This window comes from Geotrypetes seraphini, chromosome 2, assembly GCF_902459505.1.
Source record: "Geotrypetes seraphini chromosome 2, aGeoSer1.1, whole genome shotgun sequence".
NCBI classification, from domain to species: Eukaryota; Metazoa; Chordata; class Amphibia; order Gymnophiona; family Dermophiidae; genus Geotrypetes; species Geotrypetes seraphini.
The window spans coordinates 167587375-168164090 of NC_047085.1; the positions used below are offsets into that span (position 1 = coordinate 167587375).

The 576716-nt window shown below is 42.8% G+C and overlaps 2 protein-coding genes across 8 annotated transcripts; one reads left to right on the forward strand and one right to left on the reverse strand.

The window, feature by feature from the left end:
* Positions 1-751: 751 nt before the first annotated feature.
* Positions 752-385831, reverse strand: RTTN (rotatin). 3 transcript variants are annotated; one of them, XM_033934249.1, is made up of 49 exons: positions 385601-385829; positions 385040-385227; positions 381328-381523; positions 368600-368689; positions 357973-358063; positions 353523-353637; positions 345579-345729; positions 315214-315379; positions 311822-312003; positions 306373-306488; positions 302956-303126; positions 292134-292346; positions 283922-284034; positions 277299-277425; positions 272763-272888; positions 259592-259708; positions 259076-259215; positions 238267-238438; positions 233664-233763; positions 224006-224094; positions 220328-220445; positions 215801-215897; positions 212721-212792; positions 209826-210014; positions 201768-202007; positions 191310-191454; positions 183741-183895; positions 176724-176943; positions 168465-168593; positions 164717-164827; positions 157810-157968; positions 154365-154439; positions 144974-145163; positions 144160-144245; positions 134000-134108; positions 129378-129576; positions 112691-112781; positions 109709-109862; positions 105610-105747; positions 88694-88905; positions 86439-86544; positions 80456-80553; positions 70224-70298; positions 54448-54574; positions 38609-38811; positions 25618-25885; positions 11735-11838; positions 5222-5291; positions 752-1519 (listed from the first exon to the last, which is right to left on the reverse strand). In XM_033934249.1, the coding sequence occupies exons 1-49, from the start codon at positions 385629-385631 to the stop codon at positions 1437-1439; spliced, it is 6717 nt and encodes a 2238-aa protein (XP_033790140.1). In that variant the 5' UTR covers positions 385632-385829; the 3' UTR covers positions 752-1436. The 3 variants fall into 3 exon arrangements, with proteins under 3 accessions (XP_033790140.1, XP_033790141.1, XP_033790142.1); XM_033934250.1 differs by lacking the exons at positions 315214-315379; positions 345579-345729; positions 353523-353637; ... (3 more) ...; positions 385040-385227; positions 385601-385829 and adding an exon at positions 314160-314263; XM_033934251.1 differs by lacking the exons at positions 752-1519; positions 5222-5291; positions 11735-11838; ... (5 more) ...; positions 86439-86544; positions 88694-88905 and adding an exon at positions 92113-92246 and having other exon boundaries at positions 385601-385831.
* A 32274-nt stretch (positions 385832-418105) lies between these two features.
* On the forward strand, positions 418106-444674 carry SOCS6 (suppressor of cytokine signaling 6). 5 transcript variants are annotated; one of them, XM_033934252.1, is made up of 3 exons: positions 418106-418233; positions 440258-440394; positions 442545-444674. In XM_033934252.1, the coding sequence occupies exon 3, from the start codon at positions 442668-442670 to the stop codon at positions 444261-444263; it is 1596 nt and encodes a 531-aa protein (XP_033790143.1). In that variant the 5' UTR covers positions 418106-418233; positions 440258-440394; positions 442545-442667; the 3' UTR covers positions 444264-444674. The 5 variants fall into 5 exon arrangements, with proteins under 5 accessions (XP_033790143.1, XP_033790147.1, XP_033790144.1 ...); XM_033934253.1 differs by lacking the exon at positions 418106-418233 and adding an exon at positions 418432-418512; XM_033934254.1 differs by lacking the exon at positions 418106-418233 and adding an exon at positions 418709-418728.
* Positions 444675-576716: the final 132042 nt, after the last annotated feature.

Consider the following 576716-nt stretch of genomic DNA (forward strand, 5'->3'; position numbering starts at 1 on the left):
CAAGAGGGCTTGGGCTCCCTCTTGCCCCGATGTTATCGGGGGGGGGGGGGGGTCGAGGCTGCCGCAGGGCAAGAGGGCTTGGGCTCCCTCTTGTCCCGATGTTGTGTTTGGGGGGGGAGTGATTCATCGCGGCAGGAGAGATGCCTCATCTTCCCTACTGCGATGCCATCACTACTCTACTCGAACTGCCGCGGGTCGCAGCAGTTCGGGTAGAAGAGTGATGGCATCGCGGTAGGGGAGATAAGGCATCTCTCCTGCCGCGATGGTTAGGTTACCGGGCCGCTGAACTGATGGCGTCAGCAGCCATCAGCTCAGCGGCCCGTTTTTCGGCACTTAGACCTGGTTTTATTTCATCTAAGTGAAAAAGGTCTAAGTGCCGACTAGGCAACCTGTTAAGGTTTTAGTTATACCTGTTGTACGGCTAGGTGTAGGTCGGCCCACCTCCCACCCGCCCTTTCCCCTCCTCTAAACACGCCTCTTTTCTCTCTGTGCATTTAGAGGCAGGGGAAGGCCTAAGCTGGTTTTAGATACTAAAAACCAGCTTTGGTTATGGGTACTTGGACGATCAGGCTTTTTGATCGTCCAAGTAGCCATTTAGGACACTTTTTAGACTTTTTTTTTTATTATTACCCCCTTAAGGTTTAGTTTACTTTAACCTGGACCTGACTATCCCCCTGTTTTACAAAACCGCATTAGCGGCTGCCGCGCAGCAACGGCCCCGAAGCCCTTTAAATCTCTATGGGCTTCTGGGCTGTTGCTGTGCGGCTTCGTAAAACAGGCCCTATATCTTTAGCTTAGGTCCCCTTTTACATTTGCTGCACTCGGCTGTGCAGCAAATGCTCCAACACTCATTCAATTCCTATGGGCATAGGAGCATTTATTGTGCCAACCTGTGCTACTGGCTTTTGTAAAAGAGGGCATTATTGAGATAATTATGATCAAATAGGTATCCAGCATATTTAAACATACTCCCGGCTACACCTCAGATTTCTCAAACAGATAACATCTGGCCAGACTGGCAGAATTTTAACAACTAGGGACTTATTTAGGTAATTCCCAAGTTTACATGGACAAATTGTTTTGAATATGAACACCAATTTATTTTAGAAAATATGAATTTTATTTCAAAATTGTTTAATACAAATATATACTTTTTATAGAAAATCTTTAATACAAATATGTTAATAAAACAGTTACTTGAATTTTTACCAATTATTTTACTTAAATGTTTTCTTTCCAAAAGTATTTTGTCAACTATAGCCATTTAGCAGCAAAGTGTCTGCATTGGCAGGACACTAGATTCCGTAATCAAGTTCATTTTAAAACTTTGGGTTAAGTTCTTCTTTCACAAACTTTAAAAGGTGAAATGTTTCTTCTAGTTCAAGTCTCCCAAGCTGCACATACCCAGTTTCAGATAGGAAATGTCAGGTAAACCATTAATTATTAAGGAGCTGCACTAGATTCTCCAGGCATCTTAAGTAATATGCTGTCGCTGTGTTTTCTTCTGGTTCAGGCACAGCTATGGGGAAAAAATAAAGTTATAATGCTTTCATCTTTTTTTCAATTTGTTAAATACTAATCCCAGTACTTGGCAAACATCCAGATTAACAGTACTAGTCACCAAATACAGCACATAGATCCCAACAAAATGAAGTGTATATACTCAGAGGAAAAATTCACCTCCACAGACATGATTAAGAGAGACAAACTTTTATTTTTCATGCTGTAGATGCCAATCCCAAGCCCTGAATTTAGAGAACAAAGATTGCTACTCAAGGACTAATCTGCTGGGATATTATCTTTCATCTTAAATATCACACAACTACAAACTGTAGCCCAGAGGTCCAGCTCAAATCCTGATTAAAGAGGGTCAATACAGAAGTCTTTTCGTCACTAGAAAAACCAAGGGCTCCTTTTACTAAGGTGCGCTAGCGTTTTTAGCGCACGCACAAGATTAGCGTGCGCTAGCCGAAAAATTACCGCCTGCTTAAAAGGAGGCGGTAGCGGCTAGCGCGCGGGGCATTTTAGCGCGCACTAAAACCGCTAGTGCACCTTTGTAAAAGGAGCCCTAAGTTATAGGAGTTTTAAAAGTCAGCAGTACTGTCTAAACTGCTCAGAATTCCAAATGGTCTGTCTTTTAATTCTGCTGTTTCCTCTTTAGGTTTAATTCTAGGAACGCCTTTCTTTTCCGATATAACATAATACAGGTTTGATTTTTAAAACACAATTTATTTTAAATGCACTTTCTTTGTTATTTTAGAATAGCTGACAGGACCACATATCTCATCAGCAATGGATGAGCCACAGGATACAATGTGCTTCCTGTGACTCAGCCATCTATTCTGAGTCCAACTCCTTGTGCCATTCTGCTAAGGCATTTGCTTTCTTTTTTTTTCTTCAATCTTTACTATGACAAATGTCTTCTTCCAAATCCATTACCTGGTACCATATTTATACTCTACATAAATAGTATAATGCCTGCATGGGTTTCTTTTTTGAAATTTTACAAATACAAAAGTATAAGAATAAAACAAAAGAATAATATATACAAAGTAAAGTTAATTGGGATTTACGTGAGTCCTTACATATTCATCAAGAGGGGTCCAAATTTTTGTGAATCTGGCTATGTTATTTTGTTTGAATGTTATTATTCCCTCATACTTTCTGACCTGCATGGGTCTCTGATGGGAATTATGATAGCAGTGCCCATACATACTTCAGTTTATAATTTCAGGAGTAACTAAGCTGGAGATGTTTATGAGAACTTTACCTACCATTTTTCTATTAGCAGACAGGACTGAGTCAGGGACACAAGTCAGTGATATCATTGCATGTCACTGGGAAAGAGCTTAGCATAAAGTTCTGAACAGGAGTTTTGTTTGTGTCTCAGTATGTTTGTTTACCCTCACTCTTCACATTTCAAGTTTATTACAACTTTTTAAATATCACCCATCAAGTAGTTTTAGCGATGTACAGTTACAAAAAGGACATGGTCATTTAATACTAAGGGTAATAGAGACAGAAGAAAAAGTAATTACCATATATTCTCAAATATAAATAGACCCAAATATAAACCGAGACCCCATTTTTGGGCCTTCTTTTTTTTGCCCACAAATCTTGGTTTATATTTGAGTATATACAGTAGTAGAAGAGAGGACATAGAAGGATAATTAAGATGGAGGGGGAAAGGGACAGAACTACAATTTTTTTATAGGAAAGAGGGATAGGGAAAAAACATATAGGAAGGAGTGACATAGGGGTAAACATAGGCATTTTTTATTACAGGCCAATGAGCAGCTATTATGGGCGAGATTTTATCATCTATGTATTAGGTGGATGTATGTTGCATGCATCTTGGAATAGGAAAGTTTTAAAAGTGGATTTGAATTTGGTTAAAGAAGTTTCATGGCGGAGGAATCCCGGGACAGCATTCCATAAAGTGGGTTCAGTTATAGAGAACATAGGGCTACAGAGGTGTAAAATGTGCCTAATAGCACAGAAATGCATTTTGCAATCTTGAGTGGGAGATACTCCACCAGAATTTTGGCAATGGAAAAATCAAGTTCTTCAGCTAATGGTATGGGAGGCTCAAGAAGTCAAAGGGTCCTTTAACAAACTTTTATGAAGATCTGGAATACCTTCAGCAAATGTCTCCCAGGAGTAGGTGTCTCATCTTGAATTCCTTGCAATTATTCAGCCTAAAATAGAGTCAAGAGAGAGCGCTCTAGCAGTGGGTGACAATCTGTCATCCTGGCCGGAGGGTGGAAGGGTTGGGGTTAAGCTTTTCTTAGCTTAAAGTGTATTTTTCAAAGGTGGGCATAAGAACTCAGGAGGAAGGAGAGCAGAATCAGATAATAAGGCTGACAATTTATTTAAGGAAAGTGAAGAAGGTGTGTGTGGGGGTGGGTGGGGGGTAGATGGTAGTCCAAGAAAACAAAGAAGGACAATGTTGAACTACAAAAACACAGGATGCCAACATATGAGCATGCTAGATACTTAAACTGGCAGGGAGCAACACGGAGAGCATGTGCTTAGGAAAAAAGTCACATCCCCATCATGCCTAGATAGGTGAGGAAAATGGCTGAAAGCAAATCCAGTAGGAGTCACGTGTAACAATGTTGCAGTATGAGCCGGTCTCAACCATGTTTCAGTGATACAGATCAAATCAAATTTATGAGTAGTGGTAACATCCACAGTCAATGCCTCTTTAAACTAATGAATGGGCATTAAGAAGTCCTATTCTAAGAAAACAAATTGAGCTAGAAGAGGAAGTTAGCAACATGGTCTAAGAGCATGTTTTCATTGCTCTGCTTTTGTACTGTATATTTTTATTCATCTGAGGAGAGTCCAAAAAAACATGGTATTTTTTTATATAAGTCCCTACCAGCCTATGTGACTTTTTGAGTGTTGGTTACATGTGCATGTCCAGAAACAGTTCAGAGAATATTCAGCCAGTCATCAAGGACCTTTTATCTTTGTTCTGTGTGCATGGAAACAGAATAGTGGAGGAGATTTAAAATTATAGCCACAGACACCAATCTTATTATGTGTACCTGCCTCTGGAGTCCCCTCAGCCCCTAACTAGACTGGCTACATTTTGTTAATATTTTAGAGTGCTGAATGCTGCTAATGGATTTGAAGTGCACGGCTGCGGTAGTGGGTAGATCCCTGACGAAACTTCAGTGAAACATGTCGGGTTTTACCGTTCAGTTTGCATGAAAAACAAGATTTCACCATTACTAAGTTAAGTAATAATACACTAAGAAATGTATGTTATTTAAAACTTTGAAGAGACCGGTGAAGATTTCACCATTTGTAACTCCCCGTATATACACTTTGGTGGGACGGAGGAGTGGTGGTTCTGAGGTCTTATGAAAAAAACAAAAAAGAAGTGCTTTCCAAACATTATGAACACTCAGTTAAACTAGATGTTGGATTTGAAAGACAAACAGCCAAATACCTTAGAAACAATTCTAACTTTATTGACCAGATTTCTAAGGAAGCAATCAGCCTTTTCATATAAGTTTGAGCTGGGAAGAAAGTAGCATTTCCACTTATTTCAGTGTAAGACAGCTCACATATTTATGAATTAACCACAAATGTTCAGTAGCCAGCATAGTTCATGACACAATAGAATTCTCTTTTTTTAAAAACCCCAGCAAAAATTGTTTAAACAGTTTAAAACAAAAAGTGGTAAATTCTTGAAAGTTTTCAAACTTACTCTCCATCATTTGAGAGAAAGCTTCATCTATTCTCCTTTTTATTGATGGGTTTTTCAAAGTCACTTTTGCCTGCAGCAAAAACATAGTTATTAGATTATTTATTCCCATGTAATTAGGCTCTGAAAATCTTGATAATACACTTATTTTGTGTGTGTGTGGGTGTGTGTAAGCAAGCACATAGGCAAGAGTACAAATGAATTCTTGAAATAATGATTAAATTTCCTAGGGCACCTAGGAGGTTATATTGTGCCATGAAAGGATTTTCTGTTTAAAAAGTGAAGTTACCTACTTATAAGCAGGTGTTATCCGAGGACAGCAGGCAGATATTCTCATGTGTGGGTGACATCGTCCATGGAGCCTGATATGGACAGTGCAAAAGTATACTTTTACTATTAACATGAAAAAGTATACTTGCATTGCCCATAGCAGGCTTCAAAAAAAATAAAAAATACTCCCAGTGCTGTACATGCAGAGTAAGTAACTTTGCTTTATCTGAGAACAAACAAGCAGCATATTCTCACATGTGGGACTCCCTAGATGCCAGGTTCATGCCTCTGAGAAGATGGCTATTAATAATTACCTGGTGAAAACAACAGGGTTGGAGGGAAGTTGACTTCTAAGTTTGACCAAACTGACTATCCCTTCTGTGAAGGTATGAATTGAGGACCAGATGGCTGCATTACAGATGTCTTCAATGGGAGTGGAACTTAGATGAGCTACTGAAGTTGCCATTACTCAATCATATGTGCCATAATACAGCCTTCAAGTGTCAGCCTAGTCTGAGCATAGCAAAAGGAGATACAGTCCGCCAACCATGTGGAGATGGTTCTCTTGGTGACAGGAACTCCTAGTCTGTTAGGATCGAATGATAGGAACAGTTGAGTTGAGGTCCTGTGAGGTTTGGTGTGATCCAAGTAATAAGCAAGAACACATTTACAGTCCAATGTATGGAGTGCAGCTTCATCAGGGTGAGAATATGATTTTGGAAAAAAGACAGGGATTGGTTTAGATGAAATTTTGAGATTATCTTTGGGAGGTATTTCAGATGATTTTGAAGAACTACCTTGTCGTGGTAGAATCTTGTATAAGGTGGATCTGATAGAAACAAAATCAAAAAAGCACTGTGGAGCGACGATGATCCTGAAATGGACTTTAATGAAAGACTCAAAGTTCCAAATGCACTATAAAAATTCCACATAAAAATTCCACTATAAAAATTCCACATAAAAATAAAATAATCCACATAAACACCTATAGGGCCTAGTCTGCTGATGGCGCAGGACCCAACACGGTCCGTGTTTTGACAAAATGTCTTCCTCAGGGGTCCCTATGAGTGATAGATACGTGGAAAAGCTGATATGTGGAGAGAGTGGCGCTGCTGAACCCAAAGCGCCTGAAGTTCACTGACTTGACGTGCAGACATGATAGCTACAAGGAATATCACTTTCCAAGTTAGATGATTCAGAGATGAAGTCAAAAGAAGCTCAAATGGAGGCTTCATCAGAGTTGAAAGTACAATATTAAGGTCCCAAGTCACTGGAGGAGGTTTAATTGGAGGCTTGATATGCAGGTCATTCATGAATCTTGAAATCAAAGGTTGTACAGACAATGACTTTTTGTCTAGTTGAGTGTGAAAAGCACTAATGGCACTGAGATGAACTCTGAATGAAGTAATTTTTAGACCAGAGTCAGAGAGATGTAGAAGATAGTCCAGGATTGATGGAAGAGGACAGAAGATTGGATCTAATGATATTATTGCACCAGACAATGAAATGAGTCAATTTGAAATGATAGGAGCACTGAGTAGATGGCTTTTTAGAGGCTTCAATGATGGCTGACACTAGTGCAGATATTGCTAAGGCATTTAGCAGCTGAGAGATACCATGCTGAGTGAGCAATGAACATAGAATGGGAGATGGAGGTGAGACCCTTCATTCTGTGCCAGCAAGGTATGAAAGATAAGAAATGTGAAGAGTTCCTGAACACTGAGCTGTAGCAGGAGAGGCAATGATGGTTGTTGTGGCCACCAAGTTGCTATAAAAATCATGGTGGCTTGTTCTTCACAAAATCTGAGTAGAGTTTTCCCAATTGGAGGTTAAGCATAAAGGAACTTGTCTTGCCTGTTGAGGAAATAAGCATCTGACTCCAGACGATTGGGAGTGTAGTCTTGAACAGAAACGTGGAAGTTTGTGATTGTAGGGGGAAGCAAAGAGATCCACTTCTGGGGTCACAAAGATCTGATGTAGAGCGGTTGAGCTGAGCAGTCACTCATGCAGCTATAGGAGTCTGCTCAACTTGTCTACTAAGATATTCTGTTTTCCTGTTAGATAAACAGCTTTGAGGAAAATGTTGCAAGGTATCGCCCAAGACCAGATTTTGATTGCTTCTTGGCACCCTGTTCCACCCTGTTTGTTCAAATAGTACATGGCTTACTTGGTTGTCTTTGTGGATGAGCATGATTGAGGAGATGATCCTGGAATATGCACAGAGTATTGCGAATTGCTTGAAGCTCTAGAAGATTGATATGGAGAGCTCTCTCAGGAGGAATTCAGGAGCCTGGGCTCCCATTTGAGCATGGGAACGTCAGTTGTCAATATCTTTTGAAGCAGTGGTGCTTGGAATAGCAGGCATCTGGATAGCTTGGTCAGAGATAGCCACTACTGAAGAGACTGTTGCAATTGTGAGGTTACCATGAACCCTTTACGATAGTAGACCGGTGGCTTGGGACCACTGGCCCAAATGCACCTATTAAGGCTCCCTGAAATGCAAATGGAGTTATATGTACTGTAGAGGCTATGTGGTTTAGAAGTTGAAGCATTTGCCATGCCGTTATGCAACAACTTGAGGAAACCCTCTGACATATCTGAAGTACAGTATCTAGTCCCTGTTGAGGCAGGCAGGCACAAGTTTGGGTTGTGTCTAAGAGGGCTCCAATGAACTACAGATTCTGCATGGGTTCTAGATGTGATTTATTGTATTTGACAGCAAATCCTAGAAATTTGAGCAGATGAATTGTTGCATTCATTGCTTGGTAAACTTGTTGAGGTGTGGAGGCTTTGATCAACCAGTTGTCTAGGTATGGGAACTGTGTGTGTGAAGGACTGCAGTCACAACTGCAAGGCATTTTGAGAATACGCTGAGTGCTGATGCCAGTCCAAAAGGGAGCACCTTGTATTGATAGTGTTGTACTTCCAGTTGAAAACAAAGATATTTTCTGTGGGCTGAGAAGATGGGTATATGTGCATGTGTATAGGCTTCCTTGAGGTCTGGATAACAGAGCCAGTCATTCTTCTCCATTAGAGGTAATAAGGTTCCCAGAGATCATTCAAAATTTCTCTTTCACTAAGTACTTGTTGAGGGCATAGAGGTCCAGAATTGGATGGAGTCTTCTGGTCTTTTTCGGTATGAGAAAATATTTTGAGTAGAACCCTCTACCCCTTTCCTCCAAGGGAACTTGCATTGAACTGGAGTAAGGATGAATTTTCCTGATGAAGGAGGGTCTTTTCCTGGGAGATGAAAAGAAATTCTCTTGGAGGATGATTTGGGTTTTGTTTCTGCAATCAAAGGGAATTCTGCAATCAAAGGGAATAGCTCTAACTTATCACTTGAAGGACCTAGTGATTTAAATTATAAGGATCCAGCATTGATAATAATGGGTGAATCATCCTCTGATAGGTAGATTCTGAGGTGAAGATTGAGAAATACTAGCTATGCTCTCAAGAAGAAAGTCCTAAGGACTGCTGTGGTTTGGATTGAGAAGGCATAGAATATTTCTGCTGCCTTTGTTCACTGGACTATCTTTGAGTTGTTGGTTGAGTAGACATAGCAGGCTGGTGATATCTGTGTTTGAGTAGAAATTCATGTGCTTGAAAGTGCTTGAATATCCCCTTGTAGGATGAGATTGATGAGATTTCGAGGACAAGGTTGTCATGCAGTCAGTAAGACATTTGACTTTAGACTGGCCTCCTCTATACGGTCTCTGAATAAATTATCTCTTATGCAGGGTATGTTAGAAAGACGGTCATGAATGCTGGAATCCTCAGCCAAGCTTGAATGTACATTGTAATGGATATTGCAGAGGCTCAAGAGGTAATTTCAAAGGTGTCATGCATTTCCTTGTCTCGAGGAGATCATTGACTAAAGGATGGTATGAATGAAGATGTTCTGATGCAATATATTGGCCATAAAGAGATATCTTTGGACCAGAGATTTCAGATAAAATGTCATGTCATGTAAAAATTGTAGTTTAAAATTCTGTTTGCCAGCATGGTTGCTTGGAACATTTTGTGTCCAAATTTATCCAGAGTTCTACCTTCTCTCCCTAAGGGGATTACTGGCATAAGTCCTGGCACTGAATGCCTTTTTCAAGGCAGACTCTATGACCAAAGACTGTTGTTGTAATTGTGGTCTATCAAATACAGAACACGATTGGATTCTGTAGAGGTACTTGGACCTTAAAAGGAGATCCACAGTTTGCATGAGGTCATGGAGTGGAACCTTTAGGCAGTCTTTAGGCCACACTTTGTAGTCAAGTGCATCCATGTATTCTGCTTATGGCTAATTTTCAGATTCCATTTTTATAGGCAATGACTGCCCCGTTTGTCTAATAAACTTTGCAAAGGAAAGACTTTCTGGAGGCAACCTGTGGTGTGGAATTTGATGGTGTACTGTAAAAATCCTCTACTGACAGGTCTGGACAGCTGCTGGAAGAGTAGATAGATAAATCTGAGTTATATCTCTGGACACCAGGACTTAGAGATTCAAATCATATAGGAGAACATCAAGAGTGATATGATGAACTCAATTCCCTCAATAATAGACACCTATGACACGTGCCATTGTGCGTCTCTGATGAACATCGGTGGCCACCGGTGTTGTACTTCGGCCTCGTGCTTCAATATCATGCATGGATGGATGCATCTGATGTGCGCCAACATTGTGTGTCAGTGATGTTGGTGCTCGATGCTTGGACTGAGAGGTTTAGAATGTCGAGGCAGGAATTTACACACCGTGCACCTGCAGCAGCCCAGCTAGTTCTTTCTGCAACATGGAGGTCACAGTTTTTTAATATACAGTGGTGCCTCGCATAAAGAACGCCTCGCACAGCGAACGCTGCACACAACGAACTTCATGTCATGATTCATACAACGAACTTCGTTTCACACAACGAAGTCGCCCGAGCTTCCACGATCGCTGCCGATGTATTGCATCCTTCCGCGCAGGCACTGCAGGCAGTCGTTAGTCACTGCGCTTAATGCGTTTCACATAACGAACTTTTCGCATAACAAACTTGCTCCTGGAACGAATTAAGTTCGTTGTGTGAGGCACCACTGTATGTGTGTTTGGTTTTTAGTTTCACATATAACACCCAATAACAGTAAGAAGTAATCCCACTGCTTTACAGCACTTCTTTCAGAATGACTTCGTTGTTCTATTTAAGGTCCTCAGCGGGCCACCACACACTCAAATCATTTCATAGTGTAGGGCTTTATGCTCCCATTCGTCACTGGACCCGTATATATAACTTCAATTTTTTGAAAAAGCTTTTATAGAAATATTAAAAGTACTTAGCTTATGGATTTGACGCTAGCCGGGAGGGTAAAAACATCAGCCACCAACATGTTTCGCCCATGCAACTCTAGGGCTTTATCAAGGCTCCCTCTCCCGTTCATAATCGGTTTACTCCCACCATCGCGTCATAGACGAAAATGACGTCTATGACGCGATGGTGGGAGTAAACCGATTATGAACGGGAGAGGGAGCCTTGATAAAGCCCTAGAGTTGCATGGGCGAAACATGTTGGTGGCTGATGTTTCTACCCTCCCGGCTAGCGTCAAATCCATAAGCTAAGTACTTTTAGTATTTCTATAAAAGCTTTTTCAAAAAATTGAAGTTATATATACGGGTCCAGTGACGAATGGGAGCATAAAGCCCCACACTATGAAATGATTTGAGTGTGTGGTGGCCCGCTGAGGACCTTAAATAGAACAACGAAGTCATTCTGAAAGAAGTGCTGTAAAGCAGTGGGATTACTTCTTACTGTTATTGGGTGTTATATGTGAATATTCTTCTTTCAAAAAGTGGTGATTAGGGTGCCTAGAGTCTCATTTTCTGGTTTTTAGTTTCAGGCATTTCAGCAGAAACGTGACTGCGTGAAGTCATGGTAACTTTTATACAGTCCAATTTAATCATACATTTGATTTTGAATGTGGACTTATATGATTTCTGTCCCCCTCTCTTGGTTGTCACCACTCCTCTGTAAGTTTTGAACATCTGAAGGGACATTTTTCATCTCTATTTGTTCATGGCTCTGTGGAAAAGCCTGAGGGTAGTCCATGGAATGAAGATGAGAGAGAAAATGCATGCATATACAGAGCTGATTCTCTAAAATTTTAGAGTAATCTAATCTGAGAAGATTCTCTTCATAGGCTCCATTGAATGCCACTCATTTATGAGCACTTGCTATCCTAATTAACTTCAGAGAATATTTTTTTCTTTTATGAAATACTAACCTTCTGATAATTATGAAGCAAAGCCCAAAGTGCAGATGCTCCTATCCTCTGTGTGTTGGGCTCATCATTTTCCAGACAGGAAGACAGCACATGTACAGCCTTCTCTAATGAGGGAACACAAAAACTATAATGGAGCTGTAAATGCAAGTACATCTCTCATCATGAATTTTGCAGTGGTCAATTCAACCTAAGATGTGTTGCTATTATTTTTACTAATGGATCACATAATCAGGATGAGATTGAAAACATAATTCATTACAGAACCGTAAAAAAAGGAGGAAGAAGCATGGTGTCCATGTGACACTAATTTAAAATCAATGTCTCTGACCAGGCAACACTATCAATATTAGTATATCACAATCCTAGGGAAACTTAACAGCATTTTTGTTCCATTCTTGGTCTACCACTTATCCAATGGAAGATTATGTTCTTACCTTCAGTAATCTTCAGTCTCTGGAATAATCAATACAACAGGTATTTATCTCAATCCGTGAACCGGGTCTTCCAGAAAACCACACATTTTTTTCCCTCTGCTCCTCTTACTTAGCTGAGAAGCAAGGAGCCCCTTGCAGTTACATCCAAAAGCCAACAAACAGAACTGAAACAATGCATAAACACAAAAGGAGGCAAGGGGAGCTTCCCTGCATTCTTTTCTGTTCTGCAATAGATAAGCAAACAATAGTAATAATTAACAGGCAAAATGAAAAACAGGCATGAACATGGCAGCAATATTGAACCAATCTGCAGCACGCAACAAGCACCAACTGGAACAAAGCCAGTGATTAAAAGATGTACTCACGAACAAAAAACGTTCCACCTGATGGTCAAAAGATTCTGAGGTCTGAAAGGAAAAACATTTGAGGCAGAAAATGCAGGTGATATAGAGATACACAGAGTAGGTGAAGGGCGGGCCATATTGACACCTCCAAGGACTAATAGAAAGAAGATTACCGAAAGTAAGAACCTACTCTTCCATTCTGTTACATCCCTTCAGGAGTCAAACCTTCTCTGATCTAACGTTGTAACCCTTCTTCCATAACTCTTTTTGTAATCCGCTTTGAACCGAAAGGTAATGGCGGAATAGAAATCTGTAATGTAATGTAATGTAATATGACAGGTGACGTACCAAAGCAATGACAATGTCTACGATAGGACAGAAGAGTCTGTTCACAACACCGAGGCCCCAAAGGTGGCATAACACCGAGCTGCCATATCTATCCTGTAGAACCTGGTGAAGGTATGAAGGGAAGACCAAATAGCCACTATACAAATCTCAGCGGGATGAACTACTCAAGACTCTGTCCACAAAGCTGTGACACCCCTAGTCTAGTGAGTTTTGAGACTGGGATGTAGTTATACCGGGCTATAATCTGTTCAGGAAAGACAGGGTAGGAAGAAAAGGAGGGGGAATAGTGTTATATGTTAAAGATCATATTAAAGCCACACAATTGCAGGTTCTGCAGGGCAAGGAGGGGCACTGTGGATCAATTTGGAAAGAGAGAATGGTAAATAGATTTACATTGGTGTGATATACAGGCCTCCTTCACAGATGGAAGAAGTGGACAGAGATTTAATAGTAGACATTCAGAATATATCTAAAAAAAGGGGAAGTTTTACTAATAGTCAATTTTAACATGCTGGATGTTAATTGGGGTATCCATATTGAGGGGTCTTCTAGAAGTAGAGAGATCCTGGATTCTCTACAAGGAGAACTGTTCCAGCAGTTGGTAATGGAACCCAAGCGGGAGGGGGTCATACTGGACTTAGTGCTTACAAACGGGGAAAGTGTTTTTGATGTTACAGTAGGTGATCATCTGGCATCCAGTGATCACTGCATGGTATGGTTTAATATTAAGAAGGGTATAGAGAGGGCTCATTCAAAAGTAAAGTTTCTAGACTTTAAAAAACCTAACTTTGAAAACTGAGTTATTGTAAGGGCGACAAACCTTCCTGTGAGGCAAGTAAGTAAAAGTAAGAGGAAAAGAAAGTTGCTTTGGTTCTCAAAAGTAGTAGCTGAGAAGGTAAGGAATAAGAGGTTAGCTTTCATAAACTACAAAAGATCGCAGAAAGAGGAAGACAGGCAAAAATATCTGGAAAAGTTAAAAGAGGTTGGTCAACTAGTCAGGAAAGCAAAGATATAAATGGAAGAAAAAAATAGCTGACATGGTAAAATGGGGAGATAAGACTTTTTTAGATATATCAATGATAAGAAGTGCAAAAGTTAGATTGTGAAACTCAAAAGTGAAGGGGAAGAATATGTAGAAACTGATAAAGAAAAGACTGAATTGCTTAATAAATATTTCTGCTCTGTATTCATGGCTGAAGCGCTGGGAGCGGGACCGCAGAAGACAAATGCGAATAGGGATGGAGGAGTGGTAGACCTGGATCGATTTTCAGAGAGTTGTATTTGTGAGGAGCTAGCTAAATTAAAGGTAGACAAAGTGATGAGGCTAGATGGTGTACATCCGAGGGTGCTGAAGGAAATTAGGGAAGCTCTGATAGCTCTGCTGACTGACCTTTTCAATGCTTCTCTAGAGTTGGAAGTAGTACCGGAGGACTAGAGAAAGGCAGATGTGGTCCCTCTCCACAAATGTGGAAGTAAGGAAGAAGAAGTAGGGAATTACAAGGCAGTAAGTCTGACTTCTGTAATAAGGAAATTAATGAAAACACTTTTAAAACAGAGAATGGTGAAGTTTCTGGAATCCGGTGGATTACAGGACCGGAGGCAACATGGATTTGCTAGAGGTAGGTCTTGTCAGACAAATATGATCAATTTCTTTGACTGAGTGATCAGAGAATTGGGTAGAGGGAGTGCACTAAATGTGGTATATTTAGATTTTAGCAAAGCCTTTGAAAGTATTCCACACAGACGTCTAATACTGCAAATAAACTGAGTGCCCTTGGAATGGGCCCCAAAGTGACAAGCTGGGTCGAAAACTGGTTGAGTGGAACATGACAGAGGGTAGTGGTTAATGGAGATCGCTCTGAGGAAATGGATGTTACCAGTGGTGTGCCTCAAGGTTCTGTTCTTGGGCTTGTTCTTTTTTTTAAACATTTTTATAAGCGATTTTGTGGAAGGGATGTCAGGTAAGATTTGCCTCTTTGCGGATGATACCAAAATCTGCATCCGGATGAGGTGAAGAACACGAAGAAAGACCTAGCGAAGCTTGATGAATGGTCTGAAATTTGGCAGCTAAAATTTAATGCTAAGACATTTAAGGTCATGCATTTGGGCTAGGGGGCAAAGAACTTATGTGCATGACAGAAGAGCGGGACTTGGGTGTGATTGTATGTGATAATCTTAAAGTGGCCAAACAGGTTGAAAAGGTGATGGCAAAAGCTAGAAGGATGCTAGGGTACATTGGAAGAGATATGGCCAGTAGGAAAAAGAAGGTATTGATGCCCCTGTATAAGACTCTGGTGAGACCTCATTTAGAATATCGTGCACAATTCTGGAGACCACACCTTCAAAAAGATATAAAAAGGATGGAGCTCGACCAGAGGAAGGCTACTAAAATGGTGCGTGGGCTTTGTCATAAGGCGTTATGGGAACAGAATTGAAGATCTCAATATATATACTTTTGAGGAAAGGCAGGAGAGGGAGATTTGATAGAGATGTTTAAATACCTACATGGCGTAAATGCACATGAGTTGGGTCTCTTTCATTTGAAAGGAAACTCTGGAATGAGAGGGCATAGGATGAAGTTAAGAGGTGATAGGCTCAGGAGTAATCTAAGGAAATATTTTTTTTACAGAAAGGGTGGTAGATGTGTAAAAGTCTCCCTAAAGAAGTGGTGGAGACAGAGACTGTGTCTGAATTCATGAAGGCATGGGATAGGCACGTGGGATCTCTTAGAGAGAGGAAGAGATAATGGTTACTGCGGATGGGCAGACTAGATGGGCCATTTGGCCTTTATCTGTCATCATGTTTCTAGTGGCTGCTTACTACAGACGATGTAAGTCAATGAAATGGCCATGCAGATCCAATGGGCAATAGAGGCCTTGGGCACCGGCCTATCCTGCCTGGAATGGCTAGTCAGAATGACATAATTCATTAGTCCTTTCAAAGTAGTGAAGTAAGACTCTTTGCATGTCCAATTTCTGCAAAATCTTATTTCTTTTCCAATCCTGTGGGACAAAAAGCAGGCAGACAAACTTCCTGGTTGACATAGAAATCCAAAACCACTTTCAGAAGAAAGGAAGGAACTGTACGGAGGGAAATCCCCTCCTCCATGAACCAGAGAAAGGGCTCTCTACAAGAAAGAGCCACTAGGAATACTGTCTTGACTGTAAGGTCCATAAAGGATACATCCTTAATCAGCTGAAAAAGAGTTTTAGCAAGCCCTTTCAGCACAATATTAAAATTACAAATTGGACAAGCCTTAGGAAACCGGATGGGAACTATGTAGAATCGGACTCCGAGAAGGCTAAACTGTTAAATGAATACTTTTGCTCAGTTTTCACCCGTGAGGCGCAGGGATCCGGCCCTCAGCTACCAACAGGGGATAGCTCGATAGACCCGTTTTGCAGCTTCGAGTTTACGCCCAGTAGCGTCTACAGTGAACTATCCAAACTCAAGGTTCACAAAGCTATGGGGCCAGACAACATACACCCCAGAGTACTCAGGGAGTTAAGAGACACCTTGGCGAAACCACTATCAACACTCTTCAATCTCTCCCTTAGCAAAGGAAAAGTCCCGCTAGACTGGAAAACGGCTAATGTCATTCCACTCCACAAAAAGGGAAGCAGGACGGAGGCTGCGAACTACAGACCAGTGAGTCTCACATCAATAGTAAGCAAACTAATGGAAACTCTAATCAAACACCAATTGGATACGGTCCTTAACGAGGGGAATCTGCGAGATCCCCGTCAACATGGGTTTACAAAGGGGAGGTCCTGTCAATCCAACCTGATCAGCTTCTTTGACTGGGTGACGAGGAAGCTGGATATTGGGGAGTCCCTGGACGTTGTGTACTTAGATTTCAGCAAAGCATTCGATAGCGTACCACACCGCAGGTTGTTGAGCAAGATGAGCTCTATAGGTTTGGGAGATACCTTGACTACATGGGTGGGGGATTGGCTAGGAGGTAGACTTCAGAGGGTGGTGGTGTATGGCTCCCCCTCCGAAACGACAGAGGTGATAAGTGGAGTGCCGCAGGGCTCGGTCTTGGGCCCAATCTTGTTCAACATCTTCATAAGAGACTTGGCTGAGGGGCTGAGGGGTAAATTAACGTTATTCGCCGATGACGCCAAATTATGCAATATAGTGGACAAGAACACAACAGGACCTGACAACAAATCCAAGACCGATAGTATGGCACACGACCTCCTCCTACTGGAGAATTGGTCCAGGACCTGGCAACTAAACTTCAATGGCAAAAAATGCAAGGTCATGCACCTTGGCAACAAAAATCCATGTAAGACTTACACTCTTAATGGTGAGATCCTGGAGAGAACTGTAGCGGAACGAGACTTAGGGGTGATCATCAGTGAGGACATGAAGACTGCAACTCAGGTGGAGAAAGCTTCATCTAAAGCCAGACAAATCATGGGTTGCATACGAAGGAGTTTCGTTAGCCGTAAGCCCGAAGTCATAATGCCATTATATAGGTCCATGGTGAGACCCCATCTGGAATACTGTGTACAATTCTGGAGACCACATTACCGCAAAGATGTGCTGAGACTTGAATCGGTCCAGCGAATAGCCACACGGATGGTCACGGGGCTCAGGGATCTCCCGTATGAGGAACGGCTGAATAAATTGCAGCTCTACTCCCTAGAGGAACGCAGGGAGAGGGGGGACATGATAGAGACATTCAAGTACCTCACGCGCCGTATCGAGGTGGGGGAGGATATCTTCTTCTTCAAGGAACCCACGTCAACACGAGGGCATCCATGGAAAATCAGGGGAGGGACATTGCATGGCGACACCAGGAAATACTTCTTCACCGAGAGGGTGGTGGATCGATGGAATGGTCTTCCGATGCAGGTGATTGAGGCCAGCAGTGTGCCTGATTTTAAAGCTAAATGGGATCGAAAGGTGGGATCTCTTCGCAAAGGGAGGTAGGAGAGGGTCATTGGTGTGGGTAGACTTGATGGGCCTTGGCCCTTATCTGCCGTCACTTTCTATGTTTCTATGTTTAAGGCTGCCACAGGGGAGGCCGCAAACGAAGCACCCCCCTGAAAAGTCTGGTCATACCTATACTATGAGGGAAGCCACCACCATGCCCTTCTCAAGACAAGCCTGGAGGAAGGCTAAGATCTCCCCCCAATCTCCCATACACTATAATGGAGCTGTACTTATAGTATATGACAGTGTCTTGCAAACTTTCCAAGCCGCTGCCTTTAAACTCAGGGCCACGGCTGGAGGGTCTCCACACATGAGTAGATGTTGATGTGATGACATCATGTGAATGTGATGACATCATGCGCATGTTTGACATCATCATGTTGACGTCGGCGCATGCGAGGAGGCCCTCCGGATGAGGCCCTGAGCTTGTTAACCCTAAAATGACTATGCTGGTGGTGAGGTGTGGAAAGCAGGAGAGACGCTGTCGAGGAGAGGCACAACTCTGACTGACTCACCTATGCTATGTGAATCTCATGGTACACTGGTCTATGATGTGCCTGCCAGCAAGTCAGTCTCACTGCAACTGAAGTGAAGGGAAAGGAATTTCTGCCTCAAATTTTCTTCAAATTGTTCAATCCTCAGGATCTTCGGGCTGCAGGTCACATACCCTGACCAAAACCTTAGCCCTTTGGAACCTTGCCTCACTTCAGTGACGGGCAAAATGGTAGAAACAATTATAAAAAATAATGATTTAATGAGACAGAGTCAGCATGGGTTCAGCTGAGTGAGATCTTGCCTCACCAATTTGCTTGACTTCTTTGAAGGTGTGAATAAACATGTAGATAAAGGTGAGCCGGTTGATATCGTGTATCTAGATTTTCAGAAAGCTTTTGATAAAGTTCCTCATGAGAGGCTCCTGAGAAAATTAAAGTGTCATGGAATAGGTGGAAAAGTTCTGTTGTGGATTAGGAATTGGTTATCGGATAGAAAACTGAGGGTAGGGTTAAATGGTCTGTACTGGGACTGGTGCTATTTAACTTATTTATAAATGATCTGGAAATTGGAAAAGTGATGTGATTCAAAGTTATTAAAACACATGCAGATTGTGAAAAATTGCAAGTGGACCTTAGGAGATTGGAAGACTGGGCATTTAAATGGCAGATGAAATTTAATGTCGACAAATGCAAAGTGATGCACATTGGGAAGAATAACCTGAATCACAGTTTCTGGATGCTAGGGTCCACCTTGGGGATTAGCACCAAAGAAAAGGATCTGGGTATCATCGAAGAACAATACAATGAAATCTTCCGCTCAATGTGTGGTGGCGGCGGCCAAAAAAGCAAACAGGATGCTAGGAATTATTAAAAAAGGGATGGTTATCAAGACTAAGAATGTTATAATGCTCCTGTATCGGGCTATGGTGCGACTTCATCTGGAGTATTGCGTTCAATTCTAGTCTCCTTATCTCAAGAAAAATATAGTGGTGCTAGAAACGGTTCAAGGAAGAGCGACCAAGATGTTAAAAGGTATGGAACTCCTCTTGTATGAGGAAAGACTAAAACGGTTAGGGCTCTTCAGCTTGGAAAAGAGACGGCTCAGGAGAGATATGATTGAAGTCTACAAAATCCTGAGGAGTAGAACGGGTACAAGTGGATCGATTTTTCACTCCGTCAAAAATTACAAAGACTAGGGGACACTCGATGAAGTTAAAGGAAAATACCTTGAAAACCAGTGAGGAAATTTTTTTTCAGAGAATAGTTAAGCTCTGGAATGTGTTGCCAGAGGATATGATAAGAGCAGATAGAGTAGCTGGTTTTAAGAAAGGTTTGGACAAGTTCCCGGAGGAAAAGTCCATAGTCTGTTATTGAGAAAGACATGGGGGAAACCACTGCTTGCCCTCTAGAGACTCAGCCTTGAAAAAGCGCCGTAGCGCAAAACATGTTGGCAAAATACATCCCTACACTGACCACGAGTTAAGATAAGTTGTTTATAAACTGATTTAACTGCTAATATATTTAAACCATATTTAAAATGATATAAAGACAACAAAATTAAGTTATTATACTATAAATTAAGATTGATCCAGGGAAGATTCTGCACATCAAGCTTAGCGTGGTGATAAAAGTTTGAACGTGGAGTGGTGCATCTGAGGATCAATATAACACTCATAGAGAGGTGGATTTGGAGATTGGAATCTGTCTGAATTATAATTAGAAATGCCCTCTATCGGAAGCATAGAATATTGCTACTTCTTGGGTTTTGGCCAGGTACTAGTGACCTGGATTGGCCACCGTGAGAATGGGCTACTGGGCTTGATGGACCATTGGTCTGACCCAGTAAGGCTATTTTTATGTTCTTATGTTCTTAAAAGACCATGGGTAGAAAAACACAGCTTGTGTCCTGATACCCCAAGGGCTCTTCGGGTGCAGCAAGTCTGCACTTAAGCCTCTGACAAGGTTAAGAGGCAAGCTAGCTCCCAGGGGAATGGACCCCGAGCATTGAAGGTACCACGCAACAGGCTGGCTTCACAGGTCTACCCAAAGCTTGCCGCTTCTTTTCCCAGGCAAAGAACCCCTCCAAAAGGGGTCTCAAGGCATCGAAGTCACCCAAAAAAGGACGATCTTAAGCGAAAAATAAGAAAAAGACGCAGAGCAGATCAGAAGCACTTCTACATGGCTTGCTTGCAGAAATAAAAAATTGCATGGGGCTCTGTGCTTCTTGGCTAAGTGGAAGGAGCAGAGGGAAAAAAGCATGTGGTTTTCTGCAAGATCCGGTTCACGGCTCTGGAAGGAATGTAACAGAATTTACATTACATATCATGCCTCAAAAATTCTTCACCTCCTTCTAAAACTTTCAAATTCTGCTGTATAAAAAAATACAATTCAAAATGCATTATTGGAGGAGTTTTTTTCACTGAACTATATACCATTTTCAATATGAAATCATAATTATAGAAATATTAAAAGGTAAATAAGAATAAGAAACCAAAAGTATTGATTCCATATACAGTGGTACCTCGGTTTACGAGTGCACCGGTTTGCGAGTGTTTTGCAAGACGAGCAAAACATTTGCAAAATCGGTGCCTCGGAAACCGAGCATGGCTCGATTTATGAGCACCCCCCCCCCGCAATCCGGCACCCCCCCCTGCCACGATCCGACCCCCCCCGACACGATTGGGCACCCCCCCGCCACGATCCGACCCCCACGACACAATTGGACACACCCCGCCGCTTCTTACCCTCATCTGGGCACTCTTGAAGATCGGCCCTCGTCTGCTGGGCCTTGAGCATCTGAGTATGCTCAAGGCCTGCGAGTTCACGTTCTGAACGTGAACGTGAACTCGCAGGCCTTGAGCATGCTCAGATGCTCAAGGCCCAGCAGACGAGGAGTCCGATCTTCTAGAGTGCCTAGATGAGGGTAAGAAGCGGTGAGGGGGATGCCCAATCGGGGGGGGGGGGTTGGATCGTGTCGGGGGGGGTGCCCAATCGTGTCGGGGGGGGTCGGATCGTGGTGGGGGGGTGCCGGTTCGAGGCAGGGGGGGTGCCGGATTGCAGGGGGGGCCTTCGAGGGGAGCAATACCGGTTCTCGGGGGGGAACGCATCAAAGCGAGTTTCCATTATTTCCTATGGGGAAACTCGCTTTGATAAACGAGCATTTTGGATTACGAGCATGCTCCTGGAACGGATTATACTCGTAATCCAAGGTACTACTGTATTTTCAAATTCCTTGACTCAGTGCTTGTCAAACCAGCTTTATTTTTCACTTTAAATAAAACCTTTTGGCCACCTATGATTTCTATTACTTGACATAGGACCAAATTCTATAAATGGCAAACAAAAATTGGTGCTGAATAAAATAGCATTCAGCACTATTCTATAAATAGTGCTCAAAGCTAGGTGCCATGTACTGTATAAAATAGTGCTTAGAGTCAGGAATTGTACCTAAATTTATGCGCAGCCATTTATACCAACTGAAACTGGTACAAATCATCACACCTAAATTAGATGCAAATTCTCTTTTATTCTATAACTAATCCTTAATCCCGTTACATTAACGGGTGCTAGAATATATGTCTGTCTGTCTGTCTTTCTTTCTGTCTCTCTCTCTCCCACTGTCTTTCTTTCTGTCTCTCTCCCTGCCCCTGTGTCTTTCTTCTTTTCTTTCTGTCTCCCTCCCTCCCTCCCACTATCTGTCTTTCTCCCTGCCCCCTATGCAGCAGCATTTCTCTCCCCCTCCACTTCCCTGTGTAGTAGCCACAGCAGCATTCCCTCCCCCTCCATTTCCCTTTGCAGCAGAATTTCCCCCCACCCCACTTCCCTGTGCATCAGCAGCATTTCCCTCCCCTCCACTTCCCTGTGCAACAACTGCAGCAGCATTCTCTCCCCGTCCATTTTCCTGTGCAGCAGCATTTCCCTCCCCCACCCCACTTCCCTGTACAACAGCCGTAGTAGCATTCCCTCCCCCTCCATTTCCCTCCCCCACCACTTCCTTGTGCAGCAACAGCAGCAGTATTTCCCTTCCCCTCCACATCCCTATGCAGCAGCTGCAGCAACGTTTTCCCCTACCCCCCTTTTCCTTCCCACGGTCTGCATACTCCCTTGGTCATTTGCCGCCCGCCCTTCCCTTCCCGCATTCACAACAAACCAGCCAACTCCAGCAGTGTCCACAGCACTCTACACACGCTGCTTCGGGGCCTTCTACTGTCCTGATTTACTCCGACACGTCCCTGATGACATCATAATTAGAGACGCAGCAGGGGACTAAGGGAGCCGGTCAGATCGCGGAAAGGGAGGGTCGGATGTGAGGGTCAGACCACGGTGGGAGGGTCGGATGGGATAGTCAGCGGGGGTTTGGGTGAGTCATGGAGGTGGGGGGGTGCTGATGACGAATTGACTTACTGTGAGTGAGGGGTGATCACTAGAGATGCGGCAGAACAAATCAGGGTAGTAGAAGGGCCCACTTAGCTCCTTTCTCAATTATAGCACTTAGTAAAAAAAAAAAAAATACTTAGTTGTTTTGTGAAGTTTATTTTTTATTTCAAAGTCGCCGCAGCGGCTCCTCTCTCGATCCCCGCCTGCGTCGGAAGCCTTCTCTAATGCAGATGTGGTTTGAGAGAGGAGCTGCGGCAGCGGCGGCTTTGAACTAAAAAATAAACTTTGTCAGTCAATTGCAAGGGTTCCTTAGCCGGCAAGCCTGCTGCGAGAGAGAGAGAGAGAGAGAGAGAGAGAGAGAGAGAGAAATGTGTGGTAAGTGCGCATGCGCACTCCTGTCGACCACGGACCTACAGATCAGGGATCAGGAAACACACCGGTAAGAGTGCGCATGCACGCTTAGCATTTTATTATTATAGATTATGCATGAAAATTGGACCCCTTGATCTGCCAATAACTCTCCCATGGTCATGCTCCCCTTTTTTGAACCGTGTGTAAAATTTATGCATGGATCCCATGCCTAAAAATATACATGTAAATTTTAATTAATTCCAATTAGCACCAATAATTGCTTAAAATCCCAATTATCAGGACTAATTGTCTGATTATTCAATTAAATTGCACATGCAAATTGGAATTGCCCAAATTTGCACACACAATTTTTTTTATTATAGAATTAGGGTGATACTACTCCCCTTTTACAAAACTGTAGCGTGGTTTTTAGTGCCAGCCGCGGCGGTAACAGCTCTGATGATCATAGAATTCCACTAGTTTATTATAAATTAGTGGTCAAGACTGATGAGGGACCCAGCCTTGAAAAAGCGTTCTATTGCGAAACATGTTGGCAAAAGAAGTCCCTACAATGACCACAAAATCAAAGCTAAGTTTATCGGACTAATTATGTCTTAAAACTTTATAAAATTTAGACAATTAAGTTATATGTAATATATATAAAAAAGATATTTAAAATAATAATTTATTACATACAAAATTGATCCAGGGAAGATTCTGCACATCAAACTTAACATTATGATAAAGTTTGAATGTGGAGTGGTGCATCTGAGGATCAATATAGCATTCTAGGGGGCTTGGTTCTGAATTTGAATCTGGCTTTGTGGTTATCTTTATTGAATGAATGCTTTATAAAGATTTAATGTGAACATTGATTGTACTTACAAATATCGCACATACGAAACCAAGACAAACTGCAGTTACCTTCAGAGCACCAAGGCTGAGGTAAATCAAGAACTAATACACCATAAATAATAATTATACTTTAGGCCAGTGTCTCGCAAACATTTCCAAGCCACACCACACTAAAATCAGTGTCGCGATGGGATGGTCTCCGCATATGCACAGACATCGATGCAATGACATCACGCGTAATGTGTGACATCATCATATCGACATCAGCGCATGTGTGGTGGCCCTCCAGACAGGGCCCTGAGTCTGTTAACTCTGGTGGGGAGGTGCAGAAAGCAGAGAGAGGCGCCTACAAGGAGAAGTGCCGGCTGACTTGCCTACATCAGGGGTGTCAAAGTCCCTCCTCAAGGGCCGCAATCCAGTCGGGTTTTCAGGATTTCCCCAATGAATATGCATGAGATCTATTTGCATGCACTGCTTTCATTGTATGCTAATAGATCTCATGCATATTCATTGGGGAAATCCTGAAAAACTGCCTGGATTGTGGCCCTCGAGGACCGACTTTGACATGATGTGCTTCTCACAGCATACTCAGAATCTCACCACAACACACTACTGTGCCGCGGCACAGTTTGCGATACACATTGATAGGTATGGAATAAGTACAGAGGATCTCTATAAAGCAATGGTTCTCAACCCAGTCTCCTGTACACACCTAGTCACTCGGGTTTTCAAGATATCAACAATGAATATGCATGAGAGAGATTTATAAGGAATGGAGGCAGTGACAGTTAATCTCTCTCATGTATATTCATTGCAGGTATCTTGAAAACTTGAGTGGCTAGGTGTGTCCCAGGGGCAGGGTTGAGAACCTCTGGTATAAAGTATTTCCACATAGAGCAAACAAAAATGACTTCTACTTTCAAAAATAGTCTATAGGGGAATGACCTGCATGGAATAGTAGATACAACCCCAAACAAAAGAGGGTGTAACTATCTTATTGGAAAAACTGGATGGGTCATCCTGGTCTTCATATATGTCAGTATGACAGCAAGTAATTTTCAAATGGCTCATCTAGTTTTACCAATTTACTTTCTGGTATAATTGAAGTTTAAGGGGGACGGAGAGTTTATTTTTCAGTTAACTCGAGTTATTAGAAACCAGGTCGAACTGCATAAAATCTGACCTATGCTAAAACAGCATAAGCTAATAGTAAAACAACCTGTCTTAATGGTAGCCCACATTGAAAATGTCCCTCCCCTTAATGCTTATACTTTAAGACTAAATACAAAGGCCCGCTCAGCGTTTTAGTGCGGATTTAGTGCGCGTTCAATCAATATGTGCGCTAACCGCTAACACGTCCATAGGATAACATGCACGCGTTAGCGTTTGGCGCACCTTTGTAAAAGAGGGGGAAAGGATATAAGAAAACCCTGTACAAAAATTCATGAAAGAGTTTCACTGATTAAAGTTTTCTTATTAAAATAGCCTTGTTAAACATAAAAAACCCTAATATGATTAAAAACCAGGTGTAAATTCTTAGTTGAAGCGACTTTTATGCATAGGTGGAACTGCTGAAAGTAGCCTTTATTATACATAATTTATCCTAAACAGGATGGTACCTTGTGAACTCACAGGCAAGCTAAAAATCTTTTCAATCTAAACTGACATGCAAGTCCATAAGTATTCATTAGTGTTTCATGTAACCCTAATAATCTTCTTTAAACCTGAACACTTACCATGAGCCAGTATTTTGGGTTTATTAACAGGATTAAAACAGATGTTATGCAGAATAAGAAGGGCCAGAGAGGAACTGCTCTTGTGTTTGTACTTGCTGATCTCTATAAGGAGGTCCACAATGCCATTCAGCTTCATGATCATTTGCTGACCATCATCCCCAAAAGAAATATTCAGCAACAGCTTTAGCCAAAGGTTAATCAATACACTGGGGCTTTTGTTTCCTCCTTTTGGCAAAGGCAAAGACAAAAAGTTCTGCAGGAAATTGCTCTGTTGGAAAAAAAAAGTTCAAATATTTTACTTATTTCATTCTTTCATAAAAAGAGTAACCACTATTTAAACACATTTCTTATCAATATTTATAGTTTAAGTTCAATTTATGGTTATTAAAAGGATCCCAGTACTCAAGGGAAAGATCTGTTTTTTTTTGACCTAGTGCATAATGGGTTCATCGCTCTCATTACCCCAAGAAAATATGATCATCATTCCATATTCAAAATGAGATAGGAGCTTAAACCCAGCACCACTACAACCAGCCTATAAAAAATTCAAAATATGTATTTAATAAATACTTATTTTATAAAAGCAATATACTGTGTGTGTCTGTGTCTTTAGGCTCTTAGAATTATCCAAAGTAGTACATAAATATTCCCCAAGGCTGGTATAATGATGTATATGTACTCATGTCCCTCACACACCTGTCACACACCTGTCCCTCACACACAGTCACAGGAATACTTGTGTGTTGTTCATATACCTGTACTGTATATAAGCACACAACTACAATTCCCCTCCCAATTCGTGGTTTCCCTACTCGTGAATTTGATTATTCGCAAATATTTTTTGCCCCTTGTTTTTTAATGCAGAAACGCTGCCCTGGTCCTCCCCAGACCTTACCTGGTGGTCTAGCAGTGACACGGGGCAGGAGCGATCTTTCTATGCTCCTGCCCCGTGCAGAGCTGTCATCAAAATGGCTGCCATGAGTTCCCGTTGACTACAACTACAATTCCCCTCCCAATTCGTGGTTTCCCTACTCGTGAATTTGATTATTCGCAAATATTTTTTGCCCCTTGTTTTTTAATGCAGAAACGCTGCCCTGGTCCTCCCCAGACCTTACCTGGTGGTCTAGCAGTGACACGGGGCAGGAGCGATCTTTCTATGCTCCTGCCCCGTGCAGAGCTGTCATCAAAATGGCTGCCATGAGTTCTCGAGACTACAATGGGAACTCATAGCAACCATTTTGATGACGGCTCTGCACAGGGCAGGAGCATAGAAAGATCGCTCCTGCCCCGCGTCACCGCTAGACCACCAGGTAAGGTCGGGGACGCAGAAGGGAGGCAGGAGGGAGGCGGAGGTGGGTCAGAGCCAGCCCCAAAAATTATTTGCAGGCTGGCTCTGCCCCTAACCCCCATGAATATTGAGGGTCTGCTGTATATAATTCTATTAACAAGCGTTTTCCATATATAATATGGGGTCCTTTTACCAAGGTGCGCTAATCGATTTAGCATGCAGTAAATGCTAAGGAATCCATTATATTCTATGGACACCTTAGCATTTAGTGCACACTAAATCGTTTAGCGCGCCTTAGTAAAAGGACCCCTATATGCTTTATAAAATTACCCGAAAATGGTCGAGTCATTTAAGAAACTAATTTCTAAATGCTTTTTGTCCAGAAAAGAAAATGAATAGTTATATCAGTGTATTTCATGGTATTTCTTTTCTTTTTCTTTAAGGGAACCTATGTATAATGACTGTACTAACATTTAATACAGATACAAAATCTTTAATTTTTCAAATAAGTTACATGAATAATACCTGACAGGATCCCAAAAAGTAGCTAGATTCGGGGGGGGGGGGGGGGGGGGGGTGTCACGTGATGTGCATGTGCTAAGCAGGATGCCCCAAAGTACAGCTCTGGGAGCCGCTCTGCTAATTCCCCTAGCCTTCCCTCTCCGATTCGCATCAACAGAATATTACCTCTTTTCTAAAGGTCAGGGGTTATCGATCCACACCTATAGCACTTCAATCTAGCGGGTTATGCTGCATAAGGGAGCATGCAGTCATCGCTCCATTACAAGCCACAACGCAAACAAGATGGCGGCAGAAAACAGGCCCGATAGCGTGCTTCCTGCTATACCTCCCTACAGTACAACTTAGGGCTCCTTTTACTAAGCCGCGTTAGGGCTTTAACGTGCAGAATAGCGCGCGCTACATTGCTGCGCGCGCTAGACCTTAATGCCAGCATTGAGCTGGTGTCAGTTCTAGAAGCGTAGCACGCGGTAATTTCCTGCGTGCGCTAAAAACGCTAGCACACCTTAGTAAAAGGAGCCCTTAGTGAGGTGGCGGTTTTGGAATTTAAAAAACATCTTACTGCAATTATGGATGATAAAATGTTGGGACTACAAGCTACTATCCAAGAAGTTAAAGACAGCATGAATGCCTTTAACAACAGGGTGCTGCTATTGGAAGATTGAAGCCATGGAAAGGTATTGATTGTGGATTATCGAGATGTAAAAATTAATGTATTTTAGGATGTATGATAGTTATAATGTGAAGTAGGTAAAAGCGTTGTATAAGGGTTATGTTTTGTATGTTAGAATTTCCCCACCTGAGGAAGCACGCAGTTGCAAAACTCAAGTCGGGGGGAAGACTTGTGTTTCACGGCGTTAGGAATGTTTTAATTAAGAGCACTAGCACTTTCAACATAGCTGCCTGTCTCGTTACCAACTATCAAAACCACTACAAGCAGATAAGTGGACATTTATTTTCTGGCTTGTGAATTAGATCTTGAATGATGGTCTGATGGCATCCTATGTATAGTTCACTTCACGTTTGAACAATTAATAGGTTGTGGGGCTGAGCACTATATAATAATTTTAAAAAATATTTTATGCGTATAACTGTGATTTGGATAGACATTCTGTAATAATATCACAGCATATTAGTTAGTTACTCCCATTTATATATATTGAATAAACTTATCTAGACCATGGTTAAACTCAAGGTGATATATGAATGCAGATGGTATTCATTTGCCGGTTAAGCGAACCAAAATCCTATCAATGTTACGCAAGCTGCAAGCTGATATTGTATACTTACAAGAAACACATCTTTCTTTGACTGAACATGCCAAGCTGAAAAAAGGTTGGGTAGGAGATCTGTGGCTCTCCTCCTTCAATGGGAGGCAGAGAGGTGTGGCTTTCCTTGTGCCTAAACAGCTGCCTTTGAATGCCCACAAGACAAAAATGGTAGATATGTGGTAGTAACAGGGGAACTATGGGCTATGCCAGTGGTACTCTGTAATGTATATGCTCCTAATGTATATCAACATAGCTTTTATACTGATTTAGTGGCTATTCTGGCTGGATATCTGACCCATAAACTTATTCTAGGGAGGGATTTTAACTTTGTTGCCTACCCGGTGGGGAAAAGGAAGGGATGTGTGAAGGGGCATATTGTCTCTACGGAGACTCAAGGCCCTATGGATAAACATCTAATCCTAGTGACTCCAATGATTACTGCTGGTCCACTCTCCCTTTTAGACTTCTCCCTATCAACTGGTGGCCCTCCCCCTCCCCCACAACCGACAGGAGGGAGACTCGAGTCGTCACTAGAGGCTGGACAATCCAAGTTGGTTGTAGGACACGAGTCTAAAGAAGATCAGGATGTTACTGATGTATCTCAGTACTCTAATACTACAGGAGTTAAGTCTAGTACAATATCTGCTGTAACTCCTATTTCTCTTAAATATCAACCGATAAGTACTTCAATATCAGAGGGAAGTGATGTTACTTTGAAAGATATTATGTCAGCAATTGTTGAAATGGATGGTAATTTGCAAAGTAATTTGCAGAGTTTTACAAAATTTTCTGAAAATGTTTCTCAAAAATTTAAAGAACACGATTCTAAATTAAATCTAGTGGAGAAACAACTTGAAAAAAATTGATGCTCAAGTTAAATTATGTCAGTCAGTACAATCATCTGCAGTTAAGGATAGTTTAATGATCCATTCTAAATTAGAAATTATGGAAAACTCATTGAGAGCACTTAATTTGAGGCTTCTGAATTTTCCAATAACTCATTTTCTGTCTCCCAGAGAGTTCTTTAAAATTTACCTTAAGGAGATTTTGCAGATTGTACTAGAAGATAGAGCTATTACAAATGCTTATTATATTCCTGTGGGTGTTAAGAGAGGTAAATCCTGAGGGATATATGGACAATATTTTCTCTCCTGATAGTTTAGACTTTACCAGGTTCCTAGAAAATATACACGAATATATAGACAAAAGGTCTACTTTGTTAATTACATTATCTTCTTTGCAGAAAAAGAGAATTGTTATGAAAGCTCTTTTCCAAAAAAGTCAGTATTATTTTATGATCAACCTATTTCAATTTTCCCAGATGTCTCCAGGCAGAGTCAAATTAGACGTAAGGCCTTTCTCTTACTGAGACCTAAAGTCCTGGCAATGGGAGGTTCCTTTTTCCTTAGTTTCCTTCTAAATGCCTCGTTACATGGGAAAATAATTTCCCATGACTTTATACTTTTTGGGAACCAAGCCAGTTAGAATTGTTTCTTTTGAACAAACCTGAGAAAAAATCAGTTTAAATCCACTCCAAGTGGTAAAAGGGTTTATTTAAAATTTCCAACCAATGTAAGCTGTTGTTTTTCTTATTGTGTTTTCTGCATCTCCTCTCCCCATAATGTGGGCTTGTAAGGATGTTTAATAATTATGATTGGTTATGTTTGTACCTTTTTCCTGATTTCTAATATTGTTGTATTAAGAAATAATCAAATAAAGAATTTAAAATTGACCTTGTGGACAGAGGTACTGTTTAAATTGGAGGGACTCTTGTATATATCTATTCCAGAGACTATATGACTCTATTGTTAGGGGTTTATAAACTATATTATAGTAAAGTCCCCCAATGGGAAAATAACAAATATAATATTACCTAAATATTCCCATATATAATTGAAACGTTTCACAAGCTTGTGAGAGCTGATATTGCACAGACTAATGTCAGGGGTCAATACAAACGTGCCCATAATATTAGCCGGGATGAAAGCAGGGCTATTAGAACGTTAGTGGATGATAAAGAGTTGATTATCAGACGAGCTGACAAAGGGGGTAAAGTAGTGCTCATGAACAAGATAGATTACCTTAATGAAGCGTATAAGCAACTTTTAAGTGAGGATTATACAATTTTACCTATGAATCCGACGGAGCATATACAGCTGGTAATAAACAAATTAACTAAAAAGGCACTGAACAGAGGTTTTATAACTAAGAAAGAATTCTGTTTTCTCAATGTTCAGCATCCAAAAATACCCATCTTCTATCTCCTTCCTAAAATCCACAAATCTTTAAACTCCCCTCCGGGCAGACCAATTGTTTCCAATAGAGGCGCTTTGTTAGAAGCATCCTCTATCTACATTGACAAATTTCTACAAGATGCTGTGAAAAAGACCACCTCATATATTCAGGACACCACTCAATTTTTGAGAATCATCAATCAAATAACACCTGATGCACAGTCTATTATAGTTACCATCGATGTTTGCTCATTCCTCAACAGGAAGCACTGGAAATTATTCGAAACATACTGGATAAAAGAACGAACCCCAGGGTCCCGACTGAATTTATTTACCAACTTGCAGAAATTGTTTTACAAAAAAGTTTTTTTATGTTTGAAGATCAGCTATTTCAGCAAAATTCAGGGATCGCAATGGGCATCACAATGGCTCCGTCTGTAGCTAATCTTTTCATGGACTCCTTTGAACAGAATTGGATATATCCATCAAGCTTCTATGGTAAAATTAAGTTGTGGATTCGATATATCGATGATATTTTTATGATCTGGAATGGAGATATGGCTGAGCTTAAGGTATTTTTTGAATATATTAACACGTGTCACCCTAAGGTAAAATTTACATATATATATAGCGACACGGAGTTATCATTTTTGGATGTGCACATTACGATTGCTGATGGTATATTTAATACCAAGGTGTATACGAAGCCTACGGACAGTAATGCTATGTTGCATTTTTCTAGTGCACACCCTAGGTCCTTAAAAACCAGCCTTCCATTTTCCCAATTTCTAAGGATTAGAAGAATTTGTACTTCTGACATCGAGTTCAAAAAACAAGCCAACTGTTTAAAGGAGAAGCTTCTTAAACGGGGTTACCCTTCTAAAATTATAAATAGAGCTTACAAAAGAGCATATTACAATCACCGCGAACTTTTATTGCAACCGAAACAAAGAGTGGAGAGCTCAATACCTGAGAAACAGATGACGTGCATATTGACGTACTCGAAGAACAGCTTTCAAATTGCTCGCTCGCTCAGGAAACACTGGGCTATGTTAAAAATAGCAGGGACATTTAGAGACTATTCTTTAAGAATAGCTTACCGCCGTACTAGGAATTTGAAGGAGATACTTTGTCCTTCTCAACTTCCTCAACAACAGATAAATGAGGCGGTAAGCTACTTGGGGCATCAGGAATGTGGGGAATGTTCCATGTGTTACATAATGGACTGCACCAACACATTCGTTAATCCAAAAGATAAAAAAGAATATGTCCTTAAACATAATTCAAATTGTAAAACTCAGGGCGTAGTTTATATCTTGAAATGCCCATGTGATTTGCTCTATGTCGGGCAGACGTCTCGTAAATTTTGTACCCGACTGATTGAACATAAAAGTACAATCAAAAACCATAATTTGGGGGCTCCTTTAGCGAGGCATTGCATAGCAAAGAACCATGAATTTTCCACTTTAAGAGCAGTGGTCATTGAGGTGCTTAGACCAAACATAAGAGGGGGAGACTTTTGTAGAACTCTTGCTCAACATGAACAAAGATGGATTAACCGTTTGAATACCCTATATCCCAAAGGGTTAAACAAACACATAGAGTGGCAACATTTCTATTGAATAGAACCAATGTAGGTGTGTGTAACTTTACTATCTCATGATTGGGTACGTGGTCTTGTCAGCTGTTTTCTCGTCTGACGTAACCACGCTGCGAAGTTTGTTAAATAGAGGCTGGCGCCATTTTGTACTTTGTTGAGACGGCTGGTAGCGTACTTGAATCAAGTAAGTTTACAACTGAGCATACTAAGTTTTATACTGGTATGACTCTTTGTTTGCGATTTTAATTTTAATTTTAATTTTCTGTTGCAGTAGCTTGGTACATGTGTGAAATGGCCCTGAAGCAGTGGATATAAAGTCAAATCCACGAAACGCTGGCCACGTTGGTATCGGTTGATACATGAGCACTGCTAAAGCTAAGTACTTTTGCTAAAAAATGCTAAAAAATCAATGCTAAGTACTTTTCTCTATCAGAATACTGAATAACAAATACAAATTAAATATGTTAAACTTTTGCTAGTTTGAGTCTCAAGGGAATGAGTGTAGACACAATATAGATATTAAAATGAATATTTTAGAAATTATTTATTAAAACGTTTCTATAGATAAATAATAAAAATTAAAAAATAATTAGATCTTCTTAGATCACTTATAGGTATAAGAGATTGGGAGGGAAGAAGACCAATGATTGGAGCAAGGGAGCGTATAACCACGCAGAATTCTTCGGTCTGTGAATAACGACTGTGCGTGGGCTCCGTTTCTGAGGTCTCTTCCCAGATAAGATAAAATGTATTTTAAATAGAGTTAAATGATTAGTGCCACATTTTTTCTCTTTTCTTTATATATGGGAATATTTAGGTAATATTCTATTGTTAGGGGACCAGTGTCTTTTTCTGGATAACAATGTGTCTCAGCCCGTCCGCAGATTTCTTGCGATAGCATTCTTGCTGATAGTAAAAGTTATTTTGAAATATTGGTTGGAGGAAGTGGATCCTCCTTCACATATTTGGACAGAGAGCCAGATTTGAAATTGCACTGGAGAGAGGGAAACGGCAAACTCCTGAATATCTATGGATGAAGGAGAAATATAATAGAGGTCTATAACATCAGGAGTGATGTAGAAACTCCTGAACATTTATGTTATCTGTTTCTTTGGCACTACAGAGGGTTTTTTTTTGGTTTTCTCTGGCTTTGTGATAGACCATTGGTAGATTTTGGGACTGACCTTATACCACTTCAGGTTCTTACTTTTCTATGAGATCGATCTTTGAGCAGCATGGGGGAATGATATAAGTGGGGGATGGAGTGGAAGGTGGATGACTGAGTGGCAAATGGTGTGTTTGAATTTTCTTTTACAGCAATCTGAGGTATAGGAGTAGGATAAATGGTTGTTTTCTATATAATAAAACATAGGGCAGCATGTATGTCACGACATTGAGTATAGACTCAATTTTTCCATTTATACCTACCTGTAAGCTATTATTTTCTTTTATGTTATTGCATGGTAGGTGGGAGACTTGCATTTCCTTTTTTTCTCTCCTACTGGGGTTGTACAGTTTCTCCCTTAAGGGGTTTAATGTTCATGCTTATGTTTTGCTCTCTTTTGTGATTTAACTGCTGTTGCACTAATAAAGATACTTAAAAAAAAAAAAGGGTAGCTAAATTCCATGTCATTTATCCTCAAAGATAAGCAGTGGATTTCTTTAAGTCTATTTTCATAGTGATGCTTGGCCTTTTCCTCCGGAACTTGTCCAAACCTTTTTTTTTTTAATACAGCTTCCAAAAAGCCTTTGACAAGGTACCACACGAAAGACTGCTAAGGAAGCTATGGAACCACGGGGTGCAAGGGGAGGTCCACCGATGGATCAAAAACTGGCTGGCGGACAGGAAACAGAGGGTTGGAGTAAAGGGTCATTACTCAGATTGGCAAAGGGTCACGAGTGGAGTTCCACAGGGGTCGGTGCTGGGACCGCTCCTGTTCAATATATTTATTAACGACCTGGAGGCGGGAACAAAATGTGAGGTTATTAAATTTGCAGATGACACTAAATTATACAGCAGGGTCATAACCATGGAGGACTGCGAAGACCTCCAAAAAGATCTGACAACACTGGAAGAATGGGCCAAAAAGTGGCAAATGAGCTTCAACATAGGGAAATGCAAGGTCATGCATATTGGGAAAAAGAACCTGAAGTTCACTTACAAGATGGGGGGATCACCGCTAGGGGTGAGCAACCTTGAAAGAGACCTGGGAGTGATGGTGGACGCAACATTGAAGGCGTCGGCACAGTGCGCCGCAGTCTCAAGGAAAGCGAACAAAATGTTGGGTATCATTAAGAAAGGTATCACAACCAGGACGAAGGAACTCATCCTGCCACTGTATCGTGCAATGGTGCGCCCGCACCTGGAGTACTGTGTCCAGTACTGGTCGCCGTACCTCAAGAAAGACATGGCGGTACTTGAGAGAGTCCAGAGAAGAGCAACTAAGCTAATAAAAGGTATGGGGACCTCTCATATACTGACAGACTGAAAAAGCTGGGGCTTTTCTCCCTGGAAAAGCGATGACTCAGGGGAGACATGATAGAAACCTTCAAGATCATGAAGGGCATAGAAAAAGAGGATAGGGACAGATTTTTCAAACTTAGGGGAACCATAGGTACAAGGGGGCACTCGGAGAAATTGAAAGGGTAAAGGTTTAGAACAAATGCCAGGAAGTTCTTTTTCACCCAGAGGGTGGTGGATACATGGAATGCGCTGCCGGAGGATGTGATAGGCAGAAGTACGCTAGAGGGCTTCAAAGAAGGTCTGGACAGGTACCTGGAGGACAAAGGGATTGAGGGGTACAGATAGGAGTAGAGGTAAGGTTATAGGGACAGGATTAGAGGTAAATTACAAAATTAGTCAGAGACCACTGTTCAGGCAGTGGCCTGGTGGGCCACCGCGGGAGCGGACCGCTGGGCAGGATGGACCTCTGGTCTGCCCCAGCGGAGGCAACTTCTTATGTTCTTATACTAACTGTTCTTACTCTATCCTCTGGTAAAGAACTAAAGAGTTTAAATTGTCTCTGATTTGTTTTCGATGTACTATGAGTATTTAGTAACTTCAAGGCATGCAACCTAGCCTTTGTATTCTTTTTGAAAGAGTAAACAACTGACTCATATTTACTCTTTCTAAATCACTCCTGATGTTATAGACCTCTATTATATTTCTCCTTCATCCATCACTTTTCCAAGCTGAAGACCCTTAACTCTTTAGCATTTCTTCCTAAGGGAATCATTGTATCCCTTTTATCATTTTTGTCACTCTTCATAAGTCTTCCTGGGTCATACCAATGATCTATTTAACCCAGTAGCCCGTCTTCACATTGACCAATCCAGGTCACTAGTACCTGGCAAAACCCCAAATAGAACAAACATTCCATGTTACCAATCCAGGGCAAGCAGTGCCTTCCAAAAATAGTTTCTTACTGTGTCCTTATTCAAAATCACTTCTCATATTGTGAAGGGGAAAAAACTCCCTCCAATACTGTTGATTAACTAAAAACTACTTTTATATGTCTCTTTAAGGAGGAAAAGCCTCAGATCCCCGTATGCCGCCTGTTATCTTTAAAGCATCTCTTGTCCCTCCGATAAGTACTTTTTAATTTCCTCAGAAGTCTCCCATAAAGGAAAATCCAGATTCACTTACCAATTGGTTGACATTTATCCACATATTTATTAACACCCTCAAAAATGTGGCAGATTGGTGAGGAATGATTTCTCTTGGCTAAATCTGTGTTGGCTTTGTCTCATTAGACCATGACTATCCATATTCTTAGTTATAATAGTTTCTACCATTTTTTCTCAGCACTGCTGTCAGGTTTACTAGTCTGTAGTTTCTCAGATCACTCCAGGAACCCTTTTTTAAAACTGTAGATACCGTATTTTTTGCTCCATAAGACGCACCCCAGATTTAGAGGAGGAAAAGAAGAAAAAAACATTCTGAACCAAATTGTGCACCCAGCCTCCCTCACTCCCTGCCAGGTTCTGCACCCAACTCCACACTCCTTGCCAGGCTCTACACTCTGTCCCTCTCCCTGCCAGGCTCTGCACCCTATTCTCCCTTCCCTGACCTGTAACCTACCACCCCCCTCACCTCTGGTGGTCTAGTGGTAGGCTGGGACAGGAAGGATCCGTCCCAGCCAACTAACAATTTTTTCCTCCTCCTCCCCCCCCCATGGTACTACTTTTTAAAACACGGCCCGCCCGCCCTTCCTTTTAAAACACCCCCCCGCTGGCTATTCCTTTTAAAACACCCCCGCCCCACAGTATCTTTTTAAGCACCCCTTAAGCCTGGTGGTCCAGCGGTGTATGGGCCGGCAGGAGCATGTTGTTTGCGCTGCTGCCTGGGCCCGCCCCACTTTCAGAATGGCTGCAGTCAGTTCTCGCGAGTCCCGTGAGAACTGACGCAGCCATTTTGAAAGCGGGGTGGGCCCAGGCAGCAGCGCAGACAGCATGCTCCTGCCGGCCCATACACCACTGAACCACTAGGCTTAAGGGATGCTTAAAAAGATGCTGCAGGGCGGAGATGTTTTAAAAGGAAGGGCAGGCGGAGGTGTTTTAAAAGTAAGGGTGGGTGGTGTTTTAAAAAGATACCAGGGGCTTGGGGGGAGGGTGTCATCTTTGCTCCATAAGACGCACCCCCTTTTTTGGGGTGGAAAAAGTACGTCTGATGGACCGAAAAATACGACATGTTGTAAGAAGCCCTAGAATCTTTTCAAGCAGAAGCCAGAGAAAAAAAAAGGGAAAAAATTGACCTGGAGCAGATTCATGCTGATTAACTCTTAGATAGGGCTGACAAAGGCTCCAAGGGATGATGATGCTTAAAGAAAAGTAAATCCACGTTTTGAAAGAAGTATCAAATCCCTGGGAGCCCGGAGCTATGAATGAAAATATCTCCTGGGATGTGAACCAAGAATTGTTGGAGGGTGAAAATCCTAGGAGTTAGAGCGACACTCTGAGAAAGATCCTGGTACTTGCCATTGGTGCTGTTTGTTGGGTACAGGAGTCATACCCTGGAGCTTCCATTTGCCACTGAAAAATCAGGTTATGCAAATAAATTCAATCTGCCTGATATTCAGCACTATTTAGCTGGTCAGGATTAGCACTTGCCAGCTAAATAGCACTTAGCCACTTAAGTAGTAATATTCAGTGCAAGATGGCCGCTGTATATTAGCAGTTAGAGAAACTCAGATTGCTGATTGGCTAAGTAGAACAGTCAAACTGGGCTGGTTAAATAGCTGGTCTATCTTTGATTACTCTCAACTTAGCTGGCCAGCACTGAATACTGACACTTAGCAGTCAAAAATAGACCAGATATTCAGTGCTGGTCACTGGAAGCAGCCCAGCATTGAGTATCTGGGCTCAAGGCAAATTCTCAAATATGATGGACCATTTAGGTCTTTATCTGCTGTTATTTACTATGTTAATATGTTATGATGGGTAGGAGGCAGCAGAGCATCTAACATGGACAGGGGGGTTGACTTGGCTACATAAATAAAGGACAAGAAGCAACTGTCTGCAGGCAGACAAGATTGTAGTACTCATATCTGGGAGATATTATCAGAGTGAATGGCATTAAGAGTAATGAAGGGCAATGTAGGAGATCAAACTTATATGGCTGATAGCTGGGAACGCCTTATCTAGAGCAATATAGATAGGTAAGCCAAATGAACCTTATCTGCTAACACTAATGTATAGATTTTCTATTTCTTTTTTAATATTATTATTATTTTATCTTAGTGGTAATTGGGTCATAATGCACCAAAGGTGTGAGGTTCAGTTGTATCCTAGAAGAAAGGAAATTGAACAGCTACTAGTGGTCCATAAAATTGGCAGGCTAAGACAAATGCTGTAATAGACTTGGCAAGGTACTTTCTGTTTCCTTATGTGTATAAAAAATAACTGAATTTGTGTTTCAAGTGGTCAGACAGCAATACAGAAAAAGCCTTAAAAACTTGTCCTTGTTCTATTTTGATTCTATATTACATATTGCACACATTTCATATCACAAATAGACATACACTAATTTCTATCAAGACTAATTTTCTTTAGTTGCAGGATGAAGAAATGGATCACTTACCTTTTGTATCACACTTTTACAGTCGTGAACAACTGCAAGATTGGAAAGAAGAGCAAAAGTCATCTGCTGAATTGGGCTGTTCTCACAGACTGATTGGGAAGCTAGTTTCACAAGGCTATGCATCAGAGAGTTGTTAGCAAGGCTCCTTTGAGATGACTGCACAAGACTGGGTCCAGCATTTGCCCAACAAAGAGAACAGGCAGCTTAAAAAAATGCAAACAAATCAGTCAGATTTACAAAGTTGATACCATATATATAATACAAATAATATATTATAAAAGCATAATCTAATATTGTAAAGCCCCAAGAAGTCACACTGGAGGCTTTGTGGGATCTGACTGCCAATTTGGTTAGAACAGTGAACACTAATTACTTTCAGATTGAGGGGAAAATAAAATCTCAGGAGAAGGAAGTTCTTCAGATAAAACAAGACCTGGGTGAATCAAAACTAGACATTCAGAATATTAAAGATCAACTTAAGTCTTCCAAATTGCTTCAGGAGACATTAATTAAGGACAATGTCAATTTAAGAAGGAAGATAGAGACATTTGAAAATTTCTCTAGGAACAATAATCTTAGATTGATTAATTTTCCCCAAAGCTTAACAGTTACTACAAGAGAAATGTTATTTATTGGAGATATTGGAAGTACCGGAAGATTCATTGCCTCCTTTCACTCAGGTCTATTATTTACCGAATAAAAATCAGGATCACCAGGAAAGAAACCAAGGACCAATTGATGTATCTGCTTTACTTGAATTGTCCAATAAAGAAAACGCAATACCTGCACCATTGATTGTGACCTTGGCTATCACATTGGATAAAAATTGGCTTCTGAGATTATTCTTCAAAAATAAAGAGAAAAAGTTTCTTGACTTTAAGATATAAATGTTTCCAGATTTGGCAAAAGATACACAAAGACGTAGAAAGGAGTTTCTATTATTAAAACCTGGAGTTTTGGCTCTTGGGGGAACTTTTTATCTTCGTCATCCCTGCAAATGTATAGTACAATATAATTCCCAGAAATATGTTTTCTTTGAGCCAAACCAGCTGACAGCCTTTCTTTCTTTGTCCCCCCTGGAGAAGGGAAAGAAATGAGGGCTATAAGATATTAGACGCCTGAATATCAGTTAACCACGTTCCACGTATCTTTAGTTAATATTTTCTTGTTATTCTGTTTATATTACATCATGGATCTTATAGTGGACTTGAGAGATTATGCAATATTTTGTTCTTATATAAAATTAGTGAGATTTTTTGCTTTCTTTTGCTGTAATCACTTTCTGTACAAGTGTATCTTGATTTGTTATTTGAAATCTATAAATAAAAAAAATAAAATAAAACAAAAGCATAATCTAACACAGAATTAATCAGAATTGCATACTTGTATCATATCGCTCTCTTCCAATCTCTAATTATGATAACTATCAAAACCATATTAAATGATTGGAAACATCCTGACAAACTTTCATTTGTTGCCTGGTGGAATCTAGTCTGCATTATTTTATAATATGAAGGCATAACTGCCAAAACGATACATAGATTCCACAAATTTATGCTTATATGGGACCCAATCATTAGTTACTGTAAATCACATCTGACTTCTCCCTTAGCTCAATTATTTCCCTCTGATCAGACTCACTCATAATGGTATAGTTTGTACCTTTGGTTTGGATTAATGCCATGAAACTGCCCAATGATAGATCGATGTTGCCCTTGCTAGTTTTTCTCTACAATATGCCACTGTGACATTCCTAATTCTTCCTGGCGATGCTAGTTTATATTGCCACACTATCATACTTATAGTGCATAAAGTGTTAATCATATTACCAAATGCTCATGTATCGATATTATATCTGTGTAACTTGTCATACCTATGTTAAAGTTGTTGTATAATTTTTCTTATTGTTTTATAATATAAAATAATAAAAATATTGAACAACAAAAAAAAAGAATTGCATACTTGTAACAGGTATGTGAAAACAGCTATTCATCAGTTATACAGGCAAATTACTTTGATCACATCAGCAATTTTGCATAACTGAATTTTTGGAGGGCCCCAAGATTAAAATGGATGGACACCAGACATATAGGTCTGAGTTGCTATGCTACTTATACTATTAACATTAGGTGCACCAGCTGTTATGCATCGTGGATGACACTTCAAATATTATTTTAACTGTTTTTTTTATTGAGGCGTCATACTACAGACAATTATTTCAAGCATTTACCAATACAAAACCATATACACACAAACACATGGAAACAATTCAGTTATATTTAAAGATGATTCCAGAAGCAGTATCCCAGAATTTAATTTAAACCTGACCAGACACAAGTGTGTCTTGAAGAAAGATTTGGCCTCTGAAAGCTAATTGAAAAACGGATTAACCCAATAAAATGGTATTTTCTGATTTCTCATTATTTGTTTTATTTCTATTTACTAATTTGTAAAGTGGTGATTTTTATGTAGCAGTTTTTTCAAATTTACATCTACTGTCTTTATATTTTAAACAGTATTAGGGGACGTGTCACTGTTTCTGTGGTGTTGCATTGTATGCAGAATCTGGTTTCTTGGTTCAGTTTAACTTTTGTCTACAAATTTCTATTTTTAGTTTGAGATTATTCCATATTGAGCGAGGGTGTATCTATGTTCTGTGTGTATGAAAAGGACATGGCTTTCTGTTAGCATCAACGATACAGGATCAATTGTGCAGGATCTGGCTTATTTAGTTTTACAATGCGTGTGTTGATGTTCTAGTGCTCACTGCAGTGTTTAAGATGCTGCCTTTTCCTAGGTGCACCTTTGTTGTGTGACTCATGGATTATTACTAAAAATAACTTTTTTATATAGAGGAGAGGGTTGTTAAAAAATGATCAGCACTGGCTGTCAAATATACTAGGTACGCCACTGGATTTAATGATCCTATTCTCACTTTACTGTTGACATAGGTGTTGTTCTACCACCCCTCCCTCACACACACACACTATAAATAATTAAATTAAATTTGTATTAACATCAAGCAGCTTTAAAATGACATTATAAGCAAATAAAAATAAAATATTTTTAATACATTGCTAATTATTACCTGCATCTTTACCTAAACTGTTTTGCCCTAGCTTTCACTTTGATCTTTATCTGCTACTCTTTTGTTTTGCTGTAGTGCAATCACATAGGTCTCCTTCAAGGCTCAGTAACACCTCTCCATAAATTATGTGGAAGAGGTCTGGAAGTGGCGATCAGATTTATTTCAAATCCTCAGTGAGACCTCAGGAAGGAACCTAGTGATCAAAACATTATTAGAGGTGCTGTAGAGCCATTTCTTGTATGACTGGATGAGCTATATTTATCTTTTCTTTTTTAGTTGTTTAAATTCATGCATAACTAAATGGTTAGATTGAACCTAATGACTTCATTAACGCATTTCCCTTTTTTAAACCTCTATACCATTTGAAAGAGGGCGAATATCTAATTATTCACTTCTAGAATTGCATACTTAAATTTAGTAAAAATATTCTGGCACAAGTGTCAAATCTTAAAAAAGGAAGTCATATTGAGCATTGGAAAATAATAATAATTAACTAATAAAAATAGTATACATTTAATTTTCCTCACCACCAAATTTCCCCATCTCGCCCCACCCCACCCGGCTACTTTTTCATGCCACTCAGCTGGAAAAAATTTATGGGGAGAACACTGACATCGCTAACTATACAACAGTCTATCTTGTAAGACTATGCTCTAACTTGTTTGTGATAGATAATCTTTATCACACTTAATGAAATCATCTATTATAATACAGAGTATAATAAGTAGGGCTGCAGATTTAGCGCATGAATAATACAACACGCTAAATCTTTAATACAGATTATTTATTAATTTTAAATATTTATTATTCACCTGAAACTTAGGTGAAATCGTTAAACAAACATCAATAAAAATAATGAAACATCTTTGGGATCAGCATAACACAAAAATCTTCCTAAATACAGAAAATCTTCATTTTAGTGAAATCTCCAGACAAAAAAAATGTTTTTTTAATAACTTCCTAAACCTTAACACATTCTCACAAAAACAAAGTTCCAGGAATACTGTTCCACAGAACCGGACCTGCCACTGAAAAAGAGAACTTTGCTGTGTTTACATAATGTATTTTTCCTCTTATTCCCACATCCAGCAACATGTGTTTTTCAAATTTCAATGTACACCCTGGCTTATATATTTGCAAAATATCATTGAAATATCTGGGAAGATTAAAAAATTTAATCATGGTTAATGCAATTATCTTTCATTGGCGGTTCTCTGGTCCATTCCCCATGATGCAGCCTGCAATTCTCATCACAAGAAGTGTTAGTCAGATGAACACGCTGCTTTTGGCGGCCCAGAAGCTCTCCCTATGCAGCGTTCTGCCTCAGCAATGACAAGAAGTTCATGCAGATGGAAAGCTTCTGTGCTGCCAAAGGCAATGTGTTCAGCTAACACCACCGGTGGCTTGAACATTGCATGAAGCATTCCATGGGGGGAGGGAGAGAGAAGAGAAGAAATATTGCTCCTAATTGGGGGTGGGGAGGAAGGAAAGGGAGAGGAGAAAGAGCTGTCATACCACGGAAGAGGAAGGAAGCAGAAGAAAGGAGAGGAGAGAGCTTCCAAACCTGGGAGAGAGGGGAAAAGAAGGAATATAAGGGAAGGGAGAGGAAAGGGAGATGCCAGACCATGGGGTAGGGAGGGAAGGGAAGCAGAAGAGAGGACAGAGATGACAAAATCACAGGGGGAGGGGAGAGATGGAAGGGAAAGAGGCAGAAATACCAGACCATGGGGTGTGGTGGGAGGGAAAGAAGGAAGGAAGGAAAGTAGAGGACAGAGATGCCAGACCATGGGTAAGGGAAAAGGAAGGGAGAAATGGAAGGGAATGAGACAGATGCCAGACACAGGATGGGGGATTGGCATACTAGGGTAGACACAGGATGAAAGGGGTAGAGAGAGACAGGGCAGATGCAGAGTTAGTGACAGCATGGATGTCGACACTGCTGCAGTATTCTCCCCAGAAATATTTTCCAGCCGGGTGGCATGAAAAAGTAGCCGGGTGGGGCGGGATGGGGAAATTTGGTGGTGGGGAAAATTAACCCCCTCTTTTACTAAGGTGCGCTAGCATTTTTAGTGCGCGCAAACCTCTGCGCTACATGGGAAAACTAACACCAACTCAATGCTGGCGTTAGCATCTACCGCGCATGGCAATTCCTCCGCGCGCTAAGCGCACACTAAAACTACTATCGTAACTTAGTAAATGGAGCCCTAAATGTGTACTATTTTTATTAGTTAATTATTATTATTATTTTCCAATGCTCAATATGACTTCCTTTTTTAAGGTTTGACACTTGTGCCAGAATATTTTTACTAAATTTAAGAAGTATTTGCCCTCTTTCAAATGGTATAGAGGTTTAAAAAAGGGAAAGGCATTAATTGAAGTCATTAGGTTCAATCTAGCCATTTATTTCTGCATGAATTTAAACAACTAAAAAAAAAGATAAATATAGCTCATCCAATCATACATGAAATGGCTCTACAGCAGGGGTGCCCACACTTTTTGGGCTTGCGAGCTACTTTTAAAATGACCAAGTCAAAATGATCTACCATCAATAAAATTTTTAAAAAAACACAAAGCACACTGTACGCAGAGAAAATGTTCATTATCATTTATATTCTGCGGGTTTTCAAAGAGGTCAAGGCAGACAATTCTATGCAATGTCACCTCAGGAACAACTATACAAAAATAGACAAATATACCCCCTCCCTTTTTACTAAATCACAATACTGGTTTTTAGAGCAGGGAGATGCACTGAATGCCCTGCGCTGCTCTCGATGCTCATAGGCTCCCTGCGCTAAAAACCGCTATTGCGGTTTAGTAAAAGGGGGCCATCGTGCAAAATATAGACAGCAGATATAAATTCTTAAAACAGACACATTTTGATCACTAAACTGAAAATAAAATCATTTTTCCTATCTTTTTGTCTAGTGATTTCATGAGTCTCTGTTTGCACTTCCTTCTTCTGACTATAAATCCAATATTTTTTTCTTTCTGCCCCTCCCCTTTTCTTTCTGTCTCTCTTTCTTTCTCTCTCCCCCTGCCTCCCCAAGCCATCGCGCCAATTTCTCCACTTCCCCGATTCTTTCCCTACCCCCTAAGCCACCATGCCAATTTCTCCCTGCTTCCACGAGCCAGGCCAGGAATGTATAAGCGCCGGACTCACAAGACTTCACCTCTGATGTCAATTCTTACGTCGGAGAGGAAGTTCCAGGCCAGCCAGGAGAGAGCTAGTCAGTACTGCTATAGAGAATAGAAAATGACAGCGGCAGCAGGAAGGCAGGAAGCATGCCGGCGCTGTGTTTCCCCAAAGCAATTTTTTACCTCCCCAGGCCCGTCTTCCTGATCGGAAAGCCGCCCATCGCATACACACACCAAATACAAATTGCAGGCTAGTGCCGCCTTAGCCCGTAGCGAATGCATACTCCGGGGCTCTAACATGTGCGTGCCGGCTTCCCTTCTCTTCCCCTCCCCCCCCGGACATAATTTCCGGTTTCGGAGGGAAGAGAAAGGAAGCCGGCACGCACACGTTAGAGCCCCAGAGCATAAGTTCGCTATGGGCTAAGGCGTCAAATCTCCAAGCCGTTTTTTTTTTTTTAATGTTGAGCAGCAGGCAGCAGCAGAATTCACCAGTGGATGATAGCTGGGCGGTCATCTAAATTAGCTAGGCGGACCGCCCAGCTAAAAGGCCCTAGGGAGAACACTGCTGCTGCCTCTTTCAGACCTGGAGAAAATGAATTCCAATGGAGGCCAGGTAATTTATGGGAGCAAGGATGGAGAGAGTTGCTACATTGGCAGGGGAGAGAGAGTTGCTGAATGGGTTGGGGGTACGAGGGAGAAAGTTGCTATGTTGAGGGGTCAAGGAGAGAGAGCAGTGATGCATGGGGAGGGGGGTAAGGAGAGGGAAAGCATTGGTCTCAGGACAAGGAGAGAGAGAGGTGATGCATCGAGGGAGGGTGAGCAAGGAGGCAGAGAGGTGTTGCATTGAGGTGAGGGTGAGCAAGAAGGCAGAGAGGTGCTGCATTGGGGGCATAAAAAAAGAAAAGTGATGGATTTGAGGGGGCATGGAGGGCAAGAGGTGCTGCATTGGGGGCATGGAGATAGAGAGATGCTGAACTCAAGAAGGAGGTGTGAAGGGAAGAGAGAGAGCCAATGAGGGGATCGAGGATGAGAAGGGGGAAACTGGTTTCACAAGGTAGGGAGAGAAATATTGGATATGAGGGGTGAGTGGGGAAAAGAAAAGAGGAGACACTGGCCTGGAGGCAAGAGAAAGGAGAGACCAGGATAGAGTTGAGAGGGTAAAAAGAACTGGGGAAATATGTAGTAGTTGAAAGATAGAGGAAACTTGATTTCAGGAAATTTTTGTTTGTTGTATTCCTTTAAAAACATCTTACATATTAATCGTGATTATTGCTAACATACAACACGATTAATCACACTTAATATTTTAAATCTTCTTGCAGCCCTAAAGTAAAGAAATCTAATCAAATTGATAATATAGTATTTAAACGGCTGTGAAGACACGCATTGCCAGTGCAATTCTCCAATCCTTTGATCTTGAAGGACGTGGTTCCTTGAGATACGTTACTTAGGTTTGATGTGTTGCTCATAAATAAGAACACCTGAACAATATTTGAATAATTTATGCTAGTACAGTGTATTAATAGCCCCACAAAACAAGAAAAATTTCATGTTTTGAGGGGCTATTAATACATTGTACTAGCACAAATTACTCATGTATTGTTTAGGCATGTTTATTTATGCACAACATGCCTCAATGACAAACTTCAAGAACCATATGCTATTAATTATTGCTTGTTCTGCACAGTGCATTATGAATACTCATTAATAGAAAAGTCCTATAGAGAAGTTAATCTCTTATTATGCTACTAGAGGCTTGTCTACATATAACAAATTCATGGGCAGAACATTGGAGAGAGAACCAACACAGAGTGCCAACTTGCCAGACTTATGTGTAAAAAGTTGGCAATTACAGGATTAAAAAACACAGCCTGCAGGCAGCTTGAACGAGAGCTGACGAAGTGGCCATCAGACTAACTACCAACTGGAGAAAGGCAGACTAGGAGCTGTAAGACAACTACTGGTAGAAAAGTGTATTTCAAGCCATTGGAAGGGGAAGACAAGATGGGAGCTCTTGTGTGGTGGCTGTCATTGGGAGGAGATGTGCGTCCACATCTGGAATACTGCGTTCAGTATTGGTCGCCACACCTCAAGAAGGACATGGCGATACTTGAGAGAGTCCAAAGGAGAGCAACGAAACTGGTAAAAGGGCTGGAACACTGCCCATACGCCGAGAGGTTGGATAGGCTGGGGCTCTTCTCTCTGGAAAAGAGGAGGCTCAGGGGTGATATGATAGAGACCTTCAAAATCATGAGGGGCATAGAGAGGGTGGATAGGGACAGATTCTTCAGGCTGAAGGGGACAACAGGTACGAGGGGGCATTCGGAGAAACTGAAGGGAGATAGGTTCAAAACGAATGCAAGAAAGTTTTTCTTCACCCAAAGGGTCGTGGACACTTGGAATGCGCTACCGGAGGAAGTGATCAGGCAGAGTACGGTACAAGGATTCAAACAGAGACTGGACGGATTCCTGAAGGATAAAGGGATCATGGGATATTGAGAAAGCTAACCAGAAAATAAGTATAGAAACCCAGGTCGTGCATGTGCAAGACCGGAGGGCTAGGAAGGGAAACCAAGGCGGCATGGGAGCCCCTTCTGGTGATTTAGACAGGTCATGACCTGTTTGGGCCGCCGCGGGAGCGGACTGCTGGGTAGGATGGACCTATGGTCTGACCCGGCGGAGGCACTGCTTATGTTCTTATTACCCATCCTAGTTTAGCTGCATAGTAAAGGCATACCTTCCCAGGGTCCTGCAACATCAGAGGGGGATGTCCTATTATTAAAACTTACTATACAGTCTTTAGCTAACACAATGTACTATAGGCCAAAGCTGTTTCCAATCTAAGTACAATATACAAAAGGAAAAGAACTCCAGTAAAATTAGTAAAATATCAGACCAAAGAAATACAAACATATTATAGAATGATAGACATTTAGAACATGTGTATCACTAGAGATTTTAGAAATGCACAATCATTTTGAAGATGTGCATAAATGATTTAGCAATACAGCTAAAATCTGCATCACACTCTAAAAATTTGTTATTAAAATTGCACAATTACTTAAAAAAAATAATTTAATTGAAAAATATACTTTGAACTGTTATAATGTGATAAACTCTCCTCTGTAATATGAATTTCAGTTTGTTTATTCTGATTTATCATTCTACCAGGCCATTTGGGGTGATGGTCCTGAGCATTATAATATTGTGCAAAAAAGGATTAAATGTTGGATATACTCAAATATCTGGTCACATCCGGATGGGACATAAGTAAACAAGAATTGCTGTGCACCCTAAAACAGGAAAGGCCTGCTATCTGCCTTTTTCCAGACCAGACTGAAGGAAACGAGGACTACAGGAAAAGGAGCCCTCAGTAGTTCCATCTGGTCCCTGGCACACCATTGCTGGACATTCTTCCATGCCTTAGAGTAATCCGCCATAGTAGAAGGTTTCTGAATCAAGAGCAATGCCATAAGACCAAAGCACTGGAGGGTCTCCATGGGAGCTGGTCCCTGAGTGAGCAGGTTACAATGAAAAAGGAAACAGAGCTTTTGGTCTCATTGAAGACTTACCAGATATGCATGCCAGGGACGGTGAGGCCAATCCAGCGCCATTAGGATCACTCGACCAAGATGAGTCTCAATCCTGCGAATGGCTCGGCCCACCAAGGGCCAAGGAGGAAATACAAAAAAGAAGTCCTGAGTCAACCAGGACTGAACCAAGTGTCTAGTCCTAAACTTCATGACTCTGTTCTTCAACTGAAGAAGCGCCTGACTTTCGAGTTCTTGGCTGAGGCCATCAAGTCTACCGTTGGTTTACGTCCAACGTTGCACAATGATACAAAATGCCCTCTGCAAGAGCGACCACTCTCCCAGGTCTAGGACCTAGTGACTGAGAAAGTTGGCTTGCACATTTTCCACTCCAGCCATGTGTGCCACAGAGAAAGCCTGAAGGTGCAACTCTGCCCACTGAAACAACATCCGAGCCTCTCAGTCCCTTTCGATTCACGTACACCACCGCTGTGGCATTGTCGGAACACAACCTTACCGTTTTTCCTTGTAGGGTGTTTTGAAGAGCTCGTAGCACCAAGCGTATGGCTCAAAACTCCAGACAATTGACTGACCAACCCTTTTGATGGGGAGTTCACTGGTCCTGAATAGAGCAATCCCAACAATGAGTACCCCATTAGAGTATTCTACTCCGTGTCTCAAAGAGGCATGCCCAAATTAAAGTGTCTCCCTGAATCCACCAGCGCAGACTGCTCCATGCTGGCTTCATCTAGGGAAGGGGCATCTGAAGGGACCACTGGGACAGGAGGGACTTCTGCAGGAGCTGCATCTGTACTCTGGTCAAAGGTACAACCTCCAGGGTGGCCACCATAGACCCCAAGACTTAAAGATAACGCCAAGCAGGGGGATTCGCTAGCGCTAGGAGATCCATGATCTGTTTCTGGAGCATGTTTGCGTTGTTCAGGAAGAAAAACATGCTTTCTGTCATATCGAACCTGACTGCCAGATATTCCAACTCTTAAGAAGGCAGGCGCTGAAGAGAGACCACTGTCTCCACTTCCTGCTTGCATTCCAGTCTGGACGGAGCTCAGATCAGCCAGTCGTCTAGATAAAGATGAACTTGAACCCCCATCCTGCAGAGATGTGTCGCTGCCACCACCACCACCATTACCTTGGTGAAGGTGCGAGGGGCAGTTGTTAGCCCAAAGGGCAGTGCTGAAAACTGGAAATGCTGCTGGAGAACATGAACCTCAGATACTTCTGGTGTCCCGGGAATACAGGGACATGAAGAAAAGCCTCTGTCAGATCCAGAGACACAAGGAATTCCCCCGGAGACATCGCCACGATAACCGAATGCACTGTTTCCATTCAAAAGTGCGGAACCCACAGAAAAAAATTGACTGACTTGAGATCCAGGATGGGTCTCCAGTCCTCTGAGCCTTTCTTTGGCATGATGAAGTACAAGGGGAGCCCAATTCCTTTCCATCTCTCTCTCTCCTCTCCCCCTGTGGTTTGGCATTTCTCTCCTCTCTTCTGCTTCCCATCCCTCCCTCCCCCATAGTCTGGCATCTGGTTCCACAGCCCAAATGTCCAAAAGGCTGCAGCGTTGCCTGGACTTTTACTGCCTTCTTAATCTTCTTGCCAGAGAATCCAGAAATAAATCCAGGGAGAGACGAAAGAAGTCTATTTTGTGTCCCTGTCATATAATGTCCAACACCCATTGGTCCGAGGAGATCTGTTCCCATTCCCGGAGGAAGTCTGACAACCGGGCCCCAATATGAGGAGGCTCGGTTAAGGACCTGGTGTCATTGGGACTTCTTGGAGGCAGGACTGTTGTGAGAACCCGAAGCATGCTGGCTTCTGGGGTTGTTGTAGCACTGTCTATAGCTCTAGGAATATCTCTGGGCAGACAATCTCATGGAATTTTTTTGAAACCTGTGTGACAGGCACTGGGGACCTGAGCAGTGACCCCCCTAAAGAAAGGCACTGGCACAGAAGTCAGTTGCACCCCATGAGCTGGGTCCATAAGGTATGCTCTCCACATGAGCTGAACAAATTCTGGGGAAAAGCCACACATCAGGGTCCAAAACAAGGTGTTTCCAGACTCAGTACACTTGTGCTTTGTGTCACCGCCAGGTGGGATTTCCTGCCTATTTCCTGGACTCACATAGCCTCCCCTGTCCTAGAGAACTTGGAGGACACAAGGCCTGAAGCTCCCTCCACTCCCCTTGTGTGCTGTGGCACACTGTACACAGACGCTCCTCCACCGGTAATCCGGCGCAATCCACACATAAAATCAACTGAGTAGAGGTGAAGAAGTTTTTCCTTAATGATTTTAAGCAAAGTTGCAGGGTTATGAGGCAGAAAAAAAGAAGCTGGAAAAAAGATTGATAAAAATCCAAGATGGCCGCTGCCAGAAAATTTGTGCCAAAAATGTCTCGTGGAGATGATATAGAAACACACAAAAAATAGCAATTTAGGGGTCTTGAAAGTGGGAGACCTGAACCCTACCCCCATAAAGCGCTAAAAACCTGTTTTTAGATTCCCCTCCCCCCAATTTTCCCATAGGAAGTAATGGGACTGTACTCAGTCTCCAAAATGTCTGCCTGTTAGTTCTATCTGTGCAGCTGAAGTGAAGAGAAAGGAATTTATGCCTCAAATTTTTTCCGAACAGGCCAATCTTCAGGATCTTTAGGTTGTCAGTCGGACAGACCCCAACCGAAACCTCCGCCTCCTTAGAACCTCTTCACGTGATTGGGGGGGGGACGACGATATACACAGCCCTCACCCTGATACCCTGGCGGCTCGTACAGCCTGCACTTAAACCTCCGACAGGGGCAGAAGGTAAGCATGGTCTCAGGATGGACTCCGAGCTCCAAAGGTCCACTTGAAGCTTGCCCTGTGAAGCTACAGTACAGCTCCATGGATACTGTTTTCTTTCACAGTCAGAGAACCCCTCCATAGGGGTAACAAGGCACCATAGCCACTGAGAAAAAGACAAACATATGCACAAAAATAAGAAAAAGAAGCAGAGCAGATCAGAATCACTTCTGCACGGTTCGCTTGCAGAAATGAAAACTGCAGGGTAGAGAATGACGTGAGGGAAAAAAAATTTGTTCCCATCCCCACGAGCTCATCCCTGTTCCCATCCCATCCCCACCAGCTCAGTCCCTGTCCAGTCCCCAAGAGCTTGGTCCCCATTTCTGCCCCATCCACACAAGCCTTGAATAGTTATGATTTTATACTGAACTTATTTTATTAAAGTATAAAAAGATAAAATATTCTGTACAATTGTCATTTTATAAACACAAATAATACAGAGTAAGGATCAACAAAACCACCCGTCTTCTTTTCCCTTCACAAATAGCCCTTCCACTATCAAGAAAACTGAATAAGCCAAATTACTACAGAATGCTACACAGAAAAATCATGCTAACAGAATACCACAATCACACATGACAGGAGTAGTGTTCGGGGAGTGCAACTAGGGCAACTGCCCCCTGGTCAGAGAGAGCCCTAAGCCAACTGGAAGCTAAAGAAGCATGGCCTGGGCTTTGTGGTCCCCAGTTATTGTCTAATACCAGCTCTAGCAGAATACATATTTAAAATCTGATATATTCTAATCACAACATGGAAAATAAAATTATTTTTTCTACCTTTTGTTGTCTCATCATTTATTCTTCAAATTGTATTGGTCTCAGGCGTTGGTCTCTGTTTTCTTTTGTCTTCTGTTAACTCACTTGCCAGGGTCTCCTGACCATTTGACATTTCTTCTTTCTCCATGCTCACCATTCATCTTCTATCTCTGTGTATGTATTGTTCCCCATGTTCAGCATCTCCCTTCTCTATGTCTCCTATATGTCCCTTTCTAGTATTTTCCCTGTGCCCATCTTTCTGCCTTCACCATCTCATCATTCTATAATCCCCTCCCCCTTCGTACAGGGAGTGGGGAAAGAGAGAGAGATCCAGGGTGCATCTTTCCCACTCCCTCTACTGCCACATCCAACATTTCTTCTTCTCTCATCCTCTGGATCATGTGCATTTTTCATCACTGCCCACCAGCCCCATGCCCAACATTTCTCCTTCTATCACCCCTCTCCAGCACCATGCCACATCTCTCCCTCCATCACTATGTTCAATATTCCTCCCCTTCTATCTGTCCCTCTGTTCCCTCTCCACCACCATATCCAACATTTCTCTCTCTCATTCTTCTCTTCCCCACTCCTCTCTCTTTCTCTCTGCCCAACAATTTTCTTCTTTCTTCCATTCCCCATGTGCACCATCTCTTTCATTCTCACTCACACCCCCATGCCTAACAATTCTCCCTTTCTATTCCCTCCCTTCCTCCTATGTCCCAAGTTTGTGCCCCCTTCCACCCTTCCCTTGTGTCCCAAGTTCATGCCCTCTCCCTTCCTTCTGTGTCCCAAGTTTGTGCCCCCTCCCTTCCTTCTAGCCTTTGTCCCAAATCTGTGCCACTCCCATGTCCCAATGCGCTCCTTTCTCTCCCTCCTTACACCAACATTCATATTCCTTCTCTCCCTTGTTCCCTTCAAGGCTGCCCAACTGAGCTGCTCCTTCTTACCTTCAGCCACACTTGTTCTTTGCAGGGACGCAGGCAGTGGCTCTTTCACACTCCAGGAGGCTGACCTGTAAGCCTTCCCTCTATCAGCTCTTGACACCAGAAATATGGCTTACAGGCCAGCCAAGTACAGCGTGCAAGAGCCGCAGCCCGCATCCCTGAAAAGAACAAGTGTGGCTGAATGCAGGAAAGGTAACTGGAATCCCTTGCTGACCCAGAAGTCTTTCCTTTGACGTCAGCTCTGACATCGGAGGAAAGCCTTCCGGGTTGGCTTTGGTGGAGGGGGCAGGCAGCTGGAGGGCAGGAAGGAGGCCTGTTTACAAATGAGATCCCCAGGGGTGAATGACAGTGGCTCCACATTGGAGAGGAAGGGGGTGGGAAACCCATGCAGTGTCACGCACCCCCAAAAGCGGTTAATGGCGGTAAGGAATGAGGGGGGTGCGTCCAATTGCAGGGACAAAACTTTTCACCATTTCTCGCAGGCAGTGAAAAGTTTTGTTCCCATGTCTGTGGAAAGTCAGGCTTTGGCGTCAGATTGAGAACTGCTATAGCATCATGGACTTTGCAATTCAACATTATGTCTGTGCCTGATAGTTTCACATAGGCAAAACCATAGTATGTGAGTGAGAGTTTGTGAGTGAGTGAGAGTGTGTATTCAAGTATAATCTTTCTCCCTTTATTTTCCCATTGCATGCCAACTTGATTCATCTGTTTCACATCCCATATTTATTTATTTATTACCTGTAGCTTCTTCAGTTCAAACACTTGGTGTGCCTCTATTTTGCCCTCTCCCCCACCCCCCACAGTGATCAGCACTTTTCTCTCACTTCCCAACTCCCTTCTTTCCCAAGGTGACTTGCATTTCTTACTGCTCCATTCTGGCTGTTGCTGCTCTCGCTGCTTCTGACACAAAAATAACAGCAAGACTGGTGTGGGATCTTGAGTATCTGTGCATGTTCATGATCGCTTGGCTTTGCCCTCTCAGAAACTCTGAGAGGGCAGGAACCAGTAGGCCTTGAGCATGTGCAGATGCTCAAGGCTCCACACCAGCCCAGCTTGCTTTCAGGAAATTCTTAATGGTGATAGCGGCAGCAGCATCTAGTAGAGAATGATTAGAAATGTCAGCCAGTGTGGGAGGGGTAGAGGAAGCAAGAGTGAAGTGCTGCTGGTCACCACGGCGGGGAAGAGCACAGAAATTTCATCTGACTCGACTATAAGCTGAGACCCCAATTTTGGGGCCTCAAAATCTCAGATTATAGTTGAGTATATATTGTAGTTATAATGCTGGAAAATTTATCTGTTTGAACTGTATTGTCTTTCTGTTTTCATACATATTTTGGAAATGGAGCATCCTATAACAACACAATGCATTTATTGGTGCATGGAGGCAATTTACTATTTAGGATTGAGAGGTAAATACCTACATTTATATACTACTATTACAGTCAAACTGTTCTCTAATTTTGTTTATATTAAATAAGGAAATTTTTCATTACTACAAGAACAGGTTATCAAATATGTTTCTTACCTGCTGGACAACTTGCAGTGTATACACAAAGCAACTGCAGTGCAGCCTGCATTAGCACATCATCCATCAAAAGCCATGGCCATAGACAATGCAAGACTGGAACAAGATGAACCTCAAGTGCCATAGCCTATCAGGGAAAAGAATAAACATGTGGTTTGAAATTAACAAACCAAGAGTTGATCACAATACATTTTTTGGAATATCTTATAAATATTTAAAATCAATATGATAGATAGATCTATTTTAATGATCGTTCAGGGTGCAATATCAAATGTGCTACGTTGGTGCAAGTTATCAGTAGTCCTTTTAATCCACATGACTTGTACAAATAATCAAAGCAAAACCACAGGTAGAGTTTTGTTGGAATTTTGTCTCAAGTAAAATATTTCAAGGGAAAGAATGTGAATAAGTTTCAAGTTTATTGTATATTTGATTAATCGCTTACTCAAATTTCTAAGCGATGAACATATCATTAAAATTACATACAATTAAGGGGGCAGCAAAACAAGCAGAAACTAAACAAATGTAACATGTTAAGATTAACAGTACAAACATGTAAAAACGAGGGGAAAGGATGGGTAGAGAAATACAAACTGCTGGTAGAAAAGAAGACAATTATGGTAAAAAACAATAGGGGGGAATAAACAATGAACTTTAAAGAGGTTATGGAAATGAAATGAAACTCCTAGTCAAATTTTTGAAGTATCAAAAGCATCTTTGAAAAGAAAGCTTTTTAGTTTACTCTTAAATTTATCTAAATTGTTTTCTTCTCTTAAGAAATGGGGAGGGAGTTCCATGTTTGAGGAGCTGTAACAGAAAAAATAAAATGCCGCCGTGTATTAATAATTTTAAGTGAGGGAATAACTAATAAATGTTGACCTCAGTAATCTGGTTGGGGTATAGGGAATCAATGATTTGTAAATGAAAGCCGGAGTTTTATATAACAGAGACTTGAAGGTAAGCAGACTTAATTTATACTGTATACGATGTGCAACTGGGAGCCAGTGCGCTTTCTTAAGAAAGGGAGTGATATGATCAAATTTCTTAGCTTTCATTATAAGTTTAATTGAGGCATTTTGAATGAAATGTAAACGTCTAATTTCATTTTGGGCTATTCCCTTGAGTAGGGCATTGCAATAATCGATTTTTGAAATAACCAAGGAGTGAATTAGAAGGTTAAGAGATTTTGGACATAGAAATTTAGGGGTCCTTTTATCAAACCGCGCTAGCGGGATTAGTTAGCACGTCGGACATTTCATCACGTGCTAACCCCCGTGGCCAGCTAAACAACGTGCGTTAAACCCCTACCGCAGCTTGATAAAAGGACTCCTTAGATACTGAACGGATTTGACGAAGTCTGTAAAAGGTGGATTTACATTACATTACATTACATTTCTATTCCGCCATTACCTTGCAGTTCAAGGCGGAATACATAAGAATTGTTATTACATTACAGATTTCTATTCCGCCATTACCTTTCAGTTCAAAGCGGATTACAAAAAGTTATGGAAGAAGGATTACAAAGTTAGATCAGTGATCGTTTCCAAGAGAGGGATAAGAAGGATCAGGGGTTGGGGAAGGGAAGGTAAGAAGGGGTATTCATGGTATTAAGCTTTATTAAGGGATTTCTTGAAGAGTACAGTTTTTATTTCCTTTCTGAACATCTTGTAATCTGGGGTAGTTATCAATAGGTTGGAGATTTGGTTATCTATTTTTGCAGCTTGAGTGGCTAGTAGGCCGTCGTATAGTTTTTTCCGTTTTACTTCTTTGATTGGGGGGTAAGTGAATGGGGGGGGTGTTTTTCTATGCCTGGTAGAGGTAGTTTGGATGAAGCTGTCATTCATGTAGATTGGGCTGTCTCCATTTATAGTTTTAAATAGTATACAGTAGAATTTAAATTGTTTTCTTTCCTGGATTGGAAGCCAATGTGAGTTGATGAAAACTTCAGAAATGTGGTCATGTTTCTTCAGTGAGTAGACGAGTCTCAGAGCTGTATTCTGAATTGTCTGTAGTTGTTTGATCATTATTGCAGGGCAGGGGAGGTAGAGGATGTTGCAGTGGTCTAGGATACTTAGGATTAGAGATTGTACTAGGAGCTGAAATTGTGTTTTATCGAAGAATTTTCGGACTTGTCTAAGGTTTCTCATTACTGCGAAAGATTTCTGTATTGTTTTGTTTATTTGTGGTTGCATGGTGCAGCCTTTGTCAATAGTCATACCTAGTAGTTTTAGGATGGTTTGCAAAGGGTAATTGATAGAGTTGATTTCTAAGTTGGTTATTGTTGGGATTTTCTAGGAGGATGAATTTAGTTTTGTCTGGGTTGAGTTTCAGTTTGTGATCTGTGACAATATTATTAATTTGATTATGATAGGTTAGTTTATCATCGAAGATAACCCCTAAAATCTTGATGTTACTTATCAACTGTAAAGCGGTACCCTTAATAGAGATTGGAAAAATAAGTTTAGAACTGTCTTTCCAGGGAAAGAACATGACGTTTGATTTATTAACATTAAGGGCTAATCTGTTAGCATCGAGCCACTGGTGAATACAACTAATAATGAAATCCATAAGTATTTTTCTTCTTCAGAAATAAATATATCCGCAGTAACACTTCTGGACTGTATGTAAAAATAGGAATAATGAATATACTTTCAGCTGGACTGAGATACATTTTCAAAAAGTCGATTTGCATAGACAACAGGTGTTTTATACATGGAAATAAGCTTTCAACATAGTCCTATATACTGTATATATCCAATGATGGCATGACTGCATAAAATTAAATCATTAATTCAAATCTATACAATCAGAGAACTTAAGGAAAGATTAGGTTTCTTACTTTGATAATCTTCTTTCTAGTAGACAAGACACTCTATTCCTGAACCTGTGGGAGTCAATCCCTTCTCATGAGAATTTTTGTAGAGAGCCTCATTAGCATTCTTTTGCTCCCCTTCCAAGCCCTCTGGACTGTCCTCCAATTCCTCAGTTCATACCAAAGCAGATGGTTAGCCCTGGACAGGAAACAGAATAGGGACTCTCCCTGAGAAACATGTTAGTTCTGCTCATCTCATTAACATATAACACAAAACATAACCATTTGCAAAACATAACAAGGTGAAAACGAACAAGTCACCAACCTAAGCACAACCTGCACTAAGAGTGTGGGAGAGTCTACAGATACCCTCTAGGTTCATCAACGTGGCAGTCACATCCTCTATCTTTCTTAAAGCTGGATAAAGGAAAGAAACAAAATGATCAGAAGCCCCATTACATTTGAGGCAGTAAGCAGTGTCACACATGTGCCTCCAAAAGAGTGTAACGAGCAGTCAGGTAGTGACACGTTGCTTCGATCTGGCGTGGTCCCCCTGGAACAAGGGGAGCCTTTCAGGATTTTTATCTCTAGGCAACAGCCTAGCATAGCTCTTTCAAAGGTCTATCATGCATGCTAAATTCAATTAACAGGCTACTATAGTAACAACTAACAGCTGGTGTCCTCACAGAGTTCTGTGAACAGTGAATCAGAGCACCAAACAGGCTGTTTCCTGCCCAGTGTTTGGCTCAATTTAATCACTGTTTTGTACAGTGAAGGATACTGTCCCATAGCTTAAAGCACAGAGGAAAAATGTATAAAACTTTACAAAATTACCCTCTCTGGTAGCCCACAGAGTATGCTTACCAGAGGAAAAAAAAACCCAGTCATGGAAAACATCCAACAGACTCACATTTGTTTCAAGCCACTTCCATTTGTTCTGGCCAAATCTCAGCTGCAGCACTATTGTCCTCCACTATCATATCCTCACCCGGCTCTGAGGAAAAGAATCCTGAAGGAAGGTTTCCTTCAACTTGTTCTTCTCCCACATCCTGCCTGGTCTGAGGTAAGCTCAGTCCCGTTCTGAGCTTCCTGTCTTTCCTCCCGTCCTGTTTCTTGCTCATTGGTGAGCCTCGCTTTAAGGTGAGGGAAAAAAACACACACCCTTGGCTTCAGTGGGTGGAAGGGCTTTCCTTCCTCAGCTTGGGACGTTTCTGAGGGAAAACTGTCTTCCTGGCTTTCTGTCTTTGACACGCAGCTCCTGATTGGTGAGGCCCGACTTTAGTACAGGAAGAGGCGGTCGGAGCATACAGCAAGTGATTTCCTTCACTTGCGGGCGCTCCAGCTGCCCTCTCCTGCCTCCCATTCATGGTTGGAAAATATCGCGAATGACTGGGACCGCGAATATGCGGGGGAGCACTGTACTTCTCTGTGATAAACCTTGGGATTGCTGTAGGTTTGTCACAGTAGGCAAATGAACATCTGACAGGGCAGGCTTCAGGAATCGTGTGTCTTTTTACTAGAAAGAAGATTATTGAGGTAAGAACCTAATCTTTCCTTCTAGTGTGAGACACTCTATTCTTGAACCTATGGGATGAATCAAAGCAGTCCCTCAAGTTTAGGGTGGGATAGATAAGCCTGCTAATAGAATGGATGATCTGAATGCAGAGTCCTCTTTGGCTGTCACGTCAACCCTGTAAAACTTCGTAAACGTATAGAGAGAAGACCAAGGAGCCGCTGTACAAATTTCTTCTAATAGAGTGCATATTCACGGATATAGGCGGACACTTTTTACTTCTGATATTGGCTGAAGAAATGGCCATATAGAACTAACTGGAAATGGTCGCTTTCGAGACAGGTCAGCCTTTACAGGCAGCCCCTGCCAATACAAACAAATGATCCGACAGCTGCAATTCAATCATAACCTCTAGATACCGCAGTAAGAATCTACGTACATCCAACTATTTCAACATCTGATCACTTTTTCTCAATCCTTTGAAAGTGAAGGCAGGCAAGAATATTTCTTGGTTGATGTGAAAGCTGGAAACCACTTACGATAAGAAAGATAGGAGTGTGTTTAAGATCACATCTGATGAAGGAATCTCTGCATGAGAAAGCCTGTAGTTCCAACACTCGTTGAGCTGAGGCAATCACCACCAATAACACCGTCTTGATGGTAATGACCATCAGAGAAGCTTTCTCTAGAGGTTCGTAGGGTGCTCTAGCTAGTGCCTGGAGGACCAGATTAAGATTCCATGCTGAAAGAGGCTGTCGCACTGCAAGATGGAGGCACAAAGCGCCCTTCAAAAACCTGCTTATTGTCCATTTCTGCGACATGTGCTGCTGAGACCGCCAAGAAATGGTCTCTGTCCATCGAACCAGCATTTGGGCCTCCAAACATAGAGAAGCATTCTTGTTGCCCCTGTGGTGATTGACAGAGGTTACCGCCGTTTTGTTGTCTGAGAAAACTCTACTGCTTTGTTCTGCAGTACGCTCTTGAAACGCCAGGCAGATGGCTTGAAGTTCCAAGCAGTTGATCAACCACTTCCTCTAGGAAGGGGACCATCATCCCTGAACCAGATGCCCATCACAATGTGCCCACCCCCAATCGTATAGGCCAGCATCTGTTGTCAGTATCATCCATGCAGAGATGTGAAGGGGAACTCCTCTGGTGAGAGACTAGGGCTCCTCCCAACAGGCCAGACTGCGATGAGCTTCTGCTATCCAAGGCAGCTGCTGGAGTTCATCCCTCTGCAGGCATCATCAAGAGATGAACTCATCCTGGAGTGGAAGCAAGTGTGCACTTGCCCAGGGGACTAGGTCCATGGTCACAACCATTGTTCCCAACACCTGCAAATAATGCCAGGATGTTGGAGCAGTCTTGCTCCGAAACTCCTGTATCTGATGCAGAAGTTTCTTTCTGCGGGTTGCCAGGAGGAACACTGTTTTCCCTTGTGTCGAACCAGACTACCAGATACTCCAAGAGCTGCATCAGCTCCAGTTGGCTTTTCCAAAGGTTGACCACTCAGTCTAGCTTCTACAGCAGTTGAATCACTCTTTGAACTGCTAGTCTGTCTTCGCCTTTGGACTGGGCTCTCATTAGCCAATCATCCAGATATGGATGTATTTGTATGCCTGCTCTGCGCAGGTGTGCTGCAACAACCACTGTTACGTTAGTGAAGGTCCATAGCACTATGGCCAGCCCAAAGGGCAAGACCGTGGACTGCAAGTATTGTTCCAGCACATGGAATCACACAAACTTCCTGTGCTCTGGAAAAATGGGACTGTGCAAGTAGACCTCCATCAAATCCTGGGAGACAAGAAATTCCCCTGGTATCACTGACACAATCACTGACTTCACCGTCTCCATTTGGAAACGGGGTATCTTGAGGGCCACATTCACTGCTTTTAGGTCTAGAATCAGCCTCCAGTTTTCTGAGCCTCTCGTGGGCACTATGAAAGATATCAAACATCTGCCAGAGCCTGAGTCTTCCTCTGGTACGGTGTCTATGGCTTCCAGCTCCAGCAGCCTCTGCACTTTTGCTTGGACTTTGGCCACTCTTTTTTCTTTTCTGGCATCCCAGACGGAGAGTCTAGAAAAAGGTCTGGGAGGGGACGAAAGGACTCGAGCTTGTACCCCTCTGGTATAATGTCTGGCACCCCACGAGTTGTGGTAATCTTCGCCCACATTCCCCAATAGACTGATAACTCCCTCCGATGCTTCTTGGGAGTTGTGGAGGAGCTGGATTCTGAAGATTGGGGGCACTTGACCCCTCCAAATCTTTGTCTGGAGCCTTGAAAATATCTTAGGCCCACAGGCCCTCCTGAGAACTGGCAATTTCGTCTGGAGGTTCGAAAGGTACCCCCTGGGGGGCCTCAAGGTCTGCTGATCAGTAAAGACTTCAGCTTGTGATTCTGCACACTAGCCATTAGATCATCCAGACCTTGTCCAAAGAGTAAATATCCCTTACATGTTAATTTACACAAGGTCACTTTGGAGGAAAAATGCGCCACCCAGTGTCTGATCCATAGCATCCTGCGGGTGGAAATGGAATAAGCATTTTGTTTTGCTTACAACAACTCTGAAAAGATCATATAGAGCATCAGCTACATAATCCATTCCAGACATTAGAAACTGGTGATCCCTCTGGATCACAGTGCAACTTGGAGTGGCAAGCCCGGGTGATAAAGGATGCTGCCGCAGCTGCTTTCAAACCTCAGGCCGTGGCCTCAAACAGGTTTTTATGAACATAATCCATTATGCAGTCCTGGGCATCCTTTAATACCATGTTGCCTTCATGAGGAAGGGAGGTACACTTGTTAACCTGTGCCCCCAGGGAAACCAATTTCAGTGGAAAAAGAGCTGGTTAAATTCAGCATCCATTGGATAGAGCCTTGCCATGGTTTTGGTCACCTGAAGGGGCCCCTCCAGGACCTCCCAATGATCTGTGAGAATCTTTGTAATGTCTTGATTAGAGGGAAAACAGGTGGTCTGTGCTTTTGTGCACTTATAAGCGAGCACTGTGTAGTAGAGAACTACAGTCTCTATCTTTAATTTCTGGAGGGATTCTGTGATTACCTGCAAAAGTGCTGAAGGCACGAACACCCTGCGCACATTCAGGTCCTCTCAGAGAGCAGGAGCCTCCCCAGATCCATATCCGACCCCCCTAGAGCTAAAGCAGTATCTACTTGTACAGAGTGATCCTGACTGGGAGGGTAAAGGCATTGAAAGAGAAACCTCTCCAGCCCAGTCTTCCTCAGATTGGTCCTCCCCAGAACATGGCACTGTTGCTGGGGAATTGCATTAATGGCGGGAGGGGAGCAGAATCACCAGTGCAGGTATGGCTGTGATCCCCAAATGTTTCATGTGGTACTTATTAATCCAATAAGCTTCAAACATCATATTGATGAATGTATGAGAAAACCCCTGTCTGGGGTTTTGTGGCTGCGTTTGCCGTGGAAATACTTGCTCTGCTCCCTGGCTCAAACCTAGACTTTTTTCCTGGTCCTCATACCATCTGGGCATTAACACTCTCTAGGGACTAGAGGAGGCTATGCCAGCAGCTCCTGGCCCCCCCCCCCCTCCCAACACACACACACGCCGTGCAGCCCGTGGCATATAACAATCTTCAGATGGCCATCCATCACAAATCTGGCATGAAGTTAAGGTATCCTGGTTTGAGGAGTCCATCACTCCTCTTTTTAAGCAAAATCAAGGCATTTTGAGGCAGAGAGAGGATTTTATTTTGAAATCTGGAAATCCAAGATGGCTGATGTAGCAGCGATTTTAGAAACAAAAATGGCCCAGGTGAGCTACACTGGGGTAGAAAAAGAACTAGCAATTTGGGGATTTTAGAGGTAGGGGAACCTGACTCTAACCCCAGAATGCTCCCCTCCCCCCTTTTGTTTTTTAGGCTGTTACGCACTGTACCATACTGTGTGCTGGGAGTTGCAAGTGCTGAACCTGAAAACAGCTTACAGGGAGAACCTCTGCCTTAACAAGTTTGGAATCCGGGCTGCTTATGTCTTTGGACTGCCTCTTGAGCCCACCCCCACTGGACCTCACACATGCAAATGGGGGGAGGAAGCAGTTGGCCCTGATTCTAAAAAAAAACACCATGGAGCCACTCAGCCTGTGCTCAAGCTCACTGCAGACAAACCTGGGGCAAGCACTGCTCCCATGGGAATCGTCTCTGAGCCCCAAAACATGTAGTGCAGGCTGTCCAAAGCAGTTTGCCACTTGGAAGCAGACCCTCGGCATGAGTCTGCATTGTCCTGCAGTCAAAGATGTTCCAAGATTTGGATCTTCTGCAGCACTGAAAAGCCTTGCAAACGGTCCCAAAAAACCAAATATAACTGAAAAATAAACATGAGCAGAAAAGACCAGCTCCTACCATCTCACTTGTAGAGAGACAATTGAAGAATTGGAGGTCAGCCCAGAGGGATGGGAGGCGGAGAAAAAGAATGCTAATGATGTTCCCTATAAGAGTTCTTGCGAGAAAGGAATGACTGCCCACAGGTTCAGAAATAGAATGTCTGTCACACTAAAAGGGGATTTTATGAGTAAACAAGAAACAAGGCAGTTTTCGTCATGGTCATTATGAAATCTCTTGACCTTAAATTAACATTGAAAACTTACTGGAATCTTACCAAGTCAGCTGCTGTTAATCAAGCTGTGTTAGTGCTTGGGATAATGCTACACTGAATGCCTTGAATTCTGTGGTGCCTTTGAAAGCTGTTAATATACTGTAGTTAGACAGCATAATGCACCATGGTTTAATAAAGATTTAATTGAAATGAAGCATGACCTTAGAAAAAGTGAGCGTTCTTCAAGAAGATATCCTTCACGAGTTACAAAAGAGGAATATAACCCTGAAGGCTCAATTATATATTGTAGAACTTCTGTGTTGAATATCAAGGAGGAGTTTTATAATAAAGTAACTGAGTCTGTTTCAGTTTATTGTAAACAGATTTTCTCAGTGGTAGCAAAGCTTACTTCAAGTAAGTTGGTTAATTCTGTTATCCAGACTACTCTAATTCTGTTATCCAGACTACTCTAACTAGCCAAGATTTTGCTGAGGGGTTTACATAGAAAGTTGAGAAGATTAAACGCTTTATTTTGTGATAAGTATTTTCCTATTGAACAATCATGTATCTTGAATATCGATTTCAATTGGCATTATTTTCAATTTATGACTGACCAGGGAATCTTTGGAGTGTTTGTCCATATAAAAACTTCATGCTGTATATTTACTATTGTTCTTCTGTGGTTAAAGTACTGAACGACCTGAATTCAGGTTTCTTTTCAGAAATCAAAAAAATAGATCTTTGAATGAGGATAAGGTTCTAGCTTTGTTCAAAAGGGCAATAGTTAGGCCACTATTAAAGAATGTATCTCTGGATGTAAGTCCAGTAGACAATTATCAACCTAATTCCTCCTTCCCTTTTCTTGCTAAAGTTTTAGAGAGGGTGGTATACAATCAATTTATTGAATTTTTAGAACGGCACAATGTTTTAGATATGAAACAATTTGGATTTCATTCATTACATGACAAAGAAAATTGTTGTCTCTTATAGATACAGTTTGATCTGCTTTTAGTTCTAGAGATTGATATTTTTTAGATTAGTCTGGATATTTCAGCTACATTTGATACTGTGTCATCCTATTTTATGTTTAAATAAATTTTATTCAAAGTACCTTGAAGTCAAATTCTACAAAAATCTTATCTACATGACAATATAATATACAAAGATATAATAAAACAATTATACTCAGAAAATTTTAAGTTTTGCTTGCAATTGTTACCAACCCTTACACATACCTTCAAAGAAGTATCTTATTGCTATGCTCAATGTACTTCTAAATTTAAAATATGACTGCATGCTCTAGGTGTCAAGGTATTCCAAAAAGGAGCCCATTTCTGTTAAAACCACAGGCCTTATGGAGAATCAAAATCCTGAATGGAGATCATGTCCATTTGCATCTGGTGAATCATGTATCCTCTCCAAGCCTGCGGTGTTGGGAAAGTGGGAGATAGTGAGTTATGCAAAACAGATTTTACTTCAAAGGACTTAAAGACTTCCAGGACTTGGAGGGTGGCCAATGCTATGCTGATTTTTAAAAAGGGCTCCAGGGAAGATCCGGGAAATTACAGACCGGTAAGCCTCACTTCAGTGCTGGGCAAAATGGTATAAACAATTATAAAAAAATAAAATTGTGGAACACGTAGACAAACATAATTTAATGAGATGGAGTCAGCATGGGTTCAGCCGAAGGAGATCTTGCCTCACCAATTTGGTTGACTTCTTTGAAGGTATGAATAAAAATGTGGATAAAGGGGAGCCGGTTGATATAGTGTATCTAGATTTTCAGAAAGCTTTTGATAAAGTTCCTCATGAGAGGCTCCTGATAAAATTAAAGTGTCATGGGATAGTTGGCAAAGTTCAGTTGTGGATTAGGAATTGGTTATTGGATAGAAAACAGAAGGCAGGATTAAATGGTCATTTTTCTCAATGGAGGAGACTAAACAGTGGAGTGCCACAGGGGTCTGTACTGGGACCGGTGCTATTTAACTTATTTACAAATGATCTGGAAATTGGAATGATGAGTGAGGTGATTAAATTTGCAGATGACACTAAACTGTTCAAAGTTGTTAAAACGCATGCGGATTGTGAAGAATTGCAGGTGGACCTTAGGAAATTGGAAGTCTGGGCATCCAAATGGCAGATGAAATTTAATGTCGACAAATGCAAAGTCATGCACATTGGGAAGAACAACCTGAATCACAGTTACCGTATGCTAGGGTCCACCTTGGGGATTAGCGCCCAAGAAAAGGATCTGGGTATCATCGTAGACAATACGATGAAACCTTCCGCCCAATGTGTGGTGGCAGCCAAAAAAGCCAACAGGATGCTAGTAATTATTAAAAAAAGGGATGATTAACAAGACTAAGAATGTTATAATGCCCCTTTATCGCTCCATGGTGCGACCTCATCTGGAGTACTGCGTTCAATTCTGGTCTTTTTATCTCAAGAAAGATATAGTGGCACTAGAAAAGGTTCAAAGAAGAGCGACTAAGATGGTAAAGGGAATGGAACTCCTCTTGTATGAGGAAATACTAAAATGGTTAGTGCTCTTCAGCTTGGAAAAGAGATGGCTGAGGGGAGATATGATTGAAATCTACAAAATCCTGAGTGGAGTAGAACGGGTACAAGTGGATCGATTTTTCACTCCATCGAAAATTACAAAGACTAGGGGACACTCGATGAAGTTACAGGGAAATAATTTTAAAACCATTAGTAGGAATTTTTTTTTTACTCAGAGAATAGTTAAGCACTGGAACACATTGCTAAAGGATGTAGTAAGAGTGGATAGCGTAGCTGGTTTTAAATAATGTTTGGACAAGTTACTGGAGGAAAAGTCTATAGTCTGTTATTGAGAAAGACATGGGGAAGCCACTGCTTGCCCTGTATCAGTAGCATGGAATGTTGCTACTCCTTGGGTTTTGGCAAGGTACTAGTGACCTAGATTGGTCACCGTGAGAACGGGCTACTAGGCTTGATGGACCACTGGTCTGACCCAGTAAGGCTATTCTTATGTTCTTAAGTGTGGGAGATTCTAATAGATACACTCCAAATAGTTGCCCGCCTTAGTTAATATATAGTATATAAATTTTAAAAATAGAATAAATAAATAAATACATTACTGTGTGCTGTGTTCAGAGTGCAAGCAAAGGATTTTGGGATATTAAAAATCTGACCCTGGAAATGTTAGTGCAGATAGACTGAATGGCTCCTGCCCATTCAGCCTCACAAACGACCTCAGAATGTCCCTAAATGACTCCTAAAAGACCAGTAGTTGAGATTAACAAAGAACCATTTGCTTAGTACTGGGGAGTATCCTGTAAAGCACAGGTGTCAATGTCGGTCCTCGAAGGCTGCAATCCAGTTGGGTTTTCAGGAATATGCATGAGATCTATTACATTACATTAGTGATTTTTATTCCGCCATTACCTTGCAGTTCAAGTCAGATTACAGAAGAAGATTTCTGGACATGTCCAGAGGTATTACAGAGTAGAGCGGGTTGCTTCAGAGGATTGAAATGTTTCATACGGTGTTAGTTAGTCTTCATGGATTTCTTGAATAGCAGGGTTTTTATTTCTTTTCTGAAAGTTTTGTAGTCTGGGGTTGTGATTAGTAGATTGGAGAGTTGGTGGTCTAGTTTTGCTCCCTGTGTGGCTAGAAGGCCATCGTACAGTTTTTTTCTGTTTGATGTCTCTGATTGGAAGTTATGTGAATGGTGTCTGGGTTCTCCTGTGTCTGGTTGTGGTAGTTTGGATTAGGTGGTTGTACAATTAGCCTGGGATTTAAATCAGAGATGTCCAACCTGCGGCTCGAGGGCCGCATGTGGTCCCGTTAAGTATTTTGTGCAGCCCCGGTTGAGGACGATGCAGTGTTTTCCTCTGCTGCCCCCGGGTGTTTACCATCTTGCCAGCTCCCTCCTCTGTTTCCTGCAGCGTTGGACCTAACTACTGTGGAGAAGTGGGACCAGGTTCTATCTGCTGCAGCTGATTCTTTTTCTGTAGCGGGCATTGTGATCTCTTCTAGGTGGGTTGCGGTTCCTGCAAAGTTTGTCCTGGCAGTTTTAATTTTATTTTTAAAGTATTCAGTTAAAAGGGTGGCTTGAAGGGGGAGGGTTGTCCTTTTTAGCTAGGTAGTGTTTGGTGTCTGTGAGTTCTAGTAATTGGAATAGTTTTTTTGTGTCTTGGGCTTCTATGCCTATTTGGTTTGTGTAGTATGTCTTTCGTTTTTCTTTTTGTTTTAGTTTGTATTGTTGGTTTAGTTTTTTCCATGCTGCTCTTGTGTGTTCTTGGTTACTTTTTCTCCATTTTCTTTCTAGTCGTCTGCATTGTCTTTTGCATAGGAGTAGTTCGTTGTCGAACCATTTGTCTGATCGTGTGCTGATTCTGGTTTTTGTTTGTATTGGGGCTAGCTTGTCTAGGGTAGTTGTACTTATATTGCACCATTGTGAGATGAAGTCTTTGGGGGTCACATTCTTGGATAGTAGCGTCTGTTTTATTCCAGAATTTGGAGGGGTCAATATATGTACGTGATTTATAGGTTAAGCTTTGGGAGTTTGGTTTGGTTTTGCCTTTGTCCCATTTGATATTGAAGGTGTATGTGTAATGGTCTGAACAGATGGATCTGGACTATTTTCCATTTGAGGTTTGAATCTCTGGTAGAATGGGCTGTTGGGACATGAAGGCTGCAATGTCTAGTTGGTGACCTTTTTTGTGTGTGATTTGTGGGTCTAAGATTTTGTATTTTAAGGCTTTGAGGTAAGATAGTAGGTTTTCTACTTACTTAGAGGTATGGTCTTTGAGATGGAGGTTTAGATCTCCTAGAACTAGGTTGTAAGCTGCCGTACGTGAGTTTCGGGTATATAAAATCTTTGAATTCTGGTCTTGCTGTGTTCCAATTCCCTGGTGTTATGTAGCAGAGTATGCAGGTTATGGATCCTTTTAGTGTGGTGCATGAAAGTTGGCAGGCTAGTAGATTCATGTATGGGGTGGACGTTTTGTCTGGTATGTTTAAGTTTAGGGAGTTTCTGACTAAGATGGCTAGACCTCCTCCTCTTTTTTTTCCCTGCAGACCACTGTTATCTTGTATCCCTTCGGGCAAACTTCCGTTATCCAGGAGTCCGAGTCTGAGGTGAGCCAGGTTTCAGTGAGGAAGAGGCAGTCTAGATTTTCATACAATTAGCATACAATGAAAGCAGTGCATGCAAATAGATCTCATGTATATTCATTGGGGAAATCCTGAAAATCCAACTGGATTGCGGCCCTCGAGGACCAACTTTGACACCCCTGCAGTAAAGCCTTAGACTTTCAAACAGATGTGATAAAGACACGTGCTTAAGTAATTCAGGGCTAGATTCTCAAAGCTTAACGCCATCGTTAAACTGTTTTCCTACAGTTTAGCCTCTAAGTAGTTTAGCGATAGATTATCAAAAGGGATTATCTCCCTCTTTAGCAAGGATTCTAGCAGTCTCCAACACTGACATGCAAATGGGCTCTTCAACATTGAAATGAGCCTTCTGGTGGATTTTAAAAAATTGCCAAGCCATTTTCTAAAGGCAGCATCGACTTTTACATACAAAAAAAAGCAAGTGGTCTAGGAGTCTCAGCTGCATCACAACACCCCTTACTTAAAATCCCAGCCACGACCACCCCCCCCCCCCATCTGCAGCAGGAGAGATGCCTCTCCTGAGTGCAGCACTAAAGTACAAAAAAAAAAATCCTGCCGCGACCCCCCCTGCAGCAAGAGAAATGCCCACTCTCTCCTGCCTGCAACACTAAAGTAAAAAAAATCCTGCCGCGACCCCCCCCACTCCCGACAGCAGGAGAGATGCCCACTCTCTTCAACTGCAGTAAACTATCTGCCACGACCAGACCCTGGACCCCTCTCCCCCCTTACCTCAAGAGCTGAATCGGAGGGATGTGGACATCATCTTCACAGCAGCTGCTGCTGCTGCGTCATCTAAAATGGTAATTTCCCTCCCCGATGCATCATGAGATATACCAGAGAGCGGCTTGAGGCTCTGATTGGCCCAGAGTGTTTAAGGCCCTGCCTATGACCCTCCTATGGAAGGGTCTTTAAACACCCTGGGCCAAACAGAGCCTCAGGCCTCTCCCTGGATGCATCAGGAAGGATCCTAAGGCTCAGATTGGCCCGGATGTCTAAGGCCCTGGGGTGGACTGCCCTCCCCCCTTACTATGCCACTTCTTAGGACAGCTACTTGTTTTTTTTTAGAAAAAAGTTTAATTGATACAGGATGGTTATGAGTGACTACTTGCTATATGGCTTTTACTTTACCTTATGCAACACTGCACATTAAAGCTATAATTTCCATGGTATGAACAGTCAGTCTACGCCTTCTGTGTTAGGCTCTATTAATCAGCCTAGTATACACTTTTACTATTTTTTCCTGCACCTGGCCCAAGACATCTCTATAAAGCAGTGGGAAACCGCAATTACTATTACGGGAACATTAATGCTGCCACCTAGTAATTTATTTTTTTTCCAAGCTGCAGAACAAATCTTTCATTAGATATGAAGAAAGTCTCACATCTGTTTTTATTATGTTGTGAAAACAAGCTAGTCCTCTTAATGCTTCCTGTTAAAACTCTTCTCAGATTATATCACTTTTTTCTCTCTTGGATGCTAAGTATATTAACCTGCCATCACCTGCCTATTTCTACTCTGAGCAGTATTATAAAAGCAATATTCAGTGCCAGGTGAAAAGGAATGCCTGTTACAAAATATATTATACAGAACATTAACAATGTTTACTTTTGGCTCTCTGAAGCTGGAATTTCAAAGCCAGTCAGAGCCATGTTTATTCCTTATTACATCTCAATTGTTTGGAGCTTGAAAGCAATGGTGCTAACATATTATGAAAACTTACTTTACATTCTTCATTTTGATAGAGACAATTTCTCAGAAGATGAAAAACTACCTTAAGTTCTCGGATGAAACTGTCCTGTTTAGATACAAAACATGTTATGAACAGGTGAATATATAACGACATCCATGATTTATATATGAAACATATTTTAAACTAGCTATAATTTAATGTAGAGCTGTTGTTATACTTACAATGTTGATAAGCTAATCATTTCTCTGAAAGCAGATCCAGAGTTTTCTACCATGGTCCAGAGAATTCCTATGAGTGTTGGAGCATTTAGCGTAGCCACAGTAGAAACCTCTACCACAGCTTAGTAAAAGGAGGGGCTAGATACTGAATAGACTCCATAATTCATCTCAGTGAAGTAATGCACAAAAACCACTGGGACTTATAAAATAATTTCAATAGCTCTGGTTAATTTACAAAAATTCAATACACAAAGAACTATACAAACCATTAAATAATATAATAAATATATGTATTTATTTCTTCATTTTTATTGTACCATATCATATGCCTTAAAAAATATTCAATTAAATAACATATTTCATACACTTCATACACACAAACAGTACACGTGAAGAACTCCTAGTCTACTCTAATTATCCCAAAATTTCATAAAAAGTTCATCCAATACATGAAATACTATCCAATCAGCAGATAAAAAAAATTCTTCATCACTGTGCCAACTCTCAGTCAGTGGCGTACCAAGGGGGGGGGCGGTCCGCCCCGGGTACCAAGCCCTGAGGGGGTGCTCCCGGTCCGGTCCAGTTACCCCCCCCCTGTGCCGGGTGTCGCGTCTGGAAACAGCCTGCAGCAAGATCGCGATGCCAGAGATCTTTGCCTGCTTCGACTGTTTCCTCCGCCACGGTCCTGCCCCTCCTCTGATGTCAGAGGAGGGGCGGGACCGCGGCGGAGGAAACAGCCGAAGCAGGCAAAAATCTCTGGCATCGCGCGATCTTGTTGCAGGCTGTTTCCCCAGGGCAGTAGCGTACCAAGGGGGGCGAGGGGGAGGTCCATCCCGGGTGCCGCCTTAGGGGGGGGGGTGCACAGCTGGCCCGGTCCCTATCGCGCTCCTACCCTCCCAGCGAAAGCAGCATCGGCGCCATTATCGAAAAAGGTAATGGCGCCAGGCCTTGGAGCACCAAGGCAGACCGCTTCTCCCCCCTCCCAGCCGAAACCCCGCTGACCATCCTATCTCTCCCCCCCCCCCCAAGTGAACCTTTCTGACCCTCCCAGCGAAAGCAGCAAACCTCTCTCCAGTAGCGTCGGCTTTATCCTCCCTCTGCCGCATCACTGATGACGTCATCAGTAACGCGGCAGAGGGAGGAGAAAGCCGCGAAGGAGGTTTGCTGCTCTCGCTGGGAAGGTCGGAAAGGTTCACGGGGGGGGGGAGATAGGAGGGTCAGCGGGGGTTCGGCTGGGAGGGGGGAGAAGCGGACTGCCTCGGTGCTCCATTACCTTCTTCGGGCAGCAGCAGCGTTTACAATTCGCTGCTGTTGCCGGCTTCAGGCCTTGTTCTCTGCCGGGTCCTGCCTACTTCCAGTTTTCATGAAGACAGGACCCGACAGAGAGGAAGGCCTGAAGCGGGCAACATCAGTGAATTGTGAATGCTGCTGCTGCCCGATGAAGTTCAGGACATCGGGGAAGGAGCAGGGAGAAATCGGCTGCTGGCTTGGGGGTGAGGGTAGGGAAAGAATCGTGGAAGTGGAGAAATCGGCACGATGGCTTTGTGCAGGCTAGGGGGAGAGAGAAAGAAAGGAAAAAATAAAGAGGGGGGGCCAGGGGGAGAGAGAAAGAAAGGCAGAAAGAAAGAGGGGGACCAAGGGGAGAGAAAGAAAGGCAGAAATAAAGAGGGGGACCAAGGGGAGAGAAAGAAAGGCAGAAATAAAGAGGGGGTCAAGGGGGAGAGAAAGAAAGGCAGAAAGAAAGAGGGGGACCAAGGGGAGAGAAAGAAAGGCAGAAATAAAGAGGGGGGTCAAGGGGGAGAGAAAGAAAGGCAGAAAGAAAGAGGGGGGCCAGGAGGAGAGAGAAAGAAAGGCAGAAATAAAGAGGGGAGCCAGGGGGAGAGAGAAAGAAGAAGGATCAGAAGAAGGACCAGAGACTCATGAAATCACCAGACAAAAAAGTAGGAAAAATGATTTTATTTTCAACTTAGTGATCAAAATGTGTCCGTTTTGAAAATTTATATCTGCTGTCTATATTTTGCACTATGGCCCCCTTTTACTAAACCGCAATAGAGTTTTTTAGCGCAGGGAGCCTATGAGCGTCGAGAGCAGCGTGGGGCATTCAGCGCAGCTCCCTACGCTAAAAACCGCTATCGCAGTTTAGTAAAAAGGGAGGGGGAATATTTGTCTATTTTTGTATAGTTGTTACTGAGGTGACATTGCATAAAGTCATCTGCCTTGACCTCTTTGAAAACCCGCGGAATATAAATGATAATTAACATTTTCTCTGCGTACAGCGTGCTTTGTGTTTTTAAAATTTTATTGTTGGTAGATCATTTTGACTTGGCCACAAAGGTAAGGGGGAGGGAGGGAGGGGAACTGCTGAAAGACATCTAATAATCCTTGCAGGCTTGACTGCAGGGAATTATTTTTGTAAAATCATGTTTTGTTATGTGACTGGCATTATCTAGACTTTAATTTCTATGAATGAATAGAATGAAAATGATATAAAATTACTTGCTTGTTTTTATGTGCGTGCGCTGAAGGAAAGTGGAGAGAGAGTGGGCTGAGGATGCTGAAGGGAAATGGGGAAGAGAGTGGGGAGAAGACGCTGATTTATAAATTGACAATTGTACAGAATATTGTTTCTTTTTATACTTTAATATAAACAATTCAAGGCTTGTGTGGATGGAATCAGGTGGTTTGCGGGGATGGGGACCGAGCTTACGGGGATTAGTCCAATAAAATTGTATTTTTTTATATCTCATTATTTGTTTTATTTTTATTTGTTAATTTATAAAGTGGTGATTGTTATGTATCAGTTTTTTCAAATTTACATCTACTGTCTTTATATTTTGCACTGTATTAGAGGACATGTGTTACTGTTTTTTGTGGTGTTGCATTGTATCCAGGGTCTGGTTTCTTGGAGGATCAGTTTAACTTTTGTCTACATATTTCTATTTTTAGTTTGTGATTATTCCATTTTGGGCGAGGGTGTATCTCTGTTCTGTGTGTATGAAAAAGACATAGTTTTCAGTTGGCATTGACTACAGGACCAATTGACTGTGCGGGATCTGGCTTGTTTAGTTTTACAATGTATGTGTTGGTGTTCTAGTGCTCACTGCAGTGTTTAAGATGCAGCCTTTTCCTAGGTACACTCTTGTGGTGCGATATGTAGATTGGTACTAAAAATCATATTTTTCATATAGATAGGGGGGTGTCAAAAAATGATGGGCCCTGGGTGCCACATACCCTAAGTACGCCACTGCCTGCAACTACTCCATATGTACTTCTAATGTCATGACAATTTAGACATAATTTATGTTTTGTTATGTTTGGAATAATGGTTACATATATGAGGTTCAATAAAAGAAAATTTTCACTGCCTGTTTCTATTCTGACCATTTATTCCATTTCATGGTTATTGCAAAAAAAAAAAAAAAATTTTTACATGGGGGGGGGGGGGGTGTCAAAAAATGATGGGCCCCGGGTGCCACATACCCTAGGTACGCCACTGCTCTCAGTTTCCTTGTCTTTCAATCCGTTGTTAACTCTTCACCATATTGCATCAATTCTGATCACAAATGAGCAGTTAAGCCCAACACTGTTCTGTGTTTTGCACTTCGGCATCGTCAGGGACTTTAGACTACTGACGGCTCCACTTCTTCACAAACTCTAGCAATTCATAATACTTTGCATATTGGTAGAATACAGGAATGAGAAATCCAAACCAGGACCTTTCCCCAGCTCAAACGCTGGTAAGACTGTATGCTGTCAATATGCAAAGTAGGTTACTCCTCCACTCCATGATTTCTAAGGTTTATTTTGAAGTTAACTACATAAATCCTTGCTTTTTAAAAATCTGTAGGCATGCAATGCTTAACTCTTGGTCCGAACTACAAAATTCACTTAATACTGACAGGTTATATCCAGATCACACGTGTTCAGAGTCACAAAACCAAGAGTATAAAGGAAGACCTGTAACGGGTATCAGACCACCCAACAAACACCTTATGTTTGTCGGAAAAATTCCTCATTTACCCAACGGTGCCTCCACCTCCTGTTTTGTTCATTATTTAGGCTTTTTATCAAACAATTTTTTTCATTGCTTATTTCACTATTGGAATTCTTTTATATTCTTTTATATTATGCATATCTCATATAAGAAACCTTTTACTTAGCTTTTTTGCATTGCAATCCCCAAACGCCAACGCGTTTCGATAATCTTTATCAAGACGAAAATGGGGAAACTGAAATACCAAACACACATAAACACCATGTTAGGAACAGAATTAGAAACAATTCCAATATCTCTGCAATCTCACTTTACTTACATTTATGCAGAACAAACGTCACATACCAACCAACGGCAAAAAAAAGCACGCCGAGGTTCGCCGACTCTGAAAGTTAAATACCCCACCCAAAAGACGTCACTTCCGGGGAAATACTCAGCTGACCCATACAGAATTCTAAAAGGAGCCATACACAAAAATTCAAACATCCCTTATCCATAACCCAAAGCACCTAAAAATCCGCTTGAGCTAACCAGTCAGAAGTTTGATTTAACCCATTAGGGGCCATAGAGTCTAATCGGAACATCCACCGGAGTTCACATCGGTTAAGGTGCTTTGGGTTATGGATAAGGGATGTTTGAATTTTTGTGTATGGCTCCTTTTAGAATTCTGTATGGGTCAGCTGAGTATTTCCCCGGAAGTGACGTCTTTTGGGTGGGGTATTTAACTTTCAGAGTCGGCGAACCTCGGCGTGCTTTTTTTGCCATTGGTTGGTATGTGACGTTTGTTCTGCATAAATGTAAGTAAAGTGAGATTGCAGAGATATTGGAATTGTTTCTAATTCTGTTCCTAACATGGTGTTTATGTGTGTTTGGTATTTCAGTTTCCCCATTTTCGTCTTGATAAAGATTATCGAAACGCGTTGGCATTTGGGGATTGCAATGCAAAAAGCTAAGTAAAAGGTTTCTTATATGAGATATGCATAATATAAAAGAATATAAAAGAATTCCAATAGTGAAATAAGCAATGAAAAAAATCGTTTGATAAAAAGCCTAAATAATGAACAAAACAGGAGGTGGAGGCACCGTTGGGTAAATGAGGAATTTTTCCGACAAACATAAGGTGTTTGTTGGGTGGTCTGATACCCGTTACAGGTCTTCCTTTATACTCTTGGTTTTGTGACTCTGAACACGTGTGATCTGGATATAACTCTTGGTCCAACACCTTAATGCCTATCCAGAAATTATTCATTTAGGAAGTACAAATAGCAGGCCAGGAACTTCTGGAGGATTGGGACAAAGTATGCTGTGGATACTGCAGATATATTCAGCACTATTTGGCTGATAACTTTATCCATTTAACAGAATCATAAAAATAGCTATCCTAACAAACAAGTTATCGATTTAAATTTAAGCATAAAGCAGTAGGTCTTTTGTGTGTGCCATCTTTGAACCATTTGGTGAGGACTACAATCAAGCTTTATTAAATTGGAGAGTCATGTTTATGGAATTTATTACCAACTAATTTAACACTTAAAGACCTGGCTTTTCTAACATACCTTTGCCTGACACAGTTAATGGCTTATTGATTGTCTATGTGATGTCCTTTGCAACTTACCATTTATTAAAGGCAGGCTATTATGTATGCTAGCCTCAACTGTCCTTTGTTCACTGGGTTGTAGTAATTGAGGGAGTTTTTTTGTATGTTTTGATTAAAGATATTGTCCTATTAATTATTGTTTCTTATATATTGCGTCACACATACCTATACAAGCTCTAGGCGACATTACAGAGGAAGGGGTTAGAAGAGGGTAGGGAGGACTATGGAGGGCAGGAAGAAGTGGAGAGGAGAGAAGCATGTAGAATATTTCATATAAATTCATAACTTTACAGATAGGAGCATCTAAATGAATTAAAGTAATATATAAAAAGGAATAGAAGGGAGGAAACGTTAAATAATAGAATTCAGTTAATAAAATAAAAAGAATAGGGGTAAAACCAATGGAATAAAATTTAAAATAATATATTTTATATTACATCATTGGTACATTAGGTAGATTGTGAGCCCACTGGGACAGATAGGGAAAATGTTTGAAGTACCTGTATGTAAACTGCTTTGAGTATGGTTGTAAAACTACAAAAAAGGCAGTATAAAGTCCCAATCATTGGGTTAAATTCTTTTTCATCAGTCTGAAAAACCTCCACAAAATAAATACTCAACATGGCCCGTTTCACCAAACATATATGGTTTCTTCAGGGGATTCACAATGTGCAGCGATCAGAATACTATATATGCTTTATTATTATCTTAGCATCAGGGTTAAAACCTCTCCATTCAAACAGGAGACTCTAACGTTTAAATAAAAGCTTACCTGATTTCAGCAGGGGGCTAAATTGTAACTATGAAGAAATCAGGTAAGCTTCTATTTAAACATTAGAGGATCCTGCTTGAATGAAGAGGTTTAAAGCCTGATGCTAAGATACGAGAAAAAGCATATCTCTTACAGATAAAGTATTCTGATCGCTGCATGTTATGAATCCCCTGAAGCCACCATACATGTTTGGTGAAACGGGCCATGTTGGGTTTTAGAAGTGCAAACTGTATAAGTTAAGTGGTATTAAGAAAAAAGAAAAAAATGTGAAATTTTTCACGTTGTAATCAGTGCATATTGTGTGGAGGTTTTTCAGACCAATGAAAAATAATTGAATAAGCTTTGACAGATATAGGTGGCTATTTGCCACAACAAATGTACACTGTTGAAATTGCCATGCAAATTCAACTGGCGCTAGAAGCCTTGGAAGCTAGTCTGCCTAGTCTGGACTGACTAGTTAAAACAAAAAGATGGTCGGAAAAGCGAGACTAATTTGTTCTTTCCAGGTAGTGGAGTAGAACTCTTTGCACATCTAGCCTCTGCAAGATCTCATCTTCCTTGTTCGAACCCGTAGGATAAAAAGTGGGTAAATGAACCTCTTGGAAGACATGAAAAGCTGACACAATTTTCGGTAGGAAAGAATATACCATGCACAGAGAAATCCCAGACACTCAGATCCTCAGGAAGGGCTCTCTGCATGAAAGAGACTGCAATTCCGATATCCGTCTCATAGAGACTATTGCCACAAGGAATACAGTCTTCACCGTGAAGTCCAGAAGAGATGCCTCTTCCGGCCAGGGTTAAACCAATGCATCCAACTCTGCACTTTCTGATTCATCTCTTCAGCTGTAAAAAGGTTCCACCTTTGCATTTTTGTCTGATGCTATCAGGTTCATCTCTGGCCTTCCCCAGCATTACACAATGAGGCTGCTCTTTGGGACAGAGACCACTCCCCTGGGTGATGACAGCCACAATGGGCTTCCCAGCTGAACAGGCTGGCATTGGTCATTAGGGTCACCCATAAGGATCATCTATTAGGGTCACCCAAGATAAGGTGTCTCCTTGGAGACACCAACACATGCTGCTCCTCACATTCCCTGCCCATGAAAGCTGCTGTTCTAAGGAATGCCTCTATGAGGGCCACTTGGAGAGCAGAGCATCCTGGAGAGGGAACATATGCACTCTCACCCAGATAACTACCTCCAGGGAGGCCACCGTCACACCCAGCACCTGGAGGTAATATCAGGCAGTGGGATTCAGCAATGCTAAGAGATCTGAAATCTGCTTCCAGAGCTTCTGAGTGACTCGGAAAGAAATTAACAGTCTTTTACTGTGTCAAAGCAGATCCTCAGATACTCCAGGTATTGGCTTGGTTCCAGATGACTCTTCTTGAAATTGACAATCCAGTCCAAATCCTGCTCACTCTCCGGTCTTGAAGGTGCTCTGATCAGCCAATCGTCCAGGTATGGGTACACCTGTTTACCCATCCTGTGGAAGTGAGCTGCAGCTACCACCATCACCTTGGTTAAGGTGCGTGGGGCCGTTGCCAGACCAAAAAGGCAGGGCTGTAAACTAAAAATGTATTTCCTGTGGTTCGGGAAAATGGGAATATGAAGGTACTCCTCCGTCAGATCTAGGGAAGGCATGAATTCTCCCAGAGCCACCGCCGCATTGATGGACCAAACAGTCTACATGTGGAAGCTTAGTACTTTCAGCGACAAATTTACGGACTTTAGGTCCAGGATCGGTCTCCAGTCTTCAGTCTCTTTCTTGGGCACTATGAAGTATATGGAATATCTACCAGAGCCTGATTCTTCTTCAGGAACTGGTTCTATAGACTGTCTAATAGCCTTTTCACCGTTGCTCGAACACTGACCTTTTTTTCTGGACATTGAGCTGGAGAGTTGATAAACAGATCTGAAGGAGGGCAATAAAACTTGATCTTGTGGCCCTCTCAAATGAGATCTAGAACCCAGTTGTCTGAGGAAATTCACTTCCATTCCCTCCAGAATGCCAAAAGTCTCCAGCCAATGTGCAGGAGTGTAGCAACAACCTGGCATCATTGTGATTTCTTGGAGGTTGTGCTGATGCGAGATCCTGAGGGTTGTTGGCATCTACAGTTGCAAAACTGCTGACTAGACCCCTGAGAAGCTCTTTGAGCAGAGGAACCTGCATAGAATTGGCAGGAATGTCATGAGGGACAAAAATTGTCTCTGGCTCCCCCAGCGGGTCAGCGAGGTCTGCTATCAAGCAGAAATTTGGGGTAGTGATCTACCATGCTGGTTATAAGGTCATCGATGCCCTTAGCAAATAACATCTGCCCTTTGAAGGGCAGTCTGCTTAAGGTGGCTTTGGAAGCTGAATCATCTGCCCATTGTCTGATCCAGAGAATGCAGCGGGCAGAAACTGTGTATGCCAACACCTTGTTCATGACTCTAATAATGTCATATACAGCGTTTGCCACATAATCTACCCCCTCCAGCACCAGCTGGGGGAATATATCCTCCTCCTCGGCTGAACATTGGCATGCATGTGCCACAAACAAGGCTGTTGCTTTGATCCCCAAAGCTAGTGCTTCAAACTGCCTCTTAAGAACCATGTCCACCTTGCGATCTTGCACATCCTTTAACATCACTCCTCCCTCACTAGGGAAGGAAGTACATTTAGTTACTTGAGCCACCATGGAATCCACCTTTAGCTGGCTAAACAGCTGTTGAAATTCCAGAGTCATAGGGTAAAGTTTGGACATAGTTTTGGCCACCTTTATGGAGCCTTCTGGAGTCTCCCATTGTTCAGTGACCAGCAAGGTGGTATCCGGATGCGAGGGAAAAAAGATGGTTTGAGCATTTGTGTCTCTCATAATCACTATCTCTCTTCACTTATCTCCCCTATGATCCCCCCAGTGAGCTCTGCTCAGCTGGTAAGTTCCTTCTATCTGTGCCCTTCTTTTCAACTGCCAACTCCAGACTCCATCCCTTCTGCCTTGCTGCACCATAAAACAAGCTGCCTAAATCCCTATGACAGGCTCCATCTCTAGCAGTGTTCAAGGCCCGTTTAAAAGCCCACCTCTTTGAGAGTGCTTTTGACTCCTAACTCCTTTTACCTTGGGTTATGCATCCCCTACCCTCTATGTCATGTCTGTTTGCCCAATTTAGATTGTAAGCTCTTCCAAACAGGGACCGTCTATAAATGTCAAATGTACAGTACTGCATACGCCTTTCTGTGCTAAATAAGTGATAAGTAGTAGTCATAACTGTGCATGGTGAGGAAGATGGCTGCTGAGGTTCCAAATTCAACTCTCTGAGGGCATCCGTAATGACATTTGGGACGGTAGCCAACTTGAACAGTCACTGCACTGACGGATTGTCTCCCTGGTCGAGAGCAATGATTGCCTTTTACTCCTGGTCCCTGACAGGAAACTGGAATCTTCCAGGAAGAGTCTGATCTTCAGTTCTCCCAGTCCTGCTTCGTGTGGTCACACAGGCTGGGAGCTGGTCTCCTGTGCAGCAGAGAGAGACCTCCTGAAGAGGCATCTCTCCCAGGATACTGGGCTTGATGGACCTTCGGTCTGTCCTAGTATGGCAGTTCTTATGTTCATGGCGCTTATTATTGCAAGGTGGGGAAAAAAGTTTAAGTTGCTTGACTAAAAATCATTGTACATTAAGCTCAATATTTGCTTACCTTTTTTTTCTGTAAAGTTTTTCCTGGTTTCAAGGAATCTAAGTTCAGCTGTGCATGAATATGTTTCATCTGTTCCATACAGCTGTCTATGAGGTCAGCTAAATGAAAGAATCACAGAAATATGCTTGTCCTAAATTAGTTTCAAAAATTTTATGTAAATAGTGTAACAATTATAGTAACTGATGACATTGAAAATGTTTTTAAAATAATTTTACAAGTGAAACACTCATGCTAGCTAATCTTGACGGAGTATGTGAATGACACCTAGTAAAGAAAGTCATTTAAAAATATAAAAAATACTTTTGCATATTGTTCATTTTGAATGGTTATTCTACATCTTAAGTACCAGGAAACTAACAATTCAAGGAACGCTGTTCTATTATTCCCCAAGAAAAACAACAATGTTTCACATATTGTTTAAAGTTAACCAGCAATTTAAAGGGAATCTGAACTTTTATGATAAACATTCTATACTTAGGCAGATTGCCTTCCTACTCAAGAGTTTACTGATTAGAATCTCTCACCTTCATATTTAAAGATTTTAGCAGGGTTGCACAGAATAATTTCAAGTTTCAGATTCCCTAATCTGAGTTTTGTGGTTCCCTGGTTTTTATGACATTTATAAGGTTTAAAAAGGGATTTGTTCATGTATTAATAATTAAAACAGGCTTATTTGATTTATGGTTTGAATCTGATAATTGCTCAAGGTTAAGACTATACTGTTTAAGAAACACACATTATCTAGTTCAGAGGTTTCCAACACATAGTACGTATAACCCCAGGGGTATGCGGCACCAGCATTTCTCTTCCCCCCACATCACCACTCTTTTGTCTCCCCATCCCAATGCTTTCTTTATTATAACTTGCTTGCACAGCCGACTGCATTAGCGCAGTAATTCCCTCAGTGCGTTTGCTAGGCTGGGTCCGCCTACAATGATGCAATTTCCTTGGAGGTGGGCTGGCCTAGCAAACGCTCCAAGGCTGCCACAGGGAATCGCTGTTAACACTGGTAGCTGTGCAGACAAGGAGAAGGAGGAGGAATAGAAATAGAAATAAAAAGGGAAACATGCAAGCCACAGGGTGGGGGGTGTAGGCAGAAAAGAATAAAGGATGTACAGAGAAAAGATGGTAGGAATGGAGGGAGAATAGGGACAGAGACACAGAGGGGGAATGCTGGATGAAGAAGTAATGGGGACACAGAAGGGCAATACTGATCACAGGAGCATAAAGGGATAAGGACACAGAAGGTAGATGCTGGACACAATAGATAGGGATGTAGAGGGAAGATATGCCAAATGGACAGGATACCTGCAAAGATAGAAGAAAAAAAGAAATAAAAACCAAAGAGACACTGCAAGAAAAGTAAATAGAAATAAAATACTCAAGATAAAAAAGGTAGAAAAAAGTATTTAATTCTGAATTTATTAATTGAAATGTTTCTGTGTAGAAATCTTGTAGCAATGCCATTGTTCTGTTTTCTCAGTAGATACTGTATTAGTGTTTTAGGACTTGGTGTAATATTTACAGTGTTATTTCACACATAAGATTGTTGCTCTAAGGCAGGGGTGTCAAAGTCCCTCCTCGAGGGCCGCAATCCAGTCGGGTTTTCAGGATTTTCCCAATGAATATGCATGAGATCTATTTGCATGCACTGCTTTCATTGTATGCTAATAGATCACATGCATAGTCATTGGGGAAATCCTGAAAACCTGACAGGATTGGGGCCCTCGAGGAGGGACTTTGACACCCCTGCTCTAAGGGGTACTTGGCTTGAAGAAGTTGGGAAACACTGATCTAATTGATTAAATTTTATCTCAGGTTCAGTTTTTGACCTATGACTTTGTAATTCCTGGAATAATTGTATCAAGTTTCTTATTTTTGTAAATCATTTTGAACTGTAACAGGTATGAGTGGGATAGAAATACTGGATAATATAATGCATTGTAAGGTTTCCTATTTTGTTTGAATTCTGTGGTCCTACTCCCAGCCCTTCATCAGTGAGCCCATAACAGACATATTTGTTAAGCAAATTTATTCTATCCTCAACAGCCTCAACATACACCCCCCCTTCACCCGCGAGTCTCATGTCACCTTTTGTACTGACTCTTGTCACTAACATCTCTAAAAAAAAAATAATTTTCCTATTTTTACTGTATTTGCTATTTTTCCTTCCATCTTCATCTTTGCTTCCTGACTGTTTTTCCAGTTATTGCTTCTTGTCTTCCGCTTTCTGTGATCTGTTGCAGTTTTTGAAGGCTAACCTCTTTTTTCTTATCTTTTGCGCTTCTTTGTTCTTAAACCACAGCAGCCTTCTTTCATCTTGTTTTAAATTACTTTCCTAGCAAAAAGGTTTGTCTCTCTTAAAATATCTCCTTCCACTTTTGTCCATTACTTTTCTACTTCCCCCAGACATTCCCATCTAGTTAATTCCTCCTAGAGGGGGCTCTCACCTTAATGTTTTTGTTTTCCTCATGTCTAGGTACCTCCATTTTTGAAGGAACTATCTCTACCTGTCTCCTAAAAATAAACTAAACCATCTGGTGATTACTAGATAGAAACATAGAAAAATGAAGGCAGATAAGACCATATGGCCTATCTAGTCTGCTTTCCAATACCATCTAAAATCTCTGTCTCCTCCTTTCTTGAATTCAGATACACTATTTGGGGCAAATTTCTTTAAACAGCATCCCGATTGTAGGTAGTGGTAGGTATCTTACCACTGTCTAACCAGCCAATCGGGCAGCATTCTTTCTACTTTCTAAAAAAAACAATACACTAAAGGCATCTGTCGTGGGTGTAGGGAGGTGCCCAGGGACGCTTAAGCTCTCCCAAGGCAGGGCGTGGTTTCACTTGGAAGTGACCTTGGGTGAGCTTAAGCAGCCCCTAGGCATATCCCTAGTGCCTATCCCAGGCCCTCTGAATTCAAACACAGTCTCTGTTTCCACCATCTCTTCTGGGAAGACTGTTCCACACATCTACCACCCTTTCTGTAAAAAAATATTTCCTCAGATAACTCCGGAGCCTATCTCCTCTTAATTTCATTTTATGCCTTCTCATTGCAGAGTTTCCTTTCAAATGAAAGAGACTCAACTCATGCACATTTATATTATGTATATTTAAATGACTCTATCATATCTCCCCTCTCCCGCCTTTCCTCCAAAGTATACAGATTGAGATCTTTAAGTCTGTCCTCATACGCCTTGATGAAGACCACACACCATTTTAGTAGCCTTTTTCTGGACCAACTCCATCCTTTTAATATCTTTTTGAAGGCGCGGCCTCTAGAACTGTACACAATGTTCTAAATGAGGTCTCTCCAAAGTCTTATACAGAGGCAATACCTCCTTTTTCTACTGGCCATACCTCTCCCTATGCAACCTAGCATCCTTCTAACTTTCACGGTCACCTTTTCAACCTGTTTGGCTACCTTAAGATCATCACATACAATCACACCCTCAGAGAGATCTCTATTGACCATTACCCTATGTCGCCATCCACTCAACCAGCTCTTGATCCAGTCTGTCACTTTGGGGCCCATACCTCAAAATGTGCGAGTTTATGTAGTTGAGAAAAACCTTCCAATAAGCCCTTACTGGTGAATTTCCTTTCTGGCTCCTCATCTTTTTGTTCCTTCACTTCTTCCCTCATTTTACTTCTGTCATTCTTCCAAGGTGATTAGTTATTCATTCGTAAGTTCTGTAGATTCTTGATCTAACTCCTCGACATCCTACACTTTGCACTCCAAAGAAAGTTGGAGTGCACACAGGTTTTCAGACTGATAAATTAGAAATGGTTTCAGCTTAAACCCTGCTATGTTTCCGCCAAGCAGCATAGTTAGCCAATTCTTAAATGCCTTAAAGCCAGGCATGAATTTGTCTTCTTTGTGAATGTAGGTGCGTTCTGGCATCCTTTTTCAGAATAATCCAATTTTGTCTACATAGAAAATCGTTCTGGTTCATACTCTTCTTCTGTAATTATTTTTTCCAGACTTTCAACAAACTTTTGTGCTCCTTCTTCATCTGTACTGTCACAATCCTGGCATCAGTACCAGCCTTGTGCTAAGTAAAAACATTAAAATCACCCCAGTAAAGCTTGTCAGGGCTGATCAAGGTAGAACTGACATACACAGCACAAAATTGAACCCCTATTCTGAACCTGAGTATAGTACTGCTGCTAAAAGACTGCCAAGGAACACTGCTAAGCACAGCCAGAGAAAACTGGGCATGGCTCCTTTAAGCACTTCACTTTTAAAGTTGCTGGCTAAGCAGGTTGAGAGCAATATAGACCAGAGCAGCAGCCCTCCCCCACACAGAGCTAGGAGGGGCAGGCCATAACACAGGGAATTTGAAGCCTGGGAGCCTCAGTTGGAAGGACAGCCCAAGGAAACAGACACACTTGGTGAAGCTTCTGATACACTTCAGCCTGAAGATGTGGTAATGTAGGAACCTGAGGAGGTGTCACAGATAGACCAGGATAATGCTTGGGCTCACCTGAATCACAATATGAGGAGCCTATGGAAGTGAACTATTGATTTCCTGATTTGAACAGAACTGTTTGTGTGCTACAAATTTAAAGGCTTTTCTGGGTTTGGTGTGAAAAGCTGAGTTTGGTGTGAAAAGCTGTTTTCTTTGGTGGAAAGAACTGTGAACAATGGCAAAGTCAAGGAAGCTGACTGGCAGGGTGTACTCAACACTACTGCAGTTATTTGAATGAAGTTTTTTGTTTCTTTTGCTGCTATTAAAAATATATATATTTTTGGTGTCTCATGGGGAGGACGAGCCGGTATTGCTTGTCCTCCCCATGAGAGAGAGCCGATTAACAGGTATGAAAGAATATATGAAATATTCAACTATTTAAAACAAATGTTTAAATTTACGGTGTAATAGAATAGAGTATGTGAGTTGTAAAAGCATTTAGTAATTTATGTTTTATATTGCTTTTATGCTCCTAGTACCCCTCCTGACGAAGAAATTCTCGAAACTCGAGTTGGGGGGTAAATGTATCCTGAAGGAGTGTAAAGCACAGCACTACAGCACTTTTTGCACAAGGTCACTTTTATTCAGTGGTTATAAACAAAATTTAACTCAAAGAAAGACTATAAATGAACGCTTAGAAGCTCTTTGAATAACCACTGAAGTTTGTCACTCACGCACAAATGACTACAATGTTGAAGCACTTTATGTATGTATGAAAGAATAAGAAAAACATTTTTAAAGAAAAAGAATAAAGCTGAGATTTTAGATATTCTTTGTTAATTTACATTACATATGATGGAACTGTATATGTTGTCTTTTTTTGTAAACTGCATAGAGGATAATTTGGGCTCTGATAGGTGATAGGCTCTGGAGTAATCTAAGGAAATACTTTTTTACAGAAAGGGTGGTAGATGCGTGGAACAGTCTCCTTGTAGAGGTGGTGGAGACAGAGACTGTGTCTGATTTCAAGAAAGCCTGGGTTAGGTACATGGGATCTCTTAGAGAGAGGAAGAGATAATGGTTACTGCGGATGGAAAGACTGGATGGGCCATTTGGCCTTTATCTGCCATCATGTTTCTATGTTTGTAAGTACAAATAAATAAATAAGTTCTCTTCATTACAGTCTCTATATCCAGAACTGTGGCCCCCTTCAAGCAGTATTAGGGTTTCTATCACCGGCAACTGCAGTAAAAGCTCCAATGCTCATATGAGTGTCAGAGCTTTTACCATAGCAGCCAGCAATACAAAAAACTCTAACGTGGCTTGATAAAAGAGGGCCTGTATGTGCATTAGTATATACAGCTTTCTAGATGAAGCTTTTTTTCCGTTTCTATAGAAGTATTTGATGTTTTACTCATTTGAAGGTTTTGTTTGCCCATCACAATGATCCTAGTTTAAAGTCCTCCTCATCAGCAAAATATATTAAAATGGCAAAACAAATGAAATATTGGTTCTTATTGATTTTATTTTCTTTACAATATACTGTGGGAGTATGACCAAAGGTTTACCTTGTAAAGCAAACATTTGAGCAGTTTTGCTGACAGCCAGCAGCAATATCAAGGTATTTGCAGAAGCTCGTCTCAGCATATCCTCAGAGAATTTTCCTTCATAACTCTACAAAAAATAGGGTAAATGCAATATAATTACTGCAAACACATGCTAAAACTGCTCTCAAACAGCATTTCTATTATATTTCTTTTGGCATCAAATTATTTCTTGTATACCATCTGAAAATAACATGAAGTAGATTATTTGTAACAGATGTTTTCTGAAGACAACAGTTCATTAGTCTCACATGAGTCATATGACTGTCCTAGCATAAGCTACATTTGAAATTTCAAGAGGTTCCTTGATAGGAAATAGCTTTCCACTGGGCATTGATGGAAGATCCCCTACAGTGGTAGCTCCACAGATCCCTCAGTTTTATACATTAGCTGCGAGTAGGAAGAAGGCAACTCTGAAAGGAAGATAGGGTGAACTGCTGTTTTCTGAGAACACCTCTTAAGATAATAACGTAAGTTTCTTTAAATATGAAGTTCATTAAAATCACACACAGAGACTTCTGTAGCTGTCTTCAAAAAAGAATGAGAACAATTTATTTTCATTTACTTTTAAACAAGACAAATAATCCTCTACATTGCAATCTTGAAATTGCCTTAGTAAATATTTCAATGGCCCTTACTTCTGAGGTCTTGATGTGTCCCTTCAAGCTCCAGCTTTATTAAAGTAACAGATGCATGTGCAATATGCTTACCTTTTAAGATTATACCCCTAACACTATAGAGATTCAAAGAAACAAAATGCTGGGTGAATTTTCTAGGGGCTTGAGTTTGTTCCAGATAAGAGGTGAGTGCCTTTATGAAATCAAGCTGTGACAGCCATTTCACCTTTATGAATGTATGCCCTACAGAAAAAAAATATTACATGTCTTAAGCCCAATGCTTGGGAGTATCCTTAAAGCCCTAGACTTTCAAAAGATATGGCAAAGACAGATGCTTGAGTAGAACAAAGGTACTCAGACAGCCTGACTCTGAGAACTATTTCTTCAAAAGGGTCACACCTCCTTGGCCATTGTTTCAAACAAATACCAAATTGTGACACAGAAAGACACTGGAAAATATATTAAGACCAGTACTTAAGGCAAACAAAAGTCTTTTAGGCTTAGTGCTTGGACAGACAAAAGGAATCTGGCTCCATGGACCACAACTTCAAAACAATCACTCTTCATTGGTAATTAGGAGATATCAGAAATCAAAGTGTGACACAGAAAGATACTGGAACAGTTAATGCAAGTCTACAAAAAAACAGGCTTCAACCTCCTGCTCTCTCTTCTTCTCTTCCTCCTTCAGCCTCTTCTCACCTATACCTCCTCCCCCAATTCATTCAGACAGGACCTGCTCAGACACTTCACTTAGACACACACACACACTGAAGTTGCTGTGTAACCACATTATACTCTATATTTGTAATAAGCCTATTTCTATATAACATATCCTTTTCCACACCACCCCTGGAAGGCCCACCATTTTGAAGAGGTGGGCCTGCTGGAAAGAGGGAGTAGGCATCCCTCTTGCCAGATTCTACGACGAGGTTTGAAGGAGGGGCTGGGGGGTTGCTTGAGCTGAGGGGGTTCTTGTTTGTGGGGTGGTGGGATCTTCATATAGGATGGGGAGGTATTGGGGGAAGCACCTGGGGGTGAGTTGGGGGGGGGGGGAAAGGGAGTGTTTTCACCTCCATTTACTTTGTCAAACAATATTTTGTAATTATAGCCCTCCGTTGATATTACCTCTCTCTCACACATGAAGGATAAGGGAATTCCATAACTTGAATTTGATGCAAGACTGTGCATTAACTATCTATTTTTTTCTTTTGATAGACCCTGTTTTCTTGCCAAGAATTGCTATTTACTTGTCTTTATAGTTGAAATTGCAATAAATATAAATTAGCAGCCCATCTTTATGAAAAATAGATGCTCATGGTAGGAAGATTTACCAACAGAAATCATAACAATCACTGGCTTTTATGAAGCAGCAGTAGGGAGTTTTACCATGGGCCAGCATGGTAAATGTTCTGATGCTCATTCAATTCCTATGAGCGCTGGAGCATTTAACTAGCCGGCCTACGGTAAAACGCTCTACCACTGCTTGATAAAAAGAACCCAAAGTATTTTAGCATATTTCTCCCTTTATCAAAAATAATGAATCCTAAGGATTTTAACTGAGAGTAAGAAAACTACCACACTATAAATAACTGAAATACATACCTGAAGAATTAACTCACAAAGTCTGCTTCCTAGTGGCACCTTTCCCTTAGTCTCATCTAGTAGAATGGTCAATGATAGACTTTGCGGAGTCCATCGTTCATCATGGAGCTTCATTTTCCCTCCCTCAGCTAGGAGAACAGAAAGGAACTCCAAGCAGGCCGCTGACAAGTTTGGATGAATTGTGGACAGATTTACACATTCAGAAATTGTGTCTAAATATCAAATAAAGATAATAATTTAGTGTTTTACATTAAAACATATATATATATATATATATAATCAATTTAAACTATATGGTTCAAGTACAGATTTTTATTTAAAAATTTATATACTGTATATTACCTATACGGTTTCCATAGTAACAAGCATAAAATGTTATACAAACATACATAATTCAGTTGTTAAAAAACAACACACTTAAAAATGGTCGATAAACATAAGAGATCTTCAAATCCAGTTTGAATATAAAATTTCAACTCAAAAAGGCTTCACAAACAGTTGAGTTTTTAACATTTTCTAAAAATTAATTCTAGCAGCACACAAATGCAAAATTCCTGGCAGGGTATTTCACAGCTTTACACCCGCTATAGATAATATAGTCGCACCAATCTTAATGTGGGGGATTAACATATTACCTTCCAAACACACTGTAATTTCATACTGTTTTCTGATCTCAGACTTCTTTTAGGCTGATAGATTTCAAAAAAAATCTTGAAAAGCAGCAGGAGAGACTTGGTACAAGGTTTGATGAATTATGGAAAGAATTTTGAATTGGACTCTGTTGTATTGGTAACCAGTGCAACTGCTTCAATACTGGTGTTATAGGAGTCATTCTAGAAGTACTTATGTATCAGTGCTTATTTTTGTCAGTACCAGTGTGTTTGAAACAGCTTAGTCAGTGGTACTTTGTGTGCACTTTGTGATCTGAAACATACAGAAAGATAATACCAGATCTGTATAAAGTACAGTATATAGATATAGCTCTGCATGTATTCTCAGTTGCAAGGCCTTGGTTATGGAATTCTTTGCCGGACATGTACAATTTAGCACATCCTTGTGACTAATTAAAAAATCATTGAAGACCTATTTGCTTGTGTGGGCTTTCTCTTGAAATATGATTCTCATTGGCAGTAGAGGTCTGTGATGTACCATGCCTGTGCTCTAGGTCTTTATTATTCTTACCAGTTGGCTTTAATATGCTATAAGTGGGTATCATAATAAAATTAATTTGTAAAGCTTCTAGATAATATTGGATTGGATTTATTACATTTGCTATACCACTAGTACGTGAGTACTAAGCAGTTTACAATACTACTACAATAGAAGTGGAGGTTACATAAAAAAACAAAACTAAAATACATTAGGGATAGGAGTTACATGTTTACAAACCATTAGAGGGTACAAGAAAGGCAAAATTGATAGAGGGCATGAAAGCACAGGAAATGAGAAAGAGGGCAGGGGTAATGAAGATATTAGAATCAGAGACACAAAGATCATTGTTGTAAATGCTAAACGCTCATACTCAGACTATGGCAAATAATCGCCTAGGGTTCCATAGTTTGTGGAACAGAGTTGATTTCAATTGTTTACAGCAGAGTTTCTCAACAAGGGGTATGCTGCCTGGCAGAAGGCAGAAAAAGAAATATTGGATGCCCAGTCAGATGGAAGGGCAACCAGAGACTCTGAAATCACCAGACAGCAAAGGTAGGAAAAATGATTTTATTTTTTTATTTAGTGATCGAATTGTGTCAGTTTTGAGAATTTATTATCTGCTGTCTATATTTTGCACTATATATTTGTCTATTTTTCTATAGTTGTTACTGAGGTGATATTGCATATTTTAAAGTCATCTGCCTTGACCTCTTTGAAAACCCCCAAATATAAATTATAACATTTTCTCTGCGTACAGTGTGCTTTGTGTTTTTTTATTATTTTGTAGCTACCATTATGTATTAAGATTATGTGTGTATATGAAAAATGGATGGAAGAAATTGCATTACAATTAGTACTATTATTATGGGGATGGGTCAGGGGCGGAGCTTGGGGGTACTCGGTTGATATTTATTAGACTTAGGGGGTACTTGGCTTAAGAAGTTGAGAAACACTGGTTTACAGAAGGAAAGGTAGGGTATTCTCTTCAATGAATCCTTGAAGTATGGAGTTCCATGGATTAGGACTCGCATATGAAAAGGTTCTCTTTCTAGTTGATTGTAGTTTTATATCTCTCAGGCCTGGATGTGTGATATTCATGTCTACATATGTTTTATTGTTCACCGTTTGGGTGCAAGCAGAGTATAAATGTTTTAAATAAATAAATTACTTGATTGAAACTTGATAAAGGTACTGTGGAAAGTGTAATTGCAAAAGAACAATGATCCATACCTAAGGGCACTATGTGTATCAAATGAAAATATTTTTCCAGAGCATTCTTTGGAAGCCTTTAGACATGCTTAGGGGACTTCTTGTTCTAACTTCCTACAAAATGTACTACAGAAATAGACACTATTTCTTAAAAGGCAGGTGAATGGATTTTATGGATCCCTAGCTTTCACCATTGCCTTTTCAACCTGTTTGGCCACCTTAAGATCATAACATTCTACCACACCCAAGTCCTGCTCCTCTTTCGTGTACAAAAGTTCTTCATCACCTAAACTGTACCATTTCCTTGGGTGTTTGTAGCCCAAATTCATGACCTTCCATTTCTTAGGATTAAATTTCAGACCTTTCTTCAAGCTTCGCCAGGTCCTTCCTCATATTAGTCACACCATCAGGAGTGTCTACTCTATTGCAGATTTCGGTATCATCTGCAAAGAGGCAAATCCTACTTGACAGCCCTTTAACAATCACTTACAAAAATGTTAAAAATAGGCCCAAGAACCGAACCCTGAGGCACACCACTTGTAACATCCCTTGTCTCAGAGCAATCTCCATTGACCACAACCCTCTTGTCACCTTCCACTCAACCAGTTTCTAACCCAGTTTGTCATTTTAGGGCCCAAACCAAGGGCACTCAGTTTATTTATTAGACATCTGTGTGGAACACTGTCAATGGCTTTGCTAAAATCTAAATACACCACTTTTAGAGCACTCCCTCTATTCAATTCCCTGGTCGCAGAGTCAAAGAAATTAAGCTGATTTTTCTGACAAGATATGCCTCTAGTGAATCTATGTTGACTTGGGTCCTGTAATTCTCTGTCTTAAAAGGGTCTCCATTAATTTACTTACTACAGAAGTCAGACTTACCTGTCTGTAGTGCCCTACTTTTTCCTTACTTCTACTTTTGCAGAGGGACCACATCTGCCATTCTCCAGTCCTCCAGTACCACTCTCGACTTCAGAGAAGTATTGAAAAGGTCAGCCAGTGGAACCACTAAAACTTTCCTAAGTTTCTTCAGTATCCTCAGATCTACACCATCCGGCCACATCACTTTGTTCACCTTTAGGTTAGTTAACTCTTCACAAACACAATCCTCTGAAAATTGATCAGTGTCTACAACACCTCCATCCCTATTTGTGTTTGTCTTTTGCACGCGGTCTAACTCCCAGAGCTTCAGCTGCGAATAAAGAACAGAAATATTTGTTAAGCAACAAGGCGGTGGCTGCTGCCGGAAGGATGCTGGGCTATATAAAGAGAGGCGTAACAAGTAGAGGAATGAAGGTGTAGAAACCCCTATACAGGTCGCTGGTGAGGCCCCACTTGGAGTATTGTGTTCAGTTTTGAAGAGTGGCCAAATACAGCATGGGGGAATGGAGGTCGATGTTGGATAGGCTTGAACAGTCTGTGTTCCGCAAGTAGCCAAATCCAGCATGGGGGAATGGAGGCAGAAGCCAGACATAGTTGTACAGTCTGTGTCCTGAACATGGCAAGAGACAGGTGAAGGTTTGACAATTCCAGTGTGATCACTTTATTGACACATACTGCGAATGGGGGGAATGTGCAACTTAGGAGGGAGGGGAAGGTATCTTGACTGATAAATTGAATATTTTCAGCAATACACCACGTATCATTCCCATAACTTTTGGCTGCCTATATGTTTGGCATGATGGTGACTTCACAACCAACATTTAAACAAGGGTGATCTGGGCCTCTACAGAGTGGAGGTCACCTAGTTGGGCAGACTGGATGGACCTTGAGGGTCTTTGCCATCATCTAATATGTTACTTTGCTTCAGCTATCAGGGAATAATCACCATTAAGTTTAACTGAGCAGATCCCAAGAGAATGTTCAGCAGCAGTTATCCAGATAGTGCTATTCAATATCTGAGTTCTGGCTAGATAAACCAGTTAAATTGGACTATACAAAAAGCTGTCCTAACTTTGTCTGGTCAAGCCTAGCAAGGACTCAGATAAAGGGACCTGTCATATGAGTTGCCTTAAAGCAGCTCATGTGGGAGGAGGAGTTTGCCTGGAATAGAGTGGGCAGAGTGCTATGGGAGCAAACTTGTCATCAAAAGCATCCGGTCCATTAGGGGAATTGCTAGCTCCTAACATCATTACCTGCAACAAGGCTGCTGTATGTGGCTCACAGTCACAAGTCAATGGTTGCATGCCCAAAGGGGGCGTGAACAAAAGGACTATCCACACACCTTTGGATCCATTTCAGAAGCAAAGAGGAAGGTTGGATAATTGCTTGAGTCTTCTGAGTAAAAGCACACCATCCTACTTTATACTTTATTTACTGTGGTTTTGTTAAGGGGGAAAAAGAAGGCTAAGCTAAAGAATGTGTTACCCTCCCTTGGAACTGTGCAAGGCCCCATAGACTCATTTATTAGGATTCCAGCCACCGTTCAGGAAATAGTAGAGGAAGGGGCTCCATGAAAGGACTGCATGTACTGAAAGAACCTGCCTCTAGAGAGCCCAGGAGACTGAAAAGAGGCAGCCCTTCTACTAGGATGTAAGTGGCGGAAATCACGCCTACGCGCAGCACCACCTCGAGCCAACGGCCTAGGCCTATCTTCAGGAAAACGAGGCACTTTAGAATCAGTTAAAGTCTGAACCAACATGTCCAAGTCCTCACCAAATAAGAAAGACCCCTTAAAGGGAAACTTTGTCAACTTAGCTTTGAATGCCGAATCCGCCGACCAAGCCGAAGCCACAAGTTACGGCATGCTGCCACTCCAAAAGCCAACTACTTGGCAGAAGCTCGCAAAAGGTCATACATGGCATCCGAAAGATAAGAAGCACCCAATTCAATCTTTGCCACTCCGCGCTTTAGCAATTCCCAATCCTCATATTTACTGTCAAGCACATGCTCAGTCCAGCGAAAACACACCTGAGCCACCAGCACGCCACACATCACCGCCTGGACCACCAGAGCTGTCACATCAAAACTCTGTTTAAGGAGAGACTCCAACTTATGCTCCTCAGGGTCCTTCAAGGCTGCACCGCCCTCAACAGGCACGGTATGCCTCTTAGAGATGGTGAGACTACCCCGTCCACCACCGGCAACTTCAGAGTATCCCTATCCCCTTCAGGAATAGGATACAGGCGGGCCATGGAGCGCAAAAAACGAAAAGGAGCTTCTGGCACCTGCCACTGTGCGAGCATAATGTCCCGAATATCCCGATGCATAGGAAAAGAGCAGGAAGCAGAGCGAATCCCCTTAAGCAAGGGGTCCACTGTACGCGGGGGCTCCAACACAGTGTCCTCAAAGTTCAAAACTGAGGAGACCTGAAGAACTAGCTTGTGAAGCTCGTCCCGCTGAAAAATGCGCACTACAGACGCATCTTTGCCAGCAAGGGGGGGTGCTCGAACTCTCCGCTGGTGGAATCCGGCCCCCCAAGAGGATCCTGGAAATCTCCCCAAAGGTCCTTCCAAAGGCAAAATCCCCAAAGGTCCCCAAAGGCAAAATCCTTATCGTAAGAGACCCTCGGGCGCTTGGATGAGAGAGGATTAGAGGGGGACAAACCCACCGCTGTATGGGGCCGCACAGTGGATGACATTGAGTGCAACCCCCCCACCCCCTGAGAGGACACAGAACCTCCAGCCGCCAGCACATAAGCTTTACATAGTGTTAACATAAACTCAGGGGGAAAAACCCATGCAATTCCAGAACAGGGGGAAGGTCATCTGAGGTCACAGATATGAAGGAGGAGGTTCCCGCTGAAATTGGACTTGAAACTGCCAAAATCGGAGCTCCTGCGGCCTGCCGTGTCTGAAAAGCTTGGGAATTTCCTGACGCTGAGGCTGAGGAAAAGACTGATGCAAAAAAGGGAATCCCCAGCCATTCCGGCAGTAAGAGAATCCTTTTCACCTTGACCGTGAGGCACATGCGGCGTGGTGCTCTGGCCGCCGGCAACTGCTGCCGACGAGGTTCCCCCATCGCTCCAGCCTGTACAATGCTTGCACAGGCCGGCCGCGAGTACCTCGCATCTGGAGAACAATGAGCATTTTTTTCCCTTTAGAAGTGCTCATTGTGCTGAAAAACTAACCTAGCTGCAAAAAAGTGCCTTTTAGATGAGAAATACAATAAAAAAGGCAGTATTAAAGGGAAGTGAGCCCTTTAGACTGGCACAGCCTCAGGGTTTTTTTTTTTTTAAACTTATTCAGAACAGACTCCACAGCTCTCAAAGCTGGAAGCCTGACCAACCAGGGGGCCAGGCTGCCAGCTCAGGCATCTCTACAAAAAGTTGGAGAGGTGGAGGAAGGTTGGGGGGGGGGGGGGAGGGACCCAGCACGAGACCCACCTGGTTTAACACCCCTAAGGTCAGATAGATCCCCAAACAGGACCTGTCCAAGCTCTGTCCGGCACAAAAGGTGAACCCAGGAATCCAAAAACAAATTCCTACAGTAGTAAGAGGGGAGCCAAATTAGTATTATCACCTGCTGTTGGAGACTGAGATAGACTGGATTGCTAGGAGGGGAGTCTATCCTGATATACAAGTTTGTTCTCAGTCTCCACCTGCTGGTAGCAGTGAGGTATATAACCCATTCGCAGTGTTCTCCCTAGGGCCTTTTAGCAGGGCGCTCTGCCCGGCTAATTTAGAGGACCGCCCGGCTATCATCAGATGTGAATTCTGCTGTTGCCACCGCTGCTCAACATTAAAAAAAAACACAAAACAGCTTGGAGAACTTATGCTCCGGGGCTCTAACGAGTGTGTGCTGGCTTCTCTTCTCTTCCCTCCGAAACCGAAGTTATGTCCGGGGGGGAGGGGAGGAGGAAGAGAAGAGAAGGGAAGCCGGTACGCACATGTTAGAGCCCCAGAGCATGTGTTCGCTACGGGCTAAGGTGGGAGGCAGGTCAGTGAAGCTTACAATTTGCTGCTCTTGCTGCCGGGTCCTGCCTACTTTCTGTTTCCGCGAAGGCAGGACCCGGCAGCATTTCTCTCAATAGGTTGATCGCGATCTTGGGCCGATCAGCCTTCCTCTCCCCGACGTCAATTCTACCATTGGAGAGGAAGTTCTAGCCAGCCAATCGTTGCCTGGCTGGGCTGGAACTTCCTCTCTGACGGCAGAATTGACATTGGGGAGAGGAATACTGGTTGGCCCGAAGCAGGGAGAGCTTGGGGTGGTGGCGGCGGCTTTGGGGCCTGTTATCTGATGGCGGTGGCAGTGGCTTGGGGGCGGGCAGGGAGAAAGAAAGAAAGAGAGCAGGCAGGGAAACAGAAGGAAAGAAGAGAAACAGAAAAAAAGAAAGGGGGCATGAAGAGAGAAAGAAAGAAAGGGCAGGGAGAGAGGAAGAAAAAGTTGGAGGAGGGAGTTAGGTCCGGAGGAGAGGAAGCATACAGGCTGAAAGAAGGGAAGAAAGATTGGATGCACAGTCAGAAGAAGAAAGTGCAATCAGAGACTCATGAAATCACTAGACAACAAGGTAGGAAAAATTATTTTATTTTAAATTTAGTGATCAAAATGTGTCTGAATTTATATCTGCTGTCTATATTTTACACTATGGTCCCCTTTTACTAAACCGCAATAGCGCTTTTTAGCGCAGGGAGCCTATGAGCATTGAGAGCAGCGCTGGGCATTCAGCGCAGCTCCCTGCGCTAAAAACTGCTATCGTGGTTTAGTAAAAAGGGAGGGGGTATTTGTCTATTTTTATATGGTTACTGAGGTGACAGTGCATAGAGTCATCTGCTTTGACCTCTTTGAAAAAACCCCGGAATAGGAATGATAATTAACATTTTCTATACGTACAGTGTGCTTTGTGTTTTTAAAAAATTTTATTGTTGGTAGATCATTTTGACTTGGTCATTTTAAAAGTAGCTCGCAAGCCCAAAAAGTGTGGGCACCCCTGCTCTAGAACATCGCTCCTTAGTTTTATCAAGTGGTGCAGTGAGGGGCCAGCACTTTACATCTTATCACCTCATTCTTTCTTTTTTCTCCTCATGTACAGCACAGTTCTTTATTCTAAGCAATTCTGGCACTAACAGTACTACGGGTGCCTTATGCTAGTTTCACTACCACTTGCAATCAGGTTCGGCATTTTATCATGGCTTTGGATTTTTATTTAGTTTTTCACCAGTATTTTCATTTATTTATTAAAGCAGCCTTTTTTAACAGCCCAATGCCCCTCCCCTATCAGTGTGCATTCAATCCACTGCCGACACTTTTTTGGCGCCTCTTTCAACGGATCAAATATCATAGCCCCACTGTCGCGTGTTCACATTTATTCTGCTTACGAGTTTATCTCATCAGTGCAGAGACCTTTTTGGTAAGTCCATTTTACTCTCCCTTTTTTACTTTCCCGAGTGCTGTGGTTTTATTCTTTGGTTTTAATAGAAGCTCATTTGAACAATAATTTAGATCTTTCCAAGATTTCACTTTTCATCTACCCGGTTGGCTTGTCTTTGAGCTACTATCGGCTTATGTTTTCAAGATACACTCTGTATTATCAGCTGTTCATTTCCCATACATTTACTTTTGCCCTGTTTAGGTCTATATAGTCTAGGCATACTGTTTGTAACCAGCCATCATTTTAAGTACGTATATGCCCTATTTTAGTGTGGGGGGGTTAAGTTCTTTTAGCATGTTATTTCATTAATTCCGATTTTGGTGTTTTAATATGTTGTTCTTGGTTTTTAGTTTACACGTTATTTATTCTTTTCTATGACATGTTCGTATCGCAATTTTACTCAAAAGTATAAACAGGTATCCATATTTCCATTCAAGTTTCATCACGGTGCTCTGGTTTTGGCTCCAGTATTTATCACTTCCGTCCACTAGGTCTGGCTATCCGTTACCGTCTCATATTTTAAAGACTCACTCGTCATAATTAGCAGTGATCCACACCTCTCTTCATAATGGACATGTCTGATTTTAGCATTTGAATCTTAGTACTATGGGTTTGGTCTTTTCTGGTTTCCTTTCTATAGTCTGCTTTTTGTATGGAGTCTTTTGAGTTTAGAATTACATTTTATGACATATTTTTGTGGTTATAATTGTATGACATGTCTTAATCAGTCAAGTTATCCATTCTTTTTATTATTTTTTGTCCCCTCATATAGTGGCAGACTGCCCCGGGTGCCAGCCCTAGGGGGGTACACAGCCGGCTGGATCCAGAACCTTCTGAGCTGCTCTAAATGGCACCTGCACCTCAGTGCGGCTGCTGTACTTATTCTGAAGCAGAGTCGGCAGCCACACTGAAGTGCAGGAAGGTCCCGCGATGACTGCATTTGCCGCCTCTGCCTCTGGAAGACGTAAGTGACGTTGGAAGGGGTGGACTGGCAGATGCAGTCATTGCGGAACCTTGCCGCAACTCCCTGCGTCTGCCGGCCCACCCCCTCCAACGTCACTTACATCATCCAGAGACAGAGGCAACAGAAGCAGTCATCATGGGACCTTGCTGGTTTGGAGGGAGATTAGAGCATAGAAGGGTGGTGGAGGGAGAAAAAGGGGGTCAGGGTGGTATGGAAGGGTGGTGGAGTGAGAGAAAGGGGGCAGATGCTGATGGAATTGGTGTGCAGGGAAAGGAGAGAGAGAGACATAAGGGGGAAGGATACTGGATGGAATTAGGTTGGAGGGAAAAAAAGGGGGCAGATGCTGATGGAAGTGGGGGGAAGGGAGAGGAGAGAGTGAAATGCCAGAGCATGGGGGTGTGGGATAGGGAAGGGAAGAAGAGGAGAGAGATGCAAGGCCATTGGAGGAGGGAAGAGAAGAAGATGGATACCAGACTAATAGGGGTGAAGGGAGAGATGGAAGGGGAATACAAGGAGAGAAGATGCCATATAGAAGGGGCAGAGAGAGGGTAGACAGTGGATGAAAGGAAGAGAGTGACAAGACTATGAGGAAAGCAGAAACCAGAGAAGACAATGTAGAAAAAAAAATTATTTATTTATTTATTTGCTTTAGGGGAGATGCATCTCTGTTTCTGTGGTGTTGCATTGTATGCAGAGTCCAGCTTCTTGGTGGTTCAATTTAACCTTTGTCTATGTTTTTCTATTTTATCCCCCCCTTTTACAAAACTGTAGAGCGTTTTTTTAGCACCAGCCATGGTGGTAACTGCTCAGAATTCTATGAGAGTCTGAGCTGTTACCACCATGGTTAAAAACCACATTACAGTTTTGTAATAGGGAGAGGGGCTAGTTTGTGATTACATATTCCATACTAGGCAAAGGTGTTTTCTGTGTGTTCAAAAGACATGGTTTTCAGTTAGGATTGACTGTGTAGGATTGATCTGTACTAGTCTGGCTTGTTTAGTTTTACAATGGGTGTATTGATGTACTGCTCACTGCAATATGTAAGATGCTGCCTTTTCCTAGGTACACTCTTGTGTGATATGTGGATTGTTACTAAAAATCATGTTTTTCATACAGATGGGGGTGTGTTAAAAAAATGATGGGCCTCAGGTGTCACATATGCTAGGTACGCCACTGCCTTCATAGTTTATATCTAATCCACAAGCCTGCTTTTAGGACCTACAGGGTATGTATCCCTCTGATTTATGACAATTTCACTTCTCATGTTATCTTATCCATTCTTTTTATTATACAACTGCCCAGATAAGCATCATTCTTTGACGTGATTGGATCTTGAAAACTAACGGCAACAGTGTTCTCCCCAGAAATCTTTTCCAGACATGAAAAACATTTGCTGCATTTAGTGTGCCACAAAAAACATTTGCTCCGTTTAGTGTGCTGGAGTTATAAGTTTGAGAAACGCTGCTCTATACCATTTGAAATAGGGCAAATATCTAATTATTCACTTCTATTGGATACTTCTTAAATTTAATAAAAATATTATGGATCAAGTGTCAAATTTTAAGAAAGGCAGTCATATTGAGCATTGGAAAATAACTAATAATAATTAACTAATATAAATAGTACACATTTAGGGCTCCTTTTACTAAGCTGTGATAGTGGTTTTACCGCACACTTAGCTCGCGCAGAATTGCTGCACGCGCTAGACACTAACGCCAGCATTGAGTTGGCGTTAGTTCTAGCCGTGTAGCGTGGGAATTCTGCACGTGCTAAAAACACTATTGCAGCTTAGTAAAAGGAGCCCTTAATTTTCCCCACCACCAAATTTCCCCGTTCCACCCCACCCGGCTACTTTTTCATGCCACTCGGCTGGAAAAAATTTCTGGGAAGAACACTACATTCGTAAGGACTATACCGATCTACCAGGCGCTACAGAAATAAAAAAAATATTAACAGGTGGCACATACAACTAAACATGCATTATTCCATAAAACTTATTACAAAATCTAAAAAATTTGATCATGTTACTCCCCTACTTGAAAAGGCACATTGGCTCCCTGTCATCCATAGAATAACTTATAAAATCTGTTTACTTACATTTAAAACACTTCTATATAAGACACCTGCTTTTATACATAAACTTTTAATACCTTACCTTCCAACTAGAACATTAAGATCTATTGATCAAAATTTATTAACAGTACCTTCACTGAAATTGATTAATACTAGACGGCAATTTATATTTTCCGTAACAGCCCCTCAAACCTGGAATGCTCTTCCTATTTTTATACGGAACGATCAAGATTTGGTAAAATTTAAATCACTATTAAAAACATTTCTTTTTAATGATGCTTTTAATTCCTGATTTTTTAATTATTGTTTTTCCTAATGTGTTTTCCTATGTTTAATCTTTTATATAACGAATGTATTTCATAACCCTATTTTTACCCAATGTTGTATAACAAGTTTTAACCTTTGTAAGCTTTGTAATTCCCAAAGTTTGTTTTGTTTGTTTGTTTGTTCTCTTTTAACTAAATTTGATTTGTACATCGCTTTGAATTAGAGAAAGCGATTAATCAAGAATAAATAAAAAACTTGAAAACTTGAAACTTGAGTAGAAAGGGGATTGTTTATCTTTTTACAGGAAATATTGCAGATGAGATGGGGCAGGCAATGTCTGATCCCTGTTGACACCAATTTGTCTGTTCAAGGATTCATTTAGCGTGCATTCAAATCCATTTTGAACATACTTATTGGGAAAGCCAGAAAATCTGGAGCAGGCTGATTGTCTACAAGAACTGTAGACTGCCTACCACTACAGATGAGCTAAATTGGGTCACCAATAATTGCTCGTTATGAAAACTTAAGAATATATGTATCAGAAAATTGCATATTTGCAGACTAGGCTGATAAAAATTTCCACAGGGAGACTTCCCCAGGCCTTTTATAAACTGCTTGCTGACTTCTACGGTAGTGCCCCAAGACCCAGTGTTCCAGATGTGCTGGCAAAATATATGGTAGTAATCATAGAGGAAGGAGAAATTTCTTCCAGAAATAGAATATATGAATAGATATAGTTGAGCAATGATCTGTTAACCAGAATCAAACAATTATTTTTGAGGTTTTCAAAGAGAATTGGATTTATTAATGGATGCTGAAGACTGGGCAATTTAAAAGGATCAGTTGAACATATTTACAGAATTCAAAACTGTTGAATATTTTGGAAAGTTTTAGTGGAAATTGTTTTGTAAATTGTATATGATCAAAGGACAACTGTTCACTTATTTTTGGTTTAAAAATCCAATGTTACCTTTCATTTACTGCAAGGATATTTTCTATATATTTGTTTCACATAGATAATTTCCTATATCTATTTCCTATGTCTATTGTGTTTTTGCTGTTACATTTAATTAAAGAATTAAGTGATTATTGCCTTTTGGTTCCCCTATATTTTATTTGGAAGTTTCCAGAAATAAAAATAAATTTTTATTATCATGCATAACAAAAAATTAAATATTAATCAATTTATTCTAAATTCAGTAGTACTTCTGTATTATCCAGTCTTGTCATACGAGTATATATAAAAAGATATCTCTTAGTAAATGAAAGGTTAACGTTGGATCTCCTAGAACAGTGTTCTTCAACCTTTTGATACCTATGGACCGGCAGAAATAAAATAATTATTTTGTGGACCGGCAGTTGAGGAACACTAGGCTAAGTCGTGCCCATCTCCACCCTATGTTCGCACCAGACCCCACCATCATAATAGTACTAATTGTAACACCATTTTCCCCATCCATTTTTCATATATACACACACTTACAATATAATTGTATTAACAACATATAATGGTTAACCACAAAATTAAAAAACACAAAGCACGCTATATGCTTTTCAACATTCCTACAAGAAAACAGATAACCCCATGCAAATGCAGGACCAAAAACTAAAAGTACTAATATTCACAAACAAACCCTAAGATGCAAGACTCTGCAAGCAGTACAACCCCCAGAGAAAAACAAACAAATGCATTTCTTCCTGAACAGACAGTTAGGACAGACAATTAGGGCAGATGTAAAATCACAAAAAAATAAAAATAAAAGCATTTCCCCTACCATTGTTGTCTCTCTCCCTCCATGTGCCTTGCCTTCTGGCCTGCCTCCTGGTGTTATCTTTGAGCCGGTCCACAGTGCGATCAACGCAGGGTCTTCGGGCTGGCTCCCTGAGTGCTGCATTGCACAAAGCTGTGGGGAACGGCTCCTCGCACGTGTCCTGTACCTCATCTGGAAGCCTTCCCTCTGACATTGCGACGTCAGAGAGAAGGCTTCCGAGTCAGGCGCAGGCCATGGATAGCAGCCTTTTCCCATGGCTTTGTGCACTGCAGCACTCAGGAACTGGCCTGAAGATGCCGCATTGATCATACCTAGGACCAGAGGCTACAGAACAATCTATTGGGCCCTGTGGACTAGCAGAAAATTTCTACGGACCGGTGGTTGAGGAACACTGTCCTAGAAGAACTGATGGTTATATTATAACTTGGTTTGGTTAATTTAGCCCTGTCAAGGTCCAAACTAATCAACCAAAATGGTTTGAATGAGAACTGGAACAGTTGTGTTTTCTTATTCTAAAAGAAACAGAGTAACTGAGAAATGTGCTCTGAATTGCTTGGCCTGAAAATACTATGCAGTTATAGACTCTCTCTCTCATGTATGGCTATATAGAACATAAATTCACTCCACAACCCCCCCTCTAAATCCAGGAAAACAATTATTACAAAACAAAAAAATTCCTCGTAAATAACTCAATAATCACCCACTATTGCTGTCAAAAACAATATGGTGAGTATAACCGTGGAGTAAAATTATTATGAGTATAATGAGAGCCCTCAGTTTATGGTGCTAGTTCAAGAAAAACGATGCCTTTTCGTGGGAGAATTTCTTGCGGACCTAACCCGACAGGGATGTGGTCACTGTGAACATCAATGGGCCCCTCATGATATCAAGTTTCAAGTTTTTATTAAAATTTGATAAATCGCCTATCCAATTTCTAAGCGATGTACAAAGCATAAAAGGGTTTAAACAAGCTACATGGAAACTTCACAATGACTTTACACTGTACATGATCCAAGGGGAGAGGGGGAAGAAATACATTTTAAGATAAATAAATAAAAATCAATCACATGCACGTTTCACTTTATCAATGTTACTATATCAATGAAAAGCAAGTAGACCCAATCTCCCCCTCCACCCAAAACCACTGCACTTCTCAAATCCTCATGTATAAATCATTAGCCCCAAAAAGATACCACTTTTCAAAGCCCCGTTTCTATAAAGGGTGCCTAAGTCATGCCTAAAGTTAGGCGCGCTTTAGGCGTCCAAGCTAAGTGGTTAATGAGCCAATTAAGGGTCTTAACAAGTGATAATTGGTACTTAGGCATCCAAAGGATGTAGACGCCACTTTGTAGATGCAGCCACAATTTCATGGATGCCCATGTTTAAAACTCGCACCTAACTCAATAGGCGTGAGCGTGGAATGGGTGTGATTTGGGCAATGATTCAATTTGGCCATCCTTCGATTCATTTACATAACACTGAGCAATCTAGGGTGTCCTTATCATGCCTATATTGTAGGCGAATGAAAACCAGGTCTACATTTGAGCTTATTTTGTGCTTCAAATAAATCTGAGTTCTATGGATAGAACTTAGGCACTCTGGACGTTCTTAATGCGATCTGCTAAATAGCTTTCTGGGATTTAGTTTTGCTTTATTAAGCTCAAAATACATTTAATACGGCACCACATAAACGGGGCACATCAAAACAGATATATTGCATGCAAAACCTTCTACTTTTGTGGACAAACAGCAATGCTATTTGCTAATTAGAGGAAAAGATCCATTAACTCAAGCCCAGCACATGAAAAACATAGCTTAAGTTTTCTTACTAAAAAGCTACCCATTTTTTCTGACTAAACAGTGCTCCAATCAGCTCATTCTTGAAAGCAAAGAAAGCACATGACAAAAATATATAGATTGCATACATAACTTCATTTGCAAAAGCTTAAAAACCAGATACAGACCTTATACTTCATTGCAAATGGAGGTTTGCAGCTGCACAATGGTGACCTCATTGTGAGATCATCAAGGTGCACCTGCGAGGTAGAATGCCACAATTAAAATATGTGCTCAGAGAAGCAGGTTGGGATTCGAACCCAATTCCTCTAGAAGATGAGCACAGGGCTTTTATTTATTGAGCTATCATATCATATCACAGGGCAGTCAGAGACACTTGCCTGGAAGCTGCTATAGCTCAATAATTATAAGTGTTTGGAGTACGTCTAAATCACACCTAAAACCTGATTCTCTAAAGGACGCCTAAAAAGCTAGACATCTAAACAGTGCTAAACGCCGCTGAGCGCGATTCTACAAAGGACGCCTTAGACGTCTAAACGGTGCTTAACTTTAGACAAGTTTTGTAGAATCAGGGCCTACAGGTATAGAAAGCTATCTTTAATCAGTTTGGTTCTGGCTGAAATAAACAAACAAAAAAAAAAAATCAACGTTGAAGGCTCCTTTTACTAAGGTGCTCTAGCGTTTCTAACGCGCGCTCCATTGCCGTGCGCACTAACCCCACTCTACATGCCAAAAACTAACGCCAGCTCAATGGTGGCGTTAGCGTCTAGTGCGTGCGCTAAAACTGCTAGCGCAGCTTAGTAAAAGGAGCCCTCAGTATTGCTAAGTATGATTATCTATGATTCAGACATTTCAACGTTCCACCAATATAGGTAGCAACTCTTGCAGGGACTCAATTATTGCTTAAAAATTCACCTCACATTCTTGGGTTATTTGATTCTTTTCTATCATTTGAAACACAAACCACCTTATATGACTCTTCACAGGATAAGGACAATTAAGTCTTATCTGAAGGCATATAACCTCTAGATGAGTTGACTTCCTCTACTAATTGCAAATCTGTACTACTAATGCCTTATTATAACAGGATGTCACAGCAGTTATTGAAAAGGTTACAGTTCATTCAAAGTATAACAGTTAAATTACTAACAGAAGCAGATAGTATCACTGGGTCTCAGTCTGAACTTTACAATTTTTCAATTTTAATAAAACTGTTTACAATTATCTTGCTAAGTATTATAGCCTTTCAAGCTGCTAAGAATGTCAATAATTTAAAAAAGTGTACTTATAGCACGAATAAAATTTAGACATCAGATAGATTTTGAAACAGTATAAATATAGATAAGATATGAAACAATATAAATATGCATTACCAATTATTGCAGTACAATATTTCACAAATCTAGCCATCACAGATGGAAGGGAGATCTGGTCACTTTTCCGTAACACTGTAGTCAAAAAATTAAACAAGTCTGTCCACGTTTGGTAAACTGCAGCTGTTAATTCAGTGTCTGCAAACAGAATTTAGCTCATTACAAACAGCAGAAGGAAAAATAGGCATCACAACAACAAAAGAATCTAACTCTAAAGTGCAACATGAATTTGAATGGATATTGATAATATTTACCAAAGTGTATGGTTTATAAAATTTATGAATACCGGTATGTTCTATATTATTGGTACAAGTTTATGGAGGTTGTAAAACAATTTGCACAACTATAAATAAATGTGCAGAGCTTTGGTAAATAGAAAGATAAAAGTAAAATATTAAGGTAAGTTGATAGTATGCATGAGCCTTCTAGCAAGTGGCCTGATAGAGCACAGGGTATCAGTAGCTGAAGCCATAGTGGGCCACTGTGGACCTGAAAGCCACTATGGTGAAACTAGAAGGAATATGCAGATGGCCTACAACTTCTCTGTGGAAGGTAAAAATAGAAGTAGACCTTGATAAAATAATCATAGTCTGTATTGTTACATAGAAAGTCCCAGGGATTAAAAATTGATGTCTCATGTGGCCATGTTTCGCCATACATAGGCTCCGTCAGGGGCAATGAAATTGTAATCATAAGCATAAGAAAATGTAAAAACCTTGTGCAACATAATTAAATCCTAAAAAAACAATACTATTTGTGCCATTAAAAAAAACATATAAATGTCACAAACATAAATAAGTACTTAAATACTGAATAAAAACTAATAAATGAACAAGTCAATAAATAATTTAAAATAAACCAACAACTGAAACAATAAATAATGCAAGCAAAGGATGGCTTACCCAGCCGATGTAAAACACTGGCGTCACCAAAGTGGCAACAACTAGTAAAAAAAATATATATATGTCAAAATAGCTCTAAGTGAGAAGGTGTTAGATGATAAAACCACGAATGATAATGAAAGGAACACAAGAAAGGAAAGAATTTGAAGGATATGCTGGTTCACTCTATCCTGCCTGTAACTGATAGGCAGCTTATTCAGAGACCAAGTGGGCATCATAAATGTGATACATGTGTAGTCTACAGAGTAAATATCAGTATTAAGACATGAAGAAACTTTCTAATTGTAAAAGTGCAGGAGTAATATATGTTCAACACAAATAACTAAAAAGAGGAATGGAGGGAAAATATACTATACTAGAAAACATATCACTCAATTAGGTCAGTACACACCAATGCCAGAAAAAGTATTTTAAGGTGAAAGAAAAGCCTCAGACACAGACTAGTTTTTTTTCACCCATGTGACTGGTCATGTGCTGTGTCCCCTGACTGCCTGGATGTCTTTTAAGTACTGCACTGGTACCTTTGAAAGTGTGGTAGCAAGCAGGAATTTGATTCTGTGAATCGTGAGTAAAGGAAAGCAGTTTTTGTTCCTTTCATCTGCAGCAGGTATCTGAGCATGTTTTGATTATAGTTTTGTATTATTGCAGGATAGTTTGGAACATTGATGTCACGGCCCTGAAGGCTTAAAAGCCAAGAAACGATCTTCGGCCTGACTCTTTTCTAACTAGCCTGTTTTTTTCTAGTTAGTTCTGACTATTTTCAGGCTCCCACCTGCCAGTAATACGTTATATGCGAAAGTTTTTGCCAGTGATGCTTGGGTGGAAGAGAGTGGGAACACATCTCCATGTCTGAGGCTTTTCTTTCGCCTTAAAATACTTTTTCTGGCGTTGGTGTGTACTGACCTAATGGAGTGATTTGTTTTCTAGTATATGGAGTAATATATGTTGCCATTTGCCCTTGTAATCTGATTTATATAGGTAAGTCTATATGACCACTGAATAAATGTATCCTTAAACATAAGAGTGCAATCTAGAGCACTGACATTGAGAAGCCTCTTGTACAACATTCTGTAGATAAACATCATGTGTGAAGACTCAGGTTTTTTTTGTTCTCATTATGTCATATCCCTCATGGAGAGATCTGGACAAGCTGCTTTTACAGACAGAACTGAGGTTTATTTTTAGATTTAACACTATGACTTCTCATGGACTGAACCAAGAAATAGATTTGTCTGTGTTTTTATGACCATTGTGCTTCATTTGCTACCCCCACAGGACTGGTTGTACCTTTTATGCTTTTTCAGATATTTTGTTTTAACTTATGCATATATTGCTTTGGTTATCTTTGTATCATGTGGTTGCTTTTAGATATTTATGTGATTTATATTTAATTTTTAGATATGGATGCAATTTTTATGGTTGTACAGCAGAATAACTGGCTTTTAGCTTCTTAGAAGTTATGGCTTACCTAGATTTTATGTTTGACATTTACATGTTTTTATGGTACAAATAGTATTGTTTTTAAGGTTTAATTATGTTACACAAGGTTTTTACATGTTCGTCTTATGCTTATGATTACAGATTCATTGGCCCTGACGCAGCCTGTGTATGGCGAAGCATGGCCACATTGGGCATCCATTTTAATCCCTGTGACTTTCTATGCAATAATAAAGGCTATGGTTATTCTATCAAGTTCTATTTCTGTTTTACTTTCCCACATTAGATCTAGTGGACTGTTTGCCTTGCTCCTACAACCTCTCAGTACCAGGTGAGCAGCTAGTTGGAGAACAGCAGAAGCCCAAGTGGATCATAGTGGACTTGGGTTATCACCATGGAGGGAATTGGGAGGAGTATGCTGATAGCCTCCGAGCTCCCAAGCACATTGCTATTCTTTAACTCTCTATATCCTTTTCAATTCCCTTATTCTCCCCATATTCCCCCTTTTGAACCCCTTATTCATACTCAACAGGTATGACTTCAATTCCCTTATTCTCCCCATATTCCCCCTTTTGATCCCCCTATTCATACTCAACGGGTATGACCTCTCTTTCTATAACTCTCCAATTCCCTCACTTGCTCTTCCTTGAGCACACTCACTCAATTTTCCTTACCCCCATTCTCCTTACTCACTTTCTTCCTCCATATCTCTTTCCCTCGTCCACTCATTCACTTTTCCTCTTGCACCATACCCTCATTTTCAACCCATGTCCCCACCTCCTTACTTATTTACCTGCACCAAACCTCTCACTCACTATTGTATCCCATATACTTGTTCACTCTCCCTGCCCCACCCCTTTTTTCACTCAACCTGGATTTTGGATTTAATTACTCCCTTTCCAAACATGAGCTTGAGGCTAGTTACCACAAGTATATCAGTTATTTCCCTTTTCAAATGGACTCACAATCTAAGTTATAAAGTAATAGAGGGTAAAGTGGGAAGAGGATAACTTGAACCCTAGCATTCCTGCTGTTCAAACCACTAGGATACTCCTCCATGCTCACATTTCTAATTCACTTTCTCCCTATTCAATCACTTTTCCTCTTGCCCTCTTATCTTTTAACTTTTACCTCTTTCTTTCCCTACCCCTTTCACTCACTCTCGCCATCACTCCCTCATTTTTCTCAGCAACTCTGACATCCTGGTTTGATTTGGTAAAGTGGTACTTTAGGCTTTGCTGTTCATGCTAGTGTCATGCTCAGTACTATATGGCTCAAAGTGTATACTTCAAGAATAGAAAGAACATGCATGAAGGACAGCACTGACATTGCCCTTAGAAGAGCTAGAATAGCACCAGGTGGTTAATGGGAAAAGTCATCATTGTTGTACTCTGGCTTTTGGTCTCCTCTCGGTGTTTTCACAGGGAATGGATAATTTAGCTAGATGGCCTTGATTCTGTGACTTTTGCCACAGTATCAAAGGACACTAGGGGATCTGCATATAGCACTTTTTTCAGGAGGTAAAAATTGATTAGATTGAAATAATTTATTGCATTTTAGGGGGAAAAAAAAGCATGGCGGCCTATGTGAAATCATTAGAGGGTGCTTAATATGGTAACAACTGAACACTCTACAGGCAAAGAATGAAATAAAGTCTCTAGTAATGTAATATACTACTCTGCACATGTTTTAATAAACTGGAAGAATCTTGGAAAATTAGTACCAGAAAGGTTTCCTAATATTGATAAATTATATATTACCCCAGCCATCCTTGGACCGTATGGTGAAAACATGGAAGGTATGCTCTAGATTGGGGATCAGGAGCTCATCATGGAATACAAGGGCTGGTTCTATCAAAATGCATGACTGCAACAGGCTTGACAATGATGACAAATACTGAAGCAGGAACAAAACCTGTTTAATGAAATAAACTAATAAATCACATCACTTAATATAGGCTAATACAGTTATAATGAATCCTCAGATATCAGAAAAACATAGACTTCATTATAAGTATCCCCTCCTGCAATCAAAAATTACATCATAGCGCTTGCCATAAAAATAAAATATTAGCATTATGGCAATATAAATAAATTATGATTAGTGGGTAAAAATAAAATTGGCATATCATTGACATGACTTCAATAATATCTGTGACCATACCATATATAACTACTTCTTTTCATACTAGACTTTATTTAAAAAGGTAATGAAAATATTTATACTACAAATAGCTGAGCTATGAAGTCAGTATGCCCTGGAAAGAGAAAGGAAGGCCATGCATGGACTATACTAGCTGTTTTCATACCTCTAAAAATGTTGTTGTAATCTAATAAGTATGCATCCCAACTAGAGTACATTCTGCTTGCAAAATACTCTGCTGACAAGTAATAAAAATAATTCAACAAGGCAAAACCACCAGAAAAAGAGATTAGCATCAGTTTAGTCTTCTTTTCTATCTGCCCTTGTCACATCATTTAACAAGTAGACAAGAGGGAAATCTGTCATAACATGGTAGTTTCATCTACAAGTGATTCATCATAAACAACAAATTAGCAGTTCAGTGAGAAGCAAAGACAAAATAAAAGCATAATATACACAAAATAAACTTTCTTTCTTATATTATTTATATTTTATATTATAAGATTTCTGGGTGGATTACAGATTTATATACATAATCAAAATCAATACAACACAATTATTAAAATGAAAGCACAAAACCCCCACAAATATTATTATATATCATATAGAAATTAACCTCAGCCTCTTTATTTTCATTAGCACATATCTTTCACCTCTATCATGTTGGTTATATTAAACTATCCAAATCAAGAATTAGTATCACTACTCAAACTCCTAAATAAGGCCAACGAAAGAACTAAGAGGTAAATCTTACCCACAATTAGAGACGAAGACTTTGTATCTCAAGTGCCCAAAGCCAGCAACCAGAGCAAATCATAGTTGTTAAACTTATAACTGGGCTATCATTGATAACCGTCTTATTTTCTCTGTGAGCTGCTTTTAAATTACATTATTGTTTGCACTTTAGCTTATGCTGTAATTGTATGGTACTTAGCTCGGGAGGAAAGCCGGGCGTTATTCTTATGCTGGCCACGGACCTACAGATCACGGATCAGGGTTCACGTAGGTAAGAGTGTGCATGCGCGCTTAGCGTTTTATTATAGTACATTGTTCTTTTTACACTGGAGACGTGAAATATGTTGTGTACATTGGTGAAACCAAACTGCTATAATACATTTTGAACTCTATCTTTTGGAAAGCAAAATGTGACAAACAGAAAAAGGCCTGAAGACTTTTACAAGGTCTGTATATAACATTGTAGACACATCATAAGCCATACATTGTCACCGTGCCGGGCTGGCGCCCAAGCAGATATGGCCAAGAGAGCTGACCAAGCGGCTAATCAGTTCCCAATAGGAGTGGTGGATCAAGTAATAAAAACAACTGGATTGATTCCAACTTAAAGTACTTTATTCCTTCAGGAACTTCAATTTTCAGAAAAATCCAAAATAACATTCATAGTTCAAAAGGAAAACTTGGCTTTCAAAAATATAGTCCAAAATGGCCTCCCTTGGCCCTCCTGGTGCACTCAAACTTCTGACACCAGGGACTACTTACAACTCCCAGTACTATATTCAACTAGTTTAAAAAAATGCTTTCATACAGTTTCTTATTCCAAATTATTACTGGCAGGGTCAGACTGGATCTTGCCTCTGAGCTCTTCTGACTGCAGAGCTCAGGGCAGAAGGGACCTCCTCCCACAGCGACCGTTGGTTGTGGTCCCTTCCCAACAGGACCCACAATCCAGTCAAAAGAAAACAAAAAAGGAAAAAAATATCCAAAAGACCACTGCCAGGGCTGTGCAGTGTAAACTGCCACAGCCTAGAAAAACTCAGGTTCTTTCCAAAAGAAGCTTGCAAAAACCTTCACAAGGTTAAGGCTCTACAGTAAACTCTTCAAACTTGAGTTTACTTGGGCAGCCAGCCCCTTTACTTCCTCAACAAACTAGCAAACCGTTTTATCTACTAAATTTGCTATTTGGCAAAGTCTCAGCATAACATCAGTTTAAATACAATCTATTTCCATGTCACACAAGTCAGTTTCAGTATTTCCTCCACTAAAGTCCATGACTTCTTTAGGGTCTAAATATTCTTAATTTTCAGAAGCTTCACTTAAAAACTCTTCTAACATTTCAGAATCAATATGGTTAGATCTGACTATAAATTCTGTTGAGGTATGTTGCTTCGAGTCCTAGGAACTGGTCATCCTTCAATACCCTATTTCTTCTCCAGCTTGGGTTGATTCAGTAACTGCCTCCTTTCTGAGCACTGCTGCTGGCCCTTATAAGCCTCAGGATAATGAGCTGCAGGTGTTGCTTGTTCCTGGCTAAAGTGGAGACTAGAATGTTCTTGTTGTTGCCTTGAACTGGGTCCCCCATGAATGTTATGATTTGCCTTGTAAAAATTCCCCCTAGGAACACTATTCTAAGCACTATTATTAGTTCTACCTGCCCGTTGTTCCCCCTTCCTTAATTCAGGTGAAAACAAATAGGTATTTTCCTGTTCATGACTAAACCTTCCCTGACTGGTTCTGGATTGAGGTGTTGGTAGTGTTCTTCCATTTTGGGACAGTATTTTCCCTTGCCTAGCCCTGGGCACAGGCATTTTCTTACTACCCTTCTCAGTCATAGGGTCTATCTTGTGACAACATATACTACTGACCTGGGATTTTTTGCTTTCAATAGGACAACGATGAGGTTGTAGAATTCTCAGATCCCAAAATAATCTCTCAATCAAGTCACCATTTATAAGACTGAAAATTAAACATAAAAATATTATTGTTAGTTTAATATCCAAGTTTTAATTTTTTCTATTTTAATACCTAACAAGCACTATAAACATGGAGGCACTAAGTAAATTGAATATATTTTTCTGGAAAGCCTCAAAAATGGCATATCTCTGGATAGTGGTTCTCAACCTAGTCCCTGGATCATACCTTTCCAGTCAGGATTTCAGAATATCTACAATAAATATGCATGAAGATCTATTTGCATATAATGGAAGTAGTGCTTGCAAATTTATCTCATGTGTCAGCAGCTTTTGATGCAGTAGATCTAAGCATTCTGTTACATAAGTTACAGAAGGGTGGAATAGAGGTGTGGTATTAAAATGGTTTCATTCTTTGCTAACAAATCATAAATTTGTGGTAAAGATTGGAGGGGGAATATCCTCTGTAATGTAAGTTAAAAAAAAAAGAGTGTCAAGGGTGTTCATGCTATCGGCACTATTATTTAATGTATACGCTGCATCATTGGAGCAAGTATTGGAGAATTTGGATGCACACTATTGCATTTATGAGGATTATACACATTTCTTTCCAGTAAAGATAGGATGAGTTATGTGGTTAAATTGTCAAATTGTATGATGGAAGCTGGAAAATGGATGGATGAAAACTGATTTGTATTAAACTTGCAAAAAACTGAATATCTCTTTCTTCAGAGTGAGCTCCAATTACCATTGGGGACAATGAACAGTTATTGCATGTGAAGGAGATACAGATGCAAGACATAACATTGTCCATTTTTCCGCATATGAGGTTGCTGGGGGTCTATTTACACACCTGACTTACAATGCAGGAACAAATTCTACAAGTTGTGAAGGGAACATTTCTAAAGATGCAGTAGCTGATTTTCAGACAGTGATCCAGAGTCTGGTCATTTTAAAATTATATTTTTGCAATACGCGGCTTTTAGGCATTGCTAAATCTAAAGTACGAGCTCTGTAACTAGTGCAAAATACGGCAACAAAAATGATCACTGGGGCATCTCAATATCAACATATTTCTCCGGTGTTAAAACAATTACACTGGTTGTCAGTTATATCAAGTAGAATATGGGGAGGCACCTTGGTATGTGACACAGATTTTAAAGAAATATTGTGACCAACCAGGCTCCGTGCCCACTTTGGTCCCCTTTAAGAGCCAAAAGAAGATCAGTGTTGTGGTTAGAAAAGCACACCAAAAGCACAGATTATATTCCCTGACTGATTTGGCTGCCTATCCTGAGGGAACCACTCCTGAGCATGAACCCTGTCAGGATGCCATGAATAACAGAGATTGAAATTATGCACAGTCAGAAAACAGCTGTCTGTAAACCTTTTCCCAGCATTGTGCACAATGACCACAGGAGCTGCCCAAGAGAGCCAAGTCCCAGGTCAGATATATACAGGTTTGGGCGGGGCTCATACACTGATAAGCAGGGAACTTTCATACCAGATGGCAGAAGAGGAAGACTTCCCAGAGAGTGAACCTAGCTGCGATACCACCAGAAAGAAGATTTTCTGCTACAGCACCTACATTGTGGAATTCCTTACCCTCGCATCTCCGAGAAGAAATACCTATGAACAAATTTACAGTTAACCTATAGACTTTCCTTTTTAAGGATGCATATGACAAATAATCTCCAGACTTTAGGAAGAGCATATCCCCCTCCTTCTGTATTGACCTTTACTGTCTCTTTCTCTTATCGCAAATTTTATTTCCCCCTTATCCCCTTGTTTCATTATTTCACTTAAGTCTGTTGCTGTCTAATTATGTTACCATTTGATTTTATCTGTCATGATCTTGTATACTGCCTAGACAATTTTTTAAGCGGTATATCAAATTTTAAATAAAACTAGGAAACTTGGATAAGTGGGGGATGGGCATTGTGCTGAAGAAGAAACTGTTTGTGTTTCTAAAGTACTGAGCTTTCTTTCTTGTTTACCATTTTATTTTGGCTCAGCAAGAAGCTGAGGATTATTTGAGAGGAGTCTGCTAATATATCTTGGGAAGGGATTTATGAAAGCTTTAAGAAGCCATAGAAAGCAAACTCAGCAATCCTCCCTGTCCAGCTCTCAGTAGTTGGAGACTTCAGCTGTTTTAAATCAGAACCAGTTGAACAGACATTGTGAGGCAATGCCAATGAACTGTGTTAGTAAAGACTGTTGTCCATTGGAGATTACATAGTAACATAAAACATAGTAGACGACGGAAGAAAAAGACCCGAATGGTCCATCCAGTCTGCCCAACCAGATTCAATTTAAATATATTTTTTTTCTTCTTAGCTATTTCTGGGCAAAAATCCAAAACTCTATCTGGTTCTGTGCTTGGGTTCCAACTACTGAAGTCTCCATCAAAGTTAACTCCAGCACATCTACACCCTCCCAGCCATTGAAGCCCTCCCTAGCCCATCCTCAACCAAAAGGCCAAATACAGACAAAGACCATGCAAGTCTGCCCAGTACTGGCCTTAGTTCTTCAATATTTACTATTATTTTATGATTCTAGATCCTCTGTGTTCATCCCATGCTTTTTTGAACTCTGTCACTGTTTTCCTCTCCACAACCTCTCCCGGGAGCGCATTCCAGGCATCCACCACCCTCTCCATAAAATAGAATTTCCTTACACTGCACTTGAGTCTACTACTGCTCAACCTCAAATTATGTCCTCTGTTTTTACCATTTTCCTTTCTCTGGAAAAGATTTTGTTCTACGTTAATACCTTTCAAGTATATGAACGTCTGAATCGTACCTCCCCTGTCCCTCCTTTCCTCTAGGGCAGTGGTAGGCAAACTCATTAGTCAAAAGAGCCAAAGATCAGCAGTACAACGATTAAGATTTCTTTTGAGAGCCAAATTTCTTTTCAAGAACCATGATTTTAGGAGTTGGTTTAAATTACCTACTAACATTAAATAAAACTAGATATCATAATAATAATAATTTTATTTGGAAATGTACCAATTCCTCTTTGCCATATGTGATTGTTGGTTGTTATTCTTTTTGCCAATAAAAACAGATTTCAAATAAAAATCTTTTTCTACCTTTTGTCGTTTCTGCTTTAATCATCTTGTCTTCAATCACTTCTTTCTAGCTAGCATCTCTCCTCTCTCTGTCTTCCATGCAGCATCAGCTCCTTCCATGTCTTCCCTCTCTCTCTGCACCTGCCATCCACTGTCCGCCCTCTCCCCGTTCCATATGGCATCTTGCTTCTTTCTATGCTCCTTCCATACACATGGCATCTTCCTTCTTTCTATGCTCCTTCCATAAACTGTCTATCTTGTGCCCCTTCTCTCCTTTGTACATGATTCATTTCAGCTCTGCCACCTCTCCATTTTTCTCTGTCATCACCCCCTCCCCTATGCTCTGGCATCTCTCTCTCTTCTTTCCTTCCCACGGTCTGGCATCTGTTTCCCTTCCCTGATTCCCTGGCATCTTTCCTTTCATCTCTCCCTCCCCATTCACGCTCTGACATCTCTTCCTTCCTTTTCCCTTGGTCTGGCATACCTTCCTCCTTCCCTCCATGCCTTGGCATATCTCCCTCCCTCTCTTCCCCCATGCCCTGGCATCTCTTCCTCCCTCCCTCTCTTCCTTCCATGACCTGGCATCTCTTCCTCCCTCCTTTCCCTCCAAGCCCTGGCATCTACTTTCATTAATTCCTTTCCTTCCAGTTGGGTGCAGCAATTCTCTCTCCCGCTGCTCCCTTTCCTCCTTCTGTCACCCCATCCCTGGTCGGCAGTTCAGCCCCTAAGTGGGTGCTTCAAGACCTGGCATCATGAACTTATTCAGGCAGCAGCAGCATTCACAATTTGCTGCTGTTGCCGGCTTCGGGCCTTCTTCCCTGTTGGATCCTGCCTTCATGGAAACAGGAAGTAGGCAGGACTCAGCAGAGAGGAAGGCCCAAACCCGGCAACAGCAGCTAATTGTAAACGCTATTGCTGCCTGAAGTTAAAGATGGCAGGCCTTGGAGGACCCAGGGCAGACAGCTTCTCTCCCTGTAGTTAGGGCCCCTCTGAAAAGGAACATTTAGCTCTCCCTCCCATGCGAACCCCGCCGACCCACCACGAGATGACCGACAAAACTCCCTCCAGCACTCGTCGGCAGCCGCAGCACTCTAAACATGCTGCTTTGCAGTTTGCGGCCTTCTGCAACTGAGTACCCCAACCACAGACCTCCCTAGGTCCACCTAAGCTCTGCCCCTGATCCCATCCCCTTTACTAATTGTAAAGCAATTTTTTCCATTCATTTTTCATTTACATACAATATGCACAGCAGATATAAATTCTCAAAACTGGCACATTTCAATCACTATATTGAAAATAAAATCATTTTATCTACCGGGTGCTGTAATTAGCTTTAAAGATGAGACCGGGAGGCCAGGGGGGAAGCCAGAGGAAGGGGGAAACATGCAGGTCTTCGGCAAATCGGGCAGCGCTGGCACTGTACCATGTAGCGAAATCAGCTGGAAGTCTCTTCTTCCTCAGTGTGCCACGACACACTTGGAATCTCAGAAGGCACACTAGTGTGCCTTGGCACACAGTTTGAGATACACTTCTCTAGGGTATACATATTCAGGGCTTCCAGTCTCTCCTCAAACGTCTTTTGGCGCAAACCTCCTATCATTTTCGTTGCCTTCCTCTGGACCGCTTCAAGTCTTCTTATGTCCTTCATCAGATACGGTCTTCAAAATTGAACACAATACTCTAAGTGGGGTCTCACCAATGACCTGTACAGGGGCATCAACATCTTCTTTTTTCTATGGGCTACGCCTCTCTTTATAAAGCCCAGCATTCTTCTGGCAGCAGCCACCACCTTTGTCACACTGTTTTTTCACCTTTACATCCTTGGACACTATCACCCCAAGGTCCCTCTCCCCGTCTGTGCATATCAGCCTCTCACCTCCCAGCATATACGGTTCCTTCTGATTCTTAAACCCAAAATGCAATACTCTGCATTTCTTTGTATTGAATTTTAGTTGCCAGATATTAGACCATTCCTCTAATTTTTGCAGCTCCTTTTTCATGTTTTTCACTCCCTCCTCAGTGTCTACTCTGTTACAAATCTTAGCATCATCCGCAAAAAGGTAAACTTTTCCTTCTAACCCTTCAGCAATGTCACTCACAAACATATTGAACAGGATCGGCCCCAGCACCGAACCATGAGGTTGAAAACAAGGACATTTTTGGTTATTAAAAAGCCTATGCCCAAGAGCGAGCTTGGGTGTTGTGCCTCTTTTGCCTAAGGGAAGCTTATTTTCAGTGAACTGTGTTTGTGCCTATTTTTTCCTTTGAGGAATGCTGCACCTATTTTTTTTTTCTTTACCTAACTGCAGTGCTGCTTATGCCTATTTGTTTTGAAAAATAAAGACACAGCATTAGATGAACTGCAAGACTGTCTAATTTGAGAATGATCTACTTAACTGGGTTTTGCATTTGTATCCTGACAAGATACATGTAGGGCTCTTCCTCTATTGGGAAGCACACTGGTCTATTGTTTGCCACCAGCCAGGGTCCCCGCCAAGCAGTCTGCGGCGACAATATTTACCATCATATTCTTTGCGATCGCAATCTGCAATGAGACTATCCCTTGAGCATGTACAGGAGATACATTTTAAGAAAACGTGAGTAACAGCAATATCAGTGGCCTGTCCAAAGCTATGGAATTAAGACTTATGTAAAAATTTGAAACACTTTAAAGCATTATTAAAAACACATCTTTTTGTTCAGGCATTCCATTAGGCTGGGGGATTTTCTATAGTAGATTTGCATGACTGATTATCTGAGAACTGTAATTTGTGGTGGTTTGACATTTGTGATGTATTGATTTCCTGTTGACTTGGCTTATGCATGTTTTATTGTAATCCACTTAGGTTTTAAGTGGAATAGAAATTTAAAAAAAAAAAATAAATTGTAGATATCTAAAAATCCAAGTGACTAGGCGTGCTCCAAGGACAGTACTGAGAAGTGCTATAGAAATAATTAATAGTAGTAATCTAGACTAACAATAGTAGTAGTAGAGGTGGTGACATAGTAACATAGTAGATGACGGCAGATAAAGACCTGAATGGTCCATCCAGTCTGCCAAACCCGATTCAATTAAAATTTTTTAATTTTTTCTTCTTAGCTATTTCTGGGCAAGAATCCAAAGCTCTACCCGGTACTGTGCTTGGGTTCCTACTGCCGAAATCTCCATTAAAACCTATTCCAGCCCATCTACACCCTCCTAGCCATTGAAGTCCTCCCCAGCCCATCCTCTACCAAATGGCCATATACAGACACAGACCGTGCAAGTCTGCCCAGTACTGGCCTTAGTTCAATTTTTAATATTATTTTCTGATTCTAAATTCTCTGTGTTCATCCCACGCTTCTTTGAACTCAGTCATAGTTTTACTCTCTACCACCTCTCTCGGGAACGCATTCCAGGCATCCACCACCCTCTCCATAAAGTAGAATCTACCACTCATTAACCTCAAATTATGTCCTCTGGTTTTACCATTTTCCTTTCTCTGGAAAAGATTATATTCTACGTTAATAGCCCTCCCCAGCCCATCCTCCACCAAATTTCTGCATTTCAAATTTGGTGCATTTCTGCTCTGCTTTCCTCTCATGGAACTGTGGTATTCCCATTCTTTAACTGACAAAGTTAAACACAACATAACATATTCATCCGGCGGTGATTAGTGAGTATTTAAATCACTGACTGCCACCAGCTAAAAGGAGAAATTAGGTTCTTACCTGCTAATTTACTTTCTTTTAGCTTCTCCAGACCAGTATAGGAAATCTTACAAGCAGGTATATATCTCATCATGACCAGCAGGTGGAGACTGAAAACAAAACTGTGGAACATAAGAACTGCCGCTGCTGGGTCAGACCAGTGGTCCATCCTGCCCAGCAGTCCACTCACGCAGCGGCCCCTAGGTCAAGACCAGTGCTCCAAATGAGTCCAGTCTCACCAGTTTAGCATGAACTTGTCCAACTTTGTCTTGAAACCCTGGAGGGTGTTTTCCCCTATAACATACTCCGAAAGAGCGTTCCAGTTTTCTACCACTCTCTGGGTGAAGAAGAATTTCCTTATGTTTGTACGGAATCTATCCCCTTTCAACTTTAGAGAGTGTCCTCTCGTTCTCCCTACTTTCGAGAGGGTGAACAGTCTGTCTTTCTCTACTAAGTATATTCCCTTCAGTATTTTGAATGTTTCGATCATATCCCCTCGCCAGTGGTGGACGCGGTGGTCTCAGCGATTGCTAGGCAGCATACTGTGCCTGTTGAGGGCGGTTCTGCCTTACGGGACTCTGAGAAGCGTAAGTTGGAGACCATTCTTAAATAGAATTTTGATGTCTCTGCCTTGGGTGTCCAAGTGGCTATTTGTGGGGGGCTGGTGGCTCGCGCCGTGTTTTGGTGGGCCGAGCGTGTCCTGGATCGTGAATCTGATGTCTGGTCCTTGGTGGATCAGGATGTGGCAAAGATTGAGATGGCTGCCTCATTCCTCTCAGATGCTCTCTTAGACTTGGTGCGGATGTCTGCCAAGTCTATAGCTTTTGAAGCGGCCGATCGACATACCTTGTGGCTTTGCACTTTGTCAGCGGATGCCGCGTTCAAAACTAAACTTGCTAAATTTCCGTTCGGAAATTTTTTGGAGAGGATTTTTGGAGAGGATTTAGATAGGTTGGTTCAGACTCTGACAAACTAAGGTGCTCCACCTGCCTGAGGACCATGCCCGCCCAGCGTCTTGGGGTGCCACTGTCCGTGGGCATCTGCGGGAGCTCTGCAAATACTGCCCTGGGCATGAGGCTGCTACTTTCCAGGCTTCAGGGTTTTCCCAGGGTCGATTTTATCAGTGCATGCAGTCCTTTCGGGGGCCCGTCAGAGGGCTGGGAATCCCTCCTCCGGTTCTCCCACTGCCCATCCTGCCCAATGACTCTTTGCCAGCGCTCCCTTTCATTCTGGTGGGTGCCCGGCTGTACGAGTTTTTCCCCAAGTGGGCCGAGATCACGTCCAATCAGTGGGTCCTGGAGGTGGTACAGGATGGTTATGCTTTGGAGTTTGCCCGCTCTCTGCCAGATCATATTCTAGCCTCTCCGTGTCAGGCGGCATGGAAGATGTAGGCCTTTCGCCAGACCCTTCAACGCTTGCTCGATCTCAAAGCAGTTGTTCCAGTACCCCCTCAGGGGTGTGGCACCGGCAGGTATTCAAGTTTCAAGTTTAATAGTTTTTTTGATTAATTGCTTAATCATACTTCTAAGCGATGAACAGTTTAAAAATTACATATGAAGGGAAACAGTACAATAAAAGACAAAATTTAAACAATGACAAGGGATTAAAATTTAACTTAACATACTCATAACATTGGGTAAAGGAGGAGTGAAATACAAATCAATAAAGAAACAATAAGGGAAAGATACAGAAGGTAAACAAAATAACAATAATGCAATTTACTTTGTGGTGCCCAAGAAGGCGGGGACCTTTCGGCCCATCTTAGATTTAAAAGGGGTCAACAGGGCTCTCAATATTCCCTCTTTTCGCATGGAAACACTGCGGTCTGTCATTCTGGTGGTTCAGCCGAGGGAGTTCCTGACTTCTCTCAATCTGACAGAGGCCTACTTGCATGTTCCAATTTGGCCCTCCTATCAGCGCTTCCTTCGCTTTGCGATCATGGGTCAGTGCTATCAATTCTGTGCACTTCCTTTAGGCCTGGCCACGGCTCCCCAGACATTCACCAAGGTTATGGTGGTCGTCGAGGCGGCCTTGAGGACAGAGGGCATTCTGGTGCATCCCTACCTAGATGAAGTTGTTTCAGGAGAGCACCCGGGTTACGGCTCGGGTGGTGGAATTTCTGCAGTCGCTTGGATGGATGGTCAACCTTCTTTCCAAGAGTATGTTGGTCCCATCTCAGCGTCTGGAATACCTTGGGGTTCTGTTCGACACCTCCTTGGGTAAGGTCTTCCTTCCAGAGGCCCGGGTATGCAAACTGTAATCTCCGATTCGCCTGCTTATGGCATCCCGGTGTCCTCGGGCGCAGGATTTCCTCCAAATCTTGGGGGTCTATGGAGGCTACCCTAGACGTAGTAAGGTGGGCGCGGGTCCACATGTGTCGTCTTCAGCATGTTCTGCTTCGGAAGTGGTTGCCCCAGAGGCACAGTTTGGATCTCCCTGTTCCTTTGAGAGGCTTGGTGTGCTGCAGTCTTCGTTGGTGGCTCCATACCTCTCATCTTGTTCAAGGGACGAGTCTGGATCACCCTCAGTGGACGGTGCTTCTCATGGATGCCAGTCTCCTCAGTTGGGAAGCTCAGTGTCTGGGTCACTCAGCTCAGGGCACCTGGTCCACAGAGGAGGTGTCCTGATCGATCAATGTGCTTGGGTTGTATCAATAGAAGTTTCGTCAGCAGAAAGCCTGAAGTCATAATGCCGTTGTACAGGGCAATGGTGAGACCTCATCTGGAGTACTGTGTGCAATTCTGGAGGCCACATTACAGTAAAGATGTGCGCAGAATTGAATCGGTTCAGCGGACTGCCACCAGGATGATCTCGGGGCTCAAGGGTCTCTCGTATGAAGAGAGACTGAACAAAACTGCAGCTCTACACTCTCGAGGAATGTAGGGAGAGGGGAGACATGATAGAAACATTTAAGTACCTCACGGGATGTGTCGAAGTGGAAGATGATATTTTCTTTCTCAAGGGACCCTCGGCCACAAGAGGGCACCCGCTCAAACTCAGGGGCGGAAAATTTCATGGCAACACCAGAAAATATTTCTTCACAGAGAGAGTGGTTGATCATTGGAACAAGCTTCTAGTGCAGGTGATCGAGGCAGACAGCGTGCCAGACTTTAAGAATAAATGGGATACCCATGTGGGATCCCTACGAGGGTCAAGATAAGAAAATTGGGTCATTAGGGCATAGACAGGGGGTGAGTAAGCAGAGTGGGCAGACTTGATGGGCTGTAGCCCTTTTCTGCCATCATCTTCTATGTTTCTATGGAGACCAGAGCCGTCCATCTGGCGCTGTTAGCCTTCCACTCCTTGTCGGGCAAGTCAGTCTGAGTTCTGTCGAACAGTGCCACAGCAATGACCTATGTCAATCATCAGGGGGGCACCAAGAGCACTCAGCGCGGGAGGCGGCTCTGCTCATGGTCTGGGCAGAGTCCCACCTTCAGGACATCTCAGCCTCTCATATAACCAGAGTGGAGCATGTTCAGGCGGATTTCCTCAGTCGTCTTATGCTAAATCCCGGAGAGTGGTGTCTAAGCTACGTGGCCTTTCAGTTGATAGTGCAGTCATGGGGTCAGCCCCTCGTGGACCTGATGGCCATGAGTGTCAACGCCAAAACACCCTGCTTCTTCAGTCATCGCAGAAACGGTCAAGCTGGGGGTCTGGATGCTCTGGTTCAACCATGGCCAACAGAGGGGCTGTTGTATGTGTTCCCTCTGTGGCCTTAGTGGGCAGAGTTCTTTTCCGCGTTGTTCATCACCCGGGCCTTGTGATTCTGGTGGCTCCAGATTGGCCCTGACGTCCGTGGTATGTGGATCTGGTGTCGGATTCTCTGCCTCATTTGCCCGATCTGCTGACTCAGGGCCCTTGCCCATGTTCAATCCGGGTCCTTTTTGTCTTACGGCTTGGCTCTTGACAGGGAATGCCTAGGTAAGAAGGGGTATTCAGATGAAGTGATCTCCACCCTCTTGTGGTCTAGGAGACTTTCCACATCTCGGGCTTATGTGCAGGTGTGGCGTTTCTTTGAAGACTGATGTGGGGGCGCATGGAGTGGTCTCTTTTCACGCTTCTCTGCCTAATATCTTGGAGTTCTTGCAGAATGGCCTGGCTTGGTTTTCTCTCCGGGTTCCGCTGTCGGCCTTTCGGGGGTTGTTACGGGGTCAGCGATTGTCTACCATTCCTGAGATCGTTCGCTTCTTGAAGGCAGTCAAATTGCTCAAGCTTCACATGCAGCCGTCTGTTCCCTCTTGGGATTTGAATCTGGTCCTGTCCGGGCTGGTGCGACCCCCCCTTTTGATCTTTTGGGTGCCTGATTGTTGAGGGACCTTACTCTTATGGTGGTCTTCTTGGTGGCTATTACTTCTGCTAGACGTGTATTGGAGCTGCAGGCTCTCTCTTGTAGGTCAGCATTCCTGGAGTTTTCTAGGGAGCGGGTAGTGTTGAGACCTGTTCCTTCTTATCTGCCAAAGGTAGTTTCTCCTTTTCATGTCAATCAGGCAGTGGTCCTCCTGGTTTTGGGTAGTCGGGAGGGATCTTCTGAGCAGAAGCAGTTGTACAAGTTAGATGTCTGTCGGGTTCTTCGCTCTTCTGTGCAGAGGACACAGGAGTTCGGGAGATCAGATTATCCCTTCTTGTGGGTCCTCGTCAAGGGATGGCGCTTCTAGGGATATCATAGCTTGTTGGATCAGACTATTGCATCCGCTTCTCTTCTTCTGAACTGGACTGTTCTGGAATTTCTCAAGGCTCTTTCCACTCAGGGTCCAGCGGCGTCTTGGACTGAGTCTTCTTGGGTGCCTCCAGTGGACATTTGTAAGGCTGCTGTTTGGTTTTCCTTGTATTCCTTTGTCAGACACTACCATGTGGACGTTCAGGTGTGTCGGGACGCGGTGTTTGGTGAGCGTATTCTGGTGTCGGCCCTCCAGGGGTCCCACTTGTAAGATTTCCTATACCGGTCTGGAGAGTGCTAAAGAAGGAGAAATTAGGTTCTTACCTGCTAATTTACTTTCTTTTAGCTTCTCCAGACTGTCCAGCTTCTCCACCCTGTCTAGCTTCTCCACCCTGTCTATTGTCGTGTTGTTCTTGTGGGTGTTGCACATGCAGATTTTGTTTTTTTCTGTGAGTTCTAGTATTTTTCTAGGGCTGGGGAGAATTGAAGAACAGCAGCTATGGCTTGGCTGCCTTAGCTGGCGAGCTGTGGGGATATTTTCTTTCGGGGATCTATCCTCTTCATTTTCCAACAGCATTTGTGCAAATTAGTTATTATTCCTATTCGGAGTATTGTTTATTTCTATTTCAAGTTTTTGTCTATTCGGCAGACTGATAGGAATAGGGGAAGGTACCAATTGTATGCAATTGAGGGTGAAATATTCATGTGGATTAAAAACTGGCTGGAGCATAGGAAACAGAGAGTGGGGGTAAATGGACAATTCTCAGACTGGAAGAGTGTCAACAGCAGGGTGCCGCAGGGCTCGGTGCTTGGACCTGTGCTCTTCAACATCTTTATAAATGATCTGGACATTGGTACGACAAGTGAGAAGATTAAATTAGTGGACGATATGAAGTTATTCATAGTGAAGACACAGGGGGATTGGAAGATCTGCAATGTGACATAATCAAACTCGAGAAATGGGCATCAACATGGCAAATGAGGTTCAACATGGATAAGTGCAAAGTGACGCATGTCGGGAACAAAAATATTATGCACAAATACAGGATGTCCGGGGCGATACTTGGAGAGACCTCTCAGGAAAGGGACTTGGGCGAACAGAATGCGAGGAATGATCAAGAAGGGGATCACAAACAGATCAGAGGTTACTGGGCTGTACCGGACTATGGTGCGCCCTCACCTGGAGTACTGCATCTAGCACTGGTCGCCGTACACGAAGAAGGACACGGTACTACTAGAAAGGGTCCAGAGAAGAGTGACTAAAATGGTTAAGGGAATGGAGGAGTTGCGGTACAGTGAGAGATTGGAGAAGCTGAGCCTCTTCTCTCTTGAAAAGAGCGGCCGTCCCCTCAAGAGGATCCTGGAATTCCTCAAAAGGGTCCAGGTCCTCATCCAGGCCAACACGCTCCTCTGAAAACCAATCCGCAACCCAAGCCACCTGCATGTGCTTGGACGAGGGAAGAGGAATAGGGGCTGCCAAAGGAGAAGAGGGAGGCAAAGCCACAGGGGGTGCAGAGGGAATCCCTCCGAAACCCCCTGGGCGCACGTGAGACCCCCAGCCGCCTGAAAAGAAGCTCTGGACAATGCAAAAATTAAATCAGGGGGAAACCCCCGGGGGTCCCATGGGATTCCCTGCCACAGCAGGGGACCCAGCTGAAGCCTGCCCCTGTTTTTCCAATACAGGGGAAAGGTCACCAGAGGTTGCAGACAAAATGGAGGGGCCTGTCTGTGAAAATGGCGAAGTTCCAGCCAAAAATAACCCCTTCAGGGCCTGTAGCGGCTGGGAAGCCTGAAGTATCCCAGCCACTAAAACAGGCAAGCCGGCATCAGCTATTAAAAAAAATTAGCTGAGAGGGAGTCCCGAGCCAAATCGGTGGTAAGGGAATCCTCAGCGGCTGAGGAAATCCCTCCGTGGGCGGTGAGGAAGACTGGGCTGCCCCACTGCTCCCTGCCGACTCACGAGGTACTAGCAGTGGGAGCTCTGGACACCTGTAACCGCTGAGGACAAAGCTCCACCACTGCACCGGCCCGAACTGCCGAGTTCAGGACGGCCGCGAGTGCTTCATGTCTGGACCAAATTGTGCACCACTTCCCCTGAGAAGTGCTCAATTGGTCCATACGTGACCTAGCTATTTAAAGGGAAAGCAACCCTGCAGACCGGCACTACCATAGCATATTTAAAGGGAAAGCAATCCTGCAGACCGGAACTACCTCAGGATTTTTTCTTTTTCAGAACAGACTCCACTGGCTCTCAAAACAGCATGCCTTGCTTGACTTAGGGGGCAAGGTTTACTGTTGAGGCACCTCTAAAAAAAATGTTGGGGAGGTGAAGGAAATGGGGGGAGGGATCCAGCACGAGACCCACCAGATTTGACACCCCCGAGGTTGGACGGACCCCCAAACAGGGCCAACCTAAACTCAATGTGGCACAAAAACGGGGACTAGGATCCTAAACAAATTCCAACAGCCCTACCAAGAGAGATGGGTACAGCTCCTCACATCTGCTGAGACTGAAAGAAGACTGATAGGAATAGGGGAAGGTACCTCTTATGTACTGTTCCACAGTTTTGTTTTCAGTCTCCACCTGCTGGTCATGATGAGATATATACCCGCTTGTAAGATTTCATATACTAGTCTGGAGAGTGCTAAAGAATTAAGTGTTTCTAATGTTACAGTGGGTGATCATCAGACATCCAGTGATCACTGCATGGTACGGTTTAATATTAAGATGGGTATATAGAGGGCTCATAGAAAAGCAAAGGTTCTAGACTAAAAAAAACTAACTTTGTTCGGATGGGGATTTACGCGAAGGAATTATTGTCTGAATGGGAACGTCTGGAAGGACGACAAACCTTTTTGTAAGACAAGTAAGTAAAAGTAAGAGCGACAAACCTTTCTGTGAGACAAGTAAGTAAAAGTAAGAGTTAAAGAAAGCTGCTTTGGTTCTCAAAAGTAGTAGCTGAAAATGTAAGGAATAAGAGGTTAGCTTTCATAAATTACAAAAGATTGCAGAAAAAGGAAGACGGGCAAAAATATCTGGAAAAGTTAAGAGAGGCTGGTTGTGTAGTCAGGAAAGCAAAGATGTAAATGGAAGAAGAAATAGCTTACACGGTAAAACCGGGAGACAAGGCATTTTTTAGATATATTAGTGATAGGAAGCAGTGCAAAAGTGGCATTGTGAGACTCAAAGGTGAAGGAGAGGAATATGTAGAAGTTGAAGCGCCGGGAGCAGGAACACAGAAGACAAACGTGAATAGGGATGAAGGAATAATTGACCCTGATCGATTTTCAGAGGGTTGTGTTCTTGAGGAGCTAGCTAAAATAAAAGTAGACAAAGCAATGGGACCGGATGGTGTACATCCGAGGGTGCTGAAGGAACTTAGGAAAGTTCTGGTAGCTCTGCTGCCTAACCTTTTCAATGAGACTCTAGAGTCGGGAGTGGTACCGGAGGACTGGAGAAGGACGGATGTGGTCCCTCTCCACAAAAGTGGAAGTAAGGAAAAAGTAGGGAATTACAAGCCGGTAATTCTGTGGTAAGCACATTAATGGAAACATTTTTAAAACAGAGAATGGTCAAGTTTCTGGAATCCTGTGGATTACAGGACCAGAGGCAATATGGATTCACTAGAGGTAGGTCTTTTCAGACAAATCTGATCAATTTCTTTGACTGGGCGACCAGAGAATTGGATAGAGGATGTACACTAGATGAGGTGAATTTAGATTTTAACAAAGCCTTTGAAAGTGTTCCAAGTCTAATAAATAAACTGAATGCCCTCAGGATGGGTCCCAAAGTGACAGGCTGGGTCAAGAACTGATTGAGTGGAAGGTGACAGAGGGTAGTGATCAATGGAGATCGCTCTTATGAAAGGGATGTTACCAGTGGTGTGTCTCAAGGTTCTGTTCTGGGGCCTGTTTTTTTTAAAAAAACATTTTTATAAACAATATTGCTGAAGGGTTGTCGGGTAAGATTTGCCTCTTTGCGGATGATACCAAAATCTGCAATAGAGTAGACACGCCGGATGGTGATGGTTTCCAGAATGTTGTAAAGCCTTTGCACACTACAGCAGCTACTTGAGTTTCCATGGTCATCTTTTGATCTAGCATCACTCCCAGGATTTTAAGTGGGTAAACCGGAAGGATGAATAAACCCACTAGTTTAAGACTCATATGCCTTTTGCACTAGAACTACAAATAAATTGTAACTATATATTAAAAACTGCAGAAAGGTATCATACTGTATTTAACTTTATACCATGCAGAAGCCGTGTCATCTTATATTCAGAACTGTACATTTCAGTAGACTCAGGCAGTGTTAGTGATGCAATAGTTATTTAGTAAGCACAAAAGCCCAGATTCTATAAACGGCATCTGAAGTTAGGTGCATAAATCGGCACACTTAGCTAATCTAGGCACCTAACTTAATTTTCTTAATTGGAACCGTTAATTGAAAGCACCATTAAAAAACAATTAAAAAAATTAATTATCCAGTAGGCTCCAACCATTTCGATGTAGGTGTCTACACTGCAGCATCTACAAGCAAGTAGGCATGGTTAAGGGCAGATTCGGGGCAAATTTTGGGCATGGCTTGACAGGCACAGGTAGGCACCTACCTTTGGCACACTCAATTAGGTGCCACTAGATAAAATTCTATAAACGGCACCTGGTGTATGATTGACAACCATGCTGAACAGCACCTAGGAGTTAGGCGTTGTTTATAGAATCAGGCCCAAAATGCTTGAGAATTTGCATATATACTTTGGGAAATCCAAATGTATGTGCCTTAACTTCACTCCTAAGAACACCTTTGATCAGTGTGCATATACTCCAACAATTTTATGAGGCATTTCAACACAAATAAGTCTCTGATTTATGTGTGTAAATTGCTTTTCAAATTACTCCTCTCTATATTTTATAATTGTATTTTATTTTACATTTTAATCACTAGGAACAAATGGCTGTCAGATCAGCTGGCAAGAAATGTGTACATAAATAAAATCAATTTTCCAATACTGAAACACCAATTTTACTTAGCCTTAAAGAGTCTCTCATTAACTGGAAAATGAACATTTAAACTTAAAATTTATAAACACCTCAAACTGAAGCCCTCATTATACTGAGATTTTCCTCACACCAAAATGAAAAAAAAATTCCACTATATAAAAATTTAACAAAGTAAAATGATACTTTTTCATCTGTTTCCAGATATAGAATGATTAATTTCTTACCTATTCAGAGACATTAGTACATGAGTTTGTTCAAGTGCAGAGCTAGTTTCCTTAGGCGTAACAATCAACAAGTTCTCCAGTAAGTTGCATACTGCTGAAAGGAGAGGAAGTGTGACCACTGTATAGCGATCAGACATTACAGCAGAAAGGTATGTATCTTCTGGATTGTGAGATACTGTAGTGGTGGTATCACTCTGACCTATAATTTAAAACAAAAAACTAAAAATTGATTAAAAGAATAAAAAGGGCGGCCATCCTTTTCTGCAGCTCTTAAGGAATAGGAAGGACTAAACAGGTACATGCTGCATAAAGACTTAACATGGATAGGGATGTGAATATACTTTAAAAGGTTGAGTACTGTAGCTTTATGCCCAAAATCCACTCCATCTAGGCTTTAATTCTACTCAGGAACTGGATCACTTCAATAGGTTAACTCTATTCAAAGATGTAGACAAAAACTGAATTTATGTGTATCTTGAATACTTGTTGAAATTACAATTTGAGGATAATTTTCAGGAGATGCAGACAGCTAGTAGTCCTACAAATACCGTATATACTCGAATATAAGTCGATCAAAATATAAGTCTAGACCCTCTTTTTCACCCCCCCAAAAGGAGGAAAAATGGTTGACTAGAATATAAGTCGGGCGGCTTAATATTCAAGTGCTCTGCCAGGCTCTGCACCCAGCCCCCTTCCCTCCCTCCCCTGTCAGGCACTGCACTCAGCTCCCTTCCTGTCAGGCACTGCACCTAGCACCCTTCCTTCCCTCTCTCCCCTGTCAGGCTCTGCACCCAGCACCCTTCCCTCCCTTCCCCTGTCAGGCACTGCACCCAGCACCCTTCCTTCCCTCCCTCCCCTGTCAGGCTCTGCACCCAGCACCCTTCCTTCCCTCCCTCGCCTGTCAGGCTCTGTATCCAGCACCCTTCCTTCCCCTGTCAGACTCTGCACCCTCCCTCCCAGGCTCTGCCCTCTGTCGCCCTCCCTGCCCTATCCTCATACCTCTGACGGTCCCTGGTGAAGGTGCAGTAGGCAGGAGCAAGCTTTCTGAACTCCTGCCCCGCTGCTAACCAGCTGCCGCAGATCGAGTTTCTTCGCCCGCTGAACGCGAGAATTCACGGGAGCCAGTAAGGAAGCCTCTCAGCACCCAGCAGCAGCGCCAAATTGCACTCCTGCTGGTACCGCTCAGTGGCCGAAGAAACTCGATCTGTGGCAGCTGGTTAGCATCATGGCAGGAGTTCAGAAACTTTCTCCTGCCCACTGAACCTCCACCAGGGATCGGCAGAGGTGTGAGTATAGGGCATGGAGGAGGGGAGTAGAGCCTGGCAGCAGCCTGAAAAATTCTGAGAGGGGGCATTGGCTCAAATATAAACCGGGACCCCCATTTTTGGGCCAATTTGTATTAAGGAGATATTTTGCTCCTCATATACAACTGCAAGTGTGAGGTAAAGAATGAGCCATGATGTCAAAATGAAATCCCATTTTTCAATGCAGAGGGGGAAGGGCAGTTTTTAAAGAATCGTTTGCCCACTTATTTAGCTATGGAAATCTCTTTGAAAACTGTCCCAATTTGTGACTCTATACTCCTATGGTACATAAGGCCAGATTCAGTAAATGGAATCCAAAGTTAGGCACCATTAAAATCCATACTAAGCTAGCATTCTGCAAAGGGCGCTTTGCACAAAGCTTCCTGTGCCCAGATGGCAGTGGGTAAGCAAATCCAAGTATTCTATAGCATGTTATAAAAGAGCGTATAGGGTAGATTTGTGTGTAAGTACTAAATACTGCCAAGTGCTTTTTATCACTAATTACTGATAGTGTTTAATTGGCTAATTAATTTAGTCACAGATCTAGGATCTGCACCCAAATTTTCGCAACCTGCTTGGATGACCTACACAGATTTCCTTGGGATAATTAATGGAATAGAAATATTTAAACATTCATGGGTTTGAAAGAACTTCTCTTCATATGCACTGGTGTTTTAACTTTTGTGATTCAGCAGTTCAACAGAGCTTCCTGGTGCAAGACAAGATCACTACTTTACATTAGAAAAGAAAAGAAACAAATCTAACTAAATTAGAAGACTAACTAGTATGTATGGCAAATTCCTGGTCATTTTCTGTTTAAATTGTAAACTGATTAAAATATTACCCATCTTAATATAGGGATTTAAAGAGAAAATTTTCTGGGACAAATAATAATTTAGTGAAAAGTACATTTGTTTTCTGATAATACCTCACTGGAGTCACTTGCATGAATTTTTTTTTTTTTAAGTTCGAAGATTTTATTGATTTTAATACACATTAAGTACAAAAAGAGAAATGTTAACAAGGCAAGATACAGACAGGTTGTACATATAATAAAAATTAAGGATACTTACAAACTTAGCTATGTAATACAACAAGCTGATCTAAGCCTATATATGAAGGAGGAATGTCGACAAAATACACAGCCACAGCTATTAGAGCATCCAAGGTACAGAGAGACAATATGGTTATAATCCGACATCAATAATAATAATAATAATAGTTTTATTCTTATATAACACCAAAGCCATGGAAGTTCGAGGCGGTTTACAGCAAGAAGCACTGGACAATCAGCGAAGAGGTTACAATCAAAGTCAACAGTACAATCTTACATAATGAAAGAATTGGAAAGCTATATAGTTCTTAGCAGAGCTGTGTAGATTATTAGTTTACAAACTCGTTTTTACCAATTTTCTAAAATTGAAGTAGGATAAGGAGAGTATGATAAAGTTACTAAGCCAATCGTTCCATTTGCCTGCCTGGAAGGCAAGAGTTCTGTCCAAGAATCGTTTGTAGTGGCAGGCTTTTATTGTCGGATAGGTGAACAGATGTATTCTTTGTGTGGGCCTAAAAGAACTTGCCAGATTAAAATGGGAAACTAGGTAAGTGGGGGCCAGACCAAATATTGATTTATAACACAGATAAGAGAACTTAAACAGGATTCGCACCTCTAGGGGCAGCCAATGGAGTTTTTGATAGTAGGGGCTTATGTGTTCCCATTTCTTCAGTCCAAAGATCAGTCGAACTGCCGAATTTTGAATGACTCTGAGTCTAAATGTGAGCCTTAACATAAGAACATAAGAAGTTGCTTCCACTGGGTCAGACCAGAGGTCCATCGCGCCCAGCGGTCCGCTCCCGCGGCAGCCCATCAGGCCTATGACCTGTGAAGTGGTCCCTGACTATTCCTATAACCTACCTCTATTTCTATCTATACCCCTCAATCCCCTTATCTTTTAGGAATCTATCTAAACCTTCCTTGAACCCCTGTAGCGTGCTCTGGCCTATCACATCCTCCGGAAGCGCGTTCCATGTGTCCACCACCCTCAGGGTAAAAAAGAACTTCCTAGCGTTTGTTATAAACCTGCCCCCTTTTAATTTCTCCGAGTGCCCCCTTGTACTTGTGGTTCCCCACAGTCTGAAGAATCTGTCCTTGTCTACCTTCTCTATGCCCTTCAGGATTTGAAGGTTTCTATCATGTCTCCTCTAAGTCTCCGCTTTTCCAGGGAGAATAGCCCCAGCATTTCCAACCTGTCAGCGTATGAAAAGTTTTCCATATCTTTTATCAGGGAATAACTGTTGTGAAGCACAGGTCATAACTCTATAACTGAATGGCATCATCCGATATTGCAAAAGGTGTTGACCAGACTCCAAATCTTAACATAAGAGCACATGGATCTGTGTTTTTCTGCTATAACACTTTCGTATTTCACAGTGAGACATACCATGTTCCACCATGTGTTATAATTCATCTGTGATAAGTCCATCCAACAGTGTAGTATATTTTTGAGGGCTAGAGATAGAAGGGTATGAAGCAATCTCGCTTTATGCTCAGGCACTGATTGGCAGAGACCATGATGTCCCAATATGATAATGCGCGGATTTATGGGCTCCTGTATATCCAGGATAGAGGAGATGGTTTCCCAAACTTTACTCCAGTAGACAGAGAGGTGTGAGCAAGCATAAATCATGTGCATTAATGTTCCTTCCTGAGAGTTACATGACCAACACATAGGAGAAAGACCATCTGGAAGCTTAGACACCTTTACTGGGGTCCAGTGAGTTCTATGTAGATGGAAGAACATAGACTGAAGCACGCTGGCTGAGCGGGATGATCTGAACATGCTAGTCCTAGGCAAGATCAATCATCCTACGCTCTTGCCCCGTGCAGAGCCATCATCAAAATGGCTGCCGTGAGTTCCCGTTGTAGTCTCGAGACTACAATGGGAACACACAGCAGCCATTTTGATGATGGAACTGCATGGGGCAGGAGCGTAGGACGATCGATCTTACTCTGCGTCACCGCTAGACTACCACGTAAGGTCTGGGGAAGGTCCAATGCAGAGTTTTGTTTTAAAAAAAAATCATGAATAACTAAATCCGTGGGTACTGAAACCACAGATTTGGAGGGGGAACTGTATATAGCTATGTTATATAACCAATGGACAAAAAATGTTTTGTCATATTTTCTTTTTTTTTTTTCCTTTTCTGTCCATTATACACAGATAAATTTGTCCATGTCTCATTTTCAACCCTGACAGCTGTCCTCTGTTCAACATTATCCTTGGTAATGATATCAACTAAACATTAAAATTGTTTTACCTTGAGCCATAAGCCTGTCAACTGGGATTTCATAAACAGGGCCAGTAGACAATGGCGGATCAGGAGTCTGCATTTCAGTACTACTCCTCATAGAGGATGACTCCAGGATCTACAAAAATAAAAATGCCATTATTTTAATGGTAAATTAAGTACAGACCCATAAAAATCATCAGCATATTCCTTTTTATTTCATGTAACATGCCAAAGTCATCACAGATATTATCCAAATCTTAATCACTATGGGGTAGATTGTAATGGCTTCTTGGGGCTGAAAAAAAAATGCCACCAAATTGTAATCTATGAGTAAGTTATTTGATACTCAAAAGCTGCAGCTGCTATATGGATAAATGTCCTATCCATAAATTTTCAATAGCACTATAGAAGTTTGGGAGCGGCTTGAACGCCAGTATCGCTTGTGGAGGGAGTGTTTAAGGGGTCTGTTGAATGGCGGTTGCTTTGAATACCACTGACAGCAGAGCGTTTTTAAAGGATTTGTATTTCCTTTCTAAGGTTGTAGCTGAGTTAGCAGTATTTGAAATTAATTTATTACACTGGGATTGAGCTTTAATGAATTGGATTGGGGTTTGTTAACAATGTATGTTTTGTCTGTATGTCACAGTGGGCATCCCCTCCTGAAGAAGCCAAGATTAGCGAAACTCGAGTTGGGGGGCAAGGAGTCCTTTGAGTTTATGTGTTATGTATTGTGGAGGGTGTTTAATGCCCAAGGTAAGGTGTGAAAGCAATGGAACTGTAAGTCATACTAACCTTTAATTCACACATGCTGATATTGATTGCAATATTTTAGTGTGGTTGGGGGTGCTGATGTGACAATGATGGTCCCATGGTAACCTTTGCCTAACCTGTGGCATTATGGTTATAGGTCTAAGCATATCATATTATCCAAATTTTTTTATATAAAGAAAAGGATTTTGAGCACTTTAGAGTTGGATTTGTGTCTTGAGGATAACATATGAGACTATACAAAAACAATGATTATTAATATATACTCCCAGAGTGGACAATAATGCATATTCATTGAGGCTATACTGACCAGCTGGATATGCCTCAAAGACTATATTGGAAAACACTGCTAAAGAGGATGGGGAAGAAACTCAATATAAACCCATCACTCCCAGTTCTGTAAACTATTCCAAATTCCACAATAATGAAGCTTGGACAAAATCCAGCATTTAAAAACATACAAATATTAAAACTATACAAGAGCTGAATCCTTCTATCTCAAGCATACCCTCGTCTAATACAGCATAAGAGATCACAAATTAGAAACAGAAAATGCAGACAGAAACGGAAACTGAAACACTCCAAAAAGCTAGACTGAGCAGTACTGGAAAAAGAAAAACTGAAAGGCATTTTATTCTGTATTTTGCAAACAACAACAAAATTATATATAAAGTCATGTAAAAAAATTAGGACACCCCATGAAATATTCAGTTCTTTCTTAAGAAATGTTCACATATCAATGTCAAATCTTTTTTTTTTTTTAATTTATCTCTGGAAAAGAAAGTGATATAATTACAGGTAAACAATAAAAATTTTCCTTGATTTACTCATGAAACAAACGATAGTGTTAAGTGACTTGACAAGGAGTGATGTGGGGATTGAACCCACAATCTCAGGGTGCTGAAGCATGAGTTCCAACCACTAGGCCATTCCTCTACTTGATCACTGGAAAAAAGAATATGTAATAAGGCAGCTCTACATTGCTGAGGAAAAACTGCCCAAGGATTCTGAGGAATTTGTCACATTCAAATCAAAATTTCAGTGTCTTATTATAAAGGAACCAAAATATAAGTTGGGCGTGCCCTAGGACATTGCAGGAAAGTTAACTCCCTAGACTCCACCAAAAATATATAAACCTCAAATTTAAAATTTTTAAGATAAGGAGCACCCTCAGTATGAGGTTGAAAGCTTTAAAGAGCGACTCAAACAGCAGCTCTGGTGCTTAGAATAGCAAAGCCAGCAAACACTGAGCAGAGATTGCCACCAGCCACATACCATCATCTGGGTGCTCCTGTGTGCTTTAAAGTACAAGTCAAGTGCAAACAATGTGCAATAAATAAATATATATAAAAGTGAAAACAAAAAGTTCACTGTCCTGCAATGCCCCAAATGCCTAACCCACTGACCTGAACAGAGAATGAAAAAATTAGTCACTTGTCCCTCCAGTTTCTTAGCTGAATAAAGGTGCTGTAGTCAAATAGTAGCAAGGAGAGTCCAGCTTTTTTTGGATCAAAGACCAAAGTTAAGGTGCAATCCTCTTTCAATGCAGCTTGACCCAGCAGGGTTTCAGGGCAATAGCCCCTTCCTCAGGAACCGAACAGGCCAACACGACTGCAGGTTAGATTGATTACAGGCAGGCAAGGCAAAAAGGGGGGGGGGGGGGCTCAGTGTTTGCTGTCTTTGCTATTCTAAGCACCAGAGCTGCTCTTTGAGTCGCTCTTTAAAGCTTTCAAACTCACGCTGAGGGTGCTCCTTATCTTAAAAATTTAGATTTGAGGTTTATAAGAACATAAGAACATAAGCAATGCCTCTGCTGGGTCAGACCTGAGGTCCATCATGCCCAGCAGTCCGCTCACGCGGCGGCCCAACAGGTCCAGGACCTGTGCAGAAATCCTCTATTTATACCCTTCTATCCTCTTTTCCAGCAGGAAACTGTCCAATCCTTTCTTAAATCCCAGTACCGTACTCTGCCCTATTACATTCTCTGGAAGCGCATTCCAGGTGTCCACCACACGTTGGGTAAAGAAGAACTTCCTAGCATTTGTTTTGAATCTGTCCCCTTTCAACTTTTCCAGATGCCCTCTTGTTCTTTTATTTTTTGAAAGTGTGAAGAATCTGTCCCTCTCTACTCTCTCTATGCCTTTATATATTTTTGGTGGAGTCTAGGGAATTAACTTTCCTGCAATGTCCTAGGGCACGCCCAACATATATTTTGGTGTCTTTTAAGGATATTTTGTCTTCGGGTTTTTGCTATATTATTATAAAGGAAGGCATATCAAGGGACCAGATACAAATCATATACAACTGTGATGAAACTGGGTTATATTTTAAAATGCTGACATAATGAACTCTTGCATCACAGCTCAAAGCCTTGACTAAAGGTTATAAACTGAGTAAAGAAAGTGACTATTTTTGCCTGTAGTAATGTAACTGGTAAACATAAATTACCACTGACTTTCACTGGAATATCAAAAAATCCTAGGGCTTTTAAAAATATGGCTCCTATTGCACTTTCAGTGCCCTATAGACATTTTCTGTAACTGGTTTTTCAATGAATTTGTTCCATCAGTAGTAAGTTTCTTGAAAAAGATAAACCTGCCTAGGAAAGCAATCCTTCTCTTGAATAATGCACCATCTCATCCCAAGGATGAGCTGAGAAGTACTGACATTAGAGTGCTTTTTCTGCATCCCAATATCATACCATTGTGTCAGCCAATGGAATAGGACATATTGAAAACTTGAAAAAGTATTGCTGTATGCTTCTTACAAGGCTTGTTTATGCACTGGATGAAGGGAAAAGAATGATAGAAATTTTAAAGAACATGAACATTAAAGGTATTATCTAATGGATCACTCAATCATGGGATGAAATCAAACCTCCAACCCTAGCAAAATCATGGAGAAAATTAATTCCTGAGAATGAAAATGAACAAGGACTTGACAATGAACATAGAGAATATAAGGAAGATATTCTCCCTTTGTTATAAGAAATATTGGGCTGTGAGTATGCTTGTGAGGATGACATAAAAGAATGGCTACAGGCAGACAAACTAACTGGCAACGAGGTGCTATGATGAACAGGAATAGGAAAGGAGAAGATGCTAATGAAGACACTTCAAATGAGGCTGAATGTACAGTAGATAAAATTATAAAAGTCAATCATAATGAGAGGGTCAAGGCAACTGAGATTGCATTGGTATTTGTGGAACAACACGAAGTTACTGCTACCAATATAATGTTACTGAGATGCTGTGTAACCTTACAGTGAGAAAGGGAGGCAAAATGGGAAAACAAACATTGCATTATGTAACACAATTTTTGTTCCTGGGCCTATACTAAAGAATTCTAAAATTCACAAGATAGTAGTTTCAGGTCATGTTGCTGTCACCTGATCACTGGAATGGTCTACAGCCCCCCAAATTCAAACCTTTGGAGACTGAATTCAAGACGCTGATTTTGTTTCCCATATCTCTAAATGCTCACAAGAATATTTTCAACTTTATGTCAATGCTTAAAATACTTTACATATCCCCAACAGCAAGAATTATGACCAATGGGGACCTCTCTGAACCATTTACTTTACGCCATGGCACAAGACAGGGATGTCCTATTTCCTCTCTTCTCTTCGATCTAGTCTTGGAGCCCCTCTTAATTGCAGTCAGAAACAATATGGCTATCAAAGGAATCTTTTTTGGGGATGAGGAGTTTAAATTATCCGCATTCGCGGATGATAACCTTCTTTATCTGAAGGATCCAGAAAACTCCCTGTCTGCCCTAATTGATACTATTAACCATTTCTATAGCTTTTGGGGTTACAAAATCTTTTTTTTTTAATATATCTTTATTCATTTTTAATCTTTCAACAAGTGTACAAATTAAAACCATACAAATTCTTGTAATCATCACTTATAAATCTATCAATAAATACAACAGTTGTATATATAAAAACCCAAGACCCAACCCCCCTCCCTCTTATTGTTATTAATTAACACAATCGTATAAGATCCCTTTCCCCTCTCTACTATTTACGGTGTATATTTCAAGATATAAAATGGTGTTTAATCATCACAAAAAGAAGTCAACGGCCCCCATATTTTATTAAATGTCTTAAAATTTCCCTTTTGTATAGCTATTGATCTTTCCATTTTGAACATATGACATAATGAATTCCACCAAAAGGTGAAATTAAGTATCTCTCTCTGTATACAAAATCAATTGGGACAAGACAGAACTCATTTCTTTGAATGACCTTTGCATTCCCTTTTATATTGATGGCTTCTTTCTCAAATGGGTCTCCTCCTCTATTAAATATTTAGGTGTGCATTTTTGTAATGATCCTTCCCTCACCTCTAAAATTAATACATCCCATCTACTGGCCAAAATTAAAGATGTTATGCAACCTTGGTCACCACTTAAACTATCATGGTTGGGAAGGTTTGACACATTGAAAATGATGGTAGGTCCTAAAGTCACATATTTCCTAAGTATGTTCCCCATTCTATTGCCCCCTTAGTTTTATAAATCTGTTTAAAAGCTATTCTCCACTTTCCTTTAGAACAATAAATCTCCTAGAATCTCACTGACCAAATTGAAAGCACCTAAACATCAGGGCGGGATCAACTTCCCTGACTTACTTTTATATCACAAAGCCTTTATTTTACGTCAGGGTATAGAATGGATTTTGAATGATATTTCTCCTTCTCAATCCCTTCTTTTCGAACAATCTCTTCTTTACCTACTGTTATTAGGTATATCTCTTTTTAGTAAAACACAATGTAACCCTATTCTAAAATGCACCTATGATGCTTTCAAATATCTTGATTCTAATTTGGAAATACCTGTATCCAATTCTTATGCTATACTTTTATAAACCCTCTATTGCTAATTGATAAGAAAATGATATCCTGGCCCAAATGGCAACAAAAGAACATATGGAATATTTGTTTTCTCATTGACCCTATTAACAAATGCTGGAAAACCTTCCGAGATTAAATAAGAGAGTAACTTAGAGGACTTACAATTTTTCTCTTGATTACAACTAAGATCTGCTTTGCATAAGAGTAGCATTCCATTTACCTGTTTGCGTGTCACTCCAGGCATATTACAACTTTGTGTCAGAATTCACGCAAACGGACATATTGCCTCACAATTCTACAATTTTTTTTAAGTCTTTACCCTCTATTTCTATGAGAAGCATTCACAACTCCTGGGAGGAAGATCTGAATTTACCCAAAACCAATTCTGATTTGGTTGCCATGTGGCACTCTATAAGTCTTTTAAATCATCTTCTGTAACTCAATCCATGTATTTCCTCCAGCACAGGTCCCTCTGGACCCCACTAAGATCTTATGTTATTGATCCATCCTATTCTAAAAAATGCTGGACCTGTAACACTAGTATTGTTACTTTTAGACATTGCCTTTTTGAATGTTCAGCTATTTCCAAATTCTGGTTAGATGTTTGGGATACAATATGTAAAACTTTTAACCTCACTGCACATTTTCCCTGTGCAACTATTATTTTGAAAAGTGTTTTTATTAAGCCCGCTTTACCTGATAATGACGCTGTATTACTAGATACTTTATTTGTTGTTGCACTGAAAGTTATATGTGCATCTTGGAAGGACCTCTCCCAAGCTACTTATATTAGATAGTGGAATTAAAGAATGACACGGGGACAATTTTTTCCCCCGTCCCCGCAGGAACTCAATTTCCCCATCCAGTCCCCTTGAGTTTTGTCTCTGCCTCGTTACTGTAAGCTCTACCTTAACCACACAAGGCTTAAAAACTTATGATTTTAAAGTGTTTGAGGCTTGTGCAGATGAGGATAGAGCTTACAGAAATGGGGCAGGGACAGGAAAAGAACTCGCCGGGAGTGGATGGGAAAATTAGTTCCTATGGAGACGGGGAAAAATTTGTCCCCGTGTCATTCTCTTGGTGAAATCAGATTTGCTTACTATACACATCTGAACATTATATTGCTAAAAAATCTAACTCAATTGTCAAATTTAATAAGAAATGGTCAGCTTTACAGTCTTATTTCTCCATACAATCATACTACATTTTTCTTTATTGAGGTGCTCATTTCTCATCTCTGTTTGTTGATGTTTGACCTTGTTGTATTTCATGATAGAATGGCTCTTATTTCCATAACTTTGCTTTTGTGACCAGGATAGTCAAATTTTGTAATTTACCTATTTAAAAAGTGAAAATGCTAAATTTTCATATTTTCATTCTAATAAAATCATAATAAGCAACACATGAATCACAATTAACATGTATGTATAGTGAAGTTATACGAAGATGATCACAGATTTAGAAGTGAGTAATTTTTGAGATTTGCAATTACAGTACCTCAGTTTGTGAGTAACGCAGTTTGCGAGTGTTTTGCAAGACGAGCAAAACATTCTTGCAAATCATGATTTGCAAACCAAGCGATGACTCAATTTGCGAGCATCGCTCCCCGCCCACTTAAACAGAAGCCTTACTCCATCTAGCGCCGGCACGCAGCCCACAGGATGTGCCGGTGAACGAAAATCCTTCCTGTTGCCTGGGCCTTAAGCATCTGCGCATGCTTAAGGCCTTCTGGGTCTCGCTCTCTCTGAGATTCTCATAGATCTCCGAGAATCTCTGAGAGAGCGAGAGACAGAAGGCCTTGAGCATGCGCAGATGCTTAAGGCCCAGGCAACAGGAAGGATCTTCGTTCACCGGCACATCCTGTGGGCTGCGTGCCGGCGCTAGATGGAGTAAGGCTTCTGTTTGGGCAGGCGGGGGTTGTCGGTTTGGCGCCGGGGGGGGAGCAATGCTGGTTCTCGGGGGATGGGAGAGTGGGTGGGAACCAATCAAGCGAGTTTCCCTTACTTCCTATTGGGAAACTTGCTTTGATATATGAGCAATTTGGTTTATGAGCATGCTTCTGGAATGAATTATGCTCGTAAACCAAGGTTCCACTGTATACTGTAAGTCACTATCACAAATAAGTCCCTATATGTAGTCTCTCATCACATTCTCATTATATTGTCCTTGGTAGCAGCATTTGAAGCCCAGTATATCCTGGTGAAATGCTTACCTTGCTTATTCGAGTATACTCCCATTTTCTCCTTGAATGTCGCAAGATAAGCATCAAATATATGGACTTTGAGAGATATTCTACAGCCCATTTTACTGCAATTCTTCACTAGCTTCTCAACCAACTCTATGTAGTTTCGGGCTTGTGATTGCCCAGGAAGTCCCAAACCAATGTGACAAAGCTGTTCTAAGCCGCTTTCTCCTTCCTATTTAGTTTGTTGGTAAATTCCTTGCACTCCAGGATTTTCTTTATCTGTAGTCCCAGGAAGACACCAGCCTTGACCTTTGCCTCTGACAGATTAGTTAAGATGTCTTGAAGGTACTTGAAGGCTGACAACTCCTTATCTAGAGCTCTGACAAATTGTTTCATTAGGCCCAATTTGATGTGTAGTGGTGGCATCTGCACCTTTCAGAGGTCCACCAGTGATTCCCATTTGATGAAAATTTATTTTTTAATTGTTTTTAATGCCGCTAACCAATTAAGTTAGGCACATTGATCAGCTAGGTACACTTATCTAGGCACCTAATTTGTATGTATCTTTTATAGAATCAGGCTCTAAGACAGGGGTGCCCAATACGTCGATCGCGATCGACCAGTAGCTCAGGAAGGCAACGTGAGTCGATCGCGGAGCCCATCCCGGGCTCCGTGATAGACTCGTGTTGCCGTCCTGATCTACGAGCCAATCAGCCTTCCTCTCCAGTGTTCTCCCTAGGGCCTTTTAGCTGGGCGGTCCGCCCAGTTTCATCTGCCGCTGCTGAACATTAAAAAACCCCAAAAAAAAAACGGCTTGGAGATTTCAGCCCGTAGCGAACTTATGCTCCGGGCTCTAACGTGTGCGTGCCGGCTTCTCTTCTCTTCCCTCCAAAACCGGAAGTTATGTCCGGGCGGGGGGGGGGGAGAAAGGAAGCCGGCATGCACATGTTGAGAGCCCTGAAGCAAGCGTTCGCTACGGGCTAATGCGGGAGACAGGTTAGTGAAGCATTTGTTCTTCTTCCTGCCGGGTCCTGCCTACTTTCTGTTTCCGCGAAGGCAGGACCCGGCAGCATTTCCCCCAATAGGTTGATCACGATCTTGAGCTGATCAGCCTTCCTCTTCCCGACGGCAGAATTGACGTCGGGGAGAGGAATGCTGGTTGGCCGAAGCAGGGAGAGCTTGGGGCCTGTTATTGGTGGCGTTTGGGTCCTGTTCCCGATGGCAATGGCAGTGGCAGTGGCTTGGGGGAGGGCAGGGAGAAAGAAAGAAAAAGGGCAGGCAGGGAGACAGAAGGAAAGAAGAGAAACAGAAAAAAAAAAAGGGAGGCAGAGAGAAAGAAAGGGCAGGGAAGAGGAAGGAAAAGTTGGGGGAAGGAATGAGGTCTGGAGGAGAGGAAGCATACAGGCTAAAAGAAGGGAAGAAAGATTGTATGCACAGTCAGAAGAAGAAAGTGCAACCAGAGACTCATGAAATCACCAGACAAGGTAGGAAAAATGATTTTATTTTAAATTTAGTGATCAAAATGTGTCTGAATATATATCTGCTGTCTATATTTTACACTAAGGTCCCCTTTTACTAAACCGCAATAGAGGTTTTTAGCGCAGGGAGCCTATGAGTATCGAGAGCAGCGCTGGGCATTCAGCACAGCTCCCTGCGCTAAAAACTGCTATCGTGGTTTAGTAAAAAGGGAGGGGGTATATTTGTCTATTTTTGTATGGTTGTTACTGAGGTGATAGTGCATAGAGTCATCTGCTTTGACCTCTTTGAAAAACCCTGGAATAGGAATGATAATTAACATTTTCTATGCGTACAGTGTGCTTTGTGTTTGTTTGTTTTTTTATTGTTGGTAGATCATTTTGACTTGGTCATTTAAAAAGTAGCTCGCAAGCCCAAAAAGTGTGGGCACCCCTGCTCTAAGAGGATAATACCGGGCATATATGTTTCAGCTACTTCCATCTCTTTGTGCTCTGCTTTCCCTACTCACTGAAAATCACAGTTGGCCTTGTTCTGAGGACACCTATTAGAAACCATCCGTCAGATGGATTTTTCTGAAATCCAGCATCAGAACCGAGACCTCAGGAAGACTCTCTGTTACCAGATGTCAAGAAGAACTATCAAGTGGAAGGGCCTCTGTAATATGCACCCACAAATGGATAAATGTTTAACAATATGCATTGCTGTTCTAGCAAAATGCATCTAAAATGATTTACACAAACCTATAGAATATCAGGACAAATAAACTATAGTTGTCAAAGTACATACTTGCATCATGATGAGAAACCTCATTGGACAATGATTTTTCATGCTATCCTGTATTTCCCTGTATAAGATAAAATTCAAAAATTTGAAAGAGATACAAATGTGATGTTGCTACCTACCATGGTACTTGATGTTGATAAAGAACTTGAAGACTGTTCAGAAAGGGTAGAAGGATACAGCCAATAATTCTCTGAGTTATCATAATCTGAAGCAAAATGGTAATGAATTTGAAAAGTTAATCATTTTGAGATTCTCAAAAGCCATGGATAAGTCTTCTTGATTTGTTCAGAGAACATAAGGAGTATTTTTAACTAGTGAGCATATTTATAATTAGAACCACCTCAAGATGTCTAGCATGCTATCTACAGTACATAACAGAGAGGATGACAAGGATGAAAACTACCAGAGTGAACCACAGGATGGAAAATTAAACCTTCTGTGGTTTTTATTCTTAGTTGTTTTTAACTTTTACCCTGATTTTATTTGAAAATCACATTGGATTATGTTATTGCGATCAAATCAAACTTTTAAATACACTTGAAACTTAAAACTTATCTTAATGTTAAGTCCTCATCATTCTCATAAGCCCTCCACTATAAGTTTATTTTGTCTTCTTGATGATATTAACATTTAACCAGATAAACAAATTGCCCAGAGCTAGACAAAGCATCTGGTAAAAAGAAAATAAGAGAAAATAGAAAAGTACTGTCTTGTTAAAGAGGTAGAAAATGAAACATCAAAAGTCTGCTTTATCAAGGAAGTAAAGCACTTGAGCACTCTGCATTATTGCCTATCGGTACTAGTTCATGAGTCTAAGTAGCAATGTTCATCTTTAAGACATTTTCTTTAGAAATACATAGTTATTTGCAGAGATTACATTACCTACTTTTCAATTTCCTCCCAGATTAAATGAAATTAACAAACACGACTTACTGTTCATGCTGCCATTTTCTCTTCTACCAACTGCTATGGAACAAGTCACATCAAAATGGTAATGATCAATATAACAACGGTTCACCATCCAATTCAATTGTTCATAGAAATGGTAATGATGCAGTAGAGCCTGAAGAGCAGGTCTTCCAATCAGGGATACACCAGACTCTTCATCATGGACACAAGGACCCTGAAAGACAGTCAGAAAGAGTGACTTGAAAACTTGAAACATAAGAGAAAAAAATATCAGACTTTCCTAAAACAGAATGTTCATAATATTGTATCGAAGCATTTCACATTTCGGTATCCTTACAGGAAAATTGTTGCTCACTTGTAGTAGACTTTTTCTGTAACCAGCAAGATGCTTAGGCACATAAGTGGATGGAACAACTCTCCCAGAGTTTTGTGGGAAGTTCTGAGCATGTGTGGCTCTACTAATACACAGTGGGTTTCCTCAGCTTGCTTTATTTATTTACCAATTACACGTTAGTGAAATATGCACACAACTAACAGCATTCTGTAAGTGGCCTGCCAGTGTTCCTCCACTGTGAACACTCCTCTGTTATGCACTATGCTATACCATTTGAATGTGTAATTACAGAATATCAATTAAGCGCACAATTAGTACATAAGTTTTAAATGACTTGTAATGGAATTTATTTATTAAATTTATATCCAGCTTAGAACTAAGGGGTTCATAATGAAAAAGAAAAGACATCCCAAAAGTGTCCAAGTAGGAGAGCAGGAGATGCCCAAGTCACATAATCAAAAAGCCAGTCAGAACACTACCAATACCACAACGCATCCAGCGAAAGATGCCCAGGACAAGAGTGTTCCATGGGCATATTTAGGGACAGGACATTCAAGAGAGATAACGATAACTACAGCATTCTTCCTTGGGTATGCCAAAACACGCCTAGAGTTAGACCTCCTTAAAAAGCGCATAAGGTGAAACCCAAATAACCTTGACCCTCTAGTAATCTGGTTGTGTTGTTGAGCTAGAGCTGAGCGTGTCTCTGACTAGATGCAGTTACTGAGTGCTACATTGCCTGCCTTTGTGTATCCCTGTCTCACCTGCACGTGACCTGCCCTGCTTCTTTGACTCACCCATTTCTCACCCCACACCTCACGGACCCCTGCCAGGGCTACTTCCCCATCCCTCCTACCTGATACCTGTCTCTCCACCTCCCATACATTTCTTCCTATTTACTCACCTTGCTCTCTGTAGCTGTGCTGTCTCAGTCTGGTTGTTCTGTGTGCCAGGAGCTGCAAAGTGCCGATTGTCTCACCTGTGTTTGGCTAAGGGGGTGAGCTGACTGACTGAGGACTGCTGTTGCTGGATGTGGTTGTGATAGCGAGTGTCCAGGGGTTGTCTGTCTAGGGAGGAGAGCACAATCTTTGTAGGTGGGCTGCACCTCTGGTGGCACGTCATGGATAGGATTAATGCACTGGTGGTGACTGAAGTTCTGCTGCAGGAGGAAGAAAGAGAACAGAAAGAGCCCCGCAAGAGATTCTTCAGGGCTCGCTCCTACTTCCTAGATCTCAAAAGACCAGCAATGTACAGATATATAACGCTTTGATAGGGAAAGCTATACAGAATCTCTGATAGCAGTTGACACCCCTCCTGCAGGCACACACATGCAGGAATAACCCCATAACTCCACCTCAAGGTCACTACTTCCCTCACCTTCCTAGACACTGGGAGCTTCCAGTGTGTCCAACAGTCAACATAGGACTCACCTAGCCTGCCAGCTCTAAGTGCCTCACTCAGTTCCTGGAAGCCTTCCTTCTCCCACACCCATGAATACATCACCTTCCCCACCACCATCCCCAGGGCTCTACAGAGCATCATGGGCAAATTCTACAACATAGTATGCTTCCTCTCGGTCATAGATGTAATAGACTGCACATACATTGCACTCAGAGCCCCCCTTCCCTCAGGGGAAGACGAGGCCAGCTATAGAAACAGGAAAGCATTCCAGTCAATGAATATGCAAGTTGTGTGCAATGCTCAGGGGGAGATATTGGATACGTTTGTGCCAGATACCCTGTCTCAACCTACAATGCCAACATCTTACAGCATTTTGGAATCTACAGGAGAGTGACTCGAAGGGAGTTCAATGGCAGCTAGCTGCTAAGTAAGCACTATCATCCCCTCAAACACTCTCTCTCTGACAACTCCCACTTCAACAGGTGAACTGGAACTCACTGCTACCCCCAAATCTCTCTATCTCTCTCTCACCCATAGGTGACAAGAGTGTATCCACAGTGAGTCTGGCTTATGACCCCCCATTGTGGACCCACAAAATGCCACAGAGAAGGAATACAATAGGCAACACAGGAGTATCAGAGCCATCATCGAGCACACATTTATACAGCTCAAGAACCACTTCAGATGTCTTGACCATTTGGGGGGGGGGGGGGGCAGCTGCTTTACCAACCAGAGGTGGCTCAGATATTCATTGCCTGCTACATGCTCCATAACCTTGCCTTTTGAAAAAGGCAGTCCCTTCCAGACCCCCCACAGCAATACCATCAACAACCACTTGATGCAAAAGATGTAGAGACCCTTCCATGCCACAGAGCTGACCAGGGTGAATTCCAGAAGGGGGGGGGGGTCTGTTCCAGGCAATGCTTAATACAAACTTCTAGTAAAGATCAGTGAAATGAACAGTTTTATTTGTGTATACCCTGTCATAAAGCACCACCAAATGCACCATACCCCTCCCCCCCAAATAAGAGCTGTATCTAGAGCCCATTGTGTACTTCCCCCTCCCCTTGCCTCAGCGTCTCTATCCCCCAAGTCCCCTCCGAGCCCTCCCAGGCCCTCCTCCTCTTGACTATACTGAAGCACAGGAGGCAGCTTCTGCAGCCTCAGTCACTGCCAGAGTCCCCATCCTCAGTGTCACTGGTGTCATTGTCTTCAGGTGCATGCCTATGAAATTGCAACCATTTGATAAGTGTGGTATATGGATGGTGTGGTACAGGGCCCAGGATTGCAGCATGGTGCTGTTTGGCAGTCGCTTTGACTCTGCGCTGGCCTAATGCTGGAGGGTGTTGTAGGCTGCTGAGCAGGGGGCTAAATGGTCTTCTGAGTCTCAATGAGATTCCACAGGTCACTCTGAAGGCCTTGGATCTGGGTGCTGATGGCTGTGTTGTTTTGCAAAAACATTCCACAGGACCTCTGTCTGCTCCCTCTGGGCTTCCAAGCCATGTCTCAGGAGCTGCAGCTTCTGCTGACGATAATCAGCGAGGGAAATATTGTCCCAGGAGTCTTTGAGCCAGGCGGATAACATATCTGTGCTGCAGATATGATCCCGTCCTCTGGGCAGGTCGGCTTCCCTTACTGCCCTCATCCAGTTCACCACCCGCATCAGAAAACTCAATGGGAAGGGGGGAATAGACTCCAAAGATGCATTATCCTCCCCCCCACAGCTGCAGCCTCCTCAGCTTGTGCTGTTGCCACATCCTGCTGAACCTCGATGGCTGTCAAAGCTACATCCTCTGCTTCTCCATCACCTTGCAGTGGTGGCACCTAGAGCCCACTGGGTCTTGTCTCTTCATCTAAGCTGACATTTGCATAGGGAAAAGGAAGCATATGTGTGTCATGGCCATCTCTTTGACCTACCACAGCTTACCAACATTTCTGTCTTTGCCCCTCCAAGTCCCGTTCCAGTGTCCAGGTCAGAAGAAGTGCTAGTGTCATGCATACAAAAGGTGTATGTCACTATATACCCACCCATCAGAGCACAATGTGAAGGTGAAGCATGTTGCTGTGATGCAAAGGGGCCTCACACAACCACCTGACGGTGAGCAGTCAGAGGAAATGTGAGACAAAAGGGGTACTGAGTTATGGTGTTTGGGGGGGGGGGGGGGTTGGAAGGGGACAGTGCTGTTGGCAGGGCCGCCATCAGAAATTTCTGAGCCCCTTACTGAGCAATCCTATTGGGCCTTCCCCCCCCCCCGACGCCCCCCCTCCTTCTTCCATGGGCCGAATACACACAGACTTTTCTGCTAATGCTCTACCTAAGCCAGTCCCGTAAAATCTTCTCACGTCCATTGGATGATTTGGCATAGAGGAGATATTCATAAAAAGAACGTCCGTCAAGATCTTTACTCATAGACTGTGCCATTTGCTTTAAATCATCTTCCATCATTAATCCAAATTGCACAATTCTTTCTCTGTCTTTGTCCTGAATGGCATCTGGCCACATTGCTGGATCCTTCCAGTCAACAAATTTATGAGCAGGCACGGAGAATGCATTTTTAAACAAATGTAGTTTATCCTTGTACTCCTTATGTAATTTTAATCATCTATGGATATGTTTGTATGTTTATTGTTCAAATGGTTTTATTTATTTCCCCAAATTTATTTTTGTTATACGCATTAAAATATTTGATATTGCGTTTAAATCAAAATCTCAATAAACTTGAAACGAGTGCCCGTGAGGTTGTGGGAGGGTTAAATACTCAAAACTTAGAAGAATAACAATTTACTTAAAGTTTTTGCTATGCCAGCTTTCTGGTATCTTTACATACAGTGGTGTACGTAGCATATGTAACACCCGGGGCCCATAATTTTTTGGCACCCCCCCCCCCATCTGTAAGAAAAACATGATTTTTAGTAACAAACCACACTTCACACATGAGTACCTAGGAAAAGGCAGCATCTTACATATTGCAGTGAGCAGTACATCAATACACCCATTGTAAAACTAAACAAGCCAGACCAGCACAGATCAATCCTACACCGTCAATCCTAACAGAAAACCAGGTCTTTCAAACACAGAACACAGAAAACACCTTCGCCTAGTATGGAATATGTCATCACAAACTAACCCCTCACTCTTTTACAAAACTGTAGTGTGGATTTTAGCCACAGTGGTAACAACCCTGACGCTCATAGAATTCTGAGCATCAGAGCTGCTACCACCACGGCTGGCGCTAAAAAACGCTCCACAGTTTTGTAAAAGGGGGGATAAAATAGAAATACACAGTTTCAACGCTCTAGCTCAGAGATGCCCAAACTTTTTGAGCTTGTGAGCTACTTTAAAATGACCAAGTCAAAATGATCTACCAACAATAAAATTAAAAAACACAAAGCACACTATACGCTGAGAAAATGTTAATTATCATTCCTATTCTGGGTTTTTTTCAAAGAGGTCAAGGCAGATGACTCAGTAACAACCATACAAAAATAGACAATTATACCCTCCATCCTTTTTATTAAACCACAATAGCAGTTTTTAGCGCAGGGAGCTGCGCTGAATGCCCAGCGCTGCTCTTGACGCTCATAGGCTCCCTGCGCTAAAAACCACTATTGCGGTTTAGTAAAAGGGGACCATATTGTAAAATATAGACAGCAGATATAAATTCAGAACTGTGCATAGTAAGTGAAGGGAAGTTTTCATCTCTGGGAATTTACCCAGTTAACTATTAAGTTATTTGGGCAAATTCCTTTGAAAACTGTGGTAATACTGCCTCCACTTTGCTAAATTTAAAATAAAATCTTTTTTCCTACCTTTGGTGATTTCATGAGTCTCTGGTTGCACTTTCTTCTTCTGACTGTGCATCCAATCTTTCTTCCCCTTCTATCAGCCTGTATGCTTTCTCTCCTCCAGACCTCATTCCCCTCCCCCAACTTTTTCTTCCTCTCTCTCTGACCTTTCTTTCTTTTTTTCTGTTTCTCTTCTTTCCTTCTGTTTCCCTGCCTGCCCCCTTTCTTTCTTTCTCCCTGCCGTTCCCCAAGCCACTGCCACTGCCGCTGCCATCGGGGAACAGGACCCACCAATGGATAACAGGCCCCAAAGCCGACGCCGACGCCTGCTCTCCCTGCTTCGGCCCGATCAGTCTTCCTCTCCCCGACGTCAATTCTGCCGTCGGAGAGGAAGTTCTGCCCAGCCAGGCAGCGATTGGCTGGCCTGAACTTCCTCTCCGACTGCAGAATTGACGTCGGGGAGAGGAAGACTGATCGGCCCGATAGATTAGATCGCCAAGACAAAGTGAGTCCTGGGTGATCGACTCACTTTGCCTTGGCGAGCTACTGGCGTTCCTGCCTTAGAACACTGCCTAGGACCCTGGGGGAGCCCGGGCCCCCTGTCAGCTCCGGGCCCCTGAATGCAGGACTGGTAGTACTGCCCTGATGGCGGCCCTGGCTGTTGGAATGGGGAGTAGGGAATCAATGTACCTGAGGTGTGTGTGCTCCTGCAGAGATGTCCTGGGTACCCACACCATGAGTGACAGTTGGTGATACAAAGTTGAGCACTACCTGCTCCAGTCAGTTGAAGTTGGACATATCTGCATCAGCAGACCTGTTACTAGCTTTGGTCCATACTTTTTTCTTGATGGCTCTCCACTTCTTCTTGCAATTTTCCACATTTCGGTTATGGCAGTGGACTGCATTGATAAGGTTGGCTATAGCAGCCCACTCCTTACTCTGGAATAGGCCCCTAGCTGTTCTCCCTTAGGAGAAAGCAGGTGTTGATAGTAGGCCTGGATCTCTCTGACCAACATCTCTGTCTCTGCCTGGGTGAAATTAGACTTTCATGTCAGAGGCTGATCTAGTTTTTGCTGCTTTTTGGAAGCCATGGCTATGAAATGGTAAGAATTTGAAAGTAGTGGTCTGGGCATTTACATAGCTGGTTCTAGATGCCAGTGTTCACCCTAGCGCTTTTTAGCCGGGCGCTCCACCTGGCTAATTTAGGTGAGCGCCCAGCTGTCATCGCGGTCGTGAATCCTGCTGCTGCTGCTGCCGCCACCACCACTCATTTTTAAAAACCCCTATCACCAGCTTGGGGATTCCGCAGGCCTGACTCGGCACAGCCTGAAGAGCTTTTTTTTATTTGCTTGTGTACTGAATTTAAAAATAAAGAAAGTAAACCCCCACCCCCCACACACACCAAAAACCAGGCGATTTTTCAAACCCTCCCCATAACACTAGCCTGGAATTTGTATTTTGTGTGTGTATGCGATGGGCGGCTCCTGTTCCCGATCAGGAAGACGGGCCTGGGGACGTAGAAAATTGCTTTGGGGAAACGCAGCGCTAGCATGCTTCCGCCATCATTTTCTATTCTCTATACCCTGGACTAGCAGCAGCACTGCTCTCTCCTTATTGTAATTTGCCTGACAGCTACAGTAGCGTTATCTAATCGATTCCCTTCTGCAGCCTCGGGGACTTTGCTAGGCTGCCCCACCTCCGATGATGATGCAACTTCCTTCTTCCTCGGAGGTGGGACGGCCTAGCAGAGGCTGCTGGAGGGAATTGACTCGCTAAAGCTACAGCAGCAGTCAGGCAAGTTACAATAAGAAGAGAGCAGTGCTGCCACTAGTCCGGGGTATAGAGAATAGAAAATGACAGCGGCAGCAGGAAGACGGGAAGCATGCCAGCGCTGCGTTTCTCCAAAGCAATTTTCTATCTCGCCAGGCCCTGGGAGGAGTGGTACCGATGGACCTGGGAGATAAGAGGGAGGGGTGCTGCTGCTAGTCAGGGGAGAGGAGAAGGTGCGCTGATAGGAGGTGAGAAAAAGAGACTATATGCTCTTACTAGGACATCCATACCTGCACAACTGCTCTCGATATGGTAGTTGCCTGATGCTGAGGATACACCTAGCCTACTGGACCCTTCTGCTGTAGCTGTGTTCAGGTATGCCACCACTCCTGCTCACACTGCTTCCTATGATCTTGCACATGCAGCTGCTCCATTTCCTTCCTAATAAGAGCCTCCTTGCTCTATCTCATGATCTGGCTAATGGATAGCAGGTGCTACAGCCAATGACTACAGGACAAGCGATGGACTTGATTCCTGTGACCTCTACCCTTTGCCGACACTCTTCCTCCCTGGTCTGTTTTGTGGATCCTCCCTATATTTCATCCCTTCCTCTTTGTGTGTCCAGGTCCCTTCCTGTACTTCCTTCCTCCCTCCCTCCCTCTCTTTTATCTGTTCTAGGCACTTCATGCTTGACTCCCTTTCCCCTACTCTCTCTCCTGGACCCATCCTGCACTATCTCATCCTCCCTTGGTATCTCCTGGGCCCTCTTCCTCCCCCTTGGTTTGTCTTGTGGTCCCTCCCTATGTCTCACCTTTCCCCTCCATTTATCCTTGACTCCTCCTGCACCCCATCCAGCAGCACATAACACTTCTATATCGCAAATGCTGCTAAGTTCTATGCGGTTCACAAAAGATAAAAAATACAGATGAATACAGCAAAGGGTATCTAACTTCCAAAAGATTCTATAAAAAGATGGGTTTTTAAAGCATGTTGGAACTGTTAGAAGATGTAGATACGTGATTCAGGTCCTTCACCCATGAAGCTGTTTGAAAAGACAACAGACGCTCCTGGAATTTTTTAAATTTACATTCATTTCCTGGAATGTTTGGAGTTCGTAATAATAAAAGATTCCATAAGATATTCTGGAATAAGACCTGTCAGGGCTTTAAAACAAATACAGCCAAACTTAAACTTAATCTGCGTCTCAACCGGCAACTAATGCAATTAATGAATAGAAATAGGTAACGAGATCATACTTCAAAGTCATAAATCAATCTAACCGCTGCAATCTGTATTATACGTAGTCTTTGAATATTTTTTTGTGCTCCAGCAAGATGAACGATATTGTGTCTCCCGCTCTCTTCCAGCACTACTGCCCCCCTGCATGTGTCCAAGGCCTCATTTCTCCACCCTGGTTTGTCCTGTGCTTCCTACCAACCTACCCCTTTGTGTGTCCAGGGACCCTCCAGTACTCCCTTCCTTTAGTCCTGGGCCTGTTCCATCTCTGTTAGTTTGTCCTTGTTTCTCCAGTGGCAGAGCAGGGTTTCCCTCCCCATATTCTGGGGCCAGCCACACCAAGCTTAGGCACATTTTTTGACGTTTCGATGTTTTGATTATGAGCCCCATAGCATTTAGAATGGACTTTACAAATCATTCTTCAAAGTACTATTCCACTAGTTCTGAGAGGTAGAGGACATAATAGTGGTAGGATTATATAGATAGATGAGAGATTCTCATTTCAACTTAACTAAAATCAAGTAAATGTATAGCACTGTTATTACAATTCTTTCTTTCTAACAAGTAACTAAGATGCTAATGTGTTTGGCTGTTAGGCACCTCCTTCAAAATAAAGTTCATGCATAATTAGAATTACTGCATAGCATTTAATTTCAAATTAGATCATGCAATCTATTAGTAACATACTCTAGTCTTGTAGAATTCCACTAGAAAAATATTTAAGTGTAGTTAAAAACATACATTAAATATTCTAAAAGTTTTAATACAATCATCAATTTCTATTTATACTAAGACCAATAAATGTGTAAGCATATAGCCATTTAATCTTCATTTAATTTAACTAATGCCATTTTGAAAACAATTACATTAATTTTGCCATTCACAAACCTGCCAAGTGCAGTCCTTGGAATCTTCCCCATCTGGCATTGGGATCACAAGCAGGTTCTGAAGAATATATGCAGCCTAAAGACATAAGTAAATATCAACACTGCCACCTTGCTGCAAAACATCAAAAAAGCAGCAGAAGAGAGCTCAGAATAACTCTTATCAGCATCTTATTTTTCTTTGTTCAATAGGTCAAACTTGTATGCTGAGGAACACATGCTGCTTTTTATTTGTTAAATTAATCCCAAGAGTTGATAGTGCATCAATTTAAATACAATATTTAGAAGCAGTTGCTTGTTTTCAAAGTGTGAAATGCTTATGTTGACTTACCTCTTCATCTTTTATTTATTAGCTTTGATAAGTTTGCCAAACTGCTAATCACTTCAAATATAAGGTCCAAATGAAACTATAATTAAACTCCAATATTTCAGAATAAAATCTCAAAATCCACAAAAAAGGTGTGTGTGTTCAAATATCAGAATAAATTCATCGCATTTGCCACATATGTAGTAGACAATGACAGCAATTTTCTTGCATGAATGGTGGTATGCCAAATGGCAGCTTACCAAATGTACGAATTGTGGTAAATCAAATTGGGGAAACATTAAGTAAAGGCAGTGGAGCCAGGACAAACTGGAGCCACATAATAAGTGCAGGTAAAGGAAAATACTATACTATTTATTGTAAGTAGTGGGTAAGAGTCTTGCTCCATTCACAGGTGGGGGAGAGACAAATAAACAGAAAAATGTTCTTTAGACATAACAAGGTTCTCCAAAGGCCTGCTCCTGCAGGGCCCAGCATACATTGCTGTCTCTGAACACAGCAATACACTTTACTTGTCTCTGGCCTGTTTCTCCTGAGTTACCAATGCAGTCTGTAGCAGTTACTTAGAGTAAAAAAACAAACCAAAGTTGCAAGGTTCCAAGTTTAACTTGGCTGACCTGACAATAGCAATTACAGTTCACACAGATGTGATAGAGGCAAAAGGCAGCTGGGTGTTATTGCTTCCCTCTTGACCTCCTTAACCTAGCTGTGCCCCAGGCTTTTATACCAGGGAAAAAGATCCTTTCTTGATAAAGAGAGAAGATCAAACAGCCAAATATATTGTGTACTAGCTGATTACCCGGCGTTGCCCGGATATTTATTTATCCCAAAATGTCCAACCCCCTACATGTCCCACCCCACTATGTCCCACATGTCCCACCCCCCACGTTTACCCCCCCCCCACATGTCCCATATGCCCCACCCCCATGTCCCAACCCCTTACCCTCCACATGTCCCAAAGGAATGCCCCTCTCTATGGGGCTGAACTTAGACTTAAACGGCATCGGGAGTGTCGGTATTCATCTCTGCGAGCCCGAAAACTATGGGTTGGACATTAATATCTGTCGCTTTTGATAATTTTAACATATCACCCCCCTTCCCACCCCCACAGTATTTTACCCCGTCCCACCTGCACAATATTTTTCCCCAGATAGTAAGTCATATGTGTACCAAGTTTGGTTGAAATCTCTCCATGCGTTTCAGAGTTATGCTGAGTATTCATCTGTGAGCCCGAAAACACTATGGGGTAGATACTAAAATCTGTCATTTTCAATCATTTTTACATATCGCCCCCTTCCCACCCCCACAGTGTTTGTCCTCAGATAGTAAGTAATGTGTATGTCAAGTTTGGTTGAAATCTGTCCATGCATTGAAGAGTTATGCTGGAACATACATACATACACACACACACATATATTCAAATTATAATGTGAAATATTTGACAAAATGAATAAAATACAACTAACGCAAAACTTGATTATAAACAACATTTTTAGTTTCACCTCCAGGAGCAAGAACATATAAATTCTTGGGTGAACCCACCCTTGAGCAAGCAACATAGAGTTGTTGGCCACGAGACCCCCAGAACATATCACCCCAGGTAGTGAGGGATCTGCATACCAAGTTTCGTTCAAATCGGTCAAGCCGTATTTGAATTACTGTGAGAATGGCAGCTTTTTACATTTTTTCAATTGACATGAATGGGTGAAATCTGATTTTCTGTTTGTAGCTCCGCCACGTGTGCAGGTGGGCCGCGATACCCCCAGAACATATCACCCCAGGTAGTGAGAGATCTGCATACCAAGTTTCGTTCAAATCGGTTAAGCCGATTTTGAATTACTGTGAGAATGGCAGCTTTTTACATTTTTTCCATTGACATGAATGGGTGAAATCTGATTTTCTGTTTGTAGCTCCGCCCACGTGTGCAGGTGGGCCGCGGGACCCCCAGAACATATCACCCCAGGTAGTGAGGGATCTGCATACCAAGTTTCGTTCAAATCGGTCAAGCCGTTTTTGAATTACTGTGAGAATGGCAGCTTTTTACATTTTTTCCATTGACATGAATGGGTGAAATCTGATTTTCTGTTTGTAGCTCCGCCCACGTGTGCAGGTGGGCCGCGAGACCCCCAGAACATATCACCCCAGGTAGTGAGGGATCTGCATACCAAGTTTCGTTCAAATCGGTCAAGCCGTTTTTGAATTACTGTGAGAATGGCAGCTTTTTACAATTTTTCCATTGACATGAATGGATGAAATCTGATTTTATGTTTGTAGCTCCGCCCACGTGTGCAGATGGGCTGCGAGACCCCCAGAAAATATCATCCCAGGTAGTGAGGGATCTGCATACCAAGTTTCGTTCAAATCGGTCAAGCCGTTTTTGCGTGATCGCGGCACATACACACACACATACCTCCGATTTTATATATATAGATTACTGTGTCAAAACATGAAGGGAGAGTCCTCAGTTTTCACAACTTTGCGCCAGGTAACCATAAAGGCAAAGTGCTTTTATATAGCTCTCTTGGAAGGGTGTTTCAGGCATCTACTACCCTTTCTGTGAAAAAGTATTCCCTGATGTTACTCGTAAAGTCTAAGGTCATGAAATGAGGTTGCATGACCTTAGACTTTACAAGTCCCATCCCCTTTACCCTTTAGTTCAACCTGGTCTTCAACCCCCAATAGTGACTCTGTAGAGGAAAAGGCATTTTACATGAAGGGTTATCTCTTATGGCCTCTCCTGTAGTTGCAAAATGGTCAAAGACTTATCACAATGTTATAGATCTACTTATGTTTTCACTGTAATTCCTGTGACGATTGACCTGGCTTCTTAATTAGGTAATCTGTCCTTGAACTGTATAGGCATAGGCGGAATAAAAGAATTTGTATAACACTTAAATGGGCGCCATTTATGATAATGGATTTACTGATATACTGAAAAATTAACTAAGGCCAGAAACTCATGCTACAAAGGCCAGAAACTCATGCTACAAAGACATTAGATCATGACGATACTTAATTCCAACCTTATGATTATGGTAAACTTATATTTTGCAGTTTAATAATTCAATTAAAACACAAATTATTTGCTAAGGAAGGAACAGAGAAGAAAAAAAAAAAGGCATACCTCTCTGCGTACCATACTACATTCTGACTGGTCCAGGAGAATATTTAATATGGTTCCCCACAATCCTCCTGAAATGTTCTGACAGCTGGCTGCTAAAGCGATTGATCCCATCTCAAGGGACGTTAGAGCTGATCCAATTCCTAGACAAGTGAACCTCACCTAACATAATTTGGGGGGGGAGAAAAAAAAAAAGAACACTAACCTTTTTAGAAAAAAGTCAACCTTACTTCATATTCAAACCCAAAGGCTATAATTTAACTGCTTGTTATGGTAAAGAATGATTAGGTTCATATTTCAATAATCTTCTTTCTTGTAGATGTGTCTAGTGGTCCTGAACCGTCTGGACATATCAAAGAAGTTCCCAGAATCTAGAGCAGGCACACTGAGTCTACCTTCAGAATGGAGGACCGAAAGCGGCGTCTTTCCTGGCTGCTACATCCATCCTATAGAACCTAGTATGAAGGGTAGACAATGTAGCCGCTCTACAGATCTCCTCGGGCGAGACAACCCTAGTTTCTGCCCATAAGGTAGCAACTCCTTTGCTGGAGTGAGCTTTCAATGTGATCAGCGGCTGCTTATTGCAGCCCTCATACTTGGAGGAAAAGGCCATCTTAATAATCTGGAAATTGAGGCTTTAGACGCCTGCCTCCCGATCCGAGATGTGAAACTCATTGGTAACTTCAAGGTACCGGAGGAAAGTCCACTAGACATCCAGCAAATGCAATGTCTAGTCCTTTTTTTTTTTAACCCCATTGGGTGGAAAGTGGGCAAGCAGACTTCCTGGAAGGATGACAAACTTTGGTAAGAACAGAACCATGCATATTATCACACCATCACTTGATCACTTAATCACTATGTAATTTCATCACTAGATTTAGATTTATTATATTTTATTAGTATCAATATTTATGTTCATTAGGACCCTTGAAGAATGCGTGTTGTCCGAAACACGGACCGTGTCGGGTCCCTTGGTTGGTAATAAGGTTGTATATTTACTTTTTTCAGTAAAGTTGCAATAAACAGTGCCTGTATCCTGTACATGGTCTGCAGTTTTCGTTTTGGTTTTTGCTTGCTGCTTGGTTTACTGCAGGTTTCGTTGTTTGTTTTTTTTGTGCTGTTGCAAACTCATTGGTAACTTCAAGGTACCGGAGGAAAGTCCACTAGACATCCAGCAAAAGCAATGTCTAGTCCTATTTTTTTTTACCCCGTTGGGTGAAAAGTGGGCAAGCAGATTTCCTAGAAGGATGAGACAACTTTTGATAAGAACAGAACCATGCATAAGGAGAGCCCTGCTTCCATAATTTGGAGGAATGGCTCCCTGTAAGAAAGAGCTTGCAACTCAGACTTGTCTTGTCAATGTAATCACCACCAAGAACACTGTTTTGATCGCAAGATCTAAAAGGGAAGCCTCATACAGAGGTCCTCTAAGACCCTGCAATACAGTGTTAAGATTCCAGGAAAGGAAAGAGGGATGCTTTGCAGGTCACAACCAAAGAACCCCTTTAATGAATCGGGTGACATCTGGGTGAGAGTCCAAAGAGCCTCTGTCCACCCTCACTTGGAAACAGGAAAGGCCTGCTATCTGTACTTTCAGTGATCCAACCAACAGACCCTTCTGAAGTCCCTCATGCAAAGTCCAAGATTACCGAAAGTGGAGCTCAGAAGGGCTCTATATCCTCCACAGTGCACCAGCGCTGAAAGGACTTCCAGGTCTTAGCATAGGCTGCCACTGTCGAGGGCTTCTTAGCTCTGAGAAAAGTGGTAATGACCACATTCAAATAACCCTTGCTTGTCAGGTCTTCACACTCAAGAGCCATACTGTAAGCCCAAAGTGTTCTGGATTCTAAATAGGAACCAGTCCCTGAGTGAGAAGTTACACTTGAACTGGAAGTCTGAAGCCTTTGTCCCTCTAGAGTTGAACTAGGTTTGCATACCATGGTCTGTGAGACCAACTGGGTGCCACTAGGACTACCAAGCCAGGATGGACTGCAATCCTGTGAATGACTCGATTGACCATAGGCCACTGGAGAAACACGTACAAGAGCTCGTTCTCCAGCCACAGCTGGACTAACGTGTCCAACCCCTCACTTCCGAGCTTGGATCTTTGGATGTAAAAACGAGGCATCTTGGTGATCACCGCTAAGGCCATCAAATCAATCTGTGGAGGCCCCCACCACCGAATTATGGCGTTGAATGCCTGTGAAGAAGGAGACCATTTCCCTGGGTTTAGAGTCTGCCAACTGAGAAAGCTGGCCTGTACATTTTCTACTCCTGCCACGTGCCCGGCCGAGAAAGCCTGCAAGTGAGCCTCTGCACTGGAAGAGAAGTTGAGCTTCTAGACGCAGCAAGGCACTTCTGGTGCCTCCTAGCCTGTTGACATATGCTACCACTGTCACATTGTCTAAGAAGATTCTGACTGCCATGCCCTCCAGAGACTTCTCTAGTGTCTGAAGTGCTAAACGAATGGCTCCGAGTTCCAGGCAATTTATGGAACACTTCTGCTGAGCCAAAGACCAATGCCTCTTGACTGGGTGTGTGCTGCAGTGACCCCCAAGCCATAAAAGCTGGCATTGGTTGTTAGTACATCCCAGGAGGAGATGCGAAGAGGGCAACTGCCTGTAGCCACCACCACAGGCTGCTCTTCGCTGACGGTAAACATGAAAGCAGCTGCTGAAGTGAGTCCATCTGAGGAGACCAGCGAGAAAGGAGAGAGCAATTTTCAGGTTCAGATGCAAAATCCTGTGGTTCAGGACCACTACACATATTGCACTAGATATACATTATCATATAATTTTCATTACTTCGTAATAAGCTATCTGAAACCAACTGCATTCTTCAAAGAGCTGCAGACAACAAACAAATTAAATACCATGTGGAAGGTAACACAAATATATAAATTCAAAATTTCAACTTGCAATATTGTAGGTAATAAGTTAGTATGCAAATCAACTCAAAGGAAAAGACATTTCAACAGTGATTTCACAAAAGCATATGATCTGTCTCATTCTGATATGAGCTAATTGAAATAAAGAACTTTTATTTTACTACAATGCGTGTCTGAAATATATAATGAGAAACATAAGCAATAACTGAAAATGTGAGTTATACACGCCTACTAGCTGGTAGAGACTGAGAAGTTCTGTCTTCAGACTACCCTATAACTCTGCTTTGCACCCCCAATTTAGTCAATATTTCATACCAAAGCAAGATGAAGATCCCCAAGCTGATTCTCCCTTATGTGGCTGCACTGCCAAGAGCAATGGAGGGGCATAATCAAAAGAAATGTCTAAGTCCAATTCAGACGTATGGCAGTAGACACCCAAAGTCGGCAGTGGTAAAATGTCCATTCTTGAAAAATACGTCTAGAATTTTATTTTAGTTTTTTGCGAAAATCGTCTATCTGGACATCTAGGCCACTGATCGTCCAGACAACCAGTATGTCTATCTTTATACCACATTTTCAACCAAAAATTCAACTAAGTCCCAAACGCCCAGAACAAGACCATTTGGATGTGGAAGGGGCCAGTATTGTGATGGACCAGCCACCCAGACATAGCAGTAGAGCACAAAAATTTTGCCAGACAAACATCTCACCAGAACTCCCTTATAGGATATGGTGAGCCCCCAAAAAACATACTATACCCACCTGTCTACAATTCCAATAGCCCTTATTGCTGCAGGTAGCACCTATATGGCATAACAGTAGGGTTTTGGGAGGGTTTGGTGGGTTCACATTTTCCACCATGAATGTAGTGGTTAGTGACTTATGGGCCTAGGTCCTCCTCTCTATGGTTCACTAGCTCACCCCTCAGGCTACTTAAGTCACCTGTATGCAGCTGTACTAGGCTTTCCTACAGCAGGTAACAGGTATGTATGTTTTTATTCTGATATTTGTGGCAGTGTGAGGGGGTCAGTGATCATTGGTGGAATGTGTGTGGATCTTTAAGTTGTCTCTGCAGTGGTTATCTGGTCACTTTGAATAACATTTTGGCACTTATACCTGTTTTTTACATCATCTATCTCACAACATATAAGTTTTGTCCAGGAAGTCTCATGAAACATTTGATCATCCCTGCAGGACGACTAAATCTAGGTTGACCCATATCCCGTCCAAATACCGTCCTAACCACTCCTCCAGATAGGCCCCTTTTAACTCTGGGTGCACAGCGGCATTCAGAGGTTTAAAAAGTCCCTGGATAAGTCCAGAAAGTCAGTTTGATTATCGGCATTTGGACGACTTGTCTTTTAGGTTGTTCAAGTGGCCAGGAGGGTTTGGGCTCCCTTCTGGCCCGATATTGTCAGGGAGTTGGGGAGTCGGCGGGGCAAGAGGGCTTGGGCTCCCTTTTGCCCCGATCGTGTCGGGGGTGCCGCGGTTGGCTGGGGCAAGAGGGCTTAAGCTCCCTCTTGCCCCGATCGTGTCGGGGGTGCTGCGGTTGGCTGGGGCAAGAGGGCTTGACATTAGAGAAAGGGCGAACTGCTGGAAGAGGAAGCAGCGCAGGCGCAGGGCTCACGGAAGGGCCGGGACTGCCAAGAGAAAGCAGCAGGACACCGATAGGAGCTTCTACATGATGGGGGAGGGGGGTCGGGAGGCTGTGGGGGTGCGAGCGGTCCTTCAGGGTGGGGGTGCGGGTGGGAGTGCGTGCGAGCGGTCCTTCGGGGTGGGGGTGCGAGCGGTCCTGCGGGGGGTGAATCAGACGTCGGGGGGGGCATCAGGCTTTCAGGGTGGGGACAGGACTTCAAGGGGGAGAGGAGAGTCGGGGCGGGCGAAAGGAGAGTCGGGGTGGCCAGAGGAGAGTCGGGGCGGGCGAAAGGAGAGTCGGGCGGCGATGGGAGTGTCGGGCAGCATGCGCGGTATACGGGTGTGCGCGGTATATAAAAATTTCTGTACATAAATTTGTGTTTTCCGCGCGCTATACCCGTGTGTGCGTTTTACACGGTGCGCGTTATCTACGTGAAAATATGGTAAATGCAGGTAAACAACAAAATTTTCCTTGATTTACTCATGCAACAAAAGATAACCACAAAAATGTGTATTCTGAGGAATAAATTAGGACACCCCCACATATCCTCCCACTTAATATGGCTCAAATCACACACAGATGTAACACATCAGGTGCACATGATTAGAACATTGTTACTCAGCGTTTTGCCCTACTTAAACCTGACATTTAGTTTGGTGTGCTCATGACTGCTGAGGTGAGAGTGAGCACCATGGTGCGATCAAAAGAGCTGTCCAAGGCCTTCAGAAAGAAGATTGTAGCAGCTTATAAATCTGATCTCAAAAGAATTTGACATTAGCTATTCCACGGTCTGGGAAATAGTGTTCAAGTGGAGGACTTTCCAAACAACTGCCAACATGCACTGATTTGGCTGTCCAAGCAAGCTGTCAAGGTTTGGGGATGCTTTGCTGCAGAAGGACCTGGCCAGATTACCATCATAAAATCCATCATGAATTCTACCATGTATCAGAGGGTGCTTGAGGAAAATGTAAGACTATTTGTAAGAAAATTAAAGCTGAACTAGACTCTGCAATACGACAATGACCCAAAATATACCAGTAAATCCACCAAGGACTGAAAACTAAGAAATGGAGAGTCGTGGAGTGGCCGAGTCAAAGCCCTGATCTTAATCCCAATGAGATGTTGTGGGGTGATTTGAAACGGGCTGTACATGCAAGAAACTCCTTAAACATCTCACAGCTGAAATAATTCTGCATTGAAGAGTGAGCCAAACTTTCTTCAGACAGATGCCAGCCACTGGTAGATGGCTATAAGAAGTGTCTCAAAGCAGTTATTTCAGCCAAAGGGAGTAACACTAGCTATTAGGGCGTAGGGTGTCCTAATTTATTCCTCAGTTAGAATATACATTTTTGTGGATATCTTTTGTTTCATGAGTAAATCAAAGAAAATTTTTGTTGTTTACCTGCAATTACATCACTTTCTTTTAAAAAAGATTTGACAGAGAGCTAGAGCTTGAGCTTGTTGCCCATCGTTTGCCATGTTATTGTGCCCAGTATCCAAAACATGTACATAGGAATTTCTACTACTGCTCTTCATCCTTTTGATTAATTGTTCTGTTTATCTGCTGTATATGAAGTTGTAATCTTGTTGATATACCTTCTACTGTGTATGTAAACTTGTAACCCGTTCTGGGCTCTTCTGAAAGGACGGGCTAGAAATGTGACTAAATAAATATACAGAGAACCCCACAAATGTCAGTACTATCTCTACTGGACCACAATATTACTTAATGTCAGAATAATAAATGCATAGAGTTCCATAGACCTTCTGTGATAAATAAGTAAACCTTTAACTAAAAACAATGGAAAAAGACTGCAGAGAGACAAATCTAAAAATATTTGCAAAATACAGTATTTAAAATCACCAAAACTCTGACTAATGACATTTTCTGTGTATATTTCCCATGTCCTCTTAGGGTGCATAAAAATCAATGGCAGGCTACAGATCGTTGCTGTAAACCAGGAGCATGCATACTATGAACCTTTCAAAGCCAGGATTCAAATCTTCCTTCCCCAGTGATGATCCTTTTGACCTTGGGCAAGTCACTAAACCCTCTATTAATTCTGGTACAAAATTTAGTACTAAATGTAATAATGCATATTAAAAGTGACTTAACATACATTACATAAGCCTCATTAAAATTAATGGTGGCCCATTAACTAAGTGTTAATTGCTATGAAGCACATTAAATGCAAATTAATGAATGTTAATATCGAAATGCAAATTAGAAAATATGGCTCAGAATCTACACTCTCATGAGCAAGGAAATAACTATTGCACACGTATGTAACTTATTTGAGCTCACAATTGGAAAGGAGAGCAAACAAATCTAAAATCTTAATCTAGATCTAAAACACACTCTAAAAACTGGCTACTTGTCTACTAACCTCAGGGTCTCTATCCACCCATAGTGGAATCAGCCATGCTAAACCTAAATGAGAAGGCATCTGGTCTTCACTCCCATGATCATAAGGCAGGCACCATTTAGACACCCAATCCTAAACAGAACAAGGAGGAAAAATGAACATTTTTAACAAATACATAAATTAGGCAAAAAAGTGTATATATAGATACCAGCTTAGCACCTTTATTTTTAACTTGCCTTGAGCTTGCTAGTGAAATATTTATTTCTTATATTTGATATGCCTAAGTTTAGTACCACATAAACAACATACTTTGCCAGTTTTATGAAACATCTGAGAATTTAAGAAACATTTATGAGTCTATATGTCTCAAAATTATTTCTTTCCTGGCCTCTTAAGGCAAGAAAGACAGTACCAAAAAAGCAGAAATGTAAAAAAAAAAAAAAAAATAGATCTAGAACAGGGGTAGGGAACTCCAGTCCTTGAGTTCCATATTCCAGTCGGGTTTTCAGGATTTCCACAATGAATATGCATTGAAAGCAGTGCATGCAAATAGATCTCATGCATATTCATTGGGGAAATCCTGAAAACCCGACTGGAATACGGCTCTCGAGGACCGGAGTTCCCTACCTCTGATCCAGAACAATGTTTCTCAAACCAACCCTCAGAACATAACCAATTATGTTTTCCAGATTTTCACAATACAACATTAACGGAATAGATTTGCATGCACTGTCTCCATTGAATGTAAATCTATCTCTTGCCGTTTTATTAGTTATAGAATACAGTCAAACCTTGGTTTGCAAGCATAATTCGTTCCAGAAGCATGCTTGTAATCCAAAGCACTTGTATATCAAAGCAAATTTCCCCATAGGAAATAATGGAAACTCAGACGATTCGTTCCACAACCCAAAAACTTTAATACAAAATATTGTATGTACTTGTATTGCAAGACCTCGCATTGCAGCGTCAGAGAGAGAAGAACCATTGGCTCAGTTGTGATGATGTGACACGTGTATACTGTATGTACTCGTACTGCAAGACTTTGCTTGTATATCAAGTTAAAATTTAATAAAATGTTTTGCTTGTCTTGCAAAACACTTGCAAACCAAGTTACTTGCAATCCAAGGTTTTACTGTACTATCATGTGCATAACTGCTAATTTTAGGCATGACTCTTTACACTAGCCTTTGACATGGTGTAAGCACTCAAGCCTAAACTTAGGCACATGCATGATGATGCATGTTTAATTGTTGGGTGTGTATAGACATTTTTAGTATTGATTTTAAGTGGAATATACTATATTAGATTGTGACCGTTTTTATAACATGTGCAATGTAGTGTCTGATGAAATATTATGAATGTTTTATATGGAAACCGCTTTGGTTCAAGCGGTTTAGAAATTTTAGAAATAATTAATAAATGAATGACTTAATGCAAAATTCTATGACAGCAATTTCGTGCATGATTGTCATTACAGAACTGATGCTTAGCACCCATATTTTTTGTGCCTATTTTTTGGCACACTTTCTTGAATCTACTCCTTAGGAGTATAAATCAGTGTGCTATCGTGCCATCATACTAACAGTTACTATGAGCTAAATCACATGCTAATCGCTTAGTGCGCTTAAAATATCCTCTTAGTACTTAGAAAGAAACCAAGTTCATTGTGAATGGAGGAATGGCCTAGTGGTTAGAATGGCTGCCTCAGTACCCTGAGGTTGCAGATTCAATCCCTGCATAGCTCTTTGTGACCCTGGGTAAGTCACTTCACTCTCCATAGCTCCAGGTACCCTATTGACAGACTTAAAGATCTCAATATGTATACTTTACAGCAGGGGTGCCCAGAAGGTCAATCGCGATCAACCAGTCGATTGCAAAGGAAATGAAAGTCAATCGCAGAGCCCATCCCAGGCTCCGCGATAGACTCGCGTTGCCTTTGCGTTCTCTCTGTTCCCCGACCCCACAACAGGTCAGTAGCAACTTCAGAAGCACTGGGCAAGCCAGCCTCCCCCCTCCAACATCAATTCTGACATCGGAGAGGAAGTTCTGGGCCAGCCAATTGCTGGCCCGGAACTTCCTCTCCGACATCAGAATCGACATTCAGGGGAAGGATGCTGGCCTGTTGTGGCATTAGGAAACAGGGAGAACTCAGCAACAACAGCGGTGGTGGTTTGGGGGCCTGTTCCCAGACGTCAGCGGTGGCTTGGGGGCCCTTTTCCAGATGACAGCCCCAGTGGTGGCTTGGGGAGAAAGAAAGGGGAGACAGAAAGATGGGGAGACAAAAAGACAGGGAGGCAGAACAGGGAGACAGAAAGAATGAAAGGGGGGGGGCATGGAGACATAAAGAAAGAAAGACAGCAGGGAGACAGAAAGAAAGGAGAGGGGGCAGGGAGAGAGGAAGGAAAAGTTGGACTCATGGAAAGACAGAGATGTTGGTTGGGGAATGAAATGAGGTCTGGAGAAGATGAAGCATGCAGGAGGCAGAAAGGAGGAAAGAAATATTGCAAGCACAGTCTTAAGAAGAAAGTGTAACCAGAGACTCATGAAATCACCAGACAGCAAAGGTAGGAAAAATGATTTTATTTTAAATTTAGTGATCAAAATATGTCCATTTTGAGAATTTATATCTGCTGTCTATATTTTGCACTATGGCCCCCTTTTATAAACCGCAGTAGCGGATTTTAGCACAGGGAGCCTATGAGCATTGAGAGCAGTGCGGGGCATTCAGCGCAGCGCCCTGCGCTAAAAACTGCTATTGCAGTTTAGTAAAAAGGGAGCGGGTATATTTGTCTATTTTTGTATAGTTGTTACTGAGGTGACATTGTATATTTTAAAGTCATCTGCCTTGACCTCTTTGAACCCCCACAAAAAATATAAATGATAATTAATATTTTCTCTGCGTACAGTGTGCTTTGTGTTTTTAAAAATTTTATTGTTGGTAGATCATTTTGACTTGGTCATTTTTAAAGTAGCTTGCAAGCCAAAAATTGTGGGCACCCCTGCTTTAGAGGAAAAGCAAGAGAGGGGAGATATAATAGAGACATTTAAATACTTATGTGGCATAAATGCGCATGAGTCGAGTCTCTTTCGTTTGAAAGGAAGCTCTGGAATGAGAGGGCATAGGATGAAGTTAAGAGGTGATAGGCTCAGGAGTAATCTAAGGAAATACTTTTTTACAGAAAGGATGGTAGATGCGTGGAACAATCTCCTGGAAGAAGTGGTGGAGACAAGAGACTGAATTCAAGAAAACTTGGGCTAGGCATGTGGGATCTCTTAGAGAAAGGAAGAGATAATGGTTACTGTGGATGGGCATACTAGATAGACCATTTGACTTTTATTTGCCATCATGTTTCTAGGTTTCTAAATTAGAATTAGCACCTGCTGAAAAGACCAATAAGAAATTTCAGATAGTCAAAATGTGACAGCCATTAGATAAATATGTCCATTATCCTATTCCGTAGCTAGAATATTACAAGCTAGAATATTACTTTAAATTATGAGTACACATGTATTGGTTCTTTTCTTTATCTATTCTTTTCTCTTTTTTAATTGTTATATTTCAATACAAATTTGAACAAAAAAAAAACAAAAAAACCAAGAGTTACTGTGTTCTTAAATCCCAAAGCAGGAGCAGTAAATTGAGCCTTAAGTATCCCTTGTAGAAACAGGTGACAGAAACCAGACAGTAAACTAAATCTATGTAGGTAATTAGTTTTCTCATTTCAATCCATAAAGAATACAAACAAAAAAAAGCTATTCCTGCTCTCACCATATTTTTAGCTTGAACCATCATCTCATGTGACAAGTGAAGCAAGCACAGAACAGTGCTCTTGGTGACCCCTTTTCCCATAAAGGACAATGCATTTCCTCCCCATTCAACATAGAAAGACGATATCACCTGAAAAAAACCAAAATTTTGTGTCAGCTTTGCTTAGGCAAATTAAGAAAATGCAGTGGAACCTTGGTTTGCAAGCATAATTCGTTCCAGAAGCATGCTCGTAAACCAAAGTGCTCGTATATCAAAGCGAGTTTCCCCATAGGAAGTAAGGGAAACTTGTATGATTCGTTCCACATCCCAAAAAGATCCCACCCCAGGCCACTGGCACACTTCTACCCCCACCCCACCACATCCCAAAAAGAATCCCCACCCCCAAGGCCACTGGCGTGCTTCCACCTCACCCCCAGGAACCTGCTTCGCCAACCCCACCCCCGAGAACCAGCAACGTCCCCATAAACCGGCATCGCCCCCCCCCCCCCAGAACCCTTACCACATTCGGGCACCACAACAGGCCAGCATGCAGCACAGCATACAGCAACAACATGCAGCACCAACATACAGGACTTACCGGTGCCGAAAGAGCCTGCTGTCTACTGCTGATCTATGCTGGGCCTTGTGCATCTGCGCATGCTCAAGGCCTTCTGGCTCCTGCTCTCTCTGAGATTCTAATGAGATTCTCAGGGAAACTGAGAATCTCATTAGAATCTCAGAGAGAGCAGGAGCCAGAAGGCCTTGAGCATGCGCAAATGCTCAAGGCCCAGCAGAGATCAGCGGCAGGCGACAGACTCTTTCAGCACCAGCACGTTCTGTGGGTTGGTGCCAGTGCCGGTGTCCAATCGCGGTAAGGGTTTGGGCGGGCAGGTGGACTGGCGATGCGAGGCAAGATTTGCGAGAATGTTTTGTTCTTTGCTCATTTTGCAAAACACTCACAAACCGCGTTACTCACAAACTGAGGTTTGACTGTACCTTGAACCTCTCTCTTATTTACAATTAATTTTTACGAGTTAGCAACGTTGCTGCAACACACAGGTTTATACTTTGCTTTTTTAAAGAACATTTTGCTACAGTTCAGGTTTAAATGATGCGTAATAGTCAAAAATAAGGACAATAAAAGGACTGCAGACAGGTGTACAAGATGCAGGCAAAATTTATTGTGAACAAATAAACAAATTGTTACGTACACATAAACCACTTATAGCAATATGGGACCCATGTTTTGATCAACATTGTCTTCCTCAGGGGTCCTAATAAAGAAAATGTAAACTCAATAATTATATGAGCTGAAGACATTGAATGATTAATTGGTGTATAAAGAAGTAATAATGGTGAAAGTATGTGAATAAGTGTTCACCAGTACATGATAAGAATTAATAAAAACAATAAATAAAGCAGACCATAAAAAGGTGATGTGCGTTTTGTGTTTGGAGATGGAAAAATGAAGAGTGTATTACTATACTAAGGATACTAAACACATCACGAGTTGATGGCCTTGAGATCCAGAAATTGATCTCCAATTGTCTGAATCTTTCTTGGGCATGATAATGAATATGGAGTATCTCCCGGAGTCCGAGTCTGCATCTGAAAGCAGCTCTATTGTTCCAATTTGTAACAGTCTGTGCACAGTGGCTCTGACTTTGGCAAACTTCTCCAGTTGCCCTGCAGGAGAGTCCAGGCAAACTGCAGTGAGGGGCCAACTGAACTCTAGCTTGCATCCCTCTCGTATGATGTCCAGTACCCACTGACCTGTGGAAATCTGCGCTCAATTATTCCAGAACTTTGAAAGTCTTCCTCCTATGCGGAGAAGTTCGGAGGCTGACCTGGTATCATTGGAACTTCTTAGAATTGGCTGCTGGGTAAGAGTCAGATGTTGAAGCATTCCTGGAGCTACTAATCCTTTGTCTAGATCCTTGAAGAAGCTTCATGACACGGGCCCCACAGACCCCTAATTGGGCCTCCTGTAGCAGTGAAAAAAAACCACGGTTGGAACTTCTTGAGCCTCGTTGTTGACTGTCTGGCAAGGACTCTGGACGACAATCCATTACACTAGTCATAAGCTTGTCCAGGACCTTTCCAAAAAGCAATTGACCCATAAAAGGAAGTCTGCTCAAAGTAATCTCTCACCCACTGTCTGATCTATACCACTCTGCCTACTAAGACAGAGTAAGAAGAGACTTTACTCAGACTCTGAGCATGTCATAAATAATATCAGCCACATAATCCACCTCAACCAGTGCCTCCAGAGGACAAACAGCCTCTGCTGCAACAGGAGTCTGGCATAGTATCTTATGGCAGGCTCGCACCAGAAAGGATGCTAAAGCCACTCCTTTAAGGCCCAAGGCCAACACCTCAAATGTCTTTTGAGGACCAGGTCCACCCTACAATCTTGCATATCCTTCAGGATCACTTCTCCTTTGCTAGGCAGAGAAGTTCTCTTTGTAACCTGTGCCTCCAGAGAATCCACCTTAGGAGGAGTGAACAGCTGTTGAAATTTAGCAGCCACGGGATATAATTTCATTATCACCCTGTCCCAGTCAGAAGGGCCTCTGGCGTTTCCCAATGCTCCATTGTCATCCTGGTAATCTCAGGGTGTGAAGTGGCTGTCAGGTTGAGAGGTGCCAAACTGTCGAAATCTGAGGAACTGTCAAGAGGCTGGTGAATGGGAATGTGAGTGTAAACCTCTTTGAGATCTAGAGAACCAATCGTTCTGATCTAAAAGGGGATATAAGGATGCCAGAGACAACATTCAGAATTTTTCTTTGACTAAAGCTCTGAGCGCTCTGAGATCCAAGACAGGATGCAGATCGCCCATCTTCTTCGGAACTAGGAAGTAACAGGAGTAAAACCTCTTGCTCTGCTGTTCCAAGGGAACTTCTTCGATGGCACGGAGACAAAGCAGAGCTTGAGGTTCCTGAAGAAAAAGGGTGGTCTGCGATGAATAGGAAGGATACTCTGTTGGAGGAAGATCTGGTGGAAATGAAGAGAGTATCCTGACAGCACCCAGAGGTCTGATGTAATGATCTCCCAGAGGTGGTAAAAATGATGGAGACGATCTCCAATAGGAAGGGGAGAAGACAGAGGCAGAACGATGGAGGTTATGCTCTGTATCAGATGGTCAAAAAGATTGAGAGACCTTAGGCACAGCAGGAGTCTGAGGTTTTCACTGCCTTTGCTGTTGAGGTTGTTTCTTAGCAGGAGCTCATGTATAAGGAGCTGCTCTCTGTGGAAAATGCCTCTGATAAAATGGAAGAGGCTTGAAGCCTTTAGAGGTAGAAAGCTTAGGTTTAGGTAGAATGATGGAAGCAAACAATTTCTTATGCAAAGACAATCATTTAGTAGCTGCCTCGATGGAGTCATCAAACAATTGATTGCCCTGACAAGGGATGTTGGCCAGACGATCTTGAAGATTGGGGTCCATGTCTACAGTGTGAAGCCAGGAAAGCCGGCGCATTGCTACTGAGAAGGCAGTGACCCTCGAGGAAAGTTCAAATGCATCATAGGAAGATTGAAGAAGATGCATGCGGAGTTGAGCCAGAGTGGTAGTCACATGTTGAAACTCTGGAAGATGATGTTGAGGAATATATGTGAAAAAAAATCAGGCAGGAGGTCAACTAAATGTTTGAAATAAAACGTGAAAACAAAATTGTAATTCAAAACTCTAGTTGCCATAAGATAATTTGATATAGGTGACGACCAAATTTGTCCATGGAGGGACAGCGGTATAAACCTTGGCAGGATTGATCCTTCTCAGAGAAGACTCCACAAGAAGAGACTGATGGGATAATTGAGATTTCTTGAAGCCCTTGCAGTGGACCATCTTGTAACGAGATTCCAGATTTCTTGGCATAGCAGGAATGGAATAAGGTGTTTCAAGATTCCGCTTGAAGGTTTGAGAAAGAAGTCTATTGATGGGCAATTTAAGAGACTCCGCAGGAGGACGAGGCATACCCATTTCCTCCAAATACTCCATAGAATATTTGGAATCGGAGTCCAAAGTACTACTGAGATCCTTACTCATTTGACGTAGGAATGAAGAAAAAGATATCTGCTCCAAGGAAGGGTGACCTCTCGCAAAGCAGAGAACGAAGGTGAAGCTTCTCTGGAGTACTGATACCTGAGGTCTGAATATGCACTGAGAGAATGGATAGAATCCCTCACAGGAGAAGAAGCATAGTTGTAAGGCTCTGGAGGTGGTGTCCTTGGAGTTGGAGGTCTCGAAGAGTCTCGAGGCCTGGAGAAGCGAGGCCTGTCTCAAGAAGAGGACCGGCGCCGGGATGAATGCCTTGACTGATGTGGAGAACTGTGCCTCAAACCAGGCAGGTTCCACCGAGAGGAATGTCAAGGAATCCTCGCCGTATGTCTCGGAATGGGCGACACCTTATGCGAGGAGGGAGAGCTGGAGTGTGGAGATCAAAGTCGAGACCCCAATCTTTGTGTTGAGGTATCTCGAGGCACTCGCATGGACTCTGCTCCTTGGGTAGAGTGCGTAGACTCCAGATGAGACACTCACAAAGACTGGACTCCTTGCATAGAGTGTGTAGAATCCTCTTGAAGCACTCTCAAGGACTCGACTCCTTGCATAGAGTGTGTAGATTCAGCTCAAGGCATTGTCAAGGACTCGACTCCTTGTGATACTGCTGAGTGCTCAGGCTGGACTGCAAGAAGCAGAGTCAAGGCAGGAGTATGTTTGGCACGCAGATTACCAAACTCCTGAGTCATAATGGTCTGGATCATAGCCTGCAAATGTGACACCAAGACTTTAGGATCTGACATATTTGGTGTGGCTGTAGTCTCCAAGGAAGAATGACTCTTCAGTTTGGAGACATGTTTCTTGGGCAATTTCAGAACCATTGTTGGAACAGACTGCTGCGCTACCTGACATGAGGGAGACAGCGAGGAAAATGACTCCTCAGGAGAAGACTTAATAGATTTGCTCAAGGACGAGGACTTTCCAAACGAGGAAGATTTGACTAAGGTTGAGGTCGATGCAGAAGGCGGAACCCCCATGAGAGACTTGACCGGATTTGAGGTTGAGGTCGAGACTGGGGTTAGTAGATCCATACCGCCAAAGATTTTCTCCACCTGAACTCGACGACATTTAATGGCTCGAGGTTGAAGGGTAGCACACTAGGCACACAACTCCGGACGATGGTCAGGTCCTAAACACTGAACACACCACCTATGTGGGTCAGTGAGGGAGATCGCGCACTGGAAACAGTTACACTTCTTGAAGCCTGTGACCGGCTGGGACATTAACGGAAAAAAATAGCCTCAGGGAGATCGAAGCCCGCAGGCCGAGGCAGGCCCCGCCATGACACAAAGAAAAAATAAAATTAAAGTTTTTTTTTTTTTAAAATTAAAATGAAAACACTAAGAACACAGTGACCCTGTAAGAAAATAATACATGAGCCATGGTGAGAGAAGGCACGAAGGAGAACTGAGTCTAGCGCAGAGCATCAAAATAAGACTACTTGGTTCCGTGGAAAACTGAGAATTGTGGAGACGCGCACCCTGAGTCAGGCGGGAAGGCACTCACGCATGCGTGGTGCAGCAGTCACAAACTTTCTAAAGTTCTTCAAGCAAGTCTGCTTGCGAAGCTGTCCGCATCCAGGCTCCGTGGATGACGTCACCCACATGTTGAGAATAGGCTGCCTGCTTGTCCTGGGATAATGAGGAGCTATGGAACAAATACACTTTAAATGAACTGTATGCAGAAATGGAAAGGGAGCCAATGAAGTGACTTGAGGAGAGGGGTGATGTGGGCATAGTGACACTGATGGAATATGAGTGTGCAGCAGAGTTCTGAACAGATTGAAAGGGAGAGAGATGGTTTACAAGGCCAGTTAAAAACAGGTTGCAGTAGACTAGGCGAGAGGTCATGAGGGTATGGAGAAGGGTCTTGGCAGTGTGCTCAGAAAGGAAGCGACCCCAGACCCATAGAGGGACCAGAGGGAGCTAAGTCCAAGGCTCCCGCTCCTCCCCCCTCACATGCCCTGAGGCATGCGGTACACAGATGCTTTTCAGACGACCATCCAGCACATTCCTGGCACAAACCACCTGAGGAGTCCATTATAATCGATTTAAACCAAAACTGAGGTGTTTTGAGGCAGATAGAGGCTTTTAAAATAAAATCATGAAATCCAATATGGTCACCATGGGTGCTACTTGGCGTTAAAAAAAACAGCATGCGGGAGCAAAACAATTTTTTTTCAAAAATCATGAAAATAAGATTTTACAGGTGAGAGACCTATGGAACAACCTCAGAAACCCTTAGCATTGCTAAATTCAGACCTACCCCAAAGTCTCTCATAGACAGTAATGATCTGTACTCACAAAACGTCTATATACTGTACCTGCATCAGCTTCTAACTATAGCTGGAAATGGAGGAGGATTTTCTGCCTCAGACAAGCAAAGATGCTCCAGCAGTTTGTCTCTTTGGATTGCCTTTTATTCAGGCTCACAGAGCTTGAAACCCTTGACCTCACACTTGACCCCACACACTGCCACATGATTCTTTATAGGGGGAGAGGGATGCACTTGACCACCGCGCCTTCGAGCCAGTTGCAGGGTCAATTCAGCCTGCACGCCAGCGGTTGATTTCCACAGGTGTGAGCACCACTCCCATGGGACCTAGTCCCGAGCTTCTAAGTGATACTACAAGCTGACCAGGCAGGTACTCTTTCAAAAGGACTGCACTCCTGGCTGCAGACCCCAATGTCTGGATCCTCTCCCAGGCAGAGCTAACCCATCTCTTAGCATGGGAAAACCTTGCGAACATTAATCAGATTTAACCCGAAAATAAGAAATCCAATGCACAACAGATGAAAAGACACCTTCTCAACTCACTTGCAGAAGTTAAGACTGAAGAGAGAGGGCACTGCTCAGGGAGACAAGGAAGTGAAGCTGATAAAAAAATGATTGAGTTGGGGTATAGAACCCATCCATAAGGAATCGTATGATGTTTGCAAGGGAATTTGGCTTTATAAAATAAGGTACCTATTTTAAACCTTTTGGGCATCTTTGCTGTGTCTTTTTATAAAATCAAGCCCTGTGTGTCCAGCATTATCCTACATGAACTTAAATTAACAAATGCTACATTAATACAATGCACATTATTGACTTTTAATGCTTGTTATAGGGCAAATAATCTGTGCTACTGCCTTAGACACCTTAATAACTACCTCCTTACTTTTATTTTCAGTAAATGCTTTAGAAATTTTATAAGACTAGTCAAATTTTGAATGCTTACAAAAGATGTGCAACTGGATGGCAGCTAATAATAATAATTTTATTCTTATATACCGCCAAAGCCATAGTAGTTCAAGGCAGTTTACAATAAGAGAAGCTGGACAATCAGCGAAGAAAGGCACAATGTAAAGTCATGGAATACATGTAAGCAGAATGCAGAGATAAGAAGGGCTGGAACAATCAGCGAGGATAGGCACACTGTAAAGTCACCAATACATGTAAGCAGAGTACAGAGAGGGTTTGAGAGATCTTGGTTACAAATCGGATAGAGTATAAAGAGATAGGGCAATAGGAGTTCTTAGGTTACAAATCAGTTGTACAAGTTTGTTTTTACTAGTTATCTAATACTTAGATAGGATGAGGAGTGTGTAATTATGTTACCCAGCCAGTTGTTCATTTGGCCTGCTTGGAAAGCAAGTGTTCTGTCCAGGTATCTTTTGTATCGGCAGGCCTTTGTTGTTGGATGGGTGAACATGTGGACTCTGCGTGTAGGCCTGATAGAACAATCCAAGTTCAAATGAGAGACCAAGTACGTAGGGGCTGAACCAAGAATGGATTTGAATCAAAGGCAGGCAAATTTGAACAGGACTCTTGCCTCCAGGGGCAGCCAATGAAGTTTTTGGTAATAGGGGGTTATGCGGTCCCATTTTTTAAAGCCAAAAATCAGACTTACTGCCGAGTTTTGGATAATTCGGATTCTTTGAATGGTTTTCTTGAAAGACCCCAAATAAATGATGTTACAGTAGTCGAGCAAGCTTAGAATGGAGGCTTGCACCAGTAAACGGAAGTTGCATCGAAGTATTTTCTGATAGTTCTTAGTTAGCTAGTTCTAAAGCCTTAACAATTGGTGCTATAGCATGTAAGTTTTGAACTTGGGCTAGTTCAGTCCTTTTATATGTATGCACATTTTCTTTTCTCCATCTTTTTACTTATGATCAGCAAGATTATAGCATTTCTATAATATATAATCATTAAATAGTTTCCCAATATGTAATAAAAGGTACCTCAAGAAGACCAGATAAATATTTCATACATATTGTAATTGGTTCATTTGTTGGAGAGTATGTGCTCCACCCTGGGAGTGCTGTGACATAGACCATCCCACGCACTGTCCTCTCCAGTGAAGGCAACCCATAAAAATGAGGAGCATCAGTCACTCGTAAACAGTGAAGTAACTTCATTGCCAACTGTGTTCTGAAAGTGCCAGCCAGCATCATACATTTTCTGAAAGAAAAACAAACAAGGAAGTATGTGAATATTTTATGATGCGCTTAGTTTTCTTCAACTTGCATGTGATTATGACTAGAAAACAATGGCAGGACAGCTTTCAAAATGCTTCATGACACCAATGGAAGGGCAGCGTTAAAAATCACAAAGTGCTCTGATCTCCCTCAGTTTGGGACTAAACTAGCCTCCCCCCCCAAAAAAAAAATCTGAAGGGAGGATATGATATAATTGCATGTCATCAGTAAATTAATTTCACTACATAAAACACGACCTGTGATACATAATTCTTGTTAATGTTTGCCAACGTGTATGATAATGCATAGCACTCTTTAGTACATCTAGACAAAGAGTGCTGATTGTTTACATTTGGACACAGCAAGGAATTGCACGCATCAGGTCTCCAAAACTAAGAATCAAACAACTTAACCTTGATAATATGAAAATATTTGCTAAAATGCAAGCAGGTGGGCTGGAATGGTTCACAGTCAAAGTACAGGTAACATATAGCTTTAAACAACCCAGTAAGGGTATTCAGTACTTGGCAGTAAATATAGATACACACATAGTGGTATCATGAGGTCAATTATTGGTACTTTACCATTAAACAAAAAATAAATCAGTTTGAGAATATGAAATAGTTTACTGTATATTTTGACATTTCTCTCACTTCTATAGGAGCAGCCTAATAGTTAGTGCAGTGGGCTACGTATTGGAGGAAACTGGATTCAATTCTCCTTGTGACTCTGTACAAGTCACTTAACACTCCAATGCTCCATTTACAACACTTTAGCTTATGGGCTAAGAAAGCACAGTTACTTACCGTAACAGTTGTTATCCAGGGACAGCAGGCAGATATTCCCACATATGGGTGACGTCACCGACGGAGCCCCGCAGCGGACAGCCTCGAAAGCAAACTTGCTTGAAGATCTCGAACTTTCGAGTGCTGCACCGCGCCTGCGCGCGTGCCTTCCCGCCCGAACTAGGGGGCGCATCTCCTGAGAGGATCCTCAGTTCAGATACCTAGCCAAGAAGCCAACCAGGGGAGGTGGGAGGGTTGTGGGAATATCTGCCTGCTGTCCCTGGATAACAACTGTTACGGTAAGTAACTGTGCTTTATCCCAGGACAAGCAGGCAGCATATTCCCACATATGGGTGACCTCCAAGCTAAGTAAAAAGGGATGGAGGGAAGTTGGCAATTTACGAGAAAAGATTATGCAAAACAGATTGGCCAAAATGGCCATCCCTCCTGGATAAAGTATCCAGACAATAATGAGAGGTGAAAGTATGAACCGAGGACCAAGTGGCAGCCTTGCAGATTTCCTCAATAGGAGTTGATCGGAGGAAAGCTACAGATGCCGCCATAGCTCTAACTTTATGGCCCGTCACTCGACCTTGCAGAGGAAGACCAGCCTGAGCATAACAAAAAGAAATGCAAGCAGCCATCCAGTTGTAGATGGTACGCTTCGATATAGGACGACCCAACCTGTTTGGATCAAAGGATATAAAAAGTTGAGGAGACGTTCTGTGAATCTGAGTGCGTTGTAAGTAGAAAGCCAAAGCACGTTTACAGTCCAAGGTATGAAGAGCCGCCTCTCCTGGGTGAGAGTGAGGCTTTGGAAAAAATACAGGTAGAACAATAGACTGATTGATGTGAAATTCTGAAACGACTTTAGGCAAGAATTTAGGATGAGTACGGAGAACAACCTTGTCATGGTGAAAAACTGTGAAAGGTGGATCAGCCACTAGCGCTTGTAACTCACTGACACGACGAGCAGAAGTGAGAGCAATCAGGAACACAACTTTCCAAGTGAGATACTTGAGATGAGCTTTGTCAAGTGGTTCAAAAGGAGATTTCATAAGTTGAGCTAAAACAACATTGAGATCCCAAACCACAGGAGGTGGTTTAAGAGGAGGATGTAGATTGAGAAGTCCTTTCATAAAACGAGAAATCATAGGATGTGCAGAAAGGGATTTGCCCTCCAAAGGCTGATGAAAAGCAGCTATAGCACTAAGATGGACTCGGATAGATGTAGTCTGAAGTCCAGATTGTGACAAATGAAGTAAATAGTCCAGAACTGATGTCAATGAAGCAGATCTGGGTGGTAAATTATGCGTAGAACACCAAGCAGAAAATCTTGTCCACTTTTGACCATAACATTGCCTAGTGGATGGTTTTCTGGAAGCAAGTAAAATATCTTGTACAGATGGAGAGAATTGAGAAAAGTCTGTTACAGAGAAAGGTACCAAGCTGTCAAATGTAGAGACTGTAGATTGGGATGAAGCAAAGATCCTTGATTCTGCGTGAGTAGAGAAGGAAATATTGGTAGAAGTAGAGGCTCCCTGGTGCTGAGTTGAAGTAGAAGGGAGAACCAAGGTTGCCTGGGCCACCGAGGAGCTATCAGAATCATGGTGGCCCGGTCTGATTTCAACTTGACTAGAGTCTTGAGAATCAGAGGAAACGGAGGAAAAGCATAAAGGAACTGATTCCTCCAGTCCAGTAGAAACGCATCCGCTTCGAGACGTTGAGGAGTATAGATGCGGGAGCAAAATTGAGGCAGTTTGAAGTTGAGAGGTGACGCAAACAGATCTATCTGCGGAGTCCCCCAACGAGCAAAAATTTGGCGAAGAGTAGGAGAATTGAGTGTCCATTCGTGAGGTTGTAGAAGACGGCTCAATTTGTCCGCCAAATAGTTGTGTTGACCCTGAATGTAAACTGCTCTGAGGAAGATGTTGTGGAGAATCGCCCACTGCCACAATTTCAGAGCCTCTTGACAGAGGGAGTGAGATCCCGTCCCTCCCTGTTTGTTTACATAATACATGGCTACTTGGTTGTCGGTACGTACCAGAATCACCATGTCGTGAAGAAGATGCTGAAAAGCTTTGAGAGCATAGAATATCGCTCTGAGTTCCAACAGATTTATAGGACACCTCCGGTCTGCTTGGGTCCAGAGCCCTTGAGTGCAAAGACCGTCCACATGGGCTCCCCAGGCATACATTGACGAGTCGGTTGTGAGGACCTTCTGATGAGGAAGAGGGTAAAACATTAAACCTCTTGAAAGATTCAAAGAGAGCATCCACCAACGGAGAGACTTCTTTAATGAAGGAGTGATGGAAATTAGTCGAGTTGGTGGATCCACTGATTGTTGCCATTGAGATGCCAGTGTCCATTGAGGAATGCGAAGATGAAGCCTGGCAAAAGGAACCACATGAACTGTAGAGGCCATGTGACCGAGCAGAACCATCATTTTCCTTGCTGGAACAGAGGAAAGTTGGAAGAATTGTTGAGAAATTTGAAGGAGTGCATCCTGACGTGGTTGTGGAAGGTATGCTCTCAGTTTGATAGTGTCCAGAGTTGCTCCTATGAACTGGAGAGACTGAGAAGGAATCAGTTGAGATTTGGGAAAATTGATGTGAAATCCCAGACTTTGAAGAAAGAGAATAGTCTGTTGGGTCGCTACAATAACCCCTGAAAGAGAGGGAGCCTTGATGAGCCAGTCGTCTAGGTATGGAAATACTTGGAGACCCTGGTTGCGAAGAGCTGCAGCTACAACCACAAGGCATTTTGTGAAAACTCTGGGGGAAGAAGCCAGACCGAAGGGGAGAACTTTGTACTGAAGATGAAGATTTCCTACTTGGAATCTGAGGTACTTGCGAAAAGCTGGATGAATGGGGATATGAGTATAGGCCTCTTTGAGATCGAGGGAGCACATCCAATCCCCTTGATCCATCAAAGAATATAGAGTTGGCAGAGTGAGCATTCGAAATTTCTCTTTGACTAGAAATTTGTTGAGAGCTCTGAGATCCAAAATCGGTCGCAAATCCCCCGTCTTTTTGGGAACTAGAAAATAACGGGAGTAGAATCCCGAGTTCCTTTGGGAGAGAGGAACTTCCTCCACAGCTCGCAGGAGAAGAAGAGCCCGAGCTTCTTGAAGAAGAAGAGGAAGATGCGACTGATTTGAAAGACACTCTCTTGGATGGCGATCTGGAGGCACCTGAAGGAGTCGAAGAGAGTATCCCTCTCTGATAATGGTAAGTACCCAGAGATCTGATGTTATGAGCTCCCATTGATGATAAAATTTGGACAGGCGACCCCCTATGGGGAGGGGAGAATTTGGAAACAGAGAAATTGGAATGCTCAAGTGGAGATTGTCAAAAAGACTGAGCAGGCTTAGTGTTAGCAGGGGTCTGTGACTTTTGTTGTCGTTGTTGTGGAGGAGGCCGACGAGCAGGAGGTCTAGAAAAAGCAGGAGTTGTTTTCTGTGGATAGCGACGTGGAGTTTGTTTGAAACCTCTAGTTGGTGCAGGTTTAGGTTTTGGACGGATGAGGGAAGCAAAAGAGCGCTCATGTTCTGAAAGACGCTTTGTAGCTGCTTCAATGGAGTCATCGAATAATTCATTTCCTTGACAAGGAAGATTAGCCAATCTATCCTGAAGGTTTGGATCCATGTCCACTATCCGTAACCATGCTAATCTACGCATGGCTACTGCAAAAGCCGAGACTCTAGACGAGAGTTCAAAGGCATCATAGGAAGCTTGCAGCATGAATAGTCTCAATTGAGAAAGAGTCTTAAGGATATTTTTAAATTCCGATAGACGATTGGTGGAGACATCCGGGTAAAAGGAAGACAAAATCTTTAAAAAATGATTGAAATAGGACGTAAAAATGTAATTATAATTTAGAACTCTATTTGCCATCATAGAATTCTGGTATAAACGTCGACCAAATTTATCCATGGTACGGCCTTCCCTACCAGGAGGAACTGAAGCATAAATTTTGGAGGGATGTGCTTTCTTCAATGAAGACTCTACCACTAGAGATTGATGAGAAAGTTGAGACTTTTCATATCCTTTAGATGGAACCGTTCTGTAACGAGATTCCAATTTAGAGGGGATGGCAGTGATAGAATAAGGAGTCTCCATGTTGCGAGTGAAGGTCTGCTGTAGAACAGGAGTCATAGGCAATCTGAGTGACTCTTTAGGAGGATGGGGAAGCTCCATATCCGCCAAGTACTCAGGAGTATATTTAGAGTCTGAATGAAGGTCTAGCTTGAGAGCTTGGCCCATGTCAAAAATAAATTTGGCAAAAGAAACTGATTTTGGGTCAGATGATTCTTCAGGAGAGCCACTGCGAGATTTATGTTGTACTGAGTAGGATGGAGAATTTTCTCTAGAGTATGTAGAAATGTCTGATTCCATACGCACAGTAGGAGAAGAAGTTGTACTGTGAAGTGGAGTAAGAGAATGTTTCCTCTTTAGACTCCTGGATGGAGAAGTACCTGGTGTACGTGGTAGAGAATGAGTCGAGGCGTGTGGAGAACTGTCTCGACGGACTGGCTTCGATGGGGTTCTGGATCGAGAAGGGCTTCGAGTGGAGGCTCGATGTCGAGAACCCTGCTTCGCCTTCGAAGAACGAGACAAAGAAGCCTCGGTATCCATCGTCGAAGACTCTCTCCGAAGCTTGGAGGCTACATGTCTGGAATGCTTCGACCGATGCTTCGGAGGAGGTGAGCCCGGAGACGACTCCGATGAAGAAATGTTTTTCGGTGTCCGGGATCGGCTTCGAGAGACTGGAAGCTCCGGCTGAGTAACAGGCTGGTCAGCCCGAGGCAAGGTCGAGGACGGGACCAGTTGAGCTACCAAAGAAGTAATTTGAGTAGTGAGGATAGATTTTAACATGTCCTCCAGCATCGGCACCGAGACAGAAGGTTCTGACCTCGTAGGTGCAGCAGTACGCTCCGAAGAGGGCGACCTCGAAGGTGAGTATTCCCTTATCTTGGAGGTACGCTTTGAAAGTGGGCGCGCCGAGGACTCTGGTGGCTTCTTGGATACGGCACCTGAAAGGGAACTCGGAGACTTACCCCCCGTAGAAGGCTTCGTGGAAGACGTCGTCTTCGAGGCAACCGAAGTAGAAGAGGTCGAGGCCTTCGAGACCGAAACTCCAGCCGGAGTCTGGGTCGAGGCCTTCGAGACCACAGGTGTCGAGGTCGTCGGAGTCGAGGCCTTCGAGACCGGTGCAGCCGCCACGGTCGAGGCCGGCTCCGAAGATTGCTCCATACCAAAAAGTTGAAAAAATTGAGCACAACGCCGCCGAAAAGCTCGTGGAGTAAGAGTAAAGCAGCGATGACAATCTTCTGGGGAATGAGAGGAACCCAGGCACTGTAAACAACGGCAGTGGGGATCGGTGACCGAAATCACCCGATTACACTGTCGGCAACGTTTAAACCCGGTAAGAGGCCGGGACATGGAAAAATAAAAGTCCGTGTCGAACGAAGGAGCCTAGGCCTAGGCCCAAAGCTCGACGGCCGAACTGAAAGGAAAAAAAGAAGAAACTTTTTTTTTTTTTTTTTTTTACACTAAAAAGAAAAGATAAAATTAAAATGAACACAGCGACCGACTATAAATGAAAAGAAACAGCCGCGGTGATGAGAAGGCAATGCTGCAGAGAAAGAAAACGTGTCTTCTTGTCTCCGCGGAAATAAACGAACTGAGGATCCTCTCAGGAGATGCGCCCCCTAGTTCGGGCGGGAAGGCACGCGCGCAGGCGCGGTGCAGCACTCGAAAGTTCGAGATCTTCAAGCAAGTTTGCTTTCGAGGCTGTCCGCTGCGGGGCTCCGTCGGTGACGTCACCCATATGTGGGAATATGCTGCCTGCTTGTCCTGGGATAAAGGCAGTATATCAAGAATCAAACATTGTCAAGTTCAAAATATCAATAAAGAAATTGAAAAAAAAAAAAAAAAAAAAGAATCAAACACATAAACCTAAAACTGAAATATAAGCATAGACTGTAACATACCTGTCAGTAACAGACATAAAACGGACCAGTAAAGTGTTAAAGAACACCATCAGCTCCTTTCGAAGATATTGCCTAATAGCCATCTGTGCATCATCGCATTCATTTTGCACTTGGGATTCTGACTGTACCATCAAGTCTAATAACGGATTTGGATTCTAGAGTATAAAAATATGTAACATTGAACTATATATGCAAAACAGGCTATTGGTACAACAGACTAACCAATTGAGGCTTTAGCTGTGGAAGAAAATGTAATGACCAAAACTGAGGACAATGTTCAAAAAAAGTTGTGCTCCTAAACTGAGGTATCTACCGTATATGCTCAAATATAGGATGACATTTTTGGGCCAAAAAAATGGCCCAAAAATGGGGGTCATCACCCAGTGACTATCCCTTCCCGGACTTGTTGCAGGCCTCTGCTGGCCTGCCATATGACCTGGTAGGCTGGGACAGGAGGGATCCCTTCCGTTTCCAATCCCAGCCGATTCTAACAATTTCCCCCCCATGTTCCTTTTTTCATCTTTTATCGAATCCCTGGTGGTCCAGGTTGTATGGGCAGGAGTGAGCTTTCTGCACTCCTGCCCTGTGCTGAGCCCCTCCTTCCCTGAATGGCTGTCTCAGATCTCGTGGCCAGGGTATGCAGGAGCAAGCTTTTCGAGCTCCTGCCCAACCCTGTACCGCTCTCTGGCTCATGCAGGGGAGCTCAGAACAGTTTACATGAACTTATTCAGATACACAAGCATTTTTTCCCTGTCTGTCCCGATGGGCTCACAATCTATCTGATGTACCTGGGGCAATGGGGGGATTAAGTGACTTGCCCAGGACACAAGGAGCAGTGTGGATTTGAACCCACAACCTTAGGGTGCGCCACACTCGTCCCTATCCCCTGTCACTCTCTCTTAGCTGTCTATATGTTCCAACTCCACTTAAACCTAAGGTATGCATCCAATTGAGTTGACAATTTTATGTGACATACTATGGTATACTATCTACTGTTGAATATTTTTACTGCTGTAATTCTCTATTACCTATATTTGACTTATATTTGCACCTAGGGTGAATTTCTTGAAAAAAAATGGTAAATAATTCTTAAAATGTTTTACTCTTACTTCCAGGTATAATAAAATAAAATTATCATAACATCTAAATCTAGATAACTGATGCTCAGTGGTCAGCAAGCACAGAGTACCACAGAATAGAATTATCTAGGCTCTTTTCATTCTTCACTACTGTCTGCCATATAGAATGATTACTCTTACAAAGAAAGCATGTAAAAGGAATATTAAGTTCATAATAAATACAGTATACCAACTATACTCAGCATCTAGATTTATAGAGCCACAAATGAAGTACTGACCTCAGGGTTCACCTCAATCTGTACCATCTATTGAATTAATAAATCTTAGAGTTGAAGTGTCTCTACAGTAAATTAAGTCATTCCCTGGCATTATAGGAATATTCTATATAAAACTGCCAGATCATGTTTGATCACACCGGTAAGCCAAAGCATTTTTCCCATTATTATTGTGAAACTGGCTTAGCTGAAAAACAAAAAAATTCTTCAAACAAAATGAATCACTGCTGCTGAATATTATTAGTTATTGGTAAAGAACATATCTACGTTCTCTTTATATAACTTGACTGCAATAAATAATAGGTGCAAAATAAATTAAAATGTGTCAACTGAAGCAATGACATCACTCACAATGCCAATTTATGGCCTCTGGAAGGAAGGCTTTCCCCAAGTCGCTGTTGAAGAGAAGCCCAAGGTACTCCAATTGTTGAGATGGAGCCAATCAGCTCTTGGACAGATTGACCACTCATCCCAGCGACTGCAGGAACTCCACAATCCAAGACGTATCCCGGGAGCTCTCCTGAAAAGACTTTGCTCGGATCAACCAGTCATCCAGATAGGGATGAACCAGAATGCCCTCCTTGCGCAAACCCGCCACCACGACCACCATAATTTTGGTGAATGTCCGAAGGGCCATGGCCAGACCAAAGGGAAGCGCACACAACTGATAGTGCCTTCCCAAGATCGGAAAGCAAAGGAACCGCTGATGGGAGGTCTGAATTGGAACATTCAGGTAGGCCTCCGTCAAATCGAGAGAAGTCAGGAATTACCCCAGCTGAACCCCCAGAATGACAGATCTCAGGGTCTCTATATGAAAAAGACAGAACCCAGAGTGCCCTGTTGACTCCCTCAGATCCAAGATGGGCTGAAAGGACCCCTCTTTCTTGTGTACCATGAAGTAAATGAAATTCCTGCCAGTGCGAAATTCCTGAGGAGGCACGGGTACTACAGCTTTGAGGTGGAGTAACTGCTGTAGGGTCTGACAAAAAGCCCGCCTCTTCCAGGTGGCCTAACAAGGAGAAGAGAGGAAATGATCTGACAAGGACTGGGCAAACTCCAGAGCATATCTGTCCTGAATCACCTCCAGGACCCATTGATCCGTAGTGATTATGGCACACCCCTGGTAAAACTCCCGTAACCAGCCACCCACCAACACCATGGGAAGGGCCCATAAGGAGTCTCTGCACTGGACGGGTGGCAGAGGGGCCACTGGAGCAGTCCCGCCCTCCCCTGCGGGCCCCACAAAAGGACTGCATGCACTGAAAGAAACCCGGGAAGACCTGGTGGAAAGAAAAGTCGCCCTTCAATCGCCCCCAAGCAACACCCCCCTGCACAAGCAGGCGAGCCCAGTCCTCAGGAAGATGGAGCACCTTAAGAGTCATTTAAGCTCTGAACCAACTTATCCAGATCCTTGCCAAACAAGAAAGACCCCCGAAAGGGAAATTTTGTAAGCTTAGCCTTAGACACCACATCCTCCAACCAACCCCGGAACCACAGGGTATGATGAGCGGCAACACCGAGAGCCATGGACTTGGTAGAAGCCCGCAGATCATACATGGCATCCGAGAGATAGGAAGCGCCCATCTCAATCTTAGCAATCTCCTGATCCATCAAGGACCAGTCATTAGACTCCTAGTCAAGAACACGCTCGGACCACCGAAAACAAGCCCAAGCTACCAGACCGTCACACATCGCTGCCTGGACTGCCAGGGCAGCCATATCAAAATTCTGCTAAAGAAGAGACTCTATCCTATGATCTTCAGAGTACCGCAAAGCCGAGCCGCCCTCAACTGGCATCGTATGCTGACAAACGATGGCTTAGACCACCACAGGCGACTTCAAGGTACCCCTATCCCCTCCGGGATGGGATACAGGTAAGCCATAGACCATGCAAAACGAAAAAGCGAATCCGGCACCTTCCATTGCGCAAGCACAATATCCCGAATATCCTGATGCATAGGAAAAGAGCAGGAGGCTGAGCGGATCCCCTGAAGTGGGGAGTCCACCACAAGCGCATCACAGGGGTTCTTTTATATCCTTCTCGAAATGCAAAACCGACAAAACCAGAAGAATAGTTAAGCTCTGAAAACACACTGCCAGAGGTTGTGCTAAGAGTGGATAGTGTAGCTGGTTTTAAGAAAGGTTTGGGCAATTTTCTGGAGGAAAAGTCCATAGTCTGTTATTGAGAAAGACATGGGGGAAGCCATTGCTTACCCTGGATTGATAGCAAAGAATATTGCTACTCCTTGAGTTTTGGCCAGGTACTAGTAACCTGGATTGGCCACCGTGAGAACGGGCTACTGGGCTTGATGGACCATTGGTCTGACCAAGTAAGGCTATTCTTATGTTCTTAAGCTGCTGGAGCTCTTCCAGCTAAAAAATATGCATCACCGATGCATCCTCACCAGCTGGCAGCTCCATAAAACACCCACCAGTGGCATCCATCTCCCCAAGAGGATCTTGGGGGTCCACCAAGGGGTCCAAGTTCTTATCAGGTGAAAACACCTCCCCAAACAAAAAATAATTGTCCCATGAGACCCTCAGCAACTTGAACAAAGCTGGGGGAGGGGAAGGGGAGACTGAGTCAGAACCGGTGCTGGGGGAGGGGTCGAATGGGGGAGAACGCACAAGACAAAAGACCCCCCCAAAAAAAACTCGAGACCCCTGGGTAAGAAACAAGACCCTCTTCTTAGACCAGCGCCTAGATCCATGGTGCCTTGCGTTGCTTAGTGACGTCAAAGTCTGAAAAATCCTGGCCTATATTTCCGGTATCTAGGGTCCGTTAGAGCTGTGATTCTGGACGCGGCGCTTGTTGGTGACTGACGCACGGCAGACGCCCATTTTGTAGGTGCCTGCCATGGCAGTCGCCACTTACAGAATTCAGACCTTAGTGTCTATATTCATCGTTGGCTGTTTTGGTCATTTTTTTTTTTTAAAGAGATGCAATTTAGTATAACAATATGAGCTGAAGTTTCTTTTTTTTTTTTGTACATTTCCAGTTTTAGTTAATTGATGTCTTATAAAAGTTTGGTGATAATAATATACGATACTTTTGGCTTAACGATGGTGATGTTCATTAATAGATACTCTATGCAACAAAGCTGACAGCTCTATAGAAATCATCTATAGTGTCTCTATGGCAATTAATTGTTATTTGTAGCTAAAGCATGTGAAAACAAAGTTTTTGAAGCTAAAAGGTTTATGCTGTTTAAGGATTTTAATACTTGGTTTCCGTGACATGGCTTTGGATTGCAGATGTACATTATATAATACCTTTTTCTAATATAAAAGTTGATTTAAAAGATATGGTATATTGTGACTCTGTAGAAACACATTGACCAAGTACTATTGTAACACTTTTAGGGCTCCTTTTACTAAGGTGCGCTAGGGCTTTGACGCGCGGAATAGCGCGCGTTACATTGCCGCTTAGCGCCAGCATTGAGCTGGCATGAGTTCTAGAAGCGTAGCACGTGGTAATTTCCTGCATGCGCTAAAAACGCTAGTGCACCTTAGTAAAAGGAGCCCTTAATGTTTAGATTTAGTAGCTATTGCTGACATTTTATTTACTTAATTAGTTTTCTATCCCATTCTCCCCAAAGCGCTCCGAACAGGTTACAGGTTAAACATACATAATATACAGTTAACAGGTTACAATTTGCCATAATTAAGTTTTTTGATACAAGTTGTTAGCCTAACTCGACTCATACTAGGAATCTAAGGCCAATATACATAATATAATAATAATAATAATAATAACTTTATTCTTATATCCCGCCTGTAATCTTGCGACTTCTAGGCGGTTTACAATAAACTAAACTGTAAATACAATCACGAGAAGTTTTACATACAGCGAATTAGAGAGTATAGCAGTGTATATCTCGTACAACTACTTAAAGAGTATAGCATTGTACATCTGATAACATTGGTAATGTTAACGTCAGTTTGTGTGTTGCAAGGCCCGGAAGCGCCAAGTTGTTTACACAGAAGTAGAAATATTCCGTAAGTTCGTATAGTGTTCATGTTTAGTGATTGGGGGTTTGGGGTTAACAGTTGCAAGTTCAGGTGTGTGGTGATGTTACGAGGGGGGTTGATGTTCCGGTTCGTTACCTAGGTATTTCAAGAATAGGTAAGTTTTTAGGTGTTTTCTGAATTCTTCATAGTTGTTTGTGTGCGCAATTAGTTTTTCTAGGTCTTTACCCCATATGGCAGCTTGATATGATAGCAGTTGTTGATGGTGTCTCTTATATTTGCACCCTCTAGCCGGTGGGGAGATAAATTTCATGTGTGTTTTTCTTTCATGTCTATTGGTTGGGAATGAGAAGAGGTCTGTAATGTATTTTGGGGCTAGACCATTTAGTACCTTGAAGCAGAGACATCCTAGCTTGAACTTCGTGCGCGCCTCCATCGGTAGCCAGTGTAGGAGTCGGTAGGAAGGGGTTATGTGATCGGACTTCTTCAGCCCGAAGATCATCCTGACTGCTGCATTTTGTATCAGTTGTAGTCTTTGCATTTGCTTCTGGGGGATTGTCAGATGGGTGATATTGCAGTAGTCCAGGTGATTTAGTATTAGGGATTGTACTAGAATTCTAAAAGCTGAAGTGTGGAAGTATGCCTTAATGGACTTAAGTTTCCAGAGAGTGAGAAACCATCTTTTGATTAAGGAGTTTATGTGGTCCTTCATGGTTAGTCCTTGGTCTAGTATTACTCCTAGAATCTTCATCGTTGGTTGAATGGGGTAGTTTAGATTCAACCAACGATGAAGATTCTAGGAGTAATATACAGTAATATACAGTTTATAGGTTACAATTTCCCATAGTGACAGTGCAAGGGTTCAATATAAGTTTTTATCCTAACGTGACACATACTAATGATCTAGTACCAATATACAGTAAAACCTTGGACTGCAAGTAACTTGGTTTGCAAATGTTTTGCAAGACAAGCGAAACACTTGATTAAATTTTAACTTGATATACAAGCAATGTCTTGCACTACAAGTACATACAGTATAAACACATCACAACTGAGCCAATGGTTCTTCTCTCTCTGACGCTGCAGGAGTGTAGGGACTGTTCTAAATGAGCAAGATCTTGCAATATAAGTACATATAGTATTTTGTATTAAAGTTTTTGGGTTTTGGAACGAATCGTCCGAGTTTCCATTATTTCCTAAGGGGAAATTCGCTTGATATAGGAGTGCTTTGAATTACAAGCACAAATTATGCTCGCAAACCAAGATTTTGTTGTACATTTCTTTGTAATCCACTGGCTGTGGGCAGGGGAGTTAGGTGACGAAGTATGTTTTTATTGCTTTCCTAAAGTTGAGGAGTCCTTCAAGGGATCTGATCTGTGGGGGGCAGTTGATTCCAGAGCTTAACTATTCTTCAGGTATGAAGTGGGAGTGGAACATCGTTTGGCGGGTTTGCAATTGAAGGGCACAACCAAGGGGTGTTTTGAAGAGTATTTCATTCTGGGAGCGGATGGACCTGTTCAGCACGTATGGAGAAAGCTTGGTCGTCATGTATTTTCTAATGGTATTTTGAAGACTTATATTAGCATAACACACTTAATTAAGTTACTGCAGTTTATATACCGCAGGACCGTGAAGTTCTATGCGGTTTACAATGATTAGAAATGTTACAGATTAGGAATGTTACAGATTAAATGGAAGAAACAAAGTACAGACTTAGTTATTGATAGTTCTAACGATCATTTGTTGAGGACTGAGATTATATAGGTTGATTTCCTAAGTATTTCAGGAACAGATGTGTTTTTAGGCGTTTCCTGAATTCCCCATAGGTAGTGGGCACAAGCAATTGTTCAAGGTCTTTACCCCATAGTGCGAGAAGATGTTGGTGATGACTTTTAAATTTACAACCTCTGACCGGTGGAGAGACAAAGTTCAAATGTGAGCTTCGTTTGTGTCTGTTGGTTGTGAAAGAGAAAAGGTCTGTTATGTATTTAGGGGCTTGACCGTAAAGTACCTTGAAGCAGAATGAGATGTAAAGTATGCAAATGCATGCAAAGCACCTCATAATTATCTAAATCGAACAACAGCTTGTAGTGAACACTGTTAAGCTGTGTTTTTTCAGGAAAAATAAATGGAGCATATCTGTATTCTTTGGTAAGGAAACAAAATATCTTTTCTTACAGTAGAATACTGCAGCCAGAACACCTTTAAAAGCTAAAGTTTGATTTCTGCCTAAACTACACACTTACGTGTTTAAGAAGCAGCTCTAAAATCCATTTCAGATCTTCTGTATCTGAGCTTTTCTCCTTTTCCCTCAGCAGCTTGTTTAGAAAACTTATTACATCTGCTAGCAGCTTCTCATCCTCTTTGCAAGCAGGAAGTACAAACAAGAATCTGTGGTAAAAAGACAGATTAAACAGCACTTTTAATGTCACATCCAAAACATATTATGCAGCTCAAATCAATAACCATTTAGCATCTGAAATATGTGGGTATAAATACAGATAAAGAGATACAGAGATCAAGTTCCAGTTTCATTAAAATTTGTTTAACCGCCTAATCAGACTTCAAGGTAGATATGGGCAGTCTATAAAACTTCTGATAAACACTTTCACAAAAAAGATATACACTTCTCCCTCTGGATTCGCGCGGGGATAGGGGCAGAGCCGGACCGCGAATGGTGAAAAACCGCGAATATCCGGCTCTGACCCACCCCCGCCTCCCTCCCGCCTTCCCGGCCTTACCTGGTGGTCTAGTGGGCTTTCGGGGCAGGAGCGATCTTCCTACGCTCCTGCCCCGTGCAGATCGCCGTTAGGAAATGGCCGCTGTGAGTTCCCGTAGTCTCTCGAGACTACAGCTATTTCCTAATGGCGATCTGCACGGGGCAGGAGCGTAGGAAGATCGCTCCTGCCCCGAAAGCCCGCTAGACCACCAGGTAAGGCCGGGATGCCGGGGGGAAGACTTAAGGATAGGTTTTTTTTTCTTTTTTTCCCCCTCCCCAAAAAATCGCGAATTTGTGAAATCGCGATTACTGAAACCGCGAATGGGGAGGGGGAAGTGTAAGGTGTCTGGTGGATACCCACAGTACCGTTCAGGCTTAATCACAGTATGCAGTTTAAAAAACAGAGGAAAAAGCCTCAGACTGAGGCCCTCCCACCGCCACAAAAGGTGGTTCATGGTGGTTAGGCGATAACCTCACTGGCAAAAAACCTCTGTATCACTGCAGACAGATAAAAGTTCTATACGGTGCTGTTTGTATGTGCTTAAAGATAGAAGAAAAAAATAGAATAATCTTTCCACTTATCTTCTGTTTGATCGGTACACCAACGGTGGCCAGCGTTTCACAAGTCTGCTGCCTCAGGGTGTAACATGTCCGATCGAACTTTAGATGGGACGCTAAAACGCATCTCCGCATCAAAAGATTCTGTAAACTGCATCCCGATTGTAGGCAGCTGTAGGCATCCTATAGCTGTCTAATCAGCCAATCGAGCGCACGTTTTAAAAAAAAAATGCTCTTCAGGTAGGCCGCCTATATTGAAGGCACCTCTGGGAGCCTAGGGATGCCTGCAAGCCCGCCTAAGGCTAGGCAGTAGCCTTAGGCGAACCTAGGCGGTCCTACGCATCTCACTGGTAGATGACCCATGCACCTAAGGTCCTGCCCATAGGAGGGGCCTTAGGCTCCTGTGGGTTGGGCAGGGGAGGGGTGGGCCTACCCACCGGACGGTGCAAGGACCCGTTGAACACGGAGGAGGGGGTTCTGGGGAGGAGGGGGTTGGGGCGTTTCATTGGGGGGGTCCGGCAGGAGTGATTGGGCACCCTCCTGCCGGCAATCTTTGGGAAAGGGTGGGCGGTCATCGGGCAGGAGGGGTTGGGCTCCCTCCTGCCATGATCGTATGGGGGTGGGGAGACTGGCAGCCTCTATACTTATCGCAGCAGGGAGATCCCTTGCTGCGAGATAAGTATAGCGGCCGCTTCTACAGTAACCTGGTTCTATAACCGGTGTCTGTAATATGAATGTCGGTTACAGAGTGAGGGTTTATTTTGGGTATACCTAGACCCGATTCTGTATAGGATGCCCTTCCCGGGCGTCCTATACAGAATCCGGGCCTTTATATCCATAGTAAGACACGGCTTCCAAAACTGAACACAACACACCAAATAGGGTCTCATCAGTAAGACAAGGTTGGGCAAGTTCCTGCTGAATCAGAATGAACAGAACAAATGCAGGTAGTGCTGGTCTCGGTTAGGGCACTGGTCTTTGACCTGGGGGCCGCCGCATGAGCGGACTGCTGGGCACGATGGACCACTGGTCTGACCCAGCAGCGGCAGTTCTTATGTTCTTATGGTCACTCTTTGTCGCCTGTCGATCAACCAGTTTTCAATCCAGTTCACCACTTTGGGTTCTAAATTCAGCCCTCTCAGCTTATTCACGAGTCTTCTGTGAGGAACTATGTCAAAGGCTTTGCTGAAATCCAAGTAGATTACATCTAGCATATATGCTTTATCCAGTTCCTTGGTCACCTAGCCAAAGAAATCAATCAGATTTGTTTGGCAGGATTTACCTTTGGTGAAACCATGCTGCCTCAGATCCTGCAACCCTTCAGATTCTATCTTTTCTTTCAGCAGTGACTCCCATTATTTTTCCTACCGCTGACATGAAGATTACCGGCCTGAAGTTTCCAGTTTCTTTCCTGTTCCCATTTTTGTAAAGAAGGCCACATCTACTGATCTCCAATCCCGTGGAAGTTTATTTCAAGTTTATTTTTATTTTGATATAGCGCCTATCTAGCAGTCTAGATGGTGTACATAAATATAAATGCTAAAAGCAAGTCAAAAAGGATAAAAGCAAATGAAATAAAGGGCCAAAAAAGATACAGACTTTGTACAAAGACGTGCTACAAGAGGTGGACAGGAGAAACTGGTTACAAGTTTCCTATCAAAAACAAAGGGTGAGACACAGTGGGAGGGGGGAATATGTCTGGCATAAAGTTTGATTAATGGAATCACATGACAAAGGCATCATTACACAAAAATGTTTTAAGATTGGATTTAAAGTTTAATAAGTTGTCCTGCCAGGATCTCTCTGAACTCCCTCAGTATCATGGGATGTATCCCATCTGGTCCCATAGCTTTGTCCACTTTCAGATTTTCTAGTTTATAAGAAATGCTTTCTTCTGTGATTAGTGCAATATCCACACCATTCCCAGATATATCTTCAGCAGCCAATCATGGTCCTTCTCCAGGATTTTCTTCCTTGAACATTGAAGAGTAGTATTTGTTGAGTGCGTTTGGTTTTACCTCACCACTCTCCATATAATCATTTATAGCATCTTTCAGTCTTGCAATTTAATTCCTAGCTTTTCTCTTTTCACCAATATATCTGAAAAGGGCCTTGTCACTTTTTTTTTACATCTTCAGCCATATTTTCTTCCGCCTGGGCTTTTTTCACTAGCCACATTTCCATCAAAGAAGAGAAGAGTTTAATCAGGGAATCTTTTCTGTGATCCTCTTGTTGCATTTTTTTTGTATTTCTTGAATGCAGCCTCTTGCCCTTATTTTTAGAACCATACGAGTTATTTAATTTAATTTAATTCTTATATACCGCTAATAACCGTGAGGTTTCTAAGCGGTTTACAAAAATGAATGCATTAAAAGATACAATAAATAAAAATAAATAAGATAGGTACTTGGAAATTCCCTAACTGTCCCAAAGGCTCACAATCTAACTAAAGTACCTGAAGAGACAATTTATGAAAAATAAAGATAAAATATAAAGACAGAGATAGATATAGAGATAGAAATGAATATTTCACCAAGTAATTAATAAATAAATTTAAAGATAGAATTAAAAATAAATAAGTTAAATAAATAAAAAATAGAGATAAAAAATAAGTATCAAGAGAAATAAAAAATATATATTTAAAGTATTCTCCCCTGCTGGATCGGGGAAGGGGTGTAACTGTGATCAGGTGCCCTGCTGGAAAGGGGCTCCCGATACTGCTGCTGGTCTCGGTGAGCCGTTGGCACCGCTTCTTTGAAGTGTTCTCCCCTGCTGGATCGGGGGAGGGGTGTAACTGTTATCAGGTGCCCTGCTGGAGAGGGGCTCCCGATACTACTGCTGGTCTCGGTGAGCCGTTGGCACCGCTTCTTTTGAAGTGTTCTCCCCTGCTGGATCGGGGGAGGGGTGTAACTGTTATCAGGTGCCCTGCTGGAGAGGGGCTCCAGATACTGCTGCTGGTCTCGGTGAGCCGTTGGCACCGTTTCTTTATGTTATGTCTCTTGTTTTTGTTTACTTTCCTTGTGTAAAGATTCATTCCCATCTTAAGACAAAGTTTTATTTTATTTTTCTTTCCAGCTTATGATTTATCTTTAATCTTATCTATTGTTTTGCCTTTTGTCTTTGTTTTGTTCTATTTCTATCATTTAAATTTCTCCAGAATTCTACTGTTCAACGGCTCCCCCTTCTGCTTCTATTCCTTTCTCTCCTCTCTTCTACCTTCCAAAGTATTTAGATCAATGCTGTCTTGTTAAAATGTTTATTTTATTTTTATTTTTCCTCTAACTCTACTTTTCACTTCTCTAGTACCCTCCAGGTACTTAGTAGATTGTGAGCCTTCGGGACAGTAAGGGAATTTTTCAAGTACCTTTCTTATTTCTAATCTTAATGTATATTTTCTGTAAACCGCTTAGAACCTAACGGATGTAGCGGTATATAAGAAATAAATTACATTACATTACATTACATTAATAGCAGCTATCAGCTTGGACCACCGCTCTTCCACTTCTCCTATGCCTATTAACTAACAAATTCAATCCACAAAGTAGAAAAAGCAGGTACCCCTGGGAGTGGGGTTGGAGGGAAGGGAGAGAGTTGCTAGACCCATGAATGGGGGACTAGAGGGAAGGGAGAGAGGAGCTGGACCTGTAGGGAAGAGGAGAGAGAAGGGAAGGGAAAGAAAGATGCAGAAAGAGGGAGTGAAATATTGAACTTTGTAGCGGGAGGGAGGAAAGAGAGGGTAGGAGACACTGGTGTAAGGGAGTAAGAGAGGGGAGAAGCTAGACAGGAAGATGTATAAAAAGAGGGGACATGGTGGGCATAGATGGGAGCATACGGACAGGGACACAAAGAGGCATGCTGCATGGAGTTGTATATGAACAGAGGGGCAATGCCAGACATGGGAGGGTATATGGACACAGAGGGAAGATGGCTAGACATGGGGAGAATAAAAGAAGGGAGATGCTGGATTTAGGGGGACATGGGGATATAGAGGAGTATTACTAGGCACAGGGGGAGGGGATATGGACATAAAATGGTGATGATGATGAAGGTAGGGAGATGGGCGCAGGGGAAATACTAAAAAGGGAAGAATAGGAGACACAGAGAAGGGAGATGATGAACATGGGAAAACATACATACACACTCTCCTCCAATCAAATTCCAGGAAAAACACACCTTACATTGTGGGGGCTGCAAGTAATTAACTTACTGAAAAAAAATCAGAATGTGAGAAAGAGGCCTGAAATGGCAAAACACACCTGGAAGCACACCAGGCTCAAAGGTTCTCCATACCCTTGTGTAAGCCATTAATGTTGACCTCTTCTTGGCCTAGATCTGTGCAGTAATGATACCTTCTTGATATCCTTCCCTCCTCAGTCTCGACCTTTTAAGAACCAGGCTGGCCATAAAACCAAAGGGTGACAGATCGTCCATCTGAATAGCCTTGGTACAACAGACTCCTCTGAAATGGTAGCCAAAGGGGGTTGTCAATCTGAAGTTGAATTATGTCTGCATACAAAGGCCATCTGCGTCAAACTGGTGTCAAAACAATCAATAGATTTCTGCTGAGATAATTCACCTGCACATTCTTAGTGCCTGCAATGTGCACCATTTAGATCAAAAACAGGTGACTCTCTCCCTACTGGTAGAAGAAGCGCACCTCTATTGCCAAAAGAGCACTCCTCATGCCTCCTTGGCTGTTGACATAGGTTACCACTGTCACATAGGCTACCACTGTCACAATGTTCTCCCCATTCAGAGCATCCAGAGTCACCACTCCCCGCTGTGGAGTCAACAGGGAGATCCCCTATTGGATATTCACCAGCTGAAGTCACCACTGGAGACTAAATTTCACCTGGGCTAAGGAAGTCAGACTAGATAGTTGGTAGAGGTGGAGACCAAAAAGTAAGAAGTGACAGTTGAAGTAGGTGCACATGAAACCATGCCCAAGGGAAAAGGTTCAACGTTGATGCCATGGTGCTCAGAGTCTGGATGCAATCCCACATCCAAGAGGCCTGGAGACAAAGAGACCGGAAATCTGAGTAATAAATGTTTTCCTGAAGTTAAACTGGAAGGCACAACTTTCCCTCAGGTATCAAAGCATAAAATCTGTTTTACTACTTGGGATCTAGCTAGATATTTGGGACCCGGGTTGGCCACTGTTGGAAACAGGATACTGGGCTTGATGGACCTTCGATCTCTCCCAGTACGGTAATTCTTATATTCGAGGCACAAAGAGAAAGAGAGCTAGATGACTCCTGGAAAGGTTGACATCCCAACCCAATAACCAAAGAAGAGTGACCACTCTAGACATTACTTGAACACTCTCCTGCAAGGAAGAGGACCTAATCAGTCAATTGTCCAGATACAGATGAACTTGAATTCTTTCATGCCACAGAAATGCAGCTATCACCAGCATTACTTTGAAAAAGGTTCTGGGGCCTTTGACTTGAACAAATGGTATCTCCATTCTCAGTAAACATTTTCAAAGGAGATATTCATACAGTGGTGAACTAGGAAACATGACCCTAGGTCAGTGTCTCACAAACTTCCAGAAGCCGCAGCACATTAAATCCTGTGCCGTGGCTGGAGGGCATCTGGAAATGTGTGGATGTTGACGCGATGATGCCATCTGCACATGCGCGAAGGCCCACCAGACGGGGTCCTGAGCTACCATTGGGGGGAAAGGGGTACTATGAAAAGAGAGGCACATAGAGCAGGAGAAGCACCGGCAAGGAGGAGAGGTACCGGCGCCAGTTGACTGCCTTCAGAATGTGCCTCTTGCCATAGAGATAAGGAACTCTCCTGGCCTTACCAACACAATCACAGACCGTAATGTTTCCATTTGAAAATGACCGATTTTGAGGGCTTTATTGATGTGTTTGAGATTGAGAACATGCTGGAAAGAACTGCCATTTGGGGGATTACAAAGAATATAGCATATCTCACTTGCCCTCTGTCCAAGCAAGGTATATCCTGCACCACTCATGAATGAATGAGCTCTTGTAATTTGGCTCACATTGCTAGAATTTTGCCAGGAATTTTGCAGAAGTCCAAGAAAAATCTGTGAGAAGATGAGCAGACTCTAATTTGCAGCTTTCTCTGATCATGTCCAGAACCCACTAATCTTGGTCTATTCCACAACAAAATTAGATGAACAGCACCCTACGAGAACCCCTGAAGAATGGACCTATACTGTCAAACTGAAGTCTACAACACTTAATAATGTCAAAAGTTACTTAATCCATATTAATTGAGGAGGACAAGGATCTCAGAAACCTTGCCACCTTTACTTTATATGACACTTCGTAGCAGTGTCTATATATAAGTTCCACTTCTCATTCATTGATCAAAAAAAACTCCTTTTTTATTATATGGTAGGGCTCATAAATATCTTCAATACAAAAACAGTTCTTATACAAAAGACTTAAATATTCCAGCCAGCACTTAGCTTTCAAATTTTCATAAGCTGTTACACAAATCGCATATCTTAATTGCTGTAACATTACAAGTTACAAATTACTCCTTAAATCTTTTACATTCACTTGCAACTTACTATTCCAATAAGATCAGTTTCTAGCAGGCTACACTTTTCCAAAACGCCAGCACAAGGGGTCAGATAGGGAGTGGCAAGAAGCCCCAGAAAGGGGACTATCAGAACCAGAGATCTCACCCAAGTCATTCTGAATCTTTGACCCAAGAGGACTGGGGGTCATTTTAATAAAAACACTTCCCCCCTGTTTTACAAAGGTGTGCTATGCATTTTAGTACACGCTAAATATACGCATGCGTTAACTGCTAACGCGCCCATGCACCCGTTAGCATTTAGCGCGTGATTAGCACGGGCTAAAACACTTAACGCATCTTTGTAAAAGGAGCCCTTAGTCCATCTGCAAAACAAACCTTGGAGAAAACAGAGCATTTTAAGTTTCTGGGCCCACACCACTATTTACAGCCATGACCAGCCCCTGTAAGCTGGCAAGAGTATAAAGTTCCTGCCAGTTAGGAATGCCCCGGCAACGGCTCCTCTGAGAAAGAGTGCATCAGTGCTTCAAAGATCTATTAGGAAAATTAGACAGACTCATCAATCCTTTCAAAGGTCATAGTGATTTCAACTTCAAAACTATCTTTTGGATAACCAATTTGAGATGCGGTTTCATTGACAGTGAAGAATCAAGAAATGCACCCAAATATTTCAGTTCTCCTAAAATGGGAATTTCGGTATTTTCATAAGAAAAAGTTGCAGGAAATTAAAGATCCACTCTCTCAGAGAGCAATAAAACCTGAGTTTTGGATGGATTCAAATGCAATTTACTGGCTGAAAGACAGGATTTAATAGCATTAAGACATAATGCCAGAAACGAAAATGTATCAGAAACAGATTCATGAAAAGAACTATATAATTGAAGATCATAAGCTTAAAGCCAGTACCGTTCATCACCCAAACAACTCAATATTTTACCAAGAGGTGCAATATATATGCTAAACAATAGGGCAGAGAGTGATGAACCTTGTGGCACTGCTGAACAAATTTTAACCCATGATGAACTAAGAGGTCCCATTTTGACCTGAAAATTGTGATCTTGTAAGAATGAAGTAAACCACTTCAACACTTGTCCAGCTATGCCAAAGGCTTGTAATCTATTCAATAAAAGCTAATGGTTAATCGTACTGAATGCTGCACTAATGTCTAACATAACCAATAGAAAAACTTTTCCTTATCAAAAACAATTTAGATATCATCAAGGATGGATATAAGTAAAATCTCAGTATTATGTTTAAATTGGTAATGATTCAAATTGGTAATGATCCAAAAGGCCTTTCACATCCACAAATTTTTGAATTTGATTTAATGCTAACTTTTCTAAGACTTTAGTTAGAAAAGACAGTGAAGAAACTGGTCTAAAATTATTGACTGTAGTAGCATCAAATTTTTCAAAAGAGGTCTAACAACTGCACATTTTAAAATTTCAGGGATATTTCCTTCATGATTTGAGTACCACTTGGAGAAATGTTTGATGCCAAACTCTTCATCATAGAGGTTGAACAAATATTTAAACAGCTCGATGTATTATTCAAATAAAGTATAACATCTCTTGTTTGATCTACTGAAACCATTTCAAAATCAGTCCAAAGATCATGATCATCAACAAGCAAACTGATATTGGGAAATGGAACCATAGCAAGATCATTTACAATCCGTGCTGCTTTTAACTGAAAACCATCATCAAACTGTTGAGGTATAAGCCATGAATCATAATTTATAGTATTAGAATCTGTTTACTTTGAGACGTCAAATAGCTCATGAGTTTTATTTGCTACTGACTCAATCTTACAATTATAGTAGTCTTTTTAGCATTAGAGTTGCATTTTGATATACTGTAATTCCATACCCATCGATAAGCCTCTCTAATAAAACTATCAGGGCTGTGGAGTCGGTAGATAAATGTTCCGACTCAGACTCCTCAGTTTTTTGTACTTCTGACTCCGACTCCAGGTACCCGAAATTTCCTCCGACTCCTCGACTCCCGACTCCACAGCCCTGAAAACTATCAGGACATTTTCTCCATTTTCTTTCTAATGGCTATCATTTCAGACTGACTATGGATAGAAGAGCAGATAAATATTTTTCATATAAATGAGGATCCAATGAAGTAACTTGAGCTAATTATTTCCACATTGTTAAATTTCCCCAACACCACTTGGTTTGGAAAGTCAGATGGAACTGCCATTGATTAGGGGATCCTTTTACTAAGCTGCTTTATAAGTTTTAGCGCGTGCTGAACGCGCGCAGAATTGCCACGCGCGCTAGACGCTAACGTCAACATTGAGCTGGCGTTAGTTCTAGCCGCGTAGCGTGGGTTTAGCACGCGCTAAAAACATTAACACAGCTTAGTAAAAGGAGCCCTAGATGTACAGAGTTTTTCTTTGTTGTAGTAAAACTTTAAAATCTATAAATGGAGAACTCAAAATAGTGAATCCCAAATAGTATGAGGTGTCAAACGAAGAAAACTATATGACAATCTAATGGCCACCAAAGCAGCAAAACTAGACAGACAAATCACCAATCTGCTGTCTTCGACCACAGACTACAAAACCTTCAAAAAAGAAACTAAAACCCTACTCTTCAAAAAAATACATAAAACCTATTTAACACGACCAGTTCCTTCCCAAACTCCACCTATCACAATCTCTACCCCTTTCAAATCTAAAATGATTCCAATTACCCAACATGTATCACCTCAAATCCCAACAATTCTTATGTAATTCCTATGACAATTCTTATGTAAAGTTACAATTCTTGTAACCTCTTGGTAAATCTTATGTAATCCACCTTGAACCGCAAGGTAATGGTGGAATAGAAATCACGCAATGCAATGCAATGTAATGTGTTTCATAGCTGTTAGGAATGCTCTATGAATTTACTGACCTGCTGAAAGCTGTATGCCATGATAAACTTTTCAAGGTGTTCACAGTAGAGTCAGTGTTGAAGTTTCCAGCAAGCTTGTCATTCAGAAGATAAAACCTCATCCTACAAACAGCAACCCTAACCTCCCCATGTGACACTGCCTGAACAATAGAATTAAGACAGTCCTGCAATCCACTGGCTGTGTGTGTTATCTTCAGCATAAGGATGTCTTCCAAGGATAACTGGAACATATCAGAAAATCTGAAAAAAAGATATTAAAAAAAATACATCTGATTAAGCAAACAAAACTAAATAATAATCAAAATGTTACTATAACTGAAAAATATATAAAGGTACTATACAAATAAATGAGTAATTTAAACAACATTAACTATGGTGAGCATTGATGTAATTAAAATTTAAAAAAATAGGTATGGTAAATATACAGCAAGCAACTGTATACTGAATAATCAAGGGACAAATTTTTTTAATTCAAAAATTTTATTGGGTTACAGAGGAAAAAAAAGGAGATATGGTGATATGGAATAGTACAAACAAGTTGCATTGATGTAAATGGTTGGACATAGGATAAAAACACGCACAATACAACAAGCTGGCCCACACCTATTCTTATACAAAAATATCAGCAAAAGGATCAGTATAAAAAAATATCTGTAGCACAGAGAGACACAGAGAGGGACAAATTTTTAATAAATAACGTAATAAGTATTTAAAAATAGAAATATTCAAATATAAAGATAAACACTAAATGTGAACAATAGATTGTTATGTAACAAAAGGAAAAATTAGATATTACTTACTAGTTTTCTTTCTTTGAGTCCCGTACCAGAGCAGACCTGTCTCTTGCATTATGCTCTCCTGCCAGCAGGTGGAGACTGAGAAGTACTGAACTATGATGACTTTGCTTAAGAACTGTGCACAGCTCCTTAAGTCAGTCAGTTATTTATTTATCATAATAAAACAGTAGATATAATTCAAAAGTAGGAACTTCTATCAGAACTAAGAAAACTCCACAACAAACAACAAAAATAACCTCAAATATAATTAGATTTATATGTATACATAAAAATATCCACCCCATTGCCAAAAATAACCTGCAGTTCAATAGAAAAGGGTAGGTTCTGGACTGGCAGGTGGGGCTTAAGGAAAGAAAATTACCAGGTGATATCTAGCCCCCCATCCTTCTCCATCTGCCAGACCAGTCTAGAAGCTTGGGAAATACCAAAGCAGTTAATTAAGTCACAAATCTCCTAGCTAAAACTTTGGCACCCAAGGTCACATCCTCTAGCTTGAATATCCATTTAATGCCAACTAAAGGAATGCAAGGACACCCAAGTGCTTACCTAAGAACATACGCGTTGTCATACTGGAACAGACCGAAGGTCAATCAAGCCCAGTATCCTGTTTCCAATAGTTGCCAATCTAGGTTGCAACTACCTGGCAAGATCTCAAAAGAATAAAACAGATTTTTATACTGCTTATTCTAGAAATAAGCAGTAGATTTTTGCAACTCCATCTTAATAATGGCTTATGTATTTTTCTCTTAGGAAATTATCCAAATCTTTTTTAAACTCTGCGAGACTAACTGCTTTACCACATTCTCTGACAAATTCTAGGGCTTAATTACACACTGCATGAAAAAATAATTTCTCAGATTTGTTTTAAATTTATTGCTCCATACGTTTACCGCATGCCCCCTAGTCCTTGCATTTTTGGAAAAAATAAACAAGCGATTCATGTCTACCTGTTCCATTCCACACAGTATTTTAGACATCTATCATGTTTCCCCTCAGCCATCTCTTCTCCTAGCTGAAGAGTCCTAGCAACTTTAGCTTTTCCTTATAAGGAGTCATTCTGTCCCCTTTATCATTTTTATTGCTCTTCTCTAATTCTGCTATATGTTCAAAAAATGAGATGCAGTAACAAGAATTGAACACAGTATTCAAAGTACAGTCATACCATAGATCGATGCAAAGGCATTATAACATTCTCATTTTTGCTTTCCTTTCCTAATTATTTCTAACGTTCTATTTGCTTTCTGCACCACCACTTCACACTGGGCAGAGGGTTTCAATTTATCACCAACGATGACACCTCCTGCAAAACCTTTCCCTACGCATGGGACCTTGCATCATGTAGTTATAGTCTGGGTTCCTTTTTCCTAAATGCATCACTTTGCACTTGCTCGTCTGGTATTTGGATATCCAATCTCCCAGTCTCGTAAGGTTCTCTTCCAAATTTTCTATGATTTGACAACTTGAATAACTTTGTATCATCAGCAAATTTAGGGCCCCATTTACAACGCCACAGTAAAGATTGCGACACAGCCCATTCAATTCCTATAAGCTGTGTCACTTTTGCCATGTTCGGACTCTAGATCATTTATTAATATGTTAAAAAATGAGCTTTCAACACTTCTGATATTGGGCAACCTTTCAGAATATGTGCTGAAGAACTCAATTCTTTAATCCAACAAATTACTGTAGCTTTAGATGCAGCTTCACCTTTATGTGCTACTCCAAAAAGTACAAATAGCCTATCTTACTTTCTAAGTTTGTGTTCTGTTCAAATGGAGTTGTAACATATGACCAACATCGATTGGAATTTACATCTTTAAAGCTGAAGTTTGGAATTTACATCTTTAAAGCTGAAGTTTACATTTATGCAGATGACATTACTATAGTCATCCCATTAACCTGTCTGTCACCCAAGTTTATAAATCTTCTTGTAACCATTTTAAATCAGACTGTGCTCTGGATGACGGCTTTTAAATTAAAACTAAATACGGAAAAAACTAAATTTTTCTTAGCAACTCCCAATGATAAGATCAAAGAATCAACGATATATGTGAATGGTTTGGACTATAATATTTAACAATCCATAAAAATATTAGGAGTAACATTGGATAAACATCTTACACTGGAAAAACATACTGATCTATTGTTTAAGAAATGTTTTTCGGTGCTTTGGAAACTTCGCACTATTAGAAGTATTTCAATGAAGCCTCCTTTCGTCTGTTGGTGCAGCCCTCTATTTTAAGTATTCTTGACTACTGTAACATTATATATGTAGGTGCTTATAAGAAAATTCTCAAAAAAATAAAAATAGTCCAGAAAACTGCTGTTCGCCTTATCTTCAGCTTAAGAAAATGGGAGCATATTACTCCATTTTATCAAAAACGCCATTGGTTGCCGATGGAGTCCAGAGTCTTGCTTAAGTTTTCATGCATCTGTTATAAAGTAGTTTTTGGCATGTCACCAGGCTATCTTATTCCTCATTTTTCTTTGAGTCACTCTAATAAGAGTACACCTGTTCTCATATCCTTCTATAAAATCTTGTCATTGCATAAAGTTCCTTGAGAGAACTTTTCATATCAGGCCGCTAAATTAAATTCATGGCTAGGAAAGCTAAGCTTCTTCTTATTTAGATTTTAGAAAATTGTTAAAGACACAATTATTCAATAGGCTGGTATCTTAATGTATGTTGTTATTTTAACATGCTCTTCTTATTTTAACCTGATGTATTAATTTGTTTGGTTTTACTTTCTTATCTGTTGTATTTTTATGCACTGTATGCATGCCTTTGTTGTGAGCCGCCTAGAACTCTCCCGGTATGGCGGCATATAAAAATAAAATTATTATTATTATCATCTTTATTGGTATCAGAACATTGGCAAAGAGATGGACTGATTACCCAAGTTTCCAAGGACAAACCACTTTAGGCAGAAAAGAGGGAACAACTCAAAGAACCACATTTTTCTCAGTTAAAATAAACAAGAAAGGCTTGAAGCTCCAAAATTCTATATGCCAAACAGATATACCATTTTAAGAGTAACATCTTATATCTATGCCAAATTCAGAGATACACTTAAACCACTAAGGAGGAATTATCTTGCAGCCTGGAAAATTACTCTGCTTCAATGCTCTGAAGAAATATACCATAACCAAATAAGCACACAATACCTCTCAAACAGGATAAAGCTGCTAGCAGAACTTTTGAGGAGGCTAAAGCTAGCTCCTTTTTATATCATTCTGCAAAAATTCTAAAATTTTCTGAATGGAAGAATGCAGGGAAAAATATTCCTTAACTGATACCAATCTTCAAAGATTCTCCAAACACTGATATAATCTAAAAATGTAGAAGACTTCTTAAAGCATAATATCATATCAAACACATTAGACAAGTTATCTCTCTGTCCTTTCAAGATCCAAACCATAAGACAAAATGTGGAAGGTTGGGAACGCCTGTAGCCATTATAACGTCATCGTTAGCCCTGTGAAAATATCTGCGACATGGCACTTGCATGCAGTCAGAATTGCTGTGCACTACAAAATTAAAATGACCAGAGGGTCTGGGTCTGCTGTCAGGCAGAATCTTAGAGCAACTGTACATCTCAGAGTCTATGAGGTCGTCCTGATCTGTGCCAAACAAGAACTGCTCCTGAAAATGCATTCTAGCCAAAGCAGCCTTGGAAGTGGAATCAGTGCCTTAGGCCTCTCCCCATGCATCAGATGACGCGCCGGGATGGGGCCTAAGGCAGGAGGTGGCGGGCAGCGGCGGGGCAGGACAGTAGGAGCAGGACGAGTTTGCTCCTGCTCCTGAAGATATTGCCGGTGCGTAGGAGCAGGAGGAGGGTCCGGGCACCCCTCCTACTCCTGAAAATGTTGGGGGAGCCTTACCCAAACAGCAGGAGGGACCGGGCACCCCTCCTGCTCCCAACAATTTTACAGGTACCGGGGTGGGTGGGCCGGGCCCAATTAGGACTGGGCGGAGGGGTAGGAGGCCTAGGAGCAGGAGGGGCAGAGCACCCCTCCTGCTCCCAACTTTGGTGTCGGGGGTGGGCCGTGCCGGTTCGGGGGGCTGTGCTGGGTCGGGGTGGTGTGCCACTCTGATTTTCTATACTTTTTGTTTTAAATTCTGTTTTAACATGATGGCAGGAGGGAGTTAGTATCTCTCCTGCTTTTTTCTCCAGGGGGTGGGGGGGAGGTGCGTGGCAGAGCAGGGCAGGCAGGAGAGATCGCGGCCTGGGGGGGTGTCGGGCAGATCTCTCCTGCTCTCTGCCACTGTCCCCCGCAGTGCAGCCCCGCTTTAAACCTGCGGGCTCGCACTGCAGGGAAGGCGGCAGAGAGTAGGAGCTCAGGACAGAAAGCAGGGCTGGAAGATCGGGGCGAGCAGGCAGGAAACATGGAGCAGAGCAAGGTTTCTATGGGAGAGCTGAAAAGACGTTTTCGACTGGTCTCCAGCAGTTGCTTCTTGGGTTGAGCGGCCAGCCCAGTCGGATCCAAAATTTTGGGTAGTGAATTGGGTCACTGTCCAATTTGTATGCATTTTACCTCATTTGCATGCACGGTTTCGAAGCGGATCACAGGGGAGGTGAGTGAATCAGGCCGGATGGAAATTTTATAGTTAAGTGGTTGCAAACCAATCGGTACACGATCGGTTTGCTTAGTGAATATAGCCCTTAGTTTCTAGTAGGGCTACACATTTAGCATGTTTTTAATGCAATTAATGATTAAAATATTAACTTGCATTAATAATTTTAAGGTGTTAATCACATTCCCCTCCCCCTCCCTCTGGCGACCTTCTGAACTTGCCTGGAGCCCCTATCCTGCTGCTGCCAAAAACTACAACTCCCTCCTGAGTCCACCACCTTTTCCCTTCGGTACCCCTCTCACCTACCAATTTTCAAAGTTACCCCGGTGGTAACAGCGACAGTCTTTCCTCAGCCTGGTCCCATAGGTTTCAAAATCACGTCGGCAGCATTAATTCACTGCCCATGCCAACTCTAACCCTGATGCAAATTCTTGTTTATAGCAGTACCTGGCTGAAGAAAGGCTCCAGGTCAGCCTGGGCAGCAAATTAGCGTTGCCGCTGTTGACATGATTTTAAAAGCTGGTAGGTGATGGGGACTGAAGGAAAAGGTGGTGGACTCAGGAGGGGGAGGGAAACAGCCTGAGAATGAGGTGCTGTACTCCAAAGGGAGGGGCAGAGGGAGGTGTTGGATTGAGAGGGAGCAGAGAGAGAGGTGTTAGACAGGGGTGAAGAGGGAGAGGTGCTGAACTTGTTGGTGGGGGCAAGAATAGAGGGTAAAATGCAGGAATATGAGGGTGGCTAGAGAGAGGGGCCAACTTTTAAAAATCATTAAGGGTGCTAAACCCAATGTAAATTACATCTCCCTGAATACAGTCAACGAGTCTGTTCAATATTGGGGGTGCTCAAGCACTCACAGCACCTGCAGAGCTGGCTTCTATGTAAACTGATTTGAATAATGTAATTAGAATCCCTCATTAGTGCATTATAATATTACTGCCTTTACAGAGCCAAAGGAATAAAAACAAAGCAGTAATCTTACAGGCTATAATGAGTCAGATTCAATTTGTTAACTTCTAAAAAGATGATATTGTGGGAGAGCCACTTTACTCATGTTACCCCTCTCCTAAAGTCATTTCATTGGCCTCCCATCCGTTTCCCAATACATTCAACTCCTCTTACTTACCTACAAAGGTACTCACTCAGCTGCCCCTCACTATGGGCTAGATCAGGGGTAGGCAATTCCGGTCCTCGAGAGCCGGAGCCAGGTCAAGTTTTCAGGATAGCCACCATGAATATGTATGAGATGGATTTACATGCACTGCCTCCTTGACATGCAAATCTATCTTGTGCATATTTATTGTGGATATCCTGAAAACCTGACCTAGCTCTGGCTCTCAAGGACTGTAATTGCCTACCCCTGGGCTAGATTCACTAAGCAAACCGATCGTGTACCGATCAATTTGCGAGCCCTTTGCGACCCGATTTCCCTCCGACCCGATTCACTAACCTGTGTACCGATCCGTGCATGCAGATGAATCAGCATGCAAAGCAGGAAGGACGCGATTCACTAAGCTTTTCAGCAACTCCGACTGGGCTGGCTGAACTAAAAAGAAGCGACTGGTGGGGACCATTCGCTCACGACCTTTCCTGCTCTCTGCCGACTTCTTCTGCCTTTCAGCCCTGCTGCCACGACTCTCCTCTCGCCGCCCTGCTCTCTGCCCTGAATCCAAACTTCCCCCTGCTCTCTGCCACCCAGACTGATCTCTGCTGCCCCCAGAACACGCTGCAGTACAGCCCTGCTTTAAACCCGCGGGCTCACACTGCAGGGAAGGCAGCAGAGAGCAGGAGAGTCAGGACCTAAGAATAATTTCTTGCTGTCTTCAGAGGATAATTTTAAATAACTGGCAAAACTTATGTTTGCAGTTGTTGGTTTAAAACTTCAGCTTTTAGTAGCTTCTTTACCACTCATTCAGCCCCTCCCTGCTCTGTTCGCGGGCACCCCACCCTCACCCCATCGCACGTTTAGGCAGCTTTAGTAAGCATGTGCAGACCATCTACAGGCAAAGTAGATGGTCTGCGCATGTGTGGAGATCGCTACCTAGTGATCTATGTCCTCGGATAGGGGTGTGCTTCCAATCACCCCCATTTGAATATTCTTCCTTCCTGAAATGATCAGCCCTGCCCGGATCGGACAAGGAACGGTCACGATCGGGCAGGTTGGTGAATCGGGCCCTAACTCTCAACTTATCTCAACCCTACAATCCCCTCTGTGAGCTCCGCTAAGTTGGTAAGTCCCTCCTTTCTGTGCCCCTCTCTTCGGCTGCCAACTCCAAACTCCATCCCTTCTGCCTTTTCACGCTATGTACTTGGAGCAAGCTACCCGAATCCCTACAGCGGGCTCCGTCTCTGGCAGTGTTCAAGGTCCAGTTAAAAGCCCACCTCTTTGAGAGTGCTTTTGACTCCTAACTTCTCTCACCTTGGGTTCTGCATCCCCAACCCTTTTAAGTCATATCTGTCTGTCCAAGTTAGACTGTAAGCTCTTCCGAGCAAGGACTGTCTATAAATGTCAAAATGTACAGCTGCATATGCCTTTCAGCGCTATATATGTGATAAATAGTAGTAGTAGTAGTAGTAGTAGTTGAAATAGTAGATTAACAGAAATGTATTGACCCAAAATGACTGACAAACTGCATCAATCATTTAACAGGAAACAATTCATATTTAAAAGGTAAAAATATAATTTACCGTTCCGTTCCTGTTTTGTGATTTGTCAGCTGCAATACATTATCAATTCCATGATGCCATGCGAGATTCCATGCCATGCTGAGCATCTTAGACACAGGCTTGGAAGTCAAGGAGTCAGATAAGAAAGGGCAAACAACAGAATAGGGACTAACTGCGTGATGAGTAGCAACTCGCACAGGAAGACGGAAGCTTTTATAAGAAAAAAAAAAGAATGATATATCATTAAATAAGAATTTTTAAAGTAAAGCAGGAACACGAACAAGAGTTGAAAAATGGAAAATAACATGCTATTAGCTATATACCTTGTATAAACACCACTAATAAATATTACTACTACGTTATATGATTCCATTTAACAGTATTAGCTTAAGGCCCCTTTTATCAAACTGCGCTAGAGGTTTTGAGAGCAGGCCAGCGCGGTAAATGCTCCGATACTCATAGAATTCCTTTGAGTATCGGAACTCTTACCTCGCCAGCCCACACTAAAAACCTTTAGCACTACTTGATAAAATGGGGGGGGGGGAAATTTGTGAAATGAATCTATGTGAATGAAGAAAATTGTATGAAAGAGAAAGATAAGCAGAGAATATACATAGTAGGAGATTAAAAACAGAAAATAAACCATGAGATGTTATTTTAATGATCTAAAAGGCCAAATGAAACATTCATATCTGAGTGGTAGAATTCTTTCACCTTGAAAATTAATAGACAAACATAAGAGGAAGAAAATATGCTATTCTTAGTCTTTCTTTCTGACCCTCACTTAGGAATAAAGGAAAAAATGAAAATTTTTTTTGAAGTTCTTCTAAACATAGCAACAGACTTGAACGCCAAATTTCTGCTTACCTGTAACTGGTGTTTTAGTGGATAGTGGGATGTATCATTCACATATCTTCTGATATTACCCAAGAACAGAACATTTAGGCCCCGATTCTGTACATGTCACCTAAAAAACTTGGTGCCAACTAATGCGGCGCTAAGCGCAATTCTATAAATTTAAGCAAACTGTATAGAAACGCACTTAGCACCACCCTAAGGGGCCTCAGGCATCCTAATTTTTAAGTGCACCATATATATGCCAGAGCTTTCTTAGCTAAATGCCTGTGCCTAAGTCAGGCGCCCATAATTTATAATCATGTGCATAACTCAGAAAAATGCCCACAGTCCAAACCCTAACCATGACCAATTTTAGATAGGTGCTTAGGACAAGACACCTACATTTTATAGAATTGCACCTACCAAGTTTTGTGCCTAACATTCAATTAACTCCAATTAACATCAATTTTGAGGTGTTAAAAGCCAATTTTCAGCGCCAATTATGCCTATCAATCAAGTTAGGCACCTACATCGGCTAGGCGCATAACTTCAGGCAGACTTTATAGAATTTTCCAGTTACTATCTAAAGCTTGAAGGCTTTTCAGATTATGCACAGCCAATATCAGACAATTTCAGAGCTGATAAGAAAAATAGTTTTGAAGTCTAAAGTGAGATGGGAGAGTCTTGCTAGACATGAAGAACATCAGTTACAGGTAAGCAAATTTACTTTCCCACAGATAAGCTAGATGAAAATCAGTCAAACATGTGAAAATACCCATGCAATAGCTCTCCTTGAAGTTCCTTAGCCATATTCTGCTTAAGACAATCCAAGGATTTTGGTGGGGAGATGAATAAAATATTTAGTATAAAAAAACACCTTTCTTTCTTTGGATTTATTAACCACTATAAGCAGTTTAACATAAAACTTACAATTTTGTTAATAGCCTAACAATTGTAAAATGACTAAAATATAAGCCTTGGAAATGGGAAATTGAAACCTAGTACAGTCAAACCTCGGTTTGCAGGTAACACGGTTTGTGAGTGTTTTGTAAGACGAGCAAAACAGTCCAGCAAATTTTAACTCGCAAAATGAGCGTTGTCTCGATAAATGAGCACTTACGTGCACATTATGTATAAGCATGCACAGCGTCAATGAGCACTCTGTGCTGCGTTCATTGACGTTGTGTGTGCTTATACGTAACACGCACGTACGTGATCATTTAGCAGGTTTCTCAAATATAGCAGCCCGCACTTCAAATGCTCGGACCGGCTGACTTACTTCGGGAGCTGAGAGCCCGGCAGTGGGACCTGAGCCTGTACTCGTCAGCTGGCAGCCAGAAGTCTGCTTCGGCCTGCCTGGGCTGCGCCAAACTCGCATCGCTGTCCGGGACCGGCAATGTGGGCTCGGGGTTCTCCAAAGTGGTGTGGAAAGGGAGGCTGGCGGACGGCAGAAGCATCACCCTGAAGCAAATCCATCGGGAGAGCAGCGACATGTGGCGCTGCCTGCAGCTGTACAGGGACCCCAAGCGCCTGGCCACCTACAAACTGCTGAAGGAAGTCATCCTGCTGAAGAGGCTGCGGCACCCGGGTATCATCCAGGCAGGTACCCACCCCTAGGCCATCCCTCGCTACTTCCTCCCACTTCCTTATAGCACCTTATAGCAAACCTTTTGGGTAGTGGAACGATTCGTCTGAGTTTCTATTATTTCCTATGGGGAAATTTGCTTTTATATACAAGTGCTTTGGATTACAAGCATGCTTCTGGAACGAATTATGCTCGTAAACCATACAGTTTAAAAAATATGTACATTTAATAGCATTGTAGATCAATCATATAATAGAGATATGAAAAATGTCAGCACAATTCAAACAATATCTTAAAAGTCAGCACAGAAGAACATTCACAAATAGTATAGATATGGCATGATTGCCATATATACCACCCAAAAAAGAATATGAAACTAAGCAGACCAATCAAGGTGCATAAACCTATGTCTGAAACACACCTACTTTATGACAGCAATTATCATTCCTCTCTACCTGTATAACAGGAACATAAATTATTACAAAAGAACTTACCGTCTAACCACTATCAGAGGTAAGGTAAAGGGAGAAGTAGAAGAAAAGCCATCCAATTTGCCAACATCGGACCTGTTTGTTTTTTACAAAACAAAAAAACTCAATAAAATACAAAGAAGTAAACAAGTTCAGTACATTCTACCACTATTTAGATCTTACTTCTAAGTATATTGACTAGTTATCTAAAAACACTTCAGTGGAGGATTAGCCTAATGGTTAGTGCAGAAATCTGAAAACCAGTGGAACCAGGTTCAGTTCCCACTGCAGCTCCTTGTGACCCTGGGCAAGCTACTTAATCCTCCATTGCCCCGGGTACAAAGTAATTAACTGTATTTAATATGTAAACCATTTTGATTGTAACCACAGAAAGGTGGTATATCAAATCTTATTCCCTTTCCCACAGAACATGGGATCTTTTACAAGTATGAGTACTCATACTTGTGAGCACATATTTACATCCATATTTTGAACAGCCAACAAGGCTTCTTAACAGCATTACATGATGATAAAACATTATGGAGAATGCAAGGGTTAGTTAACCTAAACTGTGAGTAGAATTTGAATGGAGACTGGAGAAGCATTACCTTCTCTACATTTTGGTATAAAACTGTAACAATTGTACTCTGCCTGCTCTGTTTGCTATCTTAACATGATTTCCAAACTAGAAGAGAAGTAAGTTATCTCCAAGTTTATTACTAATCTTGACATACTGCCCATTAAGTAGTCCGAGTGGTGTACAATAAGCAAAAAAGTTGTATAAAACAAATAGTAGGGATGGAAAGGAAACGGACATTTATAATAAAGAAGGGGCAAAGGTAGATATGGGCAGAGGGTGGGAAAATGGGGGAGAACTATATTATTTGAAAAAAAAAAATAGTGAGGGGATTGAGCATAAGGGAAGGATGGCGGGGGGGTTATACATGCATTTGTTTCAGCGGCCGGAAGCAACTAGGTTGAAAGCAGAATTTAACATCTCTGTGTAGATGGTGATATCCTCTATAATAAAACCCTAAGCGCGTATGCGCACTTACAATGCCGTGATGTGTGCTTCCGTACCGCACATGAGCATTGCCTGCCTTCTACCCCGATCTCCGATGCTGGTTGACTTCCTGCACTGCCGCAACACCTCTTCTCACCCCCGGACCAGCAAATGCAGCAGCCGTGGTTTCATCTTGTAGCCACGGGGCATTTGCTAGGCCGGCCCACTTCGATAATGCAAGGTGGGCCGGCCTAGCAAAATCCCCGAGGCTGCCCGGGCTAGCGGATGCTGGACAGGGTGAGCAGGGAAAGGAGAAGGGGTACTACTGGACAGGGGGAGCAAGGAAGGGGTGCTGCTGGACAGGGGGGGAGGTAAAAAGAAGGGAGAAGGCCTGCTGCTGGACAGGGGGAGGTAAAATGAAGGGAGAAGGGCTGCTGTTGGACAGGAGGAACAGTGAAGGGGTGCTGCTGGACAGGTATTGATGGACAGGGGGAGCAGGGAAGAGGTGCTGCTGGACAGGGGGGAGGTAAAACGAAGGGAGAAGGGCTGCTGCTGGACAGGGGGAGCAGTGAAGGGGTGCTGCTTGACAGGTATTGATGGACAGGGGGAGCAGGGAAGAGGTGCTGCTGGACAGGGGGAGGTAAAAGGAAGGGAGAAGGGCTACTGCTGGACAGGGGGAGCAGGCAAGGGGTGGTGGTGGACAGCTGAGGAAAGAGAGAGAGAGAGAGAGAAAGAAAGAAAGACTGAGACACACATCTATTCTAGCATTTGTTAATGTAATGGGCTTAAATAATAATAATAATTTATTTCTTATATACCGCCAAAGCCGTAGTAGTTCGAGGCGGTTTACAACAAAGAAGGGCTGGACAATCAGCGAATAAAGGTACAGTCAGCGGAAATAGGTACAATAAGGAAGGCAATCAGCGAAAAGGTACAATCAGCGAATATAGGTACAACAAAGAGGGGCTGGACAGTCAGCGACTATAAGTACAATCAGCAAATGAAGATACAATTTATATGGGTAAGCAGGATACAGGTCCAATATAAGGGGGCCATAGGTCGGGCATAGTAAATTAAAGACTAGTATCATATATATCATTGAATAGGAAGGTTTTAAGAGCGAATTTAAAAATGTCTAAGGATATTTTGTATCAAAGAGATGCTAGTAGAGCATTCCATAAGGTAGGTACTATCACAGAAAATATTGCTTGATGAGTTGAATCATAAGTAATATGACGTAAGGATGGGACAACTAAGAGATTCTGTTGACTGGAGTAGAGAGTTCTAGTTGAAGTGTAGGGAATGAGTAGTCTATCAATGAACGATGGCATGTGGCCCTGTTTGGTTTTGAATATGAGCATGAGAATCTTATACATCACTCGGTGGGTGATTGGTAGCCAATGAGCAGATTATAAAAGAGGGGTGACATGATCATATCTTTTGACTTTTGTGATAATCTTCACTGCAGCATTCTGTATTAATTGTAGCCTTCAAATATCTTTCTCTCTAATTCACTGAAACAAAGATTTACAGCAGTCTAAGTATGTGGTAATAAGTGAGTGTATCAGTATATTAAGAGATGAAGGTAAGCGATGATATTGACCGGATTATTCATAATTTGCAGAAGCATTTTTGAACCACTGAATTTATGTGATGACGGTAGTTAAGCTTATCATCAAGAATTACACCAAGAACCTTGATTGTCGAGAGTAATGGAACAGGAGTGTTCATAAGGAGTGCAAGGGCTTCTAATTCTTCATTTTCATTACTTGAAACTAGGAGCACTTTTGATTTTGTGACATTTAAGGAAAATCTGTTGTTGTGAAGTCAAGAAGTAATCCATGTTAGTTTGTGACTAATGTCTTGTATGGTAAGGAGGTTGGAGGGATTTATTAGATTCAGGCAATTCGCTTGATTTCAGAACATATTTTCTATACTGTTTGGGGCTAGGGAAGCAAAGCATTCCTTAACATTAATGGCCTTCAATATTTCTAGCATGTATTTCACACAAAAAAAAGGAGAAACATATTTGAAAATATGGTTGTAGAGAATATGTGCAAGTTATGAATTTTATTTGTAAAAGGTTAAAAATATATCATACCATGCATCTATTCTTGAAACTTCATCAAATAAAAGGAGACAGAATAAAGTTGCAGCTTCAGCCAAAAGTGCAGTCTCTTCTTGAAGTAGCAAAGAAACTGAGAAATAATAAAATAAGCTATAATAAACGCATATTGACTTTAGACCTGAAATACATAGTAACAGTTGTGTAACTTTAGATCTGTGATAAGATTTTCCACTAAATAAGAAAATCAAATATTGAAAAACTACTGCTCTCTAGAAAAGTAAAATAATCTAAAAATCTGCTCAATGTGAGAACATTAAATATACTATGGCATTTTAATAATTAAAACTTGTTATAATAGAACAGTCAAATGAAAAAATAATTAGGAAGAAATTAATAAAGCCAGTAATAAATGATCTATACTGTAGATCTTAGCTATATTCAACAATGTAAAAGTAGAAAAAGTATGCAGATTATATAAGTTCAGGGGAATAGGAATTGGGACAACCAGGTTGGGACGTGTCAATTTCCACTAGTATTTTAACACAGTAAATGATAGCACATAAAGACCTGAATGGTCCATCGAGTCTGTCTAATAGTCACATTCATTATACATTCATGGTTAAATTGTCTTTTCTTTAATATTTCTGGGCAATACGTCACAGAAGTCCGCCGGTACTGTCTTTATGTTCCCACTGCTGGGTTTGCCATTGAAGCCTACAACAGCCTATCCTAACCATCTTGTCATTGGAGATTCTATCAAAAGCCTTCCCCTGCTTATCCTAAAACAAATCGCCATATATGGGACACAGATCATGCAGAATTGCCCAGTGTCAGTCTTAGTTTGTTTTATACCATTCATTTTCTAATTAGAAATCCTCTGTGTTCATCCCATACTTTTTTGAATTCTGTCACCATTTTCATCTCCACTACGTCCCTCAGGAAGGCATTCCAGGCATCCACCACTCTCTCCGTGAAAAAGAATTCCCTAACATTACTCCTAAGTCTGCCACCCTGCAACTACAGAATGACATGGGGACAAATCTGTCCTCGTCTCTGCAGGAATTCAATTTCCACGTCCCCATGAGTTTTGTCACGGTCCTTGTCCCTGCCCCATTCCTATAAGCTCTGTCTTAACCGCATAAGACTCGAACACTTATGATTTTAAAGGGTTTGAGGCTTGTGCAGATGAGGACGGAGCTTGCAGGAATAGGGCAGGGACAGGAAAAGAATTCACGGGGACAGGACGGGAAAATGAGTTCCTGCGGGGATGGGGAAAATTTTGTCTCTGTGTCATTCTCTACCTGCAACCTCAATTCATGCCCTCTAGTTTTACCATTTTCCTTTCTCTGGAAAAGATTTGTTTCTATACTAATACCTTTTCAAGTATTTAAATGCCTCTATCATATCTCCCCTGTTCCTCCCCTCTTCTAGAGTATACATATTCAGGTCTTCCAGTCTCTTCTTGTATGTTTTTGGCACAATTTTTCTAGGTTCTTTACAATAGCTATGTAAGAGTTCAGCTTGCAGATCTGTGATACCCATCCATTTCCAAAATAATACCCATATTTTAGTCACCAGAAGATACTATTACTTAAGTAATTTTCTTTCAAGCTGCAGTGTCAAAATTGGAGATTGTTCATTGCCTATAGGTGAAAATCCTTCCCCAATATGTGAACTCAAAGATCCGATCACCAATTTCCCCCTAAATATGGCACCATCAAAACTTCCATCCTCTGAATCTGAATCCCAAAAAACAGCCATTTTCTCATGTGCAGAAACATCTCCTTACTTGCTTTTCAAACCACAAGTAATGCTATTTTCCCCTCAAGAGACAGCAGACTCATCATTCAATCCATAAGTTCTCCCACAGTTGATCATTAGTTTCTCACTGATTAATTCTATCCATTTGTGTCCCATCTGCTTCACTAAAAAAATCTGTGGCCTACACGTATGTAGTTACATTCAGAAATTTAGAGGGCTGCAGCATTTAAGTTGATAATATATCCTCCAACATTACCTTTTTTTTTTGCAATTTTCTAATTACAATCAAGCGGAATACATACAGCTTGAATAGATCAATATAGCACAATAATAACTCATAAAATCAGGAAAAACAGTTATTAGATATTTAGTAAACTAGGAGACATTCAATGAAGTTACAGGGAAATACTTTTAAAACCAACAGGAGGAAACATTTTTTTTTCACTCAGAGAATAGTTAAGCTCTGGAATGCATTGCCAGAGGATGTAGTAACAGTGATAAAGGTAGATGGATTTAAAAAAAGGTTGGAGGACAAGTCCATAGCCTGCTATTGAGACAGACATGGGGGAAGTCAATGCTTGCCCTGGAATCGGTAGCATGGAATGTTGCCACTTTGGGGGGTTTTGCCAGGTATTTATGACCTGGATTGGCCAATGTGGAAACAAGATACTGGGTTACATGGACCGTTGGTCTGACCCAGTATGGCTATTCTTATGTTCTTAAGGGTTACTGTAATAATGCATAAATATGCAATGAACTTGTAATTAAAAGATAGTAACATGAGCAAAAATGAATTTATACCAGTTTTAGGCATTTTTTAATCACTCATGCACAGTTTACATGTTCCATAAAACAAGTAGAAAGTTTCAAATTGTCAAATGCAAACCTGCATGTCTCTAATCTGTTTTAAAAAGTGTCTCATATATTATACTCTTACTATAGTTCAAGTTATCCTACTATAATTATGAAAACAGCACACCCTTAGGGGGTTAGTTATTTCTCACATGCGCCAATGAAGCAATTTGGACTTCTAAACTTTTAGGTGTGGCCAAAAATGCCTCAAAAGGTGACAGATGAAATATCCCACTTCACTTTGAAATATGCAGTCAAGATAAAATCCACTTATTCCTGTGCACTAAGGTACCACTGATGAGTCCATGCAATTTCCACAAATGTTATTTTCAAGATATGTTTCATAAGAACATAAGCAGTGCCTCCGCCGGGTCAGACCGTAGGTCCATCCTGCCCAGCAGTCCGCTCCCGCGGCGGCCCGAACAGGTCACGACCTGTCTGAATCACCAGAAGGGGCTCCCTTGCCACCTTGGTTTCTCATTGAAGTCCTATCTTCCCATCGTAGTCCTAACCCTCCGGTCTTGCACATGCACGTCCTGGTTGGGTTTCTATACTTATTTCCTGGTTAGCTTTCTATACCTTTGTTACATCCCAGCACCTCTCTCAGTATCCCACGATCCCTTTATCCCTCAGGAATCCGTCCAATCCCTGTTTGAATCCCTGTACCGTACTCTGCCTAATCACTTCCTCCGGTAGCGCATTCCAGGTGTCCACGACCCTTTGGGTGAAAAAAAACTTCCTTGCATTTGTTTTGAACCTATCTCCCTTCAGTTTCTCCGAATGCCCCCTCGTACCTGTTTTCCCTTTCAGCCTGAAGAATCTGTCCCTATCCACCCTCTCTATGCCCCTCATGATCTTGAAGGTCTCTATCATATCTCCCCTGAGCCTCCTTTTTTCCAGAGAGAAGAGCCCCAGCCTATCCAACCTCTCGGCGTATGGGCAGTGTTCCAGCCCTCTTACCAGTTTCGTTGCTCTTCTTTGGACTCTCTCAAGTACTGCCATGTCCTTCTTGAGGTACGGCGACCAATATTGAACGCAGTATTCCAGATGTGGACGCACCATCGCTCGATACAATGGCATGATGACTTCCCGCGTCCTGGTTGTTATGCCCCTCTTTATGATGCCCAGCATCCTGTTGGCTTTTTTCGAGGCTGCTGAGCACTGCGCAGATGGCTTCATTGATGCATCCACCAGCACACCCAAGTCTCTCTCTAGACTGCTGTCTCCCAGCAATCTCCCCCCCAATTTGTAGTTGAACAACGGGTTCTTTTTCCCTATATGCATGACCTTGCATTTTTCCACGTTAAAGCGCATTTGCCATTTGTTTGCCCAGTCTTCCAGCTTGTCCAGGTCCCTTTGCAGGTCCTCACACTCCTCCCTGGATCTAACTCTGCCGCACAGTTTGGTATCGTCTGCAAATTTTATAACCTCGCACTTTGCCTCCTTTTCCAGGTCATTGATAAATATGTTGAAGAGTTTCCTTAGATATAATTAGGTTTAAGTACCCTATACTCTGTTAAAGTAATTGATTATGGGTCAGGGGAGTTAAAGAAACTCTGAATTTGAAACTCTGTTATCTGTGTGAACTTAAGCAGGTCACTTTGTCTGCCTATGTCTTGCAATCAAAATTATATGGTTAATATATTATGTACAGAATTCCTTCTTCCCATTTCCTTATGGAACCTAGTCAAGTGCTGCAAATAGGTAATTGGACTTTTCCCACAACAGAACAAACCTGAATGCAGGTTTTTTAGATATGCAAGTAGCAAAATACACTAATAAAAAGGTATTTTTTTCCCTTTATGTTTTTGTTTTATTTCTACACATTACCTTGAGTGGACTAACATGGCCACCACATCATTTCACACAAGTTAACATTTTATATAATTGCCGATTATAAGCACTGCTGGAGAGTCATTTAGATTTTACTCGTGAATCATGGATTACCTCTGAATAATGAGAGAAGAACATTAGGCTGCTGTGCTAGAGATACACGTAAAACCGGATCAGCATACACAAGCATTCGCAACAGTGTCAGGCACGGCAACATCATACACTCCATAATCTAAAAGAAAAAGGAAAAGTCAAATCTAGAGTAACAACCCTTGCGCATTCATTTGCTAGATCGATACCTGGCATCCACCCACTGGTAAAAAGGAGAAAATATGTGAATATGCAGTATACAACATAAAACATCAGCAGGAAGCTTTCCTAAAGATTCATTTAAATTAAATTAAAATTCATTTAAACCTAAAAGAAGTTTAAAAAAAAGAAAAAAAAAAAAAAAAAAAGGCAATATTAAATTTCCTTGAGCACTGCTAGACCAATCCAGATGAGCAGCTTGAGCAATGGCATTTCATAGGAATAGCCATAGCCATACTAGATGTTAAATAGTGAAGGTGATAGTGGTGAGCCTGGTAACACCACTGCTGGTCATCCATTGTTTGGATCTCTTGTCATCTTTCCAAACTTCATATAATCTATTTAAAAAAAAAAAAAAAAAATCTAAAATCTGCATTTGACCCCCTTGGCTATAGGATAAGATGCATTATAGAAAAACTGTCAAATCTATTTTATGAAACAGTGTAAGCATTTTTTATCACCGGCTGAGGTAAAAGATCCAACGCTCATAGAATTCCTATGAGCGTCAGCGCTAATAGCTGGCGATAAAAAAGCCTAATGCAGATTCATAAAAGGGAGCCTATCAAATGTTGATTTGTGTTTATTAGATGCTGCATAAGTATTATGTTTCGTTGTTGTTGTTGTTAGGTACCATCGACTCGTGTTTGAGTTCTAGTGACTTGATGAATTGCAGATCTAAAAAGAAATCAGTTTTGTGCTAGTCCGGAAAGGTCCTCCAGCATCATCCCCATGGTTGTTTTCAACGTGTCCAGCCATCTGATTGCAAGTCACCCTCTTCGCCTGGTTCCTTTGACCAAAATAAGACAGTCGTAACTTCATCATTTGGGCTTTAAGTGACATAGCCAGTTTGATCTCTTCCAGAATTGATTTGTTAGTTCTGGCGATCCACGGCATGCCTAAAATCGTTCTCCAGCACCAAAGCTCAAATGAATCAATCTTCTTTCTGTCTTGTTTCCGTAGTGTCCAGCTTTCACATCCATAATTGACCACTGAGAAAATGAATGCGTAGACAAGTCTGATCTTCATTTGGAGTGTTACCTCCTAGCCTTTGAATACTTTGTCAAGAGCCTTCATTTAAGAGTGACCAAGTGCTATTCTGCGGAGTATTTCTTCCCTGCTAGTTGCTTCTTTGTTTACAAAACAGCTCAGGAGACAGAAGTCCTTTACAACTTCTATTCTATCGCCTTCAAGCTCAAAATCTTCACCATTTTCCATGTTCATGATCTTCGTCTTGTTTATATTCAGTTCTGATCCCAGGTTATGACTTTCAACTTTGACTTTTCTCAGAAGATACAGCATGTCTTCTTTGCTGCTGGTGATGAACGGTGTATCATCTGCATAGCGCAGGTTGTTTATATTTCGTTCACCAATTTTGAAACAGACACTCTTCTTCCAAATTTGCTTTTCTGAAGATGGTTTCACTGTACAGGTTGAACAGGTAAGGTGACAAGATGCATCCTTGCCTGACGCCACATTTTATTGGAAACCAATCAGGGTTGCTGTATTCAGTTCTCACTGCAGCTTCTTGATTTTCATATAAGGATCTCTATCAGCTGAGTTATGTGTTTGGGTATTCCCATTTGCACTAGAGTTCTCCATAGTTTATTGTGATCCACACAGTCAAAAGCTTTGCTGTAATCACTGAAGCAAAGGTATATTGTTTGCTCTTCTCCAATATCTATCTAACATTGGCAATAATTTCTCTTCTTCAACCTTTTCTGAAACCAGCCTGAACTTCGGGCAATTTTTGCTCAATGTATAATTGAAGCCTTCATTGTATTATTTTCAGCAATATTTTGCTGGCGGGTAGAATTAATGCAATTGTTCTGTAGTTGTTACAGTCCTTGGCATCACCTTTCTTCAGTATAAGTATGATCTTCTCCAATTGATTGGTCATGTTTTTTCCATCCAAATCTGTTGGCACAGTTGAGTAAGGGCTATGATAGCACCTTTTCAGCCTTTTATTAATTCAATTGGAATATTGTCATTACCAGGTGACTTGTTTTTCAATAAAGCATTAATCACTGCTATGACTTCTTCTTCGGCTTCAGTTTCCAGTTCAATTTCTCCAATGTTATCTTCATTGCCTTGTTTGTATAAATTTTCCATATAATCTTTCCATCTCTTTTTAATGTTTTCTGGATCATTCCGTATCATTCCATTGGCGTCCTTAAGCATCCCCAATCAGGGTTGGAATTTCTGCCACAATCTCTTAATCTCCTGAAAAGCTAATCTGGTTTTTACATTTACATGTTCCGATTCAATTTTCTGACAAATATCCTTAAGATATGTTAGCATGTATTAAATCCCTCTCATTTGAATTTCAGTGCTGTAAATAAGTATATTTTTGAACTGTTTCCTGGTAATCTTATTAATAAGTTTCAATTTACTGATTTTGACTTTACCTCATTCATTGTATTTATGATTATAATTGGTCTTTTTATTACTGTTATGCTGTTAACAAAATTGTAAGTTCTATGTTGAATTATACTTGCTGAACACTGCCTTGGGTGAATCATAAAAGCGGTTAATAAATCCCAATAAATAAATAAATAACCAACACTGTAGATCAACAGCAGTGAAAAATATGGACACTGCCGCAAAATAAAGTTGTGGATCACACCATGGAGCAAATACATGAAACACCAATATGGAGGCGTTATGGATCTAGGGCAGGGGTATCAAAGTCCCTCCTCGAGGGCCGCAATCCAGTCAGGTTTTCAGTATTTCCCCAATGAATATGCATGAGATTTATTTGCATGCACTGCTTTCATTGTATGCTACTAGATCTCATGCCGACTGGATTGCGGCCCTCGAGGAGGGACTTTGACACCCCTGATCTAGGGTCTGGAACAACTTCTATGTGATAATGTTCTAGAAAGGCTCTATGTAGGTGGAATGGTCGTGAAGGATTTTCAGGACTGTAGGCTGGATTTTCAGGACTGTAGGCTTCCTCTTGGGCTAAAAGCTTGCCACTCCAAGCTTAGCCAGACTAGAGACCTGGATGGCAGTATAGACCCCTATTTCCTAATGGCAGGGATTGATTATGTAGTGGATCTGCTCTATGATCTTTTCTGAGCCTTGAGCAAAATCTCGGCTTAAGCGGTTTCTGCATGCAGAATGCTCTGGATCAGAAATGGGAAGGGCATTCTTCCTCCAAAGCGACCCTGAGCAAACTCCCCTTTAAGGGGCAGTTGCTTTTTGTCAAAGTTCTGGATGATCTCATGGCCAGTCTGCAAAACCACAAACCAAAGTCTTTGCCTGACAGCAGATCTCAGAACTCGAGGGATTCTTTTTGGTTGAATTTTCAAGGCTTCAGGCATTTTTACCAGTACTCAAGTACCTCTTCCGGCCAGAAAAATTTCTGGGGAGAACACTGAAATACGTATGTTGCATAAAAGAGATAGAGACTGCATAAATTAAAATTGTAAGGGTAAGAAGGCATATAACTAATGGTATATTACAATTTAGAAAATACTTTACCTTGCCGTTCCGATAAACACACTCATTTAAGTACATTAATAGCTTTTCTACAACCCCCATTGTTTTCACAACAGCATGCATTGATCTATCTGTAAGAAAATAAAGAAAATGTTTTAACATTTTAGATATGAAGTACTTGAAATTCCTTAAAAAAAAAAAAAGCATATGTTACATAAAAAGCAAATACCGTATTTTCACGCATATAACGCGCGCGTTATACGTGTTTTTACAAACCGTGCATAACCTTGCGCGGTATACGCGTGAGCGTGTTGTACTAAATTTTTTTTACATAGTTCCCCCCCCACGTCCGATTCACCCCCCCCCGCAGGACCGCTCGCACCCCCACCCAGAAGGACCGCTCGCACGCACCCGCACCCCCACCCCGAAGGACCGCTCGCACGCGCTTCCACCCGCACCCGCATCCCCACCCTGAAGGACCGCTCGCACGCACTCCTACCCACACCCCCACCCTGAAGGACAGCTCGCACGCACTCCCGCCCTCTTGCCCCAGCCAACCGCAGCACCCCCGACACGACCGGGGCAAGAAGGAACTCAAGCCCTCTTGCCCCAGCCAACCACGGCACCCCCGACACGATCGGGGCAAGAGGGAGCTCAAGCCCTCTTGCCCCCCCCGACAAGATCGGGGCAAATGGGAGCCCAAGCCCTCTTGCCCCGCCGACTCCCCAACTCCCCGACAATATCGGGCCAGGAGGGAGCCCAAACCCTCCAGGCCACAGCGACCCCCTACCCCCACCCCGCACTACATTACGGGCAGGAGGGATCCCAGGCCCTCCTGCCCTCGACGCAAACCCCCTCCCCCAAACGACCGCTCCCCCCAAGAACCTCCGACTGCCCCCCCAGCCGACCCGCGACCCCCCTGGCCGACCTCCACGACACCCCCACCCCCCTTCCCCGTACCTTTGTGTAGTTGGCCGAACAGACGGGAGCCAAACCCGCCTGTCCGGCAGGCAGCCAACGACGGAATGAGGCCGGATTGGCCCATCCGTCCCAAAGCTCCGCCTACTGGTGGAGCCTAAGGCGCCTGGGCCAATCAGAATAGGCCCAGGAGCCTTAGGTCCCTCCTGGGGGCGGGGCCTTGGGCACATGGTCGGGTTGGACCCATGTGCCTCAGGCCCCGCCCCCAGGAGGGACCTAAGGCTCCCGGGCTTATTCTGATTGGCCCAGGCGCCTTAGGCCCCACCAGTAGGCGGAGCTTTGGGACGGATGGGCCAATCCGGCCTCATTCCGTCGTTGGCTGTCTGCCGGACAGGCGGGTTTGGCTCCCGTCTGTCCGGCCAACTACACAAAGGTACGGGGAAGGGGGGTGTCGTGGGGGTCGGCTGGGGGGGCGGGCGGAGGTTCTAGGGGGGGGGCCGTCGTTGGGGGGAGGGGGTTTGCATCAAGGGCAGGAGGGCCTGGGTCCCTCCTGCCCGTAATGTAGTGCAGGGTGGGGGTAGGGGGTCGCTGTGGCCAGGAGGGTTTGGACTCCCTCCTGACCCGATATTGTCGGGGAGTTGGAGAGTCAGCGGGGCAAGAGGGCTTGGGCTCCCTTTTGCCCCGATCGTGTCGGGGGGGCAAGAGGGCTTGACGTTAGAGAAAGGGCGAACCGCTGGAAGAGGAAGCACGCAGGCGCAGGGCTCACGGAAGGGCCGGGACCGCCAAGAGAAAGCAACAGGACATCGGTAGGAGCTTCTACATGATGGGGAGGGTCGGGAGGCTGTGGGGATGCGAGCGGTCCTTCAGGGTGGGGGTGCGGGTGGGAGCGCGTGCGAGCGGTCCTTCAGGGTGGGGGTGCGAGCGGTCCTGCGTTGGGGTGAATCGGACGTCGGGGGGGGGCATCAGGTTTTCAGGGTGGGGACAGGACTTCAAGAGGGAGAGGAGAGTCGGGGCGGGTGAAAGGAGAGTCGGGGTGGCCAGAGGAGAGTCGGGGCAGGCGAAAGGAGAGTCGGGTGGCGACGGGAGAGTCGGGCAGCATGCGCGGTATTCAGGTGTGCGCGGTATATAAAAATTTTGGTACATAAATTTGTGTTTTCCGCGCACTATACCCGTGTGCGCGTTTTACACGGGTGCGCGTTATCTACGTGAAAATACAGTAACTGATACTATAAGTGCTTATGATGGGTAATATATTCTTTAACATCTTGTAAGGGCAATTACTAGACCTCCCTACAATTTTTACTGAAAAATTAGACATCTGTATTATCAGATCAATACTCAAAAAAACAGTTATAGGTTCAATGCCATAAAAATGCTTTTTGTAAAAATCAGAGGCATTCTACAAATAGCATCATATTTTTTCAGCTATAAATATAAGGGAAGATTAGGTTTTTACTTCAGTAATCTTCTTTATAGAAGAAAGGCATATGAGCCTTGAACCAGTGGGGTATTCCCCTCTAATCACGAGCTGTATAGAAGGCATCATGAAAAAATATTTTTGACTCTGCCTCCTGGATCTCTGGGTTGTGTTGCAGCTTCTGAGTTCATACCAAAGCACTATGCAAAGAGAAATAAAAAGGAGGGACATGAGGAACTTACCAACAAAGCCAAATCTGCTCTGCTCTTATTGGATACAATCAAGTAACAATTCCAATAGGAACATAAAATAAAATTGAACTGAACTAGCCACCTACCTGAATAAACCGGCACTAACACTTAAGTAGTTCTCACAATCTCAGATTTGTGTTTTAGCATTACTGAGTAATCTGTTCACTCTTCAGACTTGATTGACAAGTGAAAGACAAGCATCTGGAAATAAATACCTGTCTGAGACAATAAGTAGGCTAACTGAAATCTGACAGGGCATGCCGTCAAGACTGATATGCCTTTCTACTAGAAAGAAGATTATCAAGATAAGAACCTAATCATCCTTTCTAGTGCAAAAGGCATATGAGTCTTGAACCAGTGGGATGTACGAAAGCAGTCCACTGAGTCTAGGTCAAGGAAAATGAGCCTGCTGCTAGTACTCAAAAGTGGCATCCAGTCATGCTATTACATCCACCCTGAAAAATTTTGTGAAAGTATACAGCTGCCCAATAAATTTCCTCATGAGGAACTGCCTGGGACTCCACTCATAAAGAAGCCAAACTCCTCGGAGAGTGTGCTGTCAAAGACATCGGTGGTTGCTTACCACACTCAATATACGCTGAATAGCCATGCAAATCCATTTTGAAATGGAAGCCTTAGAAGTCAGCTTCCCCAGACGGCTAGGACTCGTTAGTACAAAAAGATGGTCTGAGAGACAAGTCATTCTTCAACTCAAGGTAACAGAGAAGAATTCTCCTAACATCCAGCAACATCAAAACTTTGACCTATCTCTTTGAACCCATGGTATGGAACACAGGTAGCCAGACTTCCTGATTTATGTTGAAGACCAAAACCACCTTTGGCAGAAAGGAAAGTAATGTTATGTGAGACCCCAGCCCATGTAAATCCGAGGAAAGGCTGCCTGCCGACAGAGCCTGCAGCTCCAAGATCCTTCTCATTGAGACTATAGCTACTAGGAAATCCATCTTAACAGAAAGATCCATCAGCGACACCATTTGTAGGGGTTCATATGGGTCTTACTGAGGGCATACAAAATAATATTAAGATTCAACAATGGGAACAGCTATTGCACAGAAAAGCACAGCCACAACTCTCCCTTCAACAAATCTGGCTACTGCAGGATGAGAAGCCAAATAAACTTTCCTCCACTTGAGCCCTAAAGCATGAGAGGCCTGCCACCTGTACTTAAAGGGAAACAACATGCAGACCCTTCTCAGTTCCATCTTAAAGAAATATGAGAACATAGGAATTGCCATATTGGGACAGACCGAAGATCCATCAAGCCCAGCATCCAGTTTCCAAAAGTGGTCAATCAGGTCCCAAGTTCCTAGGCTAGATCCCAAGTATTAAAACACATTTTATGATGTTTATCCTAGGAATAAGCAGTGGATTTCCCCAAGCCATTCAATAATGATCTATAGATTTATCTTTTAGGAAATTATCCAAACCTTTTTTAAACCTTGTTAAGCTAACTGATTTCACCACATTCTCCGGCAATGAATTCCAGAGTTTAATAATATGTTGTGTAAAAAAAGATTTTCTCCAGTCTGTTTTAAATTTACTAAGTAGCTTTATCAAATTCCCCTTAGTATTTTTGGAAAGAGTAAACAAGCGATTCACATCTACCCTTTCCACCCCACTCAGTATTTTATAGACCTCTATCATATCACACTGAGCCCTAGCTGCTTTAACCTTTCCTTATAGAGAATTTTTCCCATCCCTTTTATCATTTTCATCACCCTTCTATATACTTTCTAAGTCTGATACATCTTTTTTGAGATACAGAGATCAGAATTACAAATAATATTTGGTGTGTGGCTGTACCATAAGAGTGATACAAGGCCATTATAACATTGTCTTCTATGTTTTACATTCCTTTCCTGATAATTTCTAACATTCTATTTGCTTTCTTAGCCACTGCTACACATTGAGCTGAGGGTTTCAATGCATCCTCAACACTATTTACCCTTCTCCATTGAGAATATTGACCATTTAAACCTACTCTCTATTTTCTGTCTTTCAACCAGTTCTTAATCCATAATAAGACACTACAAGTCTTTCATGAGATACTTTGTCAAATGCCTTTTGAAAATCCAAATACAAGATATCAACAGGCTCACTTTTATCCACATGTTCATTCACCCCTTCATAGAAATGCAGTAGATTGGTAAGGCAAGATTTCCCTTAACTAAATCCATGTTGGCTTTCTCTCATTAGTCCATGCTTATGTATGTTTTGTCATTTTGTTCTTTATAATAGTCTCTACCATTTTGCCCAGCAGCACTGATGTCAGACTCACCAGTCTATAATTTCCCGGATCACTAAATATATTAGTTGATGTTGGTCCTATGTTATACATTTGGTTTTGAATGGAAAAATTAGGTTCTTGCCTGCTAATTTACTTTCTTTTAGCCTCTCCAGACCAGCATAGGTTAATATTACAAGCGGGTATATATCTCATTATGACCAGCAGGTGGAGACTGAAACAAAACATTGGAACTGTACATATCATGTGATCCCTCCCTAATTACCTCAGTCTGACAAAAAGCCAAGCAGAACTAAGAACTATATACAGAAAACAAACAAGACTTCAAACGGGAGTATCAACAAATAAAAACAGGAATGCTGTTGGAAAATGCAAAGGAACAAATGCAAAAAGCAAATGTCCCCACAGCTCGCCAGCTACGTCAGCCAAGCCACAGCCACTGTTATTAATCTCCCTGGCCCTAGAAAAATACTAGAAACTGACCGAAAAATGAAAATATGCACGCAAGAACACGACAATAGGCAGGGTGAGGTCCTATGCTGGTCTGGAGAGGCTAAAAGAAAGTAAATTAGAAGGTAAGAATCTAATTTCTCCTTCTTTAGCAACTCTCCAGACCAGTATAGGTTAATTTTACAAGCAAGACGTACCAAAGCAGTCCCCATCAAGGGTGGGGGACCCCCCAAAGGGCTGACACCAGAACACGCTCACTGAACACTACGTCCCGACGCACCTGAACCACTGCCTTACAAATATCCACAGGAGGCACCACAAAGACTCAGCCCAAGAAGCTGCCTGACCCCGAGTGGAATGAGCCTTGAAAAAAATTCCAGAACAGTCTTTTTTGAAGAAGAAGATATGCGGAAACAATAGTCTCCTTGATCCAGCACACAATGGTAGCCTTGGAAGCGCCATCCCACCTATGAGGACCCGCTAGAAGGACAAAAATATGATCTAATTTCCTGATCTCCTGAGTCCTCCGCGAGTAGACACGAAGGACCCAACATCCAATATGTGCAACTGTTTCTGCTCAGAAGAACCTGTCCGACTATCCAGGATCGGGAGGACCACAGACTGATTAATATGAAAAGGAGAAACTACCTTTGGCAGAAAGAAAGGAACAGGCCTCAACACGACCCTCTCCCTAGAAAACTCGAGGAAGGAAGACCTACAAGAGAGAATCTGCAGCTTTGAAACATGTCTAGCAGAAGTAATAGCCACCAAGAAGTCTGTTTTAAGAGTAAGTTCCTTCAACGAGCAGGCACCCAAAGGCTCAAATGGGGGGTGAGGGGGGAGCACACCAGCCCTGACAGAACCAGATTCAAATCTCAAGAGGGAACAGACGGTCGCACGGGAGGATTGAGCAACTTGGCCGCCCGCAAGAAGCAAACATCAGGAATGGCAGTCAGACGCTGACCCCATAATAACTACGAAACACTGACAGGGCTGCAAGTTGAACCCGGAAAGAAGACTAAGCCAGGCCCTGTCCAGGACATCCTGCAAGAACTCTAAGATGTTTGGCAGGGAAGCGCAAGAAGAGACCATTCCCCACGCCGTACACCACTGAATCAGATCTGATAGCTTGTCCCTCTGAAAAAGGCACACCTCAAATGCCTCCTCAGTAGTAGACGGAAAAAAACAAGTCCCTGGTACCAGCGGCCATCCCCTCGAGAGGATTCTGGAGGTGTCCCCAAGGATCCAGGTCCTCATGCAATAGTTAAAACTCTCCTCAGAAAAAAAGTCCTTGTCCGAGGCCATACGTGGGCGTCTGGATGAGGGAGGAGAAGGGGGGGACGCAAAAAGAATTAAGGAGTCAAAACATCAGGGTGCGCAGAGGGAACAAATCCCCGAGACCCCCTGGACACAAGTAGGACCCCCAGCCACCAGAAAATATGCTTTATACAAAGCAAAAAGAAAATGAGGGTGAAACCCTCCCACCCCCCACCCGGCGGCCTCATGGGACTCCCTGCCCCAGCAGGGAACCCTGCTGTAATCTGTCCCTGTTATGTCAAAACAGGGAGAAGGCACTTGAGGCTAAATACAAGATGGAGGGGCTATCTGAGGAAAAATGGCAAAAAACATGCCAAAAATAGCCCCTCCAGGGCCTGTAGCAGCTGAGAAGACTGAACTGTCCCAGCCGTTAAAGCAGGCAACAGCCGGCATCAGCTGAGAGAAAAAACAGCTGACTGAAAAACCCCAGCCGCACTGGCGGTGGCTGAGGAAATCCCTCCATGGGCGGTAGGTAAAGACCGGGCTTCCCTGTAAAGCTCTGCTGGCTCGTGAGGCACTAGCAGCGGGGAGCCCTGGACACTGGCAACCACTGCTGACGAGACTCTTCCACCGCACCGGCCTGAACAGCTATTTTCAGGCCAGCAAGTGCCTCGCATCTGGACCAAATTGTGCCTCTCCCCCTGAGAAGTGCTCAATTGCTCCATACGCGACCTAGCTAGAAAAAAAAGTGCCGGTTAGTTGAAAAATACAGTAATTTACAGCATATTTAAAGGGAAAGCAACCCTTTAGACTGGCACTGCCTCAGGATTTTTTTTTTTTTTTTCACAGAACAGACTCCACTGGCTCTCTAAACAATATGTCTTACCACCAGGGGTTAAGGCTTACTGTTGAGGCACCTCTAGAAAAATGTTGGGGAGGTGGAGGAAAGGGGGGGGAGGGACCCTGCTCGAGACACGCCGGGTTTGACACCCCCGAGGTCGAATGGACCCCAAAACAGGGCTCATCCAAGCTCAATCCGGCACTAAAAAGGGGACAAAAGTCCTAAACAAATTCCAACAGCCCTACCAAGGGAGATGGGTACAGCTCACCACACCTGCTGGAGACAAGAAGACTGAGGTAATTAGGGAGGGGGTCACATGATATGTACAGTTCAAAAGTTTTGTCTCAGTCTCCACCTGCTGGTCATGATGAGATATATACCCGCTTGTAAGATTAACCTATGCTGGTCTGGAGAGTTGCTAAAGTTTGTGTTTCATAGCTTTATAATTTTATTCTTACTTTTGTTTATGTTTTAGAAATTTTACCCCTGAGGAAAGAATGTGCCAAAACATGGTTATGTAGGATTGGTAAATGATAGATATTATGTGTGTTTTTCTTGTGACTTTTTGTACCACCTGGTCTCTGTGTTTTGTAACGCAGTTATTGGTTAGAACTTCATACTGGTTTAACATAATACTAAAATAGTTGAGCTTAAAGGAAGGATAGAATTTTTGGCCTTCAAGAAAGACTCTTCTCCCTTCCTCAGCAAAGTTTTGCATGTCTTTTATAGATTGTTTCTTGGGTAAAAGTTTGATTTCTTGCAGTTTTACTCAGTTAAAGTGGTTCCTATCTAAACAGCAAGGACCTCCTTTAAATTGGTCTGAAATTCTTAACATTTATACTGTATTTCAAGAATTAAGGGGCACATTAATCCATCTCTAATCCATCTTCTTTGCTTTAAGACAAACAGTTATAAGAGAAGTGTGAGGCATCTCCCCACCCACCTACCTTTACTTTATCTGTACACTATAAGTGGGAGAACACCGATACCTAAATAAGATAAGTGATCTAGAAACCAATCTTTTGTGCCTGCAGTAATTAAATATACCCCACCTTATTTGATTTTATTTACTGACTTCATATTCCGCTTTACACAACCAAGATTTTAAAGTGGTTAACAGAATGAACAATAACTGCATACATTATTTAAAATATTGCTTTCCCTTTGAATAGTTAAGGATTCTTGAAATCCAAGATAATAATCATAATAAATATCTTCAATTAAGGACTAATAACTATCTATGGAACAATATTCCTGTATAGTTGCGAGATCTGGGTTCTCTTCAAATATTTCGCAAACATCTGAAAACTTGGCTATTCACAAAATTGTAAAACTTTTCCTTCATCTTTTTTTTTTTTTTAATTATCGTTGATTTCACAGTAAATCGAGTCGAGCTCTATTTGTATAGAGATGACACGGACTATAAATTTAAGTTTTAGTTTAGATTGTATTATGTACAGTACTTCTAAATGGTGATGAGTACATGTGCTATACTGCTCATGATAATAGTAACAGTTCTTAAGATCAGCAATCATCTTAAGAATAGCTCTAAGAAGTTAATGTACAGAAATTACTACTTACTACATCCATATTTAATCACTAAAGTTCCGAAACAAAATAATGATAATTAATAAGTGAGATGATAAGAAATGTATACCACCTAAAGCAGCCAAAGTGATAAATATAAACAGTGACATAAGGTAAAAGACTGGAGGAGAATGCAAATGCTACTTATAACTGAATTTCAAACTAGATACCATATTTCCCCATATACAGGCTGTGGCCTATACATGAGTTTTACAAACCTGCTTATGGGGTGCGGCTTACTTAAATGGGGCGGCTTATTTAAACCTTTAAAATCATCCCCCCAGTACCTTTTTAAATCATCCCCTCCGTACCTTTTTAAAATCCCCCTTAAATATGTCCCTCGATGGACGGCTGATGGCTGCCTCCTCAAATCTCATGGCTAGTGGTGCAGGGTTGTTGCGAGGCCCGCAAGAACTGACGGCAGTCATTCAGCAAGAAGTGTGGGGTCAGGCTAAATGCCGAAAAGATCGCACCTGCCCTGCACCGATGGCTGCGAGATTCAAGGAGCCAGCCAGCAGCTGTCCAGCAGATAATGTACTGGTAAGATAAGCCGTGGCTAATACCATGGGGCGGCTTATCTACCGGTTTTAAAACATAGATCGCCATTTGCTGCGGTCTATACATGGGGGCGGACTATATATGGGAAAATACGGTAGATAGAAAAATAAGTTACATCCTGTCAGTTATAAATGATTTTTTTTCATATACTTTACCTTGCATAATTATAGCTAACTGCTCTGCTGCAGATTTTCTCAAAGTTAAATCAACAGTTTCAGAGGTAAGAATTTCATATATTTTCTTCACAGTTTCAGCCTATTTAAAAAAAAAAAAGAAAGAAATATACCAAGTCACTGCCCACAGTATGAGACTGTGTACAAAATCAGTTTATAATATCAGACATGGTCAATTTTAACCCAGTAAGTGCCTGATTTTATAACAATATGTTTATTTTCACTGCTGTTGAATTGCCTTGATTAATGCAATGCTTTATACACAGACAAACTTGTCCAAGCAATTTTAGTTAATATTAGGGGTGAAGTTTTTAATGCCTACTAAAATATTAAATCACGATTAACATGGCAGGCAGCAGGTTGGCTCTTCTGGACCCAGAAACAGGAAGTTACATCAATAATGTACCTGCCTATTTCTGGGTCCAGCAGAGCCAGCCATAGGCTACCCCTCCTCCCTTCCCATAAAATATTTGGTCTCATCTCGCTCCACACAACTGTAACACCAACATTGCACAGACCGCCCTGTGAAAAGCTTTGAACATGAAGATAAGCCTCCATTAAATCTAACAAGGCAAGAAATTCCCCCTAGCACCACCAAGGCAATGCCTGACCATGCTTCCATGCAGAAATGGAGAATCTTGAGAGCTGCATTGATGGATTTGAGGTCCAGGATCAAATTCCAATCTTGAGAGTCTCTTTTGGGCACAATAAAGTATATTGGGAATAGTAAGCCTTGTTACTGTCGCTCATACTTTGGCTGCTTTTCTGGCATTCCTGCTGGCAAATTCACAAAGATGTCCAAAAGGGGCCGAAAGAAGTCTAGCTTATACCCCTCCTGAATGTTTTCTAGTACCCAACGGTCTGATGAAATCCAAACCCAAACCTCCCAGTACTCCGCCAGCCTCCTCCTCCCACCCACCCCAAACACACACAAATGGATGGGAGACTACCGGCTTGGCATCATTGCTTTTGGGGGCAGAATTAATAATAATAATAACTTTATTTTTCTATATCGCCATAGTCAGACGACTTCTAGGCGGTTCACATCGAAAGAAGGCTGGACATTCAGCAAATTACAACTGCATGAGGGGAATGTTACAGATGAAAAGGGTTGTAGGGGAGAGAATGTAAGAGGGGTTGAAAGGGGGAGGGAAAGTGAGAGGGGTAGGAATTGCCTGAAGATTGCTTCGGGTTTGTAGGGGGAAAAAGCGTAGTGAGCGCGGATTGGCACTCCAAAATCTCTGTCTCTGGCCTTGAAAAGCTCTCTGACTGGCAGTCGTCCCACAAAATTGGTGAAAGTGCCTTAAGTCACAAAACTTTCCTCGCTCAGACCCTCTTGGGGCCCCGAGACCTTCTGTCTGGAAGTGAATTTGGCTTACGATCTGCCACGCTGGCTATTAGATCGTCGAGGCCTTTGCCAAAGAGCAATTGCCCTTTAAATGGGAGCTTCCTCAACGTGGCTTTGGAGGCCGACTCTCCTGCCTACTGCCTGATCCAGAGCATTCTGCGGGCAGAAATGGCATATGCCGAGACCTTGATCAAGAGGTCATAAAGAGCAACCACTATATAATCCGCCCCTATTAGAAGAAACTAGGTGTTTACACTGTGGTCTGACTCTGTATCCTGGCTCAATTTAGAGTAGCATGTCCGGGTGATATATGAGGTTGCAGCTGTGGCTTTCAGGTCGAGCACCGCGGCTTCAAACTGACTTTTAATGATAAAATCCAGCCCATGGACCTGGGTATCATTCAGAACCACTCTGCCTTCATAATCCACCTTGTCCATGGGATAAAGCTTTGCCATAACTCTGGCTACCCTTAAGGGACCCCTCAGAGACCTCCCAATGATCTATGAGCATCTTAGTGATATCTGGATGCAAAGGGAAGCATGTCACTTGCACCTTAGTGCTGCGCATGAGCATGTCACTTGTACCTTAGTGCTGCGCATCTGAGGTGGCTCCAAATTCAACTCCTGATGCGACTCTGTAATAATTCCCTGCAACGCTGACAGTCTTAACAATCTGCATACAGCTGGGTTTTCTCCCAGGTCTGGCTTCTATGAGATGCTGAATCTCCTAGAGCAGAGGAACCAGGCAGGGAATGCAAAGGTATGAACTCAAATGCCTCTTCATCTAAATCCTGACCTGAGTCCCTAACATTTGCACGTGGCTCTGTTGAGGAGATCTCACACCCTTCGCCAGGAGCCCTGGTGCCACTCCCGCCCAGTCCCCTGAGGGAATAATCTGGCCTGAATTCGGGAGCAAAACCCTGGCAAGGTTGCCCAGAGGTCAGGCAGAGGCTCCCATGATGGAACAGGCTGCCTGAATCAATACGTCATACTCCATCCCTGGCAGTGTTCAAATCCAAGTTAAAGGTCCACTTTTTACAAACTGCTTTCAACTCTTAAGTCCCACTCACTGCTGTCAGATACCAATACCCACTATAATCTCCCCAACCCTGAAATGTCCTGTCTAAATTAGATTGTAAGCTCTTCTGAGAAGGGATTGTCTATTGTATGTTAAAATGTACAGCGAGGTGTACGCCTTTCAGAACTATAGAAGTAATAAATAGTAGTAGTAGTAGTGATGTCCTCCGAGACTTATCCGCCAGCATGCAACCATACCATACATTTTCTTTTATACCTCAAGTTTCGGCAAGGTGATCACTTAATTGAAATAAGCAGTAATGAAGGTTAATACATACCAGATTATAGAAACCACAATCTTGATTGGAATAAAATGAAATCCAAATATAAGACCATAAAAGTCCATAAAACCAGAACAGTTTGGAACAATAGAAGAAAACAAAACCAAATCATCAGAAAACAGGGTATGGAAAAATAAAAATAATAATTAAAATAAAAACAAACCATGAGAATTACTGAACATAAGAATAGCCTTACTGGGTCAGACCAATGGTCCATCAAGCCTAGTAGCCCATCTTCACGGTGGCCAATCCAAGTCACCAGTACCTGGCAAAAACCCAAAGAGTAGCAACATTCCTTGCTACCGATCCAGGGCAAGCAGTGGCTTCCCCCATGTCTTAATAACAGACTATAGACTTTTCCTCCAGGAAATTGTTCAAACCTTTCTTAAAACCAGCTACGCTATCTGCTCTTACCACAACATCTGGCAATGCGTTCCACAGCTTAACTATTCTCTGAGTGAAAAAAATATTTCCTCCTATTGGTTTTAAAAGTATTTCCCTGTAACTTCATTGAGTGTCCCCTAGTCCTTGTAATTTTTGATGGAGTGAAAAAAATCGATCCACTTGTACCCGTTCTATTCCACTTCGGATTTTGTAGACTTCAATCATATCTCCATCCAGCTATCTCTTTTCCAAGCTGAAGAGCCCTAACCTTTTTATTTTTTCCTTATAAGAGAGGAGTTCCATCTCCTTTACCATCTTGGTTGCTCTTCTTTGAACCTTTTCTAATGTCTCTATATCTTTCTTGAGATAAGGAAGAGACCAGAATTGAACGTATACTCCAGGTGAAGTTGCACCATGGAGCGATACAGAGGCATTATAAGAACATAAGAATTGCCGCTGCTGGGTCAGACCAGTGGTCCATCGTGCCCAGCAGTCCGCTCACGCGGCGGCCCCTAGGTCAAAGACCAGTCCTACCTGCGTAAGTTCCGGTTCAGCAGGAACTTGTCTAACATCCCTGGAGGGTGTTTTCCCCTATAACAGACTCTGGAAGAGCGTTCCAGTTTTAAACCACTCTCTGGGTGAAGAAGAACTTCCTTATGTTTGTACGGAATCTATCCCGTTTTAATTTTAGAAAGTGCCCTCTCGTTTTCCCTATCTTGGAGAGGGTGAACAACCTGTCTTTATCTACTAAGTCTATTCCTTCAGTATCTTGAAAGTTTCGATCATATCCCCTCTCAGTCTCCTCTTTTCAAGGGAGAAAAGGCCCAGTTTCTCTAATCTTTCACTGTACAGAAACTCCTCCAGCCCCTTAACAATTTTAGTCGCTCTTCTCTGGACTCTTTCGAGTAGTGCTGTGTTCTTCTTCATGTATGGCGACCAGTGCTGGATGCATTATTCCATTCTTAGTCTTGATAACCATCCCATTTTTAATAATTCCTATAATAGCCAAAGGAAAATGATAATGAATGATGTGCAAGCTAATTATCAACATTTTAAATAACACTTGAACTAACTGCCAACATTAAAATAAGTCACAATGGAGTACAGCAGAAAAACATTTTGGGCGTAAAATGGAAGATGTAAAAACAAAATCCAAAGAATAAAAATAATACCAATGTGAATTGCCAAAAATATGAGAATGAAACCATGACCTAATCACCAGCATGCCATGGCCCAATATTGTATTGCCATCTCAAGTTTGAAAATCATTCAGCTATGTCATCAATGCAATGTAACAAGTCTGTATGCAAACCACAATTCTTCCACAAAATGGAATCTTTAACAGACATATCAATAAAGTTATACAGTCTGCAATGTTATTTTGTTATTTTTTAATTGTGTATATTTGGTTGTAATCCACCTTGTTTAAAGGCAGAATATAAATAATAAACTATAAACTACACAAATATCCTAGAAAAAGTTAATTTTAATTTCACCTTAAAAAATGATTTTCCAGAGTCATCTAATTTCAGCTCCGTCATTTTTTCCACCATGAGCAAGTTAACAGTACTGGATAAAAGATTTCCTTGCAACTGAGGGCGCTTCAGGCTACTTTCTTCCTCACTCGTTAGATGAAAGGCCACATGTTTTATAGCCACTGAACGAACACTAAAGAAATAAAAAATCATCTTACTTAGAGAACATGTGTATGGGTAGGAGGGGGGTGGAGAAGTTACTTACCTGTAGCAAATACACTCTGGGTTCCTTTTATGAAGCTGCGTTAGCGGTTTAACACTCGTAATAGCGCATGCTAATTTGCCAGCCGCGCTAGCCACTACCGCCTCCTCTTGAACAGATGGTAGTTTTTCAGCTAGCGCGGGAGTTAGCGCACGCTAAAAAGGTGAGTGCAATAAAGCCACTAACGCGGCTTCGTAAAAGGAGCCCTCTGTGTTGAGCAGTATACAAGTTCTCACAGCAAGAGTGATGTCACTGACAAAACCTGAATGTGGGAATGTTGCCCCAACTTCAATCCCTCTTCAAGCTTTTGTGCTGCTTCAACATGAACACATACCAATTCCTGTTTTCCAATGTCAGGCAGGACTACCTAAGTCTAGTATTAAGCTGAAAATAAAATATAATTCCTTCAATAGTATTGGGTATGTATTCTATTTGACCAACTACTACACATAGCTTGGTTGTCTCCAAGGACAAGTAGATTAACATGTCCTTACAGTAAGGAACTGCCTAGCTACAGTCTGCTTTCAACATAAAAATGGGAATTTAAAAAAAAAAAAATCAAAAGTGTTGCAACAACAGACACCAAAAATATCTTTGATTGCAATATGGTCTCTTTATAGTACCTTTTTTATTTTAGAGGGTAGCATGAAAATTAAAATAAATGAGCAAAGAGGACATGGAATTAGATTTTAATCACCAAGAGATTCAGGAGTCTCTTTCTAAACAGCAGTGAAATGTGACTGTATGAACATAATTCCATGTTGCATCTCAGTTAATTTCCTCCATGGAGATTTGGGACCATGGAAGCTAGCTCTGACATTATGACCATGATATGACCCTCAAGGATCAAGCCTGCCTGTGCCTAAGTAACAGAAATGCAGTTTGCCAACCAAATTCATAGATTGGTAGCCTCCAGCTCTTTAGGATGAAAAGAAAGAAAAAGTTGGGTAGAAACTATCTAAGCACTTTTGGCTGTTTCAAATAGAAGGCTAGGGCTCCCCTCTAATCTAATGTGTGCAATGTGCTTTTACCTAAGAGGTATGAGATCTTTGGAGAAATATTGGCAAAACAATTAACTCATTGGAGTGTGTCAAGGATTTCTGGCTATTGTGAGCAAGATAATGGGCAGTGTTCTCCCTAGAGCCTTTTAGCCAGGCGCTTCCCCAACTAATTTAGATGACTGCCTGGCTGTCATCTCAGTTGCAAATCCTGCTGCTGCTGCCGCCGCTGCTCCTCAAACATTTTTTAAAAACACCCTCTCACCAGCTTGGGGATTCCCCGGGCTGACTCAGCACAGCCTGAAGAGCAACCAGAAGTTCAACATTTGACTTCCGCCTCAGCCTGACTTTCTTTTCTTTTTAATGCGCCAGCAAGCGACTTGAACCCATGCTCCAGAGTTCTAACAGTAACACTGTGTGTGCCGGCTTCCCTTATTTCCCTCCGAAACCGGAAGTTACATCCCGAGGGGGGGAGGGAAGAGAAGGGAAGCAGGCATGCAAAGTGTTACCTTTAGAGCCCTGGAGCATGGGTTTAAATCGCTATAGCCTGAGGTGGGAGATAGGGCAGGGAGAGAAGCTTACAACTTGCTGCTCTTGCTTGCTTCGGGCCTTCTTCACTGCGGTCCTGCCTACTTTTTGTTTCCACGAAGACAGGACCCGGCAGCGAAGAAGGCCTGAAGCAAGCAAGAGCAGCTAGTTGTAAGCTTCCCTCATCACTTCTCTATCTCCCGCCTTAGTCTGTAGCGAACTGTGAATGCTGAACTGCAGGGGGTGGGGGGGAAGAAATGCTGCTGCTGCACCCAATTGGGGGGGGAGAGAAATGCTGCTGCTGTACCCATTTGGGGAGAGAAAGGGAAGAAGGGAGAAGGAAAACCAGGTAAGGGAGAGGAAAGAGAGATGCCAAGACCATGGGAGGGAAGGGAAATGAGATATCAGACCATGGAGGGAGAGGGAGAGATGTCAGGTCATATGGGAGGGGGAAGAGACAGATGCCAGACCGGGGGGAAGGAAGGAAGGAGGGAGAGAGATGCCAGATAATGGACGGGGAGATGGAAGAAGAGGAGAGAGATGCCAGGGCATGGGGGAGGGAAGGGAAAGAGATAGAGATAGAGATGCCAGACCATGGGATGGAGTTGGAAGGAAGGAAAGGAGAAGAGCATAGGGGAGGGGGTGGAGATAGAAAAATGGAATGGGGTAAAGCTGAAATGAATCATGTATAAAGGAGAGAAAGGGCACAGGATATACAGTTTATTGAAGGATATAAAAAGAGGGAAAATATCGTATGGAAGAGAGAGAGGATGGGCAGTGGATGGAAGGGGCAGAGAGAGGGTAGACAGTAGATGGAAGGGGTGGGTAGAGAAAAGGCAGAGGTTGGGTGGAAAGGGCAAAGAGAGAGGGCAGATGTTGTATGGAAAGGAGAGAGGACAAATGCTGTATAGAAAGAAGAGAGCGAAGAGAAGATGACTAAAGTAGAAACAACAAAAGTAGAAATAAATTTTTTTGTTGCTTTACGTAGACTCAAGTAGTATTGTAACTGTATTGATAAAAGTTTATAAATAGGAAATGGAAATAAGGCAATTTGGGGGGACTAAACCACTTTCCTCAGGTCAGGACAGGATACCATAACAGCAGAAAGATTTGGCCTCTGAAAGCTAATTGAAAAATGGATTAGTCCAATAAAATGGTATTTTCTTATTTCTCGTTATTTGTTTTATTTCTATTTGTTAATTTGTAAAGTGGTGAGTTATGTATCAGATTTTTTTTCAAATTTACATCTACTGTCTTTATATTTTGTACAGTATTAGGGGACATGTGTCACTGTTTCTACAAATTTCAGTATACTTCCAAACAGCCTGATAAGTTGATAGTACTGTTTATCTCCAAAATAACCTGTATATCTCCATATAGTCTGATAAGCTGATAGTACTGTTTATTTCCAAAAGAACCTGTTGATCTCCATTTAGCCTGATAAGTGATAGTACTGTTTATCTCCAAAATAACCTGTATATCTCCATATAGTCTGATAAGCTGATAGTACTGTTTATCTCCAAAAGAACCTGCATACACTCCTAGAGCCTGATAGTTGTCTGTACTGTTTACCTCCAAAATAACCATATATCTTTATATAGCCTGATAAGTTGATAGTTTATCTCCATAAAATCCTGTATATCTTCCATATAGCCTGACAAGCTGATAGCACTGTTTATCTCCAAATCAACCTGCATATCCTCATAGAGCCTGATAAGTTGATAGTACTTTTTCTCTCCAAAATAACCTGACAAGCATAGACAAACTGCTATCGCCAATACTCTTATATCCCACTGATAGTTCTCCTTAATCCCACTTAACACTGATAGCACCCCCCGAACCAGCAGGGACCTACATAACATTGATAGCCTCACACCAAGTACCAAGCTCCAGACTCTCTAGCATCCGAAACAAAAACCACTATGCCTCCCAATTTCTCTACAAGCACACTCCTACATTTACTGCTCTTCCTACTCATAACCAACAGAAAAGCAGAAGGATATCATACATCCTCTATCCCAACCTTAACAGAATCCCACAGAGCCACTCTACCTTCCAGAAAGCACAGTTACTTACCGTAACAGGTGTTATCCAGGGACAGCAGGCAGATATTCTTGACTGATGGGTGACGGCACCGACGGAGCCCCGGTACGGACAATTTTAGAGTGATTGCACTCTAAGAACTTTAGAAAGTTCTAGCTCGGCCGCACCGCGCACGCGCGAGTGCCTTCCCGCCCGACAGAGGCGCGCGGTCCCTCAGTTAGTATAAGCCAGCTAAGAAGCCAACCCGGGGAGGTGGGTGGGACGCAAGAATATCTGCCTGCTGTCCCTGGATAACACCTGTTACGGTAAGTAACTGTGCTTTATCCCAGGACAAGCAGGCAGCATATTCTTGACTGATGGGTGACCTCCAAGCTAACAAAAAGAGGGATGGAGGGAAGGTTGGCCATTAGGAAAACAAATTTTGCAAAACAGATTGGCCGAAGTGTCCATCCCGTCTGGAGAAAGCATCCAGACAATAATGAGATGTAAAAGTGTGAACTGAGGACCAAGTAGCAGCCTTGCAGATTTCCTCAATAGGAGTGGAACGGAGGAAAGCTACAGAAGCTGCCATTGCTCTGACTCTATGGGCCGTGACAGAACCTTCCAGTGTCAGTCCGGTCTGAGCATAATAGAATGAAATGCACGCTGCCAGCCAATTAGACAACGTACGTTTAGAAACGGGACGTCCCAATTTATTTGGATCAAAGGACAGAAAAAGTTGAGGAACTGATCTGTGGGGTTTCGTACGCTCTAGATAGTAAGCCAGAGCCCTTTTACAATCCAAAGTATGTAAAGCTTGTTCTCCAGAATGAGAATGAGGTTTTGGAAAGAAAACAGGTAGAACAATGGATTGGTTGAGATGGAATTCAGAGACAACCTTAGGGAGAAACTTTGGATGTGTACGCAAAACCACCTTGTCATGGTGAAAAACCGTAAAAGGTGGATCTGCGACCAGTGCATGAAGCTCACTGACCCTCCTGGCAGAGGTAAGAGCAATAAGGAAAAGCACTTTCCAAGTGAGAAACTTGAAAGGAGAGGTAGCCAAAGGTTCAAATGGAGGCTTCATTAAGGCGGAAAGAACCACATTGAGATCCCAGATAACAGGAGGGGCTTTAAGAGGTGGTTTCACATTGAAAAGCCCTCGCATGAACCTGGATACCAGGGGATGAGCTGAGAGAAGTTTTCCATGGACTGGCTCATGAAAAGCTGCAATGGCACTGAGGTGGACTCTGATGGAAGAGGACTTAAGGCCAGAGTCAGACAAAGAAAGCAAATAATCCAACAATGTCTCCACTGCCAGAGAAGTTGGATCAAGATGATGAAGAAGACACCAGGAGGAAAATCTCGTCCACTTCTGATGGTAACATTGCAGAGTGGTTGGTTTCCTGGAGGCATTCAGAATGGAACGAACAGGCTGAGATAAAAGAGTATCATGAGATGTCAGCCCGAGAGATACCAAGCTGTCAGGTGCAGAGACTGGAGGTTGGGATGTAGAAGGGTTTCCTGCTGTTGCGTAAGCAGAGAAGGAAACAGAGGAAGAAGAAAAGGTTCCCTGGAACTGAGTTGAAGTAGAAGGGAGAACCAATGTTGCCTGGGCCACCTCGGAGCAATCAGAATCATTGTGGCTCGTTCCCTCTTGAGCTTGAATAAGGTTCTCAACATTAGAGGCAGAGGAGGGAAGGCGTACAGGAACAGATTCGACCAGTCTAGGAGAAAAGCATCCGCTGCCAGACGGTGAGGAGAGTAAAGTCTGGAGCAGAATAGGGGCAGCTGGTGATTGTGAGGAGCTGCAAAGAGGTCTATCTGAGGAGTGCCCCATTGAGTGAAGATAGACTGCAGAGTTACAGGATCGAGTGTCCACTCGTGAGGCTGGAGAATTCTGCTGAGTTTGTCCGCTAAAGAATTCTGTGCTCCCTGAATGTAGATAGCTTTCAGGAAGAGATGGTGATCTATGGCCCAATTCCAGATCTTTTGGGCTTCTTGGCATAAAAGGCGAGAGCCTGTCCCACCCTGTTTGTTGATGTAGTACATCGCAACCTGATTGTCTGTGCACAACAGAAGGACCTGAGGAAAGAGAAGATGTTGGAAGGCCTTGAGGGCATAAAACATCGCTCTGAGTTCCAGGAAATTGATTTGATGCTTCTTTTCCTGGGCTGTCCAAAGACCTTGAGTCTGGAACTCGTTCAAGTGAGCTCCCCATGCATAAAGAGAGGCGTCGGTGGTGATGACCAGTTGATGAGGGGGCTGATGGAATAGAAGACCTCTGGATAGATTTGAGGATACCAACCACCATTGAAGAGACTGACGAAGAGATGATGTCACAGATATGTGTCGTGAACAAGGATCCGTCGCTTGGGACCACTGAGTAGCAAGGGTCCATTGAGGAGTGCGCAGGTGAAGACGTGCGAGGGGCGTGACATGAACTGTAGATGCCATGTGCCCCAGGAGTACCATCATTTGCCTGGCTGAGATGGAAGGTAGCGAAAGCACCTGCTGACATAGAGACTGAAGGGTCTGAAGACGATTGGATGGTAGGAAAGCTCTCATGAGGAGTGTGTCCAGGATCGCTCCAATGAAATGAAGTCTCTGAGTGGGGGTGAGATGAGATTTGGGTAGATTGATCTCGAACCCCAGAATTCGTAGAAACAAGATGGTTTGGTTGGTGGCCAGTAGAACTGCTTGAGCGGATGTGGCCTTGATTAACCAGTCGTCCAGGTAAGGGAAGACCTGGAGGTGGTGAGAGCGTAGAAATGCCGCTACCACAATGAGACACTTGGTGAAGACCCTTGGAGAGGAGGCAAGGCCGAAGGGCAGCACCTTGTATTGGTAATGACAATGATTGATCATGAAACGGAGATACTGTCTTGAGGTTACATGGATCGGTATGTGAGTGTATGCCTCTTTGAGATCGAGGGAGCATAGCCAGTCGTTTTGATTGAGAAGAGGATAAAGGATGGCTAAAGAAAGCATCTTGAATTTTTCTTTTACCAGGTGTTTGTTGAGATCGCGGAGATCCAAAATTGGTCTGAGATCTCCTGTTTTTTTGGGGACTAGAAAATAACGGGAGTAGAATCCCTGCCCTTTTTGATCTTGAGGAACTTCTTCTATAGCGTTTAGAAGAAGGAGGGATTGAACTTCCTGAATGAGGAGGGCAGATTGAGGACTGTTCAAAGCAGACTCTTTTGGCAGGTTTTGGGATGGAAGAGTCTGAAAGTTGAGAGAGTAGCCGTGGCGGATGATGTTGAGGACCCATTGGTCCGAAGTGATAACTTCCCATCGGCTGAGGAACAGAGAAAGTCGACCTCCTATAGGTTGAGGCAGGAGAGCAGGAATAGGAATACTGGCTATACTGTGGAGAATGAAGTCAAAAGGGCTGTGACTTCTGCTGAGGAGGTGGTTTCACAGGTTGCTGCTGTGGCTGCTGTCTGGGAGGCTGACGTTGTTGCTGCCTTTGACGCCTGGGTTGCTGAGCAGTGGTAGGTAATGGCCGAGCTGTGAAGCGGCGTTGATAGGCCGACTGCTGCCTATATGGTTTTGGCGGAGGAGGCTTCTTTTTATTTTTAAGCAGGGTATCCCAGCGTGTCTCATGAGCAGAGAGCTTTTGTGTGGTTGAGTCCATGGATTCCCCAAAGAGCTCATCCCCTAGGCAAGGGGCGTTGGCTAACCGATCCTGATGATTAACATCAAGGTCGGATACCCGAAGCCAGGCCAGGCGACGCATAGCTACCGACATTGCTGTCGCTCTGGATGTAAGTTCAAAGGTGTCATATATGGATCTAACCATGAACTTACGTAATTGAAAAAGAGACGACAAGCAGGTATGAAAGGAGTGATGTTTTCGTGAAGGAAGGTACTTTTCGAAGGAAGCCATGGTGGTAAGGAGATGCTTCAAATAAAAAGAAAAATGAAAAGCATAATTGCTAGCTCTATTTGCTAACATAGCATTTTGGTAGAGCCTCTTACCAAATTTATCCATGGCTCTACCTTCTCTGCCAGGAGGTACCGATGCATATACACTGGCTCCTGAAGATTTTTTAAGGGTGGATTCGACAGTTAAGGATTCGTGTGGAAGTTGAGGTTTGTCGAACCCAGGAATGGGAATTACCTTATATAGAGAATCCAGTTTACGTGGGGCCACTGGAACAGTTAAAGGAGTCTCTAAATTCTTATAGAAAGTCTCCCTCAAGATGTCATGAAGAGGGAGTTTCAAAAATTCCTTTGGAGGCTGGTCAAAATCAAGGGCATCCAAAAAAGCTTTGGACTTTTTGGATTCAGCCTCCAAAGGAATGGATAAGGAGTCACACATCTCTTTCAAAAAGCAGGAGAAAGAGGAAGTGACTTGTTTGGAGGATGGGTCAGGGACAGTTGAATCCTCCTCCTCTGAGGAACATTCGCCTTCAGAAAGAAAGGGTTCCTCTGAGTCTCCCCACAGATCAGGATCCCTGACATGGGGAGTATGGTCCCGAGACTCAGGTGTCGATGATTGTAAGTGTCGGGTTTTGTGTAACGACTTACCCGACCTCATCGATATCGAGTCAGGAGATGTTATCGGTCGCACCGGTGCCGAAGTCTGCACCGATTGATGGTGAGCTCTCGGCTCCGGTGCAAGAACTGGCATCGATACCGATGAGGTTAGTTGAAGCGGTACCGAAATAGTGGAAGCAGGTAACACAGGCTGTTCCACAATCGGTACCGGTAGCTCGGTGCGGACCGGCACCGGAAGGTTCGGAGCCAGGATAGCAGGAAGGAGCTGTTTCAATTGGTCCTTAAGCTGCACCTGAAGGATGGCCATGATGCGGTCATCAAGAGATGGCACCGGTACCGCCTTTTTCTTCTGCGGTACCTGCGGTGCCGTTCGACGCCCCGGAGATGAGGAGCCCGATGTCGAGGGACTCACCTCTATAGGGGCGGAACGCTTCCGCTGGCGTCTCACAGTCGGCAGGATTGGACTCACTGCACTCGAGACCGGAGGACGCTCCAGCGGGGAAGGCTTCTTAGCCGGCTTACCTGACTGGTGAGACGCCGGTGCGGAATCACGCGGCGTCGAAGAAGAGGGTGCCGACTGAATCGGTGCCGAAGCTGGAGTCGATGGAACGGGGTCGGACATCTCGGCACCGAACAATAATCGCTGCTGGATTTGGCGATTTTTTAATGTCCATTTTTTTAGAGTGGCACAGCGGGTGCAAGTAGAGGCCTGATGCTCAGGAACCAAACACTGTAAACACCAGTTGTGTGGGTCCGTGAGAGATATAGGCCGAGCACACCGCTGGCACTTTTTAAAACCCGGTTGAGGGGGCATGAAAGGAAAAACGGCTTCAGCCAAATCGAAGGCCGAGGCTTCGATGGTGGCAGAAGGCCCCGCCGGGGAAAGATTAAATTAAAGAAAAAATGAAGGAGTTTTTTTTTTTTTTTTTTTTTTTACAAAATAGAAAAAAGAAAAGAAATAAGATTAAATAATCAAAAGTTTACGCGAGCGGGAAGGCAAAGAGAAAAAAGTTTCAACAGCCGTTGAAAACGCGTCTTCTTAGCTCCGCGGAAACTAAGAAACTGAGGGACCGCGCGCCTCTGTCGGGCGGGAAGGCACTCGCGCGTGCGCGGTGCGGCCGAGCTAGAACTTTCTAAAGTTCTTAGAGTGCAATCACTCTAAAATTGTCCGTACCGGGGCTCCGTCGGTGCCGTCACCCATCAGTCAAGAATATGCTGCCTGCTTGTCCTGGGATAAAACTATACTCGCCCAGAAACTTGATAGATTGCTCCTCACTCAACCATATCAGCATACCAACCAGCTGGGGAAAAAGACCGCCCCCAAAACCAAAATCAGTAAACCACAACTATCACCCACACTCCAAAGAAAATCTCCTTCACCCACTCCCCAAACACTTAACACCACATTATCCTGTGCATACATGAACATCAGATCAATAAGCACAAAAGCAGACCTTATTAAAGACTGGATAGTTAAAAAACAACTAAGCTGCTTATTCCTATCCGAAACCTGGCTAACCTCAGAATCCGATCCCTCCATCACAGAACTCTGCCCAATGGTTTATAAAATAGAACTAATCTGCAGAAAAAAAAAACGTGGTGGAGGTCTAGCCATCATACTCAAAAACAACATCAATATAAAGACCCTAGACAAACACTCCACCCCCCACCTAGATCTCCTAGCTTGTCAACTATCCGATGATTCTCTCATAGGAACTCTAACATGCATCCTCTGTTACTCAACACCAGGAAAATGGAATGACAACAAACAAGCCCTAGAAGAGTTTATCTACCAGAACTCCCTAACATCTCCTCATAACCTTCTCCTAGGAGACGTAAACCTCCATCTAGAAGATCACACCTCAAAACAAGTACTAAATTTACTCTCATACCTTAATGCACTGAACTACCAGATCCTCAACCCCCAATCCACACACGAAAAAGGCCACCAATTAGATCTCGCTGCTTACATGACCCAACACCCTCACAAACCCAAAATCAATATCTCAAACGGTGCATGGCACCCCTCCCTCTGGTCAGATCACTATAAATACACCTTTGACATCAACTGGCCTCAAAGCATTAACAAACAACCTCCAAAAAAAACCTCCTTCAAAGCACGCCAAAAAATCGAACCCTCTATATTCTGGGATAAAGCTGACCACGCCACCACCAACATAGCCCCCAACAAATTCGTATCCCAATGGAGATCCATAAGCGAAACCATTCTAAATGAGCTAGCCCCAGAAAAAATAAAATTCAAAATATGCAGACCTTCTGATAAATGGTTCGACTATGAACTTCTCCAGTCTAAAAAGCTCTGCAGACAACTAGAAAGAGACTAGAAAAAAAATAAGAGCTTAGAACACACCAAAACTGCATGGAGAAACCAAATTAACCAATACAAAACCAAACTCAAGGAAAAACGAAAAGCCTACTATTCCAAAATGATAGGCACAAAAACCCCAGACACAAAAAAGCTATTTAACCTAGTAAAGAACCTCACTAATACCAAACCTTACCTTTCCACCCAAGGTATCCACCCACCAACAGCCATCCACCTAGCCGACCATTTCAAAAACAAGATCACCAATATCAGATCCACATTCATCAACACACACACCCATCTAGAAAAGATAACAACAAACCCCTCAATAGGCGAAGCCATCGTAGCAGACAGAAGCTGGTCTGACTTTCCAATCCTACTCTGGTCGGATATGAACCGACTCTACAATAAATACAGCCATGCTTCCAGCGACCTAAATAATTGCCTTACCTACCTGTTATCAAATGCCTCCACCACATTCAAAACCAACTTCATGCTATGGATTCAAACCACATTGACAGAAGGCCAATTCCCACAGGACCTAGGAGAGATCTTAATCACCCCAATCATAAAAGATCACAAAGGCCCAATAGATAGCCCCTCCAACTACAGACCTATTGCTTCAATACCAATGTACGTTAAAATAATAGAAGGCCTAGTTGCTCAATACCTCACCGAATACCTGGAAAAACATAACCTACTCCACCCATCACAATCAGGATTCCGAACTAACCATAGTACAGAAACACTACTTGTCACATTACTAGATACAGCACGGCAACACATTAGCAAAGGAAAAAAAATGATATTAATACAACTAGACCTCTCCGCAGCATTTGACCTAGTTGACCACACCTTATTACTACAGATTCTCGACGCCATAGGAATCTCAGGCAAGGTCTACAAATGGTTTCAAGGGTTCCTTAAATCTAGAACCTACAGGGTAAAATACAATGATATCAAGTCAGAGCCATGGGCAAATCCCTGCGGAGTTCCACAAGGATCACCTCTTTCACCTACGCTCTTCAACCTCTTTATCTCCTCCCTAGGAGCCACTCTTGATACCCTAGATGTCACATCCTTCAGCTACGCAGACGACATCACCATACTCCTCCCTTTCGACCCATCAGAGACCACCACCACAACAAAGCTAGAAACAACCTTAGATACAGTAGAAAAATGGATGATGGATCACAAACTAAAACTGAACCCAGAAAAAACAAAATTCCTTTTGCTCGAAAAGGCCCAAACTCCTACCATCACCGAACTAGAAATCAAAAACACCAAATACCCAATACAACCCGAACTAAAACTCCTAGGAGTTACGATAGACAGATGTTGCACAATGCAGTTCCAGATCAATAAGACGACCCAGAAAGCTTTTCTAACCATGAGAAATCTACGTAAAATCAGAAAATTCTTCAACCAAGCACAATTCAGACTAATCGTCCAATCCCTAGTCTTAGGTCTGCTGGATTACTGCAACTCCCTATATCTTCCATGTCCAGCCACTATGATAAAACAACTCCAGACCATACAAAACACCGCCCTCAGACTGATCTATTCACTTAAAAAATACGATCACTTAACAACTGCCTTCTTAGACTCTCACTGGCTACCCATACAAGCACGAATTCAATTCAAATTCCACTGCCTAGTATTCAAAGCGTTACACGGCTCTTCCCCCTCCTATCTAAATAACCGCTTAAACCAGACCTCCACCTCAAGACACAGAAGAACCTTGAACCCTTTTGCCTTCCCCCCACTCAAAGGCACACTACGCAAGAAAATGTTTGACAACCTTCTGGCAACACAAGCAGCAAAACTCAACCATTCCATCTCCAACCTGATGACAATAACAGACAACATCAAAACATTCCGAAAAGAAATCAAAACCCTGCTTTTCAAAAAATTCATCCAAATATCTTAACCCCTCCTCTCTTACCTCCAGAAGATTCACCTACCTCTAGATAATTCTCCCCCAAATTACCCACCTAAACACCTTCCAAGTAAACAAACCCCATAAATAGATTGCAATCTTACCCTCTCTAACTGTATTCCATTTGTCTTTTTCACACAGTTCTGCACTGTCAGTTTAATATCCATCCCTTAAGTTCCCATAGAATTCTATCCAGCTATCTCCCATATGTTTAAAAAAAAAAAAAATTGTATCTTCACTGGAAAATGTCCAGACAAATCTTTTGTAATCCGCCTTGAACTGCAAGGTATAGGCGGAATAGAAATTCGAAATGTAATGTAATGTAATGTAAGGTAAAATTATGGTCTTACCTGTTAATTTTCTTTCCTTTAGAAGCAGCAGATGAATCCAGACTAGTGGGTATAGCTCACATCGACCAGCAGGTGGAGATAGAGAACTGATTAACAGTTGGCCTTAAAGCCTGGTGTTCTTTCTGTTGATTCAGTTATGCACTTTGCCCAAGCATCCCGAAAGGAGAATGAGCCACAACAAAACTCCATTCCAGTAGAAAATGTGTCTTTCTCTTCTTAATATTATTATTTGTTGAAATTTTTTTTTTTTTTTTTTTTTTCGCAAAGAAATAATACACTTACCAACCATAGCCTCAACTAAACCCATCAACTAACCCCCGTACACACCTACAGTGCAATTGGGGAGGGGCTCTGGATTCATCTGCTGCTTCTAAAGGAAAGAAAATTAACAGGTAAGACCATAATTTTACCTTCCATAGCAAAGCAGCAGATGAATCCAGACTAGTGGGATGTAGCAAAGCAAACTCAAACTGGGTGGGACGCAACTCCTGCCTCTGCCAGCACTGCCGCGCCAAAACTCGCCTCTGAACGGGCCGCTACATCTAACCGATAATGCTGTGAAAAAGTATTCCTCGACGACCAAGTGGCCGCCCGGCAAATCTCCTCTAAAGCCATCCCCCCGGACTCCGCCCAAGATGCCGCCAAAGCCCGAGTGGAATGAGCATGAAGGTGCTCCGGCACCTTCTTCCCTGCCAACACATACGCTGAAGCAATAGTGTCCTTGACCCAACGCGCAATGGACGCTTTAGACGCCGCCATCCCTTTGTTTTTACCCGCGAATGCCACAAAGAGATGGTCCGACCGACGAAAATCATTCGTCACTCCCAAATAATGGAGCAGCATACGGCGTACATCTAGTAGCCGTAAAGATACAAACCGTTTCCCCCAATCCTCCCTCCGGAAGGATGGAAGGAACAAACTCTGGTTCACATGAAAGGAAGAAATAACCTTCGGCAGGAAGGACGGCACCGTACGCACCGACACACCCGTTTCCGAAAAACGCAAAAAGGGGTCTCTGCAAGAAAGCGCCTGCAGTTCCGATACTCGCCTTGCTGAAGCCATCGCCACCAAAAAAACCGTTTTCAGTGTGATATCTTTCAACGTGGCCGCTGACAGGGGCTCAAAAGGTGCCCCCTGCAACTTTCCAAGGACGAGTTTAAGATTCCATGGTGGACAAATTCGCTTTACCGGCGGGCGGATATGGTGAACCCCCTTGAGGAAACGGACCACGTCCGGCTGCGACGCGAGAGCCGAGCGATCCACCCGGCCCCTGTAACAGGCAATGGCCGCCACTTGAACCTTTAAAGAGTTATAGGCTAACCCTTTCTCTACGCCCTCCTGCAGGAAAGCCAGAATCGCCGGCAGGGAAGCCTTGAAGGGCGCCACTCCCTGGCGACCGCACCATGCCTCAAAAATCCTCCAGACTCTCGCATAGGAGGCCGACGTCGAAAGTTTCTTGGCTTTAAGCAGGGTGGCAATCACCCGCTCGGAATAGCCCTTCTTTTTCAGCCGTGCCCGCTCAATAGCCAGGCCGTAAGACCAAAGCGGGCCGGATCTTCCATCCAAATCGGACCCTGAGACAGTAAGTCCGGAGTGACCTGGAACTTTACCCGCTCGCCGACTGAAAGCTGCATCAGATCTGCGTACCACGGCCGACGCGGCCAATCCGGAGCCACCAGGATGACTCTGCCGCGAAAACGAGAGATGCGCTGCAACACTCGACCTATCATGGGCCAAGGCGGGAACACATACAGAAGGGAATTCGGAGGCCATGGGAGAGCTAATGCGTCCACCCCCTCCGATCCCCTTTCCTTGCGTCTGCTGAAGAACCGAGGCAACTTCGCATTGTGGGACGAGGCCATGAGATCCATCTCCGGCAACCCCCACCGACGGACTAGCAGGCCGAACGCTCGAGCAGACAACTCCCACTCGCCCGGATCCAGAAGATTTCTGCTGAGAAAGTCCGCTTGCACGTTTTCGTGCCCTGCAATGTGTGCCGCCGACAGCAGCGGCACATGCCTCTCCGCCCATTGAAACAAAGTTCTTGCCTCTTCTGCCAACTGCGGACTCCGGGTGCCCCCTTGCCGATTGACATAGGCGACTGCCGTGATACTGTCCGAAAAGATCCTGGTCGGCTTGTCCTGAATCAGTGACTGAAAAGCCAGCAGCGCCAGTCTGACTGCTCTTAACTCCAACAAATTGATGGGCCACTGGGCCTCCTGGAAGGACCACATCCCCTGGACTGACGCCTGCAGGCACTGGGCCCCCCATCCCCGCAGACTGGCATCCGTGGTGACCACCACCCAGTCCGGTGTGGCCAACGGCATGCCCCTCCAAAGATGCAACTCGTGGAGCCACCACTGCATGCTGCGAGCTGCTCGACGACTCCATTGGAGACGCACATTGTAGTTCAGCGAAGCGGGGGACCAGCGAGCGAGCAGAGACTGTTGTAAGGGCCTCATGTGGCTCCGCGCCCAGGGGACCACCTCCAGAGTCGCCACCATGGAGCCTAGCACCTGAACATAATCCCAAACTCGAGGTCTGGCCGACCCGAGGAGTAGGCGAATCTGAGCCTGCAATTTCTCCCCCCGGTCTCGGGGTAGAAACACCTTCCCCAGAGCCGTGTCGAACCGCACCCCCAGATGCACCAAAGACTGCGATGGGGACAGACAACTCTTGGGAAAGTTGACAATCCACCCCAACGACTGGAGGAGAGAGATCACTCGCTGAGTAACCGCCACACTCTCCTGTCTGGACGAGGCGCGGATTAACCAGTCGTCTAGGTAAGGGTGCACCCGAATCCCTTCCTTGCGGAGAAAGGCGGCTACTACCACCATGACCTTGGAAAAGGTGCGGGGAGCCGTTGCCAAGCCAAAGGGCATTGCCCGAAACTGATAATGCTGGCCTAGAATCGCAAACCGCAGATACCGCTGATGCGGAGGCCAGATTGGAATATGTAGGTACGCTTCCTTGAGATCGAGGGACGTGAGGAACTCTCCCGGTCTTACAGCCGCAATAACCGAGCGCACCGTCTCCATCCGGAAATGGCGAACACTGAGAAATCTGTTGACCCTTTTGAGATCCAGCACCGGCCTGAAGGACCCTCCCTTCTTTGGTACAATGAAGTAAAGGGAATATATACCGCTGCCGACCTCCTCCGGGGGCACCGGTATCACTGCCCCTAGCTCGAGCAGCCCTTGAAGAGTCCTTCTGACCGCGTCTCCCTTGGCCGCCCCATTGCACGGGGACACCAAGAAAGAATCTACGACGGGAGAGGCGAACTCTAACTTGTACCCTTCTTGTATAATGTCCAACACCCACTGATCCGACGTGATCGTGGCCCACTCCGCCCGGAACTCCGAAAGCCGGCCCCCTAAGGGAAAGGCGGAGGGAGCCAAGCCCCCGTCATTGTGGAGTGCGAGTGGCTGGGGTACGTGTTGACGGTCCCGAAGAGGGTCTCGTCGTACGAAAGGAACCCCTCTGCTGAAACCTCGGTCTCGAAGCAGAGGACGAACCCAATGCTGATCTGAAGAAAGGCTTACCAGACCGGGATCTTCGAACATCCCTGAAGCGCGGTCTCGACGATGAGGGCCTCACCGGGGGCCTAGCCCTATCCTCCGGTAAACGTTGAGTTTTGGTATCCCCAAAATCTTTCACCAGCTTATCTAAATCCTCTCCAAACAATAAACCCCCTTTAAAAGGGAGTCTCACCAGCCGAAGCTTAGAAGCTGCATCGGCCGCCCAATGCCGTAGCCATAAGGATCTGCGAGATACCACTGAAAGAGACATCTGCTTCGCCGACGCTCTAATCATATCATATAAGGAGTCCGCCAGATAAGCCAAGCCAGATTCCAAATCTGCCAGCTCCGAAGGGACAGAACCCCCAGACTCCATTAAAGTATCAGCCATGACCTGCGACCACTGCAGACATGCTCGCGCCGCATAAGAGCTGCAGATTGCGGCCTGCAAGGTAACTGCCGCTACCTCAAAGGACATTTTTAATGAAGATTCAATCTTCCTATCCTGCGCATCCTTCAATGTCACTCCCCCCTCCACCGGCAAGGTAGTCTTTTTAGTTACCGCTGCCACCAAAGCATCCACCCTGGGTAATCTAAACTTATCAAGTTCAGTCGGGTCAACCGGATACAAGAGCCGCATGGCTTTTGCCACTCTCAAACTGGAGTCTGGCGTATCCCATTGCGCCGAGATTAGCTCCTGCATGGCTTCATGCACCGGAAAAGACTTAGGGGGTCTACGCGTACCTGCCATCAGGGGATTACCCGATACCGCCGTATCTGCCTGAGAAATATTCAGCCCCTGTAAAGCCTTCGAAATTAAGGAAGAAAGTTCTTCCCTATGAAATAAACGTAGAGCGGACGGGTCATCCACCTCTTGACCCGGGGGATCCCCTGCATCCCAATCTAGGACCTCCCCCTCCTCCAAGGATTCCGGAAGAGAAAAAGGGGATCTAGGCAGAATGTCCTCTGCTTCCGCGGTCGTGATCCTGCGCTTTTTTGCTAGCAGCGACCGCCCCGGCGAGCCCACCGTGCCCTCAGCCGGCCTGCCAGTCTTACCAGGCCCCACAGCCGACGACGAGGGCACCGGAAGGGATACATCGACCCCCGGCACCGGCGGGACGGGCTGCGCACCCTGTAACAAAAATGCCCGGTGCAGCAGCATAACAAATTCCGGCGAAAATGAACCAAAGGGAAGGGCCACTGACCCGCCCTGAGCCGCGACGGGGAGCGGGGCCGCGACTTCCGCTGGTGCTCCCGACTCCCCCGCCGCCGCCGGACTCCCCAGTGCCACGGAAGAGCCCTGCAGCTCAGACTCACCCTCGTGTTCCGGGGACATTTCCCTTGCCTCTCTGACCCGGGCAATAGCCAGCTCACAAGCCTGCAAAAAGGCATCTTCTGCCGGTGGAGCCTCACACTCGGCCGAGCAAAGGCCCGACGGTGTTCTGCGCGCCCCACAGCGCGAACACCGGCGACCTGCCTCCATTGTCAGCCTGCGTTTCAGCACGGCTTGTGTTTTCAAAAAAATTTTTTTTTTTTTTTTTTTTTTTACACGCGGCGAACGCCGCCGACTGCCGACTCCGCCCCCAACCACCCCTACACTCCGGAACGCGACACCCAAGCCCCGAGGCAGGGAAAACACTCACCAATTCGCTCCCGCGATCTCAGACGCCAGGATACAGCTGGTAAGTATACTGAAATCAAATGCAAAGACTGCAAAGCTCAGCACAAGACAGGAAGTCGACTCTTTTTTTTTTTTTTTTGTACTGGAATGGAGAAAGAGAAAGACGACTCCTGCAGGACCACAAACCCCTCAATCACACGGAGGGAAGGGTGGAGCAGGGACCTGGGAGGGCCCAGGTGTACCTCCTAAAGCCGGCACCACTCAGCCAGGCACCCCTGTCCTACTGAAGAGACTGAGTCTCAACAGAGGAAGTCCACCGAACACCAATATCTCCGGCAGTATCCAGAATCCAGGAGCTAGAGGGCTAGCTCAGACCCTGCTGGGAGATAGAGCAAAACTGAATCAACAGAAAGAACACCAGGCTTTAAGGCCAACTGTTAATCAGTTCTCTATCTCCACCTGCTGGTCGATGTGAGCTATACCCACTAGTCTGGATTCATCTGCTGCTTTGCTATGGAATGTAATGTTTCTGTGGTGTTGCATTGTATGCAGAGTCTGGTTTCTTGGCGTTTCAGTTTAACTTTTGTCTACATATTTCTATTTTTAGTTTGTGATTATTCCATATTGGGCAAACGTGTTTCTGTGTTCTTTGTGTATGAAAAGGACATGGTTTTCTGTTAGCATTGACTGTACAAGATCAATTGACTGGGCATTATCTGGCATGTTTAGTTTTACAATGCGTGTGTTCTAGTGCTCACTGCAGTGTTTAAGATGCTTCCTTTTCCTAGGTGCACCCTTGTTGTGCGACTCATGGATTATTACTAAAAATAATTTTTTTATATAGAAGAGGGGGTTGTTAAAAAAATGATCAGCACTGGCTGTTATATATACTAGGTACGTCACTGGATTTAATGACCCTATTCTAACCACCAAATTTCCCCGTTCCGCCCCACCCAGCTACTTTATCATGCCACCCGGATGGAAAAAATTTCTGGGGAGAACACTGATGGGAATAACATGGCTAGAGTGCAAGAGAATGAAGACTTTGAGATGTCAGGTATCCAGTGAGATACATACAGGCCTAAGTCTGTAAATTGAGGGTTGGGAACAGAAGCAGAGAAAAGAATGGAATAATGGAGTTTGAGATATGGATTTGACATAATCATCACAATGGTACCTATGTTGTGGGATACAATGACAAATGGATGAACTTTAGATGACATGAGAGATACGGGAAAATTCCAGAGTAGAAGCAGAGCTGTTTATCAAAAGGCTTACAGAGAGTCAGGTGGTAGCTAGAACTACAAGACATGTGGTTTCTGTGTTGGTCACAAACAACTTTTGCAGAACTAGCAAGAAGAAAAGAAGATTTTATAGGAATGTAGTAAGGGTCCTCACCAGATGGCCTGTTCAGATATTTCCCCATAACAGTCATGAGGATGCTATAATTAAACATTACCCACATGATCAAGAGATTATGTCAGTGTCTCTCAAACTGTGTGCTAAGGCACAGTGGTGTTCCCCGAAGAGATTCCAGGTGTGCCATGAGAGATTCTAGAATTTTACTTTATTTTAAAAATTCCCTTCATAAGTATACCAGGAATAGATGACATATGCGTCACATACACAAAAGTCTGTCAATGTTATGAGAGTCTGTGTGCATAAGGATACAACCACCCAGACAAGCATCATTCTTTGATGTGATTGGTCTTTGAAAGCTAATGGCACATAATTTTATTTTTAATACAATAGTTATATTCTATCTGCTTTAGTCTCACCGTTATTACAATTACCCATACATACTCCCTCTTCCATTTTTTTTTTATACACACGCAAAATATCAGCCTGATTAAAAAAAAAAAAATTTTAAAGCCCCCCCAACAAAGTGCCCCCTCTCCCCAAGCCAAAATGACCGCTGCCACCATCATTGCCGCTTTAAACTGAATGGCAGGAGGGATTCCAACTCCCTCCTGCCACCAGACACCCCTTCCCCATATCTGTTCTCCTCCCCCTCCCCTTAAGGAGCAGGAGGGATGCTCAGTCCCTCCTGCTACAATGCCTCCAGCGCAGTCAGTCTTCAGGAGCAGGAGGAACCGCAGAGTCCTCCTGCTCCTCCGGGGGACCGCAACACAATGCCGGCCTAGGCCAGTGGTCATTTTGGTTCAGGGAGACAGAGGGGCACTTTGTTGGGGGAGGGCTTTTTTTCTTTTTTTTAATTGAACAGTTATTTTGCATGTGTAATACACGCAAAATATGTGCACAATTTAAAAAAAAAAACCTGCAGAAGCCCTGACAGCAGTGACAAGAGGCTGCTTCTCATGTCACTACTGTCAAACCCGACTGCTGCAGACCTGTCGGTAACTGTCGGGAGTTTGCATGCAAATGACTTGCACCTCCATGCAAATCATTTGCATGCAAAAAAGATAATGAATCAATCGCTGTTTTAAAATCGGTCAGGAATCGGCCAACAGCGATTGAATTGCTATCTTCAGTGAATCTAGCCCTTAGCCACAATTGCAAGAAGGTGCTTTGAGATTTTAACTTGGCTTTTCTCGCTCTCAGGTCTACTGCTCTAACCATTAGGCTACTCCATCCACTCATTGCTGTCATCATTCTTAAGGTAATAAATGCTACTAAACACCAGGTCACTACATGCTACCGTGTATATTAATTTCATATTGATGGACATGCAAAAATAAATTATGTATAGTTTTAGTGCTTAGCTCTTATATATGAAAGTTAATACAGAGGATTACTCACGACTGCTTTTTGGCCAGCAGAAGTCTAAGAGCTGCCTTAAGTCTCACTATTCTAGGAAGACTGCCGTCACTTAAGTCCGATATAGTCTCATTTAGAGATAGAATGCACTTGCCCAAAGGTTCTTCTGTATCTGCATAACCCTGAAAAATGTTTCAAAACAGAAAAAATTATAACTATGAACAAATCAAATGATCATCTAATCAAAACTACTGCTCAAATAAACAGCACTAGAAATAAAGATATAGATATGGAAAAATATTTTGATATTTGCTGGTTATAATTAGGTTCATAGAGTGAACTATGTTTATTAAAACATTATATCATATCTTTGCCAGAAAATATTCAAGTTAAAAAAGTGTCAATCTACCCTGCTGTATATCTAAATTTAAGAACACATAAGACAAGCACGGAGAATATCTTTTTTCAATAAAACAGCAACACTACCACACATTTTTCAAGCAAATTAACCTCTGATTTAAATATATGCTGCTTTGAAGATAAAATAATGCTAATTACCTGCAGAATTGGAATGACAGGATAGAGGGCCTCAGTAAACTTATTCCAAGTTAGTGCCATCATCATTAATCGCCCTTGAAGAAGATACATGAAAATGGCTTTGGCTGTGGCACTGATCTGCTCAACAAGAAAATATATAATAATACAAGAAAAATTTAAATTGTTATCAGTTTTGGATCTCAAAACATGAAGTAACTTGCCCTTACACTGCATAGTACATCATTATTTGCCCCAGGTAAAAGATTCATACAGTATTAATTTTATAGGTGATCAACTGCAGACTAGAAATACGTTTCAAAATCTCTCTTGAAATGCCCATGTGATTTGCATTGTATATCAACTTAGCAGAACAGCTTTAGGGTAGAGCTACTAAGGACAAAAACAGTTACAAATTTAGGGACCTTTTATTAAACTGTGCTAGTAAATAGGCTTAGTGAATCCTAATGTAAGACCTCCCCAGACAATAATCCCATTTCTAGTATGTGCATAAAAGGAGAAATTAGGTTCTTACCTGCTAATTTTCTTTCTGGTAGCTTGTAGACCGATATAGTCCTTAAAGAATGGGTTATATGCCTCATTGCTACCAGCAGGTGGAGACTGAGCACAAACTTGTATATCAGGCTAGAATCTCCCTAGCAACTCAGTCTGCCGAATAGCCAAGCAGAACCTAGGAAAGGCTTCTACTGAAAACAGTATAACACACTCCGAACAGGAATGGAAAAAAACAACAAAAACTTATAAACTACTGTTGGAACATGTGTAGAACTTAATCCTGGTATAGAAATAATCCCCACAGCTCACCAGCTGAGCCATAGCCACTGTTCTTACTTCTCCATGGCCCTAGAAAAGTTCTATAACCCGCAGAAAAAAAAAATCTGCATGTGAGCAAAACAAAAACCTGCAATCACCACACAAAGACAGATAAGGTGTGGGCCTATACCGGTCTACAAGCTAATTTACAATCTAATATACAAGCTAATTTACAAGCTAATATACCGGTCTACAAGAAATTTAGCAGGTAAGAACCTAATTTCTCCTTCTGTATCGCTTTGTAGACAGGTATAATCCTTAACAAATGGGACGTACCAAAACAGTACCCATTAAGAGTGGGACCCCTGAAGGGCTGACACCAGAACATGTTCACCGAATACCGTGTCCTGACGCGCTTGAACATCCACATAGTAGTGTCTTACAAAAGAATGCAGAAAAGACCAAACTGCAGCCTTGCATATATCCACTGGAAGCACCAGAGAAGATTCAGCCCAGGAAGCTGCCTGACCCCTAATGGAATGAGCCTTAAGAAATTCTGGAACAAGCTTCTTCTTCAGAAGATAAGAAAAAGCAATAGTCTCCTTGGTCCAGCGTGCAATAGTAGCCTTAGAAGCGCCATCCCCCTTACGAGGACCCACTACAAGGACAAAGAAATGATCTGATTTCCTCATCATCTCATCAAGAGTGCTTTAAGCGAAATCGGTGGCTGCGTGCCACAGGCGATACAAGTCATGGAAATGGCTATTCAAATCCATCGAGCAATCAAGAACTTGGATGCCTGTTTACCATGGCAAGGCACAACAGTTTGAACAAAAATGAAATCAGACAGCCTGAACTCATTAGTCCTCTCCAAATAATGGAGCAAGACCCTCCCGGACATCCAATTTGCATAAGATCTGATCTTTGCGCTCTAAACCTGTAGGATGAAAAGCAGGCAACCTAACATCTCCTGGTTGACATGAAAGACCGAGAAGGAAGGTACAGTAAGAAAGAAGGTACAGTACGGAGGAAAAACACCTGCATCTATAATATGGAGAAAGTGTTCCCTGTACAAAAGAGCATAAAGCTCCAAAATACACTGTGCTGAGACAATGGTAACCAGAAAAACCATCTTGACCGTTAGGTCCAGAAGATATTCATCCTATAGTGGTTCAAAAGGAGCCTCACCAAGGCCCTGCAAAATGATGGTAAGATTCCATGAAAGGAAAGGAAGACGCAAGGGAGGATGCAGACGAAACACCCTCTCTCCCCATACACCTGGACACATCAGGAAGAGTAGAAAGTGAACTAGCGCATCTAGGCACTTGAAAACACAAAAGGCCTGCAACCTGAACTTTCAGGGAGACCCCTGACAGAATCTTATCTAAACCCTTTCCTGAAAGAAAGCCAGGACTACCGAAATGGGAGCCTTTTCAGACTCCACCTAATTCCTATCACCCCACTGTAGGAAAGCTTTCCAGACTTTGGCAAAAGAAGCCCTAGCAGAGGGTTACTTTGAGCACAAAGTAATCCAGATAACTACCTCCAAATAACTGTGCATCATCAAGGCTGAGCACTCAAGAGCCATACCATAAGACCAAAACACCGGGGGGTTCTCCATGTATATCAGTCCCTGACCGAGAAGATATCGATGAAAAGGGAACCGGAGCTTCTCATCCCACTGAAGACGTATGAGAACCACATACTAGAGAGCTGCACGGGAACGGGGCGACGGGGATCCCATGGGTTCCCCCTTTGGGTCAGACATCAGCGCTGACATCGGGAAGACTTCCGGTCGGCTGTGTGCTGGCAGGGCAGGTAGGGAAAAGAAGACGAGCCTCGCGGCTCGAACTCCATTTTGCTTGCAGATGAGGGCTGGGAGGCATAATTGTATTAGTTAATTTTTCTTCTGTTGTCCCAGATTCAGAAGTTCTACAGCAGCTTTAAGAAATATGGTCATCAATAGTGTAAGGAGAGGCTCTTTGAACTCCAACCCAAATATTTTGGTGGCATCAACTTAGAGCTACTCTGGATGTTGGGAATGCATTGACACTTCCTTTTGAGATTAAACCTTAATAGAAGTAATTAAAATAGATCATTGCCAGTTTCAAAGAATTCCACTGTATCAGTACCACTACCCCAAATAACCAGAGCCTCACCTCCCAGGCTATGCCCCACCAATGCCATTAGCACACCTGCACCAAGCTACCCCCCCCCCCACTGAACACCCCCCCTGAAATTGCCACAGGAATTATCCTCAAGGCCCCACCGCTGGGAGGCAGAACACAAAAGGGGGAGGGAGTGCGTTTTTGGCACAAGGCATGAACTTGGGAGAGAGGATGGAGGAAGGGAGGGAAAGAAGTGGGGGAGGGAGTGCGTTTTGGACACAAGGCATAAACTTGGGAAAGAGGATGGGGAAGGAAGGGAAAGAGATGTTGAGGTGGGGGAGGGAATGCGTTTTTGGACACAGAAGGCAAGGACTTGGGAGAGATGAAGGGAGGGAAAGATGGTTGTGTACATGGGAATGGAAGAAAGGAAAATTTTTGGTCATAGGAAGGGAGTGAAGTACAGATGAGAGGGAGAAATATTGTGGTGGAAAGGGAACAGTGGGACAGATTGAAATAGATGCAAGAGGGAGGAATGTTGGACATAGTGGTGAAGGGAATGGAGGAAGAGATGTGGCATGGTGCTGGAGAGGGGTGATACAAGGAAAAATGTTGGTCATGGGGCTGGTGGGCAGGCACGAAAGATGAGAAAAGGATAAATGCTGGACCATGGTAGGAGGAACCAATGGACAGCAACAGAAGAATTTACAGAAGATGGGGAAGCAGAAAAAAGAAACTGGGACCAACTTTATGGAAAAATAAGTTTCCAGACAACAAAGGTAAAACACGGAATTTATTGACTAAAATATGTTAGCTTTGGGAAATGTATATAGCAGATGTCTTTGTATTGTGTTCAAAAGAAAAGGAAATGCATTTCTGTTTTTATTTCTACAGTGTTGAAGTACTTGCTGACCCTTGCTGTGACTGGTGGGGATCCCCAAGCACTGCCAGCAGAGGACCTCCTCTAGAGATGGCCAGAACTCCCCTCCACCAAGCACAGCAGTCACTGGCAACATTCATGAGCCACTGAGGTGCCAGCATCTGTGACTCAGGGACGCTACTGCTGCCTGCCAAGCTTGGCAAAAGGGATCCCCAGCCAACAGCAAAGGAAGTCCTCAGCTGAAAGCTTGGGGGTTCTCATCAGCTGAGTATTTATATTTTATATTTACATTAGAGGCTATGGTAGAAATTCATTTACAAAGTATGTATTCTTCCCAATTAATATTTCTAAATTAATAAAGTCTCTTTGCTTATTTGTAAATGGGTCTCTACCAGAGGCTTTAATTCAGTAGCATAATTAAATGAAATAATTATTTCTGAAGTTTATAGGAACGGGCGGGGACGGAGGGGATTCCTCACAGGGACGGGTGGGGACGGAGGGGATTCCTCGCGGGGACGGGTGGGATTCCTCACGGGGACGGGTGGGATTTTGGCGGGGACGGGTAGGATTTCTGTCCCTGCACAACTCTCTACCATATACCACAGATGGAGAAGTCAATCCAGAGTAACTAGAGACACCAGGTCGGGATGCGTCGCTGTCCGGCAAATGAAATCATTATATTCCCCTGGAAGGAATATATCTACCAGTACTAATTCAAATTGACAATATTCCTCTAGAAATGGTCTCTAGCATTAAAATTCTCAGTGTCATTTTAGATCAAAAACTATCTTACTGTGGCCAAATAAGCTTGGTACCAAGAAACTGTTTTTACAAACTTCGTATGATTAGATCAATCACGAAGGTCTTAGAACCAGCCACACTCAATACCCTCATTCACTCTTATCATTTCTAGACTGGATTACTGTAATTCATTATATAAAAACATCACCAAGATTCAACTAAAACGACTACAGTTAATCCAGAATGCATCTATAAACTCATCACAAACTCCAAAAAATTCTACCATGTAATGCCTCTTCTACAAAATGCACACTGGTTGCCAATTTCCCATTGAATTACATATAAAATTATACTGCTCTGTTTTAAAACTCGACAGTCAAATCTACCAACATTCCTGGCCAAACTCTTAATCCCATATACACCATTCAGGACCTTACAATCCATAAAACAAAATTTGCTTACAATCCCCTCTTTAAAAATAATTAATACTAGAAGAAATGAAATATTTACAATATACGCTCCGCAGTTATGGAATACTTTGCCTTCTTTTCTCAAGAGGCGAACAAAATCTTGATAGATTCAAGAGCCCCTGAAGTCCTTCCTATACAAAGACACCTTTGAAAACTAAATCTTCAATTAAATAACGTCTTTCTCTAAAGAAATATAAATTACAGGAGGCTCCAGACATTTCCCTGTTAAACCAGTTTATATTTCCCATACCTGTTTCTTTCCTATAATTATTGCAGTTCTACCTCTGACCCTTTTGTATCATGTTGGTCCTTATTTGATCTTGTCTATGTTCTTAATTTGTAATATTGTACCCCTGTTTTTAAAATGTACATCACTTAGAAGTATTATAAGCGATATTATCAAATTTTAAATAAACCTGATCATCATGCAGGCACTCGTTGAGTCAGCCAGGGCCAAACCAAGGCATCTGGACCCAGCTTCCGCATAGGTCGTTGACCAAAAAGGCACCCAGCCTTCGAGATCTCTGCTGATGCCAACAAGACCTTCTGGGGCAAACCCTAGCTCTTGTAAGATCAGACAGCACACCTCCTACAAAAGGGACCATGCACATGAGACCAGAACTGTCAGCTGAGGAAGACTGCTCTGGGCAGATGGTAATATGGAAGAAAACCTCTGTGAGATCCAAGGACACTAGAAACTCCCCTGGAGACAGCTAGAACCATGTACTCCGTTGTCCATTCAGAAAAAGGAAATTCACAAGAAGTGGGTGACTGACTGTAGTTCTAGAATATGTCTCCAATTCTCCAAGCCTTTCTAGCACACCTAAGCTCCCTCCACCCACACAAAAACATGAAAAAGGCCATCAGTTAGATGTGGTAGCCATGTCCACAAAGGACATCCCAGACCCTGCCATCTCTACACATAAAAGCACCTGGTGTCATGATATCTGGTCTGACCATTTTACTTATTATTTCCAGCTAATCTGGTCTTATCATAAATCTAAAATACGCCCAATAATAAAAAGAGAACATCACACAAGAGGCTATATTAACCCAATAGAATACTGGTCACAATACGAACTGCAATCAGAGATAGAAGAAGGAATCGATTTCTGGGATCACTGGATGACAACCAGCACATCCATTTTAGACAAAATCGCCCCTATACGTAATAGCAAAACCAATGCAAATAAATATAACAAATGGTTTGACACCGAATTCTAAAAATGAAACAACTAGCTAGACGACTAGAAAGAACTTGGAAAAAAACAGGAGAACTAGCTGACCGTAACAAATGGAGAGCTAACATAAAAATCTACAAACAAATGATAAAAGACAAACGTAAAGCATTCTACTCAATTAAAATCAACTCATCTTGTAATGGCTCAAAAGGAATCAATACAAAAGAGCTATTCAACCTGATCACAAATTTATTTGACACCGCTCGCTACACCACATCCACACACAACACTAAGTTACCCTCTGCAAATGACTTAGCACTGTACGTCGATTCAAAAATTAAAAACCTTAGAATCCATTGTTCAACTAACGACCCTAGTGATCATCAAATAGCTCTCACCCAAGGAAATGATATACCGGCAGACATGATCTGAAACTCCTTTCAAGATTTAGAGTGGAATAATTACACCTGACTATATAACAAATACTCTAAATCCTATTGCATTCTGGATTCATGCCCCCCAGAAATCATGAAAGCGGCACCTTTAAAATTTAAACTATCGCTGTTGCAATACTTGGCTCACAACTTAAAAACTGGGAAGTTTCTCTCTAATAATGGTCACATAATAATAACCCCAATCCTAAAAAATTGAAAAGAATCTTCAGCCCTAATATCCAACTACAGATCAGTAGCATCCATTCCGTTTATTGTAAAAATAATGGAGGGATTGGTACACATCCAACTGATGGATTATCTTGATCAGTTCTCTCTCCTACATGAAACTCAATCCGGTTTTAGACCGTTATTCAGTACTGAGACAGTAAGTGCGGCTATCTTAGACAATCTGCGTCTACTGTTTAATAAGGGCCTTAATGCCCTGGTTATGCAATTCGATATGAGTTCTGCCTTTGATCTAGTAGACCACGAGAAACTGCTGCAATGCCTAGACGCCATTGGTATCAGGGATGAGGTGCTGAACTGGTTCCGTGGCTTCCTTATATCCCGCACTTATCAGGTATGTTTTAATTATGAGCTTTCAAACACCTGGAGCAACCCATCCGGTGTGCCACAAGGGTCTCCACTATCTCCATTGCTTTTCAACGTCTATATGTCCTCACTGGGCACGCAGCTAACCCAGCTGGGAATAAAACTATTTAGTTATGCAGATGACTTTACGATTATCATCCCATTTGCTAATTCTATCTCTGAAACGATTCCTAAAGCTTTAGAAGCCATAAACATGATGAAGCACTGGATGACAAACTTTAGGCTCAAACTTGATTCAGGAAAAATAACTTTCTTCGTTGCTTTGCCACATCCGCTTGACACCAAATCACCACTATGTATCAATAAACTTAGTTACCCTATTCAGCCCACCATTAAGATTCTAGGTGTAACTTTGGATCAATGCCTAACCATGAAAGACCAGGTAGACTCCTTAATCAGAAAGGGATTCTTTACTCTCTGGAAACTCAGATCCATTAAAGCTTACTTCGATACATCGGCATTCAGAACCCTAGTCCAAACCCTCGTACTAAGTCTACTTGACTACTGTAACATCGCTTATTTAGCAATTTCCCAAAAGAATATGCAACGTTTACAATTGATGCAAAATGCAGCAGTCAGATTGATCTTTGGGCTGAGGAAGTTTGACCACGTGACACCCTACTACCGGCAGCTGCATTGGCTGCCAATGGCGGCGCGCGTAAAGTTTAAATTTGCCTGCTTCTGCTTTAAAGCACTACACGGACTTGCCCCTAAATACATAACTGACCTTTTCTTCTTCTCAGCCAACAGACACAAGAGAAGCTCACATTCCAATTTTGTTTCTCCCCCAGTTCGAGGTTGTAAACTGAAAAAACACCATGAACACCTTCTCTCACACCAAGTAGCATCATGGGGTAAAGACCTAGAACAATTGCTTTCACCCACTACTTATGAGGAATTTAGGAAACGTCTAAAAACACACTTGTTCCTAAAGCATCTAGACAATTGATCCTCTCTTCTCTCTCCCCTCTATAGTGATTAACTTGTCCTTTTGATCACTCTCTCCTCAACAATGAATTTCCTGTCCTATTAATTATCTTTCTTCCTCCCCTCTTAAAGTCAATTCAATTTGTTACCTTTGCTTAATCTTCTGTAAACCACATAGAACTTCACGGTATTGCGGTATTAAGTTGTTATTATTATTATTATTATTTGTGGTCTGGAACAAGTTCCAGCATCCCAAATACTAAGATAAGTTACAAAATATCACAGACCCTGGACTCAATGGCAGTCGACTTGCCGCAGTCCAGAAACCAAGCCGGAGGCAGGCAAAGGAGGACTAACAAGTGTCTGATGAAAATCGAGTCCACTCCTGACAAAATTGTAGAAGACATCCTGCAAGGGAGGAAGCTACACCCAATCCCTGGCGACATTGGTGCTTTCTTCTCTCTTTTTTTTGTGAGGCGAAGCCACTTCGCAGGAATCTGATGATGCCTGGAATTGGAACTATGGCAACATGGGCATAGCCCTGGGAATGTTTTTAGGAGGAAAAACCTGAGTAATTCTGATGACCCATGCGGGAAGAACGAAGAGGATGATGATCCTCTCCCGATGTCCAGCAAAACTGGATCACAGGGAGCAACGTAGGGTGGCATTCACAACACCTGAGTACAGGTCAGCCAGACCTATACCAACAAGAATATGGCCCTTAAAAAGGCGGATGCTGAAGATGATCCTCAAGGTAGCATCCTCATTCAAAGACGGATCCAAGGAATTTGGCATTCAAGACACTGCACCAGCAGAAAATGTACTAAGAACTTGAATGAGATCATAAAGGGCACTCAGCACCGCAGCCACACCAACCAGCACCAGCAGAGGACAGGCATGCACCTCCACAGAGGACGCATTGCGCAGGCTGGAATGGCAGATATGCACCATAAAGGATGTGGCCACTGCCACTCGGCTACCTGAGGATGCTAGAAAACAATAGTTTGTAACATAACATTCACCCTGTGATCCCGAGAATCCTGAATCCTCAGTCTCCCATCACTAGGGAGTGTTGCATGCTGGAAAACCTTTTGCATGCAGAATCTACCTCAGGCTGTTCCGACCTGCCAAAAATCAGGATTCAGGTGATAAAGTGTAGACATAGCTTTGGCAGATCGGAAAGAGCTTTCTGGGGATTACATTGTTCAGAAATCAGTCCAAGGAGCTGTGGACTGAATGGAAAAAGGCACAGGAGAACTGTCCAGGACCGAAGCCAGAGAATTAGAAGGTGGAAAATCCAAATGGAGCTCTTTCAGAACATCAGCCTTAAAGAGGCAGACAGCAGCCCACTGCAAATGTGAAGAAGAATCAGCATCTTTAAATCTGGACGCTCAGGGTGGCCGAGGAGACCAGTCTCAGCAAAGGCATCAGCCAGATCCAAATTAAATACAGTGGCAGGAGACATAAAAGCTACATAACAACTACTGCAATCGAGGTCAGGCATGGCCAGATAAGAGAGCTCCCGAACAGGAAGCTTTGCCAGATACCGTAGACTGAAAAAGCCCCAATGTGCCCGCCAGCTGCAGCAAACGAGCAGGGTCTGAGGATACGCTACTCAGAGGAGCTGAATAAAATCAGTTCAAAAGGATTAAAAGAACAAAAGGAAGAAATAAAAGTTTTAAAGCAGGACATGTCACAATTTAAAACAGAGACACAAAATACAAATAAGGAGCTAATGCTATTGAAACAAAATCAAGATATGCTGGTTAAAGATAATATATTACTCAGGAAGAAGTTGGAAGTGCAGGAGAATAATGGTCGAATAAATAATTTGAGATTCATAAATTTTCCAAGAATCCTGTCAACTTCTCCTAGAGAAATGGTGAAAAGATATTTTATGGAAATTTTGGAAATTCCTGAAAACTCCTTACCTCCTCTTACAAGAGTGTATTACCTACCTACTAAGCCCCAATTCAAAGAAGAAGAAAAAATTGAGGAACCCCGGGAGAGGCCATTGGACATTTCGGCTATACTGGAACAATCAGATAGAGAATTGGCTGTTCCAGCTACTCTCTTGTTGTCTGTTGCTTTGGCTCCAGACAAGGATTGGATATTAAAACTTTTCTTTAAAAATAGATCCAAAGACTTCCTGGGGCAGCATATTCAGATTTTTCCTGATGTCTCTAGAGAGACTCAAAAAAGAAGAAAAGAATTTTTAATTCTAAAACCTGGAGTGACTCAAATAGGGGGTATTTTCTTCTTGAGATATCCATGTAAATGTGTAGTTAGATATTTATCATTGAAGTATATATTTACAGAGCCATCTCAACTGATTAGCTTTCTCTCAATGAAACGTCTAGAAAAAGGAATAACAACGTCCATGGAAAGTTAGCTTCCTGCACTTTAGTCAGATAAGGATTTTTCTTATTTAATTAATTTGAATTATATATGTTCTACTCTTAATTACGGATCCAATAATATTGAGGACTAGTGTGAGATCAGCTAGATTAGTATTTCCTTGTAGTAATATTAATTTTGCAATTTTAGTTTAATATGTTGCTTGATCTCACTTTACTGTACAAGATGTATACGCTTGGAAATATTGTAAAATTTTATAAATAAATAATAATTAAAAAAAAAAAAATCAGTTCAAAAGGCCCACTCCGCAACCATGGTAGGGCTCTGTTGAGGTATATGTGTCATGTCATACGCCAGACTCCAGAACGGCCTCTGGGCAAAATTCTCTTGAAAAGGCATGGATCCAGCTGGCTCCCTAGCTCAAGAGGGCATGGAGGAGACAAAGTACAAAGCTCCTGCCCTCTCTCCCGGCACGCTACAGCACATGGTACACAATCACTGATCCAGCACAATCAATGTCCACATTCAATAGATTAGGGGTTGAGGAGCCTATCCCACTCGATTTTGAGTCAAATTGAGGTGTTATTGAGGTAGAAATGAAAGTTAGAAAAAAATATCAATTTTAAAATCCAAGATGGCCACTGTCACAAATTCACGGCAAAAACGGCAAAAATAAACAAAATCCAAAAATAAAAAATAGCAATTTGGGGTCTGGGGAGGTGGAGGACCTGAATTCTACACTCAGAAACTGTGAAAAATGACTTTTATATTGTTTCACAAGCCACCTCCGAAGTTCCCATAAGAAATAATGGAGGTACTCACAGTATCTGCAGTGCCATGCTTATTAGCGATTTTAACAACAGCTGAATGGAGAGAAAGGACTTTCTGCCTCAGAAACTTCTCCAAACGATCAGAGTGGAACATCTTCGGACTGCCAGCCAGCCGGACACCGACTTTGACCTTCGCCCCCACGGATCCTTGTCCACGCATTCGGGGGCAGGAAAGACAGCCTGTGCCTTGAAATCCAGGTGGGTTTCACTTCAGACACATACAGCTTACTCTTGAAACCTGTGACAAGGTCATTGGCCAACAGTGAAGGGACCCCAAATCTATAAATGGTAGCACACAAGCAGGCTGGCTCCACAGATCCACAAGAGCTTCTCTGTGAAGCTGCAGTCTGGCACCATGGGACTGCATCCATTCCTCTGACAGGGGACTACTGGGAAGGGGTCTCAAGGCACTGAAGCCACCAAGAAACGAACTTTAAGTGAAAAAATAAGAAACAGAATCAGAACAACTGCAAAAGACTTCTGCACTGACTGCTTGCAGAAAGTAAAAATGGATTTGTTTACCAGCTCTCAGGCTAAGGGGGGGTGGAGCACGTGCTCAGAAAAGTTGTGGATTTCTGCAATACATGGACTGCAGGTTGGAATGAACACCTAGCATATAGAATCTAGAAGGTATGTAAGAGAAATTTCAGTTAGATGCATAAATATTTTGCATTTTGGGCTCTGGAATTACATTGACCACCTTCCAATTTTCAGGTATTGTGATTGGCAGTTTGAGTTTCAGCTCTCATAGGATTCTGAAATAAATAGCATTTTTTTCCTGTGATTTGTTGCTTTTGAGTTTACAAGTTTGTTTTAAGTCTAGAAAATCTGATAATGTGCTTTAATTGCTCTGAATTGTTATCCTCAAAAGGTTTCTGTACCATTATTCCCCAACATTTCTCCTTCTCTTGCCCTTCTCCTTGAAGTCTCTCCCCCTCCCCTCTACCCCATATGTAACATTTTCCTTTCTCACTCCTCTCCACCCCTTTGCAGTATCTCTCCCTTCCTCCCCTGCATCCCATGTCCTACTTCTCTTGTCCTCTCAACCCACGTGTAGCATCTTTCCTGCCTATCTCTCTCTCACCACACTTACAATTAACTCTCTCTCTTGCTGTCAGGGGAACAGGCTGGGCTCCTGCACCTCCCTCTCCGCTAGCTTCAACAAGTCAGTCAGTGGGAGCGATTGCTATAGGCTGCCTGCCGCTAACCCAGAAGCCTCTCATCTGCCACAGCAGAAACAGGAAGTTGCGACAGCAGCAGAGGAAAGGCTTCCAGATTAGTGTCAGGCAGCCTGTAGGAATTGCTGCCACTGACTCTGACCCGTTAAAGCTTGAGAGTGAAGAAAAAGAGGTGCAGGGATCACAGGAGGCTAGACTGCTTCCCCGACAGTGTGGAAAAGTTCTACATTGCTGTGTGGCTGGGCGGGCCAGACCCTCCCATTGCTACATCCCTGCCCCTTCTTCTGCCATCCATCCATCATCCCTCCCTCCCTGTTCTATCTGCCACCAATCTGTCCGTCTCTCCATGATACAACCCTGATGTCAAACCCCCCCCCCCCCGTACCTTACCATATCATCTCTCATGGTCTAGCGGCTTTGTCAGGGGCAGGAAAGATCCCAACCCTTTCCTGCCCCTGCTAGAGCCACCACCAGTCTGAAGATTTTCAAAATGGCTGCCGAGACTTCATGGGATAGACTAGCAAGACTTTAGAAAAGTTATTCAGATAGTGCACTATCCACACAACCTTTAAAACACTTTCCAGTTCTCCTTGATGCATTTTAACTTGTATTTTCAGCACAAAATCTAGAACTAACCATACAAGCTGTTTTGAATATCAATAGTCATGACATTTATGCTCACCTATTTTAAAATATATAATTTACCTCCTTATTGGAATCCTGAAGGCCAAAACTAGAGATTTCATAGAGAACTTTAGGATGAAGGAGAAAATGAATTCCATGGCAAATTGAAGACACTGGCTTGGTAACATTATGGATACCCAAACATTCCTTAAACAAATAAATAAAGCGAGGTACATTTAAAATTAAATATTCCAATTTTATAAAGCTTTACTGTGTGCACATTAGAAGTTTTAGTTTTATGAAACTGACATAAAATTAAACCTGCAAACTGCATTATGCAATCCGGGCAGGCAGATGGGGCCGTTCCTCCGATCGCCCCCATCTACATATTGGGGCTTCAAGAATTCATCGGACCTGCCCGGATCGGGCCTGATCAGGCAGGTTTGTGAATCTAGCCCTTAGAGCTAGATGCACTAAACAGGGTCGGTAAGACTGCTTGGATCCACTCTGATCCGATTTTTGGCCGATTCCAAAAGAGCTATTGATGCACAAAAGTTAGTATGAAAATGATTTGAACGGAGGTTTGTGATACTTGTCTTGATTCCGCTGATGAATCGCTGTGAGAGTGACTCTGACACATGAGCAGAGCCAGCAGGGGAAGCTCAACAGCTGAGAGGCAAGGGAAGCCCCAAAGCAGCCTCCTGCCACTTAGCTGCTCGAGGCAGGAAACTTTTTTTTTTTTTTTACTTTTTTTAAATGGATGTGCATGTGTTATGCATGCACCATATCTGTCTCATTTACCCCCCCCATGACAGCCCTCCCTGATATCACCCTGACAAACCAGCACTGAGGAACGACCCCTTCCCCCCATGCTAGTGAAAATTGGCAGAAGGGATGCCCACTCACTCCTGCTATGCCAACCACCCCCAAACCTGCACAAGAAAAAATTGACAGGAGGGACGCTCACCCCCCTCCTGCCAATGGAGGTCCCCCTCCCATGCAACAAGCGCTCCCACCCCGAACCATCCCCTACCCTCCCACCCTACGCCTATAAAAGCAGGAGGGATGCCCACTCCCTCCTGCTACCAGATGTTCCCCCAACCTCCCTCCTCGTACCTTTGTCAGAAGTCGGGAGCAGGTGGAAGCTTGGTCTGATGCATGGGGAATGGCCTAAGGTCCTAATTGGCTCAGACACCTTAGGCCCCTCCCCATTCCCCATTCATCATAAGATGCACCGTGGAGAGGAAGGCCTGCCATTTTGAACTTGCGGGCCTTGGAGCAGGAAGGACCGAGCTTCCCTCCTGCTCCAGATTTCTAACAAAGGTATGGGGTATAGGAGGTAGGGGGAACATCCAGTGGCAGGAAGGTGTGGGATCCCTCCTGCCTCTTTTTTTGGGGGAGGGGAGGGAATGCTTTTGGGGACCTCCATTGGCAGGAGGGGGTGGGATCCTTCCTGCCATTTTTTTTCTTGGGCGGAAGGGTGTCAGTATGGCAGGAAGGAGTGGGCATCCCTCCTGCCAATTTTCACTGGTGCCGGGGGGGGGAGCGATTCGGCCCCTGGTGTCATTTTTTTCGGGGGACATCAGGGAGGACTCTCTTCGGAGGGGGAGAGGTTTTTCTTTCTTTTTTTTTTAATGAAATAGATATTGTGTGTATAATATTATTATGGATTTGATTAATCACTTATTCAAAATTCTAAACAATGTGAAAAACAGTAAAATTACAAATTTCTAGGGAAATCAAACCAAATAAATACGACCAACCTGACAGAACATATAATACAATAGGAAAAAATGGGGAAAGAAATACAAGTTATTGATAGTAAATAAAACGAGTAAGGGAAAAAACAATAGGAGGGGGGAGAGCAGTGGGCTTCAAAAAAAGTTAGGAAATAGATTCAATTGATGCTCCTAATCTAGCTTTCTAGCTGTCAAATAAGACAAGTAAGGGAAAAAACAATAGGAGGGGGGAGAGCAGTGGGCTTCAAAAAAAGTTAGGAAATAAGATTCAATTGAGGCTCCTAATCTAGCTTTCTAGCTGTCAAATGCATCATTAAAAAGAAAGCATTTTGACTTGCTCTTGAATCTGTCCAAATTGTGTTCTTCCCGTATGTAAGAATTGCCACTGCTGGGTCAGACCTGTGGTCCATCGTGCCCAGCAGTCCGCTCATGCGGCGGTCCTTAGGTCAAAGGCCAGTGCTCTAAATGAGTCCAGCCTCACCTGCTTACGTTCCAGTTTAGAAGGAACTTGTCCAACTTTGTCTTGAATCCCTGGAGGGTATTTTCCCCTATAACAGACTCCGGAAGAGCATTCCAGTTTTCTACCACTCTCTGGGTGAAGAAGAACTTCATTACGTTTGTACGGAATCTATCCCCTTTCAACTTTAGAGAGTGCCCTCTCGTTCTCCCTACCTTGGAGAGGGTGAACAACCTGTCTTTATCTACTAAGTCTATTCCCTTCAGTATCTTGAATGTTTCGATCATGTCCCCTCTCAGTCTCCTCTTTTCAAGGGAGAAGAGGCCCAGTTTCTCTAATCTCTCGCTGTACGGCAACTCCTCCAGCCCCTTAACCATTTTAGTAGCTCTTCTCTGGACCCTTTCGAGTAGTACCGTGTCCTTTTTTATATACAGCAACCAGTGCTGGATGCAGTACTCCAGGTGAGGGCACACCATGTCCCTGTACAGCGGCATGATAACCTTTTCCGATCTGTTATCATGAGATGTTTGAGGGGTTTTTGCATGTACAGCCAGTTTCAAATCACCCCACAGCATCTCAATGGGATTAAGATCAAGGCTTTGACTCAGCCACTGCAGGACTCTCCATTTCTTAGTTTTCGGCCAGTCCTTGGTGGATTTACTGGTATGTTTGGGGTCATTGTCATGTTGCAGTGTCCAGTTCCGCTTCAATTTTCTTACAGATGGTCTCACATGTTACTCAAGCACCCTCTCATACACAGTAGAATTCTATGAAAGTGGACTGGCCAGGTCCTACTGCAGCAAAGCATCCCCAATCCATGACACTTCCACCTCCATGCTTCACAGTTGGTATGAGGTTCTTGTCCTGGAATGCTATATTTGGTGTACACCAAACATGTCCTTGAACACTATTCCAGAAGTCCTGGTGTTTGTCTACGTTCTCTCTGGAAAACTTCAGCCGGCCTTGATGTTTCTCTTAGAAAGTAAAGGTTTCCTCCTTGCACACCTCCCATGTAATTTAAATTTGTGCAGTCTCTTTCTGATTGTAGAGGCACGCATTTTCACATCAACAGTAGCAAGAGCCTGCTGTAGGTCTCGTGATGACATTTTAGGGTTTTTGGAGACTTCTTTTAGCATCTTGCAGTCTGCTCTGGAGGTCAACTTGCTTGGATGACCAGACCTGGGCATGTTGGCAGTTGTTTGGAAAATTCTCCACTTGTAAACTATTTTCCGGACTGTGGAATGGCTAATGTCAGGATATCCACAATGAATATACATGAGAGAGATTTGCATACCAAGAAGGCAGTGCAGGCAAATCTCTCTCATGCATATTCATTGCGGATATCCTGAAAACCTGGCCTGCCTGTAGACCTCGAGGACCAGAATTGGGCAGCCCTGTTGTAGAGGATACCTACAACCCTCAGCCACTGCCGCACATTGAGCTAAGAAAGCAAATAGAATGTTAGGAATTATCAGGAAAGGAAAGAAAAACAAAGATGAAAATATAATAATGCCCTTGTATTGCTCTCTGGTACGACTGCACCTCAAATACTGTGTGCAATTCTGGTCACCACATCTCAAAAAAGATATAGTGGAATTAGAAAAGGTACAGAGCAGGGTGACAAAAATGATAAAAGGGATGGGACGACTTCCCTATGAGGAAAGGCTAAAGCAGCTAGGGCTCTTCAGCTTGGAAAAGAGACAGCTCAAGAGTGATATGATAGAGGTCTATAAAATACTGAGTGGAGTGGAAAGGGTAGATGTGAATCACTTGTTTACTCTTTCCAAAAATACTAGGACTAGAAGGCATGGGATGAAGCTACTAGGTAGTAGATTTAAAACAAACTAGAGAAATTATTTCTTCACACAACATATAATTAAACTCTGGAATTCATTGCCGGAGAATGTTGTGAAATCAGTTAGCTTAGCAGGGTTTAAAAAAGGTTTGGATAATTTGCTAAAAGAGAAGTCCATAGGTTATTATTGAGATGGCCTGGGAAAATCCACTGCTTATTCCTAGGATAAGCAGCATAAAATCTGTTTTACTAATTGGGATCTAGCTATGAACCTGGGTTGGACGCTGTTGGAAACAGGATGCTGGGCCAGATGAGAAGGTGGCAGACCTCACGCATCATAAGAACATAAGAACAGCCTTACTGGGTCAGACCAATGGTCCATCAAGCCCAGTAGCCTGTTCTTATGGTGGCCAATCCAGGTCACTTGTACCTGGCCAAAACCCAAGGAGTAGCAATATTCCAAGTTACCGATACAGGGCAAGAAGTGGCTTCCCCCATGTCTTTCTCACCTAGATAAGATTTTAGATAGTGCTGGGGAGGAGTCTGCTGTCTTGATGCATGTGGGTCTGTCCCTGTATGGCAATTCTTATGTTCTTATCAATACTATGTCATTTTATAGTTCTTACCTTTATCATCTCCATACAGTAGTGATAGACTTTAGCTTTTACAGTCCACAGAGGATATGAAAGTAGCTGCAGAAACACTTTTAGACTCTCCATCTGTAGGAATGGGCTAGCCTGTGCAGACTTCCAGCTACAAGCAGAAAAAGTGTAATTGTGAATTATGATTTATATGGTTTCAAATATCATAAGTATAGCGAAATAAACTATGTGTTACTCCAATTAGATTTTCACCATCTATATTCTTTAAAGACATATTCTAAAATGAAATTTCTTTCTGAGAAAAAGCACTAAAAACAGTTAACTTTTGACTTTATCAAACTGTAGCACTTGATATGTCAAGCATTATCTTGTCATGTAACTAATTCATGGTATGCCTAAAAATGATTTGTGACAAACTGAAGAATAGTTGTAGTAAAATTAAAATGATTACTTCATCAGATCATGTAGATGGATGGAATTGACTGTACATTCCTTGATGTATGGGATTCTGCAGTTATGCTATTTTGAATTATATTTTTGTGTGATCCACCAAGGCTACTGGCTTAGTATAAATCATTATAGATAGATACATAAAAAAATAAAATGGCATGCTTGTTTTACTATGTCGACAAAGCAATGTAAGTAGATCTAAAACTGCAGTTAACCATTTGGCAACAAAGGAGAAATTAGGTTCTTACCTGCTAATTTACTTTCTTTTAGCTTCTCCAGACCAGTAGAGGTTAACTTTACGATTGGGTATATATCTAATCATGACCAGCAGGTGGAGACTGAAAACAAAACTTTGGGACAGTATATCCTAGCCCCTCCTCTCTATTTCCCTCAGTCTGCCGAATAGCCAAGCAGAACCAAGAACTGGAAAACAACAGAGAGAAAAAACAATACTCCGAAAGGAGTAACAAATAACATACCCAAAAATGCTGTTGGAAAATGCAGAGGAGAAATTCCCGAAGGAATAAGGTCCCCATAGCTCGCCAGCTAAGCCAGCCGAGCCACAGCCGCTGTTCTTCAATTCTCCCCGGCCCTAGAAAAATACTAGAACCCGCAGCAAAAACCAAAAACTGCCCGCGCAACAGCCCCAACAACAACAACAACAGACAGGGTGGGGACCTCTACTGGTCTGGAGAAGCTAAAAGAAAGTAAATTAGCAGGTAAGAACCTAATTTCTCCTTCTTTAGCACTCTCCAGACCAGTAGAGGTTAACTTTACGATTGGGACGTACCAAAGCAGTCCCTCTCACGGGCGGGACCCCCGAAGGGCCGATACCAGAACACGCTCACCGAACACCGCGTCCCGACGCGCCTGAACATCTACCCGATAATGCCGAACAAATGAATGCAAGGAGGACCAAACCGCAGCCTTACAAATATCCACCGGAGGCACGAGCGACGACTCAGCCCAAGAAGCCGCCTGACCCCTAGTGGAATGAGCCTTGAGAAACTCCGGAACCGGCTTCTGACTCAGAAGATAAGCGGAAGCAATCATCTCCTTGATCCAACGCGCAATAGTAGCCTTAGAAGCGCCAGCCCCCCGACGAGGACCCGCCAGAAGCACAAAGAGATGATCGGAGCTCCGAAAATCCCGGGTCCGCTGCACATAAGCATGGAGGACCCGACCGACATCCAACTTGCGCAGCTGTCGTTGCTCAGAAGAACCCTCCCGACTACCCAAGACCGGGAGGACCACCGATTGATTGACATGAAAAGGAGAAACTACCTTCGGCAGAAAGGAAGGAACAGGCCGCAAAACAACCCGCTCCTTCGAAAACTCCAGGAAGGGAGCCCTACAAGAGAAAGCCTGTAGCTCAGACACCCGTCTAGCGGAAGTAATGGCCACCAAAAAGACCGACTTCAGCGTAAGGTCCTTCAACGAACAGCCATCCAACGGCTCGAAAGGAGGGCGCACTAGAACAGAGAGAACCAGATTGAGATCCCAAGAGGGAATCGAGGGCCTTATGGGAGGCCTGATCAACTTGGCCGCCCTAAGAAAGCGAATCACATCAGGAATGGCTGACAAACGCTGACCTGTCACCAGCCCCCGAAAAGCCGACAGGGCCGCCAGATGAACCCGAAGAGAAGACCAGGCCAGGCCCCTATCCAGGCCATCCTGCAAAAACTCTAGAATGTTAGGCAGAGAAGCGCGAAAGGAGACCACTCCCCGCGCTCGGCACCATTCCTCAAAAAGACGCCAAACCCGTACATAAGCCCGAGAGGTAGAAAGCCTCCGGGACCCCAAAAGTGTAGAGATCACCTTGTCGGAATATCCCTTCTTACTCAGGCGGCCCCTTTCAAGAGCCAAGCCGTAAGACAAAAGGGAGACGGGTCGAACATGGGAATGGGACCCTGCATCAGAAGATCGCACTCGAGAGGCAGAGGAAGAGGATCCGCCACCAGATGCCTCACCAGATCCGCATACCACGGACGACGAGGCCAATCCGGAGCCACCAAGACCACCAGCCCCGGATGGCGAACAATGCGAAGCAGTACTCTGCCCACTAATGGCCAAGGAGGGAACACATACAACAGCCCCTCCGTTGGCCACGGTTGGACCAGAGCATCCAGACCCTCGGCCAGACCGTCCCTGCGACGACTGAAGAAGCGGGGTACTTTGGCGTTGCCACTTGTAGCCATCAGATCCATCAGGGGCTGCCCCCAAGCACGCACTAGCAACTGAAACGCCTCGGCGCCGAGACACCACTCTCCCGGATCCAAGAAGTGACGACTGAGGAAGTCCGCCTGAACGTTTTCTACCCCGGCAATGTGAGAGGCCGAGAGGTCCAGAAGATGCGACTCCGCCCAAACCATGAGCCGAGCCGCCTCCTGCGCCACCAGAGTGCTCTTGGTGCCCCCCTGACGATTGACATAAGCCACCGCCGTGGCATTGTCCGACAGGACTCTGACCGACTTGCCCAACAAAAGGGAGTGGAAAGCCAACAGCGCCAGCCGGACCGCCCTGGTCTCCAACACGTTGATCGACCAGGAGGCCTCCTCCGTGGACCAGGTTCCCTGAGCTGAGTGACCCAGACACTGGGCCCCCCAACCCAGGAGACTCGCATCCGTAAGGAGCACCGTCCACTGCGGAAGATCCAGACCCACCCCCTGAACTAGGTGAGGGGTCCGGAGCCACCAACGCAGACTGCAGCGCGCCAAGCCTCGCAGGGGGACCGGAACATCCATCCCGTGCCTCTGGGGAGACCACCTCCGGAGCAGAGCATACTGGAGAGGACGCATGTGGGCCCGCGCCCACCTCACCACGTCCAGGGACGCCGCCATCGACCCCAGGACCTGGAGGAAATCTCGCGCCCGAGGACACCGGGACGCCAAAAGCAGGCGAATCTGAGACTGCAATTTGCTCACCCGGGCCTCTGGGAGGAAGACCTTCCCCAAGGAGGTGTCGAACAGCACCCCGAGGTACTCCAGACGCTGAGCCGGAACCAACCGACTCTTGGAAAGGTTGACCACCCAGCCCAGCGACCGGAGAAACTCCACCACCCGAGCCGTAACCCGGGAGCTTTCCTGCAACGACTTGGCCCGAATTAACCAGTCGTCCAGGTAGGGGTGTACCAGAATGCCCTCCGACCGCAAGGCTGCCGCGACGACCACCATCACCTTGGTGAACGTCCGGGGAGCCGTGGCCAGCCCAAAGGGAAGCGCACAGAACTGATAGTGCCGACCCAAGATCGCAAAGCGCAGGAAACGCTGATGAGAGGTCCGAATAGGAACATGCAAGTAGGCCTCCGTCAGATCGAGAGAAGTGAGAAACTCCCCCGGCTGAACCGCCAGAATGACCGACCGCAGCGTTTCCATACGGAAAGAGGGAACCTTGAGAGCCCTGTTGACCCCTTTCAAATCGAGGATGGGCCGAAAAGTCCCCTCCTTCTTGGGCACCACAAAGTAAATGGAGTACCTGCCCGTGCCCCACTCCGGGGGGGGCACTGGAACTACTGCCCTGAGATCTAGCAAGCGCTGAAGGGTCTGGCGAAAAGCCTGCGTCTTCCCCGGAGTCTGACACGGAGAAGCGAGGAAAAAATCCGGCAGAGAGCGGGCGAACTCCAGGGCATAACCGTCCCGCACCACCTCCAGGACCCACTGATCGGATGTGATCTCGGCCCATTTGGGAAAAAAATCGCGCAGCCGGGCCCCCACCGGAACCAAGGGGGGCGCCGGCAAGGCGTCATTGTGCAGGACGGGAAGCGGGGGAACCGGCGGAGGGGTTCCCTGCCCCCCGACGGGCCCCCCGAAAGGGCTGCATGCGCTGGAAGAACCGACCCCGGGAAAACCCCGGAGACTGGAAAGAAGCAGCCCCACGCCCAGGGCGATACTTGCGAAATTCCCGCAAACGCCCCCGGGCCGCACCACCCCGAGACGCCGGGCGGGCACGGTCCTCCGGCAAACGGGGAACTTTCGAGTCCGACAGAGTCTGAATCAACTTATCCAAGTCCTCTCCAAATAAAAACGACCCCCGAAAGGGAAATTTAGTAAGCTTAGCTTTGGACGCAGCATCCGCCGCCCAAGCGCGCAGCCACAACACACGCCTTGCGGCCACGCCAAAAGCCATGGACTTAGCCGAGATCCGCACCAAGTCATACAGAGCATCCGAGAGGAATGAGGCAGCCATCTCAATCTTCGCTACCTCCTGATCCACCAGAGACCAGTCGTCAGACTCTCGATCCAAGACCCGCTCCGCCCACCGAAACACGGCGCGAGCGACCAGTCCCCACAAATAGCCGCCTGGACCCCAAAGGCAGAGACTTGAAAATTTTGCTTAAGGATGGTCTCCAATTTGCGCTCCTCAGAGTCCCGCAAGGCAGAACCGCCCTCAACAGGCACGGTATGCCGCTTGGAAATAGCCGAGACCACCGCATCCACGACTGGCGAAGCTAACGTAGCCCGATCCCCTTCAGGAATGGGATACAGGCGAGCCATGCTGCGCGCCAGCCGAAACGGCGTCTCCGGCGTTTTCCACTGCTCAAGAATAATATCCCGAATATCCTGATGCATAGGAAAAGAGCGGGAAACGGAACGGATCCCTCGTAACAGAGGGTCCCCCACACGCGGAGTCTCCGGCGGCGCGTCCTCAAAACGCAAAGCCGAAGAAACCTGTTGAATAAGGTCAGGCAGCTCATCTCTCTGAAAAAGGCGCACCACGGACGCCTCGTCACTGGAGAACGGGAAACCCGACAACCCGCCGCCAGCTTCCGTCCCCTCCAGAGGGTCCTGGAATTCCTCAGAAGGGTCCAGGTCCTCCTCCAGACCGACACGTTCCTCCGACCACAAATCCTCGTCCCACGACACCCGCGGACGCTTGGACAAGAGAGGCGGCGGAGGGGACGTCACGTCAGACGAGAGAGGCAAAGCCGCAGGGAGCGCGGAGGAAACCCCACCCCCCGAGACCCCCTGGGCGCAACCGGGACCCCCAGCCGCCTGAAAATAGGCTTTGCATAATGAAAAGAAAAAATCAGGGGAAAAACCCCCCGAGGGTCCCAAGGGACTCCCTGCCACAGCAGGGGACCCAGCAGAAACCTGCCCCTGCTTAGCCAAAACAGGGGGAAGGTCACCTGAGGTGGAAGACAAAATGGAGGGGCCAGACAGAGAAGATGGCGTCTTTCCCGCCAAAACAGCTCCCTCCATAGCCTGCAGCGGCTGAGAGACCTGAATAGTCTCAGCCGCTAAAACAGGCAAGCCGGCATCAGCTGTCAAAATATCAGCTGAGAGGGAATCCTCTAAAACCCGACCGTCGGCGGCTCGGGGAATCCCTCCGTGGGCGGACGGAGAAGACCGGGCTTCTCCACCGTTCCCTGCCGACTCGCGAGGCACCATCGGCGGGGAGCTCTGGGCGCCTGCAGCCGCTGCCGACGGAGCTCCTCCACCGCACCGGCCTGAACACCGCTTGCACAGGCCGGCCGCGAGTGCCTCGCGTCTGGAGCACAATGAGCACTTTTTCCCTTTAGAAGTGCTCATTGCTCCATACGCGACCTAGCTGTAAAAAAGTGCCGGTTAGTTGAAAAAATACAGTAAAATACAGTTTTCTTAAAGGGAAACAACCCTCCAGACCAGCACTACCTCAGGATTTTTTTTTTTTTTTTTTTTACACAGAACAGACTCCACAGGCTCTCGAAGCAATATGCCTTGCTTGATTTAGGGGGCAAGGCTTACTGCTGAGGCTCCTCTAAAAAAATATGGGGAGGTGGAGGAAGTGGGGGGAGGGACCCCGCTCGTGACCCGCCGGGTTTGACACCCCCGAGGTCGGACGAACCCCAAACAGAGTCCGTCCAAGCTCCGTCCGGCTAAAAACAGGGACAATAAACCTCTAAACAAATTCCAACAGCCCTACCAAGGGAGATGGGTACAGATCACTCAACACCTGCTGGAGACTGAAAGAAGACTGAGGGAAATAGAGAGGAGGGGCTAGGATATACTGTCCCAAAGTTTTGTTTTCAGTCTCCACCTGCTGGTCATGATTAGATATATACCCAATCGTAAAGTTAACCTCTACTGGTCTGGAGAGTGCTAAAGAAAGCCCAGTTTTCTAATACAGTTTCTATTTGTTTATGTCTTCCATAGAAATGCTGTAAAATCACAAATTATTAAAGTATGTCAAAAAGCTTATTAAGAATATCAGTATCTTACATGTCTGAGCAGATATGGATATAATCATCAACCAACTGATAGTGCTGATGAAATGGAAGGCTATTTAGAGCCTTTTCTGCTAGTTCCACTAATTCTACAAGATTTTTTTCTTCCTGAAAAAATGAAATAATAAATATTAAGAAAGAAACTTACATAATGGTTTAATGACAAGTTAAATGCTTTTAATTACTAAGTCTCAAATGTTGAAGTAGGTTACCTGTATTCAGATTAGGGATCATAATACAGGGGACCTTTTACTAAACTGCATTAGGCACTAACACATTTTAAAATGATGTACCATGGAAGATTAGGTTCTTACCTCAATAATCTTCTTCCCAATAAAAAAGCACAAGCCCTGAACCTGTGGATAGTGAATCTTCATCTGCAAGATATGCAGAAGGCATCATCTTGTTTAACTCTGCTTCCCCTGCCCTCTCTCCTCAGTTTGTACCAAAGCAGAGATAACCCCTGAAAGAGGAGAAATAATAAAGAGGGGCACCAAGAATCTCCCCAATGACAAAGTTTTGATCTGCTCAGCAAGAAAACACAACTTGTTAACAAACCTGAATAAATGCATGTAATAAATCTGAACTCCCCAGGGAGAACAGTATAGAAAATTGAATGAATGAATAAATAAATAAATAAAATGCAACCTAGCATCAACAAGGCAAAATGAAAACAACCACTTACCTGAGTGCAACCAGCGCTAACATTTGTTTGGCTCTGACTCTGTCAAGAGCAACCCTGTATAGATACTCCTTTCTCTTTGAAACCATTGCTTTTTATTGCTTTCTCTTGTTTGAGCACAGTTAGACAAGTCTCTGCAGTCATATACCTGTTTGAGGCTTTTTAAAAGCAAGCTACACTAAATACTGATGGGGCGAGGCTTCAGGACTCATGTGCTTTTCTACTGAAAAGCAGATTATTGAGGTAAGAACCTAATCTTCTGTTCCAGTGCAAAAAGCACATGAGTCCTGAACTTGTGGGACGTAACAAAACAGTCCTTTGAGCCTAGGGCAGGAAAGAAGAGCCTGCTGCTAGCAGAGCAGACGCAAAAGCGAAGTCCTTTTGTGCTCCCACATCCACTCTGTAAAACTTAGTACTCATAAATATATGTAGAGTTGACCACGTAGTTGCTCTATTAATCTTCTTGGGCAAAATTGTTCTGGACTCCACCTATGATGATGCCACACTTCTGGTAGAATGCACTTTCAAAGAAATTAGTGGATGTTTACTTCATCCTGTGTAAGTAAAGGAAATTGTCGCCCATATTCATCTAGAAATTGAGACCTTTAAGGCCGGCTTTCTTCTACACATCCAGAGCCTGTTAGGTTGAAGAGATGATCTAATAACTGAAAACCACTTGGTCACCTCCAGGTAATGAATGAGAACCCTTCTGACATCTAGTCTTGCTATAATTTTGTTCTGCCTGTGGCTTGGAATGCCAGTCAGACTTCCTGATTCACAGGGAACATCTACACCACCTTTGGCAGAAAGGAGGGAACTATACGCAGGGACACTCCTACCTCCATGATTCTGAGGAATCATTCCCTGCACGACAAGGCCTGGAGCTAAGAAATTCTTCTAGCTTAAACGATGCCTACCAGGAAAATCATCTTCACAGTGAGGTTCATCAGAATGGCCTCCTCTAAGGTTAAAGTTTCATAAAGGAAAATTTAATGCTTCCTTCAAAAACCTGGAAATATTCAGGTGAGAGGCCAAGGAACCCTCTTCAATCAAACTTGAAAACAAGATAGACTAGCCACCTGAACCTTTAAAGGAACTAACCACCAAGCCCTTCTCTATACCTTCCTGAAGGAATGAAAGAATCGCTGTTATTGGAGTCCTTACCGGCTCTATCTGCTGCTCCAAACACCAATATTGAAATAATTCTGAGGCTTTCGCATAAGCCACTACTGTGGCAGGTTTCTTAGGAGTGTGGCTAAGACCATCTCTGAGTACACTTTTTATACTAGGGCCATGTGTTCAAGAGCCGTGCCATTAAGCCAAAGCATTCCGGAATCTCTAAGACAATTGGACCCTGTGAGAGTAATGTCTGATAGAGAGGGAGTCTCAGAGACTAAATCTGCATATGGCATGCAGATTTAGTCTCTGAGACTCCCTCTCTATTAGACACTACTCTCACAGAGTCCAATTGTCTTAGAGAATCCGGAATGCTTTGGGCTTACGGCACGGCTCTTGAACACATGGCCCTAGTATAAAAAGTATACTCGGAGATGGTCTTATCCATGAAGATCACCAGCCCTCAATGCGTCACTGTTCTTCAGATGACTCAGCCTGTTGAAGAATGGAGATGTAACATTAATATCATGACTCAGCTCCTTTCATTTTTTACAGCTCTGAATCATACTTTTTGCTTTTGCTTCCAATGAACACAGAGGAAGCAGGAGAGCAGGATAGGTCATTAAATTGGCCTTTTGAGCTAATTAAGGGGAATGAATGGTATGCTACAAACACTGAATGTGAGATAAAGCAGAGGTTATCAAGATGATATTGCCAAATGCTAAAATACACAAGCATCTCATTCTCTTCTGGTTAATAACAAATTTTCCTCTCCTATGATTCTCTCTCACAATCTTAGACTTCAATAAATAACTACCTAGGCCCCTTACATGCATTCCTTTTCTGTGACATCTTTCTGTTTTCTGTTTCTCTAACAGATTGAGAAATCATATGATGGGATCATAGAACAAGTAAGAGGACTTTGTGCCATACAGAGCAAGGGTAGCATGAGAACTGGAATGAGTTTGGTTATGCATATGCAAGTCAGAGCTAATCCAAGAAAGCTAAAAAATCAAATAGGCATTTTCATTCTTCTCTGTCCTCTATATGTTAAACTGAAAACTAAACTTTTTGCTTTCTTAGCCTTTCTCATCTTTTACTGTCTTCTACTTATGTGGGCCCCTTGGCTTGCATTCCTTTCTTGTGTGCTGTATTGCTTTACTGATAATAATTACGAGAGGCTTTCTTTTGTTTAACTTTTTCATAGTGTCATGTCTTTATATTTCTTTCATTTTGGTTGAGAGGGAAAAGGGTTGTGCCACAGAGAGATCATAGGATTATTCACTTTACTCCTCCTTCCATCAAGGGCTATATTTTAGGCTTTGTTAGCAACATAAGAAAAATAATGCCCGATTTTACTGCTCCTTATGGCAACCCCTGGCCATAAATTATGGCCTCTCAACTAAGAGTTTTGCGAGTAACAAAAGCACTTGCACAAACCAGAGTTTGACTTGAGCACATGACAGAGACAAGAGATTACATGAACTAAGCTAGACAGAGCTAATAAATATGTATGTACATGGTAAGCTGAACCCTATAAAGTTTGAGCTCCTAGTTTCAGCAAGTAGGAGGACTTGCTTTCTCTGACACAATACATTTCAGTGTTAGAGGGGGCTATGCTTCCCTGGGGGAACTCTGTTCCTGTGCAACAGAGAGAATGTCTCTAGGTGGGAGTACAGTTCTCCTAAATCTGTCTTAACTTGTTTTGTTTGAAATGTTATTATGTATATGGTGTGTCCTGAGCTTTGTGTGCTACATGAGTAAGATTTATTTCTACTTTTTATAACTCTTCTTCCTATCAGTGTGTATCAGAATAAGCTAACCAGAATAAAGAAAGCAAGAAGAGAGTTGTATCTGTGCAAATGGTGTGCAATTGATTTCTGTGATTTCTATGGTACTGGATGGATACAAGATCGGTGTCTAGGCCAAAGGATGACTCCAAAACACTAATGCCCTCTGGCGTGCATCTGAGGTCTGACAGACCTATCATTGGCCAAAGTGGGAACACATACAAGAGATTCCTGGTTGGCCAAGGTTGTACACCGGCACTTCCTCGTGCACTCCTTCAACTGAAGTATCTCTCGGTCTTGTGAATGCAGGCTAACCCCATCAGATTGAACATCGGATACCCCCAGCGCCAAACAATCCTGTCAAACACTACCTGGGACAAGGACCGCTCCCCCGGATCCATCGTCTGTCGACTGAGAAAGTTGTCCTAAACATTGTTCACTTCCGCTACATGCACTGCTGAGATGGCTACCAGATGATTCTCTGCCCAGTGAAACAGCTGGATCTCTAGTTTTAAAGGTGCATTCTTGGTGCCTCCTTGTCTGTTGATATACACCACTGTTGTGGCATTGTCTGAGAAAACTCTGACTGCTTTCCCTTCTAGGGACTCCTTGAAGGATAACAATGCCATTCGAATGGCTCTCAATTTCAATCTGTTGATGAATAATGTTCTCTGCGAAGGCTCCCAGCAACAAAGGGCCGGATGACATTTGCAATGTCTTTCCGTAAAGGCTGGCATCTGTAGTCAGGATCACCCATGTTGCTATGCATAGAGGCAATCTTTTGAAGTTTCCTGCCTCAGCCAACATCATAAATTGTGACAGGCTTCCACTGTCCACTGCAAGAGAATCTGAAGGAAGTCTGTCTGTGGCGACAATAATGCACTCTGGAAAGGTCAGAGAGCTTTTGTCCACAGTACCACCTCTGTCGTCACCATAGACCCCCCAATACCTGTAATAATGCCATGCCATGAAAGCTAGCATTGCCAGAATTTCTGAAATCTGTCACCTCAACTTTTGCCGGTGAGCCTCCAGAAGGAAGACAGGCCCTCTGCCATGTTGAATACAATCCCCAGATACTTCAGGATTTGCAAGTGAACCAAATGACTCTTTAGGAAATTAATAATCCAGCCCATTTCCTGCAATAGGTGGACTACTTGTGCCACTGCCTTGTGGCCCTCTGCTTGGGACTCTGCAAGGTCCTACTAGGAAAATCCTTATCTGAACCCAAACCCTTACTATCACCTCTCCTTTTCAACCTCTATGTCAAACCAGTACTGGACATAGCGGAAAAACACCAAATCAGAATACACTCCTTCGCTGATGACCTACAACTCTATCTTCCCCTAGGCCATCACAGAGACGCACAAATCTACAACCTCCAATCTTGTTTAACTGAAATAAAGACCTGGATGACTGGGAACAAGTTACAGTTAAATAAATCCAAGACAGAACTTCTCTGGATCCACAAAGATCTATGCGTATAACCCCGTTCATCCTTTTCATGGGCCACAAACACCCTTACACCCCAAGATAACATTTGCAGCCTAGGAGTAACTCTTGACTCTAACTTATCAATGACAGATCACATATCCAAACTAGTATCATCCTCCTTCTACTACCTCCGCCAGCTAAAAACAATACATGCATACTTCTCAGAACTCAAATTTGCCCAACTACTCTACACTTTTGTACTATCTCGCGTAGACTATTGTAACACTCTACTAGTGGGCCTGCCTACCAAAACTCTCTCTCATCTCCAAAGGGTGCAAAACGCTGCAATCTGCCTTCTAAAAAACCTAGGCATCCGCGACCATGCTACCTCTGCATTAGCTTCCATGCACTGGCTGCCCATTCAAAAACGCTGCACCTTCAAGGCATTGGTCCTTGCTTTCAAAACCTTCCATGAAACGATTCCTTACTATATGAAAACTAAACTACAAATCTACTTCCCAAAGCGACCACTGAAGTCCCAAGGAGAAAAACGACTGACCATACCTCCTGGCCGCTCCCTCAAAACTGAAACAGCCTGCAAACGCTCCTACTCACATTTCATACCCAAACTTTGGCACACCATCCCCCCCCCCCCATCTGTCAGATCACTAGATGGATTCTGGAACTTCAAGAAGGCCATGAAAACCGTCCTCTTTACAAACCCAGCACCTTAAAATCATTCACCCAGAAATGTCATCTCTGTTCTGTCTGGATTATTATGGATGTACTTTGTAACCCGTTCTGGGCTCCTTTGGGAAACCGGGGTAAAAAATTGAATAAATAAATTCAACTTTTAATGCACCTCACCCTCACTGTGATTTTTCCCATAGGCTTCAATAGCCTTACTCACTGTGCCATGATACCTGCCTGCTTCAGCACAGGATTTCTGCTGAAATTAAAAGGAGAAGAAATATACATCACAGATTTACTGGACAAACCTGGTCTTTTGACTGCCAGTTAGACTGAGGTTGGACTGAACCTAAACCCCCGGAAAACTGCGCCATGAAAGGGGGGAGGACCACGCAGCTGGCCCACTGTTTGTCCTGGCAAAGCCAGGAGGGAGCCCATACAGATTCAGCTCAAGCTCCTGACAAAATCAGGGATGAGAGCACCTACACAGGGGATGACCCCTGAGCTCTAAAAAATTTCAGCAGGCTAGCTAGTGTCCCAAAGGGGCTGATCCTGCAAGCAGCAGACTTCTGCCATGCAAGTCTTCATTTTCTCCCAGGCAGAATTCCTACCAAGTGGGAAACTCCGGGCACCAAGCCACCAAAGAACACTGAGCAAAAATACCTGAAAATAAAACTGCAGAGCAGATCAAAAACACTTCTGAGCAATTTGTTTGCAGAAATCAAACTGAGGTGACAAAAGCAGCTCCCTGGGAAGGAGATGGAGTTACAGAATATGATTGACAGTTTTCTGCAAGGAACTTGCTGGTTCAGATAAAAGACCCTAGCGTTCAGGACCACTAGACACATTGCACTAGAACTTTGGATTATGACCCAAGTAACTCCTAGAGACTACATTGGTAACTTTGCGGAACCAGGTCAGAGACAAGTAAAGTGTACTGCCATGCTGAGAAACAGCAATGTATGCCGTGGCCCTGCAGGAGCAAGTCACTAGACAGCCTTGTTATGTCTAAAGAACATTTTTATTTTCTCTTCCCTACCTGTGAATGCAACAGGATTCTCTACCTGATACTTATAATAAATAGTATTTTATTTTACCTGCATCTGTTGTGGGGCCCCAGTATGTCCTGGCTCCAAGCCCGCACTCGCTCACGTTACCACATGGCTATTTTACGGCTGCAGCAAAACCCAAACTAGGATGTGCTAAGGCCACTTTTTAGTAAAAATTACCCACTCTGAGTAAAGTAAACATTAAGTCTTCATATTTAAAGACTAAGGGCTCCTTTTACAAAGGTGTGCTATAGCGCGCGCTAGCCGAAAAACTATCGCCTGCTTAAAAGGAGGCGGTAGCCGCTAGCGCACCTTTGTAAAAGGAGCCCTAAATCAGTAATAGAAAACAATTCTGTTTCTCATTATTTCTATCTCACTGTCTCATGATTTACAAACATCTACAGTAAAACCTTGGTTTGCGAGCATAATTTGTTCCAGAAGCATGCTTGTAATCCAAAGCACTCGTATATCAAACTGAATTTCCCCACCGGAAACAATGGAAACTCAGACGATTCGTTCCACCACCCCAAAACTTTAATACAAAGTACTATGCGCACTTGTATTGCAAGACCTCGCTCATTAAGAACAGTCACTACACTCCTGTAGCATCAGAGAGAGAAGAACCATCGGCTCAGTTGTGATGTGTGTACTTGTATTGCAAGACATTGCTTGTATATCAAGTTAAAATTTAATAAAATGTTTTGAAACAAGTTACAGTAAAACCTTGGTTTGCGAGCATAATTCGTTCCGGAAGCATGCTTGTAATCCAAAGCACTCGCATATCAAAGCGAATTTCCCCATAACAAATAATGGAAACTCTGATGATTCGTTCCACAACCCCAAAACTTTAATACAAAATACTGTACTGTTGTGCATGCTCGTGTCGCGCTTATATTGTTCAGATGCGATGCTTGTGTTACGTTCAGCTGCGCTCAACGATGCGACCCGTGTATGTTGTGCATGCTTGTCGCGCTTATATTGTGCTCCGTTGTGATGCTTATGCTGCGTTCAGCTGCACTCAGCGATGTGACGCGCATATGTTGTGCATACTTGTACGTGGCACACGTCGACACACTCGTATTGTAAGACAACGCTCGTTGATTAAGTTAAAATTTGCTGCTGAGTTTGTATTTTGTCTGGTAGTGACCTTTTTCACTTTAAATAAAAATATATATATTAAAAAATATATATAAAACGTTTTGCTTGTCTTGCAAAACACTCGCACACCAAGCTACTCGCAATCCAAGGTTCTACTGTATTTCAATTTGACTACAATATGTATCATTGTGTTTCATTTTGTAGCTTTCAAAAACCATACGATAAACAGCTGAAACTAAAAAGAAAAAAAGATTTAGAACTTTAGTCTAAAATTAAAGTTGGTTAACTGAATTTTTAACTTTCTGAAATGCAGTTCTGAAAAATATATATTAATATAATGGGAAGCCATACCTTCTTGCTGATATCAGCCAAAAATGAGCAGGTACATTCTATTGAATACACAGTTTCAGCAGCTTGTTTATAAGTATTATAATTATCAGAATTTAGTTGCTCCAAATAAGCTGTGATGGACTCATGATTGCTGGGATATGTAATGTAAAAAGACATGTCCAATGATAAAAGAAACAATGCGGTCATCAAGCTGTCTGGTAGAATGCTGCTGGCCTTCAAAAGAAAGAAGATGATGTTAACAGGAAAATTATACGGCAGAAATTAGGAATGTTGCATTATAAAAAGAGGGACTGGAGGAATGAAAAAGAAAAATAAATACTCTTTCTTGTCCCTGAAGAACCTACTATTCCCAAGGAACAAAAAGAAAAAAACTGCAGGAAGGGTGTACAAGACGCCAAGTCTTTAATAAGCAAACAGTAAAATGAACATAAACAGTTTGTATCCAAAAAGTTGGAGAACCTGGACCCAACACGGTCCATGTTTCAAAGAAACACTCCTTCCTCAGGGGTCCAAAACTGTATCATATACTGGGGAACCTTATGGATAACAGCTGGAAACAGCGTTGTGGTGAATAACTGAACAGGCTGAGTCAACTCCTTCGCAGTGCGGGTACGAAAGTGGAGGAGTTGACCCAGCCTGTTCAGTTATTCACCACAACGCTGTTTCCAGCTGTTATCCATAAGGTTCCCCAGTATATGATACAGTTTTGGACCCCTGAGGAAGGAGTGTTTCTTTGAAACACGGACCGTGTTGGGTCCAGGCTCTCCAACCTGTTTGCTTATTGTTCCTTGTTCGACAAATCACAGCAGTTCTGTAGAATTTTTTATTTGTGAGCCTACTAGACCACCAGGCACAATAAGGTAGGACATGGGGGTTAGTCACCACGAGGGGGGGGGAGAGGAGAGACGGAGATAGTAGGGGAGAAGAGAGGGAGGGGAGGGAAGAGACGGAGGGACGGATGGCAGGCAGTGCAGGGAGGGAGGGAAAAGTCAGGGGAAGGCTCGGGGAGAGTTCTCTGGGTCCACATTGCCATGGTATAGTAGGTTCTTCATGGCAGCAGTTCCCGCTTCCGTGGTACTACCATAGAATGGTCTACCACTACCGTGGTAATACCGGGCAAAATTGGCAATGCTTTCCCGTGACTATGGGAATTACCACAGTAACCATTACCATGTCACTCTCTAGTAAGAAGGACTTGCAAGATTATTTTTGATTTGCTGAAGTATAGCATTGGGGGGGAAAAGACAGAGGGATGAGGAGATGTACAGCCTAAAAAGCATAAAGCCATAGACTGCACATTTAAGTGCAGAATAGCATTACAGAACATGCACATATGTGTCAATACATTTTTGTACCCAAAATATAGCAGCAGCTAGTGCAGACTTTTCTGTACATGCTTACAGTGTGCTTTCTCATGTTAGCAGACTCTTTTTTGCATGCTGCATCTGGGCACAAAATCTTTTTTTTTTTCCACATTCATTAGGAAGACATAGCTAAGCTCTAGTGTACAGCTCTTGCATAAGTTTTACTGCATTGGCTCATATGCTTTTAACTGAGACAAAGGAAGATTAATGGAGTTGCCCAAGGCTACAAGAAGCATCAATGGATTTGAACCCTTTGCTTTCTGATTCTTAGACTGCTGCTTTAAGTACCAGATTACTCCTCCATTTCTGGTTATAGCTACCTATTAAAACAGATGACTAAGTTTCCAAGTTTATTTAAAATTTGATATACAGTGGTACCTCGGTTTACGAGTGCACCAGTTTGCGAGTGTTTTGCAAGACGAGCAAAACATTCGCAAATTTGGTGCCTCGTAAACCAAGCTTGCCTTGTTGTAAGAGCGCCCCCCCCCCCCCCCCCCCGGCGATCCGGCATCCCCCCCAGCGATCCGGCATCCCCCCCGTTCGCATTGCCCCCCTCCACCGTGATCCTACTTCCCCCTCCCCCCCCCGAGCAGTCAATGACACCCTTTACCCAACTTGGCACCAGTGCCGGTGCACGAAGATCCTCCCTCTTCTGGCGCGGCCTGGGCTGGGCGGTGCGTTGGAGATCCTCCTTCTTCTGGTCTGGGCTGGGCTGGACTGGCTTTGAGCATTTGCGCATGCTCAAAGCCTTCTGGTCTCGCTCTCAATCTCGGAGAGAGCGAGACCAGAAGGCTTTGAGCATGCGCAAATGCTCAAAGCCAGTCCAGCCCAGCCCAGCCCAGAAGAAGGAGGATCTCCGACGCACCGCCCAGCCGCGTCAGAAGAGGGAGGATCTTCGGGCACCGGCACTGGTGCCAAGTCGGGTAAAGGGTGTCATTGACTGCTCAGGAGGGGGGAAAGTAGGATCACGGTGGAGGGGGGCAACGTGAGCAGGGGGGGATGCTGGTTCGCAGGGGGGGGAGCTGGATCGCGGGGAGGGGTTTGGAACAACGTCGGATTCTTCAAGGGGGGGAGAATGGAGCAGCGCCGGTAGCCTCGTGGAGGGGGGGGAGTAGGTGGAACCAATCAAAGCAGTTTCCCTTACTTCCTATGGGGAAACTTGCTTTGATATAGGAGCAATTTGGTTTACGAGCATGCTTCTGGAATGAATTATGCTCGTAAACCAAGGTTCCACTGTACTGCCTTATCAATAGTTTCAAAGTGGTTATACAATAAAATCAGGGGAGGACAAATAATAACAAAGACATCATCAATTAAGACAGTGGACAAATAAGACAAAAGGACATACTGAAACGAATGGCAAAAGGGAGAACTACAATATAAATAAAGGAAAGAAAAAGGTATAGGCAAATACAAAAGGTAAGGGTAACACATAGCAGTCCAACTTAAGTGGGCTGAAAGTAAGTTTTTATAAAATCCTTAAAAGGACAATCAAACTTGGAATTCATCTTTAAAAAGGAATGTTTTAACAAAAGATTTGAATTTCTCCAAGGATGCTGTCTCTATCAAATAGTTAGGCTTTGAATTCCAAATGGAGGGAGCAACAACCGAAAAGATGGAATTTCTCCTCGTATTGATGTGTCTGAGTGATGGAACTACTAATAAATTTTGATCTGAAGATCGGAGGGTACATGAAGAGGAATTTGGAATCAAAAGTTTGTTAAATTCTGGCTGTCCAGTTTTTCTTGTTTTAAATGCCAGCAGTAATGTTTTATAAGTGATACGGTGGGCGATGGGGAGCCAATGGGCTTTCATCGAGAGGTGAGTGACATAGTCAAATTTCTTGACCTTAAATATGATTTTGACCACAAATATATCAGAAACTAGATTCATTATGAAGGGGTGCTGAAAAGTTCTCAGTCCAACCAAGAAGGGAATGACATGGAGCCATGAAACTTACAAGTTATTCTGCATATTCACCCTTAACTTGTATTTTTCCAGTTTTGGTACAAATGTTTTACACTGTGGCATCAAAGACTAATATAAGCAGACACTTTTAGCACATCGTATATATTTTCAAAAAGGAAGAAATCCACAATATTAAACATTAGGTATTATTAGATATGGCTTAATTTATTGCGTATGAATTAGTACAAAAGGATATATAGAAAAACAGCCATTCAATCAAGTCTAGAAACACAGTTTCAAATATTCAAACCAATAATGTAACATCAATTAAAAAAAAAAAAAATTTATGATAAACTTTCCTCCTCTTCTATTAAACTGCGCTAGCAGTTTTTAGCGTAGAGAGCCACGCTGAATGGCTTGTGCTGCTCCCAACGCTCATTGAGTTCCTATGAGCATCGGGAGCAACACGGGCCATTCAGCGTGGTTCTCTGCGCTAGAAACTGCTATCGCAGTTTTGTAGAAATGGGGGTGGGGGTTAACAACCACAAGATATAACATTTTAACATAAACATAAAATACATTATGGTCTAAAAATGTCTGAATGACAGACAAATCACTCACAACGAGCATTGCTCATAACTTCCACTTCACATTCACTTTCCTCTACCAGCGTGACAATGTAATAACATTCCTTGGTTTAAAAAGAGGCACATGACTGAACACTGTTTAATCTATTAGAAACAAGCAGAGGGCAGCAAAACCTTATACACAATGAAAATCTTAAAAGCTTGAGAAAGCATGTTTGCTTGATTTCTACAGCTAAAATAAACAATTTCCCCCAAATTTGTATTTTTGTACAGTAGACTCTCGGTTAACCGGTACCCATGGGGATTGATATGTAGTTTCTGGTTGCTTGAGAGTTACTATTATAAATAGGCCTAACTAATACTAGATCCCATACTATGCCAGACCATAAACTGTTCTGGGCAAACTACCAGACATGTGGTAGCAAAGTGCCAAGATTAAATTTCTGTCATAAATTTTTATTTAAAGTATTACAGTATTTCTTTGATTTTTTTTGCTGGTTGCTTGAGAGTTCTGGTTTCTCGAGTTCCGGTTAACAGAGAGTCTACTTTATTTCATTCAGTTTTAAATATTACTGCTTGTATATTACATAATAACAACATAAAAATAGGTATACTGGGTCAGTCCAATGGTCCATGTAGCCCTCTATCCTGTTTCTATAGTGACCAATTCAGGTCACAGATACCCAACAGAAACAGAAATAGTAGCAATATTCTATGCTACTGATCCCTGGGCAAGCAGTAGCTTCTCCCTTGTCTTTCTCAATAGCAGATTATGGACTTTTCCTCCAGGAACTTGTGCAATCTTTTTTTTTAAACGCATCTATGTTAACTGTTGTTACTATATTGTCTGGTAGAGTTCCAGAACTTAATTATTCTTTGAGTGAAAAAAATAAGCAGGAAACTACAGGCCAGTAAGCTTCACTTCAGTTATTGGAAAAATAATGAGAACGTTGCTAAAGGAAAGGAAAGTGAAATTCTTAGAATCTAATGGATTACAAGAGACTGGAAGATCTAAATATGTAGAGGAGAGGGACAAGGGAGATATGATACAGACATTTAAATACTTGAAAGGTATTAATATAGAACCAAATCTTTTTCAAAGAAGAGAAAATGGTAAAACTAGAGGGCATAATTTGAGGTTGCAAGGATGAAGACTCAGGAGCAATGTTAGGAAATTATTTTTCACGGAGAGGGTAGTAGATGCCTGGAATGCCCTCCCGAGGGAAGTGGTGGAGAGGAAAACGGTGACAGAATTAAAAAAGGCATGGGATAAACATAGAGGATCTCTAATTAGAAAATGAAGGATGTAAATTAAAGAACTAAAGCTGGTACTGGACAGACTTGCACAGTCTGTGTCTCATATGTGGTGATTTGATGTAGAATGGGCTGGGGTGGGCATCAATGGGAACTCCACTAACTTGGAACATGAGGATGTTACTGGCCAGACTTTATGGTAGATATCCTGTAAATAGGATGGTTGGATAGGCTGGAGTGAGCTTGGACGGCAACTTCAGCATTTGGAACCTAGAACAAAGCCATTGGTTTCCGCACCGCACAACAGAATGTCATATCTAACTTCACTCTTTCATCAGGCATCACTCTCACTATGGAAAAATCCACCAAGGTACTCGGCTACACCTTAGATGACACTCTCACAATGAAATCACACATCTCTAACCTTCGGAAAAAGACCATCTACACTATGCGTCAACTGCGACTCACAAGATCATACTTCCACCCATATCACTTTGCTCTGATCATTCAGATGATGGTCTTACCTCAATTGGACTATTGCAACTCTGCCTACATTGGCATCAACACCACTCTTATCCACAAACTGTAGCTCATCCAGAACACAGCCATTAGACTAATCTACAAATTAAAGAAATATGATTCAATCACAACCTTCATCAGGCAACTACACTGGCTCCCAATATCATCCCGAATAATTTTCAAAACTTCATGTATCCTACACCAGATTTTATACGGAAACTCAGCAGCCCCTCTCATCCAACTATTCTTTACTGTTTGGTCAACATCAAGAAGAATCCTTAACAGAGTTCAGCTAAACCTGCCATCCACAAAATAACTCCACTACAAGTGAATTTTCTACTCTATGTTAACTTTATCTGAGTGTAAAAACCTGGAATGACCTACCAGAAGCAATCAGAAACTACACCGCATTCAGGAAAAACCTGAAGACCCACCTCTTTGACAATTAACTGTTTCAGCTTCTGTATAGCACCCCCTACTTCTAGACCTCTCCCTTGCTTCTCCATGCCCCCCCCTTTGATCTTCCCACTTCCTCTTTGATCTGTCACCTTGAGCTTGTATAGGTTTGTGCAACTCACAAATGGAAGATTAGATTAGATTAGGACAATACCAGGTGGACTTTACAGTCTATGACCCAGAAATATCAAAGAAGAGACAAGTTAATTTAATTATTTATATTTAATGGGTATAACTAATGGGCAGACTGGATGGACTGTTCAAATCTTTATCTTCCATCATTTACTATGTTATTATATTTGTTTTAACTTCATTGAGGGTACCCTAGTTTTTGTAATTTTTGATGGAGTAAAAAAATCAATTCCATTTTACTTCTTCAACACCACTAGGGATTTGGTGGTCCTCAATCATATCTCCCTTCAGCTGTCTCTTTTCCAAAATAACCTCTTTAGCCTTTCATCATATGAGAGGAGTTCTATTCCCTTTATCATTTTGGTCACTCTTCTTTGAAATGTTTCTAATTCCACTATATCTTCTTTAAGATAAGGAGACCAGAATTGAATGCAATACTCAAGGTGAGATCACAACATGGAGTGATACAAAGGCATCATAATATTATTGGACTTATTTATCATCCCTTTCATCATAATTCCTAGCATCCTGTTTGCTCTTTTGGCTGCCACTGCACATTAAGCAGAAGATTTCAACATATTGTCTACAATAACACCTACCCCTTGTTTTACTAAGGTGTGCTGATTAGCGCGTGCTAAACGCTAATGCATCCATAGACTAACATGCATGCGTTAGCGATTAGCGCGTGCCAATAAAAGTTAGCGCATCTTAGTAAAGCAGGGCCCTAGCTCTTTTTCTTGGTTGCTAACCACTTAAATGGACCTAGCATCTGATAACTATGATTTGGATTACTCTTCCCAATATGCATCACTTTGAATTTGTCCACATTAAATTTCATCTGCCATTTCAATGCCCAGTCTTCCAATTTCCTAAGGTCTTCCTGCAATTTTTCAGTCTGCATGTGTTTTAACAACTTTGAATGTGTTCGTGTCATTTGCAAATTTAATCACCTCACTCCACTGAGAAAAATGGTCATTTAACTCTACTCTCAATCTTCTATCCAATAACCAATTCCTAATCCAAAGCAGAACATTGCCTCCTATACCATGACGTCTTAATTTTCTCAGAAATCTCTCAAACGGAACTTTGTTGAAAGCTTTCTGAAAATCTAGATACACTATGTTAACTGTCTCACCTTTATCCACACTTTTTTTCACATGTTGAAAGAAATGAAGCAATTTGATGAGGCAAAACTTCCCTTGACTGCATTCATGCTGTCTTTGACCCATGTCTGTCTATGTGTTCAGTAATTATATTGTCTATAATAGGTCCCATTATCATGCCCAGCACTGAAGTCAAGCTTACCAGTCTGTAATTTTCTGGTCACACCTGGAACCATTTTTATAAATCAACATTACATTGATCACCCTCCACCAATCTTCAATTATTGCAGATCTTTTTAACAACAGGTTACAAACAGATCAATAACAGCAAATCAGCAATTTCGTGTCTGAGTTTGCTCTAGTCAATGTATCACTCTAACTCGTTAATTTAGCTCAGAACGTCTTACAGGCTCACTAAGATTTCTTTCATCTCCTCTATTTTGTCACCCTTGAAAACTATTTCTTGTACAGGAAGATCTCTTACATCTTCTTCCATAAAGACCAAAGCGAGAATTAATTCAGTCTCTCTACTTTGGCCTTGTCCTCCCCTACAAGCTTTCTGCTTCTAATGTACCTGAAAAAGTTCTTATGAGTTTTGCCTCTGAGGCAAGTTTCTCTTCTAGCCTTATCAATGTTTTGCATCTAACTTGCCAATGCTTATGTTGCTTTTTATTTTCTTCATTAGGATCCCCAGATCAATATTTTCATAAATCCTATCAGATTCTTCCAGATAGGTAGCTTACTTGTTACAACAAAAGCAATAGCAGGTTAGCGTATTTTTCGCTCCACAAGACACACTTTTTCCCCCAAAAAAAGTGGGTGGAAAAGTGGGTGCTTCTTATGGAGCGAATACAATTTTTTTAACACCTCTCCCCGCCCCCTTTTTTCAAATGCCGGTGGTCCAGCGCAGTCTTGGCAGGAGCTTTCTGCACTCCTTGCCCCTCCCTCGCTGGACAGCTACCTCCTTTCTTAATGCAGAACGGCAAATAAGGCAGGAGCGCCAGCTTTTCACCGCCTGCCTGGTCCCGCGATGCTCACCGAAAAGGAGCTCTGTCGAGCGATTGATTTTATAGCATGACTATTGGATCATCTTAACATCATGATACCGGGACAATAATCACAAACTGTGAGATAAGTACAACTTTTCCAACTGGGTTCTGGAGTTTAAATGACTTTTATTGGCAGTGTCAGGGAGCAGTGTCTCTCATTTTGAACACTGAATTTCGAGCTGTACAATTTTGCAATTTTTTTCTTTGGCGTGACTCTTTAAATTGCACCATTATTTTGGTTTTTCACTATTATTTAGAGCACTATGCACATTTGCACAGGTCCAGGGATGTTACACGCTTGATTTACCCTCTTTGGGTTTAGACAGCTCATAACTCTTTTACAGGTTCATCTTGATTATTGAGAGTCGTGATAACTGAGGACCCTATAAAATTTGCTTATATTGCTCAGTTAATTATATATAATACAAAAAACCACACACATTTATATAGTGAGGCTCCTCCAAAGTTTTGCATTATTGTTTGAAATGATTCTTTCAGCATCATATAGTCACATATCCTTTCTCCGTTGGATTCTTGTTCTGAAATCACATCTCCTTTAACCACTCCCAAGACAGGAAGAGAGATCAACTTGTCTATTTTTTTATATTAATCACCTTAGGAAGAAAGGAGGGGACAGGATGCAGAACCATTTTTTCACTGGAAAACATCAGGAAGGGATCAGTGCCTGTTCGCCTGAACTCTGCTCATTCTTCCAGGATGGTATTTCTGGGCTTTCTCACTCCTGCCCGTGCCTTTAGGTTTATCCTCTGACAGGCACAGAACCCTAGTCTAATTTACTTGTTTCCAACTTGTCTAACTCATTATTAAACAACATCTTACACAACTTGGAATTTGAAGCTTGTCTGCCAACCACCTATACAACTACAAAGTCCAAGTGGCGGCCATAAACAGCACCCATGTTCTTTGAGAACACTCCAAGAAAATCATGCAAGACATCTGCCAGAAAAGCTACCCCCATATCTATCTTGTAGACATCCTAATTTCCTGAGAAGGCCTCTTCTAGAAGCTTATCCATAATCTTCTAAGTTCATCTAAATCAGTCAATTGCTACCAGACCACCGAACACAGCTACTTGCATGCTAAAGGCAGATATATCAAAGGCCCCCAGTTTGCAATCAGAAGTATCTGTATATAATAAAGTAAACTACTTTGTTGTACCACAGAAAGTCAGAATATCAAATGCATGACCCATAGCCAAACCCCTTTCAATTAGTATTTTACTCTTCTTTATGATTGCCATGAGCACAGCATCCAATCTGAGTCCTCAACACCACTTTATCCTCCATGTGAATAAGATATAGGAAAGTTGTGGACCATCCCACTTTAAGACTACCCCCTCAGAGAGCCCCACTCCAGCATGACCATGTTGTAAATGTTCTGAGGCAAAATATCTTTACCATTAAAAAAAAAAAATAATCAGGCATACCTGTCGATTTTTTCGGATTGCTAAAACCCTTGCTTTTTTTGTGCATAGACAAGGAATGTTTGTGCATCAATCACTTGGCTAGTTTACATGGGGTTTTAGCAAATTTGCATAGCTGGATCGTAAAACGGGCGATCGAGGGAAAAAAACTTTCGGTGAACCATTTTGTGCATTGGGTCGGCAAATGCGATAGTCGCTAAAGCTGTCAAAACAGGTTTAGCGACAATCACTGGCTTTAGTGCACCTGGGCCTCAGAAGTAATCTATGCAGGGGAAGTGGGGGGGGGGGGTGGCTGCTACTATTTCTTTAGACAATTCTAAATATATTTAAAAACCAGATCCCTCAGTTCTTGGTTGTATTTCTCGTAAAAGGTTTTATTCCACATAAAAAAGGAAAAGCACAGCCCCATGTATGATACAAAGCAAAAGAAAGAGTGAAGCGACAGTCACCCAACTTAAAGGACAATCAATTTATTGGTAACATATAAATAGCTAACACATATACTGTACAAAAGATGATGAAAGCGTATCAGTCTTTTAATCCTTTTAGTATTGGACCCAATTGGGGTCCAATACTAAAAGGATTAAAAGACTCTCTGTTAAGCTTGCATCGTCTTTTGTATATATATATTAGCTATTTATATGTTACCAACAAATTAATTGTCCTTTAAGTTGGGTAACAGTGTCTCTTCCCCACTCCTTCTCGTAAAATGTTATCATTTCAAAGTTTCTAACATAACTGTTTCACTACTGCTTCCACAAATAGGATGTTCCCAGCTGCAGCAGGCATGTCACCTCAGCTAAGCTATTTGAATATAAAACATTCAGAAATGTAGAGTAACTTCATCTTAACAAAAATTTGCTAACTAGATTTTTAAGCACAACCTTTTACTTTCACACAATTCAATAGAATATAATTACGTATCAAGCTTAAGTGCTACCATGTGTAAACAAGGCTTATTTAACTGTACATGTTTTCTCAATACTCATAAAATCACATCCCTTACCTTCTCAACAGGAAGTAGTATCTGTAGCAGTCTCACAGTCAGAAGCGAAGTACTTATCACTGCCATTCTGTGGTGTATGATCACAGATTCAGCCTGCTCAGTGCTTATGTTGTTTATGTGATAGGATATGGTTTCCCCAAGTGAATCTAGGACTATGAGTAGCTTTTCTTTCTGTAAAGAGAATGCAACCATAAGCAACTGTAATGATAAAAAACAAAATATCTTTACAAAAATATTAAAACCATGACTACTAAAATGGTATGTGGTCTTCATCTTAAGGCGTATGGGGACAGACTTAAAAATCTCAATCTGGAGGGTAGATATGATAGAGACGTTTAAATATCTATGTAATTAAATGCGCACGAGTCGCATCTCTTTCATTTGAAAGGAAACTTTGCAATGAGAGGGCATAGGATGAAGTTAAGAGGTGATAGGTTCCGGAGTAATCTAAGGATATACTTTTTTACAGAAAGGGTGGTAGATACATGGAACAGTCTCCCAGAAGAGGTGATGGAGACAGAGATTGTGTCTGAATTCAAAAGGGCCTGGGATAGGCACATGGGATCTCTCGGAGAGAGAAAGAGATAATGGTTACTGCGGATGGGCAAACTAGATGGGCCATTTGGCCTTTATCTGCCATCATGATTCTATGTTTCTATGACTTGCATGTAAGTTTTGCAGCTTATACACCCTTCAGATTTAAAGGCAGGGGAGTGGCCTAATGGTTAGAGCAGCAGGCTGAATCAATGGTCAAATGTTACTATTTCTTATGACCTTAGGAAAGTCACTTAACCCTCCATTCAGAGCCAGCTTAATTGAACAAGGTGAGCACTGGCTCAGAGCACCAGTGATAAAGGATGCCAAAAATGTATTTATTTATTAAATTTTCTATACTGTTCTCCCAGGGGAGCTCTGAACAGTTTAGATGAATTTATTCAGGTACTCAAGCATTTTTCCCTGTTGGTAGGCTCACAATCTATTTAATGTACTTGGGACAATGGGGAGATTAAGTGACTTGCCCAGGGTCACAAGGAGCAGCGTGGGTTTGAATCCTCAACCTCAAGGTGCTGAGGCTGCAGATTTAACTACTACGCCACACTTTCCCCAGTCTACTAGTGCCGTATCTGGTCTAATAGTTAAGCATTTCCTTCCCTCCCAGCAGGTCCAGCATCTCTCTCTCTCCACTACCCTGGTTGGCAGTAGCAAAATGACAACAGCCTCTGCTATATAAGGGAGACTATGTTTATCCAATGTATTGAATTGCGTCATTATTTTGGACCCACTGCCTTCACTAGGAAGGCATTTCCAGCAACCCCAACCTCTCTATGACAAAATTTCCTGATGTTGCTTTCCATTCCCTGTAGCTACGGCTTCATCGTATTTGGAAAAGGTTAATGCACTCATTAATAACTTTCAAGTATTTAACCTTCTATGTCTGGAAAAGTGCGTGATAGACCAAACATAATTTTTGCTAAAAGTTATAAACTAGGAGCACACTGACCTAGGAACTAATATATTTTGTACCGTTCCCTTGGCAACTGCTTGGGGAAGCAGTATGGCATAGGTTTGCTGGAATGTCATGTGATTCAGTAGCATGTTGCTAAGGAAAATTACTAATGAAGTATGATTACCCAGAAACCATGTGACTTGAATAGAAACAATAGAATATTGCTGTAGGACTCAATTTGTAATTGTATCCTAGTGAAACACTTGTAATCTAATTGGAAGATGTACCAACTATGTTGGTTGTCGTGTTATCAGTTAGTAAGACACCAAAACGTTCCCAAAGCCTTGAATGGTTAAACTACACTTTTATGTCTGGTAGTTTTGGGGGTTTTTTCGCTTGGCCTCCTCTGGAGATAACAGATAAGAACTGAGGTGGTATGTAGCTTGTTCATGGAGTTATTTAGACCAACATGGATTCACTAGAGGTAGGTCTTTTCAGACAAATCTGATCAATTTCTTTTGACTGTGTGGCCAGAGAAATGGATAGATGGAGTGCGCTAGATGGGGTGTATTTAGATTTTAGCAAAGCCTTTGAGAGTGCCCTCAGGATGGGTCTCAAAATGATGGGCTGGGTCAAGAACTGGTTGAGTGGAATGCAACAGAGAGTAGTGATCAGTGGAGATCTGAGAAAAGGGATGTTACCAGTGGTGTGTCTCAAGGTTCTGTTATTGGGCTTATTATTTTTACCATTTTTATAAACGATATTGCTGCAGGGCTGTTGGGTAAGATTTGCCTCTTTGCGGATGATACCAAAATCTGCAATAAAGTAGACACCCAGGATGGTGTGAACCTGAACCTAGCATCCTTCTAGCTTTCGCCTTCACCTTTTCAACCTGTCGGACCACCTTAAGATCAACACATACAATCACACCCAAGTCCTGCTCTTCTGTCGTGCACATAAGTTCTTCACCCCCTTGGGTTTTTGAAGCTCAAATGCATGACCTTGCATTTCTTAGCATTAAATTTTAGCTGCCAAATTTCAGTCCATTCTTCAAGTTTCGCCAGGTCTTTCTTCATGTTATTCACACCATCCGGTGTGTCTACTCCAGGGCTGCCCAAGTCCGGTCCTCAAGATCTACTGGCAGGCCAGGTTTTCAGGATATCCACAATGAATATGCATGAGAGAGATTTGCCTGCACTGCCTTCTTTGTATGCAAATTTCTCTCTCATGCATATTCATTGTGGATATCCTGAAAACCTGGCCTGCCAGTAGATCTCGAGGACCGGACTTGAGCAGCCCAGGTCTACTCTATTTCAGTATCTATTGCAATAATAGTAGTAGAAGCAGCAGCGGTAGTAAGGTATTAAACACATCCTTAAAAGAGCCTATCAACACCTCTCCACACTCCCTCAGTATCCTGGAATGTACTTCACCATGGTTTGTGCTTCCAATTTTACAAGATTTTCATCAGTGAATGGTGTGTTAGGAGGTATCTATTCCATTCCCATATGTACCTTTGCTTATCATCTGCAATCTTTCTCCAGGATTTTCTTTTGTGAACATCAAATAGAAGTTATGTTTAGCTTTTCTGTTTTTATTCTCATCACTATGCATGCACTGGTCCTCAGCACCTTCGAATCTTGCAGTTCTACCTTTGGCCTTTCACTTCTCCCCAATATAAAAAAAATTGTCACCAATAATAGAAGCCCTTCCAATAGCATATCATACCTATATTCCTTGACTTAGTAAAATAAAAAAAACACTACTAGCTTAAACAGAGGAAAAAAGGCAATTTCAGTATCATTTAAAATCAATCTGCACTACCAAGTGATCAGATTTTATATTCAGAATCAGTCTACTCAAAATAAATAAAATAAGATTTTCGTGAGAGGCGGAGTACAGAATCTGTTTTACAAACCCATAGATAAAATGGCATGCCCAAACCTCTACTTTAAAACCTATAAGCTCACCAGTTCTTGTCCTATGAGACTGTTATCATCCCACACATCTTCAGACACTGAATCACCAATGAGAGGCAGATTTTCAACAAGTAATTCTAGAACTTGAATCATCACTTTTCTACTACCTGTAAAATTTAAATAAAAACAAATATATTGCAACTATGGAAAAGAAGACAGCACCCTTAACTATTTAATGCTGATCAACCTTTTTTTAGAGCAATAATTCGTCTAACCACATTCCAAGCCCTAAAATGTTAGTATGATCCAAATGAAATTAACATGCATTTCTATTTTTATTTTTAACTACAACTTAAAATTCACTCTTTTCCTATTATCTTTTCTTTCACTCCGGTTTAATGTAAAAAAAAGTAAACAAAATAAAAATAGATGACTAGTTGATTTTTGTGATATCTATATTAGTCATTAACTCCTTCATTCTTTAACAGGACACCTACACTTAGGTGCCAGTTGTATGTGTATGTTAATGAATATTAGCATATACACGCAGAAGCGCAAGATTGATATTCTGTAACAAACGCACACCTGCCTTAGTGCTAAATGTAAGGGGGTATACAAGTGGGCTGAGCATGGGCAGAATACTGTAAGTTATGCAAGTAAGTGCCCTACTTAGCCACATCCACTGGAAGATTAGGTTCTTAACTTTGGTAATCTTCCTTCTGTAAGTCCCTTACGGAATCAATACTAATAAAGGTGTTTCACCTCAACTCGCAAACCAGTCTTGCAGAAATCCACAACTTTTCTCTCCACTGCTGCTCCACCTTGGCTGAGGAATAAAGGGCCCCCTGCAGTGACATCCAAATGCCACTGAATATCATTGTAACAAAGCACAGAAAGAAAAGGGGCACGGGGAATCTCCTCACTACACAACAGCATTCTGTTCTGCTCTGCAATATAAAAGAACAATTAATAAACAGGCAACAAGAAACACAGACAAGAACACGGTAACATGAGACCAAACTGTCATGTGCAACAAGCACAAGCTGGAAACCTGCCTTCTATATAAATATATATTTGTTAATACAGAAGGATTCCCCACAGGGCCTATCTGCTGGCTGCAAGATACTAAAACTAAAGCCTGAAAGGAGAAACATCCAAGGCAGAAATAGGCAGGCGATACTAAAAACAAAGAGCGGGCCATATTGATTCCGTAAGGTAGTAGTCCCCAACCCTGTCCTGGAAGACCATCAGGCCAATCGGGTTTTCAGGATAACCCTAATGAATATGCATTGCTTGCCTGTCACTTCCATTATGTGGAAATCTCTCTCATGCATATTCATTATGGCTAGCCTGAAAACCTGATTGGCCTGGTGGTCCTTCAGGACAGGGTTGGGGACCACTGCAGTAAGGGACTTACAGAAAGAAAATTACCAAAGGTAAGAACCTAATCTTCCATTCTGTTATGTCTCTTCCAGAATCAAAAATAAAGGTGATGTACCAAAGAAATGGCAACGTCTAGGGTGGGACAGAAGAGCCTGTCCGCAACACTGAGTAGCTACATCCATTCTGTAAAGTCTGGTAAAGGTATGAAAAGACAACCAAGTGGCCACTCTACAAATCTCAGTCGGATTAATCGCTCAAGACTCCACCCACGAAGCGGCAACACCTCTTGTCGGTTGTCTGCCATAAGCAATATAAGTTGATGAAATCGCCATATGAATCCACCTGCAGACGAATCTGGGGCAAGCCAGCTCCCAAGGGAATGGTCCCTGAGCCACGATCTGAAAGTGCAGGCTGTCCAGAAGGAGCATTGCAAAGCAGCCAACCTCCTTGAAGCAGACTTTACCCACAAAGTCTGTAATCTTCCGCAGCCAGAGCTGTTCCCATGGGAAACCTCTGCAGTATGAGGATGCGAAGTCACGTAAAAACTTAATAGAAGAAAAAAATAAACATGAGCAGAAAAGACTGGCTCCTATTGTCTCATATGTAGAAAAGCAACTGGGCAACTGGAGTTCAGAGGGCAGTCCTGAGGTTAAGAGGGAAGGGTCAGAAAAACTATGTAAATGAGGCTTCCTACAAGCAGTCTCGCAACATGGGACACATAACCCACTTGTCCAGGAAGAGTGGGATTGTACAAGAACAAGATTTTAGAGGTGGGGAATCCTGTCCCTAGCCGGAACCTTCAAAATGTACTTTTAAAAGACACCCTCCCACCCCACATACAAATTTTCTCAAAGGATGTTACAGCCTTACTCACTGTGTCATGCTGATGCTGTGATCTCTGCAGCCAGAGATGTCCCAAAACTGGGAGCCTCTGCAGCACCAAGAAGCCTCTTGATCGGCCAACCCTCCCCCCCCCAAATTAATTGAAAAATAAATAGGGCCAGAACAGACTGGCTCCTACCATCTTGCATGTAAACAGTAAAACTTGAAGATTTGTAGGACCATCCAGAGTGATGGGGGAAGGGCAGAGCACAAAAATATTAATGAAGTTCTCTACACCAGATCTCACAATCAGAGAATCACTAACCACCAGTTCCAGAATGATGTGTCTATTTCACTAGAAAATACTGCAATTTTTGCATAAAATGTCTTTATCAATGTATCATTGCTGAGTGTAAAAACATAAAAGTTATAGCTAAATACAAACAAATTTGTTCCATAAGCAAATATAGCAAATGTTAAGAAAATGAGCTTAATATAATCAGTGGCTTTGAGGGACCTAAAGAACAGGCGTTAAAAAAATGTTTAAAAATTATTTTCTGGGGGCGTGGCCAGGAGGTCGTGTTTTCCCTGAGCTCCGTAGCTCTCCCTCCCTAAAGATCTTTTAGCACTATATTCTGCGTCAATCTTTCACACCAACTTTACCGGATTACTGTCTGTACTCATATAGACAAGTTTGTGCAGAAAAACGGCATCAAAATGTTCACGAAAGCTGGTAAAAAAGAGCGAGAGAGAACCAAATTGAAAACGGGCAGTGAAGGGAAAATGGCGGGTCCCACTGAGGAGAATGATCTCGTGAGTGAAGCTCTTGTTTCTAAGATGATGGAGGCAGTAGTTCTGGTTTTAGGATCCAGGCTAGACAAAGTTAATGACTCTTTAACAACTCTATCGACAACAGTTACAGAATTTAATGTTCAAGTATCGGAGGTCGAGGAGCAAGTGAGCTTGGCCGAGGACTCTCTTACTGCCATACATGAGGAGCTTACCCAATTACAGTGCAAACTAGCTTGCTGTGAAGAGAAAATGGAGGATCTGGAGAATCATTCCAGAAGGAAAAATGTTCGCATTGTGGGTATACCTGAAACTATACAGTAGCCTCTACTCTGGAAAAATGGCTAACGGAGGAGCTGCTTGTTACTTCATCCCTGGGACCTTTACATATCGAGTGAGCCCATCGGTGGGCAGAAAGCAGGATGGGACTGCTAGACCAAGGATAGTGATTGCCAGGATCTTGAATTTTGCAACTAAAGATCTGATCTTGAAGAACTATCGCCAAAGGAAAATTATTTTCTGATCAAGCACAATCAAATTCATGGGAAAAATTTCAATTCGCAAAATTTTTCCAAATTTAATTTTTTCTGGATAACCCTAGTGATCCTTCCATTTTTAGGCACTAGCCCTTATGCCAGCTCAATAGTTAGTGTAACTGCAGGCACCTAAATGTTAATGCCAACACTGTGATTATGCTACAATTCTAACATGGCACCCAGATGTCGTTATAGAATAGGCTCCTATTGTGCAGCCTCAGGGCATCTAAATAGAGCACCCAGCTGTAGAATTGTTCCTTAAAAGGACATTTCTATAACAAAGTGCTTATATATAGGCATCCTTCTTTAAAGAAATAAGTGCCCATAATTTAAGTGCAAGCACTTAATCCAGTTAAAGACTTGGTGTAAGTGTTCACACCCAAATTGCTGAAACATACATGCCCTGTACCACTCTGCCCAAATGCTACCCACGTGTACACCAACCTGTCAAATATGCGCTAAGCAAAATATACATATATTTACAGTTTAGGTAGATTTTCACCATTATATGTGCACATCTGTATGTATATACCTGTATTCTAATCATTTCTGTGCATATTTTGCATGCAAATATTATCAACCACTTTACAGAATTAAACCTTAAGGGGATAATTATATAAGCAAGTTCATGTAGAAGAGCATTTTATACAGTATTTGTAAGCAGGCAGTTATAAGAACAACCTTAACTTTACTGCCCGTAGTGCTTAACATATGTATCATGAACATCTTCCCTTTAACTAGAGGCTCTACGCCATACTAATGTATAGGCTTCTAAGGATAGGGCTGAACCTCTATCAGCAGGTCAAAAGTATTTATGGAATGTACTAGATATTTACCATAATCCTCTACAACTCCAGAAGTCTTTTCATTTCAAAAGTAGAGACAAAGACTTATGGGGTGGGGGAGGAGGGGAGAAAAGATATAATCCTACTCTGAGAAAATGAGGGCAAACCTCAAAATGACATAGAGCAGTGGTCACAAACTCGCGGCCCATGGGTCGTATGCGGCCTGCCATGTACTATTTTGAGGCCCTCAGTGTGTTACCATTGTTCTGGAACCTTGTCCGCCTTACTGCTATAACCTCACGCAAGCGCTTTCCTGGAGTGGAGAGCACAATCGCAGCAGTGATTACACTAACAGCAGTGAGGCGGGCAAAGTTCCAGAATGTAAGTTAACCATTGGAGGCAGTGCAGCTTGTGTGTGTGTATGGAATCTCGTGAAATTTGGTACCTCTCCTGGCGGTGACTGCTTGATGTAAGATGATGGTTGTGTCAGGTGCTGGAGGAGGTGTGAGCTGAAGGCGGTTGCAGATGCGACCACCGGACACTTAAGGCATAAGTTTTCCAGGCACAAGTCAGATATTGATTCTCCTCTCTTCAAAAAAAGCCTAGAGGACTAAACTAAAATCTTGTCTCTTGCGGTTGATACTTTAGATTAGAATCTAAATCACAATTTTACAAGAGGTAAAACTCTTTATAGTTTATAAATCTTTCTTAATTGCTTCTGATAACTATACACAGCTGAAAGCAGTGCAACATGCAGAAAGTGAAAAACTATCTAAACTTCACTTTCTACATGTTGCACTGCTTCAGCTGTGTATAGCTGAAATTATCAGAAGCAATTAAGGAAATATTTATAAACTATAATGAGTTTTACCTCATGCAAAATTGTCATTTCTTCAATAAGACATTAACTATTTTTTCTGCAGCCCTCCAAGTACCTACATTTCCAAAATGTGGCCCTGCAAAGGGTTTGAGTTTGAGACCATTGACGTAGAGTGTACGATACTACAATAAAATGTGTAAGGAGTTTTGCATATGATGGCAGAAAAATTCTGCAGATACCATAGTGTCTGCCTATTTTTCTACGATTACTGTCAAGCATTAAAAATAAGAAAACTTGAATGTGAACAACAGAAGCACATAAATATTGAACAACATATACGTTGTGGAAAACATCAGTTTTCTTACCTGTTCGTAAGAGAGGGACAGCATGCTCCAGAATAGACACACAGAACAGAGAAAGACTCAGCTGTTGAAACTGCAGCTCCAGGATGTCCTCATTTTCTAGTTCTGGTAGCTCTACATGACCCATATCTAATGGAGACTGAATGGATGTTCTGGAGTTTGCAAGTAGCTGAGTGCCACTTCCACTGGAAAGGGAACATAAAACCAGACATTAGAATGTCAAATTCATCTAGCTAAGAAATACAAAGTTATAAAGCAAGATATTTGAAACATTTGCTTAGCTAATTTTCAACGTACTCTCAAATCAACTCCTCGATCAACCACCATGTTTGATCAAGGAGTTGATTTGAGAGTACGTTGAAAAGTGTCTGGTCCATTTCATTGAGAGGTTTGAGCAGCTATCCTTCAAACGTTAAGTATTTGATGTGCGGTGTCTTTCTGTTTACTCAATAGAATTTGGCTTTTCAAATCATTTTCAGATCATAGGGGTCCTGATACAAGGCAGAGTATATCCCACTTGCATTGCACAAGGCTTTTCTCTATTGAAATTTTATTGAGGAGGTTTTTTATGCCAGTGACTTTATTACACCCTGTAAAACTCCACCTGTTTTCAACCTGAGTTTCTCGGTTTGGTGGAGGGGGGGATCTGAGGCTTTTTCCTCCTCTTAATAATTTTCACAGAAGAAGCGTTGCTGATGTGCAAATTGTGGGTTTTTCTGCCTTGTTCTGGAACTCTATGCCTGTGGAATGTTTAGTACTTCTCTTTGTGGACTCTGCTGATCTTTCATGAGTAGTTGTGCTGTGCTGTAAACCAGGTCAAAAGTGTAGTGAGATTATATTGTTTGGTTTTTCGAGGGGCTTGTGTTGTGTTTGCTAGTAGTTGAGAATATTGAAGAACATCTCTCATGTATATTTTCAAAATCTCCAAAGGAGCTAAATAATGGGAAATAAGCAAATTCAGAAAACTAAGGTTCCTAGCCTTCAAAAAATTTTCCATTTTTTCTAATTGGACATCTAGTGATCTGTTAGGTTCATCAACTCATGTTCAAATCCTAGTGACTTGATAAATTACAGATCTAAAAAGAAATCAATTTTGTGCTAGTCCAGTAAGATCCTCCTGTGTCATCCCCATGGTTGTTTTCAATGTGTCCAGCCATCTGGTTGCAGGTCACCCTCTTTGCCTGGTTCTTTTGATCTTCCCAAACATGATATCCTTCTCCACTGATCTCTCTCTTCTGATAGTGTGAGCAAAATAAGACAGTTTTAACTTCATAATTTGGGCTTTGAGTGACATAGCTAGTCTGATCTCTTTCAGAATCAATTTGTTAGTTCTTCTGGTAGTACACGGTACACATAAAATCCTTCTCAGGCACCAAAAATCAAAAGAGTCAATCTTCTTTCTGTCTTGTTTCCACAGTGCTCACCTTTCACATGAGTGCATGGACAAGTCTGATCTTCGTTTCAAGTGCTATTTCCTTGCCTTTGAATTCTTTGCCGAGAGCTTTCATTGAAGCAATAATAGTAGAGTATTTCTTCCCTGCTAGTTGCTTCTTTGTTTATGAAAAAGCCCAGGAGATTGAAATCTCTTACATCTTCTCTCGCCTTCAAGCTCATAACCTTCATCATATTCCATGTTCATGATCTTCATCTTGTTTATGCTCAGTTCTAATACTAAGTTATGACTTCCAGCTTTGATTTTCTCAGCAGATACAGCATGTCTTCTTTGCTGCTGTTAATGAGTGTTGTATCATCTGCATAGCGCAGATTGTTTATATTTTGGCCACCAACTTCAAAAAGTGCTTTTCGGAACATGGTACGGTGATAAGCTACATCCTTGCCTGACACCACGTTTTATTGGAAACCAATCAGTGTTGCCATATTCAGTTCTCACTGCAGCTTCTTGATTTTCATAGAGGCTCTTTATCAGCTGAGTTATGTGTTTGGGTATTCTCATATGCACTAGAGTTCTCCATAATTTATCGTGATCCACACAGTCAAAAGCTTTCTATAGTTGATGAGGCAAAAGTACAGGGGCTTTTGGTATTCTTTACTCTTCTCCAATATCCATCTAACATTGGCAATAAAACACAGATATTCTCACATGTGGGTGACATAATCCATGCAGCCCAGTACAGCCTTGAAAGTGAACTGTCACTTTAAGTTTTAAGAAACTTTACAACTGCCTGCACCACGCATGCGCGAGTGCCTTCCCACCTGATGTAGGCTCGTGGTATCTCAGTTCAGTAAGCAAGCTAAGAAGCTAACCAATGCTGACATCTTCTCTGACAGCCATGATTCATGCACATAGTTTATAAAATATGGATGTACTCTATGCACTCACATTTTACCTGCTTCTGGACCAGCATAAATGTCCACGCCTTCAATCTAGCTGCAATTTCTGCTTCTTTACCTCTAAAATTTTATAAAGAAATATATGTACTTATGTGTCTTTATAAAATAAGCTGACCTCTAAACCTAGGGTACGTGCTACAAAATTTTGCCCAAAAAACAAATTTAAAAAAAATAAATTAAAACTGACCTAACATAGGATCTGTTTCCACATATGTTGCAAACAATCATACAGTTTTGCTCACCGAAAGTACCCTGATAGAACAATTATAAAAAATGCTGCTTCTAGCCACCGGTATCAATCAATGATACTGAAGAATAAGGCCACAAACATGCTGCAGTGTTTCTACGAATGTATGTATGGGCAAGAAGGATTCACTATTGTCAAATGACAATAGTGAATAGTAACAGCATTTTCATAATTGCTCTATCAGTCTACCTTACCTAGGTAAACAAGATTGTTTATGACTGTTTCTTAACACTTTATGGAAACAATATGTACCAAAATATAGCCAAGATGGGTTGAATTTAATCTTTGTTTTTGCAATCTGTGTTTTGGTCTTTGGCTGAAAGTTGCAGACTATAAGACAGTGTATTAAATAACATATTTTCCATTTCAATTGTAATAAGACTATTTTCCCTTATCTTCATCTTGGCTTCTTTCCTTCCCGGTCTGTGGAGTGGACCCTCTCCTCCTACTGTTGGTCTGACCTTCATTTCTTGTGCCACAATTTTCCTGTACCCTCTCCTCTTTCCATCTGCCATAATCTATTTTCCTTCTTCTGTCAATGGGGACAAGGGACTATGAGCTAAAATGAAGGAAAAGTGGATGCATTCTCTCTTTCCAATTGTGCTCATTCACATTCTCTACTATCACCTTTTTAATTTACCATATGTGCCTCAGTTTATCTTTCATTCCTTTCTCTCATTACCTGTTATCTTTTACTTCTACCATTCCACCACTCTCTTTCCCTTCATCCGTTACTTTACACCATTTCCTTATACTCCCTTTATTCTTTGTTCCTAATCCCTTCAATTTCGTTTACCTGGAAGATGCTGCATCCCAATCTTGGCCATCCCCACGAGGTCGTTGGCTTGTACGTCCAATTACAGAAGGCCGAGGACTACTGCTTCCTGGAGATGGATTTTGGAACTGATGGCTCCCTCTGGTATCATGACAGTATGACAAGGAAGAATTCTGGGAAGCAGCATCTTACAAAGTAATACAAATATTACATCAAAAGCAGAAAACACCTTAGCCCCAGAATTCTTAAAATTAGAACTTGGTGCCTGCCACTGAAGTCAGAGGTAGGCATATGATAGAAGGCTACATCAAACAGGAATTGCCACATGCTGACACAACCCAATTCTAATATGCTTCAACAAGGGAAAGGAGGCTAGAGGGAAAAAAGGATTGGGTAGGATGAGATACTAAACTGTGGCACAGGAAAACAGAAGGGCAAACTAAGTAAAACAAAGCAACAAAATAAACAAAAAAGGACAAATACCTACAGATAAGAACATAAGAATTTATTATTTTATATATTTGTTCCATTATTTAGCCCATCCTCCTGATAGCATTCAGAATGGGTTACAAAAAACATACATAATTAACTCCCCCTTGTACTAGAGGTTTCTACCACCACCCAGAGCACTTCCAACACTGCTCTGACATTCAAAGAATTCCTATGAATGTTGGAGCATTTAGGGCTCCTTTTACGAAGGTGCGTTAGTGGCTTTATCACACGCAATTTTTTAGCGCGTGCTAACCCCCACGCTAGCCAAAAAACTACCGCTTGCTCAAGAGGAGGCGGTAGCGGCTAGCGTGGCCGGCAAATTAGCACGCGCTATTACGTGCGTTAAACCGCTAACATGGCTTCATAAAAGGAGCCCTTAGTGCCCTGGGTCGCAGTTCAAACCTCTACCGCGGCTTAGTAAAAGAGGGCCTAAATTAACAGACAACATAATATTAAACCAAAATAAAAGAATCGGAGAAAAACATAAATTTGAGAAAATCTTAAAAAATACATACCTAAAGCAAATACAATTCCAAAAACATAAACAAAATCATAAAGCAGAAGCATAAAAATAAAATAATTTCCAATAACCATTTAATGGTTAAACAGATAGGTTTTTATAGCTCTTCAATCTCATAATAAATCATCAACTGATTTCACAGAAGACGAAACCAAATAATAGAAAAGGAGTAGGTTTGAGAATGAGCACACTCCAGATGAAAAACCTAGCAGCTGGTAACAAAAAAATGTCTTTCTCCCTCAGATTCTATTCAAGTTCTTCATATACCTCCCTGTGCATAAAGGTACATTAGCATTTTTAACGCACGCAATGGATTAGCGCGTGCTATCCGAAAAACTACCGCCTACTCAAGAGGAGGCGGTAGCAACTAGCACACGCTATTCCGCGCGTTAAGGCCCTAGCGCACCTTTGTAAAAGGAGCCCAAAGTTTAAGAGCGGTTTACAATCCAATGCATGGATTACAAATAAACATTGGAATTAAATTATAATACATATTTAAACCAATATTATTAATGTTATTAATGAGGAAAATAGAAAACCTGGAGAACCAGCAAATAAACTTGAATTTAAGATTCTTAAATTTTCCTTTTGCTAAATTTTAAAAAATTTCTGGTAACCGGGGTTGAAAGTTCCAGACTCTAACTTGCCGCAACCCTGTACAAAGAATTTATTTCAGAAGACACTCAAGGGGAGAAGAATGAGTTAGATGTCTCCACACTTTTGGAATCTTCTGAGATTGAGATATCAGGTCGTGCTACATTATTAGTTACGCTTGTATTTTTACAAGATAAAGAAATGTTATTGAAAATATACTTTAAAATGAAACAGATCTCCTATTTAGATGAAAAGGTGAATATATTTCCAGATGTATCTAAATGGACTCAATCTCACAGGAAAGAATTTCTTACATACTGTATAAGAGTGATTTCTTTGGGGGCAAGTTTTCAATTAAGATTTCCTTGTAAGTGTTTTATTTCCTATCAAGGGAATAAATACATTTTCTTTGAACCTGCCCAATTGGGATTTTTCCTAGAAGGTAAAGGGGTAACTACCGCGGTCCGGAGTGAAACAGTATAATGTGATCATGGAATGTTAGGAATGGTGTATGCTCGAGCAATTTTTCCTCTTTAATTATGATATTTAGTTAATTCCTTGATTCCCACAAGGTGGTTTTTTGAAGCTTTTTCTCCTCCTATAGGTGGACTGTGTTAGAAATTTTCCTATGTTTTATGTTTCATATTCATTTATCTTTTGATGAATTGAAGAGATGTATTCAGTATTTCCTGTACAATTGTGTATGTAATTATTTGAAATAATAAATAAAATTTTTTTAAAAACCAATATTACTAAGCAGTAATTTAAAATACTAAGAAAAAAGAACACAATTTTATTAATAGTATGAAATGCGGAAGAAAAGAGCTAAGTTTTAAGCATCTTGCGAAAGTTAATGACCTGGAAAAGGAGGCAAAGTGCGAGGTTATAAAATTTGCAGACGATACCAAACTGTGCGGCAGAGTTAGCTCCAGGGAGGAGTATGAGGACCTGCAAAGGGACCTGGACAAGCTGGAAGACTGGGCGAACAAATGGCAAATGCGCTTTAACGTGGAAAAATGCAAGGTCATGCATATAGGGAAAAAAAACCCGTTGTTCAACTACAAATTGGGGGGGGCATTGTTGGGAGAAAGCAGTCTTGAGAGAGACTTGGGAGTGCTGGTGGATGCATCACTGAAGCCATCTGCACAGTGCGCAGCGGCCTCAAAAAAAGCAAACAGGATGCTGGGCATCATAAAAAGGGGCATAACAACCAGGACGAGGGAAGTCATCTTGCCACTGTATCGAGCGATGGTACGTCCGCATCTGGAATATTGCGTTCAATATTGGTCGCCGTACCTCAAGAAGGACATGGCGGTACTCGAGAGAGTCCAAAGGAGAGCAACGAAACTGGTAAGAGGGCTGGAACACTGCCCATATGCCGAGAGGTTGGATAGGCTGGGGCTCTTCTCTCTGGAAAAAAGGAGGCTCAGGGGTGATATGATAGAGACCTTCAAGATCATGAGGGGCATAGAGAGGGTGGATAGGGACAGATTCTTCAGGCTGAAGGGAACAACAGGTACGAGGGGGCATTCAGAGAAACTGAAGGGAGATAGGTTCAAAACGAATGCAAGGAAGTTTTTTTTCACCCAAAGGGTCGTGGACACTTGGAATGCGCTACCGGAGGACGTGATTGGGCAGAGTACGATACAAGGATTCAAACAGAGACTGGACGGATTCCTGAGGGATAAAGGGATCGTGGGATACTGAGAAAGCTAACCAGAAAATAAGTATAGAAACCCGACCAGGTCGTGCATGTGCAAGACCGGAGGGCTAGGACTTTGATGGTAAGATAGGACTCAATAGGAAACCAAGGTGGCATGGGGGCCCCTTCTGGTGATTTGGACAGGTCGTGACCTGTTTGGGCCGCCGCGGGAGCGGACTGCTGGGCAGGATGGACCTATGGTCTGACCCGGCGGAGGCACTGCTTATGTTCTTATGTTCTTATGTTAACTATTTTATTTATTTTAAAAATGTATATACCATCTACAACTAGGCGGTTTATATAAATACAAACATAAAAAGAATTAGGGAATAAATATTGCAAAGCAAAATCTTAAAATATTTCCCTTAAAATGCACCGACTGTGCCACTGAAGAATCGGAAGCTTCACAAGAACACTATAACAAACAGCTGTGTTTTTAATAATTTTTAAAATCTTAACCAATCAGAATATAGCAATAGTTGTCCCACCAGTGAGTTCCACAGCTTAATAATGAATATGAGATTGCCACGGACAGAGTATTCCAAAGAGAAGGGCCAGCATGTGAAAAGGCTCTTTCCCTAGTAAAGTCAAATGAATACATTGCAATGAAAGTAGCTCACAACAAAGAAAAAAGGGGAGACCCAATGATCCACAGTGAAAACAATCCACCAATGAAAACAAAAGCAAAAACTGTGGATACAGATGTTCTGGAGAAAATTTATTATACACTGACATAAAAACATGAAAATTCAATGATAAAAAGTACAATGATAAAAGTACAATGATAAAAATACAGTGATAAAAATCCAACCGGACCCTATACAGTCCGTGTTTCAACGAACATGTCTTTCTCAGGGGTCTAATGGTTTGCAAACGCGTTTTTTTGCTACTTCAGCTCGTCTGCGGTGTTCTTTGCTCACATTTTAAAGACAATAGACGGTTTTCAGTCCATTTCTTTATATGTGCGTTTGCAAACCATTGGACCCCTGAGGAAGGCATGTTCGCCGAAACACGGACCGTGTAGGATCCGGTTGGATTTTTATCATTGTACTTTTTATCATTAACTTTTCATGTTTTTATATGTCAGTGTATAATAAATTATCTCCAGAACATCTGTATCCACAATGAAATGAATGAGGGAAGTAAATAGCGCATGACTATACCTGCTGAGCCTCTAATGCTGCGGAAAACAGACACGAACAGTGAGGTCCGATACAGCTGGGGGAAACACGACAGACAAGATTAACTCTTCCCCAGCAAGTTACATACCCTCAAGGCAAGGGTAAGGATTCACGCATCTCCTTTCTGGCATAAGGGGAGCAAGGGATATCAATTCTTCCCCAGGGAACTCGTGCCTCTTCCTGAATCTAGCGCAGACAGGTGTCGACCAAGGGCACTATGGTTTCCTGGATGATCTCCCATGTTTTGGTGTAAGTATGGCCTACAATAGCAGCACAACGGTATCCATTGTTCCCTGGCCATATTTTCAACCTTTTTACCTTCCTTTATAGAGTTCCGAGGTGCTGGCATGAAAAAGAACCTAAAGTTGGTTGAAAACTTTGTATATAATTTAAGACAAAGTTTGAATTAATGTTCTTCAGCAATAAAGAATTTCAGGCAGGTCGACTTCTTCACTCCAAGGTTGTTGTAATGTTAAGAAAAAAAAAAAAAAAACACACCCTCTTCCTGTGTGCTTATTTATTGAGATATACCGTATTTTCACATAGATAACGCGCACCCGTGTAAAACGCGCACACGGGTATAGCATGCGGGAAACTGACATATGTAAAAAAAAATTTTATATACTGCGCACACCCGTATACCGCGCATGCTGCCCCGACTCTCCCGTCGCCGCCCGACTCTCCTTGGCCACCCCGACTCTCCTTTCCCCCGCCCCGACTCTCCTCTCCCCCTTGAAGTCCTGTCCCCACCCTGAAAGCCTGATGCCCCCCCGACGTCCGATTCACCCCCCTCGCAGGACCGCTCGCACCCCCACCCCGAAGGACCGCTCGCACGCACTCCCACCCGCACCCGCACCCCCACCCTGAAGGACCGCTCGCACCCCCACAGCCTCCCGCCCCCCCCTCATCATGTAGAAGCTCCTACCGGTGTCCTGCTGCTTCCTCTTGAAGGTCCCGGCCCTTCTGTGAGCCCTGCGTCTGCGCTGCTTCGTCTTCCGGTGGTCCCGCCCTTTCTCTGACGTCTGACGTCAGACGTCAGAGAAAGGGCGGGACCGCCGGAAGACGAAGCAGTGCAGACGCAGGGCTCACAGAAGGGCCGGGACCGCCAAGAGGAAGCAGCAGGACACCAGTAGGAGCTTCTACATGATGAGGGGGGGGATCGGGAGGCTGTGGGGGTGCAAGCGGTCCTTCAGGGTGGGGGTGCGGGTGGGAGTGCGTGCGAGCGGTCCTTCGGGGTGGGGGTGCGGGTGCGTGCGAGCAGTCCTTCGGGCTGGGGGTGCGAGCGGTCCTGCGGGGGGCTGAATCGGACGTCGGGGGGGGAACTATATAAAAAAAAATTTGTAAAACGTACTCATGCGTATAACACGCAAGGTTATGCACGGTTTGTAAAAACCGTGTATAACGCGCTCGTTATATGCGTGAAAATACGGTACTTGATTGAAAAAGGGCAAAAATTCTTTCCTAAAATGTCACCCTATTTTCAGGTGAAAATATCTCAATAGGTATTGGACCAGATTATTTTTTTTTTTTTACTGCCATAACCTCATTTTTGTTCACTCTTGGATAAAGGTGCTTTATATCTCAAAACAAGCATTGAAATGCATGAAGTCTGGTGCAATGTGCAACACAATCACTGCCAAACAAAAGAAAGATGGGTCGCCAAATTTTTCATTCCTATTGCAAGTGGGATGAATCAACTCATCTAAACAATAATGCCAGCCCACATGGAGTTCAATGCCAGTTATAGTGCCTTGACACTGATGTGAACCAAGCAAGCTCATTCTTAAATACAAAGAGTTCTGATGTGGCATACTCTAAATATGATGCCTAAATTATCTTGATTGTTGCAGATATGTAGGTCTTGCCACATCTGAATAAGCGGAACCAACTTTTCAGCCATCAGCTCCACTTACTCAGAAGCGGAAAAGACACGGACAACCACAATAATCATGACACTATCCACAGAAGCATAAGAAAACTGAACTGTCTTATCTGCTTCAAGTTATCTTATCATAATCACATGTTTAACAATGCTATTTAATGTATGCTGTAGTGCCATAAGAACATAAGAATAGCCTTACTGGGTCAGAGCAATGGTCCATCTAGTCCAATAGCCCATCCTCAGGTGGCCAATCCAGGCCACTAGTACCTGGCAAAACCCCCAAAAGTAGCAACATTCCATGTTACCAATCAGTATTGTTCCATTGCTTTGATGTCATAGCCTTTTCCCACTTGTAAGGCACATTCAATACTTTAGTGATGGATCTGAATTTTTTTTTTTTTTTTTCAATTGAAAAGCTTTTATTGAAAAAACACACCAAACAATACATAGCAATTGCACATGAAATGCAAGACCAAAAATACAAAGAACAAAATATCACACTCCAAAACCTCACAGAAAGACAATCAGCAATAGAGACATGTGCACGTCTCACAAACCAAAAATAACAAACTAGAAATCCCACCCATACACAACCAATACCCCCCCTCCCACCCCCCAGGGACAAAACACAATACCCACATCTGTCAATAAGGTTGAGAACAGTCTATACCAAACATAAACCACCAGTTCAACTCCAAGACCAGTTCAGGGCCCTCGACCACCCCTACCACACACCCCCACAGAAGCCCGAAATTGACGCCACACATAAGCATAGCCATGTAGTTTACCATGCCTCAAAGCCGTTAAGTGATATAAATTCTGCCAGGTAAGCAGACGTTGCTCCACCAGGGCCCACGTGGGAGGAGGCACCTGATTCCACCGAGAGGCAATGGCCAATCGAGCAGCAGTGAATGCTAATTTACAGAACAAGGAGTCACCCCTAGCCAGGTCCAATTGATGCCAAAACAACAAGGCGTGTCGCCAATCGGCCGGAATCTGGACATCCAGGATCCGAGATACCCGAGCAAAGACCTCCGTCCAGAATCCACACACCCGCCCACACTGCCACCACATATGGAAGTAGGTACCTACCTCCCCACAGCCCCTCCAGCAAAGCGCACTCGCACCCCCCTGCCATCGAGCCACACAGTCTGAGGGGTATAATACTATCGGAAAAGTACCTTATATCTGTTTTCAATCAGCAAAGCGGCTATACCCGCCGAGGAGATCTCCGCCCATATGTCTCCCCAAGTGTCCCAAGAAATAGCAGAACCACAATCATCCTCCCAGGCCTTCATGTACGGAAGGGTAGCCCCCCGACAATTAAGACACCTATAAACCGCGGAGAGAGCTCCCTTCCGAAGCACCGGGCCCAGTAATAGCTCAAAGGGCGTCTTACCACCCCTCAAGTCTCCCAGAATACCCGAGGACCTAATATAATGGAGAACCTGCATGTAGGGGAACAAATCCCGTATCCCAAGCCCATACTTGTCTCTAAGTTCCGTAAAGGGTCTAACCCCGCCCAAAACCGGGTCCCACAGCTGCCCCACACATACCAAGCCCCGTGACTCCCAATCAGCAAACACTCCCCCATCCCCTCCCGGTGGAAAGCCAGGGTTATATCTCAACGGAGTATACCAGGAATGTCGCTTACTCCCCAGTAAACAAGCTTTGGTCTGATTCCATACCCTCAAGGAAGTCACCACCGAGGACACCCCCCCCCGTCAGGCTCGCCCTACCAGGCACCCACGGCCGATGTAACAAAGGCACCCCCACACTCAACCGTTGCTCAATTTCCACCCACAGTTTCGGTGTCTGCGTCTGCCATTCCAGAAGGGCGCGCAGCTGGGCAGCTTGATAATATTTCACCACGTCCGGGACCCCCAACCCCCCGTCCCCTCTCCCCATGCACAAGACCTTCCTACTCACCCTTGGCCGTCTACCAGCCCAAATAAATTTAAAGATATGCCTCTGCACCCCCTCCAAAATTTTCTTATCCACCCAAAGAGGCAATACCTGAAATAAGAACAACAAGCGAGGCAGAATCATCATCTTCACGATGGCCACCCGGCCCAACCAAGAAAAATACAGATCTTTCCAATTAAGTAAATCTTGACGAATGCGACGAAAGAGCGGCGGGAAGTTGAGGTCATATAACTCCACTCCCGGCGGTCCAAAGTAAACCCCTAGAAAGCGCAATGAATGGGGAACCCACCGAAACGGATACCTATCTCGTAGATAGGAAACCCGGTCAGCCGGCAAGTTAATGTTGAGGAGCACCGATTTACCAACATTGACCCGAAATCCTGACACCTCTCCATAAATCTCCAACTCCCGCAATAAAGCCGGCAGAGAAGCTGCCGGGTCTTCCACCATAAACAAAATATCATCCGCAAACAGAGCCAGCTTAAAATCCCCTCCCGGCACCGTGACCCCCTTAATATCCGGATTCATTCGCACACGCTGCGCCAGGGGTTCCACTGTCAAAGCAAAAAGAAGCGGAGAGAGGGGACACCCCTGACGTGTTCCCCGTGCTAGAGAAAAAAATCTCCGAATAGCTACCATTCACCTTTATGCAACTCAGAGGTCCACTATATAGGACCCGAATCCAGTCCCGCATTCTCGGGCCCAGACCCACAGACTCCAAGACCTGAAATAAGAAAGGCCAAGAAACTCTATCAAATGCCTTCTCAGCATCGATAGACAGAAACACCGTTTCTCTCACCCCCCCCCCCTGGCCCGGTCATACAAATTATAGACCCTAAGCGTGTTATCACCCACCTGTCTGCCAACCACAAATCCCGACTGATCCGGATGGATCAGCCGAGGGATCCAACTCATCAATCTGTCCGCCAGAATCCGCGTGAAGATCTTAGTATCCACCCCCAATAGGGATATCGGTCTATAGGATGCACATTGGAGGGGATCCTTCCCCTCCTTGGCCAACACTGTCACCCCCGCCAAGCGCATAAAGAAGGGGAGGGCACTATTCCCTTGCAAAGAGTTAAGAAAACGCAACAGAGGGGGCAGCAGCAGATCTTGAAAACGTTTGTAGTACCGAACGGTAAAACCGTCCAATCCAGGGGACTTACCAATTTTCATCGAACGCAGCGCACTACGAGCCTCAATCAATGTAAGAGGACGGTCCAGCCGTGCCACATCACCCTGTGCAATCTGGAGCAACCCAGCTGAAGTCAAATAAGCAGCCTGGTCCTGGAAGGGCCCTGAAACTTCTGGGGTATAGAGTTGTGAATAATATTCCACAAACCGAGCCCGTATAGCTTCCTCAGTCTGTAACACTTCCCCAGAGGCCGCCCGGATTGAAAGGATCTGATTTCGCGTCTGTCTCACCTTAAGACGATGTGCAACCAGGCGACTAGCTTTATTGGAAAATTCAAAATATCTCTGCTGGAGGAGCTGTAAATTATGGTGTAATCTATCCAAGTCCAAAGCCTGGAGATCCCTACGGGCCTGAAGTAAGCGCTCCCGCAACACCACATTCCAAGGGGAACGCTTATGTAAACTTTCCAACCGACCAATAACATTCAACAGGCCAGCTGCCTCCTCCCGCCGTTTACGTTGCCGAGCCGACGACAGGGCTATCAGCCTGCCCCTAAGGGTAGCCTTTAACCCCTCCCAAACCGCCTCCAATGAGGCTCCACACTCCACGTTCACATCTAGATATTCTTGTATCCACCCTTCAATCTGCATTCCCACCTCTGGGTCATCCAGGAGACTATCATTAAAACGCCAAAATTTCCGTCCTTCCCCCCCACCCGCCCCCTGGAATCGCAACCACACCGGGGCATGGTCCGACCACATAAGGGATTCAATCCCTGCAGACTCCACCCTCCGGAGAAGTCCCCTCTCCACAAAAACATAATCAATTCTGGAATAAGAGGAGTGTATACCCGAAAAGTAGGTAAAGTCCTTCACCGAAGGATGGAGCCACCTCCAGCAATCCACTACATTCAAACCGGCCAACGCCTCACGCAACAGTTTACGATCCCTTCTCCCATAATGATCCGCCCTCCCCGAATTATCCAAGCGCGGAGTCACCGTAAGATTGAAATCTCCACCGAGAACCAGGGCCCCCCCCTTAAACTTGAGGATCCGATGGACCAACTCACTGAAGAAGATCCCCTGGCCCTCATTGGGGGCATAAACATTTACCAGGGAGTACAAGATCCCCTCAATCATCGCCTCCAGCATGATGTATCTACCCTGAGGATCCCTCACCTCGCAGCGGATCCCCTTACGGATAAGGATGCCCACCCCGCACCTCTTAGAAGTGCCCACCCGGGAAGCCCAAAATGCCTGCGGGAACCTGTGATCCCCAACCAAGGATTCATGGGACTGTAGTAAATGAGTTTCCTGGACAAAGCAAACATCAGCCCTCAAACGGAGCAATTCCCTATAAAAGGCCCTTCTTTTATTAGGGGAATTGAGACCCCTAATGTTATAAGAAACTAATTTAAACACCCCCATAGTTCAAATAAGTATAGAGAGAATGCAAACCCACCCCCAACAGATATGTCCCCTCTCCCCCCCCACCCTCCCCCCCATTCCCCCTCCCCCGCAGGAAGCAGCTCCCCCATAGTACATAGAGTATCGGAGAAAAGAGAAAAGAGAAAAGAAAAGAGAAATCCTACCCAGCCTCCGTCTCCCCAGCAACCCCCTCCCCCCCCACCTCCCCTCCCCTCCACCCCCCACTCCCCCACGTGAGAGTCCGCAGATCTCCCACCAACATATAAGGAATGTAACAATCCCCGAAGCCCCTATCACACCACCCCACAACAAGTCAAAATTGTCAAATAACAAACAACATCCACCCCAAATCAAACACAACCGCCCATCCACCCTCCATAATCCACTCCCCACCTCCAGCTCGCTATCCCTCCCAACTTTCCCTCAATGCCCCACTCCCCCACCCCTCCATAGCATGTCCAGTGCAGCAATGTCCCTCCAAGAACAACTCCCCATAACTAAAACAAAGGAGCACAGTCACCCAGGGCAAACTGCCCCCCCACTGGAGGAGCAGCCCCCTGGCAGCGCAAGGGGGCAGGAACAGTCCAGCAAAATTAGTGTTCCTCCCGCACCAGAGATTACATCAGGCGGGAGCAGTATTCTGAGGCGAGGGGCCACCGCCTCGGCCCCCCCTCCCACTTCGTGACCCTCGATCCACACGCTGCCATCTCAAGGCCGTTGGAAGCCTCCCGCTACTGGGCCCTGCCCCCACCGAAGAAGCAGGTTCCTCTGGAATCTCGATGCCAGCTTGTTGCAGCAGGGTTCGGGCCTCACGAACTGTAGTAACTCTGGTATGCACTCCATTGATAGTAATGACCACTCCAAAGGGATAAGTCCAACGGTAGCGCAGATTGCCACGCTGCAGAGCCTTAGTCACTTCTCGGAATGCCCTGCGCTTCTGTAGTGTACTCGCCGCCAGATCTTGATAGAATTCCAGCCGATGACCCTCCCAGGTCACCGTGCCCATTTCTCGAGCTCTACGGAAGATCTGTTCTTTAAGCACAAAGCTCCGTAGACACAGTACAATGTCTTTTGGCTGATCAGATGTGCGGGGCCCCATTGCTCTATGAGCACGCTCCAGACCTGGATCCAACGTGTCATTCTGCAACAGCCAGCGAAGCAAGGTGGTAATGGTAGCGCTGACATCTTTATATTCCGGCAATTCAGGTAAGCCCCACACCCGCAGGTTATTCCGCCTGGTACGGTTCTCCAGATCTTCCACCTTATCCAGCAGAAGCTGATGTTCCGCGGCGGCACTCTCCAAGGAGCGCTGCATCCCGGTCACTGAGTCCTCGCAGCTGTCCATGCGCATTTCCACCACTTCTACGCGGTTGCCCACCTCCACGAGGTCCGTGCGCAGCTCTTGCACCACCTCCCGGACCTGCACCACCACAGCCGAAATTTCGGCTTTTACTTCAGAAATCCAGCGCTGCATATCCAACTTGGTGAGGGGGTCCACGGGGGAGCACTCAGGGGCCAATGCGGCAACCGTTGCAGCCACCTCCGCTATAGCTCCACTCGATTGTGCCTCCTCACCTCCGCCGGTCTCTAGGCCCGCAGTGCCACGTGCTGGCCGGCTCAGCGCTTGTTCCAGCGTGCGCTGGCCGGTTTTCTCCGTCGGTAATTTTTTGCGCGTTGCCATGGGGTCTCTACTCCTTGCGCTCTCCTCCCCACCGCCAAAAAGTGTAGTTTGATGCTATTTCGCAGCAAATTCGGCAATTTAGCGCCGGGCCCGAACGGAGCTCTAAGATCAAGCTCCCGTTCACATCGGTGACGTCACTTCGGATCTGAATTTTAAGGACTTTATAAATCCTTGCTAGAACAAACAGGATTCTGGTCTCACTAATACAGTGTCTCTTAACCTTTTTTATAGTTCCGGCACAATAAACGGAGCAAATGTTTTTCACGGCACATTATAATTGAAATTATAAAATTGCAAAACCAGCAAAAATTAAAATTTGAGAGTTATTTAAGAGGAAAAAAAAAAGTTAGAGAATCTGCATATTGAGAACCCCAACTCTACCCTATATAATAATATTCAATCCTTAACATATGTTAACTCCATGTTGATGGCTGATGCCTTGCATATATTAGAGCTGAGAAATTCTAGATTTTATGCCGAAAATAAAGCTAGTTGTGTTCTTGCTCGATACTTGAAAGCTAAAGTTTTTTAAGCTATATATATGGGTAATTGTAACAACAGTGAAACTAAAGTAGATAGAATAGAATTGCTAATCAATGGATGGATAAACTTGTTTTTCAGTGCAAATTAACTTAAAACGTGGTTTGATAGTTGACAAGCAAACACAGATTTCATCATCCTCCACCATCTGCAGTCATTCTCTTTTTTTCAATTTAATTTCTGTCAGAGCTAAAAATCCAAGTTCACAGAGATAAAAGGATCCAAACGATAACAAAACTTTGATTGCTTTGTTGCCCTGTTGCTCATGTTAAGATAAAAAATAAAAATAAAATAACTTGTTTTCAAGGACAAATCAAATCAAAGAATGATGCTTGTCTGGTCAGTTGTATCCTTACATATGCAGATGCTCATAACATTTACAGACTCTTGAGTACGCAACGTACATGTCATCTATTCTAGTGTATACTTATGAAGGGAATTTTTTTTAAATAAAGTATTTATTTGTTTTTAGATACCACATACAACTATGCAGTTTACACATTGCTTACATACATAGCTTGGTCGCCCTTTAATCGCTGAACATATGGCACAAACAATAGACAAAAGTAAATTTCCCAATCCCCCCATGGTAGATGACAAGTAAAATTCTGAAATCTCTTGTGGCACACCCAAAATCTCTTCGGAGTACACCACTGTGCCATGGCACACAGTTTGAGAGACAATGCACTAAAGAATGGAAATTCATTGGCACAAACCTATTCCATGTGATGGAACAGGTGGCACTATACAAAGGTAAATATGCACCTAAAATTAGGTCAAAATTCAGCATGTTTTTCCAAGTTTACAGTTAAATATATCTCGGCAAATATGCATCTAAAAACAAGTTTCTTTTTGCCTTATGTTAGTAACCTTGCTGTGAACAAGCTAGCAAATTTCTTATAATTTGAGATTATATTCAAAAAGGAAACTTAGTCCAAACTTTTATTGAAAATTATGTAAAATTTTTTGCCTACTTTATAACAAATTTATGAAAATGTAAAAGCCTCAAAAATGAAATATTTAAATTGAGCACCAAAACTTTGCCATTATGGGTAAATTTAAGACTTCTGAATGATGTTCTTCAAAGAAAATGAGACTGCAAACTTTCATTATTGTACGGCATACATAATTATAAAAGTTAGTTATATTCTAGCAACTCTAATGCTGCATCTAGAATGAATCTTGTTCTAAAATTTGACAGACTGTGGTTTGAGATCTCCAAGAACATATCCAAAATTTAATCAAAATTAAAGATGGTCGAGTGAGGATGATTTCTTGAATTGGTCTACTTGACATGGCTGACCCATTTACAAAGCGCAACAAAAGAAAATTCCTTCTTTTCTGAGTTTTAGTCATATCTTGAAGCATTCTTATTATGCAATTGAGAAATAATTCCTTTTTATGCTTAAAAAAAAAAAAAAGATGCAGCAACCATTCTCTTTCAGACTTTTAACACCAAAGAAACTATCAACAAAGTAGCACTTGCTAAGTTGGTATCTGATATATCCAAAGTAGGAGGATGAGAACTATCAGGTGTCACAGTATCTATTTTTCTCTTCTCTTAGCAAATGGCAGATAGCATACTTGAGTAACGGGAAGCAAATTTTCTGGTGAAACTTTTAAAATATCAATCCAATACTGAAAAATCTATCAAAGTGATCTCATACGTTCTTTGACAAGTAAAGGCTGGAAGACCTTGCCTGGCTCTGTAATGCTTCTACTTTACTCTCCAAAATAAATTACAGTGGTACCTTGCTTTACGAACATAATTCATTCCAGAAGCATGCTCGTAATCCAAAATACTCATATAGCAAAGCAACTTTCCCCATAGGCCATATTATTACAGCATCAACAGATTGTAATAGTTATTTTCAAATTGCTTTCCTCTAAAGACCATTTTAAACACCTATTTCTATCTCATTAGCTGCAATTTTTGTCTCATGAATAGCTAGTAACAGCAACACAGGAATAATTTTAGATTTAAGAACATAAGAATAGCCTTATTGGGTCAGACGAATGATTTATCAAGCCCAGTAGCCCGTTCACACCGTGGCCAATCTAGGTCACTAATACCTGGCCAAAACCCAAGGTGTAGCATCCATGCTACTGATACAGGGCAAGCAGTGGCTTCTCCCGTGTCTTTCTCAATAACAGACTATGGACTTTTCCTCCAGGAACTTGTCCAAACCTTTCTTAAAACCAGCTACGCTATCCACTCTTGCCACATCCTCTGGCAAAATGTTCCAGAACTTAACTATTTTCTAAGTAAAAAAAAAATAATAATAATTCCTCCAATTGTAATTTCATCAAGTGTCCCCTATTCTTTGTAATTGTTGATGGTGTGAAAAATCGATCCACTTGTACCCGTTCTACTCCACTCAAGATTTTGTAGACTTCAATCATATCTCCCCTCAGCTGTCTCTTTCCAAGCTGAAGAGCCCTAACCATTTTAGTCTTTCCTCATACGAGAGGAGTTCCATCCCCTTTACCATCTTGGTCACTTTTCTTTGAACCTTTTCTAGCGCCACTATATCTTTCTTGAGATAAGGAGACCAGAATTTAATGCAATACTCCAGATGAAGTCTCACCATGGAGCGATATAGGGGCATTATAACATTCTAAGCCTTGTGAACCATCCCTTTTTGAATAATTCCTAGCATCCTATTTGCTTTTTTGGCCACCGCCACACATTGGGCTGAAGAATTCATTGTATTGTCTACGATGACACCCAGATCCTTTTCTTGGGTGCTAATCCCCAAGGTGGATCCTAGCATTCAGTAACTGTGATTCAGGTTATTCTTACCAATGTGCATCACTTTGCATTTGTCCACATTAAATTTCATCTGCCATTTGGATGCCCAATCTTCCAATTTCCTAAGGTCCGCCTGCAATTTTTCACAATCCATATGCGCATTTGAACAGTTTAGTGTCATCTGCAAATTTAATCACCTCACTCATCATTCCAATTTCCAGATCATTTATGGTAAAATTATGTTCTTACCTGTTAATTTTCTTTCCTTTAGAAGCAGCAGATGAATCCAGAGACTAGTGGGTATAGCTCACATCGACCAGCAGGTGGAGATAGAGAACTGATTAACAGTTGGCCTTAAAGCCTGGTGTTCCTCCTGTTGATTCAGTTATGCACCTTGCCCAAGCATCCCGAAAGGAGAATGAGCATCCACAAAACTTCATTCCAGTAGAAAATGTGTAAGTCAGAAATGCAATAATACAATTACCAACCATACCCCAACTGAAACAAATAAACAAACACCCAGACAGACAGTCCACTGGGGAGGGGCTCTGGATTCATCTGCTGCTTCTAAAGAAAAGAAAATTAACAGGTAAGAACATAATTTTACCTTCCTTAGCAAAGCAGCAGATGAATCCAGAGACTAGTGGGATGTAGCAAAGCAAAATCAAACTGGGTGGGACGCTAATGCCGCCTCCGCCAGCACTGAAGCGCCAAAACATGCCTCCGTACGGGCCGCTACGTCTAAACGGTAATGCTTCGAAAAGGTATTCCCAGACGACCAAGTGGCCGCCCGGCAAATTTCCTCCAAAGACATACCACCAGACTCCGCCCAAGACGTAGCCAATGCTCGAGTCGAATGAGCATGAAGGTGCTCCGGTACTTGCTTCCCCGTCAACAAATAAGCCGAAGCAATCGCCTCTTTGACCCAACGAGCAATGGACGATTTAGACGCAGCCATACCCTAGTTTTTGCCTGCGAATAACACGAAGAGATGGTCCGACCGACGAAAATCGTTCGTCACTCCCAAATAATGTAGAATCATTCGTCGTACATCCAGTAGACGCAAGGAAGAAAATCTGTGTCCCCAATCCTCCTTCCGGAAGGATGGTAGGAACAAACTCTGGTTCACATGGAATGAAGAAATCACCTTAGGTAGGAAGGACGGCACAGTTTGCACCGACACCCCAGCCTCCGAAAAACGTAAAAAGGGTTCCCTGCAAGAAAGCGCCTGTAGTTCCGACACTCGTCTTGCAGAAGCCATAGCCACCAAAAACACTGTTTTCAACGTCACATCCTTCAACGTTGCCGCCAACAGAGGCTCAAAAGGCGCCGCCTGTAACCTCCCAAGGACAAGTTTAAGATTCCATGTTGGACATATTCGCTTTACCGGAGGGCGGATATGGTGAACCCCCTTGAGGAAACGGACCACGTCAGGGTGTGAAGCGAGCGTCGAGCGAGCCACCCGGCCCCTGTAGCAGGCAATGGCCGTCACCTGAACCTTTAAAGAGTTATAGGCTAAACCTTTAGCTACGCCCTCCTGCAGAAAAGCGAGAATAGCCGACAGAGAAGCTTGGAAGGGCGCAATCCCCTGCCGTCCGCACCATGACTCAAAAATTCTCCAGACTCTCGCATAGGAGGCAGAAGTCGAAATTTTCTTAGCTTGAAGTAGAGTGGCAATCACCTGTTCCGAATAGCCCCTCTTTCTCAGCCTCGCCCTTTCAATAGCCAGGCCGTAAGACCAAATCGGGCCAGATTTTCCATCGAGATTGGTCCCTGAGTCAGTAAGTCCGGAGTCACCTGGAACGTTACCCGATCTCCTGCTGATAGCTGAATCAGATCCGCGTACCATGGCCGACGTGGCCAATCCGGAGCCACCAGGATCACTCTGCCCTGAAAGAGAGAGATGCGTTGTAACACTCGACCTATCATGGGCCAAGGCGGAAACACATACAGAAGGGAATTTGGGGGCCACAGGAGAGCCAACGCGTCCACCCCTTCCGAGCCCCTCTCTTTGCGTCTGCTGAAGAACCGAGGCAGCTTTGCATTGCGGGATGAGGCCATGAGATCCATCTCTGGCAGCCCCCAGCGAAGGACTAGCAGGTCGAAAGCTCGAGCCGACAACTCCCATTCGCCTGGATCTAGAAGATTTCTGCTGAGGAAGTCCGCTTGTACGTTCTCGTGACCCGCAATGTGTGCTGCTGACAGAAGCGGAACGTGCACCTCCGCCCACCGAAACAGCCTCATTGCCTCTTCGGCCAACTGAGGGCTCTGGGTACCTCCCTGCCGATTGATATATGCCACCGCCTTGACACTGTCCGAAAAGATCCTGGTCGGCCGGTCCTGAATCAGGGACTGAAAAGCCCGCAGCGCCAGTCTGATCGCTCTTAACTCCAGCAAATTGATTGACCACTGGGCCTCCTCCAAGGACCACACCCTCTGCACTGAAGCTTGCAGGCACTGGGCCCCCCAGCCCAGAAGACTGGCATCCGTTGTAACCACGACCCAGTCCGGCGTAGCTAGCGGCATGCCCCGCCAAAGATGCAACCCGTGTAGCCACCACTGCATGCTGCGCGCCGCCCAAGGACTCCATTGGAGACGTAACTCGTAGTCTAGAGATGCTGGGGACCAACGAGAGAGAAGAGACTGTTGTAGGGGCCTCATGTGGAACCGAGCCCAGGGAACCACCTCCAGAGTCGCCACCATTGAGCCCAGAACTTGTACATAATCCCAAACCCGAGGTCTGGGTGACCCGAGAAGTAGCCGAATCTGAGACTTCAATTTCTCTCCCCAGTCTCGGGGTAGAAACACTTTCCCCAGAGAAGTGTCGAACCTGACCCCCAGATGCAGCAAGGACTGCGACGGGGACAGAAAACTCTTGGGAAAGTTGACGACCCACCCCAACGACTGAAGGAGAGCGATTACTCTCTGAGTTACCGACAAACTCTCCAGTCTGGACGAGGCGCGGATTAACCAGTCGTCTAAATAAGGGTGTACCCGAATTCCTTCCTTGCGGAGAAAAGCTGCCACAACCACCATCACTTTGGAAAAGGTGCGGGGAGCCGTTGCCAGGCCAAAGGGCATTGCCCGAAATTGATAATGCTGGCCGAGAATCGCAAACCGCAGATACCGCTGATGCGGAGGCCAGATCGGGATATGGAGGTACGCCTCCTTGAGATCGAGGGACGTGAGGAACTCTCCCGGTCTTACTGCCGCAATTACAGAGCGAACCGTCTCCATCCGGAAATGGCGAACACTGAGAAATCTGTTGACCCCTTTGAGATCCAGCACCGGTCTGAATGACTCCCCCTTCTTTGGTACAATGAAGTAAAGGGAATATATCCCGCGCCCCACCTCTTCCGGGGGCACCGGTACCACCGCCCCCAGGTCCAGAAGCACCTGAAGAGTGATGCGGACCGCGTCTCCCTTGGCCGCCCCATTGCACGGGGACACCAAGAAAGAATCTACGACGGGAGAGGCGAACTCCAACTTGTACCCTTCTTGAATAATGTCCAAAACCCACTGATCTGACGTGATTTTGGCCCACTCCGCCCAGAACGCCGACAGCCGTCCCCCTAAGGGAAAGGCGGAGGGAGCCAAGACCCCGTCATTGTGGAGTGCGACTTGCTGTGGCACGCGCTGGCTGACCTGAAGAGGGTTTCGTCGTACGAAAGGAACTTCTCTGCTGAAACCTAGGTCTCGAAGAAGAGAAAGAACCAGATGCGGATCTAAAGAACGGTTTACCAGACCTGTATCTCCTAACATCCCTGAAGCGTGGCCTAGACGATGAGGACTTCACAGGGGGCCTAGCCCTATCTTCCGGTAAACGCTGTGTTTTGGTATCTCCAAAATCCTTCACCAATCTATCTAAATCTTCCCCAAACAATAAACCTCCTTTAAAAGGGAGTTTCACAAGCCGAAGCTTGGATGCAGCATCTGCCGCCCAATGACGGAGCCATAATGATCTGCGAGAAACAACCGAAAGAGACATCTGCTTCGCAGAAGCCCGAATAATATCATATAAGGAGTCTGCTAAGTAAGCCAAACCTGACTCCAAATCAGCCAGCTCTGAAGGGACAGAACCCCCGGCCTCCAATAAATTATCCGCCATCCCTTGCGACCACTGCAGACACGCTCACGCCGCATAAGAGCTGCAAATTGCGGCTACTTCAAAGGACATTTTCAGTGAAGATTCAATCTTCCTATCCTGTGCATCCTTCAGTGTAACCCCCCCTTCCACTGGCAAGGTAGTCTTTTTAGTTACCGCTGCCACCAATGCGTCCACCCTGGGCAACCTAAACTTCTCGAGTTCGGTCGGGTCGACCGGATACAAGAGCCGCATGGCCTTTGCCACTCTTAGACTAGACTCCGGCGTATCCCATTGCGCCGAGATCAGCTCCTGCATGGCTTCATGCACCGGGAAGGACTTAGGGGGCCTACGTGTTCCTGCCATCAGGGGGTTACCCGACACCTTGGCATCTTCCTGAGAGATATTCAACCCCTGCAATGCCTTTGAAATTAAGGAAGAAAGTTCCTCTCTATGAAACAGACGGAGAGCGGAAGGGTCATCCACTTCCCTACCCGGAGGATCCTCTGCTTCCCAATCTAAGACCTCACCTTCCTCCAAAGATTCAGGAAGAGAAAAAGGGGACAATGGAAAATTATCCTCCGCGTCCGCGGTCGCGAGTCTGCGTTTCTTCGCTACCTGCGACCGCCCTGGCGACAGAATATTACCCGCAGTCGGTCTGGCACTAGTACCATGCAAAACGGAAGAGGTCGAAGGCCCAGGAAGGGACGGACAGGTCACAGGCACCGGCTGGGCAGGCTGCGAGCCTTGCAACATAAATGCCCGGTGCAACAGCATAATAAATTCAGGCGAAAATGAGCTCACTCTAAGTGACGCTGAACCGCCCTGAACCGTGCCTGGGAGCGGAGCCGCGACTTCTCCTAGCGCTCCCGACTCCCCGACCGGCGCCGAACTCCCCTCAGCCGTGGAGGAGTCCTGCAGCAACCCCGAGTCGACCTCGAGAGCCGGGGACCTCGAACGGGCCTCCCTTACACGGGAAATGGCTACATCACATGCCTGCAGAAAGGCATCTTCTGCTGGTGTGTCCAAACAACCGGCAGAGCAGAAGCCCGACAGTGTTCTGCGCTTCCCACAGCGCGAACACCGCTGACTAGCCTCTGCTGCCATCCCTTCTCTCTTTTTTTTTTTTTTCACACACGCGGAGAACGCCGCAAGCAACTGCCGACTCCGCCCACCAACTAAACCGGCCCTCGGGAACGAGACAAAGCACCACGAACGAGCAACGAGTACGCAACCCTCACTCACCCAATTCTTCTCCCGCTCCACCGGAAGCCAGGTTACAGCTGGTAAGTGTACTGCAAGCCGATTCAAACACGGCACGGCTCAGCACAAGCAGGAAATGTTCTTCTTTTTTTTTTTTTTTATACTGGAATGAAGAAAGACTGAAGAAAGAACTCCTGCAGCGTCAAAGGAAACCCCTCAATCAATCAGAGGGGAGGGTGGAGAAGGGACCTGGGAGGGCCCAGGTGTAACTCCCAAAGCCGGCACCGCTCAGCCAGGCACCCCCGTCCTGCTGAAGAGAGCTAGTCTCAACAGAGGAATCCAAAGGAACACCAATTTACTCGGCCCCAGCCAGAATCCAGGAGCTAGAGAGCTAGCTCAACCCCTGCTGGGAGATAGAGCAAAACTGAATCAACAGGAGGAACACCAGGCTTTAAGGCCAACTATTAATCAGTTCTCTATCTCCACCTGCTGGTCGATGTGAGCTATACCCACTAGTCTCTGGATTCATCTGCTGCTTTGCTAAGGAAAAATAAATTAAATCGCAGCGGTCCCAGTACAGACTCCTGCGGCACTCCACTGTTTACTCTCCTCCATTGAGAAAAATGACCATTTAACCCTTCCCTCTGTTTTCTATCCGATAACCAATTCCTAATCCACAACTGAACTTTGCCACCTATCCCATGACACTTTGATTTTCTCAGGAGCCTCTCGTGAGGAACTTTATCAAAAGCTTTCTGAAAATCTAGATACACTATATCAACAGGCTCACCTTTATCCACAAGTTTATTCACACATTCAAAGAAGTCAAGCAAATTTGAGGCAAGATCTCCCTCGGCTGACTCATGCTAATGCTACGCTGATTGACTTGTTTATACCTCGCTATTTCCTTCTTGTCTTCTCCCGACTTGCTAAGCTATATTGATTGTTTGACTTATTTGTAACTTCGCTGTCGATGTACAGTCTCTTGTCATGTAAACCGCTTTGAACTATTCTGGTACTGCGGTATACAAAATAAAGTTATTATTATTATTATTATTATTATCTCATTAAATCATGCTTGTCTATGTGTTCCACAATTTTACATTATATTAGAGATTTCTATTCCACCATTGCCTTGCGGTTATTTTTTATAATCATTTCTATCATTTTTCCCAGCACCGAAGTGAAGCTTACCGGTCTGTAATTTCCCAGATCTCCCCTGGAGCCCTTTTTAAAAATCGGCGTAACATTGGCCACCGTCCAAACTTCAGGTACTATAGACGATTTTAGCAGTAAGTTACAGATCACTAACAGCAGGTCAGCAATTTCAGTTTTGAATTCTTTTAATACCCTGGGATGTATACCATCCGGTCCTGGCGATTGATCACTTTTTAACTTGTCGATTTAGCTCAGTACATCTTCCAGATTCACTGAGATTTCTTTCAATTCCTCCACATCATCACCCTTGAAAACCATTTCCGGTTCAGGTAGATCTCTTATATTTTCTTCTGTAAAGACCAAAGCAAAGAATTCATTCAGTATTTCTGCAATGGCCTTATCCTCCCTGAGCGCCCCTTTCACTCCTTGATCTTCCAACAGTCCCACACATTCCCTCACAAGTTTTCTGCTTCTGATGTACCTAAAAAATTTGCTATGAGTTTTTGCATCTTTTGCAAGTTTCTCTTCATATTCTTTCTTAGCTGTCTTTATCAACTTGCCAGTGCTTGTGTTTCTTCTTGTTTTCTTCATTCGGATCTTTTTTCCAAATTTGACCCAATCCACTGTCATTTCAAAAAACTGCACATTATAATAAAAACACATATAAAATTAAAAAATAAAAACACTGCAACCTATAAAAAAATTATGACAAAAAAACATAAGCTGTATTTTCACTAAGAAGTAACATAGTAAATGATGGCAGATAAGGACCCAAATGGTCCATCCAGAAATATCTTGTAACAGAAGCCCTTATGATCTTAATACTCCCAATCTAAATGAAAGATTAGGTTCTTACCTCTGCTAATCTTCTTTCTTGTAAATCTCCTCTGTAATCTGGACGGTAGGGTGTTGTGTATCTTATCCAGCCAAAATCTGTAGGAATCTTAAATGACAAATTTGACCTCTCCCACTGAGACCATCTCCTGCGACATGCTCCCTGAAGTCTAGTCAGTAACCAAGCCAGTAAGGAAACAGGAAACAAAAGAGAGAGAGGGGGGAATGGGAACGCCCCGCTACACAATTAATTCTGCTCATGTTAATAAATTCAAAACATCAACATTGAAAATGTAAAACATAGCATGAATATCCAACTTGAACTATAAACCTGATAGAATCTCATATAGAAGGAAACACAGCCTGTATAGGCAGAAAGGGGCAACCACCCGGACACCCCTCTAACCCTTCTTCATAAGGGAAGGATGGCATTCTCAGTGATATTGGCCAGAGAAAGAAATCCAGTTTACCAGTTACTAGTCAGGCGACAGCAAATCGGACAGAAACCGGGCGAGTGTCCAAACTACAGAGGAGATTTACAGGAAAGAAGATTAACAGAGGAAAGAACCTAATCTTTCGTTCTTGTACAATCCCTCTGTAGTCTGGACGATCGGGATGTATCAGAGCAGTCCCAGAACATCAGGGGGGGCCCCGATGAGCCCACCACAAGGATCGAAGCCCCAAAAGCAGCATCTTGCTTAGCCACTCCATCAATCTGGTCGACCTTGGTAAAAGTGTGCAGGGAAGACCAGAACGCCGCCCTGCAAATCTCCTCAATCGAAGCTGCAGTGGAGTCAGCCCAAGAGGAAGACATTCCTCTAGTGGAGTGAGCCCTAACCCCAAGAAATGGCAGCACAAATCCATCTGGAAATGGTAGCCTTAGAGGTGGGCCTACCCTGACGGGCAACCTGAAAGGACGAAAAGATGGTCCAAGAGACGAAATTCATTGGTGGCCTCCAAATAACACATAAGAAAAGAAACACAAGCAGAAGAGATGAGCTCCTACAATTTGGCTGTAGGAATACAAAACTGGACTTCAGGGAGCATGTCACAGGAGATGGGAGCAGTGGGAGCAGTCAAATTTGTCATTTGAGATTCCTACAGATTTTAGCTGGATAAGATACACAACACCCTACCGTCCAGACTAAGGGAAGGATTGTACAAGAATTAGTTACCATACAGTTTCAGTAAAAGGAGAACGGATTGAGAAATCCGGGTTTTAGTTTCATTGCTTTCATCGGAAGTAAAACCCTGGAGTCTCAATCCATCCTCCATGGATTCTGGATTTTTCCGGAGTCTCAATCCATCCTCCATGGATTTTTCCAGAGCCATATGGTAACCCTAAATCTAATGATAGAAAGGAATTTAAACTGCCACCCTGTCCTTCATACCAACTCATAGGGTTAGTTTTGCTTAATAAGTAGTTAATAAAATGACATTTTATTTCACCTAGCTTTTTCCATATATTTTAGAGCAAGTTCTTAACATGAAAAGACTGGTGCATATATATGAGTTTAAATTTTATGAGTAATTATTTAAGGGATTGTGGTAGGCAGTTAGGTTGGATTTGGGGGTGGAAGGGATGGGATAGATGGTGGTGGAGAATTTTGATTTTGTGGTGGAATGGGGGGAAGGTTTGGATAATAAAAGTATGTGGGGTAATGGGGGTTGGGAAAGAGGTTTTGGATGGAAGTTGATAAAAAATTTTCTTTTTCTATTTGACATGGGTTGTGGATTACCTTAGAATATTATTTTATTTGGTATGGATGGGGACTGGTGGCTGGGACAGTTCCTATCTATTATTGTGATTTTAATTTTCAATTTTTATAATATCTTTTTTGTACAAGGATTCCTATGGTTTTAAAAATCATTACTTGGAATGTGGGGGGTATTTCTCTCCATTAAAAAGAAAAAAAGATTTTGCAAAGCTTAAATAGACATAATGCATCTATTGTTTTTTTTACAAGAGACTCATTTGACATCACAAGAACATTCTAAACTTCTTACTTGGTGGGTGGGTGATTATATTGAAGCACCAGCCCTTCTTAGAAAGGCAGGGGTAATTATTCTTTTCCATAAAAAATTAAATGTTGAAAAGATACGTATTAATGTGGATCTAGAAGGTCATTATATTATAGCAAATGTTAAGATTAATGGGGTTAATGTTTTGCTTTGTAATTTATATGCTCCTAATTCTTATGATAAAAAGTTCTTTACTACAATTTTAAATTACTTTTTGCAACAGGATTCTTTTCCTATTGTGATAGGGAGAGATTTTAATAGGGTGGCAACAGATAAATTGGATGTAACTAAAGGGATCCCTTTATTTTGTGAGTCTTTAAATTTATTGGATATATGGAGGGTGCTACATCCATTAGATAGAGATTATACTCATTGTTCCAGGGCTCATAATACTCAGGATTGACTATCTCCTTTGTTCTAATATTTTATTTTCCAAAATTCAAGATTCTGGTATAGGACCTACAGAGATTTCAGATCATGCCTTTGTTTGGGTTACATTGTCTTTGGTTTCTGAATCTCTGGGTCTTCCTCAATGGAACATAAGAACATAAGAATTGCCACTGCTGAGTCAGACCAGTGGTCCATCATGCCCAGCAGTCCACTCACGTGGCGGCCCTCTGGTCTAAGACCAGCACCCTAACTGAGACTAGCCCTACCAGCGCACGTTCTTGTTCAACAGAAACTTGTCTAACTTTGTCTTGAATCCTTGGAGGGTGTTTTCTCCTATAACAGCCTCTGGAAGGGCGTTCCAGATTTCTACCACTCTGGGTGAAGAAGAACTTCCTTACATTTGTACGGAATCTATCCCCTTTCAACTTTAGAGAGTGCCCATTAGATTTATACCATGATGTTAAATTTCAAAAACATATTCTTGATTGTTGGAATTCTTATCAGATTAATAATGAACAACACAAAAATTCTCCTACTTTGTTTTGGGAAACAGCTAAGGCGACAATGAGGGGGGAAATAATTGCTTATTCTAGTCAAAAAAATAAATCTCGTGATAGGGCTATATTACGTTTAGAAATGCAATTAATTAAAATTAGAGGAATTCAAGCTAGATGTCCTTCAGATGATAATTTGGCTCAATTATTAGCTATTCAAATTCAATTGAATGAACTTCTTCATCAGAGGGCTGTTAAATCTGTGAAATATTATCAATATCAATTGTATAAATATGGTAATAAATCAGGGAAATTATTAGCTCGTTTGGTGAAAGGAAGGTGTGGGTTGACTAGGGTTTCGCAGATTAGATCTGTCCAGGGTCAATTTTTTATAAAAGATAATGATATTGGTAAAGCATTTCGGAGTTTTATTCTTCTTTGTTTGCTAATAAACAAGATATAGGATTATCAAGTGATACTTATTTGTCCAGTTTAGAATTACCTTGTATTAGAGAAGATGAGCAGACATTGTTGAATTGTCCTATAGGGGAAGAAGAGTTATTGTTGGCCATACAGCAAAGCCCGTTATGTAAAGCACCTGGTATAGATGGTTATAGAGCAGAAGTTTATAAAATTCTTGGTAATAACATAGCGACTCCTTTAGTGATGATGTTTAATAATCAGATTGACAAACAAATTTTACCTAAAACTCTTTGTCAGGCTCAAATAATATTTCCAAAGCAGGGTAAAGATCCTTCTAAAGTAGAATCATATAGGCCGATTTCTTTGATTTGCTATGAAGCTAAACTATTGGCTAAGATTTTGGCTAATAGACTAGCAAAATTGTTGCTTAATTTGATTGCTGAGCCTCAAGTTGGATTTGTAAAAGGACGTACAGCAGTTAAAAATATTAGATCTATATTATATTCATTAGAGTGGGTACGTTATATACCATATATATTCATTAGAGTGGGTATGTTATATACCATCTTTGTTGATTAGTTTTGATGCAGAGAAATCCTTTGATAGAGTTAGATGGGAGTTTTTGTTTGCTGTTTTAACTAAATATGGTATCACAGGTTATTTTCAGGATGCTATTAAAACCCTTTATTCAGATATTCAGGCTAGAGTTTTTGTTAATGGATGCCTTTCAGAATTTTTTACAGTGGAACAAGGCACAAGACAAGGATGTCCTTTGTCTCCATTACTTTTTGTGTTGACCCTGGATCCGTTGATTCATGAGATTCTAGCTAATCCAAATATTCACGGTGTAGATATTAGATCTTCTACTTTTAAAATAGATGCTTTTGCAGACGATATTTTAGTACATTTAACTAATCCTAAGATTTCCTTACAATCTCTATTGGAAAGTTTTGTTGAGTATGGTGATTTTTCAGGATTCAAATTAAATATGGATAAATCTGAAGCTTTGGCTACTAATGATAGTTTAAGATTATAGTGGGGTCCTAATTTTCCTCTTAGATGGATGGTAGATAAATTTAAATATTTGGGAATTTATATTCCTATAGATTCTAAATTTTTATATAGTTCTAAAATTCCCGATTTGATGAGTTACACAAAACAAAAGTTATTAAAATGGCATTCTTTGCCTTTATCCTTAGGTGGGCGTATTGCTCTTTTTAAAATGGTTATTTTTCCTAAATGGTTATATACATTACAAATGCTTCCCCTAGAATTGACAAATAAAGATTGGCGGAAATTAAGAACAATTATTACTAAATTTTGTTGGGATGGGAAAAAGCCAAAATTATCTTTTGATTTTTTTACTAGGTTCAGGAACATGGGGTGGCATGGGTCTTCCTGATCTTCAGATTTATGGGAAGGCTTGCTTACTACGACATATTAGGGATTGGGTGTTTGATGATGTTTTATTTTCTCCTATATTATATGAAAAAAGCCTTCTATTACCCTTTTCATTTATTATATCTTCTTCAGATACAACAATCTAAATTACCGATCCATTTTAAAGGTAATCCTATTTTATCTTCAATGAGGTCAGTTTGGGGAAATTTAATTAAATTATGGAGATATAACCCATGTATAACAGATTTGCTACCTATTCAGGGTAATGGAGATTTTCAACCTGGTATGACATCTAGGATTTTTAGAATTTGGGGGCTTAAAGGTATTTATTATTTATCACAAGTAATGGATGAAACTGGGAAGATTAAGATCAAAATACTCAATAAAAATTATTGAACTAAAAAAAAAAAAGAGTTTTCCTGACCTTTCTATTGTAGTGGGATGGGGTCCTGGGTCATTATATGCGTATATGCAATTGGTAAATTATATTAATAAATTGAAGAGATTGAATTTTTCTTGTGGAGTTCATGACAGAATTATTTCTTTTTTTAATCAATGTGATGATGTGCCTATTTCAGTTTCTTTATTACACAAATGGTGGTGGAATATATTACCTACCTGTACATATGATAAAATTCTACAAAATTGGAATGAGGAGTTGGGAATTCAGATTTATCTTCTTGATTTTACTCAATCTATTAATAGACTACCAAAAATTATAAAAGGGTATGTTTGGAGAGAATGTACTTATAGAATTTTACATAGGGCTTATTTTTCCCAAATTCAAGCTTTTCTTGCGAATTTAATAGATACCCCAATTTGTATTAAATGTAATAAAGATCCTGGCACATTATCTCATGCTTTTTGGTTGTGTCCTTTGATTAACTCATTTTGGTCTGCCATCCTATTATTTTTGGGTTCTTTATGGGGTAATTCGATAGTGGTTTGTCCTAGGGGAATAATTTTTGGTAAACCATCAGCTTGTGGGGTTTTTGGCCAAGTAAAATGTCTTTTATTTCAAAAAGCCTGTATGATTGGGCATAAATGTATTATGCAATTTTGGTGCAGAAAGAATCTCCAAGTTTTTGGCATTGGAGGAATCAATTACATCGCTTATTTTTGTTTGAGAGTTGGGAGGTTCGAGGTTTGCCTAAAAAAACTCATCTATTTATGGAGGTTTGGGATCCTTATGCAGATGACATCCTTGTCCTCCTTGAGACTGACCAGAACCTCACCAACCTCCACGAAAACATTACAGCTTGCATAATGAGACTCCGTGCCTGGTCCCTCTCGGTACAGATGAAACTAAACGAATCTAAACAAAACTACTCTGGCTCGGCCCAAAATTCGAACACCAGCCCACACTTTTCACACTACCCACAGGTGATACACTACAGCTCGAGTTCTCATGCAAGGTCCTTGGTATCACTATCGATTCCTCTCTCTCCCTCAATGACCACCTCAACTTCTTGGCAAAATCATGCTTTTTCAGCCTTCACATGCTGAGGAAAGCTAGATCCTACTTCAGCCAACAACACTTTGCCATCCTTGTCCAATCCATCATCCTCTCCAAACTAGATTACTGCAATGCCATCTACTTAAATCTATAAAAAAAAAGTATTCTAAGACTCCAGCTAATCCAGAATACTGCAGCCAAACTGATCTTCTCAAAACGCAAGTCTGACCATGCCTCCCCACTCCTTGCCAAACTTCATTGGCTCCCAATAATCTCCAGAATCCATTTCAAATGTTCCTGCCTGGCTTTCAAGATCATTCACGGAATCCTGCCTCCTCTTATCCCACTGTCTTTCAACTCCTCCAGTCCCGACTCCTCCAGAACTGCCCAAAGGCTTAAACTCCACGCAGCATCCACTATTCAGGCAAACTGGGAAAATCCCTTCTCTTCAAAATCACAGGTCTTTGGAACGACCTCACCACCCCGCTGCGGAACCTGAGCTCCCTTCAGTTATTCCGCAAACAACTGAAAACCTGGCTTTTCAGCAAATTGTAGCTCTATCCTTCCCCCCTTCTACACATAAGTTCATGTAATCCTTTTTCTTCTTCTCTACCCACTATTTTAAGTTCTTGTAAACCGTGTCGAGCTCCATTCTCATGGAGATGATGCGGTATATAAACTTAAGGTTTAGATTAGATTAGATTCAGAATCTTTCACCAAAAATACGAAGTTTGGTTATCAATGATTTATTATGAAAATTAGGTTTACTAATTACATTCCAGTTTTTTATTTTAATTCTTTATTTTTGTCAACTTTCATCCAGGGTGAGGGATTTCATTTAGGGGAAGATAATGGGTAGGGGATGGAATTAAGGGGAGTGTAGATAAGATTGAATTAATTCATATGGAAATTAAATTTGAAAGAATGATTTAAATTTGTATGAAATATTATTGTATTGAGTGTATTTTTGTATTATCCTATTGTACTGATTATTTGATTCTTTCAATAAAAATTGTTATACAAAAAGACTGGTGCATATATCCGAATGACTCATTATTCATATGGTTAGTAATGCAGTCAGTAGCTTACCCTGTTTCCTGGAGAAGAAATTGGGATCCCTATGAAAGTTAAGTCTGGTTTTCAAATTAGTACATAGCTGAGACAGACATGATACAGCTTGCAATGCCAACTGATGCTTCCCATCTCTTCCAAATGCCAACTTCAGCAAGGACAAAAGACTCTGAAATAGATATTAATAACATGCTGCATAATTTTATAAAGAATCATATTGTTAACCCTTCACACAGACCATTTTAAATATTATTCTTCAATGCTGCAAGAATTATTACTACAACTTCTAAAAGCACTACCAAGTGTACATAGTGCTGTACAGACACTATCAGAGAGAAAGTCCATGCTCTACAAGAGCTTACAAATAAGCCCAGCATCCTATCTCAGACAGTCTAGATTAATAATTATTAGTAAAGAAATAGAAAATAAAAGGATTATTATAATGTATCATTCCATGACGTGAATTTACCTTGAGTATTGTGTTTAATTCTAGTCAAATAAAATACAGGAAACTAGAAAAGGTACAAAGGCGACCAAAATGATTAAGGAGCTGCAACTCCTCTAATTGGAGGAAAGGCTTAATAGGTTAGGGTTCTTCAGCTTGGAGAAAAGACAATTAAAGAGAGATATGAGAGGTCTATAAAACCCTGAGTAGTGTAGAACAGGTAAACATTACATTAGTGATTTCTATTCTGCCATTACCTTGCGGTTCAAGGCGGATTACATATCAGTTGTCAGGACATTTAGGAATACATTAGGAGCTGTCTGGGCATTTTTCGAGGTACTAAAGGGTGAAGTAGATTGCAAATGGGGCTTGAGATGGATCTTGCTGTGTTAGTTTGTCTTTATGTAGTTTTTGAAAAGCAGGGTTTTTATTTCTTTTTTGAAGGTTTTGTAGTCTGCGGTCGAGTTGGAGAGTTGGTTGTCAAGTTTTGCCGCTTGGGTGGCTAGGAAGTCATCGTACATTTTTTTTTGTTTGATGTTTTTGATTGGAGGGTGCATGAATAGTGCGTGGGTTCTCCTATTTCTGGTTGTGGTGGTTTGAATTAGTCGGTTGTACCAGTAGGCTGAGCTGTCTCCGTGTATGGCTTTGAATAGTAGGCAGTAGAATTTGAAGAGTATTCTTGTTGTATTGGGAGCCAGTGTGAGTCGAGGTATGCTGCTGTGATGTGATCGTATTTTCTCAGTGAGTAGATAAGTCTTAGAGCTGTATTTTGTACTGTTTATAGTTGTTTTATCATGATTGCGGGGCAAGGGAGATAGAGGATGTTGCAGTAGTCTAGTAGACTAGGGATTGGACCACTAGCTGGAATTGTTTTCTGTCTAAGAATTTTCGAACTTGTCTTAGATTTTGCATGGTTGCAAATGATTTTTGTATTGTTTTGTTGATTTGTGGCTGCATTGTACAGCCTGTCTATCAGTATTCCCAGAAGTTTTAGAGTGGGTTGAATGGGGTATGTGATAAAGTTTATTACAAGGTTTGTTAAGGTTGGGGATTTGCTATTTTCGAGGAGGATGAATTTTGTTTTGTTCGGATTTAGTTTCAGTTTGTGCTCTTTCATCCATGTTGCTACTGTTTCTAGTGTACTGTGCAGCGTGTCTGTCATGGAGGGCGCTGGTTGGTCAAAAGGAAAGAGGATGGTGATGTTGTCTGCGTAGCTGTAGGAAGTCAGGCCTAGTTTATCAAGGCAGGTACCAAGGGACGCAATGTATAGGTTGAAGAGTGTGAGAGATAGAGGTGATCCTTGGGGTACGCCACAGGGATTGGACCATGGTTCTGATTTTTCTTTGTTTGTCTTTACTCTGTAAGTTCTGGATTGTAGGCATCCTTTAAACCATGATAGTACCTTGCCTGCGATTCCTATTGAGTCTAATATTTGAAGTAGAATGTCATGGTCTATCATGTCAAAAGCTGTGGTTAGATCAAATTGAATAATTAGCATTTTTTTGCCTATGCTGAGGTGTTGTCTAGCAGTGTCCATGAGGGATCCTAGTGGTGTCTCAGTGCTGTAATTGTTTCTGAAACCAGACAGTGTAGGGTGGAATAGGTTGTGATTTTCTAAGTATAAGGTTAGGAGTTTAGCTACGAGGCCTTCCATTAGTTTGACATAAAGTGGTAATGAGGCTATGGGTCTGTAGTTGGAGGGTTGATCTATTGCTCCTTTGGGGTCTTTTAGGATCAGAGTGATGATGATTTCGCTGAGGTCTTGCAGGAAAAGGCCGTCTGTGAGCAAGGTTTGTATCCATTGTAAAAGGAGAGCGCGGAATAACGTACTGGCGGTTTTTAACAGGTATGGGGGCAATGGTTGAGGTCAAAGGCTGTGTGGCTGCATTTATTGTAGTTTGTTTAGGAGAAGTGGGACCAGGTTCTGTCTGCTGCAACTGATTCTTTTTTTGGGGGGGTATTGAGATCTCTTCTAGGTGGGTAGGGGTTCCAGTGACTAAAGCCCTGGTAGTTGCAATTTTGTTTTTAAAGAATTCCGCTAAAAGGGTGGCTGAGGGAGGGGGGAGTGTCGTTATTAGTCAGTTAGGGTTTGGTGTCTGTGAGTTCTTTTAGTAGTTGAAATAGTTTTTTTTGTGTCTTGAGATTCTCTTTCTATTTGGTTTGAGTAGTATGTCTTTCTTTTTTCTTTCAGTTCTTGCTTGTATTGTTGATTTAGTTTTCTCCATGCTGTTTTGGTGGGCTCTTGATTACTTTTTCTCCATTTTCTTTCTAGTTGTCTGCATTGTCTTTTGAGAACAAGTAGTTCGTTGTCGAAACACTTGTCTGATCGTCTGCAGATTCTGTTTTTTGTTTGTTTTGGGGCTAGCTCATCTAGGTTTACTGCACCATTGTGAGATGAAGTCCTTGGGGTTGTAGTCTTGGATTATTGCGTCTGTTTTATTCCAGAATTTGGTGGAATCGGTGTGTTTACGTGAGTTGTATGTTATTCTTTGTGTTTTTGGCTTGCTTTTGGCCCAATTGATATTGAAGGAGTATGTGTAGTGATCTGACCAGAGGGAGCGGTACCAATTTCCATTTGAGGTATGAATTTCTGGTTGAAAGGGCTGTTGGGACATGAAGGTTGCGATGTCAAGTTGGTGACCTTTCTCATGTGTGGACTGAGGGTCTATGATCTTGTATGTTAAGGCTTCGAGGTATGAAAGTAAGATTTCTACTTGTCTGGAGGTTCAGTCTTCGATATGGAGGTTTAGGTCTCCTAGGATTAAGTTGTATGTTGCTGTTAGTGAGTTTTGGTATAGCTTGTATCCCGGTAGCACAGTGTCCCAGACGTTTTCCTTAGTCCACCATGTTTCCGTGATGCCAAAGATGTCCACATTATCTTTTTGTGTCATAGCTTCTAATTCACCCATCTTATTCCTTAGGCTCCTTGCGTTCGTGTACATACACTTGAGTTTGTGGCCTGTTCCTTTCTTGCATTTCCTTCCCTCTTGTGTCCCTTTCGATCTGTCTTGCCTGTGATCCAGTGAGTCTTCCCCTCTATCTGCCTGCATGGTATCTTTCGGGTATACCAGTTCCTGAATCATCGACTCTCTCTCTCGGTCGACTGTTGGCTTTCACCTTCTTTCTAGTTTAAAAACTTCTCAACTTCTCTCTTGATGTTTCTTGCAAGTAGCCTCGTTCCATCTCTGCTGAGGTGGAGTCCATCCTTACTGAATAGCTTGCTCTTCCCCCAGAACATTGTCCAGTTGCGCACAAAGTGGAATCCTTCTTCCTCATACCAGTGCCGTATCCAAGTGTTGACTGCTTGCAGCTCCATCTGCTTCTTCTCGTCGGCCATGGGTACCGGCAGGATCTCTGAGAATTCTATCCTCTGTGTTCTGGTCTTCAGCTTCCTTCCTAGCATCCAGAACTGGTCCTTCAGTACTTCCCTGTTGTAGTTCCTGTTGCTCACGTTGTTCATCCCCACATGGATCACCATCGCCGTATCTTCTTCTTACACACTGTCAATGAGCCTGTCGATGCAGCTCACTATTGTCTTCTACTTTGGCTCCCAGTAGGCAGGTCACCAGCCGATCCAGTCTTCCTCCCGCTATGTGGCTGTCGACTTGTCTGATGATGGAGTTCCCTTCCCCACCCCGATGATTGCTGTCCTCTCTATCTTCTCTTGCCTCTTTAGCCGCAGGTCCGTGTCCCTGGTGTATGACCATCTCTACAGCCATAGGTCCATGTCCTCTGCGCACTTCCATCTTCCTTCATCCCACATATGTAAGACCGCTTCCCAGAGGGGAGGTAGTCACACATATGGTTGATGGTGCAGAAAACTTGGTAGCTCAACATTCTGCTTCTGTCTGCTGCTTCCATTGCTGCCCGCTTGCCGGGCAGCAATGGAAGCAGCAATAACGATGATCTCTGATCAGCCAGTCACTTGCAATCTTGCCCTATGGAGATGCACTGCTACCACCGTCATCATTTTGGTGAAAGTGTGGGGTGCTCTTGCCAACCCAAAGGGAAGTGCTGAGAATTGATAATGTCTCTCCAGCATGTGAAATCTTGGGAATCTCCTGTGTTCCGGAAATATGAGAATGTGCAGGTAGGCTTCCGTCAAGTCTAGGGAAGCTAGAAATTCTCCCGGAGCAACCACTGGGATGACTGGTGCAAAAGCATGGAAACTTCACAGCCTCATTGATTGGCTCTGTCTGGATGAGAAGTGAGGTAAGCTTTGCATCCATGGGCTCTGAAGCACAAGAAGCCTACCATTTGGACCCTGAATGAGGCCCATTGTGAGGCCTTTGTTGAGACCTGCCTGGAAGAAAGCTAGTACTACCACAATCGGAGAACTAAACAGCTCCACCTTCTCTTTCATGCATCAGTGTTGAAATGTCTCCCTTGCCTTAGCATAAGTGGAGACCGTCGCAAGCTTATTGGCTCTCAGGAGAGTAGCAATTACCACCTCTGAATATCCTTTGTGCTCTAACGCCGTGCACTTAAGAGAACCATTCTGTAAAATCAAAGTGATCCAGATCTTCTATAACCACTGGGTCCTGAGATAAAAGATCAGGCCGTACCTGCAGTCTGAGATCCTGATCCCTCTGAAGACGCACTAGGTTTGCATAATATGGCCTGCATGCTCAATCCAGTTCTACATGGACCACTCTCACTGGGTGGTTTGTTATTCTGTGAAGTATTCACCATAACATGGGTCATGGAGGAAACATGTACAAGGAATTTGTTCTTTGGTTAGGGCTGAACTAAGGCATTCAGACCTTCGCTTCCAGGCTCAGATCTTTAACTGAAGTAACAGTCTACCTTCTTGTTCCTCACTGTAGCTATCAGAATGAAAGTTGGCTGACCCCATCAAAGAACGATGGACTGGAACGCTGCTGCAGATAAAGTCCATTCTCCGGGGACTAAGATCTGCCTGCTGAGGTAATCGGCCTGGACATTGTCCACTCTTGCTACACATGCCATGGAGATCGCTTGTAGGTGTAGCTCTGCCCACCTGAACAATAAGTGGTCTTCCAAGCTCAGTTGCGCACTCTTAGTGTCTCCTTGGCGAATAACATTCACCACCACAGTAGCATTGTCCAAGAAGACTAAGACCACTTGTCCTTACAGACTCTTCTCCAGCTTTTGTAATGACAATTTAATTGCTCGCATTATTGATGGACCATGTTCTCTGGGAGACTGACCACCGCCCCCTAGACTGGGTCTCTGTTGCAATGGCCTCCCCAGTACCTCTACTCCTGCCAGGTGGCTGGCAAGGCCTATTCTCCAACAGGGATTTAGGACAGGATCCGCCACACTGACCATAAGATCAACAAGGCCCTTACCAAAAAACCATCTGCCCTTTAAAGAACAGTCTGCTCAAGGTAGCCTTGGATGCTGAGTCACCTGCCAACTGCCGGATCCAGAGCATCCTGTGAGCTAAGACCATATAAGCAGACATCTTGCTCATAACTCTAAGGTCATAGAGATCATCTGTCACATAATCTATACCTTCCTATACGAGATGAGGGCAGGCGTCCTCCTCCACCAATGTGGATGGCACAGCCTGATGTGGCAGGCCCTCGCAACAAAAAAAGCAGCAGTCCTGATCCCCAGAGCCAGGGCCTCAAATTGTTTTTTTTAAGAACCATGTCTACCCTGCGGTTCTGCCCATCCTTCAGCATGACACCACCTTTGTTTAGGCAAGCAGTAGGCTTGGTGACCTAAGCAATCACCAAATCCACCCTTGGTTGGTCAAAGAGCTGCTGGAACTCAGGTGCTATGGGATAAAGACTAGCCATGGCCTTAGCAAGCCGCAAGGAACCCTCCCACTGTTCTATAACCAGGGCAGTCATGTCTGAATGAGCCAGAAAGGAAGTCTGGTCATTAATGCCACTCATGACTATGCTTTTGGAAGTGGAGGGCTGCGTTTCCAGCTTCAATTCTGACACCGCATCAAAAATAAAGTGGTGGACAGAGACTGACCTGAAAAGGCAGCGAACATAAAGATCGTCTCTGTGGTAAGGAGCTAGGGAGACCTCATGGCTGCCAGGTCAAAACAGGGAACTGGAGTAATCCAGGACTGAATCAGAATCCTGGGACAAAAGCGGCATGAATCTGACACGCCATCTGACCTGTCATGATCTAAAAGGGGCTGACTTGCTTACATGAGAAGCAGATACCGGAGAAGATGCTCCCTGGATTGAAGATGCATGCCCACAGGCTGGACCCCCTGTCCTGGACATGTCAGAAAGGCTCTCCACATAAGATTTATAAATTCCAGGGAGAAGCCTGGTGCAAGGGAAGTAAAGGAAGGCAGCAAGTCCTCCAGCTGGGCATTAGTGGGGTCTCCAGACACCATGCACCTCCAGCTCACATCAACACGAGAAAAGGGTCTTGGCAATATTTTTTATCCAAATCCCAGACCTACAGCAGTTCACCAGACCAGAAGAACAAGGTAAAGCCCGAGCTCCCGCCCCTCCCCTGCATGAGGTACATGGACGCTCTTCCGCCAGCAGTACTCAGAAGGCGAGATGGCTCTCAGGGGAACAGACCCTCAAGCCCAGAAGAAAACACAGAAGGCTGGCTTTCCAGGTCCACCTGAAGGCTTGCTCTGCAGAGCTGCAGACCGGCAGTGGATCTGTGTCCTTTCCCAGGCAGAGAACCCCAAAGATGGGCCCTCAAGGCACCGAAGCGTCAGAAAAAAACTAACTTTAAAATGCAAGAAAGCAAAAAAGCTGAGCAGAGCAGATCAGAACATCTCTGCAGTTTGCATGAAGAGAAAAAAAACCTATGTATGGACTGGGGCTCTGTCTCTTTAAGGGAGGTGCTCAAAGCTGTAAGTATTTTAACTCTGCAAGCCCAGTTCGCGGGAAGGTATAAACCTAAATGAGCTCCTCACTTCTTTTTATATGTTGCTCTGCCATCTTCTGGCACAGCATGAAAATGAATTCCACCCTTCATTAACCTACATACCAGTCACACTGTAACCTAAAGCAGGGAACATTGCCACTTACCACTGTAGCCCTACCACAAGACCACAACATTCTTTATACAATTGAAACATTCTTTGCACAATTAAAACATGTCGTACAGTTTGTTTTAATTTATTTGTTTGTTGGAGAGGGGGGCTAACCAACAATAGTCATTCTGTGTAAAAAAACAACACCCTCACCCCCTTTTACAAAACTGCGAAAGCGGTAAGGAATCCAGATGTAACTGAAACAGATGTAACTGAAACAGTATATCAAAGCACACAAACATTAATCTTCAAAGAGCAAATATGTAAAATAGAACTTTTGCTAGGCATAGGATTTAATGTCTTTAAATGACCAGGGACAGACTGCTCAGATCTGAGGTTAGAAAGTGAATGGGATAAGCTAGTCTCAAATACATATACTACCTTTTAGGTCTGTCTGTTTTCCCTGATCATGGTTTTTGGGCTTGCTTCCTATTTCAACAACAGCCAAAAGAAAACAAGACCATGGAAAAATAAAACGTCAAGATTTTGCTCTTAATTTTTTTTTTCTAACCTGTACAATTTTGGGCCTTTGTAGAAAGATCTCAGCAGGAAAATCTTGCATGATGACATCCTTCAGAAGTTCACAAGTACTCCAGATTAAAACATGGCTGCCACTGCTGAGAGAGCTAAAACAAAACAAAATAGTATGTTAAAATTTAAAAACATCTTTGAAAGTAGCTATGAATTGATTAAATCAGGGGTGGGCAAACTTGGTCCTCAAGGGCCACAACCCAGTCAGGTTTTCCCCAATGAATATGCAGGAGATCTATTTGCATGCACTGCCTCCATTGTATGCAAATATATCTAGGTTTTAAGGTTTATTAAAAATTTGATTAATCGCCTATGAACATTTTAAGCAATATACAATACAATTAAAAAGGAAGTAATACAAATTTTAAATATTTAACAAAAAACAAGACATGGAATAAAACAAGCATACGAACAGGAAACAAAAGGGCAGGGGAAATCCTGAATACACAACTGGATTGCAGTACTCAAAGAACGAGGTTATCCACTCCTGGATTAAATATGAGTGAAAAATGAGAATTTTAAAGACAACTATCACATCACATAGAGTAGACAGTCTTCCTCTAGCTTTTCCATTAATTATGAGGTCTGACAATTAAGTTCAAACTCATCCTAGAAAAAGTGCTACACTTCTCCCTCCCTATTCGCGGGGTTTAGGGGAACAGCCGGCCCGCGAATAGGGAAAAATTGCGAACAACTTTTGGCCAGCTCTGACCCACCTCCGGACCTTACCTGGTGGTTTAGCAGTGATGCGGGGCAGGAGTGATCTTCCTACACTCCTGCCCCATGAAGAGCCATGCTGCTGAGGTCCCATGGTCTCACGAGACTACGCCAGCCGAGCCACAACCGCTGTTCTTTGATCTCCTCGGTCCTAGAAAAATACTAGAACCCTCAGAAAAAGCAAAATCGTCATGCGCAACACCCGCAAAAACAACACGACAACAGACAGGATGGGGTGATGTACTGGTCTAGAGTCTAAAAGAAAGAAAATTAGCAGGTAAGAACCTAATTTCTCCTTCTTAGTCAATACTCTCTAGACTGATACAGCTTCACTGATGGGATGTACGAAAGCAGTAGCCATCATGGGTGGGACCTCCAAAAGGCCAACACCAGAACATGCTCACCGAACACCGCGTCCCGACATGCCTGAACATCCACACGGTAGTGTCGCACAAAAGAATGCAGAGAAGACCAAACTGCAGCTTTACAAACATCCACCGGAGGAACAAGGGAAGACTCAGCCCAAGAAGCCGCCTGACCCTGAATGGAATGAGCCTTGAGAACAGGCTTCTTCTGAAGAAGTTATGTGAAAGTAATAGTCTCCTTGATTCAGCGCACAATGGTAACCTTGGAAGTTCCATCCCACTTATGAGAACCCGCTAAGAGGACAAAGAGATGATCCGATTTCTGGAACTCCTGGGTCCGTTGAACATAAGAGCAAAGGACCTGGCAGACATCCAACTTGCGCAACTGCTTCTGCCCCAAAGAGCCCTCCCGACATCCAAACACCAGAAGCACTATGGACAGATTGACATGAAAAGGTGTAACCACCTTTGGCAGAAAGGAAGGAACAGACCACAACACAATCTGCTCCCTAGAAAACTGCAGGAAGGGAGGCCTACAAGAGAAAGCCTGCAGCTCTGAAACACGTCTCGAAGAAGTAACAGCCACCAAAAAGACCGCTTTAAGAGTATGGTCCTTCAACGAGCAGGAACCTAAGGGCTCAAAAGGAGGGCGCACAAGCACGGATAGGAACAGATTAAGATCCCAAGATGGAACCGAAGGCCGCACCGGAGGCCAAAGCAATTTGGCCGCCCTCAAAAAGTGAACCACATCTGGCAGAGAGGTCAAGCACTAATCCTGCAGCAACCCGCGAAAAGTGGACAAGGCCACAAGTTGAACCCAGAGAGAAGACCAGGCCAGGCCCCTGTCCAGGCCATCCTGCAAGAACGCCAAGATTTTAGGCAAAGAAGCACGAAAATGAACCACTCTTCAAATAGACACCATACACGCACATAAGCCCTAGAAGTGGAAAGTCTCCGGGATCCAAAGAGATTTATCTGAATAACCTTTCTTACCTAGGCATTTCTGCTCAAGAGTCAAGCCATAAGACAAAAGGGACCCGGATCGAACATTGGAATGGGAGCCTGAAACAGAAGGTCGGACGAGAGGGGCAGAGGAAGAAGATCTGCCATGAGATGACGAACCAGATTTGCATACCACGGGATGCCGAGTAGTGCGAAGAACTCTGCCGCCCTCCATCGGCCACGGGGGAAACACATACAGAAGACCAGCCGTCGGCCACGGCTACACCAGAGCATCCAGCCCCTCAGCCTGAACATCCCTGCGCCGACTGAAGAACCGAGGCGCTTTGGCATTGAGACTCGTTGCCATCAGGTCCATGACTGGCCGACCCCAAGTCTGTATAACCAACTCGAAGGCCATGGGACGGAGACACCACTCTCCAGGATCTAGCATGTGACGACTGAGGAAGTCCGCCTGGACATTTTACACTCCTGCTATGTGGGAAGCTGAAATGTCCAGAAGATGAGTCTCTGCCTAGGCTATGAGCACAGCCGCCTCCTTCACTACCAGATGACTCTTGGTTCCTCCCTGATGACTGACATAGGCCACCACCGTGGCATTGTCCGAGAGAACCCAAACAGACTGGCCCATCAACAAGGTCTGGAACATCAACAACGCCAGCCCAATGGCTCTGGTCTCCAGAACATTGATCGATTAAGACGCCTCCTCCGGAGACCAACTGCCCTGAGCCGAGCGACTGAGACACTGAGTTAGACTGATGTACTTGATAATGACTGTCCACTGAACCAGACTCACTCCCTGCACCAGACTGGAAGACTGCAGCCACCAACGGTGACTGCGATGAGCCAACCCCCTGAAGAGGAACGGGAGAGTCCAGATTGTGCATTTGGAGTGACCACCACTGAATCAGAGCATGCTGAAGCGGGCGCAAGTGAGCTCGGATCCAACAAACCACGTCCAGGGAAGCTGCCATCGACACCAGTACCTGGAGAAAGCCCTGAGACCGAGGACATCGGGAAGCCATCCGAAGGTGAATCTGCGCCTGCCAATAGTAAAACCCGACTCAAAATAGCCAAGTAATTGTTAGTGAATCAATCGCTTGGCTATTTTGCATGGGGTTTTACTAATTTGCATAGGACGATCGGGATCGGATCGCTACAGGCGTTAGTGAATTGGGTCAGAGGGAAATCTGGTCGCTAAGGGGTCGCAAACTGATTGGTACACAATCGGTTTGCTTAGTGAATTTGGGCCTTATTGCCTGAGGTGTGAGAAGACAATAGGAAGCTAACTTGTTGAGTAACACTTAGCATCAGGTCTGGGAAGGGCTAAGGAGACAATGGGAAAGTAATAGGGTTAAATGAGAGGCGCAAGGACAGAATCTTGGCCTCAGAATAACTTGGAAGAGAGCTGGCAGAAGCTCTAATGTCTGAGCTGATAGATGAGAAAGTAGGAAGGCCAGACTACTACTATTATTATGTCTTCTTGAGTGCTACACTAACTAAAACGCACGGGACAAACGCGCACCTACAATGGCGCGCCGACAATCACACGCAGGACTTATGCGTGCCGGATTAAAACAGATACAGTAAGCACTCCAAGGGGAACCCTCCCATTAAACTTAGAAGTGTTCACGCTCCCTTTGGAGGGGGGGTGGAGATGAAACCCCCCCATTACAGAGGAAACTGCCATTTTACCTCATTTTAGGAAGTAAATCGGCAGTTTCCTCTGTAATGGGGTGGTTTCCCTCCCCCCCCCACACACACACCCCAGAGCGCTTACAGTAACTGTTTTAATCCGGCACGCATAAGTCCTGTGCGCGATTGTCGGCATACGTTTGTCCCACGCGGTTATGACGGGTCACCTCTTGAGCCAGTCAACACAAGGCAGAAAGGCACATCTTCCACACTTGTCGGTCTTGTGTTTCATTAACTGCATCTCAACAATTGATATCCAGATCAATGAGGTCCTTTCAGCTGTTTGAGGCCACATGTCTTGGTCTTCCTGGACTTCTTGCCCCCTCTGTCTTTCCAGCTCATGGCATTCCTTTGTATTGCAATTACACTATATCCATTTTTTATAGTGTCTAACCATCTAGGTTGCCATTACCATTGTATCTTACTAATCCGTAGCTTGTTAGTTGTCTCTTATTGCTTCAGTTTTTACTTTAGCTTGCCATATGGTCATATGAAAATTTTGAAAAGGTATCTTGACCTAGGAGACTAAATAGAAAACCAGATACCTGAGCTATAATCTGTAGTTTTAACTTTTGTTAAGTTGCTTAGGATAAATTAATCAGTGCTTTATGAAAGAAAAGCAGGAAAACAATAGTAATGACTTTATAATTGAATGACAAGTCAAGTTAAAAAAAAAAGAAAAGAAAAATATACCTTTCATTTGAAGAAAGAACATGTCTGTCTGTTGTCGTGAGGCTCAGCCAGGGAAATGTACAAAACTTTAAACACCTCACACTGTGATTTACTGTAAACACAAATATCAAGAAAATTTTAAAAAATTCAAATGCATGATAAAATTTGATACACTCTGCAATCATAGGGTGATCCCTGCAACCAACTATAATATAAACACCAGAAACTAGTTAGCATATTTAGCATTTTGTGTCAGGTTTAAAAACTGGGCAAAGAAATAGTTTCTTGAAAACTTTTTTAAAAATCTGCATCTTTTGCCCAAACTTTAATTAAAAAAAAAAGTAGAAACATTTTAAAATATCAAAAATAAAAATAAACCTGCATAGTTTTAGGTAGAGAATTGTTCACTCCCATTGCCTTACCTTTAACTCTCGGTATGTGCTTAAATAAAACATACTAGAGCAGGGGTGCCCACACTTTTTTGGCTTGCGAGCTACTTTTAAAATGACCAAGTCAAAATGATCTACCAACAATAAAAATTTTTAAAAAACACAAAGCACACTGTACGCAGAGAAAATGTTAATTATCATTTGTATTTGGGGTTCTTATCAGAGGTTAAGGCAGAAGACTTTAAAATATGCAATGTCACCTCAGTAACAACTATGCAAAAATAGACAAATATAGCCCCTTCCCTTTTACTAAACCACGATAGCTGTTTTAACATAGTAACATATGTAACATAGTAACATAGTAACATAGTAGATGACGGCAGATAAAGACCCGAATGGTCCATCCAGTCTGCCCAACCTGATTCAATTTAAATTTTTTTTTTTTTCTTCTTAGCTATTTCTGGGCGAGAATCCAAAGCTTTTCCCGGTACTGTGCTTGGGTTCCAACTGCCGAAATCTCTGTTAAGACTTACTCCAGCCCATCTACACCCTCCCAGCCATTGAAGCCCTCCCCTGCCCATCCTCCTCCAAACGGCCATGCACAGACACAGACCGTACAAGTCTGAATGCCCTGCGCTGCTCTCGATGCTCATAGGCTCCCTGCGCTAAAAACCGCTATTGCGGTTTAGTAAAAGGGGGGGGGGGGGAACATAGTGCAAAATATAGACAGCAGATATAAATTCCCAAAATGAACACCTTTTGATCACGACATTGAAAATAAAATCATTTTTCCTACCTTTTTGTCTGGTGATTTCATGAGTCTCTGGTTGCACCTCCTTCTTCTGTAAAGCCAATATTTATTTATTTCTACCTTTCTTTCTCTCTCCCCCTGCCCCCCTCTTTATTTCTGCCTTTCTTTCTCTCTCCCCCTGCCCCCCCCAAGCCATCGTGCCGATTTCTCCACTTCCCCGATTCTTTCCCTACCCCCACCCCAAGCCACCAACGCGATTTCTCCCTGCTGCTTCCCCGAGCCAGGCCTGGCGCGTACAAGTGCCGGGCCCACAAGATTTCACCTCCGACGTCAATTCTAACGTCAGGGAGGAAGTTCCAGGCCAGCCAGGCAGCGATTGGCTGTTCCAGAACTTCCTCTCCGACGTCAGAATTGACGTCGGAGGTGAAGTTTTGTAAGTCCAGCGCTTGTACGCGCCAGGCCTGGCTTGGGGAAGCAGCAGGGAGAAAAAGATTGCAAAGGCAACACGATCAACTCGCGTTGCCTTTGTGATCTACTGGTCGATCACGATCGACCATTTGGGCACCTCTGTACTAGAGGATCATCTTATTTTAAAACTTTTGGAATTGAGCTAAATATTTCTGGGTGATCTTCCAAAAATTAAAATCCCCATTTGGTATTATCCTAGTTTTAAAATTCAAAACAAACCTATTAACTAACTGGTATTGTAAGAAAGGTATATTGATCAAATAATATTGAGCTAGAAAATAAAGCTACAGTAGTGATGCTGCCGTTGTAAATGCACTGAAGTTCATTCAATTCCTATGGCCTCCAGTGCATTTATTGCGGCAGCATTGCTACTATGGCTTTGTAAAAGGGGCCCAAAGACTTTCTAGAAACTTTAACAAGAATTATTCTGCATATACTGTAACACAAATTATCTGCTTACAACATTCAGGTCAATAATGAGCTGTAGTGAGTTTAAATACATGACTTCAGCATTTAAAAATATACATATATTTTGTGTCACTAACAATAAATCGGTGTCAATAACAATAAATGTAATCCACTGACCATCACTGGCAATATGTATAATGGCTGAATATACCACTGCTATATATATAATTCCACATTCCTGCCCTGACTCTGCCCACAGTGGCGCTGAATTTACTATTCATTCACCTTCTTACTTCTTTCTTTTATACTTAAACATATAATGCTGGATACTATAAGTGAGTTCAGACCTCCACCTGAGTCATAAAGCTCTTGGTAGTGTTATTCTTCATTATTCCCAGTACAGCATTATTAATTCAATACTTATAACATTTATTTTTCTGTTACTTAATTTTATAATAAATAAGTTCACAACTTAGCTTTATAGCAGAGTATTCCTTCTTTTGATCGCCAGCGGCTGATTTGAACAGGCGAAGTTTAACTTTAACTTCCCCCGACCTTGATAAAGTCATGAGAAACACATTGGGAAGGGGAATACTCTGCTATAAAGCTAAGTTATGAACTTATTTATTATAAAATTAAGTAACAGAAAAATAAATGTTATAAGTATTGAATTAATAATGCTGTACTGGGAATAATAAAGAATAACACCACCAGAAGCCTTATGACTCAGGTGGAGGTCTGAACTCCCTTATAGTATCCAGCATTATATGTTTAAGTATAAAAGAAAGAAGTAAGAAGGTGGATATTACTGTGAATTTATTTATTTATTTTTTTTATTAATTTGAAAAAATTTCACAAGTAATACACTTGTTGCAGAAATACAGAAAGGAAAAAAAACCATCAAAAAGAAACAAAATTGTAAACGTGGCATTTCAATTATTATCCTTCTTAGACCACTAGTTTAGAAAAAGGAGAGATCCATTAATTCCATGGAGAGAAATAAAACAGGAAACATATTATTAGGAAAGCTGACTACGCTAAACAACCCCACTTATCTTTTAATTCCAGCAGATCATATACTTTACTTAACTCTAGAGATCTTTTTAAGGTCTAGAAAGGCTCTCAAATGAGATGGTAAAAAGAAAGTGTACGAATCAAACATTTACAGGGATATGCCAAAAGAAAAGAAGCCCCCAAACTTTTTGTCTCATCACGTATAGAAAGAAATTCTTTTCTGCGGTCCTGTGTTATCTTAGATAAATCCACATTCTTTGTCCTGAAAAATTTTGATGTAGATTCCGAAAGTAAAGTTTCATTATGAGGTTTAGGTCTTGTTCAGATACGAAGGAGACTAATAGTGTTCCCCTTTCCTTAACATCAGAAAAGGATTCCTCCAACATTGCAGTCAAATTTTTTTTCCACTACCAAATTCCCTCCTTCAGCAACCTTAGTCCTAGCACTAGGAATATAATATATTTTGTTTATAGGAGGAATAGCTTGTTGAGGGATTTTGAGTATTTCCATTAAGTATTTTTCAAAGTAATCAAGAGGATTTAGAGCCGATGATTTTGGAAAATTTAGTATCCGTAAATTTAGCCTCCTATTAAAATTCTCAAATTGTTCCAATTTAGAATGAACATAAGTCTTATCTTTAACCAACATTGATGTTATTTCCTTTACGTCTTTAACTTCAGTTTTAACACAGGTTATTTGTTCAGCAGAATCATGTTTGGTCTGTTCAATAATTTTAGAATTATCCACTTTCCCTGAGAGACTAAGTACCTCTAATGTTGAATCCGTCAGCTTCCTATTGAGACTCTGCAAGGCCTGCCAAATGATCTCCAGTGTCACCACCGGGGGAGTCTGAAGCAGCGGTAAACTCGCTGATGCTCCCAAAGTCGTTTGCTCATCTGTCTTTTCCATGGGAGCTCCTTCCTCTAGACTCAAGTCTAGGTCTGCAACTTCAGCCCCTGGAATCCCTGCCGGGCAACCCGTGCCGACATCGGACACGACGGTGCGCTGGATACCGGAGGGGACAGCGATACTTCATGCCCTATGAAGCTGGAGGCTCCATCTTCCAAACTTCCAGCAGAGCCCTCTTCTCCTGGTTCAGGGGTTGTAAGCTGGCTCAAGAACCTCTCCAGGGTTTGTTGCTGCACCGGTGTGGAGGTTCTGAGCTGGGAGGAAGCCGTTCTCAAAACCCCCTTCCTTTTGGTGTGCGGCATTGGAGAAAAGAAAAACTCCGTGAAAGCAACCACGATACTGAAGAGTAGCAAGGAATTAACCGGCCCCACAGGAGAGGTAAGAGACGCCAGGACTAACGTGCAGCCATCTTGGATCTCCCCCTGTGAATTTATTCTGAATAGAAGAATTAATGGAACATGGCTCAAATTCTGACTCTGCCCAGGCACTAAAAGTCAGATTCTATAAATGGCACCTTAGTTAGGTGCCCTAGTTGAGGCCACCTAGCAATGCCTAACTAAACTCTGCACCTAACCTAAATCAGACTACAGAACTCATTGATGACCTTCCGGAAAGTGGTAAAGACCCTTCTCTTCAACTAAAATTCAACCACAGCCTACACCTCACCCCCCCTTAAACCCCCCTCCCCTCTCTTCCCCACTCTAAACTTCTACTTAAATTGCTGCATAGTCCTGTATTTAAACTACTGTATAGTCTTTGTATTGTCCAAATGTACTCCACTGTGAATGTTTGCTTGTAGGCTGTTCTGAGCTACTAGGAGGACAGGATAAAAATCTAAATAAATAAAGTCAATTAGCTTAAATGGTATGGTAACTGACCACTCCATTGAAGTTAACTGAATTTTTTTTTTTTTTTAATTAAAAAAGTTAGGTGCGGAATCCCACCTGGCACCTAGCAATGCCTAACAACACCTAACTGAAAAATAAGAATGGTTAGGGTCAGAGAATAGGCGTGGTTGAGCTAGGTGTCCGAGATAGGCACCAGTAAATTAGGCTAGTGAAACCTGGCCTAATGTAGCAGCACCTACCTTTAGGATGCCCGGCGATGTCTAAGTCTGCTTAGGCACCACTAGGTTTGATTCCATAAACGACGTATAGTAGTTGATTGACAACTGCGCTGCATAGCACCTACAATGTAGGTATCGCTAGGTGCAATTTATAGAATCCAGCCCTAAGAGCTCTGGCACAAGCTGTACAAAACCTTTGAATATCAGCATCTCAAAGAGTTATGTTTACCAGTTTCCAGTAAATGGCCCAAATGTATTTGTATGGGCTCATATGATAAAATTTTGATTCCCTGTTGCAGAAAGAACCGATACATTCCAAAATAGGCTCATCAAATTTTTATGGATTGAATGAGCATAACAAATGCATAGGAAGAAAATTATTAAACCATTAAAGAGTCATGGGATAGAAGGCAATGTTTAGTTGTGGATTTGGAATTGGTTAACGGACTCAAATATATCTTTAGACAGCATCAAAAATGAATTAAAATCTTCCAAACAGCTTCAAGAGACTTTAATTAAGGACAATGTAAATTTAAGAAGGAAGATTGAAACATTTGAAAATTTTTCAAGAGGCAACAATATCAGATTGATTAATTTTCCACGAATTACAACAATTACTCCGCGAGAGATGTTAAAACGATACCCGACGGAAATATTGGAAGTTCCTGAGGGTTCATTACCTCCATTTACACAGGTGTACTACCTTCCCAAGAAAAATCAAATTCAGCAACAGGAAGATAGCCAAGGTCCAATAGATGTATCGGCATTATTGGAATTATCAGATAAAGAAATGGCTACTCCCGCAACATTAGTGGCAACTTTAGCTCTAACAATGGACAAGAACTGGATTTTGAGACTTTTAAAAATAGAGCGAAAGAATTTATGGGACTCAAAATACAAATGTTCCCAGATTTGGCCAGGGACACACAAAGGCGAAGAAAAGAGTTTCTTATGTTAAAACCGGGAATTATAGCTCTTGGAGCAACCTTTTTCCTGCGATATGTTTTCTTTGAGCCTTACCAGCTGACAACTTTCCTATCTCTTTCTCGGCTTGAGAAGGAAAAGAATGGAGGAGTATAGAATAATTAAGATGTCCTCATCAGCTGACTTGCATTATTTTCCTTAATAATAATATTTCTTTGTTTTCCGTTTATAATTACATTTTGGATCTTTTGTGGACTTGAACTGATTTAAGTTAACTGGCATCTTTGAAATTATAATATTGTTGTGATTTTTTTTCTTGACTTAAAGCTTTCTGTACAAGTAAATCTTGAATTGTATTTTTGAAAATTGAATAAATAAATAATAATTAAAAAAAAAAGGAATTGGTTAACGGACAGAAAAAAGAGGGTAGGGTTAAACGACCATTTTTCTCACCATATAATTTTTTCACCATATCTTCTATATTAAATATTTCTAAACCTTTACATCTCAAAATTATTGTTCTTGGACAAAAGGGTCTTAAACATTCCCTAACTGGACCCAATGCACACTTGCTCACCATTTTGTTGTTTTTGGCTGTTAAAAACATTTTGCATTGCTGGAAGGACTTATCCAAAGTGGAATGCATGATATGGTGGAATACAGTATGTATAACTATCACATTTCAAAGCGTCATTGGGGAAAAGCACTATTCTACCAGCTCATTTCTTAAAATATGGAGCCCTGTTCAACCTTACTGTGCTTTAGACCATTGACATATTGTATTATATATGTTACATACTGAGTTTTTGTCCCTCCTTAATTTATCCTATCTTGTGATGCTTGTTGGGAATTTTCTTTCATGCTTAGCATGCATATCCTCGGCTGAAATATGTGTACTGACCTGTTATTTATGTTTGACATGAGATACCCGGTTGTATTGTACTGTCCTACATACATTATTCTCCTAGTATATCTTTCATGGTTTGTACAACTGGATCACTTCATGTCCTGTTAATATTTGTATACTTGGGGTTTTTTTTTTTAATATAAAACTAATAAAAATATTTGAACTAAAAAAAACGGCCATTTTTCTCAATGGAGGAGAATAAATAAAGGAATGCCACAGGGATCTGTACTGGGACTAGCGTTATTTAACTTATTTTTAAATAATCTGGAAAATGGAACGACAAGTGAGGCGATTAAATTTACAGATGACATTAAACTGTTCAAAGTTGTTAAAACGCAGGCAGACCTTAGGAAATTGGAAGGCAGGGCATTCAAATGGCAGATGAAATTTAATGTGGATAAATGCAAAGTGATGCACATTGGGAAGAATAACCCAAATCATAGTTACCAGATGCTAGTATCCACCTTGGGGGGTCAGCGCCCAAGAAAAAGATCTAGGTATCATCATAAACAATACTCTGAAACCTTCTACCCAATGTGCGGTAGCAGTCAAAAAAGCAAGCAAGGTGAGAGGAATTATTAGAAAAGAGATGGTAAGACTGAGAATATTATAATGCATCTGAATCACTGCATAGTATAACCTCACCTTGAGTGTTGCTTTCTATTATGGTTGCTGTATCTCAAAAAAAGATATAGCAGAATTAGAAAAGGTTCAAAGAAGAGCAACCAAGATGATACATGGGATGGAACTCCTCTCGTATGAGGAACTAAAGAGACTAGGGATCTTCAGCTTGGAAAAAAGACGGCTGAGGGGAGATATGATTGAAGTCTACAAAATCCTGAGTGATGTAGAACAGATACATATGGATCAATTTTTTACTCCATCAAAAATTACAAAGACTAGGGGAAACTCGATGAAGTTACAGGGAAATACTTCTAAAATCAATTGGAGGAAATATATTTTCACTCAGAGAATAGTTAGCTCTGGAAAGCATTGCCAGAGGATGTGGTAAGAGTGGTAAATTTAGTCGGTTTTAAAAAAGGTTTAGATAGGTTCCTAGAGAATGTTCATAATCTGCTATTGAGACAGACATGGGGGAAGCCACTGCTTGCCCTGGATCAGTAGCATGGAATGTTGCTACTATTTGTTTTGTTTTTTAGCCAGGTATTTGTGATCTGGATTGGCCACCGTGAAGATAGGATACTGGACTAGATTGACCATTGATCCAACCCAGTAAGGTTATTCTTATGTTCTTAATCAATTACTGAATATATAGCAAGATTTGGATGCCTGCTTACTGCTAAATGCGTAAGATTAGTGATAAATGTTGGTCATGTAATTTTGAAACTGGGATACCGTCCCATATGCTTGATTGAAATAGTAATTTAGGATTGTTTTGGCCAATCAGAGCCTTAGGCTTCTTCCCAGTGCATCTGGGAAGGGGCTTGAGGCTCTGATTGGCCCAGGTTGTTTAAGGCCCCACCTATGGGCCAGAACCTTAGGCCCATTCCCGGTGAATCGGGGGAGGGGCTTGAGGCTCTGATTCGTCCAGGTTGTTTAAGGCCCATCCCATAGGAGAGCCCTTAAAAACCTGGGCCAATCAGAGCCTCAAGCCCCTCCCTGGTGCATCTCAGGATGCATCGAGGAAGTGAAGGCCCATCATTTTGAAATGGCGGGCCAGCTGGTCAGAGGGAGTAGGCATCCCTCCGGTCAGCCATCTAAAGTAAGGTAAGGGAGAGAGGGTGGGGTCATTGGAGGCACGGGGGAGGGGAGTGTTGCGTGGCAGCAGGTGAGGGTGGGCATCACTCCCACTGCCGGGGGGGGGGGGGGTGTTGGTTGTCAGCAGGAGAGAGTGGGCATCACTCCTGTTGCTGAGAGGGTTGGAGGGGGGTTGGTTGTCAAATTGGGATTATTTTTTTTAATTGCATGTCAAAACACACGCCAGAGAGGTGTTTTTCACAGTTCTGGCACTATAGCGGCACCCCTAGACCAGTCACTGATTTTTGTTCTCAAAAGCAGACATCGCTCTTGGAGAATGACTCGGCGATTTTTAAGAAACCACCAGAGTGCTCGTTTAAATATTGAAAAGCCCATTTGCATAACTACGTCAGAGACTGCTTATAAAGCTCGCAAAAGATCTCAGTAAGCCGTTTTGATAATCCGCCGTTAAAATACATGCTTGCTAAATCAGCTGGAACCTATTTAGTGAGCATGTTAAAGGCAGATTTTGTTTCGAGAATCTGGCCCAAAGTATTTTTACTCAACACATAGTTAAGTTCTGGAATTCACTGCCAGAGAAGAAAGTAAACACAAATTCAGTAGCTGAGTTTAAAAAATAGATTGCCCAAATTCCTAGAGGAAAAGGCCAAAAACTGTTATTAAGGCAGATCTGACAAAAGATTTCTATCTCCCAGAATTTTGCCCAGGCTTGGTCACTGTTAGAAGTAGGATACTGGGACAGATGAACTTCTCTGACCCAGTATGGCAATTCTTTGGCTCTAATAGTATGTATTGTAAACAAATATGAGGTTACTACAGTTAAAAAAAAACATACTGGTATGTGTAAATGCTTTTTGCTGCAAGAGAATAAACTGTATTGTTGCATAATGTGAGTGTTGTCCTCACAAAAAGTTTAGGAGTTTTTTTATACACCCATAATAGTGTTATTGTTATAAAAATAAATGGCTATACAGTGAACCCTCAATTATCCAGACCTCATTTATCCAGACTTCAGATTTAACGGATCGCACCCCAGTAACTACAACTCCCAGTTTGCAATGCATCACCCTCTTCAGCAACACTCTTCGAGTGACGCCAGTGCACTGTTCGGAGGTTGAGTAGCCACTTCCCAGAGGAAAAGCTTCTGGGGAGGGAGTTATTCACAGGAGGTAAGGATATTCGGATTTTCTGGACAATCGGGTTTAACGGACACGCCTCCCCCGAACTGTCTGTTAAATCGAGGGTTCACTGTATAACAAAAAAAATGTTAGAACATAAAAAAATTAAACAAATCACTGCAGAATTTTTAACTGTTTATTAGTCCATAATTAGTTTTTAACAACCCTGAGAATCCATTCATTTGCAGCAATGGAGGAACCAATAGTTTACAACAACTTCTACCTTACTCCAAGAAGAAGATACTGTATATAGTCTGCTCTGGGATGACCTGCGAAGTCCCCCTCTCTGACCAGCCTCCTCCATTGATGCGGCTAGCATATTTTCTCCTTCCTTCCCCCTTATGCTTCAATTTTTTCCTTTCTTTACTGACAAGCTATCCTTCTTTTCCCTTACGTGATCTCTAATTATCTTCTTTTGCACACAACATAGTACCAAATTGGAACTAAAGCACGAGTACACAATATGTGAAAGGGAGCCTAAGGAGAAAGCTTCACTCAAGCACTGTATCTCCTATCTTTTTCTATAAGTATAGCATCACTAGTGAATGACACACTTCTTGTATGCCTTTCCTCACCAACAGCAAGTCACTTGTCAACATTAAATTTTTGATCATTTATGACTAGAATTTTCATACCCTGATTAGACAATTACTAACAATGTTTTACAGCCCAGAGTCTGCATTCTAGGAGCACAAAGGGGACAAGCCTGCCCTAAGTGGAAAAAGGCACTGACTACCCAGGAGCACTGGAGCTCCTTGCCAACTTTCTTCTCTGGACCCCAATATGTACAACAATAACCTTGCTAATATTTCCTAGTATGCTAATAAGCAAGGTAGAAAAGTCCATTCAAGGTAAATTATAATGAAGATAAATTAACAGGTATTCATGGTCATGGTTTTACAGCACAGCACATACCAGCAGACCTTTGGGAAGGAATTTCTCTCTGATGCAAAGTATTACTGGCTTGATGAAAATATCCACTGCCTACATCTTCTTGAACTGACACTATAACATAAACAGAGAATTTACAATCACTGGTGAAAAAAATATTTGTCAATTAAAGTCTTGCAATTAAAGTAATATCGTCATAATAAAAGTCAAACGTTTCTGATTTTCCTAGCAACCATACCCAGTATTCATTTGCTGAGAAAAATGATAGATTTAAGAAGAAAAATCCAAGTGAGCTTATAAACTGAATTCATTGCAACTAGGAGTATTATTTGTTTAGAAATATTTGTAGTTTGCAACTGTCAAATTCTTAGCGGATTACAATCAACTTATCTAACAACTGACAATAGACAAAAAAAACATTACAGTATGGTTAAAAAAAGAAAGTTCTATTTCTCCCATCAAAATGAATCTCTATACCCAGATCTCTCAATTACAAGTTGAAATAATTCTTGCTGTCCTCTTGATCCTTTCTCTATATCAATCTTTAAAATGATGAAAAAGATTGTTCTTACCTTGCTAATATCTTTTCTAAAGATAAGTGTGTCATTCTGGGCACTAGGGTATTTTCCCCATGCTCACAAGTCATGCAGAAGGAATCCATTCCAAGTTTTGAACTCTGCCTCCTTCTCCAGAGGGCTCTGCTGCCCCCTTCAGTTTGTACCAAAGCAGGTGACAGCCCTATACAGAAACACATAAGAAGGAGGGGTTGTGACAAACCCAATTCCATCTAAGGTTTTGTCCCAAAGATGGGGAGGAAATTCACTAAACCCCGATGCAAGAGAGCTGATCAAGTTGAAACTCAGACTGCAGAACTAGCTAACTTCCACTTAGAAAGATTGCATCAGATGAGGAATGGCAGGAAAAGGACAGGCAGGAAAGTTTTTCCTAGTTTAAAACTGTCCCAAACACTGCCAGGAGATTACTACCTTTCCAGCAGCCTGTCCCTTTAAGAGCAAAGGCAGGAAAAGCTGAAAGCAGGCAAACGGGCCAAGCTAGTGTGTGGAGAACCCTCCCCCAGCCAAGCTCAGGGGGTGTGGCTCTTCACAACTTAAAGCCAGGCAGACGAGAGTAGGTAGGCAGGCAAGTGCTGAAGCAGAAGCTGACAGGCAGGACGACGAGCAGGAGGGAGAGAGTGGAATTCTCCCTGACCAGCGAAAGGAAACTGTGGAAGCGGACTGGCATATGGCAGAGGTGGAAGAGGTATTTTCTCCCTCTGGAATTTGTAAGCAGGATCAAGGAGAAGCAATGGACATTCAGGAGAGTCTGGTGGGAACTGAGACCTTTCCTGTGGACAAGGAGGTGCAGTAAAACGTATGTGTTTTGATTTCTTGCATGCAGACGCTGTGAGCTGCAAGATAAACTTTTCTTTGCATTCTACCTGCTGGTTTTGCAGTTTCCTTGAGTTTGTCCTCTCCTAAAACTCTGAGTTTTGTTTTTGAAAACTGAAAGCATTGATTTTGTTTAAACCAACATTTGTATGTTTTTCCCTGCTAGCAGCCAGGTTAGGAAATCACATTTTACTCCCACAGCCGTGTGTAGTTGCCACAGCAACATTTCAGAAGGAAACGTACTTTAGAATCTCTGCACATAACCAGAACGTTGGCTGTGAACTAAACTCCTTTACATGCTTAGCTGTTTTAAGTTTTTTTTCTAACAGTGCACAAATTCTGCTAATAAAGAAACAGCCTATTTGAGGAAAGGTTATGCTGAAGTAAAGCTATGTAATCTACCTTCATGATATGTTATCCAATGTGATGTGAGTTTAGGGCGGGGGTTTCCTCATTATCTGACCAAGGATTGGCAGTACTCATTTTGAATAAACATCCAAGTGAGAGAGGGGAGATATGATCGAGACATTCAAGTACCTCACGGGTCGCATCGAAGTAGAAGAGGATATCTTCTTTTTCAAGGGTCCCGCGGCAACAAGGGGACATCAGTGGAAAATCAGGGGCGGGAAACTGCACGGTGACATTAGGAAGTTCTTCTTCACAGAAAGGGTGGTTGATCGCTGGAATAGTCTTCCACTTCAGGTTATTGAGGCCAGAAGCGTGCCAGATTTTAAGGCCAAATGGGACAAACATGTGGGATCTATCCGCAAAGATAGATAGGGAGGGTCATTGGAGTGGGCAGACTTGATGGGCCGTGGCCCTTATCTGCCGTCTATTTCTATGTTTCTATGTTTCTAAAGTGTATAAACTGACTGCTCTAGTGAAGAGGACTGTGTTATAAATTTACTGCTAAAGTCCAGAAGCAGGAGGCTGTGTTTAAAGCCTGTGTTGACAAGCTTGGAAACTTTGATTTTTGTTTTTGCTCTGTATGAGAACAATATGATTTCATGGTATGAGTATTTTTTCTGATACTGCAAAGCTGAAGCCTGATTTATGGGCTTCAATTGGCCAGTGGCTGAAATAAAACTATTGAATTTGCCATTTCTGACTAAGATTCATTTCTTGCACCAGTAAGTCACTTATCTGTAATGACCCTGTTAGGCTTTTAGCTAGCTACGTAAGTCCTGAAGGGTCCCTTGGTTGAAAGGGACACACCGGGCCAGAAGTTTTGTCACGATCTCGTGGGCTTGCTGCTTTGCTTTGAAAGTATAACAACGAAAAACAAGAAAAATTGACCCAAGTTTCCACAGAAAAAATGGCAAACCAAACAAAACAAAACTGTGGAAACAATGTTCAAAGTCTTCATTTTTATTTCTTCAAAGCAACTCAAAAACAAAGCTTTAAAACAATCTATATTTGTATTGAACGGACCCAACATGGGCCGTGTTTCGGCAAAACACCTTCCTCAGGGGTCCGATGAATAAGGATGTAGTGAAACTAACCAAATGTGGAGAAATCTAGGCCCTGCTGCTCATCAACTCACTTAAAGGGCAGTGAAAAAAAAAGTATAACAAGCATGTTAAATACATTAACTGAACAATCAAAACTTTGAAATAACCATACCAATCAGAAACATTTATGGGGCTTAAACAGTCCCAAATGTGTTATAGTAATAGATTATTCTTCATACCCTTAAGGTCTGACCAACATCAAAATCTCACTTGAACTTCCTAATTGAGACAGTAGGCAGACAGAGAAATACTGACAGGGCAGGGATCCAGAATGACACCCCTATCTACTAGAAAAGATATTAGCAAAGTAAGAACCTAATCTCTTTTTCTAGTGCAATAGGTATAATTCTTGACAGTTGTGACATACAAAAGTAAAGCAATCCCATAAATCTAAGTCAGGACCTGTGTACTTGCTCGTAACACTGAGGGCCCAAAGACGATATCCTCCCATGCTGCCATGTCCACACAGAGAATATATGCATAGTGGACCAGGTCACTGCCCTACAAATCTCCTCGGGCGAAATCATCCGAGCTTCTATCCCTTGAAGCCATATTTCTCGTGGAATGTGCTTTCAAGGAGACTGCTTGCCTCAGACAATATATGTTGATGAGATGGATATCCATATAAATCTAGAAATGGTAGCCTTAGATGCTAGTCTAATGCATCTAGCCTGACTGGTGAGCACAAATAGATGGTTTGACAATCAAAATTCACTGGTGATCTCCAGATAACATAGGAGGACTCTGCTCACATCCGGCTTTCTCAGAATCTGGTCCTTTTTCTTTCATCCTGTGGCCTGGAACGCTGGCAATCGTACCTCTTGATTGATATGAAGCGCAGAATGACCTTCTGCAAAAAGGACAGGACCGTACACAAGGAAACTCCCACCTCCATGATCTTGAGAAAGAGAGCCCTGCATGACAGGGCCTGCAGCTTTGAGACTAGTCTCACTGACGTAATGGCCATGAGGAAAACAGACTTGACGGTAAGATCCAATAAGGACACCTCTTGAATAGACTCATAAGGAGCCTGACTGAGGCCATGCAAAACCATGTTAATGTTCCTTTGACGGGAAACAGCCATTTTACCGGTGGTCTGGGCTTTAATGCCCTCTTTAGGAATCGGGCTATGTCTGGATGAGAAGCCAGGGAAGCCATGGGCTCTGAAGCATGAGAGGCCTGCCACTTGGACCTTGAGGGACTTCATTGCAATACCTTTGTCGAGACCTGTTTGGAGAAAAGCTAGCCTCTCTTCCTCATTCACCTAGAGAACATTCTATTGATGACAGTTTGAATAATTGGAGATTTCTTACAGAATGCATTCATCAATCTCTGGCGCCATTAATCTCCAAAACAATCTCTTATGCTCGGAATGCACTGTGGTTTTTACCCATTCATAGAGCCCTAAAGCATAACTGTAGGAAACTAGAAAGAAAATGGAAAAAATCTCATTCAGACACAGATAAATTAAATTGGAGATATGCAATTAGAAAATATAACTTAGAACTAAGGAAAGTGAAAAAAAAAAACTTACTATGGATGTAAAATAGTCAAGTCTGATAATCAGAGTAACATCCTATTCAAACTTTGGTGCTCTCTGATCAGTTCAAATTCTAAATCCGATCAATCTCCATCTCCCTCAGCTAATCTTCCAAGATAAAATTTCTCTTGTCAGGCAATCCCTTCCTGCAGTAGATATAGGATATTTTTATATATAATTTTATAATATAATAATTTGGTTGACCACTCTTTTGAACAACTCACTGGAAAACGGATACTTTTCACATTCCATGGAGCAAATAACTCTCACCCTTCTTCTAAAAAAAGTAGATCTAGATCCTACCATTTCCTCTCATTATTGACCAATTACCAACATATCTTTGTTGACAAAAATGATAGAATCAATCATCGCTAGAGAAATTTTCAATACTTCAAATCTTGAGAAATTTTCAATACTTTCAATTTCAGCACCAAAACCTTGCTGATCTCCCTACTTTCAAAAATTCAACAATTATGATTACAAAACAAATATGTTATTTTGCTTCAGTTTGATCTATCTGCGGCGTTTGATGTAGTGCATCACGGCATTCTGCTTTATTTGCTTTCAGACATCGGTCTTAATCAGGCTGTTCTTGATTGGTTCTCCAAATTCTTATCGTCTCATTCCTATTCAGTTAACATTAAAGGTGACATCTCAAAATCCTGGCGGCCCCTTTGCAGGGTCCCTCAAGGTTCTTCGCTGTCCCCAATCCTGTTCAATCTCTATACGACTACATTGAACCTTTACAAGTTGTCAGCTTGGGAAACACTGTTCACCTATGTGGATGACATCTTTATATTGATTGATATTGATTCAGATCTCATCAACCCAGCCTTTAAAATAAATCATTGTATCTTCAAACTCCAAGCCTGGGCTATGTCTGTCCAGATGAAGCTAAATGCTGCAAAAAACAAACTTTTATGGCTAGGCCCAAAATTAGACTTTGGATTCCGGGGTCTCACTGCAGATAGAGTTATTTTCCAAGATATTGGGAGTTCTCATAGATTCTTCTCTTACCTTTAAGGATCAAATAAACTCTCTTGTCAAGAAGTGCTTTTTTAGCCTTCGAGAAAGGTCAGAAACCTTTTCCACCAACAACACTTCTCTGTTCTGGGCCAATCTATCATATTATCCTGGCTAGATTACTGTAACGCTATCTATTTCGGCATAACAAAGACCTGCCTTCAAAGACTCCAACTGATACAAAATACCGCTGCGAAATTCATTTTTTGAAAAAGTAAATTTGACCATGTGTCTCCTTTGCTTTTAAACCTTCATTGGCTTCCTATCTATCTCAGGATTCACTTTAAATGTGCATGTATTACTTTTAAAATTTTATATGGTATCTTCATCCCTCTTGTCCCTTTATTATGGAATGCTTATAGATTCTCCTATGCAAGAGGCATCCAACAATTCAAACTCTCCCTTCCTTCAGTGAAAGGAATCAAAGAAGTCAAAAATTTCAGTCAATCCTTGGTTTTAAAATTTTCTCAACTATGGAACGAACTTCCTCTTATTTTAAGGGATCCTGGTCCTTTTCAACTTTTTCATAAATCTTTAAAAACTATTTTATTTGCCAAACACTTTGGAAACTAGTCATATTAATGTTTTCTGATTGTTACTTTTTTAAGTATTTTTTTAGTTACTGTTAACCGAGTTGAGCTCCTTTCTGGCTGAAGACCCGGTATATAAAGCTAAGTTTTAGTTTAGATCATAGCACTCGTAAAAGGCTCCACCTTCTCTTTTGTGCACCAGTGTTGAAATATCTCCCATGCCTTAGCATAAGCTGAGACCGTCAAAGGCTTCTTGGCTCTGAAAAGAATAGCAATGACTTCCTCTGAGTATCCTTTGCGCCCTCAAGAACCATGCCATAAGACTAAAGCAATCCAAACCTATGATCACTGGGCTCCGAGACAGAAGACTGGGCTGTACCTGAAGTCTGAGATCTTGGTCGCTCTGAAGATGCACTAGGATTTGTGAACTACGACCTGCGTAGCCAGTCTGGTGCTATGAGAACCACTCTCCCTGAGTGGTTTGCTATTCTGAGAAGTATACGCCCTATCGATGGCCATGGAGGAAACATGTACAAGAGCTCATTATTTAGCCACAGCTGGACTAGACCATCCAGGCTTCAATTCCAGGCTTGTACCTTTGACTGAAGAATTGGACAGCCTTCTTGTTCCTTGCCTTAGCTATCAGATTGAAAGTTGGTTGACCACAGATAATGTCCATTCTCCCAGATTTTAGATCTGATGGCTGAGGTAATTAGCCTGACCATTGTCCACTCCCACTACATACGCCATGGATATCGTTTGTAGGTGTACCTCTGCCCACTAGAACAATAGATGGGCTGCATATTCTTGGTGCCTCCTTGGTGACTGACATTTACCACCGCTGTAACAGTGCCCGAAAAGACTTGGACTGCCTGTCCTTCCAGACTCTTCTCCAGCTTTTGTACCACCAATCAAATGGCCAGAAGCTAATCTGTTGATGGACCATTTTCTCTGGGACCACTGCTCCTGGACTGAGCATCCATTGCAATGGCCTCATCAGCCAAACAGGCTGGCATCCATTATGAGAATCACCCACAAAGTTAATCTGAGGGGCATGCCCCATGATAACGACTGTGGACAGAATCACCAACTCATACTGCAGTAGGATTCCAGAGTCCAGTCCGTTTGTGGGGACCACAGTATGTTCTGAAGAGGTGCATGTGAGCCTTTACCCAAGGATCACATCTATAGTGGCCGCCATGGAGCCTGGTACTTGGAGATAGTGTCACACAGACAGAGCTGGCTTATCAATCATGTCCATTAACTGAGTGCAGCGCTTCTGTCTGCATGACTCTCAAAAGACAAACCCGGTCTTCTGTTGTGTTGAATAGTGGTATTCTAAGGTTTGTGACGGAACCAGATGGTTCTTTTGAAAATTCATTATCCAGTCCAGGCTCTGCAAGATCTGAACTACTTGAGACAGTGTTTGTTTCCCTTCCGATAACAACAGAGCTGTGATCAGCCAGTCGCCCAGATATAGATGCACAATCCTACCCTGTGGAGATGCGCTGCTATCACCACCATCACTTTGGAGAACGTGTGGAGTGCTGATGCCAACCCAAAGGGAAGCGCCACGAACTGATAATCTCTCTCCATCACATGGAATCTCAGATCTCCTGTGTTCCAGCAATATGGAAATGTGCCAGTAGGCTTCCGTCAAGTCTAGGGAAGCTAGAAATTCCCCCAGAGCCACCACTGTGATGACTGACAACACAGTTTCCATGCAAAAGTATGGAACCTTCAGGGTCTCGTTTATCTGTTTGAGAGCTAGACTGGGTCTTCAGTCCTCTGAACACTTCTTGGGCACTAAGAAGTATACGGAGTATCTGTCCAAGCCTGATTCTTCTGGTGGCACTGGCTCACTGTTAAGGGAAGGGTGAACTTGAGCTTGCACGCTCCCCAAATAATCTTCAGCACCCAGAGGTCTGATGAGATCTGCGCCCAGACCTCCACATACACCAAGAGATTTCCTTCTATTTACAGGGGGAAGACTTCAGCACTAATGTCATTTTGCTTTCTTAGAGGCTGCTATGGGATGAGAATCGGAGCCTTGGTTTTGCCCAGGTCTTGTGAACCACTGTCCTGATCCCTGATAGGATTTCTGAGATGAGGCTCCTCCTGAGTACCATCAAAAGCACGTGAAATTACAAAAATTAGAGAGCCTAGAACCTCTAGAGGTTCACAGTCCACTGTCATGCAGAGATTTTGGCCAGCGACCTGCAATGCTAGTCATCAGATCATCCAGACCCTTTTCAAACATCATCTGTCCCTTGAAAGGGAGTCTGCTGAGAGTAGCCTTGGAGGTAGAATCTCCTGCCCATTGTCTGATCCAGAGCATTCCGTGGGCTGAAATGAAATAAGCCGAAACCTTGCTAATGACTCTATGTCGTAGAGAGCATCAGCTTTATAATTCACCCCTGTTAGCATAAGCCGAGGCAAAGGCTCGTCCTCTGCCAAGATGAGCCCACGCATCTTGGTATGACAAGCGCATTCCACAAAGGATGCTGCTGAAGCTGCTTTGATCCCTAAATCCAAAGCTTCGAACTGTTTCTTTAGTACCACGTCCACTATGCGATCCTGCTTACCCTTTAATATTATACATCCTTTATTTGGCAGGGATGTGTGCTTGGTTACCTAAGGCTGAACAAACAGCCTAGTAATTGTTTTGGCTACCTTTAAATAGCCCTCAGAAGTATCCCAGTGCTCTGTGACTATAGCACTCATATCAGGTTGCCAGGGAAAAACATGGGCTGTGCTCTCACTCCACTCAAGATAGAACACTGAGTGGAAGGAACCTGCTGGGGAGTCTAACTGCAACTCCCGCAGAGAGTCAGTAATAAACTCTAATAGTGCTGAAGGCATGAACAACTGGCATACTGTGTAATCCTCCCCTTGAACATTGATCTTGTATACTTGCTCCTGTTTGTGACCCTATATTGCCCAGCAGCGAAGATTCACTCTGTGACAGCAAGGGCCTACAGAATGCCTGCCAGAAAGGTCCACTGGATCCTGGTCAGCCTCTGCCAATTATCCTGAGGCGCCCTGGGAGTCCAAAGACCCCTTGTGTAACTCCTAGCTCACTGCCAGACCTCAGATAAGGATCCCGGCTATCCAAATAACCTCTCCAAATCAAATTAACACATTCAGGAGAAAAGGCTTTAACAGGCAGCCTCAATCTGCTTTAGGTAACTACATCTTATGTCTCTTGGGCTCCCAGCTTCCATGCTCTTACGCTTAGGTATGCACCTGTTCTAGGGCTGTGGTAGGGATTTTCTTCTGGTAAACAGGCCTCCCCGAAGGATCCTCAGCCCTAGAGAGCAAAAGGGAGGCTAAGCCCAATGCTGCCCCCCCTCACATGCTGCAAAGCACATGACTCAAGAGCGCTCTTCCATCATACATCCAGCACAAATTTGGCAACCAGCCTGAAGACTCTATCCCTGCCAGTTTTTAGGTAAAACATGCTGAATTGAAGGATCTGGAGAACCTTAAAAAATTTTTGGGAAATCCAAGAAGGCTGTTGTAACAGCTATTTAGAGCCAAAAATGGCTCAGAAACGACCTAACTAAAGTTTTAAAAATCCTCAGAAACAGGATTGTAGAGGTGGAGAATAGAGAATGACACGGGGAGCGATCCCCGCAGGCAGCTGCGGCGTGGCTGCGGGTTATGGAGACTCCAAAGCCAAATCACCGCAGACACGGGGACAAAAGTTTTCACCGCCCGCAAAAACGGTGAAAAGATTTGTCCCCGCAGGCCAATGTACCCCCTTCTAGGAACCGCTATTTACCTGTGTTTCACCGTGTTCGTGACCGGGTGTTCGATGTCTCCGCCATGTTGTCTGTCTCCTCCAACTCTCGATCCAACTTGCACGTTGCCGCATTGACTCCGCCCCCCAATATACTGGCTCCTCATTTGTCAGATCAACCCTTCCTGCCAATAGAACCCGCCCCCCCCCCCCGACGATCGCCGGCAGGAAGGTGCTCAGCCCTTCATGCCGACAGAACCAGCCCTCCCCAATGATCGCGGCAGGAGGGTACCCATCCCCTCCTGCCTACCCCAACAGCCCCCCCCGACGATCGCAGCAGGAGGATATCCAACCCCTCCTGCCAGCTCCCCAACAACCCCCCTATGATCACTGGTAGGAGGGTGCCCAACCCCTCCTGCCGGCCCCCCCAACGGCCCCCTATATCGCCAATAGGAGGGTGCCCAACCCCTCCCGCTGGACCCCCCCCCAACGAACCCTCCCACCCCGGAACCCCCTTAGTCTTACTTTCCAAGTTGGACCGGACAGCTCCTCGCTCGTCTGGCCAGCAGGCCTGCCTCCGTCCAAATGAGGCGGGCCCGCCCCTCCCCTCCCCTGCCTAACCCACAGGATCCTAGGGCCTGATTGGCCCAAGCACCTAAGGCCCCTCCTATAGCGGGAGTGGCTTTAGGTGCCTAGACCAATCAGGCCCTAGGATCCTGTGGGTTGGGCAGGGTAGGGGCGGGCCCGCCTCATTTGGACGGAGGCAAGCCTGCTGGCCATACGTGTGAGGAGCCGTCCGGTCCAACTTGGAAAGTAAGACTAAGGGGGTTCCGGGGTGGGAGGGTTCGTTGGGGGGGGGGTCCAGCAGGAGGGGTTGGGTACCCTCCTATTGGCGATATAGGGGGCCGTTGGGGGGGCCGGCAGGAGGGGTTGGGCACCCTCCTACCAGTGATCATAGGGGGGCTGTTGGGGAGCTGGCAGGAGGGGTTGGATATCCTCCTGCTGCGATCGTCGGGGGGGGCTCCAGCAGGAGGGGTTGGGTACCCTCCTGCCGGCGATCTTAGGGGAGGCCATTGGGAGGACCGGCATGAGGGGTTGGGTACCCTTCTGCTGCGATTGTCGGGAGGGCCGTTGGGGGGGGTCTACAGGAGGAGTTGGGTGCCCTCCTGCCGTGATCGCTGGGGGAGGGGAGACTTGCAGCCGTAGCCGCAGTCACTATGCTAATCACGGCAGGGAGATCTTTGCCGCGATTAGGTACAGCGGCCGCGTCTACTTACCATGTAGGCTAACATTGTAAGCATTAAAAGTACATGTCGTGTTTGTTTTTGTATAGTTATTAACTAATATTTAACTAAGTTTTAAAGTTTTAAAGAATGTTTCCTTCATACGTAAATAAAGAAAAGTATTTAAAATCGTACCCGTTTGAGGCTTTTATATATGCAGCGGTGACGGTGACGGGGCGGTGAATGGGGTTGCAGTGGCGGTGACGGGGCGGTGAATGGGGTGGCAGTGGCGGTGACGGGGCGGTGAAGGGAATGGCGGTGACGGGGCGGTGCAGAGAATGGTGAGACGGGGACGGGGCGGTGACGGGGACCAATTTTTTCACCGTGTCATTCTCTAGTGGAGAACTCTACAGGATGTGGCAGAAATCTTCCAAAATAAGTTTTTCAGACCCCCCACCCTCAAAACCGATTTTGCCTATAGGCTGTAATATCCTTACTAACTGTGACGTGTGTTCTGAAGGAGCTGCAGCATGCCTCAGTTCTAAAAAGTAGCTGGATCTGGGAGAACAATCCCTGCCTCAATCAGCCAGTCTTCCAAATGTTGAGATCTTTGGGCTGCCAGTTGGACAGAAATCAGATTGATCCTCAACCCCACAGAACCACATATATGAAGAGGAGTAGGATTCAGAGGCACGCTAAATTACTAGGGATACAGACCCAGAGCTCCACAAAGTTTTCTGCAGGTCCCCAGGGGCTGCAGACTCAAGTCTGCTTCTTCTCCATGCAGGCAGAGCTCACCCCCACACTGGGGAGCTCTGGAGCACTGAGAAATACCTAAAACAATACCAAAAATAATAAAGAAATAGAGAAGATCAGAAAGACATCTGGCTCACGTTCAGAAGGAAAAACTGAAGGGGGGAAGAGCAGCCCTTTGGAGAAGGAGGAGGAGTTAAAAACCTGAACTGGATTCCTTCTGCATGGCTCACGAAAATGGAAAAAAATACCCTACTGTCCAGAATGACACACCTATTGCACTAGAAAAATTAGATAGCAACAGTAGTAATGATTTCCCACGCGTGATGGTGTGTTCCTGAAAAATAAGATTTTTTTTTTAAATCACGAGGAGAGCGGGTTAACGATAGCATTTACTGGGTACATTTTGCCCAGGATAATTGGACTATAGATTTGATTTACGAGCCGATTACCCCTTGGACTGGCCCGAAGATAATACCGGGGGGCAGGCCAGAAGGCAAGGCTGACTGCCAAAAGGACATACCTCTCGCGGCGAGAGGCACCGTCCTGTAGGCAATCAGCCGGTACTAGCACCTCTCCTTCTCTCCAGCTCTCTTCCCTGCTGGCATCCCCCACTGGCATCTCAGGACCTGTCTGGAGAACCATCACGCATGCGCGGACGTTAACATGATGACATCACGCATGCATGCGATGTTATCACAGCAACATCCGCATACTTCTGGGTGCCTCGAGCCGTGGTCACTACCTTTAGTGTGCTGCTGCTCAAGAAAGTTTGCATGACACTGGATCAGGGTATAAGAAAAAGGATAAAGGAGCAAACACCCCCCATGAATAAAAATATGTAAAGCAGAAGAAAGTACGGAAAGATCAATTCAATTCCAACTTGAAAATTTAATGGATCTACAGACTTAGGTCCAGACTCATGCAGTATACCATAAAAATAATTATGTGTAACATAAACCTATTAATCTACTAGTTTACTGTCACTGATGATTTTATATTGCATTGAATTACAGAACTTTCTAAAAATGCAGCAGATCACCTGTATTATCTGAAGGCCAAGGCTGCATTTGGAAGGAACGACCGTGAAACCCAACAATGGTTTCTGCAGGAAGTAAGAACAGTCTATCCAAGATTTCATCAACTATAGTTTGTAGATTTGGTGCTATGTTAGGTCGAAGCAGAGAAAAGAATTCCACTGCACCAATTTCACTCATCCATCGAGCTGCAGAAGAATGCTTAAATAAGAAAAAGAACAAATTGTCACCCACACCAATCTGCACAATCACAACTCCTTAAAAAGGCACTTTCTTGAATGCCAAAACACTGGCCATGTTGAGACAGTTTTTTAATAAAGTTTTTAAGAGGAAATATCCCTTCATCCCTACTTTTTTTTGTGCTGATGGTCAAAAGGTAATCCCAATTAAATATTTAAAATTATATAATCATAAATACGATATACATTAAAATGTTATATGGGATCAAACTATAATAAAACTTCAGGTTAAGGAGGTATTTGTATCTTCTAAACCTGTTTTTATGAGCATCCTTTATATAAAATTAAATACACCCCTCACCAAAACAGCATTCAGTCTTACCCCCCTCCCCCCCCATTTGACACTGGCACGCAGCCCACAGGACGTGCCGGTGCCAGTGAAAAAAGTTCTTGCCTCTTGCCTGGGCTTTGAGCATCTGCATATGCTCAAGGCCTTCTGGTTCTCGCTCTCTCTCGAATCTCGGAGAGAGCGAGAACCAGAAGGCCTTGAGCATGCGCAGATCCTCAAAGCCCAGGCAAAAGGCAGGAACTTCTTTTACCGGCACATCCTGTGGGCTGCGTACCGGTGCCAGATGGGGGGGGGTAAGACTGAATGCTGTTCGGGGGGGGGGGGGGGTTCGCGAGCGAGTGGGGGGAGCGAGGCGGTTCTCAGGAGGGTGAAGCTGCGCTACTGGCCTCGGAGGGTGGGAACATATCAAACGAATTTTCCTTACTTCCTATAGGGAAATTCACTTTGATATACGATATGCTTGAGTACCTGATTGTAAAACCGCTTAGAAATCCTTGATAGGCGGTATATAAAAAAAAATCCTAATAATAATAATAATAATTTGGTTTACGAGCATGCTTCTGGAACGAATTATGTTCGTAAACCAAGGTTCCACTGTACTTTATATATGCGGGACAGTTACTATCAGCAGATTCAGAGGTGACGATGGAGGGGGCACTTTGGCCCCTTCTGTAGCCATCCTCTATGTGGCGCAGTTTGAGTCCTAATATAGTTATACAAAAGATAGATATAAACACATAATAATGTGGAAGAGGTATTTGGACATTTTTTTGCTGTGGAAAAGGTCAGAGGAGGAGTTGAAAGATTTTATGCTATGGATTAACAGCTTAGACCCTTGTTTACAGTTTACTGGTACATATGACAAGTATAAAATAGAATATTTGGACGTTTGAATTATAAAGGAAGGGTAGAGATTTTCACCACTCTGTATAGGAAGCCAGCAGTTCGTAACAATTTGATACATTTTTTTAGCTTCCATCCTTATAAATTGAAATATAACCTTCCCATTAGTCAATCAGGACAAGAAGGATAAGTTCCACTTAATATGAATTTAAGAAGACTGGCAAAAGACCTGGAGATACATTTTTTTACAATGGGGTACCCTCTAAAGGCAATAAAACAAGCATATTTGAGAACACATTTTGCCCATCAAGATCTGTTATTGCAAGAAAAGGGGAGTCCTTCAGAGGAGGAAAAACTGATCTCTGTGATCCCTTAAAGCACTGCCTCCAAGAAATTTATTTCCCTAGTGCAGGATAATTGGCGAATACTTCAAGTAAATGACGTTTTTTCTCAAATGCCCATATTTGTTTTTAGTAGAGGCAGAACTATAGGACAGATGTTTGCCTGACAAAAATGGGGAATTAAAAGGGAAAACAAGGAGGCTGTCATAATAAATGTGGGAGGTGCCAATGGTGTGCTTTAACATTAGAAAGGGAACAATGGCAAGATCCACAGATGGGTATAAAAATCTATAGTAATGCTATTACTAATTGCACATCGACATACATAGTGTATATACTGGTGTGTCCATATGATAAGATATACGTAGGTTGGACTAAACGCCCAATCCAGATTTGGCTTAACAAACATAAGTCCAGGATTCAAACAGAGAATGTACAGGCACCTGTTGTTCAACATTGGATGGAGAAAAGGCATATGGTAGACCAGATCAGATGGTGAGTTATCGATTATATAGATGAAGGGAGGGAGGGAAGAAATTTGGAAGAAAAACTAAATTATAGAGAACAGTTGTGGATTCATAGATTGAATGCGGAGTTGGATTGGTTCTCACTCCTTTAGGTAGTCTGCGATATTAAAAGTAAGTTATATACAACCAAGCAATACCCAAAATTGATAGTTATAAAGTTTAATATAATCTCTCCACTGCGACTATAGCTAAGAATAAGTAATGAGCTCATGTTGGGCATGGATCAATGACATTAATAGTCAGCTGAGCCGTGGTGAAGAGATTTAAACAGCACCAAGAATGTCGCCGCCATCTTTAAACTGAATTAAAGATGAATTAAGATTGTGTGAGAATATTAAACTATTTTTGGAGTCATTGTAGAGCAGGGATCTCAAAGTCCCTCCTTGAGGGCCGCAATCCAGTCAGGTTTTCATGATTTCCCCAATGAATATGCATTGAAAGCAATGCATGCACATAGATCTCATGCATATTCATTGGGGAAATCCTGAAAACCCGACTGGATTGTGGCCCTCAAGGAGGGACTTTGAGACCCCTGTTGTAGAGGAAGAGCCTTGAGAAAGCTTCGGGCAAAACATGTTGGCTTGAAGTTCCCCAACCTTGTGACCATTAAGTTAAGTTAAGAAGAAAAAAAAAAAGTTTAAAACCTCATGAAATTGTTTCAAAATAAAAATGAAAAATTATGTTCTACCTGTTAATTTTCTTTCCTTTAGATGCAGCAGATGAATCCAGATAGCACAAATCTACCAGCAGGTGGAGATAGAGAACGGATTCGAAGGAGTAAATCTTGGCTGGAACCTCTCCTGGACATTAGTATCGCTCTTGCCCAAGCATCAGGAACAATGCCCTCCACACAAAATTTATTTCTCATTTAAAAAAATTAATAGGACTAATGAAAACAACACCTGAGTCAACCAGCACGGGAAGCCAGCAGAACCTAAGACTGCATGGGACTCTGGATTCATCTGCTGCATCTAAAGGAAAGAAAATTAACAGGTAGGACAGTCCCAGGCACCAACCTCCCCAGCTACACCACTATCACAGATTTTTATTAGTTTGGTGGAGGGAAGGAAGGGGTGTGGCACAACAGAGGCATTACTGGGGAAGCCCATCCAGGACAGGGTAGTTGAGTAGGTGGGAGAGAATACCCCTTCTTACACCCTGCTCTGAAACCATTAAAGAATTCAGGGGAACACTCACGCCAGTGCTAGTTCAGCACTAATTGGCTTTAGTACTGGAGTTAGGTTTTAAGCATTAGCCTGCAAGCCTGTTATAAATCTAGAATGACTAGCAGTCAAGCCTACAGGTGAGAATAGAAATGTTGAAGTAGAAGAAAGAGGAAAACATACACACATCCCTAATACAATAAAATTAACACATGTGATTCCTATAGTCTATATAAATTTTAAATGGCTCTTAATTAAACTATCCATATATATATTTCTTAATTAATCTTGATAGCTTTTGGAAGATGTACTTACTTTAACCAAGCTATTCAGCAAATTTAATACCTCTTCTTTCATTGGCACCATTGGAAAATTGAACCATTCCAGGAGGTGTACAAAAATTAATTTTTGTTCTGCAAGATCAGCATCTGAAATTAAATTATGCTCCAGTTTGCACAGAATATTTTTGAGCGCTCTCTCTCTTATCTCTGCAAGCTGGTGACCTAACAAAAAAATAAAGATATTATAATTATGTTAAAAAACATGACTTCAATTTGAGATACCAAGGTCTAAGTAGATAGCAAGCCCAAAAGTTCAAAAATCTCAGAATATCCTGCAAATAAATAACAACAACAAAACTCAGTACAGGTTACCTCCAGGGAAAGATTAACACAAATCACAGTGGGTCATACAGCTCTGGGTTCAATCACCCTTAATATTAAGCATGGGTAATTTGCGCCCGGTTTAGTACTCATCATTTTGGAAAAGTTAGCGCCTACGCTACGAGTATTTTTAGCACTGCTGTCACCTACAGAGCTCACACAGAATAACAAAACCTACGACCTGTATCGCATATAATCTTTCAGCCGCTATTACCCAGCTTCTTGGCCAGAGCGGACACGTCCATCCTGGAGAACTCAACGGCACAGGAGCACCGCTCCCGCTCCTAAACCACAACCCCACTGCAGCCGTCCCTGCTCTTCCCAGGCTCAAGCTTCAACTGTCGCGCGCCGCGAGTCCTCCACAGGAACCGTCCCTCCAGAAACCCCAGCCCTCGCACTGGCGCAAAGCAAACTGCAGCTTGAGCGCGGACCCAAATTCACTGTAGCTGCAGTTGTTGGGGGGGAGGGAGAGACGGGGGAATCTGAAAACCAAAACACCAGGTGTATCCCGCTGCATCCTGGGGATCGTAGTCTAGCGGCCGTGGAACTGCGGGCCTTCGAATCCCTGAGCAAGAGATGCTGAGGAGACGCGAAAACTACATTTCCTGGCAGCCCCCATGACTGCAGCACGCGCCTCCCTACTCGGCTCAATTCCCTTTGCTGACAGCGGCAAACCGTAGGGTACGGCGGGAATTCGTTTGGGTAGCAAGATGTGGACAGTAGAAACTAGATTATCATGGGGGACTGTAATCTAGTTGCAAGCGTTGAATACTGTTGTTGTGTATACGTTTAAAGAAAGAAAGGAGTGATAAAAGCATACATCAATCTCAAGGATATAAATGGTGTATAAATATTAAATATTTTTTATTGGATGATATCTAAAGCCATCCACATCAAGAAGCTTCAACAGGTACTGCAGTTTAGAAAATAAATGTATCCCTACTCCAAAGGAAAATAAACCGTATCTGCTAATATGCATTCCATCAACACTATCGCAGCCGTTTCCACCCAACCCCAACAGCCTTCCGGGTTTTTTTGATGGTATCCACTATTCAACTAATGAGTGTTCCAAGTCTCAAAAGCCGCTAAACCATCGTTAAATGCATGGATTTTACTGCCCCATTATTAAAACAGCTGGGTTTTTTTCTATACTTTCTAGCAGCCTCCAATTGTACTATGCAAATATAATACAATGAGGTTATTAATATTAAAATGACCTCTCCGGGCAGTTATTAAAAACGAACACCCCCTCATTTATGAAGAATCAGGACCAATATTTACAGGCAGGGTCTGAGCTGTCATAGCCTTACTTTCCTGTCAGTGCCTGAGCATCCATTGGCTCGGGCACTGACAGGAAAATAAAGCAGCTCAGACCTGCCACCAGCCCCAATTTCTTATAGCCCAAAAAAAGCCTGGTAGTCTAGTCCCCCCCCCCCCCCCCCATGAGGAAGATCGGCAGGAGGGATTCCCACTCCCTCCTAACATAAGGTGACCATTTATTTTTTTAATCAAAACGGGGGACATCTATTAATTGTCAGTCGCACCCCCAATCCTGCCCTAGCCCTACCCCCAATCCTGCCCTAGCCCCGCCCCAATTTATTCCATTCATTTTTCATGTACACATAATATCTTATTAATTCATAATGGTAACCATAAAATAAAAAAAAAAACCACACACAGAATCTCATAGAGAGTGAGAACCAGAAGGCCTTGAACATGCGCAGATGCTCAAGGCCCAAGAAAGAGGCAGGAACTTCTTTCGCCGGCACCGGCACATCCTGTGGGCTGCGTGCCGGTGCCAGATGGGGGGTAAGGCTGAATGCTGTTCGGGCGGAGGGTGCCAATTCAAGTGGGGGGGGGGAGCATGCCAGTTCTCGGAGGGTGCTCAAAAATCGAGTCAACGCTCGGTTTGCGAGACATGATTTGAGAGAATGTTTTGCTCGTCTTGCAAACCACTCGCAAACCGCATTACTTGCAAACCGAGGTTTGACTGTATAGTGCAAAATATAGACAGCAGATATAAATTCTCAAAACTGACACATTTTGATCACCTTTGCTGTCTGGTGATTTCACGAGTCTCTGGTTGCATTTCCTTCTGACTGTGCATTCTTTCTTTCATTTCTTTCTTGCTATCTGCACTCAGACCCAACAATTATCCCTTTATATTCCCTCCCTCCTTCCTTCATATGTCCTTAGTGCCCCCAGTGCCTCCTTCCTATGTTCTTAGTGCCCCTCCCTTGCCAAAGCCAGCCTGCCTGCCTGCCTCCCCCTCACTGCCTTCCAGCCTTTGTCCCACCCCCTCCCCCGAAGCCAGCCAGACTCACTCCCTGCCGCGGCGAATATGAGAAAGCTGAACTGCAGGACTTCTGCCTGTCTGTCTGCCTCCCTCCTTCCGAAGCCTGTCTCCCTCCCTCCCTCTGAAGCCTACCTGATTCTTCTGCTCCCCCCCCTACCCTGGTCCGCCACCGCCACCCACTGCTACTTCCTGCCCTTGCCACAACAACCACAGGAAAGGCATGTCCAGGTGCTGGCCCAGAAGCCTTCTCCCCGACGTCAATTCTGACTTCATGCTGCAGCTGTCCCGCCTTTGCGGGAACAGGAAGTTACTGCAGAAGGAAGGCTTCCGGTGAAGCTGATGGCAGCAGGCACATCTCGTTGATACTGCCAGCCGACCTGAAAATTTACAGACAAGTAACACTCGATTCTGGGGTGGGCCTAGGCTGGAGACTGTGAGAGAGTCTGTGCCACAGGATCCTGCTGGGAGGGGGAGAGAGAGAGAGAAGCACCTGGAGGGAGGAAGGGAGATCGAGAAAAAGTTGTGGAGGGCTGGAGGGAGGGAGAAGCACCCGCAGGGGATAGGAGGGAGAGAGAGCAGTAAAAGGGTCCAGAGGATGGGAAGGGAACTAAAAAGTGATTTCTAGGGGGGGCAGGGTAGGGGTTGGGGTTGGGGTGGTGTAGGGTAGGGAGAGGAGTGGGGGTGTGCAATGAGAGCAATGCCAGGATAGTGAGGGCATGGTCACATGTCCTCTTTTTTTGACTTAATAAATATGGCAACCCTAGATAAAGGGCACCAAAATCCCAGTTCAGCATCTCTCCTTTTCCATTCCCTCCCCTCTCTGGACAGGGAAGGAGATATACTGGATCGTGATTCAGGATTTTTGTGCCCTTTATCCCCAGCATTAGAGGGAGAACATTTGAAATATAGGGGGAGCTACTGAATCATGGGGAATGGGGTGGCATCAATGCATAAGTTGGCTCTGGGTGCCTGTCCCTTGCGCTGGCCCTGGGAGATTTGGGAGCAGTTGAAAGGAATGAGAAAGTGAGGGTAAAACAGGTGCGAGGACAGTCTATGAAACAAGAAGCCCTCTCAGCACAGACAACATTTTTCACCTGTACTACCTTCTAGAACATGATGTTTTGCAGGCTACAAATCCCATCTTGAAAGCAAAACAGCTTTATTGAAAACATGTCGGAGTATTAAATAGTAACCGGCCAGCAGCTTTGCTTCAGCAGAATGGGCTGGGAAAGAGAGCGGTTTGGCCAATCCGAAGGTCAAGACAGCAGACCAATCAGGAAGCAAATTACATCTCGACAACCAGTGCTGTGCAGGTGGCAGAAGAGTGCTGGCACGTGGTGATGCCTGGTCGCCGCAGTGTGTGGCTCTGCTGCCGCAAGACTGGAGCGTGGGATATCCAGACTCTTGCGTCTGAGCTCAGTCTGGTCTAGTGCAAGGACATTTAATTAATGGGAGAGGGCCTGGCCCATTACCTGATGTGAAGCTAGTAGGTGGAGGTTGTCACAATTTTGTTCACCCACAACAGCCTATTAGAAACCAAGGAGGTATAGAGGAGAGAATGGCATAGTGGTCAGAGCCACAGCTTCAGCATCCTGAGGTGCTAATCCCTGTAACCCTGGGCAAACCACTTAAGCCTCCACTGCCCCATGGGACAAATAGGAAAAAATGCTTGAAGTACCTCTATGTAAACCACTTTGAGTAGCATACAAGTCCTAATTCCTTTCATTGACAGGAGACTGCCTCAATTAGACTGTCTTGAGTGTATCAAGATGGCAGCAACATGAGAAGATGTCTTTAGCTTTGTCATGTTAATTAAACCCCCTTGGTCTGGTTTTCCAGCTGCCTCTAGGTATTCCAAGCCTCATTCTAGTTAGGGTTACTAGATTTTTATCTAAAAAAAGAGGTCACTTGGCCCCGCCCTGATCTATCCCCCCTCTCCGTCACATCCCTATATGCCCCCAACCTCACCCTGTACTGCCCACACAAACCTCAACATCTTCCCTGAGCTCGGGGCTGCGTCTGGAGGGTCGGCGAGCATGTGCGGATGCAATGCGATAACATCACATGCATGCATGTGTTGTCATTGAGTCACATCCACGCATGCTTGGAGGCTCCCCCAGATGCAACCCGGAACTCAAGGCTTTCTAAAACTCGGACAAACTTCTGAGTTTTGAAAATCCATCTGGGCACCCAGACAGTCCTCAAAAAAAAAAAGAGGGCATGTCTAGGTTTTCCTGGACATCTGGTAACCCTAATTTTAGTGCAATGTGTCTAGAACTTCTGAACGCTAGGTAGGCTATGTATCTGAACCTGCAAGTTGCTTGCAGAATGATATCACTCATCTTTCAACTCTGCCTCCTTCCCAGAAGACTTGCTCCTGCCCCTCAGTTTTTTTTCTACAAGTAAGTTGCTCATCTCCAGATTAAAAAGGCAATGTGGGCTGTGGTAAGCAGCTTCTGATCGCGTTGAAGGCACACTCCACCAGAGGGGTGGCTATTTCATGGGCAGAGACTTGGGCGGTTTCCCCTGTGGAGATTTGTAGAGCAGCGACATAGACTATTCTTCATACCTTTACCAGGTTCTACAGAACAGCCAGGAAGGACACCCACTTTTGGGTGCTCAGTATTAAAAGCAGGTTCAGTACTCCTGCCCTAGACTCAGGAAACTGCTTTGGTACATCCTCATTGGCCAGTAGGAAAAAGGAGGAATTGATGCCTCTGTATAAGACTCTGGTGAGACCTCATTTAGAATATTGTATACAATTCTGGAGACCGCATCTTCAAAAAGTTATAAGAAAGAGAGTCAGTCCAGAGGAAAGCTACTAAAATGGTGCTTGGGCTTCGTAATAAGGTGTTTGGGGACAGACTTAAAGATCTCAGTATGTATACTTTAAAGGAAAGGCAGGAGAGGGTAGATATGATAAAGGCATTTAAATACCTATGTGGCATAAATGCGCATGAGTTGAGTCTCTTTCAATTGAAAGGACGCACTGGAATGAGAATTAAAAGGGCTGCTGCAGTGATCCACCGGAGCTCCTCCTTAAAAGGGGTTGGGCCAACGGAGCTCAATTAAAAAGGCTTGGGCAGGCAAGCAGGAGGCAGGAAAGGAGGAGAGAACAGGAGAGGGGAAGAAGGAGCAAGAGAAGGCAGGAGAGAGCAAGGGGCATCGGCGAGAGGTAGCCTCTGCCCACCCCTGTCATCCACCCGAGCTCCTCCTTAAAAGGGGAGGGGCCAACAGAGTTCAATTAAATAGGGCCTTAAGAAGGGCCAAGCAAAGAAGAACACTAAGGAAGGACACCTACACAGGCAAGTACCACAAGGGCAAACGACAAAAAACTCAACAGTGTCTGCAGTGTAACAACAGCAAGCAAGAAACAAAAAAGAAACTGCAGAATGATATGTACAAGATGCAGGCTATATTTATTTTACCCAATGTTAAATGCGGTAACTAATACAATCTTTTTACAAACCAAAAGACCCAACACGGTCCGTGTTTCGGAAAACACGCCTTCTTCAGGGATCCATGGTACGTAAGGTAAACAACAAACCACAATTAAAATGGATAAAGAACAATCGCCTGTATGTGCAATGGATTGACGATACAGCGCAAAATAGATATCCAAACAAAAAGCTTGGGTATCTATTGTTCGCTGTAAAAAGGTGGTATTAGATACCACATTTAACACTGCGTAAAATAAGTACCCCAAGGGCAACAGGACAGACAAGCAGTAGATAAACAAACACAGTAGTAGCAGAGGGCAATCACAGCAGACACAGAGGACACACACAAGCAACAGGGATAGCAGGTTTAAAATCAAGAAAAGGACTTCACAGTAACACCGAGGACACTACACAGATTCCTACACAAGGAGAAGCCACTTCAGACAACAGACCGGCAAGCGGACAGCAATGGATGCATCAGACAGAAGCAGGATGTTGAGCTACCCAGTTTTCTGCATTGTTTGTCATATGTATGACTACCTCCCCTCTGGGAGGCAGTCTTATGTATGCACTCAATGCGAGGAACTGGAGGGCCTGAAGAAGCAAGTCATACTCCGGGAGGGCAGAATACTGGAACTAGAAGCACTTCGAGCAGTTGAGGAGGAGGACAGAGAGGAAGAAAACTTCATGACAGAGGAAACCATTGAGGAAGAAGTCAGGGAATTAGAGAAGTTCATCGAACAGGCATACAGGGAGGCCATGGAAAATCACCAACAACAGTGGAGCTGCCAAGATACACCTACAGTTTGCAAGGACCAAGATAAACCTACAGTGAGTGAGGACCACCTGGAGGACAACCACAAAGAAGATGAGTCCGGTGCAAGCCAATGGCAGGATGAGGGAAGATGGAAGTGCGCAGAGGACACAGATATATGGCTGGAGAGATGGTCATACACTAGGGACTCGGACCTGTGGCTAGAGAGGCAAGAGAGGACAGCAATCAGGGGGGACTCCATCATCAGACAAGTCGACAGCCACATAGTGGGAGGAAGACAGGATTGGCTGCTGACCTGCCTATAGGGAGCCAAGGTAGAAGATATAGTGAGCCGCATCGACAGGATCATCGACAGCGTGGAAGAGGAAGATATAGCGGTGGTGATCCACAAGGGGACAAACGTGAGCAACAGGAACTATAGCAGGGAAGGACTGAAGGACCAGTTCCGGATGTTAGGAAGGAAGCTGAAGACCAGAACGCAGAGGGTAGCATTCTCGGAGATCCTGCTGGTGCCCAGGGCCGACGAGAAGAGGCAGACGGAGCTGCAAGCAGTCAACGCATGGATGAGGTGCTGGTGTGAGGAAGAAGGATTCCACTTCGTGCGCAACTGGATGACGTTCATGAAGAAGGACACAGTACTACTTGAAAGGGTCCAGAGAGGAGCAACTAAAATGGTTAAGGGGCTGAAGGAATTGCCGTACAATGAGAGATTACAGAAATTAAGAGAAGATTGAGAGGGGACATGATCGAAACATTTAATATAATGAATGGAATAGACTTAGATAAAGACAGGTTGTTCACCCTCTCCAAGGTAAAGAGAAAGAGAGGGCACTCTCTAAAGTTAAAAGGGGATAGATTCCGTACAAACGTAAGGAAGTTATTCTTCACCTAGAGAGTGGTAGAAACTGGAACGCTCTTCCGGAGGCTGTTATAGGGGAAAACACCCTCCAGGGATTCAATACAAAGTTGGACAAGTTCCTGCTGAACCAGAACATATGCAGGTAAGGCTAGTCTCAGTTAGGGCACTGGTCTTTGACCTAAGGGCCGCCGCGTGAGCGGACTGCTGGGCATGATGGACCACTGGTCTGACCCAGAAGCAGCAATTCTTATGTTCTTATTTTTAATGGGCAGTTTCTGGTAGGTGAGGAGCTGCTCAAATGTCTTGCCTGCTTCTCGGTGGGAGGAGCAGTTCTACTGACTCTCTCCATAAGTACTTGGAAGAAGGTTAAAATTACTTTTATTTCTAATTTCTCTGATTGCTGTGGCCAAAATAGGCAGAGCTGGTAAAAGGCATTTAACAAAACAATAGAGTACTTAGGCTTAACCACCCTCTGAATTGGGATCAGAAGGAAGTACTTTTAACAGGATTTCACGTTAGTTTTTTAAAGTTTCACAAACTTTAGTTTTCTTGGTAAACATGCTGAAATTATTTCTTGAAACAAGGTACAATAGTTTTTAAAGTCTAGCATCTAATATCTAACAGCCTGTAACCTGTAAGATTAATAGATTTTTTGGAATATGGTAGGTGTGTGTGGATGTATAAATGTGATTTATTTGGACACTCTCTGGGATGGTTTTTTTGGGTGGGGCTGTATCTTTTGTAATGGAGTTCCTTTCAAAATGTGTTTTATATTGTAAATCACTTTGATTTACTGTTTTACTGTAACATTTGCAGTACATTTCCCCCTCCGAATCCGCGGTTTCAGCATCCGCGGATTCGGTTATTTGTGATTTTTAAACAAAAAAAAACATTTTAATTTTTTAGGCTATTTTAAGCCCTGTAAGCCTCCCCCCTCCTTAAGCCTTACCTAGTGGTCTAGCGGGTTTTCAGGGCAGGAGCAATCTTCCCACGCTCCTGCCCCGTGCAGATCGCTCATAGGAAATGGCTGACTTGAGCTCCCATAGTCTCTCGAGACTATGACAGGAGCTCAAAGCAGCCATTTTCTATGAGCGATCTGCCCGGAGCAGGAGTGTGGGAAGATCTCTCCTGCCCCGAAAACCCGATAGATCACCAGGTAAGATTTAAAGGGGGCTTGCAGGCAGTGTTCCCGCTAAGCTGCGCTGGCGTGCGCTGGCGCACAAAATATTACATCGCAGCGCACAAGTTTCTCGTCACAGCGCACACACGCGTCGCAAAGGTAAGGGGAGGCTGGGGGAGGAATCGGACGTCGGGGTGGGGGTTTGGTTTCCGACCCTGGCGGTGGAGACATCTAACCTCGGCCTGCCCCGGAACTCTTACTGCAACAGTGACTTCCTGTTCCTGCCTAGACGGGCAGCTGCTGCAGTAAGAGTTCCGGGGCAGGCCGAGGTTAGACGTCTCCACTGATGGATACAGCGCCGCCGCTATAACATTTAAAATAATAGCGATCGGGGGGGGGGGGGAAGGTGCGGGGAAGTCCGGAGCTGCAGGGCCGGCGTTAGAGGGAGTAAGAGTTGATGGTGCTGCAGGGTCCCGCGGGGGGAGGGAGGAAGAAAAAAGAGGAACCGAAGCATGGCAATTTTGGGGGAGCAGGTGTGGGGAAGTCCCGCGATGACTCGTCTGCTGGATCTGCTCTGGAAGAAGTAAGTTACGTCGGAGGGGGTGGACCCGGCAGACACAATCATTGCGGGACTTTGCCGCAACTCCCTGTGTCTGCCGGGCCCACCCCCTCCAACGTAACTTACTTCTTCCAGAGCAGAGCCAGCAGACGAGTCATCGTGGGCCCTTCCAGCATGCAGCTGCTGAGTCCGCTCTAGAGCAAGTACGTCAGAGTGGGGTGGATTGGCAGCAGGCAGCTACAATCATCGCGGGACCTTGCTGCATGAAGGGAGAGAAAGGAGCAGGACTGCTGGAATGGAAGAGTGGTGGAGGGAAAGAAAGGGGGGCAGGGTGGTATGGAAGGGTGGTGCTGATGGAATTGATGTACAGAGAAAGGAGAGAGACATAAGGGGGAAGGATATTGGAGGGAAAGAAAGGGGGAAGATGCTGATTGAAGAGGGGTGGATGGAGGGAGAAAGGGCAGACATTGGATGGTAGTGGGGAACCTATGCTGGATGGAAGTGCAGATGGGAGAGATAAGGGAGCAAATGCCAGAAGGAAATGGGAGGAGAGAAAGAGGGGAGCAGATGCTGGATGGTAAGTGGACAGAGAGAGGAGAAGGTACTAGATGGAAGGGTTGGAGAAAGAGGGTATATGATGGAAGGAGGGGATAAATAAAAGGAGGACACATGATGGGGAGAAAAGGATTGAGTTAGGGAAACACTGGAGGGGTGAGGGAAAGAGGTGGCAAGCTTTAGGTAGACAGTAAAAAAGAACATTGATGAGAGAGTAGTAAGAACATAATCTAGACAGATGCAGAAAATAAATTGAAAAGGGAAATGAGGGAAAAAAGGGAAAGGGATTGCAGAGGAGAGGTGTGGGAGAGGGAAGGAGAGGAGAGAGATGCCAGACCAATGGGGGTGAAAGGAGAGATGGAAGGGGGAGGCATACAGTTTCTGGAAGGGGCATAGAAGGAGAGAAGATGCCATATAGGGGAAAAGAGACGGCAGACAGTGGATGGAAGGAAGAGAGTTACAAGAAGATGAGGAAAGCAGAAACCACAGAAGACAAAGGTAGAAAAAAATTTCTATTTATTTATTGCTTTAGGAGACATGTGTCACTGTTTCTGTGAAGCATTGTATGCAGAGTCCAGCTTCTTGCTGGTTCAATTTAACCTTTGTCTATGGGAGGGGTTAGTTTGTGATTACATATTCCATACTAGGCGAAGGTGTGTTCTGTGTGTTCGAAAGACATAGTTTTCTGTTAGGATTGACGGTGTAGGATTGATCTGTGTTGGTCTGGCTTGTTTAGTTTTACAATGGGTGTATTGATGTACTGTTCACTGCAATATGTAAGATGCTGCCTTTTCCTAGGTGACGTGTGACGTGTGGCTTGTTACTAAAAATCATGTTTTTCGTACAGATGGGGGGGGGGGTGCCAAAAAATGATGGGCCCCGGGTGTTACATATGCTAGGTACACCACTGCATTATGTAAAGATACCAGAAAGCTGGAGAAGCAAAAACTTTAAGTAAATTGTTATTCTTCTAAGTTTTGAGTATTTAACCCTCCCACAATCTCATGGGCACTCATTTCAAGTTTCAAGTTTATTGAGATTTTGATTTAAACGCAATATCAAATATTTTCAATGTGTATAACAAAAATAAATTTTGGGAAATAAATAAAACCATTTGAACAATAAACATACAAACATATCCATAGATGATTAAAAATACATAAGGAGTACAAGGATAAACTACATTTGTTTACAAATGCGTCCTCCGTGCCTGCTCATAAATTTGTGGAATATGTAACTTGTCGCTCATGCATATTTTTTTTTGCACACACCTCATCAATCCTTAGAGGGAACATTGCTTGCAGGGCTTAAAATAGCCAGGGGGAAGCAGGGTTAGGGGCAGAACCGGCCCAAATATTATTCACGGTTTTTTAATATTCGCGGACCGGCTCTGCCCCTAACCCCCGTAGGATACGGAGGGAGAAGTGTATATCAAATAAATGTAACCTGGAACAAGGCACTTCTGTTCACTGGAGATTAAATCAAATGACTATTCACTCCTGTGAAATTATTTGGAAGTTTTAATGCAGAGGGAGATTCTGGAGTATCAGAAATTTATAGATAATTTCAGTTAAAGACAGGAACTTCAACTCACAAATTGTAGTTATGGTTTCCTCATTTTGCAGTTTCTGATTTCAATGTCCTTTGCAGATCTGATTGATGCAGAACACTGGAAGGCATTTTGCTGTGGAGCAGCAGAGACAGAAAAAGTACTTGCTTAAAAAGTACAGGGAGGCCAGAGGTTGGTTTTATCCAAACAAAACAGAAGAAAATAATTAAGCGAAAGAAAGAAAATTCAAAATAAAAATTGGGACTGGTATCCAAAAACAACAATAATTTATTGTTTTTGTAGCACTACCAGGTGCATGCAGCATTATACATGGTAACCCAACATAGACTGAGCAAAGTATGTCAAAATATTACTAGTATAAAAACAAATATTGTATTATTTAACCTGAATTATAGGAGCCTGATATGAAAGCCTCTGCCTTGAGGTCATACTTATTGGCATTAGTTGGTGTTAATTGGCACTAATTAGCAGTTATATGCATTGTAGGAGTATATACTGCCCATACCTGTATGTATGCATAAGGCCTGCAATAGCCTGAGGCCTAGGAACCAAACTCTGACTGCAACATAACCATCATGTCATGGCTAAGTCAAGACTTCGTTTGTGCATTGCTCAGTCTGACATTCCTAGTAACATCTGTTTCTCTCTGGTGTGAAACTTAGAGAGGAAGATTTAATTACATGGAATGAGGTAACCAGCTCTGATAAGGAGGACATCTGCAAGGCTAGAGGCCTCATTATTTTATTTTTTTGCAGAACAGCCATCCTGGACTTTACTGATAACATCCACCAGCCAGTTCAGTGATCCTAATTAGCCAAGGGACAGATAAAGAAAATGTTTGAGCAACTGATTTTAAAAACTAAACTAAACCTTTATATACCTAAGGTGACCATATGTCCCGTTTTGAACAGGACCGTCCCTTTTTCAGATCCCCTGTCCCGTTGTCCCCATTCACAGCTTCAGTACGCTGAAATGTCCCGTTTTCAGAGAGGGCGTCTCGAAGCTGTGAGTGGGGACAACGGGACAGGGGATCGCAGCCTGGATTCGGCAGCGGCAGTATCATCGCTTGGGCCCACTGACCCTCCTATCTCTCCCCCCATGCAAACCCTGCCGACCCTCCCATCGAGATGACCGAGCAACAAACCTCCCTCCAGCAGCGTTGGCAGCCGCAGCACACTAAACAGGCTGCTTCGCAGCTTTCTCCTGTCGGTGAGTCCCTCTGCTGCGTCACTGATGCAGGTACCAATTTATTTGTGCACAAATTAGCTGCTACTAGTACAGATGCTTATGTGCATGTATCTAGCTTTTTTTGTTACACGTTAGTATATATTTTTTGCATACAGCGTATTTGCATAATATTTCCTTACTTCATTGAGTACAGATGTTTTGTTTCATGTATGTGTTAGGAAACATAGAAACATACTACTGTTACTACTATTAATTATTTCTATAGCACTACCAGACGCACGCAGCGCTGCACAGAGTCACAAAAAAATAAGAAAACAGTCCCTTTTCGAAAGAGCTTACAATCTAAACAGGCAAGACAGACAAATAGGATGTCATGGATACAGTTAAGGGGAACGGTTAATCAGCAGGCTGGGTTGGAGGGCAGAGGAGTAGGGCTAAGGTTTGAAAGCTATATCAAAAAGGTGGGTTTTCAGTCTGGGAAGGGAAGGGGCTTGATGGACAAACTCGGATAATTTATTCCAGGCATAGGGGGCAGCTAGATGAAAGGAACAAAGTCTGGAATTGGCAGTGGAGGAGAAGGGTAATGCTAAGAGTGACTTTTCTGAGGAACATGATGACAGATAAAGGCCAAATGGCCCATCTAGTCTGCCCATCTACAGTAACCATTATCTCTTTCTCTCTCCGAGAGATCCCACGTGCCTATCCCAGGTCTTTTTGAATTCAGACACAGTCTCTGCCTCCACCACCTCTTCTGGGAGACTGTTCCATGCATCTACCACCCTTTCTGTAAAATAGTATTTCCTTAGATTACTCTGGAGCCTATCACCTCTTAACTTCATCCTATGCCCTCTTATTGCAGTTTCCTTTCAAATGAAAGACTCGACTCATGCGCATTTACAATACGTAGGTATTTAAACGTCTATCATATCTCCCCTCTCCTGACTTTCCTCCAAAATACTGAGTTTTAGCACACAACTTTTAATTATGCATAACTTTTCTGCTTTGGCCTCTTAAAGGGGTGACAACCCCATAAAAATGTGACAGCATAACATGCATATCCTACTTATACAACTGGTTTTGGCAATACACTGTAGCATACAAAAAAAGCACAGTTTATAGCAAGTGAACAACTATGTATTTTCTCTGATCTATTTTGTATTACTATTAATTTCATGGTGTCCCTTCATCTTAGTATTGCTGGAAAGTGTATAAAAATGTATTCTATTGACCTATTGTCTTATTAGAATGGGTTCACAGAACATATTTTTTACATTTTCTAGTAGTACTAAGATGAGATAATAATCCACACAATTAATAGGTAGTACATTCAAAATAGATTGATGAATGTAGTTGTTTACTTAATAATTAAGCTGTGGACTTTGTTGTCAAAAAGATATAAGCAAGGCAGTTAGAATGGTTGAGTTTTAAAAAGATTTAGACAAATTACTGGAGAAAAAGTTCATAAGCCATTATTAGTTATGCAAACTTGGGAAAGTCACTGCTAATCTCTGTGCATGAGTAATAAAGAATGGATTTACTCCTTGGGGTATTGTCCACTGTCAGAGACTGGATGCTGGGCTCGATAGACCTTTGGTCTGATCAATGTGGCATCGCCCATATTCTTATGTTATACCGTTTATTTTTCTAGTATGTTAAGAATGCCATATGAGAAACTGGCAACATCAGTGGGAAAGAGACTTTTATGGCAGATAAAAAAGGAAAATGAGAGATTTTTAGTGAAGAGGACCCCTGCCAAAAGTTTACATCAACAGCAAAATCAATTTTTGAAAAAAAAAAAAATTACTCGCAGAATAAACAGAGAAAGAAAGCATCAGTGTTCTGCTTATAGCAGTAATTAAACAGCGGTCTCAATCTATGTATGGGCCTATTGTTTCTGCCTCTGGGAAAGCATCTAGGGCAGTTACGTGCCATCTCAGGGGTCGGATTCTATTACCTCTAACCTACTACGTTTATTATATTTTTAAACAATACCAGCTTTGGATTTTCAGTGTTCCTTACTGCTCCTCACTCACTTGCAGTGGAATTGTTGAGGAAATTCTGAGATTTCTGGACAGTATTGACATGATTACAGAATTATTATAAATTAATAAATTGTGTTAAACTGCATGGTTGGCCAAGTGACTGACAACAAAGCAGCAAAGGTAAGAAACCTTTTATTCTACTGTCAGGTTACATAGCATTTGTTGTTTTTGAAGGCTGTCTTGCCTTTGGCTCAAGAACATTTTACCTTCAGGAGTGGGCTTTCTGGAAACTGCCCATCCACAGTCCCAGTAAAATTTTCTGTGGGAGTATTCCTGAGGGGTGGACTTAGGTTGAGGCAACAATATTTGTAGTTTTGTCTGGAAAAAGTAGCTGCAGAAAAAGCAGGTGCAACTGTTTGTAGGTATTTTTTTCTGGCAATAAGAATGAAACTACCCCTATAATTTTGCTCTGTTTAGTGATACAAACCCCACTGATAATAAATACCCACAATATTCACACCAATGCAAACAGTGGTCAAGGCCAAAGGAAAAAAAAGCCCTCTGCTGTTCCAGATTAGCATATGTGAAGCCCAATTTTACATAGGGCATCTCGATTAGAAAATAGACATTTAGGTCCATCCTTGCAAAATCAGAATAATATTTTATAAACGCCTCATTGAATACAGAGCAGTTTATAAAGTAAATATAGTACCATGGAAAATACATATGCATATGGAAGTTATTTTAGAAACAAACCATATAGAAAACCAGAGTGGTAATGTTTACATTGTCACATCCAAGACAGTGCACCAGGTAGGTAGGAAGCTGATCGGCATACAGCAGATGGAGGAGCAAAGTAGGAACCTCAGCTGAATACAGAGAGGACTTCAACAGGCACTTTAATTAGACAATAATCCCATCATAAAACTGGCACCCTTCAGGGATTCAAGATAAGGTTGAATAAGTTCCTACAAGAACAGAACATACGCAAGTAAGGCTAGACTCAAATAGGGCACTGGTCTTTGACCTAAGGGCTGCCGCGTGAGCGGACTACTGGGCATGATGGACTACTGGTCTGACCCAGCAGCGGCAAATGTTATGTTCTTATGTTCGATCATTAGGGTCACCTATGAGTTGATCCTGAGAGGCATGCCATTTGCCAAGTTCTCCCCTTGGAGCCACCAACGCAGGCTGCACTTTGCCTCTGCTGTCCAGGAGAGCTGCATCTGCAGGGAATGATTCTGTGGAGACCTTCTGAACAAAAGGGAGTGCTGGAGAGGGTGCATATTCACTCTTGCCCAGGACACCACTTCCAAGGAGGCCACCATTGAGCCCAGTATCTGCAGATACTGCAGGCCGTGGGGCTCAGAGGGGCCATTATCATGAGGCTCTGTGTCCTGCATGGCACAGGAAGAAAAACACAACCCTGCAATGTTGAAGCAGACTCCCTGATACTCCAAGCATTGGGTCAGCTGAAGATGACTCTCTTGGAAGTTGACTATCCAGCCCAGGTTCTGTAAGAGGCCCAAAACTTGCTGAATCATGTGTTCACAGTCGACCAGAGAGGAGGCTCTGATCAGCCAACTATCCAGGTAAGAATGTCGCTGGACACTCATTCGGTGAAGGTGAACCACTACAACCACCATCACCTTGGTAAAGGTGTGGGAAGCTGTGGCCAAACTGGAAGTGACACTGAAGCACATGAAATCTCAGATATTTCCTGTGAGCTGGAAAGATGGGGATGTGATGGAGCGGACCATTTCCATGCGAAAGCAGGGACTTTTCAGGACCTCATTTACAGACTTCAAGTCCAGAATGAGCCTCCAATCTTCTGTGCTTTTCTTGGGCTCTACAACTATAAAGAGTATCTACCGGAGCACAGAAACTGGTTCTGTGGAAGTGACGTCAGAGAGCGCTCTGCCGCTGACGCGGGCAGCAAGTTCTTTGCTGTTCGTGCTGAAGTTAAAAAGGTACAGAGAAGGGGCACAGGTGCATGTGCAGGAGGGGGGATGGGGAAGGGAGCAGGAGAGGGGCACCACCACACCAGGTGCCGGTCACCCTCGCTATACCACTGCTCATGCCCCATGGCATGTGGAACCACAGCTGCTCCTCAACTGGTAAATCTGCACAGAAAACATAGGATCCAGGGCTAGAATGGCCTGGGGCATCCATGAGAGGTGGGCTCTAGTCAAATTGAGTGGTTTTAAGGCAGAAAAAATGAAGTTTAAAAAGACTGCTAAAAATCCAAGGTGGCTGCCATACTACTACTTATTTCTATAGCGCTGAAAAGTGTATGCAGCGCTGTACAATCAACATGCAATTGAAGGGATTATTCAGCGCTATAAAAACGATAAATAACCATCAGGAAAGTCACGTCAAAAACAAGCCACTGGAGCTAAATAAAAAATAGTGATTTTAGGGGTTTGGAGGAGAGGAACTGAATCCTAACCTCAGAAACCCCTAAAAATTAAATTTTCAGCCTCCCCTCCCGATTTTCCCAATAGGGAATAATGGGAGTACTCACTGTGACTTCTGGTGCCTGTCAGCTTGTAGTAGTCTGCCTGCAGGGAAAGGATTTCTGCCTCAGAAATTGTCAGACCTCGACCGTCGATGGAAATATTCTGGCTACCAGACAGACCTCAAGCATAGACTCCCACCCCCAAAATTCCTCACACAGTAACAGGGGGAGCAACTACACAGTTGGCTCCCTGAAACCCAGAGGGTTGTTATACGTGGGTGAGTAGCTCTCAAGGGAATGAACCCCAAGCTCCTGAAGGCACACAAAGCAGGCTGGCTCCACAGGTACTCAAAGGCTGAGAGCATCACTCCATCTACGCGAGACTGCATCCTTTTTCTGGTGAAGTAAGCCCATGAAGGAGACCTCCAAGCAATGAAGAAACTCAAAACTATGACGGAAAAATACCCGAAAATAACAAAAAGAAGCAGAGCAGGTCAGAACACACCTTCTGAGTTTGCTTGCATAAGGAAAAACTGAAGAAGGAGCTGTTCTCCATTGCAGAAGGGTAAGAGTTCAAGTTCTTAAAAGTGATGCCCTTCTGCAAATTCACGATTAGTGGGAATCAACTGTATATGTAACAGAATATAGGATTGGGATGCCTAAGTTTACTGTATATGTAACAGAATATAGGATTGGGATGCCTAAGTTTATGGAATAGAACAAAGAGAGATGTGAGTGCAAATCCCACATTGATAACATCAATTGATTAACCTTAATCAATTGAAGTCAATTGGCTTGTTGAACAATCTATTTGCATCTTTGATCAGCACTGAAATTTTAGTGCCCAAATTTGGATGGCATTTATGGAAGCCAGGAATTAGTGCTTGCATTTTTTAATGTTTCATTTGTGCTTTAATTATGCAGGACCCTGGGATTTAACTGAAGTTTTCTGCTCCAAATAGAGTTGTGCCTATCTTCCTGTTGTAACCTACACCTGCTGCATAACAGCTCAGTGCTGCCTTTTGACTGATATTGAACTGTCCTCTCTGTCCTAGCACTAGGGTTACTGGCCTGTTTTGATTTATTGCATTGACCTTGCATGTGCAATGCAGATTATTTATATCACTGTCATTAGGGCTACTTTTTTTTCTGTGATGCAGGCTGATATCATGTAATATGGAGTTTATTTTAGAAAGACTAATCTGCATACACAGCCTACTTTACACACAGAAAAGGGCATTTCTAAAATAATGGGGCTGTAAACATGCATATAAGTACACATCAACAATAACACAAGCAGCCCCTCACAGCAGTATAAATTCGTACATGTATATATGGACATGTTCAGGATGTTTAGAGGTTCTTTTGCTAAAATTGTGGTCAAGTGGTCTTAGTATGCCCTTATGTGGGGTTTTCCCATGCTCTACAGCCATTTTTACCACAGCCAGAAAATGGCTGATTTTCCATTTTCCCAAATAATGGCCATCAAACCCAAAAAGGGGGCACTCATAAACATAAATCCTTTAAACCAACATGGGTGCTCAGAACCAGTATGTTGGTATGAAAATCACAAAATGGGGACAAGCCCCTATATGCGTTTTCAGTAGTCTATCATTGCACAATCTTTAATCGGTAGCAAGGTTTTAATTGTGTCAAAAAATAAATGTTCATTCTTTGCAAGTGCTATCTTCAATTCTTAAGATGCAAAACCGTATAACAACTTTAAATGAAGGCAAGGTGTTTAAGAAGTTGGCTAACTCCAGAAAAAAGATGAAAAATACCGTTCATAATGTAAAATAGTTCAGTATTGCAAACAAATTCACAACGCTGCCAGTGGATACCTTACTCTTCTCCCGTGATTACTTCACTTCCGATTGACGTCATCCTCAGCTGATATCCCGGTATAACTACCCATCTTTATGTCACTCATCTATGAAGGAACGCCCACCACTCCACCTCACAGTTTAATCCTTCTGGAACCACTGCCTGCCAATGGAATATCCATGACTACTCTTTCTTCCATAAGAAGGCTTGCATATTTCCACCTCTTTTTAAGCATGGAGCTTCCAACACCACAAACTTTAAATCATCTAATGTATGGGACCATGCCTGCCAATGTTGAGTAAGTGGAGCTCCCATGTCTGCCCAGCAAATCTTACTCAAGTGTTCTATAACCCACGCCCAAATGGTCCTGGTGGTATGATCTATATACAGTAATTGACATGGACAAGAGATCATATACATGACCCCTTCAGTGCTGCAATCTGTATGTTGATTTAAAAAATAAGTTTTATGTAATCGAGGATGCGTGATCTCCTGTGCTTCAGTGGCATGAGAGCATATGCTACACCATCCACATTTATGTCCCCTATGGGCAGCGTTGTGAGTTTGTTTGCAATACTGAACTATTTTGTATTGTGAACGGTATTTTCCATATTTTTTTCTGGAGTGAGACAACTTCTTAAACACCTTGCCTTCATTTAAAGCTACGTTATTATATGGTTTTGTATCTTAAGGATTGAAGAGAGCACTTGCAAAGAATGAACATTTATTTTTTGACACAATTAAAACCTTTCTACCGATTAAAGATGGGGCAATGATAAACTACTGAAAACGCATATAGGGGCTTGTCCCCGTTTTGTGATTTTCTTACCAACATGCTGGTTCTGAGCACCCATGTTGGTTTAAAGGATTTATGTTTACGAGTGCCCCCTTTTTTGGTCTGATGAGTTGATTGTTCTTTTGGGACACTTACCCAGTAGTGTGATTGGGCATGCACTAATGTTGCCATTAGCATGTGGCAATTAACAAAACTTAGTACATGAGCCCTTACTACCACCTATTTTGTAGGCAGTAAAAGCCAATGTTAGCACACAGTAATGTGGCTGTGCTGATTTATACTCACACCCATTCTCAGCCCCCTAGATACACCCCCTCTGAGAAACATTCAGAAATATTTTCTCTCATGTGGTTTGCACATGCACATTGGGACTTTACTGCAGGACATCTCAAAGTGTCCCCCAGTAAGCCTTTTAAGTTGCAGTAAGCACATGCTAGCGTTTACTGAAGCTTAGTAAAAGAACCCCTTAATTTGTAAAGATGCATAGATACTTAAGTGCCTTTATAAAATATGACTACAATGGATGCATTATTCATATTCTTAGGTGCCCTGTTATACAATTCCTCTTTTTGTGTAGTTATTAAAATCCAGCACTTATCTTACTCTGAGAATGAAATATAATGCATTTTCCTATTTCTGCACTATAATTTCTCCCACATATGGAAGGAGCTCATGGACCGTTATTATTAGAAGCATATACTCTGCACATTTCTGACAGTCAACATTAATAGTTAATGTGATATTCCACTTCTGTCCCTTTGGAGCTCAATCTCATATTTCATTTTGTGCATGCTTTTATTTTCAGTAAAACATTTTGGGATCCATCTGTAAGAAAGATGATATTATAAAACTGCTTTATATCATATTTATTTTAAAATGTTTCAGAGTACCTATGAGAAAAAAAAGAACCTCAAAGAAACCAAATATAAGGCTAGCCAATACGTTTGCAGCCCTGACTCATACAGCTAATAAACATGAGTGGTATTAAGAAGGTTAAGAGGCTCATGAGGATGGGAAAACCAGCCATGACCCAGTTTAGATACCAGTTTGAACTAGACTGGCCTGCCTCTGATTTTTACTTACTTTTGTAAGCCTGTTCTAGCCTCATTTGCATTAAAATTTAAATTTTGTGGATTTCTTTGGACCAGCTTATATAGTTACACATCATTTCTAGCTATATTTCACATCAGACAATATTGCCTACTGCTGAAGGTCAGCCCTGTCTATCCAACCATATGTACAGTTTAGCTTTCATATATATTGAAACAGACTGAGAAGACTATTCATATAAATAGCTTTGTTTGCATAAGATATGCATACAAACATAAAATGAAGTGAAATAACCAGAAACCACACTACAGGAAGCAGCAAGGTTATGAAAAGGCTGGATCCCATCACCCAAACAAAATAGAAAGGAGCATCCTTGTCTAATGTCGCTGTTACACTGAACCCCACCCTAAGGCTCATGTATAATCAATGTTATACTTAAGGTGGGGTTCAGTGTAACAGCGACATTAGACAAGCTAAGTAGCTTTCACTATTATGGGAACTGAATTGAATTGACAAAGGAAAAGTAGTTAATGAGTATGAATCATGAATTCTGAAGAATAACTTTAAGAAAGTATATGAAATTGCTAGCAAAAATGAAATGGTTGAAAATTGAAAAAGTAAAAAAAATAAAAATAAATAAAAAACTATAAAAAGTAAAAACACGATTAGGTGAGCCAGTGAAGATTGCTGCCATACTATACTGTTAGACAGGGTGGCGTGTGGCGTTTTTATATTCCCCACGTGTGCTATATAAATAATCTTTTTATGGATGTAGCATGATATATAGTGACAAATTAAATAATTGACCAAATTCAGCACAATAAAAGTACAGCAGAAATGGGCTACTGAAGCCACCATAGCCTTAAATTATCAGCTGTAACATGGCTCTGTAGCATCAGCCAAGCCTAAGTATATGCACAAGAGATACAGTCCGTTAACCAAATGGAGATGATGTTCTTGATCACAGGAACTCCAAGTCTGTTAAAGTCAAAAGCTAGGAGGAATTTCTATAATAATAATAATAATAACAGTTTATATACCGCAGTACCGTTATGTTTTATGTGGTTTACAATAGATTAAGCGAGGTACAAATTGATTGAATTTAAGAGGGGAGAAGAGGAGAGTTAATAGGACCGGAAATGCGTTGTTGAGGAGAAAGAAATTAACAGGACAGAGGAAACACTATGGAGGAGAAAGAAGATGAGTGGGTCAGTTGTCTAGATACTTTAGGAACAGTTGAGTTTTTAGACGTTTTCTGAATTCCTCATAAGTAGTGGGCGAAAGCAGTTGATCTAGGTCTTTACCCCACAATGCTGCTTGATGTGAAAGAAGGTGTTCATGGTGTTTTTTCAGTTTACAACCTCTAACTGGGGGGGAAACGAAGTAGGAATGAGAGCTTCTCTTGTATCTGTTGGCAGAGAAGGAGAAAAGATCAGTTATGTATTTAGGGGAAAGTCCGTTTAGCGCTTTAAAGCAGAAGCAGGCGAATTTAAACTTTATGTGTGCTTCCATCGGTAGCCAATGTAACTGCCGGTAGTAGGGTGATACATGATCAAATTTCTTTAGTCCGAAGATTAGTCTGACCGCTGCATTTTGCATTAGTTGTAAACGTCGCATATTTTTGGGGGAAATGGCTAAGTAGGTGATGTTACAGTAGTCAAGTTGACTTAGTACGAGGGATTGGACAAGGGTTCTGAATGCCGACGTATCGAAATAAGCCTTAATGGATCTGAGTTTCCAGAGAGTGAAGAAACCCTTTCTGATTAAGGAGTCCACCTGGTCTTTCATGGTTAGGCATTGGTCTAGAGTTACGCCTAGTATCTTTATGGTGGCTGGATGGGGTGATTAAGTTCATTGATGCATAGAGGTGTTTTGGTGTCAAACGGATGTGGTGAAGCAATGAAGAATTTTGTTTTTTCTGAATTAAGTTTGAGCTTGAAGTTTGTCATCCATTGCTCCATCATGTTTATGGCTTCTGAAGCCTTGGGAATAGTTTCTGAGATAGAGTCAGCAAATTAAATTTCAAGACAACCTTTGGAAGGAATTTCAGATGAGTCCACAGGACTACTTTGCCATCTTGTATAGAGTGGATCTGATACTAGTGCTTGCAGTTCCCTCACACAGTGTATAGACATAAGGGCTATGAGAAAAACCATGTTTGAGTGAACAAGTGGTTCAAAGAAGACTTCATAAGGGAAGATAGTACTACGTTAAGTTCCCAGGCAACAGAGGCTTGATAGGTGGTTTAATATGGTAAAGTCCCTTCACAAATCTGGAAACCAAGTGCTGAATAGAAAATGGTTTCTGTTACATCCCTTCCGGATTCCATATGCTAGGTGTTGAATCCCAATCCACAATCCGGGAGTTGCAGAAATCTACAAACTTTTCTGAGCACATACTCCACTCCTAAGAGCTAGCTAGCATATCCAGTTACAATTTTTACAAGCAGTTACTCTGCTTCTTTTTCTGCTTAAAGTTCATTTTTTTGGTGGCTTCAGTGCCTTGAGACCCCTGTCGGAGGAAAGAACGCGATGCTGAACTGCTGCTTCACAGAGAAACTCAGGTGGATCTGTGGAGCCAGCCTGCTATGTGCCACCATTTCTAGACTCGGGGTCTCTTCCCCTGGTTTCAAATGCAGGCTGTATGTCTGGAGTGAAACCCACCCGGGTTTCAAGGTGCAGGCTTCCTTTCCCGCCTCCGACAGCATGGATGAGGATCCGTGGGAGGCGAAGGTCTTAGTCGGAGTCTGGCCGGCTGGCAGTCTGAAGATTTCAAGTCTGGATCCTTTTGGAGCTGTTTCTGAGGCAGAAAATCATTTTCCTCCACTCTATTGCTGTTTAAAGCTGCTGACAGTCTAGCACAGGGGTGCCCAATACGTCGATCGCGATCGACAGGTCGCTCGCTCAGGTGACCCCAGTCGATCGCAGAGCGGGTTCCTTTCTTTCCTTCTCTTTTTTCTCCTCCTGACTGGCCTGCCTCTTGAAGAACGCCAGCCAATCAGAGTGCTGGAAGGGCGGGGTGAAGGTCGGTGGCGTACCAAGAGGGGGGCGGTCCACCCCGGGTGCACAGCCGGCCAGATCCGGGTCCTCCTGCCCTTCCTTTCCCCCAATCCGCGCTCGGGGCTCGCGCCTGCCTAGTCTGTGCCGCTGCCCAAATGGTGCTGTTGGTTCTTGCGAGACTCGCGGGAGTTGACTGCACCATTCGAGTGGCGGTGCAGGACCAGGCAGACGCGCTCGGGGCTCGCATCTGGATTTCACTTCCGGCACAGATGGGGGAGCCTGCCGAGCTGACACCATTCGGGCAGCACGAGACCAGGCAGGCACGCTCGGGGCTCACACCTGCCTATTACTGCCGCTGCAGATGGAGACTTGGGCGGCTGTCCAGCAGGGAAGGCTGCCGATGCAGCGCAGGACCGCCAGGATTGCATCAAGGTACCGGGAGTGAGGGGATGTTTAAAATATCAGGATAGCCATCTAGGGAGGGAGGGAGGGATTTTAAAAGGTACTGAGGGTGAGGAGATGTTTAAAATACCAGGTTAGCCGTCTAGGGAGGGAAGGAGGGATTTTAAAAAGTACAGGGGGTATGATTAAAAAAGGTACTGGGGGTATGTAGGGGGATGGTTTAGGGTACGAGAGGGGTATGGGGCCTGCCTGTCACTAGGTCTGCCTGCCTTCCCTGTGCCCTGTCCCTGCCTAGCGGCAGTGGTTTGGGGGAGGGCAGGGAGACAGAAGGAAAGAAGGGAAACAGAAAAAAAGAAATGGGGCATGAAGAGAGAAAAAAAATGGAGGCAGGGAGAAAGAAAGGGAAGGGAGAGAGGAAGAAAAAGTTGGGGGAGGGAATGAGGTCTGGAGGAGAGGAATCATACAGGCTGAAAGAAGGGAAGAAAGATTGGATGCACAGTCATAAGAAGAAAGTGCAACCAGAGACTCATGAACACCAGACAACAAGGTAGGAAAAATTATTTTATTTTAAATTTAGTGATCAAAATGTGTCTGAATTTATATCTTCTGTCTATATTTTTCACTATGGCCCCCTTTTACTAAACCGCAATAGCGGTTTTTAGCGCAGGGAGCCTATGAGCGTTGAGAGCAGCGCTGGGCATTCAGTGCAGCTCCCTGCGCTAAAAGCTGCTATTGTGGTTTAGTAAAAACGGGGGAGGGGGGGGATATATTTGTCTATTTTTGTATGGTTGTTACTGAGGTGACAGTGCATAAAGTCATCTGCCTTGACTTCTTTGAAAAACCCCCGGAATAGGAATGATAATTAACATTTTCTCAGCGTACAGTGTGCTTTGTGGGTTTTTTTAATTTTATTGTTGGTAGATCATTTTGACTTGGTCATTTTAAAAGTAGCTCACAAGCCCAAAAAGTGTGGGCACCCCTGGTCTAGCACAACAACACTATAAGTAAACCTCCATTATCTCCTATGGGAACTTCAGGGGTGGCTTGTAAAATGATTTTAGTCATTTTTCACAGTTTCTGAGGGTAGGGTTAAGGTCCCCCACCTCCCCAGACCCCAAATGTTTGGGGAATGTGGGAAGGCGGAGATGTCAGAATGTGAGGAGGGATGTGAGAGGAGATGTGGGGGATTTCATGGGGATGTTGGGATGTGAAGAGGGTTGGGTGGGATGTCAGGGGGATGGGTTTAGAGCTCCGTGGCTCAGCTGATCCTGACAGGGAGAATCCCTATCAGCTGAACAGCCAGGAATCCCCCGAAACCAGCTCAACTGATGGGGGTTCCTTCTGCCTCGAGGGGCAGAGAGGAGAGGTGTCTGTGCCCCCTGCGAAGACAGTGCCCAGGGTGTTCCACCCTCCTGCTCCCCCCCTTAATACACCATTGCACAGACACCTTTAAGTGAGCTGTGCATAGGATTACCATATTTGTGAAGATAAAAAAGGACACATGACCCTGCCCCATACTCCACCCATAGCCCTGCCCACACTCCACCCTCTTCCTTGGTCTCCCTTCCCATCCTCTATACCAGTGGTCTCAAACTCAAACCCTTTGCGGGGCCACATTTTGGATTTGTAGGTACTTGGAGGGCCGCAGAAAAAATAGTTAATGTCTTATTAAAGAAATGACAATTTTGCATGAGGTAAAACTCATTATAGTTTATAAAACTTTCCTTTAACAGTTAAAAGGAAAGATATATAAACTATAAAGAGTTTTACCTCATGCAAAATTGTCATTTCTTTAATAAGACATTAACTATTTTTTCTGCGGCCCTCCAAGTGCTCTATTTTTTTCTGCAGCACTCACATTTAAGTTCAATATCTTCTCTTTCTCAAAACTGGCACATTTCAATCACTAAATTGAAAATAAAATCATTTTCCTACCTTTGTTTGGTAATTTCATCAGTCTCTGGTTGCACTTTATTCTTCTGACTGTGCATCCAATACTTCTTCCCTTCTTTCAGCCTCTTGTATGCTTCCTCTCCTCCAGACCTCATTCCCTCCCTCAACTTTTTCTTTCTTTCTCTATGTCTGTCTTTCTCTGATTCCATGCCCCATTTTTTGGTTCCCTGTCCCCCCTCCTTCTTTCTTCCTTCCTCCGTGCCCCATTTTTTGCTTTTTTTTCTGGCTCCCTGTCCCCACCCCACCTTCTTTCTTTCTTTCTTCCTTCCTGCCCTCCCCCATGCCACCGCCGCCGCGGAATAGGCTGCTGCCGCGAACAGGCCGAGATCTCCCTGCTTCTCTTCTGCACGGGGCCGACCAACTCTCTCTGCCCGACGTCAATTCTAACGTCGGAAAGGACGTTCCAGGCAGCCAGGCAGCAATTGGCTAGCCAGAACGTTCTCTCGACGCCAGAATTGATGTCAGGCCGCGAGAGTTGGTCGGCCCCGCAGGGAAGAGAAGCAGGGAGATGAAAGAACACGGTGCCGGCCTGATCCCCGATGGCAGCAGTGAGAAGGGAAGGGAAGGGAAGCAGGTTGGGTACCACTGCTCTAGACGAGCCGCGAGCCGCACTCTAGGGAGAACAGTGGACCGCCCCCCCCCCCTTGGTACGCTACTGGAGCAGCAGCGTGTCTGGCCGGCTCGTTCGTTCAAAGCCGCGGGTGGCGGCTCTTTGCGAGATCCATGCCTGCGTCTGAAGCCTCTCTGATGTTGTGACATCAGAGAGGCTTCCAATGCAGGAGTGGATAGCGCAAGGAGCCGCCAACCCGCAGCTTTGAACGAACGAGCCGGCTGCTGCTCCAAAAGGAAGAAAATGATCACCTCCAGACCGCGGGCCGCAAATAAAACCTGGAGAGCCACATGCGGCCCGTGGGCCGCATGTTTGAGACCGCTGCTCTATACCATTTTAGTGCTTCTCTCTCTTCCTCCAACCCTCCTCCCCCATCAGTGCTTCTCTCTCTCCTTCCAACCCCCTTCTCCTGTGGGTCCTTCTTTCTTTCTCTTTCTACCCCCCTCCCCCCGAGTGTCCCTCTCTCTCCTTCCAACCTCTTTTGCTGTTTCTGTCTCTCCCCTCCCATTCAGCACTATCCTACTCCATGCTCTTTTCTCCAGCACTCTTTCCTTCGCATAATGCTTCTCTAGTCCTCCCTCCCTCCATGCTGTTTCTCCAGCTCCTTCCCCTCTCCCTCTCTAGCCCCTTCCCTCCTCCGATGTTGCTTCCCCTCATGATCTCTCCAGCTTCAAACTCCCCCACCTACCTCCTCCCTAAGCTTGACCGCTGTAACTGAATCTTCAGGCAGCCAGCAGTTACGAAGTAAGCTGCCACTCTGCATTCTTCTCCCACCCCTTATCCAGCATCTGCCTCTTCCATTCAGTGCCTGTCTCTTTTCTCTGACCCCTTCATTAAGTGTCTGCCTCCTTTGTTCCCCTCTTTCTTCCTTCATCTGTCCCTTCTCTTCCCCTCTTCCTTCCAGCACTCATTCCTTGTTTATTTATCCCTCACCCTTATCCAGGGCGAATTACACACTTACATACAAAATATAACATTACATCTAACATGCAAGTCGCATCAACAACAAACCTCAATACGGACAAAATACACACACATACAAAATATAAAATTACATATAACATACAAATCACCACAACGACAAACATCGTCATGACCAATAAAACAGACCAGACCACAGAATACATCAGTGATCAGCACCTTGTACTCCATAGTCTCCTCTCCTCCTCCCTTAACCAATCTGAGACCCTATATTTCATCTGGCAGAACAAGTGCCTCTTAAGTGCTTTCTTAAATTTTTGTATATTCTGCTATTAACGAATATACTCTGGAAGGTTGTTCCATTCCCTGGGACCAATACAATGGAAAACATTATTCCTGGATGATAATAGCCTCAAATCCTGCACAGATGGAATTAACAGATCAAAATGATCAGTAGACCGAAGCAATCGAGACGACTCATGAGGCAAAATACTCTGGATCAGGTATTTGGGAGCCAACGTCTGTATGCACATGAAGACATTTACCAATAGCTTACTACATACCCTGTCCCTTACCTTCAGCCTTATAAAGTATTCCGTCACATGCTCACATCTTCCCAATCTGAACAAAGATTCTCTTCTCTCTTACCTTTCCTTCAGTGACTGATCTCACCCCAATATTACTACTACTCCAAATCATCATCAGCAAAATAAAGCACAGTCACTGCAGGGCCACACTGTGAGGATTTGCAGCTGCCAGCTCTGCCCTGGAGCAGGAAGTGATGTCAGAGGGGCAGGGACCGGCAGCTGTGAGTCTGCACAGTATGGCCCTGTGCCAACTGTCCTATTTTTTGCCATTGGTCTGTAGCAACAGCAGCAGCCAGAGTGATGGGGCAGGTTCCAATGTGACTGCTGTGTTGCAGGCCAGGATTGTTACATAGCTTCTACAGTGAAGGTGTGCCGCCATGTGCTTAGAAAGAACACTAACATGTACTTACACATTCATATATATACATCCAAACATTTTTTATAAAAGCTATTTCCACATGTAGAATAGAACTCACACACAATAGCAGTAAAATAAAGCTACTTTGCATTACATATTCTAAGGCAGTAAATGTGAGAATATACAATGCATGTGCAAGACAATACATGCATGCATAAACAAGTGCAATTCAGGAGTCTAGGAAATGCCCTTTATTGAACACATACAAGGCCTGCGGCTCAGAAAGAGACAGAGTTCTCTCCTTAGAGATTTTCAAGGATAGGTCCTGCGCCCTTCCTTCAGGCAGCAACCAGACAACTCCAACTTAGGGATTCAAGGTGATTAAAGCCAGTCCGTGGTATCAATATCTCCTAGGGACCAAAGCTTAAAATTAATGCAAGCAATAAAAAGCTGTTTGTGCCTGATTTGCATGCACATTTAATGGATGCAAATCAGGTCAGTTAGAATTCTTTCGCAATGCACAAGCCTAACCGAAAGCACATATTGGTGCTTGTTTTTTTACGCTTAAATATAAGAAGCCTTTCAAAAATTTGAAGTGCAAACAATTTTTGAAAGGCTCATATTTAAATATGCAGAGGAACAGTGCCAATGTGCACTTGCACTTCCAGGTTTGTCTAACAATTTGCATAAAAACCACACTTACTGCAAACCTTGTGCGCATCTGCCAGGCACAATTCTACCCTTACTTTCAGTTTGTTAGCACCAATTAACCACACATATAGGGGTCCTTTTACTAATGTGCATTAGCCGTTTTAGCGCACGCTAAACGCTAACGCGCCCATTATAAGTCTATTGACGTGTTAGTGTTTAGAGCGCGCTAAAACAGCTAACTCACCTTCATAAAAGGACCCCATAATTTGTATGAGATTTCTTTTGAGCACTGCTTAGTATTTTTCTGCACTGTTCCACCAAGCTTTGAGCATCAGCCTCCTAGTGGGTGAGAGGCAAACTGAAAGCAGCACTCTACTAGTGCTGCCCGATTCAGGGAAAAAATTTTCAATTCGATTTGGCCTATTGAATCAATTTTTCAATTCAATTTTCCTGCCCAATTGGATGTTTTGTTCAAATGTCCGGGCAATTTTATTTTGTATACAACACACTACAAGAGGCTAAAACATAAAACTCTACAATCACAAATCCCAAGATCAATATCAAAAAGTAGAGTTCAAAAATTCTTCATTCTTCTTTGTCAATGGAGCATAATAGTAATTTATAACAATTTATGATAATGTCATAACTGTATCAATCTTCACCAAAAATTATAACTAGGCCATCGAATCAAGAGGGAAAAAGACCTCAGACTGTTTCTTTGTCGTTACAAACCAGCCAAATGGCTGTTCAGTTGGATCAGACAGTACTGTAATCATCAGTCATAAACAACCCTCTTGGATATTTGAATTAACTAATTAATGATATGCTATTCAAAATTCTTGTGTAATAAATTGTGAAAAAATTATTTAATATTGCATTAACTTAACTTGTGGTTGGAGAATCATAAATTCAAAACCCTGATTCCAATGGGCCTGTTTCGCCCACTGCTTCAACAGGGAATCAGTCCTCAATCCAAGAGGCGGGGGCCAGAAATACACCGGACAGCCCGCTTAACACCAACCAAATATCATCAATTCTGTATTTTTTTTTACCTCAGTCAGCACTGCAATATGCATGGCCCCTGCCAGCTGCTGCCACTAATAATGGCGTCTCAAACTCAACCCCTCTTGTGAGCACCATGTATACTTGTTTGTTTGTTTACACCAGTGTATTGCAAACTGTGTGCCGCAGCATACTAGTGTGCCTCCTGAGATTCCAAGTGTGCTGCGGCTCACAGAGGAAGAAAAGAAGCGCTGGTCAGCTAACTATCTCCCTGGACTCCTGCCTTCCGCATCTTCTCCGCACCCCTGGAACAGAAGGCAGCTCAGTGTGCTTTTAACTTGGCCAGAGAGCTGTTGCAAGGGCCTCTGCGCATTGTGGATGTCAATGTGATGATGTCATGCATGCGCGTGATGTCATCATGGCGATGTTCGTGCACTTCTGGGTGTCCCAAGCCGTGGCCACTACTTTTAGTGTGCCCCAGCTCGATAAAGCTTGAGACACTAGTTTACATCACAGCACTGGGGTAGGGTTGGAGAGGGCAAAAATGGGGGTGAAGAGGCTACAAAATAAAGCCCAAGATCAATATCAAAAAGTAGAGTTCAAAAATTCTTCATGCACTGCGCTAACAAGAGGGGCATGCTTTTGATATGTTTGCCGCCATGGCATCGGGTTGAGCATTTCTCTAATGACCTCTCCCCCTGCAATCTTCTAGCGACCCCCCCCCCCCCCGCGTTCCTCTCCTGATAAGGCAGTACACTTGCACTCTTTGGGCCACTGGCAGCATGAGTAAAGCTTTCCCTCTGCTACTGCTTCGCAGCTAAGTGGGACCAGGAAGCAGTAGCAAAGGGAAAGCTTCCAGCTGCGGAAGGCACCATGTTTATTTCACTCATGCTGCCGGTAGTCCGAAGAATGAAAGAACAGCTGCAGCGATGGATCCCACCATCTCCAGATCCACCATCTCTCCTTTTCTCAACTATCCTTTCATCTAGCATCTCTCCCTCCTTCCCCACCACCCCAGGGTCCACCATCTCTCCCTTTCTCTTTCCAACTAACAACCTATCCAGTATCTTTATCCCCCCTCCCTCCACACCATACCTTGAGTCCAACTTCTCTCCTTCCCTACATTCCATTGTCCACCATCTCTCTCTCACTCTCCTGTTTTCAGACCTATTATTTCTTCCCCTTCCCCCCCTTTGGACCTCCCTCTCTTCCTCCATGTATTTCTACTAGCTACACCAGGGGGCCCCCCAAAGGCTGGCATGTTTCCCCCTTTTCTCAACCATCATCCGGCTTCCCCCTGGCCTCACTTTCAAAACTAATTATGGCCTACAGAGGATCGCTGGTGCTATTCTAGCAGGCTGCTTTCGGCCTCCGCTGCACATTCCTTCTGCTGTGGTCCCACCCCTCTTGACACGTACTGTTTTGGTCTAGGATGGACCACAGCAGTGGGAATGTGCAGCGGAGGCCGACAGCAGACTGCTAGAATCACATCACTGGTGATCTTATACAGACCGTAATTAGTTTTTAAGGTGAGGCCGGGAGGCTAGGGCAGGGGTAGGCAATTCCGGTCCTCGAGAGCCAGAGCCAGGTCAGGTTTTCAGGATATCCACAATGAATATGTATGAGATGGATTTGCATGCACTGCCTTGAGATGCAAATCTATCTCATGCATATTTATTGTGGCTATCCTGAAAACCTGACCTGGCTCCGGCTCTCGAGGACTGGAATCGCCTACCTCTGGGCTAGGGGGAAGCCGAATGACTTTGGAGAGAAGGAGAAAACATGCTGGCCTTCGGGAAGCCCCCTAAAGTCACAGAGCTGAAGGTACCCATAAACCTGGTGCTTATGCAGCATTTCCCGACACCCCTCCATGAGCTCTGACATCGGGCCTCAAAGTGGGAGCAGAAGCGGCAGTAGACGGCCAGCAAGAGGCAGCGCTTAAAACAGGCTTAGCACTGCTGCTCCTGTTTTAGGAGGCCTGAAGGTATGCAGGGAGGAAGGTTGGTCACTGAATCGGTGAGCCCAATTTTTTAAGAAAACAAATTGATTTGAATCACTTCACCTAAGTGAATCAGACAGCACTAGTAGGCACTCTGCCATATAACTTTCATAAATTGGATACAATCCTCCTGCAGTCAGACAAGTGAGCAGAAATCCCATCTCAGTTTTAACACAAACAGATAATTGATAGTTTCAAACCCATTGTTCACAAACACTTCTGTCAGAAACCCACTCCCATGGGGTGCTTCATCAACTATGGAAACAGACATTAATAAATAAAAACATACCAAAAGAATAAAGTGATACCTTTTTTATTATTGAACTTACAATCCATATGCCATTAGCTTTGTCACCATTCATGCACATAAGTTAGTTAGATGGCTTAAATTATATTCAGAACAGTTTAATTTCGTGCTCTATCTATATAACCTATGTTGCCCCTCTTTAACTACGCTGCCAACCGTATGCATACATTTTATGCAAATAATGCTATTTGTAGAGCTGACGCGAATGAAAACAGCCAGAAGAAAATAACTCCCAGTGCATTATTTAACATTTACCGCTTTGGAGGCAAACATAGCACATTCAACAAGGCCTCGCTTCAGTAATCCAGTATTCTGCCCGGGCTGATGTTGCAAGGCTCACGCTGTCACATGCAAGGGCCAACAACATCAGAAGCTATTACCTTGTTCTACAGGCGCACGATTGTTGTGATCTCTCCACGTGCAACGTCTGGCTGCACGTGGAGGTGGTCATACGCATGTGCCCGTACATCAGGTGACCTCTGACGCGCTGCTCCCCGCATCAGCCCGGACAGAGAGTAAACTGCAGCGGCGCCGAATTACTCGCAGGGCCGAGGTAGCGGTTCTTGGACGTCTTGGAGAATCCTGGGTAGGTAGACGGTCACGGACAGGCTCGACCACTCCCACGGAAACCGCCGCCAGGAACCGCTTCCAACCCCGCGGGATTCCGGCAAAAAACCTTGTTCTCGTGCAGTCCCCCCTCTACTTCCCAGCTTGTCTGTGAGGTCGCCCCACGGCGTCCATGCTTCGATGTCCCGCCCTCTTTCTGACGCAACTTCCTGTTTCCGGCAAGGCGGGACGCCTTAGAAGGAGAGAAGTTGTGTCAGAGGGGACGGGGCACTGGAGAAGGGAAGCTGCGGGATCGTTGGTAGGCAACCTCTGGTTTGAGTTTTATGGTGGGAGGGATGAGTGCGTTTGAGGGAGAGGTGCCGGCTCGCGGACGGGGAGAGAGACATGCTAGAGTGAGGAGGTCGGGGGGGGGGGGGAGAGAGACAGAGATGGCAGACCACGGGGAAGTGAGATCGGTCCCCCAGTCCCCGAATGCGTCTGAAGAAGAGTGTTCGGCGTGTGAGGGCAACCGAGGGTGGGTGTGTGGCGCGCCTAATGTGTGTGGCTTGGTATCTTTGATTGTAGTTGGGCAGTGTCATGTGACTGCGGGCTGTGTGTGGTTGGGTACGAGGCCGCGGGCATCAGGTTAGGGCTCTCTGAACTTCCTTCTGTTGTTTTAAGTTTGTGTCTATTAAAAGTTTAAGTGTCGAGCAGAATACAAGGGGAAGGGGGTTGGGGTTTAGTTCACCTCGGTTTCGCAGGTGTAACTTAAGACATAGTCACGTGCACTGGGATATTTTCCTCTCCCCGGAAGACTTAAAATCTTAAGTGTGAAGGGTTAAGTGACTTTCCAAGATCACAAGGAGCTGTGGTGTGATTTCAGCTAGGCTTCCCTGGTTCTCAGCCTGTTGATCTAAGCACTAGGCTAGTCTATTTCCTGTCAGTGTTTTTGCTGGAGCAGTGTTTTCACTTTTATAAGTGTAAAAATGCTAATAAAATGTGATTATGGAAGCAAATCATATCTTGAGGTTTAGCAGGTTAATGTATATTTAAGCAAAGTTTTCTAGCACTCTTTTTTAACGTTTGAAAGGTTGCTGTTGCTTTTGAGCTATTTCCAGATCGCATTCCTGAAATACAACTTTCTTGCTTTTTATAATTGGGTTTCTTCACATTTATAAACCAGTATAAATAATCTGGACATATAAGTGTTTTAACCTGAATCAACTTCTTTGGCTGCTATAGAACATACAATGTGTTGTTTCTTTTACTAGCTTTTCTTAATGATTTTTCAGAATGGTATATCAATGTATGCACTTATCCTGAGGAGATACATACATTAAATCATCTAGTTTCCATGCCATTGATGTGCCAAATTTTTGTACTCTTGTTCATGTCCTTAAAATAGCTATCTAGTTTTATTTTTAATTGGTATTAGTTTTCACATTTTCAGTAGTAGCTCAAGTTGAGTTACAGTCAGGTATTCTAGGTACGGTAAAACCTTGGATTGCAAGAACTTGGTTTGCAAGTGTTTTGCAAGACAAGCAAAACATTTTATTAAATTTTAACTTGATATACAATCAATGTCTTGCAATACAAGTAAATATATGTTGATGGAAGGATAGTAAATACATGTTTTTGAGAGGATAATATCAATTCAATACACAAAGGATGGTATACTGTAAACCAACACCAGTGAATCCACTGAAATAAATTAGTCTTCAGACCCTCAGAAATGCCATCATCCACTCCATTTTAGTTTCAAAAGTGGTTGGATTTACACATTATATCCTCACCGGGTCACTTATAATCTATTGTGAAGAAAGAACTTTGCTCTGACTCTTTTGCCAATAATCTTATTATAAAGCTAATACTTAGCTGAGGTGGTGCATTCAAAGGGATCTATCACCAACATGTTTCACCCTATACTGGGTTTCATCAGGGCTCCGATCCCTCTAAGTTTGAATTGGTTTCCCACAACGTGACCACTCATGAATTTTTAAAATTTTCCTGACTTTCCCAGTCACTATTTTCTTCTTAGTCCTCCCTGACAGGGCACACCTGTGACTTTTTTTTTTTTTCCTTCGTGTTTTTCACTGTGAATGATTGAACTCTACTAATATGAATTAGGGGTTTCTTCACTAACATTAAATGCAAAAAAAAGAGAGACTTAAGTACATTAAAGATGAAATGAGGATATGTTTCTCATACTCGTATACATCCCAGCATTGAAAAAGCTGCCCCAAAAAATCAAGCTGATTTTCTGTTCAAAAAGTTCAAGGACTGATTTTATAAAAATGTATTAAACAATCGTACAACTGTTACTGTTGAAATCTGCATTTGATTGTGAATTATCTGTGGATGATGCTTCACTGTTGGATATTTTGCTCACTCTAGCTTTGAAAATTCTCAATTCTTGGAAAAATTTATCCAAGGCATCTCATTCCCAATGGTGGAATTTAGTATGTTTAACATACAGATTTGAAGTGTACCTAGCCAAATCAACTCATAGATTTCTGCAGTTTCAGAGAAAATGGAACTCTCAAATTTTATTTGGAAAGCTCCAATCTTTGACTTCTTTCCATTTTTATATTCCCCCTTTTTATATTGTACCTTTACTTTAATTCATGCTACTAGATGATTTTTCATATGTTGTTGTATTCAGTGTGAGTTATACTTCTATCATGCAACTGTTATTACTGCAAGCATCCTTTTGAACTTTTCTTCATGGTTGTATTTTCAATTGTACATTTCTTATGTATAACTTATGAGTTTCAATCGTTATTTTTTATGCATTTTTCTATACGAAAACTCTCAGTAAATATACCTTGACTAAAAAAAACCCCCAACAATCTTACAACTTATTCCATTGGGTCACCTTCAAAGTACTCCCCTTTCCTGCGTATACACTTCCCAGCGTCGTTACCACTTCTGGAAACAGTCCTTAAATACATTTTCAGGAGTCGCCAAAAGTTGCTACATCGAATTTCGCTTTATGTCTTCAGTGGTGTTGAATCATTTTCCTTTTAGCATGTTTAGCTTGTTTAGGAAACAAGAAGTCAACAGAGGGCCCAAGTTAGGAGAGTAAGGTGGCTGGGGAAGAACTGTCATTGTGTTTTTGCGCAAAATTTGTGAATTTTGTTGGTGGCGTGAGCGGGTGTGTTGTCATGATGCAGGAACCACAACTGTGCCCTCCAAAGTTCAGGCAACTTCTTTCCGATTCTCTCACCGAGTCATTTCAACACTTTCAGATGGATTAGCGTGCATAAGAACCCTCACTTGATCAACATGATCATCATCAGTTGAGGTTGATGGTTGCAAACCTCATTCCACTGATTCACGACCACTTTTGAAATGTTAGAGAATGACGTGGTGACTGTTACCCACAGAAACGAGGAAGAAAAAAAGATTGGTTGCCATGGGTACAGGGACAAGGCCATTCATCGCCCCTTGGATGCGACAAGGCCCCTTCTATGCAGTAACATATACAACCTTATAGCCAACCAAGGGACCCGACACGGTCCGTGTTTCGGATAACACGCCTTCCTCACGGGTCCATGATGGTTAAGGTATAAAGCAAACTGCATAAAAGATAACAAACACACGCCAATCACGATCAAATGGCATTGTGTAAGACTTGCTTGACTCCATTTGATCGTGATTGGCGTGTGTTTGTTATCTTTTATGCAGTTTGCTTTATACCTTAACCATCATGGACCCGTGAGGAAGGCGTGTTATCCGAAACACGGACCGTGTCGGGTCCCTTGGTTGGCTATAAGGTTGTATATGTTACTGCATTTACTAATAAACAACGCCTGCATCTTTGTACATTATCTGCAGTCTGTTCGTTGTTTTCAGAAAAATAAAGTCACCAGACAACAAAGGTAGGGAAAATGATTTTATTTTCAATATAGTGATTGAAATGTGTCAGTTTTGAGAAAGGAAAGATATTAAACTTTAAATGTGAGGGCTGCAGAAAAAATAAGGTACTTGGAGGGCCACAGAAAAAATAGTTAATGACAATTTTGCATAAGGTAAAACTCTTTATAGTTTATAAATCTTTCCTTTAACTGGTAAAGGAAAGATTTATAAACCATAAAGAGTTTTACCTCATGCAAAGTTGTAATTTCTTTAATAAGACATTAACTATTTTTTCTGTGGCCCTCCAAGTACCTACAAATCCAAAATGTGGCCCACTAAGGGTTTGAGTTTGAGACCATTGCTCTATACCATTTGAAAGAGGGCAAATATCTAATTATTCACTTCTAGAATTGGATACTTCTTAAATTTAGTAAAAATATTCTGGCACAAGTGTCAAACCTTAAAAAAAGGAAGCAATAGTGAACATTGGAAAATAATAATTAATAAAAATAGTACACATTTAGGGCTCCTTTTACAAAGGTGCGCTAGTGTTTTTAGCGCACACACTGGATTAGCGTATGCTATCTGAAAAACTACCGCCTGCTTAAGAGGTGGTAGCGGCTACATGCGCGGCAATTTAGCGCACGCTATTCCATGCATTAAGGTGCTAACGCATCTTTGTAAAAGGAGCCCTTAATTTTCCTCACCATCAAATTTCCCTGTCTCGCCCACCCCACCCAGCTACTTTTTCATGCCACCCGGCTGGAAAAAATTTCTGGGGAGAACACTGTTCTTGATCATATGTCTCTTTAGCTATAAATTACAATATTATTATTAAGACTTAGCCAAAAGGAAAGGTTTATGAACTATACAGTTTTAACTCATGCAAAATTGTCATTTCTTTAATAAGACATTAACTATTTTTCTGAGGCCCTACAAGTTCCTACAAATCCAAAATGTGGCCCTGCAAAGGGTTTGAGACTACTGCTCTATACCATTTGAAAGAGGGCAAATATCTAATTATTCCCTTCTAGAATTGGATAATTCTTAAATTTAGTAAAAATATTCTGGCACAAGTGTCAAACCTTAAAAAAGGAAGTCATATTGAGCATTGGAAAGTAATAATAATTAACTAATAAAAATAGCACCCATTTAGGGCTCTTTTTACTAAGCTACGATAGCGGTTTTAGCGTGCGTTTAGTGCGTGTAGAACTGCTGTGCACGCTAGATGCTAACGCCAGCACTGAGCTGGTGTTAGTTTTCCTGCGTAGTGCGGGGGTTTGCGCGCTAAAAATGCTAGTGCACCTTAGTAAAAGAGGGGGGTTAATTTTCCCCACCACCAAATTTCCCCATCCCGCCCCACCCGGCTACTTTTTCATGCCACACGGCTGGAAAAAATTTCTGGGGAGAACACTGAGTATACATCCCACCCCACCCCAAGCAACCTGAAGATAGACCCCCCACCCCCCAAAATAGCAGCAGAGAAGGCAACCAAAAGGTTTCCAGCACTCCAGAGGCCCATATTCTTATGGCACCCGGGCTACCATACCAGACTGCTCAAAAAAAAAAAAAAAAAAGGGAAAAGAGTGCAGTATCTGAACCCGAGCTCAATCCCGGCAAACTCCCTAAGAAAGGGTATTTAAAATAAGGCTATGGCCTTGAGGCGATAAGGAAGCCAAACAAGCAAAAAAGGACTGTCTACATGGGTGACCCATCACCCCACATGAACAAGCGAGCACCAACTCCAAAAGGACAGAGGTTCGGGGACCGTCCAAGATTGTAAGATACATTTGTGAGCAAGAAGACACATCTTACCACACCAGAGGGGACCCCCTTTAGGGAGGCATCAAAAAGCTCTCGACATGTCCAAAGCCAATTGCTCCACTGTACCCGAAAAAGCACAATGGAATAGGTGTTGCACATACTTCCAAAAGTAGTGAATAGTCCAACAATCCCAAAAAAGAGTGAGCAAAGGTATTAGGTTCCCTGCCACACTTCAAACAAGGAGGAGAGGGTACGCCCCCAATTTTATGCAACTGCACTTGGGTATAACAGACCCTAAAGAGCACTCGAGCTTAGCACTCCCTAAATACCACTCCCATTATCAACCAAGGGATCCCGCTCAAAGCGCCCAAAATGTTCCACCAACTAAGATCTTTGTGAAGCTCCTATCCCCACTTGGCCTGTATCCGTTGGTAATCCTTAGGCTGTTCAAAAGATAAGAGTGTATTATGACAGTGAGGTATGAAAAGCTGCCACCCCAGCAAAAATAAAACGCTGTGAGAGGTTTCAAGCAACCCTCCGGAGTCAACCTGTGCCAGCACCTTCGTAGCTCCTAGGGCACGCCTACCAACCTCTTCAAAGCTACATCAGAAAGAGGGGCTTCGGATCAGCTCTGCCTGCAGGAAGCTTCAAAGAAGCTGGTAGGCCCTCCCTGGGAGCTGTGAAGGTCACATGCTTGTAGGGAGGTTTTTTTTTTGCCACTGGCAATCGGGAGGGAGTGAATGTGGCAATCACGGGAGGGTTGGAAAGGGAGGCAACACGGCAGATATTTTACTGTGGGGACAAGGCCACGATCAAATCACGATCAAATGGAGTCAAGCAAGTCTTACACAATGCCATTTGATCGTGATTGGCGTGTGTTTGTTATCTTTTATGCAGTTTGCTTTATACCTTAACCATCATGGACCCGTGAGGAAGGCGTGTTATCCGAAACACGGACCGTGTCGGGTCCCTTGGTTGGCTATAAGGTTGTATATGTTACTGCATTTACTAATAAACAACGCCTGCATCTTGTACATTATCTGCAGTCTGTTCGTTGTTTTCTGGTTGCTGTTGTTTACTACAGACTACGTTGGACTTTCTTTCTCCCTTTTGTGCATCGACTTTATTTTTCTGTCCATTTAACTATGTTTCCAGGGTCTTCTTGTCCTTTGACTGTTTTTCTCTCCATCTTCACTTTCTGCCTTGCATCCATCTTTGGCATTAACTTAATATTCAATTTTTCTGCTTTCTTTTCAAAATCTATGTTTCCATGTCTTCCCTTCTATCCCTCTCTTCTTCTGTCCCTATTTCCATGGTCTGCATCTCTTTCTTTCCTTTCTCTCCATCCCTCCTTCCTTCCTTTCCCCTGGTCTGGCATCTGTCTCCTTCCCTCCCCCAACTTTTTATTTCTTTCACCCTGCCCCCTTCTTTCTTTCTCTTTCTATCCATGCCCCCATTCTTTCTATATGTCTGTCTGTCTTTCTCTCTCTCTCCGTGCCCCCTTTTTTTCTTTCTCCATGCCTGCCCTTTCTCTCTCCATGCCCCTTTCTGTATGTGTCCCGTTTCCCTTCTTTCTTTCTGTCTCTCTGTCCCCCCCCCCCCCCCCAAGCCACCACCATTGGGGAACAGGCCGCCACCGCCGCAATCAGGTAACAGGCCGCCACCGCCGCAATCGGGGAACAAGCTGCCGCTGCCACAATCGGGGAACAGGCCGCCACCAACGCAATCGGGGAACAAGCTGCCGCCACCACAATTGGGGAACAGGCTGCCGCCGCCACAATTGGGGAACAGTCCAGTGCCGAGGTCTTAACTCTCCCTGCATATCTTCCACAGCGCGGGCCAACCAATTCACGCCACCCGACGTCAATTCTAACGTCGGGGAGGAACTTCCAGGCCAGCCAGGCAGCAATTGGCTGGCCCAGAACTTCTTCCCCAACATTAGAATTGAACGTTGGGTGGCGAGAATTGGTCGGCTCCGAGCTGGGGAAGATATGTAGGGAGAGCTAAGACCTCGGGCACTGACCTGTTCCCCGATTGCAGTGGCTTGGGGGAGGGCAGTGGGGAAGGGAAGCAGATTGGGGACCCCTGCTTTAGGCAAGGACAGATTGCGGGCCGCAAAATAGTCCCTGGGGGGCCGCATGTGGCCCGCGGCCGCGTGTTTGAGACCGCTGGTATACAGATTTAAAAAAGGGAAATGTGTTAATGAAATCATTAGGTTCAATCTAGCCATTTATTTCTGCATGAATTTAAACAACTAAAAAAAAAGATAAATATAGCTCATCCAGTCATACAAGAAACATCTCTACAGCACCTCTAATAATATTTTGATCACTATATTCCTTCCTGAGGTCTCACTGAGGATATGAAATAGATGTGATCCCCACTTCCAAACCTCTTCCACATAATTTGAAGGAGACCTGTGTGATCGCACTATAGCAAAATAAAAAAGTAGCAGATAAAAATCAAAGTGAGAGCTAGGCAAAACAGTTTAGGTAAAAATGCAGGTAATAATTAGCAATGTATTAAAAATATTTTATTTTTATTTGCTTATAATGTCATTTGAAAGCTGTTTGATGTTAATACAGCTTTAATTTAATTCATTACAGTGTGTGTGGGGGGGGACAACACCTACATCAACAGTAAAGTTAGCATAGGATCATTAAATCCAGTGGCGTACCTAGTATATATGACAGCCAGTGCTGATCATTTTTTAATAACCCCCTCCTCTATATAAAAAAAAGTTATTTTTAGTAATAATCCATGAGTTACACAACAAGGGTGCACCTAGGAAAAGGCAGCATCTTAAACACTGCAGTGAGCACTAGAACACCAACACATGCATTGTAAAACTAAACAAGCCAGATCCTGCACAGTCAATTGATCCTGTACAGTCATTGCTAACAGAAAGCCATGTCCTTTTCATACACACAGAACAGAGATACACCCTCGCCTAATATGGAATAATCACAAACTAAAAATAGAAATATGTAGACAAAAGTTAAACTGAAACGCCAATAAACCAGACTCTGCATACAATGCAACACCACAGAAACAGTGACACATACCCTAATACTGTGCAAAATATAAAGACAGTAGATGTAAATTTGAAAAAAACTGCTACATAACAATCACCACTTTACAAATTAACAAATATAAATAAAATAGGGAAGAGAGAAATAAGAAAATACAATTTTATTGGACTAATCCATTTTTCAATTAGTAGGAATTAGTTTTCAGAGGCCAAATCTTTCTTCAAGACAGTACAGTATACTGCTGTTATGGTATCCTGTCCTGACCTGATGAAAGGGGTTTAGTCCCCAAAAAACTGCCTTATTTCCATTTTCTATTGATAAACTTTAATTAATACAGTTACAATACTACTTGATTCTACATAAAGCAACAACAAATTTTTTTTCCACCTTTTGTCGTTTCTGCTTTAATCATCTTCTCTTCACTCTCTTCTTTCTATTCAGCAGTTGTCCTCGCTCCCTTCCATACAACATCTGTCCTCTCTCTTTGCCCCTTCCACCCAACCTCTGCCCTCTCTCTCTCTCCCCCTTGCATCCACTGTCCACCCTCTCTGCCCTTTCCATCCAGTGTCCGCCCTCTCTCTGTTCCATATGGCATCTTCTCTCTTTCTATGTCCCAATAAACTGTATATCATTTGCCCTTTCTCTCCTTTGTACTCTGTGACCTTTGTACTTTGTGCCTTTGTTCTCCTGTGCCCTTTCTCTCCATTTCAGCTTCACCCCCCTCTCCATTTTTTTGTCTCCACCACTTCCCCTATGCTCTGGCACCTCTATCCCCTTCTCTCCCCCCATGCCCTGGCATCTCTCTCCTCTCCTTCCATCTCCCCCTTCCACTCCATTATCTGGCATCTGTCTCCTCCCCCTCCCCCCATATGCCCTGACATCTCTCCCCCCTCCATGGTCTGGTAGCTCCTTTCCTTTCCCTCCCTCCTATGGTCTTGGCATCTCTTTCCTCTCCTCTCCCTTCCCTGGTCTTCCTTCTCCCCTCTCTCTCCCCAATTGTGTACAGCAGCAGCACTTCTCTTCCTCTCCCCCCCTCCCCAATTGGATGTTGCAGCAGCATTTCTCTTCCCATCCCTCCCCTCATGCCCTAGAATCTCTCTCCTCTCCTATGTCTCCCTCTGCTTCCTTGCTCTGGCACCTTTCTTTCCTTTCCCTCTGGTCTGGCATTTGTCTCCTTAGTTTCCCTTCCCTCCCCCATGCCCTGGCATTTCACTCCTCTCCCCTATCCCCTCCATTATCTTGTAATCTCCACTCCTTCCTTTCTCTCCCTCCTTCCTTCCTTTCCCCTGGTCTGGCATCTGTCTGCTTCTCCCCCCCCAGTAGTCTGGTATCTCCTTTCTTTTCCCTCCCTCCTATGGTCTTGGCATCTCTTTCCTCTCCTCTCCTTTCCCTGGTCTTCCTCTGCCCCCCCCCCCCCATTGGGTGCAGCAGCAGCATTTCTCTCCCCCCTAATTGGGTGCAGCAGTAACAGCATTTCTCTCCCCCATCTCTTCTCCCCCCCCCCCCACCTCGGTTGGCAGATTCGCTACAGGCTAAGGCAGGAGATAGGTCAGCGACGGAGGTAAGCTTACAACTTGGAGCTCAGCTCTTCCTTGCTTCGGGCCTTCCTCGCTGCTGGGTCCTGCCTTCATGGAAACAGAAAGTAGGCAGGACCCGGCAGCGAGGAAGACCCGAAGCAAGCAAGAACACCAAATTGTAAGCTTTCCTCCCTGCCCTATCTCCGCTTTAGCCTGTAGCGAATCTATTTCTCGGACCTACTTCATTTCTCTTCGGTACCTTCTCCCTCCGTTAGCCAGCAGCAGTTACTGAAGCACGCAACTGCAAGCTTCCGCCTCTCCTCTTTCTGATTGGTTTCGCTTTGTGCAGGAGCGTCTTGTGCGATAAGCTGCAGAACAAAAGTAAACACGACGTCGGGGTTCTTCCTGTTTGTGCACTGGGTCATAATGAGCCTGCAGCCCCTGCCTCCAACTGCGACTGTAAAAATCGACCAGCAGTAGGAAAATTGTTTAAAAAAGTAAAGCTGAAAACCCTTTTTTTGGCGCTTAAAAAAAAAAAAAAAAAAGTCAGGCGGAGGCGAATTTGCAGCCAAGATGACAGCCGGGCGCTCACCTAATCTAGCCGGGCGGGGCGCCCGGCTGAAAGGCGCTGGGGAGAACACTGAAGAAACAGTTTTGTTTTACATTTGTGGTTATGATAAAAATACAGAGGGCCTCAAATTAGTACCTGGCGGGCTGCATGTGGCCCTCGGGCTGCGAGTTTGAGACCATTGGTATAGAGGTTTAAAAAAGGGAAATGCGCTAATGAAGTCATTAGGTTCAATCTAGCCATTTATTTCTGATGAACTTAAACAACTTAAAAAAATAAATAAATATAGCTCATCCAGTCATACAAGAAATGGCTTTACAGCACCTCTAATAATGTTTTGATCACTAGGTTCCTTCCTGAGGTCTCACTGAGAATATGAAATAGATGCGATCCCCTCTTCCACATAATTTATGGAGAAGTGTTACTGAGCCTTGAAGGAGACCTGTGTGATTGATCTTTATCTGCTACTTTTTTTGCTGTACACTTCCCCCTCTGTATTCGCAGGGGTTGGGGGCAGAGCCGGCCTGCGAATATTAAAAAAAAACGTGAATAATATTCGGACCGGTTCTGCCCCTAACCCCCGCTTCCCCCAGCTATTTTAAGTCCTGAAAGCCCCCCTTAAGCCTTACCTGGTGGTCTAGCGGGTTTTTGGGGCAGGAACGATCTTCTCCTGCTCCGTGCAGATCGCTCACAGGAAATGGCTGCCTTAAGCTCCCGTAGTCTCTCAAGCCATTTCCTGTGAGCGATCTGCATGGAGTAGGAGTGTGGGAAGATTGTTCCTGCCCCGAAAACCCACTAGACCACCAGGTAAGGCTTAAGGGGGCGCTTACAGGGCTTTAAATAGCCTGGAAATGAAAATGCATTTTTTGGTTTAAAACCGCGAATAAGCAAATCCGTAGATACGGAATTCACGAATACGGAGGGGGAAGTGTAGTGCAAAGTGCAAAACAGTTTAGGTAAAGAAGCAGGTAATAATTAGCAATGTATTAAAATATTTTATTTTTATTTGCTTATAATGTAATTTGAAAGCTGCTTGATGTTAATACAACTTTAATTCTTTATAGTGTGTGTGGGGGTGGGGGGTGGGACAACACCTACATCAACAGTAAAGTTAGAATAGGGTCATTAAATCCAATGGTGTACCTAGTATATAATGCTTCCGGCTTAAGGTCCGGAAGTGTTAGACACCGTAAGCTTCACAGGGATGAAAATATTCGGGTGAAGTTATATTAGTGTTCCAGTATGAATAAATGGTGGTGACAAAAGTTGTGATATTGTTCCTGAGGAAGCTCTACTGAGTTAAAGAGAGCGAAATGGAGATCTTCCGTCGGGCTGGCCGGGTTTACCTATACTTGGCTAAGTACCATCACAATATTAATATAGGAAGAGTATTTAAGCTAAATAAGGCGAATGCATAGTATGATACAACCAAAAAATAAAAAAGATAATAGTAATGAAGTTAGAGAAAATAAAGTCATAAATAAGTTTATGGGCCGATAATAGTTCACAAGGTAGTTATACGCCGAGACGTGTTCTAGTGACGATATAACTGTGAACACTTGAGATCCATTCTCAGTCTCTTAAGGAAGTTGATTGAATGAACAGTTGAACTGGTGATTCTGCAGTAGCCTATATATTTTTTTGAAAATTGGGTGCACAGCATAATAGTACTGAAGAAGTGTTTATTAATAGTACCTAGTATATATGACAGTCGGTGCTGATCATTTTTTTAACAACCCCTCCTCTATATAAAAAAGATATTTTTAGTAATAATCCATGAGTCACACAACAAGGGTGCACCTAGGAAAAGGCAGCATCTCAATCACTGCTGTGAGCACTAGAACACCAACAAACGCAATGTAAAACTAAACAAGCCAAATCCTGCACAGTCAATTGATCCTATACAGTCACTGCTAACAGAAAGCCATGTCCCTTTCATACACAGACAGATACACCCTCACCCAATATGGAATAATCACAAACTAAAAATAGAACTATGTAGACAAAAGTTAAACTGAACCAAGAAACCAGATTCTGCTTACAATGCAACACAACAGAAACAGTGACACGTCCTTTAATACTGTGCAAAATATAAAGACAGTAGATGTAAATTTGAAAAAACCTGCTGCATAAAATCGCCACTTTACAAATTAACAAACAGAAATAAAACAAACAATGAGAAATAAGAAAATACCATTTTTTGGACTAATCAATTTTTCAGTTAGTTTTCAGAGGCCAAATCTTTCTTCAAGACAGTACAGCAGGGGTGCCCACACGTTTTTAGCTTGCGAGCTACTTTTTAAAATGACCAAGTCAAAATGATCTACCAACAATAAATTTTTTAAAAACACAAAGCACACTGTACGCAGAGAAAATGTTAATTATCATCTGTATTCAGGGGTGTGTTTTTTTTTTTCAGAGGTCAAGGCAGATGACTTTAAAATATGCAATGTCACCTCAGTAACAACTATACAAAAATATACAAATATACCCCTCTCCCCTTTTACTAAACTGCGATAGCAGTTTTTAGCGCAGGGAGTTGCGCTGAATGCCCCCGCACTGCTCTCGACACTCATAGGCTCCCTGCCCTAAAAACCACTATCGCAGTTTAGTAAAAATGGGCCATAGTGCAAAATATAGATGGCAGATATAAATTCTCAAAAGAGACACATTTTGATAACTAAATTGAAAATAAAATCATTTTTCCTACCTTTTTGTCTGGTTATTTCATGAGTCTCTGGTTGCACTTCCTTCTTCTGACTGTAAATCCAATATTTCTTTATTTCTGCCCTTCCCCTTTTCTTTCTGTCTTTCTTTCTTTCTCTTTCCCCCCTGCCTTTTTTTCTCTCTCTCCCCCTGCCCCCCTCTTTATTTCTGCCTTTTTTTCTCTCTCTCCCCCTGCCCCCCCCCAGCCATCGTGCCGATTTCTCCACTTCTCTGATTCTTTTCCTACCCCCCAAGCCACCACGATGATTTCTCCCTGCTGCTTCCCAGCAATTGGCTGGTCCAGAACTTCCTCTCCGACATCAGAATTGATGTCGGAGGTGAAATCTTGCAAGTCCGGCACTTGTACGCGCCTGGCCTGGCTCGGAGAGACAGGAAGAAAAAGATCGCAAAGGCAATGCAGTCGACTCACATTACCTTTGCAATCTACTGGTCAATCGCGATCGACCATTTGGGCACCCCTGCAGTATAGTATACTGCTGTTATGATATCCTGTCCTGACCTGAGGAAAGGGGTTTATTCCCCCCAAATTGCCTTATTTCCATTTCCTATTTATAAACTTTAATCAATACAGTTACAGTACTACTTGATTCTACGTAAAGCAACAAAAAATTTTTTTCTACCTTTTGTCGTTTCTGCTTTATCATCTTCTCTTCGCTCTCTTCTTTCTATTCAGCATTTGTCCTCGCTCCCTTCCATGCAACATCTGTCCTTTCTCTTTGCCCCTTCTACCCATCTTCTGCTCTCTCTCTCTCTCTACCCCTTCCATCTACTGTCCACCTTGCCCTTTCCATCCAGTGTCCGCCCTCTCTCTGTTCCATATGGCATCTTTCCTCTTTCTATGTCCCTTCAATAAACTGTATATCCTGTGCCCTTTCTCTCTTTTGTACATGATTCATTTCAGCTTCACCCCCTCCCCTATGCTCTGGCATTTCTCTCTTCTTTCCTTCCTTCCTTCCCACTCCACCCCATGGTCTGGCATCTCTATCTCCTTCCCTTCTTTCCCCCATGCCCTGGCATCTCCCTCCTCTCTCTGGCACCTGCTCTCCTTACTTTCCCTCTGGTCTGGCGTTTTATTGCCTTTAGTTTCCCTTCCTTCCCCCAATGCCCTGGCATCTCTATCTTATCTCCCCCTCTATTATCTGGCATCTCTTCTCCTTCCTTTCTCTCCTTCCTTCCACCTGGTTTGGTATCTGCCTCTTTCCCCTCTCCCCCCATATGCCCCGACAACTCTTCCCCCCCAACCTCCATGGTCTGGTAGCTCCTTTCCTTTCCCTCTCTTTCATGGTCTTGGCATCTCTTTCTTCTCCTCTCCCTTCCCTGGTCTTCCTTCTCTCCTCTCTCTCCCCAATTGGGTGCTGCTGCAGCAGCACTTCTCTTCCTCTCTCCCTCCCCAATTGGGTGCAGCAACAGTACTTCTCTTCCCCTTCCCAATTGGATGCAGCAGATTTTCTCTTCCCCTTCCCTCCCAAAAAATTAGGTGCAGCAGCCGGAATATTTCTCTTCCCTCTCTCCCCCAAAATGGGTACAGCAGCAGAACATTACTCTTCCCCTCCCTCTCTCCCAAAAATGGATGCAGCAGCAGAACATTTCTCTTTCCCCCTCCCCTCCCCCATTCAGTGGTGCAGCAGCATTTCTCTTTTTTATCCCTCCCAGCTCACACACCCGGCAGAGTCGCTAGGCAAGTTATAAGCTTCCCTCCATCGCTGACCTATCTTCCATAGGTCAGCGATGGAGGGAAGCTTACAACTTGCTGCTCTTCCTTGCTTCGGGCCTTCCTCGTTGCCGGGTCCTGCCTTCGCGGAAACAGAAAGTAGGCAGGACCCGGCAGCGAGGAAGGCCCGAAGCAAGTTGTAAGCTTCCATCCGTTGTTGACCAGTTTTCTGCCTCAGCCCGTAGCGAACTCATGCTTTGGGGCTCTAAGGTGTGCGTGCCCGGCTCCCTTCTCTTCCCCCCCTTCCCCCTGGGACGTAACTTCCGGTTTCAGAGGGAAGAGAAGGGAAGCCGGCACGCACACCTTAGAGCCCCGAAGCATGAGTTTGCATCTCCAAGCCGGTGAGAGGTGTGTTTTTTTTTTTGTTGTTGTGTTTTTTTTAATGTTGAGGTGCGGCAGCAGCGAGATTCGCATTAGATGACAGTCGGGTGGTCATCTAAATTAGCTGGGCGTAGCGCCCGGCTAAAAGGCCCTGCGGAGAACACTGTATACTATTTGAAAAGTTGTGAATTGTTGCATATTCTTTGTTCTGGACAGTGTTCATTGTTTCTTTCATTTGCCTTCACAATAAAAACAGATTTAACATAAAACAGAACTTCGCACTATACCACTGCTCATTGAGGTTGCACATGATGAAAAATAGCCAATCACAAAAACACACTTTCACAAAAACTGCTGTAGCTCGGAGACAAAAACAGATATCAACAAATGGGAAAAAGGAGGTTTCAAGCTACTCAGTGCTACCTAGTGTATCTCAAAAGAACTTCCCATTGGTTCACATTTCAAACTGTTCTGGAACTTTTTGAACGGACCTCATATTAAAAGAAGATATTAATAGTTTTCTGAAGTTTAGTACAGTACTTTTATTCATAGTTTAGTTAATATTTTTTAATTTTGTGCACAAAAGTACTTGGAAAAATGTTCATATTTTTTACAGTGTGCCATGAACCAAAGAAGTTTGAGAACCACTGACTTACATGGCCCTGAAATTTTTTTTTTTTTTTAAGTACCTCTGCTTTTTAGCAGTCTGTTGTTTCAAATTGCCCAGAGTATTTCTGATAAAAGGTTAATATCACTGCTTCATTAAACTCAGACTGGAGTAATTAAGAAACCCTGTGATTTCATATGGTCCTCTAAATACTTTTTTAAATTTTAGTATAATGGGCTTGATTTTTAATAAGAATGTACTTCAGCAAGCATTAGATAACAAGGAGTGAATTGTATTTCCATACATGAAGTCCAAACCATTAGCCAAAATGCAAGAATAGGCGATAAGATGCCATCTCAACTGAAAATACTAAACTATTATGGTTTGGGTGACAACCTCCCCCCCCTTAAATTTCATCTACTATTGACCTGACAAATGGCACTAGCTTCAACATTGAGAATACCTCAAAAGTACTGGGAGTCACTTTAGAATGTTCATTTCCCCCCCCTCCTTTTATCAAGCAGTGATAGAAGTTTTTAGTGCAGGCCAGTGAGGTAAGTGATCCAACGTTCATAGGATGCTGGCCCGAACTAAAGCCTAATGCAGCTTGATAAAAGGGGCCTTAAGTTATGAAGATCATGTTACCAATATAAGTCCAAATTCTATAAGCAGCTCCCATGTGCAACCTGTGTGTGTCTTTCTCTCTCTCTTCCCCCTCTGTTCCCCTTCTCCCCCCCCCCCCCCAAGGGAGTGGGGGGAAAAGAGAGAGAGGGAGCCAGGGTGTATATGTATCACCTTTTACTGCCATCCCAGCATCTTTTGCCCTTGCCCACCAGTACCATATCCAACATTTCTCATTCTCTCACCCCTCTCCAGCTCCATGCCACATCTCTTCTTCCATTCCCTCCATTCCAATGTTCAACATTCTTCCCTCTTGCATCCCTTTCAGTCTTTCCCACTGAACCCTCTCCAACATTTCTTCCTCTTATCTTTCTCTTCCCCATGCATATCTACCTCACTCCTCTCCCACCATTATGTTTAACAATTCTCTCCCTCCCTATCACTCTCACATACTCCTGCCCAACAATTCTCTCTTTCTATCCCTCCCCACCTCAGCATCTTTCCCTCCCTCCCTACTGTGGATTCTGTGGGATTCCTGTCGGTCCCATTCCCGTGCTGCTCCCTATTATGATTGAACATAACATGAACCAAGGAGTCAGTTCTCCCAGGAAAGGTTTGGGCATCACTGTCCTAATGGATTCAAAAATTTAAAAAAGTCCTGAAAATGGTCCAAACAGAGTAAAGTAGTAGAAGAAATTCCAGTCAAAGGCAGAGCTCCATTTTAAGTATTGTACAGGGGTATGTAAGTTAGAAATAGGTTTTTGTACTTCCTTTTAATGGATTGTTGTGGTTTTAAACTTGTGTTTTTTGTTCATAACTTAACAAAACTAGAAATTTTGAGTACATGAAACTTTAATACTGAAAGCTTTTGAAAATAAGGGATAAGGATATGAAGATTTCTAGTGCCATCTTCTGGCAAAATTCTCCAAAATAATCAAAAATGTAGTTTTGCAATATCATTTGAAAAACTAAGGCAAAATTCTCTTGTAATGCATGCCTGTGGAAAGGACTTTTGCACATTTGTCCCATATTAGCCAGTATTACTTTACACAAAGAAATTTACCATGGGAGTTGGGCACAACATTGAATTTGCACCAGATTTCCTTCCTGTGCCGAATTCTGCATTGGCCTTACAGATTCTATGTGGGGACCAAATGGTAACATTGATGGTGGTAGCAGTTTGTATGGGCTGAAAGAAAGAAGGCAGTAAGAACTGATTTGTGGGATGGGGTAAGGTCATCCTGGTTGATGGAGTAGAGAATGGAGTATGAGTTTGGAGGCTGAGAGACCTAGAGAAGAGCTTGAGAAGGGAATCGGGCATTGTAGATGGAGAGGAGGGTGAAAGAGAGAAGACTGAAGAGAGAGAGGGGGGAATAGCATGAGGTACAAGATTCTACTTCTCATCTTTAAAGTGCACTCTACAGAAACTCCTCTATCTCTTTAAACATATCTGACACCCTATTGCCTTCTCATTCTCTCAGATTCACAAACTAGAACCATCTTGTCATTCTCACCTTTCATATAGTCATCTCTGCCACCACCCCCTGTGCCATTTTTTCAATTCAGGGTCCCGAACTATGAAACCTCCTCCCTTCCCCTCCCCTATTTAAAACTATAGACTTCTTTAGACAAATTCAAGGCAGATCTTAAGACCTCTCTCTTCTTTGGTGCATTTGCGTACACCTGACCCTTTCTCCACTTCCTCTTTCTATTATGGCTGCTGAGTAGGCTGACCAGAAGCACAGATATCTTACCACATGTCTCCTCCCACCTCTCTTTCCTATAATTTATTGAAGTTCTTCCCCTTCTCCTTCACTGTCATGACTGGACCTGCATACATACAGTCACCTACTTTTTAATTGAAAGTAAGCCGCTTAGATGTGTGTTACAATATGCTGGATAGCAAATCTTCTCAAAACTTGGAAACTAGGTACTGAATAAGCTATAGGCTCATGTGCATTCCATCAGCACTCTCTGTTTGCACTTAAGAGGAAGATTAAGGTGAGATCAAGCATGTTGTGCAGATTAGGTATAAACAGTTTTTACTGAACAAGAAGAACAAAGTACAAACATGGTGATGAACAGTTCAACAGTTTTTAAATACACTTATACAACCTTTAGCTCTTCATGTCCTAACAAGAACATGCCCTTTCCTCACGTCATATTCTTTGTTCTTGATGAACTTCCAACCACTCCCTTGTCTCCCATCTCACTAATTATATTATTATATTTCTAGTGCAATAGGTGTGTCATTCTGGTTGGATGGATAATATCCTCTTGCTCATGAGCTCTGCAGAAGGAATCCACTACAGCTTTTGAATCTCTCCTCTTTCACTAGAGAGTTCTGCTGCCCCTTTTAGTCTTTCTGATCTGTTTATTTCTTTAATTTTTTCAGTCTTGGGTTTCTGTTTTTATTTGCAAATTTTTGACTACCTTCAGTGCTCAGAGCTCCCCTTGTCGAGGGTTCAACTCTGCCTTCATGGAGGAGAAGTAAATTGAGGTCTTCTGCTGACAGCCTAGTCTCTCTGTGGTACCTATTGGCCAGCCTGCAGAAATGTTTTTGGAGCTCGACATCCATTCCCTGTGTAACACTGCTCGCCTATTGCATTGCAGGGGCTTGAGTGCAGATTGTTGGGCACCTATAGGGGGTCCAGTGGGGTTCCACAGGGTGCTGGCTGCGTTTTTCCTCCCCCATGGTCCGATGCTCAGTTGGACACTGGTCCGAATGGCACCCCAAAAATTCAGCGTTGGAGGAGCGATCTGTTTTAGACAGTGATTTCTTCTCCAGTATCCAACTACCTTTGGAGCCGAGGCAGGCTGCAGTACATTTCCAGCACAGGTCACAATGAGTAAGACTGTTACAGTCTATGAGGAAAATCAGGGAGAAGAGTCTTTTATTTTTTTTAGGTTTCTTCCCCATCCTTTAGGTTTCCCCACCTCCAAAATCCTAAAATCGCTGGTTTTTCATTTTAGTCAAAGCATTTTGGACCTTCCCCCCCCCTTTTTTTTTAACCCCTTTTACATTCCAGGTGTGCACTGGATGGGCAACTGAAGAGCATCCATGCCGTGCAGCACGTGAAGGGGGAGGGGGTGGGAGTGACTGGCTTAACTTCCCCTTTGTTCTCTAGTGCTGAAGAATGGCTGGGGGGTCTTTTGGGAGTAAATCCCTTCCAGAGCCTCAAAATAGCAGTTATTCAAAGTGCAGGAGTGTGGAGGCCACGGAGCCCAAGTGACGTAAGCTGGAGTCATCTAAAGCAATGGTTCCCAACCCTGTCCTGAAGGACCACCAGGCCAATCGGGTTTTCAGGCCAGCCCTAATGAATATGCATGAGAGATTTGCATATAATGGAAGTGACAGGCATGCAAATCTGCTTCATGCATATTCATTAGGGCTATCCTGAAAACCCGATTGGCTTGGTGGTCCTCCAGGACAGGGTTGGGAACCACTGATCTAAAGGACACTCTTTACTATCTAATACAGCATTTTCTCCAGAATTTGTCAATCTGATGTGGAAAACCTATCTTGATGGATGAGATTCCCAGGGGAAATCTGGTAGTGCACCAGGAGGTGGTGCGTAAGGGGGTTTGGGCTCCCACAGCAATATCTACCTCAATGTTAGCCTGGCCAGGATCCGGTGGGCCTTTCCGAGGGAGACTCAGACAATGAGGAGTCTATTTGTATGCCTTTACTGTCACAGAGCGAGCCCTCCCTGTTGGGAGATGTAGGATCACAGACAGGTGTGAGTGTACAAGGTACGATGATGGTCCTTGATCAAGAGAGTGACCCCCACGGTCAAACTGTTAGGAAAAAGTGACTGCAAAATTTAACTGGATCCTTTGCTGTATATGGAGAGTTATCCTAGGACAATCAGGCAGCATATTCTCACACATGTGGGCGACATCATCCATGGAGCCCAATACGGACAGTGGTAAAAGTATATTGCAACTTTAAGGTTTTTAGACACTTTGTATGTCTGCACCGTGCATCCGCGAGCCTTCCTGGATAAAGATTTGCCAGTTGATGGTGTATCTAGATTTTCAGAAAGCTTTTAATAAAGTTCCTCATGAGAGGCTCCTGAGAAAATTGAAGAGTCATGGGATAGGTGGCAAAGTTCAGTTGTGGATTAGGAATTGGTTTTTAGGGTTAATTTTTCTTAATGGGGGGGAGTAAATGGGGAGTGTGTGGCGCAGTGGTTAAACCTACAGCCTCAGCACCCTGTGGTTGTGGGTTCAAACCCACGCTGCTCCTTGTGACCCTGGGCAAGTCACTTAATCCCCCCATTGCCCCAGGTACATTGGGTAGATTGTGAGCCCGCCGGGACAGACAGGGAAAAATGCTTGAGTACCTGAATAAATTAATGTAAACCGTTCTGAGCTCCCCTGGGAGAACGGTATAGAAAATTGAATAAATAAAAAAAATAAAAATAAAATAAATAGTAAAGTTCCACAGGGATCAGTACTGGGATTGGTGCTATTTAACTTATTTATAAATGAGCTGGAAATTGAATTGAGTGAGGTAATTAAATTTGCAGATGACACATCTCACTATTTATTTAAAAAATTTGTCAACCCACCTATCCCTAGGCGGCCTTACAGAAGTAACATACACAAAATGGAACAAATAAGACTTGTACAAACATCTTGAATTACAGATGGGTAATTACATCTTAAAAAGCCATGGGTTCATAAATCCTTACAGTACAATTTAAACCAGCATTTGGCAAGAACATCTTCTATTGGAATGCTTCTATAAAAAGTGTAGTTTTAAGCATTTTTTAAACTTCTGAATATCAGAAAGAGCTCTCTGCGGTCCATTTAGTTCTACAAAGTTACTGCTATGATGGAAATAGCAGAAGTTTTCGTATTCTCATAATGTATTTTTTTAAAAGTCCATCAATGACAGTCGTATTGCACCTTCAGACCGCAAAGATCTGAACGGTCGGTAGATTGCCATAATTTCCAGTAGATACCAAGGAATCCCATGGTAGACCGCATGTTAGACCGATTCAAGAGTAAACTGAAATGCTTTCTTTTAAAAGATGCCTTCAACTGCTAGTACTCTTGTCTTTATTTATTCCTTAGGGTCAACCTTGCAACTTTATTTATTGTTACCCTCCCTTTTGTCCATTCCCTTTTTGTCTTATTTTCTTTAAAATATTGTATTTCTTTCCCCCTTTCCTCACGATGCGTAAGTCTTGTTTGTGGTTAAATGTGGCATGTTTTGTCCCCCTGAAAGTTGTATGAATTTTAGCTAAGTACATCGCTTTGAAGTTTGATTAAGTGATCCATCAAATCTTAAATAAACTTGGTAACCAGTGCAGTTTTTCTAATCCCACAGATTAGCCTTGCAGCAGCATCTAGAATCCTATTCCAGGCAAAGTGGTTGCTTCGGCCAAGCAGTATTGCAGAATTTATTTTCTTCTTAATGGCCAACTCTTCCTCCATCCCATTGCAGTAAGCTAGGAAGTCCCACAGGTGAGAATATGCTGCCTGTTTGTTCTAGGCTAACTTATTCAACTATTAAGCTGGCTAATGGCAAGCACTATTAAACATCCAACAAGAATCTTCTTGCCATAAAAGTGCGAAGAACTACAGATTCATAGGAAACACACTAGGGATATCTCAGAACGCTACTCCGATAATGTAATATCAAGGTAGCAGCACTCCTCACCGACTTCCTTATCGTGTGTTCACTTTGTGACTCTTTTGTTTTAAATCAATCTCTAATTTTTATCGTAGTTTATTTTGGTCTAATTTAATTTTGTATAAAGCTTTTTATAAGATTTTTCTTTACATTCCACATTCATATATCTTCATAAAATGAACCTTTGAATCCTTAAAGATCAAACATGCACTTAGCTTTTATGTAGCATTATTCAATTGAATATTGTACTGCCTCCCATCAATGCGTTTCACCTCTTCATCAGGACGGGGCTAGTACTATCACTAAATCAAAACAGCAAACAAACTTCATATTAATGCACAGCAAACCTCAGTATTTACCACTCATAATTACTTCAAACCCACTGACCTGGTAGGTTACTCCTTTCCAATCATCTCGTGGCCATTCTAGCGATTAAATATGGCCGCGGCGTCCTTCACATACTTTTTATACTCCTCCCCCCTGGCATCATTACACTGACTGGCCAACGCCGAAGCAACATCTCACTTTACATCTTTAATTAAAGGGCTCAACATCCAAACAAAGCCCAACACCATAATGTAACCCAAGGGAAAACCCCATTCATAAACTCAATCAGCCAACACCATCCAATCACTTGTTTCATTTAACCCTTTAGGGTACATACTGTCCAACTCGTACATCCATCGTAATTCCTTCAAATTCAACAGACGCTCATAATTCACGTTCACACGCGTTCACACACATTATAAAATGGCACCAATTGTTCGTCATTGGATGCTATTGAAACACACGATGAAAGATTTAAAGTGGAGAGTGATCGATATGGTAAATACTGGGTGGGAGGGAGGAAATTATGAGCGTCTGTTGAATTTGAAGGAATTACGATGTAGTTCTTCGCACTTTTATGGCAAGAAGATTCTTGTTGGATGTTCTAGGATAAAGCATAGTTACTTATCGTGGCAGGTGTTATCCAGGGGCAGCAAGCAGATATTCTCACATCCCTCCCACCTTCTTATTGAACTGAAGCCGTGAGCTAGCATCAGGCAGGAAGGCACTCATGCATGCACGGTGCAGGCAGTCGTAAAGTTTATAAAAAAGTGGTAATACGCTTTTACCATTGTCTGTACCGGGCTCTATGTATGATGTCACCACATGTGTGATAATATCTGGCTGCTGTCCCTGGATAACACCTGTTAGAGTAAGTAACTGTGCTGAATGACCAGCAAGAAAGTGATAATAATGCCACTGTAAAAGTGTCTAGTGAGACTTCATTTGGAGTACTATGTAGAATTCTGGAAGCCATATATTTGGAAGGATATAAACAAGATTGAATTGATCAGAGGGAGGCTGAGCAGTGGTTTTCACATAGAAGATATGAGCATATACTTTAAAGTTTTATTTCCCAATGCCACAGGCGGGGCTGTGGTGTCAGTTGGTATAAATGTTCTGACTCCAGCTTCAAAATAAATACTTACATTTTATAAAATTTATCATTTTATTCTTGGATCCTGGACAAAGATTATATATAAAGCACTGTTAAATGTAATTGTAAGTTTTTTATATTTACCAGTATTTTAAATCCAGAACAAACAAATTTAAAGCCCAGTAATAGTAGGAGTCAGCATCAGACAGTAGAAAAAGAGAGGAGTATGAGTTGAAGGTTAGGTGTACTGATTCCACAGCCCTAGTCACAGGTCACATTTGAGTTCTAGAGGCGATGAACTCAATTCATTTCCATGTATTTTATACTAATCTTTTGTGAACCGCATTGAACTCTTATCTGGTTATGTGGTCTAGAAATTGGTTTATTGTATTGTATTCATTCAACTTGAAATCTGAAGCCTAACCTCAATGAAAAGTTAGTGTACAAACTCTGAAATACTTTGCTTCTCTGGCTGGTATCATATTTTTTTGAAATAATCTACAGATAATTATCATTTTTATTGAAGTTCATTTTTTTTTCTTCTGTTTTTGTTTCTAGGAAATGGCTAACAGACTTAAATGACACTTTATAGGCATGTACGTGAAGGAGAAGATGCGCTCCAAATGTTTATGCTAAGTCACTGGAAAAGCTGCTGATTAACAAGATTTGGTAACTTCTACCATGAAGAAAATCAGTCTTAAAACAATTCGCAAGTCCTTTAATTTAAATAAAAGCAAAGATGACAATGACTTTGTAGTAGGTCAGCAGCCATCATTGACTAATGATTTTGGAAAAGATGACTCCTTATTTGGCAGTTGCTATGGAAAAGATCTGGCAAGTTGTGATGTAAACAATGAAGATGAAAAAGGTGGTAAAAACAGACCAAAAAGTGAAAGCTTAATGGGTACATTGAAAAGGAGGCTTTCAGCAAAGCAGAAGCAGAAAGGCAAGAGCAGTGCATCGGTGAATTCTGTTGAAGATGACACATTTTCATCATCTTCTGCCCCAATCACACTAAAAGATATGAGAGCTCAAAGACCCTTGAGGTCCACATCCCTACGTAATCACCATTATAGTCCAACCCCATGGCCCTTAAGACCTACAAATTCGGAAGAAACGTGCATCAAAATGGAAGTGAAAGTGAAAGCGTTAGTTCACTCCTCCAATCCAAGCCCTGCTCTGAATGGTGTTCGAAAAGACTTTCATGACCTGCAGTCAGATACTTTGTTCCAAGAGCAAAACAATACATTAAAACATACAGCATCACAAAATGGAGATTTGCATCTTCATATGGACGAACATGTGCCTGTAGTTATTGGACTTATGCCTCAGGACTACATTCAGTATACTGTGCCTTTAGATGAAGGAATGTATCCTTTGGAAGGATCACAAGCTTATTGTCCCGATAGTTCCTCCCCAATGGAGGTTTCAGCTCAGATAGGAAGTAGCAGTTTACACAACAATGACGGACAAGATGCTCAAGATATAATTGTTGCCCCAGACATCTTTGTGGACCAGGCAGTGAATGGCTTGTTAATTGGCACCACAGGAGTCATGTTGCAAAGCCCACGGGTTGATCACATTGATGTTCCTCCACTATCGCCATTACTACCTCCAATGCAGAATAATCAAACCCAAAGGAACTTTACTGGACTAAATGGCACAGGTGCCCATGTGACAGAAAGTATGCACTGCCATTTAAACTTTGATCCTAACACTGCCCCAGGAGTTGGAAGAGTTTATGACTCTGTGCAAAACAGTGGACCTATGATGGTGACAAGCCTTACTGAGGAATTGAAAAAGCTTGCGAGACAGGGATGGTACTGGGGTCCTATCACTCGATGGGAAGCAGAAGAAAAATTGGCACATGTGCCTGATGGCTCTTTTCTTGTGCGGGACAGTTCTGATGATCGTTACCTTTTAAGCCTGAGTTTTCGATCACATAGTAAAACACTTCACACTAGAATTGAGCACTCCAATGGTAGATTCAGCTTTTATGAACAGCCTGATGTGGAGGGGCACACATCTATAGTTGATTTAATTGAACATTCAATCAGGGACTCTGAAAATGGAGCTTTTTGCTATTCAAGATCTCGGTTGCCTGGCTCGGCGACATACCCTGTCAGACTGACAAATCCAGTGTCGCGGTTTATGCAGGTGCGCTCTTTACAGTATCTTTGCCGTTTTGTCATACGTCAATACACTAGAATAGACCTGATTCAGAAACTGCCTTTGCCAAACAAGATGAAGGATTATTTACAAGAAAAGCACTACTGAAGCTTATGGGACTCTTGTATCTTGCACTTTGGGAAGAAGAAATTTGGAATACAGTTTACAAACATCCATTGCTAGCAGAATATTTTGCTGTCATAATAATTGGGTTTTGTTTTTTTGTAAGTAGGATCGTTCTTTTACATTTCAGTTCAAACAAGGGTTCTGATTGTATGGAATTACTTTTTTCAGCAATTTTCGAATTGATCACAATGTGAATTTATCAGATTTTTCTATTTTTTTCAACTTCTAGGCTGCTATTCACTGTGATTTGTATGCATTAACAGCACATTTCATCTGTATTGATCCACACTTCATGTAAACTTGTTTAATGGGTGAAGGAAACTTTTTTTCATGTCTTCATTTGTATTGTCATCAGTAGTTCTTTCAAAATGTCATAAACCATTGAATAACTAGTTTATGCATCCTACAAATCTGCGTTTATTTCACTAATCTCTGCATATCATATGAACATTTACACTGTATTAAAGGCCACAGAGCAATGACACTTGTACATTGGTCAGACTAACAGCATACTGACAAAGGGAGGGCTATAGGTGTGATGGTGAAGCAGGGATGATTATATGTAGTGCATGCACAAGTGACAGGTTTACTGTTTAAAAGCAGAGGTGAATTTCACTAAAGCTCAATTTTTTTTTAGTTGTTTTGTCAAAGAAAACAGAGAAGCCTGCCTAAAATAGAGTTCTTAGGGAGGGGCACAACACAGCTCAAAATAGGAATTTGGATGATGGTATTTTGGGCAGAAGTCAGGACCAAACTTACCCCCTCTTTTATCGAGCTGCGCTAAAGGTTTTTAGCATAGGCTGGTAAGTGCTCCGATGCACATAGAAATTCTAGGAGCATCAGAGCATTGACCGCTCCGGCCCGCACTAAAAAAACCTCTAGCGCAGCTTGATAAAAGCCAGCCTTAATACAATCCCGCACTGAATTTTGTAATAAAGCCAACATTAATACTTGAAAGGGAGTTTTGGAGGCCTGTCTTATCATAAGGCTTTAAAAGCAATCCCAGACAACACGTGCTAATGTAAATTATGGGTTTAGGTTAAACACTGATCTAAGTTTGGATATGCTCAGATCTACAAGATCTTGTATAAAAGATGTGGCGTATATTTTTTACAAGTTTTCTTACACTGAAAATCTTTGAATTTTTTTTTTCCCCCCAGTTTTTGTCCTGTGAAATTTCTTGGATATTTTTCTTGTGATGGATTACTTAGGCCAGTGATTTCTCAAACCTCACCTCAAACCCCTAACTTTTTAGGTTCTCAGGATATCACCAATGAACATGCATACAAAATTTGCCTGCATTGAAAACCATCATGAAAGGTTTGTGAGCCACTGACAGACTACTATCATTTTTTGTTTGTTTGTTTCATTTGTTAGAAGGGTTTTATGGTTTTAGTTCACACAGATTTGTTTAAAATTAGTTTTTCATAGAATTTTAGTCTAATGAGCATTTAAAAAATGAAAGATTTGAAGGTTCAGTAAATGGTTTTTTTAAAGTATCCTGTGAAAAATGTTATAGTATTTTATGATGTCATTAAGTGTTTGTTTTTTTAAAATTTGTTGTCTTTGGTTTTAAATTATTTCCTTTCCGGACAGTCTAATGGTGAATAAAAAAGTATCTTTGAAATCTTCCCCCCCCCAAACTCCCACATTTCCTAAAAAGTGAAAGTAATTCAAGATGAGCATAAACTTTAGATAAAGCACAAAATAGAACAGTTGTTCTTGAATAGTCCCACTCTATTCCTGTACCCTTCCCTCTTACCTCAGGACTGTCCTCTGACTTCTAGTTGTCTTCTTACAAGCGAGACAGTAGGAGCTAGTCTTTTCTACTTGTGTTAATTTTTTTCTCTAACTTAACTATTTTTGTGGCTTCACGTGTTTATGTTGCAGAGGTTCCCCACAGGACACGTTAACTGAAGGAGATTGCAGATTTTTCTGGTGAAGTCTGCTTCTAGGGAGTGGCTGCTTTGCAGTGCACCCACCTGGACAACTTGCATTCACAGATTGGGGTTCAGGGACTGTTCCCTTGGGAGCATTGCTCAACCCAGGTTCATTCACTAGTGGATTTAAGTGCAGGCTGCATGGCTTCATGGAGTTATATGCAGGATTGGGGCCAACTGCATTCTTTCACCGTTTGCGTGCAGGTGAAGTGGAGGTCTCCAGCCAGGGCATTAGGCCTGAGGTAGTCAGAAGATGCTGTAAGTCTACTTTCAGGTTTCTTGAGGCAGATCTCTCTGTAAGCTGAATCGGCTTCCATCTTGCAGCTCGCAGCACATCATGGCATAGTGAGTAACAGGCTGAAAGCCTATGAGATCAATTTTGGGGGTTCTCCAGTTTTGGTTTTACAGTGATTTGGGAGTTGGCCATAGGTCCCCCACCCCCAAAATCCTAAAATTAATGTATTTTGTGGTTTAATTTGGTTTTCCCTGACTATTTTATTGAAATATTTGATCCCATGGTGGCCATCTTGGATTTTTCCAATTTGAATTAAAAGCTTTATCTGACTCAAAATGCTTTGTTTTGCAAGGTCAGATGGATGACTCGGGGCAGGATACTTTGGATTCATGCCCTGTTTGCGGCGGATGGTGAAGGGTGAGCATCCATGTTCAACGTAACGTGCCGCGTGTGAGGAGGGGAGGTAGTCCGGCTTTAGTTCCCCTCCTTGCCTCTTTGGGTGGGGGATGTTCTAGCGCTCAATCCATCTGTGGACCATCTAAAAAGTCCAAATTATGGCCAGAGGGCAGCTTGTGTGCGACTCGAGCAAAATGCAGCCACGAATCAATGACAAAAGCCCGCAAAAGCTCCATGAGCTCTAAGTAGCATTCAGAGGGGGCGTGAGGGTAAGGTTTTCCCTGGATTTTATTAATACGCTGTTTCAGGCTTATTTATCCAATAAAAATTTGCCAAATCTGCCTTCCATGGTGTCCCTGTTAGTGCCAAGGGTCCTGTCCCCCCAAGGACACTGGTCCCTAAAAGCAGAGCCATTCACAATCGGGGAACAATCTGCTGGTGGATGATTTGGATGATCAGATAATGATCTCATGCTTTTACTTTCTCAGACAGTCACTTCCATAATGGGAGATTTAGCTGCTGTTGCAGATGTTAAGTATCAGTATCTTGGGGAAGACCCCACTGTACGGAGATTTCAAACCTGTGCTTATGGGGATAATTTTGGATTCCCTTTAGGAGTTAAAATTGGATGCTAATCAGTCCTCGCCAGCACAGTGCTATCTGCAGTCTTCCTCCTTTCCTGACCATCCGGATATTGAGAAGAATCTCACAGATCACTGGGATGTTCCAGAGGGTCAAGGCCATGTCCAAGCTTTATCTGATGGTGGGGACTTTTTCAATCAGCAATTCATTTCTCCACAGGTGGATTCCTTGGTGGCTCAGTTCACCAAGTTAACTTATTTCCACAGCGAAGGCGGTGTGATGTTAAGACACCCAAGACCACAGAATCGACTTTGTGCTAAGGAGGTTGGTTTGATTCTGCGGCTGCAGCGGTGTCTTTGTCTTTTCTGATCTCTGGAGTGGACTACGTGGCTAATGCCCTATATGATTTATTCAGAGTGGTGAGCAAGTTGTTGGCTTACTCTGTCTCTGTGTGTCAAATGTTGTGGATCGGACAATGGTCTGGTGATCTTTGTCTAAGGTGGCCCTCAGTAAACTGCCCTTTAAGGGGCAATGATTGTGTGAAAAAGGTCTAAACAACCTTATGGCAAGTGTGCAGGACCGCAAACCTAAGTCCTGACCTGACATCAGGCCTTGGTCTTCTAGAGGCTTGGGCATTGTACTTTTTGTTCCTCTAGGAGATATCGTCAGTACTCCAGAGCACCCTTGAGTCAGATATCCTATTAAAGCTCCAAACTAGAGAATGACACAGGGACACATTCTTCCTTGCCCTGCAGGATCTCATTTTCCTGTCCTGTCCCAGTGAGTTCTTTTCCTTCCCCATTCCTGCAAGCTCTGTCCTCATCTGCAGAAGTCTCAAACACTTTGTAAAATCATAAGTGTTCAAGACTTGTGCGGTTAAGGCAGAGCTTACAGGAATGGGGCAACAACAGCAACAAAACTCTCAGGGACGGGATGGGGAAATTGATTTCCTGCAAGGACGGGGACAAATATGCCCCCTTGTCATTCTCTACTCCAAACCAACATTTGGGGGAGCTAGGCGCTCATCCGGTGGTTTCCAGATTCATGAAAGGACTCTTCCATGTCAATCCTCCCCTCAAACCGCCTCCAGTGGTTTGGGACCTCAATGTGGTTCTTTCTCAGTTTATGAAACCTCCATTTGAACCTCTTCACAGGGCTCATCTGAAGTATCTCACTTGGAAAGTGGTGTTTCTCATTGGCCTCACTTCGGCCCACCGAGTTAGTGAGCTTCAAGGATCCACCTTTCACAGTGTTCCACCATGACAAGGTGGTCCTTCGCACTCATCCAAAATTCCTCCTCAAAGTGGTCTCGGAATTTCATCTAAATCAATCCATTGTTCTTCCAGTGTTTTTTCCAAAGCCTCATTCTCATCCTGGAGAATCAGCTCTTCATACTCTGGACTGTAAACGTGCCTTGGCTTTCCACACAGAACTGCTCCTCAACTTTTCATCTCCTTTGATCCGAACAAGTTGGGACGTCCCATCTCTCAGCGTACCATCTCCAACTGGATGGCGGCTTGTATCTCCTTCTGCTATGCCCAGGCTGGATTACCCCTTCCCAGTAAAGTCACAGCCCTTAAGGTCAGAGCAATGGCAGCCTCTGTAGCCTTCCTCAGATCGACCCCGATTGAGGAAATTTGTAAGGCTGCCACTTGGTCCTCAGTTCACACCTTCACTTCTCATTATTGTCTGGATACCTTCTCCAGACGGGATGGACAGTTTGGCCAAACAGTATTACAAAATTTATTCTCCTAAGTTGCCAACTCTCCCACCATCCCATTGTGGTTAGCTTGGAGGTCACCCATTAGTGAGAAAACCTGCCTGCTTGTCCTGGGATAAAGCAATGTTACTTACCATAACAGTTGTTATCCAGGGATAGCAAGCAGCTATTCTCACGTCCCACCCACCTCCTCTTGGTTGGCTTCTCTGCTAGCTATCTGAACTGAGGAGACGTGCCCTGGTCTGGGTGAGAAGGCACTCGCTCATGCGCGGTGCGAGCGACTCGAAACTTCAAGTTTCTTCAAGCAAAAATGCTTGTGAGGCGTCCGCATCGGGACTCTGTTGGATCACGTCACCCATTAGTGAGAATAGCTGCCTGCTGTCCCTGGATAACAACTGTTAGGGTAAGTAACATTGCTTTAGAGTCTGGAGAAAGTCTTTGAAGTAGGCTCCTTGAGAGTGCAGATTGCTGGGCTTGCCTGCTTTGAGGTCTCTCTCTTACCATTCATCCTGATGTGATAAGGTTCTTAAAGGGTGTGATGAGGCTCCGTCCTCTGCATCAGCCATTTCTGACTTGAAATTTCATTCTGGTTCTCCAGTTGCTTGCATGTCGGTTCTATGAACCGTTGGACCAGGCTTCTTTGATGGACTTTACCATCAAGGCTGTCTTCCTGGTAGCCATTACATCGGCCCGAAGGGTATCTGAACTTCAGGCTTTGTCCTGCAAAGATCCTTTTTTTTGTATTACTGACTCGAGCGTTATTTTGTGCACTGTTCCATCCTTTCTACCCAAAGTGGTGTCTAGTTTTTCATATCAGCTAAGAGGTGCATTTTGCTGTCGTTTCACCTTTCGGGTTCGAAAGCACAAGACAGACTTTTAAAAGTGTTGGATATGCACAGGACCTTACTGAGATATTTGGAAGTCACAAACGAATTTCATTTGTTGGCTCACCTGTTCATGCTGGTAGAAACAGCCATTAGAGCAGACCAGCTTCAATAGCAACCATTTCGAGATGGGTTTGGATGGTAATTTTCATCTGTCTACATTGGAACTGGGAAATAAACTCCTGTGTCAGTGAAGGCACATTCCATGCAGGGAATAGTATCCTCATGGGCAGAATCTTCAGTGGATTCCCGAGAAGAGATTTGCAGAGGGGCTGCTTGGTCTTCATTGCATACCTTTACGAAGTTTTACAGAATAGATGTAGCAGCCAAGAGGGATTCCATATTTGGATCTTTGGTTCTAGTGGCAGGGTTATCAGTCCCACCCTAGATTTGATGGACTGCTCTGTTACGTCCCACCTGACCAGGAATAGAGTGGGATTTTACAAAAAGAAGGAAAGATTAGGTTCTTACCTTTGTTAATTTTCTTTCTTGTAAATTCATATTCTGTTCCTGGAACCTTCTCTAAGAGTTGCTGATTTGTTGATTGCCTCAATAAGTACCGGTAAGTTGAACTATTGTTTCTTTGACCAGCCTTTTTCGAGAGTGATATCTGCTAAATTTTGGGCACTTTGCTCTGGGGGATCATTTTGATATTGCGCCCCACACTGTTATTGCAGGCTGTGTATCATTGTTTTCCCGTTTACAATGTTTTTCAATTCTGTTTTAATGTTTATTGATGTTATTATGAGCAGATTAGACTTGTTTCTCGGGGACGTTCCCCCATACCCCTCCCTTTTCTGTGCCCTATACAGGTATGACTGTCTGCTTTTGTATTTACTGGAAATCAGAGGGCAGTCCTGAGGTAAGAGGAGAGGTTCAAGAGCATGTAACTGAAGCTTCCTACAAGAAATGTCACAAGATGGGATTGATTGTCCAGGAATAGAGTGTGGATTTACAAGAAAGAAGATTAGCAAAGGTAAGAACCTAATTTTTCTATGCTGCTAGTGCACAAAATAGGAATTTTTAAAAGCACTAAACTGGATGCAATGAAAAATATTTCCAGACTGTTCCTTTATTTTGAGAGGGTTTGTTTTGTGTGGGGTTGTGTTTTTTTGTTTGTTTGTTTTCTTGCCTCCTAACATTGCATTTCGTGGAAAAAGCAACCAGGATTGTTCAGTTTCTAAATTTTTTTTGTACACTGTACTTTCTACCCTCATTAGTGGGAATAGGGGTTATTTGATATGAATTATTTGATCAATGACCATTAAAATAGTTATTTCACAAATGATCATGCCTTACTGAAAAGGTAAAAAGATCAGAGTTCTCTATCCAAACAGTATTAAATGGGAAAGAATTACTGAATAAGAACGTTACTATTTCTATTCTAAACTTTAGAATATAAAAACTTTAGAAATACACTGTTTCCAGAAATAATTTTTAAGAAATTGATAATTTAATATACTTAGAGCTTTCTGATTCAGTTATATTTTCCTGCAATTAACAAGGTTAATGCTCTTAGACTTTTTATTTTTCCTTAATGGAAACCTGTACGAAGCATGTTGTCACCTCCCTTGGTGAATTGTTCTGAGTGAATTATAATGGTACTAAAATATAATCCATTGATTATACAATGTGTCTCTCTTTGATTTTTGCCCCCTCAAGAAATAAAAATCTGGGATATCCCTTAACAAACTGCTGAAAGTGCACATGGGTATTTTTAAAAATTTAAATGACAGTTTTCATGGATTTGAAATGAAAACAGGCTATAGAGATCTGTTTATTAAAGAACAGTATTAACACATTTTCCAGTGCAATAGGGATGATATGCTGAACCAAGTGTCTTCCATTCGCTCCTGCGAGTCCGTTGCAGGACATACTGATCATTGTTTTCAGCACTTCCTCCTTCTCTTTGCTCTCTGCTGCCCCCAGTCAGTTATTTCTTCTGAAAACGAGCCTGCAGGAGCAACTTTGGTCTCCTTTTTTGTTTTTCAAGTATTTTTTGTGGTTTTTGCTCAGACTTTGTGCTTCTGTTCAGCTCCAGTGACTACATAGTCTATGTGAAAGGAGCAGAGCAGACTTTAGTCTGCAGCTGACAGGTGGATCCTGCGAGGACCTGCTCAGACAGCCTGCTTGAACTGTGGAGCTCAGGATTTTCCCTTTCTGTTTGCTTACTCTCTGACTTGGATCAGGAGTGCTAGCGCAGGCTGTATGGACACTAATTGCTTTTCTTTGGAGCACATACTGTGTTGGCTGCTTTTTCCTCCCCCTTCCTTGTGGCGTTTGGATTCTGGTCCCAGGGGTTGAGGCTCAGTATGACAGTGGCCCGACTGGCAGCTGAAGAGTCAGAAGAGGCAGCTTTCCTGGTGGCATATGTCTTCTCCGATTCCCAGCTACTCTGAGAATTACTGTGGCAGGCTGCAGCACATCTTTCCATTGTCTGATCTGTGAGTATGGCTGTCGCAACCTATGGGGGGTGGGGGGGAAGTCCTGAATTAGAGGTTTTTGTGGTTGTAACTTGTAGCCTTGTTCCCCCATCCCCCAAAAATCCTAAAATCGCTGGTTTGGGCTGTACTTCGTTGGAGTTAACAGCCATTTTTTTCAGCAGGAAATCCTTGCAGCAGCCATCTTAGATTTTTCCCGATTTGAATTCTAACTTCTTAAACTTCTTTAAAAGACCTCATTTTGAAGTTTTAACCACCAAGGATAGAATCCTCATGCTCCAAAACAATGAATTCATGTGAAGTTTGTGTTGGTTGGGCACCAGAAGAGCGCCCATGCACCGCTTGTTCTGCCTTTGACCATCTTATGCTGCCAAATGACTTTTGGGACAGTTAAGGGATGATTTTACCCTCTTTGAGTCTCATAATGTGGCGCTGGTACCTCATAAAGGCACTGATAGCCTCAAAGTGGAAAGAAAGTGCTCTAACCCTCCTCTTGGAGGGGGTTTTGGACCTTTGTGTCCTTTATGTCTGAATTTGTGAACTTTCTCTGGCATGCCTATGTTGACGCTGGCACATCTTCCGAGTCAGCTAGAAAGTAACCTTTTTTGTAGCCTCCCCATGCTTCAGCGTCTGCTCCTCAACAGAGGCCTGCATCTCCCCTAACACTGACACTTTTTGGATGAGGTCACTGAGGAGGATGATCTGGACGCTTATCCTCTTTCACAGAGCGCGGTTTCAATCAGAGATGAGGCAATGCTAGGTGAAGTGTATCGGGGTCTGAGTGCTGATGCGGACCAGGGCATCAACCCCTCTGTTTGCAGGCTGTTCAAATCTGCTGCATTGAGGGATCTTCTTATTGAGTCTTTGAAGGAGCTCAACATTGATCCTCAGCCTACTTCCCAATGCTCTTCTCAGCAATGGGAGAACCCTGAGGGCTCCTTTAAGGTGGCAAAAGCAATGTCCAAATTATATTCTATGGACCAGGAGTTCCAGCAAATGTTTGCTATGCCTAAGGTGGATTCTCTGGTGGCTCAGGGGACCAAGAGCATGTCCCTTCCCATTGAGGGGGCGTGGTGCTTAAGGATCAACAGGATCATAGATTGGACACGTTATTAAAGAGGCAGCTTGAGGTCTTGTCTCTGGCAGTGATGGCTCAAGTGTGCCATTCTAAATTATACACGTTCCTGGAGGTTGCCTTCTGATTCTCCTTCCCAGCTGTTGCAGGTGGAAGTGGACTATATAGCTGATGTTCTATATCAGAGGTCTCAAAGTCCCTCCTCGAGGGCCACAATCAAGTCGGGTTTTCAGGATTTCCCCAATGAATATGCATGAGATCTATTAGCATACAATGAAAGCAGTGCATGAAACTAGATCTCATGCATATTCATTGGGGAAATCCTGAAAACCTGACTTGATTGCAGCCCTCGAGGATGGACTTTGAGACCCCTGCTCTATATGATCTGCTGAGAGTAGTGGACAAGGTTTCAGCTTATTCTGTGTCTGCTCGCAGAATCATTTGGATCAGACATTGGAATGGAGATTCCACGTCCAAGGCCACTTTCAAGAGGCTTCCATTCAGGAGCAATGTGCTGTTTGACCCAGGGATTGGATGACCTTGTGTCTAGCATCCAGGACTGCCTTCCAAAGTTACTCCTGGACAGCAGGCCTAGGACTTCTAAGGGGCAGGCCTGTTCTTTTGAGGCTTGTGCCATGCGCTCCTTTACTCCTCCAAGTCCTTGTCCCAGAGGTTCTTTCAGAACCCAGGGCAGAGATTCTCCAGGAATACAAAATCCTAGGGCTCCTTCTCCTGTCTAGGCAGACAGCCCAGGAAGTCACAATGATGCCAGGCCTGCAGCCTCTCTTTGCAAGATTGGAGGCATGCTGTAGGACTTTCTGGAAGCATGGGCAGCTATTGGGACCAACCAGTAGGTTCTGGAAGTCCATCAGAGATGGCTACAAGTTGGAATTCACCCATCCCCTCGCTGCCTGGTTTGTAGACTCGCCGGCGGGCAGACCAGAAAGAGCATCCCAGGTCCAGGCGACCCTGCAGAGGTTGCTAGACATTCAGGCAATCAAGCGGGTGTCAGATGCAGACTCTGACTCCAGCAAATACTCCTTATACTTTATCATACCCAATAAAATCTTGGAGGATTGGAGGCTGATCCTGGACCTCAAGTACGTCGGTGTAGCCCTCAAGGTGCCTCATTTTTGTATAGAGTCCCTTCAGTCGGTCATTGCCTCAGTGCAGCCAGGGGAATTCCTGGTGGCATTGAACTTAACAGCATTGGACTTGACTGAGACACATCTCCACATCCCTATTTTCCTGGATCACAGGCGCTTTTTTCATTTTCATGTCCTTGAAACAGCATTTTCAGTTCACAGCTCTCCCATTCGGTCTGGCTACAGCCCCCTGGACCTTCACCAAAGTTATGGTTGTCGTGGTGGCACTCCTCCACAAGCTGGGATGGCTTATCCAACCTTACTTGAATGACTGCCTCATTAGAGACCGCTCGCGGGAGGAAGTGAATAGAGGGGTGCAGACTGTCTTGATGACCCTTCAAGGTCTGGGCTGGATCATCGAAGAAGAGCCAGCTATGGCTTGTCCAGTCCCTGGAGACCCTGGGTGTCTAATTCGACATGGAGAAAGGCCGAATGTTTCTTCCAAAGGCATGCAGACTAAATCTTGGGAGCCAAATCTCAGCTCTCCTGGTACAGCAATCTCTGTTGGCCTGGGATTATCTTTAGGTCCTGTACTTGATTGCAGCCACGATAGAAGCGATTCCTTATGCAAGATTGCATATGTACTCCCTGCAGCTTTACCTTCTTTCACAGAGGTCTCTGCAGAAGGACCCGCTGCATGTTTGACTGCCCTGGACGACAGAAGCCTGCTGTAGCATGGCCTGGTGGCTTTGTCCTTAGTCGCTGTCCTCAGGGATGCCTCTCCAAATCGAATCCTGGACCACACTGACAATGGATCCAAACCTCCTGGACTGGGGAGCGCATTGTGGAGATTGCCCAGTCCAGGGGTTGTGGTCCCCATCGTAGCACCATTGGTCCATCAACTGGCTGGAGTTTCAAGCCATCCAGTTAGCTCTGATTTGGTTTCAGCCCTGGTTGTCAAACAAGACAGTCAGATGTTTTCCAACAGCGCAACAGCTTATGTCAGCAAGCAGGGAGGCACCAAGAGTGTTGACCTCCAGAAGGAAGCACGAGCTCTCTTCTGTTGGGCGAAAATTCATCTAGCCATTACTGTTTCTCAGTTCGCTGAAGTGCAAAACGTGCAAGCAGACTTTCTCAGCAGACAGACTCTAGACCTGGGAGAGTAGTGTCTCTCGCTTCCGGCGTTTCAGACCATTGTTCCCCTTTGGGGGCAGACCAACATTCAACCTCATGGCAATGGTAAGAAAGCAGTGCAATTCTTCAGCCGCAGATCTATACTTGGATACGCTGGGATTGATGCGCTAGTTCAGCCTTGGCCAGTGAACAAACTCTTGTACGTGTTACCTCCCTGGTCCATGGTGGGGCGAATCCTGAGACGAGTGGCCATGCATCAGGGATGAGTCATGATGGTGATTGTGGACTAGTATGGTGGACCTTGTGCATCTTCATCTCTGCCCCCCATTCCCCCCCCCCCCCGAGACCAGCCCTTCCAAGGACTCCTCTCTCAAGGTCCAATCATCCTGCATTATCTGAAGCGCTTTGGTCTCATGCCATGGCTCTTGAACATTCAGCTTTGAGCAGGAAGGGTGTGCACTCTTGAGAGCCAGGAAGCTTGCCATGTTTGCAGCGTATGCCAAAGCTTGGAATACGTTCCAACAGTGGTGTCACAAGAAGCAGCTGGACTCTACCATGCCTTTGGTGTCAGCTGTCCGGTCTTTTCTTCAAGAAGGTCTGGATATGGTGCTGGTGGTTTGTTCCCTGAAGGATCATGTAGCTGGAATTTCCTGCTTCAGGTCACAGGGTGCAAGGTGCTCTCTTTTCGCACCAGGATGTTGTCAGATTCTTCAAGGGATTCTGAGACTGCAGCCTCCAGTCTGCCAGCCCTGTCGGTCCTGGAACCTGAACATTGTACTGGAGAGGCTCTCGCAGCTTCCATTTGAACCTTTGCAAGATGCCTCTCATGGATCTGACTGTCAAGACTGTGTTCCTGGTTGTCATTACTTCTGCAAGGTATATCACCGAATTGCAAACCTTGTCCTGCAGGGACCCTTACCTCCATATCACAGAAACAGGGTTTTCCTTACAGACCATGCCCTCTTTCTTGCTGAAGGTGGTTTTGGCATTTCACATCAACCAGGAAGTTCTGACTTCCAGCTTTCCAGCCCTTGGTATCTAAGATGAAAGACAAGGTCTTGAAGGTGTTGGATGACCGGAGGACTATATTGCGTTACCTGGAGGATACAAATGACTTTAGTCTCTTGGACCACCTCTTTGGGTTGATAAATCTGGCCAAGAGGGGGAGGCTGGCTTCCAAAGCTACCATTTCAAGATGGATCAGATATTTTGTCCTCCTACATTTTCTGCGGCAAGCAGTCTCCTCTTGCGAGCGCATTCAACAAGAGAAGAGTGCCATTTCCTGGGGTGAAGCTAGGACAGTTCTACCGGATGAGATTGTGTCGGTTGACGAATTGGTCATCCCATCATACTTTCACCAAATTTTATAGGGTAACAGTAGCAACTCCAGAAGGACACCATTTTGGAGGCCTCAGTGTTGAGGGCAGGCTTATCTCTCCCACCTGGGGTTTTGGGTTCTGTTTAAGTACATCCCTTGGTTCAGCATACCATCCCTATTGCCCTGGAAAAAGAGATTGGATTCTTACTTTGATAATATCTTTTCCAGCAGTTAGGGATGGAATGCTGAACACACACAGACACACACCCCTGCCTGGACTACCTGAATGTAAATCGTTCTTGAGGGGTTTCCCCTGAGTTTGTTTTTTTGTTCCTTTCCTCTCCGTGTTGAGTTTATGAGTTAGCTATATGTTTGTCTTTATGACAAAACTAGTATAAAGTCTTAGAATTAATTATTTAATTTACTCATGTAAATTAATTTACTCATGTAAAAGCCCGATCCACTACGTAGTGACGTAGTGGATCGGGCTTTTGGCCCTTCCCCCTTCCCACCTCACTTCCGGGGTTGGGGAGATTTAAAGATGTTCTTACCACGCCGTGGCCATCTTGAGAACTCAGATCGGGTGGTCACGTCGTGAATAATCAGCAACAGAAAGGTATGAGTTTATAGTTGCATAACTAGTGTGGATGTTTTTCGATATTATGCTTAACGTTCCCCTCACTAAAGCTAGTCTTTCGTTGTAGGGATAGTAGCCCTGAGGAAACCCCCTCTACGGGTGAAACATGTTGGCTTTCATATCCCTTGTCAACCACCATCCCGGTTAAGCTAAGTACAGTGGTGCCCCGCATAACGGACGCCTCGCACAGCGAACGCTGCGCACAACGAACTTTATGTCTTGATCCGTACAACGAACTTCGTTTCACACAACGAAGTCGCCCGAGCTGCATCCTTCCGCGCAGGCACTGCGCTTAACTGCCCTCTCTCCGCCTGGTTCCCTCTTGCCCCCCCGACTCCCCGACACGATCGGGGCAAGAGGGAGCTCAAGCCCTCTTGCCCCCCCCCGACTCCCCGACACGATCGGGGCAAGAGGGAGCTCAAGCCCTCTTGCCCCCCCGACTCCCCGACACGATCGGGGCAAAAGGGAGCTCAAGCCCTCTTGCCCCCCCGACTCCCCGACACGATCGGGGCAAAAGGGAGCCCAAGCCCTCTTGCCCCGCCGATTCCCCAACTCCCCGACAATATCGGGCCAGGAGGGAGCCCAAGTCCTCCTGGCCACGGCGACCCCCTAACCCCACCCTGCACTACATTACGGGCAGGAGGGATCCCAGGCCCTCCTGCCCTCGACGCAAACCCCCCCTCCCCCCAATGACCGCCCCCCCCCCAGAACCTCCGACCGCCCCCCCAGCCGACCCGCGACCCCCCCTGGCCGACCCCCACGACACCCCCAACCCCCTTCCCCGTACCTTTCTGTAGTTGGCCGGACAGACGGGAGCCAAACCCGCCTGTCCGGCAGGCAGCCATCGACGGAATGAGGCCGGATTGGCCCATCCGTCCCAAAGCTCCGCCTACTGGTGGGGCCTAAGGCGCCTGGGCCAATCAGAATAGGCCCGGGAGCCTTAGGTCCCTCCTGGGGGCGGGGCCTGAGGCACATGGGCCCAACCCGACCATGTGCCTCAGGCCCTGCCCCCAGGAGGGACCTAAGGCTCCCGGGCCTATTCTGATTGGCCCAGGCGCCTTAGGCCCCACCAGTAGGCGGAGCTTTGGGACGGATGGGCCAATCCGGCCTCATTCCGTCGATGGCTGCCTGCCGGACAGGCGGGTTTGGCTCCCGTCTGTCCGGCCAACTACAGAAAGGTACGGGGAAGGGGGGTGGGGGGTGTCGTGGGGGTCGGCCAGGGGGGTCGCGGGTCGGCTGGGGGGGCGGTCGGAGGTTCTTGGGGGGGGGCGGTCGTTGGGGGGGGGGGGGGGTTGCGTCGAGGGCAGGAGGGCCTGGGATCCCTCCTGCCCGTAATGTAGTGCAGGGTGGGGTTAGGGGGTCGCCGTGGCCAGGAGGACTTGGGCTCCCTCCTGGCCCGATATTGTCGGGGAGTTGGGGAATCGGCGGGGCAAGAGGGCTTGGGCTCCCTTTTGCCCCGATCGTGTCGGGGAGTCGGGGGGGCAAGAGGGCTTGAGCTCCCTTTTGCCCCGATCGTGTCGGGGAGTCGGGGGGGCAAGAGGGCTTGAGCTCCCTCTTGCCCCGATCGTGTCGGGGAGTCGGGGGGGGGCAAGAGGGCTTGAGCTCCCTCTTGCCCCGATCGTGTCGGGGAGTCGGGGGGGCAAGAGGGCTTGAGCTCCCTCTTGCCCCGATCGTGTCGGGGGGTGCCAGGGACTACACGGAGTCACCCACCGTACCACCCGATTCGGGTAAGCGCAGGTATCGGTGGGTGGCTTATTTGCGGGGGGGTGCCTTATTTTACATTTTTTTCTAAAAAGGGGGGGCTGTCTTATTTGATGGCCCTGCCTTATCATCGGGGAAACACGGTAGAAAAAAAAAAAAATGAACAGTTAAGTCCCAGTTTTTTGCCGCTGAGACTCTGCCCTCTCACTGTAAAATTAGACTCTACTTAGTCTGTCTTTAAATTTAAAAAATGTGTGTTGTTTTAAAAAACAATTATGTTTTTAGATGTATCTAAATAAAAATAATAACCAAAAATTTATCTTTTTTTATGTCATCTTAGCATATTTTATGCTACAGAACGAATTATTTTTTTTAACATGTATTGTTATGGGAAAACGCGTTTCACACAACGAACGTTTCACATAACAAACTTGCTCCTGGAACGGATTAAGTTCGTTGTGTGAGGCACCACTGTATTGATTTAACAATTCTTCACCAATATTTATTATTTTAAGTAAACACATGAGTAAATTAAATAATTCATTCTAAGACTTTATACTAGTTTTGCACTAATACTGACCCAGTGACGATCAGGTGCATAAAGCCAGGGGATATGATCTTGTGAACCCTTGGTGGCATCTCTGAGGGCCAAGAAGAACTATTATAACTGAATTTTTCATACAAGGTATCTAGGGTGGCTTAGAACACCACCTATAGCTACATTTTGTCTTTATGACATAACATAACATTGTGCTTATTAAGCGTGTAACTAGAAGCTCAACGCGGTTTGCAAAAGATTATAAAAGTAAGCATATTACATAAAATAAGATGGTTAGTTAGTCAGTCAAGTGCTTAGAAAAAAAGATAGGTCTTCAATTGTCTTCTAAAATGTCTGTAAGAATAGGTTGTGAGCAGTAGTGTTCGAAATTCTTTGTCATGAAGATGCCAAAGTATGATTAAGAAATTTCTTACTCCTACAGAGCAAAATCTTGCTGGGGGGGGGGGGGGGGGTCTCTCCATTCTTCTCCTTTTCTCCCCTGTGGGGCTGTTGCTGGCTTTGAAATTAACTGACTGGAGGCAGCAGTGAATGAGGAGGTGCTGGAAACAGTGATCTTTATCTACTGTAACGGACTTGCAAGAGCGGATGGAAGACCCTTGGTTCAGCATACCATCCCTATCTACTGGAAAGTATATTATCAAGGTAAGAATCTAATCTCTTTATAACACTTTTAATCCATAATTAGTAAAGTCTGTAATAGCATGTTAAAAGCATAGCAGAGACATGGTTTAAAAAATGCATTTGTGAATATTTTGACACTCATGCTCGAAGAGGCATAATTTAATGGAAGCATTAATATAACGTTTTTGTGTTTTTTTTAACATAAGCCATGCTAAATTTGAATGATCTAGTTTGTAATTTAGTATTTTAATCAACCCATTTAAATTTAACACAAATCAAGATTATTTTTAAATGGTAACACAAGCCTGTTTATGCTAAAAAAATGCAGCTTAACGTGTCAGGTTGTTCACATACTTTAGTAAATAGGCCTCATGGTTTTTGATGTTTTCCAGATTAAAGAGAGAGAACAAGGCTCACTGGTCATCAGGTCTTTTGCTGTGGTGGGGGGGGGGGGTTTCCATGTACTTTTCACAAGAACAATCCACTTCACTTTAAAATCTTCCCAAGTAGAAGATGAGCCAGTGGCATGTAAAAAGGTAGAGGGAACTTCTCTCCCTCTTCCCCAAACAGGGTAAGCTATATCATGGAAACATTAGTTGTGTATATACAGAATTAAGTTCATTTAATATAACAGTTTTATGTAGCTGCTAATTTTGCTATGTTAAATTATGGTACCAGTGGTATAAACTACTAAGAAGGTTTCTATTTTTAAAACTAAAATTGCCTTTTTTCAGTTAATTTTTTTTATTTTGAACTGTGTAAATTTGTTCTATTACCTTTTTTAAATATGTCTCTCTTCTGACCTTCCAAAGGGATTTTTCAATTGAAATTTTATTTTCAATAAGAAAACGTTTTGGCCATATGTTTTTACAAGCCCATTTCATAGAGGCGTAATTTTATAAAGCCTATAAAGCATGACTTAAACATGAAAATCTCCATTAGTCCATTTGTACCGTAACTGTAGTCATTCTAATTAAAGTTCTTATCTCTGCTCCCTCCTCTACCCTGTCTGTGCGAAATGCTAAACCTCTTTCATGTCATATATGGTTTTACTGATGTAACTTAGGCTTCCTAATGTAACTTTTCATTTTTCATCCCTTTCAAAATGAATTTGTGGGATTTTTAAAAAATATAAAAAATTCAACTTGTAAACTGCCTAGATAATGGATTAATGGTTGGGCGGTAAATAATTTTACAAAAGTGTGCTGTTGGATATCTGATCAAAAACTAAACACATTGAAAGATCATGTATAAATGTTCTTGTGATATAGTTTGGGTGGTCTTGGCGATGTACATGCACAGATTTACACCTGCTTCAGAACAGATGGTATTTATAAGGGATTGGGGACTTGTATACCACCTTTTTGTAGTTTTACAACCATACTCAAAGCAGTTTACATACAGGGATGTCAAGCGTTTCCCCTAAACTGGTTCTTGGGGTTTACCCCTAATTTTTTTTTTTTTTTTTTTTTAACATAGCCTTCTTTTTGGGTTTTTGACATAGGCACCATATTTTAAAATTAGCCCCAATATGACACAATTAGTACATTCACTAATCAAACTTTATTTTTAATAACAAATTTATATCTTTAATTTTTATGCTTGTGTCTATACAATATTAAGCTTAGCTTACTGTGACAAGCAGGTTTTTTCCTCCCTTAATTTGGATATTCTTTGATTCTGTGCATCATTGCTGCTTCTAAATTGCCTTCACTAAGTAAAACTTTGACACGGTTTTGACTTGTCACTTTTCACCTTTACTATCCTATAGCCATCTGTAATCTGAAATGCATGTGATCACATCAGGAAATGCTAAGGGAAACACTACCAGCAATATAACAAATACCTGTCAGTCAAATTAATGGAGAATCTCATACACTTTTCTGCATAATGGTATACCTGTAATTGCCAGGGTTTCTGTTTCATTGCATTTGTAGAACTGTAAAAAAAAAAAAAATCAGATTTTCTATTTTTATGAAAAGGTGATGTCAGAAGTTCAGAACATTGCAAAATGGCCAAGTTACTGTTTGAAAAAAGATTCCACACACTAATACATAGCAAATTCTTAATGAATTTTGTATTTAACATGTTGGGTTAAAGAAGTTTTATAGTGTTGGAGTGCCATGAAAATTTAATCTTTGCAATCCAGATTGCTGTAGTTTACACCTATTTCTGTATGTCTCCAAACCAGGTGTGTGCTATTTGTACTAAGTACACTACACAAAGTGAATTATCCAAAGTTCCTTGATTTTTAAAAGGTTTTGGTTTGTAAAGAGAATTACCGTACAAATTTCTTGTCTTTTTTTTTTTTAATTGTTCAACAATTTATGTATCTGCTACTAGATACAGTGTAAATAAAATTGTCTTTCACAAAGTTGTTTTAGTGATCAGATTAAAAAATATTCCATTCACAGTGTAGTCTGATTGTTAGAAAACACTGAGCAGTGTCTTCCAACCTGTGTGCTTTCAGGCCTGATCAGTTGCGCCATGGAAAAAAATTACTACGGTCTGAATTTTTAGATCCAGAGGTGAGCTCTGTTCTCCACCCTTAAAATAAGAGACATCAGTGGTGGCTCTTAAATATAAATGTTTCCTTTCTACCTATTAAAAACCTGTGAATGTGGGGCTTCTTAAGCAGTTGGTAGAAAATTGATAATTATAGCCAGATCCAGACCTGATCCTACTTTGTGCAGCAGCATACTTTACACACAGTGCCTTCACATTTTCTCATTGTGAGACCGCCACTTTTGAGTCCCTCCAGTTTCTGTGTTATCCCTGGACTGATGAACCACTGCTTACTGGATGTGTGAACAGCAGCAGTGGAGTTGCTGCTTCTTTTGAACCTGGGCATGACTCTTAATCCAGGGCTGTGGAGTCAGAGTCGTGGGTACCAGAAACTGAGGAGTCAGCGTCGCAGGATTTATTTACCGACTCTGCAGCCCTGACTTAATCCCCCATTGCCCCAGGCACATTAGATAGAATGTGAGCCCACTGGGACAGATAGGGGAAAATGCTTGAGTACCTGAGTGTAAAACCACTTAGGCTATAAGTGGTATATAAATACTAAAAGTGAGAAAGTCACACTTGGCAGTCAATTCACAGCAAACCTCATGCAATAGATACAATTCACTCTCACGGAAGGTCAATTCCCACCAGAACTAGGAGATATCATAATCACCCCTCTATTGAAAGATCCCAAAGGCCCAATAGACAACCCCTCCAACTAGAGACCCCTCGCCTCAATCCCACTGTACATTAAACTGATAGAAGGTCTAGTCGCACAATACCTCACCAACTATCTTGAAGACCATAACTTACTTCACCCCTCTCAGTCAGGATTCAGAACCAACCATAGTACAGAGACACTACTAGCAACTCTACTAGATACAGCTAGACAGCATCTTAGCAAAGGAAGAAGGATGTTGATAATCCAACTCGATCTCTCTGCTGCATTTGACCTGGTAGATCACACCATAATACTTCAAATACTAGACGCTATAGGGATCTCAGGCGGAGTATACAACTGGTTCCAAGGATTCCTCAAAACAAGATACAGAGTAAAATCAAATGATCTAAAATCAGACTCCTGGTCTAACCCCTGTGGAGTACCACAGGGCTCACCATTGTCACCCATGCTCTTCAACCTCTTCATATCCTCCTTCGGTACCACTCTAGGTACTCTAAACATTACATCATTCAGCTACGCAGATGACATAACCATACTCCTCCCCTTCGACACCCAAGACCCCACCTCAACAGGCAACCTGAAAACAACACTGGAAGCAGTAGAAAAATGGATGTTAGACCACAAACTAAAGCTAAACTTGGATAAAACAAAATTTCTACTTCTTGAAAAAGACAAAACCCCATCCATAACAGAATTAGAATTAAATGTCACCAAATACCCCATACAATCTTCTTTAAAAATCCTTGGCATATCGATAGATAGATGCTGCACAATGCAGGATCAAGTCAACATAACTACCAAAAAAGCATTTTTCACCATGCGCAACCTACGAAAAATAAGAAAATTCTTCGACAAAGAGCATTACAGGATCATAGTCCAATCCCTTGTCTTGGGACTATTGGACTACTGCAATATCCTCTACCTACCATGCCCCACAAACCTGATAAAACAACTACAGACCATTCAAAACACTGCCCTCAGACTGATCTACTCACTCGGAAAATTTGACCATATCACCAATGCCTACCTAGACTCCCACTGGCTACCAATAAGAGCCCGAGTTCAATTTAAATTCTACTGTCTACTATTCAAAGCAATAAACGAAACTGCACCTATCTACCTAAACAACCGCCTAATCCAAAATCTCACATCCAGACTACGGAGAACCCGACCCCATTCTCCTACCCACCACTCAAGGGAACTCAGCGCAAGAAGATGTATGACGCCTTCCTAGCGACGCAGGCAGCGAAACTTGACCCCACTATCTCCAACCTGCTGACAGCAACAAGAGACTTTAAATCATTTCGAAAAGATCTCAAAACTCTGCTATTCAAAAAATCTTTAGAGTCCTCTTAACTCTCTTTATCTTTAGAGCTCTCCCTCCCTTCCCCGCAACCTCTCCGATGTCTCCCTCCCCTCTTGCTATCTTTCCCAATTACCCCTCAAAGCCTCTAGTATGCATCAAACCCATTTTGTAATCTCCTGGAAATGTCCAGCCATCTTCTTATGTAATCCGCTTTGAACTGCAAAGTACAGGCGGAATAGAAGTCACTAATGTAATGTAATGTAATTCAACTGACTGAGCCTAATGTCTTATACCCTACAAGTTTTTAGTTTTGCTGCATATAGAGGAAGCTGGAGCCTTGTGGAGGACAGGTATGTTAACAGCAAGAAACTGGGGTGATGACATATGAGTCCATTAGGGGACAGAAGTTCCCAGGCTGTAGAGAGAGTTCAGGGTGCGGTAGCATCTCTAGGGTGAGGATCGAGAGCAAGTGTTTAAATGTACCCATGGTAAGATAATTACTATTGTAAAGAGCTGAGGAAGAAAGCCAAGGTGTGATGACTTGATTCATGACAGTGGTGCAACTAATAGCTAAAACAGAACATTTGGTTTATTTCTAGTCTGCCTTTGTCCAGTATTGCTAAAAATATGCCGATGCATTTTTGGGGTATCTGCAGCAACTTGGACTTCATCATCCTTTGCTGGGGAGCCTTAGAGATAGAAGCAGACAATTCCTAGGTGTTGGAAGAACAAAACCAGCAGTGATTGTCTTAGATCATAATGAGCCCTTTTTTAAAAAGGGCTTGGTCAGAGAAATTCAAATTGTCAGAAATTCCTACAGTACCTTTACAAGAGGCTCAGATAATCATAGACCCCTTTGTAAAATAGATGATGATGACTCCCCACATCCAATGGGAGCAGCAATTTCCCAAAAAGGTGCATATGAGAGAAAACATGTAGCATTTCCCACCCCCAAAAGTCCCCAAGTGTGTAGCAGGAGATTTTTGAAATTGCTGCGCCCACTTTCCATGTTGTCTTGATCCTACATCACCAGTCCTTTTCATTTCTGCTGACCTCCCAACTCCTCCCTCAATTTCTCATTTCTAGCCTTACAGGCTTTTGAACTCTAGAAATAGCTGTGATGACCCCAAGCTTTAATCTTGCAATATTAGTGCTAGGGGCAAGGTTTCCAAGCACTTTTCCCTTATTTGGAAGCCTAGCCACAAGATTATTACTAGGAGTCACAGCAGCCATTTTTGAACCCAGGACTTTAAAGAGCAAGAGGAGTATGGAGAATTGTTCTTGCTAACTCCACACACATTCCTCATGTGAAAATTAATAAATATGGAGGGACCATACTATTATTTGTATAGCACTGAAAAGTGTATGCAGCGATGAATATTCAATGTGCAATAGATGGCCCCTTCTTAGAAGAGCTTAGAATCTAATTTGGACAGACATGACATATAGGGGGGTTGGAGACTTTTTTGCAGGGAATGATAGGATGGACTTTACCATTTTGCCCGACACCAATGTCAGACTTGCTGGTCTATAATTTTCCAGATACCCTCTGGAACTCTTTAAAAAGCGGTGTCACATTGGTCTTCCAGTACTATGCTGGATTTTAAAGAAAAATTACAAATTACTAACAATAGCTCTGCAAGTTCATTTTTCAGTCACCACTTTGGTCCAGGTGATTTGCTACTGTTGAATTTGTCAGATTGACCCATTACATCTTTCAAGGTTGTAGAGATTTCTTTGAGTTTCTTTGAATCATCTGAATTGAATACCATTTCTGGCATTGGTAACTCCCCCACATCTTCCGTGGTGAAGACCAAAGCAAATAATTCTCTCCGCTATGGCCTTGTCTTTTCTGAGAGCCCCTTTTATTCCTCAGTCATCTAGTGATCCAACTGCTTCTCTTCCTGGCTTCTTGCTTTTGACACACCTAAAAAAGTTTTTACTGTGTGTTTTTGCTTCCAGCATAATCTTTTCAAAGGTCTCTCTTTGCCTTCTTTAATAGTGCCTTGCATTTGACTTGCCATTCCTTGTGCTGTTTACAATTATTTTCAGTCAGATCCTTCCACTTTCTAAAGGATTCTCTTTTAGTTCTAATAGCTTCCTTCATGTCACCCATTAACAAACACCAGCTGCTGTTTGGTCTTCCTTCCTCCTTTTTTAATACATGTAATATATCTAGTCTGGGCTTCTAAGAGGGTGTTTTTGAATAACATCCATGTCTGATGTAAATTTTTAACCTATACAGTTGCTCCTCTGTTTCTTTTTTACCATTCTCATGTTATCATAGCCTCCCTTTTCAAAGTTATGTTCATTGACTGCTCACTATCTTGCTTTACCTGCTGTTCATTTGGTATGTCTAGCATCTACGCAGAAGTCTGCCTTTTTTGCAGCAGTTCCTCACTTGTGGAATTCCCTTCCAGTCATAATTCATTTTGAGTTATCTTATGTAAAATTCAGATCAATAGTTAAGACTCATCTTTTTGTTTTAGCATTTTTATGAGAGGATTGGTAACTTAGGATCCTGGGTTTTTTGGCAACTATTTAAACAAGATCTAAACAAAAATTGTTTTGATTTATAGATTACTTGGGTTTGTTTGGTTTTTTTTGCTTTGTCTTTTCTTTCTTATTTTAAATGGTGTTCTTTTTGTTTCTTGTTTTTATATATTTTGAACAACGTGCTGTTGATAAATTGAAGTGCGGTTAAAACTTTTAATAAACATAATTATCAGTCTCCCTTTTTAAAGTTAAATGACATATTGGATTTCCTGTGTGAACTTATTCCAGGGATTTTATCAAATCTGATCATGTTATGATCACTGTTACCAAGTGGCCCCAGCAGCATTATTTCCTGCACCATTTCATGCATTCCACTACGAACTAGATCTAGAATTGCTTCACTTGTCTGTTCTTGAACCAGTTGCTCCATAAAGCAGTCTTTGCTTTCATCAAGGAATGTTATCTCCCTAGCATGCCCTGATGTTTCATTTACCCATTTAATATTAGAATACTTGACATCCTCCATTATTATTGTGTTACCCAGTTTGTTAGCCTCCCTAATATCTGATAACATTTCAGCATCTGTCGGTTCATCCTGGTCAGACGGATGGTAGTACACTCCTATCACTATCCCTTTCCTGTTTACACATGGAATTTCTACCTATAGGGATTCCAAGGTGTGTTTCTGCTGTAGAATTTTCAGTCAAGGCCTTCCATAACATATAACGCTTTACCTCTACCAATTCGATCCACCCTATCACTGTGATATAGTTTGTACCCCGGTATGACAGTGTCCCATTGGTTATCTACCTTCCACCAGGTCTCAGAGATGCCTATTATAGCTATCTTTTCATTTAGTGCAATATGTTCTAACGCTCCCATCTTGTTTCTTAGGCTTCTAGCATTTGCCTACAAACATTTCAAACAATGTTTGACATATCTATTTACAATTTGCTCAGCAATTGGCATTGATAATTTGCAATAAATCAGCCACTTATAGGAAACCTGGTCTACTGTGACCTGTATTGCAATCTCACTATTGGTCTACTCTGTCTTCCCTTTCAAGATGATATTTTATAGATACCTTGTTCCGAACTATGCTCTTTTAAGCGACAGCCTTCCTCCAGTTTCTAGTTTTAAAACTGCTATATCTCCTTTTTAAATGTTGATGCCAGCAGCCTGGTTCCACCCTTGTTAAGGTGGAGCCCGTCTTTGCAGAATAGGCTCCCCCTTCCCTAGTATGTCGCCCAGTTTACAATTAGTTGAAGTCTAAAAAAAACTATGTGCAATAACTTTTGTTTGTTGACTGACTTGACTAGAGCAAGATGCCCTAAAACTGGTTATGCAGGCACTGGTTGTCTTTCACAGCCTGAGTACTACAACTCCTTAAATCTGGGGGTCTCGGAAAAATCAATGAGAGAGTTGCAATTAGTCCCAAAACTGTGCAGTCAGAGTGGTTGCAGGTATTTGAAGAGAGAGCATCTCTCCATCCTTACAGAATTACATTTTTGCTAATAAAATGTTACTGCTCATAGTTCAAAATCTTAACTCTCCTCTTCCATGTTTTCAGGGGTGTTAGTGCATTCTTTTTTCTAAAATTGACTATCTGGCTCTAAGGGTTTTCCTTAGCTCCGTTCATGAAACATTTGTGAAATTAACCTACCCCCATGGAGTTTCGAAATTAACTCTTAAGTAGCATGTGTTTATATGTTCACTGCTGAGACTCATAATGGAACATGATGTCGGAGGCTCTTCTTCAGCCTGAGTTAGATTATTTATTTTTTCAGTGCCAACCAAAAATTTGGCTTTTTGGTCCTGCATTTACTTAGTCTCAAAATATTATTTAAAGTTATCAGCCCACACCAACTAAGGATCTCTTTTAATACAGTGTGGATAGCTTGTGTAATTAGTATGCTTTAACAGCAAAAATTGATATGTGATAAGTATAAGGATTGTGCAGTAGTTTTGGGGGGTGTACTCAGCATGTCCTCAGCAGTTATCACACTGAATTATTTTTTTTACCTTGCATTAAGCCTGTTTGCGATTAGCATGGATGCACTAATGCTTCCTCTTGGGGCATTATGTGTACCTGTGTTACTGCATGCTGTCACTTGTACAATTAAGTACCATATGCTAACTGCTATGTGTAGTCGACACCCATTCTCAACCCCTAACACATCATGCAGTTAGTGCTTTAATTAGTGTATATTATCATGCCACCTTAGTAATAGTTACCATGTTTGGGTGCTAATAGTACACATTAATTTGCATAGTTACAGTTTAATGTACAGTAATTTATTTTTTTGGAGGGGGTGGTTTGGCCTTAATCCGTAAATGTTTTATTTTTCTTATTGGAATTGAGGTTTATCATCTCCCTGCCCCTTTTTATATTAAGTGTAATGGGTTATTAACAATCTAGCAATACAAAGAATACAAAGAAAATTTGTACATATGAAAAAAAAGCAAAGAATAGATCATTTTTAAATTGTACCAATACCACACCCTGGAAACCATCAAACTACAGTGTTAAATCATCTAAAGCAGAGACTTAAACAAATCTATCAACTATTTTATACTGCTATCTGCTCCCATGAGCAAAGATTTACTTCAAGTAGTTATAGAGTCATCAGAAAGAAACTTCTCCAATTGGGTAGGAATTTAGGTATATTTGAATCTCTTCAAAATTATGTTTGAGCTAATTACTCTTTCTGCCCAAAAAAAAAAAAAATCTTAAAGGAGCCACATTATAAGGGCAGGCAGACTGCATATGACCCATTTGCCCTGCATTAGGGGCCCCTGGTGTCGATCTCACAGTTCATACTGCAACAGTCAGTGGCATAATGAAAGATTGCACCTAGCAAACTTTCCCTCCTCCCCCACTCTGATGCACCCTTCCCTGCAGCCCCCCCCTCCCCCCCCGGTTCCTCTTCAAATCTTTGCCAGCCATGAGCTGGCCTCATCTCTTCTTCTGATGTCACGTCTTAGTCCCTGTGAACAGGAAGTGGAATTAGAGGGAGATGAGGCCGGCAGGAGTAGCAGATAGAGATATTGTTTGCGGCCAATAAAGATTTGAAGAGACACAGAGAGGGAGAACATAGTGGAGAGATGCTGGCATCCCTGCCAAGGTAGTCCACTCCCCTCCCCCCCATTACTACACTAGTGGTAACATGGCAGACAAAGCTTATGTACAGTAATACTAGGTATAACTTCTCTGGCCAGCTTGGAGGAAGGATGGAGAAGGCAGGTTTGAGTGTATCTGCTGTAGCAGTATAGGTTAGTAGGGGTAGCAGAACTTGACTGCAGATAGTACTCCTTCCCCCTTAAACTATTCTCAAAATAGTGCCAGGGGGAATCTCTTGGCCTTACCTGGAGACAGATTCCAAGCCCCAAACACATCATGGCTCAAGAGTCAAGACTGAATAATAGTGGAATAGGAGAGAGAGTCCCCTGTTGTTGTAGGGGGCATTAGGGAAAGTGGGGTTATGAGTGGTGCAAGCCTTGCCAAGATGCTTAATGGCAGAGTAGAAAAAGCATGAGGAGAGGGTGAGAGAATATATAAGAGAAGGTGGAAGAGCTTGCTGGGTAAGAAGAGGTGTGAAAGAGATGGAGCTTGTTCAGGAAGAACGAAGGGGATCTGAGAGAGAACATGGAGGGAGTTCAAGAATAACCATACCAGTCAATATTCAGCCTGCGGCAGTCAGCATTTTTTTAAAACGTGGACTACCCAGGCAGAATTTGTCCAAGATATTCAGTGCTGGGCCATGTCTGGGCACCAGCGCAGAATTTCTGGGGCTAACTCAGAGAGAACAGCCTGCTGGAACTTATGTGGGTCCCTGTCAATATTCAACCAGGACCTGCATACAACAGCTAGGCCTGGCTGAATATCATCTGGGACCCACATAACAGGTGCTTCAGCCTCTCCAATCACTCCCTCTGCCCTAGTCTAGGACCTGATCCTTGCCCCTCCACCCCTCCAAAGAAAATCAAGGCCAGGTGAGACCCTATCTGACAATTCCCTGGTTGTCGGGGGGAGGGGCAATCCACACCCTCCCCCCCCCCCCCCAAGCTACCAGGCAGCTGCCAGTTAGGCCCAGGGCCTATCAGGTTGAGGCAAGTGGGGGGGGGGGGGGGAGGGTATGGGCCTGACTTTGATTTTGTTGGGGAGGAGTGGAAGGGGGAATCAGATGGGGGCAGCCAGAAATCTTTTGTTGCTAACTGGACACTGGTCAGTATTCAGGCTGATGTCCCATAACCTTCACAGTTAAGGGTTGGATAACCTTGGTTATTTTTTTGTTTTTGTTGTTTTAACTTTAGCTGCTTATGTAAGCAGTTAGTAGTGTGAAAATCATTGCTAACCAGTTAAGTACTGGCTCCACCCAAGGTCTGCTCATGAATCACTAATCCAGTAGTGAAGGGGTAGTTAGTGGTGATGTTCCATGTCATTGTTGGGTTTAGTGCCACTGAATATCGGTGCTTATGTACTCACAAAATATTTGATCAGACAAGAGCCTCTCCACCCGGTTAAATCATTTTGAATGTTGGGCGGCTGAGAAGGATTAACAACAAGCATTGTAAAAAAGGTTGTGAGAGAACTGGCAGAGAAAAAAAGATGGAACAAATACAAGGACATAGAAAGGAGTATAAAATAGCAAAGAGATGTGAAATTTATCAATAAATATGACTATAAAATAGATTTGGTTTTGTTAAATGCCATAATTTTACTACATCATCAAATCACAAATAGTTAAAATGCACACATCCATCAGATAATAGATAAGTGTATTATATAGTTAATGTTAAATGCATTTTTTTATTGTTGATAGACCAGACTTCTTACCCAGAGGTTCAGTCCTAATAAACTGCAAAATAAAACAGAACCATATTACCGTCTATTCGTAACGCATTTTAAAGTCCATTATGCTGACTCATGTGCATTGCACTGCAGATGTAATTTGGAATGTATTTTAACATTTCTTTTTTATTATCTATATATATATAAAATCGGAGGTATGTATGTGTGTATGTATGTGTGTGTGTATGTGCCGCGATCACGCAAAAACGGCTTGACCGATTTGAACGAAACTTGGTATGCAGATCCCTCACTACCTGGGATGATATGTTCTGGGGGTCTCGCGGCCCACCTGCACACGTGGGCGGAGCTACAAACATAAAATCAGATTTCACCCATTCATGTCAATGGAAAAAATGTAACAAGCTGCCATTCTCACTGTAATTCAAAAACGGCTTGACCGATTTGAACGAAACTTGGTATGCAGATCCCTCACTACCTGGGGTGATATGTTCTGGGGGTCTCGCGGCCCACCTGCACACGTGGGCGGAGCTACAAACAAAATCAGATTTCACCCATTCATGTCAATGGAAAAAATGTAAAAAGCTGCCATTCTCACAGTAATTCAAAAACGGCTTGACCGATTTGAACGAAACTTGGTATGCAGATCCTTCACTACCTGGGGTGATATGTTCTGGGGGTCTTGCGGCCCACCTGCACACGTTGGCGGAGCTTCAAACAGAAAATCAGATTTCACCCATTCATGTCAATGGAAAAAATGTAACAAGCTGCCATTCTCACTGTAATTCAAAAACGGCTTGACCAATTTGAACGAAACTTGGTATGCAGATCCCTCACTACCTGGGGTGATATGTTCTGGGGGTCTCGTGGCCCACAACTCTATGTTGCTTGCTCAAGGGTGGGTTCACCCAAGAATTTATATGTTCTTGCTCCAGGAGGTGAAACTAAAATTGTTGTTTATAATCACGTTTTGCGTTAGTTGTATTGTATTCATTTTGTCAAATATTTCACATTATAATTTGAATATTGTACTTTTTATTAAGCTGTAAAAAAATAATTGCATTCACCACTATAAAGTATCTTTATTTGAATTCATTTACAGTGTTATTGCTATAATTAAATACCCGTGCAACGCCGGGGCATCAGCTAGTTATTAATATAACCCCCCTGGAGAATGTATCTGATGCAGAGAAGGAAGTGATGAGGTTCTCCTGGGAGTCATTATGGTGATGGGAGCTGATGGGACTGCTTTAGGTGGGTGGAGTTGGGAGATTGATGCAGTTTGGGATGTATACAAATATGATTGACTGTTACGCATAGGGGTAGGAGAAAATAAAGCTCTCTGTCTCACTGAGCATATGGTCTTTAGTTGCCTGAATCCCCACCAGAACCTCTGAAGTGAGGGTGTATCCTATCCTATCCAGCACTATAGCCAGGTGCTGGTATATGGAGGTGGCTACTGCTGGAAGATCAGGATTCAAGTGGAGAGCTCTGTGAGTGGGAAAGAGTGGCACACACACACTACTCTGAGGCAGCAGACTCATGAAACGCTGGCCACCGTCAGTGTACCAATCAACAGAAGATAAGTTGAAAGTTTCTTTCTTCTATCATCCAGCACAGACAGCCCTGCTTAAGGTTTTTATACTTTGGGAGTGCAATGGAGGTTTTTTGCCAGTGAGGTTACCACCCAACCATCTTTAACCACCTTTGTGGAGGTGGGAGGGCTCTAGTCTGAGGCTTTTTCCTCCATTTTTTATGGCACACCTCATCTGAACCAAAGCAGCACTGTTTTTTGTTCTATATGACATCTCTTAGATTCTTGTGAAAGTGTATTTTGAACATATTTGAGCTTTTCACAAATCCGAGTTTTTCAAGCTAATAACTAGACATAACATTCTAGCAGCTCAAAATAATAATAAAACAAAAAACAATTGTATGTTTATAAATATCACACTTATTTGTACACTGCTATCTTTAGAGTGCCACTTAGAGGCTGATTCTGTAAGTGGAGACTGTTGCGTGTCAATCACAGCCAGGCATCACTTTCAGAATTGGAGATACCTTACCAGCGCTTAGCAAGGTCCCTAGGTACTGAAAATGTAGGTTTTACAGGCCTATACTTCTGGCACCTAGGGTAATTGCAGCTAGTATCGCCTAGTGATGCTGTAGTCTGGTGCTGCCCCTAAACACACCTATTTTGGGGCTTTGGCGTTGCTGGGTGCCGGTCCCGGAGGCCACCTAGTGTGGCCTAATTTTTTGCTTTGATGAGGTTTTATTTGATTTTTAATGGTGTGACCAATTATTGCATCAGTTAGAACCAATTAAAGCCCTTAAGGGCTAAATTCATTAAGCTCACTGCTCGTGTCCTGACTAGTTTGCAAGCCTTCTCTGACCGGAGTCACTAACCTTCTGCCTGATCCGATCCGCACATGCAAATGAGGGAAAATGGCAGGCAAAGTAGGAAGGCAACAAACAGAAGAAGGCACACCGCTTGGTCTGGCCGATCCTAAAAGAAGCGACTGCTGAGGACCAGTCGCTCACGTCCTTGCCGACTGTCCTTTCTGCCACCCTGAAATCCCAGTATCAAAACAAAAATAAAACAAAACATTTTAAATACATCTCCCTTGTGCAAAAAGCACAAGAAGGCAAGCTCTGCCAGCTCTCCTGCTCTCTGCCGTCCTGTCCCTGCTGACTCTCCTGCTCTCTGCCGCCCTTCCCTGCAATGCGAGCCCATGGTTTTAACCTGTGGTTTTAACCCATGGGTTAAAAGCATTTTCTGATCCTGACTAAAGCGTGTTCTGTTCCATTAAACCCCCCCTCCTTGTTTTTACCTCATTTATGCATAGAAGATTGCGCATGCGTCAGGATAGCTCTAACGATCTGTGGGGCATGCCTCTGATCGCATTAATTTGCATGATGGCTCATAGCACACACCAGGAAGACTTGGCCACAGATTGCCCACTGATCGGATCGGTGAGTTTAGTGAATCTAGGCCTAAGTTTCGATGGCTTTTTGACAATGGCCCTTACTCAGCAAACATTAAAACAGTGTCAACACAAGCTGTTGTCTGCAAGTTTTTATATTGTTTGGTACAGGAGCTAATTAGCAAAAGGATTCTACAAACAGCCCTGTGCATCATCACACTCTGAATACAGGGTCTGTTCAAGGGTAGTGGTGGCCTTGAGGGTGAACCTTGAGCCTTACCTCTCCATCCTCCCTGCAACAAACTCTCAGCCTCCTAAGCATCTTACCTCCCCATTCACCCAGCATGTTTTAATTAAATACAACAATCATGATCATTTCAACATCAGCCCTCCTGGAACAATCCTGTAAAACTTTACAATTGAGCATCATGGGGCTGATATTCTGAGAGAGGCAGGCCAGGTAGCTTCTGCGGTTGGTGCTGAGCCCAGATATTTGCTGCCGGGCTGTTTCCAGTGGCTGGCATTAACTGGCCAAAGATAGGCCTGCTATTTAAATGTCCCAATTTGGCTACTAAACTTGGCCGACTAGCGCTCAATATTGGCAGTTACCATGGAATATAGCTGGCCAAGTTTTAGCCGCTAAGCACTAATATTCGAGCTGGCTTGTTATTGGAGCTGGATCCAGGATGCTATTTTATTACAGGCACCTGTGTTGACTTTATAAATTAGGAACAACATAACCACCTTCTTGGACTTTCAACATGGATGTCCTGTTATAAAATTATTCCTCACAAGGACAATTGAAGAGGTGAGTTCCAAAACATGTTTGTTTTTCGGATAGATGCACGTTTTTATTTTCAAGAATTCCATTCAACATAAGAATTTTTTATCTTTTCTAAATATCATATGGCTTACCAATACATGCTTTTTTTTTGTGCAAATTTCACATATCCTATGGCTTGTACTTAACTGGTTTTGGAACTCACTTCTTCAGTTTCCAAAAGTCATTTACCCTCCCTTTTACTAAGCTGCAGTAGAGGTTTCTACCGTGAACCAGAGTACGCAGCTCAAACATAGTGGCTTAGTATGAGTGCAAACTTCTGTGTCATGGGTGTCTGGAATATGTTTTCCCATTCAATATGTAATCTCTGAGGTTTCAACCTGTGATCCTTGCTGGGCTTCAAGAGCTCAGGATGAGCATGTGCCAAAGAATCTCATGTAGACTCTACATGTAGACTCTGTTAGTTCCAGGGGAAGTGCTGCAGTGCAAAAGGGGATGGAGAAGCAATCCCAGAAGACAGGAATGTGCCTGGAGCCAGGGAGAGCACAGCAGGGACATGATCCATGTCTGTGATCAATAGTGAGTCACAAATTGAAGATGAGTTAAACCTACAAAGAAAAGGAAGTCTCACCTGTAGAAAAGAGTGGGAAGCAGTAGAGACTAGTGCTGCCCGATTCACGATTCAAATCGATTCACCGATTCATTTCAGGTGAATCGGTTTGAATCGATTCAAAAGCCAAAAAAAATCGGTCTCCTGATTTGGCATCTGACCCTCCCCCTCCCCCCTAAAGCAGGATCGGCAGCTCTGCCTCTTGCTGGCCGGCTGCTGCCGCTCCTGCTTTAGAGGGCAAGTGGGGAGTGTCAGTGCTTCTGTCCGGCTTCCCCCCTAGCCTCCTGGCATCGATTTACCTCATTTAATCAACCTCCATAAGATCGCTACTGTTAGCGATCTTTGCAAGCTGCCGTTGGGTCTTCTGAGCTGTCTTCTCTCTTCCACAGTCCTGCCCCTCCTCTGATGACAGAGGAGGGGGCGGGACCGCGGCAGAGAGAAGACAGCTATGACTACCCGACGGCAGCATGCAAAGTTCGCTAACACTAGCGATCTTATGCAGGCTGATTAAATGAGGTAAATCGATGCCTGGAGGCCAGGGGGAACATGCAGGCCTTCCGGGGGGGAGGGGGTGCAGGCTTTGGGAGTTGTACAGGCCTTCAGGAGGGACAGGCAGGCCTTCAGGGGGATAGGCAGGCCTTGGATGCAGGCCTTCAGGGGGGACAGTGAGGCCTTGGGTGCAGGCCTTCAGGGGGGACAGGCAGGCCTTGGGTGCAGGCCTTCAAGGGGGGTGTAGCCCTTCAGGGGGTCAGACAGGCCTTCAGGGGTGGGTGCAGGCCTTCAGGGGGGACAGACCTTCAGGGGAATGGGCCCTGGTGTAGAAGTACATGGAGTGAGGGAGGGAAGGGGGGGGTTCAAAGAGACGTGCATATGCCGGACTTTGGGGGGAAGAAATAATGGGTCTAAAAATAGAGGAGAGGGAGAGAGATGATGGGCAATGGGATTTAGGGAGGGAAGGAACAGAAAGGGAGAGAAGTTGGACACAAGGGATGGTGTGGAGGGGGATAGAGATACTGGATAGGAGGGTAGTTGGGAAAAGAAAGGGAGAGATGGTGGACCCTGGGGTGGTGGGGAAGGAGGGAGAGATGCTGGATGAAAGGGTAGTTGAGAAAAGGTGAAGCTGTGGATAGAGACGAAAATAAAGGAAAGATGCCAGACCTCTGGGGGAGGAAAGAGAAACAGAAGGGGAGGACAGAGATGACAGATGGATGGTTAGCAAGAAGAAAGAAGGAGACCCTGGCAAGCAAGTTATCAGAAGACAACCAGAGCCTGGGACCAACAAAAGGTAGAAAAACTAATTTTATTTTCTGTTTTGTGATTACAATATGTCAGATTTGAAACGTGTATCCTGCCAGAGCTGGTGTTAGACCACAAATGTGAGCTAGGATTTAACAGAGAGAGGAAAAGGTCTTTTTTGTTTGTTTACACCACAGCGCCAGTGTGGTTAGGAGAAGGCAAAGGGGGTGAAGAGGCTATAAAAGTGGTGAAGAGGTTATAAAATAAACCCACCAGGATGTTTTTAAAAAAAACACCCAATTGGGCAGGAAAATCGAATCAAAAAATCGATTCAATAGGCTGAATCGAATCAAAAAAAATTTTTTTCTGAATCGGGCAGCACTAGTAGAGACAAGTGAGCTAAACCTGCATCGAGCAGCAACTGGTTAGAGAAAAGTGCATTGGAGCTTGCTGGGGAGTGTACGGAAATAGAAGTATAGGTCAAGTGAAAATCAGAAGCAGAACTGGCTAAAAAGGATTTAGGGAATGGAGCAGGAAAAGAACTAATAAACTCCCTGCTCATCAAATTATACCTGTGCAAAAAGAGAAAAAATGAAAAAGTGCAGAGGGAGGGAAGCAAAGAGGACAAGGAGAAGCAAAAAAATTAGGGTAAAGTAAAAGTATTGAAGGAAAAAAATATGCTGTAGATGATGGGCTGAGGTTTTGGTTGGAGAAAAGTGCTTTAGATGACCTCAATGGAGGGAGGGAAGGAGAGTGAGAGAGAGAGTATGATGCCAAGTTGCTAGGGGGAGGCGAGAGTAGCAGGACCCTAGCTTTTGATTTGTCCACATTACCTGCCCTGTTCTTGACATTTAGATACAGGCTGGTCAATCACTACCAGATGTATTTTTTTTTTTTTTTTGGGTGAGGGGAAATTTGTTGCGAGTCTTGAGTTCAGCACCCCCATTCATTTTCAAAAGCTGGCTCCTATGAATCTTGCTATAAGCACCACATGAATGACCAAGCTTCCGAGGGCCAGAAAAAAAAGTACATGGAGGGCCAGGTTCTGGCCCCAGGGTCATAGGCTGGAGTAGCCTGGACTAGCTAGTCTCTGTGATGGTTAAGCTGGCCCTATTTGAATCATTGTCAGAATGTATACTGAAAAACACCCACTTGAAGTAATACTGTAAACCTATATAAGGTAATTTTGTTCTAAATATCAATGCCAAAAAAGATCATTTCTGATTCTTAGGTTTTCAAACATTTTTCTTATGCTTTGATTCGTACTCTTTGCTGAGCATGGAACCAAAGGCAAAGCCAGTGGGCAAATTATTACTTTGTCTCCCTCAGTGCTTTAAGCTCGGCTGAAGAATAACACAGGAACGTTATTATTACTGAATTGTTTAATTACTGAATTGTTTAACTATGACAAATGAAAATACCTTCAGGGTGGTAATATTCCATCCAACCTATTTTACATTGTATTCATTAAGGGAAAGAAGGTAAAATAATAGTCTTTTTTTTTTTTTCAAGTGAGATAGTGCTATTGCCAACTCAGCTCTATTTCACCAAAAGTAATAGAATCAGGTTATTATAATAGGACTGCTACCATTCCCTCATATATAAAAATAAATATAAATCTTCCTCAACTCAGAAATAGCAACTGCAGGATAAAGCTGCACAATACCTTTTAGTAGATCTAAAAAATTATTGTTCGCTGAAAGGAAGGTCAGTTAAGTAGGTTCAATCCCTCTGCAGGTGACACTAAACTGTTCAAAGTTGTTAAAACGCATGCGGATTGTGAAAAATTGCAGGCGGACCTTAGGAAACTGGAAGACTAGGCGTCCAAATGGAAGATGAAATTTAATGTGGACAAATGCAATGTGTAAGAATAACCTGAATCACCGTTACTGGATGCTAAGGTCCACCTTGGGGATTAGAGCCCAAGAAAAGGATCTGGGTGTCATCGTAGACAATACAATCAAACCTTGCGCCCAATGTGTGGCGGCGGCCAAAAAAGCAAACAGGATGCTAGGAATTATTTAAAAAAAGGGATGGTTAACAAGACTAAAAATGCAATAATGCCCCTGTATCGCTCCATGGCGCGACCTCATCTGGAGTATTGCGTTCAATTCTGGTCTCCTTATCTCAAGAAAGATATAGTGGCACTAGAAAAGGTTCAAAGAAGAGTGACCAAGATGGTAAAGGGGATGGAACTCCTTTCGTATGAGGAAAAACTAAAACAGGGTTCTTCAGCTTGGAAAAGAGACGGTTGAGGGGAGATATAATTCAAGTCTACAAAATCCTGAGTGGAGTAGAACGATGAAATTGTGCACGCAAATTGGGTTTTGAGTGCCATGTACAGAATTAGGGTGTTAGCATTTGAAAAACAGGCTACTGCAAAACATTTTAAAGTATTTTGTGGCAGAAAGGACCCGTCCGGCCATCTAAAAAAGGTTAGGAGTCCAGGTGGAGTTGGGGGGGGGGTCGGAGGGAGGGCATCCGGCAGGGTTGGGCTACCTTTGTGTTATGTTGGTTTGTTGTCTTATTGAAATATGTGTTGTATGTGAAGGTTGTAATTTGTTATTTCTCATTTGGATGTTTTATTGTACTCCACATAGAATTGTAGGATATGTGGAATCTAAATTTTTAAAATAAATAAAGAAGACTAAAAGATATCATTCAAACCTCCTGACTTCTGAGAACGGAAAAGGCCTTTCCGCAGTCTGGTTCAAGCTGTATATGAGGTAGGAAAGTCCCCCTGTGCCCCGAAGTTTGTAAACTGCGTAGGAGTCTATTATAGGCCCACTATCAAGAAGCGTACTAGCAAAGTATTTAAGGCCCCTTTTACAAAGCCACAGTAGCGATTTCTGGTGCGGCAAATGTGACAAAGCCCATAGAAAATGGGCTTTGTTGCATTTGCTGCACGGAAATCACTACTGCAGCTGTGTAAAAGGAGTCCTTAGACTTACAAAGTTATATAGTAATTATGGAATTTTGCAAGTGTAAGTGCTTTGTAAATGAGTCCCCAGTTGCAGTGGCACAGTAAGGGAGGATGGGGGTAGGCAGTCCGCCACAGGTGCCATCTTGGTGGCGCAGGCACCTGTCCTCCTCTCTGTCCCCCTGCTCCTTCCCCACCTCCCCACTGCCGCACATGAACAGCGCTTCCCTTCCTATGTACCTCTGTAATGTTCCTGCCGTGAGCAGCAATCCGCAACCTACTGTCACGCCAGCATCGGCTCTTCCTCTGACTTCACTTCCTGGACCCACACCTAGGAAGTGACGTCAGAGGAAGAGCCGATGCTGGCACGACAACAGGTTGGGGGGTTGCTGCTTACACCAGGAATGTTACAGGGGAAGGCACGGCAGGAGGGGGAGGGGAAGGAATGTGTGGCGGTGGGGGGAGGGCACCTCTCACCCTTGATACGCCACTGCCCAGTTGTACTATATAAATAAATATAGAGAACAAAGGCATGATGGGAATCGGTATAACATATGGAGATTTTGTTTGGGCAACTGAAGATGAAGAACACTTGATGCAGCATGTCTATAACTGCAATCTAATGCTTTCAAAACATAGGTCCCTTAGCTGAGCTTAAATTATACTGTTACTACACATTAGTTGCTAAAATTAATATAAACTCATGACCACATGGCCAACAGGAAAAAAAAACAGGTCAGAACAATGCAAGGAGACTCAGAACTTGTGGTAAAAGATGCAGAAGATTATTTTTTTATAGAAAGGAAGTATTTTATTATTCTATCATGTGTTGTTAATCCTGATAATTCTCAATCAAAGTATGTTCATAGAATTATTACCATGATTCACATTGTACATATTGTAGAACTAGAATTAGCATCATAGCTATGTTGTTCAAATGTTCAAACGTGAACTTATTAGTGTTTCATTGGTATTATGCTGACATATTATGTCTATGTTATTTTAATGTTCTTTCAAACTGTATATTATGGTACTGTTTGTACCGTACTGACACATCTATTTCTGCTATATGATGTTTTACAGTGCTTTTAAATGTTCTTATTTCTAATTCTGTATCATGTTAGCCCTATTACTAAACACCCCTCCCCCCCATTTTACAAAACTGCAGCATGGATTATAGTGCCAGCCATAGCATTAACAGCTCTGATGTAGAGAATGATAAGGGGAAAAAATCTGTCCCCATCACTGCCCCGTCACCGGACCACCGTCCCCTTCACTGCCCCATCCCCAAACCCGCCGTCCCCTTCATTGCCCCGTCCCCACGGCATCCACCCTTCCCTCTCGCCACCTCACCGCCCTTCAGCAGCTTGAGAATCTCCCTCCCTACGCCTTAACTTCGCGGCGTAAAGAAACTTAAGGGAGGGAAGGCGCACAATCACCGATCGCGCTCATGGCCCCTCCCTCCCTCTGACCAAATCTATCTTCCTCCTTCCCTCCCCCTTACCTTTGCAGCGCTTTAGAAAAGAAAGTGATGCCGGCAAAGCCTGTCTGTGCCACCCTGCAGTCGCGTGTGTGTGGGCGGAAGCTTCTCCTCTGACAATTGTCATTTTATAAACACCAATAAAACAGAGCAAGGTTCAATAAAACCCATCTCCCCTCCCTTTCACAAATATCCCCTTCACTATTGTGAAAACTGAACAAACCAAATTACTACAGAATGCTACATAGAAAAATCAAGCTAACAGAATACTTTAGTCACACATGGCAAGAATAATGTTAGGGGAGTGCAACTGCCCCCTGGTCAGAGATAGAGCCCTAAGCCAGCTGGAAGCTAAAGAAGCACAGCCTGGACTTTGCGGTCCCCAGTTATGTTTAATACCAGCTCTAGCAGGATACATACTTCAAATCTGAAATATTCTAATCACAAAATATAAAATAAATTTATTTTTTTTCTTTTTGTTGTCTGGTAATTTTATTCTTCAAATCACATTGGTCTCAGGCTTTGGTTTTAGGTTCCTTCTGTCTTCATTGTGGCATGATTGGCTCCTGAAGGTAAAATAGGCGCAAGAGGAGCTGGGAAGGAGATGCAGAGTCTGACACGGGCGCAATTTTTTTTATCACAGGTGTAAGACTTTTCACCACTCCCACAGGGCAGTAAAAGGTCTTGTCCCCATTCCTACGGTAAACCAGTTAGAAATGTCTCCATTCCTGCGGATTTACTGCGGTGACCCGCGGTTTACCGTGGTAAACGGTCCTCATGTCATTCTCTACTCTGACGCTCATAGAATTCCTATGAGTGTTGGAGTTGTTACTACCATGGCCGGCACTAAAAACTGTGCTACGGTTTTGTCAAAAGGGAAGGGAGGGGTAAGTTTCAATTTACCATTTCTAATTTTACCTTATTTGATTGTAGTTATTCTTATGCTTGGTCATTTGTGGCCGTCTCTGGGAAAAAGTTGACTAGAGCAGCAGATTTAAAATGTTGAGAATAGCTAATTTTTCATTTTATGGGTCCATAAGCAGTCTATAAAAGTTACCATGTTACTTTTTACATGTAAAAGTCTCACATTCAGCTTTTTAATTTTTTTCACAGAAAAGGATGGGGTTTGGACTGTTTACACCAACAGAATAAAGCCTTTTTGTTTGTTTGTTTTTGGAGACTTTAGTCACAAGGGCATGTCAGTTTAGTGGTAGATATTTATTTTTTCAAACTTTAAAAACTTCTAGTGACCAAATTATGCAGTTTTGTATGCTGAATCTAAATCTACCTTCATAAATTGCCTAGAAATTGCCAGTCAAATATATAGAAGTTAAGTAATATTTATTTAAATGTACAAATAGTCTGAACTACATTTGTAGCATAATTGTCATTTATGCAGTTAATTTGTGGCCCCTTGTATCAAGCTGTGCTAGAGGTTTTTAGCACAGGCCAACACAGTAAATGGTCCGATGCTCTTAGAATTCCTTTGCTACAAACTCTAGCGCAGCTTCCTAAAAGAGGGGGGTTAATATTATTTAACAAAATCCAGCAAAGAGGTCATATCTTCTTTGCTTCTGTTTTGGCTCATGAGCTCCCTGCTGACCCTAATATAATATTCCTGTCCAGCAGCTTCAGTTGTCATTTTTACACATATTACTATGGACTGAGTGTGTGATGGTCAGTCTGGAACCACCATGGACTTGCTCAAAAATGCCTTGATCTCTGCTGTTGTCATAGTACAAGTAAGAGGAGGCTCACAGACTGGAGTCTAGTCAAATAACTGAGTGAGTGTAGTTGCTTCAGTGTTGATGGATACTATTTTTCTGGGTCTCACCCTGCTGTCTCCAAACTCTTTCTTCTCATCTCCTTCCCCTCTGATCTTCAATAGCTTTTCCACTGCATCTCTTTTTTCCTGTTCCTCTTCACTGCACAACAAAGTTGGGGGAGTCTCCACTGAGGGTTATACTCGTACATATAGGGCTAGATCCACTAAACAAACCAATCGTGTATCGATCAGTTTGTGACCCCTATGCGACCCGATTTTACTACGGCCCGATTCACTTACCTCTCTGCCAATCCGATTCTGATCCACGCATGCAAATGTGGGGAACGACATGCAAAGTAGGCATGGACGTGATTCTCAAAACAAATTTTGTGAACCAACTGGGCTGGCCGATCAACCCAAGAAGTGACTGATGGGGACCAGTCGCAAACATCCTTTCCCACTCTCCAGCTCCATTGCCGCCCTGCTCTCTGCTGTCCCGACAATATTTAAGAGCACTCAGGGCAAAGCATGATAAAAAGTCTGTTTAGTTCCCCATGATAAAAATCATCTCTCTGCCCCGAATCTCTCCTGTCCTTCTCCGCACTGCGAGCCCGTGGTTTTAACCCACTGATTTTAAGCGGGTTAAAACCACGGGCTCACTGGGCTACAAAAGTAAAAAACAACGGCATGAAATCCGCCTACATAGAAAAATAAAACGTGCCAGCTTTGTATCTATTTCTTCCCAGGAATGGTGCTTTCTTTCTGGAGAGCCTGGAGTTTTTTTCAACTGGGCTCTCTGGAACTGTGTGGTGTCTGCATGTTGATTTGTCATCCAAAGTCCCTGTTTTCACAAATGTTTGCACCACAGACACAGGAGTCAACTCTGCTGGTTCTGTGAATGCTTTGAGAAGGGAGGCAGGGTTTCAAGGGCCGGTTGTTAAAGCGTCTCGAGTTTTTGAGTTAAAAAAGGATGATGATAATGCATGAAAGTATGGGTTTCTGCCCTTCCCTAGGAGAGCAGGAGAGTCGGGGCCCAACCCCCCCCCCTAAAACGGACACAAAACGCATGCGCAGACCATCTGCAGGGAAAGCAGATGGTCTGCACATGCATCAGGATCACACACTAGCGATCTGTGTAGACAGAGGGGGGGGGGGCGTTCCTCCAATCGTTCTCATTAGAATTTTTTGCTGTTGTAAATTGGTCGGGCCTGCTGGAATCGGCCACAGATCGGCCACAGAAGTCAGGTTAGTGACTCTAGCTCTGTCCAGCAATTTTCCACTTTTTTTGTTCCATTGACTTTTTACTGCCCCATAGGAGTGGCTGCCCTTTAGCCTTCTGGCACCATGCTGGTTTCTAAAGAAAAATTAAAAATTACTAACAATAGCTTTGCAAGTTATTATTTTTAAATTCTATCAGCACTACCATCAGGTCCAGGTGATTTTTTTACTGTTCAATTTATCAAATTGACCCATTACATCTTCAAGTGTTACAGAAATTTGTTTGAGTTTCTCTGATTCATCAGAATTGAATACCATTTCTGGCACCAGTAACTTCCCCACATCTTTCTCGATGAAAATTGAAGCAAAGAATTAATTTAATCTCTCTGCTATGGCCTTGTCTTCCCTGAGATCCCCCCTTATCCCTCGGTCATCTAGCAGTCCAACTGATTTTCTTCCCAGCTTCTTGCTTTTCATATACATAAAAAAATTTTTTACTGTGTGTTTTGGCTTCCAGCGCAATCTTCTTTTCAAAGTCTTTCTGTGCCTGCCTTATTTACACCATTCCTTGTGCTATTTTAATTATTTTCAGTCGGATCCTTCTTCCACTTTCTGAAGGATTCTCTTTTAGCTCTAATAGCTTCCTTCACCTCACTCGTAAACCATTCTGGCTCTCATTTGGTCTTCCTTCCTCCTTTTTTAATACATGGACTATATAGTCTGGGCTTCCAAGAGAGTATTTTTGAATAACATCTACGCATGATGTAAATTTTTGATCTTTGTAGCTGCTCTTCTAACTTTTGTTTTTATCATTCTCCTTTTTTAAAGTTAAATGCTGTCGTATTGGTTTTCCTGTGTGAACTTATTCCAGGGATTATAGCAAATCTGATCATATTATGATCACTGTTATCAAGTGACCCCAGCACCATTACCTCCCGCACCAATTCATGTGCTCCACTAAGAACTAGGTCTAGAGAACTAGGTCAAGGTGTTTTACAAAGTTAATAGTATGTGTAAGCTTTAAATCCTTTGGTGATTCTCAGAGCTTTCTCATATTTACACCGTGGTTTTTTATATAAAGAAGGTTAGAACCCACCGATTTTTTTGCCTTACTTTTGGAACATCACTGCTTGCAGATTTCATTCACAATGACATAGTCTCAGCTATGTCTTCTTACCTAGCAAATATTTCTGCACAGTTACACGTTACTGATTCCCTGATGATTGTTTTCCAGCATAAATGACTGCAATAAGATGGGAACTGAAAGTTGGCAGCATCTCTGGAAAAACTGTGTCCTTTTCCACAGAAAAAATATTTTTATTATTTTTCTGTTACCTGAAATCTAATTACTGTTTTCCACTGTACAAAATGCAGTATAACTCTTTGGTGGTTGAGTTTAAAAAAAGTATAATTTGATAAAGCATAGTAATATGAACTTTTATGCAATATTAAACAATTTTGCCAAATTAACATTAAGCAATATCCATGTCAGTTACACCTTCTGTATCTATAGGGCAAGCCCACATGGGAAAATATATACCTAGACTTGAAAATCAAATACACAGGTAAATTTATATTCCTTCAAATCTATCCCCCCAACTAGGATGACACAATTTTCACCCCGTGATATCTAGCCTGGTAATTCCTTATCAACTTGCCTAGGTCCATTTGAAGAATGCCCTCTAATAAAAATACAATCTGTTCCTAGTGCTTAAGCTTAAAAAATGCTGTACCAAATTACATTGAGTAAGGAAATACTGTCATTTGAAACGTTTCCATGGTGATGCCCATAGGCAAAGTTAGCTAGGCTGGAGTTCTCTCCCATGGGTCTATATCATTATTTTTTAGCACAATCTACAGTTATGAGATAAAAATTACCATTTGTTTCCCTGGATGCCCATCACTTATAACCCTCTGGCAGTGCAATGATCATTTGTTATCTCTTTCTCTTATTCAGAAGTAAAATTCAGAAATAAGAGGGGTAAGATGCATTGAGGTCTCTTATGGTGCTACTCTCTGTCAGCTCTGCATTGATCTTACTGACTTTTTTGCAAGACTGACCATATTTGGAATATGACTTTACTAATTAGAGTCTCACTTTCATTAACAAAGGCATTTGCACTTCTGAATCACTCACCATACAAATCAAGAAAACAGTTTCAGGACAGTGACAAAGCTTGGCCACAGCTTTATTAAAACCAACCAAACTAACAGGAACTGTGTTATTACAATACATCAATATCTTCCCCAAAATTGGCATTGCACTTGACTAGATGATGTCATTTTGGACAAATGTTTATTTCCCTCAATGTCTGCTTCCCCTTAAATTTCCAACCTAGGATCTGAGGCAACATTGATTAACAAGAGGCAGGTGTGAACTTAAGATAATCACATACAATCACACCCAAATCCCGCTCTTCTGTCATGCATTTAAGTTCTTCACCCCCTAAACTGTACAGTTCCCTTGGGTTTTTGCAGCCCAAATTCATGACCTTGCATTTCTTAGCATTAAATTTTAGCTGCCAAATTTCAGAACATTCTTCAAGCTTTGCCAGGTCTTTCTTCGTGTTATTCAGGATGGTGTGAATAACATGAAAAAAGACCCGGCAGAGCTTGAAGAATGGTCTGGAATTTGGCAGCTAAAATTTAATGCTAAGAAATGCAAGGTCATGCATTTGGGCTGCAAAAACCCAGGGGAATGGTACAGTTTAGGGAGTGAAGAACTTAAGTGCACGACAGAAGAATGGGACTTCGGTGTGATTGTATGTGATTATCTTAAGGTGGCAAAACAGGTTGAAAAGGTGACGGCGAAAGCTGGAAGGATGCTAGTGTGCATAGGGAGAGGTATAGCCAATAGGAAAAAGGAGGTATTGATGCCCCTGTATAAGACTCTGGTGAGACATCATTTAGAACATTGTGTACAATTCTGGAGACCACTTTATGGTTATTTGTATGGATATGTTATCACACTTATTATAAGTTTAAAAATGAATAAAGATTAAAAAAAAAAAAAAAAAGATGTAAAAAGGATGGAGTCGGTCCAGAGGAAGGCTACTAAAATAGTGCATGGTCTTCGTTATAAGGTGTATGGGGACAGACTTAAAGATCTCAATCTGTATACTTTGGAGGAAAGGCAGGAGAGGGGAGATATGATAGACATTTAAATACCTACGTGATGTAAATGTGCATGAGTCGAGTCTCTTTTGTTTGAAAGGAAGCTCTGGAATGAGAGGGCATAGGATGAAGTTAAGAGGCTCCGGAGTAATCTAAGCAAATACTTTTTTTACAGAAAGGATGGTAGATGCGTGGAACAGTCTCCTGGTAGAGGTGGTGGAGACATAGACCATGTCTGATTTCACGAAAGCCTGGGATAGTCATGTGGGATCTCTTAGAGAGAGGAAGAGATAATGCTTACTGTGGATGAGTAGACTGGATGGGCCATTTGGTTTTTATCTGCCATCATGTTTCTATGTTTCTAGGTCTTGTCAGACAAATCTGACCAATTTCTTTGACTGGGTGACCAGTGAATTGGATAGAGGGAGAGTGCTAGATATGGTGTATTTAGATTTTAGCAAAGTCTCTGACAGTGTTCCACACAGGTGCCTAATAAATAAACTGCTCCTGGATGGCCCCACAGTGACGGACTAGATCAGGAACTGGTTGAGCGGAAGGTGTCAGAGGGTAGTGGTCAATGGAGATCGTTCTGAGGAAAGAGATGTTAACAGTGGTGTGCCTCAAGCATGGACATCAGAACCCAGGGGGGGTGGGGGCACAGGGGCCATGGCCTCCCCCAAAGTTGGCAGTTGGAAGAGTCAGTTATAGCTCTCCTGACTCCCCTATCTACCGCCTCCCCAGCTGCCATAATTTAAAATCTTCGGGCAGCCAGCTCCGGCAATGAAATGAGCCTGCCACTGTCAGCCTGCCCTGGAAGTCGTCATTCTGCAGCATCTTCCTCTTCCCACATAGGCGGGGTGCTGCAGAATGATGATTTCTGGGGCAGGCTGACACTTCATTACCACTGCCAATAAGGCTATTCTTATGATCTTATCCACTGAGTCTGTAGACTGCCTGCTTCCTTTAGTGGATCTTCTAGCAGCTTTCTCATTCAAGAAAGGAAAACAAAGTAAAGAAGTAGAAAATGACATAGTGACTGTTACCCGTGGCTAGCCGCGGGTAACCAACTGGAATGGGGGGAAAAAAAATCAACTGGTTGCCGCAGGTACAGGGACAAGGCCATTCAGTGCCCCGTGGAGTGGTGAATGGCCTTGTCCCCGCTGTAAAGGATCTCCTGTGAGTTGCCTCCCTTCCCACTCCTCCAGGTCAGCAGCCCCCCTCATGATCGCGTGTCCAGCAGCCCCCCCCCCCCCGTGATTGCTAGTGCAGCAGCAGCCCCCCCCCCTCGTGAGTCCAGCAGCCACCTTCCCTCCCTCCTTCCCTATCACGGGTTGAACAGTCCCCCACCCTCACACCCAAGGTTTTGCCGCCACCGCTGGAAATTCCATTTATAAACAGGCCCCCCTCTGCCGAAGCCGACCCGGAAGGCTTCCCTCCAATGTCAGAGCTGACATCGGAGGGAAGCCTACCAGGTCAGCCGGGGATCCCAGTTACCTCAACAGTCCTCCTTCCAGCTAGGCTGCTCCTTCCTGAATCCTGCCTTCAGTGGCACTTGTTTGCAGGAGCACATCTATGTACATTCCATGATTATTTCACAAACCCTGTCTAATGTTATGACTAACTTTTATTTTTGAAGTCACCTTAGTAAGACCAACACACAATCCCTCCACTACTAAGCACGTGCAATAACACACTCAGAACCATACTGTACCATAACAGCACTAACTCTCAGGACTCAAAGAGAAACAACTTTATCTGTGAAAAGGCAGCACTGTAAATATTACACCAGACCCTAAAACCCCAATACACTGTCGAGTGAGAAAACAGAACATAGAAACATGATGGCAGATAAAGGCCAAATGGCCCATCCAGTCTGCTCATCCGTCAGTGAGGACATGAAGTCTGCCAATCAAGTGGAGCAGGCTTCGTCCAAGGCAAGACAAATCATGGGCTGCATACGAAGGGGTTTCGTCAGTCATAAGGCGGAAGTCATTATGCCATTGTATAGATCCATGGTGAGGCCCCACCTGGAATACTGTGTGTAATTCTGGAGGCCGCATTATCGCAAGGATGTGCTGAGACTGGAGTCGGTGCAAAGAATGGCCACCCGGATGGTCTCGGGACTCAAGGATCTACCATACGAAAAACGGCTTGACAAATTACAGCTATACTCGCTCGAGGAGCGCAGAGAGAGGGGGGACATGATCGAGACGTTCAAGTATCTTACGGGCCGCATCGAGGCGGAGGAAGATATCTTCTTTTTCAAGGGTCCCACGACAACAAGAGGGCATCCGTTGAAAATCAGGGGCGGGAAACTACGAGGTGACACCAGGAAATTCTTTTTCACTGAAAGAGAGGTTGATCGCTGGAATAGTCTTCCACTACAGGTGATTGAGGCCAGCAGCGTGCCTGATTTTAAGGCCAAATGGGATCGGCACATGGGATCTATTCACAGGGCAAAGGTAGGGGAGGGACATTAAGGTGGGCAGACTAGATGGGCTGTGGGCCCTTATCTGCCGTCTATTTCTATGTTTCTATGTAACCATTATCTCTTCCTCTCTCTAAGAGAACCTACGTGACTATCCCAGGCTTTCTTGAAATCAGACACAGTCTCTGTCTCCACCACTTCTTCCGGGAGACTGTCCCACGCATCTACCACCCTTTCTGAAAAAAAGTATTTCCTTAGATTACCCATTCCAGAGCTTCCTTTCAAATGGGACTGCTACTTATCTCTATATACACGGTGCTTGTTGAACACTAAAACTAAGTGTTGATATTTTAGACTATCACTTCATTCTTCTAAATATTTATTGTTGTATTTTCCAAAGTTCAGCACAACAAAGAAAAATGGGGAGACCCAATGATAATAAATTATCTCCAGAACATCTGTATCCACAGTTTTTTTGTTTTTGTATTTTCTAAAGTTAACATTGCTCATTGTAGTCTGAGCATTGGTTTCCATGCAAATTGATACTTCTTTTCTGCTTTTCCTGGGTCTTCTGTCCTTTTAACCTTTCTTCTTTTTACATGTTTGCCATCCATCAACATCTCTATCTGTCCTGTTCAGCTTGTCTCTTCTGTATCCCTATCCAACCCTTTTCCAGCATTGCCCCATGTCCTTGTCTCTGTTCTTACTCCATACCTGCATGTCTTATCTGTTCCCTGTGGGGTGAGGGAAATGCCTCCTTTTGCCCCCTCCCCCTTCCCTATGCTAATGAATCTTAACATGCAGCAACAGGCTCCATGTTACAGCTCTCCCTCCGTATTCGGGGGGGGGGGGGTGTTAGGTGCAGAGCCGGCCTGCAAATTACAAAAAATCATGAATAAGTTTTTCGACTGGCTCTGACCCACCCCCACCTCCTCCTGTGTCCCTGGATCTTACCTGGTGTTCTAGCAGTGACGTGGAGCAGGAGCGATCTTCCTATACTCCTGCCCCATGCAGAGCCGTCATCAAAATGGCTGCCATGAGTTCCTGTTGTAGTCTCGAGACTACAATGGGAACTCATGGCAGCCATTTTGATGATGGCTCTGCATGGGGCAGGAGCATAGGAAGATCGCTCCTGCCCCGCGTCACCGCTAGACCACCAGGTAAGATCCTGGAGGCTCGAACAGCCTAAAAATAGAGGAAAACTTAGACAAAAAAAATCGCGAATTACCAAATCCGCGAATACGGAGGGAGAAGTGTAATAGTAAGCTGTGATATCCACTTATTCCACACCTCATAGTAACATAGTAGATGACGGCAGATAAAGACCCGAATGGTCCATTCAGTCTGCCCAACCTGATTCAATTTAAATTTTTTTAAAAATTTTTCTTCTTAGCTATTTCTGGGCAAGAATCCAAAGCTTTACCCGGTACTGTGCTTGGGTTCCAACTGCCAAAATCTCTGTTAAGACTTACTCCAGCCCATTTACACCCTCCCAGCCATTGAAGCCCTCCCCTGCCCATCCTCCACCAAACGGCCATACACAGACACAGACCGTGCAAGTCTGCCCAGTAACTGGCCTAGTTCAATATTTAATATTTTTTTCTGATTCTAAATCTTCAGTGTTCATTCCACGCTTCTTTGAACTCAATCACAGTTTTACTCTCCACCACCTCTCTCGGGAGCGCATTCCAGGCATCCACTACCCTCTCCGTAAAGTAGAATTTCCTAACATTGCCCCTGAATCTACCACCCCTCAACCTCAAATTGTGTCCTCTGGTTTTACCATTTTCCTTTCTCTGGAAAAGATTTTGTTCTACGTTAATATCCTTCAAGTATTTGAACGTCTGAATCATATCTCCCCTGTCTCTCCTTTCCTCTAGGATATACATATTCAGGGCTTCCAGTCTCTCCTCATACGTCTTCTGGCGCAAGCCTCCTATCATTTTCGTCGCCCTCCTCTGGACCGCCTCAAGTCTTCTTACGTCTTTCGCCAGATACGGTCTCCAAAACTGAACACAATACTCCAAGTGGGGCCTCACCAATGACCTGTACAGGGGCATCAACACCTTCTTCCTTCTACTGACTACGCCTCTCTTTATACAGCCCAGCATCCTTCTGGCAGCAGCCACTGCCTTGTCACACTGTTTTTTCGCCTTTAGATCTTCGGACACTATCACCCCAAGGTCCCTCTCCCCATCCGTGCATATCAGCTTCTCTCCTCCCAGCATATACGGTTCCTTCCTATTATTAATCCCCAAATGCATTAATCTGCATTTCTTTGCATTGAATTTTAGTTGCCAGGCATTAGACCATTCCTCTAACTTTTGCAGATCCTTTTTCATATTTTCCACTCCCTCTTCGGTGTCTACTCTGTTACAAATCTTGGTATATCTGCAAAAAGGCACACTTTTCCTTCTAACCCTTCAGCAATGTCACTCACATACATATTGAACAGGATTGGCCCCAGCACCGAACCCTGAGGGACTCCACTAGTCACCTTTCCTTCCTTCGAGCGACTTCCATTAACCACCACCCTCTGGCATCTGTCCGACAGCCAGTTTCTGACCCAGTTCACCACTTTGGGTCCTAACTTCAGCCCTTCAAGTTTGTTCAACAGCCTCCTATGAGGAACTGTATCAAAGGCTTTGCTGAAATCCAAGTAAATTACATCTAGCATATGTCCTCGATCCAGCTCTCTGGTCACCCAATCAAAAAATTCAATCAGGTTCGTTTGGCACGATTTACCTTTTGTAAAGCCATGTTGCCTTTGATCCTGTAACCCATTAGATTCAAGGAAGTACACTATCCTTTCTTTCAGCAACACTTCCATTATTTTTCCAACAACTGAAGTGAGGCTCACCGGCCTGTAGTTTCCTGCTTCATCCCTGTGACCACTTTTATGAATAGGGACCACATCTGCTCTCCTCCAATCCCCAGGAATCACTCCCGTCTCCAGAGATTTGTTGAACTCGCCAGAACCTCTCTGAGCTCCCTTAATATCCTGGGATGGATCCCGTCTGGTCCCATCGCTTTGTCCACCTTCAGTTTTTCAAGTTGCTCATAAACACCCTCCTCCGTGAACGGCGTAGAATCTACTCCATTTTCTCGTGTAACTTTGCCAGACAATCTCGGTCCTTCTCCAGGATTTTCTTCTGTGAACACAGAACAGAAGTATTTGTTTAGCACATTTGCTTTCTCCTCATCACTCTACACATATTTGTTCCCAGCATCTTTTAGCCTAGCAATTCCATTTTTTATCTTCCTCCTTTCACTAATATATCTGAAAAAAATTTTATCTTCCTTTTTTACACTTTTTGCCATTTGTTCTTCCGCCTGTGCCTTTGCCAAACATATCTCTCTCTTGGCTTCTTTCAGTTTCACCCTGTAGTCCTTTCTGCTCTCCTCTTCTTGGGTTTTTTTATATTTCATGAACGCCAACTCTTTCGCCTTTATTTTCTCAGCCACTAGGTTGGAGAACCATATCGGCTTCCTTTTTCTCTTGTTTTTATTGATTTTCTTCACATAAAGGTCCGTAGCCATTTTTATCGCTCCTTTCAGCTTAGACCACTGTCTTTCCACTTCTCTTATGTCCTCCCATCCTATCAGCTCTTTCTTCAGGTACTTTCCCATTGCATTAAAGTCTGTACGTTTGAAATCTAGGACTTTAAGTATCGTGCGGCCGCTCTCCACTTTAGCCGTTATATCAAACCAAACCGTTTGATGATCGCTACTACCCAGGTGAGCACCCACTCGAACATTAGAGATACTCTCTCCATTTGTGAGGACCAGATCCAATATCGCTTTTTCCCTTGTGGGTTCCGTCACCATTTGTCTGAGCAGAGCCTCTTGAAAGGCATGCACAATCTCCCTACTTCTTTCCGATTCTGCAGACGGAACATTCCAGTCCGCATCCGGCAGGTTGAAATCTCCCAACAGCAGAACCTCCTCTTTCCTTCCAAACTTTTGGATATCCACAATCAGATCCTTATCAATTTGCTGCGATTGAGTCGGAGGTCTATAGACTACACCCACGTAGATAGAAGTTCCATCTTCTCTTTTCAGAGCAATCCATATCGCTTCTTCCTCTCCCCAGGTCCCTTGCATTTCGGTCGCTTGGATATTGATCTTTACATAGAGAGCTACTCCTCCACCTTTATGACCATCTCTGTCCTTCCTAAAAAGATTATATCCCGGTATGTTTGCATCCCATCCATGTGATTCACTGAACCATGTCTCTGTGATAGCAACAATATCTAGATCTGCCTCTAATATCAGGGCTTGCAGATCATGAACTTTGTTGCTTAGACTGTGAGCATTTGTGGTCATCGCTTTCCAGCTATTTTTCAGCGATAATCTCCTTTTTCGTATGGATTTTTGTGTCGTTTCACTTTCCGTTGCAATACTAAGAAATGAGTTGCTGATATTGCTTATGTTGCAGCCTTTACTACTATCACATCTTTTCTTTTGCCGGGGGTGGTCTCTATAATTGTCCTTCATACATACACCACCCCCACCTTCTAGTTTAAATGCCTAGAAAAATATTGTCTAAATTTCTCTGCAAGGTTTCTTTTTCCTGCTGTAGTAATATGTAGCCCATCAGTGCAATATAGCTTCTTGCCTTCCATGTATTTCCCCATCCTCCTATGTACCTGAAGCCTTCTTGATGACACCAGGCTCTGAGCCATCTATTAAAGTCCTCTGTGTTTTTCACTCTTTGCTCTCCCTATCCATATGCAGGCAGTATTTCAGAAAAAGCTAAAGTCTTTACAAAAGGTTTCACGCCCTCACCAAGCTCCCAAAAAGCTTTCTGTGCTGCAAGTGTGGAGTTGTTGGCCAGGTCATTTGTTCCCAGATGGATAACAACATCAGTGTTAAAATCCTTAGTTTCTTCCTTAATTATAGTCAGTATTTGCCTGGAACTCCTGGTAGCTGAGGATCCTGGAAGACATTTCACTATTTTGGTCTCCTCGCCCTGTGTTCCAAGGTTAATTCCTCTGATGATGGAATCCCCCAACAGTAATAGTTTTCTGTTTTTGGCTTTTTTATTTGTACTTAGGGTGCGCTTGTTCTCTTGAGTTACCTTCATTGGTTCCAGTCCCACCTCCCTTCTGTTTTCCTGAGTATCGCAGTGCACTAGTGGAGCGAAGGAATTCTGTAGAGGTAATATTAGTGAAGGTGGATGTTTCTGTGTTACATGTCGCAGTCTTCCTGAGCCTACTGTGACCCATTTATTCCTGGGCTGTTTTATTCTTTGAGGTAGAGGTGGTAAGTTGGTATGATTTTGTGGAGTGATGGAAGCTGCTTTAATTGTATTCAATTCCTGTTTAAGTTTGCAGAGCTCCTCCTTAATACTGGCAAGTTGAAGACAGATGGGGCAAGCCTTAAGCCTCCAAATAGTATGTCTTGGAATTAAAGCACCACAGTGATTGCATAGAATAAAGGTCATCTTGATTGGTTGTGAAGTGACTTGATTTGAGTAGTCCTGATTATATGGGTCTCTATATATGAATAGTGGTCCCTGGGGTTGGTGGGACTATAAGTCTTACCCTTATTCCTATGAAGGGAAAGGGAAAGAGGAAAGAAAAGGATTTATTTTTTTGTGTTTTTTAAATATTTTTTTAGTAAGAAACAGGGAGGAGAAGAGAAATTAAGCAGATATAATGCTGAAAACCAGTGAAAAGAGCAGAATATGAAATGCTGAGTAACTTAGCTTTTAGAAGTTCACAGGGCAGCCTTGTTCACAGCAATGTCCCAAAGATAATGCAATTAACCTTAGAAGTAAAACAGAGCCCCTCCCTTCTCCACCTAATCAGCAGAAAACAATGGCTGAATACTAGTAAGACAGAAATATAGGCTCTATACCACCTAAAACACAGTATTTTAATCAAAAATGCAGGTTCTATCAGTGCTACCCTAAAACACAGGATTTATAACAGGATTTTCCCTACTTTAGTCACCCTGAGCCACAGGCACCAGATTTAATTAGAGTTAACAAAGTCTTACCCTTTTTCCTATGAAGAGGAAGAGGAAATAAGATTTAACAGAGGAAAGAGAAGGGTTTATTTTTTTGTGCTTTTTAAATATTTTTTTAGTAAGAAACAGGGAGGAGAAGAGAAATTTAGCAGATATAATGCTGAAAACCAGTGAAAGGATCAGAATATGAAATGCTGAGTAACTTAGCTTTTAGAAGTTCACAGGGCAGCCTTGTTCACAGCAATGTCTCTTCTGCATTAGGAGATAAATGTGGGAATTAGTGTGCAGTGTCAAGCTGTTGCACTCTCATATGCACTAATTCCCAGATTAACTGCTTTAGCATAGTTTAGTAAATAGGGAAAGGGATTGGGATTTATATACTTCCTTTTTGTAGTTATACAACCACATCAAAACAGTTTACATACAGGTATTCAAGCATTTTCCCTATCAGTTCTAGTGGGCTCACAATATATCTTAGGTACCTGGGACAGTGGACAATTAAGTGACCTGCCCAGGGTCACAGTGTGTGGTTTGAACCCACAACCTCAGGGTGCTGAAGTTCTAACCATTATTTTTAAAATTTAATTATTTATATTCTGCATATCCTACAATTCTATGCAGATTACAAATTATTCAGGTATTCAAGCATTTTGCCCTACCTGTCCCCGTGGGCTCACATTCTATCTAATGTACCTGGGGCACTGGGGGGATTAAGTGACTTGCCCAGGGTCACAAGGAGCAATGTGAGATTTGAACCCACAACCCCAGGGTGCTGGGGATGTAGCTCTAACCCAGGGATCTCAAGGTCCTTCCTTGAAAGCCGCAATCCAGTCGGGGTTTCAGGATTTCTCCAATGAATATGCATTGAAAGCAGTGCATGCACATAGATCTCATGCATATTCATTGGGGAAATCCTGAAAAGCCAACTGGATTGCGGCCCTCAAGCAGGGACTTTGAGACCCCTGCTCTAACCACTGCACCACACACTCCCCATATGCCACGCTCTCCTCAAAAATAGGTCCCCTAGATGGTAATTTTCCTACAAAACCTAAGCAGCAAAAAGAGTTTGTGTTTCATTTTCCTAATTGCTCAAACGGAAATGTCAGTGAAAGGCATCAACCAGACTGGAATCGGGTTTCAAGTTGATATCCTGCTATTGGCTCTGTGATACATACCATAGATAAGTCACTTTCTCTCCTCGTCTCTCTCATACTCAGCTGAAACAAAACATTTATCTCAATCTGACTTCCCAGCCAATAAATTAAAATAAGGATGGAAATCTCTGATTCTCAGCACTAGAATCTGCTCGCATGATTGACACCAGCTGTCTCTGTACATTTTGCAATTTGAAGACAAAAAGTTCTCTATTTTAAGCCGCATGCATTCGCCTCAAGGTCTCTATTAAAAGTGTATGGCTGGTGCCCTTTGGTGGAAAACAATCTAATCAGCATGCGTGTCCATTACAGCTTTATACAATAAAAAAAAAAAACCCTTGTTCCTTATCTAATGAAATCAATGACTAGATTTAGTATTTTGTCAATTGCTCAGTGCATCATGCACCCAGTGAAATAGCAGTGTTTCTATGGATCTGTTCATTATGTATTCCCACTTTATTTGCTCACTTGATTGAAAGAGAATGAGACAATGCAGTGTGGGAGTCTGCACAGTTTTAATAAGAATAAAATACTCGTGTTGAGAAACATTTTCATATGTTTTCAGAGTGAGCACAACAGCAGTTCCTATTTTATGAAATGTCATTAATGTTGTCCTCTGAAGACCATCGTCTTGATTCCATTGTGAGGACCTGCTATAAATGACACGGTGACAAAATTCATCACCGTTCCCGTTTCCCGCAGATTACTGTGGGAAACCATCTTCATGTCATTATTTAAGGAGAGAGGGAAGAATCAAAAAATGAATGGGCACAGCCACTGACCCTCAATCCTTGCATTAAAGAATGCTGTGTAGAAGGACTGAGGTAGAGATAGACACTAAAGAATGGCACGGGATGGTTTCCTGCAGTTATCCGAGGGGACTGGAGCGGTAATTAATTTTGTCACCATTCTCTACTATACAGCAAACTGTTAGGGCATCTCATAGCTAATCTATGTTTAACATGGTAGGTTAGTTATAAGAAGACACTTGTATCACAGATTTAAAGGATCCCTGTGGAATTGGTGAGATATTCTGCTTATTACTGTCTACCATAAGAACATAAGAATTGCCATACTGGGACAGACCAAAGGTCCATCAAGCCCAGTATCCTGTTTCAAATAGTGGCCAACCCAGGTCACAAGTACCTAGCTAGATCCCAAGTAGCAAAACAGATTCTATGCTGCTTATCCTAGGAATTAGCAGTGGATTTCCCCAAGCCATCTTAATAATAGCTTATGGACTTAGTAAATTAGTCAAACCTTTTTTCAACCCTGCTAAGCTAACTGATTTCAACACATTCTCCAGCAACGCATTCCTAGTATTTTTATAGTGGACCTCTATCATATCACTCCTGAGCCATCTCTTCTCCAAGCTGAAGAGCCCTAGCCACTTTAGCTTTTCCTCATAGGAAAGTTGTCCCATCCCTTTTATCATTCTAATCACCCTTCTCTGTACCTTTTGCAATTCTGCTATATCTTTAAAAAAAAAAATCTTTATTAAATTTCCAAACTACCATTGTGCAAACAAACAATTTCAATATACATAATATTACAAGAAATGCACATTAAACTTATAGACATTAATGCACAACTATTTCCCCCCCCCAAAAAAAATATAATCATAAATAATCATATCTTTATACCGGTGTATTGGTACAGGTGGCAAACTACTTACTATGCAAAAGTATATGGCGCAGTGGATAGAGCTACAGCCTCAGCACCCTGAGGTTGTGGGTTTAAATCCCACACTGCTGCTTGTGACCCTGGGCAAGTCACTTATTCTCCCATTGCCCCAGGTACATTAGACAGAGTGTGAGCCCAACAGGACAGATAGGGAAAAATGCTTGAGTACCTGAATATAAACCACTTAGGTTATAAATGGTAAATACTTAAATAAATAAATCTTGCACTTCAAAAACTATCAAATGAGTGCAAGGAATTGGCTAAATAAAAGCTTGGGTGGCATTATGATTTGTTTGTTTTTTTGTTCTTTACAATTAGAGTGATTTATTTTGGAGAGAGCGTCCTCGAACATGAGTGTAGGGTAGGTTATAGTAGGATGTAACATTGAGTCATATACTTAGATATTTGTAATTCTTCTGTTTTTCCTTTGTGTATAATTTATACACCACTTGCTATCATTGATGTGGACTTGAAATAATTTTGTGTTTCAAGTTTTTATTAAAATTTGATAAATTGCTTATCCATTTCCTAACCGATGTGCAAAGATAAGAGGAAAATACAATATAAACTGACTCGCAGACATCAATAGCTCATAATTAAAATAAAACAATCAACACGAACCAAGAGGAAAGGGGGAGAAATACATTTTCATAAAAGGAAAGAAAAACACTTTGGGGCTCATAATAAAAAAAAAAACAACAACCGTCTAAAAAGTGGCCTAAATGGCTACTTGGACGATCAAAAAGCCTGATCGTCCAAGTACCCATAATCAAAACTGGTTGTAGACGTATCTAAAACCAGCTTATGTCTTTCCCCTGCCTCTAAATGCACAGAGAGAAAAGAGGCGTTTTTAGAGGAGGGAAAGGGTGGGAGGTGGACCAACCTAGACCTAGGCGTGCAGCAGGTATAACCAAAACTTTAGGCAGCTTGCCTAGTCGGCACTTATACGTTTTGACTTAAACCAAGTCAAAACAGGTATAAGTGCTGAAAAGGGGGCCGCTGAGCTGATCGTGGCTGCTGCGATCAGCTCAGCGGCCCTAGCAACCTACAGCAATGATCGCGGCAGAAGAGATGGCTCATCTCCCCTGCTGCGATCCACCCTTCCCCCCCCCGACAATGATCAGGGCAGGAGGGAGCCCAAGCCTCCTGTCCCGCGGCACCCCCGAACCAGGCAAGAGGGAGCCCAACCAGGCCCATGTGCCTAAGGCCCAACCTGGCCCATGTGCCTAAGGCCCCAGACCAGGCACCTCAGGCCCCACCTGTGGGCGGGGTTTCTGCCGCTTGGGCCAATCCGGCCCCATTCTGGACCCGGCTGGCCTGCCGGACGGGTGGGCCTGGCACCCGTCCATCTGGCCAATGTAAAAAGTACGGGGAAGGGGGGTGGGGGAGTCGGGGGGTCACGGGTCGGCAGGGGGGGGCGATCGGGGTTCTGGGGGGTGGTCGTTGGGGGTAGAAGGGTTGTGTCGAGGGCAGGAGGGCCTGGGATCCCTCCTGTCCGTATTGTAGTGGTGGGTGAGGGGTAGGGGCCAGGAGGGCTTGGGCTCTCTCCTGGCCATTGCAGTCGGAGGGGGGGTCGCCGGGGCCAGGAGAGCTTGGGCTCTCTCCTGACCCGTTGTCGGAGGGGGGGGGGTCGCTGAGGCCAGGAGGGCTTGGGCTCCCTCCTGGCCTGCTCGTACTCGGCGGGGAGGGGGGGCATGATCGCCAGGGCAAGAGGGCTTGAGCTCCCTCTTGCCCCGATGCCTTCGGGGGGGGGTCGTGGTTCGATGGGGAAAGAGGGCTTGGACTCCCTCTTGCCCCGATGTTGTCGGGGGGGGGGGGGGGGTGTTTCGCGGTTCGACATGGCAGGAGGGCTTGGGCACCCTCCTGCCTGGATCGTTGTGGGGGGGGGGGATTCTATAACCGGTGTTGTTTTTGACAGACACCGGTTACAGAATCCAGCTTTTAGGCGAAGGACTGGCTCCTCCTTCGCCTAAAAGCCCTTCTGTTGGACGTTTGGGGCTTAGGTGTTTTTTTGGTTCATAATGGCCAAAAAGTGTAGACGGCGTGGGGGTGTACTTATAGACGTAGTGGTGATCTGGGCGTTTAGTAGAGGCAGGCCATAATCAAAACAAGGATGTTTGTTTTGGTTATGGACACTTTCACTGCTTCTGATTTGAACGTTTAAGGACTTAGGCCAAAAAGGGACTGAGACGCTTTTTTTGATTTTGCCCCTCCACATGTGTAACTGTACCGGCAGATGGAGTTGGCAGTTTTCAAAAGTTTCCCAAAAGTCCCACTGCTCTTCATAAAATCCTGCTTTATAAGGAGGCATAATTTTGAAACTGGCTCACCTAATAGCTTATTTACAACCTTTCCAAATAGATGAAACTGTTTTAGTATACTCACAGAGCTCAGGAACTTATCTGTCATACACTCACTTGTTGGTGGCTTTGAATCACTCACTACTACTGTTTTGTCTCATGGTTGTCCTTTAAGTGCCATGACTTTCTCTCCCTAGGGCAGTGGTTTCTAAATCTGTCCTGGGGGAAACCCCAGCCAGTCAGGTTTTCTAGATATCTGTAATGAATGTTTATGAGATTGATTTACATGAATTGGTCAAATGCATGTAAATTACTCTCATGCACATTCAGTGTAGATATCCAGAAACCCTGACTGGCTGGGGTTCCCCAGTCCCGATGTTCATAGATCAATATCTTCAGGAGAGGGTTATTAGTTCCCTTGCACCCTCAGATCTAGGGAGTCTCTTTCTATCAGACCCAGCAAATGTGCAAAGTATCAGGTACCATAAAAGTACTTTATTTTATTTTGTGATATAACGTTTTGTGGTCTGTGTCTTTGCAATTTACTATAGACTTTCTCAGACCAATATTTAAACTTTGTGGTTAGCCGACTGCAATTTTGCTGTCCTCAGATACATAGGTATCAGAACAGGGGGAGCACCTCCAAAATTCTCTTTCCCTTTCTCCCCTGTGATATGTTGATTCTACCCTACTCCTGTGTTGCCCAGCATTTATCTCCTTTCCCTCTCTAGCTACCTACCATAACCCCCTTCCCCCTTTTGCATGTGAGTTAGGTAGCTGCATAGTCGCTGCCTGAGATGGTGACCAGAAAGGCACACAAATAATTTATTTGTTGGGGACCAGGACTGGGATCAGGAATGTCCTGTCAGGCCAGGCTAGCATATCAGACTTACTACTTCACCAATAAAATTAATCCTCACCTGTTCTTAACTTGAACCAAAAATTCCTGGAAGAAAAGTCCATAAACTGCTGTTGAAGACTGATGTGGGAGAAGCCACTGCTTGCCCTGGATCGGTGGCATGGAATGCTGCTACTATTTGGGTTTTTGCCAGGTCCTTGTGACTTGGATTGGCCTCTGTGAAGACGGGATACTGGGCTAGATGGACCATCAGTTTGATCCAGTAAAGCTATTCTTATGTTCTACTGATGAAGCGAAAACAGTAGAAACAGTCCATATACAAGTGGCCAACTTATTTACACAGTTCTCTCCAGCACAGACAATGCCTTCAATAGATGTTAGGTACTGTTCTTTCAGTTACATATGTGACATTTTTATAAAGTAATACCTTGATGGAAATCAACAGTCAACTTGATGACAAACCCAGTAGTCAGATGGTAGAGATCTGCTACCTGGATTCAGCTTTGCAGGAACAGTAAATGAAACCCTCTCTGCCTGTGATATAACCTGTCCCTTAGCTGGTAAAGGGCTATAGCCTGGATGCTAATGCACTGCTTCAATAAATCTCCTTCGACCTGGATTTCTCTGGGATGCAGTGGTTCCCCATACTAACACACTATGCCAAGCAGCAACTTTTCTAGCTCTGGTTCTGGTGGAGGATGGAAAGACACCTGGGTGTGTGTGTGTGTGTGTAGGGAACAAGAAAAATGATGGATGCCATGGGGGGGGGGGGGACTATGGGATGGTGGGGGAAAGGAAAAAGAAATCTTGGGGTTAGTTGGGGGTAGAGCTTGGGCTCCCCCAAAACAAAAAGACATTCTGCTGCCCCTGCAGATAGTTATCCTAATACTCTACAGCACTATTCAGATAGTATCAGAGTAGTCTACAATGCTTTTCAGCACCATTGTTTGGCTAATGCCACTGAAAATCCATGATTGCCTGTAAATATCAGGTCTTCTTTGTTTAGAGATTTAAAAATTATCATAAATAAAATTTTATTTCTCCCCTATTCTCTCTATCATCTGGGTAAATGTGTTCATTTTCAGGGTACAATGCATCTTAAAGTAGGAGTCTTTTTTTTTTTTTTTTTTTGCTTCATCCAAGGAGCAGATGCGGTCAGAGTGGTGGGGCTGACTAAAAGGAGCCTTTTTGGACATCTTACACAGGCATCCTGTTATAAAATCAAGACAATACTGTTCTGAGAACACGGAAAAAGCATATACCATTCTATTGTAAGCAACAAAGGACTGTGCCCAAAGCAAATAAAGGTTACAGCACATATGCATGCACAGGCAAACAGAATGGGACACAAAGGATCTTGCATTGTACGAAAATTGAGCCACATGATATACACAAAAATGTAGAATAAAGTAGGTGCTACACAAATATCACAGAAAGCACTTGCACACACACACAAATTGCATCATAGTGGACAACAGACATGTATAAGTAAATTCTAGTTAGGCTTCCCTAACCATCCAAACAGTGGCATGGCGAGGGTGAGTGGCGCCCCTCCCCCCTCTTCTCCAGCCCCCCTGCTCCATCCCACCCCACCCCCCTGCTGCACGCATGTGCCCCTTCCCTTCCCTTGTACCTCTTTAATTCTCCCAGAGCAAGCATCATCACAAACTTGCTTCCCACGTCGTGTCGGCTTTCCCTTCCTGACATCAGAGAGAGCCGATGTGAGCAGTAAGTTTGTGATATGGCTCGGGCCAGGAAATTTAAAGAGATATAAGGGAAGGAAAGGGGTGCATGTGTGCAGCAGGGTGGGGGGGGGTCGGAAAGGAGTGGGGGGACAGAGAAGAGGACAGGTGCCAGTGCCTCCTTCAAGCTGGCACCTGGGGAGGACCCCCCCCCCCCCCCATTACTATGCCACTGCATCCAAAGCTGATCCTCTGGGTCTTCATACTGCTAAGGGTCCTCCCTTAGCCAGTTGAGCATCCTTGTTACTCCATTTCTACTTTCTGGTACCAAGTGAAGATATTGTACCAGACTGCAGAGAGCTGGCAGTGTGCCATACATTTTATTTATTTCAATTTTCTATACTGTTCTCCCAGGAGAGCTCAGAACAGTTTATATGAATTTATTCAAGTACTCAAGCATTTTCCCTGTCTGTTCCAGTGGGCTCACAATTTATCTGATATACCTGGGGCAATGGGGGGATTAAGTGACTTGCCCAGAGTCACAAGGAACAGTTTGGGTTTAAACCCACAACTTCAGGGTGCTGAGGCTGTAGCTTTAACCACTACCCCATATCAGGGGGCACACTGCCTGCCACTGTTCCCTTTAACCTGGATGTATTAATTCTCTCTGGGCTAGATTCACTAACCTGAGATCCGTGCTCGATCCGTGTCCGATTGCATGCAGGCTGACGAATTCACTAAAGGCCTGCATGCAAATGGAGGCGATCATTGGCACGGATCGCTGGAGAGCGATCTTGGAGCATTCGCAGACCATCTTCCTATGGGTTAAAACCACGGGCTCGCACTGCAGGGAAGGGCAGGTGAGTCGGGGCTGAGCAGGGCAGGAGAATCGGGGCAGAGAGCAGGGTTTTAGCACATGCGACTAGTCCTCCCCAGTCGCTAGTGCCAGCCAGTCGGTGTGCCAGAAGAAAGTTTAGTGAATCGCATCCTTCCTGCTTTGCATACCAATTCCCCTCATTTGCAAGCACAGATTGGGATCGGATCGGTACACAGGTTAGTGAATCAGGTCGGAGGGAAATCGGGTCGCAAAGGGCTCACAAACCGATCGGTACACGATCGGTTTGCTTATTGAATCTAGCCCTTGGTCTGCATACTTCTGACATCATAGTCATTTTCAAAATTTGTAGGTTGGCACTTCCTGAATGCTTAGAAGGAAAATGAAGGGGGACAGGGGACACAAAGAAGAGATATAGATGGGGGTCTGAAGGAGCAGGGCCAAGAAGCAGAAAAGTTATATAGAAGGACCATGAAACGGAAAATGGACTGAAAGGGGGAGATGCTACAGAAAGAGAGAAAGGGGCAGAAGAGGTAGAGATGATACAAAGGAGTTAAAGAGCATGGTAGGAATCGAGAATACAGTAAATGCAGTAAAGATAAAACATGGGAAGAAAATAGAAGAAAAATAGTTACACAAAATGATAAAGAAAGAAATGGGGAAATAGAGTGAGAGGAATAGCCAACGCTTGCTCGAGCAGCAGGTTGGGGTTGCTGCTTGCGATGGGAATGTTAAAGAGGTACGTGGGAAGGGAAAGGAAGGGGCTCACCCGTGTGGTAGTGGGTGGGTGGGGAAGGAGCGGGGAGGGAGGGTGGAAAGGAGGATGGATGCTGACGCCCCCACCAAGCCGGTGCCCGGGGCAGACCCCCCCCCTTTACTATCCCACTGAGTGCATGGTTAGTTTCTCTTTGAAAACTGCATACAACAAAGATGCCAAGTTACCCAATTCCAGGTTGGAAGTTTTGGGGCAGTCCTGGGTTTAAATCAAATTTGAAACTTGATTTCGGACCACTCCATTCTGGGGCATTATGAGACTTGCAGCAGAGAATGACACGGGGAAAAAATCTGTCCCCGTCACTGCACCGTCCTCGGCCCACCGTCCCCTTCACTGCTCCATCACCACCATTCCCTTCACCGCCCCGTCACTGTCACCGCCATCCCCTGTTACCGTCCCCACAGCATCCATACAAGCTCAGTACTGCAATATTTAGCTTATTCCTTCCTTATAAATCAAAGTTCTGGCTACTGAACTAGAGAAAAAGATGTTCAGCTGGCAGAGTTTTGTTTATAAATTTTTATCAACACAACTAATATACTACTTTATCCTGAAGCAAAAAAGAAAAAGAAATATAATTTTTTTTCTAACTTTGTTGTCTGGTTTCTGCTTTTCTCATCTTCTCATTTTCTCATTCAATTCCTTCCATCCACTGTCTCTCTTCTCTCTACGACTTCCATTTGCTCTGTTACTGTGCCTCTCCCTTTCTCACCCCCCCCCTCCAAATTGGTCTGGCACCCATCTTCTTCCCTCCGCTCCCCCATAGTCTGGTATCTCTGTCTTCTTACAAAGCAAAAGCCTTCACTCATAGGGTACACTCTTCAGTCTGTATAATTGTAATCAATCTGTTGAAACATTTTTGAGAATAAAAACAGGCTGACATTGATGCACTTTCATCACTTATCCTTTATTGTAGTTATAACAGCTCCAGCCCCGGAATCATGAGGACACCAAAGCAAGTGCTCCCTGAAGGAACCCTTGAAAAAGCTTAGTGTGGCGAAACGGGTCCCGTCGGGCACAAAAACATTGGGGCAAGCAATTTTGACTACAATAAAGGATAAGTGATGGAAGTGCATCAATGTCAGCCTCTTTTTATTCTCAAAAATGTTTCAACAGACTGATTACAATTATACAGACTGAAGAGTGTACCCTATGAGTGAAGGTTTTTGCTTTGTTTGGAGTTATCCAATTCCCTCACTCTCCGTCTTCTATCTTGGACATTTGTAGTATCTCTGTCTTCTTCCCTTCCAGTGTCTTACCCCCACTCTCTCTTCCCATTTCCTTCAGCGTCTTCTCCCCACACTCTGTTCCCCATTTCCCTTCAGCATCTTCTCCCCACTCTCTCTTCCCCATTTCCCAGCGTCTTCTCTCCATTCTGTCATCCCCATCTCCCATCGTCTTCTCCCCACTCTCTCTTCCCCATTTCCCAGCGTCTTCTCCCTACTCTCTCTTCCCCATTTCCCAGCATCTTCTCCCCACTCTCTCTTTCCCATTTCCCAGTGTCTTCTCCCTACTCTCTCTTCCCCATTTCCCAGCATCTTCTCCCTACTCTCTCTTCACCATTTCCCAACGTCTTCTCCCCACTTCCTCCACCCCACCTTCCCCAGGTCCCTTCAGCGTCTGTTTTTCTCCACCCCATCTTTCTTCCCTTTCTCCCTCCCTGCCCCTTACCATCGCTGCAGGCAATTTCTAAATATGTTTCCTACCAGCAGTCGGAGCGTTGAAATTGCGTGTGGCTACAGGAATGGTCATCTATGATGCAACTTCCGGTTGCATCAGAGATGACCTTTACGGCAACCACACGTGATTTCAATGCTCCAGCTGCTGGTAAAGAAGCACGTTTAGAGAAATTTCCTGCCGCAAAGGTAAGGCAGAGAGGGAGATGCGATCGGGCAGTGGCGATCAGGATGGAGGGAGGGAGGGATATGCTTCAGCGGCAGCGATCAGATGGAGATTATCAGAATGAATGGAGGGAGGGAGCGCGATCGGTGACCGCGTGCGTTCCCTCCCTTCACTGTGGAGACATGGCCATTCACTGCTCCACGGGGCGGTGAATGGTCTTCTCCCCGTACCTGCGGCGACCACTTCCTTTCTGTCCCCCGTTTCAGCAGGTTACCCATGGCTAGCCACAGGTAACAACCACCGTGTCATTCTCTAACTTGCAGCACTGATATCAGTGGGCAGGATTAGATATTACATTATATTAGTGACTTTTATTCCGCCATTACCTTGCGGTTCAAGGCGGATTACATAAGAGGTTATCTGGACATTTCCAGAAGCATTACAGAGTTGAGCGAATTACTTCAGGGGATTGAAATGCTTCCTGTGGAGTTAGTTTGTCTTGATGCATATCTTGAATAGCAGGGTTTTTATTTCCTTTCTGAAAGTTTTGTAGTCTGGTGTCGTGATCAGTAGATTGGAGAGTTGGTGGTCTAGTTTTGCTGCCTGTGTGGCCAGTAGGCCATCGTACATTTTTTTTGCATTTGACGCCTCTGTTGGGGTGTGTGTGTGTGTGTGAATGGTGTCTGGGTTCTCCTTTGCCTGGTTGTGGTAGTTCGGATATGGCGGTTGTTCAAGTAGGCTGGGCTGTCTCCATTCATGGCTTTAAATAGTAGACAGTAAAATTTGAATTGTATTCTTGCTTGTATTGGGAGCCAGTGTGAGTCGAGGTATGTGGCGGTGATGTGGTCGTATCACACACTGCTTTGGATGTAAGTTCAAAACCAGAATTGGTCAAAAAGTCTCCCACCTGAACTGGCCAACCTGACATCTCTGATACAAGGTGCACAGGTACAGATCATCTGGGTACATTTATGGTAGTATGGGCTACTGACAATTGCCCCATACTGTCATAGTGATAGCAGTGACATACTTCTAGCAAAGTTTTTATCTGTTGTTTAACATCTTCTGCTTCACTACGTTTCCCTGTGGCTGCCAATATATAGCAGTTCATTTGCAGAGATGCCGGGGATGTCTTCAGGGAATGCTGAGTACACAAATCTAATAGCTTTACATTTTAAATGCGGCACAACACCTTTCTGAATCAGAGTGTATTTTAAGCTGGCCCTTTGCAGATACGCTGAGTTTGTGGTATTGGCAAACATATGACCAGTAGTTTAAAAGCCAGCCTTTGAAACAAAATGCAACTTTGCTTGCAGATCCACAGCGCCACCTAGCAGAGAATGCAGGTAAAATACAATATCAAGTGTAAAACATATCTGTAAGCACCCAGGCAAAGGACAGCCAAAGCATCAAAGCATAAGTACAAGCAATACTTATTAAAACTACATTAAGAAGAAAGATAATCCAGTCCTAATGTGCAGTGATAATTCAATGCCAAAAACATACTTGTCTTACTGAAGATCAGCTACTTTCTGTAAGACCTAAATAGGGCTAGTAGCATTCTTGACCTATGCTAGTAACTTGCTCTCATTATACAGTATAATTTAATGTACTGACACTGCTTTATCTAACATTAGATTTGCAATGTTAGTACTGTAGAATGTAAACACTATACCTACCCCCAAATAAAGCCAGTAACTCGTTTACAGTTAGGAGCACATGCGTTTCCTCATTTCCTTTAAAAGAGTTTTTGAAATCAAATCCCCTATGTCTTAAACTTGCTTCAATTAAATCATGCTGACATGCTTTCACAGTGTAATCTCCCAGGGGGCCAGCAGGCAGTTTTTTTTATGCCAAGAAGGATTGGATACCCAGGGAGAGAGGCTTCTCTTATCTGGGGCAAGGGATCAGATGCTAGGGGGTAGAGGTAGGGGAGACTGGATGGCAGAGCAGTTTTTAGCCTTTACATCTGCCCTTTCAGCAGGCACTTATGCTTGCCTTGGGACAGGTGTAAATGCTAATCTCTCTGTTTAATAGTCATATGTATTCCAACATGTCGATGATGTCAGCCTGTTCATACCATTCTATTGTCAGCCCTAACCATGCCTCCCTGTCTTCTAGACATGATATGGATCCTGTCTATAAATGATAGCTTTCTATAATCACTTTACATGTGTTTGACTATCTACATCTGTAAAAGTTGCTATTTACACAAGAATCATTCTAGAATAAGGGCTTTGTTTTTCAGCTAGTCATTAACAAAAGCTACCCTTGCAAATTTCATGAGTTGTATGGGCATGCACTTCAAATTGTTTTCATTCTAAGTTTTCAAAAACAAAATAGCTAGGTCGAATGATAAAATGATGTTAGATCCCTTGCTTCCTAAACAAAATACCCTGGGTCCTCCTTCCCTCTCTCTGGACTTCTTTACTGTATCCTAGCCCATTTCTGTGTAGCAGGATGCCAGATATGTCACTTATGAATGGTATGGGGTGGTCTTCCCTACCAGGCCCTGACAGTAGTAGTTCCTTGAATTGAGAGGGAGGGGTGTATGTGTGTGTGGGTCTATAACAATTCATCATGGCTGTTTCATCACAGTCAGTTCAGCGCATTGAAGTTGCCATGATGAATCGTCCAATTTCAGCGTTTGGGGGGGCATAGCCCCTCAAATTTAACCATTTAGGGGGGTGATACCCTACCTCCCAAAATTGTAGCATTGGGGGTGATGCCCCTCCATGAATTATGTCTTCCCCCTCTCCTCCCTGTTCATGAGGAGCCTGGGCACTGGGAGGAGAAGATGCTATCGGAGCAGCTGCATTTCCATGCCTGCCTTCTGCTGCCAGAGCTGCTGCATCATGTCCTTGGAGCCCGGGCCCTGGGGAGGGGGGGGGGGGGGATAAGCAGCCACCGGAGCTTCTGCATCTGATGTGTCGGCCACCCTTTGCAGGTACTGTGAAACCCAGCCTCCCCATAATGGTACAATTCATTGCAATCATGCTGAAATGTCCCACAATGAAATGGCTGCAATGAGTCATCTTTTTCCGTGTGTGTGTGTGTGTGTGGGTCATAATGTCCATCCTAACAGCCCTCCTGAGATAGTCAGAGGAAAGAGAGGTGTGTGTGTGTGTGTGTGTGGGGGGGGGGGGATGCTACTTATTCCAAGAGTGTACCTTGTGAGATGGAGTTCAAGGGCCCAAGTGTTGTTGAACAAGGCAATTTGATAGTACCTCAAGAAAAACCTGGGATTCTAGTCTGAGGACTCTGGAATCACAGGAAGGAGTATATTATACTGATTACAGATTAAAGGAAGAGGAGGAGCCTACCAGGTCGTACAAGGAATCTACAGGACTGCTAACCAAATAGGACAGATACTGGAGGGGCAAGGAGCAAGTTTCAGGCCTGTTTCACTATTCATAATCTTTTTTGTCCTGTGCTTTTTTTCTTTACTTGGATTTGGTATCAGTTTTTATAACAAAGGGCTTGGTTTATCTATCTGGTTCTCCTGTCCTTGAGAGCTGTTCTTCCTCATTCCAACAGGACTCTGAGAATGTGCTGGGACTTCACATACCCCTTAGTATAGTACTTATAATAATTGTTTGTAGTGATTTTGGAGGACTGGCTACATGTGAGCTCTTCAGGGGCAGGAGAAATCTCTTGTTGCTCCTCACTGGTGCAAAAGTACAGAAAGGTGCTGGTTACATCAGATGGCACAATTGTAAAAGTCTATTTCAAGTGTTAACTTCACTTACCTCGTTGACATCTATTGGATTAATTAAAGTAATTTCTACAGTTTGTAGGGAGGTCATGGTTGAGATTTATTTACACTGGGAGGCTGATTGGTACAGGAATTCACTCAGCATTTTCCTTTCATCCAATAAGCCAGTAGTACAACAAGGCTGCTGCAAGAGGTCACAGCAGCCATTTTGGAAAATCAACCACTAGGGGCAGGAGTGAGTGTCTTTGCATCTGCCCTTCTGCCTCCACTGAAATTTGTGTACTTGATAATAAATACAGGCAACTTGTGATACACACTACACTACTTATTTAACCAGCAAAGTCCATAATAATGCCCAAAAAACTGCACCTAAGAATAATGTATTATATAAGAACATAAAACTCCCTTACTGGGACAGACTGAAGGTCCATCAATCCCAGCATCCTGTTTCCAACAATGGCCAGCCCAGGTCACAAGTACCTGACAAGATTCCAAAGAGTAGAACAGATTCTATGCTGCTTACCCTAGGAATAAGCAGTGAATGTTTCCAAGTCTTTCGTCATAATGTCTTATGGACTTTTCATTTAGAAAATGATCCAAACCTTTATAAACCTTGCTAAGCTAACTGCTTTCACCACATTCTCTGGCAACAAATTCCAGAGTTTAATTACACATTAAGTGAAGAAATATTTTCTCCAGTTTGCTTTAAATTTACTACTCCTAGTCCTCCTTGTCCTAGTATTTTTGGAAAGAGTAAATAAGCACTCCACTCAGTATTTTATAGATCTCTATCATATCTCCCTTGAGCTATCTCTTTTCCAAGCTGAAGAGCCCTAGCTGCTTTAGCCTTTCCTCATGGGGAAGCCATCTCATCCCTTTTACCATTTTTGTTGCCCTTCTCTGTACCTTTTCTAATTTATAGAATATGACGGCAGAAAAGGGCCTTCGGCCCAACAAGTCTGCCCACTCAAATAACCCTCCCCCCTAAGTTCTTCTTTGAAGTGAACCCACATGTTAATCCCATTTATTCTTAAAGTCAGTCACGTTATTGGCCTCAACTACCTGAAATGGAAGATCATTCCAATGGTCAACCACCCTTTTGGTGAAGAAGTACTTCCTAGTGTCACCATGAAGTCTCCCGCCCCTGATTTTTAGTGGATGCCCTCTTGTCGCCCTAGGTCCTGTAAGGAAAAAGATGTCTTCTTCCACCTCAATATGGCCAGTAACGTATTTGAACGCCTCTATCGTGTTACCCCTCTCTCTGCGTTCCTCGAGAGAGTATAGCTGCAACTTACCAGAATTGCACCATGGAGCAATATAAAGGCATAACATTCTCATCTTTGTTACCCATTCCTTTCCTAGTAATTCCTAACATTATATAATAAAAAAGCAAGAATCACTGGAACAGGGAGCAATGTATGCCATTAAGAAGCAAAAACAAACAGAATACATGCAATGAATGACGATATTCAGTGCTATTTAGCCAGCCAGGAAAAGCTCCCAGCTAATTAAATAGCACATAGCCAGCTATTTGCCAGCTCTGTTAGGATGATTGGTCAGGGACCAGCTATGTCATGCGATACAGTTGGTCACCGCCAACATTAAGTGGTTTGCCAGCCAAGGTTTGTGGCTAGATAGACACACACCCTCCCCCACCCTAAAAACCCTCTAGGACTTAGCCAGACATCCAATGAATATTGGCTTAGCTAGTTTCTTGGCTGGCCAAAAAAAACCATGGGAATTCAGTGCCAGTCACCAGATACAGCATCAGCATTCAGTGGTGTAGCGAGGGAGGTTGGAGCCCAGGGTGGTGGCACCTGGTATCGCCATGCCACTCTTACCCGCTGTTTTGGACACCCCCTCTTCCCCACTGCTTGGGCACTCCCTGCCCTCCACATACCTCTTGAAATTTTCAATGGTGCGAGCAGCATCTTCCACCTGCTGTTCATGTCGGCCTATACTCCCTTCTAACATCACATGGTCATGCCAAATGTTCATTTTGCAGAAGTATTAGTTAATGAAAAATGAAATTTTAAAGTGCTTTATATTTTCTCTCCTGAGCAATACATATTACACTTCTCCCTCCATATTTGTGGTTTCAGCAAATCGCGGTTTCGATTATTCGTGGTTTTTAGCTTGCTGGCTCCTCCCCCCAAAATTACATCAGCTTGCATAGAGAAATCTCTGATTCCAAGCATTTACAGAGAAAAATCGCTGATTCCAGCACTTTCTTCACCGTGTTTTGTCTCTCCTTCAGGAACAGGCCAGGTCTCCCACCATGTTATTCGCGGTTTCACCATATTCACGATGGTTTTTAATAGAAAATAGCGAATAACATATGAAAAAGTTATTTGCAGTTTTTCTGTATTCACAGGTCTGTTAATCCCCTATCACAGCGAATGCGGAGGGAAAAGTGTAGCGTCATCAAATTTGCACTAGAGAATGACACCGGGACAAATTTTTCCCCGTTCCCATGGGAACTCATTCTCCCGTCCCGGCAAGTTCTTTTCCTGTCCCTGCCCCATTCCTCCAAGCTCCATCCTCATCTGCATGAGCCTCAAACACTTTAAAATCATAAGTGTCCGAGGCTTGTGCAGTTAAAGCAGAGCTTACAGGAATGGGTCAGGAACAGCGACAAAACTCATGGGGACAGGGATTATTTGTCCTCGTGTCATTCTCTAATCTGTACTCTTCAGTTGTAGTTTTCTCTCTTACCTTTTCTTATTTCCCGTTTCAACTCCAATCATATCTTCTCTCCAGCTTTACTTAATATTAGATTATATTGTAAAACGATTAGAAGTACCTCTATGGGCAGTATATCAAATCTAAAATAAACTTGGAAACTCAGATTAGCACAATAAAACAACATTGACCATATTTCAGGTGGAGTGTCTCAGGCTATATATACAAGGGAAAGCAAACTAGAAAGATTACTCACTTCAAGTCTTGCTAATTTCTTTATTTCTGTGCGTCCTACAGAATAATTCTCCTAATGAATTTTATTTTTCTTCAGTAGAATTGAGAAATAAGTGGCATCCATCTGAGTGTGTTGCTTGAATCCCAGTAAGTACACAATTGTCTTTCAACCCATGAATTTCCAGCTCTGAGTCCAGGGTGTTGGACAAGATCAAGGGAGAAAAAAAAAGGAGGAAAAAGACAGAGAAGTAGAGAAAGTTGAGAAAGACAGGAAAGAGGCATTTTATTTATTCATGAATTAAAAGCATTTATACTCTGCTGATCTAAAAATCCTCAAGGGATTTCAGTTTGACTTCTACCTTAATAACACAAAATATTCATATGATTAAAATGCAGGCTTATAAGTATTATATACAGTGCAAAATAAAAGGAGACTTTCACTGTAATAATAAGGAAATAGGAAGAAAGAGAGAATTAAAACCCGGAAAGAAAACTTGACAGGTGATGCTGAAAATGTCAGAATTTCAAGAGGCTGCTGATATGCACTACAGAAGACAGAAGTAGAGAAATGAAAAAAGAATAGAGAGATCATTTCGTACATTTATTTCTGGGCTTTTATCCTTTGTAGGAGGGACCTTCCTCAGGGCAAACCTGTAGCAGTGTTTTGAAATATAAAGGGGTGCTGAGAAGTTCTCAGCCCAACCAACCAATTTCCTAAATTCTGAGCATTATTTTGAAACTGTAGCTGAAAAGAATGTTATCTTATTTTGTTAAGTGCCAATTTGCAGAAACAAAATTCTATGTTTTGACATTATTTCAGATCATTGATTGAACCATATCCAGGTCATTCTCTTCTTGGTTGGGCTGAGAACTTTTCAGCATCCCCTCGTAGGCGTAGTTTTTGTATGTTCAAAAGCATGAGTGCATTTTCAGGGGAAACAATTGTACTGTATATCCACACAAATTAGCAAGTGGAAATATGCGTAGGTGCTTTTTCCTGGGATAATTTCCAAACTGAAAGCGTGCATTGCTGAAAATCATGCAAAGCTCATGAAGTGAGGCATAAACACCTATTTTCCCACAGATGGTGCAGTTAGAAAATTAGCCCAGAGAAAAACTGTATTACTATTTAAAAGGGGTTTTCAAAAAAAAAAAACCCCTTCAGTCACTTTTCCTCACTGGGAAGAATACCAGGAGTTCGAAATAGTATACAAATTAAGTTTTATTACATAAATATAGTATTTTTAGCCATAATCATTAATTAAGTACAGAGTTTCAATCAATACGTTACCGGTTATTGCATCATCACTCCGTCGGGGGACCACGATCAGGAGGCTTATTCAATATGTCATCACACAGCTCGTCAGCAGTGGAAAAGTCCCTACCTTTTTTCAAGGAAAGCACCATTTATATTGTACTTTTTACCCATCCCCTCCTTTTGGATTGGATAATCAGATGCGTGCTAAATGCATGCTGATCTGTGATTACCAATCCGCATGTGTTAAAAACACCTAGCCTGACTCGTGAGCTGAGTACCCATCCCCTCATTGTGGATTGGATAATCAGACGCGTGCTACTTGCATGCTGAACTGATGTTCTTCTGTAATCACCAATCAGTATGTGTTAGAAACACCTAGCCTGGCTCGTGCTAATCGCATGTTGAGCTGATGTGCTTCTGTGATCACCAATCAGTATGTGTTTACGACTTGTTTTCATAGTACTTGTGTTTTTCCTGTAACAACTGCCACGTATCCAAGGCAATCTCACTCAATATTAATATTCCTCACATTCCATTCGTTTCTCATTTGTATCACATTCGGTCCTTATTGAGTGATACTGCCATAGGATACCATCGTAGGCCGGGTTGGTTTACAGCATAGTCCATAAACCACATAACAATTCCACAAGGACAGAACAAGTACTACTATGGTCAGAATAAGTAAAGGGTGAATTAACCAATTCAAAGTGGTAGTGGCTGATGGTGAATATCCCAGAAACACATCCCACCAGTGATGCGATGTCGCATCCGCAATTGTGGATCCAATATTAATAATTTGTTCTGCTACAATGGCGGTACTAATCTGGTGCTCTATTATACTTTTGTTCAAATTCCTTATGGACTGAGTTATCATACGGGACCTTTGTATTATTGCTTTTAACTTTTCCAACTTTCAAATCCCAATTTGGAACGGAAAAGTTGTTTTCCCAGAGTAGATTTGTTCTAAGTCCTATATCAGGTGTTAAAACATAAGTTTGATTCTGCCAAAGAAGTGTTGACATATTGTGTAAGCATCCTGCAAAGGGTACTATCATTTTTGGTATTATTGGCTCATTAGTCACCACACATATTACGCGTGGTGCTATTTCAATCATATACTGATAAGTTATCGGTAATATAGTCCATTCACACACATTTACAGTATTTTGTAGTAAACATGGTTCATATACTATTGATTGTAATTTACAAATTCGCCCTTGCAAAGTGGAGTCACAAAATGTTAAGTCATGAGTTTTGTTATTCACATCAATCATTTGTCCATTAAATTTAGGTGCCCAGAAAAATTGTTTCTGAGGTTCCCCTAGTATGAGGGGTAACACTACATATTTACACATAATCATTTTTTTTGTAACATTATACATTTTAAACATTCCTATGCAGCGAGTATCATTACATTGTACTTCTGGTGCTTGAAATTGTATCCAAAAGGTTTTTGGTATAGTTTTATTAAACACGGTCCTCCATATCTGCTCATTTCCAGTCATTAACTTAGATTGAAAAATTCCTTTTTGTTGTTGTTGCTGCATTGTTTGTAACGTACATAAAGTCCAATTAATTATGTTTGAAACCTTCTGATCAATTATATATTCAATATCCGCTGTGGTGTTTGCTAGGTTAAGTAATTGATTATCAATCCCTGTCTGTAATAAGGCAGATTGCCATATGGTAGGCATCCATTTTGCAGCTACAGTCAAAGCATCATTAATATTACTTCCCGCCTTATGTAATCTATTGGCCAATGTTTCAATATCAAATGTGTTTAAGGTACCTGTGATGGTACCATATCCCCCCATTAACGTATCATACCATGCTCTCCTTCCTCGGTATGAACACTGAGAAGAGGGAGGAAATGATATTTCAAACATCACATTAATTTTTTGTGCATGTTGACCTACCATTTCACATGTGGATGGTAATCTCTTTATTTGTCCCGGATCTACCTTTGCCGTATCATTTTTTATGAATACCACATATTCTACCCACATTGATCTGTTATAAATTTCCATGGCATTAGTACATACTACATAAGACCTATTTACAGTAATATTCATTTGTGTTCCATTATAGGTAGTACAATTGTTCGTAACAAAATACCTCTGGGTCGAACTGTTCCATGTCATAAAATCTTCTGTTTGACAACACAGGACTATCACTTCTGCAGTTATATTCAAGGTAGGGTTTAGTCCCTCATATAATACGTATTGGGCGATTGATCTAATTTGTTCATTGCTTTTAATTTCTGTAATCCATGTATGGTCTCTTATTGTCACATTTGCAATGATACATCTGGAATTAGCACTGCAAGTGAAGTTATCTTGCTTTCGATTCATTGAAGAATGCTTCCATCTCCATGACGTAATGACCCCTTCTTTAATTGTAATACGTCGCCCTGGGGCAGCGCCTCTTACCCCATACCATATTCCAAGGATTCCAAGGCACACGTATATCTGCAAGTTTCAGAAAACATTATTACTCTCTCAAATAACATTTCTCCTGAGGGACATATTCCCATTTTTCCACTCCCGGTTTCATTACAAGGAGAGCCTTATCTTTCCCGATTGCAATCACCTCCGCTGGTTCCAGAGGTCCTCTAGGATTACTAATCCAGATTTTGGCTCCTACGTTTACGGTATTTGTAGCTCCAAACCCCCTTCCCCTCTTACAGTCAACTGAGAAGGAGGGGTTATTTCCCTAATTGGCACGATATAGATTGGTATCAATAACAATTGAGCTACTCGTTCCCCCTTCGCAATTATTACATCATTTTCTCCTAAATTTATCAATATGACTTTAACCTCCCCTTGATAATCAGCATCAATTACTCCCCCTAAAGTGATAATTCCTCTTATAGCAAAACTGGAACGGGTAGCTAATTGCCCATAATGCCCTGTGGGAATTTTTACTCCTACTCCGGTAGGAATAACTTTTACCGACTGGGGATTTATAACCAATGTATCCATACTGTACATATCTAATCCCACAGCCAATGGCGTGGCCCGGTAAGGAATATTGGCTTCAGGGTGTATTTTCCAATATTCCATGGCAGCTATGGACAGTTTCCCAATCGTCAAATTGGGGGTTAACATTCTCATTAACGGGGTAGTTGATTCCGTTAAAGGCCGATTATTTAATTTTTGTAATGCTGTAGATACATTATCCCTCCACTGCCCATATTTGCCATCTGTAGTTAGTTTTTTAAGGGCCTCCTTCAAAAGTCCATTCATCCGTTCAATTAATCCCGCTGCTTGGGGATAATAGGGCATGTGATATACCCATTCAATATTATTTTCCTTAGCATATTCTTTTATCTGCCCTCCCGTAAAATGTGATCCATTATCAGTTTGTATTTGTAAGGGCATACCATAATACTGAATAATCATGTCTAAAGTCCTTAGAGTGCTCCATTGTGACGCAGAAGCACAAGGGAATGCTAGTAATAATCCTGAGTATGTATCTACAGCAGTACACATATATTTACATTTGCGACTTTTGGGTAATGGTCCTATGAAATCCATTTGCCAAATCTGGGCTGGCAACCGCCCCCTGCCTATGTGCCCCATTACCGTATGTGGTACTTCCCGTTTCTTGATATGTTGACACACCGGACATTTTCCGATCACATGTTTGATCACATCTATCGTCAAAGGAATCCCTCGTTCCTGAGCCCACCTGTAAGTAGCTTTTTCTCCAAGATGTCCACTTTTCTGATGTGCCCAAATGGCTGTACCTTCCAACCATTCTTCCACCTTAGGAATTTCATTAGTAGTTGTTACAGAAATGGCAGCTGCAGCATCTGCTTGGGAATTAAACAATCGTTCCATTGAATCAACAGGCATATGTGCATCTACATGAAATACTGACACTATTGTCTCCTGTACAATTTCTTCTATGTCTTGCCACAATTCTTTACCCCACAGTTCCTTACAATGAATTAGCCAATTATGGGACTTCCACCCCATTAACCATGTAGCAAGACCATTAGCGACCGACCAGGAGTCGGTAAAAAGATGACATTCCCCTCCTCTTTCTTTCCTTAAAGCAGTGACTACCGCCATCAATTCAGCGTATTGACTGCTCATTCCTTTTCCCTCCATCACCAGGGTAGTATCAGTTTTAAGGTTATAGGCCACACTTTTCCATTTCCGCTCTCCCCCCACATATTTGGCAGACCCATCTGTGAACCAAGCATGTTTTTGTTGTTCTGACGTGAGATTATCAAATCCTACTCCCCATTTAACTGGGGATTCATGAGCATATACTGGCTTTATGATTTCCAGCTCTCCGTTAGGAATATTAGCTATTTTTTCATGCAAAGTAGCTACCCCATGCTCACCTATTTTAGCTCTTTGGGAAATATACCATTTCCATTTAATAATACTTTGTTCCTGAGCATGTCCTACTCTATTTGTCTTGGGATCAGACATTACCCATTGCATAATTGGAATTTGTGGTCTCAATAGTACTGTATGACCTAATGTAATCTGTTCGGTCTCAGCCAACGCCCAATAACATGCTAAAAGTTGTTTTTCGAAGGGAATATATTTTTCACCTGCTTCCGGGAATTTCCTGTTCCAGAATCCTAATGGTACCCGTTTTCCACTTTGTTTTTGCCATAATGACCAATTAGCATGCATTTGATTAATAGATACATGTAATTCCACTTCCCCTTCTCTCATGGGCCACAAATCTACAGCTGTCTGTATGGCCTGTTTAGCATTTTCAAAAGCAACCTGCTGTTCTTCTCCCCACATAAACTCATATTTTTTACGAGTTACCTTGTATAATGGGCTTAGTAGTTGACTCAAATGTGGAATATGTTGTCTCCAAAATCCAAATAAACCAATGTATGATTGCATCTCCTGCTTATTCTTTGGAGTAGGAAAATCTAATATTTTTCTTTTTGCTTTCTCTGTGATTTCCCTATGTCCTCTATTCCACTGAATTCCCAAAAATTTTACCGATGTTGCCGGTCCTTGTATTTTTGTTGGATTTATTTCCCATCCCTTCTTTTTCATATGGTCAATTAATAAATCCATCTGCCCTTGCACCTCTTCCTTCGTTGTTCCCTGTATCAATATGTCGTCAATATAATGAGAAATTTGTATAGATGTGAATTTCTGAAATTCATCTAAATGTTCCGCTACTATTCGATGACAAATGGTAGGACTATGTACCCATCCCTGTGGTAGCCTAGTAAAAGTAAATTGCCTCCCTTGCCATGTGAATGCAAACTGAGATTGGGCACGTTCTTCAATAGGGATAGTGAAGAAAGCGTTAGCTAAATCAATTACGGCATACCATTCCCCATTATGTCCCTGGATCCTTTCAATAATCCCTATCGTATCCGGGACTGCAGCCGTAAGTGGCGGGGTAAATTTATTTAGTTGACGATAATCCACGGTCATTCTCCATGTACCGTCACTCTTCTTGACTGGCCACACCGGATTATTCCAGGCGGTGGTGATAGGTACCATCACCCCTGCCTCCACCATTTCCCTTATAGTTTCTGTAATTTCCTTATGCCCTCCCGGGATTCGGTATTGCTTCATTGCAATTAATTTGGTGGCCGGAGGTATATGTACTGGGGTCATTTTTATCTTACCTACCAATATCGGACAAGCTTCTATGGAAGACTTTCTCACTGCAAAGGCATATTTCCCCTCCGGTAAATGTAGTGTCATCCCTTTTAAAATGTCCATTCCTATTATGTACTCCGGTATGGGTACTATGATGACCGTACATTTCTGCAGAGGTAAATTTCCCAATTTCAATGTCACTTGAGTTTGCACACCCTCCGTTACTTTTCCTCCTAACCCCGAAATTTTTATTTTTGGTCCTTTGAATTTTTGTGGATTCCCATATATTAAGGTAGCCTCCGCCCCAGTATCAATTAGAGCAGGAACCCGTTGTACATTTCCTCCCTTCCAATGTATTCCTAATTGAACATATGGACGTTCATCTGGTTTTATCCACATAGGAGTTCGGCTTGCTACCTATTCTGAATCCTCTGTCATTGGAGGAGGGGCTGTTGGAGTTAACCTCATGTAATCCTTAAATTGCGAGGCCATAGCTACCGCCAATTCCTTCCAGGGGTACAGATCCTTATACTGTTCCCAATCTGGAAGTTTTGGTTTTTCTACCTCCTCCCTTTCATCTTTTCCTTTCTCTTTCTTTTCTTTCGACTTTTCTTTAGTCACCTTCCTGTTTTTTAACACTTTTTGCTTATAGAGTCCCCACAATACTCCAGTATCTGCCCCATCTATTTTTTCCTTGTTTACTCCTGCCTTTATTAAAGCTTGAAACATTTCCTTTCTCGATACCCTCCCCTCATGACAGTTACTCGTAAATTGAGGATGTTTGGGGGAAGGTCTTATTTCTCTTCTTCTTTCCATATTAGTTCCTTCATTTTTTGACCATTCCCCCATATCTTGCAACTCTATCATTCTATCTAATAAGACAGAGACCTGATCCCCAGTTAACGATAATAACAGGGTCATCATCACAGCCTTGTATGCTGGGGGCATATTTTTTAATACCCTATTCCTAAATCCCGTAGTTACAGGGATTACATAAGGATCCTCTGTGACTTCTAAGATGTGTAGCGAACTACGCATTGCTTCCTCTTTCACCCTTTCAATCCCATCTTTCAAGGCAAACCAAGGTCTATCATTAGCAGGAATATCCCCTTCAGTTGGATATTTATCCCTCATCCCATAAATAATGAGTCCCGCTAAAGTAATATTTTCCCCATTTCTTCCTTCAAAGTGTGTACGCATTGCCCGTGTTACTATAGGGTCTCGCGTCACAGTGTAAAATTTATGTACATCTCCTTTATCTAAAGTTACCCCAGTTGCTCCCGTATCCATTAATCGTACCACCCATTTCATAACTCCTTCCCCACTTCTTTGCCTAAATCTTCCCAATATATCGTCCACCTCGGCCTGAGTGAAATCCTCTATAAACTTTCTCTTGCTTGCACATAGGGCACCAATTCAGTCTCATACATCACTTGATCCCCCTCCACTGCGGGTGTCCCATCCACATTCAATATCACACCATCCCTATTCCGTAGCGGGATTCTTTGTCCATCCCCTCCCCTTTTATCCTGCCTATCTGGTCCATAAGTGGTCTGGTGTTTTCGTCTAGTTACTGGTTTTACCGATGGGTTACTTACACCAACGGGGGATTCTATTTCTGGATCAGGACACCGAGGTCCTCCTGGACAATCGTCCCAATCCCATCCATCATCCGAGTCAGTACTATCCCAAACATCCCCGTCCCACTTACTAGGGTCCCAATTTACTGTAGCGGCCGCAATATGTTTCTGCACCTTTATCCTATTTATTCGACCGCGCCTTTTCTTATATTTTGTGGCAGCAATATAAACTGCAGATTCCTCAGCTATCTTTTGATAGTGATCTAACTTATCTCTTAAAAGCTTACCACTACATTCCAGCATAAGACAACGCCTCTCTACTTCCACCTGCGCCCGTTCTGCTTTAATTTGTTCCTGAACTGCTGTTTGCAACCGCATGTGCACTATACGGTATGCAGAAGTTAATACCCAGCTCCTTCGAGCCAGAGCAACTACATCACATAAGAACATAAGAACATAAGAACTGCCATCTCCGGATCAGACCCATGGTCCATCGAGTCCGGCGATCCGCACACGCGGAGGCCCAGTCAGGTATACACCTGATGTAGTTTTACCACCCATATCCCTCTATGCCTCTCATAAGGAGATGTGCATCTAATTTGCCTTTGAATCCTAGCACAGTGGATTCCTTAATAACCTCCTGTGGAAGAGCATTCCAGGCGTTCACCACTCGCTGCGTAAAGCAGAACCTCCTGACATTTGTCCTGGACTTGTCCCCCCTTAGCTTTAAACCATGTCCTCTTGTCCGTGTCACGTTGGACAGTGTAAATAATTTGTTTTTCTGCTCTATTTTATCGATGTCTTTCAGTATTTTGAACGTCTCTATCATGTCCCCTCGCAGCCTCCTCTTCTCAAGGGAGAACAGTCCTAGTTTCTTGAGTCGTTCCTCATATTCCAAGTTCTCCATACCTCTTATTAGCTTCGTTGCTCGTCTCTGCACCCTCTCCAGCAGTTTTATATCCCTCTTTAGTTTGGGAGACCAATGTTGGACACAGTATTCCAAGTGTGGTCTGACCATTGCTCTATAAAGCGGCATTATGACTTTCTCCGATCTGCTCATGATTCCTTTCTTTATCATTCCTAACATTCTGTTCGCTTTCTTTGCCGCTGCCGCGCATTGTGCCGACGGCTTCAGGGTCCTATCTATCAGTACACCCAGGTCCCTTTCTTGTTCGCTCTTACCCAGAGTTGCTCCTGACATTCTATACTCGTGTTCCTTATTCTTACTGCCTAAATGCATTACTTTGCATTTCTCCACGTTGAATTTCATCTGCCATTGCTCTGCCCATTTCTCTAACTGATACAAGTCGCTCTGGAGTTCTTCGCTATCTTTCTGCGTTCTGATTGTCCGGCATAGCTTTGTGTCGTCTGCAAACTTAATGATCTCACTGGATATTCCGTCTTCAAGGTCATTTATATAAATGTTAAATAGGATCGGCCCAAGTACCGAGCCCTGGGGCACACCACTAGTCACTTTCTCCCAGTCTGAGAACTTCCCATTTATGCCCACTCTCTGCTTCCTGTTTTCCAGCCATTTGCCTATCCACCTGTGTATATCTCCCTCTATTCCATGGCATTGTAGTTTCCTGAGAAGTCTTTCATGCGGAACTTTGTCGAATGCCTTCTGGAAGTCCAAATATATTATGTCCACCGGCATTCCACTATCAATTTGCTTGTTCACGGTCTCAAAAAATTGAAGCAAATTCGTTAAACATGATTTCCCTTTCCTGAACCCATGTTGACTGGGTTTCAGCAATTCGTGTATATCTAAGTGCCGGACTATGCTATCCTTGATCAGTGCTTCAACCATCTTTCCAGGGACAGACGTAAGGCTCACAGGTCTGTAGTTGCCCGGTTCTCCTCTTGATCCCTTTTTGAAAATTGGCGTGACGTTCGCTATCTTCCAGTCATCCGGTATCTGTCCAGTTCTGATTGTCAGATTGGCGAGTTTTTGCAATAACTCTCCGATTTCAACCTTCAATTCCTTTAAGACTCTCGGGTGAATTCCATCCGGTCCAGGGGATTTGTCACTTTTAAGTTGTCACCCGATTTATCGGGGCATTTTTCTAAAGCTTGTACAAGATCAAGTGGTTCTGCCCTTCCCAGAACCTTTTCCCATGACTCTGCTAATCCATGATTATTGGCTAGTTCTTGTGCTATCAAATTATACGGTGCCTCGGTCCAGCCGGGCACCTCTATAGGTTCTTTTGAGGATTTCTCTTTTTTCTTGAACATTTCGGTATCACAAGAGCGTTCAAGTTTTCTTTCGAGAAATCCTGCTGACTACGCCAATTAATGTATTACTATTTAAAAGGGGTTTTCAAAAAAAAAAACCCTTCAGTCACTTTTCCTAACTGGGAAGAATACCAGGAGTTCGAAATAGTATACAAATTAAGTTTTATTACATAAATATAGTATTTTTAGCCATAATCATTAATTAAGTACAGAGTTTGAATCAATACGTTACCGGTTATTGCATCATCACTCCGTCGGGGGACCACGATCAGGAGGCTTATTCAATATGTCATCACACAGCTCGTCAGCAGTGGAAAAGTCCCTACCTTTTTTCAAGGAAAGCACCATTTATATTGTACTTTTTACCCATCCCCTCCTTTTGGATTGGATAATCAGACGCATGCTAAACGCATGCTGATCTGTGATTACCAATCCGCATGTGTTAAAAACACCTAGCCTGACTCGTGAGCTGAGTACCCATCCCCTCATTGTGGAATGGATAATCAGACGCGTGCTACTTGCATGCTGAACTGATGTTCTTCTGTAATCACCAATCAGTATGTGTTAGAAACACCTAGCCTGGCTCGTGCTAATCGCATGTTGAGCTGATGTGCTTCTGTGATCACCAATCAGTGTTTACGACTTGTTTTCATAGTACTTGTGTTTTTCCTGTAACAACTGCCACGTATCCAAGGCAATCTCACTCAATATTAATATTCCTCACATTCCATTCGTTTCTCATTTGTATCACAAAAACTAAGGGCATTAATGCGCGGAATAGCTCGCGCTACAATGCCGCGTGCGCTAGACGCTAACGCCAGCATTGAGCTGGTGTTAGTTCTAGCCAAGTAGCGTGGGTTTAGCGCGCGCTAATGCTGCATGCGCTATAAACGCTAGCGCAGCTTAGTAAAAGGAGCCCTAAGGTTTTATTTTTTCATTTATATGTTGGGGTTTTGTTTTGTGGGGGTTTTTTTTGTTTGGTTTTTTTTTTTTTGCAAGGAGGAATTATCTTTTCTTCTAGCTTTGTTTTCTTTGTTTTTTTGACAAAGTTTCCATGACAGCTATTGCATATGCTTCTGATCAAGCCCAACTTTCATAAAAGTGCTTGCTTTGGGTAGGGTTACCAGATGTCTAGATTTACCTGGACATGTTCTCTTTTTAGAGGACTGCCTGGGTGTTCAGACAACTTTCTAAATTTGGAGGAGTTTGTCCAGGATATGGTTCTCCCTTGTCCCCCAACTGGCGTGAGCAGCAGGTTGGAGTTACTGCTCACGCCAGCGAAGAGATGGAGGTACAGTGTGTGTGTGTGTGGGGGGGGGGGGGGGTGAGGGTGGGAAGGAGTGGGAAGGAGTGGGGGCAGAGAAAAGGAGTGGTGCTAGCACCCTCACCAAGACGGCGCCCGGGATGGACCATCCCCCCTTACTACGCCACTGATTATTTTAATGACCTAATGGACTTATCCCTAAATATCCTCACATTTACTCTCCTTTCCGAGCACACTACCAAAACCCTTATCCAGACTCTCATCACCTATCAGTTAGATTACTGCAACTTGCCTCTCTTGGGTCTTCCACTCAATCATCTCTCTCCCCTTCAATCTGTTCAACATTCTGCTGCACGACATATTCCAGCACAGCTGCCATACTCACATTACCCCTCTCCTCAAGTCACTTCATTGGCTCCCCATCCATTTCTGAATACAGTTGAAACTCCTCTTACTGACTTACAAGTGCATTCACTCTGCAGTTCCTTAATATCTCTCCTCACTTATCTCCCCCATGCTCCCCCCCAATAACTGTTCATCAGGTAAGTCCTTTTATCCGTGCCCTTCTCCTCCACTGCCAACTCCAGACTCTGTCCCTACTATCTTGCTGCACTGTATGCCTGGAACAGACTGCCTGAGTCATTACATCAGGCTCTGTCTCTAGCAATATTCAAATCCAAGCTAAAAAACCATTTTTTCGAGGCTGTTTTCAACTCCTAACTCCCACTCATTGTAAGATGCCTATGTTCATCCTATCATTCTCTCTAACCTCCCCAACCTCTATAGGTCCGGTCTGTCTGTCCAAATTAGATTTTAAGCTCTTCTGAGCAGGGATCGTCTATTGCATGTTAAATGTACAGTGCTGTGTACGCCTTTCAGTGCTTTAAAAATGATAAATAGTAGTAGTAGTAGTAGTTGTTGTTGTGATGATCAAGCTCATTTGCTTGCTATAAAATGTGTTTTATTGTAGTATTTCACACTTAACATTTAAATTTTGGTTCTATTATGCAATGAGAAAGTTGAATTAAATATTTATACAGTACATGAACTTGACATAACTATTGCTTGATTATACTAGTACAGTATTTATCTCTCACAGTGGGGTTTCATATAACATCCCACATACATCTCCGATCAAGAAAGGATGTGCAATTCAAGCTAAATGAGATGCATCTGTTGTACAACAGCACAGCCTCAGTTGTTGATGTGTTGTGAATCCAGTATTGAAACCCTTTAGAGTCCAAGATTCTGACAACTAAGTGATTGTTCTGCTCCCACTTTATGTGGGCATTTGCTCAGTTTCTTGTATAAAAACAAGTTTAAGTGCTTATGCTAAAATGTATAAGTAAAGTGTGCTCTGTGGACTTAAGTCCCCAGAGGGTTTTGCTTCTCCCAGAGAGCTAGGCTGTATCCATAGAGCATAAGCCTGCCCTTCTTCTTCAGTCTAACAGAGAATAGTTGCCATATTTGTAGACTGCAAGGCTGTATGAGAACCTGAGTCTAGTATTGTTCTCCCACCAGGTTTTTTTCCCCCTTTATTTCTAACAAATACAGCTTAGTTCTATATCTAAGTCTAGAGCACAGTGTTATTTTCCACAAGGTGTGGACACACTCACAGCTTTCCCTTGAATAGGATGGGCTGGTAAAGTGAGAATATTCTGTGAAAGTTGAACTGCCTTGAAGTTATCAATTGTAAGTGTTTATTCTTTACTTCATGTTATTAAAGAAAGTTGTTCAAGAACTAGAGTCTGACTGATAACAGTAAGATAACAGAAGTAAAGGTTAACTGCCAATATAACTCAGAGTGAGTTCAGTAGTACTTAACCATTCAGAGGAGTCCTTGTTTTTCAGTACAAAACCTAAGGAGATCTATTTGTAAACTATTCAATACAAACTGTAGAAAGCACAATGCCCGTTTGCCTGTAAAAACCATGACCCTTCAAAGATTAACCATTTAGAACGTGCACAAATTTATCAGTCACTAATTATGAACATACCTCTCATGGTGACTTACAGTGAACACAAACAATAACAATTAATCAAGTTTATTAGGATTTTATATACTGCCTATCAAGATTATCTAATCGGTTTTACAATCAGGCACTCAAGCATTTTCCCTATCTGTCCCGGTGGGCTCACAATCTTTCTAACGTACCTGGGGCTATAGAGGATTAAGTGACTTGCCCAGGGTCACAAGGAGCAGCGGGGGATTTGAACCCACAACCCCAGGGTGCTGAGGCTGTAGCTTCAACCACCGTGCCATACACTATTACAATAGACTTTAACTCAACTCCCAACCCTCAACCCCCACCACAGAAAATACTACTAATCATCCCCATATACTTAAAAAAAAACCCAATATTTTAACTCCCCTATGAAACTGTAAATAATTTCATTCTTCTCCCAGAGGGATAAGGAAAGCATTCCAAAGCCCTTGCACAGAAAGAACCATGGTAGAACCTGCCATTTTGTTTATCTATTTCTCTTCTTCTTGAATCCCAAACTACAATATACCCAAGATCTGAATGAATATTTTTACATTTACATACCCTTTTATTTGCTAATCCTTACTTGATAAATGGGTTCGTCGTCATTTGCACACGGGATTTTGGCGTGCCGACATTGCAGCACAGACAAATTGGCGCAAGACCCCAGTGTGCCGCCTAAAAAGTGACTTTTAAAGAGCTCTGACATGGGGTGTGAGTGGGGAACCCCCCCCCAGTTTACTTCATACGCTTTGAGCTGCCGTTAGGGGGGGTTGGGGGTTGGAACCCTCTATTATAGAGTAAACTTAACTTTTTTCTGATTTTTTAGGAAAAAGTTGTTTGCTCTATAATGTGGGGGGTTGCACCCCCACACCCCTCCCCCAATGGTAGCGCAAAGAGTATGAAATAAACACCCCAACACCCCCCAGTTATAGCTTTTTAAAAGTAACTTTTTAGGCGGCGCACTGGGGTCTTACGCTGAACTGTCTGTGCTGCAATGTCAGTGTGCCGAAGTCTCACGCGCTTTTGTCCTGTCACCGATAAATGAGGTTTACAAACAATTATATATATTGAAGATACATCATTATAGCATGCCAGTAACTCAGGTATGTTTTTGTTTTTTAAACATATGTTTATTGAAGGTGGAAAGGGCCACAAAGGGCACAGTACAAAGCAAAGAAGAAAACTCAGAAACAGTCATGTACAACAAAGGCAAAAGCCAGAAAAATACCCGATCCCCAGAGCAAAGTTCTTAACCCTGACTCTTGAGCGCTGCAAATAAGTTTTAGAGAAACCAAATAGACAGTTAACCTGATTCTTGTACCAAATCAAAAAGTAAAGGCAACACACATGTAATGGCTTTAATAGAAGTAGCTGTGAGCAATTGAACATATCACTTTTCCACATAGTCCCCATGCTAGATAACACATTTGTTGTATTATTGAACTAGCTTCCGCATTCCTGCAGAGATTTTTGGCCGCTTCCAAGGCCAGGTGTGCATTGCTTCCTTTACTTCATCATCAGAGCTGAACATGCAACCTCACAGCGTCTCAAAATGTGACAAATACTAAGTGCTAGATCTGAGCTGTAAGAAGGATGTAGATGAAGTTGGAACCCAAGCTGTTGCACCCTCTCTTCTGTTGCTGCTGCTGTATGAGGCCGTGCATTGCCACGGTGCAGCGAGACTGTCTTGGAAGACATTCCTCTCCCTTTGCTGTGAATTGCAGGTTTAAGTTAATTTTGCGGCAATGCACAGCAATTGTCACTGTTTACTGTCCATACTGAATCAATATCCGACGGTGAATTTCCACAGGTTTCACTCCCTCTGCCCATAGAAAATGCACTCCTGCACGTTGTTCTTCGATGGTGCAATCTTGCAATGGAGCGCCTATGTTTCTGACCTCTTGGCTGCTATTCAACTAAAAGTAGAGCACTGCACTGAGCATTCAGACAACGTACGAGTACATATGTTGCATTTCGCTAGCTCCTTTCTGGTTATTGCCTTTGATTTGCCCTTGTATGTACAAATAGAGCTACATCCATAATATTTCTTAGGGGTATTTGTTGTAGATATTAAAAAACAAACAAACAAAATACCTCCCCAACCCCTTCCACCCCTAAAAAATAAAAAAACAACCCAACAACAACAAAAAATGTTGTGGCCTTGAGTCCTGATGTTATCACTAAGGGCTCCTTTTACTTAGCTGCGATAGCGGTTTTAGCACGCGCTTAGCGCACGTGAAATTGGCACGCCCGCTAGACGCTAATGCCAGCATTGAGCTGGCATTAGTTCTAGCCGCGTAGCACGGGTTTAGCGCGCGCTAAAAACGCTATCGCAGCTTAGTAAAAGGAGCCCTAAGTTTTTAATAAGACAAGTACAATAACCAAAAACTCAGAGGCTACAGACACCAGGAGGAATTAGGAACTGCTTTCATTTCATGTTCCCTCAAATGCATTAGAAGTGTATTTTATTTCAGGATCAAATACAGTTGGGTAAATGAATTTGACACTCAAATTGAATGCACTAGGGAAAGCTTGATATAGACTATGTCATCATTGGTAATGTTTATTGGACTTATGAAGATTAAATGACAATGGCCTCTCTGTGACAATTAATGAGAACTGGCACCTGTATATACAGTTTTCGATTGAACACTAGTGTCTGCAAGGAGTCTTATGTGAGGCTCTTTATTATTTATTTAGTTACATTGATTTGTCTCTGAATCTCATTCAATGCTGGCAACTCGTTAAAGCATCATAAAATACAGCATTGTATTGTACTGAATTTACTAGGCTTCGTTGACATAAGGGATCAAGGTGGTAGTTCCTCAGAATTTAAAGCCGTATAGAAATCTAGCAAAATAAAATGCAAAGTCCGTGCATGTCAGAGGAAACTTGTCTTCTAGGTTTCCTACCCATAGCAAGAGACCCTACTTAATCACTATGGGCTCCTTTTACAAAGGTGTGCTAGCGTTTTTAGTGCACGCACAAGATTAGTGCACGCTATAGCACGTGCTAGCCGAAAAATTACTGCCTGCTTAAAAGGAGGCGGTAGCGGCAAGCGTGCACAGCATTTTAGCGCGCACTAAAACCGCTAACGCACCTTTGTAAAAGGAGCCCTATATGTAGGCCCCCCTCTTCTCTAGCATTATAAGATCCTTGGTGCATGTAGTCAAGCAGGTGTAGATGGGGAGGTGAGGAACAGTGAATGAAGGTACAAGATCCTTTATCCCAAATCCTTGGGACCAGGCATATTGTGGTTTTTGGTAATGTTAATGTTAATCCGGAAAAAGGCAGACCAGGCAGCCGTTGTACAGAAACACCTTGATCAAGCTTCTTCAGTACCTGTGCTATTGACAGAAATAAACGCTTCCTTTTCTGCTTCTCATCTGCAGCTCTCTTTGCCATTTTTCCAGTCCTCTGGCTTGAATTGCACAATATACAGGAGAAACACATGCACCTACATTGGTATCACATCGAGGAAATTGACTACTTCCAGTTCATGTCAAATTTCGGTTTTTGGAGCTTTTCGGTGTTTGGAATTTCAGATAAAGGATCTGCAACAGGTAATAGGCCTGATGGGCCGCCGCGGGAGCAGACCGCTGGGCGGGATGGACCTCTGGCTTGACCCAGCGGAGGCAACTTCTTATGTTCTTGTACCTGTATGTGTTTTCTTCTGCAGAAATACAGCATTACATTTTAGTATAGGAAAAATTTCTTTGTACTTGACTTAATTGTTATATTGCTTCCCCCCTCCCCTTGTAACAAACAAAGCCTCCAAACAAAACACAAAGTTGGAAAATGAATAATGGAGATAGACTCTCCTGAAGCTTTCTTAATTTACTCCTAATTTAAAAAAGCTGTTTTCTAATTATGACCATATTAAAAATCAATTTAATGAACTGGGATAGTTCAGCTTCCTGATCTCAGCGTATTACTTATGTTTAATGAATCATGAGATCTCAGAGTATTGGCACCAAAAACATATCCCAAAGAATTAGGAAATTTTTAGTCAAGTGGCAATGAAGTTATTTTAATGAGTCAGGAGATCACTAGATAGTGGTGCTGGAAACTCATTTTAATCTAGCGAGAATTCTTTGTGTGCTGGCACGGCAAAACCTTGTATTTTATTTTAATGAATAGAGAGGTCTCAGTGTAAGGACAGTGTCTCAACATTTGACATACATTTAAGACCTTAGTGTAAAAAGAAGTCCCAGTTCAAAACCATTTTCTTTTCTTTTGTGGGGGGGGGGGGGGCTGCAAGAGATGGAAGGAAAAGATGCTTAAACGTTGACATAAGAAGGGCTCACGGCCTCATTAAAATCTATTCCCAGATCTTGCAAGATGCAGCCGATTTCTAGGCTGCATTCTGCGTGTCTGCAGTGCTGAAAAAGAAAAAACCCCGTTGGAAAGCTGGAGGAGAAATTTTAATGAGTTTGTAATTGTGTTTGTAACATTCTGTAGAAAAGCCTCCAACTGTTTCGGGGGCTGGTGAATAGCAGAAGCCAGTTCCTCTAAAAGAGATAAAAATGTTTGTGCTGATTTGCTACAGGTTCACCTCATATGCTAGAAATGCACATATTTTATTGGTAGATTCAGCAGGCTGATGTCCTCACCTAACAAAATAGTAATCTATTAGGTGTGTGCTGCTCTTTCAAAATGACATTACATTACATTGGTGTCTTCTATCCCGCCAATGCCTTTCAGTTCTAGGCAATGTACAAGAGTTGGCCTGGGCATTCCCAGGGAGAATACATGGTTAATAGATGTAGTATGCGTCGGGGTCTGTGGAGGGTCAATCAAGTTTAGTTAGATAATTTGACAAATTTCTTGAATAGAAAAGTTTTAAGTTCTTTCGTGAATGTTTTGTAGTTGGGCGTTATAGTCAGCAGATTGGAGAGGTGGCGGTCTAGTTTCGCTGCTCTGGTGGCTAATAGTCCGTCATCAGTTGTTTCATTTTATGTCATTTCCCATTTGAAATGGCACAATAACTACAACAAAGTATCGTTTAAGTCATTTTGTTCCCATTAAAACTCATGGGGTAACCAATGTATATTTTCCTAAAACATCATGGATTTTCATCTTCATTCTACTAAGCCAACCAAGAAGCTCCATCATCCCCATTCAGTAAGCATACCCTCTGCTATAGTAACCTGCCACTCAGTTTCTCCAATCCTAGCGTAACTTGCCACTCAGATCCAATGTTCATTAAGTTCTCTTTACCAAACGCAACCCTTAATCTCCAGCACTATCCACTAAGGTTCCCTGACACAGTAACTGACCACTCCCTAAGTACCCTGAACCACTAAGAACACCAGCCAATCTATCATTCAATGAACCACCCACTTTGACCCCAGCCACTACTAAACCTGCCACCCTCTCAAGCAACCCAACATATTCCCCACTCATTAAATCTCTTACCTGCAATATACCACCCACTATACCCATCACCCAGTAAATATGTACACCTAAAGCCCCTTTGCCCAACAGAATCTTAGTCCTACCACTGTTTAAGCTCCTCATCCCCAAAGAAACCCTCACTTAGTCCCTATCCAATACAGTCTGATCCCTACTCTAGCCACTCACCAATTAACTCCCTCTATTAAGCCTATTCTACATAAGACTCCCAACTCCTAATAGTACCTACCATGAAACCACAGTTCCCTCTATGCTGAGCAGGAGTCCTCCAACTGCATTGCTGCCAGTGGTGGGTAGTGCTTCAATACTGTATCTTCAATTGCTAGGGACAGGCAGGCTCCCTAGAGTCCTGCAGAATCTGTCTGTCCCTCACTATTGAAAATATGGTAGTGAAACAGCTTATCCTACTGGCATGACTGTAGGTTGAGGATTCCCTCTCAGCTTAGGGGGAACTGTGCTTGAAACCTAGTCGTTACTTCCTTCTCGGAGAGTCATAAAAAACAAACAAATTAATGATCACAGATGTTCTCACAGATATCATCACAATGGAACGCTTACCTGTGAGAAGAGCTGTGGCTTCATCGTATCCAGAACTATTTTTAATGGCTACCTGATAAAGAAAAGGCAGCTAGACCTCAAAGTTGGTAAGTATTAGGGATTGGGGGTTTGTAGGTTACCTTTAGTTAGGGATCGATACGGCAGAAGCTTCAGTGGAAGGTCTTATAGACAGGGCCGGAATTAGGGGAGAGCAAACAGGGCAGCTGCCCTGGGCCCCACAGCTCCAAGAGGGCCCTACGATCCGGGCAACACCAAGATAACTCCAGAGATGAAAAGCCCTCTGCCTTCTGCCATCCTCCCCCTGTCTGCTTCAGAATCTAGATGGAGGGGAGGGAAGGTGAGGAGTAGTGGCTCATGGCCAGTAGGGGGTGATGTTTATGGGACGGTAATGGAATGGATGCCGGAGCATAATAGTGCAGAATTTTTGTGGAATTTTTCTACAAAAGTGCCTGTTTTTCATATGATTCTGGGTAATTCTAGTTAGATACAAGCATATGTGTTAGTTAAGGACACGCCCAATAGAAGTGTACGAAAGACGGGTAAATAAAAAATCTGAATATCAATGTAGCTAAAGCCAGAAAAACACACTACAGATTAATGTAAGGGAAAGACTGGTGTTCTTTTTGTGTACTTTGCTGTTGGGCCAGATCATAAAGGAAACCAGAGGAATCCATTTTGATTCTCTGTCTTTATCTATATCTTCTCAGTCTTGGAATCCATTTTGTGTTCCAGGTCTTTGTTCTCAGCATCGTTGTGTTAATTAATACCACATGTGCTTGCTTTAGCCTAGTTAGTAACATGTCCCAAACTGAGATATAACAGGAATTAAATATAGTTTTGAATGAAAATTATTTATGTATGGAAGGCTTGGCCAAGCAAGTATGAATCAAGCAAATATGACTGGAGTATGTGTATGACTGTAGTGAACAAAATAATGGGTTTTGAAAAAACATATTATATATATTTGCAAACTAAAGAAATCCTAAAGCAACATCTGGAAATGAGTAATAGTTTCTAGTGAAGAGAGGGGGAGGCCAGCCCCTTCTCCTCCTCCTGTGGGCTAAAGCTATGTAATTTGAACCTGTCAGCTTAAAAAGAGTCTTTTCCTCTAAGGCTGAGAACTTTTCAGCATCTTTTTAACAAATAATTTCTCTTAATATACTTTTGTGAAAATTATGAGTTATATTCAGAAACGACTATAAGCAAACAAATGTATTTTTCTGAAACTTTTGTCTTTGTCTAATTTGAAACACCTCCTTTGTTATTTTATTGGTTGTCAAACCTGATGATGTCACTGAGCTAAAAGTATATAATAGAATGACCTGAGATATTAAGCTAAGCTCGTTATTAGAAAGCCAGTTTTGGCAACTATAATGATCTCCCATTAGCACAACTGTTAAGCAATTATGCTTGATTCTTTTGATCTCATAATGGAAAAATAGACACAATAACTCAATAAATCTTAATTATAATTTTTAAAACCTTGCGCTGGTGTCATTTTGAATGTTTTATTATTTTTCAAACCATGAGCTTTCAAAGAGGCGTCGATGTCCCTTGCTCAAAGGGGAACTGAAGAGAAAGGGAAGATATGCACATGAACGAAGAGGAAGGAAATAAAGGGAGGAGATGCACATGGATGGAGGGGAAAAGACGCACGTGGATGGAGAAAACAGGCAAAGTTGGATATCCAGATTTGCTGAATTCACTGTATACCTCCTCCGGGATCCAGTCAAATCTGCAGAAGACCCAGCTTTTACTAATTCACTGCTCTGGATCCTCGGCTGTCTCTGACATGGGGCTCCAACTTGCCCTGTTTTGACCCAGATTGACTGCTGCCTCAGTCTGTCCCAGATCCTGTGTCTGTCCTAATAACCTCTATGATTTTTTTAAATATTAAAGTTGGATCTGGGTATCTATGTATCCAATTTTATTGCTGAAAAGTCAGATCCAGAGAAGACCTCCTGGGTCCAAATTTAATGCAAAAAACCCCTTGAAACTCCTTGAAACACAACAGATTAGGGTGGAGAAGCAGCACTGGATCTGGGACAGACTGAGGCAGCAGAGAATCCAGGGCAGCCATAGGATCTGGATGAGGCAGCACAGGATCATGGGCAGAACAGGGCAAGTTGGATCCCATATCCAAGACAGCATTGGATCCAAGGCAGCACATAAGTAAAAACCAGATCCTCCAAAGACCCCCACTGTAGAAGGTATAGAGCAGATCCAAAGGATCTGGCTTTAACCAGTCCTGACAGATGGAGGGAAATGGAAAGAAAGAGAGAAGAAGGATACACCACACAAGGATGGATGAGAGGGCACGGGGAGAGAGAGGGAGAATACACATGGATTGAATGAAGGGAACAGATGGAAAACAAGAATTGACAAAGGGACAGAAACATGGAAGAAAGCTGAATCTGAAAGATCAGTGCAAAAGATGGACATAAGGCAGAAAGTGAAGAAAAAAGGAGGAGAGTAAAAGAATTGATAAATGGAGAGGAGGTCCTGGAAACAAAGCACCAGAATCAGAGCCTGGGACCATGATCAGAAAACCAAAGTCACTAGAACACAAGATTATATAATTATTTTATTTCTTCATTTCCATTTTCATTTTCTGTCTTTATTTTGCACTGTACGGCAGGAAATGTATTTCTTTCTGTTTTCCTGGTATTTGTATTACAAACAGTCTAGCTTCTTGGGATATCAGGTTAATTTGTGCACATATTTAAACAGAGGCTATTTCTGTTCTGCATATGTGACTTCAAAAGCTTTTTATATGCTCTTCTGCTAGTAACAGAATTACTTGGCTAGTCATACTGTTTCCTAAGGATGGCCCTGTATGAGAGTGCACATCGGGCGCTCGCTCTCGTTTGGGTGTGAGCGGGGGGGGGGGGTGTTTGCCACACCTCCTCCTCCATGCTGTCCGCCGCCGATTAAGAAGCCATAGCAGGAGAGGAGGGGGGTGAAGCCTCAGCAGACCTGGCTCGGGATAGCCACGGACCACAGATGCCAGAATGTGCTGCTGGAGGAGAATGGCTCAGTGCTACCTTCCCCCGAGCCCCGCCTCCCCCTCCGCCGCCCACCTGCCCCTGCCGCTGCTTGACTACAATGGCCGCATGCTGCGGCGCCTGCTCCTGCTCACCTGGAAGCCGGTGCTCATTAGCTTCACCCAATTTGGACAATTTCTTGTTTGACTTGCCGGGGAGACAACGGCAGTTACCTTCGGCACCCGTGAGGGAGGTGAGAAAAAAACAGGGAGAGATGGGGGAAAGTGAAGAGAGAAAGATGACTGGGAAATAAGAAAAGGGAAAGATGGTCTGTGGTAATGGAAAGAAAGGAGAGAAGAGGGAGAAATGCTGAAACAGGGAGTGGGAGAAGTGTTGGACCACAAGAAGACATAGGCCTGTTTTGGGGGGATCAGGAACGAATCATGCAAGTTTTCCTTACTTTCTATGGGGAAACTCGCTTTGATATACGAGCACTTTGGTTTACAAGTATGCTTCTGGAACAAATTATGCTCGCAAACCAAGGTTCCACTATATAAGAAATCAAATTTACTAATTAAACATAAAATTTAAGAACTAAGAAGAAAGGATAAATGAAATAAAGAAATAATATTTAGACACTAGTGAGGATAAACAGAAAAACCAACGGGACTAATGAGGAGTCCAGCCAGCTTGAGTCTCATGACCCAGCTGGCCTTCTGAAGACCCTGAGATAAAACACTAGCAATCTTTTATACCTCCTGTTTTTGCTTTTTTTTTTTTTCTTTTGCAATTTTTTGCACTTTGGTGATATTTATATTGTATGATTGTGGATTGAAAATAGTAACACCAACTGAGCCACTGTGTCCCTACCCCCATTGGTGTTAATAGAAATAAAGTTAACATTAAGGACATAAATGGGAAATTAAATGACATACAGACATTTTTTCCATGCACACCCTTTGGGAAAGGGTGATGGGACTTGATATACTGCCTTTCTGTGGTTTCAGTCAAAGCCGTTTACATATTATATACAGGTATGCAAATATTTTTTTTTGTATCTGGCGAGGGTATAGGAGATGACCCGCAAAGCTGGGAGACTTGGCAGATCTGAGTAAATGGATAAAATTAGGACAGCAAAAGGCTGTTTTAATTTTATTCACAGCGTTTACTAGGCACTGGTCTGAATACCCACAGTCACAAAAGGTTGTAGTGGGATTAAACCCATTTCCCCCGAGTCAGAAGCCACCACATTAACCACTAGGCTCCTCCTCTACTCCTGTGATTCTATTTACTTCTTTATAAATAGCTAGTACACACCTCCCCCCTCTCGGGGGGGGGGGGGGGGGTCCTCCGTCCAAGTACAACACCAACATAGGCAAGGAAAAAATACAAAGTAATACAGGCATTCCAACAAAAACAGAACAATACAGATAATCATGGAATCAACTGTTAAACAATCGGCTGCAAGCCAAGGGAATTATGGTAGTCTAAAAGGGTTCCCAGGTATGTTGAAAGACGCGCCCTGGGAGAGAGGTAAAGTCCGTCACGTTTCTCCGTTCCCACATCAGAAGGGTAATCATCCGGCATCGCCAAAGAGAGTACTAATCCGGGGCTTCACTCTCAAGCCATTTCAGCAAGATGTATTTCAGTCCAATAAGGACAGTCCACCTAAGGAAAGAAGCAGCCCCCCTTTGATGAGGGTAGTAATGGGGAACAGCTCCAAACAAAAACAATGAAGAGTATTGAATTGTAATGGTCCAATTGTGCTCAACAAAAAGAAAAATAGCATTCCAAAAGGATCAAATATTGGGGCAAGTCCAGACCATATGTCCCAAGCTCGCTTCAGGAGCCCGGCATTTAGGGCAAACAGCTGACTCATTAAACCCAGAAAGATAAGCCCTCTTGGGAGAAATGTACAAACGGAAGACCAACTTATAATGTTGCTCCCAAAAGGTGGTGTATTTGCGAAAGGCAGGCAATCTACGGACAGCCTGCAAAAGCACATCCTCAGGTAACTCAACAGCTAGGTCCTGAGCCCAAGAATCTCGTAATTTAACATAATCAAACAAGGGGGACTCATCTTTCAAATGGCGATGATGAAATTAAAAGGGGAACTAGAGGCTGGGAACCAATGGTAAAGACCGTAGACAGCATCTCCTGGCTGGAAGCTTTCAAAGAATCAGAAAGTAAGGAGTTAATGTAATGATGAATTTGCATATAAGCAAAAGAATCAGTGGGCGGGAGATGAAATTCTTCCCACAACTGTGCTAAAGATTGAACTTTCCCATCATCATCAACCAACTGAAACACATAATGAATGCCCCTTGCTTCCTACCGAACAAAACTCGGCACATCCACCCCAGGGAGAAAGAAACTATTAAAGCGGATAGGCAAAAAAGGAGTAATAGAAGCAGAAAGAGAATGATATTTACAGACTCAGTGCCAAACCTTCCGCAAGGGATGGTGCAGCACCCTGCTAGAGAGAGATTCAGGCAAAGGAGAAGGAATAGAGTAGAGGTATGCACTGAAATGACTAGCCTTAAAGCAGAATAGTTCCAAAGAGGTATTGATAAAAGCAGAAGTGCCCCTAAAAAAATGTCAGACTTTAAAGTGGGACGCTGAACGCGTCTCCAGCATCCCACGTTAAAGTCCGATCGGTCATGCTACACCCTGAAGCAGCAGATTTATGAAACGCTGGCCACCGTCGGTGTACCGATCAGCTGAAGATAAGTTGAATAATAATTTTTTCTTCTATCTTTTTGAGTGTTTTCTACAGCACAGCACAGAGTCTCCTTAATTTTGATGAAGGTTTTTTGCCAATGAGGTGACCGCTCAACCACCTTTAATAAACCACTTTTTGTGGAGGTGGGAGGGCCCTTTTCTGAGGCTTTTTCCTTCTATTTAACTTATTGCAGAGCCTGTTCTGTTCTGATACCACATAATTTGACATCATACATTAATTCAAGTGAAAGTGTTACTATTTAATATACTAGGTACACCACTATGGTCACCTGATTTACTGGCATGTGCATATTGCTCAATTTGTGTGGGGGTCAGGAAGGGGGCGGGGTGGGGCAGGGATGGAGCTATGCGTCCTTTTTTTTTTTGTCTTCACAAATATGGTAGCCATATGACTGCTATCTTTTGCACATCCCCAAATGTGCTGTTTTCTTTGCATCTGCTGATCTTCAAGATGTCTGTGAGGACTCCCAACTCTAGGCATCAGAACAGGGGCCATGGGTCCCATAGCACCTCCAAAATTTCCCTTCCCTTCCTTCCCTTTGAGGTGGTGCTGGGCACCATATGGGAAGGATGAATCATTTCTCTCTTCTACCCCACCACCATTTTCCAACATCTTACTTATCCCTTCCCCTGCCCCACAAGGTATTAAGTTTCCTCACCCTGGGACAGCTAAGCTACAATCTGCATAACACATGCATCATGGCCAGCGGCCTGGATGAAGCAGGGCCCTTGTTTCCCTTTTGCTTTATATGCTGGAACCATGTGGATCCAAGGTACCTACTGCTACAGCTGTGGGCATGGAAAGGACAGACATGGCCATGGAGGGGGGGAGAAGAGATACAGTAGGAGATTCTAGACCACTGAGGCAAGAGAAGGATGTATATATAGATGACAACAACCCAAGTACCTGCTATTCTGCAAGAACATGTCAAACTTCTATGTCCAAACTTTGCAGGCAGGCTTATTGTACGTTGCATGCATACTTTACATGCATACAATTATAAAATATTATGATCTGTGTGTGTACTTCTCCATTCTATGAGGTGTATTTTCAGTAGCTCTATGGATTGCATAAGTATTCAGTTGTAAAAATGTACACATTTAAATTGAGTTTAAGAACATAAGCATTGCCATACTAAGATCGACAAAAGGTCCATCAAGCCCATACAATATATCAAAAGTACCTGGCAATATATGATTTTATGCTGCTTATCCTTGGGAAAAAAAAAAGCACTGGATTTTCTCATGTCCATCTTAATAATCACTTATGGACTTTTCTTTTAGGAAATTATCCAAATCATTGCTAATTGCTTTTACCATATTCTCTGGTAATGAATGCCAGAGTTTAATTACATGTTAAGTGAAGAAATATTTTCTCAAATTTGTTCTAAATTTGTTATTTAGTAGATTCATTGTGTGCCCCATAGTCCTTATATTTTTGGAAAGAGTAAACAAGTGATTCATGTCTACCTGTTCTACTCCACTCAGTATGTTATAGACTTCTATCATATCTCCCCTCAGCTGTCTCTTCTCCAAGCTGAAGTACACACCTATGTTTCTTAATAAAATATGTTCCAAAGAAGAGCATGCTTTGTGCCTAAATATGGACACCATCTTATTGAATTCACTTCCACGTATTTGTATGCCTACCGTGTACAAAGACATACCCCAGGGCAGTTTTATAATGTGAGTTTCCTTGAGTCACTATTGAAAAGGCATGAGCTAACCCCAAATAAAGAAAGAAAAATAGAAAGGCTCTTGAGCATGTAACAACACACTGCTCAATGTGCTCAAATCTCTTATGTCATTACAGCCTATGTGTAGGAAATGACTTTAAAAAATGTTTGATAGTGCTGGTACTATATAGAATGCATATAGTATATCAGTAAAGACTTTCCTCTTCAAAACATTGTTATGGTATATATGTGAAAGTGTGGTAGCAGGTGTACTCTTGTATAGGCAGTTAAAGTAAGGAGCTTGGTATAAACGTTGACAATTATTTGAATAAAGACGTTCTCCTAAATGTTCATTATTCTGCCTCTGTGTGCTGTGCACCCTGGAAACTCTATTGTTCCCTGAAGCCATCTCATCTGTTTTATTTCTCTTGAGAAGAAGCACTCCTGGATTCAGAGCCTTGAGTTCCTCTGGCTGATTATCTCTACAGGAGAGAGCAACTGGCATGCTGCTCCTTGCAAATCTTTCTACTACACAAATAATAAAAATATATGCCTGTCCTCAGATGTTAAAGAGCTTAATTTCACTTGCACAGAAGACAACTGGAACATGGCATGATTACAGAAAAGCTAAATCAAAGCTTCTGATTTTAAAGAGTTACTCTGTAAGATTTTGCAAATTCACATACATTATTTGTGATATAAGGGTGTCAGTAACGTCCTCAAGTTCCAAGTTAGTGGAGTTTCCATTGATGCTCTCCCCAGCCCATTCCATACTAAATCACCAAAAAATACAAGTCTATCCAATACCGGCCTTGGTTCTTTAATTTATACCATTTGTTTTTTAATTAGAGATCCTCTGTGTTTATCCCACACTTCTGTGTTTATTCCATCACCATTTTCCTCCCCACCACCTCCCTTGAGAGGGCATTCCAGGCATCCACCACCCTCTCCTTGAAAAATAATTTCCTAACATTACTCCTAAGTCTTCCTTCTTGCAACCTCAAGTTATGCCCTCTAGTTTTACCATTTTCCTTTCTCTGGAAAAGATTTGATTCTATATTAATACCTTTCAAATATTTCAATATCTGTATCATATCTCCCCTGTCCCTCCTCTCCTCTAAAGTATACATGTTTAGGTCTTTCTGTCTCTTCTCGTACTTCTTTTGGTTCAAACCCCTTACCATTTTTGTCTCCTTCCTCCGGACCACTTCAAGTCTTTTTATATCCTCTGCCAGATATGGCCTCCAAAACTGAACACAATACTTCAAGTGTGGCCTCAGAATTTAAGAAGTTGGTTGGTTGGGCTGATAACATTTCAGCACCTCCTCATATTGAAAAACAAAAGTCTGAGTAGAATTATGGTGGAGGGCTGGAAGATCCGTCAATTTAAATCTTCAACAACAGGAGACAGAAGTGGGGACAAGGATCTCTTTGCTGTCAAGAAACTGAATAACATAACATAAACATAAAACTATTTCTATCCTGCATTACCTTTCAGTTCAATGCGGGTAACAAAGCAAAGAAAACTGTATATAAACAGTGATTATGTTAGGTTATGTTAATCAGGTTTTCGATTTCACCTTTACCTATTCGGTTCAAGGTCTGGTTACATTACAAGAGGTTGGGTCAGTTACCCAGGAAGTTACAATGGACAGATTGACAGGGACATTCAATAGGGTTGCTAGTACATCTTTAAGTTATAATAAATTACAAAGCCAGTTATTACCATAATAACAATATCACAATAATAATATCACTATCATTCAAAAAATTTCCTAAACCAAGTAAGTTTTCAAAAGATTCCTAAAATGTAGATAAGATGTAGATAACAATATTAAAGAATGTACGAGGGGCTGCTGAAAAGTTCTCAGCCTAGCCAATAAAGTTGGCACACATGTCACTGATGCCAATTAGAGAATTGTGTCTGAGTCGGCAGGCCTCCCTGAAGCCGCAACTCAGTGTCTGCGGCAGGGGGCCCACCAACACATAAGGCAAAATCAGCAGAAGGGATGCCCACACCTTCCTGCTGCTGACCCCCCCCCCGAAACTCAGAACTCTCTCCCTCCCCTGAAGCAGCCCAGCAGGAGGGTTGCCCGCTCCCTCCTGCTGCCACCCTCCTGAAGCCCTGAACCTCCCCTGAACAAACTCAGCAGGAGGTATACCCACTCCCTCTTGCTGCAACCCCCCAAACCCCCTTGGAATTCCCGACACCCTGTGAACCCCATGACACTCCCCACCCCCGTACCTGTTAAATGAAAGTTTGGCCAGAGGGATGCTTACTCCCTCCGGCTGGCAGGTCTGCCACTCCAAAATGGTAGGCCTTCCCCTTCCCAGTGCTTTAAGCATCTGGGCCAATCAGAGTCTTAGGCCTCCGTCCTGGTGCACCCTGGGATGCACTGGGAGAGGTCTAAGACTCTGATTGGCCAGATACCTAAGGCCACTCCATACTGGGCGAGGGTGTTTCTGTACTCTGTATGTATGAAAGTCATGGTTTTCTATTAGCATTGACTGAAGGTTCAATCTGTACTAATCTATCTTGTTTGTTTTACACTGTGTGTATTAGTGTTCTAGTGCTCGCTGCAGTGTGTAAGAAGCTGCCTTTTCCTAGGTACACTCTTGTTGTGCGACTTGTGGATTATTAATAAAAATCATGTTCTTTATATAGAGGAGGGAATGTAAAAAAATGATCATTCTATATGCTAGGTATGCCACTGGCAGAAGTCCAGAGGTGAGGTATACTGTAGAATCTGAAGCCCATGCTTTACATTCATCTTTTAAAAGAGTTGTCGATCTTGTAACAAGTATAGCTTCCCCTTTTATTATGCTACGTTAGGGTTTATTTATCGTTGGCTGTGACAGTAAAAGCTCCAATGCTCATAGAATTCCAATTAAACGCTCTAAGGTACCTATGAGCGCTGGAGCTTTTATCTCCGCAGTGGGCAATAAAAAAATCATAACGTGACACAATAAAAGGGGGGCCATAGTTTGGAAGCAGGAGGAAAAAACATTTCAAGGAAACCTTTCTCATTTTGCTAAAATAAGCAAAGGTTATGGCAGTAGGGTAGTTTTACTATTTGGTAAGCTAGGATGATTGTCTGTTATTATTTCAGTGTTTGTTTTAGGAAACACAATGAAAATAGAAGGCAAGCAAACATACCTCCTCCTTTACAAAGCCGCACTAGCGTTTTTAGCGCCTGCTGCTGCAGTAACAGCTCCGACGCTCCTAGAATTCCTTTGAGTGTCCGTGTTGTTACCGCCGCGGCTGGCACTAAAAATGCTAGTGTGGCTTTATAAAGGAGGGGGGCTAGTACTGCTCAAGCTAAAACAGTTCTTTTTCGGTAGCTGTGTTAGATATACACAGCCCTGTCAGATTAGAAAAATCAATCCCTTGATTTGTTTGTGTTAATTCTGCCTGGCTGGAAACCCTTGACATATCAACTCCTTCCATCGGAGCCACAGCATTTCATTTTAATTTGATATAGGGTAGTATACTAAAAGCCATATTAGGCTTGAAGAAAAACTTCTTTGTAGGTTGACATTGGGCTATTAAGGAACAAGAACGAAGGGAGGGGATATACTGGAAATTGTGGAATCATATGGGAGAGACTGAGAGGAGGATAGTAAGTACAGAAGTGTAGATAAAAGATATAAGGGAATAAAAGGCTGGGGAAGGCATGAGATGGGAAATGGGAGGGCTAGAGCATGAGAAAGGGAGAAGAAAAGTTAGTAAGTGGCTGAAAAGTAAAAAGGATGACCAGGATGGAATCTGAGTGGATGGAGAGGCAGAAAAGTTAAAAAAAAGGGTAAGAAGAGCTAAAAAGGAAAGATTAGTATATCAAAGACAGGTGTAGTGATGGAATGAAACAAGACCAGAGAGAGGATAAAAGACATATGGACAGCAACTACTGGAAAGTGAATGATCAGAAGACACAGGAAAGCAGAAGAGAAAATGGGACCAACATGATAGAAAAATAAAATGTGAAGGCAGCAAAGATAGAAAAAGGATTTTTATTATAGATGTTTACATGGAATATGTTAGCTCCTATTTCCCTCAAAAGAAGACCACAATTAAAAGCTAAGTACCCTTGAAATAAGCTAGAAGGGTTGTTAAAAAAAAATTTGTGAATAAAGTTTGTGAGTAAAAAATTGATAACGGCTCCAGTGAGGAGGTAGTATATAAAGCATAGGGTTGTGAAAGCTTTTGAGCCCAGGTGGTACTTCTGAGGAGCTAGGGATTATACATTAGAGGTGAGGAGTTTGAGATATATATTGAGCTTGATATATATCATGGTGAGAGTTCGATTGGTGATCCTCACAAGAACATTTATATATAAAAACTGAGTGCCATTTGGATAAGTAGCTTTGGAATATATGCATCACGGATTTTTGTATTGTGTCCAGTGGCTTACCAGACAACTGATGGAGGAGTGAGGGTGGGCAGTGGCTCTGAGCCCAAAGTGTGGGCAATAAATTTTCTTCCTTCCATGCCCCATATCACCTACCCAAATGCAAAATATAAATACCCAAGATGGTGGGCTTCCCAAAGCCCTGTCAGCTGAAGACATCTTCCTCTAGCCGGAACTCTTCAAGCCGCTAGATGCAGAGATTGGAGATTTCTGGCTGCCAGACTGGAGGAGGTGGTCTTCAACTGGCAGGGTTTTGGGATCCCCACCAGTCACAGCAAGGGAGATGGCTAATTTTTGGTGGACCTGGGATCTCTGTGTGTTCAGTACAGAAAAAATTGCATATTTGTTTTTATTTCTCCGGTGTTGTAATACTTGCTGAGTTTAATTTCTTGGGGATCCCAGTTCAATTTCTATTTCTGTTTGTGATCTCTTGTTCTGTATTTGGTAAAGGTCTGTCTGTTTTGATGCCCAACCAATCACTCTAACCTTTAGGCTATCCCTCTGCTCTGCATGGCTGTCTGCATGACCATTTTCTGAGAACAGTTTGTTATGAAATGGCACGTGTGCTATAATAAGGGAACAGGCCTTGACACAGCTACCGTCAAAATATGATATCATGTCAGGAATTCCCGTTTAAGATCTGCAATTATAAGATGAGTAATAAGTTATGAATTTAAGAATAAAAGATTTGAGCCCCAGTATGGAAACTATGAAAATGAAATGGAATGATATTTTGGACTGATAAATAAATTGGCTATTTAATCCTCTAGGTTTCCTTATTTTACCAGAGGTTAGCAACTGAACTCCATTAAAAAATTTATGATTGATATGTGATGAGGAATACTGTAATACTCAGTGTTAGCTCTCATCTATTATACTTTTGAAAATGTGTGCCAGTGGTTGGTTACTCAATATCAAAAGGACTAATGTCTCCACTGTCTCATCAACCTTTATGCAACTAGTTAGGGCTTCAGACATGCCATTTTTGTTCGCCCGTTTTTTTCGGCGATACAAAATAATCTTGGTGGCTATGGCTGTGGCTTCTTCATTTGCCCATTCAAAAAAATTTTTATCTTTTAAAATATTTTTATTTTTTCTATTTTAATTTATTTTCTTATATAAAGTGCATAGTGCTCTCATAAATATTTGCAATAAAAATTTGCAATAAAAATTTTGACTTATCTTAAACATATGTTGTTTCCTTAATAGGATCAGGTAGGGACTTGTCACATCGACATGTTTCGCCGTGAGGCTTTTTCAATATATTGTCCCCTGTAGGAATGAAAGAAGACATTATATTCCCATCCCCCTATTTCTTATAAACATATCGTTACTTAACTTTAAGGGAACCATATAGTGAAATAACTATAAACTATATGCTCACCCTTTTTCAGTTCAAACAGACCATCCCGATATTCAAATTTTCTGATCTACCAAAGATGGCCGTGGCTACATATATTTTCTCCAATATAAGTACCTCCCCTACTTTATGACATCACTCCTTCAAATAGCGAATCAGGAGCATACATTACAGTAAAGTGTTCCATTCCACTTCCTGGTTTAAACCTCCCGGCACCACCGTGTTTAACCTATAGATCCATTTCTGTTCTAACCAGTTTAACCTATGTTTGTAGTTTCCACCCTCCCACCCTTCCTTAATATGTGCTATAATATGCCATCTTATGTCAGTGCTATCATGCCCATGAGTTTCCCAATGTTCAACTAAGGGAGCTTCCATTACTTTATTAATTATCCTGGACTTGTGCTCGTTTAGTCTGATGTTAATCTGACGGCTTGTTCTGCCCATATATATTAAATCACAAGGGCATAATATAATGTATACAACATTATAGGTCTTGCATGTGGTGGTCGTATTGGCCACAATATTAATTTCCCTATACGGGGGCTGCCACTCCAGGCCTTCTATTGTGCATTTGCACCATTGACACTTTTGGCATTTTTGGTGACCTAAAGTGGTTTGTACTCCACTCCCTTCCATAAAATACCTATGGCGTGCCAGACTTTCACCTATGTTTTTTCCACGATGGTAAGTTATTATAGGAAACTCCTCAAAAACATTAGGAACAGTTTGTAAAATGTGCCAATACTTCATACTGTTGACTACATAATTCGATCCCATGTGAAAGGGCAACACACACACCATTCTAGAGCTTTTCTCCTCCTGATATTCTTTATTTTCTTCCCCTTCTTCTTCCTGGGCAGTAGATGACGACTGCAATAATAACTCACGGTTGGCATATTTTGCTCTGAGAAAAGCTTTTCGTATGGCTCTATTAGGATACCCCTTGCTCTAATTCTGTGCTCAAGTTGTCTAGATTGGTAAATAAAATCCTGGTCTTCTGAGCACAGACGACGCAATCTCAGAAACTGCTCAACCGGTAAGTTATACTTCAATTTGTATGGGTGGTGACTGTGGAACTTTAAAAGCGTGTTCCTGGACACTGGTTTCCGATATAATGACGTGATGAATCTCCCCTGTTCAAAAATTACTGTAAGATCCAGGAAATCTACCTTTCCAACATTATAATCTACTGTAAATTTTATATGTTGGTTCAAACCATTCAGTTCTTGTATAAATGTTGCCAAGGTTTCTTCTGTATCTCTCCAGATGATGAAAACATCATCTAGAAAACGTCTCCACATCCCCACTTTGTCAAAATTCTGCATGGAATAAATCATATTCTCCTCCATACTTGCCAAATACAATGTTGCCACCGAGGGCGCCAAAGTCGCCCCCATTGCCACACCCTGGATTTGCAGGTAGTATTTTCCATTAAACCAAAAATAGTTTGCTGATATGACTAGTTCTGCTAGTTCCAGTAAAAAACTAGTGCGTATTCTAGGTTCCCCTGTCCGTTTTTCCAAGACATATTTTATGGTATCCAATGCTGCTTGTTGTGGTATCATGGTGTAGAGAGATGTTATGTCCAAAGAGGCAAGTATGGGAGTATCAACTGGTTGTTCAATATTTTGTAACATAGTGATGAAGTGTGAGGAATCCTTAATAAAAGATGGGACCCTGGTAACAAATGGCTGTAGAAAAAAATCCACAAATTGTGACAACGGTTCCAGGACTGAACCTTTTGTGGACACAATGGGTCTGCCCGGGGGGGACTGCATATCTTTATGTACCTTTGGAACCAAATACAACTTAGGAGTAATGGGCCATTGCTCCATAAGGAAGTTGGCCTCCTTATTTGTCAACATACCACTTTTTAAAGCTGGTTCCACTATACAACTGATTTTTTCTTTTAGAGACTTCACCGGATCGGCCTCTAATTCTCGATAGGCCGCATTATTGCTCAATTGTCTCTGAGCTTCCCGATTGTATTGCTCTCTACTCTGTAATACAGTGGCCCCCCTCTTATCAGCCTTCAGTATTATTATTTGCTTGTTCTCCACCAATTCTCTTAGAGCCTGTCTCTGCCTTTTGTCCATATTCCCCGGAACAAACCGTCCAACATTCTCTTTTTCTTGTTTTTCCAAGTCCATTAGAACCAGTTGCTGAAAAGTAAGAACCACATGATGGATATTTCCCGGAGGTGTCCATTTACTGGGAGGTTTTTTTATTGAGATATCAACACTGGGAGGATTGTCACAGAAATAGATACGAAGTTGCAATTTCCATAAGAATTTAAAGAAAGCTACTCTCATTGCAAAAGGGTCGTAGAAATTAGTAGGAATAAAATTTAAACCTAATTGGAGAACTTCCTCTTGATCTTTTGTTAGGATACAGTCAGTTAAATTTATCACTGTTGACTGTTCCGTGTCACCGGGCCCGTTGATCCCCTCGGGCCTATGCTCTGCCCCCTTTTGCCCCCTCTTGATCTTCCCCTGGTCACCCCTAAAAAAGGTTTGGCAATTTCAGTACTTGTGGTGGATTGACCACTTTCGTTCCCCCCTTCACTTGAATACTCGGACTCATCCGACGACTTATCAAATGCTACCTTCTTCTGTTTTATTTGACGAGTATCCTTTCTATTCCAGGTGTAAACTTTTTCATTAAGGTAGTCAAATTCATCCCTTCTAAATTTTTTTATTTTTGATTGTTTTAGAGAATCTTTAAATGTAGTCAGGGATTGTTGAAAGTCGTTAAGGTTTTTTTCAAATTCTTCAATTGGGAATTTTGCTTTTAGTTCTTGTTCCATATTGTCTAACTTAATTTTCAACTCCTCCTCCACTTTAGTTGTTGTTTCGACAATTAATACCATCAAATCGCGACTACAACGGTTTAAAATGGCAATCCATTTTTCCAAGAAGCTTTTGTCATTGGTGAACAATCGTGGTTCTTTTAACATCCTCAAACCCCGAGGGATCATTGCTTTTTTTAAGTATTGTATGAGAGTGCTCCCATGTAATTCAGCTCTTATTTTTCTTTTCTGGACATTCTCCCAATCTTCCCATAATGTATGCAACCCTAAATCACCATTGTCATCTAGCAAAGCAGGTCTTAAAAGTAAACTTTGAACGTGCTCTTCCGTGTATCCCATAAATTCAGCCATGTTGGCTCTGAACTTTTTGTAAGTATCTTCCTATTGACTATTGTTAATTCTTATCGACTGAAAATCACACTATATAAGTAAATGTCCAAGTCACTTCTTCAACATAAGTCCATACTCTATATTCAATATCAAAAGGACTAATGTCTCCACTGTCTCATCAACCTTTATGCAACTAGTGGTTGGTTACTGACATTTTTTTCCTATGATGCCACACAGCTGTCCATGTCCCTTTCTTTCCCCGTTCATAATTTGGACGTTTCAGTTTGCATAATGTACATTCATGCCGGACATTTTGAGTACATCTGTCTTATATTTTAGAATACGCTGTATCCCATTGATCTCAAACTCAAACCCTTTGCAGGGCCACATTTTGGATTTGTAGGTATTTGGAGGCAGAGGCGTACCTAACATATGTGACTCCTGGGGCCCATCATTTTTTGCCCCACCCCCCATCTGTACGAAAAACATGATTTTTAGTAACAAGCCACATGTCACACATGAGTACCTAGGAAAAAGCAATATCTTACATATGCAGTGAGAAGTACAACATCAATACACCCATTGTAAAACTAAACAAGCCAGACTAGTACAGATCAATCCTACACCGTCAATCCTAACAGAAAACCATGTCTTTCGAACACACAGAACACAGAAAATACCTTCGCCTAGTATGGAATATGTCATCACAAACTAACCCCTCCCTCTTTTACAAAATTGTAGTGTGTATTTTAGCCACAGTGGTAACAGCTCTGACGCTCATAGAATTCTGAGCATCAGAGCTGCTACCATCACGGCTGGCGCTAAAAAACACTCCACAGTTTTGTAAAAGGGGGGGATAAAATAGAAATACATAGACAAAGGTTAAATTGAACCAGCAAGAAGCTGGACTCTGCATACAATGCAACACCACAGAAACAGTGACACATGTCTCCTAAAGCAACAAATAAATAGAAAATTTTTATTCTACCTTTGTCTTCTCTGGTTTCTGCTTTCCTCATCTACTTGTTACTCTCTTCCTTTCATCCACTGTCTGCCTTCTCTCTGCCCCTATATGGCATCTTCTCTCCTTCTATGCCCCTTCCAGAAACTGTATGCCTCCCCCTTCCATCTCTCCTTTCACCCCATTGGTCTGGCATCTCTTTCCTCTCCTTCCCTCTCCCACACTCTCTTCTGCAATCCCTTTCTTCCCTCATTTTCCTTTTCAATTTATTTTCTGCATCCATCTAGATTATGTTCTTACTACCCTCTCATCAATTTCCTTTTTTACTGTCTACCTACAGCTTGCCACCTCTTTCCCTCACCCCCTCCAGTATTTCCCTAACTCAATCCTTTTCCCCCATCATGTGCCCTCCTTTTATTTATCCCCTCCTTCCATCCTCTGCCCTCTTCTCTCTCTCCCTTCTCTCCACTTCCATCATCTGCCTCTTCTCTCTTTCCCCCACTTCCATCATATGCCCTCTTCTCTCTCCCTACATCCATCATCTGCCCTTCTCCCCACTTCCATCATCTGCCCCTTCTCTCTCTTTCCCCCCACTTCCATCATGTGCCCTCTTCTCTCTCCCCCTTCTCTCCACTTCCATCATCTGTCCCTTCTCTCTCTTTCTCCCACTTCCATCATCTGTCCCCTTCTCGCAATCTCTCCATCCACCACAGGCCCATCTTTCTCACTCACCTTTCCGATTTTGGCAACAGGATCGGCAAGGCCCCCACTCCCCATGACGGCACTGAGTGGCATTGACACCCCCCCCTGCGACGGCACTCAGCGGCATCGGCACCCCCCCTGCCCCACGACAGTAGCCAAGTTCGGCCTCCTTCTCCCGGCATCAGCAGAACTTCAGATCGGCAACAGGTGCTCAGTCAAAAGCTTCCTCTGATTCAGCTTCCTGTTTCCGCCGAGGCAGTTCAGTCAGGGGAAGCTTTTGACTGAGCACCTGTTGCCGATCTGAAGTTCTGCTGATGCCGGAAGAAGGAGGCCGAACTTGAGTGCTGTTGCGGGGCAGGGGGGGTGCCGATGCCGCTGAGTGCCATCGTGGAGGGGGGCGCCAATGCTGCTCAGTGCCGTCACGGGGGGTGGGGGGGCGCCGATGCCACTGCCGCTGAGTGCCATCGCAGCCCAGGACCTGTCCGGCTGTGCACCCCCCTAAGGCTGCACCCGCCTTCCCCTTGGTACGCCACTGTTTGGAGGGCCTCAGAAAAAAAATAGTTAATGTCTTATTAAAGAATAGACAATTTTGCATGAGGTAAAACTCTTTATAGTTTATAAATCTTTCCTTTTGGCTTAGTCTTAATAATAATATTGTAATTTATAGTTAAAGAGACATATGATCAATAAACTGTTTTATTTTACTTTTGTGATTATGATAAACATACCAAGGGCCTCAAAATAGTACCTTGCAGGCCATGTGTGGTCCCCGGGCCACGAGTTTGAGCCCACTGCTGTATCCTGTTCTAAAATACATGTGAGATGGAAGTCCATTCAGAGAATGACACTTCTGGCTTCATTTATTTTCCAACAGGACATTGACTCTTTTATGAAACTTTACTTTCGTGTTTCTAGAGAATTGTTCTACGGTAAAAAGATATGGGTGTTCCTGGATGTAACTAAGGCTACCCAGGAAATGAGGAAACTTTTCTTAGCAATGCGACAAGATACCAGGGCTTTGGGTGCGTCCTTTTTGCTCGCATATCCCTGTAAATGCATTGTGAAATATGCTCAAGTTAAGTATGTCTTCTTTTAACCAGAGCAGTTAAGATCTTTTTTGGAACTGAAGAAAATCGCTGCTGGTGTTTAGGTGATTAATGGAATTTAGAATGCAGAGTGTTATGTTAGGCCTTTCATGGTACTTTTGATTCTTTGTTATGATTGATTAGCTTCTCAATTACTTGCTTAACCCCCCCCTTCATAGCTTTTTGTGGTCTAAGAAAGCATATCCGTATTTCTTTTTTCTTTTATTATTGTAAAATGTGATTTTGAACATTTGAACAATTATTCCTGCTGTATTTTCCTAAGCAAGATGTATTTTCTTGTAAAGAGATAAAACTAATAAATAATAAAAAAAAAAAAAAAAAAAAGAGATGGAAGTCCATTTGCAATGTTATGACATGGACATCTATATTTTGAGTTGTACGTCCTTTCTAAAATACCCTCTATATGTTAAAGCTAGAATTGAGTCAAACAGAATACAAATTCAGCATGAAACAGTTTGCAATGTGGAATCCTTATGGAAAGCTATTTCATGTATAAAGAGAAAGAGAATAGTGGTAGGAGTATACTACCATCTGCCTGGCCAGAATGAACAGACAGACGATGAAATGTTAACAGAAATTAAGAAAGCTAACAAGTTTGGCAACACTATAATAATGGGTGAATAAAGGAGAAAGAGCAGAACACTGGAGTCTCAATATGTGAATTAGATGATGGTAGTAATTTCAATCAGTGGCATAGTAAGGGAGGGGGGTGGTGGTTTGGATCGCCCCAGGTACTGTCTTCACAGGGGTGCCAGCACCTCTCCTCCTCTCTGACCCCCCGGCATACCTCTTGAAATGTTCATCTTCCATCTGCTGCTCGCACTGGCCTTGGCTCCCTTCTGATGTCATTTCCCAGTTGCAGGACCAGGATGTGACATCAGAAGGGAGCTAAGGCCGGCATGATCAGCAGGTGTAAGATGCTTCTTGCACCAGTGAACATTTCAAGAGGTACATGAGGGGTGTGTTTGTGTGGGTATGGGTGGAGGAGGAGGGGGTGCTTAAACAGCAGGGAAGAGCGGGGAGGAGCGCTCAAGTGTGTGTGTGTGTGAGATGGGGGTTGGGTGCTCAAGCGGCAGGGAAGAGTTGGGGGGTGTATGCCACTGATTTCAATTACCCAAATATTGACTGGATAACTGTCACATCAGGAAGTGCTAGAGAGGTAAGGTTCATAGATGAAATAAATGACTGCTTCATGGGACAGTTGGTTCAGGAACTGAAATGAGGGAGAGCTATGTTATATTTAGTCCTTAGCAGAATGCAGGACTTGATATGCGAGGTAATGGTGTTGGGTTTGCTTGGCAATACTAATCATAATATAATCAAATTTGTGTTAATAAGTGGAGAGAAGATAGTAGGGAAATTTAACTTTCTAAAAAGCAGCTATGATGACATGAGGAAAATGATTTAAAAAAAAGGTAAAAAGGAGCATCTGCAAGGGTTTAGACCAGGCCTGCACAACTTCGTCCCTCGCCAGGCCAGGATTTCAGGATTTCCCCAATGAATATGCATGAGATTTATTTGCATGCACTGCTTTCAATGCATATTCATTGGGGAAATCCCAAAAACCCCACTGGATTCGGTCCTCGAGGACCGGAGTTGTGCAGGCCTGGTTTAGACTTTAAATTAGTCACAGACATTGTTTAATTTTGGAATCCCAGACCACATGCATTCCACATTTAAAGATAGATGGAGCAGGTCCACATAACAACTAAGGTGAAAGATGATATTAGAGCCAAAGGAGAATATTTGGAAAAAATGCAAAAAAAAGTATCCAAACGAAGAAAATGGGAAGCAGCATAAGCGCTGGCAAAGTATTGATAATGAAGGCAAAAAGAGAATTTGATAAAACAAAAAGCGTACTGTAGAGGCAAAAACCTGTAATAAACGAAGAAATAGTACAGTTTGTGCACGAAAGAGGAGCTGGACTTGGGAGTGATAGTATGTGATGGTCTTAAGGTGGCCAAACAGGTCAAAAAGGTGATGACGAAAGCTAGAAGAGATGCTAGAGTGCATGTGGAGAGGAATGGCCAGTAGGAAAAAGGGGTTCATAGTCAGTCTTGCGCGCATTTGACTTGCAACCGGAGAGGTTCATAGTCAAATGCGTGTAATTGTGGTGATGCGCAATTGTGTTGTGCGGTATTGTCTGGTTGGAAATGTCTGCACGCATTTGACTTGCCACCGGAAAAAGGAGGCATTGATGCCCCTGTATAAGACTCTGGTAAGACCTCATTTAGAATATTGTGTACAGTTCTGAAGATCATACCTTCAAAAAGACATATGCGTAAGCAGGATGGAATTGGTTCAGAGGAAGACTACTAAAATGGTCAGTGGTCTTCATCATGGGGCCAAACTTAAAGATCTCAATCTGTATACTTTGAAGGAAAGGTGGGAGAGGGGAGATATGACTGAGATGTTTAAATACTTACAAGACATAAATGTGCATGAGGCGAGTCTTATTTGAAAGCAAGCTCTGGAATGAGAAGGCATAAGATGAAGTTGAAAGGTGATAGGCTCAGGTGTAATCTAAGAAAATACTTTTTTTGCAGAAAGGGTGATAGATACATGGAATGCTGCTCGCGCCGACCTCAGCTCCCTTCTGATGTCACTTCCTGGTCACGGGACCAGGACCTGATGAAAGAAGGGCGTCTTGGCTGGCGCATGAAACAGGTAGAAGATGCTGTTCATGCCAGGGAACATTTCAAGAGGTACATGGGGCGTTCAAACAGTGGAAAGAGGAGGGGCATTCAAGCCTTGGGGAAGAGTGAGGCACACACCACAGCGCTGCGGGGGGCCATCGCCCCAGGCGCTAACCTCCCTTGCTATGCCACTGCAGAAATGTAAATACATTTCCATTCTCTCTTTCCAGATTAACCCCCAGTGTCTTTTCCTTACCCTTTAGATCCTGCAATTGTGTGGATTTAATATAAACCTGGCCTGGCTGAACTTGGATCCGTGACAGCTGTGTCAGTTTCAAGTTTCAAGTTTATTGTAGTTTTGATTTAAACGCAATATCAAGTATTTTCAATGCGTATAACAATAATAAAAATTTGGGGGAACAAATAAAATCGTTTGAGACAATAAACATACAAACCTATCCATAGTTAATTAAAGATACATAAGGAATATCAGGAAAAACTACATTTGTTTTAAAAGAAAAAAAACGAAAATAAAAAAACATTTAGGAAAGGAACAACATCAGGAAGGGTATTAAAAAAAAAATTAGAAACATAGAAACATAGAAAAAAAGCGGCAGAAAAGGGCTATAGCCCACCAAGTCTGCCCATTCCAAGTATCCCCCCCCTGAATTTACTCCCTTAAAGATCCCACGTGAGTATCCCATTTTTTCTTAAAATCCGTCACGCTGCTGGCCGTTATCACCTGGAGTGGGAGTCTGCTCCAATGATCCACCACTCTTTCGGTGAAGAAGTACTTCCTGGAGTCACCATGAAACTTCCCTCCCCTGATTTTCAGCGGGTGCCCTCTGGTGGTTGAGGGTCCTATGAGCCAGAAGATATCATCTTCTGACTCAATGCGTCCCGTGATGTACTTATACGTTTCAATCATATCTCCCCGTTCTCTTCTTTCCTCAAGTGAGTACAGCCGCAATTTCTTTAGTCTTTCTTCATACGTGAGATCCTTGAGCCCCATGACCATCCTGGTGGCCGTTCGCTGAACCGACTCGATCCTCAGTACGTCCTTTCGGTAGTGTGGTCTCCAAAACTGAACCCAGTACTCTAAGTGGGGCCTCACCATGGCTCTGTACAACGGCATCATAACTTCAGGTCTCCTGCTGACGAAACTTCTGCGGATATACCCCATCATTTGTCTTGCCCTGGAGGAAGCCTTCTCCACTTGATTGGCAACCTTCATGTCCTCGCTAATGATCACCCCTAGATCGCGTTCTGCCGTGGTCCTGATCAAGGTCTCACCATTTAGTACATAAGTTCTGCGCGGGTTTCTTTTGCCCAGGTGCATTACCTTGCATTTTTTAGCATTGAAGCCTAGCTGCCAAGTATTTGACCATTGTTCCAGTAGCAGTAGGTCGTGTGTCATATTATCAGGTAATAAGCATCTGCCTACTATGTTGCAAAGTTTGGCGTCGTCGGCGAACAGTGATACCCTTCCTCTAAGTCCTTGCGTCATATCTCTTATGAATAAGTTGAATAGAATCGGGCCCAGGACCGATCCCTGCGGCACTCCACTGATCACGTCCGATGCTTCAGATGGGGTACCGTTCACCACCACCCTCTGAAGTCTACCGCTCAGCCAATCTCCAATCCATGTAGTTAGAGTGTTTCCTAATCCTATCGATTTCAGCTTGTTCAGCAATCTTCGATGAGGGACGCTATCAAATGCCTTACTGAAGTCCAAATATACCACGTCCAGTGACTCTCCGGCGTCCAGTTGTCTAGTAACCCAGTCAAAAAAGCTAATCAGATTAGATTGGCAGGATCTGCCCCGGGTGAACTCGTGTTGGTGTGGATCACGCAGTTTTTCTTCATCTAGGATTGTGTCAATATTCTGTTTGATCAGTGTTTCCATCAGTTTACACACTATAGACGTGAGACTCACTGGTCTGTAGTTTGCTGTCTCTGTCCTGCAGCCCTTTTTGTGGAGTGGGATTACGTTGGCGGTTTTCCAGTCCAATGGGACCCTTCCTGTGCTTAGGGAAAGATTGAAAAGAACAGATAATGGTTCTGCCAGGACTTCCCTTAACTCCCTGAGCATTCTGGGGTGTAGGTTATCTGGTCCCATGGCTTTATTTACTTTGAGTCTTGATAGTTCGCTATAGACACTACTGGGCGTAAATTCGAAATCTTGAAACGGGTCTTTCCGGTTATCTCCCGTCTGTAGCTGTGGACCAGCTCCCGGCGCTTTGCGGGTGAACACTGAACAGAAGTATTGGTTTAGTAATTCTGCCTTCTTAGAGTCTGATTCTGCAAAGTACCGTCCGATTGCTTCAAGTGTACTATCCCATCTTTGTTTCTTTTTCTGTCGCTAATATAGCTGAAGAAAGATTTATCCCCTTTCTTAATTTTCTGTGCTAGCTCTTCCTCCATTCGGAGTTTGGCCTCTCTGACTGCTGTTTTGACAGCTTTAGATCTGTCTAGATAGTCCTCTTTTGCCCCCTCTCTGCCTAAATGTTTGAAAGCGATAAATGCGTCTTTTTTCTGTTTAACTAGGTCTGAAATTTCTTTACTGAACCATTGGGGTCTTTTGTTTCTCCTGCGTTTACTTACAGGCTTTATGTATCGGTCTGTTGCTTCGTGTAGTATGGACTTCAGAGACGACCACATATCCTCCACATTATCAGTTTTTGCTTGTTTATGTAGCTCCTCATGGACGAAATCTCCCATGCGGTTAAAGTCTGTGCCTCTAAAGTTGAGAACCCTTGTTGTGGTGTTTGTTTTCGGGAATCCTTTGGTTGAGCCATACCATATTATGGACGCTGGAGGCCAGTGTTTCTCCTACTGAGACTTTCGTGACGCTATCTCCGTTGGTGAGAACTAGGTCTAGTAACGCCTTGTCCCTGGTGGGTTCCAATACCAATTGCTTGAGACGTGCGCCCTTTATGGAGTTTAACATTCTTTTGCTGCTACCCGTAGTCGCGGAGAGTGTGTCCCAATCTGCATCTGGCATGTTGAAGTCTCCTAGCATTACAGAGTCCCCGCGCATAGTGATATTCTCTATGTCCTCGATTAATTCCATGTCTTTGTCCTCCTGTTGCCTGGGAGGTCTATATATCACACCAAGGTATAGGCATCTTTCATTCCCTCTGGCCAGATTCACCCAGAGGGATTCCCCGGTGTATCTTACATCAGTGATTCTGGTGGTTTTGATGCTTTCTTTAGTGTATAGCGCTACTCCTCCTCCCAATTTACCCACTCGGTCGCAACGAAGTAGGTTGTACCCTGGTATAACCATATCCCACCCATGCGATTCCGTGAACCAGGTTTCGGATATCGCTATCACGTCAAGATCGGCGTTAGTTATCTCAGTTTCTAATTCTAGAATTTTATTACCCAGGCTGTGCGCATTAACATACATAGCCCTCCATTTCTGTGAAGAGTTTACTTTATGAGTTAGTGTGGCTCCTAAATTATCAATGATATTTCTCCCTGAATTAATGTGAATGTCATTGGTACTTACCTTAGACTTGGTAGTGTGAGTGCGACTTGCCTCCTCAGGGTGGCTTCTTACTGCTCTGGGATATAAGTATGTACCCTCCCCCAACTTACCTAGTTTAAAGCCCTATGGAGTAGGCGGGCCAATCGATGTCCAAATACGTTTCTACCTCTTCTGGTTAATTAATGAAATTTGGTTTGGAAAAAATGTTTAAAAAAAGGCTTAATCTAGAAGTAAATAGGAAAATCAAAAAAGATTATCTGATCTAAGATTCATATGCATGTTTATAAAGATAGCTTTTTAGTTTGCTTTTAAATATTTCTAAGGAGGTTTCAGCGCGCAGAAAAATTGGAAGTTTATTCCAAAGCTGGGGTCCCAAGATAGAGAAAGTTGTAGTTCTTCTAGTGCCAATTATTTTCAATGATGGAATGGTCAACGAGTACTGATCTGCTGATCTAAGGGATCTAGCTGGGGAATTACTTTATGTACCGTATTTTTCGGACCATATGATGTACTTTTTCCACCCCCAAAAAGGGTGTGTGTCTTATGGACCGAATATACTGTGCGCGCTCCCCCCACGGTACCTTTTTTAGTGGCGGTGGTCCAGCGATGGATTTGTTCTCAGCTGTTAATGATTCACTTACTTGAAGGCTTATATTTATCTTTGAGTATGTTTAAGGATTGATGTAGGCAGCTGTCCAGGCCTACCTCGGTAATGAGACCTCGCACGCTATATACTGGTTTCAATAAGTATATATTTATTTAGTCAATCAGTAACAGCTTACAGGAATAAATCATTCAGCATATAGCGTAACAGAAGGTGATCTCCAGGCCTAGAGATCCTCTGATGTCTGTTCTGACCTCTCCCTTCTAAAGGCCTGGTTTTTATACATTTCTTAGTGGCCAACACCACGTTGGCCTAGATCACATGATACCTCCTTATTGGCTATTTTCCTATGCACTATTGCCTAACTACATTCATTTATTGGCTGGTTTCACCTGCGTCATGTTATAGATTTACTCTGTTTCCCGTAAGACCTAACCTATTTCCCGAAATGCCTGTTTCTATACCATATATGCATTTCCGAGCAATAAACCTCCTCCCAACTGCAAATATTTCTGACACTTTAGATGATATCTTCGGACCATGGTCTGTTTATCTCTTCATGGTATCTGGCTAGGTGGGCCTTGGTGTAAAACCACAGCATACCCACAGCCTCAGGACCTGTTGCTTTTTTCTCTAGTTTTACTGCTACATTAGCTAATTGAACTTAAAAACAGCGCATTTCCCCATCTTTGCATGCTCTTTAGTCAATGATGTGAAATATCTTTTCACAGCTAATCTCCTGTTTCCATCAGCTGCAGAGATAGATAAGGTAGATGTCAGTTGCAGGGGGTGAGGGCAGTTTTTCTGTAAAGAGAAAAGTGATCTTTGTCTTTTTCCCTATCCCACTTCACCTGGTTTAATAATGTCAGGACTTACAGGGATTCTTCCAGAGGGATTTTTCCAGAGCTTCCATGCTTTATCTTCTTGCCATCTCTCTCCTTCTCTCAGGATGGAGTATGAGACTGCTCCAGCTGATAGCAAATTGTGGAATGGACTCATCTCAAGCAGGCTGAATTGAATTCATGGAAGTTGCAGTATTTCTCCCTGATCAAAAGGGGGTGTTGCTGGAAGCAGAAGTGGTGCCCAACTTAGTTGAGGGCAACTGTGGTTCTCACAGTTGACAATTTGTTAAACTTTACTTCTGTGAATTCAAGTGACAATCATACCATTTTATTAATTCACCACTCATTTTGCAAAACACATCTCTTGCTTATCCTACAAGCTGGCAGACAAAACCAGTGAATATCAACAGACAAATTCCCCGAAGTATGGTGCATACTGTACATCTGCAGAGCAACTAGATACCAGGACTTAAATAGACACTCTCAGGTAGAGAATATAAACCTGGCCTGGCTGAACTTGAATCCGTGATAGCTGTATCAGTGAGTGCAGTCTAGTCCCTTTGTGCTTCCTGTCTTAGATTAATTTATGTAATTATCAGAAAGAATTAGGCATTAAGGGCTAGATTCTATAAATCGTGCCTAGCGGCTTGGCGCCATTTAGCACATTTGTCAATCAAATTTTAGGTGCTGTTTGTAGAATCGTGCCTAGTGGCATCTAACTCAACTTAGGTACCGGTAGGCTTCATGATGTTAGGCCAGGGTTTTGTTGGCCTAATTTACCGGCACGTAACCTTGATGCTTATCGGTACCTAAGGCAATCCATGCTCAAATTCTGCCCCTAACCACGCTTACTTTTCAGGTAGGTATAGGTAGGCGCCAGTAGGCACCTTGGTGTAGATACCTACATGGCACCTACCGAATTAGGCGCCTACCCCCAAATTAATTTTTTTAAATTGTTTTTTAATAGTGCTGTTCAATTAACACCACCAATTGAACCAATTAAAAGATTAAGTTAGGCAACCAGATCTGCTAGGCACACTGATCTAAGCACCTAATGGTAGGTGCTTTTTATAGAATCGGGGCTAAGCAAGCATAATGTTTTATCAGCTATCCACAAAATTCACCTTGTCTAAAAATGTATACTGATTACTTCTGATTTCCTAGCAGTGACTTGGGTTTTCTTCACTTAAGGCATTTAAACATTGATTGCTTTCTAAAGAAGAAGCATGTTACAGTTACTAAAGACTACTGACCAAAATTGTTGTTTAGAAAGTTTTGGGGATTTCATTAGTATTCTGCCTTACAAAATTGTTGGCATTGAGAAAATGTGCACATTTATTGTAAGTACAGTAAACCCTTGTGAATTTACGGTTCACGAATCGCGGACTCAGTAATTCGCAGTATTTTCCGATTGCCACTTCCTTATACTAAAGTCATGGTTACACCAATCAGGAGCTGCTTTGACACGCTATCTGGCATGTCAAAGCAGCTCCTGATTGGTGTAGCCTGACTTTAGTACAAGGAAGAGGCGGTCGGAAAATACCGCAAATGATTTTCAGCACCTGCCAGCACCCCAGCTGCCCTCTCCTGTCATACATCAGTCCCTTAAATTGCATTTGCGGTTTTTCAAAATTCACGGGTGTTCCTGGAACGCAACCCCCGCAAATTTCGGGGGAGTACTGCAGTAAGAAAACATTTCTTTCTAGTCAGTAACACACATAGATATACAGTATTTACTCATTCTGTGCGAATGAAGCTTATTATTTTTCATAATGCAGTATTTTCAAAAGATATCATACTTGTATTGTTACTGAGAGCAGCCATTTTGGTAAGTTTGCAGTAAGTTAAGCCGAAGTGCATAGCCAGACCCCAGGTTTGGGAGGGGCCTGAGTCTAAAGTGGAGGGCCACAAAATATTTCCCCTGTCCTCCTCCCCTCCCCTGATCTTCGCTCCTCTGACTTCCACATTTTTGAGTTTGTGAGGGTCCCCAGGCCCTGTTATCAGAAGCACTCCTTCCTTTGAAGCCTGGCAATTTATGGTGCTTTTTCAGGGTCACCACTGCGCAAGGTCCTCAACCCCCACACATGCTTGGTTTTCTCAGAATCATGGCCCATGCACATGCTCAGTTTTTGCACATGCACTGGGGGAGGTCTTTCTTTGCATATGCTCAATTTTGTGAAAACCGAGCATGCTTGGCAGTAGGAAGCCATGTACTGTGGTAGCCCAGGAAAAGTGCCGCCAACCGCCAAACTTAAATATAACTGTGAACTCTTTCCTACAAAGAGCTTTAGGAAGAAAATTGTCAAAAAACAAACATAAAAAAATTATAAGCATTATAAAAAATACACAAATTTGGAGCACTGGAAGGGCCAGGTCACAATAAAAATAAGTTCCTTAATTTGTAGCTATTACCATGTGTTTAAAGCATGCACACCTATTTGTGAAATCAACATTAAATTTCCCAATTCTTTATAATCATCTCTTAAAAACACTTCAGACCATTCAAAATGTCACAGTAAGGTTGATATTTATTGTATCGGCTTCCTGTTTCTGCCCGAATTCACTTTAAAACCTATACAATAGTTTTTAAATTTCTGTATGGATTGTCTCCTTTGTATTTACTGGATTTAATCTCTACAGTCAGGAAGAATAGGTCATCAGTCTCAAAATTTGTTTAATATTAAACCCCCCCCCCTTTTACAAAGCTGCACGGCAAAAGCTCTGAAGCTCTTTAAATCCGTATGGGCTTCAGGGCAGTTACCACAGCGGCCTGCGTTATTGGGCTTTGTAAAAAGAGGGGGGAGGGATCCAAGATGGCTGCTGTATGTTTGCTGCAGTGAGAACGCCATTGATTTTCTGTTTTACCTGGATTAAATATGCCGAAGAGATGGGGCAGGAACGCTGGTGGTGCCTCCCGGCGATCGACTGCCCCCTCGGTAACGATTGACGATCTCCTTCGGCGTCTGCAACAGGAGCAAGGAGTGTCGGGGACTAGCCCGCTTGGGATACCGCCGGGGAGTAGTGCGGCAGTGAAAACCTCAGGGCTTGATGTTACCCTAAGCCCCGACGTAAGGATGCCATCCCATCAACCGTTGCCGCAGGCAGCCAGCTCTCCACGGGACCAGAGAGCACCCGAAGAGGCAGCCCTCTTGTCTCCAGAGGCCAGTGTGTTGGAGGGCTTGCCAGCTGAGACATCCCAGAGTGACTTGTTCACTCTGGTAGGACCTGCAACTGAGGGAGCAGAAGACTTCATGGAGGTAAACCAATCCTCAGAACAGTCTCTCACAGCACAAGCATGTCCTTTTTCTGCAATCAAACCCCCAGAAGTCACTCTTGAAGCGTTATGGGACTTGGTAGCGAATTTGGGAAACTCCTTAAATCCCCAAATTAAAAATTTGGATATAGAGGTTAAAGAACAGAAATAAAATTGATAAAACAAGATATATCTCAGTTAAAAATAGAGGTACAAAATACTAATAATCAAGATTTACTGGTTAAAGATAATATAATTTTGAGGAGGAAATTGGAAGCTCTGGAGAATAATAGTCGAGCTAACAATTTGAGGATTATAAATTTTCCTAAGATCTTATCAATTTCTCCTCGAGAAATGGTGAAGCATTACTTTATGGAAATATTACAAATTCCTGAAAGCTCTCTACCTCCTCTTACAAGGGTTTATTATCTTCCTGTTAAATCCCAAGTCAAAGAAAAAGAAAAAGTTGGGGAATCTCGGGAAGGACCATTGGACATTTCCACCATATTGGAACAATCGGATAGAGAATTGGCTGTTCCAGCCACTCTCTTGATATCTGTGGCTCTGGCTCCAGACAAGGATTGGATATTAAAACTTTTCTTTAAAAATAGATCCAAGGACTTCCTGGGACACCATATTCAGATATTTCCTGATGTCTCTAGAGAGACTCAAAAAAGAAGAAGAGAATTCTTAATTTTGAAACCCGGAGTGACTCAAATAGGGAGCATTTTTTTTTTGAGATACCCATGCAAATGTGTGGTCAGATATTGTTCTTTGAAGTATATTTTTACAGATCCATCTTATTTAATAAGTTTCCTCTCAATGAAACATCTTGAGAAAGGAATAGCTGGGCCTAATGAAGTTTAGCTCTCTGTACTGTAGTAGACATACGGCTTTCTTTGACAAATATTTTGATTAATTTAAATTCTACTCTTTAAATCTTGGATCTAAGTTATTGAGGACTAGTGTGTGATTAAGTGAGTTTATATTATGTGTTTTTCATTTTTATGTTTTGCTGTGTTTTTCAATTTTTGAAAAATTAAGTTAATTTGGTTCTTGATCGCACTTTTCTGTACAAGATGTTTATACTTGGTAATTCTATAAAATTGTATAAATAAATTTAAAAAAAGAGTGGGGAAGTTTCCGAGTCCTAAACTGGTGAAACAGTTTAGCCATTGGTTTAGCTCTTTTTTTTTAATCAGGCACCTACACTTATTAAATGACATTTAGGAGATTAATAAAACATGTTTATTTAAGAACATTTTAGGTGATTTGTTGTAGAAAAATTATTCATATTATTGTTTAACTGGGTTTGATCCTAGTCAGTTTTCTTTGTTATCTGCTTTGAACTCTTCGGGGTAGTGGCAGAATAGAAACCATCATGCAATGTAATATAATATTTCCTTAGGTAAATTATTGAGATTTAAAAAATTCTGAATATAAATCATCAATACATTTCAAGTATAAGGGTTTCTTTTACTGAGCTGCAATAGCGTTTTTAGCACGCGCAGAATTGCCGCACGCACTAAACCCACGCTACACAGCTAGAACTAATGCCAGCTCAATGCTGGCATTAGCGTCTAGTGCATGCGGCAATTCTGCACGCGCTAAGTGCGCACTATAAACGCTATCGCAGCTTAGTAAAAGGAGCCCCAAGTATACAATAGAGCATCACATTATTAGAGCACAGAGGGCTGTGGACTTCTAAAAGACATTGGCAAACCATGATTGTTGCAGTTATCTGGGTCTCTCCACATCTGGATAGGTAGAACCGATGCTTCAGCCATTATGCCCTGGGTTTCTTCAGGTATAACCAATGAATAAACTAGAGTTATCAAAATTGTCTGAAAGTCATAAAGAAAAGCATATGCGCTCCAAATTATTGTTCTATTTATCTTCCTTTTCCTTTTACCCCACTCTCACTCTCTCTATTTGTGTTTCTTGTTATCTCTTTCCATTTATCACCCTGTGGGTTGGCAGATGGCTTGAGGTTCTTCTAAGGAAAAATAATGGCTCTATTTTAGAAGCTCTATTCAGTTTTTAGACATCTGAAAACCAGCATTTAAACATTCATTTTAGACATCAATATCCTGGCTTATTGATGTCTAAAAGTATAGTATGAATATATAGCAAGAAGTGTGGTCTGGTCAAGTTTTAGGTGGGACAAGAGATGGGCCAAAGTGTGGACATATAACTCTCTGACATGAGTAACTTACAGTATTTGGGCATCATTTATATAATTTGGGGGATAACAAATACTGTAAGTTACTCATGGCCTAGTGGTTAGAGCTACAGTCTAAGCATCCTGAGGTTGTGGGTTCAAATCCTGTGCTGCTCCTTGTGACCCTGGGCAAATCACTTAATCCTCCATTGCCCTGGGTACGTTAAACAGATTGTGAGCCCACCAGGACAGATAGGGACAAATGACTGAGCACCTGAAATGTAAACTGCTTAGACAATTAGTAGGCGGTATGCAAATAATAAATAAAAATAAAGTTTGGTACTGAAATGCTGATTAGCCATATTTGAAGTGTTCAGCACTCGAGTAGCAGTAGTAGTTTTTGCAGTAAGATATATTTTGCTAATATTGATGATTATATTTTTTGAACTCATCTTTTTAGAGTTTTAAAAAAGTTATACTAAAGTCTTTTTTTTTTTTTTGTACCAGCTGGAACCCAGTTTCCCTGACGCACCAGGGAAATGTGAAGTGTTGGCAAAATACAGAATGATAAAAGTGGAAAATTGCTGGACTAGGTGTATAGCCCTTAGTGGAAACGGCCCCAGCTTTGTTGGTTGGGCTGAGAACTTTTCAGCGGCCCCTTGTACTCTTTATATTCCCAAAGTTTCTGCTCAAACTGCGGACAGGACTGAGGCATTCTAGGAGCGGCACACTTTGGCATATAACCTAGGCACGTAGGCAGCAATACTCAACCCAAATAGCAGAGATATTTTGATATATTTAACTTTGAAGTTTCAGTATACACAGAGACATTTCATGACACTACTTCACCAAATAGGATGGAAGGGTAAAATGAGTTAGGTGCGTAATTGGACACAAGTTTAAAGAATAAGTTCAGTTTTCTTTTACCTTCCTTCCCTACCTTTGTTGCTGTTGGTACTTTTGTTAAAACTCTGTTAAAGCGCTCCCACGCTCCCTTCTTTGTTGCTGTAACTTTATCAAAATTTTGTAAATCCGTGTGTCAGCACGGATCTTAATTAATGGATGTGAACCGCCTAGAACTTCTTGGGTGTGGCAGTATACAAGAATAAATTATTATTATTACATATGTAAATTAATTTGCCAAATAGCACTATATTGGCAATTTATTGGCGATAAAGTATCAACAATTGGCCTTAACAAGCACTAACTGGTAATAATTTGCAGCGATGCATTCTATAAACTGAACCCCACAATTCAGCTGGCGACGGTCAGCATTTTAAAAATGCTGATCATCACTGGCTAAATTATGCTCTATCGACATACAGTTACTGTTATAGAATAGGCACTTTCCACTCTGCATTAGGGAACCTTAAAGCAGGTGCCTACTGTCCTTTATATAATGCTATAATGAGTGCCTCTCAGAGAGAAGGAGAGTGTGGCACAGTGGTTAGAGCTACAACCTCAGCACCCTGAGGTTGTGGGCTCAAACCCCGTGCTGCTCCCTGTGACTCTGGGCTAGGGTTCCCAGACATCCGGATTTACCCGGACAGGTCCTCTTTTCAGAGGACTGTCCAGGCATCTGGACGGGCTTTTCAAAACCCGGCACTCTGTCTGGATTTTGAAAATCTTCGAGGTTGGGGGGGGGGGGCGCATCTGGAGGGCATCTGCGCATGCACAGATGTGCCGTGGTGATGTCATACGCATGCGTGCGACATCACTGCATTGCATCTGCGCATGTGCAGATGCCTTCCAGACGTAGCCCAAAGAGATGAGGGCTGGGGGATAGAACAAGGCAGGGCTGTGGGCGGGATGGGGCGGGGCTAGAGGCAAAATGGGGCGGGACTGGGGAACGGAACAGGATGAGGGCCAAACTTCCTCTTTTTGTGCAGCAAAAACCTGGTAACCATACTCTGTGTATGTCACTTAATCCTCCACTGCCTCAAGTACATTAGATAGACTGTAAACCCATGGGACAGATAGGGAAAATGCTTGAAGTACCTGTAAGTAAACCGCTTTGAGTGCAGTTGTATAACTACAAAAAGGTGGTATACAAGTCCCAATACCTTTCCCCTCTCGGGTAGTAGGAAAAAGACCCCTAACTGTGATAAACATAGGTTGGCACACCCAATAAGTTGGTATCCTCTCTGGAGTCTTTATTTCATGTGCCTGTTTAAAGAAGGTGAATACGTAAAATCCCATCCAGCATGTTTGCTATCAATGCAAAAAGATCCAGAGTTACCTGTTCATCATTTCCAATATGCAAGGTCTTTGGATTACTTCTTCAGAACAGAAAAAGAGTCACATAAAGTAGGTCAGAGGATCTATGCAAATTAGCCTCAAAGCTCCCCTGGTGGCTTCCAAACTGAATCCTGCAGAACAGTGTTTTCCAGCTTCAGCTTTTAAGAAGCTCACCGGCTTCTGGTAATTAAAGAGAATTCTTCTTTTCCTAGAAACAGTTCATCTAAGTATCTATTCAGGTTCCAGCAGGCCCTCAGTGTATGAAAAAAGACGGGCTGGCTTCCAAATGGCTGCCAACCCCCCTCCAGCATTTGCTTCTCTCTCTCTCCCTACCTCTCTCCAAACCTCCCCCCTCCCTTCCTGCAGGTGTTTCTCTCTCTCTTCCCCTCCTTCCAATCTCTCCATGGGTGCTTTTGTCTCTGTTCCTCCATCCAACCCCTCTGCTTCTGTCTCTCCTTCTCTCTTTCTCTCCCTCCAACCCCCCCCCCCCCAGCAGGATCGGGTGGTGTGGGCTCTCTTACTCTCCAGCTCTGACTCGCACTGGAATTGAATGGCTCCCCCCTGTCCCCCACCTACTTTCGCCACTGAAATTAAATCTTTGGGATGGCTGGCAGCATCAACGAGGTGAGTCTGCTGCTGTCTGGAAGCTTTCATTCTGCAGTGACTTTTGTTCCTGCATAGGCGCCCCGACCTGGGCATCTCTCACCCTTATAACGCCATTGACAATAGTGCCTTTGTTATACATACAGAAAAACCAGTAGACAGATGGACAGACTTTCCCTGAGAGGTGAAGCACATCTTCTAGCCTGTTTTAAGTAAAGCACAGTGCAAAGGACACAAAAATTGTGCAGGAACATTGGTATGTGATCTTGCAGATAGTCACAATTCTGTGTCAAAGAAGACATCCAACTGCAAAATATTAAAACTCTTAAATGAAGAAGAGAAACAGAAAAAGAAAGCCAGAAGTCTATAAGACTGATGGGGATGTTTACATAAAAGAAGATGAAATATTTCACAATGGATTTAGTGGAAGAGAGATCAAGATGACAGCCGAGGCATGACATGAGGCTAAATGTCTCCTGACAGTCTTTGCTGTACCTATGGACTTTGTAATGAACAAAGAGAGGGGAAAGATAAAGCGTAACTTACAGACAACTATGCTTATGGGGACACTCTATGAAGTTACAGAAAAATACTTTAAAAACCAATAGGAGGAAATATTTTTTCACACAGAGAATAGTTAAGCTCTTGAATGTGTTTGCCAGAGGTTGTGGTACGAGCGGATAGCGTAGCTGGTTTTAAGAAAGGTTTGGACAATTTCCTGGAGGAAAAGTCCAAAGTCTGTTTTTGAGAACGACATGGGGGAAGCCACTGCTTACCCTGGATTGTTAGCATGGAATGTTGTTACTCCTTGGCTAGGGACCTGTATTGGCCAACATAAGAATGGGTTACTGGGCTTGATGGACCATTGGTCTGACCCAGTAAGGCTATTATTATGTTCTTATGTACAGTCCAGAGTATAACCCAGTATGTCACATCTTCCTCGGCATTTAGCAACTTCGGGAGCTTCCTTGCTGCGGTGTGGGGAGAAGGCGGTATCCCCACCCTTGTGGAAGTGGTTTCACTCAGTTCACCTGCTACCAGCTCACCTTCAGTTCTTGGCCCTGTGTCAGCCAAAATTGATTCAGAGCGGGTTTGGCTTAGAAGGCTCAGAATGTTCCAGCCATTGGAGGGTCAACCTCAACCTCATCTCATGTTGAAGATGGAAGTATGGCTTCTGCTGGAATTAGTAGCTTGGGGTGTAAAGGAGGACTTGTGTCATCTACAGTGACTTTAGAGTCTACTGTATATGGCAGGTAATAACCAGATTGGATCAAAATGTAAATACAAATCTGAAACAAGTTTAGTCCGATATAGAAACTACTTCAACTAGAGTGGCTGCAGTATAAAAGGTCTCCTTTAAGGCTCTACCTACAAAGGAGGTTTGTTGAAAACACAGGGTATACAAAATAATATTATTCAGGACTGTGTTTTTTAATTTCTTTGCATGATCCCTTGTAGAGATCTACATGGTGTCAGGTCAAAATCGCGGAAGACAAAGGCACGCGCCGACAACTGAGCGCAGCGCGGAGGTGTGCGCCGAAGAAAATAACTGTTTTTAGGGGCTCCGACAGGGGGTGTGTGTGTGGGGGAACCCCCCCACTTTACTTTATACAGATCGTGCCGCGTTGTGGGGGACTTGGGGGGTTGTAACCCCCCACATTTTACTGAAAACTTTACTTTTTCCCTAAAAACAGGGAAAAAGTTAAGTTTACAGTATAATGAGGGGGGTTACAACCCCCCAAACCCCCCACAACGCCACCGCGATCTGTAAAGTATTAAGTAAAGTGGGGGGCTCCCCAACAAAACCCCCCATCGGAGCCCAAAACTGTCATTTTCTTCGGCGCGCGCCTCCGTCTTGTGCTCAGTTGTCGGCGCGCGCCTTTGTCTTCCGCGGTTTTGTCTATGAACCGATCTACATGGGAATGAGGATTGCGGAAATCCTGCCACGGGACTCTCACAGGGATCCCCCAGGTCTACAGGACTCCTGTGGGATCTCCCCAGGCTTACAGGACTCCCAAAGGGATGGAACTGGGGTTCCCAAGGCCTGGAAAGAGAATTAGTAGAAGATGGACAAAAGCAGAAACTGGGACCAAGATGATGGAAAAACAAAATGTCCCACCAGCTACAGCAAGGGAGATGTTCATTTGGAGGGGGGGCTAAACTCAAAGTGGGAGATTTAGCCCCCTCTCATGCTTATGCCACCAATTGTGTTTAGTACAAAATGAAGTACTGTACTTGCTGAGTTTGTCTTGGGGTTTCCAGTTCAGTTTTTGCACATTTTTCTTATGCATTGTCCTGAAAAGTCTCTCTCAATTCTGCTCTAAATGATTTTGGTGCTGTATTGTTTGATTCTTTACTCATTACTGCATTAAAAACCTTTTGTGGATCTTGGAAGGACCTCTCACAAGTTACCTATGCCAGATGATGGAACCAGATTTGTTTACTCTACAGATATGAGCTTTATATTGCCAAAAAATCCAATTCTTTTATTTCTTTTAACAAGAAATGGTCAACCCTATAGTCACATGACCTAATATCTATTCTAATTCTTTCCGGTGATGTATGTATCTCTTATTTCTGTTCACTGTTTTTTGTTTATATTTTATTTTATTGTTGGTTTAAATAAACTAAGACTTAAAAAAAAAAAAAAGAAATCAAAACTGTCAGAAGTAATTGCTGCTTTTTATGGGGACAGGTAACTTTTATGGGGGGACGGATGGGGACAGAGGAGATTCCTTGTGGGGACGGAGGGGATTCTGGTGGGGATGAGCAGGAACAGGTGGGGACGAGCGGGATTTCTGTCCCCGTGCAACTCCCTAATCCCTAGTTCACCAAGTGATCTATTTAAAAATGCCCACAAAATCTTTCCCACGACTAAAAGTATATTATCTACCTTATAAGAAGCAGATAAATACTGAACAGCTTTCGAGTGGAGGACGGCTTGCAGTTTTACTAGATAGTTTGAACATCATTGACTTGTAAATATCTCTGGAATATTGGGTGACTGTGTTACATTTTCTCTTGCATTTGATAGAAATCATGTTCTGTCTTTATTTATGGAACAGAAGAAGGGGTTGAATAAAAAACTTGGCCACGAAAAAAAAAACACTCAGTCAGTATAGAAATAAGAGCAAAATACATCATACTCAAAAATGAACTTAATTCATGCCTTAATATGATGTCAAAATCTTTATCATTTATAAGGGATTTCAATTCAGTTCAAAAAGATTTTGTTTTCGAGCAATTATTTCCATAGATAGCCATCAACTAACAGGGTGGGTATATCATAGTGCATAGTATACTCAGATCATAGGATCTCTTATAACATATGTTATTTCAGATCCCCATCCTGGGATCTTAGCTCTCTTTCAGTGCTATATAAGTGATAAGTAAATATACTCCACCTGAGACTCAGGGCTCCTTTTACTAAGGTACACTAGCGTTTTTAGCGCATGCAGGAAATTACCGCGCGCTACACCGCCTGCTACACGGCTAGAACTAATGCCAGCTCAGGTCTAGTTAAGGTCTAGTGCACGCGGCAATGTAGCATGCGCTATTCCACGCGTTAAAGCCCTAATGCAGCTTAGTAAAAGGAGTCTTTAATCCCTTTGTTGACTCACAATGGCAACAATTTGATACAGTGAAAAAAAAAAATCACAGGAGAGCACAAAGTATCAAGAATATCTGTCTCAAAAATCCTCAGAAAATTGGCCACACTTATCTTTGAAGGTTGACACCAGTTTCAGCGCTGAAAGAGTTTACACCACTCCCAAGGCACACTTGCACTTCAGCATTTCAATCACATAGATCTTCATCAGGGGAGACCTGTACTGTTCATCACCCTCATTTCTATACTGATTGACTGTCTTTATTTTATAACATACAGCTGAAAAAGTCTTAACACCACGAATACCTTCTTCTTCCCATCCTCTTCGCCGACTCACCGAGACTACCTGATCTACTCTTTACCTTCCTCCTCCCAACTCCGATACCACCTAATTTACTCTTTACCATTACTAGAAATGACCAATGACCTTCGCTTGTAACCCACCTTGAACTGCAAGGTATTGGCGGAATAGAAATCTCTAATGTAATGTAATGGTTTATGGACAAGAATGTATGATGTCTACTCCTGCTACATTAGTTCTAACGGTAGCTCTTCCAATTGATAAAGTACAGATATTGAGACTTTTCTTTAAAAATAAACAGAAAGAGTTTCTTGGTTGTAAAAGTCAAATGTTTCCTGATGTTTCATGGGAAACACAAAAACGTTATCTTGAGTTTCTTCTTTTGAAACCAGGGGTCACTTCATTAGGGGCTACATTCTATCTAAGGCACCCTTGTTTGCCACCGTTCAATTAAATTTGTTTTCTTTGAACCTCAATAATTAACTGCTTTTTTGGCTTTGGCCTGTATGGATGGAGATAAATCTTGAGCTCTATAGGTTAAAATTGGTACTCCAGTTCCAGCTCTGTATTCTATAGCATATTATACTTTTCTTTTGACTCGCTTGTAAGAACCTCTTGGATCCATAATAGAGGACTTGAGCTAATTTAACTATTATGTTATTTCTTCATATTCTATGCTTTGTTTTACTATGTTTTACTAGAATTACTATGAGCATCAGAGCTATTACTATAGCGACCCACGATAAAAACCCTAACACAGCTTGATAAAAGGAGGCCTTAATTAGAATCATGCTATACACTTCTCCCTCTGTATTCGCTGTGATAGGGGATTAACAGACCCGCGAATACAGAAAAACCGTGAATAAATTTTTCATATGTTATTCGCTGTTTTCTATTAAAAATCATCGTGAATATGGTGAAACTACGAATAACATGATGGGAGACCTGGCCTGTTCCTGAAGGAGAGGCAAAACACGGTGAAGAAAGTGCTGGGAATCGGCGATTTTCTCTGTAAATGCTTGGAATCAGCGATTTCTCTAGGCAAGCTGACATAATTTTGAGGGGGGAGGAGCCAGCAAGCTAAAAACCGTGAATAATCGAAACCGTGATTGCTGAAACCGCGAATACGGTGGGAGAAGTGTATATATCATTTACTATTTGAAGTATTGTTTTCTATTTTCCTCTGGAATTTCTGATTTCTCCCGTGTAGGGAGCTAGCGGACTAATTTCTTTCTTTCTTTTTTTTTAATATAATGTTGTTGCTAAAATCTTTCCTCTTTTTTTTTCTTTGGGAATTATGCCCTGATTTCTGTTATCAAGTAGATTTACTTGTATTGTAAGCTTTACAATGTCTAAAAATAGAAAAAGAACAAAGGTTGTAGTGTTTCTAAGAAGACATATAAATGTAATTTTAAATCTTTAAAAGGTAGGTAATTTTAGTTTGGCAATCTCCTTGAAATGATGGGGGGATGGGTGGGTTATGATAATTTAATATATATGTGCATAATTTAATTGATTAATATACATAGGAATTATATTAATCATGTATAGATATGAGATGGGGGTGGGATATAAATCCTTTAGGTATATATTGTTATGGAATTATCAAGTGATAATGTAATATGTTGTGTTCATATTTTAATGTACACTTGATGTATATGTTAAAATGAATAAAGATTTTGAAAAAAAGAAAAAAAAGAAATATTATTGTAGACATTTTCCTTTGAAAGCTCAGATATTTATTATTTTGTATCCAGAGCTCACACTATTTAAAACTGAAAGTACACTATAAAAATGACTGTATGTGCAGTTGTGCTTAGTGGTTTAGAATTAAAGAAGATTTGTCCAAGAAAACTGAGGGCTCCTTTTATGAAGGTGCGCTAGCAGTTTTAGTGCACGCATCGGATTAGCGCGCGCTATTCCGCACGTTAGGGCCCTAACGCACCTTCATAAAAGCAGCCCTGAATGATGTCATTCCTATTATATCTGTCTAAAGGCTGGCATGTTAAATGCACCAAAGCCCATATGGATTAAATGGGCTTCGGTGCACGGCACTCACTACCGCGGCTTGATAAAAGAGGGCATTGAGCTCAAATCATAAGGCTACATTTTTATTTTATGTATTTAAAATATTTATTTTGTGTAACAAAACAAAAAAAACAAGAGGAACTAGAGAGCAGTGTTCAAAACCACAATTCTATAATCTCCAGTGTAAGCGCTGGAAAAAAGCTCATAGCATAAACCTTTCTTCTGTTCTATGTGATTACTGTAGTTCAATTACGTATATATACGCCTGGGGAAAATGCCTCAGAAGCTGCAGGGCAATCACTGCTCTGGAGCTATGAAGGGGAGCCTAAATAGCTCATTAGCTCCCCTCCAACATTCTATCATAGGTAAAAAAAACAAAAAAAAAACAAACACCCCGTTAAAATGACTCAAGCTTAAGTCATTACACTGAAGAGCCCTGATGAAATGATTGTGTAATCATGAAACCTTGGCCTTTATCGGCTATTTCTGTGAGGACAGTCTTTTCATGCTTGCATCCTGCCATGAAGTTTTCATGCTGATCATGAAGTTTAAGCTAAGTGATGCTTGCATTTTTTGAATTATAATTATGTTTATCTATCTTAAGCTTGGGTCACTTTAATGGGGTTTTTGGGTTGGTTTTTTTTTTTGCCTATGATAGAGTGTTGGAGGGGAGCTAATGAGCTATTTAGGCTCCCCTTCATAGCTTCCCCAAGTGTATACTGTAATATAAGCTTATCTAGAATTACTGAGCACTAGAGGGCAGTACACACTGTCAGTCCACATCATATGTCATATTTCATCTTTCAAAAAGCCAAACTTTGAAAAATAGAGGGGTTTCAACTGAAGGAACATATTCCCTGGTCATCTGAGTTTATCACATAAGAAGATAAAATAAGTAGGTAGAAAACAAATTAAAACTGACAAATAAAACACAGGTGATATTAAAGGAAAGAACTCAAAACAATGTTTTACTACCAAAAGCATGTATGAAATTTTTTTTTTTTTTGTACTGTCCAGTTCTTACCATCGCAGCTGGCGCTAAAAACAGGAGTGGGTCTATTCATTGCCATTGTGCATGTTATGGGCAGTGTATTTAAGTTTTAATGTATATGTATTTGAGTTCTCATGTGGGTTATTTCCTGATGCAGCAGGGTCACCTGTGAAACAAGCGGTCCTTGTCGAGAAAGAGAAGTAGAGATTAGTGAGAGGGAGAATCACGCTGGACATAAGAACATAAGAAATGCCGCTGCTGGGCCAGCTCAGTGGTCCATCCTGCCCAGCAGTCCGCTCACGCAGCGGCCCTCAGGTCAAAGACCAGTGTTCTAAATGAGTCCAGTCTCACCTGTGTACATTTCAGT

Bases quoted from the DNA above. Each gene is read 5' to 3' on its own strand.
- RTTN (XM_033934249.1), bottom strand. From the start codon at position 385,631: ATGGACGTGTCCGCTCTGGCCAAGAAGCTGG. The intron at 358,064-368,599 runs GTATGTGCTGTG...TTGTGTTTACAG, and splicing joins TCCTTCCCAAAGGTCTGCTG to TAAATCACAGTGTGAGGTGT. The intron at 88,906-105,609 runs GTAATGCATATT...TTTGATATTTAG, and splicing joins ATATTGTACTGCAATAATTG to ACACAATTTCTGAATGTGTA.
- SOCS6 (XM_033934252.1), top strand. From the start codon at position 442,668: ATGAAGAAAATCAGTCTTAAAACAATTCGCAAGTCCTTTAATTTAAAT.